The sequence below is a fragment of the Folsomia candida genome, unplaced genomic scaffold (genome assembly GCF_002217175.1).
Source record: "Folsomia candida strain VU population unplaced genomic scaffold, ASM221717v1 Fcan01_Sc002, whole genome shotgun sequence".
Taxonomy (NCBI): domain Eukaryota; kingdom Metazoa; phylum Arthropoda; class Collembola; order Entomobryomorpha; family Isotomidae; genus Folsomia; species Folsomia candida.
In genome coordinates, this window is record NW_019091194.1 from 888,997 (window position 1) to 1,366,465 (window position 477,469).

Genomic DNA, 477,469 nt, shown 5'->3' on the forward strand with positions numbered 1-477,469 from the left:
GACACCAATTTCGCAATTGCCTACCTTACCAGTCGCCTCATGATAGGTAGAAAAATAATTAGAGAAGCAACAAGACAGTGGCGGCGAGGAAAAGTTTACGCACCACTAATGGATTTCTTTAATTTCACGTTACCCTGTGGTGATGCTTGCCCAGTCAGCTTCGCACAATCTCAAAAGTGCGAAATATCAGATGACAGAACCAAGCTGTATGTGGACTTCACAGCAACTGAAATTAACAAAGATTTGCAACTCATCGAGGCAGACTCCTTCGATCTCAAAGTTGAAAGGAAGAATGAAACCTGCGTTCTAAAGTACAAGGGACCCCATAATGCCATCCTTTCTACGAAAGATGACTGCGTATACTCCATCAATGTTAAGGAGCCTACAACCCCCGATCTAATTGTTTCGCCCACTCGAGGATGCACGCCAACAGCGAAAACAAAGAACTCCAATCACTTTGACATAGACCACTGTTATGACAAGAACCTTGCTGAACCATGGGATTTTGTACAAATCAAACTACACCATGGACAATATCATATCTAATGCCCTGGGTCCAATATTACCATTGAGAGGAAGCTGCAACAATGCCCTGCTAGCGTGTTCATCCTTCCAATGAATGCTAATTTTAAAATAAATGATATTGAATTTTATGAGGGCTGAGCATTTTCCAACCTTTTTCCCAGGACAAGGGATTAAAAGGGTCCTTTTGTTTTTATGCCTCATTAGAAGGGACACTTCGTTTGAGCATAACTCTGCGTAGTTTGTATGGTCACTTCTGACCACATATTATTACATATGTATGAATGTCTCCTATGTACTGTCGAAACCTTAAAACCAAGTTGTTTAATAAAAATCACCATCAGTCTAAAAATATCTTCCAGCGAGATCATTTTTACTTTCATTTAGAAGTATGAATGAAACATAATCTGATAGTGTTCAATATAAAAGTAAGTAAGCTGCAGAAATATTAATTATTAATTAAGCCAGATACATATTGCCCGAATTGCACGATATGTTCCATCCGACTCATACTACCACCACACGCGACCATAAATTGATTTATTCTTAAGAATAAAGACGGGCCTCCTGCAATATTTTTGAAAAGCAGGAATAGCGTTTTTCTTTAAACTCCGGAAGCTGACAAACAATGAAATTTTCACAATGAAAGGGTTGCGTCATTAACGATTTAGAAAAACAATGCATTGGTCAATAATTATCGATAATTTAGCACTGATGAGAATTTCAGTTTAAAATATATGAGCTTCATGTTATTCAGGAATGTGATTTAAATATTATTTAATGCCAACCTTAAGAAATCTTACATATTTACATATATGGAACGCTCAATCATGAGAAAGATGAGAGGGAATGTAATAAAAGCAGTTTCGATTTTCTTGAAGTTGCGGAAATTGGCAACAAAATTGTACCTGTTGAACGCCATTAACGTTTTGAACATTTAGTTGCATTTAATTTACTGTGAATGGGAATTTTAGCTTTAATTTTACATACATGATTTACATGTCAAGTAACTTGACTCAAGTTGTTCATAAAGAATTTAATTGAACATTTGCTGAAATACATTGAAAGATCAGCCAAAATGGTGCATGAAAAAGACTGGTTACTGCCGGAATGCAGTGTTGACCCATTCGTTGTTGCCAGTTCTGGAACATACATAAATATTAAATGAGAATACAAATGGAGATAAAATCAGGGTGAAAGTTGTGGAGAAACTGACCTGCGAAAAACATGGAATAGAGTATCGTCGTCCCTCATCGTATCGTAGTAAAACGTCTTATCCGCATATTTATCTTTGAGTATAGGTAACCAGCAACCTTCGCATTTAGGTACCTTTCCGGATTTGATAGCTTAAATAAATTTACGTAATTTACGTAATCAAGTTAATTTACTCATTGAATCTGAGGCTACTTTCAATTACCTCTAAAATATTTTTTCTCGTGCAAATCAATGCAAGCAGGACTTATTCTATTGGGGACATGGCCATATCGCGAATTTTTACAATATTCGTTCACTCTGGCGACCTTGTTAGGGCTGTTGGTGCACTCGTAGAGCGCATGGGTCATACAGTCTGGATTTGTGGTAGAAATTTCGTGCCCACAGTAGTAGTACTTATCTGGGCTTCCAGAGGAGGGGCAGATGCAGAACGAGGTAAAATTATAACTCGCGTTATCTGAGTGCACAAAGTCAGAATATAAGAAGACAGAAAGTATCGTCAGAAACATTTTATCGAATTTTATATAAAGATAAGTCCCATGTCAGTATTAATATATTATACAAATAATTCAAAGCAAAAGGTCAAAATGCACTAGTTTAATTTCATAGTTCAATCCTACTCTACATTTATGCACAAACTAAGAATTAATGCGACAGCAATAAAATTCTGTGATAAAAGAATGTTGAACAATGCAAAATTAGCAACTTTATATTTTGACCCGACACTCTGAATCTGGTTCAATTATTCAATATTCTGTTTGTTGTGCTGACTGCTAAATAAATAATTAGAATTTAATAAGCTGACAATAAATTCATACCTTTGCACAATGTCTCATACCTACGTCGTAGGTAATAATGTGGAACAAAGGATGCATAAAATGAGGATGGAGAAAGCATAACCTGCTGATAGGGAGAAAGTGAGCGACTTTCTCATTCACATTTTCATCATCTTCGTCTATGCATCGTGGATTACATAATTGGTTAAATATCCGCATTCGCATGGAACTTGATATGAATTTCAACTCAAAATAATTTAATTTCAATATTATTGAGAAGAGAAATATTTGTTTAATCATGTCTGAAATAACAGAATTTAGAAGTATGCAGGTAGCTTAAATTAATTTTTATGTACATATCTTCTAGTCTGCATGCACATTTAGTCAAATTTATTTAGCAGTTTATGAATACTTATACATCAAATTTTATTTAATATACAATGTTTCAGCTTTTTAAGGAACAACAGTCTCATATTTTTCATGTAAGAAATAGGAATACTTATTAATTTAGGCGTCTTCGCTCATTCATATAATTTGACCCAATATCTTCCAAATCATATGAGCAACACATGGGATCACTAATTGCTCAATTAATTGTTATTAAATCTTAACTTTCACTATTAAGAACATGCGCTGCAAAATTAATTTAACTGCAGTATCGAAATAGAAACGGTTTTCCTGAAACTAAGAAGTTGGCAGTTAATTTTGTCACAATTGGGAATTTAGTTTTAAATTGTAACACATGCGGGTCAAGTTATTCATAAAATATATAAAGAATTTCAATAATTTCCTTTGAGAAAACTTAACATGTAATTGCGTCCCGAGGAAGATAGTGAGTGAAAAAATTGAAAGATTAGCGGAAATGGTGCATGAAAAAGATGGGTTATCGCCGGAAGGTAGTATTGACCCACGTATTCTTCCCAGTTCTGGAATATAAATATCAAATAAGGTTAGAAATTAAAATAAAATTGGGGTGTAAGTTAGGGAAAGCGAAATCTCACCTGCGAAAGATATGGAAGAGCATATCGTCGTCTCTTATCGTGTCGTAGTAAAACATTTTGCCCGCATATTTATATCCATCTTGGAGTTTAGGAAACCAGCAGCCTTCGCATTTAAGAGTTTTTCCGGATTCAATATCTTAATAAATTTGAGTGATCGACCTTAAATGAATTTATTCAGTTTAGCTTTCAATTACCTTCAAAATAATCTTCCTTAAACAAATCCATGCAATCAGAAGTGAATCTATTGCCGACCGGAACTTTGCCACATCGGGAATTTTCACAATATTTTAACACTGTGGTGGCCTTGTTGGGACCGTTGATGCATTTGTAGAGTGCATGTGTCATACAATCTGTATCTACGGCTGAAATTTCGTGACCACAGTACGACTTACGAGGTACTCCATAAGAGGGACAGTTGCAAAACGTGGTAAAGTTGTAGCTCTTATTTTCTGAATGCACAAAGTCAGAAAATACGACGAGAGAAAATATGGCTAGATACATTTTCAAAATTTTTCTGCAGCGACAAAAAATAAATGTAGATAACTTGTCTGTAAATAATTATAAAACTGCTAAACTCAAGGCAAAACTGCACTGGCAAAACTGCACAATTTCATATCTCAACCTTAGTCTATGTTTAAGAATCAACTACAAATTAATTCAATAGCAATAAAAGTCAGTCAGTCATAGTCCTACATAACTAACTGTACTTAAAGAAAAATTAAATAGTGCTGATTCAGCACTGCTGAACAATGCAAAATTATTAACTTTTTAGTTTGACGGTCAAACTTAGACCCGACGCTCTGAATCTTTTGTCAAATTCTTTTATATTCTGCTTCTTATTTTCGGAAACTACAAAAGGCGTTAGGACATGGTTTTGACGAATTCATATTTTAATTGCGGGATGGTTTTTAGTTGTAGAGATTTCTAACATTTTTTATGTGAAAGCCCGTGTCTCAAACTATAGGTAAACATGTCTGGCTTCCGGTTTTGTGTACTCTGCGAAATGAGGGAAGGTCAAATATAGAGAGGTGTCCTTTTTTAGTTTTCCAAACTAGTGTTCTTATAAAATGGCGTTGAACAAAAGATTTTTTTCTTAGGTCCTGATGCAAAAATCGTCTTTGCGAGTATTATCAAGAGACTTAGCATACTTTTCACTATATAAAACCATTTTTGTCTCATGCTTATCTTTTAAGTCACTTTTGTAGTCTAGCTTCATACTTGTCCTAATGGAATGCTCTCGTTAACGCAACTCCTCGACTTTTAAGGCCCCCACATTTTAGGACTTTGATTCTAAAAATCCCTAACGTTGTTTTTATCCAAGGTACATATAGTATATTGCACTGTAAATATTTTTGATTAAATTTTGATAAGTGGTTACACCCCACGAAATGAGTTTTCATCAAACCCAATAAAATTTTTGGAAAAGTTTCCGTCGTCATCAAGGTTGAACTTCAAAAATAATTTAACTAACCAAAACTTGGTAATTTTATTATTTTGTCACTTGTACCTTGTAGATAAAATAGTTCTGTAGCAGGGGACACAAAAAAGTTATTAAAATTTATTTTCAACAAAATTTGACCATTAATTTTCCAAATTAGTTTACGAGTTTTTTATGATTCCCCGTCAGCTGATTAGCTTGGGTCCTCCTCCAAGACTGTTTACTCAAAATCTTAACTATTTTGTTTAATATTACTCAGGACACTTCCAGCTTTACCCTCAATCTTCATTTGACCCAGTGGGCCTGCATTCAAGGTCAGCAGGTCAATTTTCCCGTGCACGGTCCGATTTATCACTTTTCATGGAAAAATTTCATTGACAATGGAAGGCCAACGTTATGTAATTCATTGTGGATTCTTTTATTATTACATGCAATGATTATCTAGGGTTAATATAATATTAAGAATAATTCACCTCTGACCTCTTAGGTTATTATGCTATACGAGTACTTAAGTTTGGAAAGTGTTTTTACGGCACCCTCCAACTCTGAGGACACTGGAGGTGTCATTTTTGAAGCTATCACCTTAAAATTTTGGAAATACCTTTTTGAGAGTATTATCGTGCAGTCTACCAAAAATCACTTCAAAATTCTACTCCCTGCCAGAGATATTCACCCGCGAATTCGTCAAAACCATCACCTAACGCCTTTTGTAGATGCTTACTGAATAAATTATGAAGGATTTAATAAGCTGACAACAAATTCACAGTTATGCACAGTGATACATCGTAAGTAATGTATAGTATGGAACAAAGGAAAAGTTGTGTATGTATAAAATGCGGCTGGAGAAAGTGAGCTGTTTGGTCATCATGCACATTTTGATCACCTTCGTACATACTTCATTCATTAGTTTGTTACACGTTCGTGTTGAATTTATTGATTTGAATTTGAATATACTTTTATTTAATTTTACCAGTAGTGAGAAGAGAAATATTTGTAAATCATATGAGCAACACGTTCCATCATTAATTACTTAATTGGTTAATTAATCATATTATATTTAGCCTTCATTTTTAAGAATACAAGATTTGTGCAATATTAGCAGCATCGCAATGAAAGACGATTTCGCTGAAGCTGCGGAAGTTGACCATAAAATTTGTAACTGTTAAATGCAAGGCTTGCGTCATTAGCGATTTTGAGTAACAATGCGTTGTTATTAGTTGGGAATTTTAGCTGTTGAAGAAAAGCTCGTTCAATTTAATACAGTTGGGAATTTAGCTTTAATTTGTAATACATGTAGGTCAAGTTATTCATAAAACAAATAAAGAATTTCAATAATTTGCTCTGAGAAAACTTTCTAAAGCTTAAAATTCAATTACATCCTGAGGAAGATGTAGGAAAAAAATTGAAAGATTAGCGGAAATGGTGCATGAAAATGACGGGACGCTGTCAGTGGGTTATTGACGAAATGTGGTATTCACCCATTCATTGTTGCCAGTTTTGGAACAGAAGTAAGTATTCAAATATTATATAATCAGGACGAAAGTTAGGGAGAAACTGACCTGCGAAAGATATGGAAGAATGTATCATTGTTCCTTCTCGTGTCGAAGTAAAACGTCTTGTCCGCATATTTGTATCCATGTTCGAGTACAGGAAACCAGCAGCCTTCGCATTTAGGAGTCTTTCCGGATTCGATATCTTAAGCGAATTTACGTGATTGATTGACCTCAATTGAATTTACTCAATAAATCTGATAATTTCAATTACCTCTAAAGTATTCTTGGTCGTCCAAATCTATGCAAGAAGTAGTTGCTCTCTTCCCGTATGGGCCACATCGCGAATTGCTACAATATTCGTTCACTCTGGCGACCTTGTTAGGGCCGTTGACGCACACGTAGATCGCATGTGTCATACAGTCTGGATTTGTCGTGGAAATTTCATAGCCACAGAACGGCTTATACTGCTTTGCAAATGGGGGACAAATGCAGAACGAGGTAAAATTAAAACTCCTATTTTCTAAATGCACAAAGCCAGGAAATAAGAAGAGAGAAAATATCGTTAAAAACATTTTATCAAATTTTCTACGCTATAAAGATAAATCGGTCCGGTTTCCTCTGTCAATAAATTATACAAATAGTCAAAAGCTCAAAATGCACTTGTTTAATTTCATACTTCAGTCTAAATCAACATTTAAGCATAAACTACAAATTAGTGCATGAGCAATAATGCGGGAAAGGACTATTATTCGCATGCAGTACATTTAACCCGTCATGAGCCAACGGATGTGGCCAACGTACCAATGGCGGCAGTGACCCTGTGCCCGCATTTTATGTTTAAGGAGGAGAAGCTTGGAGAAGCTGAGAGGTATGCAAATTGAGTCACATAAGAATAGGACAAAATAAGGAACGCTATGAAAATGTTTTCATAACTATAAGCATTTGGGAGGCAACCAAGCTCGGAGATGCAGAAATTAATGGATGGACCCATGAAGACGCGAGCAAGCTTGTCAGTTATATATACCATACTTGTCAATCGGGACGGACTTTCCTAAGGAAATCTGGAATTCTGGAGAATGAAATTGATGTCGGTAATAACTTCGAAAAACTCGTGGAAATATACGACAACCCCAATGACAGCGCTCTGAAGGATAAAATAATTCCGTTTTTGGCCCAAGTATTAAAATAATATTAATCCAATTCTTTTATTTCTTGCGATATGTAACCGAATATTTGTAAATCAGGGAACTGTTGACTGCACGAAACTAATTCTTATATGTTACTGGAATGGAGTTAAGATGAAGGATTGTTCCAAATTGTTCCGTCCGACGCCGACTGATGTCGGTCAGTGCTGCAGTTTCAACAAGGTTCCGGACTACATTCTCAGAAAGTGAGTGCATTTTTTCAGCATTGTAAATTGCACACTTGCACGTTTTAATTTAATCGCGAACTGACAGGAATGACAGTTTCGGAGCATTAATGGTTCTCCAGTCAACCGGATCGAACAAGGACAACAACGAAGATGTCGCGTGGACGAAGTGGAATATGGATAATGACGAATCTCTGAAAGATAAGAACGCTGAACGAAATGGTAACGGTGTTCCCAAACGACAACTGCAAGCTGGGCAAGATTATGGTTTATCGATCGTGGTCAGGATGGACAAAGGATCGCAACTTTGCCCACTAACTGATGGGAAAGGATTAATGGTATGATTCGAACTTTGTGAATTGAAAATTGGAGGATAAATTAATGATCTAGTTTTCTTAATTCAGTTGAGCATTCAAAATCCTGCTGAACAACCGCAAATCCGAAGATATGGATTTTTGGTCCAACCAAATCATGAGACCACTGTCCAACTAACGACAAACTTGGTCAAGTCGACGGATAAGATGGAAGGGATGAAAGTGGTAATTTCCTTCACGAAAAGTGTTTAGATTTCAAAGATGACATAATTTTGTATTATCCAGGCTGAAAGAAAATGCTATTTGAACACGGATTATGGCGAGTTCAGTAAATCAGAATTTGAATATTCCAAGTACACCGAGGGCAACTGTCAGGAAGCCTGTTTTGCTTTCGCAATTCAGATAACATGCGAGTGTGTCCCTTTGTCCTTGAGTGGTGGGTGACAAAAATTGCTAATTTTTTAAACAACAACAATTTTTTTTAAAAACAATTTTATTTTCAAAGCTGGAAATAAAAGTGTTGTTATCTGTGGACCCGAAAAGGAGCAATGCATCCGAGACACTAAAAGTTCGTTTATGAACTTAAATAATAACCTGTGTCAAAAATACTGTATGCAAGTTTTTTTAATTTCAGATAACGTTGTGGCAACCGGTTTTTCTGAGAAGACTTGCAAATTGAAATGCTACCCGGAATGCAATCGAGTTTCGTACATTGCGGAGAGGTCGTCCGTGCCATACGACGACTTTGTTGATGAAACAGCAAGAAGAAACCTTGGCATTTCGTAAGTTTTAAGTAAATACGAATGTATTAAGAATTAAATGAACTTTGGAGTCAATTGAGTCGATTTTGAGTCATTTTTGAGTGAATTTTGAGTTTTTGGTTCAATTTTTATCGTGAATTTACTTGAGCAGGGAGGATGAGGAATTCACCACGATTCATGTTTACCAAAAGTATGACGACATCGATACCGAAGAAGCGCAGGGTCTGCGCATCTTTATCATCTTCATTGGTAAATTTGTCAAAATATATATTTACATAATTCAGGGTAAGATGATCAGTCTTTTAAAATCCAAATTTTTCAGGAACAATCGGTGGAATTCTCGGATTGACGAGTGGGTTCAATTTGATGACGCCATTCAATCTGGCTGAGGGAATTTTGCACATCGTTCTCTCATATCTCATGAAGATTCCAGGCTTTAAGAAATTTTATGAATCAATTTTTGGACCGTTTTCAGAAATTACGGCGAGTGAAAATGATGATGCCAACGCGACCCCTCCGAGTCCTGAGAGTCCACAGAGTGAGCATGATGACCACGCTAATGATAATGACGCCAATGGATCGGGGCAACCAGGGGGCGAAAATGAGACCACCAATAATGATGACGACACGGCCAACCAAGTCCGACAAGATCCCATCGTTCCATTCGATGCCATAACACCAGTATCATATCCATGGACGTCCACTCCCCGAAGACAAATCTCATCTGCCCCCGCGGCTGGACGATAAGGATCTGGAAGATTCCCATCTTTCAAGAGAATGCTGAACAGTATAAGAAGACGGAAGACTCTCGACTCTGGCGATGACCCACGTGACATGATCCCACTCGTACCACTCGTCCGATCCGAGACCACCAGCACCATCGTCCCACCAGCCACACCTTCTCCAGGAGGCGAAATGGGGGAAGAGGTGGAGGAGTTGGGACCACTCGAATCTGAAGTGTTGCCCCCGATGAAGAGAGAATCTGGATCATCATCATCTGACGCTGACCATGACGCGACTCCACCACTCAAGCCGAGGAAACCAATGGCACCATGGACTTTGAAGCGGTATTCTTGGCGCAAGAAGGTCAAGCCGGTTAATGACCCTACAACATCAGCGTCATCCACAACACCAGCCGCCCTTCTTCCCGCGATTGATCCCGCATCTGCTGCAGAACCCATAATTCCGGAACGGCAACAGCTTGAAGAGGTCGTCATCGTGCCAAGAACCGCACCCCCGTCGCCCGTCCTCTTCATCCCCCCAGTTCCGGCCACCCTCCTCTACTCCCAAATTCCACCCCAACCTGTGGAAGGGGCTGAGGAAGGATCTTCGACTTCTTCTGGTGAGATTGTACCAGTCCCAACGCCACGTAATAAATTGCCATCTCCACCACGCACTCCCAAAATCTCGTCCAGTTCCTCCTCCGACTTCATCGACTGGGATGAATATTTGTAAAATTGTGAATAAAATTGTGCATTTTGGATTTATAAATCGTATTTAAAAGAATGACAGCAATTGCTAATCTGCAAATAATCCGTTCTTAAATTATAGAGCTTCTAAACGATATGCAATAATGTTAACAGCTAAAATTATTTGATAGAATATATTCATTGTACATATATGTAAATAGAGAGTTTAAGAAGTGCCATATTATTAGGCGAGGAGATTGTGAATGAAATTGGAGCTTTATCGTACAAAAGTTTATGAACTTGCTCAAAATTATGCCCAATGATCTCAAAACTTATTTACCGATTGTGATCTCAAACCTGCCCTTTTTGCACAAAAAATATACTTAAAAGAATGACTGCAAAAATCTGTTCGTGAACTATAGAGCTTCTAAATAACTTGCAAAAATGTTAATGACTAAAATTATTTGCTAATTGTGCATATTAAGGAAGTAATTGTATATGCATACATAGGGAACTTAGGTATAAATTGTACATATTTATTACATATATTAGACCAAGGAGATTGTGCGAAAAATTAGAGTTTTTATCGCACAATGTTTTGCGAAGTTTCGCAAAAAATATCTGTATTCCCAATGATCTTGAAACCTATTTATCGATTGTGATCACTAACCTATACCCTTTTTGGATAGCAAAATTATATTTTAAAAATTACTGTAATTGCCATTCTATAAATAATAGCTTCTTAAATTATAGAGCTTCTAAATGATATGGAATACTGTTAATGACTAAAATTATTTGGTGATTATATTTACATGTATACATATTAATTGTATGTAATTGTAAGTTTAAGAATTGTACATATTTATTACAGATATTAGACGAAATGGCCCATGGGAGCTTTTCTCGCACAATATTTTATGAAATTGCTCAAAGTTACCCAATGAATTGATCTTAAACCCGATTGTGATCTCTAACCTGCTCTTTTTGCACAGAATAATGAGGATGTACATATGCACATAAATTCAATCGCTGTGAAAGATTAAGGATTAGCAAAATATGTGTATGGTGTATATATGTATAAAATAGATTGTTGGACAATTTGCACAAAAAAATTGCACAATTTAAATATATCCACCATTTGCATTTTATTAGAGTTAAATCCTTGCAGGATGAAAATCCAAATTTAGTCAATTAATGACATATGTATAATTAAATAATCGCTTGTTTTATAAGTAATAATTTTATGGAATAACTGTAAGAAGAATGTGGACAATTTAAAATTGAGATTGAATTGAAAGTGCCAAAGAGCAACAAGACGATGAGCTGTGTACATATTAAATGTTGAGAATTTTAGATTTTACTTAAACTATAAAAGTTATAACACGCTTAACAAGTAGGAATTACGGTAGTTTGATAATAAATATATAAAACTAAAATTGTGATCATGCATGATCACAATCCAATCTAATGCAATCATTAAATGACATGTCATTTAATGATTGCATATGTACAATTTTCGGAGAAACAAGATATCAAGTTGACATGATTAAACTCTGTATTATCGAGCTTTATAAATATGTACATATGTAAATAGCTTATAGTCAGAAAATTCTAGTCTATTGTTTACTGTTTACTGTTTACTGTAGTTTATTCAAGTGTCGCGAATCATCAGTTATACACTGCTTTTCAGATCAAGACACAATAATAAAAATTTGTACTAATCTACATATAACTATATATAAATTTGTTGTCATAATATTATAATTATAAATTGTTAACCTCTGGTCCATTGTGATTTATTTGACCAGTTACAAACTCACGTGCATTTGATTGAAACAATCCGTAGGACATGTTGCATAATTCCCAGTCTTTAGGTAAAGTATTCCATAAACAGTATCTTCTAAACAATGTTGAACGCTTAAATACTTCTGTTCTATGGGTCGGGGCGCACATATTCGGGCGCTTGTTGTTCAACGTTCTCTCGGAGAAAATTAATTTGTTACTTTTCTACATCTTATACGCGTTCTTTAATAGTACGTATTTCGATCGCTGTTCAACCGTAAGCATTTTGTTATCATTCCTGATTTTTTGAATATCGATATTTTTCCGCAGACTTTTTAAAGTGATTTTCTTAGTTGACCGTAATTTTGCGAGCTTAGGATAATAATAACTTAAGAGGAAGTTGTCAATGACTTCCTGAATCTTGCTAAGTGACAGGGATGTCTGTACCGTCCATATGTCAATACAGTAATCAATAACCGAATGTACCTGAGTGTTAATAATTACACGCATTGCCTGCTCACTAATTGAGCGTTTTAGACCATGCAGGATTTTTATCCGTTGACAGACTTTCGAACAAGTGCGTTGCTTCATTTCTAGCCTTTCTGTAAGATTTCCAGTCATTATTTATCTTGGCTTGCTCTCTTAATACATTACGCTTTTTACAAGCTTCATTCACTTCTTCAGTATACCACCAACATTTCCTTCTCTTAACTATCCTTCTACGGAGAGGAGCAATAATATCTAATTTTGACATAACATAATTATTGAACCGAACCGTTTCATGATCGATGGTTTGTTTACTGTCGTCTAGGTTAAATTTGAACCCCCAAATATATTTTTCAAATTCATCCCAATCAACATCTTTGAGAGTTCTCGTAAAGCAATGTAGTGGAGGTAACTTTACTCTGCTTTTTTCACCTAGCACATAACACAGGTCGTGATCAGAACCAGCAAATGATAAATGTCCTGAAGTGTGAAATTTTGCTTTATCTGTCACATAAATGTGATCAAGTAAAGATTTACCTTGAAAGGTTGGACCAATTATCAATTGCCATAAGTTCAAAGATTTGCAAAGTAGGAAAAATTTGTGTGTATCAACGTCAAAATTGGACTTAAAGTGTAACAGATTATAGTTGAAATCTCCCATAAATATTTTGTCATACTTGTATACACTCAAAAAGATATTAAGTTCTGTGAACGAGTCAAGGAATTTCGTTTTAGACGATTCTGGATGTCGATAGATAACAGTGAAAATTATTGGTTTTATATACTGCCTATATACCTTTAGGATTAACACTTCAACTAAGTTTGGAAAGTTAATGTTACATTCAATGATTTCGTACTTAAATAATTCATTAATGTAGATTACCAGACCTCCTCCATATTTTTTAACATTATTGACTCGATCTACCCGTATTGATTGGTAATTTGGAATGGAGAATTGATTGGCTGGAATACTACTGTCAAGCTTCGATTCAGTACAAGCAAATATAGCCACATTTGAATGAGTCTGAAGAAAGTTAAAAATTTCAGTGAATTTTCCCCTCATACTATTAATATTTACATGCATGTACAAATGTCCCTTAATTAAATTTAACTTATCCATCGTGTGACGAAGTCTAATTGACATATAGTTTTAATTGATACGCCACTTACAACTAAAAATTATTAATATTTACCTAATACTGTAAATTGTGTCACTGTCAAAGAAAGTAGATACCTAATTGTATGTAAATAAGTATATTATTCTCCACCATTAAGAGATTCCAAAGCGGTCGGCAATAATTTTGATGACCGATATTTTAAAGTTTGATGCAGCTCACTTTAATTACACACGTAGTTAAATATGTATATACATTGGCCTGTTTGACTTATTAACTGTTATTGGTCGGTTTTCACCGACATTCTTCAATTATGAAGTCCCCTGGTCTCAAAATAAGGCTTGCAGTCCGGAAGGTGGTGATGACTTGTGAAGGCGTCTGTCCGTGGAGATTTGAACCAATTTCAAGATTAGAAACCTACAAAGCGTAGTTCGAGATAATTACTCTTTAATTATAGAACGCACTTAGTGTTATTTTAAAAAAAATGAAAAAAATGATAAAAATGAATTATTTAAAAAAATACGTAATAAGAAGTGTAACAATTAGGCTCCAATAACGTTATTAAAAAAAGTAGAAGGTGTTTGTAGTTGTAAAAGTAGAAATATGCCAAATTGTCTTGAAATGAAATTCCATTTTAGTGTTTGTGTCAAGATGGTGTCAAGAGTGTGAATTTGTTAGTAAAACCCTGCTAGATATTAATTTTTACCAATATGCAACATTACCAAAACCGGAAGTTGATAGAGGATGACTTGTGAAGCACAATTCTGTCCGTGGAGATTTTAGCCAATTTCAAGATTAGAAACCTACATAGCACAGTTCGAGATCCTCACTCTTTAATTACTTCATTGACCAATTAATTAATTAATTCTTTATAAAATATGTAATAAGAAGTGTAACATTTAATAGGTTCAAATATGTCAAACTTTCATGAAATTGCATTTTAATGTTTGTCAAGAGTGTCAACTTATCTTATAGCCAGCCAGATTTTACCAATATGCATAAATTAAGTAGGTTTAATTCTGCACTTACTAATATTTTTAATCTGTTGTTCAAAATATGAATTATTTTCAATCGAAATTATCTATGTTGTGCCTCAATTTCCTGTTTATCAGCAATGATTAATCTTTATGAAATACTAAATAGTAATCAAATATTAACAATTAATACTCGTCACATCATGGAAATCACTTATAGAAATTATATTATCTAACACTTGCTCCACCACATTTATGAAATTTAATTGTATTTAGAACATTATCTAACTAACCAACTGCAGGATAAGATAGCCATTTAAAAATATGCATTTAAAAATAAGTTGCTTTTGTCATTTGTAGTTAGTTTTTCACGAAAGAAATTGCATTTTTTTCTCCGTTGTGTAGGTTAGCTTTGTTTCAGTCGTTAATTAATAAGCAATCTAGAAATGCAATAATTCACAAGTTTATTTAATACTAGCAAGATTAGTGACTACACTTTATGACTTCACTTATGCTTCAAATAATGATTTCAAAATGTCACGTAATGCAATTTATGTAAATAAAAATTTTGCAAATGTATATAAACTTAGCACTGGAAATCAATGAGCAGACTAAATAACTTTGTAATGCTTATTTTTATTGGTAATTAATCATAATAATTCGAGGGGTCAAGGTAGTGCATAATTTTACATCTTTTTCAGAAGGCACACGCACACCAAATTGAAACAAGACAAGCATACACAATTTCAAAATTCATTTCATGTATTTTCAAATTTCAATCGGAAAGTCATTTTTTTTACTGAAAAGTCACACTATCAATGTAATTGTTCAGCATTTGGCGCAAGTTGCCGATTTATTTTTCCAGTGTAAAAAAATCCTTGGCTATATCTTCACTTTGTAATAATTGTTGGTAAATTAATGATAATTCGTTTAGTCATGCCGATCAACCGTGGCATAAACAAATTGAAAGAATGATTCAAAAATTAGTCTTATGTAATTTCATCCCATCTTTATGCTCACGTAGCTCACTGACTTTACATTTCATGCATCAACTTTCTCCTTGAACTTTCACTGCAGGGTTGTCCAAAAATTACATTTCTATGGTCAATTAAGAACTAGAAACATATTAATATTTCAAAATAGAAAGCTTCCTTTCAAATGACTTTAATACTAATTTTATGCCAATTATCGTCCTAAACTGATAAGAATTCCTTGTTATGTGCTTGACATTATAAACCGCAATGGACATCATCTACTCCACTGGATTGAAACCTCATCTCATAAAATCGTACAAAGATGTTGACGGGAAGACACGCTCGGGGGTACGAATCTGGGGGTGGCGTTTGATCCAAATGGTATATAATCCAGTAAATCAATTATATGTTGTCCTATACTTTCTCCAACTTTCTCTACTCGTAGATTGCAAACATTTGCGCCTTCGTCGCCGTGACGGTAGCTTTTTGGTTTGTCAGCAGCAATCACAAGGGTGGCGTCGATAGGAAATCGGTCATAAAGGTGACGATTTGGTTCGGTATTATAACATTTTTGACCATCCTCACCCTGTCCGGACTTCCCCTCTTCCTTTACGCCAAGTACATCAGGTCAAAGTTCACATGGGAGGTCACGGTGAGTCGTGAGTGAAATATTTCTTCAAATTTACTACTCATTTCCACTTCTTCTCAAATTTTCAGACAGGAATTTACAACATGGTTTTTTGCCACGTAATCTTTTACGCCATGGTGTTGGGATGTACTGATTTTTTCGTGCTGGACGTGACCGATGTTAATGGACCGCTGGGCGAAGATCTCTGTGGCGTTGAAGTGAACAGACCCAGAGATAACATAACGACCACAACGACAACGACACCCAGACCAAGACCAAGAATAACGGGAATGTCAATCCATACTGTCCCAAGACCAGTGTTTTGGACCGTTTTTGCTGCAGGGGTGACAACAAATAGAATAAAATGCTGCATAAAAAAACGCTCCTGGGGTTCTCAGTAGAATTAAATTATTTTGGAAAATTTGATTTTACGGAGAACGAGGAGAAGTAAAAATTTTGGCGTCGGATTATCTTTGAGTTTGATAAGTCAAACATTTTACAGGCCTTTTGCCTCATCGCATCCCTCGTCCACTTTTTCTCAGCCCTGTATCCGACCCCGGTTCCGGATAAGCTTCGTCTCCAAAAGGTCGCGCCGTCGAACGAAGCTCCGACAAAGGTCGAACCTGGGAAAGACAGTGGAATCAGAGGAGTTGACGACATGGGGGGCGAAAGTGGAACCACCACCGTCACCGAGGCCACGATGGATGAGAGTGGGATGTTATCAACGACGCCGAGTGATCAACGAGGGGTGCCTACGACTTGAATTATGTATGAAATTATCAAAAACTTGAAAAAATTACCGTTGATTCATTTTATGAAATTTTTACTTAATTTTAAAATGGATCAAATTAAAATTTGGAGTATATAGTTGATGACTTGACTGAAGTAATTTCGAATCGTGTGGGGAAATTTATTTATTTATTTTGGCAAAACTTTACAGAAAAATTATGCAGGAAATTATTCATGTTATTAGATCATTGAAAAATAAGTACAATATAATTAACACAGATAATAAACTATATTATTATGCACTAATATAATTAATGCTACAAAACTTAATTAGTTCGTGATTATGATGCACAATTATACGAGGTGTATTGAGACCTCGGAAAAGCTTTACAAAATTGTCATGCATGTCGTTTGAAAATCAGTCTAAATATTTTGTTTCCACTGCAAACGACTAGCTATTAAATGGACTGATAAAGCTTAGGATTAGAGTTATAGTGTCACAAAACTTGTATAACAATTACAAAGCAGAGTATCATAATTATTAATTAGCCATGCAGATGCAGCAGAAAATATACAATTTTTCTTCCAATAGTTCTACGTAGTTTACAAGTGGAGATAGAAATTTGATTGAGGTCTAATTTTCATTTGTACAACGTTTTATGTATCTAGCATACAATTTTCTTGATAAGGCAAATATGATCCTGGCTGTTGTAATTTAAAGATTGTGAAACTCTGGGAAATGTTTGTCGAAAATATGCATCAAAATTTTAGTTTCTGCATTCTCTCCAACGGGAACCTTATTTCGAGTGACCCAAGCTCCACACTTGGAGCAGATGAGATGACCATCAGTTTCGGTAAAGTGGTGCCGTAATTGTTGTGCCTTTTGTCTAGAAAGATTTGATTATTACATATTTAGCCAGTGTTATTGCTACTCTGTTAAAATAGAATTTATGAAGTGCTATTTCTCTTACAAATGGGTGGGTTTAATACTTTCAAAATCTAGAAATTGACAGGAAAGGTCGTCATCTGGATCACTTTGATACCCAGAGGAACGATTTTCCTTAGCAGCTTCGTCTGAAGACTTGTCTGTTTCGTCTGCTTCCGCATTGTCAACACTTTGAACCGGCTCATCGTCGTCACTGCTGCTGCTGTCACTGCTGTCGCTGCTGATCAAGTCGACGTACTCGTGTACGTATGGCTCTGGTACTTTCACGATCGGATTTCCATACGTTTCAATATAATCTAATCAAAAATAAAAGTTTTAAAATTTGTGATAAACCAAAGTTTCAATTAACTGATTGCTGATCAATTACTGATCTCCTCCTCACTTTTGACTACTCCTTTTCTCAATTCAGCCCAAGGCGTGTCCTCCCCTGCCATACTGTCTTGGTCACTGTCGTAATCCTTATCTTTCTTTCTCTCTAAGGCCAATTTCTTCTTCTTTTTTGGGGGAGAGTCAAAATATCGGTGTTTTTCCTTCATCACAGTCATCAGTTCGCCCAAAGCTTCCAACTAACAAGAATAAAAGTATTTAATCCCATAGACAATAAGACATAATTAAATCTAGTATATGATCCTCACCTTTTGAAGCTTGGCTTTTGTCAGACATTCTATGTCTTCCTTCATTCGCCCGACATGAGCCAAATGTCGGACACAAAGCAGGCAAAATGCGTCATTGACTGGTAAAAAGTCCTTCACAAAGGTGCCCGTCTTATCGTCGAGAGACTGCTTGTTGAGAACAGTGTCCTGGTCTATGTGATAATAGGTGCACATTTCCTTGAGACCTTGTTGAGCCAGAGGGATGAGCAGGTGCAACTATTTATAAATTGGAAGATATTTATTTATAAATGAGGCTCGAATGTACATTACCAACTTAAAATTTTGATAAAATCTTAACCTACCGGAGTTGGAAGGTCATCATCCACAACGTATGTTTTGATTTCTTCTTCTGACAATGGAATATCTGGGACAAATGGCATCTTGCACATGTAACAGTGTCGTCGATCTGTGTTAGCATTGCCACTGCTACTTGCAATCTTTTTACACTTGGGGCGAGGGCGATATAATGATGCCATTTTCGAATGTTTTTTATCTAGACACGTATAGTGTTTCCGTTTCCTGTATAAAAGAGAAGGGGAATTAAGTAAAATTTAACATTTCTGAAAACCTGATTGGTTGAAAATTTTAGCGATGTATTACATCATATCTTTAAAAGATATGATTTATCTGTAACACATGATGCTAAATATGTTAATTGGCTTAAAATTATGCAACCTTGCCGGTTCACTCATATCATCACACGATATTTTTTACCGATATCAATTGTTTATATGTATAATTTCCAACATTTTAAAGTGTAGGTGAATTTCAGCTATGCTAAAATCTAATCAGAGTACAACTAAATTAATTAAAGAAATTACCTTCTAGTTTGTCTTGCAAGACTTTTGCTCAAGATTTTATAGAAATTTATCGAGGTCTGCGTACAAACAAAGAAAAGACGATTATTTATTTTAAGAAATATAAGTAACAGACAATTGTTGCAATTTAATTAAATATTACTCCGTACTAAACAAACACTCACTCGAATTTGGTTTGAACATTTTTTCTAAATGTTGCCAAGAACTGGAGTGAACTGGAGTTTGTGCTGTTGAAATGAAGATGGATGAAATGAAGAAACAATGAAATGCATTCATTTACCATGAAGCTAGCTGAGCTGACATTTCATATTTCACACTTGTGAAAGTTACATTTTTTCGAGTTACAAAAGACTTCTTGTACAAAGGTTAATTGCCTTTAATAAACTAATAGTGAGTCAGAAGGGTGAGAAAATGATGATGAATCACAAAAGTATGCCTGATGAAATTCTTATTAATTCATTCTCTTTATTTTATTCTTGAAAATATTCATGCAGCTAAATAACAACATTATGCATGGGTAACAAAATATTTCTGAGTATTAATCATATCACTCCTACGTACCTAACATTTCGATTAACCATTTTAACAATGGTGACTAAAATGGTGACTAAGATGGTGATTAAAAGATTGAACTATAATTCGGTTGGTTTCTGAACTCTGGATTACAATTTAATTGACTTATTTATACGAGCACCATAAAATAAGGAGTGAGTTTAGCGCACCTCCACTTCGACTAAAAAAGTTTTTATTGCAGATCTGAAGGCGTCATTGAATGAGTTCGCAACTTTTCTTGAAAAGGGTTTATCGATTGATTGAAGCTCCAGGCAGTAGTTGTAGGCAATTTTAGTAAAATACTGTCCACAATTTAAACATTTTCCGAATGATTTGTCCTCCTTCTTGGTAAATTCTTCGCCTGGAATTTTGTCGATCTCTTTGAGTAGTGGACCATATACGAGGACGGCTACTTTTGTGATATTTTTAAATATTTGGATGGGATCCGTTTCTTCATTCAGACATTTTGTTGATGGGCATAAATGAGGACCCTTCGCCCAGAGGGAGGTTTCATAAAAAAATGTTCGAGGATATAAACTGTGTGTGAAATTATTCATGTCGCTATATTCTGAGAAGATGCATTGCATATCTGTACCCAAGGGTAGTCGCAGTTTGAGCAAATTGTTTAAATGAAGGTCCCAGTATCCTTTGTCTTCATTAGGTATAGGAAAATTGATGTCTCCAATGTAAATTTTTTTCACGGAAACTTCAAACTTTTGATGCTGATAATCACAAATTTCGTCTTTCTTTGAAAAGCTTACATCATCGGAACTTATGTTGCCTAAAAAAGACCGTAATTTGTTAAACATCGAGCTCGTTTTGGCCACTTTTGTAGACTTGATCCAGACCGTGACTGCCGAGTAGAAGTCGGAGACAACTTGGTCTTCAAAATTTAGTCTAAGGGAAAGTTGTGCATGGTCATCATCGCCGACAAAGAAATTGCTGCAAAACTGAAACACGTGATATGGACTGTTCTCTTTGTTTATCGATTCATACATTGAGGACATTTGGAACGCCAAGCTTTCATCGATGCTTAACGGATCCAGCGTGTTTTGATATTCATTCGTCTTAATTTGACTCTGCGTCTGAACAGTGTCATCGTCCCAATCAGCACTATCGTCACTGATAGAAGTGAGTGGGGCGATGGAAATCCCAGAAATCTCGATGAAATTTGGGGTGGGAGGACTCCGCTGGACGAATGTGAAGGTGGTCGCGTCTTCATAATTGAACGAGGAAGGTCTGTTTCGATATCCGGAGCTAGAGTACAACAATTCCAGCTGTTTCTTGCTACCTGATGAGATTCTGACCCAAAAATCAGGAAATGATTCTGTTCGCTTCAGAATAAACGATCCTAAAGCGGCCTGTTCAATGACTTGCCATGAATCTGCCCAGTCTCTCTGCTTCTTTTCAACCTCATTGATCCCACTCTGTCCTGAACACAACGTCACTAACACTTCTACATCAGACTTCGCATTTTTCAGAAATTTGCCGGCGGATTGAAAAAAATTAGATAGCAAATTGCGATTCAGCCCTATATGCATTTTAGTTCGTTTCACATGTGGGAAATTAAAAATAATCTTGTCGATGGTATCTCGGTGTTGGAACAAGTAGTGGTGACGTTCTAGAGAAGTACAGTCCACATCAAGAAGAACGATCCCCCCATTTGCTTTAATTAAAGAAATATTTTCTTTGATCTGATTAATCTGTTTTTGTCGGGAAGGATCATTGGTTGGGTTATGCAAGAAGTCCTTGTTGCAATCTGTAGCAATAATTTGGAACTCGTGCGGAGTGGGAGTGGTGGTGGCGGTGGCGGCGTCGTAATCTTCTTCCAATAAAGATAACTTCTCTCGTAATGAAGAGGAGCTGCTGTACACTCCCGAATCGGTATCGGCTGCTGATTCCAATGCTTGGGACAGGATGTTCCCAAAGGAAAAATTCCCCTCTCCAACCAACAGAATACGATTTCTTGACATGGTCAGCCAGTCTCGTTCTCTACAAATTTAGATAACACAAATGATCGAATATATATGCACATCTCAAAAACTGTAAAACTAAATTACCGATTGTACAATTACTCTATATATGAATAGAAGTAAGACAAATTAAGATATGTAATTTATTCCACACAGAGTGCAAGATTTGATCGATCTGGAAAAAATAAAAATTTCTAAATTAGGTCCAAATTCTCTTTTAGTAGTTCAAACTATTTGAGATTGTATGTGCTCGAAAGACGCACAAACTTACCAATTCTTTCAATAACGTCGTAAAAAAGAAGAGCGGAGCGGACGACAAGAATGACCCCAAAGGCGACAGCGACGACTATAAGGTGCAGATAACAGCTTATCACTTGACTTGCTAAATGTGGACCATGGACAAGTGGCAAGGCTTGCTAACCCCTTGCCAGTTGTTGACCATCAATGACCCTACCAAAATTTTCCTACTTGTGCCCGGCGATCGATTTTGTTATTGACGGGGAAACAAGAGATCAATGTAATGAGATCAATGACTTCGTTTTTCAATAATTTTCTGGCTAAACTGAAATTGAAAAGTTTCTGAAATTTTGATCTACTTATTATTTGTTTGAACCCACCTTTGCACCCACAAAATTTAGCATGAATCGGGTAAGTAGTAATCGGGTGATAAGTTGTAAGTGAAAGGAAAACAAGGGGACAAGTGTACGAAATTGTGCAACAGGTTGCACAAAATTGTAAAAAAATTTGTGAAAATTGTGGAAGATGTCTAGAGTTTGAGTTTTAGATTTTTTTTTAGAATACTACGATGAACATTCAGTTCATCGTCCAGGTTTCGTTGTTGGGACAACTTGCGCAAAATAATAATTTTTTTTACAGGATTTTTAAATGTCCTCCCAAATCAAATAAATTGAATTATTTAAATGATGAAAATATGACCTAGCCACCCAACCATTTAATGAAAAGTTGTGATTGTACATTAATTTAATTCATGACCCTTTTTGTTACAGCTTGCCGTGCAATGTTTCCGCCTAGGTCAACGACAACTTGGGACTTCTGCCCCACGCCAAGCCGTGAAAGGGGAGGTGCACCCAGGATACAAAAAGATTAAGGAAAAGTATGCCCATTTCCAGGTGGGTGTAGATTTTATGATGCAGTGAAAAGTTAATTATTAGTTAATTAATTTATAAATTATAATGCATCATTGTCATTATTGAAATGACTAATTGTTTCAGATTGACGACGGAACACCCATCCACTTGAAGGGAGGTCCTTTCGATCGTGTTCTCTACTATGCAACCATGGTCGGTTGTGGGATTGGAGTTGCTGGTGAAATTTCGTTATTGTATTTCAAATTTTGTTAGAGTTATTGATATATGAAATATATTTTATAGGTTGTTTCGAGTACATTTATCGGGCCTCGTTCCCAAAGAAGGATTAAATTCTGTTCGAGTAGTTCATAATAATTGTCATTTGTTCCGAAAAATGTAAAAATTCCATATTGTTGATTCCACTTTACTACTAGTAAATATATTTGTGATGGATGAATTAAGGGACCAATTGATTTGACGACAGTAGATAATAAATATGAAGTAGTTTAATTGTCGGTTTTTGACTTAACTTTGTTCTTTATTTAATCAACAATCCATCATCAATTAAGTACGTGATTGACAATGTATAATTCTTTCATGAAAATTAATAACAAAACAAGTTTCCTCATTCTTTAAAGCTTTTTTCAATAATTCAACCATGTAGCCCGAGAATAATTAATAATTTTAGATTTATGTACAAAAACAAGGAACAACATTAACAAACGTTAGGATAGATAGTTAGATCTGAATCTGACCTCATAAACTGGACTCGCATTATTAATACTTTTTTCATGTCGTAGCAATGACTAATTACTAACAAACAAACTAATTAGTTAATTGCTACATTGTTACACCACAGGGAAACTGTTCTTAAATCAGAAGAAGTACTATAATAGAGATATAAGTACGACAATGAACAATCTTGAATAATCATTTGTGGAATTTTCGTACGAGTCTAATAATAATTATCCAGGTAATATCTATGAAACAATTCCAGCATCTTTTGCCATGGCGTAAAATATGGAGTCCTTATTGCGTAAGAGGTTGGACGGAGTGTCAAATTCGCAAACTTCTCCCTTATCAAGAACCATGACTCTGCAAGTACATAGATTGACCGTTTTAGTTTGATTGAAAATTGAATGAATTTTAACATTTCATGTTATTATATTAAACACACCTTGTCGAATCCATGATTGTGTTCAATCTGTGCGCGATCGTGATGACCGTTGCATCTTTGAACTCTTCACGAATCGTGCGCTGAATGAGGTCATCTGCAAATATCAAAAAGTTAAAAATGTTCGCAATAATGAGTTAAATAGATCAACAAACCTGTGTCCAAATCCACTGCTGCAGTGGCCTCACTATTTTTTACGATTAAAATAAACAAATAAGTAAAACCAAACTTTTAAAAAATTGTTATCTCTATATAAAAGTAAAACTTACTCTAAACAAAGAATCTTCGTTTTACGCAGCAGGGCACGAGCCAGACAAACGAGTTGTCTCTGACCGACGCTGTTATCAATCAAGTTATAATTAGTTTACAATAATTTAACAAATTTAATAAATCAATTTACCTCAGATTTTCTCCACCCTCGCTTATTTCGTGTTGCAAACCTGTGGGGAGCTCGGACACGAAATTTTTCAAGTGAGCCAACTCCAACGCTCGCCAAAGCTGGTCGTCAGTATATTTCTGGAATGGATCCAGATTCATTCGCAGCGTACCAGAGAAGAGGACAGGGTCCTGCAGCAAAGAGATTAGAATTTGTACAAAAATCCTGTCATGGAATGAAATTGATATTATTTATGTGAATTTATCTTCACCTGAGGAATGATTGTGAGTCGTCCTCGGACATCGTGCAGCCCCAATTTGGCAATGTTCTGCTCATCGATGGATATGAATCCTCCAGTGGCTTCGACAATTCGGAAAAGGGCATTAGTAAGGGACGACTTGCCGGCCCCGGTTCGACCTACGATGCCAACCTTCTCACTCGGCTCGATAACACATGTCACATTTCTCAAAACTAAATCCAGCCCCTCTCGATACCGTGTTTGATACCGATCAAAAGTAATTTGTCCCTTATCTGGCCAAGTCAGTGCTGGTTTCCGCTCTGGCATTTCCCACTCGGCTTCCTACACAATTAAAATAAGTTTTACATAATAATAATCATTAACAAAAGTTTATTAATTATCAAGACGCACTTGAGGAGTTTCGCCGTATTCTTTCATCCTTTCGACTGCGACAGCGTTGGTCTCTACTTCGGAAGTCATACGCACCAGCCAGTTCAAAGTTTGAGTGATTTGCAGGGCATAAGAAATAGAAAGTCCGACCGTTCCGGCATCAAGTGTCTCACGACCAAGGACAGCGAACAATCCAGCAAACAAGACAATCAGGTTCCCAATAGTCTCCAACCGAACGGCGAGCCAGCGATTTGCAACTATTGAAGGGTAGTAGCATTTTTGGTTGTAATCAACTTTTAATTCAGACTCTGTAATGAATCTCGGCTGCATTCCGTACGCCCTAATTGTCGTGCAGCCTGTTAAGGTTTCACCGAAATGTGAGTAGATTGGCGATCTGGATACAGACTCGAGACGTTTCAATTGACGGGATGTGGCCACATAGAATTTTGTAATCAAATAGTAGACCACTGCTAGAGGGACGATCGCAGCGATGAACCACGGCGTGCTAACACTGATAATTGTGATTGTCGCAAGCACGGTGAAAAGGCATTGAATCCAAGATCTCTGCAAACATAAAGAACAATCAATTAATAACCAATCAATAAAATTTCTGCTAAGAATGGATATATGTAAACTCACCATGTTCATGGGGAGCGTATTGTCTACTACGTCCACATCCTTCGAGAAACGGTTGACTATCCGTCCAAGTGGTGTCGTATCAAAGAAGGACATGGGTGATTTCAAGACGTGGGACAGCATAATGTTATGCATAGCAAAGGCAGCCTTCAACATAGCCAGTGACATTACAACCGTTCCGACCATGATGCTAATACCCAACGCCAAGCCGAGAGCCCCATAAACTCCAAGATACATGTCTCTCTTATCCGTAGGAAATGTTCCGTTCACAGTAGGCTCATTCGACCACTTTGTTAGCCAGACACTCGAGCCAACCTGAAATCCTTGATAAATTACGTTCAGCAAGAGGGTGAAAAGGCCCATGGGGACGCCGATGGCTCTAAAGTAGTGAAAATACACGTCCTTCTTGACACTTCCGGTTTCAGCTTTTTCAACCTCGATGAGTCGTTCTCGACTTGCCGGGGTGCGAGTGGGAGTGTCCTCTTTCTTGATAACAGATGTTTGTCGGCGGAGGAGGGGCATTTTTGATCCAGATCCCTAAACAGGAAATAGTTGCAAATATGTAGATAAGGCTAAAAAAATGAATAAGTTTTAAATTTAGGACTTACATTTGACGCGGTGGAAACACGCCTCTTTCTCGCCGCTAACCCATCCGCAGCTTCACTAATGGTGTCTGAAATTTGGGATTGTTGTCGCTCCAGAACCTTCTCCTTGCCACCTAGAACTTCTTCTAATTCTTGTAGCACGGTTTCATACTCTTCGCTTTCCTCACTGCCCATATGCAGGGCCAAAAAGTCGGCAAATGCTCCCTGTTAATAAAAATATATAAATATGTGCTGACCAAATGTCCTCATATTTAATAATTTAAACTATGTTATTACCTTTTTCTCCAGTAATTCCCTGTAAGTACCCTCCTCACTGATTTCACCATCCTTCATGACGACGATGTGGTCCACTTGGGGGAGATATGTGATCCCGTGAGTGACCAAGACACGCGTCGTCCCCTTTAAAATACCATTTGGTCCGAGAACCTGTTCAAAAATGTGCTTTCCCACATGAGCGTCGACAGCTGAGAGGGGGTCATCTAGAAGGTACAGGTCAGATTTGCTGTAGGCGGCCCGTGCGAGTGAAACCCTCTGTTTTTGACCACCGCTCAAGTTCACTCCCTGCAGGCCAAGGTTAAAATTGGAATGAAACAAAACTTGGCAAAATTATGGACAAAAAATATCTAGGCTCTTGGTTCTTTACCTTTTCTCCAATTTCGGTACGATCTCCAGCCGGTAATATGTCCAAATCGGGTCCAAGTGCGCACGTGTCGATGACTTCCTTGTATTTGCCTTCATCTAAACCCTCTCCGAATAACACGTTGTCTTTCAGGGAGCAGTTTTGAATCCATGCTTGTTGCGCGACATATGCAACTTTCCCCTGAAAAAATAGGTCGAGAATTTAGCTATTTATGTAAAAGATTAGAGATATTTACACATTCGAATTTAAATGTACCTTCCTCTTTACCCGACCCGAAACTTTAATCATCTCGCCCAAAATAGAGGAGAGAAGGGATGATTTTCCAGATCCGACCACCCCCACCACCGCAACTAAGGAACCTTCTTTCACTTTTAGGTTTATGTTCTTCAAACAAGTGGTTTCAGGCTCCCATGAAAAGTTTCCGTCCTGAATTTGTACGGGTTCTCCTAAGATATAATTTAGAACATTTAAATTCCAGCTTTTTTGCAGGCAAATCCTCGCCTTACCTGCGCCCCTCTCCTCAATCACAGCGTTCTCGTCGACCTCTTCAGCATTCAAAAATTTATTCAACCGTTTCAGAGCAACGCTTGCTTCGACAGATGCGACAATCATCATGGGTAGAACTAAAAAAATATTATTATGCAAATAAGATATTATGCAAACTATGGCATTGAATCACTTACCCGTCATTGGCATTTTCATGATATTGAACAGAGTAAGAGAGACGAAAGCCTTTTCCGCATCAAGTACATTATTCTCATCAATAAGGACGTAGGTCGCGAAAGTGACCAATGAGACGACAAATGGGGCACAGGCCCAAACAAAGGACGTTCCAGCGTGAAGATATGCAGCTTTTTTCAACACGTTCATCTCTTTTCCCCGAATGTCCATGACTTGCTGTTCGAAACTTGGCTCCCACGCATACAACTTTAAAACCTGCGTCATAATTGATAGATTATTGATAGTACTTTGATGATTATTATTAAAGTAACATTATGACAATAAGAAAAGCTAAATCAAGCGAACCTTGATTCCGGACAGAATTTCACTCATCATTTTAACCCTGCTATCCTTATTTTTCATTTGTTGGATCTGCAATTTCCTCACACGTCCAGCAATTACACCGTTGACCGGAATTAGAAGGATCATGACAAGCACACCCGCAAGGACGGAGGGTCCTAAAATGTTCCACAGGAAATAGAGCGACAGTCCAATTTGGAGAGGAGCGCTCCACAACATGTTGATATACAGCGTCGTGTCCATAAGTTTTTGAATATCGACGCTCATCAGGTTCACAATTTCTCCAATGGTGGAAGCTTTTCGTGCCACGTTTGATATTCGGAGGGCTTTTCTGTACACAGCACTTGTTAAAGCGGTTCGGATCCGCATCGAGATGAGGAATACTTGATGAAAGTATTGGGCTAGAAATATCGTTTGAATAATAGAAGTGCCGAAAAGGATAGCAACGTAGAGGAATCCCTTCCAGGCTTCTACTTCATCATCTTTCACAAAAGCGATCAGTAGTCTACACAAATTAAGGGTTCCAATAACAATTAGATTTTAAATATTTATTATCGAATTAAATCGGCTTTAATTATTTGTCGATAACTCACTTGAGAATTTCCGGTGACACAAAGTTTAACAAATCTTGAATGAACTTTAGAGACGCGGCGAGAAGGAAGGTTGACCCGAATATTTTCATCATGGTGACAAACACGCTTCCCTCCGCGATGCTTCCATCAACCGGCTGGAGCTTCCCCTCCCCAGGTCCGCTCCAGTACTTGTCATAAATGGGGACTTGGTATCTCGATGTGTCTTTTCGGTTCAAGTCCCACAAATCAGTCGCCTCAAGAGGACGAGAGAATCCGAGACGAGCGAGGCCTTCGAACCAGAAGAAGACGAGTTGGGACAAGTAGGAGGCAGACGTTTCAGGACAGGGGCGCTGTAATTAAGTAAAATGAGATTAAAACAGTTTTCGGAACCAGCTAATTAGTGATTATTTTAAATTTCAGCTTACGACATCGACAACTTTTTCTCCAGCATCCCTAATTGGAGCTTTGTCGGCCCAACAGTTGAGGAGGAACATAACTACCACGATGGGAAAGTTCATAACGTGAATGAGGTAGTACAATCCGTCCTTATTTCCACCCTGAAGTCATAAAAAGTCAATCTTAAAACTACAACACTAACATGATTTTTTTATTTCAAAAATTGCAATTCAAATTTCGATTAAACACATACGCTGATCACGTCTGGAGGATTTCTCAACGCTGTTTGAAACGGAAACACGTCGCACAACATGGAGAAGAACCAGTAATAGAATAGCAATCCCGACGTCCGAACCCCTTTCGTCTTATGTAACACCATGAGGAGAAAAACGAGAATGTACGCCGCAATCCGCACGATGGTCGAGTATCTTTCTGCCTTGTAGAACTCATACTTGTCGTCGCCCTCGAGTCTGAAAGTGAGGCTGAGATGGACCGTGTGGAGGATAATGAGCGCCCAAACTCCCACAGTTTTCGCGATGAGGAGGATGCTGGCCGGAATGTGACGACCTTTCGACCTCAACCGAGAGGCAAAGTCGAACGTGGCAAGGAAAAATAGGAACGCGGTGGGTCCCCATACCAGCACGGTTTGCTCAAAGCATGGAGTAAAGTCGGGCTTTGTCGTATTCCATGTTACATAATCGTCCTGCATACAAGGCAAATAAATAATTAGTGAGTGATGATTTGCATGCAATTGTTCATTTACTCGTTTAAAGTATCATACCCAGAAGGACGAATTTCCACAAAAATCTTCCATTTTCTTAGTTTACTACAACTATCAATTTGGAATTACAAATTATACTCCGGAACACTTCAGGTAACGGCAGTGAAATTAATAATTTCTGCGGACGATGAGTATGCTCCCACCTCCCAGTTCGGGCATCATATCCAGACTCTGGAAAAATAAAGCAAGGCTCATATTTTATTGACTTCGAACCATCGCTTATAACGTTTTCTGATTGCACTTTGTCGCATGGAGAGAAGTCAAGTGTTTCCAGAACATTCGCCTTGACGTACATCACTCGACAAGACCCCTCAACTAACTGAATCTCCACATTCAGTGAGGACTCTTATTTTTTTGCAAAAAGCAGATAAGATATAATGATGAGATAATAGTATCGCAATGAGCTGACCACACTCCTCCACTCCAAACCAATACTAGAGTTGCATTACATTACATCTAATTAAAATTAATAAAATTATGGTGCATATTAAGAACTGATGATCGATTGATACGTTAACGTTTAGCTTGTTGATTTGCCTTGTTTTTCTGTGTGGTTATCGTTATCATCGCCTTATCAGATAAGATGAAAAAAGAGGCAGGTTAAATAATATAAAAGTAAAGTGGTCACATTTCATACCGTGCTGAACTGATCACTTGCCATACTTGCCAAAACTACAAACGTCAGCGTGTATAATGTAATGACATAAAAACGACATAAGGTAGGTATGAACTCAATGGACAAAATTTGGTCAACCCATTTAACAAACAAATAACAACCTATATTAACCATTTGTTTATTATGTCATGTTTTATATGCCCTGTTTGGCAAGAACCTCCATGTTTTGTTTTTGATATAGAATATATTATGTCGTTGTTCGGTTTCGGGTGCAAAATGACATGAATTTCATTTTCACATGTCATCAAGATAGTGCTTGATTAATTAATTATTATGATTGCTCATTAGAAAAAAAACTGCCTATTCATCCAGACATGAGAAAAATGCTTGTCATTCTTCCTTTACCACTCACTAACCACGGCACAAAAATTGTACATATACAGCGACACTATGTAACTTAAGGCCACTAATTTCTGGTTTTCTGTTATTTTAAAGTTTTTTTTGCTGGTTTTGTTAACTTGTCTTGTAAAAAAAATATTTTTTTTGGCAACGTTACAACTAACTGAACATATGAAATCCATTTGCATGAAACTGTCATTGAAACTGTTTAACTGATCAATTTATGTAATTTAGTATTGTATATCTTATATTTTAATGTGTGAAATGCTAGACTGCTTAATTAATTATGAATTACTTAAAAACAATTTCGAGTTTGAGGATATTTTTAAAAAATTGCAAATTAAGTACTAACATTTTTCCAATTTGATCCGTCTTCTTAAGGATTATTTATGATGGCGTTAGTCCCAGTAATAAATAACCTTTAGGACAAGATTATATTTGTAGAGGTCAACGAGATCCGGCCGGCTCCAGTCCAATTCAACAAGTTGTATCTTGTTTTTCTAACGTTGCACTTGCACTCAGCACTTTGTACTTGTTCTTATCTATCTGTAACACACAAATGAATAAATTACTATTAAGTTATTCATAGTAATTATTGATACAGTAATGGCATTATTTTACTAATTATTCTACTCCATATCAATATGAAAATACAGCTTTTACGCACGCACAATGCACGCATAATTTCTTGACCGGCCTTGACTTCAGTTTCACACGGACGGATCCGGCCTAAATATTTATTTCTAACTTGCCATATTTTAATAGCTAATATACAATTATAATTGTATAATATTGTTATAATATATACAATTATTATTTAGTTGTTGAAAATCATGTGTTACAAACTCATAATTTCAATAAAATATTAAACCAATATGTAAATCAGAATTATTGTACAATGCAAAATACCACTAAACTGTACCAGAAATCATAAAATTCATAATTAATTATCCTTTACCTTAATATTTTGTAAAAATCCTTCAAATTTTTCGGAAATATGAGCAAAACCTACTGCCACAAATTCCTAAGATGCAGCTCGAGCAGCTGCCGGTAGCACACTAAACTAGCAACTTTTTTTGACATTGGTCTTGTACTATCGGTCTCCTCAGGATGCAGTCGTTCGTACATCGGACGACGCGAGGTGGTGAATGAAGATGCTCAAAAGCCAACATTTTTCGTTCACGTTTGTAATTTTGTAATGTAATTATGTAGCAAAAAAAGAGTCAAGTAACATCAGACTCAAGGTCGTCCGTCAGTGTCCAGTCAATGCAATAATAATCGTTGTAAATTTGATGTAACGCACATTCGTAATTATCTCTCGTTAAATACACAAATGTGTGACAAGGTAAGTTGGGTTAATTGTTATGTAAAGTGTGTGTGTAATTCTGGCCAGACCAGACCACCGGGATTAAATTGAAAAGGCATTATATTATTATTCGTGTGCATAATTCTGAAACGTTTTTATCCATGCATCCACCATCTTCCTGCACGCATTTTATGCTAAATCTCAACCTGAATTTTTAAAAAATTTGGAAAATAAGGACAAAATGGTCATTAAAAATCGTATTTCATGCATTTCTCGTGGATATTATGATGATGACGTTGGAAGAAAATTTGCCATCGCAGAGTCAGCTCCTTTCTGGTAAAACGTTTAAACCTCACCTCTAGACTGGATTGTTGGAAAAGTAGAGTGTATGTACATATATGTACATTTTGTGTATGTAAACTTGTATGAATATGCCTTACATATACATACATTCTTATTGAGATTTTGAAATGATGAGGGTGTTGAAGAGAGAGGTGGACATGCAAGTGCAAAAAATGGAGCAAAAACTATAAAACCGGACCAGCTTACCATACCATTATCCCAACACTTGGAGTCATTTCTCGTTGTGCAATTGTGTGGAGGGGGAGGGGACCAAGTTTTAAAGGAATATCTGCCAATGGTAAATTTTGTTTGTGGTTTGGTTTCAGCTTGTGAATATTATTTAGTTAGACGTCTCCTGGACAATTCTAAAGAATAAGAAGAAGACACAACAAAAGCATAATAAAATAAGGCTTCGAATAACACGTAGCGTTGCATTGCATTTCATTCAGCTTTTCGTGTCATTGGCTGACCAGAATGAATAGTGAATGGTCTAGTGCTAACTAACTAAGTTAATGATGAATGATTATGATGATGATAATAATGATGCAATGAACTCGTTTTCCTCTCTACGTTTTGTGAAATGCATGGCGATGGAAGCACCTGGAAGAATGAGTCAGAAGGCAGAAGTATAACAATTGGCTAACAATTAGACACGGCAGAATGGAAATGGAAAGTCTTTTGTGTGATCTGATGACTAGTCTACATAGTTTTGGGTACATTTTCATTCACTGTATTACACATCCTGCAACAATTTTCTAAATTCAGGTCCTAAATTTTAGGATGATTTGGTACACTTTGTAATATAAAATGAGCTGTATGAAAGACTAGAGGTCTGATAGAACGGTATTTAAGTGGCGTTGGTTTGACTGTCTGGTGGTTAAATGATTGAAAACTTCAAACTTCAAACTTGAAAACTTTGAAGTGCGTGTAATGTTGCACGCACTTTTGGAAATAGAATTAAATTAAATTGCTTACCTTTTCCAAACTTTACGTTCTCCGATGTGAGTTACACGTTGGTAAAATTGATTGTAATTTGATACACGAATGTTACAACGTGTGAGGAACTGGGAAATGGGAATAAGCTACGAGAATGAGGAGTATTAAGTATAAATCCATTTTTCCCTGCTATGCGAAAAATTGGCAAATTAATTAGCTTAAATGGATTAGTAGGAGCAGTGTATATATAGCAGAACAAATACCCGGGTAGTAAAACGTTTGCAAAAACGACCCGTTAATCTCGTTAGCTTTCTCCCGCAAAGAGAGAGAATTCGGGTGAACTCGGTTTTTGTCATGCAGCGAAAGCAATGGGGAAAGTTTGCATGACATGACAATGAACATTTATTCACAATAATTAATTATTGTTCATGACAGAATTCTGCAAATTGTATGAAAGTAGTAAAAAAGTATAACAATTTCTCCATAATTAAAAAAAATGCTTCAAAGTTGATGGAAGTTCAATCGCTTAACTTGTTCAGGCTTCTGACCTAGTGGAACCTTTGAATTGGACGGGGTCGAACTCACGACAGGTCGGGACGGGTCATTGCTGACGATCGGATACTGAAAATCTGACTCGGGAAACAGAGTGTCGAGAAATACCTGTGACACGTTCTTGCCAGTGTTAAAGGTCGTTCGTTTGGATGGAAGACGTCGCTTGAAGGTTTGGCGTGCAATCCGGCTTCTCATGAGATTTTCTTCATCTTCAACGGTGAAATCGGGGTCGATCACGACTCGGGCGATGCGTTCCCCTTCGACTGGAGGCGGAGATGTGGCGAAAGCTCTGAATGACGGAATTGGGTCGGAACGACAGTAAGAAATCATGTCGTCCACTGCTGGAGCTTCTTTTGGCTCCAGCTCTTCTTGTGATATTTTCAAGCCTTGGAGATCCAGAGATGGAGACGTTGATCCTGATCCAATTAGTCGATTACCAGTTGATCCACCTTCTTTAATATCAGCATCCTCTTTTTCTGATGTCGCCAAAGTGACGATGTCCTCTTCTTTCTTCTTGTTCATTTCTAGTCGCTGATTGCAAGTTGTACATGATCCCGATGTGGGTCCTACATAGCGAATATAGCGGTCCGGCACAGGCAAGCGGTAGAAGAGATCAGAAACATTTTGATGTGGATGTCGTCGAGAGAACAAAGATCGCCTGATCAAGCTTGTGCCATCCCCATTACCACCATCGTTTTGGTCTAAACCCTGATCCACTTCCGATTCGTCTTGCTGTTTCTGAGGTGACGTATTGACGCCGCAATCCACTGTTTTGACCTTCTTTTCATCCTTCTTGTCGTCTCCATCATGGATCTTCTCGTCTCCATCATGGATCTTCTCGGAGGGAGCAACCGGAATTGAAACAGGACTTGTCACCAAAGTCGGGCTAATTTGAACTGCCACTTCTTTATCCTTCTTGGTGACCTCAGGTGCAGACTGTATCTCTTTGATTTCAACTACTTTGCTGCTCCCACCCGCTACCAAGTTTGGATTTATCCAGACCAAATTTCTTGGGGGCATTGGCATGAACCGATCACGAACTACAAGTGGCTAAAAAACATGAAAAGTTAAGTTAAAAGTTAAAAAAAACAATATCACGTCTTATGTAATTTATCCCTCTCACATGGCACAACATGACTTGAGTAATAATTGGGTGGTTCCAGTTGCCGTCGAACTGGAACCTCCGCTGTCGCTGAACGAGATTGGCGACGTCGGCTACGTCGCGGTTCATATCGTTGTAAGTGTTATTATGGTTAACCTGTGAATAATAAATTATAATTGAATATCTTCCTACTAAATAAACTAAGTAAGTTTATTGGAAATTCATAGCCCTCCCAAACTCACGAATAAAAACAGTCTCGTCATCGGATCGTTCGGATTCTGATGTGGAAAATGGGTCACGATAAATAAGTCGCGAAACGAGTACAGAAATTCACCAAATGTTTCAAATCCCATTTGTTTCACTGGCACGAAACCATCCCCACAGCCATAGTTCAATAATGTTTCTGAAAAAAATAAGACTGCCACGATATTTTAAACATTCTGATAAAATTTGCAGTTTTCGACACAAATAAACTTACGTCCCAGCTTCCTCATGTCGATTCCAGTTTGCGTGACGAGGAGGAGGTTGACCACGTGATTTTTCCATTCTTGGTAAAGATTCTCTTGGTATCGGTTTCGAATTCTGACATTAAAATTTTCAAATTGTGGGACGGGGGCGGGGGTCGGAACCAGCCCAAGTAGTCCTCTCATCATCATTCTGGGAGAAAAATTGAATTTTTTAGGATTCGTTCGAGAATTGGTGAGAAAATTGTCTGGGTGGACGGTGGACTGGACTTCACTACATGAGATAATCGAGCAAGTTGTAAGATTCAAAATAAAAATTATTTTTGAGCAAAAAAATATGCTGGTCAAAATAATAAATGTGTAGAATTTTATTTTGTCCTGCTGTGAAGGAGACGTCAGGAGGGGCCGGTTGACTCAGGTTGAAGGTTGACTGTCTGTCAGTCAGTTGAGCTGAAGACACAGATTTCACGAATGATGATATTAAATTATGCTTGTTGCTGATATGATAATTTCTGAGTTTGACGTCTAAATCGTACAATTTTCATAATTATGCAGGTTCTTCACAAGGTTGCTTGTTGTAATTATTATTACTAAAGTTGTCTAGCAAACTTGGGTTCTTCATATTCAAAACTGTAATTATTAATTTTATTATTTTTTACCAATAGTGAGACTATAATAGTCCCCAGACCAACAACTAAAAGTGTCTAAATTAATTTTGATAAGACAGAGATTACCGTTCATATAATCAAACTCAAGATGAAAACTTGTAAAATTTACAAAATGTAAACTGACAATATAAATTACAAATATACGTATTCCATATAAATTACAAATTTATTATAGTGCCTTGTATTATCAACAATTCAATAAAATTTTGTTGAATTGTTGAAAAGGCATAAAATCTGGCATACTTTTATGCAGAGAAAACTTCTGTATTGTAATCAAATTATTTCTTTACATCTTTCCGATGCAATCAAGGACGTTTAACTCGCTAATTAATTAATCTTGACATCACTACAGTCCAAGTACATATACGTCAACAAGATTTGTTTTTCTTCACTGCATTTCTATTTCATCTAAATGATATTGGACTTTGGAGTGTTTTGTTCTTGGATCACATTTGTCTTTTTCAAACAAATGTTCTCTCTCAGAAAGAAAAAGTAGTCAGTCGGTTAAGAAACTAAACTTTACACGATTTGGCATTTTGTTTTGTTGGCAGTGACACAAACTTGAAAGAAAACATGGATAGCTTGGGAAAGAAATCCATAAATGGAGACCTTTATTCGCTACAAGCCAAATTTTTACGGCAATTCGGTTAAGACGCAATTAATAAATTGTTCTTATCGTTTGACACTAAATGCGTCGTCCCTTTCAAAACAAGTCGTTCTAAATTGCGGCAATTTTTCCTAATCTGAAATGTCCATGATTTTTCTTGGCCCAGTTAACGCCAATCCACGTGCATGCCATTCGATTAGTGGATGGATTGCATGAATTTGCATATTACAAAATATTGGCCCATCTCCCAACCAATATGTGAATGACGTCTTTCATAAGCTTCAATTTTTTCTCGTAATGATACATTACCCTTTCGGTTTGACATCTTGTTCTGGAAAAAATAAGGGTTACGTATTACGTTTGTGGTATGCAAAAACGTAACGGTTTGTCAAGTTAAAGTTGAAAAATTATGGTGGAAAAAACTGCATGGAATTTTTAGTCTCAGAAATGAAATAATGATAAGCATACATACATACATAAACATTTTAATTCCTTACAAATTGCGACTTTAATCAGTAAAGGCACGTGATCCTACGAGAAATAAATGGACCATGGGCCATTTACTTTGTAGTTGGTTGTTAAAACGTATAGGACAAAGTAAAGTGTGGATGCATAATACAACGTTGCATGTAAAAGTATACAACGATATATGTAAATGAAGAGTTATGCTTATCTACTTCGTCTTCTTGATCTTACTCGGTTATTTTTGGCTTTCGAACCGTTTTCCCCGAAAAAGTTTGAGAAATCTTTAAAATAAGAACACAACATGGGACACGACACTCTGTCTTAATCTTTACGTTTAAACGTATTCCATCCTTTATGTATTATTTTCATGCATACGGATATGTGTCCATTATAAAAATCTCCTAAATTTTCATATAAAGATACATGCATACATTTAGTCCAAGAGACAGATCAGGTTCAAGTGAAATAAGCCAGCTTGTCGTCGACGTAGAAAGATAAGTTCTCATCTCTACCAATGAAAAATATATGATGCCCAGGCTGCTGCAGACGTGTAAAAAAGAGTGCTTCTTCAAACCATTAGTTGGGATAAGACGGATAAGAAATACATACGTACAAAAACTTCTGTTACCATTTTTTGGCACCATTTCCCATGCGTCTGTATTCTAGTCCATCCAGAAAACGGTGCCTCAGCCAAATTGTCTCATCGCATCTCATATTGAAGAAGACACTAATAATCAACTCACATCATGTGAGACAGGCCATTGTGTGTGTAACGTTGGTTGTGCTGAAGCATTCTAAAAAAATAATTGTAAAAAGTGTTTAGTTGTGAAGAAAATTAAAAAGCGGAAACCAGAAAATTGAAGAAACTTATTGTAAGGTTGTGATTTTTTCGAGGCCATTTTATATGCTCAACTAAGGAGGAGAGCGTCACCACCTGCCCTTCACAGATCTCGATGCCCTTTGCATATGTGGTAGGGTCCTATGAGTGTACTAAAACCCTGAAGTGGTTTGACTCCATGGCCACATTTGCGTCCGCCACACCCACTCAAAGGGATGAAAACCACAAAAGTTACCAACTTCAAAAATCCACCAAAAATCCAATTTTGCGCGGATTTTGATAAAATTTGCATTTTTGTGATCCCAGATACTTGCCTGATAATATTCGATAGCAATCTCAAGTTTTTTGAAATTTTCGAAATTTTCGAGCTGATGAACTATTCGAAAAAATTCAAAATTTCAAAAAAGTTGGGATATCTACTGGATATGATCACACAAGTATCTGGGATCACAAAAATGTAAATTTTATCAAAATCCGTGCAAAATTGGATTTTTGGTGACATTTAAAGTACATGAAAACAGGGCTTTTTTCCTGTTTTTGGCGCCTTTGAGTGGGTGTGGCGGACGCAAATGTGGCCATGGAGTCAAACCACTTCAGGGTTTTAGTACACTCATAGGGCACTACCACATATCCAAAGGGCATCGAGATCTGTGAAGGGCAGGTGGTGAAGCTCCCCTCCTAAATATAGCTAATTTAAGTAGTTATACATCTCATTTTGCCTCAAATTTAATCGAGAGTACTGAAAGTTGAAGGTGAAAGTCGTCATAAATGAATGAAGAAAATGTTAACGGTGGTGGCGACATGGCCCCCGTCACAGAAGAACAACCAAACCTAGTGGAGGAAGTAGTGGTTGAAGAATCTGTGACGCTACTTGATGACCTACGACGGGAAGAAGTTGTACCACAACAACCGGAAGTAGTTCAACCGGAACTTGCACCTCTCCTGTTAGACTGGAGTGGAGTCGTCATCCCACAACCGGACGCCGAGTTACTCTTAAAACCGGAAATAATCGCCTCCCTCGATGTCGACTTACTCCCACCACCACCGCCGGTCGCGTCACAAGAGCCAGTAAATTGGGAGGAACGTTGCGCCCTGCTAGAACGCCAAGTAAGTAAAATACAACTTTCTCCCGTATTTTCAACTTCCTCTTCAACTTTCTTTCCACCTTTAACAGCTTCAAAGAGCCGCAGAAGCCACTACTTTGCGCAAACGGCTCATCGAAATTCGAGAAACGGAATCAAAAAGTCTCACCTCCAAGTTGAAACTGTTGTCGGAAGCGATCAGTGAGGAGAAACGCCTCCGAAATGACCTTCTCACGCGCGTCGAAGCGGCCGAACTCGAATGTGGCACAGTTAAGGACAAACTCCGTCGAAATTTGGAGGCCCTTGAGCGGATGAAGGGTCATCATGAGAGGAGGGTGACGATGTTATCAGCCAACCTGGAAATCGCGGACATCAAGGCGCAAGGAACAGCCCGCAAGTTGGAGGAATCTCATAGGAAGGGGGCCGAGCAGAAAGGCCTCCTGGAAGAGTTAACTATGAAATTGAATGAAAATAAGAAGGTTACAAAAACGATGGAGAAACAGGTCAAGAAATTAAGTGATAAAAATGCCTTCCTCACTTCGCAAGTGGCACTGATTGGGCAACTGTTGGGTGACGATAATACTACTGGTGACAATCCGTCGACGTCGACACCATCGTCACCTCCGGTTGATGAGGAAGGGTCGTTGTGGAAGATCAAAAATATTATCAGGTAATATGTGGAAAATAAGCTAAGCAGTTATTTATGCGGGTCAAAAAATAGAGGAAGATTGAACAAGGTTTTCTTTGCAGACAATCGGAAAACGCCGAGTCAAGAGATGACCAAGTTCCATCCGGAAGTAAGAAAGACGAGGAGGACGAGGGGGTCGAACTTTCGTCACTTTTGGAACTGGAGAACGATGACGATTCAGAGAGTGAGCCGGTCAAAGATATTCCAGGTGAGTGAAAAATTTTGATTTTTGAAAATTTTGATTTTTGAAAAATTAGAATTTAAACTTTGTCTAAATTTTGAAACATAACTAATTTTGTATGTTCACTTAGGTGAAGAAAGCTGCTACAAACGGGTTGAGGGGCCGACCGGGCCGAAATTTATTTTAAGCGTGAGCCGAACTTTTATCAAATTGAAGGATCTCATTCTCGAGAAACGGTCCCTGCAGCAGCAAATTGATGGATTGAAGAATCTCAATACCAAGTTGGAGTCAAAGGTCGGGGTCACACATAAATAATTGAAATTCTAAAATCGTATGAAATTGGATCAGAATTTAATTTTCTTTTTCATGCAGACCGACAAACAGGAGCATCGCCTCTACTGCGTCACCAAAGAACTCAACAGTAAGTAAAAAGTTTCGTAAAAAAATAAATTATTGCGTCCTAATTTTACATTTTTTTTTATTTCTCGTCAGAAACTTGGCATTTGGTCAGCAAGTTGAAACTACAGCAAGACAGGCTACACAACAATGAAGCGTTTCTCAGGTATTTTTACTAATTTTTAGACTATTTGACTTTTACATACTTTTGCAAAAATTGCATTCTGATCATAATTTTGCAGATTTGAGCTGAAGGAAAATCGAGCCATCGTCGAAAAGTTGAAAAAAGAGATGCAAAGTTATAAAGAAAAGTGGAGAAAGGTTAGTGAATAATTTTGATAGCTCCAAGATATACTTGTCATCACAGAATATGCTAATGTAACCCAACAGGTTCGTGAAAAAAATGACGAGTCTCAATGTGTCTGGCAGCAGTTGAAAGATGAATTTGCTCAACGGCGACAAGAATCCTTGTCACGACAAGGGGGACAATCCTCGTCCTCTGCATCTTCGCCAATTTCCTTGTCGAATTCCCCATCCCCTCCGAGAGAGGATTCTTCCTTATCTTTGGAAGAGGTGGATGACTTTTGTGCTGGAATTGATCTTGGTGACGCGATGACACCACCACCAACACCAAGCGAAGATGTCACAACGACTAATGTACCAGCAGATCCAGAAGGTTGATTCTACGAATTTTTGTAAATTACAATCAAAGTGATACTAGATTCCTGTTTAAATATTCGATTTGGGCGAATAAAATAAAATTGACATCGCCAAACAAGGATTGCATAGAACAATTTTATTCCAACAATGTTTTCCCACTCGTGGACAGAAAGGTACATATACAGCAGACGGTATTCTCACATTGCATTTATTTTACAAAATGCTGCACTTTTCGCTTATTATTATCATCATCTAGGAAATATGTATATAGTTTTGATACGAGGCGGTAAGGACTACTGCAAGAGAAGAAGGAGGGACGTACATTAACAGAAACTATTATTCTTAAGCAGAATTTTTAAACTCGACAATTGTAATAAACACAAGAAATTAATTACTGAGAAAGTTGTAAATGGGGGAAAGGTTTACAAAAAAAAGATGCCGAGTCAAAAAGCAATTCTTTTGTGCAAGATTCGACCAAAAAACAAGGGGGATAGAAAAATTCATGGGTTACTGCTACATCGTCAAATCCATAATGGCGTTGACGATGTCGTTCTCCGTTTTCTTGAGGGCTTTGACGGCCTTGGCCCTCGAGACGTTGGCCTGACTCATGACCAGCTCTATGTCTTTCTCCTCCACGCCAGAGGCATCCACTTCTTCGTCCGTGTCCTCTTCTTGGATCGTACTGGCCAGGGTAGAGGCGGGGTTCAGCTCGGAAGCAGAGGGCATTTCGGGTCCCTAATTAGGATAAGATAAATTTATTAGTGATAAGTAATCATCTTATTTATTATGTACTTTTTTTGGACAACTTTGGTGTTATATGCATACCTTGAATTTCTCAGCCGCAGCCATTTGAGCTTGCTGACTGAGATCTTCAATCTTTGCCTCTCCGAAGACGATGTACGTATCGCTGGCAGGATTCTTGTACACGTCAGGCTTGGTGATGACGAACAAAATATTTTTCGATTTGCGAATAGTGACACGATTAACACCGGTAATCTAGCATTAAAATTATGAGCATTATTAATATACAATTCACAATTTATTTAAACTCGCACTCATCTCATACTCCATTATTAAATCTTTACCTGCTTGAGCCCCAACTTGCTCATAATTTTCCTCGCCTTCTTCTCCCCGCGGCTTTGCTTCACCTTGCTGATAAGGTCATCAGCTCCCATTCCCTAAAACAACCGATAAAAAACAACATTATAAGTAACCATTTTATCATTATTTTGTATTTGTTTGTATTATTATATGCTATATGTTGAACTGACCGGAATGAGACCTTCCTTGCCCTCTCCCCCAGCCACGGCTCCAGTGTTATCTTCCAATTCTGGGATATCTGATCCATCAGAGTCGGAATCGGTGGCAGAATCGCCATCGGAGATTGTAGGTTTCTTGGTCTCAACTTTAGCCATTTCTTCCTTCTTTCCAATTGCTACCATATTATAGTTACACTAACAAGAGATACACTCCTCCTCCTTCCACCAGCTTATCGAAAACAAGATTAATCACACAAAAATAGTCAATTAATTAACTTTAATGACGACTGATGATAAATGACGATGGATTATTTCCGTGTTCTTTGTGTGTGAGAAAAGTGTGAGTAGCACGCCGACACCGGTGATCGTCACGTGGGGATAAATGAGACAACTCCCCGCCACGTTCAAATTTATATGTTTACTTTCAAATCAAGACGCACTCAACTCAACTGCTGAATTGACAAAGAAAAGAAATCAAATTTTTGAGTTGTTTCGAGATTGTCAAAATTTTGAAGAATTTTTCCAAATATTTGAACACGGTAAGTATTTTGTTGAGATATTTTGAAGCAGGGTGAAAGTGTGGAAGAGAAAGGAATGGGTAGTAATTTAATTGTTTGTAGAGGAAGAGGAAGATGAGTCATTCATTTTAATTTTAGTGTTATTTGTTGATTTATTGATAAGGATTTATTATTAGTGGTGGTGGTTATCTCGACAAAATGTTATGTTTTTCTAGTATAATTGATCTCTTTGCATCCAGTTATTATTGAATAATACGAATACACGTTAGTGGAAAAAGAAAAGAACAGCTTTTGACTTAGAGTGTGAATCTATAAATCTATACTCATTTATATGTAGATTATAATTATAATTCCTATTAATATTTAAACAAGATGGTTAGAATTGGATAAAACGGTAAATGTCTGGCGATTTGTATTTTTGACGATGTATGAATCACACCACGTGATGACTTTCAATTATTCTAATTTATACTAACTGTAATTTGGTTTTCTATTTGCAGATAGCGTTAATGAACTGGAACTCTACTACATAAAAGATTGATTAAAGTGGACACTTTCGTTGTCTTATATTGGTAAAAAATATACAGCTAAAATTACTATTAATTATTGATTATCTAATTAATTGGCAAATTTATGTATTTAGTAAGGAGTTACCTTTCTGTGTGTGCAGGTGGTGGGCATGAAGACGACATCTTCTCCTAAATCACATAAAATGAATTTAAATACGAACCACCAAAAAACCAATTCAATTTGAAACAGTCACCATTCGTCACCGGAGGCTTTTTTCGACAGAATGGGTTACAATTTTATATGACGGAGAACAAGTAGTTGGAGTAGCAACGCCACTATTTCTAGGACGAGATTTGTCCCTATTAATCCATTCCTAACTTAACTTATTGCCTTATAAATTACCTACACTTTTTCCAATCCATTATGATGGAGGGATACTCGGCTTATGTGATTCCATCGGAAGATGTTCTCCTTGGGACGCAGACTGGGCGACATTTATCCCCCGTGCGTCGATTCTTTTGCCTTTTAGTCACGTTCGACCTCCTCTTCACAATTCTGCTCTGGGTGCTCTCTATAATTCTTGTGAGTAAATATTGATTACTGTTGATTTTTAAACATCGCTCTCTGAACAAGATAACGTTTGCTGTCAAAAGCAATACAATTTATTCTCAAATTATTCTCCGTTCAGAGCTCTTGACATTAATATGTATTTATCAACGTAAATGGAGGGTGATGAATCTAAAAAAAATTTTCAGGCTAAAGGTGCAACGTCTATATTTGATGCTTTCGAGACCGAAGTCTTGCAATATAAATTTGAACTTCGACTTTTCGATGTTGTGGTTAGGAAGATCATATATTAATCTAATATTGGGTTATTTATTATTATAATAACAAAAATCTATGTAGATGTGTGCCGGAATTCGGTTCGTGTTCCTCCTCTTATTTTACGCCCTTTTGAGGTGTCATCATTGGCTTCCTGTTGCCGTAATGCTAAATTATTGTTAATTGTCGAATTTAAATGGGTATTTACATTTTGTCTAATTATCTAGTTGACTACAGCTCTGACATGCGCTTTCCTCCTTGTCAAAGTATTTTTGTTTCATGTAAGTCATAAATCATCTTGTTTGGATTTACACATTTCTCAATTGATTTAAAATATATAATTTTTTGCAGTGGGACACATTGAACAATGCAACGTATCCAGTGATGCTCATCCTATCAAGTTTTGTCCTTTCCTGGTCTGAAGCCTGGTTCTTTGACTTTCGTCTCATTCCACAAGAAATCCAGGCCGCCATGTTTCACGCAAGTATGTAAACTTTGGTTACAAAACTGCTGTAATTTATTTAGTTGTAAGATGGCATATGACTTTGACCTTCTATTCAAACCTCGCGACACATGACATACACACCTCTAGATTAAAGTAGTGATATGGATATCAGCACTAAAAATGTGTTAGGTCAGTGGAACCGAGATACTGATTTGTAATTCATTATTGTAACCCACGTCACCTTTAGTTAACTCGGAACTGATTGATATTCTAACCCCCGTCACAAAATTAGACTTGTAAATGAGATGGTTTAGAGAAAAAAATGAAATCTTTTGAAATCCGTGCAAGTTATCTCTAATTGAATCGTGAATTGATTATACTTTAAATAAAATCATTTGGCACGGTTCTTTCTCTACAAATTTCTTTAGGGCAATCATCGGGTGGAGTTGGAGGAGAGAGTCAACGAGTCATCACTTGGCTGGGACGTTCCGTATCACAAATTGCTCAAAACGTGCCCATTCAACGAAGCTATCCAGCATCCACGGCGGATTTTTTCTCCCTCCCGGAGTCACCAATGACCTCGGATGATGAGGATTCAGAGACCGAGTCGATGGAAAAAAGGGCGAGGCGGCTGTATAAGGCGAATAACGTACTCCCAGAATCGCCAGAGGTACATACAGACTCAATAACTATTAACTATATCATTAAAGTAATCACTAATTATTCTTTTTGTTGTTTCCAGTGCAAGTTATGGATTCAACAGGCTCCCACGATGTCGGACAAACTGCTAGCTCGTGTCCAACAGTCGGGCTGGGTTCTAGAGAAAACCTCGGATAATGGAGATAGCGTTTTTATTCTAAAGTCTCCCAGAAAAGTGTTTATGATTTCGGTAGGCAATTTCTTGTGTTTTGTGACGAGTTATTGTACTAGTTAAAAGTAATGCTGTGTTTTTTAGGGAACGTTGACCGCACCACCTGCTAAAGTTGCGTTCGAACTGTTTCAAAGGTTTGAATACATGCCGCGTTGGAATCCTGCTGTGACACAGTGTGAAATTATTCAGGTGAGTTTTGTTAGATTATACATAGGAGCACGTGTGTAACTAATATTATTGATTTGATGTAGCGACTCGGACCTAGCACGGATGTGAGTTACCAAGTCAGCAAGGAGGGCGCCGGAGGGGCTGTGTCGCCTCGAGACTTTGTTACACTGCGACACCATAAAATATGTCCAGATGGGATACACATCTTGGCTTCGGAATCAGTGAAACATCCAGCGAAACCGAAACAGCCAAAAATTACAAGGTATGAATTAGCACTTATGAAAATTCTGGAGAAATTTACATATGTATTGTTTCTCATAGAGCGTTCAACGGAACGATGGGATTTGTCCTGAGTCCAGTGGATGGTCAGCCGTGTCGCACCACGTTCCAGTGGGTGTTGGACGTGGATCTCCAGATTCCTGCTTGGATCCCACGAGCCATGGTTGACAAAGCCTTCATCACTGCTTCACTTGAAACGATGATTTGTCTCAGAGCTAAACTCGCCATGACGGTGGACCAAATCCCGTTGGAAAGTGTCGATCCCGGTACAGATGCCGTAGCTGGTCCATCAGTACTGCAGTAGAGGGATTACAAAATAATAGAGGCTCGCATATTTATCCTGTTCCATTCCCAGTAATTAATGTTAACCACTCGAATGACATTTGTTCAGAATTATTTGTAGCTGTAGTTAATTTGCCGGCCGAGTTTTGACTGAATTTGGGAGAGATATTGCCCCTTGTTTTGCAATATCAACAGACTATAGATTGCTTATACTGGAGAGACGAAATAGTTATTAATTAATTAATAGTGACTACCTAAACACGTTCGAAATACATACTTAATTTACGTCCTTGTAGTTTGTTCTTAGTATATTTAATTTATATATTTTGCGGAGATTTGTACATCAAAGAGATTTTCACTTCATTTGTAACCCATCCAGACCGACCATACCGTGAGGCTTCACTTTCTCCGATTTATTTTGACTTGTTCTCCTACTCCTTCATTCAATACCAGATCAGCCTACTAACTAACTATCCTACTAATTTTAATGAAACTGTGATATTGTGCAACGCTATGTATGTAGAACAAGAAAATAATAAGTGAATTAAGAACTATTAAAAAGGTTACGTAATTTCTAGTCTTCCATGAATTTATATGCTTCTCTTTAACCTTATAAAAAATATCTTATCTCTATACGAGGACAATATTGTGAAAATCTGTAACTTATTAATACCAAGAACTGTTAATGTAAGTATTTCATATATGGGAATTAATTACTTGCTAATTTTTTTAAAGGATATTTATACATATCTATTAAGCTGTCACATATGTTCGGTTGTTCTGTTCGTAATGCTGCTACATTATGCTGCTTAGATGAAAAGTGAAGTGACAATCTATAGGTGAAATATATCAGGTTTTATAAACGGTTTGTTCAGTTCAGAGAATAAAAGCACGTGAAAAAGATATTATGCAAGAGTTGTTGTTCTGTTCAGAGTTTTGGACTAATTACTTCATAAAGAAATATGATGCATTAAAATGTAAAATTTTTGCGAGTATGCAAAAATGAGCATCTCATTAATTTAAGAATTCATATGAAGTGCGAAATCTTTATTAAAAAATAACAGTACCAAAATTTCAGTAATAAAATTAAAAATATTACTGAGTCAGTAAATCTATAAGCTAAAACGTATCTAAATTACAAGATTTTTCCCCACGGTGCCTCTATACTTGACTCCGCGTATAGAAGGGTCCGGGTCAAACGACGAGTTTTCCGACCCCCCGAGATGATTTAGAGACGTTGACGAAGACGCGGCGGAGGACGAGTCAGACATAAACAGACCGGAAACGCCCATTTCTTGAACTTGGATCCCTTCTCCGAAGTAGGTCTCGATTGCTTCGTCTTCATTATTTCCGGTTCTGTTTGTCGTGTTGTCCCCAAATCTGGGAAATTTGTTGGTGAACAGGGTCCGAAATCGTCGCATGACTTCGGAAGGAGTGTAAAGTTGAAGAGATTGTTTCAAAGATCGGATCAATTTTCGCCCATAAAGTCGCGTCGCTTCTTGACGTTGATCGTTCGTCACTGTACAAAATTATATACAAATATTTGAGTCAGAAAATTTTAATTTATTACAAAATTCAAAAAGTTGAAGCATGTATTTTTTAATGAGTTGATTGATTAGAAATATATACAAATTCTTATCGAGCAAACTGCACAAAATTGTTTGAGTCAAAAAATTTGTTAGAAAATTCCTAAATTCAGTTGCAACGTTTTATTTAAAGAAGAAACGGAGTTTTTGATTAGAAATATGTACAAATTCCTGTCATGCAAACATCAAAATTGCATTATTTTATTGCGTCAAAGTGTAAAATATAACACAACTATGTGACCTTTGACATACCCTGACGATCATCCAAATATTCCAACTCTTCCATCCAGGAGATGACAAAGAGACGGTACTGCAAGTACTGGTAATACGTCCCTCCATTCAGATAGCTGGGGGCTCCCTCGTTCCCCATCAAGCTCAACGTCCTCAGCCGTCCACAGCCCCTCCCAAGCAGCGGAATGAAGGGGTGGAGGTTCGAGATGAGGTTGTTATTCAACCAGAGCGTGCTCAGAAGTGGGAGTGGCGGAAAAGCAGAATTTTCAGAGACGCAGTTGTGGTCCAAAATCAGAGTCGTGAGAGAGGAAAAGTGAGACAGAAAGTCCAAATTCCTGGAAATTTGTGGAGTTTTAAGACCGAATTTTTCTCGGTCGGACTAATTTTCGAACAGTTTTTTTTTGTAAATGTCTGGATTTTTTTAAACATGAATTTTGAAATCTTACGAAATCGAATTATGCGACAAATCCAAAATTTCAATAATCGGGCCATAATCTGAGAGGAGATTTACGGGGGGATGAATAAGGCCTTCATAGGCAAGGGTGAGACGGCGTTCCTCCGTTGAAACAATGTCCCCAGAACGGTACGAAGTTTCCATTATTGCAGCTAAGAACTGGTTATTGTCCTCGTTAATGTCCCGACCTAATTCTTCTCCTCCTTCCGAAGTATCTCTCACTGACGACATGATTTTCTTCTCCTCCCAGTTTTATGGGGAACCTTTTTAATCCAATTTCCAACTGCGGAAATTTTCCGAATCAACAATTAACCAATCGATGAGATGACCCCATCACCGCCCAGAATAGGACTATTTAACAAACTAGTTATTATTATGACTGAGAGACTTGTTGTTTATGCGTTAAATATTTCCATACGATTGTTGTTTTAACGGTTTTACGCATTGAAATCTAAATCAGCCCAGTTTTAGCTGGATGACAGAGTACAGTGATTCAGTCGTATTTATCCATGTCGAGACAATTCGAGGTTAATATTTTATGCAGTTGTTGTTCTTTTGTAATCCGTTTATGTTTATGCAGATGGTATTTAATTAGTAAATCTTGCCATGCTGTAATGTAGCAATTAAGACTGACTGAGGGGTAAAAAACAGCACAGGTGGTCAAGGACTCGGAATGACATTCTCTGATCTAAAATCGCGTATCATACGAGGTACATATTCACGCTACGTATGTACTCCAGTTACAGATAATGCAATTGCAATTGTATGTATTTGTTGAGTATTCACCTGTGTAGAATCAAGTATTGATATTTATGGTGTAAAATCAAGGTGTAATTGTGTAATTGATGATAAAAAGGTGCAGTTGATGAGACGGGTTGGACAAGTTCAACTTTTTGTCGTATACATATACATATGCTGAAATATATTTTAGAGATCTCTAGTCACGATTATGAATATGTGGTCTTTGGGAGCAGTTAAAGTTAAATTGATGATTGGCAATTAAAGTTGACAAAAAGGATTCGCATATATTTGTAAAGTTTATACTTTACTTTATTAATTGCAACCAATCAATGGTTGGATGGAGTACAAAATTAGGATAAAACGATATGCTTATTATCTAGATTTAAATAATTATTAATCACAGATAATAACTGAATTGTGGACAAAATTTAAACGATAGTCTGCCAGATGACCTATTATCGTGTTGGTATGTATCTTAATTTTATGCTAACTATTTATATGTTTAATTTTATTTTATTCTAAGCGTGACCAGCACACTAGATGAAATATGTAGGATAAAAGTAATAGCATAAGTGTGACAAATTCCCGAATTTGCACAAATTATCTATTAGCCACTAAATATAGGTGAATTAACTTTTACGAAATGAATAAAATCGACGAAACTAAAAATATTACGCACCTTATGTCATAAGTAAAGATTAGAAAGTTACTACTCATCGAATTATAAAATTAATATAAAATATTTATTACGCGCTATTATTATTATCATACAAACAAAAGGGAATTGTGCTTAGCATTCAATCGACTTGTATAATTAATTATCGCGCTAATTTAATTACAATTCATTTAGTCGTTGAATCTTCTATACAGGAATGTCGAGATAATTTAATTAGTTCTCCACCCGACCTATTTTGAATTTCTCCTCCTATTTCATGGTTTTGTTGAAATGGTAGGATCCGCTCCGTGTAAACCTTGTCTCGGTGTGCCAGACTAAAAATATTTCCGAGAGCTTCTTCCGTTTGGCAAATTCTATCCTTAAAACGGGCCTGATTTATGAAGAAGAACTTCCAGTAGGAACGATCCTCTCGGGCTTGGGGGTCATCTTCAAATTCTATGATTTGTACCAAGTCTGCCTCATCTTTGAACTGAACCTGGAAATCAAAGGGAAAATGATTAATTGAATATGTTTTTGTAAGCATGTCACGAGACATGAGATTCCATGAGGAATTACTAAATTGCATAATCATTCCTGCAATGACAAGGCAGGTTTACAAGAGGACGATAATGATGATGCAAAATAATAACATTTTACGACACACAACGTCACAAAAATCAATGCCCTCTTTCACATTGAGCTTGTTTTAACGATGTGACGTAATTTTCCAGTAAAATCGATATTCTATTTTATTTTATTTTATTTTATTACCTTCCGCATCCTTTCTGAAAAAACGGCGTCGTGGTCAATGTTTTCTTCTTCGAGAAGAGTTTCAGGTACGGAAGTAGGTTTTTTATTGTTGCTTAGCTTGTTGCACCCCTCGGCCAATTTCGTTGTCATCCAGCAGTGTCCTCCACCAACTCCACCGACTCCTGCAAAAGTTGTCAATTTGTTATTAGTCTAGTTAACATTTCATACATTTACTAAATGCAGTCAAAATTATTTTTAAGACGCATTTTCAATTCATCTTGCTCTGTTTAAGGCGTCTGAATGGTACTTTTTAAATGTGAAAAATATGACTGGAGCCAAGCGTCCATTCAGCATGCATGACAATTTCATACATATTGAATTTCATATAATATGGACATAAAATTGCCATATTTTCTTACATATAATCAATCAAAGTAAAAAAAAGACTCACCATTACAGAGAAATCCAATCCCAAACGCTCTGATTTTCAACCCCTTCAATTTTGTCAGACTAGAAGGCTGTTTTGGCGACAACGTCGTACAAGTTGTCGTAGATTGGAGACAGGTAAAGGAAAACGGCTCAGCATCGTCACGAAACATGATACAATCATCGTCCTCGTCGTCATCATCCGCCATTGCGCCAGGTCGACAACACCCATCCACGGCGTCTTCCTCGTCTTCAGTTGTACTATCATCATCACTATCTTCTTCGATATCCTCCCAGTCCGAGTCCGGTCCAGGGTTGGAGACCACGTCGTCATCTTCCCCGTCGGAAAGTGACGTCTTGGAAGAAGAGGACATTGTTCGTTTACGAGATTTATATTTACACAAAGAAGGTGAACTATTATTAGCGACGACGACGCTTTCCTCTTTAACAGGGTTATCTCCTACTACTACACCATCACAAAGGTCCTCCTTATTACTAACGGCGGCGAATAGCCGCTGGTGAACATCACAGTCTGTCGCCATCATTATCGGAGAGGGGGCAGGCGACGTAGATTCTTCTTCTTCTAATTCTAACAAAGTGCTGCTCCTACCACTGCTGTAACATATATCGTGATGATAATCACCTCCTTTGATAACTTGAGATCCCACCATTTTAGGAAATATTTGTCGTTCTTTTCTCTCATAAAAAAACTGGGTGGGGGCATACAAGGGACAACTTGGGACATTATAATTATTATTGTTATTGTTCTCTAATACTGATCCTATGAAAAGATGAGAAATCAGCAGATGCATAATTCGACACGTTAAAACTTGATTAATTTTACTGCTTTTCACTTTCTTCTCCTTCAGAGACCGATTCTTTTTATCGATTTATCCACGTTAGTGAAAACACTTTCAACATTTTATAGGTTTTTGACAAAATAATTGTGTTAGATTCGAAGTTTTTTAGGAAATTTCAAACAATTTGAGGAATATTTTCTGTTTTGTGTGTATTCTGTTGTGCTTTGAGAGAGTGAATAAGGCTGATTTTATGAAGGCTGATGCAATATCCCACCTACCTTCAGAACCACCACCACCATCGTCCACCACCAGAGGGGCCAAAAGTGACGTCACGTCGTCAAAAGACAAGCACACGAGTATCTTTATCTGTACTTTTTGCGAGGGGAGGGCCGGTACGAGGATGCATTTTGGTAGAAACTTTCAGAATTTTTGAAGAGGAGAAGGACATCATGAGGGGGGTGGGGAATTAAAAATTGTAAATTTTGTGGGGCGACATGGTGTCGCCACTGGGAAGAATTAATCCCTCCAATAATATTAGGGGCATGGCGACAAATGATGTCGTGGCGTTACACGTAAGATTTTTCTTCTCGCGAAGTCATGGGGACGGCGACGACGTAGTTTTAGAACGTTGGATGATTTGGATTTTAATTGTGGGTTTATTTGGGCAACACGCTTTATGAACATGCCAATTGTTAACTTGAACTTGTACTTAATTATTAAGGCATTTAGTTAAATGTATGTATGCACATTGTGACGCTACTTCCTTAAATAAGATAATGGGGGTTATTACCTTATTTGCTGTAATGTGGACTCGTTAGTATAGGTACAGCGAATGCATGCAGTTATTGGATGTTCATGCAAACTATTTAAGTGTATATATATACATCTGTGTTAACTTTAACTAATGAAGGTTATAGGTCTCATCAATTAACCAGTTTCACGAGGTTGGTCTGTTGTCCTGTCTCCAACAGTTTTTTCCATAAAATTCCAGCGCTTATACAATCTATTTATTGCTGTAGATAGATAGTTATTTGGGTACACATTGTGTTGGGATTTACTCAGTCAGTTATCCTTATTCATGGGGACGGAGTGATAGCTCATGAACTTATTATGGTACATGAAACCAACCAAGATACATATTTAAAGCATAACCAGTTATTATTATATACCTAAACCCAAGCAGATTGGTTTTGGACAACTGGATAAACGAGTTATAAATACATTTCTACCCTTGCCTGGCTCAGAAACTTGACCTGATTTTGACCCAAAATAAACATTTTATTGTTTAAAGTTCGAAAGGGTTTTTAAACCCAAAATTCTTAGCCATTGGAATTAAACTGTCTCAAACTGTATAGTAATAAACTGCAAAATACATTACTTTATTTAACTTTTAAGTTTGAACCATGTTTTATCTGTAACACAGAAGACGTTTTTTTTTCGAGAGAACTCATGAATGAATCACATTGCAAAATCATAACATTTAAATTCCAAGAAATTAATGACGTGATTCATCGGTTAAGGAAGATGCGTCATCCTGGTCCATGCTTGAAGTTAAGATTTATGTAACTGTAATGGTAGAGATTTCCATGCACAATTTGTGCAGCACGAACACTATTACGCAACAGATTGTGCATGGCGTATTGGTATTCCGAATGATGAAGAAAGGGTTAGAATGTTTGGGAAGGATGGAGGATGTACACAATTTAACATCCACGTGAGTACATAAACCTAAAATTAAAGTATGCTTTACGTGACGGAAGAAGCGTCGTCATCACTTTCTTAATCTCATGGTTGTATTGTTTACGACGACATGTTTTGTGTTTACGACGGTAAAAGGATCGTTTTGTTATGGTTTTGTTATAAGGGTTTTGTTGATCTTGTTGATGTGCATAGATTTGTACACCAGAGAGACGAAGAATTTCATGACTAAACAGTCTCATGATTTAGTTTGACTATATGTATGCATATGAAAATCCTGAAAATCTGACATGTATATAAATCTGCCATAGAATAACAGAAATCTGCCTGCAATAACAAAAATTGTCAAAAATGTCACTGGAAAATATTACATGGTCATAGTCTAATTTCAAGATAAATGCTATTATGTTATGATGGAGATAAGTGTTTTAAGTACATCCAATTGTATATCCAATTGTTTGAACGGCATACTATATGTAATTCGATAAATGGATGCAACAATAATTATAGGAGCACTGCTCTCCAAAATCTGTAGATATGTGAAAACTGAATAAATATTAGCAAATCCATGCAACAAGTGAATTATGTACATACTTCTTTTATTACTGGTACACACATGCACCATTAATAAAATCCATGCAGAGAGTATGAACATGTACATATTTATTCGTTAATAGTCAATAAATAATTGTCTCGTTAAATGATTACGGTTCGACGTTCATTAATAAATTAATAAATAATGTGGTTTAATTAGTAGGCATAACATGAAATTTACACTTTTACTTTATTATTGGTAGCTTCTGTCGTAGCATTTGCACCACCACGCCCCATAAGACTGCCTAGACTGGTAATGCCACTCCTCATGGTGCTGATATTCGTGAGGAGTGATCTAAAGATGTCTGATACCGTGGTCGAGACGCGTTCCGTACTTCGGCCCGTGTAAGATTGGATAATTCCGCGAATATTTCCGCTAAAAAGGTTCTGCAAAATGTTTTCGATGTAATTCGTGTCCGCCGCTTGTCGCCATCCTTTCTCCGGCTGGTCGGAAAGGATGACATCGACCGAGTCGCAGTTTGACATGGCGTTAGTGATGATATTCTATAATAAAAAAGGTGGTTCAAATTTTTAAGTAATTTTAAAAATTAGAATTAGTATATATCGTAATTTTTACCTCTGTTAGCGTTTTCTTCATGGCGTAGTCATCCGCATTGTCCTTAGGATTAGAAATTTGGGCCAAAATCGAATCCTGCAAGGCTTGAGTCCAGTCCGAACCGTCCTGAGATTTGAAACTGCATAAAAACTGTAGATTATTTGCCAGCATGTTCTGTCCCTCCCAGGAGACTTGGGAGGTGAACGTTCGCCCATTTTTCGGAAGTATATTTCCTGTTATGGTCTAAAATATTCGGTTAAAAATCTTTTAAATTTATATGTCCTTATATGTCCTAAAATAATAAAATGCGTAAATACCTGGATGACGAGAAAAGTTACTAGAACAGGGCGAAGCATTTTGTTTATGAAAAATAAAAATAAAATATTGCAAGCAGAAAAACTAACTTAATGGAATTGGTACGTGAATTATTGGTAATTATTCTGGACGGAACGTTATTGCATCCTGTAAATGTGCAACTAATAATGACAGGTTTTGGGTATAAAATAGATTAGAAAACAATGGAATATATCCAGAATTGACCACCTGGATTCATGAAAAATGCATGTTCTGTTATGAGATGCGACCCCACATCGAGGAAGAACAATTATTGCAGAAATAGGTCAACATGCACAAATCGTCCATGCAGAGAGAGTTACATACATGATACACACAAGAAGACCAGGCAGGGTGCCAACAAGTAATACTAGGAAAATGATTTTATTGTCTTGAAGAACATGTCCAATAAAATAATTAATTGATGGTACGAATCCGTCATGCATACCTCCTATATACTAAATATTTACGTATTTTTTGTATAATACTCATCATCATCTCTTAGCATTTCGTCCAATCAAATTCATAAACGTAGTGACTCCAACGTGTAACAATTCCGGAAGTGGGACTCCCATCGGATTTAGTTGACCTTTCCCATACTTGTCAAACTCTTGGCACCTCCTCTCTAAAAACTTCCACGTTTCCAAATAACCCTCCGACCCGTCTTGAACCAGGGTGAGCTCGGTAGAGACAAAGATTGCAGCGATTCCCATCCGCTTCGAGTACCAGTTGAGCTGAATGAATATAAAAATTAGTATGCAAATTAGCTTGCTTAACTTAATTATCACGAGCTGTAATTATAATTACTTACATCCGCCGAAGAATCCTTAAGGACGTGGTGCGCAATACTATCTGAAATTTCCATAAGGAGTTTGACCGACTTTGGGAGATGTTGTGGATGAGAAATGATGGCGATTGCTTCCGAATACGTGGGCGCAAATGGGACAACTTTTCGCAGTCTGCATTCCAAGGCGTGCTGCAGAGTTAGAGGTGCCGTGGCATCATCGCCCTTCTTGGACGACACATACTCCTCGAGTTGACGATTACTTTTAGAAATGAAGTAATGGACGAGGTCCGCATCAGTAAATAGAGATCCTGCCGCGGAGGATAAGCCGGCTTGTTCAGCAGCTAAAAATAATTACAATAAATAATGCTTAGCAAGTCTTCCTAATTATTCCGAGTTTAAATAAAATAAATTGTATCATTTTTATGTTTTCTTACCTTTTGAAATCGCTTCCGTACTCCACCCACAAGTAGAAACGTGGGTAAGCGCTAATTCTAGCAGATCCCCTTTAAATCGTTCCTCTTCCTCGGAGGCAGCTTCTTCCTCCGCAGTGTGACCACTATTTCCGCCACCACGTCCATCATTAAAACCCAAAGATCCACTGAAATCTATAGGGTTTGAGTCGAGAGGGGTGGCTATCGTTTGAGAATGTTGATATCTTTGGTGACTAGATGTACTGCCGGATATTGGGGATGATGATAACGTCCTCCTGACATTTTTATGATGAATACAGAAGGATTTTGTAGGATTTGATGACAACAAAGACCGGCTAATTGTGGTCTTGGAGGTTGATTGTAAGTGAGGAATACCTGAAATAATTTGATCAGAATTTAGAAATTTTAAAAGGAAGTGTTAAAGTAGATAATTCGTGATAAGTTGCATTGTGCAAAAAGATCAAATGAATTAATAATACAAGAACCACTTACGGATAAGTTGGCGAATCAGTGTCATTTTTAATAGGTACCGATGGGATGGTAAAGAAAATTTTGACAATTTCAATACAAAAATTGATATTTTCACTTTTCAGTATTATTTTATTTATGTTCAACTTTTCCCACATCATGAGATCATGTCAAACTTCGAAGCCGGTATGAAATGATACAGGCAAAAACCTGCAATATTTTCATTATTTTTTCAGAATCGCTTTTTATACAAGTGCTAATAAATAATAGAGAATCTATCATAATTTCTAATTTGCAATTTTACATCGTAGAGTGTAATAAATTTCAAGACGGATTGTATTCAAGAATCATATGTAAAAAAATGTTTATACGTAAATTCATAAACTTTTGTACCAATTTTATTTGCTAAATTTAAGATTAGGCATTATAATGAAAAGGTGATATATATATATAATTGAGCAGTTCTGATTCTGAAATGTGCTCTTCGAGTACTATCAGAATCGGATGTGCGATCTATGAATGGGAATTAGAGCAATTTGCTGGCGATATGAATTTTTCACAAATGCAGCCAATAGTTTTGCACGCTGTGCAATTTTGTACTAATTTTATGTTTGCATGTACGCATTATGCAGCCTCATATTCGCATGCATGCAATGCAATTTATGCCAAATTTATGTAAGTGCGGTTTATCAATGAACTAAATATTTTCTCGTAAAAATTGAGAATGGAGAACAATTGCCAAAATCGAACTATGATTTACGGCACACGACAAATAAATTACGCAAGTACTACACACACGTACACAATACACGTACATGCATACATAAGGATATTAATTAAAAAAATTTACAATTGAATAAATTCCTTTGTGTACGGTGACCGCTTTAATGTACTTCATACGAGAAAATAGTCAACTATGTATTCAATCTTACAAAATTTCAAAATAGTTTTAAAAGTGTTGTACAATTAAATAACGATAAAAAATAATAACTAATGACAAACTAGACTATTACTTTCTCTTTCTTCGGTTACGATCGGACTCGCTTTCATTGCTAGAATCAGATTCACTGTCACTGCTGCTACCACTGCTGCTACTTTCCTTCCTTTTATTCTTCTTGTTTTTACTAGAAGATGACGAGTTTTTAGATTTTTTAGATTTCTTAGACTTGGATTTTTTGTGTTTTCTATCCTTCTTGGCCTTTTTAGCTTTTTTGATGTCTTTCTCATCGTCACGTTTCTTCTTCTTCGGAACAGCGTCTCTTTCCTCTTTTTTGATCTTCTTAATTGGTTCGTAAGGAAGGAGGTAATCGTCATCATCGCCTCGCTCTCTCTTAATACTGCTGTTTGACGGGGGTGGTTCTAATCCGGGAAGCTGGACGCCAGGACCGCACCCCGTAATGTGCAGGTTTCGAGTCACATCGTCCAATTTATCTGAATCCTTGGGCGGTTTGTAATCTTTGACGTGATCCACGCGAATAGTTCGTCCCGAGATCTGGATACGAAAATAGCATGAGAAGTTTTATGCATCAGTCAATTTATCTTGATCTTGACTAGTTTTTAGCACGTGCATACCTTGATCGCGTTAAAGTTATCTACTGCTAAAATAGTCGATTTCTGATCCTCATAGCACAGGAATCCAAACCCTTTCGACTTTCCGGTCACCTTGTCACGAATCAGGTTGAGATTCACGGGTTCTCCGTACTGTGAGAAAACGGCGATGATATCCCCCTCGGTCAGGTCATAAGGCAAGCCGCCTATAAATATCCAGGCGGAATCGCGATACTCGTCATGCCAGGAAGTCTTCCCATCGTTATATTTGAGCTCACGCTCACTCAGTTTGGCAATGTTTCTGACATTTCTGAAACGTTGTAAAGAATAACAAGTCATTATTTGTATAGTAAATTCAAATGGACAAGTCCCATCAAAACCACAAAAAATAACCACAAATGATACGGAAATGGCAGTCAGAAATACTCACTAGGAAATTCCTAAAACTATAATTTTCCTCCTATTTTTATACACCAAGACTGCAGCTATTTCCTGGAATATTTGCATTCCAAAATTTTCTTGTGTCTTATCTCAGTCTCTTAAAATGAATCTGGTAAAACTACCCTTTCTTCTGATCAACCTGGTCTTCCTAATCTTATCCCTTGCCCTGATTGGATTTGGGATTTACGTTCTGACCGATGAGACCATAATCGATAGGGTGATTTCATTATCAAATCTGACCGAAATACTAAAACTCTCCCCCACGGGACATCATAATGACCAGCCGTTTAAGGATGATGCTGATCAGAAGAATAAGTCAACCAGTGACGACGATGGATTCCTCCACCTTCACGGTTTCACTGATCCGATAAGCTTTCTCCTCATTTTCATCGGGGGGCTACTCTTCATCCTGAGTTTTATCGGGTATTGTGGAGCAATAAAGGACTCGAGATGTCTTGTTGCCCTATTTGGCGTGGTGTTAGGGCTCGTATTTGTAGCGGAAGTGGGTGGTGTGTGCCTCTACTTTTTCCTGTTTAAGGTTCGCTTGATTTATGAATTTTAAGTAATAAGATAACAAATTTCCTATGCATTTCAGCCTGACATAAAATCCTACCTCACCGAAGGAATAAAATCCCACTACAACCCAGATCCACACCCTACCGGTCCAGGGACAAGGCTAACGGTGATCATGGACTATTTAATGATTGAACATAACTGCTGTGGAATTAATAGCGATGCAGATTTCGCCCCCGTTTATGATCGAAGACATCTCAGCCACCAGCAAATTCCGGAGGCGTGCTGTCGCCTCAATATCACAAATTTTAGAGAAGTCAACCAAATCTATGAGAGCATTTTGATGTCATCGAATACCAAAGCAGATGAAATTAACCCAAACTTTATTCGAAATCGGGGCGAACTCTTGGAATTTGCAGACGACCCGAATTGCATTTCGGGACAAAGGACCACAGACTCTGCATATTTAGGCGAAGAAAATGGATGTTTCAACAAAATTTCAACGGACTGGGGGACATTTATCATAATTTTCGGGGTGGTTTTAGCCATCTTGCAATTAAGTGGGGTGGCATTTTCGGTCTTTGTTTTTAGAGCGGCGTACTACGACTTTCACTCGTAGAGGATTGATTGATGACGATTTTTGTTTAGTAGATATTTCGACCTTGTAATTAATTAACTTAATAAAAACTTTACTTACGTTAATGGATTCATTCTTCTTGCTTTTGTGATTTGCTTCTACTTGAAACAAGACTCTTAATCGTTATTATACTGTTTCAAAATTAACTTAATGTTTTCGTAAAATAACTTTAATTCGGAATTTAAAAAAACGACAACTTCTGTCTGTCATCCGTTTGTGAAGTGTAAAGAAAACGTGAGCTGTGTTAGCTCAACTCGCGCTGTTATGGATTGAGGCCGAATACCGTTTTTCCTGAGATTTGGATTTTGATATTTTTTTTAGATAAAGAAAATTTCTTTTTGTGTGATTTAAAAATCCAATTTTACACTGGAAAACGGCGTAGTTAGCGTGGGTGGGTGTGGTCACGATTACAAAGCAACGAAAACGTGACCAGTCGATGCAGGAAGGATGACGAGCTTGACCCATTTAGAAGAAGGTTTGATAAATGGTAAATATTTTTTGTTAATAAACACTTCAAGCTGGATGGAATTAACATCATAAATATCATAATTATTAATCATTAATCATTCATTAAAGGGGACGATCTCATAAACCTGGGTGCTCCTGCTAATGGCGAAAATGGACCAGCACCAACACCATCAACATCAGTAAGTTATGGCTCGTCGTCAACATGTTCTCAAGGACAGCCTCCTCCTCCCCCTACTCCTCTCGTCAGGGTTATGGTCACAACCACCACTCCCACACAGCCGAGCACTCTCACCTCCACCGGACAAATGGGGCCACCACTAATTCCTAAACCCAAACCGAAACGATGGGTGTCAAGAAACAAGTATTTATTGGGGTCGCTTTCTCTATCAGATGACGACGACGAAGAACGAGGGCGAACCAAGGGAAAGGGAAATAAAGGCAAGACGAATAAAGGACAACAAGAAAATACTTGTTACGTGTGTGATCTCTGCGATGGAAAGTTTAGTTCGAGTTCAAGCCTTCAAAAGCATCAACGCGTTCATACAGGTTTGTTCTACTTAATTCTACCTTTATGAATTAAAATTAACGTGGAATTTCTTTACTTTAGGAGAACGACCCTTCGAGTGTACAATCTGCAGTAAACGGTTTGTCACAAAATTCGCTCTGGAACGTCACGCGATCGGGCACGATCCCAATTCCTCTAAGGCCATCGTTTGCAGTATTTGCGATAAACGGTTCTCAACCAAGGAATGGTTGGTCATTCATGTTCGAAGCCACACGGGGGACACGCCTTTCAATTGCGACGCGTGCGAAAAGAAATTTACTAGTCAGAGCAGTCTGAATCGCCACGCGCTTACCCATAAGAGTGGTAAAACAAATAATTGACACTTTTTAATGTCTGGAAAATAAACTGATTTACATTTTTTTTTACTTTTGTTTCAGAGAAGGGTTATCTTTGTCAAGAATGCGGCAAGCTTTATCAAAGTAGTCAAGCGATGCGTGTACATTTAGAGAGTCACGGTCACGGACCGGAGCGGAATTATCCCTGTCCCAAGTGTCGCATGAGATTTAGGAGAGCGTTGGATTTACAACGGCACTCAATGACACATCGAGACGTACAAATGCTGCCCTGTCCTCTACCCTCTTGTGAACACCAGTTTCGCCGAAAGGACAATTTGCTCAGACATCTGCAACTTACTCACAACCAAACGAGGGAAGAAGCTCATGAAACTTTTAATATGTTGAATACCAGTAGTAGTAAAACCTCCGAATGCAATGATAGGTAAGTAATTAAACAGATAACATATCATTATATTAGTTTATGCGAATATTTAACGATTTAAACTCTTTAGTGATAGTGCACCAGGTTCCGTCTCTGCAAGTTCTGACAATGAAATTCCATCAGCACCAGCTTCCTTGAATGGTATAGACGAATCTCCACGAACGACGGGGGGAAGAAGTAATCGCAGAAAAAATAATCAAAACACGACGAAGACTAGAGTAAAACGGTCACAAAGGAAGAACACAACTGTACAAAATCCAAAATCAAGAAAACGTAAAAATCCACAAGTGCAAAGTTCATCACCACCACCAGCAGCGGTATCGGAAGACCCAGATTCCTCACTTCAGTCAATTCCTATTGAAGAAAATATGCCAGAAATTACAACATTATTGGATCCCAAATGTACCCAAATTCCTGTCCAACCAACAACCATGACTCCACATACGGCTCTCATAGAAGATACAACTTACCCACCAACGAAAAGTGTCACCACATCAGTCATTATGATGGCAAAATCGACATCGTTAAATAATAATACATCGTCTCAACAACAAAATCATCCCTACCATCACCGGAAGAAGTATAAACGTGCCAATGAAGACACTACGACGAACACCGAGCTGGATGACGATATTAATTATGATAACCATCCCAAAAGTCCCTCATCGAACACGCTATCCCTCCAGGTCCCCTATCCAACCCGGAATATCTCACCCGGACAAGAGTACATCAACTATTTGAACAATTTAAACAATCCGATCGCCTACAGAGTCCGGGATAGGTCGTCATCCTTTCAAAATCGTCAATCCCTTGGGATCAGTAGCAGTAGAAATTATGGTCAGAATAATTCAAATCGAATGGAACCTTCTTACCCAAAAAAGTATTCGGAGCATGAGGTGTCATACAATTCCAAAGAAAATCAAAATGATAATAACTTTTCAGACGTAATGTCCACTAATCAACAAATCAATATCCACCAGACCGGAAATCCTGACACTTTTACCTTTCAAGGCAACAATTATGATATATCTGCCTCCGCTGCTCCAGGATACTTTCAACCTCCTCAGATCCAATATCAACTTGCAGATTCTGAAATAGACCCTGGATATTTAGATTTGTCCTTGTCCTCTCCCCCCGATTCAATGTACGACAGGAGAAACAATTCTTCCTTCCCACCCTCCTCTTCGATGAGATCATCATCATACTCTAACGGATCAAACCTTGTACCTACCTCTTCCTATTATACGATGGAAACGAACGGTCTAAATTACGACCAACAACAGCAATTCATCTCGGAAGATCTAACCCCATTATGTTACGTTCAATCTTTGTCTCAACAAGAAAATAGCAAGGAATCTATGACTAGAAACGTGTCGTCCAACTATGACGGGGGATATTATGAGACCCAGTCGTCTTCTTCCCTCACGTATAGCGTAATGCAGCCCCTTTTGGAATCATCGGGCGACATGTATCAAAACCAGGAGATTTCTCTCACCCAACACCCTCCGCATTTGGTTGACTATATAGAAGAGAATTGTGAGCGACCCTTTAACGTTACTGTGATCAAGCGAGCTTCTGCCTCACATCAACACGAGCAACCAAATACTCAAAATGTTTTCCAAGAGTCTCATTACCAAAGACATTTTCAAGACATTCAGGTAATTCCATTATCCACTTAACATCACCAGATCCTGAGTAATTTTGTGCCAGAATTTCTTATTAATGGTGCATTTTCTCAATTTCTAGGATTTTACTCAAGTTGGATCATCATCTTCTCGACAACATATTATTTCCGAATCTTCTATAGGATTGGGTGTGGGTCCAATTAGCATCACTCTCAGTTCCAGTGAAGATGAAACCGGGCCGTCGAGCACAGGGAACAAGATCCTCTATCAGCATCCTTACCACCACGGAGGAAAGGACATGATTGTAAACCGAGATCCCAGGAAAAACTTTCTCCACAGAGAATCCAGAAATAAGTACCAACAAGATTAAGATTTTATGTACTTGAATCGGTGATTGTAATTATAAGTCGTAGTTGAGTATGATATTTTAGTATGTGTATGTTCCTTTCCCGTGATACGAGTAATCTAATCTATTTGTTTTGAAGCAGATTTACTCGGAAATTTTATATATTTCGACTTGAAACTATTTATTTATATTCAAGGCGAGATTTATTGTGCTATCTATGCAATGCGTTAATTAATTAGCTAATTAGGAGACAAGTTGTACATCTGATCCCTGATTTATTTATGGTCGAGCTCTCTCTCTCTCTCTCTCAAGTAAAGAGAAACTTGTGTTTACTGTCTCCTCTAGTTCAAATTGTACGAGACGCGTAACTATTTTGTGACGCTAATTCCAGTACGTACAAATATATACAAATATTTATGTTCCATGAGATGAATAAAATATATATACAGCTCAAAGTTGTTGAAAAGATATTATGCTTAAATAATTATTTTTTGTGAATTTAAGATTCAGAGGAAAGCGAAATGCAATATTTTAAATTTTCATCCACGTTATATAAATATGACATACATAGATTGTGAGATAATAAGTTTATAAAACTGAATCCCACGCAAAATGGCTTACTTCATACCTTGATTACATGATGCATTACAGTACACACTTCACTGAAGACCTAATCTCTTACAGATATTCCTGTCTAGTGAATTTTTACTGAAAACAAATTGGCACATTTCTCCAAATTTTTTACAGGTTTTTATTCGATTTTGTTTGCTTGCAAAATATTCTCAGAAGTAAATATGTACGTCTGCATTTAATCGGACGCCGTACAAGCGAGTAATTTCAAGACCTTCTGCCAGACGCGGAAAGTGGTAGAAGGGAAAGTCTGAGCATAAACGTGAACATAAATTCCGTTTTGGCACAACTTTCTCTTCTCAGTCTCCTCAGAGCGAGAGAGAGATTGGGTAGTTGAGACGTGCAATTTTAGTCTTGTGGAGAAATCGCGTCTCATTTTAGTCCATATTTTGGAGTATGAAATATTCTTGAGATTTTAGTGAAACTGACAAAAAAAATTAGTAGAAATTTTTGAAATTTTAGAGTGAAATTGAGAAAACTATTCAAAAATAGATCACCTGAAACAATTTTGTTTCACAAAATAATTTTTGATTGTTTAGACAAAAAATAGGTTCTCGGGATAGGTTTACGTACATTTGATACATTTCTGAGTACCTTGGTTTTGACACGTTTCAGCGTAAATCCTTTGATCTGAAATCTCAGGATTCGATTTTCCGTGTATGAAGTGAAAGTCCCGTTATTATGTCAGTCTCAATTTTGAATAGCGTGGCTTGCAAGTGAAAGTGCTATCGGACGGACGTTTGTGTCCAAAACGTGCTTCGGCTGATTGCTGATATTGTTGATACGTGTTCTTGACAGGATAATGAGTTACTTTAAGATACGATAGATAGATATCACATCACATCCGTTGACTGGTAGTTTCGTAAGGGCTTCGTGTAAGAAAAAGGGAAAATTTGATCACATGGAAAGTTGGGTTGATCTCTGATGCTGATCGTGATAACGGGGTTCAACCCGTGATTTTTTTGGTGTGATTCATGTCATTATGAGGTGCTTACATATCGTGAAGTAAAGAAAATCATATAGCAAGAAAGTGAATTCTTCTATCTCGTTTCTGGAACGAAATTAATTGCCAAAATTGTGTGCCAGTGATTTAATTTGACTGAGTGGCACAAATTGAAAGCAGTGACCTACCATACTTTCTCCAATAATACAGACTTTTATCATCACCAGCCAGCCACGCTATTTTTGCGTCCATTTAGAAATTAAGTCGAAATAATTGAAAATAAGGTCTCTTCATTTGCTGGAAAATTCTCTCTCATTTTAAACCCACTTTACTTGCCTGTCTCAAAACGATTCTGAATTCTTAGCAAGTACTGAATAACTCTATTACACAATTTATTCGATTATTCAATCCACCATGTCACAATTTTGTATCCTTGTTGCTCTTCTCTTGGTGTCGTCTACTCTGACTTTCGCCCAAGAAAAAACTCACCTTGAACTCGAACAAGATTTCTCTCAAGTTATTAAAAAGGACACCAGACTTGTTCCAAATTTTAATTTTTCACGATCAAAGCGTCGCGTGGACAAGGGTCGAAATCGTACCAGGACTTCTTCGTCGTCAGCCTCGATCTGTCCTGCAGGACATTTTTCCTGTTCAAATTCCAATATTTGCATCCCTCAAGCAGCAAATTGCAACGGCCGAATCGAATGTCCGGACGGCTCGGATGAAAAAGATTGTCGTAAGTTCGGGAAGGTTACCGGAATCAATTAAAATTAATTTTTAAATTAATTTTAACTAGTCGACCCTCACGTCAAGGGGATGTGGGACTCAGTTTTTGTCAAGCGGCCGGATGAGGATGCGGAAAAGTTGAATGGAACTTGTTGGTGTAAGTATACATAGATAATTAATTACTTAATTCTCATTAGTCCGTAGTGAAGATAACTTCTTATCTGACATGTCGTACTTACCTATTGTATGTATGTAAATACATACGAGGAATGTTTAGACTTTATATGCAAATCTCATGTTTTGTTGAGATGGGTCTTACTTGATAAGGAGTAACGACCAAAATTTGCACAGTGTCAAACTTTCCTGCTCAGAAGTCTACATTCTCCGCGTGTATGTATGTAAATAATAATAACGTGGCAGGAATGCGGAATTATAATTATCTGTCCAAAACTGAAACTTGTCCTAAACTTTGACATAAGTCGGTCATGAAATCTTGCTAATGGAGGACTGGATTTTTTTTGAAAATCGTAACGCCGATACGAATAAATTTTAGATTAAAATTAAATCGGAAATTTAGGAGATACGTGTCGCTTCGCTAAAGCTTTGAAAAAAAATAAATAAAAAGCAAAAAATAGAAATAAATAACATTAAATAAAACTGTCAGATATGCTGGACCCGATCGGCTCAGAATCCGAGTTCACGTTGGAGGGGAAAACTTTGCGAGAAAATAATGTAGAAAAACAAGAAAAGAGGCCGATTTCACTCTCGCCTATTTATTCTTCTGATCGTGCCATCGGACTTGTGTCGTCGGATCGAGATGAAATACATTCGGATCAAGATAACCGACAAGATAACCAGGACAGTTATCATCTTTCGGACGTTTGGGCGGAGAAAGGATGTCTCTGCACGGAGGAAAAGTTATTCTGTCAAAACTTGAGACTTGCCAATCTCAACTTCATTCCGGAGGACGTTGCATTTCTGTGAGTGCAAATTTGAGACAAAATTGAGATTGATGCAGTTTTTCTACTTTTGCATTTTATTGTCCCTCGTCGCTATAAAAAGAATGTTATTTCGGTCTAAAAATTTATAAAATTGGGCACAAAATTGAAGAGCTTAAAGTGAAATTTCAAGAATTTGCACTTCATATTTCAATCTTGAAAATGCAAAAAAAAAATAATAATTCAAATTTTCCTAATTAATTTTCCGTGTTTTTCAATACAGAGATTTAAGTGGAAGTCGAGTGGAAAACATGGATTTTAATTCTTCCCCATTTCCATCTCTGCACACTTTGTAAGTTTTTTAAGCTTCATCTCATTGTTATAATTATTGTTTGTCACATTAAATTAATTACATCTTTTCTTGTCCAAAAACGTTTGCATAACGGACAAATTATGAATACGAACTATGTATAATCCGCTTGCTCTTGCTTTCTGTGGCTTATAATGTGACAAAAATAGTCACAGTTTGTGGTAACAATCGTATTTATGAGATTTCCAAGAAACTTTACACGCTGTCGAAACAAACAGAACACTGGCAACAAAGCCGTATCCGCAGTTTTGCTTGTATATAACTGCCTTGTGCAAAGACGAAGGCGGATAATGAAAGAAGTTTCCTTGTAAAATGGGCCGTAGTGAAGGAACTAATTAATAAAGTTGTACAATTTTCCGATTGAGTTGAAGATCCCGTAGTATTTCTAGTTCTTGTGGGAGCAGTGGCCGCGGAAGCCGCGGGGACATTTATACTGTAGGATTGGGGATTGTGCTTATATAACATGGGGAGATGATGGGGACATTGTCCTTCTGTCCCCACGCTTCCGCGGCCACTGTGTAGGAGTTCTACACAACTTGCCACCAGTTAAGGTCTGGGTCATCCTTTACTAAATACTTACTAACGAAGCAGTGTACTGTGTACAAACTTAGCCCTACATTCAAGTTTCCGTTACCCACAATTCAAATACATAACACAAAGACCAAGAACAAACCTTACTTATCCAAGGACAAATTTACCCAGAAACACCTTAAAGTTATCCTCTCACATGTTGTCTTAATTGCCAATGGACGCCACACATTGTCCAAATAATGCAGTCGTAGCAGTGCTCGTAACGATTTCATTTTCATTATTACACGATCCTTCTTATATGCATTCGTCCGGAAGTTGTTCAAGGTTTCAGACCATCCAGATCCAGAGTGCAGGCCACGTCGCCACCCAATTTACAGGTTGGTGGAAGGATGGACGGAAGGAGTAAAAGTAATAAAATGAAATGAAGCCAAGAGGACCGGAATCCTTAAGAGGAGGGACGAAATGAGATTACGTGGTCATCATGATGACGCTGGTGCGAGGATAAAGATTATCTTGATGTGACTTGACTTAACTGACCCGAGGATAAGATGCGATTTGGGATGGATAATGAGAAAGTGAATCATCACACTTTTCGTGATGTGGCAACTCTTTCGTAAAATGGGCGATTTTTTTGGTAGGATTTCGGTGTGACGGTAAAAGTCATTGTTGCCATTATTGGGTGACAGTGACTAAAAAGTTGATGTGGGTGGTAGTGGGTGGTGGGTAATCCTTGGTTTTGTGGTAAAGGGGACAAAAATACTGTTATAAGAAATTTTAAGTTGTGAATTATGACAATATTTGACCCAATTCTGTGCCCTAGAAGAAGTACAAATTGCAAAATTATTACCAATTTTATCTCCCCCTTGGTGGAAACCTTCCCCTTCCTGTAATAATTTCATTTCTTTATAAAGAACTTTTTAGGTTCTGGTAGGTTTTCAAAGAAAAAAAAACTATTTCATAAATTCCAAGACTTCATTTTTATGTTGAATTTCAATTCTATACACTTTTCCTGATATCATTTTTCCTGAAAAAAGAAACTCGTACATAAATAAGTACAAGGACCTAGTACCGGGTTGAGAGGAAGATCAATATTTTATAAGATTAGGAAATGCATGTAATGCTTCACTTGACAAAATCCTCTCCAAAAACTCAAACTCACTGTATCTTTGTAACAATGTTTGGTATCTACTTGTGGAAGAGAAAGTTGAACAAGGTGGTTGGTATTTGCAGAGTAAAGAGTTGAAAGTAAATAATACACCACATGCCGACCAATGTACGAGACGTGAGTAAAGAACAAAAGAATATTTATCAATTTTCTGTATTACACGTGTCAAAGGATGAGCGGAATAAATCTCCGGCTTCTTTTTTCCACCAAGGACGACGACATCGCGACCACGAGAATGAAATAAATAATAGCATAAACTTTTAGGCCACTGAGGATGAGTTAACAAAGTTTTTTGTTTGGTTCGGAGTGGGGTCGTCCTTTCTTATCTTAATAAATTACGAAATTATTCAGATATTAAATCTAAATGTTTTTGATAAATATTACATTTTTCGAAAAGTATATATGAAGCAAAAGTATTTTTATTTAGTGTAGTTTTTGACGGAACCGGCGAGGAGATTGATTTTGATTTCAGAAAGTTTTGTAAATTCTTTAAATTGTTGTTTCTTTTATTAATCGCATGATTTTGTTTCGAAAAAAGTGAAAGTCGGGTAAAAGTATTCTTAAATACAAAAGTTGGATTTGACCTATAAAAGTATAGCTTATTATGCGCTAAACAACTACAATTTCTCCTATAAAATCGCAACCACCAAATTATTGTACAAACAAATATAAAAAACATTGCAAAAAATTCATGAATATGATAAGCCCTTTACGCGAATCGAACCCTTATCACTCGTCCACATCTTCCATTCCCGTGGAATTTATCACTTGTCGAAATGGAATATTTGTAGAAAGTCAATTACATTTTATTTCTTGGAAACTACATCTTTAACGGACCAAATGGAATGCTTTTCCGTATAATAAAGTATTTTCGAGACCGATAAGACCACTGATAACTGACGAAACGACGATTCATTTCCACACCGTAAATGATCACCATTATTTTATTGGGGAAGAGAAAATAAAAAAGTGTGACGGTTCCGAAGCGGTGTCTGAATTAGTACCCGTTTTGCTTTATGTCGGATTGGATGAAAGTATTTAAAGGAGTGCTTATCATTATTGCTTATCCTGTCGTCTTTGTCATTCCATTACTTTCTTTCGGCTAAGAAGAAGTCGTCATAAAAGTTTTTTTCTGGTCAGTCAGTACCAGTCGTACCAGTCGTTGTCGTCGTAAAGTTGAAGTGTTGGATGGCAAAAAGAAGGAACTTGTTTAATTTAACGAGGCGATAAGAGGACGCAATGAACGTTTTAGTGACAATTTTTACAAATACTTACAAGATTTATTTATCGTGGTGTCACCACTCGAATGGTTAAGTTTGGCTTTTAGTTTTTGACGATTTGGGTGATTGTAACGCCGAAACTTGTTTTTAGCAGAATTTAGTTTAGTATAAAACAAATTCTAGATGACATATCAAGGTATTTGAGTTAATTTTCAGTCACCATATATGGTCACCTAAAGGTTTTTGAAGATTTTAAAAGAAATACTTGAGCAAATACTTTAGCAAATTGTCATTTCTTATCAAAAATCTCACTTTCCCCCCGCACGACATTTGTGTGTTGGTGAAAGTCGCGTTTCTCCTACCTCCTCGCCATGAGAAGTAAGAAGCTTAGTCGGAATACGTAGAAGTACATAGTTGGATCCGAAGAGTTGTGAAGGTTTTAATGCCCCTGCTGGTTTTTTATTGCCCCGTTACCATTTGGTTAATGCGTCCTTCCCCATTCATTTCTGCCAGGCTTGCTTTCACTGCTTTCACTCGGCTCACTTGAAGTTTGGCTGTCTCCAGATTTGTAGAGAAATGATGCTTCTTCTTCGTTCCTCGGGTGAAAATGTTGATGATTTTTGTCCTACGAGAAGAAATGTATGACTTTGCTAATGCATAATGCCCTCGTACTTATCAGATGTAGGTACATACTGAAATGTATTGCGATGGTATTTAGGTATACAGTTTCCTTGTCGTCGTGTACCTAACTTTTGAAAAAAAAGTTGGGGCTAAAAATTATTCAGCCAAATACGCGTGGGAATTCGTGTTGGAAGCATTGTATCAATATTTAATATGGTGCTGGCATGATTTTTGAATCTGTGTGGCTTAATTTTATGGATAAAATTTGTATAAAATCGTACTAAATTTTGATACATGTAAATTCTCCTGATTAAATGAAACTTGTTGCAGGATCTTGTCGGGTTGTTATGTGGAAGAAATTGTTCCAGGAGCTTTGGGAAAGTTGAGAAAGTTGAGGGTGCTGTAAGTATATTGGTTTTATTATGAATTGGACACGTTTTTATGGAGTATTGATTAGTAGGGGAAATAAGTTTTCGAGATTTCGTAGAAAAAAAATATATTTCTTGAAGATTTGTATTTTTTATTTAGCTAAAAATACTTATTTGTGGATTAGATTTTGTACGAAATTCCCATCTGTTAGCTTAATGTTAGGTATGCAATTTTTTCAAAATTTGTAATTCGTCTTTGGACCATTACAATTTTTGTTAGAAAAAAAGATATTTTTATTACGAAATTTTTCAATAGTGAAGCGTACAAAATCAGTTTATAAATTCACATAAATTTTAATCAGAAGTGATGATGATTCAAAGCAATAAACGAGCCTTGATCTAATCTAATCTTCACACTATTGCCAAAACGGGACCCACTTTGAGACTACAACTGCTATTAGAATTATAAATGAGATCAATAAATAGATAATAAAATACTGCATGATGTGAATTTCCAGATACTTGACAAACAACAGGCTCCGATACTTGGCAAAGGGTCTTTTCACACCCTCGGTGAAAGTGGATTTGGACGTGGGAGGAAATTCGGATAACGTCACTGGTGAAAACAGCAATATTCGAAGACTGTTTTTGGACTATAATCAAATCTCGGTGATACAAGAGGGCTCTTTCCGTGGGCTTGAGGGACTGGTGGAATTGTGAGATTTCATAAATTATTTTCTGATTTTTTTTATGTTTTCAGAATTTAGAAATTTCTAATTAAACCTGATTAAATTTCATGAGTGGGTTGGAATGCTTGTTTTTACGTTCAATACGTACTAATATTTTTGTAAGAGCTAGAAAAATTTTGAAATATTTAAATTAATTTGAAAATATCTGTCTCAAATTAATATGAAATTTATAAAATGACCATTATCCCACAAAACTTGTATTTGCAACAAACCAAATCTACGATAAGTTTATTTACATAAACAAAAAATTCATATAATTTATAACGAACTGCGAAATCTTACAATTTCCAAAAAATTTACGATTTTTGTAAATATAGAAAAAAATTCAATTTTTGTATGTACTTTAATTTTCTATCTTTTCCCCAGAAACTTACGCCACAACCTGATCACTGGGCGAGAAATGAATGTTTTTCAGCCATTGAAAAAATTAAAGATTTTGTAAGTTGTTGACTTTTATGGATACGGATTACGTGAAAATACGAGGTGTAAGGTGAAACTGCAACATAAATTGCATTTCTTTTCATTTCTGTCGTCCAGACACTTGAACCACAATCGAATTGAATCCATCCGAATCAATTTGTTGAATGGGCTGGATAATTTGGAGACACTTTCCCTTCACAGCAATTCCATTACTCACGTGGAAATCGGAGCTTTCGATCGTTTGCAGAATTTGAAACAACTGTAAGTTTTCAGCGTCGATTTTAGAATTTGTTAAATTACTGGAATTTAGTAAGATTTGAGATCGGGTTTTCTACAGCCCCTCAGTTTGATTTTTCCCCGTATTTGATCTTAAATTACCATATGTAGTTGATTTCCCCCCACGTAATTTTTTTGGCCCCCTATGAAACTCATAGTGTATAGTATAGTATGTTTGAAAATAGGTTTAAAATGATTGAAAAATACTGAAATTATTGCACAAATTCATATAATTTCAAAAGAAATTTAAACAGCATTTTTTGTTCCTTACTTTCAGCTACCTCAACTGGAACAAGTTACGCGTTTTGGAAAGTCATGTCTTTTGCAATCTCCAAAATCTTGGCACACTGTGAGTTTGGTCTGATTTTTTAAAAAATGTCGTGAAAATGGTATGTACATACATACACAGCTCTAAAAACAAAATGCTTGGAGCTTAAATCGTAAAGAACATGTCACAAAAAGATGGACGAAAGTAAAAAATGTGTGACCTCAGGACGACGAGGAGAAAGTCATGACAGTAAACCCAGTCTGGTCGTCATCCAGCCAAACTTACGAGATTGCACAACAAAGTGGCATCAACGAAATGATTATTATTATCCGCGGACATACATATCACGTCTCCGTCTCATGTTTTTCTTGTTGGTTTAACGAACGACAAACGCAAATATTTCATAATCTTCCCCGGAAAATACAGAGAAAATTTATAATTTGATTACACACATTTTGCATACTACTTATTCGCAATTTCGCATATTTTGTATGTAAATATGAAATATAATCCCTTCGTTTTAAAGGGTCGTGTCATACGCAGAACGAAAAGAGTTGTAAATTAAGTCGTAAATTTAATCAAAACGCTTTTCCTTTAAGAAAATAAGAGCGAGATGACGGAAACATGACCGCGGAGATGCGATCGAATTTGGGCTTGAGGAGTGTGGAGTTTCGTAATTTAGTAAGTTTGGCCTAGTCGAGGGGCATGAAGCTGATCTTATCGCGGAGAAAGTAAGGAGTAGTCGTCGAGAACGTGAAGATTTCCAGGATGACGACGACATGTTTGGGACTGGTGGGCTGCACCGTTTTTATTTATGGTTATGTTACGACGTGATATTGTCACAAGCACGGGGAACAAACCACAACTCAAATAATGCACACACAGTGGCCGCGGAAGGGTGTGGGGATAGGGGGACAATGTCCCCACGGTTATTCGATGTCCCCATTATCTACCCATGTTATGCAAACACCTGCCTCCCCCGACCATATAATGTCCCCAGACGTCCCCACAGCTTCCGCGGCCACTGTGCACACGGACAAAGGAACATATCGAATTTTGGGACAGATTATTTAGACCTGGGAAACTTTCGTAATAATCAAAAGTTTGGTTCAAATTGCAAATTGAAGGATTTTTTTGTAATTCTTGAGGGAATGTGATGATGATAACAATATTGCATAATCGACAAGGAAGAGATTTGCGGATAATGAAGATCTGTAAGAATAAAGTGGTCTAGATTTTGGGACGTCGTGGTTAATATTTTTGTTATTCGGGTTGTGACATATTTTATCGGAATGTTAGTGTTTGGGTTAAACGAGAGGAAAAATGTGTCTTGTTGTCTGCGACGTGTCAATGTTGAAGTATTTATTGCACTGTTTTTGTTATCCTTTTGTATTTCTGATAGTAATCTTAATCGGGTGATTTATGTATGTATTTATATTTGTGCAACCAGGGTGGTGTGATTTCATGCTACATTTTAGGAGAGATCTATTATATAAAAATATTATACAATGAAAAACTCGCTGGAAAGGTCCAGAGTTTTTCAAGTTCAATATTTGAACAAGCAAATTTTACTAATTAACATAGAATTTTAATTTTTATATAAATTTGGCCATCAAATCTTCATAAGAGTTGAAACTTTACGTAACGTCATCTAAAATGCTAATTAATTTTACTAATTAGCATAAAATTTTTAATCTTTATACAAATTATTAAATCTTCATATGAGTTAAAACTTTACAAAACTTATGTAACGTCGTCTAAACAATACTAATTACTTATCGGCTTAATTTTTTGTGTATTTATTTTCTCAGGAATCTGAGAGGAAACGAGATTGCAGTGATTGAAGGAGAAGCTTTCTCCTGTCTGCACAGCCTCACATCTTTGTAAGTAAAGATTTCCTGATTGTGAGAAATTAATTAGATATGATGTAAGAGAAAATTAGAAGTAAAAGAGAAAGAAAAATTAATATTTGTCTACGGTCGTTGAACTCATCGGGTCAAATTTTCCTCGTTATCTTTGAACAATTAAGGCATTATTTGTCTTGTAATTTAAAGTTTTGATCATATAATTGAAATGGCTTGTAATCCAATTATCTGTTATGACTAGTGGATTTAAAATCTGGTAGAATCTGGCATAAACTAGATTTCTAGGGAAGTTTTGGCACCTGTTTTTGTCATGTCTTGTTGAACTATTATGTAGTAAACGAAGTAGTAAGTTCATGATCAAATGGAAATTTATCTCAGACAAAATTCTATACATGTCGAAAACAGCGTTCTTTTAGTTTTCGGAGAGTCGTACATAAACTAATTTTTGATAAAAATCAAAGAATTTTTTTTGGACAAAAAGAATCTGAATGGTTTAAATTCTTTTGATGTGTTGTTTCTGTATATTTTTTTTTTTTTAGAAATCTGGGTGAAAATCACTTCCGAGAAATTGCTAATGCTGGAGAAATATTTCAAAATTTGACATCCTTGGAATACATGTAAGAAAGATTATAAAGTTTAATTTAGTGAAATTGATTCGCCACCTGTTCGCCAATCCTTGTGGATTTGTGGTTGTGAAAATCAGAATCTGACAATTGAATAACGCAATGGTTTTCTCCAATCAACTTAATAATAGCTAAAATGCAAATAATCCTCTATTCCTACGTGGGTTGTTGACTGAATTTCTACGAATCCAGACTGTGGTGAAAGTTGATAAGCAAATGTCAAGATTATCCAATCGTGTTAAATTAGTTCCCGTCGAGGTTTTGTTTACCAACGTCATCAAAACCAAAATCTGAGAGCCGTTACTAAAGTAAAGTATGTAATACAAGTTTAGTACTTGTTCATTTTGGGACTGAATCCGGAATAAGTAGTGATTGTGTGGCCAGTAGAAAATCTCACTTTCACCACCACCACCACCATTATTTCTATCAAAATACCTATTTGTGTTATGCAGCTCGGTAATAAAAGTTGGGATTATTACGTATTTATTACCTACCTGAAAATCCTTCATAGTAATAATCCCACTAAAGTTTCAAGTAGATAGTTACGAAAGTTTAATTTAATTCGTCAAATTGCAATTTCCGTCCCATTTTATCAAGACCCAGACCAGACTGGTTTCAACAAGAATAAAAAGTTCAGAAAAAGCCAGGACCAGATCAAAGGCATTACATTCCCTAGCATGAAATAAAACATTACCTCCGACTTCATTCCGGTGCGCTCAGGTGGATCGTATGCAGATCAGGTTTCGGTTGCATATGTGTCTCGTATCGTACAAGTGAATTATTGAAGTGCGTTACTCGGAAATTATTTGGTGGGTGAGTGTGTGGGCTGAAATGACAGTGAGCCTTTGATGATCAAGGGAATTTGCAAAATTTGAGGAAATGAGGAATAGAAAATAAATGATCCAATATTTGCTGATGATTACTCAATAATTTGCTAATGGTACGGTATCTACATACGCCCCCAGATATTTCGATCTCTACTGGATGTGCTCCTGGGCGAATCATGTTCGCAATTGTGAACCAAAATCTGACGGGATTTCATCCATTACAAACCTTCTGGATAATATGGTGCTGCGAGTTTGGTGGGTGGTTTTTTATTATGCAAAAAATATGCAAATTTTTGCAATGTTTGTTTTTGCCATGTAGCGTTTGGATAATGGGGATTCTTTCCATCGTGGGAAATATTTTCGTCATCTTTTGCCGAATGATGATCCGTGAGCCGAATCGCGTCCACTCCTTTTATATTCGCAATCTGGCAGTGGCGGACTTGCTGATGGGCGTCTTTCTCTTAAGCATTGCTGCACATGATGTCGCTTATCGGGGGCAGTTTCTCCGATATCAGTTTCAATGGAGGCATTCCGCCATGTGCCAAATTTCAGGTGGGTGTACATTTTGCAATTTTTAATTTTCAACATGTAAATATTTATTTATGTCAAACTTTGCAAAATATCTGCAAAAATGGTCTTAATATCGGTAAAATTTGGCCTTTTTTGTGCCACTTGGTTCCAACACTTTGTCATAATTGCATACCTGTGAAATTAATTAGTCAGTTTCAATGATAAGCTATTTATCTTCTTATGCTTATCACTCACACTTCCGAAGTGGCAAACGGTGGTTTCTCCAACCTCTCTCCGGCCACCAGCTTTGGGAAGAAATCACTCGTGACCAAACCCTCATAAGGGACGCATCCTACACTAAACAGTTCCCAGAGGATGACCCCATACGCCCACATGTCCGACTTTTCCGTGAATGCTAAATCGCTCGGGGGGTCCGTGTTCATGCATTCGATGGCCATCCACCTCCAAGGAAGTTGGATCTGAGGGAGGAAAAAATCATTAAAGATGACAAACAATAATATTGTGTGGATTTTCACTAAATTAGTGATACAAATGGCTAAAAAAAATCACTTGTTCGCATAAAAAACACTACAAAATAGAGATTTTCCCCCCCTATAAACGTGCCAACCGCACAGATTTTGTCCAGTCCACACCACTTCACCTTCTTTATTATGAAGGGCGCATCGCATACGTAGCTTTTACCATGAGCAAATATTTTGTCTCTTTTTACAAGGACAACTTGAGACGAGTGAAAGTAAGTGGTCTAGTCTGCAGAGAGGAGGAACACACAACTGTTTATGGGACTGGGCTGCTTTTTATCGCATTTCGTGGTTTTCTGATACATTTGAACGACCTTTGTTCACAAAAAGTTTGTCATTTTGTGTCTCACTTTACAAAAGTCGATGGGTTTCTGGGTCTGTTTGAAGTGGTAGAGTTGCGTCGCGAAGGTAAAGTTCCCGATTTTGATGCGGTTTTGGTCATCCACGATGCAGTTTTTAGCCATGAGATTTCCGTGAATGACCTGAAAATGAAATGTAAGACTGGGTGGTCAGAAAGAGTGGAATTTTTTATAGATTTTTAGTAACTTGCCCCATTCGCGTTAATGAATTCCATCCCGTTTGCAATTTGGAAGGACCAATTGACCAAAGTTTTTGAGTTGAAGACGAATAAGCCTCCCTCTTCCTGCTGAGTGGAGGGGGGTTGTTGTCCCGGTGAGATGATGGAGGCCATAATATTTTCGTAAATATTTCTAACCATAAATATTTATGAAGAAAAAATAGGAAATTTAATATCATGAAAAAATATGTCAAACTTACTCCTGAGATGAAGAATTGTTGAGATTCTCTACGATGGCTTTGTTTTTCAGGCAAAATTTATCGTTTACAATTAAATCTTGAAATTCGGAGTAATTTTCTTTCAGGAAATCTTCCAACGTTCCTCTTTCACAATATTCGAGGATGAGAGTCATTTTTCCTGGATTTTGAAATAGCTTTATGAATCTTTTTCCAAAATTGTGCATTTTTTGTATCGAAATAATTATAAACTTTCATTTCATCACCTTTGTGAACGTTTTCCGTACAAAATCCCAATAACTTGATGACATTGTTATGATTGATAAACATGGTGAGAATCTTGGTCTCGAGCAGCATCCTCCTTACCGCCTCGACGTCTACATTCTGCCGAAATATCTTAATTGCAACGGTGACCCTTTGTAACATGGCGTCTGGTGAAGTGTGGCGTGGCCGACCGAAGGAACCACTCTCACTGGAAGTCCACTCTTTTGTCAGAGTCCCCTTTTTTACGAAGAAATCGTGCTCCATTTTTAACAAAGTCTCGCCTATTTAAAAAAGAAACTTGAATTGTTTACTGTGATTTTTATAAAATTATGAGATTTTGTTCTCCTACCAATTTGAAACTGATCGGACGATACGTGGTTCTCTTGTGGGAATTCGATCTGGTGGAGGAGATCATCGACGCCTTGGACCCTTTCGTAAATTTCGGATTCTCGCCGCCCCCTCAAAGTTGTTCCATATCCGAACGGGACCAGGTTTGGGCTTGGAGAATGCATATAACGTGGAATCGTGGTCGTATTTAAATTACTTTGAGAGTGCTGAGTTTGTTGTGGCGTCATCATGAAGTTGGACGATTTTCCATTGTTGTAATGACGTGGTGCGGATCCGCGAAAGGAGCTGGTTAGGAAATTAAGAAATTTAGGGACAAAATTTTAGAAATTGCATGATTTTTTTGTCACAATTTCAATCTGGAAAAATCCTCTAAGCCTTCCCCAACTCAAAAGTTATTTTTCCTCAAGCCCCTAGAATTTGTTAATGTACCCGGAAATTTTTGAAAATTTTCGAGGAATTTTTGAAAGTTTCTGGAAACTTTCAAATGCCTTCCCCCAAAAGACACTTTCCTCCGGGCTTCTCCCAAACTTACAATTTAGTTCGGAAATTCCGAACGCTTTTGTCAGACTGCACAATTTTTCAATATTTTTCTCACCTTGTTCTTGACAGAACGCTGGAATTTTTCCTCCCCTGATGTTCCCTCCTCTGTCGAATAATGTCCATGATGAATTTGTATATGAAGAGGAGTGAGACTGGTTTGTAAAGGAGGAAAACAGGGTAGGCGACAATCTGGGCGAAAAAGAGGGACTTGAAGGGAGAAATTTTTGCCAAGTAGGTTGACAAGGGGAGATACTTGGCGAGAAAGATAATCTCTAGGATTAACAGGGCTAGCCACGCCAGGACCCAGGCGATCGTGTAGAGTTGACATTTTTGGAGATTTTTCTATAATTTGTAGAGAAAATTATCAATTTTAAAAAATTGGAATTTTACCTTATATTTTATCTACTTGTTTCGTCCCGAGTAAGAGAATTAGTGCAAGAATGAGATTAATTGGGCCGGCCATGGTTAAGAATGCGATCAAAAGTGCAGGCACTTCCCGACAATGGATAATTTCGATCGTGTGGATGGCGACGAAACCGGCAATGAATATCTGTATACAAATTTAAGTTTTATGAAAAACTTGAAATTATGTAATGTTTTTTTTAAGAAATACCAAATCTGCAATTCCCACAATGCAAGATGCCGTCCTGCTTGAAACGATCATTTTGATCTCGAGTCGGTTATTCCTTAAGAATTCCATTACACGGAATGTAACGTATTTAATCTATTGATTTATTTAACTTTGTGGATAAACCAGGTTCAATTTTATACAATAACGATACTTAAATTGAATAAGTTTCTTCATTCTTAAATGAATTGCTCCATTATAATTTTAAAATATATTTTTTATGACGCAACAACTCCAACTAGACGTATTTTTAATAAGGTGGAAATCCAGAAATAGCGAAATATTCAGGATTCCAGTTAAGGAAATTCTGTCAAAATTCACTCCCTAACTTATTACCAAGTATATAGTGGATTACTATACATAGTTTTCATATGCAAATTCAGTTAAATGCTCTCTTATATTGCGGTTAGTCATTATAATGATACAATAATAATGATACAATGATACAATAGTTAAAGCGACAATAATTAAATGCTCGTATCATTTAACACTCTGTCAACACCAAGTTAAATTACCAAGTTGACCTACCATCACCACCACCACTGCACGAGACTAATGTGTCAAACCAATAAATAAATATGTAAGACGAGCTATCGATTCACTCTCCGTTTTACATATGCCCCGTTACAGGAAGTCGTTTTGGTTTTGTCTTTTTCGTCTGCGTCAAAAAAATTTGGGCAAACTGCGTTTCGTTTCCGGACCTTTTACTACATTCTTGATAACATGCACGGCTCTTCTCTAATCACTCTCTAATCCTTCCCGATAACGAAATTGACAACTCTTATTTTCACGAGATAATATAGAAATGCATGATTTTTTTGTCTTTATGCGTACTTAGGCATGTTGTCCACCCTTTCATCCGAGGCTTCGGTTCTTATTCTGTTTCTCATCACGTTGGATCGCTATTTGTAAGTGCAGTAATTTGTATACGCGAATTATTACATTGGTCTTGGTTATTAGTGGAAGATATCTTTTGGTTTTTGTCAAAGGTCAATTGTTCGACCCTTTGCGGAGAAGAATAGCTCGATGAATGTCGCCTACAGTATTTGTGGAAGTCTTTGGTTATGCAGCTTTATCTTGGCTGCGACTCCGCTACTTGGTAAATATATAAATGTTTATAGATAGTTCTTGATAAGGTTTATGAAAAATAATCCTAAATTTTGTTCTCTTTAGGGCCATTTTCATCCTATTTTGATGGGTTTTATGCCTCGAATGGTCTCTGCCTACCGGTATTAATATTATTATTAATAATATTATTCTAATACCTATTACATTACCTAATAAATATATTTATATCTTAAATATCTTATGTCATTCCAATAAAGCTGCACATCCACAATCCGTACGATTCAGGTAGACAAAATTAATATTGTAAATAACATGCAATTGTTGAAGATGTAATCTAATTTTGTCTCATTTTTTCCAAAGGCTGGGAGTACTCCTTCTTTCTCTTTGTCCTAATCAATTCTTGTGAGTGATATATCGTGCATAATTATATGTAAATAAAATTATGCATAACTTGGTTTGCATTATAGGTGCGTTTATCTTTATGTGTTTTGCATACATCAAAATGTTTGAGGTAAGTTGAGATTGAATATTGCTCATAATATTATTGATCAGACAAGTAAATACAAATAGATGAAAAATAGATACGAATTCAGCAAATGATTTATTTGACTTATAATCACAAAAAATACGATACGAATTTATAATGAATTTTATTTTCTAGGTAATTCGGGACTCGACTTTGACGACGAGAAGTACTCAACAGAAACAGGATAGCATATTGGCTAAGCGTTTCGGTACTATTTTCCTGATCAATACCTTTAATTTGGTAGTTAATTAATCTAAATCCTAATTAGCTCTCGTCGTCGTGACTGATTTCCTTTGCTGGGCACCCATCGTCGTGGCGAAAGTAGTCGGAATGTCAGGTATGAAAGAATCGATTTCATTGATTTTGATTTCAAAGCAGACTTTGAAGGAAACTGATAACTTGAGACGACAACAAGATTCACATGTGGGGGGCGAGATGAGAATAATAAATGCTAGAAAAGATAAACGGCTTTGTAATAGAAATTGAGACTTGTTGTGAGAGAAAGATAAAAGGATGATGGAAAATATGGACAATTGTGTGCTATACGATTCCAAATCCAATTCTCTATTGAGACCAGTTTACATTCAATACGTCGCTCACCAGGGTATTCCGACCCAGGGTTTTATTGGGTTGGGTTTTTTGGGTTTTAATGGGTTTTAATGGGTTGTTAATGAATAAAACCCAACTAGTTTTACCATGTTAAATGGGTTTTATTTGGGTTTTAATGGGTTTTATTAGGGTTTTAATGGGTTTTAACTGTGTTTTAGCTTAAAACTATATTCTAAAAGCTGAAAACAGCTGTTATACATTAGACGAAGTTGTTTGATGAGAGCTAAGTAGTTTCTTTGATTAATACTGTACGTTTTGAAAACCAGGAATAAATCAGGGACATCCCTTACCATTACAGGTTTCAAGTGACAAAAAATACACAAAATTAATTTCGGAACGAGGTATGTTTAACTGATCATACATAATTTAATACATTCTGCCATCATAATTAATACTTTTTTTCCCGAATACTTCCTCTCATCTCAGCGAATAAATTAAACAAAATACTATAGTATGTTTTTAATTTGTAAAGTTTTTTAAAATGTTTCAAAGCGATCTTAATTATCACCTCTTGAAAAATCGAGTACTTATGGACAACGAAGTACTTTATTATGAGCAAAAGAGTATATCTGTAAAAAAAACACTTATTATATTCTCGATCGTAATACATACGTGCTTTGTGCTTTCGTTGTTCATAAGTACTCGATTTTTTCCAGAATTTATAATACACGTTAAGATCGCATTGAAACGTTAAATTTTAAAAACCTTTAAACAACTTGCATTTCATTATGATGAGAGGAAGTATTCGAGAAAAAGGTAATATATGTAATTATCATAGGGCGGATATGTATGTACTTATATTCCTCAAAATATGTATGTAATATGTACTTAAAAAACGCGAAAATATGCACGTAAAACATATTTTTCAACCGAAATTTTCTACTATATTTACATTTAATTTTCGAAAAGTTTCAAATTTGTAACACTCTTATTAATGAATTATTATGTATAGTATTTTAATATTCATGTAATGACCCATAAAACGACATTAGCCGTATTTAGAGATTTTCAGGGGTAATTTTATGACTTGAAAAATGGGGCAAAATGGATTTGCTAGTCGTTCACACGAATTAAACTCCGTTATCATGAAAGTACAATTTTTATCCAACTCTAACGTCTGAAAGAAGAAAAATATTTTTTCCTCAGGAAATCCTGAAATATGCATTAAAATATTGATATTTAGAAAAGGGCTCGAAATATGTACGAAAATATGTGTATTTACGAAATAACCTCAAAATATGTATGAAAATATGTATATGTACGAAAACTCTAAAATATGGAAAATATGGAAAACCATGTCTGAATTTTTGAAATCATGCTTCGATGGGATGTGAGTATACGAAGTTTTAGTAAGATCTGATTGGGAATGAAAAAGTTAGAAATACATACATATCCGCCCTCTGGTAATTATGGTCTCATAAAGTATTAAACTATGATCAGTTAAATAGGACCCTTTCGAAACGGATACAAATTCTAACATGGACAAGGAGGATTTGCATATTAACTGAAATTGGATTGCAATAGTTGTGAAAATTGTTGTTCAATGTATTACTTATGTAAAACCTAATAAAACCCAATAAAACCCATAAAACCCATTAAAACCCAAAAAACCCATTAAAACCCATTAAAACCCCTGGGTCGTTACTTTTTGAATAAAACCCTGGGTTTTTCCGAACCCTGTCGCTCACCATCCTTTGTAAAGTTTCCACATTTACGAACAATAGATACTTTGTTTAGCAAAATATATAAACAATTCGCAAAAGTTTAAAACAAAATTATGGTAGTTTGTTTTTGAGAAAATGCTCAAAAATAAAATAAATGGATTTTGTTTTCGTCTGTCGTGAGCATCCTAGTTTCGATAGCTCGTTTTGAACTGGGACTTGTTATCATTTCATATTTAATACGAACGACGATAAGATACAAAAGTATGCTTTATGTAATGAAGAAACAAATGATTTATCTTTAAACCGATTTGATAAGCCTGACTAGATTAAGTTGCCTACTCTTTTCAATTTTAGCATAGCAAATGCTTTATAATATTTATTTTGCTTATCTGCAAAATAGCCATGTAGGTCAATTTAGTTGCAAAAACCTTGAAAAAGGCTGAATGGTGATCTCAGACGCCTAGCAGAATCAAGTACAGGTTTTCGCAACTCGGGTTTTTTTCCTCTACTTCGGGTGTATTTAAATTTTATGAATGTGTGTTTGTTTAGGGATTTGATTATTTAGATGAAATGCAAAATATTGGAATAATTTTTTAAAAAATATATTTTTGGCGACAAAAAATGCAACCTATATGATTCGCAAAATATGTACGTGGGTGTTTTATTATTAATTTTCAAAAGGTATGTTCCGCACTGTTTCTGACCAAACTTTTGATGAAATAACAAACTTCAAATACTTTTAGGATGCTGTGATTTTTTTCAGTTCTGTAGGTTAACATTAACACTAGCAATAACTCATTAAAATTTACCTCGAAAATATGCCAAAATTTACGACTTGATTTCATTATCATCCGAAAACCGTTTTCCCCTGATGTTTTTCTTTAAGTTTCGAAACGAATAATAATCACTAAGGGACAAGTCTGGACTGCACGGGGCGTGGTTAGTGCAGGTAAAGCGATTTTCGTCTGCACTAACCCTCGCAAAAAGCCAGGTATTAGGTGGCGCGTTGTCGTCTAAAAAAAGGCCAACTCTTTATTTTGACCCCACGTTTCTTTTCAACCGGAGGACGCAGCTCCTTCGGGGTTCCTGCATACACGGCCCCATTTATTGCAGTATTACCAGCAATAAATTTTATAAGGAGGGGACCTTTGGTATCCTTGAAAATGGTCATCATCAATTTTTTTGTCAGATTTTTGCACTTTTCAATTCACGGGCGGTGGCAACCCCTCGTGCTTCCAATGAGGGAATTATTATTTGGTCACCGGGTCATAATAGTAAACCCAAGTACCATATGCAGCTAATAAAATATTGAGCAGGTTCCAGTTTTCATTTAATAGGTTAAAATTTGCATTGCAAAAGTCGACTCGATCCTGTTTGTGAGATGCCGAAAGCAATTTGGGTACCCAACGGACGGAAACCATTTTCATACCTAAGTCTTCAGTTAACATGGAACAAATTGCTGGTTTTGGAACACCCATCTCATCTGCTATATAGGACAGTTTCAATCGCGGATCTCTCATTATTGGTTCCTCTAGTTTCCGGAGCCTTTCTGTGGAAGAAGCGGATTTTGAGCGTCCTTGCGACTTTTTGCCCGAGACCTCGTTTCGCCATCATTAAAAATTATTGACCCAATTGAATTTGTGTTTTGTGTTGGGCAGTTTTCATTGTACATTTTAAGCATTCAACCATAAATCTGCGACACGTATTGCCCATCCAGCATTAAAAATTAAATCACACTACGATATTTAATTTGCAAATCTAGCATTTTTTCCGTCGAGGTAAAGTTTGCCGATTTATTGCTAGTGTTTATGTTAACCCACAGAGTTGAAAAAAATCACAGCCTCCTAAATGTATTTGAAGTTTGTTATTTCATCACAATTTTGGTCAGAAACAGTGCGGAACATACCTTTTGAAAATTAATAATAAAACACCTACGTATACATGCAAAACTTTTGTATCATTCAGGAGTCTCCATTCCATCCGAACTGAACGCCTGGCTCGCCGTATTTGCACTTCCTGTAAATTCATCCCTAAACCCGATAATTTACACGATAACGACAAAGCTATTTCAACAACAGGTATTTGTTTAATTCCAAATTTTGTAAAAAAATATTCATTCTATTTATAGAAAAGTTTGCCTTGGTAGAAATTAGTATTTAATTGTGTATCAATAATTGTAACAAGTTGAGGGTGCATCTTGTCACCTTGCGCAGATGGGAAAGTTGACCAGGAGCTTTCACTCCAGACTTATGCGGAGGTCACCAGATGCAGATCAGTCTTCATCAATTTTTCGATATCGGACGACACGGGTACATTTTTATATTTATTTTCTCGGAATTATTAAAAATTTCCAAAAATTTCCATATTTTCCAGTCTGGCACCGGAAACACGTCGTTGCACTCTATCCGTCAAAATATAACGGCCGGATCGCGACAAAATAAGAATAATTTTAACCCTAATTTACAAGCCATCCCGATGAAAAATATTGTCACACTGCCCGACCCGATTTTTAACCAGTGTGAAAATCGGACCCATTTTCACCCCAAAAAATCAAAGAGTAGAAATAACAAGTGTGATGATGAACATTCCCATTTTACGTCGGCATGTTCAACATCGTTTGGAAATCTGTGTGATTTAGGGGGGATTGAGGATCTGGGTGGAAATAATAAGTCTGTCGTGGTCGTTATAAGGAACGAGGGGGAGAGCGAGATTCTCTAATTTAATTGTGGTGGTGGTAATTAATTTAATTGTGTAAATTAACATGTAAATTAGTACAGCTATATAAATGTGTAAATTAAATGCTTATTGTGACCATATTATTGTGTAAAGTAAAAAATGAATGGCATGATTTTATTCGTCGGCTCTTCTTATCTTTTCGTTCATTTATAACGCCTTCATCCTAAAATTTCATAACTTGGCATCGAACTTAATGTATTTTTCAGCATAATTTTGAAATCATTCAAAATCATTTATAAAATATTTCAACCTTCATATATTTGCTTGTCAAAGGGTCGTGTCGTATAAAATCTCTAAGGAGATTGATGACTATAATTTCACGAATTTTCAAAATGACTAACAAAAATTTTATCATAATAATCTTTATAAAATTATTTATCCATTATAAAAATTATTTTAGCATATAAAATGAGCAACGTTCCCATATCTTTATATGGACTAAATTACATGTGATGATTAATCGGGACAAAATTATCCAAATTCCAACCGGAAATGCCAGGACGATGCGGACGTTGTGGAAAATACGTTGGAGCGGCTGAGGAGCGTCGCGCCCTTGGGAAAAGTTGGCATGTCGAGTGCTACACGTGCGGTGGGTGGAAACTTTCTTAAATTTTTGAGAAATTTACAAAAACAATTTACATAAATGTATAGCCATCTGTCACCGCGGCTTGGACAGCATGACGATCGCAGAACATGGCGAATTGAAGGACATATTTTGCAAGGCTTGTTACCGCTTGTACATCGGGCCAGACGGGTACGGTTATCCGCCCAACGGACCCGCCCTCATCGCGTACGACATGGAACGACAAGGCCCACCGCCGGGTTCGGGAGGAAAGTGGAAAACACCGCCGACCCGACTGGGGAAAACGTTTCTGCGGAAAAAGACCCTCCCGAATAAGGGGTCGGCAGTATCGGTTCGTTCTGCGGCTCATTCTGCGACAAGGTACATATCATTTTCTGTTTTCTCGACAACGGTTTTGAGACAAATTCCAAATTACTGAATTTGAAGTGATAATTTATATATTTTTTTAGTAAGACGAGCTCCCATTTTCCGATTAGGAGAGACTCTCCACGACCACCGATGGATATTACTTCCGGCAACAGTATGATCCCCTTACCACCCCCGCTTCCACCTCCTCCTCCTCCATTCATGGGAAAAAGCCGCAGTCAAAATTCTAATTTTTCAAAAATTTCTCAAAATTCTAATGTCTCAAAGAGTTCTGGAAAAACTTCTGGAAATCCGCCCCCACCACCACCTCCGCCACCACCACTCCCTCCATGGTCACCAAGTCCGTTCGTTAACAAATCTTCCCCCACTTCTTCACATCGTGGTGGCACTTCTTCCCCAAAAATACCAAAACCGCCCCCTCTTCCTCCACCCCCACCACCACCAAAAAGTGGGAAACTTTCCCAGGTAAAAATACCGTCAGAAGCACCATCTCTGAAAAAATCGCAAAGTGGTCATTACCAGAATTTGGTTGGGGAAAGTAGTACTAGTCGGAGGTCGAGATCGTCCTCGCCCCCCGTGAAATCGCAACAGTTCCAGTACCACCAACAGCCCGGCCGAGATCCGAACTGTCCTCCCCTATTTTTCTGTGGGGGCAAGTGCATCGGGACGCCGAGCGTGCCAAGATATCCGCCAAATCCCTCGATGGATAAGAGGATTCCACTCGGACCTAGTTTTGGAGCGGTGAGAGGTGTTCCGAAAGGAATTGGGGAGCGATGCAGGAGATGTGGTAAGTTTTTGCGAATTTGCGAATTTTTGTGCAAATTATATGTATCTATTGGGAATAGGTCGCCCCGTGTTCCAAGCCGAACTCCAACTCGGTTATCATGGCGCTTATCATACTGAATGTTTCAAGTGCTGTTCTTGCGGGAAGAAGTTGGACTCCACGACGGTAGCGGAGCATCAGGGGGAAATATTTTGTAAAGGTGTGTATTTATTTAAAAAATGTAACGATTTTGAGTTCAAATTCGCATAATTAACTTTATTTTTGAATAGGATGCTACCGAAGAAATTTTGCAACATCCGGTGTCGGATTTGGAATTGGAGCTGGGGCGTTGCAGACACCGTAGAAAAATTTGTGCAAATTGGTTAAAATTTTTAAAATTATTGGAATATTTTACAACCAGATAATGAAATATAGAAAATCGTGCTATATCAAAGTCGATTGCAAAAAATATGAAAATTCTTATTTATTCTTGCTTAAATATTAGATTAGAAAGATGAACCTCTTTTCAACTATTTACAAAAATTCGCAAAAATTTGCACAATTCCGCAATTTTTTTTTGTTACATGTATGCACGCACTGAAATTTACCTCAGTCAAAATTGCAACGTTATTCACTCAACCATAACAAACAATATCAGATAAGAAGCAAAAAAACGCATGTCTACAAGCGTCCTATAACGAGAAGTTTGAATCGAGTCGATCGCTTAACGCAGCATTCTTTCGAAAGTGTGCACAACAAGTTGCAAAGAAGCTTTGCCCCTCGTACAACAGCCGTGGTGGAAATAACGAAGAAAACCATTTTGTCCCATGTAAACCTTGCCACTTTTTTTGCACTGCTTTTTGCACGTCTATTCGCTACATGGTTGTGTCATGTTGTATATATGTAAGCTTTATAGCAAGTAGTGGGTGGTGGTGGTGGTAGTAATACAATGCAAATTGCAATTTGTAACACGTCTCATTTAATGAGTAGGATGTACGTGTACGCAAAACGGTATAAAAACGAGTTTCCGATGCTACATACATTTTTTGTTACAAAATGCATGCAAAGTTCTACCATTTTTCTACCCGTGATGATGACTGAACGTTCCAAAATGGCAGTCTAAGAGGTAAAATATGGCATGGAATCAGATAAGGTTTATGATGAGTGACCAGTCTCATGCATGTATTTAATTAGCCTGGGAAACAAATTTCAACAAGACAACACATCCGTAGTTGATTGGACATGGACAATTACCGAGCTGAGTAATTTTTTGCAAAATTACAACTAATCTGTGCATGCATTTCTACATAAACCAAATATGAATAATACAATAATAATACTTACACGTTCTGATAAAATGTGACTAAAATTTGCCAAATTTTGTACCCCACAACCTCACTGCTGATTTTTAATTGAAAACCAACCACATAAAATATAAAACATGCAGTGCCGACTTGATTTAGCCCGAGTCAGGGACAGATACTGCTCCTAAATTTGTGTCATGTGACCAAACTATGATTACCAATCCCACGTGTTGGCGAAGGTCGAATATATTTTAAATATTCTCCATTATTCCAGTTATTTGGCACCACTTGGTCGATTTTTCTCATTATCAAACTTAATTCCTCATCATATCTGCCAAATTTAAAGTCTGGGGAGATTTATCACGAAACTAACAGACGGAAGGACATGACGCTTGCATATGTAAGCCCTGACTCGGGCTAAAAATTTGGGAATTTTCTAACCACATGATAACACAAAACGTGCTTTTGCTCGTGACAGAATTTTGCTCTGGAGAATTTTCGATAATCGATTCAATCCAATTATTTCCAATTAAATCTGGCAGAGGAAAAAAATTTGAAATTTTTGGAATTTTCCTAAACGAAATGCACATGAAACTGGAAATAATTCCAGCAACTTTTTGTACCATATGTAACATGGAAGTAGTGAGTCTTGAAAATCATGAAAATTTGCATGTCATCCCAACTTTGTTTCTTCAGCGTTTACTGGAGAATTACAAAGCCTAGAATTCCCAGCATTTGATTGACTTTTGATACGAGTGATATTAAACTATTTCGCATTAGATGTTATTATTTACCTGTTAATTTAATACCTACCAAAGTCCATCGACTATGTCCATATGTGTGCCCAGTATTTAAGTAGTAGTATTTCATTTTTGTGGAAAAACCAGTTTTCCTTATGATATTGTTTGTGGTGTGGTTGGGTTCTTCATATTTGGAACTATTTAATAAGAATCCAATAAGAATGAGAGCTCTTTTCATATGACGGCTTTTATTAGATCAGATCAGGTGAAGTGAATCCTTGTGGTTTTTCAATTAAAAATTCAACAGTGAGGTTGTGGGGTACAAAATTAGGCAAATTTTGTACACATTTTACCAGAATTTGCATTATTTTTGCATATACAAATTTTCTGGTATGGGTAAGCCACTCATGCACTCACGCGCTTCTGTAACTGGAGCAGTACTTTTAACTGTAATTTGTCTCCAATTTGGTGGCTGTATAGGTAAGATTTTTTTATTAATTATGAGAAATTAATTATAATTTTTGTATATTAAAATTTGCATTTGCATTTTACTGGCCAGCTCAGCTCTGTAATTTGAACGATGTCCAATCCACTGCGGGGTCTTGCACGCCGATTAAATCTTGTCGATACGCGATCGGACAGGTAAGTAAATATGATAATTTATGTAGTTGGAAAATTAATTATTAAGAGTAATTATTTGTTTTAGTAACAATTTAATTAATTAATAAACAGCTTTACGCTGGTGCAACGGTTAAGCGATGTCCTTCCGGAGGTGATCTAATCTGCTGTCCGACAGAGTTGACCCTGTCGCAGAAAAGTAAACAGAAAATTAATAAATGAGTGATTACAGAAGTTGATAACCACTTATCTTTCTTTCTTGTAGAATGTGATGAATACAAGGAAATCTTAAAAAGTCCCAAAACCTTTGGCCAGTCGAGGTTCGAACAAGCCCACTGCGCGTTTCAGGGGTCCCCCGCATTCATCGTGGGGGGCAGAGATGCACACGAGTTTGAGTTTCCACATGCTGTAAATAATTATGAAATCAGATTTTTTTGAAATTTTGTCCATTTTTCAATTTTTGAAATTATTTCATTTCAGGTCGGTCTTGGGTATGGAAGTAGTAGCGAAAACTTGCAATTCTTATGCGGAGCTACGCTAATAAGTGACTCGTACCTCTTAACTGCGGCGCATTGTCTCAACAATCAGAAACAGTATACGAATATATTATAATTAGTTAATTACAATTAACTAATTCCACGAAATTAATTATAGTGGATCCCCCCGTTGGGCAGTTATCGGCGACGTGACGCTGAAACAATCGACTTCCGTTTATCGGAAGAAAGTTCGTATTACGGATTGGGTTTTACATCCAAATTACGCACCACCAAAAATTTATGACGATATCGCGGTGAGTTTCTTGTAGGATAGGGGCTTATCAAGAGGATAACTTTTAATATAAAGGAAAAATTATACAGTTGTTAAAACTTGGCGAGAAAGTGGAACTTAGTCGTTACCTTCTCCCAGCATGTCTAGGCGATCCTATAATTACGCCAAAAAATGATGGAAATGTGCAAGCCATTGGGTGGGGTCAGACCGGAGTGGGGGGTAAGGTTATCAAAAAATTCTGTTGATAAGTACGTTACAGTACCTTAATGATAATATTAAATTTCTGTTGAATTAGAGAGTCAAGCTGAAAATTTACAAGCTGTCAATCTCTCCGTGATTGCTACAAAGAGATGTAACCAAGATTTTGCGGAGGATTCTAATAAGCCCTTCAGGTAAAAAGTACGATAAGATAAGTTTTTATGAAAACAAATATCTTATTTTTTTGGTTCACAGATATCCCGAAGGTTTCAGAAAGTCTCAATTTTGTGCTGGTGATACGTCCCAGCCTGACGGGACAGTGGGGAAGGATACATGTAATTAATTAATTACTGCTCATCATTACCTTATCATGAATGATAATGACAAATTTATCCTCAGGCAATGGAGACAGTGGGGGCGGGGTGGTTGTAAACCCTGAAGTTCACTGTCTCTTTCATGTCGTGGGGATAACCTCGCTGGGGTCAAAATATTGTGGTTATGGAGAGCCTGCCGTGTATACAAAGGTCGCCGCGTATGTGGACTGGATTGAGCGAACGATTTGGTGATAGTAGTGTGCAAAAAAATTGTTCCAAATTTTCTAATGCAAAAATTGTAAAAGATGTGAAATGAAAAGAGAGATGATGCAAAAAATGTATAAACTGGTAGATCAAAACTCCAAAGATTTTTGTTATTAAAATCATCGTACTACATTATAATAGATGTAAAATGCAATACAATTTATGTATTAGTTAATAACAAAAGTTACGTAATTTTATAAAATTTAATTTTAAACTGAAAATTTATGAAAACTAATAAAAAAGAGACTGAATAACTAACTAACTGTGAATAAAGGGAATTTTTAACTTAAAAAATTATCAAGAATTAAAAACTGGTATATTTAGACTTGATTGTGCAGGTGGCTTTGGCTTATCAGGTGGCTTATCAAGTCAAGGGACGCGTCAGTAAGAAAAGAGAAAAAAACTGTCAAGGCTTGGCGTCGATTTGAGTGATCGAGTCAAAAGTGCCGACTGGACTTTGTCGGGTAGTTGCACTTGTGTTGGTTTTGCTTTTGCCGTCTTCAGTTGGTGGTTGGCTTCGCATCGGGACATTGCTCCAGCAAACAAGCAAGAAGAAAAATAGTTACTTTGAACTTTGTCAAAACTGGACGCACAGCCGACCGGAGAAATTAATTAATTGTCAGCCAAGTGGTAAAATATAATACAAAATTTGGTTTTTTCGAATTTCTTGAATTTTTATTTGAAAGTTTGGAAAATATAATTTGTTTTTTTTTATCAGGTCAAGTTTCGTACAAGTCGGCAAGATGAGGATGAAACCAGTTTTGCCTCCTCCCATGAAACCAAAAGTTTCACCCCCTCGTCTTCCAGTGAAACTAGAACGTCCTTCTCCCCCAGTGGAAGCAGAATGTCCTTCTCTGGTGGAAGTGGAACGTTCTTCCGAGAAATCAGAATCAGAACGTCTTCTCTCGGAGTCTAGTTGTTCTCCTGTGGACTTGGAAGGTCAACGCTCAAATTCGTCTCCCATGGAATCTGAACATTCTCCTCTTTCGGAGACGGAATTTTCTCCTACGGAATCAGGACGTCCGCTTTTCTCACAGCCAGACCGTTCCCCCGTAGTGTCCGAGTTACGATCTCTTCTCTCGAAGATAGAAGGTTTTTCTGTGAAACGTTCTCCTCCCCCTCTGGAACCAGAACGCTCTCCTCCTGTTGTGGAACGTTCTCCTACTGCTGTAGAACGTTCTCCATCCCCTTTGGAACGTTCTCCGCCTGCTGTCGAACGTTCTCCACCAGCCTTCGAACATTCTCCTCCTGCTGTCGAACGTTCTCCTCCAGCCTTCGAACGTTCTCCTCCTGCTGTCGAACGTTCTCCTCCTGCTGTCGAACGTTCTCCTCCTACTTTCGAACGTTCTCCGCCTGCTGTCGAACGTTCTTCTCCTACTTTCGAACGATCTCCCCCTGCTGTCGAACGTTCTCCTCCCCCTGTGGAACCAGAAGACCCCTCTGTGAACTCTGAATTAGAACTTCTTCTCTCGGAGCCAGCAGGTTCTCCAATGGAATCAGAGGATTCTTCCGTAAATTCTCCTCTACCGATGGCAGAAAGTTCTCCCAAGGAACCAGAACTGCCCCTTCTCTTGAATTCAGAACCAACTGTTGAACAGCCAGAAATTTATTCCGAGGAACCAAAACTGCCCCCTGTCTCAGACTCAGAACCACCCCCATCACCCCCACCAGCAAAACTCCGTCCAATAGCACACCAGGAAGATTGTGAATATGACGAAGAGGCATTCTTGAATAAAATGGAAGAATCATTTTTAACGCCATTCATACTAGAAGCTGAACTCGCCAGGGATATTGAACGACACGAGGAAGATTGGAAGCGTACCCATAAGAAAAAGGCGAGAAAACCTCCTGCCCTCTACAAACGTCCCATCAAGGATATAGCAAACGATCCTGTAATTCTCAACTATTTGAAGGAGCAGAAGGAACTAATTACCAAATACCGGTACGTACAAGTATTGTGATAAGGTGTTACTTGTAAGGCAAAATGTCACTAAGCTTATGCACAATTTTTGTTTTATAGAGAGGATTACTATCGGAGGTGTGCATGTGAAGCGGAGGAGGACGAGGAATGGAAACAGTCTATCGAAAAGGATGAAGGAAGAAAGAATCTCACTTCAGACGAAGAAGACCTATTTGTCGAAAAGCCCATGGATGAAGACCAGAACAAAAAACACATCCTGGTCAAGACTGACGCTGAAATTACTAAGATGGACGTTTGCTTGGCTGGCATGGTTATCGCTCCGTATCAACGATTGGGTAATACATTGAGATCTCAATAATTCACAACTAAGCTTACTATAAATTCAGTTACTTATTTGCATACATAATTTGTTACAGATATTTTCCCAATTATGATCCCTCACGGAATTCCAAGTGACGCAGTTCCCAGTACCAGTGCTGCCGCTACCCGACCCCCTGTAGATAAGAAAGGAGATGATGACATCCCTCCATCAAAGATGAACCAAGCATCCACCGCCCTGGACAATATTAACGTGCAACTTTCCCCCGAAAGTGAAGCGGATGACAAGGACATGGATATTGAAATGACCACGTCACAAGAAGTCATCACCTCGAATATGGCTGGTAACCCCATCGTTCCTCCCATTGCAGACACGACCCCCCAAGATAAGCCAAAAAATATGGAAGCAATCAATCTGGATCTTTTTGGGGATATTTCCATTTCTGATGCGTCAGATACTGATCTCTAATAATGCATGTTTGCTGAATGAATTGAACGTGCATTACATACAGAAAAAAATTATTAATTTTAATTTGGAATCCAAATTTTGGATTGTTCAGAATGATCGTGTGCATTTTTTCATTGTTATTATTTATTATAGGTGATTTTGTATTATTTTTTATAATAAATATGTTGTCGCTGCGAGTTGATTGAAAAACAAATCGTGTAGATTTACATTCCTTTGTTTGGTGGCGGTTACACAAAGGAGATAAATATATCTCTTCATTTGCATATTTTTCACTCAACGTTTACTGCGTCTCATTCCAAACAAACCAACGTTGCGTTGGCAGCTCGTAGTTCGAGTCTCTTTGTTCCTCAGTCGGCAGTCGGTCGTCATTGCAGTTGGAGGTATTTTTTACTTTTGCTCTTGTGTGCCTAGTTTTTGGGCCAAATTTGGAAATATAAAATTTCGAAATTATAAACAAAGTGACTACTTCAAGCTTTTACTAAACTGCTCGTTTTATCAAAGAAAGTAGACGCATTAGCAGGTAAGAAGTTAAATTACAAAAAAATATAGATATTAGTTAGAGAGGCATGGCAGAAGATTTATGATTGGTTTCATTCATTCTTTATTATTTCATAACGAACAAAAACCTTGTACTTGTACTGTCCATTATTAATTAATTAATTGTTATTCGTGCTAATCATTCGTAGTGAGATGGACTCTACCGTTGAAAAAGGAGTAAGCTCAACTGAGGAAGTTGAAGAAGGGGTGGCCTCAACTGGGGAAGGTGACCAAGAGGTCTTTCAGGTGGAGGCGATCAGGGGACAGCGAAAAGTGAGGGGGAAACTGGAGTATTTGCTGAAATGGCAAGGCTATCCGGAGTGAGTGAAATAATATATTAATTTAAAATAGCTACAAGCCGCCTTATCCTGAATTAATTAATGTATTTTCTTCTAGGTCCGATAACACTTGGGAACCGGCAGGATCCATCATGTGCTGGGATCTCATAGATGAGTTTAAGAAGACAATTGAGTCGGAAAAGACAAAGTCTGAAGACGCGAAAAACGCACAGAAGAAAAAGAAAAAGAAGGCAGCCAAACCCAAAGAAGTGGAAGAAGCTGAGATAAAAGATGACAAAGCAGCTGGATCAAGTCCTTCCGAAGAAGAAAACCCGGACAAAAACGCTGAGAAGGGGGCAACGGGAAAGGGTAAAAAGAAGAAAGCTCGTTCAACTATTGTACATTTGCCTCCACCAAATCTAGAGGTAAAAAAATCGTCATTCATTTCAATTAAAACTGTAATATCAGAAGAACAACATTGATTGATTGATTTACCTTAATTGTTGAAGGAATTCGAAATTTGCGATACTACCGGCGAAGGCAACGGATTTGAGCGTGGATTGCAGATTGAAAAGATCACAGGAGCGACCTGCCGTGAGGGCGACGAGATTTATTTCCTTGTGATGTTTCAAGGCGAGAATTTTGCCGAGCTCATTTCTAGAGAGGAATGCAATAAGTGGGCCCCCGTGAAGGTGATCGAGTTCTACGAGGGACGACTGCATTGGTACCAGCCACCAAAGGAGTGAAAGATTTCTGTCAATTTAACTAAAATCGCTACGACATTTGGTTATTCTTGGTGTTTATTTTTTTTAATGAATTAATAGTTACATTTGTTATATTGTAAAATTAATTGACTTTACACTACTAAATGTTAATGTAGTTGTGATGAATTTCTCAACGAGGACAGAAATTGCTGAAAGAATAGTTTTAAAAGGGCAAAATTCGGTCGGTCTAATGGATCCGGTCTCCAACAAGCCAACATAATTTCATATCTATAAAAAATAGTTAATGCTTTCACTTTTGTTAAAACTTGTAGAAAAAATTAGAAATGAATAAATGCAAAATTATATGTAAGTACAATTGTTGAGAAGAATTTTTCGGTTTTTCTAGCCGCACTCCATTTAGTAGTCCGCGCACAATGTCGCTCTCCCAGGCCCCGTAAGGAACATTTCCAAGGGCGAAAATCTCCCAAATAAGGACGGAAAACGCCCAAACGTCGCTCCGCGTGCTGAACCGGATGGGATCGGAGGCAGGCGTTGTGAGGCATTCGAGCGCACTCCAACGCCAAGGAAAGCGATTCTATGAGTTTAAAAGGACATTATAAACATTCATAGTTGATAAGGTGGCATGATGGTAAGTCATTCATTTGATACTGGCAAATCTTCCCGTTTAACCGTGTAATTCGAGCTTTTTAGCTTTCTCGCAAAGCCAAAATCCCATATTTTAATGGTATTGGAACTAATTATGATGATTGATTTGGCTTGAAGACATCCATGAATTATCTGCGAATTGAATAGAATTAGGAATAGAATTTGAAGATTTTGAAGGAAAGTTATGTTTATGTCGAACCCTTTTTTGATGAAGAAACTCCATCCCGTTACATATCTGATAAGCCCACTCGAGTATGTTTAGTGTGTCGAAGTTGGGCAGCTCGGGTTGTTTCCTGGAAAAATTTATAACAAGGAATTGCTAATATTATGTTAAGGCATAATTAAGGAAAAAATTAATGATTAAAGCATAATTAAGTCAGGCAATAATTAATTAATTACCGAGTGGAAGAGACCATAATTCTGTCCTGTCCGATGTCCAACAAATTCGTAAATGTCTTTCCGTCATACGTGTTGACACAATCTTTTAAAAATGCGTCCAATCTTCCCTTCGGGTAATATTCTGAGACGAGGAAAACTTTTTCTGAAATTTGGACAATTCAATATTTTGGTTTAATGATTGCATAATAATAATTAAATATCAAATACATCATCATCATCATTATTATCTAATTATACATTTAAAATGTAGTTAAACTCTTCACCTTTTAAACTCGACTTGCAACATACACCAAGAAATTTCAGGATGCTGTCATGCTCTCCGATGAAGGCGAGCAAATTCGCCTCTTTTAACAACCTCCCGGAATGAGGGATCGTCGGTGTCGTCACTTTCAACGTTTTCAAAGTTACGGCAATTTCGCCAAATTCGCCATCGCCGGAGGTGGAGGCAAGGAAGCCACGAATTATGGCGTGGTCGTCATCAAATCCGAGGCAGGTTTGATGGTCTGGATTTATTAGAAAATTTTTTTAAGAATTTTTGATAAATTTCTTAAACTGCGTGGATAAGCAGTTACCAAGTTTTAACTTATCCTCCATAATATCAAACTTTCTCGGAAGTAGTGGCACCTCGTCGTCATCGTCGATTTGTTGGTTATCACTCCACGTCCCTTTATTGATAAGACTGGTCGTCCTTGTTGGGGAATCGCCACCTCCACCTCCTCCGAGCTGGTAATATTCATCTCTTCTTTTCCGTTTTCGCCCCGTGTCGCGAATCTGTTGTAAATATTTGGACACGATGAAGAGTGACGCTGCTTTCCATGCCCAATAAGCGGGATACATCGTGGGGGCGTAGTAGAAGGGGGACAGTCCCAGGACAAAGATGTGGTAAAGGACGGAAGCATATGCGAGCCCGATAAGTAGCGGGGTTATCACGAGGTAGGAAATGCACTTTAGGATATTCTCCTAATAATTAAGATAAGATGACAATGAAGTTTGACCCCGTTTTATCATGATTAAATTTGCATACCTGGGTCACTGCTTGGAAAAGGACGCAAGCCATCAATATGTTGACTAGGTGGAGCCCCATATAAGCCCAACAGAGAATTGATCTCGCTGTAAGATGAAATTGGACATGATTTTTTAGGCGAATTTTTTTTAACATGATTTTTTTGCAATTTTGCAATTTTTTTGCAAAATCTTGCCATGTAGTTTGACCTCCTCCGACATTTCTGAAGGCAATATCAACTTCTCTGAAGGAAATTGCGCCGTAACGTTGGGAGGATCGGGGTGGACCCATTCTGCGAAGGGGTTTGGCGTCGTGGAGACGTTGACATGGTCATATTTGAAGATAACGTTCTCATCCGATCCTGAAATGGGCGAGGTAGTCGAAGACTTGAATGAAGATAGAAATACGGATTCGGCCGTATGCACGAGCAGTGATCCAGTCGAGAATAGCTGAGAATTACATAATGCATGCAAATTATTGCAAAAAATCTTCATGCGTGATCTTCAAGCAGTGCAATTATTGGCCAAAATTATTGGGATACTTCCAACTTGGTTATTATTTTTATTAAATGTTAAATAATGACAATCTTATTTTTCATATTACGTATTACTTTTATCTCCCTTAATTTAGATGAAGTTGTACTTATTAAAATTCCAGTTAAATTTAACTACATATTTATTGCACGTCAGCAGATTAAATTAAATTAAGTAAATAGACTCCTCGTACATTTTCTTTCGTACTTTGTGCATATACTTATTTATGAGCTCATGAGCAATGTTACAAATTGCAACATAAAAACTTTATATCATCAATTACATTAAATTGGGATTTAATGTCAGGAACGAAATTATGACCGTGTAAGGAAATAAACACTGAAAATTTTGGGGCCATTATTCCACGAGCAGAAAATTGTGCGGAATATCTACAATTGTTGTACAATTTGTATTTGTACAATTCTCACATGTACCTACATACTTATTTGCCATTTTTATGAATGCGTATGTGCACAATTTTATACAAAGTTGGATTAAATACTTACAATGTCTGCTACAGCGATGGATAAGACTGCCTCTGAAATTGAGTATCTTCCGCAAAAATACATTCTAGATTTTTGTTTTTTGTAAATATGAAATTATTTCAAAAAGCGATGCCCAAATTAATTAATGCATCGACTATTATGATGTACACATATTGTGTCAAATGCAAATTGTGGGATAATAATATTTATTAATTACTCGAATTTAAGACCACTATCGATTTTATTTGCGGTTTTACAACTTTAATTTACTTGCCTTTACAAGCTATGCGTTTTCATTTCCGGTTCATTAACCAGAAACCTATAAATTGAACAAAATTTGTATTTAATTGCATTTGCATACAAGTTATTTTATTACGTATGGCATGGCTAATCATCATTTCGGTCTAAAAAGTGACGACTCCGTTCGCAAAACTTCTTCCTCTTTTGGTGCAAATTCGATTAGTCATGTTCCACAAAGGTGTGAAGATACAAAAATAAGTTAATTGATGATTAAAGCACTAAACAATAAGGAAAATGGTTTAAAAAATGTGTAACATGTGCAATGCATGTGCAAAGCATGTGCCTTTCTTATTAATTAAGTACGCCAACAATAAATCGGAATAGAATTGTGAGAACTACGATCTTAAATAGTCCTATAATTCATCGAAAAAGCCAAATCCAGACTCATTACATTAAATTACTGTATTGTATTACAAATGTACATGTTTTGCACCCAAATTTTTTCACACGAAGCGATGCTACAATTGTCAATTGTTGAACGAAATGCTACACAGCCAAATAAAACAAAACCCTTTTTGAAGCTGACTTTGAAGTTGACTTTGAAGATTAGAATGCGATTTTTTCCTACGACGTAAACCAACACACCTGGAAAACCCATGAATGAGTAATAATTGAATTAACACAATTAAAATCACGTAATCAAGAATGTCGGAGGCTCGACATAAATTCCATGTTAAAATGTTATCTGCTGGAAATTCACACAATTTATTTTTAATTTTCATCTTAAAGTGGTTTGTGGATCTGTACTTAAGTGGGTAAATTATTTTAATTGTTTTTTTGAGAGAGAGAAATCCCCATCCTGTCGAATGACACTCTCGAGAGGAGACCAAAACATTACATCACGCGTGCTTTGCTTATCTTATGGTTTTATTATTTCAGGCATAATTGGCATGGTCGGTTTTGGAAGTGGTGTGGTTTGTCAAATGTATGGGTTATGGTGTAGATTTAAGTATTTTATTGTATTGACGAATTCAAGTGGTGTTGCAAAAAAAATCCGTACATTTGATCTGACCAGGTTGATTAGGAATCCTGATTATTTTGTACGTACACATTTGGTAACAATAAAATCAAAGTTCAGAGTTTTTTAATATCGGTCGGGTCGGGGTTTATAAATCCAAAATCCAATCTAAAACTAAATCTAATCCGGTACATACACGTCCAATTGAACTATGATCTCGATTTTGATGCACAAAAATAAATATACGTATGTACAATTTGCTCATTGCAAATTGTTTCTGATTAGTTGAATCACCTTCCTCAGTGTCATCCGCATAAGAGGAGGCGGACGTTGCATCTTGCCACGACTTATCATAGATAATCATCATCATCATGTCACCTCATTACAATATTACCCACCAATGCCATCCAAGCTCTGGATCGAATATGCATACAACCTGCCACGAACTAGGAGAATGTTTGTGGTCAAAGCATTAACCAGTCACGTGTAGATGTGGATGTATGCAAATTTATATACACTTTGCAACTTAATGGACGGATTTAAAATGTCGATCACCCAAAAAATACGTACATCTCGAGAAGCCGGTTAAATTCGGTTGGTCATTTTATTTATCCCAGTACTTTTAATCAAAAGGTAGCGATGACGCTACAAGTTTTAAATGGCATTGCATATGAAAAGGTTCTCAGGGTGCAAAATTTTGTGCATGATGCTTCTGCGTGTAAGAAATCATCAAAATCAAAACCCAGGTCGGTGTACGTCACTAGTTTGCAAAATATTAAGTTATTGCTATATGTAGACTACTGCAATAATCAAATAACTTAATTGGACCTGATTACCCTGAGAGAGACGATACAAGTTGTATGGAAATCATTACCCACGGCCCACGGCAAAACCAATTTTCCTCTCCTCTAACACGATTGTCTAGGTGCATATTGAGGATAATAAAAACCGATGGCCTGCTCATCACGCAGAATTGTCGTGATCCAGAAGTTTGAGTGTCACTGTTTGTTGGCAAACTATGAAATTAAATAGGCGAGTAATAATCAGTGGCGGCGGAAGTTGGGGGGACATTAGCATTGTGGAATAGGAACTCAAAATACGATTTTGCTGAAATTCTGGGGGGGGAGGCAATGTCCCCCTGGTTCCGCCGCAAATGGCGAGTATCACCACTATGTACCGTACAATTGAAAATCCTATCCGAACAACAAACAGTTGTGTGAAACTGATATTCAAAATGGGTATAAAACGATGACAATGTTATCAAAGCGTCATGCATCGGATCATACTTTGCAATAATGCAAAGAGTTTCACAAACTTAATCATGCAAGATTTGGATGGACAGCAGGATGACGAGTGGTCGATCATCCGATCCGTTTAACTATTAACTTCCTCGCCAACTGTCTACATATTCATGCAACTAACTGGACCATATGCATCCTAATATGTGCTTATTATGTGCATGCATCTATTTAATGTACATAATTCCAGATTGGCCATTAATCTACTGTAAAACTTGGTAAGTTACAGTTATATGCAAAAATTATTAGCTTAATGGCTTGCTCTATGAATATCTAATAATCACTCTCAAAAATCATGCAAAAATTGCATGCGTTCTCTTACTGATTTGTTCTCTATGTTGTAATTAACTTGGATTAATATGAGGATGCGAAAAATGGCATGGTAAAGTTCGACAAAAGGTGACAGATTTGAGGTTGACTGTACATACGAGTAATAACCAGAAGAGATTTTTATGCAGGACCAGAACATCAGCAATTTTATGATTGCATGAAAAAAAAAACTTGGGAAAAATGAAGTAACATCAAGATTAAATTAGGTACGAATTGACTAAGCATTTATTATTTTTGGTCCTTATTTTCCCCATAAAAATCATCATCTCACTTTATTGTTTCGCTTTTTATGGCACACAATCATGCTCAGGTTGCACTTTGTGTCACTTTTGTATCACGAACAGTCCGATTTTATGTGACGTGGACTTGCCTTTTATGTAACAACGATCCTTCACTTCCCCTTTTTCCCATGAAAATGATACGTCCACGTAACGATAGCATTTCATATGGTGTGATGTAAACGAACCGATATATTTCCCAACTTTCTTCTTGGAAGGGACCGGTTGTTATATAATATTGACGTTTGTTTGCAGTCCGTAATTGTATAATGAGCAGGACATGAAAATAAATGCCAGGAATTTTGGACTTTATTTAATTTTTTTAAAACAGCATTATTTTATTAGGTATTTCGACCTTCTTATTCACTTAAAATTAATAATAATCATGTAATTACTAATTTGGCCTTTATTATAAACATTGGATTTATAACGTTAAATCTGAAGTAAATAAATATATAAGACATGCCATCAAATGACCAGGGCACAGGTGCAATTCTACGGATTTATTTATACTAATAAGTACGACTACCTGGAATTATTTACCTTTGCTTTGCACAATTGACCCCCGACTTAAAAAAAATCGGCTTAATTATCAACATCAACACCCACCCAGTCATATTAAACTTAACACTTATGCAATTCTACATAGTCGGTAAGTACGTAAACAAATATGCACAAATTATTTTTAATAAAGTTACAAAGTACCTGCATGGTGGTGGTGGGGTGGAAAACCTTTCGCATTGAAATCGGACCATACGAATAAAGTGTGACACATATTGACCAGAAAAATGACATGACCACCAAGACGAATCACGCAATCAGAAGTTAAGAAGATTAATGGTTTCTTGCTGCTTGGCGTGAGGATGATCTCGTGTTGTCATTAGTCATGACCGTTCATCTCACCCGATCTGGTAATTTTAGCATCATCCATCCATCTCACTACTTTGGGATAAAGTCCAGCACAAGAAGAGTCAGACTTTTAGCAAGTTGTGGTTTATTAATGACGACGATAAACAATCCAGTAGACGCGATTATATGGGATATACTAGCGTTTTTTGGAGGAAATCTGCAATTTGATCGAGTATAGTGTATTCTTATTAAATTGAACTTTTTATTAAACTCTGAAGACCATGATATATTGTTATTGTTTTCGGGCATGAATATTTACACCAGGAGTGAAAAGAATGATGTAGAATAAATAAATGAGGGACCATTATGCCGGGTCGTGTACGCTTCATGCAAATATTGGCAACTTTCTTAAGCTGCATGATAATGATATTATTTATTACGTGTTATTACGTGTATTTATACTTTTTTAAGAAAAAACTTTACATAAAACCCACCACGTGATTAATAAGTAGTAGATTTTATAACCTTGCTTCCTGGGAATAAAATTGGAGCGATTTTTTACAATCTTTTAAAATTTCGTAAGGAAATAAAAGTAAAATTTCAAGACGAAATATGTCTGCATTTGAAATTTGTCGTATAGCTTTTTCATAAATACTGAATTATCTCCTGCATCCATGTACAATTAGGAGTGTTGTTTCTCAACCTAAAACCCCATCTTCTTAGTGGATGATAAAATTTAATAAAACTTTATCTGATTGCATTCATTAAATGATATTTTTAAGTTAAAAATAAATACGTACGCAAATTTAAGTGAGTAATGTCGTAATGGGCACAATTTAATTACGTATTTAGCCATAGTCACTATACATACATACAAATATTTCCCAATATCCATCCCTACTTTGAAAATGTTGGCCTCTGGGTAATACCGAAAATTAGTAAGAATACATACGCTTCGTTAAAAAAGGTAGAAAATCATGATATAAAGTAAGTAAAACGGATGAACAGTCATGGTCCATGGTCCTATCACTCTCTAAATCTAACATCATGGTACGGAAAAGTAGCGTTGGCTTGATAACTACATACAAATACACGTCTCTCCACTCTCTCCCTCGTAATAACACGCAGCTCTTGGGATTTGCACTGCGAATATGATTTGCCAATATGAACTACGTAATGTACGTATACTGGAAATGTGTTGAGCTCGTGGCGTGGAAGAGTTGGGTATAAAACGGAGGCACAGAATCTCACTCTACCTCTTTCACTCTGAAACCACCATTCCGAAGAGTTCGGTTTAGCTAGCTTACTTTACTACAGGCTTTTAGGTACATCTACTTTTGGGTGTTGTTAGTATTCGACGGGTATAGAAAGACCAACTTTTTCGGGGTTTTCGGATCTTTCGGATTTCTCTCTCTTCTCTCGTTTCTCTCTCCAGTGACACTTTGACCTTGATCCTGTTCCAGGTTCCAGTAACAACATCGAAGTTTACTTTCTTCTTCACTTCAGAAGAGAAATCCGACAAGTAGTGTGCATCGGAATAATAGAGCGTTAACAGGACCGGGTTGGATTTGTTGACAAGGTAAGAAGATTTTTCGGAAATTTACAGATTTTTTAGGGAGGTGTTGAAGTGTTGAATGTATTCTTTTTTTCTGGAGAAATTGTTTCTCGTCTATTATTTAAAAAAAATTTCCCATTGTTCTTTTATCCGGAAAATTGATTTCCTACTTGGTATCCTACTCTTTTTTTACCCAATTTTGATAAAGGAAATGAAAAGAAAAGAAAGGAGGAAATATTTGCAGGTTATTGCCAATTCTGATAAGACTTTTGCACACATGGCATATTTATTTATTTATGTGAGAGACATATTTATGTGTTATTATTAGATTAGCCAAGTTTATATGAGACGTTCTGACATACATAAGTCGTATAAAAGTGTAAGTATAAAAGTACGAGTGTCATTAAACGATAAGAAATGGATCACGAATCCACATTGATTATTGGCTCAGGAAAAATTTAGTGAGGCAGGTCACTCGTAAATGACCATCATCATCATCGTCATTTCATTATGTGGCCACTGTATAACTTTGGTAGGCACAATTTAACGTGTATTAAGACCAGACCGGTTACTTACAGTGACAGTTCGTAGAAATTCATTGATCGCACTTACCAGCAAAAATATTTAATTTTGCCCACATGGATATTTCCCACAAGTTTTTTGGAGTATGTCAAGTAGTAGTAAAATTATTGGGTTGGGATAACCCACGCAAAACATTTGTCATTAACTTGTTAACAAGTTTGATAAGGTGGGTCGATTTCGCATTTATTCACCGACCACGATCACACTTGCTTTTTGATGGTGCAAATATTGAGATAACCTCTCGATCTCATCGGCCCACTCGCAAATTGATTAAATGTCAAGAGTAAAGTCGTACGATATTATTTATGACACGATTTTCATCCATCCAGACGACGACGAGTCGATGACATCAGGTGTTTCCCACCCATTATTGGCCATAAGTAATAAGTAGTTAAGAAAGGACATAATTTACTTGGTCAACTTTTCTGCACGATAAAATGGCAAGTACAAAAAAAACAGTGTATTTTTAGCAAACAAAGCCCACATAACATTGCCCTGACATTGAATTAAATTGACAAAAGGGAAACCCACACGTGCAAAAAAGCTGGACAAGTTGATGATGAGTGCATCAATAAAACAACCATCCATCCATCATAACACAGATAATCGCTTAATTAATTTCGATAGCAAATGACTGTTTTTTTATGGTGGGATAGCATTCCTGTTTGCTCCCAGGCTTTAGCAGTATTTTTTGTGTTACATTTGTCCAAATCAGGCGATGGTTCCGTTCGCCTTCGCCGTCTTTGTAAAAAAAGGGAAATAAGATTCGCACACATTTTAGCACATACTGTAGCATACATACACACGTCCTACATGACTTTGTCACGTGGAACGGAACGATACTAATCATGATACGGTCTCGCTTAGCTTAATACTTCGTTTGGTTAGTAACAACTCGCTGGTACGTACATGTGTGCGAAAAATGTGCAAATCTCTCCAGGCAGCTGCATCACTTTACTCGTACATACATAATAATATTCCCCATCTATGTGCATTCACATACATAAGTATTAAATGTATGTAGGTATGTCCCCTCTCTCTCTCTGACCACATCAGATCATCACACCACAACATCGTACGACGAGTCAGGCCTGCATCTCGTCTTCGTCATTGGCCCATTGAATTTTGCATTGCACTACTCTCTGGGCATATATGTACCGTTGAATCAATTTTTTTGCCCAGACTTGCCTTGCTTGAGTCGAGTTCAAAGCTATTATATAATCAAGAATTAAGAACTTTTAAGTGAATCTGGTGGTGGTGGGGTGATGATAACGCTTTAATTATGAGGTATGCATGGATGGAGAGATTCGTCATACTTGAGATTCATTAGGCTTGATAATGAACTTGATTTTATTGTTGTTGGCTCAAATTCAAGAGTTGAGTACAAATTACATTTTTGGGTAGGATCTCCCCTTTAAAATTGGTTAAAAATAATGAAACGATTTACTTATTACGACTAATTAAGAATGGTGAATTATATTTTCATCGTTTCAATTTTTCAATTGCATGGGCATGCAATCTGAACCTGATGTTACACTGATAAGGATGTAAACCTTTGTGTAACAAAATGATTAACTTTTTAACGGCTGAATATGATTTTGTAAGAAGAAAAATATTATTCAGATGGATTAAGGTTCATTTTTTGTGGGTATGAATTTTAGCAATTTTTTTTACTTACACGTGTCTGGAATTTGCATAAAAATGAAGATATCATCGATAAAAATCGCGAAGTTGACTTATGCAAATTAGATATTCCACTGTTTGCCATCCGTTAGCGTTATGGAAAAATATGCATTGTAAGGTTTTAGACAAACAGATTTCATCCCATTAAAATTCCTCTCGGCTCGGTTAAATAAATATTAGGAAAAAGTGGGCCTCTGGAAGACGCAATTTCAATATTTTGATAGTATTTAGCTACGTGAAAATTTGGTTTAATTTTCACAAGTTTACCATCATTCCCATAATTCTGTCATAACTTTGCATCATTACAAACCTATTAAATTGCACTTTTCTAAGCAATAATAACTGCACTTGACTCGAGTGTTTATCACCTGTCTGGGAGGAAAGGAAGCCATAATTATATCAATAAACCAATCTCGACCAGGTGTCGTATTTGGCTTCTCCACTTGATCTTGGCCAAGGTCATGATAGCATCACACGTTCACCAGGTATGCACATATCATGCTACATATCCGGCTATAAATATAAAACTAGTTTACAACACCCCAATCTTCTCACCTGTCCATTTTCAATAACAAGACCATTCATTTCATCGCAATTTATGAACATGCAAGAAAAATGAGTGTATCGAATCAGGTTTCTTATCTAGTGACAGACACGAGACGAGAGGCAAAAATCTGGCTGGAGACATTTTTCGACCTTCCTCTTACACCAAATCAATAATACATTTTCCCGTGTGAAGCACAAAACTACGTCATTTTTCTCCGTCGTCCAATATTTCTTATGACGCTCGTACATTTTCCTTTATGTCGAATAATAAAATAAAATATATTTCCGATGTGGACACAGCAGAGATCCGACTACTGATGGCCTGTTGAGAACATAATAATGCAACGCAAAAAAATGGCAGTAAAATGTTAATCCACGCATCACTGAGGAGGAGAGCGTCACCACCTGCCCTTCACAGATCTCGATGCCCTTTGGATATGTGGTAGGGTCCTATGAGTGTACTAAAACCCTGAAGTGGTTTGACTCCATGGCCACATTTGCGCCCGCCACACCCACTCAAAGGGATGAAAACCACAAAAGTTACCAACTTCAAAAATCCACCAAAAATCCAATTTTACGTGGATTTTGATAAAATTTGCATTTTTGTGATCCCAGATACTTGCCTTATAATATTCAATAGCAATCTCAACTTTTTTGAAATTTTCGAAATTTTCGAGCTGATGAACTATTCGAAAAAATTCAAAATTTCAAAAAATTTGGGATATCTACTAGATATGATCACACAAGTATCTGGGATCACAAAAATGTAAATTTTATCAAAATCCGAGCAAAATTGGATTTTTGGTGACATTTAAAGTACATGAAAACAGGGTTTTTTCGTGTTTTTGGCACCTTTGAGTGGGTGTGGCGGGCGCCAATGTGGCCATGGAGTCAAACCACTTCAGGGTTTTAGTACACTCATGGGACCCTACCACATATCCAGAGGGCATCGAGATCTGTGAAGGGCAGGTGGTGAAGCTCCCCTCCTGAGTTTTCCCTCATGTACGATCTAAGCATTCATTTATGGTAATTGAGACTAATACACAAGGCGTACTATTTAGGATGGAATATTGACCACTTAACTTTTAGTACGAACATACAATGCACATACATATGTAACAAAACAAGGCTTCGTTTCTGCTCAGATTTACGTAACACTCGACTTAATTGATCGTTTGGGTGTAATAACATAACAACGGCTGAAAAAAATTAAGACATTCAGTCAGTTGGAAGTCGAGGTGGAAGAAAGTGTGGAAGGATTTTGGGAAAAAATTCAGATTTTGTAAGGGGTTAGAATCGTTTATGAAAATTTTGTTTTTGAGAATTTATAAAAATTTCCATATTAACAATTCCCTTTTTACAAATTTTTAGCTACAAGTGACCCCCACACTGCTGCACCATGCCTCCAAATACATCCTCCCCTTCGGCGACGACGATGCCCTCCGAGGAGCCGACGCTCCGTCGCCCAACTTCGAACGATAAGAAGAACAAGGCCGAGCATGAAGATGATCCACGACTTCACGACATCCACTCGACGTACTTTCCTCCCCTCGAGATCGTGTGGCGTAACGTGGGTCTTTTCGCCTACCTCCACATCGCCGCCGCGGCTGGACTTTATTTCCTCCTCAGTGGTCAGGTCGGGTGGAGAACGTTAGTTTGGAGTGAGTAGAAATTTTTGATGATTTTCAGAAATTTTGTATTAAAAAAAATTTAACTATGAATTTTTTCTGTAGCGTTTATCTGGCATCTCTTTGGCGCTTTTGGCATCACTGCGGGCGCACATAGACTTTGGGCGCATAAAAGTTACAAGGCGAAGGCACCACTTCGTGCACTTCTTGCTTTTATGCAAACCGTGTCCTTCCAGGTGAAATTACGATAAAAATAATTTGTTACAATTTTATTACCACAAAATTGGTAACAATTATGACATTTTTGACCCACAGAACAGCATCCACGAGTGGGCGCGAGATCACAGAGTTCACCACAAGTACTCGGAGACCCACGCGGACCCCCATAACGCCAAGAGAGGCTTCTTCTTCGCCCACATGGGTTGGCTCATGGCCAGAAAACATGTCATGGTCAAGGAAAAAGGAAAGGCGATCGATATGTCCGACTTGGAAGCGGATCCCATCATCATGTTCCAGAAGAAGTAAGATTTTCATTTTTTTAAGAAATTTTTAATGGGAACTAAAAATTCTAAAAATTGGAAACTAATTGGCAATTTTACTCTCCAGATACTACACTCCTCTCGTCCTTCTCATCAGCTTTGTCATCCCAGCCGTCGTTCCGTGGTACTTCTGGGGAGAAAATTTCATCGTTTCTTGGTGTTTTGCTGCCCAGTTCCGGTACTGCGTGAATCTCCACTCCACGTGGTTGGTCAACAGTGCAGCTCATATGATTGGAAACAGGCCGTACGATGTGTAAGTGTCACTAACTTAATAAATTAAGTGGCAATCGGTCAGTGGTCTATTTTTACTAATTTACTCCTTAACTTACAGCAACATTTCGCCCTCTGAGGTCAAATCTGTGGCGTTTTTCGCTTTTGGCGAAGGATGGGTAAGAAGCCGTTCTTAAGAATAAACTGATCAAAATTTAGCCAATTTAATGACTCTTATCATTCTGATAACCGCGTAGCATAACTATCACCATACTTATCCGTTCGATTACAAGACCGCTGAAATGGGAAACTATGATCTTAATTTTACGCTAGCCTTCATTGATTTCTTCGCCTGGATCGGATGGGCATACGATTTGGTAAGTGGTACAAATTCATACTCATTTACACAGGTAAATCTGTGGTATGAAATTTTTTCATAATTTCTCGTCCTTTTTTTAGAAAACCGTGTCCCACAAAGTTATCGAGGAGAGGATTAAGCGTACCGGGGATGGAAGTCACCCTCTCAGTCATGGACACCACCACCACCATCACAACCACAACGATGGGGAAGATCACCACGTCGAAGGATCCGGAGATGGCGTGGGCCCGTGGGGCTGGGGAGATAAGGTATTATCATTAAACTTAATGATCATTTAAATAAATTAATCATAATAATTAATCATAATAAAATCATTAAAAGTATTAAGTTAATTTAATTGTTCTCCTAAATTTTTAGGACATCCCCATCGAGGACATTGAAGTCACAGAAACTCTCCATCCGCTCAAGGATGAATAGAATAATTAATTAATCTAAATAGACTAACTTCTCATAAGTAAAATGTTCTCAATAATTTTAAATATTTAGACGATTCGCAAAAAATTTGACTCTCGCACTGAAAAAATGTACTGCACTTTTCCATTAAATTATACATAGAAACTTGCTGAATACTGATTATGTATCTACTAAAATATGTAATACCAGATAAGTCTGATAAGAAGAGAGTGAGACGACGTGTGTGGTTGGTAAAAAGGAGGATGCGATATTCAATCACGGCGGAAAAAATTAGTAATATCGACATGAAATTTTTCCAAAAATGACAAATTATTTATTTAATGATCAAAAAAATACTTAGAATGTCTGATAAACAACTATTTTTTACGTGTGATTGATGAATTATGTATTCGAGAAAGTTGGGAACATTTACAGATTAAAAATATATGTCAAAAATTCCTCAGGATTTTACGATTCCAAAAAACAAAGTGAAATTAAACATAATAATATTTCCGTGTTTATTTACTAGCTTATTTATTAGAAATAGATACAGATTTGTAAATATTTATACAAATTATTATGAGATGCATGTTTCTTGGACTGAGTTAAATATTTAAATAATAGTTAATTTGTTGCTGTGTTTTGACCTTGTTTTTGTAAAAGGGGGAAAGAAATAGGCTGCTAATTGTTGTTACCGGTGGAGACGAATAAGGGTTATCTTACTTTCCTTATCAGCTTTACTTATGCATTCTATATAAAAAATTATCTTGAAAACTATACCGGTTCTTAAAAATAGTAATTATCGTGCTAATTACTTATCGTAAAATAATTAACCTCGTTTATTAAACCTCTGTAAACCATTTACTGCCGTGATGTTGATAACAATGTGATATCTTCATTACGAGATGCAACACTTAATTAATTTCGTTGCTCCTCCTCCGCTTAAAAAAAGCTGCTACTTGATGTACCGAAAAGTGAGAAAGTTAACGAGAGAGAGAGAAAAATAAGATAAGATGAGATTCAAGATATTACTAAAATTTGGACAAATATAAGTGAAGATAACTAATAATATAATTGTTACCTTATCTGTAAGGATTATTTGTTCACTAAATGAAATGAAATTATGAAAAAACTACAAAACCCGTAAAATAAAAGAAATGATGATGATAAAGTCTTCATTTTTTAAAAAAGAAACAGTATTCCTGAAATTATTTGGGCGTCATCATCGATTAAATATGATGAGTGCTTTGTTGTTTGGGGGGCAAATGTAATTATGTAAAATGGTTCGTTCTGCTGTCCTGTCCTGTCGTGTTCTGTCCTTTTCATAATGGATTTGAAGTGCTACTTATGTACAGTACAGCTCTTGGTTTTTGGATAATGGAATTTGCCAGCATTTTGGTGACGCGGAATACATAAAGGTGAATACGTAGCATTGGGATCGCTCGATATTTGTGGGATACATATACTTATGTACAGATCTGAAAGTGTGTATAGTTTGTGACCCGGATGGCTTTTCTTCGAAACGCATTTAAAACGGGGAACGACGGGAGGAAAGAGAAAGCAGAGAAAGCTGAACACGACCCGGGGTGACACTTGTCAATTAAAAAGCCAACAACACGACACGGCTTTTCTAATGACGTGATGAAATTGATTTTTTTGCCTAATTTTTTGAAAGATACATGTCTAATTTTTGTAGAGATGCGCATTTTAATATTTAGTTTACTAAAATATTTTTATGATTTCCTTAAATTTTTAGTATTGAAATTGATTTGTTTTCAATTTTTTATAATTTTTATACAGATGCGCATTTTAGTTGCTCTTAATATTTAGTTTACAAAAAAACATTTTTATGATTTCCTTAATCTTCATTTTTACTGTGTAATGATCCTGTAAAGCAAATTGAATTCGCTGCATGACGGCGTTTACTGCTTATAAACTGCCCGAATTTTTTAGCACTCATAAAATTCCTGGTTTTATTTTTATCGTTACGAAAAGTTATGTATTTCGGATCAATTAAATTGATTTTTATTACGCAATCCATGCTCCCGTAAAGAAAAAAAATCGAAGAAAACAAAATTATTGAGAATATTTACACTTTACTTCGTCACTTTATACCAGAATCAGTCAGTCACGACGACTTCGCCTTATTATTAGAGCGAAAGTGTAATTACATACGAAAGCTTTTGATAAACACGGCGGTGACGGTGGGTTGGCATTTGTAACGCAATTCCTGCCGCACCACTTTCTCCACTTTGATCACGGAGGGGAGAAAGTCGAATGGGAAATGGCGTGTTGGAAATGAAGAGAAAGATTAATTGGGCTAATTGAATTTGATATCGTGTCAATTTGTGTATACGGAATGCTGTATCTCATCAGTTTTTGTGTTACACCACGTTTTTCAGAATTGAGCACAAATTGTGTACAACTAGTGGAATTTGAGAGAAAGTCAAATCGAATTTGTGACGACCCGTGTTTACTTATCATAAACTATAATTTTAATTAAATTATGAGATAGGAAATCAAAATTTAATTAAACTTAATTACATGTCCGGTTAATGAAATCAAGCTTTTCAAATGGATAAAATACGCAAATTCTTTAAAGCATTCAAACTTTGTCCTAAAACTTATACGGATTCTGCAAAAACTAAAAAAATCTGCGCTATTTCACAAAATTTTTAATTATATGAACAACTTTGAAATGCATATCCAGTTGATGAAATCAAGCTTCTCAAATTAATGAAATACACAAATTCATTAAAACATTTAAACTTTGCCCTAACACTTACGGATTCCACAAAAACTTAAATTATGCATTTTTCACCTAACTTTAATAAACTTATGAAACAAAAATTAAATCAAAATTACACGACAAATTTTGAAAATATGAACTGACAAAAACTTAAATTATGCATTTTTCACCTAACTTTTACAAAATTAAAAACAAAAATTAAATCAAAATTAAACAACAATTTTTAAAATATGACCTGAAATTTTACTTTTGTTCCATATTCTTTGTCACTTTCTCCACTTTCTCCAACTTTCTATGTATCTTATCATCATCATCACCCATCCATCCATCCCTACCTCTCCTAAAACAGTGGAAACACCACTGACTACAATAAATTTTCAGTCCGACCAAACCACTCTCCTATCGTTCCTTCTTTCTCCGTAATAATAATGCCACTCCAACCAAAATACCACCAAAACCACTGCCCCATTTCTCCATCAAGCACTACGCTGACTGACTCTTATGCCACCATAATTACGCTAACGTAAAGTGGTCACCCATCACGGAATTTAATCAAGAAACAAAAAGCATTAACCATTTACGTGTGGTTTTACTCGGTCGTGACAAACCAAAACCTTGAAGCCTTCGCTTCGCAAAATGTTACCAGCTATTTACCAATTTCCTATAAATAAATGATTTTTCCCTACTTCCACTTCCTTCCATCTACTTATCTATTTCTATATATAAATTTATTATCACTCTTCCACCTCATGAACAACAAGTGAGCGAGAGACCCACTTATTAAGCAGGCATCCTTTTCTCTCTCCGCCGGGAGAAAGTTGGAGAGAGAGAAAGTGTCACATCCACCACCACTGTGCAGCCAGGCATCAATTAAAAATGTACCCGTGGCAGTATTATTCTCAACCCACGAACCATCAGTGGCCGCGGAAGCTGGGGGGGCATCTGGGGACATTAACATTGCAGGATAGGGGAGGGCGGGGTTTATATAACATGGGCAGATGATGATATCCCTCTGTCCCCACGCTTCCGCGGCCACTGCCTACGACGACTACTGTCTCTGCTATCTTGTCATGTTAACAAAACACTGAGGATGAGACGCCTGGAAAAGAGAGAGAAGAGAAAGCTCCCCGGATTTCATCCTGGGACGAGAACGATGTCCACGACCAGTAATATTTACCATCTCTAGTGCGAATAATATATACCCTGAAGCAGCACCCACGGCATACATAACATCACCTTGTCCATCATCTGTAAGCAAACAGGTAACATAACATAAAATCATAAATGCTATAAACCATACCCGGAGAGAGAAAGTTGCTACCATTTCCACCACCACCACTCATACATACTTTTTGTGACCCAACTTTCCCCCGAAAGATCTGATTCAGTTTCGAACTAGGAAAAATCTCATGGCATGAGTGAAACTTCTCGAATAAAGCTTTTAACCGAATTTATTTTCCCCTTTCTTTCTTTTTTTATCCGCTTATGTATCCCGGAGAAGAAGAGAGAAAGTCCACCCCAGAAAAAAAAGACCAATCCCCACAAATGGAGATTCTTGTTCTTCTTCGACTTGTTCTTATTTGCTGTTATTATTGGGACAAGACCAGCCACCCAGACCAGCTACGTGTGTAGCAACTCCATCCATCTCGATCTATCCATCCAGATTCTATTTTCGATTATTCTTCCTTCCTACGTACGTACGGAAGTAGAGAAAGAAGAAGATCCAGACTTTTGCCATAATACATATATGCGAATGTTATTGGTTGGTTTTGCCCGTGGTGGTGGTCGTCCGTTTCCCTTTGGTTGGTCGTTCGGTAGCTATCTTTCCCCAGTTTGCATTGATTTGCTTGTATAACGAGAAGCAGGAGAGAACTTTCTCCTCACACCAACTTTCTCCTCAGAGAAGAGTCAGTCTCACTCGCTAACTTTCTCTCTCCTGGAAAACACTTTCCAATAATTCCTCAGGCAAGAAATACAAAACATGGCATCCAAAACGTCAACAAGTTCTTCCTCCACATCCACGGCGGACCTGATCCCGGACAATTTTGCGCTTTTGGTGGAAGGCGCCTGGAAGGAGTTGACCTTCAAGCGCGTCGAGGCCCAAGATTATCCCAGAGTGGTGCGTCACATACAAGAATATTTCATGAAGGATGAACCCACTTGTTCCTTGCTGGGGTACACGAACGACTTTGGGGATGAGATGGAAGCAATGGTGAGGAAAATGCTGGCTGAAAATTTGTCATTTTTGGTCGAACATGCTGAAACTTCGGAGGTATGTAAAGTTATTTACGAATTTTAATGTGTTTTTGGATTTTGAAATTTATTTTTAAAAAAGGTGGCCGGTGTCCGAATCATGTTTCGAGCCACCCCCACCAACTATTTTGAATACATCAACGTGGAAAGCTACGCTGGGAAGGTGTTTCTCCGTTTGGTCGATATTATGAAGAAAATGTCGAATCTTTTCGACACTTATGGCGTGAATGAAGTCGCAGAGTTGTTTATTGCTTCGTGCGCCCCGGATTTTAGACAGCAAGGGTTAGCCACGGAGATGTACAGGTGGGTAACATAATTAATTAATTGATTGATTAATTGACTAATTGTTAATTAATTATTTAGGCGAAGTCTCGAATTTCTGAGGGCTGAAGGGTTCAAAGTGGCCGAGGCCATGTTCACCTCGCCGTACACGCGTCGTACCGCGGAAAAGCTTGGATTCGTCGAAATTTGTCGGTTGGACTACAAAGAATTTATTGACGACATTGGTCACTTTGTTTTCAACAGGGATGAGCTTACCGATGAAAACTTTGCGGCCGTTATGGTCAAAGTGTTGTAAAAAGGAGGAAAGAACGAGATATTTTGATGTTTGATGTATCTAAATGTGTGTATATTTAATGTATTAATTAACAAAAGAGTTTAAATCAAAAATATTTACAAGTTCAAATCTGAGCTAAAAAAATTTACCCGAACCAAACAAAGCCAAAACTTACCTGACAAAGAAAAAAAACATTTGAAAATCAGAGCTAAAAAAATTACCTGAATTTAAAAAAAAACAATTAAATCTGACGAGCTAAAAAATCTATGTACATATTTCTAAATCTATGAAAAAAATCTCTACTCACTCGGACCAATTGGACTTCTTTCATACTCATATTATTATAAAATATAGGACGAATTATTGCTTTCAAATCATGTCTAATTTTATATGTGCCGTAGCAAAGTCTTACATTTAGCAAGATAATTAATTATATAATAATGAATGTAATTAACTCTAATTAAATCTTTACGAGTCATGCACGTACCTAAAAAAACACATCCTAACTTTAACTTAGAAAAGTGAAAGCACTAGCACATGTGAATTTTACTCATTTCTTTGTTAAATTAGTGAGCAATTAGTGATCAATTAGTGAGAATTATATGTCACCTTAGATTAAATGTTACCATATTATTAATAGTTTAGCTACTTACACGTACCTAAAAACACAACCCAGCTTTAAAGTAAAAGTGAAAGCACATACCAACAATTTTACTCAGTTTTTGTCAAATACATACTTAATTAGTGATCAATTAGTGATTAATTAATACCAATTATAGATTAAATACCTTACTTATTTATTACATACTTTTTCCTAGCCCTAGCTGAACAATCTCTCCGTATAAATAAACTAAACCTGAATGTCGTCTCGCATGGCTGTACTTTTACCGTTGTCTTTGTGGAATAAAAGCTTATGCCAAAAAATAACTTGAGAAAATCTTCTTATGCATCATTAGCCTCGGTAAACAAATGGGCCTCTTTTCTGCGGTGGAGAGATGAGATTACTTACTTTTGTGCCTGGAGGAGCATCAGCAAGCAACAAACAACAAAATCCAATCCAGCCGAAAGTAACATGAGCCATAAAGGAAAAAGGATGCTAATGACAGGTCTGACATTTTGACTGCTGATTGATCCATCCATTCGCCAGGTTGTTGCTGTTGCCGTTTTATTATCTCTTGTTCTCCTTAATGATGTATTGACTCAATTTGTGAGGCTAACTAAATAAGTAAGTAAGTAAAGTTGCTCAAGTAAGTATATAAAGTTAATGATGACAGTCATCATATCATCAGTGGCCGCGGAAGGGTAGGAACAATGTCCCCACGGATGTTCGATGTCGGCATCATCTCCCCATCTTATATAAACCCTTCTCTCCCCGATCCTACACAATTTTAACGTCCCCACATGTCCCCACGGCTTCCGCGGCCACTGAAGAGATATTACATTTGTTAAGAAATATAGTGGCCGCGGAAGCGTCGGGACAGAGGGACAATGTCCCCACGGTTGTTTGATATCCGCATCATCTTATATAAACCCCTCTCTCCCCTATTCTACAATGTTAACGTCCCCACATGTCCCCACACCTTCCGCGGCAACTGATCATCATCATCATCTGGGTGGGCTGGTCTGATTTGAAGTTTTCCTCCATCAAACAAATCTGGATATTGGTGTCGGATTCGCCCACTAATAATCGTGCACATCCATAAATAAATAAATAAGCAAGTAACCAATAAAAACATGGCATCGACATGGAGCAGCAGCGATTTATTCGCCTTGGTGGAAGGACCTTGGAAAGAAGACTATCTCATTAAGCGAATCCTCCCCGAAGACCTGTCCCGAGTGTTGGAGCACGTTCGAACCCACTTTCTCCAGGATGAGCCCACCTGTAACCTCCTGCTCACCCAACGACGACGACGTCGACGGGAGAAAGAAGGATGCAGCAACAACACGGATCAATTATTATTTGAAGAAGAGATCCAATCCCTGGTTCGAATCGTGGTGCGTGACGAGCTCAGCTTTTTAGTCGAGGATGTCAATACGGGCGAAGTAAGTGGAATGAGAGATTTATTTTGGATGGATGGATGGATGGATGGATGGATGGACTGCTCAGTTTTGTAGGATGGAAGTTTTTCAGGGATTGGAAATATGAAGGATTTGTATAAGTTGGGGAATTATGTGGTATTTTTGATGGGATTATGGAAAATTAGAATTAAATCAGGCTTAATAAGAAGTTTTATATGTAATTGTTTCAAGGACAGGAAATATAAAGTATTGTACAATTTCGAGATTATGAAATCAGTTTCATGCGAAATTTTGACCTCTTTATTCATATTTTTGACATGCGGAAATCAGAATCAAATCAGCCTTAAAGAAATTTTATACGTATGTGATTTTCATAAATCCAGAAAATCCGAAATATTGCACAATTTCATGAAATTTTTATGAAATCAATTTTATCAGAAATTTTGACCCCCCTAAATTACCTCATTTTCATTCTTATCTAACTTGATTATCTGCTCTCAGAATTAAATCAACGCAATACAATCTAACCAATAATAATCAAGATTAAGATTATATCCCCACTTTTTTCCTCTCCTTACTAATACTTATTATGTACATACAGCTTGCCGCTATCCGGATAACGTATCGATCCACGAAGGCAACAGATTTCCCAATATTTTCCTCTCCCTGTATGAAAGAATTATTCCGTCTGACCAACTTGTTGGAGAAAGAGGCAAATCTCTTTGAGAAGTTTGGTGTTGGTGAAATTGCCAGATTTTTCATCGCCTCGTGCACCCCGAAGTATCGGAGGAGAGGGATTACCACGGAATTATACAGGTAGCGAAAAACTTCAATTTCATTATTATTAAGCATTATTCGTGCCGAGGATACATAATAATTTGATCCAATTTATTTATTTTTTGCAAACAAATTTTATTTTCAGGAGAAGTTTGATCTTTCTGAAAGCGAGTGGATTTCGATTGGCTGAATCCATGTTCACAAATCCGTTCACGAGGTGTTGCGCTGTCAAGTTTGGGTTCCAAGAAGTGGTTCGGATTGAATATAAAGATTACAGAAATGAGAACGATGATGGGTTCGTGTTTCGAGGAGAAAGTTCCCAACATCATTTTGCTGCCATCATGGTGAAAGTTTTGTAATGCAGGGAATTATCTGCAGATTGCGAAACGGAGTGGATGTATCCTATTGGTTTGCGAGATCTTGGAATTCGTAAAAAGTTAGTTCGTTGGTTAAGGTTTGTCCTGTTAGTAAAAGGGTAATTTTGAAGATGTAGTGCGGTTCTCAGAAGTAATTAAAATAAAGTTTTTTAGGGTATATATATATTTCACAATATGGGAACAATTAAGTTTAAAATATTTAACTGGTTTTAGTGAAATGCTTAGAAAATAAGGCATATTGAGAACGAGATGTTTGCAAAAGGTTTGGTGCAATAATGCAAAAATACCGATTTTTTCATAGAATAAAATCCCGAACCGTGGTTTTATGCACGTTTTTATGAACATTTATGTTTTTATGTTACAAAGGTATGAAAAATCCAGAAAAGTAATAATATTCCTGGAAATTCATCAATGCAAAATTTGAGTTTCCGAACAAAATGCTCTTAAAAAGCAAGCAGTAATTCAGAGTGCTAAAAAATGTCCTCGTGGAATAACAGAGTAAAAGAAGTTATTTATTTGAAGTTTTATTGAGGGTATTCATTATTTCTTCGTATCCGTAGTATCGTAAAATAGTTTACGAAGAAAAAACAAGGGGTCAGGTTTAGTAAAAATCGTAAGCGTAGTAACGTGATTTTCGATGAGAAAATCTTACGACGCTTACAAAATCTCGTAAGCGTCGTAAGTTATTTTACGATACAAAGAATACTAAGGATACGAAGAAATAATGAATACCCTCATTATTACAACTAATTATTATTTTTCCATATTTTGGGTAAATTTAGTATAGTTAAGAAGCCTGAATAAATTAAATTCTTAGTTGCTGATTTTACTAATAGGATAACTCTTAGATAGTTATCGTGCCAATGATAACATTACAAAAAAAGTTGTCATAATTGGCCCCACTTTTTTCCAAATCATGCTTTCACTTGCTCGACTCCTTCCATCATCTCCTTCACATTTGTACCCTCGGGAACAGATACATTTGCAATCGTCTTTCGCCACGCATTTACGATTCGGTTTTAACGTGCTGTTTTCAGAAAAGATGGAATGACTGATTTTTTACGTAAACATTTTCATAATTAGAAAAATAAATAAATAAAATAGCCTTCTTTCACACCTTTCACACGCCGCGTCCTGTTCACATTGCAAATCTGGAAGGACTTTGAGCCTCGATAAAGAAGGACCATTTACTTTGCAACCAACGTAGAGATGGTATGGCGAGTGTTCTCCTGGTTTGAGATAGGGGGACGTATTAGCCATTTCGATCATGTCCTTGAAATTAAAGGTGCATGGATTTCCTGCCACTGGAATTGAATTCCGTGTTTGTTTAGGATTTGTATTTAGCATGTTGGGAACAAAATGGGGATGCTCACGTCAATACAAAATTACAAAACAATACGCAACCCACGAAAATTTTGCAATTTGTTAACAAGTTGCAAAATTTGAGAGAAAAATTGCTAAATTTTTTTAGGTTACAAAACGACACAATTTATCTGACGATAAAGTGGGAAATTGGCGTGCGAAAAATTTGCGGTCGCGATATTATTTCTAACAAAATCTAAATATTTCGTAATTTTTTTTGCAAATTTCGTACATCTATTCAAAAAATTGGCGTGAGTATGCCCACCTAACATGTATATTATATATATACTTTTTAGTTGTTACATACATTGTGTGCACTGATGACCTTGCAGAAGCTGGGTAAAGTTCCAGGTGTACTAAATATTCGTGGGAAAGACATTGTATCGCAAATATTGTTCGCAAATTCATAAATACATAATCCGCAATCGGATTAATATTTGTTTGTTCTGTTGTTTGCCTGCCTACCGTCACATCCTTGCTCCGCCTAATTGTCCAGCTTCTCTGCATGCACACGCATCTATAGTCCGTCCCACCGATGGGATCGCTCTGGTTAACGTTTTTGCACTCGAGGATCTGTCTGGAACCGAGGCAGAGGCGGTAGAGCATCTTGTCGAGGTAATACGCTTCTTCGAGCAGCTTATCAAATTCAGTTTCCATGTATGCGCGGTCGTATGGACAGAGAATGTAGCGCTCCAGGAGGGCCGGGATGTCTAAAAAAATTAATGAAATCTGGCGTTGAAAAGGACCCACATTCTCCTTCTGCATAGGCAGTGGCTGCGGAAGCGTGGGGACAGAGGGACAATGTCCCCACGGTTATTCGATGTGTTTTATAAACCCCTCCATCCCCCCCTATCCTATAGCGTTAATGTCCCCACGGCTTCCGCGGCCACTTTAGAGATGTTCCATTTGCTAAGAAATACAAGGGCTGCGGAAGCGTGGGGACAGAGGGACAATGTTCCCACGGTTATTCGATGTCCCCACGTTTTATAAACCTCTCCATCCTATAGTGTTAATGTCCCCAGATGTCCCCACGGCTTCCGCGGCCCCTGGTATTATTTATAATTTACTCCTCTCCGTGTAGGCTTTATAGTCACAAGGTTGCCCCACGAGGACTTTGTCATGTCCCCAAGACTCTGGCTCGTAGAGCTTTTTTCCAAAGAACTTGACACTCCCGACGACTTTCTTCTCCTTCGTGGAGCGACACCGGCCTTGGACCATTTCCGTGCTGTTTGGGATCAGGCTGCTGGCAATGGCTGGCAGGGCGGCGCACACTACTTCGTCGGTAGTCTGGTTTTTGAAGCGCTCTATTGTTCGGTTGCATTCGCTGGAAAGAGTTTCGTTAGGTTTGCAGTATTCGATTTCGATTTTGCTGATTCCGTTGGGACCGAGGATCCCCTGCAAGTATATTATTACCTTATATTTCAAATTAGTGAGGTTACCATACCTGTTCACTTTCACTCATTCTACGGACTATGATAATGACTGAGTGTGAATGAAAATGAAATTCCTCTCATTTGAATGAAAATGACTGAAGGATTCCGTGACATGACACATTACAGCCACATTACGCCTGTTCACTTTCATTCATTTGATTTCACTGATGATAGTGAATAAAAATGAAACTACTATCATTTCAATGAAAATGACTGAAGGATTCAGTCATTTCAGATGAGTGACTGTGAATGAAAGGATTTTGCACTCATTAACTTTTCACCCTATGCTTAATACATGGCCGAAGTAAGAAATGAAGGAGGATGAAGTGAAGTGAAGTGAAATGAAATGAACTTGAAGTGACTCAATGTGAGTGAAAATCTTCACTCAGAAATTGGGATGACTGACTTTTGAATGAAAACTAAATTTTTGAACAGGTATTTATAGAGGTTACACAGGAGTTGGAATAAATTCCTTGTGAATTTTGTCGAAATTTTGACCTTTGACCCCTAACCAACAAAAGTTGCGTACCTCATACAAATCCCAATCCTGCTTCGGAGTTTGAGTAGTCCCCGAAACGGTAAAGCAACAATGGAATCTTTCAAATGTTTCATTTCTGCAATCGTAGAAATGTTTTTCATTCGGCGTGCAAGAAATCTTGTTCACTTTGCCTACACCGACTTGCGCCAAGGTTTTAGGAATGAAAGAGAAAATAATGATGAAAAGTAGGACGAGGAAGAAGAAATGGGACGAAATATTAGCGTTGGTCGGCATTTTTTCGTGTTATATAAGTTGTAAAATATTTACACGTTTTATTTTATTTTATTCGTCACTTTGTTTCAGGTTGAAATAGATAATTCACTTATTTCTAATGGCGATAAGCATAAACTTGTTGCACGGTTAAATTAATTAATGAATCACCACTCTGAGGGTCGCAGACATCTTAAAGTACTGCTTTTTACGGCCTTGACGGCGTTCGTGTTAAGTTGGCAGGGCGTAAAGGTGTCGCGAGATCCGCAACATTGATGGTTAAGGACGCACTGCCACGGGGCCCCACAATCGCATTCTTCCCCCTCCTCCACGATGCCTGGAAATATTTGGGGAATTTTGGCTTTCTTAATTTCTTCATGTCATAATTGCAACCTTTTTTCAAGCTATACTGGGATTGTCTGGCGAGTTATGTCAAAAAATCAAGCCAAAAATTAGGAATCATGTGGCACTTATCTTTCCGTTGAATGGCACCTTTTAAAGAAAAATATTGGGTGTCAAAGTTTAGACGGCATTCGCTTTTTCCTCCACTGGGCGAAAATCAGGGTGGAGTGTGAACTTTGACCCCTAATATTTTTCTTCAACGGAAAGAAAGGTGTCACGTGATTCATAATTTTTGGCTTGATTTTTCAACAATTTTTCAACTCGCTAAACAATCCCAAAAAGGTCCCATTGTTAATTACCATTTCCGCAAAATGGCTCGTCTCTCCGTGATGTTAAGCACGTTAGTAAATTCGACGATAGGAAGACTGCCATTTGCGACTTGGAACAGTACGAAAATCGCATGGAGTTGGGTCTCGGTCCGACGTTGAGTTTGTGCTCGGGCTCCATGACGAAAGGGTTCAGAAACTGGGAGACTTTTTTATCGAAACAGTCCTCGTCGAAGGGTGGGTCATGATTTGCTCCGAAGAGGTGGCCCAGCGAGTGGAAGGTGGCTCGGAACAGGTCGTACAGGGTCACCTTGCCCCCAGCGTGGTAGCCCGATATGATCGCGACATTGTGCGGTGAGCAGACTCCTCCTGCCAGATGTCAGATTGTTTATGTAGAGGTCATAAAGGTTATATGTAAATTTGTAGCATTGTTGTATTACGTAAACTTGTGACGGAGAGGACTTTCGGAATATCGTGATAAACAAAGGAAAGCGTGGCGCAGCATTTGTTATTTTTCCCTTTGGAAAATTTCTGGGGAAGTTGTGACTCCAAAAATGGAAGGGTCGTGGTCGGATTAATGGAGGCAATTTTAGTCGAATATTTTAACTTATGCCCTGCACCACCACTTCCACTAAGTTCGATAAGTGTCGTCTTCGTGGCGTCTCCACTACTAGCGTTTGTGAGGGGCAAATTGGGCAAATCTTGGACCAGGACTTGTCCCAAGATGAGGGCTATCGAGTCTGGAACCGTGTCCATGTTGATGTCAAGGGCTCGGAAAACCCAGCTCAGGAGTTCGACGAGCTGGATCGTCTCCGATATTCCGGCCGATAAGGAGCCAAACCCAAAGTGGACGGCGAAGTTGGGCTGGACCCAGAGACACAAGGTGCAAAACAGGGTTTCCTGTCTGATTAAGGAGTAGATAGTTATTTTATTTGTGGCGTTTTTTACGTCAATAACTTGATTACCGACGCATATCGAAAATATCAGAGTCGTCCATCGTCCCACCGGAACTGTAATCAACGTAGGAGACGATGTCGTGTGACGTGTCGTCAAAATCTGGCGCTGTCCCCGTCGTCGCACGTTTTGTCCTAAATTTGCTGCGATGATTTTGCTGTAGGACTGGAACGTTGTTCTTCATAATCATATTTCCTTTAATCGTGACCACTGGGGTCGACCGGTGGGGACGACTTTGCACGAAATTGTTACCACGTGGCCACAACAGAACGAGTAGAACGGTGAGAATTATGAGCTTACGAGTGAGAGTTGGAATTTTCGGGGAATGGAATTGTTGCATTGTTAGTGAAAGTTTGCATCATGTTGTTCTCCGAGTTTTGTAAGAGTGGGAAAAATGAGACGATGTGAAAAAGTGAAGGAGATGTAATGTGAACTTGGATAAGTGAAATGTAGACATTTCGTAAATCAACGTCCGTTTATATTTGTTGTATCTCTATGGGTAATTTTGTCGAAATTCGGTTGTCTACAAGCTTGATTTGCTGGACACAATTCAAAATTAATGAATGGAATATATAAAAGTTTGAATGATCACTTAGTAAATATACTACAAAAAGAGATATTTTTATTAAATAGTTTGGCCTATTTTTCCTACCTTTTTTCTTCTAATGAGTCCATAAAACGTACAATTTTTTGGGATATTAGAGAAATTATTTTATTTTAAATCTACATAATCCACTTCTGTGGAAAGTTGTTTAATGCAAAACTAATGAAAATATTTAGGTTGCATATGTATTAAAAAATAAATTCAAAAGTGTATTGATGTTGATTTCCAATTACTGATAAAAAAAATTTACATTGCAAAAAATTGTAAATTGTTTTTAATTTAGATTTTATTTAAATCAAAGTAAAATTTAAGGCAAATCTGGTCCTACGACTCCCTCAAAAGTCATGTTCACTTTAAGAATCTTGCCATCTTGGTCGAATTCCATCCTATCGACACAAACAACTCTTGCATTCGCATCCGTCTCGTTAAGTGGGCGTCGATGATACGCGATAAAGTATTCAGATTCATCTGGTAACTAAACGTGTTCAAAAAATTAAGATTAATTATAATTTGTTAATATTTTAAAGTTCTATTAAAAAAATAAGTAGCTTACACATATAACATTTTGTATATAAGAAATACCTGAAAAACTGAATGATGTCCAGCCCCCGTTGCAACATTAATGTCCTAAAATTTAAAATAAACACAATTCCGATGAAATTTTAGAAATTTGAAATACTTTTACCTGTTCTAAAATGACCCCCTGCTTAACAAATGGTCCCAGTGGGTTATTCCCCATTGCATAAGCGACCCTATAATCCGGCCCGCCCCACCCACCTTCACTCCACATAAAGTAATAATTTCCATTTCGGACGAGCATAAATGGGCCCTCGACATAACCCTCGGGAGTAATTTCCTTATAATACGTTCCATCAATGAATGGTAATAATCCCGTAAAATTCGAATTTAATCGAACCACGTTGCAATGACCCCACCCACCGTAATACAAATAATGCGCTGATGTAATAGGATCCTGAAATTTTATTAAAAAATAAAAATTGTCAAAAATTTCGATAACAAAATCAAAAAAATTTCATAGAGGCAATCAAAAAAGATTCCATAGAAACAATCACAAAATTTCCATAGAAACTAAAAAAAATTCCATAGAAACAATCAACAAAGTTCCATAGAAACAATTAAAAAATTTCCACAGAAACCCACCCTAAAAACGAAACCATCGATAGGTTGCGCCCCATTGATAATCTCGCCAATTAACGGCCGGCCCAAAAGATCGCTAAATGGCCCCACCGGTGAATCCCCCACTGCCACCCCAATCCCCCCAATTTCACCCTCGTGGACATCATTGGCAGAAAAGAAGAAGTAATATTTGTCCCCATTTTTAATCACGGAGGGCGCCCACATGGCCCTCGTTGCCCAAGAAACGTTCCCAATTGTCAAAATTTTTTCGTGTTTCGTCCACGTGACGAGATCAGAGGAGGTGAAGGCGTCAAAAAACGTTTGCTGGTCGTAGGGCGCCGAGTAAGTGGGATGAATGTGGTAGAGAGAGTTGAAAATTGAGGCTTCCGGGTCGGCGTAAAATGTGGAGGTTATCGGATTAATGGGGGTCGTGGAGAGGGGGAATAAAAATAAGGATAGGAATATATGAAAAGTTTCCATGGTTACTAAGGATAAGTTCTTGTCTCTATGGTGATGTGTGTGGGGTGTGTGTGTGAAAAATAAATTGTTGAGTGTGCTTATCTGTAATATATTTATGTTCAGATAAGGTGTGACATGTATTGATTAGGTTTAAAACATATGACCTTATCGATCACTGGAACGAGATTTTGCCGAGATACCGTAAAGACTATTTATAGCCGGGTCTTGAGCCCAACTTTGAAAAATTTAACAAGCTTGTCCCGAATTATGACATTCCTTTAATGTCCGTTTTTAGATGCTTCAAGTTATGCATAACCCAAAAATAATTTACCCGGGTCTCTAATTATACCCGGTTTGAAATTGTAGTCGGATTTGTGTCGTCTATAGACCCGTCTATAAATAGAGTCTTTACAGTATGCACTTTAAGACTAATTTGGTTAAGTAGTTGTTCGTTAGCGTGTCTCATGGACAAGCGGACTTTCGTAAATTATTTAAATATTTGAATTTTTCCTTGATTTTTAAAATAAATATTTTATTTGTAACATGCTAAAAATCAAGCAATCGTGTCATTAAAATTGATACTGCTATTCTAATAAAAATGCCAAGTTTCTCCTCGTGACAAAGATTAATGCATCTTCTCTCGGCCGAAGATGACACTGTTCCCTTACATTTATGCCCCGTGGCACAAATGCATTTACAATCGTCCTGCATTCCGCACACTTTGCGAGGTTTGATTTTACTGCGATAAGTACATAAGAAATCAAAATTAGCACTTTTAAAAATGATGCAAATATTTATTATTCCTACTTTTCACACGCCGCATCTCTCTCGCATCGCAATGCATCTAGAACCTTCATCCCAGTCACATTGGCCCCCTTGACTTGGCACGTGTCATAAAATCCGTGCTTCCCACTGCCAAATCCGGCCGGGCTGTCGTGATAAATATCGATTACGTCAAAAGTACACGGATTTCCGACCGCTTGCCCGCACGTTTTTCCTTCCGCAATTTGACTAAAGTTCCACGTGTACTGGAAAAATAATGATGATCGATAAGGACCAATCAACCTGTAGTTCGATATTGAACATGGGCAGTGGCCGCGAAAGCTGTGGGGACATTAACATTGCAGGATAGGGGAGGGAGGGGTTTATATAACACGGGGAAATGATGGGGACATCGAATAACCCTGGGGACATTGTCCCTCTCTCCGCGGCCACTGGACATGGGGTCAAATTACCACCGGGTAATTTACCAGTTGATTCTGTCGTCGTATGACGTACTCTCTCTTGACGCAGCGACACCTTCCCTTCCTGCCGTATTTGAGGGATAAAATATCTTTCATACCGTAGTTTTCCGTAGTATTTTTTGCGGAGGCGATGGTGATAGGGTCACCTTGGTCTTGTTGGTAGTTTGTAACGTTAGTCGGCTCGCCTGCGTGGGTTGGTTGCGTTGGGGTTCGTGAAGGATGAACTGGGAGAGAAAAGTGGCATTGTTATCTGGAAAAATTTTCGTATCTGGTTAAATTATGTATAAAAATTCACCGTCCGGAAGATGAGGTGTCAATTTACTCTCATCGTCGTCTTCCACACATTCCTCCATGTTGGGACTGGATAAGCACAAGTCGTCGAGCAGTTTAGGACTGAACAAGGCTTCTTCTAACGTTTTGGAAAGCTCGTCATCCAAAAAGTCATGGTCGAAGGGGCATTTTAACAAGTGGTCCCAAAGTTGCTGAATTTCTGTACAATTAAACTATTAAAATTAATTATCCAATTAAAATATTTTCTAGAATTAATTTTTTTATGTACTTTTTCTCTTGTACAACTCCAAGTTACACGGCTTGCCGAGCCTAGAGTGGAACCGAGCGGACCACGGTTTTCGGTCATAAATTGAGAGGTGCTGGTGCGCTTTTCGGCCAGTGTCGATTCGGCGACAACGCCCAATTATTGGCGACATGGCGTGGACGGGGGCACACATTGTCCTCTCGAGACCGTAGTGCGTCAGGGTTTGGTTGCAGTTTGATTCGCCGAGAGGAAGTGAAGGATTGCAGAATTCTGCTGGGTGGAACTCGTCCTTGATGGGATGCGTTCTCCAGTCCTAGAATACATATTAAAGGATGAAATTATGAAAATACGGATTTTTTAGAATTTTCTGTACGTCATAAATTTCCCAATTTTTTGGACAACACCCAAATCTCAGAAAGGTCAAGTCTGAACATTCGACTTGTTCATGGTCATCACAGGATCGGGATAGGACAAAGTTTTCAGGTGGTGGTGGTGGTGGAGTTGTTGGGGGTATAAATATGGTGACAATGATCGGCGGTGGGGGTCCTATTTCTTGATGGTCTTGCAAAGTTTGGCGAATCATCGAGAAGATGAATATTAAAGTGATGTATAAAAATTGTGGTGAAAGCATAGTAAGTCATTTGCATAAAATTCGTATTTCATAAAGAAATAGTTTACAAGTTGTAATTTGAAAATAAATATGTGTCTACATTAATTTTATTATTATGTTCTTTTGATTCTCCATAAAAACATAAGCAAAAGCAATGAAAAGTGCATGTGAATTACATTTTTTTGATGGACGGATAAATATACCCAAAAAAATTGCGTAGAAATTATAGAATAAAATTATACGACTTTAAGTGAGGAGCAGTCATATTTTATACCAAATATTTAAATATGGATATTAAATGATGGACTAATGTCCAAATACGTTTGACGTCAATATGCACTCCCGAGCTGAGGACGAGTCTAATAAAATCATAAATTCATTCTTTTCAAGCTACCGAACTGCATAATAGTTCTGCCATTACTTACAAGGACAATAGCGATGTAACTGTTATACAGACATGATAATTGAAAACCCGAATAACACGAGGAAAAAATTATGCATACTTTTACAAACTGCCCGATGTGGTGGAGTCATTAAGACACTGATGATAATGACAAATCGTCCCAATTCTACCAATAGTACGTGCGCATCGCTAATTTATTATGGACAAAGGTTACATATAGTGGAGGCACTAATGGAGCTACTAAATGGACACAATTTTCAAGCATATATGTAGAACTGGTATAAAATCCTACACACCATCCGACGGAGGAGCAGTGCTATGCAGAATTGTCAAGAATTTCTTTTTTACAGAAATTTGCTCGTTGCAAAATCACTCGTTTTTTAAACAAAAACCACATCAAGAAATCTCGTCGTCGAGTACTCATCCGTTTATGGAGTCTTCACGTTTCCTTGTATTGCAACAACCCAACAACTTTCTCCAGCATTTCATACCCAATAATAAGGGTCGAGAGCATTTAAAACCGCCCATAATATGGCAAACGTCAAGGCTAAGATAAACCAAATCATGGCGGCGTCCATTGGTGAGTTGATGAGTAGTTATCTATTTTCTTGATAATAATGATGTCATAATTAAATTCAGTGACTTTGGGCGTGTTCGGAATGGGGACGGTTCTCGGTTGGAGCTCTCCCGCACTTCCCAACATGACCGCGGAGGGGGCGGGGGGTCACTTTGTCAATGTATCGAAAGATGAGCAGGCTTGGATCGGGTCTTCTGCTACGGTATGTAAATAGCTATATTTACATAAGACTCATTTGCATATTGAAAAATTGTAAGAATTTTGACCCAATTTTACACAGTTGGGTGCATTCGTGGCGTGTCCCTTTGGTGGATTTGGTATTGACAAGTTTGGACGAAAACGGACCCTCCTCTTGGCCACGGTTCCCTTCGCGGCTGCTTGGATTTTAATTGGTTGTTCGAAAACCGTGTTTCTTATGTGCCTCGGTCGGTTTACGTCAGGTAAATAAATGCAAAAAACTACAGATAAAAAATTTGAGACATGTTTTCAGGAAATTTTATGTATTATTCTGACAGGTTTTTGTGCAAGCATTTTCACCCTAACGGCCCCCACCTACATTGGAGAATGTGCCGAACCACATATTCGTGGCATGTTGATGAACGCTTTTCAAGTCATGCTGGTCAGCGGGATATTGTTCGTGTATGTAAATTACCTGACACTAATTAAACATACTGACAAAATCTGGGCTAAAATGTGACCCCTCTTTGTATTCAGTTATCTCCTCGGTACAATTCTATCCTGGCAAGTACTATCCTTCATTTGCGCCACAATTCCAGCGTCCTTCCTCCTCCTGTCGCTTCTCATACCGGAAACGCCTCGTTATCTCTTGTCTCGCGGAGATATCGCGTCTGCCAAAAAGTCACTCCTCTGGTTTCGCGGAAGGTCAATTTCCACCCCAGATATTCAAGCAGAATTTGAATCCGTGCAAAATTCTGTGCACAATTCTGTGGCAAATAAAACCGCAAATTTCTCCGATCTGGTCAAACCCAACGTTTTAAAACCGCTCGCCATCAGTTTGTCTCTCATGTTACTGGAACAACTCAGTGCCTTCAATGTGGTCATATTTTACTGCGTCGACATCTTCACGGGGGCCGGGGTTCAGTTAGATTCTTACTGGTCGAGCAACATCGTGGCTGGAATTCAGGTGGTGGTGACGATATTTGCCACCCCGCTGGTCGACATGGCTGGGAGGAGGATTCTTCTCCTCATTTCGGAGGCATTCATGGGCCTGGCGTTTGTCGCGTTGGGAGCGTTTTTCTATTTAAAAGAGCACAACTATGGAGGGATTGATGCGTTAGGATGGCTTCCACTGGTCAGTGTGACCGTCTTTATTGTGGCGTTTGCTTTGGGAATTGGACCTCTAAGTTGGACAATTATGGGAGAAATTTTACACCCGGATGTGAGAGGTTAGTTGTCATTTGTACTTGATTTTTTTGAAAAAAGCAGGAAATTTTAATGATTTTTTGTGTATTTAGGTTTGTGTTCCGCGATAGCGGTGTCGGTCGTGTGGTTTTCTGCCTTCATTGTGACCCGTCTGTACCAAGTTCTCGTGGACGGGGTTGGGGTGGCGTGGGCATTCTGGATATTTTCACTCGTCTCGATTTCAGGCGTTTTTATTGTGTATTTCTTCGTTCCGGAGACGAAAGGGATGAGTTTGGATGAAATTCAAGCGTTGTATGGGGATAAGAAGGGACGCAAAAATACGAAGGAGGGAGAAAGTGATAATGTTGAGTAATGTTATCATGAGTCAAAAAATAGTTAATTTGTAGTAGCAAAAATAAAATTAAACTCGGAGAAAGTGGGAGAAAGTAAAATGATTTGATTACACAGTTCACAAAACCTGTTTATTTATTAGCACGATTTATTGATGATTTTGCATCGAAACTTTTTTTTAGTTTTTTTAAAGTTCTTATCGTTGGTTTAACAATCTTTTCACACCACGACGTTTCTGTTGACTATTAGAATTTCCACTTGGTCCCGGCTGAGGGGCAGACGATGTGCTTTCTCCAGGAGGACCACTACCATCTCGGGGACACTAAATACACATTTAACCAGCAATTAGTTTAATGACCAATTCACAAATTAAACAATATTATTACGTGATCCACAAAAGTAATCCTTTGATGCACAGGGTCCCTAAATTTGACCGACGGCATACAATAATCGTGATAAAGTTGAACATTCTTTTGATGCCAGCGACAATTTGCGGGCGGTTTTTTAGCCAGGATTGACGCAATCGTCTCCCTTATCGGACAGGAAGGCGGCATCACGCTGAAAATGGGCTTCTGACCCCGGACAGTGATCAGTCTCGGAGATTTGCACGGTTTAAGGGGAAAGCACGGCCCTTTGTTGACGGAACAGGGGTCCTCACAATCTGGGGGACGTTCAGGGATCTGTTTCTCGTCATAGTAAAACTGCCCGTCCGTGAAACCGGACTGTTTCGGACTGAGCGGTTGTGGGGGGTAGGTCCCCTCTTCGTAGTCGTTGTGGGGATGATGGCCCTTTTGACCCTTGGAGTCGGGGGAGAAGAAGGAGGACGAGTCATCCATGTCGTAGGGGGATGATTTGTAGTGGTGGTCATTCCTGGAGAAATTTGCAAAAATTTATTAAAATTCAGGAATTTTTGAACTTTTTTGCAATATTTTTCCACTTACGACATCCTCTCATATCCGACAAACTCTTCGACCGGCGTTTTAATAACTTTGACATCCTTGGACTGATCGGGATGCTCAATAATTTGCAACTTTGTCTGCGTCACTGTCCTATAAATTGGGACTAATCCGTGATTCACGTCCTCCCCTCCCAGACTGGATGGGAAGGGGTGTCCCGGTCCAGGGGGTTGTGGTGGGTGGTGGAAGAGCGACGAGTGGGAGCGGACCGCCCACGGTGATTCGGGCGGAGGTGTATGGATATATTCTGGATGTTGGTTAGAACCCCCACCTAACGCGACGACGTCGAGGTCAACGTGACCCCCGAGGTGCGTGTGCGTATGGAGTGGCTGCTGTTCCAGCGTGTTGACGACAAAGTGGGGATGAATATCTTGAAAACTTTGTGGTGGAGGGGGCACATCGCTGCTGTGGTGCGGGTCACTTTTTCGGGGGGAGGAATAATTTGCATAATCCATTCTGCCGGGAGGATGTTGCATCAGGATTGATTTTCTATGGTCGAAATTCGTCGTGCTGCCCCCGGTGCCGGTGTCGATCAAAGTTTTTCGTACGTTTTCCGTGCCGTATTGAAGATGGGGGTCCGTGGCGATGGAAACTTTCCGCGGGGGAGGAGGAGCGTATTGTTGCTCTTGACATGATGGTGGTGGGGGTGGTGGTGGAAGGAAAGGTTGAGGAAAAGGGTACCCTTGTTGTGGTGCGTAACTGGTCGATGGTCCATAAAAGTTGCATCCTCCTCCAGCACCCTGTGCAGCGAAGGGGCATGGAACTCGTGGTGGGAGGGGTGGTAGGACTCGGGGGATCACTCCGATCTGGGTGGATGCACAGTTTTGTTGCTGCTGATTTCCATGATACTGATTTGACGACCCTGCTGGTGGGCAGTAGGAATGTCGCGGTGGTGGTGGAGGGAGTGGTGGCTGATACGAAGGTATGATTTCCTGATAGGTTGGAATATTTTCCACAATTTCTACCCCAGAGTCAACTCGAATCGCTTGGGTGGTTCCTGGATCATTATTTGGGGACCTTACATTCTTCCCGGCATTATTGGTAACGACCGTGAGATAATTCGCCACGACGAAGTCACGTTGCGGAATTATTTTGAGCCCTTTACCCACTCGCACATGCTGCTTTCCTCCATCAATTTCCGGTTTCAAGGTGGTGGTCACGCTCCTACTCCGCGTGGGCGGAAGGTATCCTCCTCCCCCATATTTTGAGAGGAGTTCAGCCGGAAGACGCAACTCTGGCACGGAGACGACTCGAGTCACGAAATTGTTGTGACCCTTGTTGTGACCTTTACTGTGGTCATGTGGTTGCTGAGAATACGAGTCACGTGGATTCATGCCGGTATCGGAATCGCCAGAATTCCACTGTCGGGCGTGGACAATCTCGACAATTTCGGTGTTATGAGCCGAGCTGGGTCCTGAAGGGATGATGGCGCTGGTTCCCGGACGGATGATTGTTTGTGAGTGGGAGTGGTGCGGCGGAAAGACGGATTGACGCCCGGTTTGCGGGGTGGGGAAGTGCGGTGGGCGTGCGGGGGAAGGTGGTTTCTGGACGGATACTTCTGGCGCGTGGTGATCCGCGGTGGGGGTGAAGTTAATTGGGTGCACGATTGTCTTCCGTTTCGTCCCGGGAAGTTGGACGGATGGGGTGTGACGGACCACGGAGGGGATGAAACGGAGGGGAATTTCGTGCAGGGTAGCACGATTGGGATTTGGAGCATTGTGTTGATCAGCGTTTCCGTGAAGGGTAACGGAAACGGTGGGATGTTGCGGCTGCGAACTGGAGGACCCTGGAAAATAAATAATCTATTTAGTAAATACTACTTTCTCTGGAGACTAGCTTTCTGTAAGGTGGAGAGCTCAAGGTTGCAATCCCCCGGGGAGACATAACTTTATATTTCTACTAAAATTTCTACACAATTTCTGAAAAAAACATGCATATTTTTTCATCTACTAGTCTCCCCGGAAGACGGTTGAACTATCCCCTTTTTTATATCGTCTGCCTACCCTTTTTCTTTTTCGACTTATGCTTATCCTTAAAAGTTATGTCCTCCCCGGCAGGATTTACAAGTAGCGGTGGGGGTGCCGAGACCAACGGAAAGTACGCTTTATCAGGTTGCAACGCTACAAGCACAACGGAATGGGCACCCCCCGAGCTAGACCCACTACTAGACGAACTATTCTTCTTTGGTCTTTCATGTTTTTTCAATGTTGTCCTCTTCGTCCGTTTGGCGATGACCTCTTCTCCCGAGGAGGAGGAGGATGAACCTGAACCAGAACCGGAGCCAGGTCCTTTGGCGCCTGGACCACCGCCATGTTTCACCGTAATTTTTACAACTTGGTCAGAAGAACTTTTACCCGAGGAAGAAGATCCCGATCCAGAACCGGATGACGAGGACGAACTGGACGCGACTTTTGCATGGGGATGAGCGGGATGGTTGTGATCCCCAGCGGGATGACCATGTCCATGGTCTGCGTGGTGGTGGTGGTGTCGAACCACTCTAGTGCTGGAGGAGGAGGAAGATGACGATCCAGACCCGTAGGATGTTGAAGAGGGTGAGACTGCTTTGTGGTTGTCGTGCAGGTGGGTTTGGGACACGGCGACTTGGTGGCCATTCACGTTGACGGAGAGATGGGAGGGCGTGTGATGAGCGTGCGAAGGGGTTGGGTGCAGGTCGTGGCGAGAGTAGTTGTTATGCATGTCTTGACGGGAGGGAGTTTTCCCGTGTCCTGCAACGTGTAAGGATGACGGGGTGTGACCTGCGTGATGCCCGTGACCATGTAAATCTTGGCGGGACACATTGACGTGCAGGGCGGAAGGAGTGTGACCATGAGTGTCGTGGTGACCGTGTCCATTATGCAAATCTTGGCGGGACACATCAATATGCAGAGCGGAAGGAGTGTGACCTGCGTGATGATCATGGTGACCATGTCCATGCAAGTCTTGCCTCGAAACATCGATGTGCAGAGCGGAAGGAGTGTGACCATGAGTGTCGTGGTGGTGACCGTGTCCATTATGCAAATCTTGGCGAGAAACGTCGATATGCAAGGCTGACGGTGTGTGACCAGCGTGATGGTCATGATGCCCTTTTCCATGCAAATCTTGATGAGACACGTCGATGTGGAGAGCGGAAGGAGTGTGACCGTGATGATCATGATGCCCGTGTCCCACATCGACATGTAAAGTTGACGGGGTGTGATGGGAATGACCGTGAGTGTCGTGGTGACCATGTCCGTGTCCACCATGCAAATCCTGCGTGGAAACGTCGATATGCAAGGCTGACGGAGTATGGCCGGCGTGGTGGGAGTGGCCGTGGTCATGATGACTGTGGTCGTGTAGGTTTTGACTAGAAACCTGGATATGCACGGCAGAAGGGGTGTGATCAGCGTGATAAGAATGTCCGTGTCCCCCGTGAGGATCCAGATGCGTGTGTGAATGCCCGTGCCCATGCAAATCATGACGAGAATGGCCATGCCCGTGACCATGATGGCTCGGACTCTGTCGAAATAAATATATTGAACATCACATAATTTGCATAATAGAAATTCAGTAATTGGCCTTTGACCTCACCCTCAGTCTGCTATCGATACAGAACTTTGAAGAGATCTGTACACTAATTTTACATAAATTCTCACCTCCGTAACTTGAAACCCGGTCGTCGACGCGCCCGGAGACCCGGTCGTGATACTGATTGAAATCTCGGGAGCTTCATCATGGTGAGAGTGGTGACCGTGGTCATGATGGGAATGGTGCGAATGGTGAGAATGATGTGACTCAGCCGGATTTATGTCGATCTATACGCACCCCATGAAAATATAATGAAAAAGTTATCTCACATGACCTCTGACCTTACCCTAATCATGTCAGCGTCATGATTTTCCTCATGGCGACTAGCTTCCGGCGCACTTTTCGGGTAGTTACCACCTCCACCTCCACCTCCACTTCCACGTCCATCATTCCGATTACTAGCTCCTCCTCCTCTTCCTCCTCCTCCTGGTGGGGCAGAGTTCCTATTTCGACCACCTCCCTCTGTACGGTCAAAGGTCAAATCTTAACCCCAAATTCACTTCATTCTAATTGATTTTTCTCACCATCCCCATAAATAAATCCGGCCCCTCTCCCCTTCGCCGAGGGTGGCGTGGGCATCGGCAAGCCGCAATGTTCGTCGGGATGATACGGAGCTGGGGCGAACCGCTCGTGACACCGTTGACACAACGTGGGGAGTTTCCTCGCCTTCTGCGGCATGCAGCACGGCTTCTTCCTCCGCCAAACGATCTCCTCGTGGTCAAAGTCGTGCCCGTGGTCTTGCGGGACGCAGTACTGGGCTTGCAACGGGTCACGTGCCCCACCACCCATCCAACCCCCCGCGATTCTCGTGTTTCGTCCGGCTGGACCGCGCCCATCTTCCGTATCCGACACGGTTACCTGTTGGGCGACGACGGGGCGATGTTGTGGAGGTGGTGACCAGGGAGAAAGCGCGATATTCTTGTTGAGATCGGGGTCATGTCGGATTTTATTGGAGGCGGCGGCAGCATACGGGTCGTAGGAGGAGGCGGGGGCGCCACCGTGGTTTGTGACGCTGGGGGATAAGATAAGATAAGCTAAGAGTCTATTTTTGGGGGGTGGGGGGACGGGAGTTAGATTTCTTACCCGGTGTGAGAGTGACTCGAATGAGCGTAATTATCCTCGTGACGTTTATAATATCCGGGGTCATTATTTGCAGGGGTCATTCCAATGTGACTTCTAGATTGGTTGGCGAAGGGTTGTTGTTGCTGATGATGGTGTGAACTTGGGGCGTGATTGAGGTCATAGTGATGCGTGCTGGGGGCATGATTCGCCCCGCCAAAACCACCGCCGCCTCCATAATTTTGATTGGCCCCACCGCCTCCACTGTCTCGTCCATAATTGTGCGAACTAGGGACTCGATTGACCCCACCACCTCCATAATTGTGTGAACTTGGCGCATGATTGACCCCACCAGCACCACCACCGCCTCCATAATTGTGCGAACTCGGAACACGATTTGCCCCATAATTATGTTGACTTGGTACGTAACCAAGACCGCCATTTTGACCCTGATAATGTCCATGTCCTCCGGGAGCCTCATCGGTATCAATGTCGATATGAATTCCGCCCACGTCAGTCTCGAAATGGGAACGACTAGCGGTCGGAGGAAGAAATACGGTCGATGAGGGGACACGATGGCTCCCATGACTATCGAAATGGCTCGTACTCGGAACTGTCCCCGTGTCTCGCACCATCAGGTGAACATTTGACCTATCATGACCACCACCTCCACCTCCGCCAGGCGGGGCAGAATGGTTCATCGGCGTCACCGTCGCGGATGGGGTGGGATGTCGAGTAAAGTCTTGCTCATAATAGGGCGTCATTTGATTATTCGACTCGAACGAGTAGCGAGCTGACCCTTGACCTTGATGACCGTGGTCGTGACCCCTGTGGTGACTGCTGTCCGCACTATTTCGGTGATTATGGTGGTGGTGACCATGATCCGTGGAAGTGGACGTCGTTGTCGTAGTTGTGTACGGACTTGAGGTGTATTCTTCGCTTGAATTTCTAGATTAATAATTATGCATACATACATAATTAAATATAGTAGGCATATCTTAACGATAAGTGCTTATCAACACTTTACCGACGATAATCTTGCTGCTGACCACCATAAATGGTTTGAGATGCTTGATGATTTCCACTGTAGCGTTTTTCCATCATTCCACCAGCCGAACCGACAGCAGGATCTTCATCGTTTCCCCATGACACGCGTCTCGTTGAACCTGGATAACCTGGTAAAATCAAAACTGTCACCTTCCTGACCCAGGTTAGTGAAACGTCACGCTACACGAACCCATCGGTGGTGGGACCGGTTTTCCATCTCCGGCAGGATAATTGACCCCGTTGAAACGTTGACCTCCAGAACCTCGTAATCTTTGCTGTTGTTGTGGATCCGGGTAACAGCAGTCGTCATCCTCAACAATGCAACTATCGACATTAAGATTAATGGCTTTTCATCGATAAGATAACAGCTAGCTTCTAACCTGTCCGTCCCCCCATTACTGGCACCACTGCCGGCCCCTCTCCCCATCCCCTTGGGTAACTCGGACACGTAAAAGTTACAATTATTGTAGGACGCAGGTTTGTCCAGGAGTCCAGACTGGAAAGGAGGCGAGCCTTGGCCACCACCGCCATCTCCACCTCGTTGACCTCTCCCATAACCTTTCGGTATTCTGACCAGGGTCGTTCCAGCCCCACAACAGCCCGTCTGACCTTTCCCCCCACCCCCAGAGAAGGGATCAGCACAGCACGGTGGAGGTGGACAGGGCGGAGGGGGGCAGCAGTTCGGAGGCGGCATGCAGGGATAAGGGCAGTAGTAGGGTTGTGGTTGAGGGCAGCAGAAGACCTGATAATAAAATATGCAAATGAGACGGGTTATCTTTATCTTATAATGGGGACGCAAACCATGTTCTACTCGGATTATTTTTGGATTTAGTTTGAAAGAGCAACTCTTTTGGAACAACATTTAGTAGGGAATTTGCACAGATGCAAAAATTTCAGCAAGTTTTGGGCGCCGCAAGTTCGCAAAAACGCACAACTGCTGCCGCAAGGCCCAGATTCAAAACCGGGCGTTTTCACGAACTTAAACTTGCTGATTTTTCGCATCTGCGCAAGTCCTGCAATAAATAATGTTTCTAAAGAATCACTCTTTCAAACTAACATGGTCAAAAAATAATCTGGGTTGAACATGGTTTGCATTCCATGATTTTCTTTACCTGTGGGCTTAATTGAGGTGGATAACACATCGACTGCGGCGGGAATGGGGTGCACATTGGTGGCGACATCATTTGCGGTGGCATGATCGGAGGGCAACAAGGTCGTTGCTGGAGGAAACAGGTTCCTCCGCCAAGGCCGGCGGCCGGTGTGGCATTCATGACTTGTGCTGGGAGGCACTTTTCAGGATGGGAAGGAGGATTAGTTAGTATAAGGGCTTATCTTGGATAAGAAACTAGATAATTTGTGGACACGTACTCGCACGTGGTTCACGCGAGATGGTAGATTTTCAATGGTGAGAGGTGCCTGTTTCAATAGGTTCCGTATTCCACGGAATTCTTTAAATGGAGGATGCAAATTATTAGAATTTTTGTGGGTGTGGTTTCCGGTTTCTAAAATATAAGACGACTTACTATCCATTGGGAAAATCGGACCTCACGCTATTCCTCGATTGCATTCATAATTTTGCTAAATATGATTATAAATTTTGCGTCGTGAGTGAAGATTCATATTCAAAATTTTGATAATTTTTTATGTAAATAAGTAAGATGCAGTTGTTAATTTTTAGGTTGGCTTTATTAAGAAATATGCAAATTGCTCGAAAAATTGGCTCGAGTTGTTTTAAAAATTTTTATTGAAAATGTTACCAAGTGAGTGAAAGAACAAATTTTTCGAATATTTTGACACTTTAGTAACGACAAACTTTTGCTTATCGTTTGAAAAATGTATCACTGCATAATCAAATTTAAATTTAAATTAAATTAAAGTTTCATACAAATAATAAAATTTCGATTTTTTCATCAACTCCTAATATTTACCTAAATTTCACCATCATGTTAAGATCCTCCAAAAAAATGGCGTCCGTGTCAAAGCTGTAAGTACCACAACTTCAGAAACATTACAACATAAAAATATCCCCCTTTTTCCCCAGAGCACTCTCAGCATCTCTTGAAAAAGAGGAAAATTCGGTCAAAAAAGCCACCACGGATAACAAATCCTCCTTCTCCGCCGGAGGAGAGTTACCATATTACGAAACTGTTCCAGTATATACTCGAATCTCACTAAAAAATTATATATTTTGCACATTCAAAATTCACACCTTGCATAATTTTGTAGTCGAAAGCATACAAAATGGTTTTCGCCCTTCTCGACGTCGACGACTTGAAACTCGCTCGTTCCACGTGTCGAAAATGGCACCAGGAAATATTTCCCCTTTTGGAGGAGAAGACTTTCTTCTCGTTCGTGGGGCTGGACACGCCCACCAATTTGACAAAGGCGAGAGAACTCTCCACCTGGCTGAACGTCGTCCCCAAGGATTCCTTTCAGTGGAAGATGCTCAAGTATTTAACAAATGATAAGCACATATATGGTTATCGATAAGGTTTTCTCAACCCTGTATGTATCGAATCTTGTAGAGCGTTGTACCCCAAACCGGAAGAAGCTCTCCCCATCCCGGTCTTGATCCAGTGGTCCTCGCTTCGAATTACTGACGCTAATTATCTCGAGCTTCGTCAATGGGTGGCGAGAATCCATACGCCGAACGTGTCTTTTCTCCAGTTGCATAATGTTCGGCTTAATTGGGCGAAATATTTATTAATTTTTAGGTGAGGTTATCTTTTTTGGGGGTGAGAAACAAGTAATAAATCCTAATTCGATACCATATCACAGGGAACTTGAAGGCTTATCGAAAATTCATGACACCTCCACCTCCGTGGATTCCGGGATTTGGGAAGAATTTGAAAAGGGGTCCGTCTTCAATGAGAAGCTGACCTCGGCGACGGGTTATCAAGCCATGTACAGTCCGCATAGTGCAAATTATGCGGATCTTATCTATCACTCCATGAAGATTAAGGTAGAAAATGAAAAAAAGTTATGCAAAAAATTAGGCGGATAAATTTATCCGCCTAATTTTGATTCGCAATTTTCCTTAGGAAATCAAAATACGCCGATCTCGTTTAGAAGAGGTCATCCTTTTCATAAAAATCTTCCTCGGAATGGAATGCGCTGCTTTGGAGAGGCTCGAAATCTCTGCGGAAGATTGTTTAAAAGCATGTGCAAAAACGAAGAAGAAAAATGTGCGGTTACAAGAACCGAAAACTGTCCTTTTTGCCCATCTGGGGGCAATAATGAATCGGAATAGGGAAACTTTGACCAGTTTGCGGGTTTCATTTCGGTACCTAAAATAATTATTTTTTTTTGCAAAAATGTGTGCAAATTTAAATTCGCCATTTACTTTTACCAGACACTCCACCATCGCGGGATGGTTTGACCAATACACAAAAGAGAAGTACGAAGACGTCGATGGCGTCTTGTACAAACCGGACTTGCGTGATTTTATCCTCTTTATGAAACATCACCGCTGGCACGAGACAATTTCCTTGCATAAATTGGAAACTTTACGGCTGGAATTTGAGAACAAAAAGATTCCAACGGTTGAGGTGGGTCACGAAAGGTCAACAAAGGTCACCCTAAAAAATTGTCAATCTTTTATGCCTAGGAAATCGAATATTTGACCACGTTCATCTCCTCTCTCCGCAATCTCACGACTCTGTCCCTGTCCCATTTTCTGCTCACGTCGTACAACTCGTTGAGCATGCCGCTCCTCCTCAACCGAATCGAGTCCGGACTTGCCACACCCAGCACGACGACGACAAAAACTAAGCCGTTAGACGTCTCGGTTGGAATTTCACTTAGAAATTCGGACACTGAGGAACTCTCGCAGTCTTCAAAAGATCGCGACCAACTTCCCGGAAATCTAGAATTGTTTTATGGAAATGTTAAATCTCTTATTGTCACTTGTCACTCTCACGACATGGATGTCAGGTGGGGTCAACGACAGTGGCCGCGGAAGCTGTGGGGACATTTCTATTGTAGGATGGGGGAGGGAGGGGTTTGTATAAGATGGGGAGATGATGGGGACATCGAATAACCGTGGGGACATTGTCCCTCTGTCCTCACGCTTCCGCGGCCACTGGTCAACGACATGTCACATTTTTCGACATTGACCTCAATTATTGGGCGACATAATTTCGACAGATTCGCCCTATTTCCCTGGAGCAGACATGCAATTGCATCCTCCTCGTCAAGACACGTCTTGGCCAAACTATCCCCCACGACGTCCACCTTTCTCTGCCGTGTACGCACTTCTTAATTTTCCCATGCTCACTACTTTTCCATACAATTATTATTTAAGTCCAGGATCGTGAAATAATAAGCTCTTGTCTTTATTTGACCAAATAGGACGCTCCCGATTCCAAGGTAAGAAAATGAAAGGGACATAGACAATCTGATTTGTTATGGTTAAAAGGTTAGATTCATTTATTTACACTTCAATATCTCATCTTCAAAGACCCGAAAACCAATTCAAACAAAACTGGTTTAGAAATTGGTATTTATTCTGAACATTACTACTAGTCGGACGTCCTGGGCCCTAAGTACACATCAACTAAAAACTTTTTCATCATAATTCCATGAACAATTCCCCATGACTTCTTATCTATAAAACTTGAATTGATCTTCTTATTTATGCAAAGAGGGTGAGACTGGCCAGAAAAATCGTCTGGAGTTTAACAATTTTTTAGTTTTAAAAGAGATGCTATTAAGGCACAAATGTGGAGATGACATTCCCATTTGTACCGCTCCTCCTCACGAACAAGTCCTTCTGGAACAATCTTATAATCAGGGTGGGTGGTGGGTTTGTTAGTTTTGTAAAGAAATACAGGGTCTTGATGCAGATTCTTTTTATGCACGCCACTATTTAGTGCTTGTCCAGCATAAATTATGTATGGATTGGAGACAAAATATAATGCAGCGACCTTCTCTTTCTTCTCCTTTTTTCCTCTCGCCAACAATGCCCCAATACTTTCATCCTTTTCTGCATGTAGAAGATATGGAATCTGTTCAGTTTCTTCTAAATTAATTGCTGTTGCTGCTGATGGTGTCAACTTATCATGAATCTTCAATTCCAGACCACAAAGATTCATCTCCTCTACCAGCTCCTTATATGCACCATTTGGAAGGTTAATATCCAAGTTGAGACATATTATTTTGATTGTTGTATCCGGCCATAAGAGTAGTTGAAAGAGTGTCACGGTCTAAAAGTGATTGGCCAATTGATTATAACAGTTAGGGTTACATATTTCACAGCATTATTATTGCTTGTACCTGACGTGCTGCGTAAACTTTCATCAGTTCGTCTTCGTCATCAAAGTATAGGCGACGATCCTCTAGTTCAACTAATTTTGCGGCTGGTTTTTTGGCTGTTTCACGTTCTTTAGAGTATGATTTCCACGGAAAATCTGATTTGAGGATGTTCTCGATCCTTATTTCCCGTGTTGCGTTTTGTGATCTCCCCTCATCATCCCCGTATATGTATGTAAAAGAGGCAATGGTATGGATGACGACGTCGTTCTTCTTATTGGCCCCATCCGTAAACTGAGCCAAAACGAAACCAATTTGTTCTCCTTTATGGAGGTAACACTTTGGAGTCGGGTCCATAATGGTGAATTTTGTTCTCACGCAATCTGCAAACATGTCATGTTGTATATTACTACATACTTCGTAATATATGTAAAAGAATAACTTACTAGGTATGCCGCAACAAATAAACCTCTTTGTGTTTGTATATATATAAACGAACAACCCATATTGCCGGTTTTGATTTGGTGGTGAAAACGCTACCCTCGACGTTGTCCCCGGAATCTCCAATCCGTTTGGCCCTGCTTGTCTTATCTTAGTCTCTGCAATCAATCTCTCTGCAGCAGTAAGAGGGGGATATTTCCCTGTAATAATTGGGGGAGTAAGAGGAGTGAGATTGGAAGTGGTCGACTGTTGTGATCCCATTTCCTCATCACCCTCTCTTGCCAATGTACAGAAAAACTCTCGCAGTTTATGATCTCCTTCATCTAAAAAGAAAAACAAACCATTAAATAAGGAGTATGCTTCAAAATAATATGGAGCTAGAAGTAATTTTTCTTGCCTTCAGACTTATCCGACAACTTCTTATTGGTGTTCAGAGCCTTACTAATTTGCCACCACGCAATGTCTTTCTTATCCTCGCGCAGATCAATCTTCCTATTCACATAACCTCGTTCGGGGGGACTGGTAGGTTGACCTCTTAAATATCTCGTTGCTCCCTCTACCATTCGCCACTCATTTTTGGAAACGAGTTCTTCCTCATCGTCATCATCAACCGAGTCCAGCTTGAGATATCTGTTGAAATTATCAAAGTGAATGCTGTCATATTCACGCATGATATTCATTAATTTAAAAATTACTTGAAACTTTGCAATTCTTCCTTTACATCGTCGTCGTCGTCATCCACCTTCTTCTTCTTTGGCGCTTTTGCTTTACTACTGGTGGGAGTGGTTAATTTCCGTTTGGAGGAAGTGGATGGCGTTTCTGGAGTCTTTTCTTTCGAGAAAGAGGGAGGGTTGACGAAATCATCATCATCGTCGCTAGAGTGATCACTCATGGTTTACCTGCATAATAATAAGATACACGATTAAATTAGAAACTGTGTCACACACGTATTAAGAAATCTTAGTGAATTAATAATAATTGTATGATAAGTACTTACGTTTAAAAATATCTACACAAAAAACGACGACTAATGATCATGAAGCAGTCCGACATTGAACTGAGCGCTCGCTCCTTCTCTATGACTCGCTAACTCTCTTCTTTTTCCCATCCAGAAAGGGCACTGTGTCAGCCCCATTGGAAAATACTTCCCAGAGTATGGCATCTCTGCCGCCACGTCGACCACCACGAATGCATCCGCGTCTCCGTTAGCAGTCCAAGACTTATGGATTATTGACGAACGACCCCCTGCCGTGGGAAATTCTTCGCACAAAGCGCTCTTCCACATGAGCGAACTCGTCGCCTCGTACCCAAACCTGGTCACGCTTATCATTCGCGATAGTGCGAGCGGGTTAAAAGCATCGGGACAAGATTTGATAAGATGGGCAATCCTGAACGATTTCGGTCTTCAGCTGATCCTCGGTCAGTTGAACAAGTTGAAACATTTCGATGTGAAAGGAAACCTCTTTTTCGTCACGGATTGTGGAATTACTGGATTTTCCGAGGGGGAGGTGGAGGTTCGCAAGTTGGGAGGAGGGAAAAAGGTGGCAAATATTCCTAATAATGATGTCGACACTGTGTCGCCACCGGCGTCAGATGATCGGACCACGGAAAAAAATAATGATAAGCGAATTTCATTCAGTTCTTTAAAATGTGTGCAACGAATGAAAAGCTTGATCTAAGATCTAATTTACTTATCAAATATTATTGAATTTCACAAATTTGCCCTTTCAGCTTTGCAGTATTGCAGTTTGGAATATGTCGGGCCAAAATTTACCAGTGTTTCTCTTCAGTATGGATTCAGTGGATTGGAAGAGTTGAAACATCTCAAAATTTCGGGGCTTATTCAAGTAAAGGAATTAATTACATAAAATTAATTAAGAAATTATGAATTAGTTTTATCAATTTTTGATCAGGTTGATTCTGAATCGATTACAAAATTCAAGGACAATTTTCTCTCTGGGAAGAAAGAGAAGGATTTTTGCAACATTGAAATTACACCGTTGAAGCAATAATGCAGAAAAATTGGTTGATACTTGAAATTAATTAAAAATCTGAATTTCTCATATTCAAATTAACGATAGCAAATTTTAAGGTATTTTTTGTAAAAATTAGGAAATCAGGTCAAAAAATTCGCACAATTCACGGGATAAAAAAAACTTCCGTCATGTCAATATTTTTTTCACTCAAAGGAACAAAAGCTATGAGAAATAGCTAAATGTCAATAATTCAGTTTGAATTGCATTTCATATCCTCATTTTTTGGGGGAGAGGGGGAGGATTTGAGTGGTTGATGATGCCATGATAAATTACGCCACGAGATAAACAAGCTCCATCCCACCCGCTCATAACATAAATAAACTGCGTTCAAAGTTGAAGATCGATTCTTTCTTACACAAAAAGAGGAATATATTTTCTAACAATGTGTTATTTTGGAAAGAAGGAAGTGAATCTGCCGTGCAACTTCATTGTTACCGAATTCTCAATGAAATCTTGTCCGACTTTTTGGCTGCAGCATGACTTTGACGAAGCCAATCCGCCCACTCCAACAGAAAAAACGTTGGCGTAATATTTTCAGATTACGAATTTCAAAACATTATTCCAAGCTTTCAAACAATATAACCTAAATTGACCAGTAACAATTTATTGAAAGGGTTAATGACTTTTTTGCCCCTCAAATTATTCATTTCAGCACGAATGATAGGCCTTTTTTGTCCCAAGAAGATGAATTCCCAGTTTAAAACAAATCACGAAAATGTGACCACGAATTCCGTAGAAAGTAATGTCTCAGAACAAGAAAAGGAACACGTCTGTTATTTTTTAGTTCCGGGACAAATCGGGTAGGCTTTTTGGTTTAGAGGTTTTCAGTTTTCACCGAATATGACGAGAGGTGCATTGTGTGCTATCCCATTGTACATATTTCCCATATCTGCGAACCAGTGGCCGCGGAAGCTGTGGGGACTTCTGGGGAAATTAACACTAACGGTTTAAATAACATGGAGGGACGAACAACCGTGGGGAAATTGTCCCTCTGTCCCCACCCTTCCGCGGCCAGTGTCTACAACTTGGGAGAGATGAAACACCCTAAAAAACGTGAGATAGCACATTCCACCACGTAAGCTATGCTACTAGCCGATGTCCTATAGGTTAGTTATAAGAAGGGTAATTTACCTTGTCTCAGGGTCACACAAAAAATAGAGACGAAATTTATCCAAGTCGGATTTAAGTGACCAATTAGCTAGTGAAAAATATTTCGCTCCGGGTGGTCTGGTCCCGTCACAACTTTCTCCCACTCCGATTGAGACATGAGAACCAGAGACGGGAGAAAGTTGGAACGTTTAGGGAACAAATGTGAGAAAATGAAATGTTATTTTCTAAAATAATTTTTGGAAATAAAAAATATAATTTCTCGATGGATTTTTCTAATAATTGTATTCATCGCCCATTCTTACTATTTAACTTTTAAAATCTTTGCTTATTACGTTAATATAAGTCTTATAAAAATCAAGCTTTCGTTGTCAAAATGCAACATATTTTGGATGAATGTTTTTTAACAGCAAATAATTTGTATGTGTCTAAAAAAACACGAATTTCAAGATTGAAACTGATTTAACATTTGTCATGAAATTTTCCGCAAAAACTGGGCAAATAAACACGAATTTTATCAATATTTGCATAACTAATGCATCAGAAAATCCCACATTAAATTGCATTCCTAAACTTTAATTCACAGTTTATTTATTCACCGGGTTGTCATCCTTTTGTTGACTTGTAATACTACATAAATTCAATGTTTGTTCATCATCAACAACGTTCGTTTTCTGCGTTTTGTTGGCTTTACACACAAGAAAAAACTCAGGAGGACAATGAGTACGATAAGGTGACACACACAACAACAGGCTACACATGCTGAAATCACAAGACATAAATCAACTCGCCAATAAATCATGGAAATTTTGTTGTACTGTATTTATTACGTGGAAATAAAAGCATGAATTCACGATAACAATGAAGACACACGTTTTCTGTAATATTCATGAACCGTTTTTCAAACAAAAAGGCAATGGAATGAATAGCATGTTGAATGAAATGTTTGAATAAATTTTGGAAATAAATCATTCTCAAAAAAACAAAATTCTCCATAAAAATTGTCATTTTTTAAACAAACTTCCCGAAAATCGCAATCCCATTTTATGATTACATAATTCAGTTAAAAACCCGTACCGCAACTCATTCATTGTTACTAAACTTTGTGTTAGATACTTGAATTCATTGTTGCTTAAACTGATATCTAAGTTTTAACGCTTTAATTAATTAATTTTTATGACTTCTTTGCGCAACAATTTATTTAAATGAAGATTTCCCATTTTAAAACAATACCTATTGTCTTTTACGATGATTCAGGTATCATTTCACTTTCGACTTCACTTTTACCATTGATACACTTTAGTTGCACAAGTGGGTTTTAACAATAAACTGACCTTGGCAATGTCTACATTTTAAATATGTAACAAGTCTGTCTGTCTGTATGTAAATTTTATGGATTGTCTTCATTAATTACTTGCTTAACTTTATTAAATATGAACTTGAAACTGATTGTGAAATAGTTTTAAAAAAACCTGAATAAGTTTAACTCCAATTAAAAGAAACTTTTAATTGGAGTCCCCGTGACAATGGTGGAATGGATATAAAGCCACATTTTTCTCCGGTTTAGGTATCACTTACGATTTTGATTTAAAATTTGCAAATCTTTTCCGCAAATTAAAAAAAAATTCTGAATTGTTTTTAAAATTCTGAAGTATTTTTTATTTTGATTTTTTTAATATGTCGAAATTGCGAAATAATTACATCCTCGCCTTCCTGACGAGTTACCTCATCGCCACCGTAAATTCTGCCGCATTTGTGAAAAAAGGTCCAAAAGAGATGTTAGTAGGACTGCAAGGGCTCCCATTTGGGCGTGGGAATCCTCGCCCAGGAACAGAAACTGGACCAATGTACTTACGAAACGGGGGAATAATTGAATATCTCAAAGACGAGGCAGGCGTCGACGTGAAGGATTATGGCGACATGATTTTCGACGTTGGACCCAGAGTCAGAACCCCCGTGGGAAATGAGACAAAAGAGATGGCGGAGGGGGTTTGGAACATTGTCGATGTCGCAAAGGCGGCAAAAAAGGTGGGGATACGGTTTTAGCGACGAATTACAGAATTGATAAGCACAATTTTACCCACGAAATACAGAATTGATAAGCACAATTTTAACATTCTTTCGCACTTTTCTTAGATTTCCGATCAAACCGAAGCCATCGCGAAGGACGGTCGGATCGTTCTTTCCGTCGGGGGCGACCATTCCATCACGATCGGAACGATTAACGGGATTTCGAACGTGCATCCCAACGTGGCGATTTTATACTTGGACGCGCACGCAGATATCAACACGGTCAAAACCTCTCCTTCCGGCAACCTTCACGGGATGACGATCCCCTTCGCCGTCAAGGAATTAAGCCCGGACATGAAAACGCCAGAAATGAAGGACTTTGACTTCATTCAACCGCGTGTCGCTGCCGAAAACGTGGCGCACATCGGACTCCGATCTGTCGACCCGGGAGAAACGTATGTAATAAGAACAGTGGCCGCGGAAGCCGTGGGGACATGTGGGGACATTAACATTGTAGGATGTTGGGGAGGAATGGGTTTATATAAGATGGGTAGATGATGCGGACATCGAATAACCCTGGGGACATTGTCCCTCTGTCTCCTCAAGCTTCCGCGGCCACTGAATAAGAAAACAAGGTATAAATTCAGGAATTTAATTACATGTAATTATTTTTACAGCGAAATTATCACCAAGTTTAAAACCAACTCGTTCGGCGTGCGAGATATTGATCGCTTGGGAATCATGGAAGTTACGAAACGCGCCTTGGCTAAAATTTCGCCGAATGGGGAGCGCCCTGTCCATCTATCGTTTGATGTGGATGTCCTCGACGACTTGGAAATTGGGGGACAAACTGGGACACCGGGTATGTAAATTAGGAATTTTATTTTTTTGGTAAATTTTTTGAAAAAAAATTAAGCTTGATATTTTTTGTTATAGAACCCGGTGGTTTAACGCTTCGCGAGGCGATGACGTTTTTTGAAGTAGTGCAGGAAACGGTGAACATTGTGTCGATGGAATTTATCGAGGTGAACACGGCGCTTGGGACGTCCTCGAATCCGAAGAGGATGGCCACCTTAGTTAAATATATGATGGGGTGTGCCTTCGGGTATTGTCGGGGAGGGCTGGCTAGGGCGCAGTCGTAGATAATTGATAAATAAATAATTAATTAATTGCTTACCATACGATTTAAAAAATATTTACATTTTACGTTAAAGTTTAGTATTTTGAGGGACAATAACGTCGAAAAGGAATAAATGTGATGATAAAATCTTTAAAAAAAAGTATTAGATCCGTACGACTCCAGTTTCGTGAGATGGATATTAAATAAAAATTAAAATAATGCTCGAATAATTGTTTTTGCTGATGCTGAAGTGTTTCATTGAACTTGACAGGTATTTACTGCATCGGCATCATCACTTCCCGAATTACGACCCGTTATAAAAGTGGGACATGCATTCCTCAAAGTTTTTTTAGCATGCCTCTAGATTAAACTTTTTACATTTTCAAAAGTTTGTCTACCTTTAATAAAAGTAGATATACTTCAAATGTTTATAGACATACGATTAGTAATATCAAGGCGTCAATATGATGACATTTATTGCATTGTAACGTGTCATTACATATATAGAACGTGTCATACAGAAAGAAACCAAATCGCTACTTTTTTTATTTGGCAGTGTATTTTATGACACAATTCGAGAATGAGTGAGCCAGTTCGAAGGTGGGGAAGGTGAGACACGGAGAAAGAGGTGTAGAAACTGATAAAATGAGACAGGAGGTAGGAATTGGGAAAAATGAGACGGACAAAAAGTAAAGCTCTGTTTCCACTTTCACCACAAAAATGGTGAGGTTATATTCCACAACTTTAACCCTGAAATGTTTCACCCCCAAAAAATATATTTCCCAAATAAATATTTCCACAAACATTCCCTCACTTTATAAATAAAGTCACAATTATCGATTCTACCCAAAATCGAGGACAACAAAACAACGATAAAAACATATAAAATATTGTATACTCAATGGAAATCGTTACATCCATTATTTCCGGGTAGGAGAAAGAACACAAACAAAACACAATGCCCACATTTGGCCGCATTTTACTGGATACCACTGGATTTGTGGGTGGAAAAACCACAATAATGATGTGAGTTTGGGTGAAAGATGATAACTAATTTGATTTATGACCTCTTCACTCACTCCCAACCAGACTAAAGACTTGATCCACGAAACGGAAAACTTTTTCATATTATTTTCCTCCCTCATATTCGACTCGATTTCGATGTTGAAGAGCGAGCTTTCACTCTTCTTTTGCTGAGAAAAGACCTAAACCTAAGTAAGTGATGAAGTAATAAGTTGTATAATTCGCAAAGTTTAGGACCCCGTAATTTCCTCTTTTGTGTCACGACATGTCACGGATTATAATAATCATCCGACGATAAGTTAACAAATCTCGGTATTAAATATAAGTAAGTACTTATCGCAATTACTTATTTGTAAATCGATAATCTTCACAAAGGATTTGTGGGGAAAAAAATTCGCAAACTTTTTTTTTGCACGTTATCCATAATCTGCTGGGTGGGCGAGACGGAGATTTAATGAACCGTGGCTCCATCGTTATTATTGCATCCTTCTTAAGGTAAGTAAGTAAAAGTTGTGACATCACTTAACTTAACGCGAGGGGAAGGAAGAGACGGGATTTCCGGTGGTGGTCTACTTACCTACGTCTGTGTCCCATCGGGGAAGATTTATCGAGAGGATAAGTAGGACAATTGTTGTGGTCGATGGTTATCAATCAGCAGTAATGGATCACTCGACGTAAAGGTAATAATTTGTAGAAAATGACATATTTACATGAACTAGCAAATCAATAATTTGCAATTTGATATGCAAATTAGGTTCCCTTACAAATTTTATTGATCCGAATTTTGCAATGTCGACGCCAAACTCTGCAATTCATCGATTTTGCAAATAATGCAAATTACGGTTCCATTATTGCATCATCGGCGCCAAACTCCACCGCAATTCATCAATTCCGTCAATATTTATTTGCCTCCCACAATTTCACTTGCACTAATCCAAACCTTGACATGCCTGGAGAGCGGTCATTTATTAAATTTAGTGCAGTGCAACTACATAAATCAGATTTTACTACAAGTTCAACCAGGAACTCCTCCATTACTACATAGGTTTTGATCATTTATCTCCATTCCGCCTTTGTAAACATGAGAAGAAGAAGAAGAAAACGTAAACTACTTATGACCACACACGAATAAATCCATTTCTTACATACATATTTTTTGGCAAAAGGGGTGGAATCATAGTTCCCAAAAATTTCCCATTACGTAAGAATTATGACGTAAATAAGGACATGTGGTTTACATTTGTTTCTGACACTGTGGATGTGTCCCCTTGGTCGCCTCGAGGGGAGCCCGTCACAATAAATAAGTGGGGTGATTTAAGGAAACGAAACTAACAAATGATGACAAGGTCCAGAAGGAGTTGATATTGTCGAGGACAGAGGACAATAAGGATTAAGGAGAGAGACAAAGTTTTCGGGGGAGAAAGTAAGTAACATGGCCTACGGAGGTACATGCAGTGGCCGCGGAAGGGTGTGGGGACAGAGGGGGACAATGTCCCCACGGTTATTCGATGTCCCCATCATCTACCCATCTTATATAAACCCATTCCTCCCCAACATCCTACAATACTAATGTCCCCACAGCTTCTGCGGCCACTGGATGCATATGTACGTAACGTGGACCAGATCGAGGTCGTCTCTTGCAGTGGCCGCGGAAGCTTGAGGGGACAGAGGGACAATGTCCCCACGGTTATTTTATGTCCGCATCATCTTCCAATCTTATATAAATCCCTGCTTCCTTGATCCTACAATGGCAATGTCCCCACACGTCCCCACGGCTTCCGCGGCCACTGCCCTCTCTTGCATGCATTTCTCTGAAAAACTGGTTAATGGTTGATGGAGAAAGTTGCTCAAACTAAATAGAATGGTTAACTAACTTACTCTACTCTACGGGTAGGACTTTTGTACCCTGAAAAAAAGGTGACATCCATTTTTTTCTGACCCAAACCGACCAGACCAGACAGACAAAAAACAAGGATAACAAACTGCATCGTCGGCACACACGACACAAATCATTAAAAGTAAAGGAATTCGCCACTTTTTCGCGAACAGAGGTAGAAATTGGAAATTTGATGACAATGGGAAATTTTCATTACGTAAATTGGAACCCTTTTTTCTACGTATTTTATGAGATTGAAGTTTCTGAATGGGGAAATCTTCCGTGTTTTGTCACTGTTTTTTTTCTGCTGAGGATGTTTTGTTGCCAGTTTTTTCGGTGAGGAAATCATTCATCATTCTTCGGGGAACAATTGGATTGTTGGTGTGCAACTTTCCCTGCTTGTTCCTACCAGTGGCTGCGGAAGCTGTGGGGATATGTGGGGACATTAACATTGCAGGATGGGGGAGGGAGGGGTTTATATAAGATGGGCAGATGATGGGGACATCGAATAACTGTGGGGACATTGTCCCTCTGTCCCCACACCATTCCGCGGCCACTGGTTCCTACTACGCTTCACTTGTTTACGTGTTTTTATTGTTATTTATGGTCCCTCACTTTTTGCGCTAATCGTCCAAATGATGATGAAGATTTGTTTGGAGATGACAAAACGGAGAAAATTGTTGATAAGTAAATAATGGAGTTAAATCTAGTGATGAATTTTTGGAAGGATTTATGGTGTGTTTTGATGCAACGTTATGTAAGAGATTACGCAATGGGTAATTATAATAATTAGCGGATGGGATGATGATTAATTAGTTGACTTGTGGTGATTGGTGATTAAATTGGTTTATTTTATTTTATTTCGGAAATTTTAAAGATTTATCGCAAGGTTTTATATCACACATTTTTCAAGTTTTATTATTGCAAAAACCAAATTTTCTATTTTTTGCGAGGTTTGAGGGCAATTATGATACGAACTAATTTTCGCAATAACATCATAATAAATGGTTATGCACAGCTTTCTCAAAAATTAAAAAAGTCTGTTAATAATTTCGAAAAGTTTTTCGAAACATGTCGCCAATCACTAATACGAATTGCTAAAATTTCCACCAATTAAATTCAGTAGCGCTAACAATTTATCCTGGCTTATCGATTATTGATAACTTGAATCACTACCTTTCTAGAAATCAACACTTATTATTTCCTAAATCAAGCCAGCTTTACTTCCCTCCCCTATAAATTAGCCCTCATTGACTGAAAGCAACCCAACTTTTAATCCGATTTGATAAAAACTTGTCCTGGCCTCTCTTCTACTTTGCACTCGATTAGTTTCTCTCCTTCCCTCGATTGGGAGAAAGTCCAAGATTACACAACAATAAACATTTCTTCCTCCAATATTAAATTACCCTCTGGAGGATAACCAACTTATCCATATTTATGTAGTGTCATGATCCGATAAGGTGTATTTCATTCTTCACGTCACAGTCTCCTCTTCCTGGTTCGTGTGCGAGGTCAAATCAATATCTGTAAAGTATGGGGGCAGCCCGCTTGGGTCACACATTTCCACGTTGTCGACATCATCATCCTCTCGTAACGTTTGCAGGGAAAAATGTTGACCAACAGCAGGACCACCACCAGCACCGTTCAGATAACCACCATCGTCCTCAGAAATGCTGGAATCACCAGCACCTCCACCTCCGCCGCCACCGGCCGGAAGTTGGATCCCGGTAGATGAAGCAATCACGGAATTTATGGCGCTGACGGTGTATCTGTTCCTATTTCTGGCTTGATGTCGTGTCGTCACAGAGCCGTTTGGAGGACCCTTCGTCGAATGCATTATGGATCCAGACAGAGAAGTGTTGAGGGTCTGAAAAGAAACAAAAATGCAGTAAAAGTTATCGATTATGTAAATATACGCATAAGCACGTATCGATTTCATGATTACCCGAGAAATCCGGTTGCGATAGTAGAGCGATGAAGTTGTAGAGTCATCGGTGGCCATGCCCAAGCGTTTTCGAACGCCCAAGGTGAGATGGGACACCTGAAAAAATAAAATCATGATTTTTTCAGAATTTTGAATTTCGAGTCAAAATTTTTGACGTAAGTTTGATATTTTTTTACCTGTTGCTTAAAAAGTTTGGTGGTTAACGTGTAAATTATCGGATTTATGGCCGAGTTTACAGGAAGGACGAAGACGGCGAGCCACGCGTAAAAATCCGACTGAATTGGAACACCTACAAATTTATGTAAAATAATAAATCAATTTATTGAATTTTGAAAAAAAAAATGTGTCACTTTTTTACCCAACATTGCCAACGTTTTCGACACGATGACAGGTGCCCAGCATAAAAAGTCTGTCAACACGACGATCCCAAATCTCATGGCTAACATGCCATCCTGCTTTTGTTGCGTGCTTAGTAATGACGTAATTATTATTTGACCACATAATTGCGACAATTAATTACTTATTAAGCATATAAATACCTTCGTATCGAGGTCGTCGAAGTCTGAATAATCCTCAACATTTTATAATACGCGTAGCAAATGAAGGCAAACGCGAAGGAATTTATGACCACAAAGAGAAAAAAGGAATATTCCCAACCTGTCAAAAATTGAGACAAAATCATCAAATCATGTCTTCCTTTTCCCATTTTATTGAGTTACCTGAATCGAACGGATTATGAATATTAAGCGGAAGACAGAGTCCGTTCGAGGTGTAAAAATAAGGGCCAAAATAACCCTCAAAAAGTGAATAAAGTGGGACAAAACTAAGCAAAAATGAGACCGTCCATAACACCGAGATGACACTGATTGCTGGCAGCATGGCATTTCTCCGCTCCGAGAACGGCTTGATGATGGACAGGTAACGATCCAACGTGATCAAGGTGAGAATCAGGACGGACGATTCGGACGATAAGGTGGACAGTAGGCCTGGAAATAAGAAAAAGATGGTCAGAAATCCTGGACTGGAGAAAATTTCCATGTCAATTTTTACCTGACCACTGACACGTCAACGAGTGTCGCCACGTATGCTGCTGAGAAAGGAAATTGCCCCGAAATAGGACATCATGATAAGCAATGCTTAACAGGAATAAGCCCATGATAAGGTCGGCAAAAGCGAGGTTTTTTATGTAGAAAGAGTGCACCCGATTCTTCTCTCGGACGAGGAGACGGCTCAGGATTACGAAACCGTTCCCAACCACGCCAACGATGCCCATGATCCATACGCTGGTTAAGTAGTTAATTATTTGCATATTTAATTACTGTAATTATTGCCATATTTAACTAATTGTGACAAGTACCAGACTCGGAGGATGACGTTATCGAGGAGATTTTCCACGGAGGATATCCCGTCCCCTTTTGGCGTGCATGAACGGACATGCGGAGCCCAGGCGCACATCCAAAATTGGTCAAAGTAGCTGGTTTCGTGGGTATCAATTAGATAAGCATTATGCAAATTTATTGATTATTAACGTGTTTACGGAACCCACATGTACTGGAGTTCGGTGAGATTAGCAAATATCCGGGATGGATTTTCCAGCTCACCAAATCTGTTTTGTTCAAGGACTCTGGCCACGAAGGATGAAATGAAATGATTAATTAATTAATGTGCAGTTTTAGACGAGGGAATTGCATGGAAAATAGGACTGTGTCGTTTTTGATGGAAATTGATGTATGCGAGTAAATAAGGCTTACAAGGATTGAAGTGAATCCAGGCAGACGAACGAGTCAGGAGAAATATGTTTAATCCCGTTGTTGTTTAAATTTCTGGAAATTTTTGGCAAAAAAATTGATTTACGGAAACTTCACAAAAATATGATTCTATAAATTCCTATGCAAATCTTGAGTAAATAAAAATATGCAAGTTTTTAATTTTTTAAACTTTTGACTTACAAGTTCAGCAAGGATCTCAAACTACAGAATCGCTCATCTTCCAAGGATTCTAATCTATTGTAGGCTAAATATCTAAAAAGAAAAAATTTCAAAATTTTAAAATTTTTAAATGGAAATCATGACTAATTTTAACTTTTCCAACAAAATCTTACAGATGAATTAACGAGGACAAATTGGCAAACGCGTTTCGTGAAATTGAAGATATTTTATTCCTCGTGAGTGAAAGCAGTTCTAAATTTTCCAACCCGAGAAAATAATCCGGTCCTAAGAATTCCAGCTCGTTGTTACTCAAATGTCTGAAACAGACATTAATATTTATTTCTACTTGGAAATTCTACTTGGAAATTTTTGCCAACTTTTTATTTGCAATTTTTGTTTCTTACAAAATTCGCAGACTTGACAGTCCCAAGAAATAAGTTGGAGATTTTTGATCCGTCGTGACGAATTTGAGTTTGTTGTGGCGTAAATCTCTGTGAATAAAAGTTTAAGATTTTGCATTTTGGCGAAATTATTGCCAAATATATTTTTTTCAATGTTGATTACAATTCTTCCAGTTCTGTTAAACCGTGAAACGATCCAGGATCAAGGGTTGCGATCTGGTTGTAGCCCAAATACAACTTTTTTAATTTCTTGGTGGTGGAAAATGCTCCTGGTGGAATGGTTTTTAAATTATTTCCGGTCAAGTGGCTATAAATTTAGGGGAGATTATTACATTTTAAAAACCTATAGTGTGCAGTTTTGACTTGTTGTTAGCCCGAGTCAGGGTCACAATCTATTTCTAAATTCATTCTCATCTTCAAACTTATGTAACTCCTCATTTGTCTCAATTGTCCTCAAATTTCTAGTCGATGGAATGAGTTTAGCGAGAGTTATCACGAGATAGACCGACGGGCAGACTGCATATGATGGTTCCATAAGTCCTGACTCGGGCTAAAAATAAAGAGAGAGCTAAGAGAGCTAATAAAGGGGCAGGTTGAATTACAGGATTTGTAGGAGGATCAAACTGGTGAAGTCGTTGGGTCGTATTTCTTGAAGATTTGTGCTCGACAGGATTCTGTATTTTTTTAAAAAAACCTTTCTTTATAATATTTTAGACATTAACAAAATAATATGAGCATGTAATACATGCGACGCCATTAATTGATAAAAGTGAATTTTAATAATAACTAAAACTAGTTTAGATAATTAAATCATAAGGTTCAAAATCTCGAAACATAAATTTTTCAAAATTGACTTCCTACACAAAATAACGGCAAACTAGTCATTTTACATCATTTCGTCCAACATCATGTTTACATCTGACCTAATTTTACAAGCTCGAAAACTTGACTAAATTCAAAATATGATTTTGAGCAGAAGACGGAGACTCTGGGTCGTATCATAATTTGCATTAGAGAGAAACCGCAGTAACGGAGTAATCGCAGTAAGAAATGCACTTGCCAACTTCCTGTCCTCTCTTTTCGATAGGCACACAGGATAAGCTTCTGAGAGGCAAATATTTTATACCCTTCCTTCCTTCGTGCAAGATGTAATCTCAAACTCGTCCTTCAAAACTTACAAGAATTTACGGAAATTTGAGGCTTAATTTACGAGCTTGGATTGCTAACTTGCTAATTTGCTAACTGGATTTGGATCCCTACTATTTGGGCAGATGAAAATAATTTTTGGAAAATTTCAGATTTTTTTAAGGAAATGTATAGAGTATTCGAAGTAATTGTTTGTAACTAATTTGGAATCATCGAACTTCCAAAAACTAAATCTGTCGATTTTAAAGCTACTTAAAAATTTCTAAATTTTAGCTTTCGGAGTCCCAAACAAGCATTTTCAGCTAAATTAATTTTGATACTGAAATTCAACGTATTTCTTACTTAATATAAAGTCTCATACTTTACGCAATCACAAAGTAGTGAAAAATCCTACCAAATTGCCTAATTTTCAATAATTGACTAATCTAGTAATTTCAATTTATTAAAAAAATTGATTTTCGGGATTGAATTATCCATGACATGATTTCCCTTCAATAATATCCCATAGCTGAGAAAGGTACATACATATTTGTGCATGTACATATTTAACATGACCAGAAATCCATTCTTTACACTCTCCAAGTAGTCAAAAACCCTATCAAGTTACCAAAATTCTTACAAATAATCTAGTTATCAAACAATTTATGTAAAAAAATTGATATTTTTTATTAAATTATCCTTGACATGATTTTCCTTCAACAAATAATATCCAATAGCTGACTGAGAAAGGTATATAAAAGTACATATTTGCACATGCACATATTTAACATGAACAGAAAAAAGTTAAAGCAGCCCGAAGAGAGAAACTTGAGATCTTCAACTTACAGAGTGTTGAGCTGGTGAAAGCGTGTCCCCTCGCCCGTGAAATCGACACTGTCGACTCCACTTCCACTCAAGTCGCTGCAATAAGGACAAGAAATTTTAGTAGCTCTTCTCCCCCGCCGTCTGTTTAGTCCTTTCCTACTTTAAATTCTAGTCTGACACGAAGAATTCTCAGAATAAACCAGCCACCACCACCATTTCCACGAAACATTTCAGCAAATTCACCATTTTCGACACTGTTGGATGGATCAAAGCATGAGCATATAATAAATTGTTAAATCTGCAATAAATCATTTGTTTTTGACCAATTACGGATATTAGATTTGACCACAGGCTTAATTTCACAGGCAATTCACTCGGGGAAATTGAGACAATTTCCGAAATTATGACATTCTATACTTACTCACTCATCCGAATTTTAATGTCATCAAAGGAATCAGAATTTCAAAATACGGACAAAACTTACGTATTTGACCACACAGAGTATTTCATTACATTAAACTGCACTAGAGTAGAACACTAGAAAGTGGGCGAAAGTTTTAATTTTGTGGCATCCCTGATTAAATAACCCGAAGGGCCAAAACTCCGTGAGATTAATGCCTCCCCTAAATTTTGTACGATTCAACAATTCATCCGAATTCGGATCACATCTGAGCAAAGAAATGAAGACCTCGACCAGCCCGACTAATTATTTTACCACCTGCGGAAACCAAGGTGGAGCCATTAAGCTAATTGATTTACGGCCTGATTCTTACCACCTCACATGACTCCGTATATGCAAATATATGCATGGATTATCTACATGTATGTTTGATATGCTTATCTATCCCACCCAGCACACAGGCTGTTGGAGAAAATCTATGTAAACTTTTGCCAAAAGTAGGTCTCTCTTCCAAGAATAATAATATTTGCGAAACTTACAGAAATATGACTCCGTCCGGAATCAGGGAGAGATTGAGGTGGTGGAGATTATGGCAAAATAACTTTTCACCCGAACACTGACATTCACTTTCACTGGGTAGTTTGCTAGATTCTTCTTCGGGGTGTTTGTCATGTTCCTCGGTTTTCTTAAGAGTTGGATCTGATTACAAGAAGAGGAAGGGGAAAAAATTGAATCCTATTTGAAATTCATTGCAAGCTTTTAAGATTTCATTTTCATTTTTTTTGGGGGGGAAAGAAAGTGTTGGGTGAGAAGAGAAATGTAGATTTTTTATGGGGGACAATGGCCGCGGAAGGGTGAGGGGACAGAGGGACAATGTCCCCACGGTTATTTGATGTCCGCATCATCTGCCCATGTTATAGAAACCCCGGCCTCCCTTATCCTACAATGTTAGTGTCCCCACGGCTTCCGCGGCCACTGACGTGGGGTTTTTATGGGGACAGTGGCCGCGGAAGCTTGAGGGGACAGAGGGACAATGTCCCCACCTGTGTTCGATGTCCGCATCATCTCCCCATGTTACATATATAAACCCCTCCCTCCCTTATCCTGCAATGTTAATGTCCCCAAATGTCCCCACGGCTTCCGCGGCCACTGATGGGGGAAGTTAGTAATTGATTTTTACGGGGTGTAAATGGTCGTTTCGTGTGTGTAAAAGAGCGAGAAAGTTGGTAATGTTTGGGCCGATGAGTTAAATCTGAATCCCATATTTTTTAGGCTCACTCACATTTGCAAGTATCATTCTTCCCGGCATCGGCTCCTGGTCGTTTTTGGAAAAAGTTATCCCAAAATTGCTTATCGTGCTTGTTTTCTGGAAGAAGATGAGAAAATTATGTTAAATTTTGCATACAAAGGACGAAGAGAGAAAGTGTAAAAAGAGGGAAGGACAGGAGGAAGTGAAGTGCGAATTTTGTGAGAAGATTTTCTCTCAAGACATTATTTACCACACTGATCCTCGTCGGAACCATCGGGACAATCTGGTTTCCTGTTGGTAAAAAGAAAGTGTGTCAATTTGTGACAAAATTTTAAAAATCAGATCATGCAAATTGATGGATTTTTAAAATAGTTTAACGCCATTAAAAATTAATTGTAACTGTTAAAATAAGCAATAGTTAAACTATATAGGTGCAATCTTTTGATCCAATTAATTAATACGGATGTTATCAATGGAACACAAAAAAATCATATAAAATAACGATAGGGCTCTACAAAATTTTAGACAAGCAAATATGTATCGTTGGTTTTGCCACTTTTCACAGCTTATTTGCATATTTACATAGCTTTCTAAAAACAGTTAGTACAATTTACCGTGCAAAAATAATGAACAAATTTTGACAAAATTTAGAAAGAAAGAATGATTCATAAGTTCAGAATTTGTGTTATTTATTTGTTTACGTTTTCGAAAGTCATTTTGAAATTGGAAGAACAATACCAGAACAAAATGTAAAAAGTAAAAATTAAATGTTTGAAGGTTGTCTCAAAAACTGTTAAAAACTGCATGTTTTTAACCAATTGTTACCACTTATTGATTCGAAACTTACAATTCAAAAAATTAAAACGGCAATAAGCTCAAAACGGTGCAACATAACAATTTTAGACAACATTTCCCGTCATTATTACATTTACAAATCCTCTCACCCATTGCAAATCGCATTCTGTGGAACACACAACGTAGCATCGGCTGCACATTCGAACGTCCCCAGCGGACAGGACGCCGTTATCAGAGCATTTCTCTTAAATCTGCTCCTGATCTGCACAACTTTCTCCTCCTCTCCGGAAGTGAAATCAACTATGTTCACATTCCTGAAATATTTCTGCGAATCTATTTCGTGATGAAATAACGAGGAGAAAGCACCACCTGCTTCACTGCTGCTTACACGACGACGAGATGAATCGCTCCATCCACCTCGTTGACCCTGTAATGATGATGGTGAATCTAGATCTGGATCACCATCTGCTTTCCCTGGTGCCACATGCACTGCATTTCTCACTTCTGCAAAAGTTGTCGGATCCAACCCAGTAAAACGAGGTGATGACGGTTGTTGTCCATTTTTGGCGGATAATGCCGCCTTGGTGGAGAGAAAGTCAATGGGTGACGGTGTCTCTGCTGCTGCTGTTGAAGTTGTCATCATGATGATGATAAGAAGGAGAAGAATTGTTATTACTGGGCATGCAGGCATGTTTCCGTAAATTTGGTGAAAGTGGGACGAAAGTCTGCCTCGCTGTTGTACCGTCTTCATTTTCATTTATTTACGGAAACGTGAATGTCAAAGGGTTTTTTAAGGTGACGGGCTGTCGTGATCGTAGAGACGATTTCATCCTGTAATAAAATAACGGTTTACAAGTGGCGAAATAAAGACGAGTGTTGTTCAAACATATACTTTGGAAATTTTGCGTTATTATTTCATCCCCGAAATTTTGAAAATGTGTAACTTTCTTGGTTTTCTACACTATGTAAATAATAATGACAAATGTTTTTTTATATACTTCGGAAATTTTGTGCCATTATTTTATCCCCGAAAATTTTGAAAATGTGTAACTATTTCCGTTTTCTATGCAAATCCAGGTCGAGGACAGGTCTACTTTTGTCCTGTCCTTATTACAGATTAATTCCGCAGTGTTCAGGGATTGGATTTAGATTCATTTGTCAGATTTATGAGGAAGGAAGAGAGAGCGGTACAGGTTCTACCCCACGGTTCGCGAGTAGTGGATAGATACAGACCCCCGGAATAATTTATGGTTCCACATCACATGCATTTTACACGACGAGAAACAGTGGCCGCGGAAGCTGTGGGGACATTGACATTGTCCCCAGGATTGGGGAGGCCCGGGTTTATATAAGATGGGGAGATGATGCGGACATCGAACAACCGTGGGGACATTGGCCACACCCTTCCGCGGCCACTGACGAGAAACACTAGACCTGAAGAACAAATAAGCAGAAGGACATTCATTGCTGCAGTAAATACTTAGCAGCAGCAGTGGTTTCGTTTCCCTGGGTGGATGATAGTTGTCAAGTCGAGTGGTGTGGTTGGGTAAAAGGGGCTCATTTATCATCCCCACTTTCACTACTGTCCTCCGGTAGTAAACTTCTTGTCCTGCTCCTTCTTTAAGTGTCCTCCTCCTGTCTTTCCCATGTTTTTTTGGAGTTGTTCTTTTCTCTCGTTATTTTTTTAAGTTTCTGAAGAGTAAGTTTTTTTTAACGTGGTAAAATAATTAATAAAATAAATTAAAACTCATTCTAAAACTAGCGATCTGCCTTCCATCTACATGTCTAATAAATTAATAAATATTTTAAATTCTCTAAATTGGAATCGAACTCACTCGACTCACCGAAATTGAGCTCACTCATGCAATCATGAAAAAATTTTCAATTCCGATTCTGATTTCTGATCGATTCCGATTTTGAAAACTGATCTTTTTTTCTAATGCGTCAATAATGTTTCTGAACAGTAGGTTCTTCAGCATGGTAAAATAATTAATAAAATAACAAAACCACACTACAGATTTATCCATCCTGCATGCACATCTACCAAACATGCCTAAATTATTAATAAATCGTTCAAATTTTCCAAATTGGATTGAAACTGATTCAAATTTGTATTCAATTCCGAAAACTTATCTCCTCCACTCTTTTTTTCAAATTCGTCAATAATATTCTCTTATTTTTTCAATTAATTATGCACAGTGTCAATAAAATCGTACATTTTTCATCTAAATATAAACATTTCTCTCCGAATGTGCAAGAATTTGATTAATATTTACAACCTAAAACTGTATAATTGGCCATGTAACAAGAAAATGGGGAGGAAAATCTCCCTAATTCTTCTCCTCTAGGATGGAGAATTGCATTACTTCCGGAATTTGTCATCCTGCCCCCCACTCTGGCCATTTCTCGTTCTTCTTCTTCCAGACCACCACCACCACCACCATTTATAATAATAAGTAACAAAGTTGTTACATGTCGTGTGCGGACAAAGTGGAAAAGTAAAAAGATAAGAGAAGAAGCGAAAAAAATAGTTTTTTTCTACTTTATCAGTCAAAAAGAACGTTTTTTTTCTACCCAGAATGAAGTGCTGGATGGAGTGAAAGTAAAGTAACGGACTGGGTGACTCGGCATAATTAATTTTTGCTCTGTGTGGAACTTGCAGAATTTAGTTGGGAGAAGAGAGTTGTTGGTTTTTGGTGTGGCGAATAAGTTTTGAGAGATTTGCTGCTCCTGATAAAGCCCAGTGGCCGCGGAAGCTTGAGGGGACAGAGGGACAATGTCCCCACGGTTGTTCGATGTCCCCATCGTCTGCTCATCTTATATAAACCCCGCCCTCCCCTATCCTACAATGGCAATGTCCCCAGATGTCCCCACGGCTTCCGCGGCCACTGATAAAGAGTGAAAGTTGCATGGGAAAGTGAGACATGAAATGAGATTTGCCTTGACTCGTCTGTCTTGTTGATCTTGAGTGGGGCGGATTTAACTGGTAATATTTTAATGGGGTTCAAGGCTAGCCAATTAGTGGGGATTTGTATGTACATATGTATGTATGCATTTAGGATGAAAGTGGTTGAATTATGGGGTAAAAAGTGGATCATGGGTTGTATTTTTAAATGCCTGATTTTTTTAGCAAGATGAGCAATGTCAATGCCAAATTGGAAATTTTGATGAAAAATGGATTAATGATTTTATAAGGTTTTTGTTTTGAAAGGTTATCGGAGAAAATTTTATATCCAAATTAATATAAAAGACTTTACAAGCCATTAACTCTTGAGTTAAAATAGTTGTAATTAATAATTTTCAAATTAATTACAACTATTTTATGCGTAATTTGGACGCATTTCCCTCCCCAAAAATGGTACACATTTCCGCCCTGAAAACAAATCTCCACTTAAAACTTAAACTTAAAACTTAAACTCCACTTAAAACAAATGACGTTATGAGAATCTGCCAAATAATTATTTAATTCTTAAATAAAATAACAAGACAATATTTACAAAAGTTTTTTTAATATGTTGAAAATCAAAATTCGACACAGGGAACAAATCAAGCTAAATTAATTACAATCATGAATCTAATTAGTGCGGTTGTCAGTCAATAAATCCTTGAACTTATAAGCAGTTTGTGATGTAAAAAGCTTTTAGCCCGAGTCAGCGCTTATGGAACCGGTATGTCTATGTGTCTTTGTCTAGGACACGCTAACGGACGATTCCTTAAACCAATTTCGACAAATTTGTATCAACAAGGTGACCCACACTGGTTTTTGAAATTGGTCTATAAAACTATAAATTTTCATGCTAGATAAATATGACAATTGAATTGAGAAGGATTAAGCTTAAGCGGCGTCGTTAAAGCAATGTAATTTGGTGACAGTCGTTGGGTCGTTAGACAAAAATTAAAAATAGGACTCTGACCCTGACTCGGGCTAGATGACGTCTGCACTCTAGTTTTTTTTACATTTCGGCGCATTCAGCGCTTTGGAATCAGATTACTCGTCTCGTCGCAATAAATCAAAATCGTATAATTTTGAAAAGAAATCGAAACCTAAACTGAATAAAATTGAAATGAATTGATATGAATTGATATGAATTGAACCTAAATTGAACCTAAATTGATATGAATTTCATCTCCTTCGATTTGTTTGTCATTCGCTTCCCATCGGAAGAATAAAGTTATTTAAAGAAATTTAAATCGTATTCAAAAAGTTGTAACTGTTCTGGAACTCGGGTTTCAAATCAAGTAAAATGATCGGATTTTATTAAATAACTTCCGATCATAACAAAACTTTTATTTTTCCGCTTTGATTTTATTTCACTTGAAAATGAAGAATTTTCCCAGATATTTTTCATGTATGCAATTCAATGAAGAAAAACATGACTCTACTTTTGTCACATTGTCGGTTTTGGTAGGATTAAGGGAGGATTTCCGGTTTCCTCCTTTCTTCGGTTCATTTTTTTGTGAAAAATTACGATGCAAATATCTGCAGTTCATATTATATGCGGAAAGGATGAAAAGAATGAGACGAAAAGGGAGGAAGAGGAAGAGAAATTCCTGTAGGAAGAAGAAAAATCGAGAAAAACTGTTATAGAATTTTGTGAACACTTTTTTTTACCTCATTTCAAGCTTTTTGATTTGAAATTTTGTACAAATCGAGAGAAATTAGATTAGAAATTTCTAAATTTGGTCAAAATTATGAATTACAATTGATTTACTCCAAATATTTCCAAATCTTTATATTTCTTTACGTATATGAACAATGTATAATTATACTTTCGGCCAACAAGTTGAACAAAATAAAATCCAAATGTTCTTTGAAGTCTCAGAAAATAAGTACTTATTTTGGCATAATTGCAATATTTTAAATGAAGTGTGCAGATTTTGAGCTACAAGATTAACATTTCAAAATGACAATTTCTCTCTAACCATATTACACATTTTTATTTTCTCAAATTAAAGAAATTGCAAATCAAAAATATTTTGAAAGTTTTAAAATAGAAAACTGTTCACAAAACACAATCTCAAATGTTTACAAATATTTATAAGAATACACAATTCGTCAATAAGATGAAAAAAAAGCATCCAAGTTTTTTAAGTCCCACTGTGTTCCACCGATCCACCCACTCGCTCTCATCTCGTCCTGTGTGCTAATTCCACAGAGCCGTACATACATATTCGCTAATTCGTACCATTTTTCTACCCGGGTACCCTTCACAAGTCGAAATCCACTCGACTCCTTACTCCTCGGCATACAAAGAAGTGCAAAAAACGTGACCTGAATTTTGTGACGTGATAATTCACCAAAAAAAATAGTACCAACAAGTCACCCAATTATTACTTTGATAAAACAATATTCATGCCTGGTTTGATGTTAAAAGTAGAAATTTATCAGAAAAAATACAATTTTTTACAATTCTGAAATTAAGTAAAATTCCAAATTCTACAAATAACTTTTGGGGAAAAAGGAAATAGCCAGTTTTTTTATGTAGGTCTACTTTTCTTCAGAAAATCAGTATTCCTTCCGTTGAAGGAAGGCTCATCATGACATTAATTGTCCTCAGGTCATCGGATCATGGCATGTCGTCGTTGGAATTTATCACCATAAAAGCGCTAAGACTTGGGTCGTGGTGATAAGAAGAGTGCGGGGTCGAGAATTTTGGCAAGTATAATATAATTGAGCCATGTACATACATCTCTCCACCAGTGGCCGCGGAAGCTGTGGGGACATGTGGGGACATTGGCATTGTAGGGTGGGGGGAGGGAGGGGTTTGTATAACATGGCGAGATGTTGGGGACATCTAATAACCGTGGGGACATTGTCCCTCTGTCCCCTCAAGCTTCCGCGGCCACTGCATCTCGCTACCTCCCGGTGGGGCGGGCAGCATTTGTATCAAAAAGTGGAATTTTTGACCCATGCTGAAAGTGAGTAATGCAATGAGTCCATTTCCTAAAGAAGACAGAGATGGATCCTGCCAAGGGGATATAGAGACGAGCTGCACGCAGGAGACTGAAGCTGTGGTAAGTACTTATCGGGGGCATAATATACGATTATTATCCACCCAGGGACGAACATCAATTCAGTGGTGAAACTTTTCTCACGAGGTTTTCTCATCCAAATTTACGGGACAAGTTTCTCATCACAATTGTATTTTATTATTGGAGAAATTTGATACAATAATAATCTCCGCTTTGTTGGCGACTACTTCGGGTCCCATTATGTAACAATTTTCCATCCTCCCAAGTATGTAGTAAAGGAGTGCATGCTATTAAATAAAGTTACACATGGAAGACTTTCACTCATGGGAAAGAAGTGGGTGAGTATAAAGCAAGCTGTCTTTCTCTCCTCGCCGTCTTGTTAGTGGGGCAATAACATTCCATTAAATTCAGGGGGAAATCCAGTAGCTAAAAATCGCCAGCTTATTATAAGTAGCTGGAGCTGCTTTATGGGAAGACTTTGTCTGTCCGTCCGTCTGTCTGTCCGAGAGCAGAATAACGGGAGAACGCATCGAGATAATTGAAATCGGTTTGCGGCATCATACATATGACTCCAGGGGAAGATCGTATCAATTTTTGGGGCCAATCGAACCACCCCCCTTGGCGCCAGGGGGTGTGGTCGGGGGCAAACTGAGATTTTTACTGAAATTGAACCTATCGATAAAATATAGTGAAATTAAGTGTTCCCACCTTGTCGTGGGCGTGGTTGGGGGTGAGGTGAGACTGAAGCTACTTCTTTATATGCGTTTATTAAGATTTATTATTACGGGGGTGGATTAGATAGACATATTATTTCAAAATAGGACAACTCTCTTCATATTTTTCGTCTGCCCACGGAAAAGGAAGCAAGAAAACCTAAATTGTTTCACTTTTCTGCCATATTTTTATTTACGTGACATGCCGAGAGAAGATGTCGGCATGTCATGTTCACATGTCGTGTCAGTGTCTCGTCACGCCATGCCATGCCACATTTTAGTACAAAGAGAAAGCCAACGCCAAAACCAAAGTTGTTAATGATAAAGCAAAAACATTTTATATTTTAAGTATTATTGCATCATTTTGGGAGATTTGGCAGTATCCGAGAGAATTTTGTGTGAGTTGTGTAAGATGTGAGAGTCCAAGTAATTGGATTAAATTACCATTTGAATAGAAATGGTGTGTTATAGGGTAATTTTGGTTGGAATTGGGGCATTAGGATCACATAAAGGGAACGACTACACTGGCTGCACTGCAATAAGCGCCTACTAACAGAGACAGACAGACAAACCATGAATGAGTATTAGGTCGGCTGGGTCTGGTGGATTATTAAAACGGGATGATGCCGGAATAAAATTAAGAGAAAGCGAATATCTATCCGTGGAAGAGAGACGGGGAAATAATATTGTTTAAAAATGAGCAATGTTAATGCCAATTTGGAAATTTTAGTGAAAAATGGATTAATAATTTTACAAGGTTCCAAAAATCTTTTGGCTTGGATAGTCTATCGGATTTATTTAGATGAAAATTGTATACCCAAATTAACAAAAAAACTTAACGAGTCATTAACTCAAATTATTAATTAAAACTATTTTTTATACGTAATTTTGAAACATCTATTCCTCTCCAAAAATGGCACACGTTTCCGCCCCTATTCTTAAAACAAATGATGTTATGAGAACCTGTCAAACTAGATAATTTGTGACGTTACAATTTCACTTTTTGATGTTTAACTTCCTTCCGTGCCTTATTGTACAAGTGCGTACTAACTAAAGCAGAGCTTACATACATACATACCTACGAATGGATGAAGGGAAATGGAAACATTTTGCCTTAAAGTTAAGGGAAATGAAGGGTTGAAGTTGGACATGACACTTGACTCGACTGGACAAGACAGATTTGTAATTGGACTGGACTATACGAGAAGATGAGAAACTATTGCTAAGTAAAATGGGTCACGAAACGGCGTCTCTGTTACAAACACCCGACTACTTTCTTCCATTTCCTCATAGTATATACAAACTGATAGCACGATCTCAAACCTCAAGGTTGCTTATCTTATCTGTTCGGTATCCTGTTCCGTTCACTTTCCTTTGATAAGTAAGCAACCTAGTCAAGCAAGATCACATTTCAAAACGTAAACGAATCGGAGATAAAATGGGGAATAAATCGTGATGGAGAAAGTCGGGGGTAAAGTGAGATTTCGCAATTTTTGCCCAAGGTTCATCTCCTATTTGATTACGTAACTCATTGAATCCCACTTTGTACCATTTCATCAACTTTTTTTAAGTGGTCGTTTCATGTCGTCGTCTCACTTCATTCTGTGCAGAAAATTCCCCATTCTTGAAACCATGTGAATCAGAAGAAAACTATTATTTTTATTGAACTTTCACTCTCTCTTTCATGCCCTCGAATCGAGACCACTTGAGTATTTGTAGATCTTCGAGGGAGGAAAATTCGACGAAAAAAAGCGTCACTTGAAATTGGTTAAGTCAACAATATGTCGGATTTGAGGATAATCTTGTACAAACAGTGGAGTCAACAAAAGTCCCTAACCAACGTAAGTAACTTGCCAATCATCATGGGCAATGGGACGACCTGATTTTATTTTGCGAAACCGTCCACCCACAAACTTTTCAAAAAGAGATCAAAGTCAAAATAGAACATCTCTCGAAACAGAGAATTTTTCCAATTTTTTTAAAGCAATTGCCAGTTTCCTGAAATTTCATATTTTTTTTGATGTTTCACATATTACGTATTTACAAATCAAATCTCTCTCTTTCTTTCTTTACTTTTCGCAAATTTCTGCACCCACTTTTCAAATTTACGTGTTGACAAATTTCTTTGTGGTTTGGTTTTGGTTTCTGAAAGAAGCCCAACATATCGTTTCATATCAAAGTGAGACTTTCAAATCATGCAGATTTTCGCAATTCCTTCCCCTAAATGGGATGTTCTGTGAATCTTTATGCCGAGACGATAAATTGCTTTGCGTCTCGAGTTGGACAGAATCAACTTATTTTCGATCTGGTGTAAGTGGAGATTCCTCGATTTTATGGAAAAGGAGGCACGTCTTTTGGGATCAACAAATCCTTAACGTGAAACCTAATGTAATTTCCCGGTTTGAATATTTCTGAAACACATTTTTACACTGTTGGGAAATACAACGAGATGATGATGGTGATCATGATGATCATTTATTACTTGAGAAAAAGGTGTGAATTGTGTAAATCCGGATTCTATTGTGTGTACGATGAGAAGTCAATCCAATCTATTTACTGGCTGGATAATGGAAAATGACGTCAACTTTATGTACTTACCTTGTCTCGTTGAAATATTGGGGTTGGAAATAGGTAAAATTTTGGGGAAATTTTGGCAAAATTGTATTTCTCAAAGTTGTTTTTGTTAAAAAAATCTTTTGGCACGAACAATTTGCTTGAACTTTTACTTAAAATTATGAATTTAGAGTTAATAATTGAGATTTTGGATTGGGAATTGATAAAATTTTGGAAAATTTGATTTTCAATGTTTGTAATGGGTTTAAAAAATTTGGCACGAATAAGTTTTGTTTGAAGCACTTTCACTCAAAATTATGAATCGTTAGAGTTAATTATGAGATATTTGGTTGGGCACTGGTGAAATTTTGGGGAAATTTTGGAAACTTGTATTTCCCAAGTTTGTATTTTATTTCTTTTTGGAACGACCTACTTTAGTTTGAACCACTTTCACTCAAAATTATGAATTATTAGTCCTTAATAATTGTAAGATTTCTCACTTTCTCGTCCACCCACTTCACTTCACTTTTCCGATGATATGAAACGAGTCAGTTTGCCCTTGCTGGGAATCCTGTTGTATTTCGTAGTTGGTTTGGCTGGGTTGGTGAAAGCAGACGATTTGAGACTGAGAGAAAGCTTACGCTGCCCTCGAGACAAAACTCCACATTCTGCTGAACATAACGTGAAGGATGGACTGTGAGACTTCTGTGAGTGAGACTCGAATTCAGATTTTTGCCGTACTTACTTTGAGCCGCACTAATGTGTACTTACTTCCATGCAGATTTGCAGTTTTGGTGTGTTTGATCTAATAATTTTACACGGTTTTAAATTATCTTTGTCCTTCCTGACAATTGTTACTGCAACCTATTTATTGCATAAAAATGAAATAATAATATACACGATGAAATAATAATATACACGATAATTTCCAACTTGGCGTTGACATCGAACAATAAATAATAATTTTGTTTGTATCTTAATTTTTGATCATCCAGATTTATTTATTATACTTATCGGTACATTACTTACATGCAGATTAGCAGTTTTGGTGTGTGTGATTTAATCTAATTGTTTTGCAATATTTTTGTCATTTCTTTTGCTACTGTAACCTGTTTATTGCATAAAGATGATAATAGTTGTACACGAAAATTTCCAAATTGGCGTTGACATCAGACAATAAATAATAGCAATAAATAATAATTCTTGTGTAACTTTAATTCTAATAACTTTACCGGATTTTAAATTATTTTTATCTTTTCCGAAACCAACTATGCAACCTATTTATTACATAAAAATGTAGTAATGTAACATGTAGTAAACATGAAAATTTCCAAATTGGCATCGGCGTCGAACAATAAATAATAATTTTTTGTGTATGAATTAAATTTCCATCGTCCAGCTTTATGTGCTCTAATCGGACACATCTACATAATCCCACTTGTACCGAAAAAGTCTGCATGTTTATCGTGTAGGTAAATACTTACGTAACCGAAATCACACTTGAAAACATCGCAAAAATATTTTGCACACTTTTTTTGTAAAAAAACACAACGTACCGATATTTGCACTCTCTGGCCCGACTTCTACTTCCGATCTATTATGTGGTCGTAATTCCAATCCATACATGCTGCAATGCAACTCACTCACTATTTACCAGCACCCGAAGTAAGGAAAAATCTGGTCTGACTTGGCGAAAGTGAGTGAGTAAATACCCTCCAGAGCTTTTTTCACACTTTCTCCTCCTGCTTTCTCTCCTCCACAATTCCTCCATTTATCAGGGCGTCGGAGGGGGAGGGAGGCTTCATTGGTTACCCTCCTCAAGTAGGCGAGGAATGAGACGAAAAATAATAAATGGGAGAAAGCAAACTGAGAAAAATACGTCCATGTGAATACAGGAATGAATTCCAATCCAAACGAAAAAAGAGGTGGACTTGCGAGAAGGAAGAAATATGGAGAAAAATCTGAACAAACAAGACGTATAGTCATCGTCACGCCTTTTCCTTCGGTAGGTGTGGTCATTTGTGGGTGGGTGATTTTTATATTTATCTAAACTTACACCTGATTTTCGCTAAGTTTCTGTAAACAAAATGCTACCAAAACATTTCTCAATATAAATTTGCATAACCCGAACCAAGGTCAAAACCGGCCTAGAGCTATGGAAAGACAGACAGACGATTACGTAAGCACAGTTTCAGGCTAAAAATTGAGATTCTCTTTTATTTTGGGATACTACATGCATACACAGAAAGACAAGAAAGTAGATCGTTGAAATTCCCAGGTGTACAATTTCCACGTCGTGTTTGTTTTATCTTTCTTTGAAAAATTATGGTTCAAGTTATTTAGATTAAATGCGTCAAACGATGTCATTTGTAATTTTTTGACATTATCATGTGGAAAATTTAGATTTTTATAAAAATTCTATATTATTATTTTTTCAAAATTAGTGTTTTATACTGTGTTGATTTTATCATAAATAAACAAATATATCAAAAAACTTGAATTGTGACACGAATATCAAAATTTTTATATTTTGGTCTGCCTACATACATATGTTCCCAGATTGTGCCACTGGGTTCCAGCAGTAGCCAACCAACGAAGCAGGCAAATTGACACGGACACCTCAATTTGAGGAGAAAGCCGGAGAAAGCGGTCGAGCAAAAGTTCACTGGGTAGGAAACAACTCCTCGTGGCAGATGGACGGACAATGGCAAAGTGCAAATTGAGATTGGCGTTCTGCATTCCGATGCAATTTCTTCTACATCACGACATTTCCGCTTCGACAAAGACGGCGACGAAAAAAAATCTGGCTAAAAAACCGATCCAGATAGATTGCTCGTAGAAATTTATTTATTTAAAAAACCAGTCCCATGCATAAGCCGACAGTAAAACAAAATGCCTGTCAAGTCAGACATGCTCATTACGGAGGACAGAATACCACGCTTGAGTGAGAATGTAGAGATTCTTCTTCGATACATAAATAAATTGTGTGCTAGTTTTTGTAATTTTTCTAATGGAGTTTTAATGTTGATGTGATTTCCGGGATTTATCATATATTTCATGTCGGGTAAAGAAATAGGAGATAAATTGGATGGTAGATAAATTAATATGATTTCTGAAAAGAAATTGGATTTTTTTTTCGAGGAGAGAAATTTGGAGAGAAAGTATTTTTTGAAGGACAAAAAATTTGGGGAATTTTTAGAAATGATTTTTAGAAATACAGTAAATTGTAAGGAAGTGAACAAAATTGGCAAGCATTTTTTGCGGTTATGTTGCAAATTAAATACGTTTCTTTTATGTCTGATTTTTAACGGAAAAATCCAAATTAAACTGGATATCACCTACTTAAAAGGATGTCGCATAATTAAATATATTGCATAATTTTCACACATTTATTTGCACAATTACTGATTGAGTTTTCCCCAGAATTTGTGACCATCTATACATTACATAATAAATATGCATATATTTAAACACCAGCACAAACACTAGATTCACAAAAATCCCCGAAACCCGAACTTATGTACAACATAAAAAACAATATTTGCAGAATTTTCTGTAAAATTAGCCATCCATGCCATATCCAATATATGACTTTGATGACACCAACAAAATTTGTATAACGGGACTCGACAAAACCAATTAAACAAGTGACGTGATCCGGTGAGCAGCAGCTGAGCTTAGGTAAGCGCTTGTCAAAAAACTGAAAAATCATTCAAGTAAACATTCTAAATTGTGATGCTGGAGTCCGGTCAATCATTTATCAGACAAGCTGGAGGCATGGACATGAGATTCGTGGTAAAAAGCATTTCAAGTATGTTTGCAAACCAACTTGAGGAGAACTCGGCAAACTTTGCAATAAATACGGCACACGTAAAAATATGCTAATTCTCAGCAAACTACTCAACAACAACAAGATGCAATTTACAAATGCTTATTCAATAGTTTTTTACTCACTCATTGTCACTCACAGTGGCCACGGAAGGGATGTGGACAATGTTCCCACGGTTGTTCGATGTCCGCATCATCTCCCCATGTTATATAAACCCCTCCCTCCCCCATATCCTACAATGGCAATGTCCCCCGATGTCCCCACGCCTTCCGCGGCCACTGCTGAAAGAATTGTATGAATGAAAGTAAGCAAATCTCAGCCCTGTCGTCACACAAATCACCGTGAAACGCATTCCGTTTGATTAAACACGGATCCTCCACGTCGTCATTTTTGATTTCGTCTCGCATACACAAAATTAAAATCATCTTTGGGTCCGGCTGGACTCAAATCCGTGTGCATTTTGTATGATAATGTAATGTCATGACCGAATTGCTCATGATGAGGATGATCATAAAGAAATCGGATGTGGTTGCATATTCGCGTGTGCGGAATGGCATGAGGTGACGAATTAATTATAATTAATTATTTAATGTGCACAAATTGTACATATTTGTATTTACGTCGTTGTTTTAAAATTTGTATTTATTTTATCGTCGCAGTGTTATTTTTGGAGCCGGAACAACCTCAGGAGGAGAGGAGCTTTGTGCGTCATTGCAATCACGGTTTAATCGGGTGCATTATGGAAAAGATTTACAAAACCGCAAGAAGGAATTAGTCCTTTATAGAAATTTGAAGCTATTACATTTGTACTAAATTATTTTTAGGATTGCATTTTAACAAGAGGTTGTATGGGTGAAAAAAATTACATAACTTTTCCTGTATTTATTAATATCTGGAAATTACAACGGTCTGTATAAAAATTGTGAACAAAAATGTGGACAAGTTAACCACTGGTGACTGTCAGTGGGCTTAAATAAATTGAAATGGCTGATTTTAGATATTTATATGAATTTCCAATGCATACGAAAATTTAGGCCGTTTTTGTATTACAGGTTTAACGTCCTAGATATCAATATTATCAACTGTGTATAGACATTATAAAGTCGGACTGATGGATCTATGCGGTTTTGTGGTTCAATTATAACTTTTCCTGGTCTATTAATAATGCTTGAGAGGGGAAGATGCCCATGAAAAATGTAAAAATGTAAACCAAAATTGTAAAAATGTAAAATATGGAAGCCAAAAATAGTTTTTGGGAAAAATTGAAAAGCTTAAAATCAAATTTAGATGATATAAAATATTGATGCTTGTAATAAATAGTTATGAAATGATAAATTTTGTAATTAATACAAGTCAAGAATATTAAACATTAGTTATTAAATATAAATAGGCAGTTAGCGACTTTAACCTAAAACGTAATGTCGTATAATAACCTAAGATAACATTGCTACGTTTATGTTACGTTTACGTTACGTTTACATTACGTTAAAATTGCTAACTTCCCAATATGCTGATAAATTACATCAGTACCGGAAGTAGAATGCATTAACGAATGCATTGTTATTTAATTGAAAAACATGTAAAATAAGAACAACGTTTTGAACGTTAAATTAACATTTTTGTAAGTTATGCATGCACATTTCTTAAATTTAAATTTATCTAGCTGTAATTTATATATGAATTTTTATACGAAAAATGTCAAGAATGATTTCAAGATCGGCTCCGGAAATTTTTACCCAACTCAAAAGATAAAGTTACAGAACTTTTAAAACCGTTAATTTGCTAACGAGGGAAACTTTTATAGTGCCTGGAGCTCCCAGCATATCCACTATATACATTAGACGCAGTTTTTAATACTAGTCCTATGATGTGACAAAATCTCCGTGTCAAAATGACATTTGGTCAAGCTGTGACGATTTTAGTGACGCGCGGAACGGTCATTTTTGCCATGCTTTTAGTAGTGAAGATACCCGTTCAACTTTTCACTACACGCTCCCCGCTCATCTCACTGAAATCTCAACTCATTTGCCCACCGATAAGACTGACACCTAATTTAAATAGATTTAGAATATCATTACAATTTGTTTACTATTTACAAGTTTTCAATATTGTTTTTTCCTTTCAAATATTGGAGTTTGAAAACTGTGCGGAAAGAATACAGCAACTACTTATGAATGTTCTTCAAAAAGTAGGCGTGAACATTTTGTAACTTTTAAATTCAAATGTAAAAATAATATTCATAAGCTATACATAAATAGTAAATTGTAATGATATTGTAAATATAGTTAAATTAAGTACCAGTGAGTAAATTGGTTGAGCATTCAGAAACAAGATGAGGACCGTGTGATTAAAAGTGTATGTATGTAATTGCGCTATTGAAATCATCGGAGAAAGTGACCGTTCGGCGCGTCACTAAAATCGTCACAGCTTGACCAAATGTCATTTTGACACGGAAATTTTGTCACATCATAGGAGGAGTATTAAAAACTGCGTCTAATGTATATACTGGATATGCTGGGAGCTCCGGGCACTATAAAAGGTTCCCTTGTAAGTTGTAATGCCGAATAAATTTTCTTAGTAAATTTTCTTAGTTTGAAAATTATTTAAAAAATGTATAAGTTGCACGCCTCAATTTGATAAGTAGAAAATTTATTATCAATCTTAAATTTTTGAAGATCTGTAAAAAAAAATTTTGTCATAAGAAATCTCAAAAATTTGTGCAGATCTACCACTTGCCATTTAGATCTGCACACAACAATCTCATAAATAGTTGCGGAGATCCCCGAGCTAAAAATAAACTGATGCAGTGACGCCATGCAAATATCAACAACAACACCGTGACCGGCATAGCAAAGAGTAAAACCGTCAAATCCCACCTAGAAATTGTGACTCAAGATTATCATCCTGCCACCATCACAATAACGGCTAATCAATCAAACCGCATAAGAAAGGTCCCTGAACGACAGACAGACAGGAATTTAATATTTAATTCGACAGGAAATCCGTGTCGCATTCATTCCATGGTCGACGTTATATATGACTCAGAATCGGATCATGAGCAAGAATGATGTCATGAACTTGTAAAAAAGCCATGTGCAAAAATTTCTAAAAAAATTTTGACATTGAATTTTAACCCATTCTAAAAATTATTACCCCAAACTGACGTTATATCTGACACATATACATAAATATGATTTCCGAGAGAAGAAACATGTCCTTTTATGACCTAATTTTCCAAAACCAGGAAATGCGAACGTCAAAAGAAATTATTAACCCAGAAAAAAAACGAAAAAAATTCCAACCTTTTGTCATCTACTAATTTATCTAGGAACCCAATCAGTCATCTATTCAAGTTAATAATACGGTATAGTATTTTCCCCAAAAATAAGTAATACATTTGTCAGGAATAATTTTATCCATGGTTCGATCCACCACCTCAAAAAAAATGTGGTGGAGGTAAAATCGTGTCCAAAATTTTGAGCGAAATTGTGGTCAATTCAACGTCCACCGGTGGTCATATGTGGTCAGATTACTAAACGTCTCGCTTCCGTATGTATCGTACGCACGACGACGGACGATGTGGTGGTTTGAATGAGAAATTGATTTCTGTGACGGCACAACTAGCTTTATCCGTGATGTAGTAATTTTATTTTACTATGTCATGAATAATTAGTACGAAAATTGTCACCAAATTGATGCTCCTTCTCGAGAGGTGTGTGTGACGCAGTCGTTTCTCCGTTACCCACTTAAACCACGCAGTGGTCGCGGAAGCCGTGGGGACATCTGGGGACATTAACATTGTAGGATAAGGGGAGGGAGTGGTTTATATAACATGGGCAGATGATGGGGACATCGAATAACCTTGGGGACATTGTCCCTCTGTCCACACCCTTCCGCGGCCACTGAAACCACGGCAATTATTGGACACCAATGACCACCAGCAGACCACCACCACCACCAAGCCTTTTAATAAGTTTGTTAATTACGTATGCATGCAGATTTACGCTGTCAAATGCATTGTCCTCACAATGTCGTAGTATTCGCGGTTTGGTTGTGCTTTACCGGCCGGTAAAAAAAAAGCTAGTAGGCTAGGAGAATATTGCACAAATTTTGGTATAATAACGTGACGTACTTTTATTGCCTGTCGAATGGGAAATTGATGCATGGAATTGTAAGTAAATGAATGATGATGCTGATGGTGATAATTGAACCGGAATTGCCCTCGCCACATCAGATTTGTCCAAATCATATATAAACCTGGACAAGGTGGTGGCTGGACATTCATTCCAAATAAGAAAGTCAAACTGATAAGACTGAGGAGTCAGGGTGCAACATTTTTGCCAAATAGTAATCTGTGAAACAGCTAACAATAACTAAATAAAACGTACCGTGAAACTAAACCTAAAAGAAACAGGAAGTAAATAAGAAACCAGAAAAAAATGGCCAGAATCTCAAATTCCCCAAAAGTCAAACTGATCTCAACTTTGCTACTCATCCTCTCAACAACTTTCTCCGTAACGAAGGCCGCACCAAGTATCGATTTCAATCCTAGAACGGCATCCAAACTTATCTTTTGGTTTAAAGGAGGTATGTAAACAAATCTTGACAAAATTTTATGCATGGCTAAAATCTGTAAAAATAAATTTCTGAAAAACTAATAATCCATTTTTTCTTCTTTCAGGAAACCATGAACATAAATACACCTCCCGATCTTCCGTGTCCTGTGACCAACTTCCCGACCACGTCGGTCAAAACTGGAACTCGCTAACAGTTCGACTTGACCGTGGCGAAGATGCCAGAGCAGAACGATGTGCCATCCTTTTTCATCATAGAAACTGTATCGACCCTGTGTTGACCTTAGATTTTTCCTTGCCCCCAAGCACGCTGACCCGAGAAATTAAATCCTTCCGGTACTGCCACGGGTCATGTGACACCTGCGAAGGCGCAGTGCCCACCCTCCCAACAACGACACCACGACCGGATTACGACGCCATGAATAAATGACGAAAAGCAAAAAAAAATTAGGAAATCAATTTCAAAAGGCTACTAAATAGATAATTTATTCCTGTAAATAATCGTGTTTCAAAGTTGAGACGTTTCCGTATCTTCAGTTTTATGGAGAATTTTACATATTTACATATTACTCAATTATGTATCATGATTGATTTCTTAATATTTTTATATTGTGGTTTGTTAAATAAAAGGATGGAACGTAAAAAGAACTTCTGAAAAGAAAAGTGGGTATCACATTTATTTTGTGGTGTGGTCAGTAACGTGCACGTGGGTCATTCATTGCACTGGAGATTTACATGAAGCTGTCGTAATTGATGAATTTTGTGTTGTCGTATTTCATGAACTACTACAACACGACTGCTTCTTAAGATTGGTTCATGAAAGTGCAGATAGATCTGCTGGTACCTAATTACAACCATGAGCTATCTCTGAGTCAATGGGCATCACTGCAATTGGGACGAGAATTATATAGTCATTTTTTACCGGAAGATGAGTATGACGGGTTTAAAAAAAATGAGTAACATAATATCATTCGCGTGCGGGCATTGTTATCAAAATCAGAATTGATAAGATAACACAGGATGTAAAATAATGTGCGTATGTATTTACATAAGTCAAGTATAAGTTGAATTTGAATATTAAAAAACTTTTATATGTAAATTACTTGATTATTTTTACACGTATGTAATAATTTATTTATGTACATAATTTACATTTTGGAAAAAACAGAATTTTACAAAAATATGAAATTTGAAGATGAGTTGTTTTTAAATAATTTAAAGATAATTTAGTATTTTAATCTTTTACATTTTGGAAAAAAGTCAGAACCTCAGAACTTGAAAAAAAATTGAAATTTGAAGAATTGTTTTTACATAATTTGATAATTAAGTCCTAAATAAAGTTTATTTCTCACATTTTACTTTCAATATTTTGTCCATATTGTTGTATATATTTCAATCCATACCCTTTGATTAAGGCCAAGGTTGCATGCTATTTAAACTAAACATGCTCACAGGACATGCGAATTAAGAGATTAGCAGGACGATCATGAACGTCATAAACAAACGTATGAAAACGCAGGGTAAAAATTATCTCCTGCAATGCACAGACAAGTTGTCGCGAATGGAAAGCCAGGCAGTCTCATGAAAACTTATGAAGTTTATGAACTCGGACTGGTCACTTTTGCTTGTTTTGCATGTAATGAATTTATTGTGGTACTCTTAATTATGTAAAATTGATCAATTGGTCATTTTATATCAGATACATTATGACTGAGTTACTATAAATCCGGACAAGTGCGCAGAGTGGTCACTCACTTTAACTTCATTTCTTGTCCAGTTAACTACAAAATCCTAAAGATTTGTTCTCTCCTTAACTTAACTTTCTCTCGTTAGCTAACGCTAAATTTTTTACTAACCGAGCTTCAGATTTTAAATCTTGACTGAAAAAATGGTCTCAATTTCCGGCACGATTATTACACGCATGGTTGTGACGAGTATAATTCTTGGACTTGGGGAAGCTTGCGCGTTAAGGTCCCCACCACAAACACCACAACCATCGATAAGTCGTCCAATCACGGTCAAGTTTCAGATTGGAGGTAAGAGTAAGAAAATTTTTTGGCGGAAATTTTTTAGGAATTTTTAAAATTTATTTCTTGTCTTAAAACTTCTTGTTTTTATATATAATAAAAAACTTTTTACACTTTTTTCAGATCACGAGACGACGTACTATAGTGCGAGTGAAATAATCAACCGAAACGTGTCCAGGGTTGAATTTCAGTGCGATGTCGGGACATCCGGGCAAGAGATGTGCCTCGTCCTGTTCACCACTGTAAGTGCGGTGGTGACCCCTTATGCCAAGATTTCCAGGGCAGATCGGACCATCACCTTTAACTCGACCTTACTCCACGTGACGAAATACGAGGTGTCGCCATGCACTGATATCACCACCACGACCGCCAGGTCGCTTGCAGCCGAAGATTATGACAGTACCAGTCCGTAAAGTTTGACCCTGATTTGACCCAGACGAAACTTGACCCTGATTAATGAAAACTGAACGATGCCAAAGAAATAACGCTACCCAAAGAAATTGTTGTGCAAATGTAAATATATACGTTGTGAGAGTAGATTTTATACTTTTTGTACCATAAATGTAAATATGTAAATAGAATTTATATAAGTCATGGACAGATTTTTGACACATTTTCGCACTGCAAAAATCTCAATTCAAATTCATTTTTAGCCGGAGAAAGAGCTCATGGAATTGTCATGTCCGTCTGTCTGTGACAAGTTAACGGATAAGCCAATGAACTATATAGTCAGCTTATGTAGACTTACCAAATTTAACCGGTGGGCGTAAATAGCACCGCACATTATATAAATTGTGATAGAAAGCTGAAATTTGACATGAAAGTGAACGTTTTAATAAGATGCAAATTTCAAGAATTTTTACTTCCAAAGGTGACCCAAACCCATACGGGTTTTTAAAATGGTTAATAGAAAACTCTGAAATTGAAATTACTTACTCTGAAGTACTATTTAGTAAAGCCTCGAAAATAGAAAGCTTTACAGATTTTTGAACTTAAATTACACGCGAGAAAAAGTATTTAGTAAATCTGCCAACATCAAAACTGCACTGGATTTTTTTTACTCCACACCACGATCAAAGTTCATGTCGATACATTAACTTTCATAAAATCTTAAATTGGCTTAAATTGGAGTAATTGAAGCAAATAAAACTAGTCAATGTTGTACAATTTCACTGAACTGGACAGTAGAGCAAAAAGTAGCGGTATTGCATAATACCAATACATACGTCTCAGAGTCGTTGTAAGCCTTCCAGACTTAGCCTTCCAGACAACACCAACGTTAGGCTGGATCATGAACCAACCAAACAAAATTGATGAGCACTTTTTTTCCCCTCGTTTCATCCACAATCATGAATCTACATGCAAATCCATCCATCCTCCCACATGTGATGGATGGAAGGATTAAGAGTATATGCCCATACGCTAAATTATAGCGTAATTGGTCATTTTCTCGCACATATGTATGCAATTTACTAATTGATGACGACGCCAAGAACGTTATATGTAAATCTGCGGTAAATTATCAATCAACGTTGACATGAGGAAACCGGTATAAAATGATGAGCTCGAACTGGACAAAAAGTCACAAGTTTTATAGCGTCACTAAAGAAAAGGACACATGAATTTGCATATATATTCAAATGTCCATTAACATTCAAAGAAAATAAAATAAGTTTACTTACCTCAATGACATTGACATTCATCATGGTTGGTTCATTGTTACGAATATTTGTCGCGATTGGACTCCTGCACTGGACACCGGAAGCGACGACGAGCCCCATTGCGCCAAGGAGTCACCCAAAAGTCACATTTTCGTATCAATGTATGTAAATAATCATTTTTAAAAAAACCTACAGTGCAGACTCCATATAGCCCGAGTCAGGGACAGAGTCCCTGACTCCTCCAGGGTCACTCTGGTTAAAATTTGCTCAGTTTTAGCTTCATATCTTTTCGTGAGAAGCCATTAGGTATCACCGTGCCGGATTTCATGTTTTTAAAGTAATTTCTAAAAATCGGTATGGGTTACCCCATAGGGTCGCTCCAGATAAGAATTTTACCAATTTTATGTCATATTCTTCTATTAATACCCATTAGCAACCTATCTACCAAATTTCAGCTTGTTATAACGATTTTGAAAAATCGGTATGGGTCACCCCATAGGGTCCCTCAAGATGAAAATTTTTCCAACTTTTAGTCATTTTCATCTATTAGGAGCCATTAGCAACCTCTGTACCAAATTTCAGCCTTCTACGACAATTTTGAACTTTTGGTGCACAATACCCCACCCACCTAGATGACCCCCACTGGTCAACCACTTGACCGATTTCGCCCATCTTCGAACTCGTTTCCTAACTTTGCCCTATATGCATATGGTAAAAATTTCAAGTCAATCGGTTCAGCCGTTTTGGCTCTATCGTGCCGGACAGACGGACGGACGGACATGACGGTTCCATAAGCCCTGACTCGGGCTAAAAAGTAATTTTCAAAAAATTAATCCCATCTTTTCCCCAATTTTAGCAAACCCCTCAATTTTCCACTCCTACGGGGAATCATTTTCTAAAGTGAAGCGTGTCTCCAGGGTCAGACTGCAACGTCCCGGTGGCAGAAATGGTGTGTGTGTCGCTTTATTTGGAAAGCCAAATTTCAGTGATTTTCTCGTCAAAGTTGAAGGCAACGGAAGGGAGGTTTTCGTGGTGGGAGGAGACTTAGCTTATCTGGAAGTTGGGTCATTTCAAGTGTTCAATGAGTCGTGTGCAGGTGTAATGACGACGACGACGGCGATGGTAACGCCCACTGATGACTATGAAGGTTCCTCAGCTTGATTATATTTAAAGGGCTGCAAGTCTGAAAGGAATATCAAGAGTTTTGAAGGCTTTAATTTTTAATTAGTCAATTGAGTTATTAGCCAAGGGTAGAACTGAAAGCCTCCTAATTCTGCAATGTTTTATGAATTTTTATGGAATTGCGTATGTACATTAGTTTTAGTGAATTTCTGTACGAGTCAAATATTAAACTCACGCTTGCAAACATGGATTTAAAATGCTCAATTAAGTTTCAAACATAATTACCAGTCCTGGACTAATTTTATAGCGATAATTTTACCAGAAAATGTCATGAAAATCATACGCTTTTTATTGTTTGAAGAGTCATGTGTCATGTTTTATTTGTTATTGTTATTATCGGTTATTTTTATTTTAAAATAAATAAATAGATATCAAAGGGTCCTAAGATCCAATATTTAATACACAATCTAACAATCTATGACTTATTATTTAGTTAGTTTAGTTAAGTTAGTTAGTCATGAATAAACAAACAATGTATGTATGAGAACAAAGAAATGGTCACCCCAGTTTGGAAAAATCTGCCCGGGGTTCAATCTTGTGAATATATTGAAATATACTGAAATATCTGATAATTGTTCATTTAAGTGCTCATCTTGATTAAACCGATTTTATCATTTAGTTAAGATAGTTGTATTGCAAGCAATTGGTAAGTTTTCTCGTCATGAATTTCATTTACTTGTTACATACGACTGCACCATTAATTGTTACATTTAATTTAATTTAATTTAATTTAACAGTCAATCTGGAAATTGTAATTGGTTGGATGGGTATTTCAAACATCTACCAATGCCTGGCCTCTAAAATTATAAGCGATTTCAAACTGTGAAGCTTATACATCGAGCAAAATGAAGGGGACCCTCGTCTTCGATCATCTTAACGATCTCATCTATTTAAACTGTTGCCCCCGATTTGTGAAACATGTTCGGAAGTTGGCGTCTGCACAAGGTCTCGTTTCCAGCGAACACAGCCAACCATTTGGCGTAAGCAAGATATTTACAGTTTTTATTACCGTTTCAATATGTAAATGATTTTTTTTTGTGCAAAATTCACAGACTGGAAAAATGGCATTGGATCCGAACGTTTTGATCCAACTGTTTTCGCCCCTGGTCACGTCGCAACGATTTATGAGAGAACAATTTGGGAATCCGTACAACAGTTTGCAATGTAACGACGGGACGAATATTGTGTTTCAAGATGTACGAAAAGAGGCGACACAATTTCTTGCAAGTTTATTTAGTTTAATGAATTTTAACATATTAATTGTCGTAATTTTAGTACATGGGCTTTCTCTTTTTGAGAGTGGGCAACGAAGAAGTGTCCAGTTTAAAGAGATCGGTCGGAATCACCATTACTCTCGTGGGCTACTTGGTTGGACCGGATGTGTCAATGTAACTATTTTTTACATTAATGTTTGAAAAAAAGTTAACATAATTTCGCTTGTAGACTGAAATCATCCCCCTCACACGCCAAGCTTCTCGATAATCTCCTCTCGTCTTGGAACTTTCTTTACAATTCGGACCAAGCTTTTATGATCGAGGGAATTTCTCAAGTTAAAGTTGCCCAACAGCTCAATACTTCATTAGTCAACTCGCTTCATGCCGTGGCCGGAAAGGTATAATATTTTTGTATCAACAGGCAATCGTAGAAATCAAAAAACCTGATATTGTTATATACATCAAGGTGCAAGACGAGGTCGGAAGTTCCGTCCACACAATGTTATTTCTTGAGACAAAACTCTTGTCTTGGTACTCGACCAAGAATGCGGTCAATCTTGCACCGGAAGACCTGCTCTTCCTCATTCTCCTCTGTCACAAGACGAAACATCAGAGGCGGACAAACGACGTGGCTGGGCCGATTCCAAAGTTTTCGATGAAACAGAAAAGTCGTGGTGGTGAGAGCAGCTCAACGACTTCAACGGATGCAGAATCGTCACTTAATTTGGATAACGTGGCGACAAAACAACAGTTTTCCGAAGAGGATGAGGATGACGAGGGGGACGATGCTTCAAATGGAGGTGGTGGTTGGGATTTTGTGGATGCGGAGGATTGCGATGACGGTATGTGCATAGCTCGTAGTTGAAGAGGAGGATTAAGTGTAGATATAAAATTCTAGTTTAAAATTACAGATAAGGTTGTGAAATACGCTATTCTACTGAAAGACAAGCATGGGAATTGTGTCCCACACATCGCTCATGTCGGAATCGTGCAGAATGGGTTATATTTCGTCTTGGTGTCTCAGGTACTTAAAAATAAATAATTTAATTGTGGACATGTAATTTTAATGAATAAAATTATATCTAGCCACCCACCGCTCCGCTTACCACCACAGCGATATCAGCTTTCCAACAATCCATCCTATTTCATAACGCCTCTCGAGACATTCTCACCGACAAAAGTTCCTTCGATCGGCTCGAGTCTACTACCAAGAGGCTGCAAGAGTTGTTAAAAAAGCATAAAAATCTCAACCTCCGAAACGAACTGGGGACACGATGGGACCGATTTCGAACCGGATTTCAACAATATTTAAAATCGAAAGAACCCATAACCGTCCAAGCCATGCCGCTGGTGGACATTTTCAGAGAAATTTTCCGAATTTATTTCAACAATGAGAGATTCTTGTCGCCCTCTCCTCCTCCGAATGAGAGCAGCAGTGGCAAGTTTTTTAGTATTAGTAAGCAGCAGCAGAAACAATCATCACCGCCACCGCTGTCGCCGTTGGACATGGTATGGAAACAGATCAAAACTGACACGGATGATTTCTGGGGATTTCTTCGCCTCAAAACGAAATCAAGTAGGCGAAGTAGTGGGAACAGTACAAGAACAAGTTTGTTACTGGAGAGCAGAGAAAGTTTATTTATAAACAAGTATCTCGAAGAATTTCCTGGCTTGGTTCACTTCATTTATGTGGATCGGAATAAACATTCTGTTATCTTGCCAGTGGTGGATTTTTCAAAGGAGGAGACCATCAAGTTGACCAAGCCCAAGGTATGCACATATTCTTGAAAAAGTGGTGTATGTCCTTACAGTTTAAAAATTGATATAAAATACATGTCCAGATTTGGGGAATGGTGAAATTCGCTCGAGACCACATGCAGCAGGGTCACTTTTCTCTCATGTGGAAAGACGGTGCTTTCAATTACGCGTACTTCCTCTGGTTTGAAGATAACTCGGTACTTTAAATTGTTCAACAACTATTAAATGCAAACCGAATAATCTAAACTGATTTTTGTTCAGGGAACATCCATCCGCCCCAAGCAACCCGCCATGCCGTGGGAGAATTACCCTCTTCCAGGCATAATGTCGGGCGATTTCTACCAGTAATTAATAATTAATAATTCGATCCGTCAATTTCCTATTTTTATACAAACTTCAACTTTATATTTCTTAGGCGAGTAATAGCGGAATGCTTCCCCAACAATTCCTCCAAGGTTCGGTGCGTCGAGTTATTCTGCATCCACTTGGGTCTGGTGACATCCTCTTGCGTCCTAGAACATTCAAGACGACTCGCCACCAATATTTTTGACGAATATATTGGAACCAATGTGGCAATGGATTTATTGTAATCACACATTTTTTCGTGCCGTGCTTGACCAAATGTAATACGCTCATAATTTTATTATCGTCTTAATATTTTAATGCCAAACTTTTAATCGTTTTAACAGCAACTTCGACAACGACACGTTGATGAATTTATTTTACCCAATTCATGGATTTTAACGAAATGATATACTTAATACATTCTATTTTTAATTTTTCGCATCTTCAATGTCAATTGAGGGATCAATATCAATACGGTGCTTATTTTGTACTAGTTTATTGAAATGATACATAAATACGCTAACTAAATAAATATTAATTAATTACTGAACATTATACGCCTTAATTAATTCTTATTACCCGAGGACAAGAAAATTCTGTTTAAAATGTGTAAAGAAAGCTGAGCAGAGACAAAAATATATGAAATTATCAGATTTTTAATGTCTGTCTGTCTCCGTCATTCCTTTGATTTTATTTTGGGTACATTACATACGTGCGAAAAATAGTACGTCTCCAACTTCACATACACATTTAGGTCATGCCCCATGTCATGCAGAATTTGGTTAAAACCAGATAAAATTTTTGATTCTGCATCGCACAAAATATTTCTTATCTCAACTAATTAGTGACTCCCACACATTTCATACACAATTTCATGGTTATTAGTTTACTCAATTAATTAATTAATTCATGGTTAGTTGTCCGTCTCATGCATTCCCATTGAATTGAATTTTGGGAATGCCAAACCCAAAACCCATCCCTTTTTTCCTTGCCTTGAAAGAAGATTATTATAAAACAAACACTAATTGATTTTATCAAGATCGATCGATATTTTATTTACGGAATCAAGTCAAGCCACTGAATTAATTATTAGTGAAGCTAAAATGTGACGGGATAAGTACGATATGGAACTACAATATTATTAGATGATAACAACTTATCTACGCACTTTATCCTCGAGTGAGCGAGTGCACACACACCACCCACACGCTTATGTTGTATGTAGGTTCTAAATAGTTAGGCTGTGAGATTAAGATTAAATCCAAAATACTTATAATTGAGCAACCTCAAACATTGCTCGAGTTTAGTTTCAAGTGGTCATTAAGTAACTTGGGAAGTATTTATCTATGCAATGTAACTCGTTTTCCTCATTGTCAATTTTATAAATTTTTAATATGTATGGTGTTTTTGGTAAAATTGGATCAAAAACAAAACCAGATCGGACTGCAAAATATTATATTTAATTAGTTGGCAAAAAATAAGATTTCGCCGGAATTGGAGACGCTTAATTATAAATGACGAAATATCGGCATAATTATGATAAGAAGTCAATCACTCTGGTTTTGCATCTTATGTGTACATATGCAAACAAAATCGTAAATCATCAGCATAAAATATAACGAAAAAATTTGCAAAATATTAATTTCACAAAATAATTTTGCAATAATAATTTTGCAAAATTATAATTTGTAAAATTAGTATTTTATAAAACAAATGGATCCGATTTTTCAATCCATCCTAAATCTTTACTATGCAATATTTATCGTTCGTGGTGGTCACGTAATCTAGTCAAGCAACACAATTGAAGGGTAGCGATGATGTCAATGAGATCATTTGTATTATATATTTGCAAAAAACAGGGTAAAGTAAACACATTACGCAAAAATTGAGTAGGTAGTTTAATGGGTGAAAAAAGTGTATAATTTAGTTCATTAATCCAACCCAGCGAGGCCAGGTGAGGGTATTATAATTGCGTCGGGATTGCTCTCTCAGTGACCATGAACCTTTATTTAGAAGGCAGCAATAAATAATACAATAATTTGTGTACACAAGATTTTACTTTTAATCGCAGAAAGTGTCAAACTTATAAATGATGCATGTGATGGTACGTATTATTAAGTAATTGTACTGCTGGATGGATGAGGACAATAGAGATCGAGATCGAGAGGTGAGGGACACGAGGATGATAAGGTTCAACTTTAATTGGCAAAAAAACATAACCCGATATCACCAGTTTTCTTCATTTTGCTGTTGTCCATGAATCAATTATAACCAGTGTCAATTATGCGTATGGCCAGGCCAGATTGATGGGAAAATGAGACTGTTTTTCAAGGCAGGAGTCTCATCTTGCCTCAGAATGGAAATATGCAGAGTTTGAGCACTTGAGCAGAGTCTCAAATTTCCCAAAATGTAACAATGGCGAGGTCTCATCATGCCTCAGACAGAATGGAAATATTAAAGAAATCCACTGTCTCAAAGGACACATACATAATGACCAAAAATGTAACAACGACCAGGCCAATGACCAACTACACACATGTGACGACCAATCAATTATCATGTGTTTTGTAATATTGCTCTATTTCTAACCAATTAACATTAACTGATGCGCAACAAATTAAATAACACTGAACTTTGGCTGGGTTTCTGGCACGAGAAATAATTTGCTAATTGGATTGCATCACCGTATATGAATGGATGGGAAAGTGAGACAAAATCTGTACGCAGCCGAAATTAATTATGACCAAGGTGAAAATCAAAGCTGAAAATAAATCCCGTGATTAAAAATGACGTCTCAAAAAAGTCGACGTCACTTTTATCGTCATTCACTTACAATCGTAACTATTAAATATTAAATGGAGTATCAAATCGATCCTCGATTCCAATCCTGTTATCAAAACATTTCATGAATCTAAACATTTAATAACTTCATGATAAAGCTCTACGCATAAAATATGTGCAACTTATTCGCCTGGAATTTGCACTTACTTCTTATCCATCACGGCATCATCCCGTCGTCTCCTATATAAACCGCAGCATCACCAATGACCAGCTACATAATTTTGGCAGGCACCTTCCAGTGGTACACACTCCACAGCCACACGCGAGCATGGCTTATCATCCCTAAGCGAGCCATAACTTGACGCAATTTTTGACACACAAACATTTTACATGAAACCTTCACAGTAAATATTCCTTTTCACTGTTATTGCATTGTCCTCCTTCCTTTGGGAATTGTCGTAATAACTCGTGAAATATTTAAGTGTGTCGTGTTTCTGTTTCTCTGTGTCTCTTCTCCGTCAGTATGAGTGGAAGTATCGATTTTCCAGAATACCTCGACGTAGGTTTGTCCACAACGAGGAGACCGTCAGAAGAAAACTCACGTCGACGAGACAGCAGAGCTAATTCCGTCCAGAGCAATGATGGAGGAGGCGACTGTGAAAGCAACAGGAACAATGTCCTAGACCGGAAGTTGTCCTCTGCTCCCAGAAGAAGTAGTACGGTCAGTATTACCAAGAATATTAATAGCGCTGGTGGAGAGAGTACTATGATGGCGGCACGGAGTAGTATCGCCTCGTTGAAAAATACGCTCGAAAAATCGCTCGGGTTTTCTAATCGGGATGAATTTCTCGTCCCTGGAGAGGAAGTTGACCCTGGAGATGACGCTCTTGTAGTGGAAGTGGTGGTAGCAAATCAGGGGAAAAGTAAGGGAAAATTATTGCAAATCAGAAATTTTAGATTTAAGTACTTATGAAATTTTACCATTTTTGAAATTTACAGACCCAGACGACCACAGACTTAGCGACTATTTGCGCCCAGGTTTAAGTAAGTCTGACTCTTCTCTGCATTCCATCGAGTCCATCGCGTCATCCTGGGCAACGTCTCAGTCATCCATAAACGACGAGAAGGTAACAACAGAAAAGAAAGACGTGGACGATTCGGACGATAGTGACGAACCGAATGCGACCGGGTGTCGAAAATATATCGGTCTCACACTCACCCTCCTTTCCGGCCTGCTCTATTCTTTAGCTGCACTGCTTGCCAAACTTCTTAAGGACGATTATCATCCCTTCATGATTTCCATTTGGCGTTTTCAAGGCGTTTTTGCCCCTTCCATCCTCCTCGTCCTTTACAGAGTCGTGCTCATGAAACAGCCCGACTTCAAACCTGTCTGGCCGTTGAAGACGCGTGAAAAAGTGATTGCTTTCACGGTGTTGATGGTAAGCAAAAAATGTTAATTTTTTTCAGAAATTTTTCAGAAATTTTGAAAATGACGAATTATTTACTACGTAGCTCCGTGGTATTCTGGGCTGTTGGAGCGTCATCCTGCAATTCTACTCCCTTTTATACTTGGAAGTTGCTGATTCAATGGTCATAACATCTTCGACGGTACTTAATTTTTTGAATATTTCAATTATTTTAGCCCACCTTTAGAGACGTATTTTGCAATAATTTCTATTTATTTAGAGCGTCTTCGTCACTTTATTGGCGCATTGCTTCATTGGCGAAAAATGTGCAATCGTCCCCATAATTACTGCCTTGCTGACGATGGCGGGCGTCGTTGTGATTTCACGACCGCCCATGCTCACAGGAAAGGAGAGTTTCGATACGGACATTTTGGTAGGTTTGCAAATAATTAGTTAATTATTCGTTAAGTATAGATTTTAATCAGGATTTATTTTTGAAGATTGGGGTCTGTATGGCATTGGGGTGCATGATCCTTGCCGCAGCGATTCTCGTGATTCAACGCTACTTGAGGAATTCTCACTTTTCGTTAATATCACTCTCCTCCGGGGTCTGGGGGACGTTGCAGTGCGTCATTTTTGCCTTTGCCATTGGCGTCTTTAAACTGCCCCAAAATGCGACGGACGCCATGTACGGCGTGGCCTTGGCAGTGATAACCTTCTTCGCGCAGTCATTTATCATCATCGCGCTTAAGTTTGAGCAGGCCGGGCCTGTCGCGGTGGTGCAGAGTTGTGATGTCATTTTCGCGTTTCTGTGAGTTTAATGCTTAGTTAATTGCGTCATTTAAAATTAATTTTTTGATTTAATTAACTTATGTGTGTGTATGTAGCTGGCAGTTTGCGTTCCTCGGAGTTGTCCCGGACTATTTTAGGTCAGCAAAATTTTATAATAGGACAAAAAAGGCAAATTTTATCAAAATTATGTTTTTTAGTTTGATCGGATCCATGATAATTATTGCTGGATTGCTGCTCACCGCTTTCCGGAAGTGTCTCACCGTTCTACCGGAAGATCACAGGTCGCGAAGGCGTTTCCGGTTTTTGCTAATGTGAATCATTTCGCTTTAATTTGTGCGAAATATTTCAGAGAAATCTTGTATAATTTGAAGTTTATTTATATATGTAAAATAATTTATATCATTCTTGATACTTGTGTATTATTTGATTATTTAATTACATTTTGACATGGATTTTGTTTAGCTAGTCTATCTTTCATTTGTACCACTTCCTCAGCGTATTTGACGTTCTATTTTGTATGCAATTGTTACACGAATAAATCAATGCTCAATCCTTGCTCAACAAAAATGTTCATATTTTTCTAGAGGAATCTAGCTATCAAAAAATTTGGATGATTTTTACTTGAAATACTTTATGTGATAATAATAAAATTTATTTTGTAAAGCAGGTAAAATTAAAATTGAGACAATTGTTATATCCCCCGTCCTTCCGAATGGATGTCATGTAGGCGTCATAACTCTTTGAAAAACGTGACGGAACCAGCATTCGGCTAAATCCTTCCGTATAGTCGAACAATCCAGGCGACATTTCCCTCAAGCCGCGTGACCACGACCCCATCTCACAAGCGATCCGCTCCTGACAACTCTCATCCTCAAAGGCACGCCCCACGAGCTCCATGAACGGTTTCGCCCCCTCTGTATACAGCGTCTGGAGGTTGAAATAAGTGTGTTTCCGGTTGTTGAGGGATCGCTCCTCTCTCAACTGCGGACAAAATGTGTCAAGATGCTATTTTGGCAAATATATGCAAATTTTATAATGCAAATACCTGCACATTTGGGGCTAATTTGTACTCAACGGAGGCCATTACGATGAATACGATGACGAACATTGGTCCAGCAATGGCGAGAAAGATGAGTGGGAGGAGGACATAATCTATGGCACCTTGAACTGGGACAGGCGTTGTGTCGTCATCGCCATCCGATAAGCCACCATCATCACCACCATTTCCTGGTAGGTATGAATCACCACGACCGAGTCGACCGGATTCTTTAATGTTGTAGACCTGGCTGAAAAAATTATTTACTTAATTTAGTGTTAATTTAATTGGTTAGTTAACTATGTATAGCATTAGTACCCATTGAGTCGAAGGGTTGTATCCTTGGTGTATTCTGGATCCGGGCCGTGGGTGACCGGACCGATAAGGGCGGCTGGGTACAAGGCCCCATCGATTCGATATAAAGTCGGAGTCTGTGTCGTACTGCTGGTTGGCTCGCTAATATACCAGGATGGATAAGCAGTTATCCCTTCGACTATAACGTCTGACCTGGGAGAAACCTTATGTTCAGAAGAAGAAGAAACAATTAAAAGAAGGGTTAGAAATACTGGAAATATTGGGCGATTCATTTTGCTATTTGAAATTTCAGTAAAAGTGTAAACGTAAATACTCTATCTGTTAAAGTCATGCAGCATCACAAATAAAAATTTGAATAAGTCCCGTTAGTCCAAAAATGGGAAATTAAAGCAAAATGATAATGATGTATGTTTTAAGGTGAATTTTAGACGTTGGTCTAGTTAAAAGACTTCAACACTACATTTTCATGGAACTAAAGACTAAATGCACCTGCAATTTGTAGTCTTTTCCGATGCTGCATATCTGAGATGCCAAACAAGGTGACTGTACTATGCATTCTTGCTTCTTATTAACTTTACAAATTGCACGCAGCACAAAAAAAATTGGTGTCTGATAGATAATGCATAACAAGTTTTTTTTGCTGCAAGTCTACAACCTGTCTCTTCTTGTATAAATAAGTGAAGGAAGTGCATCACCACCAAACCTTTGTAAAATCTCTTCCCTGCTATTTTTTTATGGTTGGTGGAAGTTATTGCACTCGCAGTGCTATTTTGCCATGCAGATCATCACGGTAAAAAAATACGACGCTATTCTTTAACTAACAACATTCTAATAGAACACGACGAGGAAAAGCATAGGTAAGAATATCGCCAGATTTGTATTAATGACGACAATTCAAAATCAGAGAAGCTCTCGACTCCGTACAAACGGTGGATAGACAGAGTTCTAAAAGTTAGCAGAAAAAAATTCTCAGTCTAATTTAGGTCGGTGGCCTACTTTTTAAATTATTCTCGTCTTTTAACCAGCATGAATTTGGTAGATATGATTTTGTAAATAGTAAATAGCTTGGCATGACTTCGTAATGTGTGCATATCACATTTTTATTCGTTTTCCCCAACACAAATATTTTACACGTGTGCTTATCGTTATTTGCCACATAATTTTCCACTCGGATTGAAACTTATCATAAAGAAAATACTCAATTTTAAATAATTGTTATGAAATCTACACAACGAACAAACATCATTATGGAATGATCAACTAATTAAATACTACAAAATAATAATAAGCATGCATACATTTGACTTAATTAAATTAATAATAATCACAATTCGACAAGATTTTCAAGTCTTGAAAGTGTTCCATCATTTCAAATTTTTTTATGAAAGGACGGACAACTGTGTAAGGAATACATTTTTTACATACTTACTTCGTAATAATTCTTGAATGACTGATAATAATAATGAACATTAAATTAAAATACCGTAATTAAACCCAACTCTAGATAACCAAGTTCTGTAATAATTAATTTAAATGCAGAATAATTGAAAGGATTGATTCTTTTCATTCGGAAATTAATGCTGTGTGTGATGCCGATTAAGAGTAAAAGTCCATTTCGCTCGAAATAATAATATCGCCTCCTAATTGATTATTAGTACAGGTTAAAAGTGAAGATCGATTTCCCAGTCTTCATTAACTAGAACGGCAGGCTTTCTTATAACGAGGGGATGCTCCCCTTCAGACTCGAGGGCGACTGAACCAACGGCTAAAAAATTATTAATGAATAATTACAATAAGTTTACAGACAATTCTTAAATTTAAAATATATAGGCTTACATTTGCTAACTGCTTTGACATCTCTCGCCTTCTTATTGGCCCCCAGAATCACAACGCGTTCTATCCATTCTTTTGAATTGAAAGATGGCCCAGAGTGTACAACCCTAGAACGATAATAATCAAAACATCAAATATTTAAATGCATGAACGGTACAAATTTGCTTTTACTAGGAGATACAATTGTCCACATACTTTGAAGAGAGCTTATTGTTTTTGTAGGTCAAATCAACTTTCAGGTAACTACCAGTCCTATATTCAAATGTTTGTTGATCGTCGATGTACAACGTTCCATGAGCTTCGCCCTAATTAGTATAATTAAATATTAGTTAAAGTTCAAGATCAAACTGAATATAAAATCACCTTTTCGTCAATCGCAACAAAGAGCGTGTAAGGATCATCCTTCATCAAAGAGGATGCACGACGGATACGCTGTTTCGTTGGTATAATTGATCCGGCTCTTTGAAACACCGGTATCTGCGTAAAACCAAAATGAATCAAATAATTGCGTAATGTTCTTAATTTTACAAGTAAAAAGTATTTGTTATTTACCGTATCGTCATTCACGGTGAGCGTGTGGGTACCACCCTCATATTTGATATAGTTGTAAAAATCGTACCACACGCCGTGTGGGAGGTAAACGTTGATACTTGTGGCACCCTTATCAGTGACGGGGTGGACAAGAAGGCTTTCTCCAATCAAATGAGCATCTTGGATGCCAAACGTTTTAGCATCGGTGGGATAATGTGCCCACAATGGTCGCATTGGTGCAACCCCGGTCTGCTCGTTTTCGTAGAAAAGAGTGTACCTGTAATTAATTAAATTAATCGATGGCCAGACAATTAATAACGGGCAGTCCTACCAGTATGGTAAGAGGGCGTATCGCCTCCTAACCGCTGACCGGATGAGAGCTGTCGTCCTATCCCCAAACAACCAAGGCTCCCTCCTCTTGGTCTCAATGTGGGCGTGGTTGCGCATAAAGGGTTGAAAGGCGGCGGCTTGATACCACCTCAACATCAGCTCGGCGTCTGGATTTTGAAAAAATCCTCCAATATCGGCTCCGCAGTGACTCATTCCAGAAATCGAGAGAGACAAACACATGGGAATGGAGGCCTTCAAATGCTCCCAGTTTGCCATGTTGTCTCCCGTCCAGACGGCAGAGTAACGTTGGGATCCAATAAAATGAGCTCGCGTCAAGATGAATGGTCGAAGTTGGTTCTCGGAGCGTTGTAATTGTCCTTCAAATGTGGACATGACTTGCATCAAGCCATACATGTTGTGAACTTGTCGGTGTTCCCATCCTCCATAATGCATCATATCCTTCGGCATCGTGACCTCGGGGCCGTTGAAAACAGAGGGCTCGTTCATATCGTTCCACGTGTAGAGATCCAGAGTTGATGGATATTTGTCAAGCGCTAAATATGGTGAAAATGTAAAAATTCATCTCAGTTGGTTTCAACGCTAACTTTCGTGGTTATATTAGTTAATTAAATAAAACATAAAACACACGAACCAAAGCGAGATGCCCAGTATTCGCGGACTTTGGGGTCAAAGAAGTCCAAATATGATGAAGATCCGGGCCAACACCATCCTGGAATTTGAATTAAATTAAGAATTGAAATCAAATTCATGAAACTATTTGCCACAGAAATCTATTTCCTGACCTTCATATACTTTTCCGTTCTTGTCCTTCACATAGAGATCGTTAGCAAGCGCGTCCTCGTGGAGAAAATAACCTCCATCTCGTTTAATGTGGGGGTCGATAATTGTAACCTATAGTGAGGAGTAAATGTTTAAATTAATAAGTGTACTAAATAATTGTGCTAATATTTAAATTATTAACTTTACCATTTTCCTCCCTTTTGAACTAATATTTTGAATCATTTCAACAGGATGAGGAAATTTGTGAGAATCCCACGTGAAATATCTATTAACCCACAAAGAGAAAACATCATAGTTTTCACTAATCAACAAATAGACAAAATTAAAATTCGCACTTTTTCCCATCCGTATGTTCAATGTCAAGCCAAATTGAATCGTAAGGGATGTCGTGACTATCAAAATTAGCATCAACTCCGCGAACGTCCTCCTCATCGTTGTAGTTCCACCTGCATTGATGACTTCCAATTGCCCACATCTAAACGGAAACGATAAATTTGAGTAAATTTGGTTATCAATGATCCTGCATAATTTGGGTTTTGTACCTGTGGGAGTGGTGTGACTCCCGTGACTTTTGCGTATTGTTTGAACACATCAAGCGGAGAAGGACCAAGAAAGAAGAATGCGTCAATTATTCCAGACTCCGACATCCACCTCGTCCTTCCCTCCTTGTCCTCGGAACCTGTCGTCCAGTGGCAATTGTTAAGTTTTGTCTTTGTAATTATAAAATCGGATATAAAATGTCGAGGAAGACAGTACAAGAAGAAGATAAGGGATGATAATGAATGAGCTCGTGCACTGGTTATCAATTTATGTTTCATCGACATGGATTAAAGACAATTTAAATGAACCAGAACATGAGCACATTTAGTAGATCGGGTAATTAAAATATTAACATGAGTCGTACTATGCAAAGTGGTAGAAGAATCAAAGTAGGCAAATTCAAAATGATGGCAGCAAATTATACACAAGACACTAGCAATAGCTCCCTTCGCCAAATTAATGAAGCCTAGATAAAAATAGAAATGTAAATGAATAAACCAATACCAAGTTTTTACGGTAAATAAGCTATGCTTTATACATCACAAGGCACAACCACATTGAAGCTAGAGGAGCACCACGCCAATAAATTAAACTTCAAGCCAGTCTCGTTAAAATGTGGATAATTATTTTCGTAATTTGTCCTCCTTTCCCCAAAAAGCAACCTGGTGGCGAACATACTTAACATACCACCAACTAAGTTGACGATGGAGTCCACAATTCCACTCCCACCAGTCTTCACATCAATCCAGGTCTCGGCCGCGTTGACCCACAGGACTCCAACCGTTCGTTCGGGACTAATCCGTCAAGGGGAAAAATCGTATGAATTGTGACCCAAAATTAATAAGAAATACAAACCTGTGAGCCATCATATAAGGGATAGATCCATACAAGGTCATCGGACTGTCGAGTTCGTACTCGAAAACGTCCAAGTTGTAGAGTCTGAAGGGCTCTCGACCACTGAGATAAAATAAATAAATTACATGCCAAATTCCGGTGATTTTGAAAATGAGATCATATTTCGTATAGTTACCTAGTATCCTTCAGCCTAAAATCATCCGCATGTTCAGGAATACCGTACAAATTCTGGGTCAAAGGAAAGTCAATGTCCACCCCGATAGACTCTGGCCCACGAGGTTTACTATCGCTGTGACTGCTGAATTGTTCCTCCCACATGGACGGTTCTTGTGGAGTTTCCTCGCCCCCGTCTTCTTTGGGCTCATCATTTCTATAAACAAAATATTTTACAGATTTGCAAAACGAATTACTCTTTACAGGATCATTGATTACTCAGTGTTTTAACTTACACATCTGGCTTATTCCGTAGATGTTCATATTTTAATGAATTCCTTCCGTTGAAAACTGCGACTTTCTTCCCACCCGAATAAAAGTCTAGCTTCATGGGACTTGCGAAAATTTGAACGTAAAACTTGTCCCTCATCCCGGTGTGAGCGAGCGTCCAGGATTCACCATTTCCAACAGATTCAAATTCCATTCTGCCCCCAAGCCAAAAAAATGACAATTTTAACATAACTTATTTCCCTATTAGTTAAAATGTCTCATTTAAAAACTCACGACGCCTTCTTCAAATCAGGCAGCAAGGCATGCTCAACTTGATACCGGGGGTGTAACGGGCTCTCCTCATTCATCAACACTCGAAACGTCCCGTCCATGTAGGTGTGCACCTCGAGAAGAAATTTGTGCCCATTGTCCTTGTTCACAATGTCGAATACGGCATAGTCCTTAAAAGTACGGCCAGATTTTAGATTCACGTCGAAATTAGACGACCCGTCCGCGATGTGACGTTGCCTCCTAAATAATAAACACAGATGAGATTTGTTTTACAAGCTATATTTGAGATACTAGGAGAACGACTTACTTGCAAAATCCGGACTGATCACAAATCTTGAACTTGCTCTTGTCCACGGTGTCACAGATAGTGTTGAAGACACATAAAAATATCAGCACAGTTGGGCCGAAATCCTTCATCATGCCGTAGATTACGTCCGTCTTAATACGGTTGTAGCTAGAATGAATTAATAAATATCAGCATAATATTTGACAAACGGTACGGTGAACGGTCAATTTATCGAATTACTATAAACTTCAAACTCACCACAATAAGTCGCCCAAGGGGTTTCTTACTGCATAAATATTATATACCTTTATCACACTTTTAGATAATTGTGCAATTAATTAAATCGAAACCAAATTATTTAAAAATTAATTGACAAACTTGTTGATGAGCCGGAGAAATAAATTGCACACGTAATTCAAAGTGCTCAAACTCCGCGGGAGATTCAATTCTATGGGGTGAAGAGTTTTGTCGATTGCTTTTACTGCGTGTCGGCCAACATCATTTCACCAAATTCTCAAATTGAACTTGAATTAAATGTAAGTTTAAATTAATAAGGCAATTAATTAATAGTTAATTGATGGTGTAATTTTGATTCTGGGACAGTTTGGCAAGATGAGCAACGGTCTTCCGACCAGTGGGGGTGTGTCTGTCGAAGAATTGCCGGAGAAGATGGACAAAAGTTTACAAAAGGAGAATAAACGGTTGAAGGTAAAAATTGTTTACGTTTGTTAAATAATTGTTTATTTGTGAAATGGAGGACTAATTATTTTGTGTAGGGTGACATTAAACAAATGGAGATGAAGATCAAAGCCATGCAAGTCGAGTGTACGAAATCATTTCAAATGAAAGAACGTCTTGAAGGACTTTGTCGAGAGTTGCAGAAACAAAATAAGTATATTAAGGTGGGATTTTATTTTATGCTTTGATTGATTTGCACTTTCTATTTAGTAACTATTGTCTATCATATATTTTGTGTAGGCTGAAAGCTCGTCAAAAATTCAGGAAGCGAACGCTCGCGGAAAGGAATTAGCCAGTGAGGTTCAGAACAATATGGGATTTATGAAGTCAATTAATGAAAACTTGGCTGCGATTAGTAGCGAGAGTTTGACGGTAATTACAGCTTTATAATTTACAATTAAGTTCATAAATCACGTAATGATTTATAATGTAATGTTCAGGTGAAACGGGAGAATGAAGAATTGGCCAAGAAAATCGCAATTTTGAAGGGTCACTACGAAGAAAGGGAGCAGGTGCTTAATTGCATCAATGCCGTGCTTCCGTGGTGGCTATCAGTAAAATAATTCGGGTAAAATTTTTTTCAGATTTTGCAAGAAGCTCTCAAAGAGACCAACGATTCTTTGCAAAAGGCCAAAATCGACCTGGGCGAGACCAAATTGAAAGGCGCAGAGGAGAAACAACAACTTATTGGCGAAATGCAAAAGTTGGCCGACTCCCTAGTCCAGAGTCGGGAACAGTTGAAAGACGCGAAACAAACCGAGGTCTCATTGAAAGGAATGATTCAAAATTATGAAGACAAGTAATGCAATTCATAATGTTTATTGGTTTTTTGGGGTGTGCTCATTTTACCCTCTTTCAGGTTTAATGGGCTTCAAAAATCCTTGATGGACACGAACGGTTCCTATGAAGAGTTTCGGAGTGAGATGAACAAGGTAATAACGAATAATCTACATATCCATATAACTCTCATAATTTGCTTTACTTATATTTGCATACATTTTTTAGGTAAGCTCCCGAACCAAAGAGTTGGAGAAGGAGACTTTCAAATGGCAAAAGCGCTGGGAAGAGAGTAACGTATCATTGCAGAAAATGCGAGAAAATTACGCCCGTGTTCAAGATGATTTGCAAAAAAGTCAAGAAAATCTCGATAAGATGAAGACTCTTTGCCGTACGTTGCATACGGAGAATAGAGATCTACTACTCGAGCTGAAGGGACAGGTTGTTGAAAAACAAAATGGAGAAGAATCAGCCAGTGGTCATGAGAGTGGTTCGGAGTCCTCTGCCTCTGGTGTGACGGGACTGACCGCATCGGCAGTGGCGACCCTGGCATCTATAAATACGGAGGTGGAAATTGAGAAATTAGCTGCTTTGCCTAAGGTTAAAGTTGAAGAAAATCAAGTACCCAAGAAACCTAATGAAAATGAACTCGGTAGTCCTAAAAAAGACAAAAAGATTGATGACGATAGCAACAACTTATCCAGCCCTGTTAACAAGGGTTCTAAGAACGAGGACAAATCTCCAAGTCAGTCAGAAATAGATGTTGCTGCGACTCCTTCTCCAGCAATTGACGCCAACGGAAATGCACCAGCACAACCCGTCCTTCCCAGCAACCCAACAACCCCGGAAAAAATTACCGAGCAAAAAGAAACCTCTACTTCCAATAAGGAAACAGCATCACCAACACCACCCCCACCAAAAATCTTAGAACAACCCCCCACTGCTGGCCCCACTACGCCTGGAGACACCAGTGATTCTGGCTCCAAGGGAAAGAAGAATAAGAACAAGAAAAAGAACAAAAAATGAAACCCTACATAAACTTCCTTGAAATTGTTTTTAAAAACTGTTGGGTTAATAATTCTTAATTAATTGCACTTTCAGTCATTACTTACTATTAGTTTATTCGATTTTTGTTGTTTTTGTGTGCGTTTTAACCATTTGTTTTAATCTACCAATTTAATTTTACTGACTCTTTGTCTGATGTATTTACTACATATTCTTATTTGTTACGGGAGGGGACCTCAGAAGTCGCATCTCTTCATTTATAGTTAGTATTTAGTATTTAGTTATCTCTTCATTTTAATCCTACCGACAACCAAATCTAGTCATGTCACATCCTCAAATTAGTAGGTAAACTTTGAGACTGCAAAAACTGACCTTAGATTACATACTAGGTCATTATACCACTACTATTGAACTGATGAACCTACCTAAAAATACTTACCTATAACACATCACTTACTCTCTAATTATACGACTAGCCTATTATGTTTTACAAAACCTGCATGAGGAAAACACAAAGTCATCATGCTACGCTTGCCCCCCTTACTAAAAAAAAACCATGAAATACCTCGTGTGTGCACTGATTAACCAATTAACTAACTAATTCTAAGATTAAGATTACTACATAAATGTCCATAGCAAATTACATGGCCAGTATTGTCCAAGTCAGTACACAGTCACCCGAGACGAATTTAACTTGAAATTGTGTAAAGGAAATTCTTACTTCATCATGACTGATCTGAAAATTTTAGAATATTAACATACCTCAAATAAGATTATGTACATAATACTAACAGTTTCTTCTATTATGATTAATAAAGTTTTGAAATGGGTGCTTTAAAAAAAATCGTGGAAAAAATCCATTCTTTATTTTTTGCATAGAAAATGAGCTTGCTGAATCTGTGCCAACTATTTTTTATAGTCTACATGTCTACCCGAGTCTTTCTTTCTCGGGTTTGGTTGGATTACTATGTCATGCCGAAAATCCGGGTAAAACCCGGGACGGAATATGTACCATGCCATGTTCGGATGGATGTAAAATCACCACCACATTTAATATCGGACGCATGCTGGAGAAAGTGGAAAAGAAAGTGAAACTGGAGTAGAACCGGGAAGGGAACCGCCTTTGACCTACTAAAACAAAAGAAGAAAGTCAACTTTCACTCGAAATTAGATCATAATTTTCACTCAAAATGTGCGCAAATATTCATCTCCTCGACTTCTCCGTGGATCCAGCCCATCTCACCGGAGAAGGTATATAATTCGAATTTATCTGTAAATACAACTTGCCAAAAATTTTGCGAAAAAAATTTGCACGATTTCTATTCCAATTATAGGCCAGGCTAAACTGGAGAAAGAAGTCGTGGCTGCAATAACGACGCAACTCGAGACCACGAAGGAGGGCAAAGAACAAGAACCGTTTCCAGAATTGGAGAAAGTTTTAAGCAAACAACTTTCTCCGTTGGGAGATTATCTCGCCATTTATGCCGGACCGAGGAACAGTGTCATTTCGATAAGATCTTATCCCACCGGACTTGTAAGTATATAAATAGTTTCTCGAAATTGGAGAAAGTTAATGTAACTCATTTAATTAATTAGTTAACCTTCCTGTAGTTAACTGTGAATGTGGAATACTATTTGCAAGATGGGGACAAACCTTTGCTGACGTTAGAGGTAAGTACATACATATATTTTTATATGTATGTTTGCATATATACTGCATTTTGAAGGGGGTCATGTTCGATTTGGGTTAGCAGCATTTTTTAGGTGCATTTTTACGGCTATGGAATTGAAAATGGGATAAAATTCAAAATCATATCTTTGATTTGTTAACAAAATTTAATTTCGCAGAATATTAAGGCGTTGGAAATGTATTTCGGTGGCAAATCGAAGGAAATCGATCCAGTGAAAGCATTTCGCGTCAAGACATTCCCCCCGGTCAAAAGAGGGGCTAAGGTTGATGTGTATATGACGACGACAGGTACAGATAAGAAATCATACAGACGCGCATATTTAGACAAGCTGTTATCATATAATTTCACATATATTTCACCATCTTCTTCATATTGCTTCGTTACAAAATCCTTTATTTAGCAGCCCTATTACATATATTTTTGGATATAAGTTAAAATTTCAATTTCTATGAATCATAATATAATTTCTGAATGAACGGCAACTTTTGAGTTTCATAGATTATTTATAACGTCCTGATTGAATAATTTCGAATAATAAACTAATTAAAACCTAACTAACAAGCCATGCTCCCCTGCCTCATAGTAACTCAATAGTGCATACATACCTCAATTTGTAACTGGAAAGCACGGCGACACTGCGTTATTTGTACGTTTAGAATTATTCAAAAAATCAAAAATGCAAAATACTTATTAGGGAATTGCTAAACATCATATTTTCGAAATTATAATCTAATCCGTGGGGGTGATGATCTTTTTGAAACAAGAAAGCTTACCATAACCTCGTTGTTCGCCCATCTTTATTTTCCATTGTCCTGATTATTGTCCTTAATCACTTGTATGTACTTAGGAGTGTAGAAGCCTCGAGCAGAAGTGGGGTGAGGTTTGGGGGAAGGCGAAGGGGGTCAAGACACTGCCGCCGTTACGACGAGGCATCCCTTTCGACGTCTACTTCCTCTCCTCAGGTGCATGACCACGATACATAAATATCTCTAAACTTCTGTCCAAATTTCGTGTGTGCGTGTGTGTTTGTAGCAAAAATTTCGGCATGCTTTCACCCATCAAGTTTTTTACTAAAAATGTTGTAAATTTCTTAAACTAACTTTTCCGTATGCATGTTTTCTTGCCTGCAAGTTGTCCTTATTTGTTTTGCATAATTGTCGTTTGCTTGATACGTATTGTAAGAACTTAAAAATTAATAGCGTTAATTTTTCTCCCAAGATGAGCGGCTTATGGAGTATGACGTCGATAAGATCATCTTTGACCAGAAGTCACCCTTCCAACACGTCCAAATTCTACATTCTCTCACCTTTGGGAATATGTTGGTTCTCGACGATTTGCAAAGTGAGTGAGTCATGCCATGTGACCAAATGTGACACTTTTTTTAATCTTGTATATTTATTAAGATCTGGCCGAGTCTGACCTAATTTACACGGAATCCATAATGTGTCGTGGTACGGAAGATTACAAAGACAAAGAAATCCTCATCCTGGGAGGAGGCGATGGTGCTCTTTTGTACGAATTGAGGAAAGAAAACCCGAAATTCGTCACAATGATTGAGGTTAATAAATACTTAAATACAGGAAAATGTCGTTGTTTTACTAATTGTAAAACATTTCTATTAATAGATTGACGATCTTGTAATGCAAGTTTGTAAAATTCATTTACGATCTGCCTGTGGTAATACGTTGGACAATTATAAAGGATCGAACTATGAGGTCATTTGATAAATAGATAATTAGTCAATTTATTTAAGTTGTTACTGCAATGAAAATAATTTTCCTAATATAATGTACAGATTATCGTTGGCGATTGTGTCGAATATATGAAAAATTGTGGAAAAGAGGGGAAAAAATTTGACTACGTTTTCGGTGAGTCAATCAACATTTTTAATTTTTGCAATTATACGAAATTCATAAATATGCATGCAATTAACCCGATAAAATTGTGCTTTGTGTAAATCTACTTTTCATAATAAATATAGCTGACTTGACCGATATTCCCATCTCGCCAACTCCACAGGTAAGTAATTAATTAACAGAGAAGGTTAATTCTAACATTTTTTCTTAATTTAATTTCCAATTTCTTACCTGTTTCCTCTTCCAGGGTGAAATTTGGGACTTTATCCGCCTCATTTTAAACCTTTCGTTCTCCGTTATGAAACCGGATGGGCGATATATGACCCACGGGAACGGATCCTCGTCGCCAAGTGCGTTAAAAATGTTTGAAGAAGTCTTGGACCGCTTGGAAGACCCCGTTGAATGGAGTCGCACGCACAATTTCGTCCCCTCCTTCATGGAAGATTGGGTTTTTTACCAAATTCAGAGGAAACAATCGTCCCCATCATCCTAGCGGTTGGCCGAATATTTTGCAAAAATTATGACACCACCAAGTTGGACTTCTTCTTTCACGTAATATTTTACTCGTGTTTTTATAGAATACTGAATTGAATTTGTGTGTATTGTATTTATTACTATTAATTTGTGCAAACATAAAATGACATTTGTAGCAATAAATCTGCGACATGTGCAAATATTTACACAAATATGTATCTGCTGTAATATGCACGTATCGAACGATATAATAAAATGAGAGTGATACAATTTCCGAATATTCGCAAATTAAATTCGTGATACATATCTTCAATTTAATTTAATAAAATGATCGTAAACTCATCAGATAGTCTGAAAATTACATTTACGCCAACTCTTGTCGTCAACTTAATTATTATTCGCAACATCATCATCTCTCTCGAGATTATTGTTCGGTGCTGACGTTGGAGTATTTTTGTCAACTTCTTCATCTTCCTCTTCGTCTTCATTTGGACACCAAATCCTCTCCAGCTAATAAACGAATCCATACACAAATTAGTGAGGGCAAAGTTAGTTGTTGAAATAATGTGTGCTTCTATTTACTTCTGGAAACATGAATTTGATTGCATTATCTAACGATCCGAGAGACGACAGACGACACTCCTTTTCCGGAAGTCGCACTTTCCCCATGACTTTCTCCAGCTCGGTAACGTGTTGTTCGGCTTCCTATCAGTCAAGAAGGGTGTGGTCAACACTGATCAACTATATCAGTGGCCGCGGAAGCGTGGGGACAGAGGGATAATGTCCCCACGGTTGTTCGATGTCCGCATCATTGCCCATCTTATATAAACCCCTCCCTTCCCCTATCCTACAATGGCAATGTCCCCCGACGTCCCCACTGCTTCCGCAGGGACTGAATTTTATGCATATAAGTGGTCACCACCTACCTTCTGAGCTAGTTTCGCATCCTCGCCCCTCTCCCCTCGATGACTGTCGAACTTTGGGGGATTTTTCATGTACAGGTAGCACTTTGATGGAGGGATATCGAAGCGTTGATAGTCTCCGAAGGATCTCACCGTGACGGAGGAAGAACCCGGAGTCCAGCCCATTATCTTGACAGGCCAGTTTGGATTGGAGGGGGTCTTTGCCCATCCGAGTGGATGAGGGTGTCGCTAACATTTAAAATATGTAAATTACAAAATTTCTGATTTTTTTTGGAAATCAAACCAATTTTAATTTTCAATTACGAGACACGGTTTAATAAACCAAAGTTCATCCTTTTCACGGTTGTGCTCCTTCAAAAAGCATTCTGGACACAGTTCCGCAGCCAAAAGTTCCAATTCACAAATGTCAATTATTTCTTTGGCGCAGTCAGCTTCTCGGGAACATTCTGGGACAAAAGTTTTCAAGATTTTAAAATTTGTAAGTCTTTTAATATACATATTTTGTAAAATAAGTCGCCTTTACTTACTTCCATGCACGATGATCGTATTGTGCAAAATCCATTTGGCCTCGCCTAGAAATCCTTCCAACGTAACAAACTGGTCATTTCCAGCCAATTTTTCCAGTTCTGAAATATCCACGACTTTCGCGACGATGTCTTTATACTCTTGAAACTCTTTGGGACTCTTTTCCGTGTCGAGTTTGTAAAACGGGTTGGGCTTCAAATGGTAAAAATTTGGATAGAATTTCATAAATAATTTATTAACTTTAAAAACCAATACCCAAAAATAACCATCTCTCAAGTTCCTGGCGATGGCGACACAAATTAATCTCAATTCCTGAATCGGGGCTTGTTTCATGTTTGGAAAAATCCTAAATAAGGAAATTCTTTTGAAAATTAGTACCTATTATTTTTAAGGAAATATATATTTGAAAAAATTTTACGTCTTCGTCCCCATTTGGCACTCTGGGCATCCCTTCATGAAATGCGGACTTGGACTCTCCGTGTCCATCAGGGCCTCCGCAGTGTGACAAAGTGAGCCAAGTTGATTGGCGCAGTTGCGATGATAAGCGCGAGAACAGGTCTTGCATTTGAGGAGAGGCCCGTCCACGTGGCACACCCAGCAGTACAGGTCACGCTTAAAAGGGGGGATACTCGTGGGGGAAATGAGACCCAAGGTGGTCTCGGAGAAAGGCGATGGCAGAGAGGAGGACGCCATGATGAAAACTGGACAGAATTTTGTGGAAAATTTTGTAAAATTGTTGAAATATTTTCGGATCTTTTATGTTACATGGCCAAGATTATGATTGCTTGCCCTTTAGAGCAATAAAGTTTTACATGGGGAAGTTGCTGCGCCAACAAAGTTGTCAAAATCACTACATTTGCACATAATTTAGTTGAGCAAATCGAGAACTGTGAGGCACACCAAATCGAAATTGGTACATAAAAACATTGCGAGATTCTTAAGAACGCTGCCCCTTTCTTCGAAATGATTATCCGCCCCGAAGACGAACAAGTTGAGGACAGACTACGCGAAATGTTTGGAATGCGTCAATTCCCTCACCTTTACAAGGACTGGATCTCACCCGATGACTACTACGCCGACCCCCACTTTTACAAGCAGGTCAACGATGATTTCATTGGAATGGAAAATAAACCACCCACGGTCAACTCACCCTTGCCCTTCGTCCTCAGGTGGGACCAGCTCCTCGGGATTTGGCAACAAGAAGAAGATCATTCAACTATGTCGCCTTTAACAACGGACAAACTTCCGCCCCAAATATTCCTTCGAGGCAAGATAGGCGCGCCATGGGCCAAGACTTTCTCTGGGAATCAGACCTCCTCCCTGGTCGGACATCTCCACAGCCATCACCAAGTCGCAAAACCACCCCCTTTTCTCTCTGAGAATTGGTCGGACGACGACCAGTTGATGAACGTTATGAATTATGCCGTCGGTCTGAATCAGATGCTCATTTGCATCGTGGCTGGATTCATTCTTGGCTGGGTTTGTGCGAGATGTTGCTTTTCTAGAAGAAAAAGGAGAGCCGTGTTCAATGAAAATAATGGAAATCGTAACCCCATCGCTGTCCGAGGTAATGCTGTCAACGCTGTTGCGCCGCCACTACCACCACCACGAGAAGGTCACTATTCGTCATCGTCAAATGATTATCAAGAACGCCGACATCAATCAGCACCCCCAGCACAGCCATTCATGTTTAACCGCATCATCCCAAGCGTCCACCAATTCGCTAATAATCGAACGCCAATCTCGTCACGCCGGAATCATCGCAGTTTTCCAATGGTCCTTGTCCCTCCTGGACAAATGGATCTCAACAATCGTGTGGTCAACACAGTGACAGGTTCGACAATCCAACTTCCACCGCCGCATTTGAGGATGAATTTACTCACGCAGCAGAACACTCTTCAAGCCCAGCAGCAGGGTCTAGGTCAGAGAGGTTTTTGGGGATCATCATCACGACCACGGGCGCGACCGTGAGGACGTATTTTTTAAAAGTCATTATCATGATGTATTACCCCACACACGGAACCTATCACCGGCCTCACTACAAATTTACGGTGGGTTTCTTTATTTCCCGTAAGGTGAGACATGGTGAAGTGAGGCGAATGGCCATGGCTTTTTTCACCATGTCTCACCTTACGGGAAATAAAGAAACCCACCGTAAATTTGTCGTGAGGCCGGTGATAGGTTCCGTGTGTGGGGTAATAACAAAATTATTTGTCTGGATTGCATATTTTATGGAATTTGCATATTTTTTGAGGAAAAGATCATGAAAACAGTAAAAGTAATTGTTGAAACGAAAAAGTGACAAGTTCATTTATTTTAGTGTTCTTATTGTTGACGACAGTTGACGTGATTTAGTAATTTTTTCCAAATACCATATTCCCCACAAATACTTTAGATTAGGACTAATTATTAAAAGCTTATCCTTCCATGATTAACATAGCACCATCGTCTTCTAAATAACTCATTGCATACGTAAATATCTACATATCTACTTGCACAAATATTTCCTATTTGCTTAGTATGGTGCATATAAGAATTTTGTGTACATATGTATGCATGTGTCCCAATATGAAATTTTTAAAGACTTTGTATGGAACACTGCTGCTCAACGAGTGATCGAGATCAAAGCATATATATTCGAGATGAAAAATTGTAAATCAAATATATTTGATTTGTATACAAATTAAATTTTCATGCAGAGCCTTTACAGATTTCAATTTCCAGAATATTCCCAATACCCAACAATATGATGAATGTTGAGTTAAGAATAGAAATGGTTGTATGTGAGGTTAAAAATACCGTCTAAAAATAATAGTGAAAGGTTGGCTTTTAAGGCATTCCATTTAAGGGGATATATGTACATATGTATGCATGCATATTAGTAATCATATTCATCGGACGAGACAAGGACAAGATAGACTCCAGATAAAATGGTTACTTCAAATGGAATTCGCAACTTTGCGGTAATTTGCATTATCTCGTTAATTTGCATTTCTTGAAGTAAATTGTGCCCAGGTAGGAGAAAACGAAGACGAAATAAAATATTGCCATTTCTGCTCAGAGAATAGATTCGAGAAGTTCATCCCCACCAAGATTACCCACAATGAGCTATACTGTGAATATCCCAGCAGCTTCTATCCTGATACCCGAGGATACCCGAATGGGTAAGGAAATTTTCTACAAAATACTAGTGAAACTTTGTAATTTCAAGTATACGCAACCCCTATAAATGTTCTCTAGAAATTATAAGAGATTTCATTTCCGGGGAAGTTGACAAATACGACGTCAAAGTCAAAAAGCTTAACGAGCTACCGGAAGGGGAGCGTGACCCTAGACTAGGTAAATCTTTTTATTTTTTATGTGCTTCATAATTTTATGTAACTGTAATGATAACATGTTTTGTGTTTATTACAGTAGCCGCGGCGGTGGATAACCGGGAGGCATGGGCGAAAGTACAGCGGTTGATGGAGGTCAAGGTCGCCATACAAGCTGAAATTCGCTCGGATCACCTCCGTTAGTGTTTATAGTATTAAAAAATGTGTCTGAGGATGAATTGAGGGGGCATTAAATAGTAAATAGTTATTCATCAGAAAAAGTGACAAGTTTATTTTGTAACATTTTTTTTCTTCTTAATTGTTGACATTATTTAGCAAAGTTTTTCCAAATACCATTCCCCACAAAATATCTCGACTCAATCGGTCGTATGCTACCCCTTTGCTTAGCGTACTGGAGCCTGATGGCTGCAAATTAGACCATGACCTTCCCGGTGTGACAACTTCGAGTGTATCAGTGCATCCGGTATTAGCCCCGTCGCATTTTCCAACAACGTAGATGGTCCTTCCTGAAGGTCCCCCAAACTCGAGGTTGGTCGGATTTGGGAATGTGAGTCGTACTCGAGCAATAACGGCCCCTATGGATTGATAACAGTAATTAAAATTAGTAAATACATATTAGCTAATGACAGTATTTTGTACCTGTCGAATCAAACGCGACGACTTCTCTGCCACCATGTCGAGTGACCCACAGATTCCCAGCCACGTCAGTCTTCATTCCATCAATGTCAACATTTTGAGTACCGTCGAGAACTTCAAAGTCAACAAAGAGACGTTTTCCAGAAATAGTTCCGGTCGTGACGTTGGCATCATAAAGCCAAATTTTTTGAACGTATGGTGTTCCTCCCCTGGTGTAGGATTCGGAAACGTATAGTTTAGTATCATCGGGGGAGAGGTCGATTCCGTTGGTGCGCCCCATCACCTCTAAGCGTTTCACCTAGTAGTAAAATAGTGCTAATTTTAGGGACAAATTGTCAAATAGGTTACAAAATTTCATAAAATTGGGGTTTATCAACTAAAAAAAAATCCAGTTTCGACATGATCACAGACCAAGTTAGGTTATCCGAGTTTACTAACCTCTCCATTTTGCAGACAGCTCCAAATATCACCATGAGTGTCATTCGTGTCCTGAAGCCATCTCATCCCTAAGGCATTCCAACTTTAATTTCTAATTACTAATAATTAATAACTTGAGTAAATACCCGACGTAAAAACTGTGCCCAGTTTGGACAGGGTGAGGTCATTGGGTTGGAGCATGGTGGGATCCGCGCAAAAAACTGATGATCCCACAACAGTTGGACCGTCTGGGTACTCGTTCACCTGAAATATTTTTCTTTAATTACAATAAACTCTTACAAAATTAAGCATCTATTTCAAACCGTTAGTTGGAGGACGCGATGGTTCGCAACGTCCACGGTGTATGCTGTATTATCGTTAAGAAATCTTATCCCGTTAAAGTGCGTGTTTGGTACAGGGTCGGCGTAGAAGAGGCGTTGTTGCGGATGGAATTGACCTGAATTTCGAATTTATTTTCGATTTTGTTACTTGAGAATCTTTGACGAATTTCTTTTTTAAGAAATTTACCTAGGGCGAAAAGTGTGGAATCGTTTCCATAATTCACGGCAAACATTTCCCCCTTTCTATTTGTACCAGAACCTTCGATATACTGGCCAAATTGTGTGTCTGTACTGATGTGCGACGTACTCGTGAGGTCGAGGCAAGAAGGAGGCCCTACTGGGACAAGGTCACACGAGCTCACAAGAGCCGGCCAGAACAAGGCGAGGATCATAAAAGTTCTCATTTTTGCGATTTTGTAAAATAACTAATTAGACCAAAACAGACTGCGCGTTTTGCGGTGGAAAAGCTCACAATGATGTCAAAAGTGGTCCGTCGTCACCTCTTTTATACGTGTTATGGTCTAGATTGAGATTACATTCAACCCTTTTTTAACTGATACCAGTATTATACTAAACCGGACCAACTTGATTAACCTGCCTGTAAAAATCCATGCATATCCAGGCGCCGCGGAAGATGTGGGGACATGTGGGGACATTAACACTGCAGGATAGGGGAGGGACGGCTTTATATAAGATTGGCAGATGATGCGGACATCAAATAACCGTGGGGACATTGTCCCTCTGTCCGCGGCCACTGCGCACATCGGTACTACACATACCGACCACAATCAGGCCAGCCCACAAACACGAAAGCCATTCCACGAACCACGCCACGAAGAGGTGCTCCATGTCATTTATTATTATTAATTGGTGGTGAAGTGGCAAAGAAATATGTCAGATTAAGTTATGCAGTCATCATAATAGATAAAAAATATGGTGACAGAACACAATAATCTGTACAAATTGGGCTAGAAAAGCGAGAGTAACGATGACATGACAGGAAGAAATGATTGATTTATTTGTTATCATTTTATTGTTACTCAAATGATTTTTGGATACAGTAATTTGCAATTGTTTTTGTCGAGTGGTTTATTTTTTATTTTTTGAATAATCGAAAAACTTGAGTCAATTATGTACATAGTTATGTAATAAATAGTTTTACATAATAGCACTACATGTTAATCTTCTCACCCTGAAATTCAAGGTTTGAATGAAGAATATGAACTTGAATCGGTAAAAATAATTGGTGCAGTAATTAAATGAATTATTCTGGATTTAGATAAGTATTCAATTAGTTAACTAAGGTTAACTATTATTATTTCTAAATCTAAAAGTAAATAATTGATACAATTTTTTGTTTGTTATGTGATGATCGTCATGTATAAGCGGCACTTATGTACGTAAAAGTAAGTACATATTATTTGTAAATGTGTATGAAAAGATCCGCAAAAATGAGACAAGGTTATAATACACTTATTATTTCGTTGTTTTATGATATGCACAATTTTTTGGTGTGGAATACAAGAAAGACATAAATAAGTAATAAACCATTTAATGGTGGGGGATAAGCTCTTATCGTTTTTTTCAGGTGGAAAAAAGTCTCACTATCCTTCTCAAGCTTGTTTTTTATGGAATGGTCATTATTTTTATATTTTTATAACAGTGCTTGAATATTCGTTTAAACAAAGATTTTTACTTGTGATTTTTGGCATATTTTTGCACGATCTGGTTTAAATTCTAAACTAAAATGTGTGCATTGAATTGAATTTCTCACGGTTTTTGAAAGAATTAAGATTTACATATGTAGATTACAATATTTTTGTAGAGTATTTTTGAAAATTTCTTTGAAAAAATTAAAAATTTTTTAAGAACCACCAGAAGCTAGATCTCCCCCACCACTTCCACTCCCGCTACAACCCCCATTCCCAATCTGCATCGTGTACATGACCGTTTTTGTTACCCCTCCCGAGTACACGGACGAGTCGCAACAATGCCCAACGACACGGTAACCTTCGGCATCCAGAAAATTGAGATATTTCGTCAATATTGCCATCGTGGTGGACATGTTGAGATACGTGCGGGTCTTGTCGCTCTGCGCGTAGGTCAAGGTCGGACTTGAACCCAACGTTTCGCCCAGTTCGGGAAAAAATTTCGCCATTCCACGCCTCTGCTTGTCCTCGAGACCGTTTATGTACACGGTCCAAGAACACAGGGGGAGCGGTACTTGACCCAGCGAGCCTTCGTAAACTTCGTAGGTTAGACTGGAAGCAAAATAATTCAAATATTTCTGACTGGAATTTTGCATTTTACTAAACTAAATTGTATTTTTTCCTAAATTTTATTTTATCGTATTTTGAAATTTACTTACAGTACTGTACAAAGTGGCATGATTTTACTCGTAACTTGGTTATGTAGCAAGTTTTCTATACGTTTTCAGAATTCTTTAGTCTGAAAAAATTTACACAATTTCTAATGCTGTTTGGCACAAATTTTTCCTAGTCTTCTTTTCCCATGACGCAGATTACGGCTCCGACATCTTCTTCTCTCTCGATCAAGTATATAATTGGGACGAAAGAAAGGTCGTAAATATTGTCCGAATGTCGAAAGTGTTTGTATAGTAAAAAAAAAAGTACGTATGTACGAGAGGTATATACGTATGTATGTACCTACTACCCGGGTAGTTCGGCTTTCGTTCCGGAGATTACCCGAGGTTTGACTATTTGACTTGGTTTTACTACTTCTACTACTTCATGGAACATGGTTTGGCTTGCTTGTTTGTTGTTTGTGAATGAATTCATGACATGGATGCAGTGGCCGCGGAAGCCGTGGGGACATTAACATTGTAGGATTAAGGAGGGAGGGGTTTATATAAGATGGGGAAATGATGCGGACATCGAATAACCGTGGGGATATTGTCCCTCTGTCCTCACCTTCCGCGGCCACTGTTCGTGACAGATATTAAGATGTAGAGGGAAAGAAAGTGGAGAAAGTGGGACGTGTGTGCTATATTTGGACAGGATGACAAATGAAAATAATTAGTTTGGTGACGTTACATCTGCGCAGACCAATTTCTCCAAAATACATCTTTATTACATGCCGTCTCACTTTTGTAGGAATCAAATAATCGTATAATTTACAACCTGATATAGATAAATAACAAGAATGATTGTGAAGACACATAATTACACATATTTATTAGTAATAAAATAAGAAAGTTATGTAAATGAGGTAAAATTTGTATCCAAAATAGATAGAGGATAAATTGTAACAAAAGTGGGTAAATCGTCCTTATAAATTATGGGAAATTGAAGTAGAAGTAAAATAGATTTAGTAATTTTGAGTGGAATCACTTACTTGAAGGCATGACGTTATTTTAGTCGTTGGAAGACATTTTTTGATAACACACATTTTGATAACTTATAACTTGGACAAATGCACAAACATCTCTTAACTTAAAATCCAGTCGAATCCACTAATTAAGCGACTTAAGTGAAGAAAGCGTGCTACAATTACTGCTACCACTACTCGACTCCAATTCGACCCCACTACCAGTCAACAAGTGTGAATTTGACGTTGACCTCCCCGGATCAAGGTCACCTTCAGAATTATTATTATTATTTGTCGAACTACTTCTCCTCTCATTGCTACCCCGAGTTTCGCTATCTTCTTCTTCGTCGCCATCTTCCTCCTGCTCGAGGTCGACGTCAAGAATGGCGTGGTTTTGGTCGTCACGACTGTGACGACGATTGTCTTCGAGATTATTATTATCCAAAGAATCTGACGACGATGTGGATGAATTCGTCTGCTTAATCTTTTGTACGACGTCGGGTTGATTACTGCTACTTTCGCCCTCTTCGATAATCCTTAATTGTTGTTTAATCCTCTCCACTTCGGTCGGTGTGAGGAGGTAGGCTTCCGTCTCTTGGTGGAAATACTGGACGAATTCCGACCTCAACTGGCCATTCAGACGCAACATTTTCCGCACGTTTTTCTTCTTGTCGGGATGGACGGTGGAGGAGGAGAGTAATTTGAGGAATTCTCTGATAACGAGTTGCCGAGACATCTGAGCATCGCGCTGATACGCTCGGTGCATTTCTAATTTTAAAAAAATTGAATTTTTTAAACCTTTTTGAAATTTTTGAAAGCCTGATTTCATTATTTGACTTGATTTTATCACCCACCGGCAGCTGGCGAGTACGAGTTTTCCGCATCGTTGTGGAGTTTGATAAAGTTTTCTTTGTCGACCGTTCTAGAATTTGATAAATTATTTATAGTGACGAGGATTAAATATGTAAATGAGAAATTGTCTGGAAAACATACACATTGTTCTGCCAGGGAAGTTTTATCCCGTCTTCTTGCATGTTGGCAGAGTAGCATTTTTCGCACAGGTGGAATCTGCAGGGTACAAAATGACATGAAAGTTTGCATACATGCAACAAAATTAAGGTTGTGGTGAAAATATGGCGAATAGGTCACCTGAGAAAGTTGTAATATGTCGCGTTTCTCGGAATGAGACAGACCGGACGACCAAAACAGGACAGAGTTTGAGAATTGAATTGGTGAATTCGTCCGTGGCGATAACCCAGTCGGGTCATCGTGGGGTTAATTTCTTGTTGGAAGATTTCAGATAACTGAAAATGAAAAAAAATCAATTCGGTTTTTGAATCTACCCTTTTTTGGGTATTCTAAATTATACACATTTTCCAAAAGTGGAATGAAGCAGCAACAATTTTCTGATAAATTTCTGTAAAAATAAACTGTTACCTTTTCACAATAATGGAAGATTCTTGAGGCAGGTCGGTTGTAAACCCAGGCGTTATCCATCATCAAAAGGACGTCATCGACATACATCCAGGGGTCGGTGTATTTCTATTGAATTTTTTAAAAAATATCAAAAAAACTTAACGTCTCAGCTCATTTAAGACAGCTTCAAATTGATTTATTTTTTTACGTACCAATAAATTCATCTTGATCCGGATGGTTTGCAAATCCATGGGTTTTCGAATTATGTCATTATAGTCGGGTATTCCGAGAGCCTGTGAGTTTTGAAATATTTGTTAGATTTAATTTTTTGATATGCAAAACATAAGTTGCTCGTTTTGGGAATTTAACGATTTCATGTCCGAATATTTAGATATTTGTCACTAAAAACTATTCGCAGATGTACCTGAAGTCTTCACTCTCATTTAATTCAAAATCTACAAAATGACTTCTTAGCTCATCAAAATTAAATCTCCAAAATTGTATCTTTTACAGATTTACTGTTCACTGTATGCGTTATACAGTGAACAGTAAATCTTCATATTACCTACAACCCAAGACAATACTCTTATTAATTCAAATTCTACAAAAAGGCTTTTTAGCTCGTCAAAATTAAATTGCAAAATTACTTCTTTTTCATTTCATAAAAATTTTCTGTTATGGAAAAAAACTGAAATATTTCTGCAATTTCATAAACCTAGATATTTTTTACCAACTATTCCTCAAAAACAAGCTAACCTCACTATCCTTCTCAAGCTTGTTTTTCATGGAATGGTCATTATCTTTTTTTAATTTTAGAAGTGCTTGAATATTTTTTTAAACAAAGATTTTTTCATGTAATTTTTAGCATATTTTTGCACGATCTGGTTTAAATTCTAAGCTAAGATATGTGCCAAAGAATTAATTGAATTTCTCACCAAAGGATCAACAGGTTGTCTAAATGGTAAAGATTCCGGTTCGAGAGTAATCATTTTCTCCAACGAGACTAGAAATAATCGTCTCAATTCTTCCGGTTGCAGACCTAAAATAATTTTTACGACAAAATTAATCGTTTTATTACCTTTTAACGTTCAATTGTTCATTTTCTTTCCTTACTTCTCGGCGTGGTTGGAACTGGGACGGTTAAATCTGAGAAATCCACAATCAATCGTGGTCCACTTCCTGTAGACGAATCTCTCCCATTTTTTGGCATATTATTACCAATTCCTTTACTCGAACAGGGCGTCGTGGGTGGGGTCATTAACGCAGAGGTTGAATTATTCCCCGATTTTGTCAATTTCGACGAACTTTGACCCGTACTTCTGTTATCCATTTTTGAACAATAAGTACTAAAACTCGTATTTTATCTTAAACAAAGTATATTTCCAAAAACAACCCGTCGCTTTCTTAAATAAAAACTTATTAAACAAGTCAACATTTCACTTGAAAATGAATTTTTCACTTTTTCACACTCAACCATAAAAAACATCCATAATTTATTTCAAGAATTCTTCCACCACACTTTTATTTTACAAACACAACGTACATTTCTCGCATTGTTTAAGCAACCTCTAAATTTCGCATGTACTTATTCTCTTCTTGATTAAAACTTTGGCACAGATTTTAGTCAAAAGTGTGACTTTGAGCAGGAATCCGTCACACACAAAGGATGATTCTTTCTAAATCTTTTCTTGTTCCTCTCCTCAACAGACTTTTTATTCCACACTCTTTCTTAAAACGGAATGAAATAAAACGTGTTGAATGGATGATATTACGCTGATCCTGTCTCCACTCCGTATAGTAAATCCACCTTTTAATATCACAATAACGGATAGTCAGTCATGTCGGATACACGTAACGAAGAAGAAACAGACAAATTGCAGCACTTTACTTTCTTCTTCCATCCATTCCATACACTCTTTTTTCTTTGAGGAGATTAGTCATTCACCAAAAAACTAACCAAGAAAGAACCTCCAAGAAGAGCTAAACGGCATATGCACCCTGCCTCCTGCTACTTATTTATCTGTGTGATAAATTATAGCAAAAATCCTCGCTATTTTTCGCCACCACAGTGGTTGTGGTTTTGCATATGTATACACCTTCTTAATTTAATTCAATGCCTTGCGAAAATCAAGCGAGTGAGTGTCGTCAAGAAAAGTGTGATACGTTTCATTAAGAAATCAACGAATCGAATGGAATCGTATGGTAATAGTGAAGAGATGATTTTTCTCATGTAAATATATACGTATTTTATATGTGTAACTATGTACATAGGTACTTCTGGTGAAATATGTATATGGAGGAGGGGTCGTTTAATGGTATGGTGTACTGTACTGTGGATCTCATCCCTCTTTATGTAGTAGATATGTAGTAGTAAATATTTTTATTAGTGGTTTGCTTACTTGGTGCATATGTACATTGGGACATAGATGAATGCATAATATTGTGGCTTGCTGGCTTAATAAACTCTGTTTATTTTACTATCGGTCTCATCTTACGTTTGCATAGAAGAAGAACAGAGAAGAGTCACAAATGCTCTTTCAGTCCAGATTGAGCTCGTGTTTTATTAAATGCTGGGCTAAATGGAAAATAAGTTCGAGAATCGTGATGCTCAGCACTACTGGGAACTACTGAAAAGTAAATAAATTTATGTATGCAGCTATGTTCCTGGTTTTGGTTTGGTACATGCCATATTTTTGGACTGCTTTTAATCATTGGGTGGACGCATGCATGTAGATTTTGGTTAGTTTGGTTTGCTGATTAGAGTTGATCTTGAACGAAGCAGAAGTCATGACTATGATTTTGGAGGAGAGGATAGGACAACAGATGTGTCTTGTCTTATGCTCTTTTTTTCATAGTCTAATTTAATTTACTGGATGAAATGAAATGTAACGAACGAACTGCTGCTGGTGGTGCATGCAGTGTCCGCGGAACAGAGGGACAATGTCCCCACGGTTGTTCGATGTCCGCATCATCTGCCCATGTTATCGTATTATCAACGTCCCCAGATGTCCCCACAGCTTCCGCGGCGCCTGGCTGCATGGTTAAGGTAGTTTTTAGTTCAGTTAATAGTCAACAGTTCTGTAAAATGGAGAGTTATGGGATTAGTACTTAAATGTGATGCATCATGTCCTGGTAAACGACCCAGCCCAACCCTGCTGCTGCCCTACAAAGATGTTAACAAACTTCAATGTGACGATGGGGGTTTGGATCAGAACAAAAAAAACATGAGACACAAGAAGTCGCGATAAGAAAATTAAGTAAATGAAACTAATTAACTCTGACTTATTTAATGTTTAAATAACTTGATCCTTGTCTGTCAAAGTAAATATTTCTTTTAAAAAAAGATAACAGAACTTGTCTGGGACATCGCATTTGATTAAATAGTCATGTTGACACGGGTGTAATTTTCATGTCAAGTTACACGTGAGTGAGACGAGAACATGCATAAATTATTATGCAATAAATTAAATAAAAAATGAAGACCAAGAAAAAAATGGGGACGGTTTTATTTTATTTTCCCACGGTCGCATGGATTTCGTCACATTTTGAAGATTTTTGTATGTTTATTAGCCAATTTTTACGTGACAAGTTCAAGTATCTGCATGTCATCGTCAGCCACTCTCTAGAGAACTTTTGTTCGCGTATCAGATAAATTTTTTACACTTTATGTACCACGTTTAAAATTGTAAACGTTTTATTAGTGCTGTTTATTAAGGGGTGAAGCGATGCGAAATCCCTTTATGGGAATGTCTTGTCTGTCGGTCCGTCCGTCCATCCATATCCACGATAATTTTAGAACGGATTCGAATTTCGACATGCGGTTTCCGCCAACGTGTTTCTAATTCTTGAAGTACAGATGAGGTCGAAAATGGGCGTTGTAGGTCATGAGTCATGGCGCCACGGTGATGAGATAAACGGTCAAAGATGTCGAATTTTTTGTTTTGACCGTTTTAGACGTAGTTTTGGAGTGGGGGGGATTTCAGAAATCGACATAGTTTTGGGCGGGGATTTCAGAAATCAACATAGTTTTGACGTGCCATGACCTTGTGACCGTGTCGCTTCACCCCTTTGCTACACTTCGTTTGCAACGGTTTATTAGGTTTGTCTTTTTTTGTGTAGGCGATCCAGATACAATTTGGTAGACGGATCGGCTACATTTTTTATGCATGTCATGATTTTGGTGGGTGGGTGGATTGCGGATTTGGGAAGATGACTCATTTTATAATCGTTGTGGTTAATGCGACTTGTTCTCATTTTTTTGGCATTATTTACTTAATTGTTATCAGCTAAAATACAGAGAAAAATATTTATGTACATGCTTACTTCATAAAATATTGACCATTTATGTGTTAAGTGTGCATTTCCGGTTGATACAAACAACAGAGGCTGATTAGAAATAATGAGAAACTTTCGTGTTTATGTATGTTAACAGTAGGAAAGCTAAAGTTTAATGTTTCCTCTCACAGATAAGATAAGGACTAATTATTAAAAGCTTATCATTCATGCACTCCTTCCATGATTAACATTGTAAATACAGACTTGTAATTCACTGCATATTACGTGTCTACTTGCACAAATAAAAACCGAGGCATGGTGCATGTCAACATTTTAATGAATGGAAATGTGATGTATTTATTTTATTTCTTATGGAAAATTTAAATTTGATTTTTGTATTTTATAATTATGCCGTTTAGAAATAAGTTTAGAAACATTTACTGCGTGTTAGCTTTCTCTTTCTTTAAAATGAAGGCTTAAATTTGAATATTATTTTCTATGTGTTTTTATTTAACCTAACTTTGGCTGAGCAATGGAAAAGAAATCGTCCATGATTTCGATAGAATACGGATTTTTAGGCGAAACCTCAGCCACGGTCCAAGTCCGGTGGTAGATCACGGTGAGAAAGTTGCGAATCGAGACGAAAAAGGCTTCTCGGTAGTTTTTGTTGCTGTAAGTCGACGCGGTGGAGTGGTCCTCGGGGTTCTTTATGTAACCGATTAAATACCTGTAATTAAAAATAGTTCTGCAATTTAAAATGTTTTATAACTGAATTTGAGAATTTTGAGGGTGCATTCAAAAATAAAATGCATTTGCGAAATTAAATCTTGGCACATTTCACAAAATATCAATTTATCAATTTTTTTGACATCTACGATTTTGTGGTATTTATATTTGCTAACCACGATTAACTGACATCGTTTCTATGGGCGGTGCCCCATAGAATGATAAAGTGTCAAATAATATTGTTTGCTAACCATTCTTATCTAAAATGTTTTGTAACTACGCTTGATAATTTTGAGGATGTTTTCAGAAATAAAGTGCATTTACGTAAGAAATTAATTTTTGGTAAAATGTGCACATTTCATAACAGACTAATTTTACAAATTATTTAAATATTTTGAATGTAATCTACAATTTTGTAGTATTTAAATACATGTGTGCATATTTGCATATTTGCTAACCATTCTTTCCACTCTGGATAAGGGTTTAATTCTGTCGCCATTTTTTCAAAGAACTCCGACAGCTTGTCCTTCCTTCCGGCTTTGAGTGCTTCCACCAAGTAAAATTTATACAGTCCGAATTCGTACTTTTTGACGACAGAGGAATGGGTGGGGGCCAGACGGGAGAAAAACTTCCCTTCAAGATAACTCCACAATTCGCGGAGGGAATGCAGATCGGACGAGTCGATAAAGACAGCAAGGTCGGAAACTATCCGATCCACGGAAAAAACGCCTTTCGGCATGGCTGTAGCCATTTTGGGAGAAGGGAAATTAATTTTCAGTCTTACTTTTGTGAAAAATGTAAAGATTTGGAGTCAATTATGAATTTTTAGCGAGAGTGGAATTATGAAATTGGAAACAGGTAAATGTCAACGGACAAAACTTAAAGTAAATTTTGGAAATGATTGTGATTTTTTGGAATGTGATGAATTTTTGTTGTTTTTCTGAAATAAAGAAACCATAATTATGAAAATAAAGATAATTTTACATTATTAATCAATCCCTTACGGTTTTTATTAGTTGATGCACTGCAGTGTCCACAGAGTCGTTTTTCGATAACCGTTCTCATCCGAGGTGCTGTCCGTCCCTTCAACTTTGTAACCTGAAAATTTACATAATTTAGCAAATTTATGAAAAAAACTTTATGAAAAAGAATAAAATTTTGACCTACCCGATTGCGCAATTTGTTTAAGAAAAGAGGTGACAATGTGAAGGGGAGGTTTTGACTGGTGACCTTTGAACTCTGGCTCGTCCTCTGGACCTACGACCACGGTTTGCTCTCCGTTCTTGTACTTTGAGCTGGGAAACTGTTTTCGAAAACTTTGTCTCTGCGAGTATATCAATCCGTCAATCTCAACGTGCCATCCGTGCGTTGAGTCGTGGTAAAGACTTGAAAATTAAAATAAAACTCAATAAATTAAAGTAAATATCCAAATTGTAAAAAAATTACAGAAATAAAATTGTAATGAGCTTTACTAATTTTATGTAAAGGTATGAAAAACTGAAATTCTACAAAAAAGTTGGTATTTTATTATTTTGTTAAGGTAGAAAGTCGAAATATGAAATTAACAAAAGTCAAATATGAAAAGTTGACAGTAGATTGGTTTCACATAGTATAGTGTCTTTTTTAAGTTTCTGAAATATGTTCTATTATTTCAATCATTTTGTTATTTTTTGTTAATTTGACGTAAGAATAATATACAAGAATTTCAAAATACTTACAAAATAGTACAAATGGACATAATTTTGTGACGAGTTTCATTAACTTGTTGTATGTGTAATGGGTAACAAATTCAGCAAAATGAATTATGAGAGGGAAACGTCTTCTTTTTTTAAAAAATCACACTTTATTTAAGACATATTATGTAAACGTAAATTTGTGCATAAATGAAAAACACAGAGTAATCCAGATGTCGATGAAAGCTAGAAACCGCTCTGTGAAAATTCTCTCTCTGAAACTTGTGGATTTGATTTGATGCGATTTTCTGTTCATATGAAAGCCGGAGATTCCAAGAAATGGAATCTGTATGTTTACACAAAAAGCTCTACAATTTGCATACTAAAGGCATGAACCTGTTCACCATGATAAACTGAAGGCTAAAATCGTATTACATCGCAAAATAAACTGGTTCTGTTTCAGTTAGTATGCATTCTACACTGATATTAAAAATGCATGAACATGAAAAACGATGGTTCTTTACTCGTAGCGTTGCATAATATAAAATTTAGGCAAAAATGTATTAGAAAAATGTTATAAGTACTAAAAATTTAAGAAAAAATGTTGCGGAAAAGTGTGCGTGTTAAAAATTTAGAAAAATGTAGGTTATCAACAGAAATATTCTTGATAAGGTAAAACGGCAGAGTGAAATTCGCCCAATAAATAAAAACTAACTTAGCATATCATGCAAAACCTTTTTAGTATAAGTCATTTTCATATAACATTGTTTCTGATAATTCACCACCGTTTTACCCCAAAATTTACCTATGGATTAATTGAAAGTAAAATTAGAAACATCCAATAGAATATGCCTTAAAACAGAACGGGTGAATCTGAATGTAAATCGTTACGAAATAGTATTTATGAGTGGGAATTTAATGGCTATTCAAAATTTCTTACGAAAAATCCTATACATAAAACGCTGCAAATCGATGGAACGGTTGTCTAATACCTGACACACCCGGGTTTCTTCCGGGAATTCACCGGGTAAGCTTTTTTCACCTTGACGGGTTGGATAAACTTGGAACGTGTCTTTCGGGAATCTCGTAATAAAAGATATCTCCGTAAGCATCATGTAAACAAAGTGCTAATAAGTGAGTTATTAATTGCACATATCTCTCGGAAATAAAAGAGCTGTAAAACCGCAAAACCTTCATATTTGACCATCACCAAGCCATGTCCTTGCCATCGGTCATTCTACTTCCAGCCTTGTCCACTAAAACTAATCTGAAATAAATATGTACTATTGACTATGGAGGCTACAAATATATATAATCTATTAAAATGTAAATCGACTTTAGTCCCATTTTCAAATATTTCCGAATTTGAAAACTTAGTCCTGCCGTCAAATTACACAAGTTCAATCGTTAACAATAATTCTGAACACCTCTGGTTGACATATTTCTGTTTATTCGTCGGGATTGCGAGTTTTGTATCAAATCTCGGGATTGTCAGGGTCTCATTATTTCGAACTTTGTGGGTTCGACCGTTCTCCAAATTTTGTATAACGACTGCCATTTGTGACATAATTTACACAATTTCGATATGTTTAATGCTATCGTTCCCGAATATTTTGTCATTCCATGAAGATCTCATTCCATATCTGTACTGCGTTGGGAGTTGGGGTATGCAAATCTGAACTTGTACATATTATAAATAAATAATTAATTAATTGTAAATTAAACTTTTTCATATTAAATTTTAGCTCATTCATGCTCTACATATTTGACCCTGCTCCTCGTGTATGACAAGGTTTGTCAAATTATTCGACCAAAGGCGGAATTGTTAACGGCAGACGTGTCAGATATTATTCGAGACTCTGCTCTCGTAATATTGGCCATGCTGGGGATAAATGTCCCCCGATTGTTCTGGGAATTTGAGGCCCAGAAAAATTGCAAAATTAATGACGATGAGAATGATACAAATAGGATCAAAATCTACTGGTACAATTTCATGTATGGTGGCCTCGTGGAGGGAATATTTCCAATTTTCTTCCTGTTTTTTACAATCGCATTCTTCGCACTTAAGGTAAAGTTGTATGAATGACTAATAAATTATACATGAATGATGGCAGTTAATTAATAATTAAATGGTTTTTGAATTACAGAAAATTTCAAGTCGGCTGAGATTACGGCGCATGGAAATGTACAGAAGTCCTGGTGGTCGTAGAACACATTTAAATTTGGTTATGGCGATTGAAATTTGTGTTTTGATATCAGAATTGGGGGCATTTGTACCGTTCGCGATCTATATTTCGGGAGGGGACACTGCTTTTTTTGAAATTGCGTATTATGCGAGTGTGTTAATTACATTGTCAATTTGTTTTTCAAAGATTTTTGTGTACACGTATTGGGGGTCATATTTTAGTTCTGCTTTTAATTCTGTCTTTCATAAAACAATCTGAGCATGTATTTAGGATACTATTCGATGTGATAAGCAGGTAATAAATGTAATTTTGTCACCCCGAAATTATAGTTAGATTAATAATTGTGACAAAATTCCCGTGAAATTATTTTTGAAAGGTAAATCGAAATTATCAAAGTTTTATATCATAATTTTATATCAAGCTACAAATGAAATTAAATTTGGTGTAAAAAAATCGGGAAACATTTAAGTCATGCAACACATGATTCTTTGTAATTGCAAAAGTTTATATTTAAGCATATATTTAATTAATTAACGTAATACAATTGAGATACGAAATAAATATTGATTCCATGCAATTTACGCTAGGAGTTTTGCACTATTTTGCATGCATTTTGCATACATTTTTGGCATTGGAAGTCGAGGCAACGTGAGACTCCGTGGAAAAGGTGGATCTTCTTGAACTTCCCAAGTGAACACCATTTTTAACTTTTCGCTAAAATCGTGGATTGGATTCTAGTATTTTTAATTTTATTTAAATTTGCTAATCCGCCTTGCGCCAGCTCGTCGATAAATTCAACATCATGAATCGGGTAAGTTGTACAATTAGAATAATTAAGGGTGAAAAGATGTGCGAAGTAGGAGACATAAGGAATTAATACTTTGCACAAAATCACAATTTTCCAAAAGTCTTTACTTTAACTAAATTTTTGTGGTAATTTACAGTTTGCCGTTCAATGTGTGCGTCTCGGACAACGCCAACTCAGCACTTCGACCCAACGCCAAGCCGTAAAAGGGGAGGTGCACCCAGGATACAAGAAGATTAAGGAGAAGTATGCACATTTCCAGGTAATACTTTCTTATAAAAAGCGGTAACATATATTTATAAATTGCCTGGTTAAGTACAAGCATGCTTACAATTTGTCGCTCTTGGGTCAGGTTGAAGACGGTACCCCCATCCACTTGAAGGGAGGTCCTTTCGATCGTGTCCTTTACTATGCAACCATGGGCGGCTGTGTAGTTGGCGTTCTCGGTAAAATTTTATTAATATACATTTCTATTTAACTTATTTGATTTTTACTAGAGTCGACATTTAAATTGCAAATATTTTTTATAGGGGCCGCGGAATACATCTATCGAGCCTCGTTCCCAAAGAAGGCGTAAAAATAGTCATCAACAAAACTACTTAAATCAATCTAGTCTAACGATCCGTCATTATTTGTTAAAATATACTGCCCCAATATTGTGTATGAGACGAAAAGAAAAGTTTACTCTCAGCTGCTTCATACGATGTTACCAAAATTACTGTAAAAATATCAAAGTTAAAGATGAAGCGAGCAAGTATGTATGTAAATGCCGTTAAAATCTTGTCTTTTGGGAGAATAAGCCTGTAATATTTAATGATATTACAGAGCCAGTAGACGTTTTAATAGGGAATAAAAACAAATACTTGAAAACCTCGCATTTGCAATTACAAACTTTATTCCTAAAGATTTACAAAAATGGTTCAATTTCTATCTCAATCGCCGAACAGGGCATAGCACATCCAAAATTTGAGAGAACTTTGGGATGCAAAACGCCCATCTTTCCAATCACTTCGTTCCGATAGATAACCTCGGCACATCTTCCATGAAAATATGTTGGGTCTATAAAATGTAAAACAAAACTTATTAATTAACTGATTAATTATCTTTAAAAAATAAATTATTAACCCCACCTTCCGCCGCTCTGAGACTATACTCATCCTCAAATTTGACCTCCAACAGTTGCATGATTCTGTCTAAAAGTCCGTGGATAACTTCAAATCCAGGCGTCTTGTTGGTGTAAATGGCACAGAAATGTCTACAATTTTTCGCCCCAGTATCACTTTCAGAATCCAGGTGGACCACGTCGGAAAATTCGAACAGTTTGAGTGGAAGAGGGACTCCTTTATTGGCTTGGACCGTTTTCAGCAACCCGGGCAGCAGAGATGACCTTGCCACCTGGAAATCCTGGCTTTTCGGGTTGGAAATTATGACCAGGCTGGGTTCTTTTGTTGCTTGTGGCTGAAGCAGTTTTTCGCATTCGTCTTCCATCGAGCACTTATCATCATACCAATGATAATCACAATTATACCCATGTTATCGGCTTACATTTTTTTTTAGAAATTTACCAGTGAAAATGTCAACCCCTCCGTAAATCCGGCCTGAGCGACGCAGTTTGCTAACTGGAAGCTCAACTTGTTCAGAGAATTTTGTGCCGCAATCGTGCTCGTGGGTGGCAACTGGGGGACAATATTTTCATACCCAAAGCCAATAGCGACGTCCTCAATGATATCGCACGTGTGGATAATGTCATGCCGGGTGGGAGGAATTTGAACAGAAATTTGACCACTATTTTTGACTTGGGAAGATAATCCCATCCGATTTAAAGTACTGACCATCTCTCCCGCAGAAATACTAATCCCTACCGTTTCGTTTACAGTGTCGACGTCCAACGCCATATTTCTAGTGAATAATTTTGGACAGATGTCAACAGGGCGATTTTCATAGACGACCTCAGTTATTTCGACTTCCCCCTTGTTCTCGCAGTATTGAGACAGCATTGCGACCAAAGTGTCGAGAACGACGTGCGCCTTCGACAAATCCGTGGCTGTCGATTCGATGAAGATGTTCCTCGTGGAGGTCGAGACTTTTGAGTGGTCCCCGTTAATTATTGGGGGGAGCGAAAGCACTATTCCTGAACTGTCTCGGATCACGGGATATGCTGGCAAATCCTGAATTTAATTAAATTCGCAAATTTAATGAGTGAACCGTACCACGAATATTAATTTATTTATGTACCTTTATGATATGCAAGTATGGCTTGAGGTGGGTGTCCGACCCATAAAATTCCATCAAGTCTCTCGCGTTCGTCCATTCTTTGTCCAGATTGAGAGGGACAAACTTGATCTGCTCGGGCGGTTCGCAGCTGTACGTAAAGGGAGGGGTCAACTTGTCCAAATCGTGCACTCCGATGGCGACAAGGGTCCTCTTTCGACAAATGTTGTGGTGCAGTTTTTCCTGGAGGTCGATCAGGCTCTTGTACGCGGCCGGAGTTATGGTGACATTCCGAAGGACGGCGGTGACCAGGTAGGGCCGGATGGATTGGGTCGAGGGGGAAACGACCGTGGTGATCTTTACCTTTGGGGTCAGTTTAGTGTAACGGGGCGGTTCGATCCTATGTATATCGTATCAGGTGATATTACATAATTTGAGAAAAATAATTACTTATTAATGAGAGATTTTTCTAACTTTCCGGTGAAAACTGCGAGTGCGGTGGCGATTCCTTCAACGCATAAGAGGTCGTAACGATTAGCAGGGATGTCGATTTTGTATTCGACGCCATCGTCATCCTCCGCCTGTAAAAAAAATATGAATAAAACAAAACAAAATTTACGTTTTTTTTTTCACTCACCACTTCGTCAAGCTCGATTCCAAATTGGAAACACAGTTTATCAAATTCATCGTCGGCTGTGGGACACAAAATATATTTTAAATGACGTCTAAATACATTTTTAATATGACTAATAAAATAAAGGTTTAATGGAACTTTCTTACAATAAGCTTTCCCAATTTTGGAGAAAAGTAAGTCCCGATTGACCGAAACGGTAGGCATTTTTCAGGAAGGATTCCAAATTCTTTTGCATACCACGATTTCAGACAAGATTTCCGACGGTATCAATTTACAAATAAGCACAATATGTGGAAATGATCGTCATTTATACATATTACAGAGGAAGATGATTCACCTTTATTATGCGTTGATATTTGAACGAGAAATTACGCCCAAACATTGCATCAGGATTTTGCCAGACGTTCATGAAACACCATGAACTTTATGACAACATAGGTAATTAATTTATACAAGTCAATATTGACATGGATGAGTAAACACATAGATTACATCCTTTCTGATGCGTTATATCATCATTGTGTTTATTGTTGACATTATCCACGCGTGACTTTCACACCGGTCAGACGGACGCCATGGATGGAATTTGTACCATACATAGGTTGAGGTCAGTCAATGTTATGGAATTTTCACCTTATTTGTTTACCTGATTGAAAAGTGGAATGCGCAAAATAATAATAAATGGGTAATACAATTGAGATTGATCATTTTGTTATCAAATTATGCAACATCCTGTTTTTCTCTAAAATAGTTTGTATGTTGTTTTTATTTATGGTAATCAATCATATATTAGATTATCAAAAATTTTTGAATATGGTGTTTCCCAGTATTCTATGAAAGTTCTCGGTAATTTATAAAATAAATATGCACCTTGCACTTGCTGTTAAGTATTTCGCATTACAATGCAAAATTAATGCCCAACACGAATTAGCGTACAAGCAAGCAAAGTCAAATGTAAATTGCAATTTGTGCTAAAAACGGATGCAAAAAATTCTATACTACACAAATTTTTATTTTTATTTTATTTTATTTTAGACTTTATTAGATTTCTATTTGTTAAGTAGGATAGTACTGATAAATGAGTATAAAAAACTAGTTTAAGCATTAGGGTTAAAAGAATCGGTATATTTAACCCGGTGAAAAAACCAATGCTGTTGAATATCTGTTTGAATATCTTCCATGTTTCTCTTCCTTGTTTCCGGGATGAAAAAATATGAAAAAACCAGCCCACAAAGACACACCCCTGCAAAAAATAGGTACACCCCATGCTGTCCTACAACAAGGATCATATCTTTGAAGAAGAACATGACCAAAAATCCAAAAGCTCGTGCCGCCAGGATAACAACGCCGCTAGAAAAACCTACAAAAAATCGATACTGAAAATTTCGAAATAGGTTAATTTTCGATAAAAAATTATGTACCTTTCGCATTGGGAGAAAGTATCTCCCCCATCAAAACCCACGGCAATGGACCCACCCCAAAAGAGTAAAACGTTATAAACACGACGAAACACACGAGGGGAAAGTAGGCCCAACTTTGACCAGAAAAATAACCATGTGCGTCCCGCATGTACAAAAATGCGGCCAATCCACCCAGCGTGATGGTAAGAAATAGTTCCGAAAGGATCATGAGGAAACGACGACCAAATTTATCCACGAAGAAAAACGCGATAATTGTGGCAATCTAAAAATTTTGAAAAGTTACCAAATCGAAAATATTTATATTTTCTTAATTTCGCCTTGATTACCAAGTTGACCAAACCTAGCACGATTGTGGACACATTTTCATGCACTCCTTCCGTCCCTGCGGATTTGAACACATCCACGGCGTAGCAAACTATGGGGACAACGCCGCAAACTTGGAGGAAGAATTGTAACGCGATGGCGAGAAAGATGGGTTTCATGACCTGTTTGGTGAAATAGGTGGATACAACTTGTTCCCACCAGGAGGAGGAAGCTCCAGAATTTTTAGAATTTTCAAGGTTGGCTACATTTTGTCGGATCTACAATAAAATCAAAGGTCGCATACTTTCATACATTTAAATTTATGTCATGCAGTTTAATTATACTCACCACATTCCACTCCTCCTCCACGTTTTCACGATCCCTCGCCCAACGTAACGCTTTCTTCGCTTGGATATCCTGCCCCTTTTGCTGCGATGATACGGGTGACTCATGAAGGGTCAGCAGCAGCAGGAAAAACACCACCGTGATCCCGCTACACGCCCAAGCCTGTATTTTCCACGTGAAAAATGTCCCCACCAAGTAGATAAATAACACCCCTGCGCAGAACATGAGGTCAAAAATGAAATTTAAGCGACCTCGCCGCCCATCCGAGCTCAGTTCTGCAATCAGACTTGTAGAGACGCCCACCCCAGCGACAAAAAAGCCCGTGATAAACCGACCGATCAATATCTCCGTTAATGACGTCGCCATTGCGACACCAACCCAACCAACGAACATGGCGACCGTTTCGATGATGAGGGACTTCTTGAGACCGAGTTTTTGGGCGAGAGTGCCCATGGCGAAACTGCCCGCTCCGCCGGCCAACTGAAAGCAGTTTATGTATTGATAACCCTTATTTATTCATGACGCGATACGATATCGCATTTAAAATTATATTATTTACTAACAAAAGTGATTGATGCTATCCAAGCCTCGTCCCAAATCGTGATGGGGCCCAGTAAGTCCTCCGACTCACGCAGATATGGCAACGCAGTGGAAGACCAACTCCAAACCGTCGCCATTATGAAGGCCCCCAAGTGAGCGGAAAGTGCTGCGTAGAATTGGCGTTTAACGGCCCTTGGGCCTTCTATGATCGGGGTGTTTGGAGCATGACCATTTTCAAAGACGAACGAGTGAACGGTTCCATTGGTTTCTTTGGTCTCGTCAGAGGAGTCGTTTCCGTCCATGATAATTCTGATTATCGGAAAGTTTCCAGGAAAATGTAGATTAATAAATTATGGCGATTATTGGTACGTCTCCTATTCTTGAATATGCTGGATGTATTTGAAATCAGGCTTTAAATCACTTCTAATAGTCAAATATGGGCGTTCCGAAAAGTTAAAAAAAACATTAGCAGGCGAAACACCGCATGACTATGACTTTCATAAAGTTCATGATTTCTTAGCTTAACAACGTTTTGTCATCGAGGTATCGATACAACCCTGACTTATCACATAGGCAGGATGTCATTTATACAAAAAAACAATATGAGAAGCATAGGGTTAAATAATATAAGATGAGAAGTGATGATCGCTCATGAAATGCTTTAATTGAGGTATGATGACTAATTACAAACATATATTTACACACAACTTTCCCTAACATTGTCATGTTTGTCATAGATCATTTATATCATAAAGTAGTTAAGAGATTAGTACATAATTCCCTCACACGTCGGCTGCTAGTAAAAACAATTCGACTTTGAATTTTTGCAGCTACGACTAAATTCGCCCCTTGATTGCATCACGTCCTCCGTACGTACGCTTATATAAACTCGCCTCGACACCGATGCCAACCCGTTAGTCACAATTCACCCATCGAGAAAGAAACATGGCGTCCCTTAGTCTTAGTGATCAGATTTTACTCCTTCTGACCAAAAAAGATGACGACGGGGGAATTAGTTCTCTCGACCTGGCAGCCGAGCTGGGCGAAGAAGATCATCAAAAAGTGGTCGGAGCGATTAAAAGTTTAGCCACGCTGGACGATGTGATTCGGACGGAGCAATATGTCCGAAATGTGTTGAGTTTAACGGAGGAAGGTTAAACAGCAATTATAATTAATTAATTAATTAAAAGGGATGTAAACGTTATAATTATAATTAATTTCTAGGAAAAATAGTGGTGTCGCAAGGCAGTCATGAATTTCGCGTGTGGCAAAACATCCCTGACTCCGGAATCGAATTGGACACACTTCTTCTCGGTGATGGAGGGTCAACTCGTGTCGGACTTAACAAAGCCGTGGCTTCCGGATGGGTTCGCATCGTCAAAAAGGACGACGGCAAGTCGTGGGTGGAGCGGTGTCTTAATGTCGAAGTCGTTGACGTCGTAAAATCACAACTACTTCAAATTATTAATGGGGATTCTGCGCCTTTGGGGGATGATGTCATCACAGACTTGAAACGGAGACGACTCGTAGTCTCAAACTCGGTGACCACATTCACTGTTTCGCGTGGGGCGAACTTTTCCCAAAATGTGGAACGACCCGAGGCCGAACTTACGGCAGAGATGATGGCGAACGAGGAATATGCGAAGAAGAATTTCAAACCGTACAATTTTAACGCGATGGGGACCACGTTGCAGGGAGGTCATTTGCATCCATTGCTTAAAGTGAGTTTAATTAACTATAACTTAAATACAACTGTAATTAGTTGAGTTAATACAAATTCATAGGTTAAAGCCGAGTTTCTCTCGATCCTCACGGAGCTCGGGTTCTCGGAAATGCCCACTAATCGCTTTGTCGAATCGTCCTTCTGGAATTTCGATGCCCTCTTTGTACCTCAAAAACATCCAGCGAGAGATGTGCAGGTAATAAATAAACATGCAATTTTTATGTTAATTGGCAATTAAGTAACTAATTATTCAACTATTAGGACACTTTCTTCTTAGCCCGGCCTGAAAACTGTACTCGTCTCCCGGACGAGGAGTATGTCGCCCGGGTGGAAAAAGTTCACACCGTGGGCGACTATGGGTCCGACGGGTATCAGACGCCATGGCGGAGAGAAGAAACACAACGCAACATTATGCGGACACATACCACCGCAATTACTGGCAGAGTGCTTTACGATTTGGGTGAGTAAGATAAGTCATCCCTCGCCGATAAGTGATGATAAGTAGCTTAACCATATTTTACTTTAGCGCAACAAAAACCGTTCAAACCTGTCAAAAAGTTTTCGATTGATCGCGTCTTCCGGAACGAAACGTTGGACGCTACCCGTAAGTAAAGGTTTTTGGACAAAATTTTCACTAATTCGACATGTTTTTAGCGACCTAATTTAATTTCAGACCTCGCCGAATTCCACCAAGTCGAAGGTTTCGTGGCTGATCGTGGCCTAAGTTTGGGACATTTAATCGGCATCATGAAAGAATTCTTTGGTCGGTTGGGAATTGATCAGTTGCGTTTCAAGCCGGCCTACAACCCTTACACGGAACCTTCTCTCGAGGTCTTTGCGTATCATAAGGGGTTCAAGAAATGGGTTGAAGTAGGAAATTCTGGTCTTTTCCGCCCCGAAATGCTCCGACCCATGGGACTCCCAGAGGACGTCAGGATCATCGCATGGGGTCTTTCGCTCGAAAGACCGACCATGATTAGATACGGGATTAATAATATTCGCTCCCTTGTCGGGCATAAGGTAGATCTACGTCTCGTCTATTCAAACCCATTGTGTCGCCTGGATAAGGTGAGAGAGTCGTAATTTAGTGGTCATAATTTTCTGTTGTACTTCAAATAAATGATAATTTGGAAATGAACCAATTTGTACCCTTTATAAGGCTAACAAACACGATACTGCTTACTGCAAGATACACTACTGGCAAGAGTCATAAAAATTTAGCGTCACAGAGGAAAAAGTAGTGATCTTTCTCAACTACATGCAATTTCGTAGCAATTTAAAAATATTTTTGGGTTTTTAATAAAAATACAAAATACATTTACACGGGTGAGATGTGTCTCAAATTGAGACTCAATCTCACAAATAGGACAAATACGTATGTACGTCTAACAAACAATCCGGAGTAAAGTTTTTGGAGGTGAGATGAGACAGATGAACAAAATTCTAGGAAAAGTAGTACGCATTTATATAAAACAAACAAAATAAATCGCTCAATAATAAATTTTTGAAAATATAAAACTTAAAATATTACACCGTTTTATTTCAATTTAAATGAGTTCGAATGGGAGTGAATTGCATGTGATTAAATATTTTGCAGGTTAGAAAAATGGGACAATTCTAGCTTTGCATGAACTGGTAATTTATGAAAATTGACGATTGCTCTTGTAAAGAAAGTATGCATCATATTTATGTGTCGCATTATCACTGACTGCTCTTTGGAGAAAGTGGTGGCCCTTAAAAGGGCCGTTGGTTTGTAGTTTTTAGCAGGGTTGTTTCCAGTTTAGGCACGTTCTCCACGGATTCGGCGAGCGAGTTGGATGTCCTTGGGCATAATGGTGACCCGCTTGGCGTGGATGGCGCACAAGTTGGTGTCCTCAAAGAGACCGACCAAGTATGCCTCGGACGCCTCTTGCAAAGCCATGACAGCGGAGGATTGGAATCGGAGATCCGTCTTGAAATCCTGAGCGATTTCTCGCACAAGTCGTTGGAAGGGGAGCTTGCGGATGAGAAGCTCAGTGCTCTTCTGGTAACGACGGATTTCTCGGAGGGCGACGGTTCCGGGCCTGTAACGATGGGGTTTCTTGACACCTCCGGTCGCAGGGGCGCTCTTCCTGGCAGCCTTGGTGGCGAGCTGCTTGCGGGGGGCTTTCCCTCCAGTGGATTTACGAGCAGTTTGCTTGGTACGAGCCATTGTTTATTTGTAGATTGGGTATTAGAGTTGTTCTCAAGAGGAATATGAGACAGCAAGTGATGAAGCTTTCCACTTTGGGCTGCAGTTTTATAGAGAAGGGCTGAGTTCTGAGCGAGAAAGAGGATTGGCTGAAAGTAAGCAGTGAAAGCCCGCTCGCTCCTCAGAACTCAAGAGGTCTGCTCCGCAACTCAGCCAGTTGGTATAAATTCAAGCTCGACTCCAACAAAGTTCATCACAAGCTGCTGATATCTCGCTCTGAGAACATCTCTCCAAGTTCAAATACAACCAACTACTCATCATCATGTCTGGCCGTGGCAAGGGAGGAAAGGTGAAGGGAAAGGCAAAGTCCCGATCCAGCCGTGCAGGACTCCAGTTCCCAGTGGGTCGTATTCATCGTCTCTTGAGGAAGGGCAACTACGCCGAGCGAGTGGGTGCGGGTGCCCCCGTCTACTTGGCTGCCGTCATGGAGTACTTGGCCGCTGAAGTCCTCGAGTTGGCTGGAAACGCTGCCCGAGACAACAAAAAGACCAGGATCATCCCCCGTCACCTCCAACTCGCCATCCGAAACGACGAGGAGTTGAACAAGCTGCTCTCCGGGGTCACCATCGCCCAGGGAGGTGTCCTTCCCAACATCCAAGCCGTCCTTCTCCCCAAGAAGACGGAAAAGAAGTCCGCCTAATCAGCTTTCACAAATCTACACGCTCATAACCCAACGGCCCTTTTAAGGGCCACCACATTTTCCAAAGAGCTCAAACAAATCCAATACCGACATAATTATGACCATGCACTTTATTCGTTCATATGCTTCATCAATTATTTTCATGCGGTTATTAGTTGAGAAATTAGTAACAAAATAGTGCAGTTAATGATGTAAAACAAGATGTATCATTCATTATTTTTCCTTCATTTTCAGAGCATTTACTGTTTATACAATTGAAATCACTGATTTCAAATCAGGAATCTCATCCTCTTCAAATGCATACGATGAATAATAATGCTCCTCCATAGTTTAGTTATGATTGACCTCGAATCAGGTTTGTGCATAATAACCTAATCCGAACCGAATAATATTTACTCGTTATGTTTTACGCAGGATTTTCAGCATTTTAGAAATACATGCATGCAGATTTTATAAATATATCGCTGCAATCTCACCAAAATTTCATATAATTACATATTTGTATGCACGGAGTAGCAGACAAAAATTGAAACGTTTATAAAATTATGAGAAATTTGTTAACGGAATGGAACGGATATTTTATTGGTATACAATTTTTATTAAGAAATAACTTATTTTCAGCTGCTTTTGACAAAGTCGAGTCAAAATGCAATCTCAATTTTACGAGTTGAATAATAAATAGTGTTTACATAATCATGATAATCCAACTACTCGACTGCATTTGATCCTAGTTTTTAGCAACATTACACAATCTCAATTTTATGTCAGTAATATGTACGACTGTGTAAAGTATCAATAAATTGTGCAATATGATCAATGAATAATCGAGAATGAAAATAAATGCGAGTAATTTTTTCAGCTCTTTGGAAAAAGTGGTGGCCCTTAAAAGGGCCGTTGGGTTGTTTTTTTTTATGGGAGCCGGACCCGGTCATCGTCTACTTGGAAGAGGTGTATTTGGTGACAGCCTTGGTGCCCTCAGAGACGGCGTGCTTGGCGAGTTCTCCTGGGAGGAGGAGTCGGACAGCCGTCTGGATTTCCCGAGAGGTGATGGTTGACCTCTTGTTGTAGTGGGCCAGGCGGGAGGACTCGGAGGCGATTCGCTCGAAAATGTCGTTGACGAACGAGTTCATGATGGACATGGCCTTGGAGGACACGCCAGTGTCGGGGTGGACCTGCTTGAGGACCTTGTAGATGTACACGGCGTAGGACTCTTTCCTCTTGCGGTGTCGCTTCTTCCCGTCCCCCTTTGGTAAGTTCTTGGACTTGGACACTGCCTTCTTCCCCGCAGCTTTCCCTCCAGTTTTTGGTGGCATTTTGCAAAGTTGTTTGTAGTTTGAGATCTGCTTGAAGTGAATTCAGAAAATTGAATGATGATAGGTCAGAGACACGACGAAGCTTTTATATGCGGAGGCTGAGTTGTGAGCTGAGTTGTGGAGAACTCAACGGAGTTGCTGAGAATGGAGGGAAAATCTTGGGTTGAGTTGCCGAGAGAATTTCTGAGTTCTCACATTTGGGAGGAACTCGAGTGGAGGGAAGAGAGAGGAGGAAAAAGTCTACCCGGTTCACCAACGTCCGCTCTCGTGGTGTATATAATCAATCTCATTTCAGTCAGTCTACATCACTCGTCAACTTTACAACTTTTACAAGTCTAAACTACTTCTCATCAAATAATTTCAAAATGACTGGTCGTGGCAAGGGAGGAAAGGGACTCGGCAAAGGAGGCGCCAAGAGACATCGTAAAGTCCTGCGTGATAACATCCAAGGAATCACCAAGCCTGCCATCCGTCGTCTTGCTCGTCGTGGGGGTGTCAAGCGTATCTCTGGCCTTATCTACGAAGAGACCCGTGGAGTCCTCAAGGTCTTCCTTGAAAACGTCATCCGAGACGCTGTCACCTACACCGAGCACGCCAAGAGGAAGACGGTCACCGCCATGGACGTCGTCTATGCCCTCAAGCGACAAGGCCGCACCCTCTACGGATTCGGCGGTTAAACATCTCGTCCTCCCATCTTACTTGATCTCGTAAAACCCAACGGCCCTTTTAAGGGCCACCACATTTTCCAAAGAGCTCAATATGTACGAAATGACATCCACATTCATTTGTCATATGTGTCGAATTATGATAATGATAAATTCAAATCAGTACAATTGGACTTTGCATTGATTAAATTGGGGAGTTTTATTTTTGGGCGGTGTATTGTCATTTTGTGCAGACTTATTGTTAGTAGTATTGGGGAATTGGGGAGGAACCAGCGACAATTAATAAATTATGATTCTTAAAAAAACATTAATTTGTTAAACATGAAGATAGTTATTTTGATCCTCATAATGCGTGTTTGAGTGAAAACCTCTACTAAATTGTGCATGCATTTTTGGATGATATCATACTACGGGAAAATCAAATTTGCATGCAAGTGAGGGAATGAAAAATAAAATGGTTGGACTTCATGTCACAAATCGAAATAGTCGTGCTCAATGTTGCAAATTTCAACCAAATTAATCTTGCTTGTTCGAAAACTTTGATGCAGACAACGGCGACTGCATTTATTTTCATCCTGGCCCCATGTGAGATACTGGCTCTTATCATTGATTACTGATTTATGTCATAAAACCAGAATTAATTATTAAACAAATTTTGCATACAGCAACGATGCAAAGCGGACTGACAATTGAGGAGAAAGTGTTGAATATGTACGGGACCTTTAAGAGATGTTTTGCATAGGACGCCGTTGAAGATGGGAGGATTCGTCAGGCTTGGGCAAGATAGATACTTTAAGATGCAAGATACTAGCAGAGACTGGCGGATTAAAGATATTGGGATTAAGGATTGAGATTGAGGATTAAATTTAAAATCTTGGGATTGAGATTGGGGATTAAGGATTAATTTTCCAAATTTTGGGATTAAGGATTGGGATTGAATTTAATCTTGGATTAGGATTGACACGGGATTAAATTTAATCTGGGATTGGGATTAACACGGGATTAAATTTAGGGTTTACCTGGTTTGGAAATTAATTTACATAGTCGTGGATTAATTGTTTGCATTATTATGCCAGATTTTTAAATTAATTAAACAAATCTCTGAACTTCTGAAAATGGAATATTTTGATCATTTTGCATACAAAATTAGATGGCTTACGAATACAATTTCTAAGTCATAATTAAATATTTTTTGTGCTAAAAATTATATAGGGGAAGAATTCTAATTTTATTCTTGGTACTATTTTAACGAACAGCATCGATCATAGTTTGGTCAGAGTACTCACATTTCTTTATAAGCTCACACAAAATTTAAACATTGCACATTGAGGATACCACGATACGAGTAGTTTTGCAAAATATTTTGGAGTATTTTTAAATGTTTGATAAAAATGAACGAAATGCAATCAATTTTCGAAAGGGGAGCGATCTCAAGAGAAGTTTGCTGTTTGAGTTTTTAGTGAATGCAAATTTAATCCCACTTTAATCCCATTTTAATCCCACTTTTGGATTAAAGTTGACAGATTTGGATTGGGGATTAGGGATTAAGGATTAAAATTCAAAAACTCGGGATTAAGGATTGAGATTAAGGATTAATTAATCCCCAATCCCAATCTCAATCCCCAATCCTTAATCCGGGATTGACCAGTCTCTGGATACTAGATACAAGATACTACTTGTATCTTGTATCTTCCAGCCGCCCCAGCTCAAAGTATCTTGTATCTTGTATCTGGAAAATCCTCAATGAGTATCTTGTATTTGTATCTTGTATCTGATATTTTCCACCAAGATGAAAGTATCTAAGATACTTTTTAAGATACAAGATACTTTTTGCAAAATATGTTACCCGCGACATCTAAAGTTCGCTTTTCTTATGATTTATGAGGTAGTAATTGTAATGAAAACTAAATATGTGTGTTATTTTTGCTAGTGGAAGGTGTTTTTCAATGTCAAAAGTAAGACTTTTGTCTTACTGGCGATGCCTAAATTGGAAACAAATATGAAATTTTATCTTTTTTAAATCTTCAAAAAAATCAAAAGTATCTTGTATCTTGTGGAATATTTAAGATACTTTATCTTATCTTGTATCTTTAAAAATACTAAAAAGTATCTTTTACTTAGTATTTGGAAAAAACAGAGAATAAAGAATCTTTATCTAGTATCTTGGATTTCTTTCCAAAAGTATCTTTATCTTGTATCTTGTATCTTAAAACAAAGTATCTTGCCCAAGCCTGGGATTCGTCGACATTTATTCGCCGAGCCGTCGACGCCTCACCCGGACAATGGGGACATTATCATCCGAAGGGTTTGGAGGGGAAGCATCACATTTGTGGGTGCGATAAGGATTTTTGCAACCCAGCCACGGAGGCGCATCGACCATTTTGTTGGTGACTGCTCTGGTCAATCGCAGCTCATGTCATATTAATCAGCGAATACTAATTGGAAGTAAATTAAATAAATTAAGTTTTGAGCAACATATTTCCATTATGCCCAAAATGCATGAATTATTCATCTCTAGTTATTAGCTGAAATTCATGAAAAAGAGGATCATTATTAGACCATAGCTCTTTGGAAAAAGTGGTGGCCCTTAAAAGGGCCGTTGGGTTAAAGTTTGTTATCAGAAGAGAGGATGATGTTTAAGCCTTTTTGGGGGCAGCTTTCTTTGCTGGCTTCGCCTTCTTGGGGGACTTTGCTTTCTTCGCCTTGGGAAGCTTGACCTTTGGAGCCTTGGCTTTTGGAGACTTCTTCGGCTTCTTGGCAGCAGCAGGTTTTGGTGCAGCTGGAGATGATGCTGCAGCTGGGGCACTGGGTGCGGCCTTAGCCTTCTTTGGCTTGGCAGCTGCCTTCTTTTTTGGAGACGCAGCTTTCTTCGCCTTGGGGGCGGCCTTCTTCTTTGGGGAAGCAGCTTTCTTGGGTTTGGTGGTCTTCTTTTTTGGAGACTTGGCCTTCTTCTCCCCAGCAGCAGCCTTAGCAGCGACTGGAATTTTGAAGGATCCACTTGCCCCAGTTCCCTTGGTTTGGGTCAGTTTTCCAGTCTCAACCAACTTCGTGATGGCTTTGCGAATGAAGGTGGCTTGCTTGGTGGTGTCAACCTTGTAGGTATCGGCGATGAACTTCTTGACTGCTTGCAGAGAAGAGCCATTCCTTTCCTTCAGGGACTTGACCGCGTTGATGACCATTTGAGTAGTGGGTGGGTGAGACGCAGCAGCCTTCGCCCCCTTTGGCTTTGCAGCGCCAGCTTTCTTGGGGCTCTTGGGGGCCTTGCCTTTCTTCGCAGGAGGGGAGTGGCCGCTGGGGCGGCAGTCGCAGCTTGTTCGGACATGATGATCAGTTTGTTTTTGATGCTTTTTCTTTCAGTGAGAGAGACAGCAATGTTGGATGCAGGATGAGGCAAGATTGAGATTGAGACTGGATTTATAAGGGGATGGGGATACGAGAGTGCCGACGTACTCGGGGCGGCTGCTTTCCCTCCTGAGTTGCCAGAGTGGCGGTTGAGTTGTGAGCAAGATTTCTTGCATGGAGCGAAAGAGTGAGAACTTTATGAAGCGATTTTATCATCAGCTTATTATTGCACATATTTGGAGTTTACTTACTTATTGCCTGGCGAGTGTGACTTGATATTTGCTTCTATGAATGTGTAGAACAGAAGTATGGTGTTATGAATTGGTAGTTAAAATCGTATGGGACTTTACTTTGCAGTTAATACAACGCTTTTCGAATGCATATCATTAAGCAAAATAACTGTCCATAATGTAAATTATTTTAAATGCTCAATTTGATACGTCATCCTTTGACCTATGTCCAGTTTTACCTACCGATACTGTCCAGACGAGATGATAAGCCTGCCAAGAGCACGATGTCATCAAAAAATCTGCAAATTTAGTAGAGATTTCCACATCATACTCCACAAGCGCATAGTCTAATGAAATGTGAATCCAACATTAACCCCTTTGTGACCGAAATAATTGAAATTTGCTTTCCTTTGGGGACCAGAATTTTATCAGTTAGTTGTTGCTACATAACCAATTTAATTTTACCAATAGTGTAGCTACGTCACCAAAATGATTTTAAAGTAAGCGTAGTTACGTCACCGATTTCACAGTGGGTGTGCAAACCATAAAGGACCGAATTTATTTCGGCAACTTTTGATGATTTTATTTAACATTAAGCATTTATTTATGCATATTAGTAAAAATTATCTGCAGTTCATTACAATAATATTAAGTTATTGATTCATACATTTTTATAGTTTAGCAAGGTCCAAGTGGTTTTCACTGATCTTGACCGGAGTTAGTTAGTTCATGCTCAGAAATAAGCGGACCCGTATTTTTTCGTTTTCTAAAATGGACATGTTTTCGCCCGTGGTGGAATTTAAAAAATCCGCCAAAGTCAGGATTTTTAAAACGCTGTAACCTTTCGAATTTTAATCCGATTTCAAAATTCAACACAATTTTTGTTCAGAATTACTACCCTGAAAATATAAAACCTACAGTGCAGACTTGATATAGCCCGAGTCAGGCCAAGTTGTGCTTATCACTCAATCCGACTTTTTGCATGAAATTTTATCGCAAATGCATATCAATAAATTAAAAAATTAAATTTGATTTTTCCAAATTAAATTCATATTCTTCTATTAGTAACAATTACCATCCTGTGTAACAAATTTCAGCTTAATCTCAGTGTAATCCGAAGATTACAAAAAAAAGTATGGGTTACCCAATAGGGTCTCTCTATGGGAAAATTGTTCTTATTTTAATTAATATTCTTCTATTACCAACTTTTCTACCAAACTTCAGCTCGATTTGATGAATTTTAAAAATCGGTATGGGTCACCCCCTCGGGTCCCTCCAGACGAAAATTTTTGAAATTTTACTTTGTATTCCTTCATTATAAACCATTAGCAACCTCTATGCCAAATTTCAGCTTTCTAACACAATTTTGAAATTTTGGTGCGTAATACCCCACCCACTCCGATGACCCCCACCGGTCAACCACTTGACCTATTTCACCCATCTTCGAACTCAACTCCTCATTTGACCCATACTATATGTGTGCAAAATTTCAAGTCGATAGGATTAGTTTTACGGCAGTTATCGCAAACCAGACAGACAGACAGACGGACAGACAGACGGACATGACGGGTACATAAGCCAGGTATTAAATGGTATCCAGGTCAAAATTAATTAGTTTTTATAAGGTTAACGGAAAGCAAAAAAGTACACATATTTGTGTACTTGGTCCCCAAGGGAAAGCAAAAAACTACACAAATATGTGTAGTTGGTCCCTAACGGGTTAAACCAATATAATGATTCTCATGAAATTACGAGTTATCATGATCTAATAAACTCTCACATCGCAATCAATGTCAAAATTTGGTGGCACTTGCACAGTAGTCTTCGAAGGTGTGGGAACATTAACATTTTAGAATAGAGAAGGGAAGGGTTTGTATAGCATGGGTAAACGATGCGGACATCCAATAACCGAGGGGACATTATCCGTCCCCAGTGGGACTCCCCCACACACGGCACGGCAGTGAAATAACAAATCATCACCATCAATGATTTAACGATATTCATGTATGCAAAATTTATTAGATTTTCCTCATTTACATCAAAGCAATATAATTTTGAGAATCATTTCAGTTTGTATTTATTTTTCATATCAATTTAAATTTTATATCGTTCTTTCCTCCATAATCATCAACCGACACGGAAGCTCCGATACATCGCATAAATCTCTTATCATAAACTTGACCAGTGCAATAATAAGTAAACACATGATACATCTATTTAATGTATTATGCAGATTGATTGATTTATAGCTCTTTGGAAAATGTGGTGGCCCTTAAAAGGGCCGTTGGGTTTTACGAGATCAGGTAAGATGGGAGGACGAGATGTTTAACCGCCGAATCCGTAGAGGGTGCGGCCTTGTCGCTTGAGGGCATAGACGACGTCCATGGCGGTGACCGTCTTCCTCTTGGCGTGCTCGGTGTAGGTGACAGCGTCTCGGATGACGTTTTCAAGGAAGACCTTGAGGACTCCACGGGTCTCTTCGTAGATAAGGCCAGAGATACGCTTGACACCCCCACGACGAGCAAGACGACGGATGGCAGGCTTGGTGATTCCTTGGATGTTATCACGCAGGACTTTACGATGTCTCTTGGCGCCTCCTTTGCCGAGTCCCTTTCCTCCCTTGCCACGACCAGTCATTTTGAAATTATTTGATGAGAAGTAGTTTAGACTTGTAAAAGTTGTAAAGTTGACGAGTGATGTAGACTGACTGAAATGAGATTGATTATATACACCACGAGAGCGGACGTTGGTGAACCGGGTAGACTTTTTCCTCCTCTCTCTTCCCTCCACTCGAGTTCCTCCCAAATGTGAGAACTCAGAAATTCTCTCGGCAACTCAACCCAAGATTTTCCCTCCATTCTCAGCAACTCCGTTGAGTTCTCCACAACTCAGCTCACAACTCAGCCTCCGCATATAAAAGCTTCGTCGTGTCTCTGACCTATCATCATTCAATTTTCTGAATTCACTTCAAGCAGATCTCAAACTACAAACAACTTTGCAAAATGCCACCAAAAACTGGAGGGAAAGCTGCGGGGAAGAAGGCAGTGTCCAAGTCCAAGAACTTACCAAAGGGGGACGGGAAGAAGCGACACCGCAAGAGGAAAGAGTCCTACGCCGTGTACATCTACAAGGTCCTCAAGCAGGTCCACCCCGACACTGGCGTGTCCTCCAAGGCCATGTCCATCATGAACTCGTTCGTCAACGACATTTTCGAGCGAATCGCCTCCGAGTCCTCCCGCCTGGCCCACTACAACAAGAGGTCAACCATCACCTCTCGGGAAATCCAGACGGCTGTCCGACTCCTCCTCCCAGGAGAACTCGCCAAGCACGCCGTCTCTGAGGGCACCAAGGCTGTCACCAAATACACCTCTTCCAAGTAGACGATGACCGGGTCCGGCTCCCATAAAAAAAAACAACCCAACGGCCCTTTTAAGGGCCACCACTTTTTCCAAAGAGCTGAAAAAATTACTCGCATTTATTTTCATTCTCGATTATTCATTGATCATATTGCACAATTTATTGATACTTTACACAGTCGTACATATTACTGACATAAAATTGAGATTGTGTAATGTTGCTAAAAACTAGGATCAAATGCAGTCGAGTAGTTGGATTATCATGATTATGTAAACACTATTTATTATTCAACTCGTAAAATTGAGATTGCATTTTGACTCGACTTTGTCAAAAGCAGCTGAAAATAAGTTATTTCTTAATAAAAATTGTATACCAATAAAATATCCGTTCCATTCCGTTAACAAATTTCTCATAATTTTATAAACGTTTCAATTTTTGTCTGCTACTCCGTGCATACAAATATGTAATTATATGAAATTTTGGTGAGATTGCAGCGATATATTTATAAAATCTGCATGCATGTATTTCTAAAATGCTGAAAATCCTGCGTAAAACATAACGAGTAAATATTATTCGGTTCGGATTAGGTTATTATGCACAAACCTGATTCGAGGTCAATCATAACTAAACTATGGAGGAGCATTATTATTCATCGTATGCATTTGAAGAGGATGAGATTCCTGATTTGAAATCAGTGATTTCAATTGTATAAACAGTAAATGCTCTGAAAATGAAGGAAAAATAATGAATGATACATCTTGTTTTACATCATTAACTGCACTATTTTGTTACTAATTTCTCAACTAATAACCGCATGAAAATAATTGATGAAGCATATGAACGAATAAAGTGCATGGTCATAATTATGTCGGTATTGGATTTGTTTGAGCTCTTTGGAAAATGTGGTGGCCCTTAAAAGGGCCGTTGGGTTATGAGCGTGTAGATTTGTGAAAGCTGATTAGGCGGACTTCTTTTCCGTCTTCTTGGGGAGAAGGACGGCTTGGATGTTGGGAAGGACACCTCCCTGGGCGATGGTGACCCCGGAGAGCAGCTTGTTCAACTCCTCGTCGTTTCGGATGGCGAGTTGGAGGTGACGGGGGATGATCCTGGTCTTTTTGTTGTCTCGGGCAGCGTTTCCAGCCAACTCGAGGACTTCAGCGGCCAAGTACTCCATGACGGCAGCCAAGTAGACGGGGGCACCCGCACCCACTCGCTCGGCGTAGTTGCCCTTCCTCAAGAGACGATGAATACGACCCACTGGGAACTGGAGTCCTGCACGGCTGGATCGGGACTTTGCCTTTCCCTTCACCTTTCCTCCCTTGCCACGGCCAGACATGATGATGAGTAGTTGGTTGTATTTGAACTTGGAGAGATGTTCTCAGAGCGAGATATCAGCAGCTTGTGATGAACTTTGTTGGAGTCGAGCTTGAATTTATACCAACTGGCTGAGTTGCGGAGCAGACCTCTTGAGTTCTGAGGAGCGAGCGGGCTTTCACTGCTTACTTTCAGCCAATCCTCTTTCTCGCTCAGAACTCAGCCCTTCTCTATAAAACTGCAGCCCAAAGTGGAAAGCTTCATCACTTGCTGTCTCATATTCCTCTTGAGAACAACTCTAATACCCAATCTACAAATAAACAATGGCTCGTACCAAGCAAACTGCTCGTAAATCCACTGGAGGGAAAGCCCCCGCAAGCAGCTCGCCACCAAGGCTGCCAGGAAGAGCGCCCCTGCGACCGGAGGTGTCAAGAAACCCCATCGTTACAGGCCCGGAACCGTCGCCCTCCGAGAAATCCGTCGTTACCAGAAGAGCACTGAGCTTCTCATCCGCAAGCTCCCCTTCCAACGACTTGTGCGAGAAATCGCTCAGGATTTCAAGACGGATCTCCGATTCCAATCCTCCGCTGTCATGGCTTTGCAAGAGGCGTCCGAGGCATACTTGGTCGGTCTCTTTGAGGACACCAACTTGTGCGCCATCCACGCCAAGCGGGTCACCATTATGCCCAAGGACATCCAACTCGCTCGCCGAATCCGTGGAGAACGTGCCTAAACTGGAAACAACCCTGCTAAAAACTACAAACCAACGGCCCTTTTAAGGGCCACCACTTTCTCCAAAGAGCAGTCGTGATGTACTAATGTGAATTCAAAATTACTATTTTTTATGCATGCTTTCAGAACTTTACTTCATATCATACAATTTCCCACAAATATTCGGCATTCATATGAATTGAATCATTTCTCATGCAAATTACATTGCTTGCATACAATTTTAAAACTGAAGTTAACAAGACTCAGGTAGTTTTAGTTGCAACAATTTTTATTAATTCTTATTTATCACTGTTCTAATCCGTATTTTGAAACCATGCCGGCCTATTCCTACACCCGATAGCGGAAGAACTCCTAACTTCTGATGTAATATCTTTACTATTTTTCAAACAGTAAGCTTTCTCGTCCCAAATATTGTTCTGGAAGTAGTACCGTTTCCTGTGCGAATAAAAGTTTCATACCTTTTAGGTACAAATTTTACAAAATATATATTGATATAAATACCTTCTTCTGTGGACCGTGTTAGCCTCCATTGTAGGTAAACCCTCATCCACGGGTGTGTAGCGAGGCTTCCACTTGAGGGCGTCCGAGGGTCGACGAAGCCATCCTTTATACGCCGACATGGCGTTTGCTGTCGCCACACAACGATCTATTGAGGCTGCAAAATTTCGCAGCTTAAAGGCAGAAAGAATCATTCTCAAAACGGTGTTGGACGGTCCCGGATGATACCTGGCCGGATAAGACATAAGAGATAAGTACTTTCACCATACAGCATTAACTTTTTTCACCCACCATCTATAAAGCAGGGTCGGATTGTTGAAGAAGCCTTCATACTTTACAGCAAACTCAGAATGGTAAAGGGGGCTCGTAAAGTTAGGGGTGCAATAATAATGGACCAACATCATCATTTTGTACACCGTTTCCAAACTCATATCCATTGAGGACGGGTCGAATCGGATATTTTCCGGCATTGCGGACCAATTCGTCCCCAGGAGGTAAATCTGTCCTCCGGTCAGACTCGCTCCGGTGTATCCGGCACCTGGGCATGTCTCGTTGGGTAGGAAAGAAGTGATATTATCCGGAATATTGTCACGACAGGAGGTCAGTGCCTCCAAGATTTTCGTGTTGGTGACCCCTTCACTCTCAAGATGCTCGGGGTACGGATGTTTCTGCACCGTGTCGAGATGAATGAGGCGAAAGAAACGGGTTATGAAGGATAAAACGAAGGAAGGAATGTATTCCTGGGGGCAGACGCGTTCCATGATGACTCGTGCGAGTTGAATAAATCTGAAATTTTGGTAAAAAAAATATCGCGAATTTTTGCAAAGATATTTAAAGATCTAACTTGAAGGCTGGGATTTCGCTGGGATTTTGAATCCTGACTTTGACACTGGTTTTCGCCTCTTTAGCCCCCAGGTGCATATCCACCAAGTCCTTCACTGGAAATACGCAAAATCAATTGTTTTTATTATAAACTCTGATGGATATTCAAATATGTGCTTACCAACTGAGAGTGTTTGGTCGTTGATTTCTGACTGGTGTAGAGAATCAGTATGAAATTCATGAACTGGATATTCATTTCTGTCCACGAAATATTCTACAGCCGGTGTGCCGAGCTGTGAGGGTAATTCGATGAGGGACTCGTTAAAATTGAGGCAATTTCCTGTCGAGATAGAGCTAGAAGTAGACTTTTTGATGGGAGTGGCACGTTTTTTTCTTCGACCCTTTTTGGACGCGCCGGGACAACTGTCTTTCGTACCAGAACCCGAAGATTTTGGTCCTACGTAGGTAGGTCAGTTAATTAGCATATTAGTGCATAATTACATAATATTCTTCAAGTTAGTTAAATATAATATGTCATATTAATAATACCCCACTTTGACCCCACTTTGATACTCGTCACATAACTCCCATACGGCATTCCTTCCTTGCCACACCACTCTTTCGGTCCGCGGAAGTCACTCGAACATTCGGGCAATTCGGCGATTTGCATGATTGGATCGGAACCATTTGCCTGACCTTTGAAACAACTCAATCTTGCCCCAGATCCGTCCGGGAGTGTGGCGTAGACGGAAAAATCGTTGGGGTCATTTAATCTGAAGAGGTAATTGACTGGTTCGTTGACTGTGGTGGTTGGCGTTGGCGAAACAAGACGTGCCGCGTAGGGGGCATCGCGACGAAATACGGTGTTTGCTTTGCCCTTCAGTCCACTTCGGCCAGTGAGAGGGGTAAATTTTCGTGCCTACAATTATAGTGATGTTAATTAGGGGTTAATTATCATGGATAAGATGATACCCACTCCAGTCCTTGACACATCGAAACAATGATTATCTCCCGTCAGGATTTCAAACTCCTCGTCGCACAGGGATTTTGAGACTAGGTAGCTGAAAGGCAAACATGATTTTTACTGGTTATCTCGTCACTTATCTATACCATATCCGACTTACGCCCCCTTTACGCAGGCACACTTTGGTGGATTTCTTAAAAGAATGTCCTCAGACTATATATACCGGAAAAAAATTAATTTCATAATAATTATTTATTATTAAAAAAAATCTTTACAATAATAATTACTAAATTTCAAATTAATTACCCAAATCCCGTCCGGACACTCCCAATGTCTGTGGAGATTTTTAATTTATTCCTCAATCTGACTCTTCAACAAAGTAAAATTATAAATTACGAACCTCGCATAGTGCTCAACTCCCCCGTCCCAGACGAGTTTCAAAAATGACCCGTCTGCCACTACGTCCAGCGGAGTTTGGGAATGGTCATCACCCAAAGATTGAGAAAAACATAGGCTAAAATGCATATTTAAAAGGATTATATGATTTAGATTAAATCTAAAATGCGTCTTTAATCTCTTTAAAAGAAACATTTTTATAAAGGTCGCAAATCTAGACGGCGCATGCTAGGTGGACCAGTTATACAAAATGGTATCGAAATCCGCTGTAATTCACAGGATTGACCTTGTCATCAGAATTTCTAAATATTTATGAATCAAGAAACAAAACAAACGAAAGTGAAAGTTATTTCTGCGATAATTTGGTTATGCAATTTAATGAATTACGAAAACAATGCTACATACTTTCTTAAAAGACTCAACTTGTTGTATTTGCAATTTATTCGCTTGCTCAATCTTGTACTTAAACAATATAATTCATTCTCATCAACTTAGCATTAATTTTACGCAGTATGTAGTAGAACAAAGTAAAAGTAGTAGTAATACATATAGTATTTAGTAGTAAGTTGTGATAATATATAGGAAATTGTAAATATGATTAATAGATCGTATACCCTAAAAAATGTTGTTAGCAAATGCATACAGAAAATGATTAGATTACAAACATTTACTTAACTATTATGCTCCCTTCTCTTTCTTCCTTAATTATATAATTAATTTCTCAGCTTCATTTCTTCGTTTTTAAATCTTAAATTTGTCCACAGATAGTGAAGAAGTTGGGCAGGTTGGACTTGATTGCAGTATTCTCATCATTCATTTTATGAAAAATTAAACTTTATGGATTTCATTATTTATCCAATCTCTCTGATTAATGTCCGTTACTACTCTGTCTCCCCTTTGAGACGCAGTCGGGCAAAATCTTCAAATATAATATCGTCATCCCTGCAAAAAGAGAAAATTTATCCCATTATTTACAAGATTCGGAATATTGTATGTATTTTTCAGTGTCACACTCACGTATCAAGTTGAATGAGATTATCTACAGGAACGTCTATACCATCGCCACCTTGGTGGTTTGAGTTGGGAGATGAAGTGGGTACTAGTGTTATTTCGTCGTCCTCAGGTTTGGGATGCATTAACACAAATGGTAATTCAGCAGATAAATCTCTGAAATACAGAAATAAAATATAATTTAAAGTGTGATTCTTGAATGACAAATTAACCATAAATAAGACAAACGTACCCTCCCAAAGGTCCTAGACATAGCTTAACTTTGACTTTGTACTGAACTATAATCCCCAAATTTTCTCGAGCCGATGCGTCAGTAATTCTGCAAATATGAAACATGAATAATTTACATTAAAAAATAATTTCATGTAAACATGCAAGAACCGATTTTGTGCTTACATGGTGGAAGACGCGAGATTGGTATCTTCATGTTTTAACTGACCATCCAAAGCTAGCCCCCTCTTCTCTTTATTGTTCAGCAGTAATGGTGTAAGTTGGTAAACTTTGGATAACGTAAATCCTGGACCCACTGGACAACCTTCCCTGTAATGACTTTAGAAGATTAACTTAATTTCGTCTACGTCCCCTCGTCCCCGTCTGATAAGTCCATTTTGTTATTATGTAACTTACTCTGACTCCGCCTCCGCAACGGTACATTTATACTGGGCTAGATAAAGTAATTACAAAAGTATTTAATATACTTTAGTGATTTGTCATGTTTTAAATTTCCGAATTTTTCTGTCTACCTGTGGAAAAGAGACAAATATCTGCAAACTGGCGGACAGAAACTTTAATCTTTTTCACCGTCCGGTTGGAATTATTGGCCACGTGAACATTCACCGCTATAGATTCGCCATGATAGTACAACTCCTTGTCGAGAGACGCTTCCAGATGGAGTTTATTCGGCGACATCATGAACTCTTTGGATACCTCGATGGATGGTTGTTCCCCCTGATTGCCTGGAGCGTACATAATCTTTCGGATGGCGAGTCGAACAGAATTTCTGAGAAGGACAAATTAAGAATTTAGTATGAAAGTGAGATCACATATTTTCCAAGAAATATTTTCTAAAAATATTAACAACGTCTTTCTGGACTGGACATGTTACAAAATGCTTGCAACCAAAATAAAACATGATGCCCGTTTGATCAACAAGTAGTCCAAATTCGCAGCGATAAATCTTCCATACGTTTTCAGGTGGTGCATGGAGCGACAGCATAAAGAAGGAGAAAGCAGCAGGGCTCATAAACATAAATAAATTGAGACACACAGAGCAACCTTTCTCTCCGTAACATCGTCACACAAGATCAAAGCAGTTTTCCCTTGATACATTTTCAAGGAGAAAGTGGGCAGTCACATATACGTCAGTATAGCGTAAGAAGACAGATACATAAATAAGTAAATATTACTGGAAATGAGCTAACTATGTATACGTAATTCCTCAATCAAAGCCCATAATTCTGTCGGGAATCTCCACTGCTCAGAGAAAGGGAACCAAATTATGCACCATGTATGTACATATCTATGAATAAGTGACACAACACAACAACATCTCTGTCAAGATTTATTGTAATCATTTCATCTCCCAATTCCGGCTACTTGGAAAACATGCTATCAACTCAAATCCACTCGCATCTTGAATAATCTCAATTTCCAAACGGCTCATTCTCCATGCTTTAAAGAGGGATAAACTTTATGTAAGTAAATCACCTCCTCTTCTTCTCGCTATTGCTATTTTCCTAGCCGCTATAATGCTATTATGCTTGCCAGACTAGAAATCTACTAAACGGAACATTTTCTTCCCAGAAAACGTGTTCAGTCTTATTATTACGAGTCGAATGGGGTAAATTCGACCTAGTTTTTTTTCCTAAACGAATTTTATATTCTCATCACTTAACATCTCATCGAATTTTATTCTTCTCCCAGTCGTTCCCCTCCATGCCGTATAACTTGAAGACAAGTTATCCAACTAGTGCAAACACCATCATCATGATCGTCGTAACGTATATGTAATAAGTATCATCACGAATTGGGCAAAGTGGTTGGTGGTGCTGCGTCAAGTAGATTTTGTCGCCGTTAAACAGGAAAAAAGAAAATCTTGTTCCATGTGCGGATGCAATATCGGAATCAATCTGGTCTCAGACCAGTCGACAATAAAGCTCGTCTGGTGGTATGAATGCGTTCCTTCATCCCCTGTGGATTGGATCGGATACTACAAAGTCAACTTCGCCTTCAATATTGCTCAGAACATAAAGCTCCCTTATAAATCAATCCGGTTACAATTTCTCTCCAAGGCAAAGAATCTCATTGTCTTCCTCAGATGCGAATCACACTCGGTCTCACTCCTCCTCCTCCTAGTCATTCCCAACTCTTGCCCAGACCACCATCACGTTTGTTATGTATTAGAAATGGGGAAAGTTGGTTGGAGAGAAAGTGGTTTGGTTTTGGGAATAAGCATAGCGGAATCTCAATTCCTTTTGTCTGGGAGAAATGTGTAAATGGAACATGACGATCAAATGCCTCTTGAGCTAGGTACGTAGAACAAGGAAGAAAACATTATTTTCTTGCTAAGTATTTATGGAGTGAATGTCCCAACGGAGTGGGAATGGGGTGGTTGGTTTCGTTTTCTATATATTATTCAACAGTTTTACTACTACGGGAAGGTGGGAAAGGTTATATATGTATGTACGTAATTATAAGAATATGAACGTAACCTAGCACATAAATATGTCGGAGCGTGGTCTCAAGAGTGTGTGTACGTGCAGATAAATTTTTTGTGGAGAGTTAATGCATGAATTTTAGACAACATGCAGTCAAATTTGCGATAGACTTAAAATGTCAAATACAATATCTAAAATTTTGAATACCTAGGTACAATACTAGCTAAGTTGAACTAAAAGCACAAATTTTGTAGTGGTGGAATTTCCACCTGATGCTTTCACTTCCAATTAGAATTAGCGTCTACATCCTTATGTAACTGCACGCTAATGGCGTGACATTTGCATATACGTATCAAACCCATTCGTGCTAAATAGATTGCACATTTAGTTATTTAAATACGAAAATAGTGTAATTGTTTTTCTCAATGCCGTTAACACTTTTATTATACTTTTTTTATTTTATGCACTACAAGATCGAGATTCTTTGAGTTCCCAATATTCCCATGCAAAAAAAATGCCAACCATACTATAACAAGTCATTTTTCCATCCATTCGATAATACGTCATCCCAACACCACAAAAAAAACAGAAAAGACAACCAAAACTCATCTATATCGTTACACAAGCCAACTTTTCACCTACGTACGCAACTACTCACCATTACGGACGGATATGTATAGATATAGATACCTTACATACCTACCTCGTAGCCTAAATAGAATTTCTTTTCTCTCTAAAAAAACTTTTCCACATTTTCCTCCTTTCTTACTTTCTCAATTATGCCGAGAGGATAGAAATTGAATTGGACCGTTAGTTTGCAAAGTTTGGGTAAAAAAAATTGAATATTTTCCTCTCTTACAATTTGTTTCAGGAGAGGCGAAATGAATGTGAAACCTAACTCCTTTTTGTATGCTCGTACCTTTTAATGGCGGAATTTAATTTAGTCTTGGCTTGGTCCAAATTGTGCTGCCAACTTCAGCCTCAGAACAAGTAAAAGGAAACCTGCCGACTTTCTCTTCAGGTTGTAATATTGATTGGGTTTCACCTCAACGTATCCATCTCGAATTTCTACACAGGTACGAATAATAACCTCGTGTTTGCTTACGTACAGGAAAATTATTAACTAAACAGCAATCTCGGCTGGAAAAATTCCGAGAATAACATAATATAACGAAGCCAATATTCATTTTCACACTGTTTGCTCGCTCTCTTTATATAGAAGCAAGTCAAGACTCGCTGAATGAATAGAGGACTCGTGGACTAAATTTAGGTAAAAATTCCACAAAATAAATTAGATCTCTCTCTTCCTCTCGAAACTATTTGATTTCTTAATTTGAATGAATTGAATGAATTTGCAATCAAATCGAAGCCACAAAAACGCTTGTAAACTTGTAGAATTTCCTTAAATTGAAATGACTCAAATTATTATTTGGTCCCTTTACAAATCAGGCTCCACTCTAAATGTAAATTATTTTCGGGAATCGAAAATCACCAGAAAGCAAGTCAAGAAGTTCCTGCTAACAACCACCACCAACCAACCAAACCCTTGCATTTTGATACGGAGGACATCCTGTACATAGTAACCGACCGATAAACCCCCCACTGCTGAAGGGTATATATGCTAGTTAACTACTTATCCATCTCTACAGACTAAATTGAATCCAGCCCCGAGCTTAGTTTATACATACGTAAGTGGAGCGATGTGACATCCAACCTTCACCATCCATATTTTCACTACTTGGTTGGCAGCAGGATATTAAAATATCAACCAAACCACACATATTCATCCATCCATTTAAGCATACATTTCAATTTTCATCCGCCTAATGAATTTTCCTCGTAGGGCTGTTCCACTCTGACGGCTGCACGTAATAATCATGATGGTTTGATATGTATATGGCTTCATAATATTCCTGCTCGACGAAATGTGAAATATGAAAAAGGGGACATTATTTTGTTCATCATCATCATTATCACGATGGTATCATTCATGACAACCCACTCAGAAACGTGACAGGCAGGCAGTACTACACCCGAAAATTTCTGTCTATATCATGCAACGTGTCAAGGGCAAAAATAATAACCTAGGTCAAATACGTACAAGATAGATGGCAACGTAACGAAATCTCATTACATGACATGTTACCCTCACTCACCTTTTATGTGGCTTATCATCAGCCTGTTCCGCGACATAAGCTTTGAGCTCATAGTCGACCTAATGAATGAAACGAACAATTTTCTTATAACGAGTTCAGCCACAAAATAAATTGTGCACAGAGATGAAGATCAAGTTTCGTCAGCCACTTACCCCGCAGGGCTTCCCAGTATCGCCAGGTGCCGGTTGCAACGTCACGGAGGCAGGACAGTGGGGAGGTAGCTCGAAAAAGAATGGAAATGCATTCGCCCCCAGTTTCTTTAAGAGACGCTCCTGTAATACAAAGAAAAATATATTTTTTTGCATAATCCGTGTAGTGGAATCTTGTTAATTCTTAAATTGATTTTTTCCATCGTATTATTGAAGAAGGAGAAAGCAAATGAAGAGTGAAAGTTCAACTCATCGAAAATAAATAATCTCAGTCTGGCACTTTTCTCTGTCTGAACTAAATATCGTCTCTTCCAGTTGAAATGCAACAAATGTGCAGAAAACAAGGCCAAAGTGAAGTGAAGAAGGCGGACAGAAAATTTAGTTATGTTTTACATCAAGCAGGGGAAGAAAGTAAAGTAGTCCGTCTAGCTTTCTCCAAGACTACTCTCGCACAATTACCCCCCAGTCGTGCAAGCCAAGCCAGTAGTCAAAGTGGAGAAAATCAAATCGAATTAATCGCTAATTTAGTGAAAGACTTAGACAATTTCGCCTCGATGTACACGATTAAAATGGAAGTAAACGACGGAGTGTGAACAACTACGAACTACGTAAATATCTACAATGATTTAAAGGCAGGAGGAAACCTGCTCTATGTAAAGCTCGTTTTATTACACCGTACAAACTGGGGGAAGAAAGTTCCTGTTAATTTTAATGGGTCGTAATAACTCTCCTCTTATAGGAAACGAAACCTTGTCGAGTTTAAATACGAGTGGAGGATTTGACACACTTTCTCTGTAATAACTCGCTGTGTTATACCTTTCGTGGGCGGTGTGGCTAGTTATGTATGAAAACCTTTCCACGAATTCTTCCCCAAATTCATGCATTCTCAAATATTAAAGTGACTCAAGGAATACGGAGAAAGTTGGAGAGTTTGAGCTTAAAATCTGCACTGTCTGGAGAAAACCCGAGCAGTTGCAAGCGATCCTGGTCATTATGGTGGCCGTGTCATATATCATTTCTCATAATAAAGTATATAGTGTCATCATCTTGCTTGGGCGTCCAGCCGAAAGTTCTATGAACTTTGAGCCACTACGAGGACGAGGACGACGATCGTCTTTCCCAATATTATTTTATGACCCTGGATGGATATGGAATCTCAAAACTTACTTGAAGTCGGGTAAGCGGCTTATCTTTGGTGGCCTCGGGGAGTGGGTAAATTAACTCGGAGGCGAGGTAAAGGTCCTTCCTGAAGGTCAGTCCTGCAACGTAAAATGGAATATTTATGTTACATATTTCAATATTGGATAAGTTTAAGTACTTACCGAGGACGTCGAGATCTTCACGACCATATCGGAATGCGGCCAAGACATGGCCGTATACTTTTCTCTCTTTCACATATTCGGGATCTATTAGCACCACGCCGTCTGTAAATGAAAAACAACAAATCATGTAATAATTCCGACCATCACATAACCAAATTTCGTAATAAGTAAGTACGACTTGGATATTATTATGTACATACACACATGTATTTAATAATTGAAGGGGAAGAGCTTAGCGGGCTTCTTCTCCTTACTTATTAATTCCAACTTTATGTAACAAGAATCGGACGGAATCAGGCAAGCAAATAATGCAAAAGTAGGCAGTCCTGGTGGCAAAGCTGACAACAATGCCAACGAAATAACACGTTATGAAATTCACGTCGAACAACAGGTACCTATTAGAGTGAAGCCTGTATAATGCAGCCCAATAATTCGTCCATATTTATTTACTACCCACCCAGTTTATTTACTTGCACATGGCTGGAGCCCCCTCAACTGCATATTAATTTTCTATTATAATTTCTAATTTAATTTGGCTAGATGGATGGATTCCAGTGAAGTTATTTATGTATGCTTTTATTACAGGCTGTTGTGAAATGACAAAAAAAATATTGTTACATTATTACGACGATGTTGACGACGTTAACGGATGTTATTTGGTAAATATTTATCATTCTATTTACAGATTTTTGTTGATCGAAGTGGAAAAATATGGGTGCGCACGTATCTGCACGCCATTTTTTGCCAGATTTTCAAAGTGTTGCGAATAATAATGAACAAAGTGTATTTTTACAAAAATCTTCCCTTTACTCAATCTCGCTGTTTTACACTTAAATCTGCTTTGTTGATCAGCTATGCTTTCCTTTTTCCAAGAAAAGTACGCATTAATGTGACCAACTTTCCAGCCGGACAAGTTTAACACGGACGGATTAGGTAAGCTGATCGTTCATGAATTCGCTCCGATGGCACGATTGAAATTCAAGTAACGCCACAATACCGGGGCAAATATCTGTTTTCAACTTCACCCTGTGATGTGATGGTCAAGTGGACAATTTAATTTACAATGTAAAGATTACGTCTTTCTTGTCAAGTGTGTGTGTATCCACCCCGTTGGAGGAGTAGATATGTATCTCGTACCATCTAATCCACCCAGATTCACTCCAGCACTTGGCAAAATATGTATTCTCAAATATTCCTTTTCGATAAAACTTCCAATTTTTTGCCCACAAAGCAAGATTTTGAGGACTCGATTGGCTCGATCCGCGTCAATTTCTTGTTCACCCAGGACGAGAAAGTGGATCATCCCACGACGAGTGGACCATTTCCACTCCAGACGTTCGTCCCCATCAACAACCGCTACTTCAATATGGAATTTACTTCACGGGTAATTGACATTCGAAAAGAAGATCTCTTCCGTCTGGTCTCGATTTTTGCCCTCTCATCAAACTCAAACCGGGAAGAAACTTCCAAACTAAAAGTGAACTTTGTCTGGTTGAATGAAAGTATAACAATAATGAGAGTATGTACAACTCTCTTAATAAATATTTCTTAAAATGACGGAGGACGACATGTTTGCCGCTAATTTAGGTAATAATCTCTCTGAGCATCAACTACTTAAAAAGTTTGGCAAGAAGAAGAATCTTGCATGATCTCATTATTATCTGCTTCGTTACAAACTAGAATCATGACGAGAGCGAGCGACGAGTTATCCTGTCATCTCAAAACTCTGCATGATTGGATTTAGAGAGGATTTACCCAACTCTCACAAAAACGTATTCATATTTCGATAAATCATTCAACCATGAGAATCCAGTAAGTACTTTGCTTTCACCTCGGCAGCAATTTTAAGTGACACAGTATGTACGTAGCAAAACCCGTCCATCCAACCCAATTCGCCTACGTAGATATTACTCGAAATTCAATAATAATTGAATTTATTCCTCCATCCGCTCGAAAGCACTCATTCCATAAGTCTGTACCACCACTTCACCTCCGTCCTCCTGCTGGTGGGTAATTACAGGTGACAGGATTGCATTACCCACCACCCCGACCAAAACCTAATGGACGAGACAACGTCAGAGAGAAGACGAGAGAGAAACATCTCATCCATTAAATGTTAATGAGAACGTGAAGAATATGTAAGTACATGTCGCCAATAATGGGACTGCTAATACCAATCTAGCCTCCTTCCTCCTAAAAGTAACAAAGTTATCAAGACAGCCGAGAGACACGAAACATCCAATTTGTATGCCTCCATATTACCTGGAGAAAGTAATAATAATTCGTATCATCCAAAGAGAAAAAAAAAGTTGTAGGAATTTTGATCATCTTGAAATTCCAATTTCCCCATCGTCACAAACGGCACTATTAACGTGACATATCAATCTTGATGTCTGCTCTGAACCTATTTTTTTGATTTATTTCCAATTTTTCTCCTCTCCTTTTTCACATTTATGTACGTCTTATAAAGAGGAAATTGTGTTCTGCCCTTCGATATTTACCGTATTTTCCATCGTCACCCACCATTTGGACTACTACCCAATAAAAAAGGGTGGTATTGGTATATGATTGTGGTGAAAATTTTCCCTCCCTCCCTGACCTGCATTTCTTCTCCACTACTCAGCACTACATTTTTATTTCATTTCCCTTCCATTCCAGGACAAGAAGAGAAGAAAACGAAAAAAAAACGCTGGATTTCTTCACTTTTACTTCTCTCCTATCAAGTCCAAGTCCGGCCGAGAGGAAGATAAAGATAAAGAGTAAGTGCAAGTTGTCGTTTCGTACCTAATCGTATCGATTGGGGAGCAGTAAACATGGACAAGTTCCTCACTACTAGGCAAACGGAAATCTTGAGAAGTTTCCTTATATTTTTTCAATGTGAAGAGCATTCTTTCTTCGTCTCTATCTTTCCTGTCCGTCTGTTATTCAGTCGTCGTCTCTGCAATCCTATAAGACTTCCATGCACATCGTCATCTTTTGTCCCCTTATAAATATACCCATCACATTAAACATTTCAGGGTAAATAAGTCCTAGAAATGGGATGGGGAAAGGAGGCAAAATCTTCTTTTTTCTATTCTGTTCACACCTTGGTAGAGTCACAATTGAGAATTTTACATCATGTTACCATCCCCAGGAAGAAATCCATGTCGACTGAATTGTTACTATTTATTGAAATAATATGAAGAACAGGACCCATTCACGCGAGTGGAATGGGAGAAAGCAGAGAATTCACTTTCTCCACTGGAACGAGAGTAATCCGAAAGTAATATGTATTATGTTATGTCGAACGGGGAGAGATAAAGAGAAATGATCTCGGAGAGAGAGAGAGAATGGGCACCTTCAGGCAAGGACTTTTGGCTGATGTCAGTCGTCTTTCTGATGAAAAAAGATGGCCATTGGGGAATATATTGTAGTAAATTCGAAATATGTGAATATGTGCGAAAATTGCGCATTAGGTTTGATATAATTCGCAATATAGCAAAGAAATTCGCATTTTTTCAGAGAAATACTGATATTTTCAGTTTTAATTTACTTTAAATTGTACTAATAAATTACACATTAATGATGAAAATTATCCTATTACAAAATCTAATTTATATCAATACTAATATCAAAAATTTCCCCAAAACCAGTTAATGTCGCCCAACTTATGCATACCTTTGTCTCCATAATTCCAATCTAAACATCTCCTTTCGTGTCATCACAAATCACAAACTTGGATTGAAATTTAATTAATTCCAGTTGCTATAAATCCCCCCTCGTCAAACCACTCCTATAACATAACGATCCGTCTCTTTTGTCGTGTCACGTATCAAAAGCGTGATTGTGGTTTTAATTCGAGACCACTCTTCTTCTCCATTTTATTCAATTCGCTGTCTCTGCTAGTGCCTTCACACTTTGTCAACATTTATTGCACAGAGACTTATTTTATGTCTACTACTAGACTAGTAGCACCAGACATAAGCTCTCTCTCACTCACTCTCTCCACTTCAGTGTAAACAATGCCGAGTTCAATTCGCGTAATTACAAGCTTACTTACAGATACGCAGAAAGAACAACAAAAGGAAGAGTAATGGAAGAAGAAATAAGGGCGGCTGGGGACAAATAAGATAAGCAGTGGCCGCGGAAGCTGTGGGGACATTTGGGGACACTAACATTGTAGGGTAGGGGAGGGACGGGTTTATATATTTAAGATGGGCAGATGATGCAGACATCGAATAACCGTGGGGGCATGCTTCCGCTATGCTTCCGCGGCCACTGAAAATAAGTAAAATGTCGCTGTTCGGGAGGAGAAGAAGACTTAATTATTTCCAGCCATGTCTCTCCTCTAATCAGTACATACACGAAAAGAAGAGAAAGTCCTACCTACCAAACAAAGAAAACCTTATCATCGCCACGACAGAAAATTGTAATACGACGGATCGTGTATCCTATGTTATTTATCTCCGAACCACCATACCACCTGTAGCAAAGTTTAGCTAATGTGTGCAGTTCAAATCAGGGTGACACCATCACCACCAGAGAGCTGCAACAACAGAAATACAACGTCTGGCTCGGACAAAGGAGAGACTTTCTCTTTTTGTATTGAGAATACGAATGAATACGCAGGAGGAGACGACGACAAGGCGACACAATGCGAAGGGATAGAATGTGGCTCAGATTGGAGGAATTGAGAACCAACACAATGGGCATTATTGTACGGAGGAGATAACAATACGGACAAATAATCTGGCGATGATGTAAGGTGGGTGAGTGTGTTGTGTTATGTTAGATATATAGTTGGTGAACATTCGACGGTTTGGGCAATTTGAAACTGGGCAAATTGGAAAATTAGAATTTGCATAAATACATAAATTGACACGGCATCCGAATGAAACGAACCTTTCTAACAGCAATCAATTTCCTCCTCGTCTTGCATAAAAGTGCATCCCAGACAAAACCAGAGCAAGGTTATAGTCAGTTAAACAAACACTATACGAAGGACGACCATGACCCGAAAATACCTCCTAAATCTACAATAAAACCAGTTTTTTTCTCGTGGTGGAATTTCCATCAAAGGAGTCCTACAACTCTGCTACTTTCTACCTGTATGTATCTTTATGCCATGATCTCTTCTAAACATTCTTTTAGCCCATCCATTTTAAAAAAAGTTTACGATGTCTGACTGGAAGGAGTGAAAGTATAATACCTCATACACTTCTTAAGACGGTAACTAATCCACTTGAGCTAAACTTTCCCAGCTCTTACGTATCCACCTCTAAACGTTAAAAGATGCTAGTCAGTCACTCTAGTTTACTTTGTTCACTTTACATCTTGTCTGTTCCCCCTCTCCTTTGCTATCAATTTCACTTTGTGACGACAGCAGCAGCCAACAAACCAAACCAGACCACGGGAACTGAATAACTGAGAAAGTAGGACGAGCGAGAGAGAAGGGTCGAATACACAATTTAGTGGTTCATTTATTTTATATTTATTTGTTTCCAAATTACAATACCCAGCTAAAGTAACCAAATTGAGAGACAGGTATAAATAAATTTGGAAGTCATAAGACACGCAAACATCATTCGGGTCGGGTGGATTAAATTTCACGACTGCAGAGCTTACAACAGTTACAACCCTTTGAATTTAATTAGAGGAATGTAAATACAAAGGGATTTCCAACCTATTAAATTTCTGGTACAATTAGATTCACCAAAATTCAAACTAATCTATCCATACTACATCATCATTAACAAGTTTAATTCAATCCTCGACATGTGTACGACAGATCGTCAAACTTTCTCCGGTCGTGTTATGTACCACATGCATTCCAGGTCGATTAGTACATCAAAAGTATCAAATTCCACTCCACAATCAACAGTTGAATGATGATACTACTCGAACTTCACTCGAGCAGTCAGTCAACCGTATTAATTTCTAAGCAGGAGTTGAACATCAAATGCACTACTACAAACTTCACTATTCTCTCTTGAATTACTGCCACTTCGACGAGTCTAATGTTGTTTGTGTCGAAATTCGCAAAGTTAACTGAACCCGCATATTGGGAACTATTTACTTTTGCCTGTAACCAAACCATCCCTCCGGAAAAGTGAAGCCCCAAAGAAACAATCCTTCCCGGAATCCCATTAGTCTCAAAGTATGACAAAGTATGATTAATCTCCACTAACGGACCGACCAAATGCCAATTTTGTCAATCACGGCACGCGCCATCCATTTCCATTTTATGTATTCCTCCAAAATATCAAATCCCGACATTAAAACCAACTCAGTTTCAGTTCAGTATCGCTTCTTGTTCTCAATTTATGTCAGTTTCTAATTCCCTTAATCTCTCCCGTGCATCAATGAAGCCAGACGGACGTATTTAACCCGTGACACGAGGGCTTAACAATAAACAACACAGAATTCGATTTCCTTCAGTCAAGAGAATTAAATGATGGGAAAAGGTCTCACAGCAAGACGTCCATCCAATCCAGTAATTGAATCAAGCAAATATTTACTTAAACCGAGTTCTCAAAGTTGAACTCCTCGCCCATATGAAACCATTTCAGGAATGATGATGATGGTGATGAATCAGACGGATATTTCCGAACATCTTTCCAAGAAGGTGTAGAGAATACATAAAATATTTGTATGCACGTAAATATAAAGGGAAGATTGAGATACTTACTTCGTCCTCTCATAACTGCTGGTTCTACCCTTGCTGCAGAGCAAATAAATAGCGCACTGCACCACTTACTTACTTGTTCATCTATGTATCCATCCATTTAATACGCATATCTCGTGTGTTGCAATACGTGAGAAACTTGTCGTAGCAAAACTTTCTCTGGAAGAAACTAACTCCTCTCACCGAGAGACAGGAGAGAAACGTAATTCATTGCGCAAACAGGTCCCAAATTGATACTGCCACCAACTTAGTTTGAAATTGTGTAATATACAGATTATGATTTCGTAACGATGTCTTTAATTAAAGTTTTCAGACATTGTTGGTTGGTACACATACATATTTGTTGTTGGAAAATGGAAAAGTGAGTAAATAAGAGTGAAGTATCATTAATTATGAAATATTTTCCTAAAGGGTTGGTTGATTAGCTCGTTTTATTTCACTAACTAGCTTGTAAAATAGGGCTAATTATCTCTGCTCGGCTTCCAGACTTATGAGATTTGTATCATTATATTTTCATGGATGTCACAATCCCGTATTATAATGAGATTATGGAGCCTAATAATAACCAGAATTTCTCTTATTAATTTAGCTTATATCCTTTTAATGAAGAGGGAATCTAAACAATGCAGCAATGTATTTCACAAGTTATTTTTGTTTCTCATTTATTTTGTCGCAATTCCTCTTTTGTGATGGAGTTTATTATGCAACATTTTCCCCGCACGGGGCTCCATTAACCGCACAAATTATTACGAAACTTGACTCACCAATGGGATCCACATGGTCCAAATGGTCGACAAAGTCCCTCTTTCCAAGGTACACTGTTACCTGCAAAACAATAAAAAGGATTTCCATGTTACTTTACTTACTACATCATAATAAATGCATTATACTTTCTCTATAACACCATAACGCGCACACAACTACTTTTCCTCCTCCTCCTGAGCAAAAAGTGGCATGATAAAAAATTCATGCATTTCCATCTACAAACGAGCAGTAGAGAATATATATTCTCAAATATTTAGTTTCTTTTTCTTCTTCTTTTCCACTTTTTGCTTTCTTATTATTCTCAGAGAGAAAGTCGTGCTGGTTGGTTGACGGTGGTGGTGGTGGTTTCATAAATTAAATGCCACCATTCCATTAAACTCTGAAAAATTGGAGATTATTATTTGGCCCGAGAAAAGAAATGAGAAAACGTACGTAACGTATGATAAAACCCATATCACGCATAATTCATGGATGATGGAGAAAAGTCAAAAATGTGAAGACTTTCTCTAACGCTTCTTTCACCCATCGCATACATAAATAAAATTTAATTTCTCATTTCTTGTCTTCCCGTTTCAAAACTAAATTCAAATTATGATATGAGTCTTCTCTTGAATAAATCATGCCCAACAATTCGCAACTTTTGAAATATTCCTCGTCTAGTCAAAATATATTATTTATATTGAAATGTCAAAAAATCTCGGAAAAAAAATTGTGACCCCATTTTCAAAATCGGATTACAACAATCCGAAAAGATACAAAATAAAATGACGGAATCAATAAAACACTCTCTCTCAACATAATTTATAACCCTGCATGCAGTTAACGACGGAGAACGAAAATGACTAAATCTCTGCACACATTTTATTATTTTATGTATTTCCTCCCACCAAATCACGAACGACGCGTTTAGTTGTTCTACGTGGAGGTTGGATTGATATGAAACAGCTCTAATAATGGGACTTTATTCCTGGATAATCTCTGTAATCCTGTGATTGTGCCATGCCCTGCTAGAGGCTACACTGCACACATGGAGAGAAATTAAGTGAGTGGTGGTAAAAGTACCACTGGTTTCGCGTTGCTTTCACTTGTTCTCTGAATTGTATTTGTAGTGATTCTTCTTTCCCCTGCTAAAATGACATTTACCCTTTAGCTCGGAGATAAAGCTCTCTCTCTCATTTCGACCCACACGGCTTTTTCTGGATATCAGCAGATTATGAGTCAGCCCAGAGATCTACTCACTCCAAGTTCAGAACTTTTTGGTGTGTGGAGTTATTTAGTGATATAAAAAATATATGCATTTACAGCTGGATTAGTTTCTGTATAGAGGAAAAGTAGCGTGTGAAAAATAAAATTCAATTATGACCCGACAGGTGTGATATTACACAATTTTGGAAAAAACAACAAAAATCATCCATCATTTTTTTTACCTTTCCGTTGGGCGCACTCTTCTTAAAAACTCTCGTCCCCTGTCGCTTGCTGTTGTTGTCCTCCATTTCCTCGTCCCTTAATTCAATCACGCTCGACTCACTCGCTCGTGTCAGGCAGGGGTGACAGGGATAAGCACTTATCCAATTTGTTTTGATAGATTATGCAGGACAGGACAAGGAAGGAGGGAAAAGGGCTGGTCAACTATGTATTTATGGACAAGACCAACAAACTTTCCCTTTTCACTCAAAAGTCAAAACCACTAAAAATTTAAAACTGTGCCGAGTTCTTGTCCACTTTCACTCTCGTCCGTCCAACACCGTAAATCCTGTCTGTTCTATTTTGTGGTGGGTGGGATGTTCCGTTGTGGTGCAGTCTTACTAGTAGAATTACGAGAAGGATAAACAAACGACTTGTGCTTTCAGTTGTTTTCCGGCTGAGTTTGACGTGAAGTCTGTTTGCAGGTCACTTAATTTTATAGCTCGTTCCTCCTGTAAAATGAGAACAAAAAGGTAAAAACAACTCTTTAGTTTTGATTCGTGCTTGACAGTATATAAAATAAAAGGATGGCGTGTTTTGTAGTAAATTCAATACGATTTTCTAGAGCAGAACGTCCTCCAAAAGAAGAGAACTGTCAAGTGGTTTGTTTTTCTTCCGGATACTTGTCGGATTTCAGAGAGATAAATGACCCACATTTTTAACAAAGGATTATAATGACAATTAAGCCGACTCGTGTGTTACGTGTACATACATTCATTCTGCGAATCTCGAGTACTGTAGATATCCCTGGAAAAACTTGTCTCTCTTTTATCCTAAGTTTCTACTTTAGCCTAGTCTCTTCTTGTGACATAAAAAAGTAGCCAAAAATCCAAACAAATCCTGGAAAGACTTGCGTCGCCTGTAAACCAAAACCGTTTTTTTTTTTACTTCCGCCACGCTAAGTTTAGCTTGAAGCTCTCTCTCTCTTTCATGCAACAAATAACGTATAACATCAACTTATCGATTACAGCTTCAATTTTCCTTTCGAATGAGTAACAACTACTAAACCCCAACCGCTACACATAGGCAGTCAGGTATCTCCTCCCTAGCCGACTAAAATTACACCATCATGCAGCACAGTTTCCTCTATTTTTTTCCGAAAATGTAGACATTTCATTCCTTTTCCTGGAAAATGTATCATTCAAATTCAAAAATTTTTTGCTCAGCTTTTCATCCGTCTTCTGATCAGCAGGAAACAAAGAAAGTTTTCGTTTGTTGATTCGTTGCACTGCGTATTTCGGCACGGTTTGTATTTCTTGTGAAATGTATGCATCTGTCTGCGAATTTGACATGGCTTCCCGTACAGTAAATAAGACAAGAAGTGGGAGAAAAAAGTAAAAAGCAAGTTGCAACTTATTTACTTTCTGCCAAAAAGAAAGAAAAAATTCTGTTGACTTTGTTCCTTCTTTTGTAACGGGATAAGGCTTGTTCAACGTAAAGAAGAAAGTGAATAAGTTTTTGTAAAGTTGAAAGTTGCAGATGGTCGGTCGGTCGGGGTGGTGTCAGTGGCCGCGGAAGCGTGGGGACAGAGGGACAATGTCCCCATCATCTGCCCATGATATATAGACCCATCCCTCCCCTATCCTACAATGTTAATGTCCCCACATGTCCCCACGGCTTCGGCGGCCACTGGGTGGTGTTATATTGTCGGTTATTCACTTTAGCCGCCCACCCACCCACAACAAAGGGGAATAATACTAATATTAACAAGAAACAAATAAACTGCTGGACTCGACTGTGGTTGGGTTCGTTTCGTTGTTTTGTGGGATAAACTCGCTGTGAAAATTGCAAACTTTCCCAACACAACAACACGCTGCCTCCGCAATAAAACGAAATTGACAAAGTGCCATGGAATGAATGAGGGAGGGAGAGAACAACTGGTCCCATTTTAGTATTCATCACACACCATACGAAACCAGCAGCAAAGTTGTAATTACAATTGCTCCAAAAGCCTTTATCAGTAAAGTAAATGGTGCTGAAAAGCTATCCTGGTCCATTCCCTGCATACATAAGGTAGGTACTTATTCCCCAATGGTACCTTTAGAGTGGGCGAGCACAAAAAGCCAAGAACTATTTCAGTTTCAAGGGTTTACAGAAGATTCAAAGCCGTGGGGAATTATTCTGTTGGAATACTTTCTCCGTACATACGACGTACTTATGATAGGCGGACAGATTCATAATATAGTACGAAAACCGTGCCGACTTTCTCTCTTTTCCCGGACTTTACTGACTTTTTCTCTCAGAGAGATTCTTTCTTTTCATTGATTTACCGACCGATCCTCCACAAACATCATCATCTCGAACAAAAAAAAATCAGCAGACCTTATTATGAAGATGTATAGACGAAGAAGAATGCAATCGTGGGATTTACTGTTTCTACAAAAATATGGTCCGAGTAAGGCATAACTGCATGTCCCAGGACAACACACACGGCACGATTTAGCACGTTCGTCGTTAAAGACAAAGACAAAAAAACTGCTTTGAACTTGGATCCCGACAAAGCTAAAGTCCGGTACGAAACAAAGTCTATTAAACATGAGGAAGTAAAAGAAAAAGTAAGCCACATCCTTTCTTCAAGACAGACAAAGATGCAACATTTTCTCACTTTTAGAAGCGACAAGATGATATTTTTTTATCTCTCGGAAACAAAAACGTCTCGCAAAACTTTTACTTACTTTTCAACTCTAAAACCAGGTAAATGTAAGTAAACGCGTCCTCATGCATGCATTCATCATTCATAGAAAATACTTCACCCCCCTTGAAAAAAGAAACTTACTTATGTACTTCCTCGATCTTGATCTTGTCGCCGTGTATGAATACACGTCTCTTTTTAAAAGGTTAGGTGTTGTTGCTCTACTACAAAGTTGGTGAAAGTGTGTGTGTGTGTCGTTTCGTAAAGTGGAAGTCTTTCCTTTCCCCAAATTCATTCACTCACTTTTATTAAAACATGTCACGTCCACGTCTCCAAGTCTCACCTCACCTCACTTTTCTCCATCTATACCGACTTAATCCTTAATTTGGTTATAAGTGTCCCCACAAAGAGAGTCAAAAAGTAGAAGGAAAAAAAATCTCAACTTGTTTTTCCCCACAGATGCAATCAAACCATCAAAGCCTGATATCTTTTAAGGATTTGTCTCCCTCCCTCTCCTTCTTTGATCCGTTATTTGTCCCTTTGTCCTCGTCCTCAGTTCTTCTTGGAGTTCTCGGAAAAAAGTGGAAAGAAACTGAATAAGACTTGATTTCCTCCCGAGTGCACTGATCTTTGGGAAAAAAGTGACTTTTTACTTTTCCCGTAATCCTCGTCACTACTTGAACTTTTAGCCTGGTTTTAGGGAATCCTTATTTCTGCTCACATGTAATATTTTCCTTGTTGTTCTACTACCATGTAACACACTGTATGGTAAGTGGTAAGCATGCAGGCTGCGAAAAGTGGTCCGTCGTGGTTAAGACGCGGTCTGACACGGTCTGCTATCCTGGCAGAGTCTGCACTTCTCTTTTATACGGAGATGGATCGATAACTCGGCAGCAGCGAATATTTGTACCGATCTCTCTCCACTTTCTCCACCACCAAACCAACCAAACCAACAGAGTTTTATATGGTGCCAGCTTTTACTTGCGACTAAATGCAAACCCAACCAACTAAACTTCATCACCTTTTGCACACAGTGTTTCGACTCACTTTCATTTCATTTCTTAGCTTTCTAGTATTAAGCCAAACCACTCAATCCAATCCTCCCTTTAACGCCGAGTGTTTTGCTGTGTTTGTGACAACAAACAAAACAAAGTTGGTTCCGAAAAGCGATATACCGAATAGTTTGTATGGAGAGGGGATTGCCTCCTTTGAAACAATTTCTCAACACAAAATATGCATAGGGAAGTGGGCTAATTTTTCTCTCCTGGCTTAAAAAAGTTGAAGCAAAAAATATTTATCTATGTAAAATTTGAAACAAAAGCAGACATGATCGTTTAAAACGGCAAGTTAACATTTCCAATTTTTTTCCACAGGAAAAAAAACTTTGTTCTTTCTCTTCTTTTGGTTAAATCGTTTGGTTAGTGTTTGCCCGGGGTGGTGTATTAAATGGCTTTTGTGTGCTACAAAACACAGGAATTCAAATTATGAACAGAAATTTGAGAATGCATATATACTTATATGCACACAATTCTCCTTTTTTATATGGCTATAGCCAGCCTGCATAATCATCATCATCATCATTTCTTTCACTAGGTGATGACGGCTTAACTTTTTGGTATGCGTTTTGTTACAATGAATAAAAAATAGGACAGAGTTTTAGCTTTGTTCCTGGGTAATGTAACCTGATTCCATTTAGATATTTCTTTAGAATTGCTGAGTCTGGCTAAATTTTGGTAGATTTATTAGTGCCACGCTAAGTTTTCTAGAATGCGAGATTGCAAGGGGAATAATGCGGATCAGATTTTTTTACTGGAAAATCAATCCCCTCGAGGAAAAGTTAAAAAGTAACTTGCATTAAAAGAAACGATGACAAAATCCTTGCGAATCTCTATTCCTATTCCAAAAATTGTAGTAATTTCTTGCTAAAAGTAAGCTCTAAAACTAAAATGAAATGCAAAGTCATCACTGAATAATGTCGCACACAATGTCAGAATGATGCGATCCCTCAAAAAAGTTGCCCAACTTTTACATACACGGCCAAGCCACACAATGCAACCAACTGTGGCAAGCGTAGGATCGTACTATTAATAAGTACTTTGTCTTTCGAGTCTCATTTTCCACATTATTGAGCAAGTTTCGAAATTAATGACGTCAATCCATCTGTTCCTCGGTTTGACCTGGAATTGGGTCACCAAATGCGTCCCAGTGGATAAAAAATGGGTTCAAAAGACGTCCTTCTCTCATCCCTACTGCTCAATTTTTCTTCCTCGAGATGATAAGACGATATCAGATCACATCATCACATAACGTATTATATTCCTCACTTCGCTCGAATGTATGTACGAGGCTGAAGTTGACGTCAATAATATATTGCTATTTTACTACTGGTTTGTGCGGTTGGTGCTCCTTATCCATATTTTAATACATTAGTTTCATACGATGACATGCAGCAGACAAGCATTCAGTGAACCATGTTTTTGTGTTATCAATCAATTTATTTACTCACTGTAATGCAGTTCCGAATGACGGAGTATTTTTCGAATTGGATCGATACGTGAATTTTGATAAGAAAAAGACTCGGACGAAAAAGCTAATAACAGTATTTTGAATTTTTGTGGAGTTCCTAAAATGACAAAATAATTCTTGAAATTTTAAGAATTTCGATCAATTTATGTACATAAATTCTTGCCATGCAATTTCATGAAAAAAAATCAGGCACAAAAATCATGTCATATCAAAACTCGTAGTGCATTATTCCCCGTTATATTTTAACCATCAATTTTCTATGTATTTTTTCTACGTCTTCCTACAAATAACTCAAAGTCGAGTAAAATCACCAATTAATTTCACGAATGGATTGCTGGATGTCGGAAGACGAATACCTGCCAAAACAAGAGGACAATAACTATTAATTATTATGACATGCACCATTGCTTGCACTGCCATATTGTACAAAATCGATTTAATCTTGTTCATGCTTCTGTCAGAACAAAAAAGCAATTAAGCTAATTGGAGCATAATACTTGGCACAAAACTACCAAAAGATGTTCCCTCTCCAGGATCTTCTTAATTATTTTGTTCTTATTATTGCTTCCTAATTGAACATGAATTGAACAAATAATGAGAGAGGAACGACATCATCTTGATCATCATCAGCTTCCGCATTATTATTATCGCAATTATACGTCAAGTAGTTTTAGTATCTTATAGCTTCCAATTACTCGATTATTGTTTACTTTTCCTCATCCTGCATCACTCAAGAAAGTTCGCACTTTCCCAAAAATTCGGAACACTTTCTCCTTTCAAACTTGTCCAAGCAACCCGATAATCAATTTAATGAGAGGGAAGGGAAAACTTTATAGAAGATAAACACACGTGGCTCTCTCTTTTATGGATTCGCAACTTGTTGGATAAATTGATTATTAGCGAGAGAAGACTTTATCGATTCGATGCATAGTAATCATCTCCTCCTACTCCTCCTCCTCCCATAAAGGAAAACTTTGATGGGTGCTGATTAATAAAATTGCTTCACGCCTTATTATTACAACATTTTATTATCCTGTGAAATTGCCTTGTCATTCATTTTCATGTCCGTTCTTCGTCCATTCGTCTTCTACATATGCAGCCATCCATCCATTACGCAAACATTTCACTGTCAATGTCACTCATGATCAGCAAAGCAACTACATCGCAAAGTAAAACCTTGTCATCAAAGCTGTCATTGCATCACGATTGCATTTGCATTGCCACATTCAGTCAGGACGGATGATAAAATGAGAAGATGACAACAACGTCAAAAAACAAAGCTTCCCTGATCTGGACGGATTCCATTCTTGCAACATGACGAAAACGAATAGGAAAATGAACTTCAATTCAAATACATGATGAAGCAACAGTTTGTCGTAATAAATATAGGTAAATAAGCAAATATTAAATATGTACTTTATGAGCAAATAGTTGCTCGGAGAAGATTATCAATCAATCAATCAATCAACCCCTTCGCCATTATTCAGTTCCCTCCCAATATTCGGAAAAAGTAGACAAATAAGCATGCAAAAGCATGAATAAACAGCAGAATTCCGGGCAAATTGAAGGTTTACAATTTACTCTACATACTTTCCCCGGGTGATGTAAGCAGTTACCACGCCCATGTCAAAGTCATGCAAGTATAGTATTTAGTGACTACTATTATGTTATGTTACGTACTACGTTTGTTTCTCTCATGACTACTGTACTTCGAATTTTCAGGGTGGGCGACACATGACATGGTGAAATTGGAGAAGCGACAATTACATACGTATACATCCACCCCGACCTCATTAACTTTCCCTGGGTGAAGTGAAAGCAGGGAGCACTTTCTGTAGAGACAAAGTAGTGTAAGTAATGTGAGACTACATCTACACAAATTCATGGCCCGTCTGACTGAATAGGCCCAATTGGGCGTGCTTTACTAGGCTTTCATTGATAATTCATCATCTTCTTGCTCATTTTATGATCCAATTCGAACAAAGTTTACATTTACATGCGATCTCTCCTCTCGTGAAACAAAACGAAGGGCAAATGAGAAGCTGAAAAGCAAAATGTCACAGATTGGACGTGACATCGTTAAAAACTGGTAAATAGTAGAGTGGAATTTGTAATTTGAAACGTAATTGACTTGCAAATTAAATATTTTTTTGTGCTTGCTTTCACCCACTCATTTATAAATCTTATGCTTTTCGAAAACTAGCCTCCCATACACACAAATCTGTCGGATAACTAAATTTACCAAGTAAATAAATAAACAAACAATAACAATAAACAATTTCAACTTATTTATAAGTTCATTTCAGTCCAAAAACTGAAAATCTCCCAATTACACCTCATTGTCTGACACTGATTCAATATCCTTACAAAATCAGCCCCATTACAAAAGCAGATAGGACAGAAAGACGTAGTAGTAAATCTAACAATAGTAGTCTCCCACCAAACAAACAAATACCACTTTACTGAATAGAATTCAAATCTCATTTCAATTTTGGGGGAACAATGCAAATAAACTAAAATATTCTGAGACTGCATTACTACTAAAACTAGACAGACTTTCAAACTTTTAAGCGTATTGTAACACGAAACCAGACAGGAGACAAAGAAACAGAGGACATTTTGCAAACAAGACGCAAATCCGTGCTCTGCTAAATTATTATCATATTCCTTTCAGGAGATAGATATGTAAGGTAGTAAGTAGTTCAATTTGCATCTCTTTCTGCACATTGGATTTGTTGGACGTTCTGTAAATAAAACATGTCGTCGACTAGGCAGCAGCCTTCATGAAAAAAAACAGAATTCGTTTTACAATGAGTAAAGTAAAGTAACGAAACCCTTTTTATTTGCTTAGATTTCCATTATACACTTTTGTCAACTTGTCTCCTTACATATTTGTTTAGTGCGAGTAAGTGGATCAAGTGGTCATGTCGAGGGGGGAAATAATGGGAAAAATTGCAACTTGCTAAAAAAATGGCTATTTTTTGTATAGAATACAAACCATAAGTTATTAAGCACGTCATCCATCCAACAACTTCAACCTGTCTGGGTTGAAATTGTGAGACAAACCATACTCGCTCTTTCATAAAGATAAACACTTATCAGTAATAAAGTAAAAAAAAACAGGGACGAAAGTGAGACAAGCTCCGGGAGAGAAAATTATATAAAAAAACTATTGCAAATCTACACGTAACAAATCGAGAAAGTATTTCATTTCCTGTTTGATCTTTCGTCGTCTTTGATGAAATACTTGGGTAGAAAAATTCCAACGATGTGAACTTCGTATAGAGCAATTCTTTGCCTTAATTTACACATATTTGCAACAGCAAAGAAATTTAAAAAGTGTAATGAAATTGGTTTTACTTCAGTCACTGAATGTTGCTTCTTAGCATTCGGAAAATATAATCATCAAAGTCAAAAACCAGTGTCGAAATGAAAATATAAGTCGGTTCGGCATATGGCGAACCTGGGAGGAAAAGGAGCAAAAGTTGTTTAGAAATTCTAAAATTATTCAAATTATTACATCTTTCTTTCCTCCTCTTCTTCCAGCCTATTTCTTTCAGGCATGCAAATTACAAAGTGGACGTGATTCTCGTCTTGTTCATTTCTTTCGTGAGATGAAATTTAGCCCGAAATTCGGCACAGAAATGTTGCAAACAGTGAAAATGTATGTACCTAATCCAAGGTGGTAAGAATTGAATAGTAGTTATTTTACGACAAAATCTTGCAAATCTACATATGTACGTTCCATATTTGGTATTGACAAATTCTAATAAAACCCAGACCGGCACAATAATAATCTGCATTTTCATATACGTTTTTATAACCAGTTTTTTTTCACTCACCTGAACAAAAAGTATGTATGCCAAGCTAACGGCGTTCCTTTGTGGGCATATGCCCACATATTATAATTATTCCTACGAGAATAGCAATTAACCACCTCCCACTCCACCCTGACTAGAACAGTTAACTGCAATAAAATAAATAAATGCCGGTCGTAAAGGAAATAATTAAAAAAACAAGGGAAATTCTAATGATTTTTGTTTTCCTATGAATAAATTTGTTGGGGTGGACCGTCGTAAATAATTATTTTTATTTAAGAATTCAGTCAATTTAAACGGAATTTTCACTATTCTGCTGGAAGCATTAAAATTTTGAATTCAAGTTGATTTAAAATTCGTAAAATTATAAAACTATTCATAAATACTCTACGATACTTTTCCCTCCACAAACTTTTCATCCTTTGGATGGAGAATTGCAGGAAATTAGCCTTAAGTAGGAAATGGAATACTATACACAATCTCAACTACTGCTATTTACATAATCGTTGTGCGTATGTACATCCTACAATTAATCCTATCACGAATAAGCCTTATTATTACACATGTATGTATTTAAGTGTCCGTAAATTACTCACAATTCCCAGTAAACATTTGGATCCATAAAACATCTCTCCTCCTCTTAAATTTATCCTCCACGAATGAAACGCCACTTTCCAACTTAGCAAAAATATCAACACTTGAATCCTAATCCTAATCCTTTAATCGCATAAAAATATAAAATGAATAGATAAGTAAGTCAGAGATGTTATGACTTTTCAATACGCACGCACAGACAATTTGCACATCCATCAAATCCAGGCCAGAAGATATAAAAAAGAAGAAGCCAATAACAAACTCATAAATTATACGATTACACTTCAAACTAGTTGGTTGAAGTATTTTAAGGCTTTTTATAGTATTTTCGTTTAAAGTGGACGATGATTCATTCCCAAAATATTCGAATAACACCTGTCAATCACGCCACGTCTGCAATCTGGCTCACAAAGAAAGTCAGCGGAGGAATCATTCCATTCCTCGAATGACGGAAGTGCAAGTGCATTTTTCTCGCCTTCTTCTTTATGATCTATGCAGTAAGATTTGTAACAGTGGTCGTGAAAAGAGACCAGTGACCGCGGAAGCCGTGGGGACATTAACATTGCAGGATAGGGGACGGAGGGGTTTATATGACATGGACAGATGGGGACACCGAACAACCGTGGGGACATTGTCGCTCTGTCCCCACGCTTCCGCGGCCACTGACAGAGACAGCCACAAAGCATTATAATAACTATGGGTAAAGAATTGTGATGATTAATTTGGTATACGAGTTCCGTTTGGATTTCAGGTAGTTTTTTTACCGTCTCACAGGTACAAATGTATGAAGTACAGACGGATAAAGAATTTGAGTGACTGACTGAGCAAATATAAATAAATACAAGGAATTCTCGTATAACGAATTCATCCGTCACTTAAAATTCTCAGAATTGTATGAAATCATTTTTCAACTAAGGTTTCGTTGAGTATAAAACAGTATAAACAAGGTCCTAAAAAAAAGAGGAAATCTTAGTGAGGTGGTGCAGTTACAACTAATAAATAAAATTAGATTGCAGAATTTTTGCATCACCGCTCTTGGTACAATTTTTTCTGGAAGCAATAATCATTTAAAATATTTATTTGGTCTGTTCGTAAGAATAATAGAATATCCAAATTAATAAGGGAAATTATAGATTAGCTTTTTAGAATTTTTTAAAACAAATCCGTATATAGTTCACAATAGTTTATCAATTATATTTTATCTCAGTAAATTTAGCCCAATTCTCGCAAAATTTGTAGCAAAAACATCTTCTTGAAGTCTCAATTTACTCAGTAAAATCAAGAATTCACGTATGTACAAGCAAAGTTTATAGTAAAAATGGCACCGAGAGCGGTGATGCAAAAATTCTGCAATCTAATTTTATTTATTAGTTGTAACTGCACCACCTCACTAAGATTTCCTCTTTTTTTAGGACCTTGTTTATTTAATACTTGTAATTGAGTGATTTACATAATAAACACCACGAATTCCTCAAATTTAGCGTTAGCATAGCATTTGTTGTCAGCTATATAAATGCTTTGCGTGGCTACCAAGTTTCTAAATGGAATATTGTAGCGGTTTCTTAACCGATTTTGACTCTCCTTATCTTAAAATTTACAGAAAAAATACTCTATAATTGATGGAGTTTGAAAACTTTCTTAGCTGTTCTATAAATCAACCATAAATGAAAATACGTTACTAAGATCACATTTTTGGCTGTAAAACTTAAAACTACAAAAGCGAGTTCGATAACCATTGCGTATGGTTATCAATGATGATACGTGTAATTTAATCAAAATCAGTTGAAGATGAAAATCTTTGCATGAGTTATCCTGCAGTCACTTTGTTGGCGTGGGGTGAATGCATAGTTAGTGAATTTTTTGTTGCTAGGAATTTGCCTCACTAAGAAAAATCATTACGCAGTTAATTCTTAACCGATTTTGGTCATATTTGGCTTAAAAAATCCAGAGTGAGTTTATCTAAAATTTTGCCATCAGAAAACTACCCCTGATTCTCCAGTAATTAGTTAAAAATCAAAATGTGTTACCAGGAGTACATTTTCGTTAATAAGTCGGGTAAAAATCAATCAATCGCTAAGTCCAATAGCAAATCGTTTTCGAATTGAGTCAGAATGACCGGTGCAAAATTTCATCAAAATCGGTTGAGAAATGGCTAAGTTATCGTAAAATGTCACTTTTTAGCCCGAGTCAGGGCTTATGGAACCGTCATGTCCGTCCGTCCGTCCGTCCGTCTGTCCGGCACGATAGAGCCAAAACGGCTGAACCGATTGACTTGAAATTTTTACCATGTGCATATTGGACAAAGTTAGGAAACGAGTTCGAAGATGGGCAAAATCGGTCAAGTGGTTGACCGGTGGGGGTCATCGGAGTGGGTGGGGTCTCGTGCACCAAAATTTCAAAGTTGTCGTAGAAAGCTGAAATCTGGTACAGAGGTTGCTAATGGCTCCTAATAGATAAAAATGGCTTTAAGTTGGAAAAATTTTCATCTTGAGGGACCCTATGGGATGACCCATACTGATTTTTCAAAATCGTCATAACAAGCTGAAATTTGGTAGAGAGGTTGCTAATGGGTCTTAATAGAAGAATATGACGTGGAATTGGTAAAATTCTTATCAGGAGCGACCCTATGGGGTGACCCATACCGATTTTTAGAAATTACTTTAAAAACATTAAATCCGGCAAGGTCATACCTAATGGCTTCTCATGAAAGGATATGAAGTTAAAAGTGAGCGAATTTTAACCAGAGTGACCCTGGAGGGTAACCCATACCATTTTTTAAGTTTAATTTTTTCCATCTGAAATTTGGTACGAAGGCTAAAGAACACTTCTTGATAGCAAATATAGCTGTGGAAGTTCAAAGTGGTAATATTATGTCGGTCAATTCGGAGAAAAATTTAGAAACAGCTAGGACTCACGGAGTCAGGGACTCTGTCCCTGACTCGGGCTATATGGAGTCTGCACTGTAGGTTTTTTTCTATGCAATTTTGAAAATTGCATAGAACAATAAATAGTAGACAGAGTTAAGCTGTTATCAAAAACGGCGAGTTGTTCTTGATTCCAGTATTTTGTATCGAATCTGTTTAATGAATGACTAAACTGCCGAACAAATACGCAAGAATCAATAAATGTATACGCACAATACATCCCCCAACATTGGTTATTATTGATCTTGATAAGCAAATATAGATAACCCGAACAAAATAATACTTAATTATATGTATACCTTTTGTATAAGCACTACTGCCGTAATTAGCAATTCCTAGTAAACTGGTCATGGTTGGTTATCTTGTCTCAACACACAATTTATCCTGGTCCAGCAGGATATTTAGATTAACTTTACATTACAGGCCGGAGAATAAATACGTCAGTCAGCCAAAGTTATTAATTAGCTTGATGATTAGTTAAATGGACATGGTATTTATCAGCCATTTATCTACGAAACCAACTACCCATCAAATTAGAGAGACTAAAGTTATGTATACTCCTCGTCTATTATTTCCTTTTCTTAACCCAATCAATTAAATAAAGCGAGTAAAGTTATGGATATTGTCCAACATAGCACAATTTATACATATGCATATATGTACATTAATTCCTTCCTATTATCCTCATGCACTGGTCATGCAGACAACAAATTTTGCGTATTAGTTTTACATACATGGAGGAATGCAAGTGTATTACATAGTTGAAGAATATTGATGTACTATTGATTCAACAAACCATTGGGCATTTCATGTTTAATTAATTGATGCCATAAGCTAAACTAAATTAATCAATTCGATTGAACCACATATTTACCACCACCGTATTTCCTCTAATGCAGCTGAATATGACTTATTTTTCCTACATAGTTTCTGATTAATAAAAATTATGGTTAGTCTATTTTTACAAAGTCAAATTTGCATTCATTTCGCACGTACAATGTTGACAAAACTTGCCCAACACGCAAAAAATGTAATTCTTGCTACTTTACTCAATCCGTAGTACAAAATATTTTAAAACCTGAAAATCAAGTTCATTACCTTATTCACGAATCCAATAATATAAATCCTCCGTTTTTTTTACTATAATCAATCACTGGACAAGATTACACAATAAAAGATCCACAAATTCTCTTCAAGTCTTCAAATTATCTTTTACTTGAAAAAATCTCAATCTCTCTCCTAAACCCACAGATTTTGCTGTGAAATAATTTCTCTCTATTTATTTATCTTCTCCACCACTGCACACAGAAACAGATTAATTCTCCAGCCAGTCCAGTCCAACACTAATAATAATGAGTGAACGAATGCAAATGTAGTTTAGTTTAGTTGTAGAATTGCTATTGCTATTGCTCGTATTAGGTTGGTTTGTTCGTTGTAAAAGTAGTCTTTAAGGCATCCACATTAACAGAGAGGCACAAAATAGTACGGACCGACCGTCACTACAGTATTGCATTCGTCGTTTAACAGCTACATAAAAGTTGAGCTCAGCTAAAAAAGTTTGGACTCATGATGATGAAGCCTAACCCTTTTTTTAATATTAAGCAGCAGACACAACATAGCACGGTAAGTTACAACATGAATGAAATGAATCAATGTTGCTTGCCGCTTAATAACAACCCACCTAGAAACTTGGGTTGTAATAATAATGATGGATATTATTATTGGGCGATGATGCATTGCCACCAAGTGTGTTCTTCTTCTTACTTACATATACTGTAACACTACTAATAATAATGTGTTGTCGGGAGTCATTTACTACTTAATAAGTTGGCATATGTATGATAGCTTGATGGTTGTATGTACATAGTTCATGTAAGAAATAATTTCCACTTTTCCCGGACTTACAACTCGGTCTTTTCCCCTCGTGGCTGGGTGGGCAGAGAGGAAAGTTGTGTGTGTGGTTTTCGGAGAAAGTTGGCTATTGGATGATTAAAATGATAAGGGTCGAGATAATAATGTTACATTTTATAAATAGTGTTAAATTTATTATTGATCACTTACATGATGTGCTGTACAAGAGAACAATTCAAGGAATTTTGATTAATTATTATGCGTAACTTACTAGAGCGAGTGTATAGGAACACCAACTCGCAAAATGAAAAGTACTTAAAACTAATAATACAGTAAGAAATTGTTTAAATGTGTACAGTTTAAGAAAATGTCGTTTCACTACAGAAAAGGAGTCTTTCTAGAATGGATAGATAAAATAAGTAGGCTTAAAATTTATATTCATCATATATAGACTTTAGAGAGACTACTGGCAGTAATTTTTTTGCACTATTACTGTATTGTATTACGTAATTATTTGTTGGCAGTAGCTCCACGACGTGGACGGCGTTCCGTAACTCCAGAAGGGGCAGTCTTTTGAGATCGTAGAGTTTTTGTTTGAGCAGGTTCACATTTCACTTTTTGAGCGTTTTCTTTAACAATTTTATCGGAAGGCACTGAAAGACTTGAAGCTGATGAACACGATGAGGAGCTTTTTGGTTCTGAATCTTCATCCTCAGGTTCAAATTTTAAAAATGGGACGTGTACGACGGGACAGTCATCAATCAATTCTTCTTTTATTCTTGGTGCCCGTTTTGCAGTTACTTTTAAGATTCCCTTCTTTGGAGGAGGTGGTGCCATATCTAATAAAGGCCCTTCAAACTTAGCAGGAGAATGGCAATTTATTTTGTTGTCCTCTGCTTGAGAGTTTAACTTCTTCTCAATAATGTCCCGTATTTCGGATCCTTTGGAGAAAAATTTGTATTTTTAAAGTGAACAACATTTATGGAGATTTTTGATTATTAGGTAAATAAATTCAATAGCTTACCTTTCACTTTAATGTCACCAGATGACACAAAATACTTGTACAAGGCAGAATATCCCATTTCTAGAGGGAACGATTTTCCAATATAATCTTTTGGATCAATTGTTTCAATTATGAGCTTCGCTTTCTTCATGGCGTTTAAAATCATTTTGATATCAGTCACGGGACATATCATCATCTGCGTCATGAGAGAATCTAATCCAGGACCAACGCAGAATGGAGTGTAAATATTTTCAACCGCTTTCAGCGTCCACTTTTTGCTTGCAATCACTACAAGAGGAACACACATAAGGCTGAGATTATAAATTAGGCGAAAAATGGCCCGCTCATGGTAGAGTTTGGTTGTCTCCAACACAGCCATAGCAGACTTGGCTTTAGGCAAACAGTTTAAATATTTAGCCTGCAAAACAAATATGAATTATTAATTGTATGTTAGCCATGCATTCAGGATAATCTGGGATTATCATCACCAACCTGAGAATGTATAAATTCGAAAGCGATCGGAAGAATTAATGGGTGGCTGCAAACGTAACAAGAACAGGACAAATTATGACGCATCCACTCAGGAAATTGAAACTGTGTGTTGTTAAATTCTGGTCGCAAGTCAGTCTTCATGGCAGCTATAACTTTCTCACTACGGTTTCTGTAATATAAACTCGGGATGTCGAGAGATTTCATGACCCATTTCAAGTCATTCATGCATTCCATTCTTTGCAAGGTTATCGGGAGTTTCATATTGTCCATAATTTTCTGATAGTTGGCAGTATCGCCGTCCTCAATTTCTTCCGGACATATGCTGTTGTTCAAAACTTGGTTGACCGCGTCAATCTTCATTTGAGCGTGCATAAAATTCCTGAAAGAGTTTAAATTTTACTTGGTATTTATATATTACATATTAATTTTCACTATTAACTATAATACCTGGACGTTATGTCGAGAGTTATCATAGGCACGATAAGTCCAAGAGAGCTACAGATTTATAAAAGAAGTGATTATCAATTAGTCATACATAGACCACAATGGTCAAATTAAATTGCCAATTACCGACTAACAAATCCTGCATGCTGCGTAAAATTGACCAAATCACTTATGAAGCATCTCAGTTCTCTAGTCTTTCCTGACTCACGAAGGACCTTCATAGTGTAAGTTCCAACTTCAAAGAGACAGCTCAATAGGAAAAAATTATGAATCAGATCAGTCCATCCTATACCGAACGAAAAAGCATTTGTAATTGAACGTCCGCAGGAGGTTGCTTGATCATATTGATATTACCTGAATTCGTAAAGTCTGGATCTCTACTCATTCCACCGAGGGTTTTAAAGGCCTTTGTCGCAATTCCGGCTGGACTCATTTTCACCAAAGACTGAGGAAATGCAGACAAATCAATTTTGTGCGAAAATTGAATAGTTCGATACCAACAGAGGACGTAGGTTGCTTCTCCCATGAGATGGTGGGTCGCATCAAAGTTATCTTTGGTTTCAAAATATTGGAAGACGTGCAACAAATGGGCGACACCTTGTTCATACTAATACAAATTAAAAAAAAAACATTAAGTAGTATACTCAATTGTATTGAACTGGCCCTCAAAGAATTTAGTTGATATACATGTGTACCTGTCCTAAATTATAGCAAGCAATTGATTTTGCCAAACTTAATCGATAATGGGCAGCTCTATTGTGTTTAATGAGGTCTTGTGAGTCGCACTCAGCGTTCACTTTATCCGCAAGTGTTACTATTTCACAATCGAGATCGGGAATGACTTTTACAATTTCGGAAGCACCTGGAAGGACATCATAAGTTGTTGTAATTCAAAAGATTCGATAAGAAGACTAGTCCCAAGTACAATTAATTATCATGTAAACGACTTACTCAAAATCATGATGCCCTTCTTGTCGTAGATTTTAGCCAATTTATTCACAACGTACCAAGCCTTGGTACCAGTCAAAAGGTCCCCAACAGCAATGAGGAGAGAAGCAGCTAGTCGGCAACTCATCAGAATCACGGATGGACAAAATTCGTTAGAAAATTTCTTGAGAACTAGCTAAATAATTAAAATAGCAAGTCAAAAACCCGATCGTGGTAGGCAAATCTTATCAATTGGAATTAATATTATAACCTCAGACTCAGAAAACCTGAAGAAAATTTCAATTCCATGAACCAAACTGCACACCCAATCTCTTTCATGGTCCAAATTAAGCATGGATAACCCAGAAACGCCTCGAATTTCTTCACCAGTATCTCGATCTTTGAATTTATCTTGATTCTCAGCAACAAACTGTTCCTTCAAGTGAGACATTTCTGCCTAAAAAATCCAAACGAATAATTTTATAGAGTATTTAGTATAAAGAAAGCAAGAAATGCAATACAATAATAATAATAGCCACCTCTGCAAAATATTGATGGGTTTTTAGCAAGCATAAACCACGCCAGATGGAAACCAACCCACTCAAGAAGGCCGTCGAATCTGCATTTCTCTCCCTCTAAAATGTTACAAAAAGTTATATTATAATGTAAAAATAAATCAACAAAGCCAATAAAAAACAAATAGATTACCCTAAAGAAATCATCCGACTCAATTAATTCTACAGCATCATGTACCAATTTTAAGGCATAATCTACATCATCCGGAGTTCCAAAATAATATCCTGAAGCCATCGCCACATATCCCAAAACATTATCAAAATGACAAAAACTTCGTTCAACAAGTGCTTCACCAATCGCCACCATTGCGGATGGAATCCCATGTCTACAACACAATTGTTATTAATCAGTATATTATTAATTTTATTATATCTCTGTCCCTTTTTGAGTTGTAAAAAAACTGACCGTGCGGAGAAATGACTGTTTAATTCCAATCTTAGTACTCTCGAGATCGTTTCTTGGCTTATTGAAATTGGATCACCTTCTTCCAAGAAATCTAAGGAGCATTTATTCTGAAACAAAACAAAATTATAAATTAGAATGATTACTCAACACAAACTTGTGTGATAGACAGACTAGAATTCTTACATATTGTGGATTAATTGTGCACATTTCTTTGTATAGAGTGACCCAATGAGTGCTAATTTCTGTCCATGGAATCTGTTCGAAAAGATCATAGCAAACAGTGGGTCGTTCCCAGTACGTGGGGTCGGTAGCGAGTTCTTGTGATAACCATTTTAGACCTTCTTCCGCCCTCTCTAAGACTCGAAGGCATTCTGCCTTTAATAACGCCAACCATCGAGTATTCATCTAAAAGATAACATCAATACAATTATTGATAAGCACACACAACCACGAATTTATTTATTTACACAACCTTAACATCAGAAACCTGGCTACCGGTCGATTTCCAAACATCATGCGCCAATATTGCTCGATCACACCAACTTAGAGATTCCAAATACATTTTTCGCTTTTGCAGACGAAATCCTATTTGACATGCTAAATAACCTAAGAGAAACACAAATCAATTAAATCCAGCTCTGACTTAAACTATTCGTTGTCAAAAATCTTACTTAAACGAGCATAAAGTTCAGAAATTTTATTATCTCCAATGTCTCCGAGTTTATTGGGTAGGTCGAGAAGGATGTCGAAATTGACAAAACTACGTTGAATAAAGTCCTCACTGACTTCCTTGTCTTTATCTGTGATGACATCTTGAGCAACTTTTAAGAATTGAAACCGAAGAACAGCTTGCTGATTCCACAATTTGACTTGAACTGATTTTGGAACAATAATATTAGCACCTCCCTTTTCAATCTCGGACTGTCTTTTCTCCAGAATATGTAACACGACTGAAATTTCTTCAAGGTCTCCTTTGGACGACGCAGAGATCACTTTTTCCGTCAGTTCGGCATCCTCTCTATAATTTACACGAGTTGTGGTAGGATTTATCTTCTTACTCGGAGCCATCTGGAACTGGTTAAAAAATATTAAAGAACAAGTTATATTTTTACATATTTTCTGAAATCTTACCCGTAATGTTGTATGGGAGTTTGGAGATAATATTGGTGGTATTTTCTAAAAATATAGGTGATGTTCTGCTTACTTTCTGATGGATGCGTAATAAATTTTTAGAAGTTTTCTGAAATCTTACCACGAGTATTTTTAATAGCTTCTAAAATTTTGTCTACAAATTCCTTCAAGTCGTCCTTGGTGAGTGGCTGTGTGTCCGCTGTACAAATAAACAGTTTTTTTACATGGAACCTAATGATGGCCGCCTTTTAGCCCGAGATGAGCCCGAGTCAGGGCCTGTGTACCCGTCACGTCTGTCTGTCTTGCGATAACTGTCGTAAAACTAATCCGATCGACTTTAAATTGTGCACATATGTAGTATGGGTCAAATGCAATGAGGAGTTAAGTTGGGCGATGGGGGTCATATAGGTGGGTGGGGTACTATGCACTAAAATTTCAAAATTGTAGTAGAAAGTCCAAATTTGGTACATATGTTGCTAATGGCTCCTAACAGAAAAAAATAAGGGGTGACCCATACTGATTTTTCGAAATCGTCATATCGAGCTGAAATTTTGTAGAGAGGTTGCTTATGCGGGTCCTGATGAAAGAATATGATGAAATTGGTAAATTTTTATGTGGTGACCCATACCGATTTTCAGAAATTGCTTTAAAAAAATGAAATCCGGCACTATGATACTTAAAGGCTCCTCATGAAACAATACGAAGTTAAAAGTGACCAAAGTGCAACCAGGAGTGGAGGGTGACCAATACCGTTTTTAAAAGTTGCTAATTTCATCTAAAATTGGGTATGTAGGCTAAAAACCACTTCTGGATTTGGAAGTTAAAGAACCCTCTGGTCCTGGTAGATAAGGGGATTTGTAAATACTTCAAAAATTTGGTGCCACGTAATAGAAAATATCCAACAAACATTTACCCATTCACAGTGCGAATTTCACACTAAAGAGCTTCGTAATATTATGTCGGTCAAGTCAGAGAAAAATTAAGAATTGGCCTGACTCGGGCTATATCAAGTCTGCACTGTAGGTTTATTATTTGACTTCAAACTAATTGCTTAACATAAACTCAATATAAATATACTTCATACTTACTTAATTCACGTTCACGGTAGATAATAAATAACGTGTATATGGTAGTCCCAAAGCCCCAAATAATTAAACACAACGAAACAATATAGCTTATGATGCGCCACCAATCTCGCCTTGTGTTTGTATTGTTAGCGGAACTTGAGTTTCTTATCAAGTTGGCATTTTTATCCATTATTTAAATGAATAATTAAATCTAACAAACTTGTAACGATCGCTGCTTTGCCTGCATAATATGTAAACAAAATCGCCCTCCGTCCGCCAAAATTATGGGGTCAGGTGAGATTGCTGGCTAAATCCTGACCGAAATTGCCTCTGTTTTTAAATGCTACGCTTTCTCAAAAAGAGACGTTGACGTTGATCTGATCCTCAAAAAAGCAGTTATATTGCAAAGTTAATTAATTATTAACTACACTACACGTTAAAAATTGATCACAATTTTTGAATTCTTTGTGGGTCTTTGAAGCAAATAGGTAAGTTTTTGAAGAAATAGGAGTCTGCCAAACTTGTTAAGTTGGACGTTCACGTTAAGAGTTAGTAAGCTAATTAATTGTTCGTTAATTACAGAAACTTTTACGGTTTGATCGTTATTTTTTGGGTCATCAAAGAATCATCAGAATGAATTACGATCCAACCTCCAAGAAGATGACGCCCCATATGTCGATGCAGGTCGGAATGGGTTCTGGCGACGGGACTGGAGGTGATATGATGATGATTAAGAAACCCAATACGCTGCCAACATGGGGAAATACAACCACAATGAACTTAAACCCCTTGATTCACACAAATATAGAAAGTTCGCCATATTATACAGGAAGACTTTCGGAACTTAAAACTTATCATGAATTAGTTGACGAGATTTATTACAAGGTGAAACATTTAGAGCCGTGGGAGAAGGTAAGAGGAAAATAGAATAAACTGAATATAAATGCAAGGAATTAATGAAATTATGCCTGTCAGGGATCACGAAATGCTGGTGGACGTCGTCAAACTGGGATGTGTGGCGGTGTTCGTGGCGTTGGTGTTGGGGGCATAATTTCTTCCGCCTTCTGCATTCTTTTCCGTCTTTATGCCGTACGGCTCACGAGGAAACAATTGTATGGTCTTCTCAATCACGTAGATTCGCCACACATTCGAGGAATTGGCTTTTTATACGTAAGGTACGTTTAATTGCACAATTGCTTGACATTTAGTTGTGCCTAGTTAGTTCCCCTAAAATACATCCCTCCTTAGATACTAAATATCAAGCAATCGTTGTTTAATTGGGTGACCCACTTCTAATCTTTGCCAAGAACTATGATTAATAATATCATTTTATTTGTATCTAGGTTTTCACAACCACCCACCGATTTTTGGGAATGGTTTGAACCCTATATCGATGACCCTGAAGAAGTTGACGCTCGTGCGGGAGGTGGACAAATTATGACAATTGGGGAAATTGTGCGTCATTTGATCACCCGACAGGATTGGTTTTCCACCCTCTTTCCCCGAATTCCTGTCCCAATCCAAATTCAGATTGATAAGAAACTTGCCGCATTGCGACATGCGACATCAGTCGATCCCACGCCAAAACCTAGTGTGGCGAATTTTGTTGATCAGTCATCCTCCTCCGGGGGTGGATATAATAGATATGAAGAGTCCACTTCGAGGTGAGTATAGAATGAACGACCGAAATTTAAAGGAGGCATACTCTGATTATAAAAAGTGACGTGAGCAACAAAAGTAATTATTTTTTGATTTTCTGAATTAATTAACAAAAATTGATTATTGTGAGGTATTTAGTATCATTCCAACAAAAAATGCTTAATCAATTCTTTACTGTATTCAGTGCAATGCAAATTATTTGTCAAGTGGGTGGATAAAAATGCCCAACACCATATTCTCTCTCTCTCTCTAATGGGTCGGGGTCGATTACGTCGACGAGAGAGATGGCCCAAGAAGGAGAAATACTATCTATATCGAGTAAAAACCACTCAGCAGACGTAGAACGCCAATTTTTATGAATAATTCGAGGTAATCTAATTCTGCTCGTTGTTTTTACTCTCTCTTAGATACAGGGATAATAGAGACTCGCCTCCAGAAAGAAGCCGTGGTGGTAGAGAAGGTGGAAATTCTTCTTCCAGCTCGTCAGGAAGACGGCACCGATCTCGGTCACGATCACGATCTCGTTCATCGGACGATAGGAAACACAGTAAACGCCGAAGTTCGCGTTCACGATCTCCGAAACGAAAGAGGGATCGCGATGAGAGGAGAAGGTCACGATCTAGGTCTAGGTCACAAGACAAGAATCGTCATCGGCATAACGATCGTCGCTGAATGGTTAAGGTACAAGATGACGATAAAATATGCTTCGCAAGATGAAGACGGTGTTTTGAAGTCAAATAATAAATAAGAAGATGCAAGTATGTCGCCGTTATTCTTCGCGTGTGAATATACAATATATTAATCTATGATTATTTGTTTTCGAGAATTTTTCAAATTTGTATTGTTAAAAAATTATTAGCAATTCCATTCTCGAATTTCAAAATTATGTACAAGTGCTATTTTATTAGCTCATTTGTTTCTTACATTACACGTTTTGTTCAAAAGCAAAATACATAAATATTTGTTAAGTTTAATTCGTTATTGACGTTGGGTCTATTTATTGAAAATTGGCGTGGCGAACATGAATACATATTATTAGTTAGTTGTACATAGCTGTATTATTATTATATTTCGTACGTTTTAGCTTAGCGTATACCTGTCATTATCTAATTCATTATCTAGGAAATGGTTAGTTCATTTGATCATTTTGCTCAGACTTTAAAAAGAATCACAATTTTATGCTTTTTTCTCCGCTTCAAACAAAACCCTTCCGGCTTGACGGTTTGCAAGTTCCCTTGAAAGAACATCTTTTGAATTCCACACCCCTCGAACAATGTTGACCGGAATTTTGAGCTGCTCCCCGAGACGAGTCGCAGTGTCGCTTACTTTAGTCTTCATCACGTCGATAATGAAGTCGCACGTGGAGCTTGATAAGTTGAAGGTGTTGCCGGACGTGGGCTCTTCGAGCAAGGGAATGAGGCTGACTCCTCTGGGAAGGCTACGACGATCACCCACCGATCCTGGCGATGAGCTATCACTCGTCCACTCCTCCGATAACGACGAAAACGAGGTCGAAGAATCCATTGAGTTTTGACTTGAAATTTGGGGAAAGAATTTGTCCAACTCTTGTTCGAACTGGGCGTCCAGCTTCCTCCTCTTGTTGCTGGCAATTCCTGAACAAAAATGATGTCATTAAAGTATTTTCCTAACTCTAAATTAGAATTTCTAATTCAACAATTAATTAATTAATAAAATTACAATTACCTGAAGTGGATGTACTGCTAAGCAGTGCTGTTGAAACGCTACTGCTCCCGCTTCCGACATCACTGCCCAAGAGTTGGTTTCCTCTATCTGAATCGACGATTTCATGAGTGCTCTGAACATCGGGGTCCAAGTCGACTGAAGCTGGGATGGTAGCGGTTTGAGGTAGACGAGGAGGAGAAGGGAGCGATGCTACCAAGACGCTGGTGCTAGGATCACCTACTTCAATAACTTGTCCATTTTTGCGGACAACTCCCCCTTTTCGCATCCCTGAGACTAACCTGCGACGAGTCATGTTCTTGTTTGTTACACGACCTGATTTCACTCTGCAAACAAGTAAAATTTTTAAAAACTGTCAATACCTACAAGAAATTAGGATTAGTTAGAGTCCTAATGTTTGTCTGTTGCTCGCTCGAATTTAAAGTTTCAGCAAAAAGTTACGACATTCGTAAAACACAAATAATAAAGTTCTACCTAAGTTTTGCTGATAGATTTTTAAAAATTTTGTGACAACTTTTTGAAAAATAAATTTCCAAACAAACAATTTTGTATGACACGTACCTGCCAAAAAACCTGGAGGGAGAGAGCATTATGTGAAGGGCAAAGAAACTGACAATTCGACTGCTGAGAAGTGAGTGAGCAAAGAACTGAGGTTGTCTCGAATTTAGAGACCTCCAGGCAAGCCAAGCCAAGCCAAGCCAAGCCAATGTATGGTTCCAGTTTATTTTAGGTTTTTGAACTGATAAGAGACACTAAGAAAATGGTAATCAAATTCTGAACACCTGCTCACGTTTTAAGGAACTGAATGCATGCAAACAACAATCATGAGATTTTTGTAAAATTTAGTTGAACATAGCATTAAAATATCAGCATTAAGATAATAGCATCATCAATTTATATGAAAATCATCCGAACCGAGTTGATTATCTTTCATAAAGGATGTATCATAAATTAAGTAGTAATCTTATCCAGGTTTATCAATTTAACCCGTAGTAACAGTAATTCAAACACGATAACAAAATCATAAACCCAGGATGAATCAATTCGTTTCCTCTTAGGGTGCGGCCGTAACTCAGTCAACGAATAAATTTTTAATTATTTGCTAATTTGGTGGATTTTGCCAAGCACTGACCATGAAGCCCGAGTCAGGGGAGTAGTAGTTAACGATAAATTCGATATCAAGTGCACTACATATTTTATTGTATTCTGATTATTCTGAGGATGAATTGGACCATTTACTCTCGACGAAAATTTTTTAAAATTATTTTCCTGTTTTTAATTGATGACTAATTACTCTATTTTGCATAAAAATATTTTTACGTACACATTTTTATTTATTATTCTTTCGAGATTCGAGGCAACGTGTTAACATTTTTACCAAAATCTGTACGTGCTTCAGTTTTAGGCCTTTTAAGGCCGTGAGCGAGAATTTCCATTTTTGCGTGACATTTTTCTCGCGATGGAGATAAATATAGATTCTCGCTTACGGATTCCATCAGAATTAAACTTAAAATGCGTGGGCATGAAGTGTTTTTTTCGCTTTTGACCGGACCAATTTTAAATTGTTCACACAAGGAAATTAGTGTAAGTCTTCAGTTGGACAAAAATCAGCCGAAGTCAAGATTTCTTTAAATAGCGCTGTAAATTTTTCCAATTTTGACCCGACTTCAAAAATGAAAGAACCTTTCTGCACACAATTACATTGTGCAAAAGAAAAATCATCTTTTCAAAACCTTTTAATTTTTCAAAAATTTCTGGTTTGTTACATTTTTCAAAATTTTGAAAATTGATCATAATTTAAAAATTTGTGCGAGGGAAAAACACGTCACGCCCACAAATTTTAAGCTTAAACAAAATTATGTATGATGGAATATGAGAATCTGTACTTTCCTCCCTCCCCTCGTGAGAAAAATTTCACGGTAAAAATGAAAATTCTCGCTGACTTAGTCAAAATTTCTTTTAAACTGAGTATTATGAAAAATCCTGAAACACGTTTTTAATGATTTATCTAATGCTACATAATTTTCGTGGTTTCGTCAAAATCGGAGCGAGACCGCTGGCATTGTTAGTTAAATGACCCCCACTGACCAACCACTTGACCAATCATGCCCAACGTAGATTGGATATCTAGCATTGGAATACTGATTTCTCAAAATCGTCATATCGAGCTGAAATGTTGCTTACGTGACTTATCCTTAATGGAAGAATATGGAATGAAATTGGTAAATTTTTTATCTGGAGCGACTCTATGGGGTGACGGGTGACCCATCCAAATTGCTGTAAAAACATGAAATCCGGCATGGTGATACTTAATGGCTTCTTATGAATGAATATAAAGTTAAAAGTGCAACCAGAGTGACCCTGGAGGCTGACCCATACCGTTTTGAAACGTTATTATTTCATCTGAAATTTGATATGGGGATAAAAACCACTTCTGGATAGCACACCCAGCTTTGGAAGTTCAAGATGTTAAAGATTTTTATGCCAAATAATAGAAAATCTAACAAACATTTAGCTATCCACAACAAGGAGTTTGGTAATATTATGTCGGTCAATTCGGAGAAAAATTTAGAACTCTGACTCAATGGACTCTGTCCCTGACTCGGCTATATGGAGTCTTCCTGCACGCACTGTAGATTTTTATTTTGTATTTTAATTTATTATTTAATTTCTACGTTCTAATGTGCCGCACAAGCAGTTTACGTAAAAGTATGAATTTGTGGAATTTATGTACAGACAGACAGACAGACACATGGATACACAAGGCTGGATATTATAATCCAGCTTTTCAAAAAATGAAAATTTCCATTTTTTCCGAGTTACGGCCGAACCCAGAAACACCGGCGTAGCCGTTAGTGATTGAAGAATCCTGTCATAAACCAGCAAAATTTAAAAATCAAATCGAACCAATTAAAAATTTTGCACATTTAAATTATGAAAATGCCATTTTTAACGCAAACACACAGTCAAACATAATTATAATAATCATGCTATTGAACCAAACTATATATAAAACCTAAATTCAAAATCAATCATTTTATACGATGCGATGGTTTCGCCTCAGTGCGATCCTCTGTGTATCGATCACGGTCTTGATGGCAGTGACCTTCGCCGCAGTGATCGTTTCGATGTGTACAAACGCCTCCCACACAAAGGCCATGGATTCGGACCCATATTACAACGGCACCCTGGGCATCTACATTATCATAATTATCGTCCAAGTCTGCTTCATCTCGTCCTCCTTCCTCGCCTACTACGTCTCCTTTATCAACTGGCGAAACAACTATCAAATGGATCACTCCGTTCGTCGAAAGTTCATCATGGTATAATTCTATTTTTTCATATAAAAACCTCAAATTTGTCCTAAATTGTCTCGTAATTTAGTGGATGTTCATGTGGAGCGTGTTTGCCTTGCTTGACTTGGGCGTCGCTATTTTCGCCATCGTCAGAGGAAAAGAACCGCAAGAAGAGATGGCCTCCTTGTACGAGACTTTCTCCAAGTATAATCAGGATACAAAATTTGTAGGGCATTTTGAACGGTATCAACGCGAGGTAAGAGCATCAACTCATAACTTTAAATCATGCTGATATTTAATTTTCATCAAAAATAGAACGGCTGTTGCGGTGTGTACGGTCCGGATGATTGGCTCATGGTACAACTTCGATCCGGAATGGGGGGTGGTGGTGGAGGGGGAGGATTTCAAAGTCTTGACTATGGATTTCGGCAAAACCCCTCCACCGGAAAGTGTCACCTCACCCCGCCCACAATTCCGATGGGGTGTGGTCGCAAAATACTGGAAGAGCTCCACATCCAATTGGCAACTTATGCCGGACTGATGATCCTGCAAACTCTGGCGGCTCTAGCGGCCGCGTGTTTTGCGGGGTACTCTTTTTTCTACTGGTTGGAGAAGGAAGTGATCGTAATTCCGGAGGACGAGGTGTCCAATCTGATCGTTCTGGAGCCTGAGAGCAGTACGTCGGTTGTGACGGGGGCGTCGGGGTATTATGGTGAGGGTCCAAATTCTGGGTCTGGCTTCTACCCGGGGGGAGGAGGTGGAGGAGAGTATCTTCAAGGCGGGTCGAGAGGTCCGTCTTACATGGGTGGTGGTGGGAGTGGATCGAGGGGTCCGTCCTACATGGGAGGAGGTAGTGGCAGTGGAAGTTATCGGACGCCGACAAATATGCCGACGGGATATTATCCAGGACTAGTGGCGAGTAATGGGACGCAAAAGACGGCAGGGGGAAGTGGAGGGGGTGGGGCGAGTGGGATGGGTGGCGTTGGTGTTGGTGTTCCTCCGGGGACGATGCAAACGATAAATGGCGTCCCACCTCCGCCAGGATCGGGTCAGATGGGACTGGCCGGAGTGCCAACGACGGCAGGTAATGAAGCTAATCAAGTAGGTAGTAATTTTCAGGATTGAGTATTCTACAACATTTTACATCTAAAAGTACGAAATCAATCAAAGTTGTGAACCTTACCGCGCCAGACAGACAGCAAAATTATTGATAAGATCATCATCACTAAGGTCACATCTCATGAAATACATACAGGGTGGTTAAAATGTCACGCCACAATGGAAAATTTTTCAATGGGAAAAGTCCCAAAATCTCCATTAGTTACAAGATTTGGGATTGAGATTTTTATAAATTATTATCAAAACTGATGACAAAATTCTTAAAATGTTGCATTTTAGAGACAAAATTTCGGTAACTAATGGAAATTTGTGGATTTTTCCCATCGAAAAATTTTCCATTATAGCGTGACATTTTAACCACCCTGTAGTTATAAAGTTCTGCACAATATTTCGCCCTGCTTTTCCATCATTTCAATTTATTTTGTTTTCTGCGTCGTACTAAACTTATGCTAAATTCCAATTAAAATGACACTGCAACTCAATGATGTTGACAACTAATCGTAATCTGTGGATAAGACAATAAAATATTATGTCGGAGGCCCCTTCAAATCCAACCCCACCCTCGAAATCGAAACAAAGTAAATGGAGTTATCGAACCAATCGAGCCAGTGTTGCGAGGGCACGCTATGCCAGCGGTAAAATTTGCATACACGAATCTAGAATATTTCATGCTTTGTTCCCTTCGGAAATATAAATATTTTGTCGAAATAAAGAAAATAATATTTTGTCTCATATCGATCTACTGATTTCATATTGACCTTAACGTATATTCAGGTGGCGTCCCGGGCGGCAGCGGCGGTCCTCCACGTGACGCCACATTAGCCATGCTATCCGCTGCAGGTCCTTTCGACGCTGGATCACGGTACCCCCCAAAAATATTCTAACAACTAAAACTCGTTATTAATTAAAATTGTTCAATTAATCAGACCGATGGGTGCGTCGAATCGCATCGGTTCTGGATCAAGTCGCAACACGTACAACTACCAAGCCCCACCCGGAGCCCAGCAGTCGATGCGAGTCTCTCGTCGAACCATGATGCGAGGAGCATCCGGTGGGGGTCCTCCTCCCCCCATGGTCGTATCCAAACCCCATTCAGCCAACCATATGCTTCACGCTCAGGAAAGAGCACTGGGAGGCAAAATACTCGGCGAGATGCACGTCGACCATAAGAAGGACCCCGATAATGTGGGCAACATTGCAGACGAGGCGATGGGAAAGCATGGTCACAGAGCACACCACGCCACCGTGGCGATCGTTCGGAATAAGAAGCCTCCCAAACCGAAAAAACTGTTTGCCGACTCGTTTGGATCAGGTTGGTCAAGCTTAAATTTAGATTGAGGATGATGACATGACATAACTTTAGAATTGGTTCAATTTAATCAGAAGACCCTGACCCCTGACCTCCAACTTACGTGTGACTTACGATATTGGCAGTCTTACTCTACACCACCATTCAACCTTTAAATTGTTTTGGTAAACTGAAATTTTTGTAAGAAAATGAGACGGAAGACGAATAATAAATATTATGGGCGTTTGCCAGTCATACACAAAAATAATTCAACCTGTTTTTAAAATTATGTATTATTACATCGGAGAATTAATGGCTTCAATGTTGTAAGTCGCATGTAAGTTGGAAATTTAAATATAAATTCATTTCAATTTCAAGTTAAAGAAATTCTATTGTGCATTCTAATTCCAATTTTTGTCATTCGCAGGATCTGGTCATCACGGTCAGGTATTAAAGTTGAAATAATAACAACACAAATGATTGAAATTAATGAAATTAATGGTCTTTAACAGACTGGTCATTTGGCCGAGGACATTGCAGAAATGACTGGAAATCCGGACATAATCCGGCACAAAGTTGATGACGTCGTTCTCCCAGTGGAGCACGGTGGGGGTGGTCAGATCCCTCGAGGTGGATACTTGAAGGCCCTCACAGCCCGAAGGAAGGAAGAGGAGTTGATTGAAGAGCAGGCAAAACGAGGCCGCGGAGGTACAGGATCTGTTTCTGGGATGGACGCGCAAAATATTTTGTCCAGTTTTCTAGAACCGGTGGCCGTGGCGCATGCAAATAATCACTCGTTGGAGCAGGAAGCCACTCCCTTGATACAAGCACACACTCCAAGTGGGGTAATAGTTCCGGTGATAGGGTCACATCAGGATGCCCACTATTTAAATCCGGAGGCCGGATCACATGAAAAGGCGCACTATTTACACAATAGCGGAGAACATCAACAAGCGCATTATTTGGGGGCAGGGTCACATCAGAATGCTCACTATTTGGGGGCTGGATCTCATGAAAATGCTCACTACTTGGGTGCAGGGTCACACCAAAAAGCTCACTATCTTAACCCAGGGTCACACCAGAATGCTCACTATTTGGGGGCTGGATCCCATGAAAATGCTCACTACTTGGGTGCAGGGTCCCATCAGAATGCGCACTATCTCAACGCCGGGTCACGTACCGGTTCCCATCAGCATGCCCACTATTTGAATGACGGTGGCGGTGGTACTAGGAAAGGGTCACATCAAAATGCCCACTACTTAAACCATGGCTCCCATCAGCATGCCCACTATTTAGAGAATGGCGAAAAAGGTCAACACCAACACGCTCACTATATCAACGGCACAGAGGCAGGTCACCACGGGAATGCGCACTACCTCAATGCAGGGTCGCATCAAAACGCTCACTATCTCAACGGGGAAAAAGGTCAACATCAGCACGCCCACTATATTAATGACCCCGAGCGAGGTCAACACCAACATGCCCATTATATTAATGACCCCGAGCGAGGTCAACACCAACATGCCCATTATATTAATGACCCCGAGCGAGGTCAACACCAACATGCCCATTATATTAATGACCCCGAACGAGGTCAACACCAGCACGCCCACTATATTGATGACACCGAGCGGGGTCAACATCAACACGCCCACTATATTAATGACCCCGAGCGAGGTCAACACGAGCACACCCACTACGTTAACGACCCCGAGCGAGGTCAACACGAGCACACCCACTACATAAACGGCGAAACCGAAACTCAGGGTCACAGTCATGACAGAGGTCAGCACGAAAATGCCCACTACATAAATCAGGAAGCTCACCACGAACGGGGTCAGCACGGCCACGCCCATTACCTTGAGCGAGGTCAGAATGCCCATAAGCATCAAAAAAACAATACTCGAGGGTCTCATCAGAATGCGCACTATCTCAACGACGAGGGTCGTCATCGCCACGAGCATGAACGAGGTCAACACGAGCACACCCATTACCTCGGAAGTCAGGGTACGAGTCGACATAACAATTCTAAAACCGGCAGAGGTCATAAAGGTCAACATGAGAATGCCCACTATATTGAGAAAGTACGAGAAACAGAACAAGGCAGGTCACGATCACGGCATAATAATTCCGCCGGTGGGGGAATCCCGTCCGGTACGACGCGAACTATTCGGACCGGTTTTCTCGGAGGGCCGCACGGAACAAATGAAATATTCAATCATGAAATGCACGGAACTCGCAAGGGGAACGAGTTTGATCGTGCCACAAACAAATGGTCCGTCCGAACTGTGGTCCTTTTCAAAAATCCTAACCCATTTGGAGACGAAGATGACTAGTAGCAAATTGAAGAAGAAGGTCTTAAATTAATTTAAAATGATTCAGAATAGCTTAATTTCCAAATGTCAAATTTTAAATCAGCAACAAAATAAATGTGATTATTTATGCGATCATGTATGAAATGGAAAAACTCTAGTATGCCACCCGTGGGTGCCGTATTGGGTCATACGATATATCATTTTCTTAAGTTCGACGAGCTGAACCATAATATCCAAACCATTTAGTGCGGAAATGACCCATTCAAAAGTTATAAAGGTCAAAGCTTTAAAATTTTATTGAATTTTGGACGCTTCAGAGAATGACTGATATAATTTTGAGAAAAATCATTTTACATTCTGGCCAAAAATGTCGCATTTCATACTCTCACTCGCACTCTCAGACTCATAAATACATATCTGTATGAACTGTATGTACGTAAACATAACTGCAATTTCCAATGAAAATAAAAATCCTGAAATTACCAAGACGTTGTCACGGGAACGCTCTGTCGCTTCATGTATAAAAATTTGTAATAGTTCAAAACTGAAAAACTTTTTTCTCTGCTCTCGCCGTGTGCTCTTTGCAACTGCTGACTGTGACGTCTTCCCAATATTTCTACTCTAAAAATATTCCAAATCTTTAAAAAATCCAAGTATCCAAGTTACCGTCATCAAAAAGTGTATTGGAAATAGGAAGCCAAAACTGGTCGCCTCACCATGAAGCCTCCACCCCTCCCCCTTCTCCCCTTGATCCTGACCTTGATCTTCCTCCTCATCCTCGCCTTCACGCCTGCCGAATGCAAAAAAGAGAAAAAGCAACACATGTCCGAACACGCGAAAATGGAACCCGACTGGTACGATGATGAGCATGAAGAGGAGGACTTTTTAGAAGACGGGGGGAATGAGACGGACTGGACACAGCAAGGGATAAGAATGTCAGAAAGTCAATTTTCAGCTTATTGGCCCCCACGGACAGGCGAGGGAGTCAGGTTTGAAGAAACCGAAGACGGTATGAAGGAGTGGCTAAAGTATCGGGATAAACAAATGGGAAAGTATAAAGAGTACTTGGAGACCTTGAACAAGACTTTGAAGAACCTGACCGAAAAGCATAACCTGAAAGACTTTAATCTCGATCTTGATAACATGGCTCGTCGATACCCCTTCTGTGTGACTGGTGATCTGCCAATCATGGACTTGATGCAGTTTGAGCCATCAGGTCCACTAGACCTCAATACTCTCACTACGATTGATTTAACCTTGAAAGAGAAAGACGGTTTAACTGACAAGGATAAAGTTGATCCAGACCTTCAAGAATTCAAAACCTTGTTCCTCGAAAGTCAAGCTCGTAAAGTCGTAGTGGCTACACCACCTGGAATTTCCACTATAGAACATGTAAGACAATTGTTAAACTTCAAAAGTACATCTTTTACTCAGAGAGTATTTGTGCAAATTGTTTATAGCGATTTCAAATATTTAGATTGAAAACGGAAAAGACGAAGGGCCGTATATTAGATCGGTACGGAAATAGTTTTTTTAGCATATTAGCATGTCTTTTTATTGGAATTTGTGATGACTCTGTTTTCTCTTTCATTGGAGTAGATTAAATTCACCAAACTAATAAGTCCACCACCGCCACTAGGGATTCAATTCAGTGGAGCGGATGGATCAGTAGAGCTGCCGTTTTGGATGCATTTAATATTCAAGTCAAGAGTACCCTTGCAAGGCTTGTTTGTCCAAGCAATTGGATTTCCGGTACTACATTCTGCAATTCTCCTCACCTCGTGTGAATATTAACTATTTCGTAAAAATTGATTAACTCTTCTGTTCTATGTAGATGGGCCTTCCTTTCGGCCAATTCCGAGACGACTTTGACTGCGACGCTGGTTCATTTTCTGATTTAAAATGGCCAGTCAATGAGTACAACCCCGACAGGAACATCACTCTGAGTCAAAACGCAGCACGAAGGAACATTATCGTTCCTTGCAAATATTCTCACGGAAACAACAATGGTGACATGGTTAGATAGAACGAACATTGTGACTACTTTTAGTGTTTTTCAATTAACAATTTCTGATTCAGCATCCAAATGTATACGCATATGGTGGCCAAAAAGAAAAATTACCGGAAAGAACCGAGTTCAGGATGCACTTCAACTGGGCAAGCGTCCATTGCAATCTGAAAACACGAGTTCAATTCCTGTAAGTATTTAACGCGTAAATTTTAGTGGGCTTGAAATTCAAAATTCACGTTCTATCGTGTATACTATTATCATCCTACAAATGTAACTATCATTCAAGGATCATGGCTGTGAGGCATTTTAAGAAGAAAGACTACGACGTATTTTTCTCGTCTAACTACATCCTGACTCAGCATAATGCTGCCGGAAGTCCGGTTAGTTATACATTGTCTGGAAACCTTTATGCGTTAGTTAGTATGTACACCGTGGCGCTTTAGTACACTATGCTAAAAATGTTAATTTTGCAGCCACCGTACATTCCTGGCAGTGCGGCAGACTTTGGTTGGGACGGAAGTATGATGTGCGATAAGGGAGTTGCGTCCGCTACAGAAGGCCACAATGAAGTTGCAATGAACCATGATGCGACAAGTCTCTTTCCGATTCCATATGATGGAGAATATGACAAATGCATCGACCATGATGAAACTCTGAACAATTTTTTCGCTGATAATGCAGCCTTCGTCAAAGAAACCCTAGAAGCCGCTAAGAAGGAGTCGTTTAACGAACCGAACTTAACATCTAACGATACTGATAGATACATAAACAACTTGATCTTGATCCGCAAGGCACAAATGATTTGCCCACCCGCGGATCTTTGTCTTAACAGTGAGGGCAAATCGATTGCGTATGATATTAATGGACACCCAGTGTACGAAACAAGTTCAAAACTTTTTCAACTAGCTTAGAACCGCTTCTGTTTAGTTTATGAAAAGACTCTTTTTGTACCCAATAATTAGAGATCCACAAAAGGAAATAGAAGACGAATTTAACAAAGTTAAGAACGACCACTTTCCAACTTGCCAGATTGAATTTTGCAAAAACCCCAACCAAACGGAACCAATTTTGGTTAGGAATCGTTTGGAGGAAGGCGAAGAATTGGACATCAACAGCCCACTCTTGCGCGACGGCGGAACTCGATTCTCTGACAATTTCACTCAACAATACTACAAAAAGGCAACGAGACATTTTCGGGTTCGGGTTATTATCTCACTTTTCGTCACGTGATCTCTACGTTTTTAGTTGATTTTGCTTTGTTTTGTTAGCGAATTAAAGGAACGCATCTCTGGAGTATGACGCTAGCCTGGTTTGTGTTGATGACGATCGGAGCGTTCACTGCCCGCTACTATAAGGAAACAGCTGGGATTAATGATAAGACGGGAAACAGCATGTTGGGTCTAGGATATTGGATTTGGGTAACAGTTTATGAGAATTTATTACACTGTTGTACATCTGTACATATTCAAAATGTGAACAATAATGGGCAGTAAATTAATTACTTCAGGTTCACATCTTCCTTCTCCTCCTCTCGCTTACCTTCATGTGGATCGGAATCTTGGAAACAGCCCGATTTCGTCAAAAACCCGTGTCCTGCAACTTACTTGGACTATATGGAGAATATAACCTGAAGAATTTCTGTCGATGGAGGAAGAGGACGGTCAGAAGTCATCGCAAGGCAGGAATAGGTGCTGTGGTTTTTTACCACATTGCACTCGCCATTTCATGGTCACGCCCGGTCAAACTGCTCACCGTTCCATTCACAAAGTACAAGTTTCCCATCCGGAAATTCTTTCTCTGGGTCCATGTCGTGTTTGCCTACTTGGGAAAACTGGTTTGTTGTAAGTTAATTAGTTAATTAGCAATCGTTGTTATAAGTACTGCTTACTGATGCTGGTGTCATCCTTTCCCCCCAGTTATCTCCATTCTGCTCCTCTTTCATCCAAGAGCTAGGGCCATATGCAAATCTATCCCTTCGACTCTGGTTTTTATGGAAGTTGTGAGCATTGCTTTCTTCTCTGCTGGCTGGGTTATTCAGTCTATGGAGGATCAAAGACTTCGTAAAAATGGGCGACGTGTCTTCCCCGTACCGGAAGCCATCGAGTCGGCAGATCACTCTCCCGTAAGTAATAATACCTAACAATAAGAAAACCTCTTTACAAATGTAATTGTTCAGGGCGTGTAACTTAATCGGTGTGTTTTTCTAGTGTTACATGATCAAAATCATCATCGTCCTTGTCAGCGTTGCTGTCCACCTCATTCTCTTTATCTTCATTTGTGTCCTTGCCTACTTCGTGTACGGGAAACCAGGCAAAACGAATGAGTCGGACACAACGTTTGAAACGATTGACGGAATTATCGGAAAGTGCCAAATTTCCAACTCACAGGCCGAATTGGACTCCAGCATGAGCGCATATTATTTCAGGAAGACTGCAGCTGCTAGTGATGGCTAGCTCACCTGATCGATAAACTTGAAATATTACAAAATCAATCTGGCAAACAATTTTAGAAGTGTTTTTTTAGGGATACTCATTTGCACTCAACTACTAAATTTGTCTCTCTCTCAACAGATTGTAAACCATAATCTAATCTTGTAGTGTAAAATTCTACAAATATTTGTCTCTCGAATCATGAACTCTAAACACTGTAAATTTCAATAATTATACTGTGCAAAAATGTCAAGAAAAATTCGAAAATGTTTTCCTATGTGATCATAATTTGAAAAAATATGTATCTCTATCAAAAGTATCAGGATCTTGTGGTCCAACAATTTTTAAAATAATAAACTCTGTACATAAATTGAAATTATAATTTTGAAAAAAAATCATGCCAAAATGGAAATCAATGCAAAAAAAAGTGTGAACAAAGCGAAGCCAGCCGAGTTGTGGGGGTGGACGTATAGAGGTCTCCGTGATGGTCAGGCAAAATCTATGGCCAACTAAACCAGCCCTTCCTCTAATAAACTCTTTCTCTAAATTCCACAAACACTAAATGAATGGTAAACACTTTATAGTTAACTAACACTTACTTTCCCTGTCCTCCTGTCTCATTTACTACGATAATTAGTGTATTATTATTACTATTAGTTAGTGGTAGTACCTCGGTCAGGGTGAGATTTGGATAACCCACCCAGATATTTATTAAAGAGGAAGAAAAGGAAGTGACTCATTGAGTACAAATTCTAATAAAGGGCTGTTTTTTTCATCATCTTAGGAGTTTATTTCCAATTAAATTGTTTAATTGGCCTCTAGTCGACCTTGACTGATTTGTTGTTGAAAAGCTAAAAAGGTAAGCTGAATGGTTGAATTACTCTTGTAATTTGTAGAGAATTTGTTAGGAAAATAATGCTACTTCAAATGTATAGTTGTAGAAAAGTGAATTTTAAACAAAAAGTTAAATGGGTTAAACCTAAACCTTGTTAAAATTACTTGTTTCACAAAAAGGTCGAAGGTTTAGTCGAATGGCCAGTTTGAAACATGGTAAGAATGAAAGTTTACAAGGGTTTTGTAATACGGAATGCTAAAGTACATTGTTGAATTGTGATGGCTTAATTATTTATTGTTAATTTCGTATTGTGATTTTCGTTTGGTAATGTTGATTAGTTTTTGAAACTTTATTATGGAAATTGAAAGTAGTAACAGAAGTAAAATGCCATTTGCCACAGAGAGCTCCTCTGTAAATTGACAGAATTTCGACAAATCAAATAATAATTAAAGTACTTTCTCTCTCTCTGGCCCATTAAATTATACCATTACAAACTGCAATTAGCAAGTCTACTTTGTCTGTTTATTGAATAATTAAAGTTGGCGATGACACAATCCCATTCCACACATGTAGAAATGTAATTTGAAATATATGAATGAAAAATATGAGAGATGAAGTTGTTACGTAATGGAAGATGAAAATGTGTTTAGATTTCAATTATTCTTTATTTGGTTGAATATTATTTACTCATCTTTTTCATGAAAACATTTTAGCTTAGGATTAGTACAATTTGTGTCCCAGTTTCGTTACATTGTTAATATTTACAGACTTCGTTCCTTGTACTTACATTCATGTTAACTAACTTTTGTTTTACATAACTTTTCATACATTATAATCATGCAATGCAATGCCAACCAACTAATACATAATTATAATTAGTACACTAGTTAAATATCCTAAGGCACGCCATTATGCTACACATATTACACTAGTTTCTTTTTTGTTCATTACAAAGACAAAACATTATTATAATTCACACCTCATGGAGTGAGTCACATTATTTTGTCGGGATGGGATTAATACCGTAATATCTTTTGTAATTCACGTTGTGGTGTTTTTATTTTGTCTAGTGAAGAATATTTTATTAGTGAATCGAAACAATCGTGCCCGTCGTATCGTATACAAGCATGAATTAGTGCACTTTTGAAACTATTTTGGTAAATTTTTCGAAAAATTGCAATAGTTAATGAGAAATGTTACTGGAATGCATAGGAGGTCGAGGAGGAGGCGGCCACATGGACGAATTTTGTTACGTCGTAGGTAAGTCGAGTTGATAATACGAAACTGCATTTTCATTCATGTATATATGCTCAATATTTATGAAATGTGTCTTTTCTTTAGCCAAATATGACTACACTGCTCAAGGCGCACAGGAATTGGATCTCAGAAAAAACGAGAAATATCTTTTACTCGACGTAAGAGCATTTCGTGTTTAATTTCTATCTATTTTCTCCTGGTTTTATATCATTGTACGATTAATCATAGGATACAAAGCATTGGTGGAGGGTCCAAAGCGCCCGAGGTCAGTCAGGCTATGTCCCCAGTAATTACGGTAAGTTGTCTCGTTATCTCTTGGGTCAGTGCAATGCAAGAAAAATTCTAACTAAATGTCATTATTATTAATCTCTAGTGAAACGGGAAAAGCCATCCATTTTCGATAGGTAGCCAAATATTTTTTTCGCATTCGATGATGATTTCCCCAATTATAACAACGACTCTAATTTTTGTTGTTTCTTTCAGTATAAAAAAGAAAGTAAAAAAGGGTACGACAGGATCAAAAACTTTGCCAAATTCCCCTTCGAGAAATATAGAAGTTCCCCCACCAGCTAGCCACGTTTCTCCGAGTCACGGCGGCTATAATGGAAACGGTGCCACAAACTATAAGGCGATCGATCTCCGACCGCTCGATCCGCAAGAAGCAATTGGCACGGCGTTGGTCAAGTATGCGTACCAAGCACAACAAATGGACGAATTAGCCTTGATCAAAGGGAGTCGGATACTCATTTTAGAAAAGTCGAATGATGGGTGGTGGAAGGGTCAATATGGAAGTCACATTGGATGGTACACACATAAATATAGGATCTTTTAATAACTGCGCTGGAGATGTGACTAAAATCATGGTTATATTATCAATCAAAGGTTCCCTTCCAATTATACCCAGGAAGAGCAAGAAGTCGACGAAACTCTTCATACTTATGCCATGGCTGAAAATGTTCTCGATATTATGGTGGCTCTCTACAATTTCACGGCGCAGGTATATAAAGTAAAATATGGATTTTTGTTATATTGCGGACGATGTTTTCAATATCATCCTATGTCTTTTTTCATTAGAACGACCAAGAACTAAGTTTCGAGAAGGTAAATTTACAATTTTTTTATATGTTTTGTAATAACGAGTGTTATGTGAATATACATATGTCTAGGCAAAGTGCTATTAATTTTAGGCATTTATTTAAAAAAAAGGCAGAACTTCCTACCTTTCTAGTAACACAAACATAGCCAGTCTTAGAATATGGTTAACAGTTCTTTAAAACGTTACTTGATGCAATTTTATATGATTGTTTGAAGGGGGACCGCCTCGAAATAGTTGACCGGCCTTCGTCCGATCCAGATTGGTACAAAGCGAGGAAATCCAACGGACAAGTGGGGCTCGTTCCACGAAATTATTTACAAGAGTTATCTGAATTCCTTACTCAACCATTACGTGAAACAAATGGGGCCGGAACGAATGGACATCACAATAATCGCCCAGTTCATGACCGGGCTTACCTTTTGTCCAAAAACTGGTATTTTGGTGCCATTTCGCGTGCCCAGTGTGACCTCCTGCTTAACGACAGAGGACTTGATGGCGACTTCCTTATAAGAGATTCTGAAACCAATGTAAGAATTCATATAATTTTGGGGTGATTTATTAGTGATACTAATTTACATAATTTCAATTCTTTTCAGGCAGGAGATTTTTCAGTGAGGTAACTTGATTGATATATTATTTTGTTCGCCACGAGAATGTAATGATAATTTATTTTTCTGCCCTAGTTTGAAGGCACCCGGAAGGAATAAGCATTTCCGCGTGCATCTCGAAGGTGGACAATTTGGCATCGGGCAGAGAAAATTTATTTCCTTGGACCAACTTGTCGAACATTACCAACGAGCTCCCATTTACACGAATCAACGAGGAGAGAAACTTTACCTGGTTCGATTCAAATTTTTCTATTTCTATTCGTGTCACACGAATTGTAAAATGAATTGAATTGAATTGTAAAATGCACACACGATTCGTGTGTGCATTTTACAATTCAAGGGCCATGTAATTCTAGCTTTTCATTTCTTTGACCATAGGTTCGAGCACTTCCAAGACCTCCAAACTCGTCATGTTGATGAAACTGTTAAATTCTCATTATCACAAGTAATTAGTTAATTATGAAGACATTCGCTTCCCCTATTTATTTAAATACCCACTTATTTCTCATTGTTTTTCAATTCTACAATTTTTTACCATCATGCATTTTGTTCATTCCTGACTTGATTGTTTTCTGTTTTTCTTTTTTTGTGTGTACAAACATAAAAATGTTGTATCCACCAATATATGTACGGTTAGCCATATGTATGTATTTATGATTATTATGTCGTTCGTGTCTTCATCCTGTTGGATTTTCGATTACAAATATGTCCATTTACTGTGAAGTTAATTAACGGTAATGACATGCAACTTTCCCATATTGTCGTAGTACATAATTAGAATAATGTCTAGCTTGGTTGTTGCTGTTGTTCTTGTTGTAATACTTGTTGTAATGAGTAATAATGTAATCCTGCTGCTTTCACTTGATGAAATTATAATGCACCAAATTCGTCAAGTGAGTAAGTTTTGTCTGTATTAACATGTATGTAACTGGCTACATATAAACTACCACTACTACTTGCTCATCTTAATGTAAATCTTGTTGTAATCGTAAAATCTTTGTCGTTTACTTTTTGTCTTCATTTCTTGTCGTCATAAAACTAGAGCAAAAAGTTTGTGTATTGCTCGGCTTACTAGTAATGATAAGTTTAGGATTAAATAATTATATTTAGATCTGCTAATACTGCTGATGCTGAATGAATAATTAAAGTTGATATAAAAAACTGTAGAGTTTAGCTTTATAAATTTTGTAAGTTTTTCACTCGAAGTAAATACTACAACAAAACATTAATTCTTATGAAATAGTAGCTTAATTAATTAATAATTAATTACAAACCAACATTATAACGTTCTACATACGCAGAACCGAATTTTGTTAACTAGTCTCCACCAGTGTCGGCGACTTTTATTTTTTGTTGCATTAATTCGAATTAATTAGAATAAGTAACTCAACTCTAACGAATCACAAAGACTAAACATGTGCGGAATAATTTAAAAATTACATGTTAAACTTAATCTTGTTGCATTTAATGGCATATGTCCGACGGAAACCTTGATGTTGTACATTTTCTTGAGTATACTTTTTTAACAAGACAAATACCAAAACTATGAATTCCGAACGTTTTTCTTGTCTTTATTGTTTCTTTTTGTTACAATATTTATAAATTCTTACCTCATCTAGATATTTACATGTAGATCATTTCTTCTTATTTACCAAGAAAGACGATAATGTACCATTACTTTGTCAGATTATACAAAAAACCATGTAAATTATGATTTGAGGTGAAAGTTACGTATGTACACGTCGTACTTTAAGTGAGCCAATTTTTTGCAATGCAGCTAACTGACGCTACATTAAAATAATCAATGTTACACTTATGTTACAAGTTGTGTTGTGTACATCTCCAGTAATTTTGATGATTTACAATGATTAATTTCTTGTAATTCGTACAACAAAAATGAAACCAAGGTCTGATTAAATATTTGCTAGTTATTTAAACCATAACGTTTAGTTAGTTGAGTAGAACAACAATAAAGTTTAAGTTTACATGCAAAAACAGTTTCGGGTGTGTATCATTATTATATTTCGCACAGGATGTTGGCTGGCAGAAGAGTAATTTGTCAAGTCAAGCGTGTAACAGTTTTTTAAATTTACATATTTTAGAATTCAACTATCCTTACATCCCTTCGTAATTCTCCCAAATGTACAATTTTTTAAGAAAGTTTGCCATACATAAAATTTTTAAGGTGATCATTTATTTATTTCATGAGCAGACATCCTGCCAGAAGGGTATTAAAAAGTGCATCAATAATTTACAACGTGCTCAATCAAACTCCAAAAGTCAGTGTCAGGCCAGGACTGGGAAAGTTTCCCCAATCGTAATCACCTAGATGTATTGTAGATACGTACCCTTTATACCGGGTTAAAAGTTTTGCACATACACCGGGTGTCTGTCTGTCTATCTCTGTCTGTCTGGGTCATAACAAAACCCATTCAAATAATGAAATCCTGTCCAAGTCAAGCCGACTTAACTTGTGAGGTTCACTTTTTCATGTGTGTTCGGTCGGATATGTAGTATGCATTATGAAATTAAAATGAGAAGGGAAGGGGCTGCAAGACCAGACCAGACCACATATGAACATTTATGTATACCGGGTGCCACTACTACCCGATATTTCATTTTAACCGGATGGATATGCAATTATTAGGGTGTCTGTCGGGCAGATAGGGACCCTCCCTTCCCGACTCATTCATGACATGGCACGAACTGTTTTTCCTTCCAGGCCCTATGTTCCTTCCCCTATTTCTGGCCAACTAAGCATATAATTAAGCAGCAACTTACATACTCACATGAAAACCCGAATGTTGAAAAATCATCACATCACGCTCGACAAAAACTGCCCGGATTTTAAAAGCAGGGATTTTCTTTACACACTTCTAGCCGATGAGTAAAAGCAAAACTTTGCCAAGAACAACTTTTGCTACATGATAATCGTGAAAGGCATTCCATTTTGGTACGATTTTTTTTTCACCGTAATCTCATCAATCCGTTAAAAGTGTCAATTGGATTAAAAGTTTAACTTTTTGCTCTTCTCTCCACTCATGGATTTTCCAGAACGGACGACGTTTTAAGACGTTTTCATACATAATATCTGCATACTTGGTGTGTAAGTGCATAAGTAAAAAGTGTAAGTGCATGGTAGCATGGATTGGGTTTGGTGATTCGAGTAAAGCAAAAATAGACAGGAAGTGCCAAGCTGCTCTGGTTCTGAGATCCGGTCCGATTTCACGGTTCCTTGCCTGACTGAATCTACTATAACATGAGGAGAACCCCTCATTTCTTCAAGTTTTGAGTGAAATATCTCAAAACTAGGAGAAGAAGAAGAAGACGAAGAATTACTTGGTTTGGTTTGGTTTGGTGGATCACTTATACTTTTGAGATAGACGAGAGAATATAAAAAATACGAAAAACTCAGCAAAAAACAACCCTTCCTTACTTATGTACTTTGTAGATAGATTTTATTTCTATACTCATACATAAAAGCAACTCTGGACAGATTTTGTTGGGTGGGATGGTGGGATTTCTGGAATATTATTCATCTTCTTTCATATGAAGACAAATTTTTATAACCGGTTGTGCAAAATAAAATTATAAAGTTCACAACAACCCCTCTTCCGAATAAATAAGTGCAACGTGATGATTCAATAATAACAATATTGACATTTGACTTGAGTCATAAATGTTAAATAAGCCGATCGATCTGTTACATATAAGATCTCACTTCTTTGTGGTTTAAGGTTGTTATTAAGAAGAAAAAAGGTGATGTGATATTAAGAGTTGTGCCAGAATCTGAATCTGTCCTGCTTAAGAAAAGCTTAAATATCTGTTCAACCACAAGTAGTAAATATGTGTAATAGAATTTTCATGGAATGCAAATGACTCACTTTAATTAAAGGAGAGGACGAGACACATAATTTGTTCAAATATTTGACCAAGTCTGGTTGTGAATTGTAAACGATACGCACATTAATAAACAAGTGAATTCATAGTAAAACCTACGGCAAAATTTGTGAAATTAGACAGAGCTACATACACAATGTCAAGTGGGAGGCCGATTAAATGTGTAGTTGTGGGGGACGGAACCGTCGGTAAAACTTGCATGTTAATTAGGTATGCAAATAATTTCTTAATTAAAATCATGTATGCATTTTAATCGTGTGAATAAACTACTGGATTTTTTTATCATGAAATTCCACAGTTATACTACCGACAGCTTCCCCGGTGAATATGTGCCTACTGTGTAAGGACTTTTTTTTTAACAAATCATGAAACTTGCATGATAATCAAGGAATAACATTTAACTATTTTATATACCTAGATTTGATAACTACTCAGCTCCAATGGTCGTGGATTCCATTCCAGTGAGGTAAATTAAAATTGAAGAAAGCACAAAATTAAATAACAAATATTATTAAGGAGGAGAGGTTGTCAACTCACGGATCTCGATACCCTTTGGATATGTTATAGTCTCCCATGAATGCACAATAACCCCCAAGTGATTTGACCCCACGGCCCCATTTGCGCCCGCCACACCCACTCAAAGGTGCCCAAAAAACGCTTTCACTCCAGCTTTCACTCGTTAAAATCCACGCCAAAAATCCAATTTTACTCTGATTTTGAAATTTCTTTCACTATTATACTCCTAGATAGTTGCTTTCTTATATCCAACATCAAACTCAACTTGTTTAATGATTATTTTGTAGGCATAATTGATTTATTTAGTATTAAAATAATGCTCATCGAGAATTTTGAATTTTAAAAATACCAACAATTTCTAAAAGTTGAGTTTGATGTTAGATATAAGAAAGCAACTATCTAGGAGTATAATGGTGAAAGAAATTTCAAAATCCGAGTAAAATTGGATTTTTGGCGTGGATTTTAACGAGTGAAAGCTGGAGTGAAAGCGTTTTTTGGGCACCTTTGAGTGGGTGTGGCGGGCGCAAATGGGGCCGTGGGGTCAAACCAATTGGGGGACACTCATGGGGTCCAAAGGCAATTGAGATCCGTGAGTTGATCGTACATAACCTCCCCTCCTGAGACAACCACTGGACCGATTTAGTCCAACAGGGGCTTAAAATGATCACAAATACTTCCTCTTGACCTCCATGACCTTAATTGTGACCTTTTGACCTTCAAAAAAAAGTTTAGGGCTGTGGGATACCGCTGGACAGGAAGACTACGACCGATTAAGACCGCTATCTTATCCTCAGGTCAGAAAATGGGAAAATAAGTTACATAACTTAGAAGGAACATTTCACTAGTTGCTGCACTCAGATTTCGATGCCCCCTGGACATGTTGGAGCATCCATGAGTGAACAACAACCCTGAAGTGATTTGACCCCATGGCCACATTTGCGCCCGCCACACCCACTTGAAGGCGCCCAAAAAACGGAGAAAGTAGCGCTTTCACTTATTCAAATCCACGTCAAAAATCCAATTTTACTCGGATTTTGAAATTTCTTTCACCATTATACTCTCAGATAGTTGCTTTCTTATATCCAACATCAACCTCAACTTTGAAATTCTGAATGAGCATGCAAATTATTCTTGGTAAAATATTCATCAAAAAAGTTGAGTTTGATCTTGGATATAAGAAAACAACTATCTGAGAGTATAATGGTGTACGGATTTTCCAAATCCGAGTAAAAAAGAATTTTTGGCGTGAATTTAGATGAGTGAAAGTGCTACTTTCTCCGTTCTTGGGCGTCTTCGAGTGGGTGTGGCGGGCGCAAATGTGGTCATGGGGTCAAATTACTTCAGGGTTGTTTTTCACTCATGGGATGCTCCAACATGTCCAAAGGGCATCAAAATCTGAGTGTGGCAACTAGTGAAGTGTCCCTCCTTAATTTAAAGTATTTAAATCACGACACAAAATAATTCAATAATGCATTACAGACGGACGTGTTCCTCGTCTGTTTTTCAATTGTGAGTCCTTCCTCGTATGAAAATGTGACGTCTAAATGGTACCCAGAGATTAAGCATCACTGCCCCGACGCTCCTATTCTTCTCATCGGTAATAGTTTAATAATACATAAATCGTAAGATTATTTCAAAAAGTTGTCTTCCTTGCATAGGAACAAAACTCGACTTGAGAGACGACAAGGAAGCCCTGCAACAATTAAGTGAACAAGGACTCACCCCCGTCAAAAGGGAACAAGGACAACGTTTAGCCAATAAAATCCGTGCCGTCAAGTATCTCGTAAGGATTTACTTATTTTATGACTTTCCAAAAGTATTTTTTACTCTTATTATTTTTTACAGGAATGTTCTGCCTTGACGCAGCGTGGATTGAGACAGGTGCATATTTAGGTCTTATCTTAAATCTAAAATAAAAAAGGTGTCATCTTATTAGATAACTTGTTATCCACAGGTTTTTGATGAAGCTGTTCGATCTGTGTTACGACCTGAACCTCAACGTAGGCGTCAAGGTAATTGCATCGTGCTCTAAAAAATTGTTAAAATGTGCGTCCATCTACACTTACTTATTTTTTGAGGGACATGAATTTTAAAAATTTCCTTATTTTTCAACACTGAACAATAATGCAATATTGATAAAAAGAGATGATGGAAAAATGATAAACCAAATTATAACTATTACGTCAGAGTCAATGATAAGCTACGATCTTGTTTGATAAGTACAGAAGAGTTACCCAACGAGCCAGTCAAATTATGTCAGTAAAATAAATTACATACACCACAAAGGAAAAAGTTACCATTTTTTGCCAGTCTTTTTGCTAGTTAAATAGATATTCAGGTTGTTGTTAAAGTTTTTTGACTTGATAAAATTCATGAGATCGTCAATTCAATGAATTCCAGTCTGCATACAAGTAAATGTCCAAAAATTAATTGTTAATTAATCACAAGATTTTTTACGCAATTTACTTCTGCTTTTATTTAGGAGAATTTTACAGGATTTTACTGGAAAAAAATGTTTGAGTAAATATTTTGCCAAGTTTTTTAAATATTAAAAATATGTCTTATCATCACGGACATAGATGAACAAAGTGGTGGTTTGATAACTTATTACAGTAATTATTTTGTTCAAAAAGCTGCATTTTTATGTTGAATACACAGATACTAGTCAAGTCAGCTACTACTATGTTACATATTTAATTGGTAAAAGAACATGCGTTTTTTAAAGAAATTTTGTAATTAAGTTTATGCATGAGTTTTAAAAATAATAAGGAAACAAATGTGAATAAAGTATTTGATGCTGTTGCATAATTTTGGAGACAAAAAATATTTTCATTTTTATTGCTACTGTTCTAAATAAATTTTCCTGCTACATATTTCCTAAAAATATAATTTTATGAAGGATGAGGAATTACAACGCTTTCACTTTTAGCTATGTTCAGGTCAATAATTAGTCTCACAATCTCGCAAAAATATTAGTCATCGCCACCACCACCACCGCAGACAGCCAAGATGACCACGTCACAGACCTTGAACCACCACCACCCTTCATCGCTTGGAAGATTTGGACGGTTTTCCACCTGGCCACGGCGTCGTTCGGATTTCCAATAGAAGAGTTGAACCAGAGTCTCATGCAATGTTGGTTGTCGTCCTTAACCTAAAAATGAACCAATTTTACGACCCACCAAAAGTGTCGACATTAAAAATCCTCACCTCCCAAGAATGGTCCCACACCGTTTCACAAAAGTTCTTGGACGTTCTGTAAATTTCGGCAAACGTGTGGCACGATGAATTTCCAGGACACCTATTTCCCAGCCCAGGCACCCACTCCATGTTCTGAACCCAATTGTCGGTACAGGTCATGTCCTCGGCACAGTCTTCGAACCACGTGGTGCAGTCGCTCGCACACAAAGGCACTTTGTAAAATCGCTCCTTTCTAAACTTGTTGTTGACCTGGAATATTTATGCTGATTAAGAAGCACGTGGAGGAATGTATGGACATAAAATTGAGTGGATTATGTAATGTCCTTACTTTCACCGTCCATGGACCCATGTTTGGCGAGCATTCGTAAAAGCAAAGATCCTGAATGAAATGTCGACGACATTTATCGGATAAATTTTTCTTCTGTGAGCAGTGATTCCAGTCGAAATTGTACATTTTGGTGTGATGAGCGTCATGAGTGGTTTGATGGGTACAGCAACTTCGACGCTTCCACGGGGAGCACTAATTCGCAAAAAATTAATTAATATGAGTATTTTTTTGTAATTAAAATTTCTAAGAAATATGTAATGTTCCCTGCTACCTGATTATGCAATTTATCTTCCGGCCCAGGTTTAACTTTATGGTTCTTGCTGTCAATGCAGGTGTTCAACATTTTGTCGTAACGGGGGTCACTGTAGTCTACGTTCACTTGGATGGAGTTGGTCAACAAGGGCAGCAGCATAACCACCACGAGTAAGGTCGTCACTTTAAGCGTGGCCATTTTAAGAGTTCGAAGGTAATTGAAGAACGTATATTTTAAAGGAGACAAATAATAATTACGTAAAAAAAGAAGTGCCGGTATAAGTGTAACTAACTAAATATGTACCATCCAGTCAGGATGAGAAGGTAGACTAAGGCTGCACTGTTGAGAAATAAATTTAATGATTCATTTTCCAAGAACTAAACTTAATTACGCAGATATGTATTTATCCTACTTAAATATGTACATGGTGGATAAAGTAGCATGGGAAGACTGGATTGCATATCACGTTTATCTCGAATAACTACCTTAACTAATGAATTTATGATGACAAGATGTAACTCGAGACCATTTTATTACTAGACTGGTGATGATGAATGGTTGGTACTGGACTGCTTCACTTTTCGTAACTTGACCCCTGCTCTGCCATGAGTGAGATGATGCAATATGCAACAGAAGCTATAAAAGTGTCGGATTTCTCATAAACAAGAAGTATGCATTATTTCTTCGCAAAAATAATCGATTCACAATACACTTTGCACTAATGCACATAATAAATATGTATGCTGCACTATGATAAAATTTTGGACTTCCTTTTTATATGGGAATATTAGAATATTGAACTCCTGCGTAACTGTTAAGTTACAATTATTGCAACACGAATTCTGCACATGCTGAAGTCTTTCTTTCCGCCTTTGTACAGCTCGAAATTCGCCTGTCTCTGGATTTGAATAAGATCGATACAAGGATGCAATGATTTCACCGGGTTATGTAATACCCGGGTGTATGAATCTAGTGAAGTGTATGTATGTAGAGTGGATGAAATCATCGGAACAAAAAGTGTAACAAAGTTTATTTCTTGATAATGTGTACATAAGTAGTTGAAAATATCCAGCAGAACTCAAAGCCCTCGCGATATAACATTGGTTCTGATTCCAGTTGTTAAAGTCATAGGTTAAAATCTTCTGGTCGTAGGGACAAAATCTTTGCGAGAAGATGCATCGTTTCAGGTTCATGAATCTAAAAAAAGTGCACAAAATCTATGAAAACCTTATCGTACTAGCTTAAACTTTTTACGAAATTTTACCCAAGTGTTTTTATTCTCAATACTGGTCAAGTCTCGTTTCCGGCGTCCATGAGAATGTGAATGTGATCCGCCATGAGAATGCGAATGTGATCCTCCACTGTGAGAATGTGACCCATGCGAGTGGAAAACGGACCCCCCATGAGAATGCAACCCCCCACCGTGAAATCCACCACCTGACCCTGCGTGAATGTGGGGACGTCCCGCGACAACCGGGTGGCCACCAATTCCCGCAATTCCCCCTCTGGCTGGACCACCTCCCCAAAAGTAGTGGTGGTGATAACCTGGGGAATAAGCCAGGACGTCAACCCCTCCCGGCGTGCTGAGCATGTCCATGATAAACCAAACCACCACAACGAAGACAAAGATGTAGAAAATAATACCGATCCACACTTCTATATCAAATTCAGGTTCGGGCAGGGGTGGTGCTGGGTAGTAATCATAGATCCGATCTACTTTGGGGAGATTAGACGGTATCGGAACTATTTGAAGCTAACAAAGTGATTAAAAAGTAATGATTAATTTTATAATCCTGGACACAATTTGTGAGAAAATGTTATACTTTACCAGAGGCATTTTAGACGAGTTGGTTTTTGAATTTTGGAATAGATAATATGCGCTTAATTATGAAGATGTAAACGTTTTAATTTTTAAATGAAAATTGACAAATGGTTCTACATTTTGTGTACCCTTCCTTTCTGACATGAGAATTTGGAATGAGACGGAAAAAGAGAGAGACAACAAAGGGTTACAACTTCAAAGGGTTCACGGGTCCTGTTACATATACAATCAGACAAAAGATGTAGAAATGTCAGTGCCCTGCCAAGGTCGACTGCTTCACGGGTAAAGAATCCGGAAGTTGAGTTTATGTAGGTGCTTCATGATGTTATGCATATGCTTATGCCTTACAATTTATCAAGGTTGTTTAGATAATGTATTATGCAAATTGATTATAAATTACAGATTTTTTTATTAAATTGAAAATCGCTGTATCAGTTTCTTATTACATTTCGAATTTATGAAAAGTTGAGAAAAATGAAAATTTTGTGGTTTCATACATACATCAATAAAAAATAAGAAGGATTTCTTATGCAAAAAAAGCTTCACATTACTTGCGGAAACTCTGGGTCGCACTTTTTGGAGCCGGAGTTGTCGGTTTTCCCTTTGACTTTGAGCGAGATCGTGACCTCTGCTCGACAATGCTGCCAGCCTTGTTCGGAGTCTTCGGAGCGACGGCAGCTTTAAACTTTTCCTGCTCTTCTTGCAATTGTCGGACCTGAATAGGAATTTTTAATTAAAATATTTAATTTTTTAAGCTACAATTATCTACATTGTAAATATTTATGTACCTCTGCAACTGCAGCGTTCGCGGCGGCGATAATTTTCACATCGGCCAATCGTTTGGTTACATCGGTGTCCATCATTTGATTGAAGTTTCCACTCGGTTCAGGCTTCACTTTGTCGTCTTTCTGGACTGGAGTAAACACGTAGGGTTTGTCCCCCTGAAGAAGAAGAAATAGTAGTGTTGGGAAAAAAATTCGAAAAAATTATGCATAAATTTTTGTATACCTCAGATTCCAACAATTCTTTAGGAATGTGTTTCAAAACGTCGCGACGATCCAGAATAAACGGAGGCATTTTGTCCTCGTCCAAGTTGAAGGGAAAAAACTCGCCCTCATTAGTCATCGACTCTGGAGGGATTTCGATATCGTCGGGAAGAACGAAGCGCTCGATGGCATACGAACCAGCGGTTGGCGTCACTTTCTTTGGAGCAGCAGCAGCAGCCAATCTGGAAACATTAAAAAAAGAATTTACTCGAGACATCCTTCCTATAAAATTTTTAAAAAAATATGGGATGTATTTTTTACTCAGGCAGCAGAGGTTCTGGTGGGTCGAAAATTTCTCCAGTAAATCGATGATTGAGTGGAATTCCACGCTCGAAACGGACTTCCGGGTCAGCTTTGGACTTTTCTGATGCCATCTTTTGATCGACAAGACTCAGATAAGTGTCAGCGATTAAAAACACGATTTTTTTATGCGGAAAGAGAAAATTGTTTTCCCAGATGAGCAATTTATTATTGGGAGTGAAATTTTGAACTCGTCATATTTTACAGGAAAATTGTTGCCAACGAAATCTCTATGACGTCGTGATTCCTTTGACAAAATTTCTATTCCCGTCTTTTCACAGACAAAAATTAGAGTAATCTGCGTTCACAATTTTTAGCCCGCAACTGACGTGCCTCACGGCGATTCTTTTGACCAGTGCTACACAAACTCATCACTCGAACGTGATAAGTGTTCAGATAAGTAAGATGCCACGAAAGGAAGAATACATGACTCATCATGGCGGCCGCCACCACCACCACAACCACCCAATGGAGAACACCAATCAAAGGGGTGGAAGCAGGGCCACGAGCGACCACTTTAGCCTTCTTCAAGGGGCAGGCGGACGCCGATATCCGTCTCAGTTTCAGAATGGATTTTTGTCTCCGAGAAGTGTCATGTAAAATCAATGTCAAAATAGCTTAGGTATTTTTTATCATCACCAAAATTTCATGCGCAGGAGGATGTCATCTCCTTCCAACTATGACTCTCTGGATGACGACGTTTCTGCCTCTATGCTTCCCGGAGGTTACATCGCCCCCGGAACACACACCGTGCCAACGTCCTCCACCACATTTTACAGCCGGCGACCAACCCCACGACCTTCCAGCAATGCACATATGATGATGCCGTCCAACTACGGCAACAACCGAGCATCAAATTCCGGATTTCGACCCCGTCTCGGCCACAGTAATAGCAACAACAATTACGCCAATTATGACAACCACCACAATTCTCATCATCACCACTCTTCACTCGGACCCATCTTTCCGGATGAAGAGGACGACACCTTCTTTCCACCCGACACGCTTCCCACAATTGACGAAGTCTTGTTAGAGTATGGAAGTGGTGATTATGCAGCTTCCAATTCCGCGTCATCCCGAGGTTTTCCAGAAATTGGGGACGTCCGGTCACGCGAAGTGTTTGAAGAGAGACTCGCCTCTTTCCCCGAAGTTCCGTTGGATGCTCACAGGAGGATTTTTCTCATGGGAAATGATATCGTGGACTGCTTCGAGGTCAGGTTGGACCGCTTCTATCGAGGATCACTGCTCGATTCGATGCCGAATTGTGTCGCCGTTTTCACCAAGAAGGAGCGAACTGGTAATTTACTTAACTACGAAATTTCACAGAACTTTAAAAATTCATATCAATTTTTTAAAATTCTTAGGACAACGTTGGCTCATGGTTTTTAAAGAAGACATTTCTCGCACCGTCGTAAAGTTTAACCGCCTCTTGACTCACAGCCTTCTCGTCAGTGTCGTTAGTCCCACGGCGATTGAGATCGAGGCGGCGAAATCCCTCTATGGTCCGCCTTCAGAAATGTGCGTCATCAATTTTGTCAACACGGAGGACTCCTCCCGATTCTACAAGACGCTCCAAGAGGGCCAAACTACAGCCTGGAACCACCGCGAGGTCACGCACGAGCAAAGAATGAAGAATATTTTTACCAAAATCAGCGTCGCTCTGGCCCAGGCGGATCTCATTTCATCATCCTCGGTAGGAATCGCGTCCGGGTCAAGGGCAGCTTTAAGTGCTGAAATTCCGTCGCGATCTCCGTTCACGTTTTCAGTTCGGAACAGGGGAGGAGGTGGTGACCCCATGGCGCATGCGTCCTGTAGCAGCAGCAACAGCAGTTGCAAAGCTTCACCATCCGGGTTATCATTACCGCTAAGGTCGCGACACCCATCCGAACCTCGAACGCCTCTGCACGTAGCGGATTTAGATGACAATTGGCGAAATCCTGGCCGTGGTGGGGAAGATGATGGGGGCAACAATAAAGAGTTTGGGGTCGGACTACGCCCAAGATCTCGACAACAAGCAGATCGACTCCGGTATAAAGAATCCCTGAATCGTGGAAGTGGATTGATGGCTGGGACAAACTCAATTATCATCAACAATACCAACAACAATCCAATCATGATGATGAGATCGGATAATTCCGGTGGCGGTGGTGGTGATTCTGGTGGAAATCAAAATAATTCACCCAAACCACCCACCCATGGCGGAGGAGGAGATGGCGACAATACGAAACTTGTCGACACTCCGGGCGACGTTATTTTCCAAGTTTTTACCACAGTTTTCGTTAAATTGGATCTTGGTGAGTATTAAACAAAAATTATGACTTACCAAAATGTCAAATTTTTTTGGTCTATTTTTTCTTTAGTCTACGCCGAGTTTGGAACTGGCACTCTACAAATTTTGGATCATGGCGACGTCGCCCTGAATGAACTCCGCCTCGTGGACGGCGACAAGAGGGAACTCCTTCACCAGTACATTTACAAGTGGAACTCTTCCCTCAAGAGGTTGGACGAGTCGACAAAAACCTGTCTCTGCTTGTGGGATGGGGCTGTCTGCTTCTCTCTCGAAGCGGATGCAGTCCCAGAGAGGAGAGATTTCAAGGTTAGGTTGTCCTCGGAGGGGGAGGCTGACGACTTTGTGGACACTTTTAACAAGGTAAACCCAACTTTTTTTACCAAAAAAGTGTGTTGTGTTTACTACATAAATTATGCATTTCTTTGCCCAGAGCGTGGAGAAAGCACATGACGAATCAATACGGAAACGGCACATAGTTTGGTACCTCCAGAACAAGAGGGACTACAAAAATACGACAAGTAACGCATCCGCCTCATCATCATCTTCATCTCAACAATTCTAGGGAACCATTTTCCGAAAAATTTTCCATAATGACTCGCCGTGAAAATTAATTAAGTGATTACTTAACTTGAGTTATAGCATATATTTAAACGATTGAAGCATCAATGGTGGTGATCAAAAAATTTGTAATAATTGGTTTATTAAATATTAAGTCGATAAATATGTATGTACCAAACTCCTTAAGAATAAATAAACTGAGAAAAAAATCGATTTATCGATTCCTGGAATCAATTTCTAATATAGCTGCGTCCCATACGTGCTAAAATGTCTGGGATTGTTGTTCGTCGTCGTCGACGTCGTCAACAGAATGTGATCTCCGCTCCCATTGCTTAATTTGGTTGAGGTGACCCCCTTAATGTTGGACAGCAAGGTGACTCCGCTACTTTTCCCTGGAGGAGATCCTAATTCCTGTTGTTCGCCCCATAACATTCTGCTATTCGTCATACTTTCTCTTCTTCGGGGGAGCGAATTAGTCCCAGCTTTTGAGTAACCTGAAAAAAAATTGCTACAAATTTTTGAAAAAATGTAAATGTTTAAGGCTGATAAATTTGATTAAACTTACTTGACGGTCCCTCCTCCTCCTTAACACTGCCTCCCGATCCGGTGAAAGTCTTCCCCGGCATGCGTGGCAGGAAGGACGAAGTTTCTCCCCCACTATTTCCACCACCACCAAAGTCGGTATGATTCTTTAAAATCATCGACGACCCAAATACCGTGGCGGGCAGGGATTTCGCATTATTGGCGAAATTGTTGTTCCCATTATTACTATTATTTGCTTGATAAAAGCTGACCGGATATCGACCCCCGTTGGAATTCCCGTTCATATTATTCGTGGAAAAGTGGGTGTGTGGAAAGTAGTTGGAGTTTGTATTATTCCCAAATTCGCTATTCTTCAATATTCGAGTAGAAGCACCGTTACTATTTTGATGATGCGTCGGACTCGGCGTCCGTTTCAGGATCTGTTGACTAGTCACATTGAGGTAGGGGGGATTTGGAGATTTTGAATTGCTCGTCGTCGCCACTGAGAGGGAATAAGGATGGTTATGATAACCACCCCCCACGCCACCCCCGTTCAGACTGAAGGTTAACGTAGTTACGGGGAGGGGCTGAAATAGTTTGGTTCCAATTCCACCGCTATTTTCATTATCAAACTCTTTCATGTACGAATTATGATGCTGCTGCTGCTGTTCTTTCCCGTTGCTGTCGGGGGGTGGGAAAGAATACGAAAATTTCCTAGGTTGGGTTACCCCTTGAGTGAAAGAATTATTGGTTTGGGATTGCTGCTGCTGTTGCGGAATTGAGAACCTTTTCATCTCCTTGTGTCCTTGTGGATTACTGGAATTTCCTTCCGTGACTATGTTTGGGGTGGATTTTGAAGTAGAATTGAGGAACAAGGATCCGTTGTTCTTATTTTGGAGGGAGTCATCCGAATACTTTCTACTCAGCAAGGAAGGGATCCTCGTCTCCTGGTTGGTGACGAAAAATTCTCCATTTTTTCTCGGGAGACTTCCCTTACCTCGTTCCACCAAAAATGTTTGATCTCTCGTCAAATTGCTGAATTTATAGAGTTGTTGTTGTTGCGAGGAGGAAGTCGTGTTATCGATTTGATTTGATTTTCCAGCCGCAATAAGTTGTGGTGTTTTTTGCACCGTGGTAGGAGGAAAAGTGTCGGAATATTTGGTCGTGATTGGTTGTGGTTCATTACTTGTCTCGGCCAAGTTAAGTCTTCCCTGATACACGGGATTCTTCTTGGTCAGGTGAGACACGTTGTGATGACCGGGGACAACGTTAGCACCGTGCTGAAGGGTTCCTAAGACGCTGCGTTTTTTGCGTGTCGAGTAGGCCGGGATTGGGTGGCGTCCCTCGAGTTGAAGCTTTTGGTTCAGTTCGTTAATAAATCTGGGGACAAAAAATATAAATCGTTGTACACAAAAATGTATAAACAATTTTTGATTTTTAGCCCGAGTCAGGACTTATGTAGCCGTCATGGTTGTCTGTCTGTCTATCGATTACGCTCGTAAAACTTATCCAATCGACTTGAAATTTTGCACACACATAAAACATGCATAATTACAAATCAAGTTATAAGATGAGCAAGATGTGTCGAAAACTAAAAAAAGGTTGTGGTCGTATTATACCCACTTCAATGATTTATAACAACCTGACTCGGGCTAAATAAAGCTGTACTCTGGGTTTTCAATTATCATGACAGGAAATTAACTGAATGGTCTCACCTGGAGGGAAAGTTATCATGCGTGAAATACGGCAACCTTAGCAGAGCATTGCACCCCGGTCTTCCAGAAGGTTCTGGGTCGAGACAAAGCGTGAGGAAAGTGACCTCTCCGTCATTCCAGGTCGGAAAAAGGTCCGAAAATACCGATTTTTCCGCCTGGGTGGGACGATGCGCACCACTCCCCTTGCCCCCTTTGCTGTTACTGCTGTGTCTCGAGGATGAGGACGAATCCAGCTTGGCCAGTTTGGGCCGTGCGGCTGCCGTGCTCATCGAATCGGTCGAGGCGGTCGAGCCGTGACGCGAAGGAGGAAATTGAAACCCACGGAAAGCCGAGTTTCTCGACATGATGGACAAGTGGCGTCGGGCCAAGCGACCTAAAAAAGAAGGGGAGAAATGAAAGCAAAAATCTCAAACAATTAATCCATCTCGGCGATGTTTCACAATGAGAGAAAGAGAATATACTCATTATCTCAAATTGAGACTGATCGAAGAAAGTCACGCTATTCTGGAACATTTTTTTAGTCTTTCTCTATTAATATGAGGATTTTTATGCATATTTCTAATTCTTCCCATTCCATCGGAGTGGTGAAAGCCGATATCGATCACACCCACCAACCAAAAATCCTAGTACTTTCACATCCGTCCAACTTTCTCCTCAGTGATTGTGTTGTTGGTCAATATGAAATTAATCAAGTTGTGAGAATACTGACGTGGATCGTGACGTATAATGTGATGATTTCCTAACATTCATTCACTTTCTGTCCCATGCAAGAAATGCAAGAAATTGCGTAGGATGAGATAGATTTTATCCCATTCTTGCATTTCTTTCCTTCCTTCCGGACGTTTTTACAAAGAGAAGTCATAACTTGACGTCAATTTCCTTCACCTTTGACCTTTAGCAGAATGAATGTAGAGCACGGATTAATGGAATACCATGCAAAATGATATCATGGGAAAAGTGAGATTATACAATTATTTCCCGAAAAAAGGGTCGAATTTCCGATCAAGCCTTATATTGCACCATTATTTTATTGATTCTCTACCTAATCCTCTCCCTATCAAAATGCCAATCTCTCATAAATCCCTACATGCACGTAACTCGATGTCACCAACTCTAGTACTAAATCATCAATAAACAATTATTCTCCAATGCAGTATGTAAAGCAATATGCATGTTATTAACGATATCTGATTTCTACCTAGTAAATTATTCCCCATTACGACACAACAACTCGCAACTTACCGAGACACTGTGCAATAAGAAACAACTGGTCGATATCCGAGTCACCCGGATATAATGGCTCTCCTGTCATCATTTCTAGAGAAAAAAATATCGTAAACAAATTAATGAATGTCATTTTACTGCACTACGTCCTGATTTGTATTGTGCAACATGTCATCATTCCCACAAGAGAGAAAAGATAAGAAATTGCAGAAATTGGACAATTAATTCACAATAAACGACTCGTCATTTCTTTTGTGGTGTTGGTGCGAGAAGAAGGACGCAACCATATTTTTATCTTTTTCTCCCACCAAACCAACCACCTTGATTTATCTAATTGATCGATATCACACTGTTCTCCGCGTCCCTCCGACGGTATGAAGGTCATTCGTGAAATAAAGTTCTGAAGGACAAACATGCATTCTATTCGGACGTCATTTGACATTTATTAAAACACGTGCATTGATACTTTTTCATCCATCCATCCATCCAACTCTGCGTGATTTTTTTTGTATGCTACTTAATAAATATGTGCCATTTCATTATGTTTTTACCTGCGAAAAGACAACCCACTGCCCAGATGTCCACCTCTCTGCGAAATAAAAAGAAAACCGTATTAATTTCCACGATCAAAATAAATGTCACCAATAAAAATACCACCGAGAGCCGCACTCTAACCATGTTTATAATTATACATATATGTGAATAATGGAATTAATCGAATTTCCTGCTCATATCGAATTAAGTATATCCGATTCCTATTTATAGAACATCAATCAGTTTTATCTCATTCATCCATCTATTTTAGAACTTGAAGGCTCAACTGCGGGGTGCATTTATTTACAAGAAATCGTATCGTATATACACAATCAAAAGTTACGATCAATACTGAAACCAAACACCGCAAAGTTATTTCTTTGCATACTTTACTCATTCCTTCGGTCGTGTTTTCCATAATATAAAAATCAGTCACTTACTTTCCGTACGAGGCGTCTCCCACCAACAGTTCGGGGGCTCGATACCACCTCGTCGCCACGTAGTCGGTGAGCTGCTCCCCCGGACCGCATAAGTTTCTGGCGAATCCGAAATCGCATAATTTCACAATTCCATTCTTCGACACGAGCACGTTTTCAGGCTTCACGTCGCGATGGATTATCTAAAAAGAGGCAGAAAATGAAAAATATGCCTCGAATTCAATACTGTCATTTAATACGAGAGAGGGATCGATGGGTCGCGGAATAAGTAGTGTCCAATTATTGATGGCATTTTGGATGGACAATTGCGGGCAATTAAATATGGTCGAAGCGACAGTTTTATGTTATGACAGGCAGAATAGTTTAGTAGTATTTATGTAGTAATCAAGGTTTAAGGGAGGATGGGCCCCATTCCGAAGTAGGATGATTACTGACATATGACATGACCTAATATGATATAAGCTGCAGGGCACGACGTGACAAGGACGGGTCTAAAAATAGCTATGTACATTTGAATTTATTATTTTGGCATAGTTGAAAGCCAAATTGGATTTTTCGGAATTTAAGAATAAAAGTTCTATGTAGGTAACTCACGCCCATGCCAGAATTTTTAGCCACTAAATAAATTGTGATGTTCCTACCATTGACACAATGAACTCCAGTTTGACTAAATATGCCTCAAAAAATAAGAACAAGTGACGAAAACCCAATTTGGCCGACTTCAAGTTCCTTGACCCGACATTTATCACCTTCACTTTGCTTATTCAGCTTGTTTGGTTTAGCAATTCATTTCTTTCTTGCCCTTTTCAGCACATAAGCAGAAGAATAACGAAACATGCTGTTTCTACTTTCACTCAATTTTTTTTAGTCAGGGCAAAGCAAAGCAACTCGATTTATTTAATTAGGCTAATCGAATTTTATTCGCATATTTCCGTTCATATTTACTTTCTCTTAAAATTTGTTCCGAAATGAAATTATTAAATTAGATCAGGGTCACAGGTCAAACAAAATAATCTGACTCGCTGGGACAAAGGTAATCTACATCTACAAGTTTAATTTAAATATCGCGTGCCGTCGTTGCGCAATAAAAAGGTCGTTGAAAATTTATTATGTCATCCGTCCGCATTTGCCGTCCACGTCCACGTCCCAAACCGGGTAATTACTTTGTCAAAATTAAATTTGAATAACGGAGTGCTTACGTTATTATCATGACAAAATCCCAACCCTCGCAGAATTTGGTAGACATATTTCCTCGCAACTTCGCCCTCGAGCCCTTTACTTTTACTTTCCAATTCGTCAAGGAGTGTATGGTCAATAAATTCAAAAACGAGGTAGAGGTGTTTCCTCCGTCGGAAGACTTCAAGCAGGTTGACCAGGTTTTCGTGGCGTAATTTCTGCTCGGGAATGAAAAATGTATGAATAGCTTACAAAATTGAGGCGTAGTATTTTCATAATAACAACATATTTAAGTACTTATACACGGTTATCATCATATTTGTGTACGGTTAATTTGAAATCAATAAAATTGTAAAGAAAATAAAATTAGATAATTATGCACATCGTTAAAAAACTTGTACGTCTAACAATAAAAACAGACAGTCGAATTACAGTAGGAAATCCTTAACAAAAGTTTTTTTGTGTAGTTATTTCCGGAAAATTTACTCCAAATATTGGATCGATATTGTTTCTTATTTGTATAAGGTTTGTGAACTAATGAAAGTCTTATTTTGTTAATAACCTTTAAAAATGTATATATGAATGAAATCGAAAGAAATTTTTATGACTTATAGATGACCAAATTTTTATTAAATCAATTCCAAGTTTTAACAAATTTTGAGAAGGTATTTAGAAAATTTAGTGGAGAAAAGCAAGACTTTCGCTAGTACACAAACCTTAGTAAACATTATGACAAGAAAATTAATGATGGATCGAGTTGACACCAAACCAATATAGATTCTACAATGGAATACGGAAATAAAATGTGCACAGAAATCAACTACAAACGACGACACCTTTCCTTTCTTTGAGGAAAAAGCAGTCTGGGAAAAAATATGTCGCCGAAGTGTCAATTTGTCAGGTAAAAGGTGCCTTTCTCCCACCCTCGGCGAATCATAAAGTATCAATTATTCATGAAAACGACTAAACTAAACTTCCGGAATTTTTTTTATAATTTTCAAATAATAATGTAATAAAAAAAATCCTCCATAACTTAAAATTTTATCTGTGAGTAAGTTTTACATAGCTGACAAACAAATAAATAAAATATCTTATCGACATTTTCACCCAACAATTTACAATTTTTTTTTACAAATATTAACTACTTAGTTTTCATACCCGCAAAACTCGGATTTCCCTCAAAGCAATCTTCCTCACATTTTGATCGTCTTCCGAATCTATAAATTTCTTAATTGCTACAGACTTTCCACTTTCCCGATGTCTGCATTTTAACACAACTCCATAGCTGCCTTCCCCCACAACGCCGATGGGTTCGTATTTTTCCATCTTAATAGCAAACAAACTCGTACGTAAAATTGTCTTTAAAACTTTCACCGGGTGGAGAAAAAGAGTCACATTTTCTTAATTGATGATTAAAACCTTTAGTAAATTATGAATTCACTTATGCTAATTAAAACCCATTCCCAACACATTTACGATCAATACATATGAAAAATCTATCACTGGTTCCGTTTTTTAATTCAATTTTTATTAGATCGAAGCCACCTCAACCTTCGTCAACTTCCAGGAGGAAACTAACGACCAAAAAAGCCAGGTAAAAGTTTGTCGAGTGACTCAACCACCAAGCAGAAGAGAAAGTTGGCATAATAATCCCTCACTGTTTCAACTTCAATACGAAGCAGAATGGAAAATTGATTCGGTCGGAAGTTTGATTTGTAACCAAAACCTAGACGGGAGGACTTTTGTTGTGCCAGCCAACGCTACCACTACTCACAGGCCAGGTTTATCGCTAAAGAGAAAGCTATCCCGTCCGGGGGAACCGAACCGAGAAATATGTATAACAGGACAAATACCAAGACGAAATAATACATAAACTAACTGTTTTCTACGCTGTGCTGCATTTTGTATTGGTATTATTTTCCACCTCGGCAAACCCTGGGTGAAATCAACACAACAAAACACGGTACTTTAGGCAGCAACTTTCCCCTTACGCTGAGGGAACATAATACAGCACTCATAGTCAGTGGCCGCGGAAGCCGTGGGGACATGTGGGGACATTAACATTGTAGGATGGGGGAGGGAGGGATTTATATAAGATGGGGAGATGATGAGGACATCGAATAACCCTGGGGACATTGTCCCTCTGTCCACACCCTTCCGCGGCCACTGCTCACAGTTAATATCGATCTGACGATATAATGGGCTAACGATATGTAAGGTAAGCATAATTGGATTCGTGCTGTGGGTAAGAAGACCTTGATGAAGGAATTTGATACAAAAAGGGAACATTATTGCTAATTGGAAATTTATGAGAATCGCAATTGTTGTGTCACCATTATACAATTTGATACATAAACAAAATACGTAGTGGAAAAAACTACGACTTGTAGACTATACTTGAAGTGAGTTAGTTATGTGCTGTGCGAATGGAGCTAAACTCACGAGAAACCCTAGTCTCAGCACAAGGTACTTCAGGAGGCCGTAGGTTTAAGCTCCACCCGCACAGTACATAACTCGTTCACTTTATGTATAGTGTCAACAAGTTATGAAAAAGTGTTTACAATTTAAGTTGTTATTGTTGATTATGTATCTACTTTTTTTGTGATGACTACATGTTGTGTAACAAGTTTTCTCCGTGAGACTTTTTGGGAATTTTCATTTTTATGAAGAGCTCCCCGTTTGGCATTACTTTTACTATGCTGGCGTCAACGATGTGGTCGAGGCTGTGATTATTTTTGTTAGTAGATTGGTCTTTGAGGTCAATTAGGATGGATGATTTTGATTGATCAACTTTAGTTTTTGAGTCCTTTTTCCTCCTCGGCTGCCTCACGTAGACCGTTCCATCCGACGCGATTCTTATCATGGAGGAGTTAATATCTTCAAATCCTGGGATTCTTATGACTTGGCGTCTCTCTTCGAGTTCATGGTCTTGGTAATATTCTTTGGGTTTTAAGGAGAGAAATTCTGAGGAGGCTGGATTCTTGGGTAGTTTACTTTTGTAGAGGTGACCAAGCATGGAGTAGGGTGGCTCCAAATTGTTCTCATCCTGACCTTCGACAAGCAACGCATATCCAGATCCTTGAACACCTTGTTCTAATAATTTTGATGATTTTGATCCAGATATTTTCTGCTTAACTTCTGGTAGCAGCTCATCCTCGCAAAACTGTCCCGTCCACTCAGGCGGACAGCTGCAGACGCCTGAAGACCCGAGTGACTCACAAGTGCCCCCATTTATGCAAGGTGCACTTGCACACACGTCCTCGAACTGGCAAACCGATCCGGAAAAAGCGATTGGACAATCACACCCGTACATCTCTTCGTCTAATATTACGCAACGACCCCCATTGAGGCAGACGGGCTTCTCGCTGTTGGTTTCAGAGTTGTCACAGTGGTCGATTTTTTTAAGGTTCTGGGATAGTATTTTAGTTGATGTTAATGTGGATAATGCATAAATTGTAGCAACTAGACGTACCCTGATTTCCTTCCCTCCTTGAAACCACACCTCTTTATCGTCCGAGATCCGAATTCCTTCCTTAATCTGCTTCCGAACTAAGGGGAAAGTTCGACCGAGTCGTTCCACCCGAGTTTTTCTTGTGTCGTCAATTTCTCCACAGAAAGTTCCCTTGAAACCTAAACACACATACAGCATATGACTTACTGATGAGTGATGACCTCATCCTCAGTGACATGCTATCATATTTATACATATAACCTATTGGACACGTGCAAATTCCAGAATCTTCCATCGGTTCACAACTTCCACCATTTAAACATGGCGAACTTCCACACGCGTTAAGAAACTCGCACCACCTTCCCGTGAAATTTGAGGGGCAGATGCATTCATAGCTTGAAGAAGATGATGACGGGGAACCCTTGAGGTGAGCAAAGGTCCCACCGTTGAGACATAATCGTGTCGCTGACGATTTTTCAGTCACGACATCAATTTCTTCTGGTTCATCCTTGAACAGCTTCTCCTCGCAGTACGTCCCCATAAATCCAGGGGCACAGTTACAAATTCCGGAAGCGTCGTACTTCACTTCACACGTTCCACCATTCAGACATTCAAACGTGTAACATGGGTTCCGATATTGACAGCTATCCCCAGAGTATTTTTCGGTGCAAAGGCACTCGAAATGTGTCGCGTTGAGGGAGATGCATTCACCATGATGAGAACAGGGATGCGACCTAGTTTTGGTGTAACGATAACAAATGTCATCCTTCGAGGGCGGCTTGAGGACAGGTTCCGTGGTCAATTTCTTTCTATAATCGCATATGTATTTTTCTATTTATTATGTAAGTTCTTAATAATAAAAATTTAGGTGTACTAACATTCTTGACGGTTTATGTCCCGTCTCGATTTCCTCACAGAAACTGCCCCCAAATCCCACTGGACAGCGACACACCCCTGAGTCCTCAAAACTTTGACAACTGCCCCCGTTTTTGCAAGGAGAGCTGAAGCAGGCATTCTCAAATTCACAATAGGGACCTCAATTTAAATCAGTTCTAATTATTATATTATATCGTTAATCATTTAGTTTATACATAAAGTGAACGAGTTATGTACTGTGCGGGTGGAGCTTAAACCTACGGCCTCCTGAAGTACCTTGTGCTGAGACTAGGGTTTCTCGTGAGTTTAGCTCCATTCGCACAGCACATAACTAACTCACTTCAAGTATAGTTATGTATTACCCGTAAACTTTCCGGTACACTCGCACTCATATTGGTTTCCTTCTCCTGGAACGATACCTACCCTTCTAACCAGTGGGATACACTTGCCCCCGTTAAGACACCGAATAAGGCCACCCCCTTCAGGAACATAGCACGGATCAAAAGCCACCTTATCCCTCCAGCTCGATTTTTTCACCGTTTTCATAAATGTGAAGAGGCCAGCGCTCCTAAAAATACAAAATCCACTCTCATTCCTGTAAAAAGTTCCGAAAACTTTGTGCCCAGAATGCCCAGAAATACACACTTTACATCTTCATCAGCATTGTCACGACCACCGTCGTAATTCTTTTCTGATAACAGCACGTCCTCCGCCTTCCTCTCGCAGTACGTCCCCTCAAATCCAAACAGGCAACTGCAGACCCCAGAATCTTCAAAGGGCTCACAACTGCCTCTATTTTTGCACGGGGAATAGGCACAAAAATTTCGAAACTGGCACAAATCTCCGTGAAAAGTGGAAGGGCAGATGCACGCAGAGGAGAAGTTATCAATCGGTGTGCAGTGACCTCCATTAAGACATTGGTTTCGGGTGCACGGATTCTTCTGCTCTTTTCCTGTTATCATTGTGATGAGGAGGGTCGTAGTAATGATAAAGTGGGATGATAATGCCATAATTACTATACATGTATACAATTAGGTATTGCGAATTTAAAATGACGATTGGTTGATTTCATCTTCTCTTGTCCACCTACATACATTTCCATGAGACTGAAACTTGTGTCATAAATCATTCCAAGAATGATGCCCATATACAAATCGACTATACCTTTAGTAATCTACATAAAAATAAAATGATGTGATAAAACTGTGGAAAATTTTACAAATAGATATAATTGGATGCCTTTCCCAATTGTAGAGGTTTTCGCAACCTCGGAGAGAGTTTTTTTTACTCCCCAACTAATAAAGTGTATTTTATTTTACATCTTATGAATGTACTTGTGTTTAATAGATAAAAATTTTATAATAATTTTTACAGAAATCTAGGAATTGTTAAATTTTCTAAGAAAAAATTGTCAAAATGAATGCAATATAAACTGATCCTGACTGAGGTCGTGAACAGCAAATTGAGATAAAATTCTTCCCTTTGGAGAAAGTGAGATTCCAGCAGGGCTGAAATTGAATGCTGAGCGGCCGGGGAGAGAAAAGAGTGCACATGTATTTACATAAACTCGCGAAGAAAAAAAGTCGTTCCGAATTTCTGACCCGGCTGACCTGTAGGATAATTCAGAAACTCTGAAGCTTAGTCGATAATTTGTTCATTGTTCGTTAATATTAATTAGAAATACAGACAACAGGATATTTAATAAAGTGTTTACCAGTTCGATTAATTTTTTGATGAAAAATCACTGAAATCAGGACAATGGACAGCCAACTTGTTCCTGTCTCATCGTCAGCAGCTTCTGCGACAACGTCCAAGTCGACGATACAATTTACTGGTCGAGGTCAAGCTTGCGCCACGTCGGAGGATGAGCCTAGCACGTTTTTTAAGGTGAAGAATCAACTAGAGATGATAATTAGAGGTTTTATAGATAACCGTGTGCATATTAATTTTATAATATTTTCAATTTATTTACAGCTAAATGGCCGTAATGAAGTTCCTTTTGTTGAAATGTGGGGATGGACGAACAACAATCCGATAAGTTTTCCAACTTTGAAGGAAAACTTGTGTAAGTTCGTTAGTATTTTCCAACATAATTAATCGATAATCTTTAAAGACATACGTTTATTTTTCACAGGCATGCAAACTGCAATTTATCCAGACGGCGATCATGAAAACTTGCCTAACGATCTACAAGAATTGTTGCCGTTGGCGGAATCATTGCAGAGAATGGGCGAATGTACTATTTCAAACCAGTACGCCCCCATCCATATTCCCGTTTTTGTCCAAATCATTGCAAGTAAGTTTTGCATACATATCATTTTATATGAACAGTTTTGCTTTTAAGAATTTTAACGATACTTTTTTTCATAAAACCAGAAAAGAAACCAGATTTAATACTAATGAAACCAAGAGATAGTAACAACCAAAATATCGATGACGCTCCACGACAAGCTTTTGTGATTGGGAATCTTGTCGTCACCGACTCTAGTTGTGGCGTTTGTATTATAACGCTACCAAATGAATCGGTTAGTAGTTAGTAATTGTACATGCAAATAGAATTTTCTTTCAAAATAACTTTGATTAAATATGATAATTTCTTTTAGGTACAAATTGTCCACAGCAAAGTTGAAGTAGGGGATTTTTTAATCATTAGAAAAGCCACTTTCAAAAAATGCAAAAATTCGAAGGAAAATTTTTGTTATCCGTATCACGACTTTTTGGTTGGGATTGAAATCAAAGTCGAAAAATATTCCGTCCGGAATTTACAACATATCCCACGTCAAAGTCAGCCCAAATGGAAACCACCAAAGATTCCGGATAGACTTCTTCCCCCAACCGAGGCAAAATTGTGGACTCCTAAAGAATTTGAGGCTTGCAAGGAACCTCCCCCCGTGACATATTTAGATGTTATCGGCGTGGTCAACTACGTAGGGCGGATGGAACGGTGCAGAATTTTTGACGCCATGATATACCTTGTTGAGGATGTTAAGGATGCAGACAATCAATCGAACGCTGTAGTTGGAGAGAAAGGGATTTTTCGGGCTTATCGTTGGATTACTTTGATCGATAAAGAGTCTAGAGAGTTGTCGTAAGTGAAAAGAGAAAATCTGAATAACTTCCTAATCAACTAATTTTTGCGTGATTAATTTTCCAGGTTGAAATTAATCATCACCAAAGAAGACATGGATTTGCAAAGGTCTATCGTACCCGGTCTTCCCATGATTATTACGAATTGTAAACTTGAAATGGAAATAAATTCCAAGTTTTACATTGCTCCTAGCGTTTGTTCGCAGGTAAAATTTAATTATGATTAATTAATACCCTTTTAATCCATTAAATATTATTGACTCGTTTTTTGGCAGATTCATTTTGGATCTTCTATTGATGTATATTTAAATATAATGCCTGAACGCTACGCTATGATCGCCAACGCGGAAGTGCTGTCTGCCCCCAGTTATGCAGCCATTCTGAAGCGGGACAACGTTAGCTGGGGAGCTGGTGGAATTTACAACCCAAAAATTTTAGGCGGTGCGAGTTTTTACGCCCGGTACAAAGAGTGGACAGAACGGATTGACAAGAACCACCCTTCATTTACGAAAGGTTTCGTCCCACGAGGATACGTGTTTCAGAGGAGGGAACGACTTACAGTCACAGTAAGGGGGAAGATTGTCATGGTGCAAGAAGTGCTCGAAAAGAATTGTAAATATCACATGAATCCACTGCCGGGAAGCAGACTCAGGCCAAGTTTAAATGCGGTAGGTCGCTAATTTAGTATAGTACTATTTTATTATAATTACTTGGTCAACATGTTTATTTATAATACTTAAACTTTGTTATCAGATTGTTTATGGCAAAGTGAAGGATGTCGAAGAAATGAGAAAAGCCGGTCAAAATTTTAGTCATCACCAAATTTGCCTTTGTAAAGGGAAATGCGCTGCAAAACATTGGTTCACGTTTCCTCGAAAGTTGGAAATCCAAAGTCAGTGTTTAACGTATATTTAGCTAATTGCTAAGAACACACAGTTGCTTACATGCATATATATTCTTTTGCAGTCCCAAACGAGAAAACTTATACTCATCGTGAGCCTATCAGTGATGTGACAAAAGGAGCGCAAGAAATGTGCGAAGCCCTCCTCATGCCGGCTGCTTATCCTCCGATGACAAGTTCTGAAGTACCAAAGCTTGGGGGTACGTAGTATTTTTCTGAAGATATGAAAAACATTTATCGAGAAATTTCGTAACTAATGTTTGTTTTTTTTGCTACAGAACAACCCTTCATGAAACCCTTTGACCATTTTCGCATCATTATCCGAGATGAAGCAACCGGCGACTGCTACCAAACAATCTGGATGACCTACTCTATGCCAGAAATGCGATCTCGATATAAGGAAGCATTAGAAAAAGTCATTATCGCCGAAATTGCAATATTCTACTCTGAGCCTACCGTGAAGAAGGAAGTAGTTTTACGTGATTTTATTATCGAAGAAAAATTTGCATGTGATGAGATACACTTGTCAGGAAGAACGTCCCTTGACGAGAGCTCGCTCACATCTCAGTCCTGTGATCCCCAACACCCTGTGGTTCCGATTTCAAATGAAAATGAGCTAATGATAATGGATTCTAATCATCCACCACCACCCGCTACAGAACATCCCCTATTACCACCTCAAGAAAGTTGCCCACCACCACCAGCGAAACGTGTAAATCGAGGGGTCTGTACTGATGAACCAAGACAAGGTCCAACGAAGGAAGATTTATTCGAAATAATGAGTGAACAAAATGAATCTCTTGATAATCTTCCGTTTGGTGTGTTGTTGTCTAATCCTAAATTTGCCAGCACCCCACTTCAAAACTTACCAAGACTTCTTCAAAACGAAGATTCTGACCCTGACGACGTTCGTTCTAGTTTTTCTGATGTTGAGTCCGAAAAGGAAAACACTCCAAGGTCGAGCTGTGAAATACAATTTGAACATATCGAACATCCAGACATAAAAATGGAGGTGGAAAATGACAACAACGATTACAACGAAGTCATGGAGGGCGATGAGGAGTACGGATTCGCAGATGAGGATGAGGAGAAAAAATTTGTACCTGCTGGTCCAACGAGTAGCTTCTCATGTAATATCATATAGATAAGCATGTAATGGTTTATGCGCTTGCATTTTCGTCTGAATGGACTTAATAATCACAATTTTAAGACTGATAAACATTTTTTTACCCGATTTACTAGTAATTATAAAATAGTTAGCTTTTTTCTTTACATAACATTTCCACAATACGGTGCTGCGTATGTACTGGTGATCAATTATTATATTAAAATGTCCATTTAGATTATTACACTTTTCATTCAATAAAAATGTATAACTTCGTTACAAGTACTTCAAATTCGAAGTTTGTTAATGTTACTTAATCATTAAATCATCTTCTAACCCCAACGGTTCTAAATCCATCGCTAGCAAATCTTCCGCTGAGGTGAAGTCCGCTATGCTTTCAGCGTGTCGGCCGAGGCGACCATGTTCGGGAAAGTTTGGGGGGAAGTCAGCATAGGTTGGAACGTACTGTCCCCCAAATTGTTGTTGTTGGGGTGATAACTGTTGGTACCCAGTAGCTGCATAGGTTGGAGCTGGACCTGAATTTCTTGCTGCTGTGGCGGACGAAACGGCGTCATTCCCGACGTCCCAATGAGTTCTTGGGGCTGTGGCGGAAGGTAATTTTGGTTGAAATACGGCTGCTGCTGCGGCAAAATTTGGCGGTACTGATTCACTTCCGGGTAATAGGGACGAATTTGTGGATTGTTGTTGTTGTTTGTGTTCGTGGTGGTGGTGGTGGTGACGCCCACGACTTCCTGCCCCTGATTTTGGTATTGAAGTGGTTGATTTTGACTTTCGGATTGCATCCTCTCTTGATTTTTGTTCTCGTAAAACCTGAAATTGTAAATGTTGAGCTTTTACACAAAGAAAATGTCACTTTTCCATGATCTGTATTAAAATTGGTACTTGTTTAGCTTGTTGTAAATGTCGCTGCAGTATTGTCGAATCGCTTGCAAATTTGTGATCTTCCTTCGTGTCATTAACTCCAAACAGTCTTGCGTCGTACTTTGGAGTGCTGCTGGACTTCGGATAAATCTGCACCTGAAGTAAAATATTTCCGAATTAAATATTTCCAAAGTTTAAGTTAAATTTTATATTTATTATAAATTACTTCTCCCCCACTTCCAAACAAAAAGGGAGTTTTTGACTCTTTGGGATAATCAATTGGTTCTGTTTGTTGGTACGGGTTTGCAACTCCCTGCGCCACGTAAAAAAATAACAATTAATTATTTGACATGTCAATTAATCATTGTTCATTTAAAAACTACAAATAAACTCACTGCTTTCCATGTTTGGTACTGCTTTTGCTGCGGCTGCTGCTGCCAAGACTGTTCACCAGGTTGCCGTGGCCCATTGTCGGCAGGCCACGCACCAGACCTCTGATCAACCCGTGAAACTGGTCCGTACCCAGCAACGCCTTGCTCTTCGGGCCGAGGAGAGTTTGTAACTGGCGAATTAGTGAAACCACTTTCTGCTCGTCCTCGACTTGCGAAGGGGTTTCGAAATTGGGTTGTTTTAGATTGTTGTTGTTGTTGCGGTCCACCGAATGATGATCCGCTACTCCACGAGTGAGAGTATCCTTGGACTTGTGGGCCCCCTTGGGGGTCGAAACCTGCTGCTGTTTGTGGGGTTTGTGGGGCGACGAACTGCTGCTGAGACCTAGGTTGAAATTGTCCGTTTTGGTCATTAAACGGATAAGTTGGAGGTCCAAACCAGCCTGGGAGCTGCTGCTGCTGCTGCTTCGCCGGATTCTGGAGTGGAGTGGGTTGGAATGATCCCAGTGTGGAGGGCGATTGGGGGAGTTGCACCCATCGTGCCGTTCGGGTATTGTTTGTCGAGTCGTTCTCATCTCCACCACCTCTTCGGGACATTCTTTGTTTCGACTTGGTGTTGTCCCGACCTTGGGAAAAAAGTTGTTCCATCGAAGCGGAAGAAGGAGGGTTTATTTGCATGGGAGAAGAAGAGTAATTAGATTGTCTTACAAGTGGTGATGGTCTCGGGTCCGGAATAATGATCGAATTGGTCACGAGAGGGGACAAAGGCATAAAATTCGTGGGTGGTGGTATCACCCACGAAGGAAGGGCGGCATTGTTCTGTTGTCTCTTATGAGCGGCGGCGGTGGTGGTAGCGAGTTGGTCCAAAATTGCGAGATCATTATTGTCAATATATCTTTGTGAAGGTGATGGCGAAGGGTAGTAATAGGTCGTCATTGGGGGTGGAGGAAACGGGTAATAATTATCCGTATTATTGTACTTTTTCTGACCTCGACCAGTTCGTCCAGGTTTATTAAACCCGGAAAAACCAGGAACTGGAATCTCCTCCCAACGTTTCACTAAATCATTTTGCGAATTATTTCGAGCATTTTTAGAAACTGAGGCTGTTTTTAGTGATGGCGGCGACACTGGCGGTGGTTGAACAATCGCCCCCACCGTATATTTTGGGTCTGTACTCCACATAGGCTCGGGACCAAGGCGAGGCCCCGGTTCCGCCGCATACGTCATGGACCCATCCGGCCTTCTCACCGAAATGAAGAAACTGCCAGGAGGAGCTTTTCTAATGCTGCGGAATGAGGGCAGCGATCCTCCCACGTTGGAAATTGGGATGAAGGATGGTGACGAAGGGGACGATAATGAGGAAGATGGTCCACCTCCACCCGGAGTGAAACGCGGATTGGCGAACATGACCCCACCTCCGGTATTGTATTGCGTCATCATCATGGGTACTACAGAGGGCCCTGCAGAACCGCTTGGTTGTTGTGGTGGTCCACCTCCCCAATACTGAAACTTTGCCGGATTCAGCATGACATTCGAGCTTGAAGTAGAATAACTGTATGACGAAGTTTGAAATGAGGGCGTGGCTGCTGCCTGCATTTGTGGTGGGGGTGGAGGTGGGTTGTTATTATAGTAATTATTGTTATTCGACCAAGGCAGTGGTGGTTGGTGGTACTGGAAATAAGATCCTTGCTGCTGAGGGGCTACAGATCTTGGCGCCGTGTTTTGCGGAGGTAGTGGCAATTTTGAGCCATAATTTTCCGATTTAAAATCAGGGTCTACTCTATTTGTGACTTCGACACTCTCAAAGACGGGAATGTTCCGGTTAATGTAGAGAATTGGGTGGCTGAATGATAACGGTTCGTCTGAAGGGGGAGATAAGGGGGCCAAACTGTTACTGGGTAAAGGTGGTGGTGGGTAGTAAGGAATTTGTGGGGGAGGAGATTGCTGAAGAAATAATGGGGGTCCTTGTTGGTTAACTGCTGGTGGAGGGAACCCGTTATTATTCCAAGGTGACCCTTGACCTTGTGGTAGGAACTGCTGGTACTGTTGTGCGTACCCAAATCCTCCCTGATTTGGGATCACGTAACCTTGATTAATACACAAAAATTGAAATATTTCCACAATTTCAATTCCAAATTCCAAAATTTACTCACCAGAAACGCAAGCTGCCCTCTCCACCACGACGACCACCACCACCAGCAGGACGAACAATGTGAAATGACTGTCTGAAGACATTCTCAAGTACAATGGTCGGCCCAGCCAAACCAAAATGATAAATAAAACAATCGGGTTTTATTAGTAAATCAAATTTCCAATTCATTCCATATCCCACATGTGCACATTAGAAGAAGCAGAAATTTAACACAACTAACACAAGTCGCCTCTGAAATTCGACACCACGTCCACGACACCTCTCTTTCTTGGCACGGTCTCAATTGAGAATTCTTCAGTAGCGTGAGAACCTGGACAATTAACGAAATGAACACAACTCGTCTCAATTTCCCCGCCTAAGAAATGACTAATAATTGCATATTGTATACCTTACGCAATACTACTGCAATTTACAACTACTAACTATCTGGCCTGGCTAAAATAATCGGGTAAGTTGATGTCAAGGTGTAAACAAATAGTTTATAAAATCGCTTTGTTTCGTCGGTATTTACCTTCAATGAGGCACGTTCATTCTTAAAAACAAAACTTTCCAATTCAATTCAAGTTTGGTTCTATTGTTTGGTTAAAAGTGCAGTAAAATTGGTTGACTTGGCTTGAAAAATAAAATACAAGTTAGATTGAGTTGTAGAAAAATGTGAAAATTTGTATACAGGAATCCTCTCCAGGATTTCCGGACTTACAGTTAATTAATTGACTTGTCATAAGTTTAATAAATCATATTTATTTAACATCTAGAATTTTATGGAAAGAAAATTAACACCAAATTCCTCAATTTTATTATCACCTTAATAATAACAACTGGAGCATGAATTTATGACCAGTTTCCAGTCTTGCTCAATCATTAAAATTCTATCGTAAACATAAATAAAATTAACAATCCATGTTTTTAACACTTCCAGTTTGTTTCACAACAATCTTGATTTTATTTCATTTTCTAAAAAACAACATCCAAAATATTCCACCTGGATTCAAATTATGCACATTTTCATCCTCTTTTTCATTCTTTTTCGAAGAAAAATAGATGCAAACACATTTTTCTGTATCATCTAAACCAACGCACCAGTTGGAGAATGTGACATGACGAAATTATTCTTACTGAATCATTCCTCAACTCATTTTCCTCTTTCACATCCGCTCATACTTTCTCCGCATCATCAAAAGGAACCCAAATTGCGTTGGGATTCCCACATTCTGTGTATTCATCACCAAAATCCAGTCTGTTTTTCGCATGAGACTTTCTTCTTCACGACTCGTTTTCAGTAGTCCGGGTAGCAGAATGCGTATCCAGCACTCCTGTACATACATACGAAGATATTATTATGCACTAGCTGCTGCTACCACCACCACCACTGGAACTGAAACCCGGGGGAAAGTTGGGAAAAAGTCGACTTCACCGACCACCTTTTCTCAGAGAGAACGCCAGTCTGTCCTGGAATCCTGAACGGTACGGTTCTTGTTCATTCGCAGCTCTCTGATCTCATCTCGTCTCAACATAAGTCTCGCAAAATCTGTCTCAAGCAAGATAAGCAAATCGTTGTCGTCATTTATTTCGAGTGCTGCAAACTAGGCAGAAATTTTGCCAACGGTTTGTACAGTTAATGTATTTTGTTGGATTTATTGAACCGGAAGTGGACATTTGATTTGAGAAAAGTCGGAATTTTCTCCATTTCCTAATTAACTTATCCAATAATATTATTTTTTATTTCGAGTGGTGGATGGATAGATTTAATTAAAAGAGTGAGACGTGTCAGTGTGTCATCTTTTTTTACGGATTTGGACAAATTGTAACGGACGACCCAGAAGAGATAAGAAGAAAAAAACATTGATCCGTACTAGTTTGGTGGTTTGGTTTGGATTTGGATTTGTGGTGAACTACGGACGGACGAAACGACTTATTGACTTTCTACTACCACTGTTTTGATCCGGAAAAGGTTATCGATTTCCACGGACATGAATTGGATTGGATTGGACGGATGTAGAATTGTTTGACAAAATTCTGATTCTGATTGTTCGATATCCTCTCCAAAACACAGGGAATAGTTCGTGACGGGGAGATACAGAGCATGTTCTGAGAGTGATTCTTACCGTGTGAGACGAGAAAAACATACAGATTCGGATTTTGAGACGATATTTATTTACATATTATTCGCCGCTGATAAGCTAACTATTGCAGAGACGTCGATAAGGTATTTTGAGAGTGATTAGTGAATTTATTTAATCTGGGACATTTTGCCGGCAGGAATTTTTGGATAGTAGACATAATAAAAACAAGGTAAAGATAAAATTAGTTTCCTATATGCTTGCCTTTTCATATTTTCATATAAAATCTAGTTTATTGTTGTTGCGTCCTTTTAACGAGGCTCGTTATCATGTCCGTGCATGTGTTACGCAACGTCAATTGTGGGACAATTATCCCTTACGATATCTGTCTGTCTGGGTGTCTCACCACGTTTGAGATAACACTATATTTTGGTCTAGGGCTGTATGCATAAAGTACCACAGCACCTGACATTGCATTGCATTGTGCATTACTCTGTCTGCGTTTTATTTGAAACGGACACGAATGTAAAGTGAAAACACCATTTTGAGTCGGATGTTGTATAATAATACGTAATATTGCTTTAATTATTAAGGTGTTATTGGACGACGGTTTGATGATGAGTCATAGATTTTTGATCTCAGTCTACCCCTTCCTTAAAAATTGAATAAACTAGTGTTTTTCAGGTTCAAGGTTTTGTAGTACGAAAAATTAAATTAATCAAAAGTTGCGTTTACTTAAAAACTGAAAAATTTGAATTAATGTCATTTTAGAAATTTAGAAAAATTTAGAAATTTCCATTTAAAAACGTTGAATAGGGGCAGAGTGAGATTAAAATCTATGACACACCAATACACGTCATTTCGTATAACCTTAAGTAATTTATTTCCTTAAGTGAAATATATTATTCACCAAGTAATGACAGCCAAGTTGTATATTTGGTGAAAGTCATGTCTCAAAACTGATACATATCGAGGTACAATATTCGACATTTCATTCAATGCGCATAATTGCCGTTACGTAAGTTGAGGGACGAGCAAAATAAGCAATTTCTTCCCTCCCTCCCTGTAACGTAAATACCCTCCAATTTATTTTTCATGCCGTGGATTTACCAAGTAAACACTTATTATGTCCCATGTTCAAGAAGGAATGGTTCAATATCTAATTTCAGCTTTTAATTGGAAAATGTCGCATTTTCGGACATGACCATGTTAAGATATGTACAATCATCCATCAGCATCGGACTGGGTTTGTCTTGCCCAGAGTTTAATGTGCCAATAATACATAAATAGGTAATAAATACTTGCAAATTCTGACGCCAATACATAATTCTATTTTAGTAAAAGTGGAGCAATTAGCCAAATTCATATAAATATTTACTCGTCCTAAATATGACCTGTTCTAGAAAATCATACAAGTATTGGACACATTTCCACCATTGTCATAATCTCGCAGGCCCAAATTGTCACATACACCGTCCACAAATTCACATAAATATTGACTCGTCCTATGACCAATTTTTAGTACCAATTCTGTAGCCAATTCTTAACAGATCATACAAGTACACGACACATTTCTACCATTGTTATCATCTCGCAGGCCCAAATCATTACATGTTTCCATACACCGTCCACAAGTTCATACAAATATTCACTCGTCCTACGACCAATTTTTGGTACCAATTCTACCAAAAAAATCATACAAGGCTTCGTCACATTTCCACCATTGTCATCATCTCGCAGGCTCAAATCATCACATGTCTCCATTCCACACCGTCCACTTGTCGTCAACAAAACAAGAGTTGAGACACAACAAACACCACCACAGACAACAGTTATTTCAAGGAATTTCCAATCCGCTTTCTCTCTCCTCGGAAGGACATGTCGTTCCTGTACGTATGTAGTTGTAGATTGCTACTGTCCGACTACTCCACCAGGACAAAACAGGAGCATTGTGTATGTCTCGGGATGAGGATAATGTCGGGAATGGAGCCCTCGTAATAAAAAGAACAGCCAGCCAGCAGTTCTCTCTCACACACATAGAAGAACAACCACTCGAAAGGAAAGCAGAGAAAAGTAGTTGTAGTTTCTGCACGAGCTGCAAGTGTGACTCACACCAATTTATCGATCACTTTCTTTCCCCTTCAGCCCCACCAGACCACTACTTTCTCCCTTGACCAACCAGTTCTACGTACGAATGTACGTACCCCAGCACTACTGAACTAACCACGATAACCACTTTAGTATACATACACTTATCGTGACGACATGCGACGACCAAACCAACGACATTATTCCGTTCCTACACCTACACAACGGTACAGTGGCCGCGGGACGGAGGGACAATGTCCCCACGGGTATTCGATATCCCCATCATCTGTCCTTACCTCCCCTGTCCCACAATGTTAATGTCCCCACATGTCCCCACGGCTTCCGCGGTCAATGTTTTCAACCATACATAATTCTAACCCTTTCCCATACACATTTTAAAAATATATGGCAGGCTTCCAACCTCTCTATTTCTTTAAAAAGTGGGGTCTCCCCTAGAAAAAAAGTTTCTCTTAACGTCATCATTTTTTTCTTACTCTTGTGAACCTATGTACAGCAAGTGGTAGCAATAATCGTACAAATGAGTTTGCTACGTGTCGATGCAGCCGTTAAATAGGACAAAAAACGACACAAACCTCTCACTTTACTCTCCCCCGACTAACTTAACTATTATTAGAATTGGTGTAAACTCTTTTGGTTCGTATAGGTAAGGTGAGCCGGGTTTTCTCCAGTTTCCTGGTTGGTTTGTCCATACCGAGAAATGCCCTCTTCTAATCTAATGTTCACTTGTCTTCCTCCACGCATTTCTTGCGAGAAGTATGTGTGTAATGCAACTCTTGGACAAAGTTTGTGGCACGTCTTTTGACTTCCATCCACCTTTTCCTCCAGGGCTTTCTCCATCCATGCTACTTAAAACCCGGCCAATTAGTGCCCTTCGTTCGCTTCTTTACTTCCATCCAATCCTTGTTTGTTATGACTTTTGTGGTGCTGGGCTGGGCTGGGGAAATTCGTAAAGTAAACTTTACACTGGAAGAAAAACAATTGCTCACTCGTCCTCTTCTTCTTACGTAATAGTTGGTTAGTTAGTAAGTGGCCGCGGAAGCTGTGGGGACATGTGGGGACGTTAAATAGTGGGATAGGGGAGGGAGGGGTTTATATAACATGGGGAGATGATGCGGACATCAAATAAGCGTGGGGACATTGTCCCTCTGTCCGCGGCCACTGTGCGCTTTGTGAAGTACGTAGGCTAACCTGGAGCAATTTTATGCTTCGACAACAAACTTCTTTACGGCTCAAGGTACAAGTTGGTCTCGCATTTAATGGGTAATTTGAGGAGGAGAAGTGTATGTATGTGGTTCTCGGGATTGTATTTCACGTTTAGCCAAGACAATCAAGATCCATGTGGAATTTGAGGCTGGACTGGATGGAAATTTTGATTACGTAACAAAGCAGGATTTCGAAATCGAGGCAGGCCAAGCCGGGTTAATTTCCTCCATCCATAATGCCATGCACCCATCCTGCATACGTATGCACGTATTATAACCAACCCCAAGTCGAAATGAGGCAAGGAAAGCACAAGTTAATGGATAATAGTGGTAGTTTTGAGTAATTTTGATGTGTTTTGAGATGAGATTGCGTAATGGGGACGGAAGAAGAAGAAGAGGAGGAGGTCGTCGTCGTCGTAAAGAAGAGAGGATTTAACGGATGGATTATTTATGGAGGTTGGCTTGGCTTGGTTCTTGGGGACTTTTCGGGTCACACCTCGCTTTTCCTCTACGTACACGGCTTTGACTGCTGACTTGACTTACTTTCACCGTCGGAGAAGTAACATTCTTCCTTCTTCTTTGTGATTATTTATTTGACATTTTATAGCCTCCACTAAACCCTTCCTTTTTCCCCTTAAATTTTCTAAAATATATTTTCAAATACAAAATGGGAAATCCATGAGAGAATCTGAATATAAGAGAAGTAGGTGGTGGATGGTGCGTATATATATGTATGCAATGACCCCATTAGATCAGTTTTTAGTCCAAATTTCCCATTAAGAGGCCATTTCTTGTAATAACTTTATCCCTGCTGCTGGCCCCGTTGGATATTATTTTTACGGGTTTTCTACTTTAAAATGACATAAAATGTAAAATGTCGATCCAGTCGAGAAGAGTCATTATATTACTGCATGCAGTTGACAGGGTTAGTCGTTCTCCTTTATGAAATTTGGACTTTTCATTTTCGTCAAAACTTTTCTAATTATCGGGCTTTTTTAACGAGAAGAAGCTGTGCAGTGGAGAAAAAAAGGAGTACAAGGCAAGGCTGTCAAGTATGATATGCAAAAAAAGAAGTAGAAAGTCACAGAATGTGAAATGTGAATTTTTTTTCAAGGTAATTATTGTCAAATCGGGTTAGGAAAAAGTGAGGAATCTTTTATCTTGAGGGAAACCTTGAGCCTGAGTTTTTGTTTCTGAATTATGGACCGAATTCGGGTTGACACCGAATACTCACCACAATTTTAGACGAGTAGGAAATTGGTTTACATTGGTGCTGAGTCGATGTTGTGTAATCGTTACAGGGTTTTCCCCTCCTTTTCAATGCTAGGTTTGATGACTGGACTAAATAATATGTCGAAATTTCCATCTAAATATTTCCTCATGAACGAGTCCTTGGATTCCGATTGGATTTTGAGGTGTCCATATTCAAACATAAATAAATGTTGAGGAGGGGACCACAAAACTGGAATAATCCAATCCACCCGATTATTCCGACCTGACAAGTGACATGGATACCAAAATCTGCGCGAATACATACATAGCTCAAACAAATGGGAAACTTTCTCTGCAAAAAATTGAATGGGCAAAATTACAAGAATAAATCTTTCCCATCCTTCCGAGTGGTGGTGGGAGAGAAAGGTGTAAAATATGGTAATTGATCTCGACAAGGCAGACTTTCTCTGCATTTTGAGAGAGAGAGGAAGGAGGATGATGCACTTTCTTCCACCTTAATTTCCATCCAAGCTCCTCTTCCGCTTTGTGTGGGCGAGCGATGCAAGATTGTCGGAAATATGAGAGAACGTGCGTGAAAGTGAAAATACATTCACTTTCTCTACACGCTTTTCATAATAATAATAATAATGATATGATTAGATTATGAACTTGCTTACCGAAAGTGGTGTGTGGAAATGAGGGAGAGGGAAATATACGCAGGATGCACTCAAGTTTCCCGTTCATTTATAACCCGAGGAAAGTTACCACTAACCAGTGGCCGCGGAAGCCGTGGGGACATCTGGGGCATTAACATTGTAGGATGGGGGGATGGGTTTATATAAGATGGGGACATCGAACAACCGTGGGGACATTGTCCCTCTGTCCACACCCTTCCGCGGTCACTGCGACTACGCATACGTACATAGCAAGTAATTTCATTAAGCTTGAAATACGAGGTGGGTGGGATGATGTGGTACGGCGTGGTCGTATTCAATTCCACTCTTTCTCTCATCCAGTTCCACTAGTCATCATGTAATAGAAGGGAGACGATGCAAAATGCAGATGCATGGAATGCAGAATGAAATTGGGGTGGATAATGCGGGATTATTGTTGTGAATGTCAGCAAGACAGATGGGACTCTTTTTAAATGCAGATAAGCAGGAGGAGCAGCAGCATTGGTGATGAAATATTAATGGAATTATGTCCTAAGAATTTTTAACCCAAGATGAAAACCTTCTGCCGTGAATATTTGGTGCATACATTTGCATTTAAGTCTAACAATTCAAAAGTCAATTTCAAAATTTGTTGGTCAAAAACTTCATACATATTCGTACTCGGAATAATACTTACGTAATGTTTTTAATACTTAAAACTTGAACCTCTTCATTTCTCATGTTTATCATTGTTTGATAAAGAAATTGACCACATCCAAGGGAGCATCGACATTTCGAAGCCAACCAGGGCCAACATGCGTTAGGTTAGTTACACCCGATTTCCACATTCCGATGGGAAGGTAAATGTCCAAGGTTGTGGCACCTTCCTCCACAACTGGGGCTACGAGGATGTTGTCTCCAAGCATATATTCTGCAATGTAGTCAGGAGTATTATATTCCATAGAATTGCCATCAAAAGTAGGGTTTTAAGGACTAAATGTACCTTGACCAATGGTGAAGGTCTCCGGATCAGTGGGATCAACCCACCACAAGGGTCGATTAATTGGCGTGCCATCCACAACTGCTTGATATGCAGCCACCAAAATTGCATCTTTGTATTGTTCACGAATACTGAGAATTTTCAGGCAGATTGCAATCGTCTAAATATTATTTAGAAACTGTTATTCCTAAAAATATTTAAAAAATCATAAAATATTTTCATACATACTTCATCATCGAAAGATTGGTCCCAGGGAACAATGCTAAACTGGACGGAGGGCATGAACACGTTAACCTCTAACCATCTGATGTAAAGTTCTTTCGATGGCCAGTCCCCGTACGCATTGCCACCAATCATATCGGGCAGAACGAAGTGATATCCTACAATTCCGAAGAACAAAGCTGTAGGAATCATAGACCTTAAACCATCATCGTAACCCCAGGTGCTCATCTTGTCCAACATGCGGACAAAAATTGGGTGTTCCTGTTCAGCAAACGAATGGTTAATAAATAATTTTCATAAATTTCGAAAACTTTTCATTTCGAAATTTCGAAAATTTTCATGTTTTGAAAACTGACCTGAGTTAATCTCCCAACTCTGGCTTCCACCAGGCCACCAAAGGGTGCAATCGCTTCAATGTACTTTGTCGTATACATATTTGGTGCCAATTCTTGATTGCCTTCTAATCCTCGTGAATGTGATAACCATGTGACTTCCCCCGCATCGAATTTAAACGAGTCGATACCATACTCCGTTCGTAACCGCTCCAATCTAGCCCTCCACCACGTCACGGCAGCCGCGTTGTTGGTATCAATTATACCCGCGTTTGACCCTTGCCACCAACCGACAATTCCAGCCTTGCCTTTCTGATCCTTGGCTAAGTACCCCTCATTTATGGCAGTGGTAAATAAGTCGCACCCTAAAAAAGTCGCAGGTTTCATATGCACGATTGATTCAATTTTTGGAGTTTGGGGGAGATTTTAAACGTACCAAGGTTTATGAACGGGTGAACCCACAAGGTCACTCGTAATCCCATCGCTTTAATTTGGCTAACCATGGCTGTAATTAAAATGGTACAATTATTGGAATGCGTGTGTGCAGTGGCCGCGGAAGGGTGTGGACAGAGGGACAATGTCCCCAGGATTATTCGATATCCCCATCATCTGCCCATGTTATATAAACCCCTCCCTCCATATCCTACAATGCTAATGTCCCCACATGTCCCCACGGCCACTGCGTATGTGTATTTGCTATTGATAACCAACCAGCAGGGTCTGGAAATTTGTTGAAATCGAATTCTTCCTGGCCGTAGCAGGGCTCCCAATGGTCATCAATTTCTATGTGACTGCTCAGCTCAAAACCTCGACTCATTATTTGATTCGCATAATCCAGCACGATTGATTGATTCACACTCGTTTTGTATTGAGCCCAAGTCGACCTTAAAAAATCAGATTACATAATTCCAATTTCCAACAATACTTAGATCGAAATTGTACCGCATTTACCACAACGGACGAAGCAACATTGTTTGATCTGGAAGTGCGCTAGGTTTTTTATAAAACTTGTAGAAATTGTCTTGATGCACACTTTTCACGTTATCACCAACGCAAACCGTGTATTTCAGTGTTACCACGTCTCGCTTATTGTATGGATACGTATCCGCCGACACGAAACAGATTTGTCCTGCATGTTTCGTGTCCCAACCTAAATTGATATTTAAACAAGTCAGTTTTTCATATTAAAAAAATACTTGATTGTAATTAACTTACTGACAAAAAGAGGATTATCCTCGTCCGCATGGATTGCAGCTCCTTGGGAAAAAAGCCACCAGTTTTCTAACAAGTTCCCAAATTCATAGGATCCAAGGAAGTCGCCAACAATGTAGGCATTTTCATTCTTCCTGTCCGCATTAATGGGCCAATATTGATAATAAGTTTCCGCCCCTCCGTACAAATACTCGCCAGTCCCGACATTATAACAATCTTCCAAACGTCTCGCGTAAGTCGACGACCACTCCACGCGAGCACAATTGTCCGCGCCGGAGGTTATCGTGGCGTTGGCAAAATCGCCGTAGACACGGCACTCGATCGTGGGGTCGGTAGGGGCACAGTCCACGACGACGCCTTCGCCCACCGAATCTGGGAGAGAGACTCCGAGCAGTCCGCTAAGCTTGATCACTACAGTAAACAATTAATTAATTATTAATTTATTATAATTATAATTAGTAATTGTTTTAATTATAATTATAAATAACAATTATAATTAAATATAATTCAAATATTAAAGAAAATATGGGCACCTCCATTATAGCGGAAATCGATTGGTGAAGCACTTTTCCCGACGTTATGAATTTTGAAATTTTTTTCTCCATTACAAGAATCCAGCAAGATTGTTGCAATGATCGTTACAATCCAGACTAATCCTGAAATTCAACAGTAATTAATTTTTTTTGCAAATGTTTGAATAGTGCAAAATATTTATTCTTACTGTTTTCATGCATTTCAGTAGCCAAATTATTTATTTGCACGATTAAAGAGCAGTACTTTTACCAAGTACTGAATGAAGTTGGAAATTTCTTTGATTATGTATACATACAATATTTTATTTGCACAACAAACATTGCATGAACAAGATAACGATATTATAAAAGAATGAAATTATTATCTTATATAATTATTATCAAAAACAGAATTATGTATGACATTCTTGTCAGCATACAATGTAACATAATAATCTGCTAATGACAATCATAATAAATTACATAACATCACATGCCCACAAAAACATACAAGATATGGCTGATTAATCACAACTTTTGATATCTTTTTATCAACCCCGTAACACGGTTTCAATTTTGTACCTATAAATAAACCTTTAACGTAACATTCGACCTAACCCAACCCAACAAATTATAATCTTTTCACCGGTTTATTAAAAAAATTCTGAATTTAATTTGACTCAATATTTAATCCCAAAATATTAGATAAGTAAACCTAATATGAACGGATCCTCCTTCATTATTTAAAATTTATGCTACTTAATTTCTCTCATCTGGCTTCATTTTCCGGTTGCATAACTAAACGAACCACGTTGCGTTATCTAGCTTTAAGACATAAGTTCCAACTTTCTCCCCTTCTCGTCTCTCTCTCAAGTCTCAACTTATCAGTATGCGTAGCACATTTTCATTTCCTCTCTCTCTCTCAAGAATTTTTTAACTGTGTAATACGCCATCAACCAAATATCAAGCGGAAGAACAGTGGCCGCGGAAGGGTACGGAAAATGTCCACACGGTTGCCCGATGTCCCCATCATCTGCCCATCTTATATAAACCCGTCCCTCCCCTATCCTACAATGTTAACGTCCCCAGATATCCCCACGGCTACCGCGGCCCCTGGAACGAGGAGACGCCCGTATCATGCGAGGGGGAATTTTAGAAGGGGAGGGAGGCATCAGTCCGTATAAATTAAAAATATTATGCATGATAGAATCTACTACTTCATTCTTTTATTAAGAACATTTCCGTCTTCCATACTTCCGTTTTTTCTCAAATAATAACCCACCCGGTGCAGTTTATTAAACTTCTTAAAGTGGCAATTTACCAGGGAGATAGTTTCACCGGGGGGAATAGTTAGTTAGTTTTTCCTTCATTTTTACCCATACAATCTAATCCCGGAACAAATTGATAAATTCTGCGATATATAGCATTTAAAACCGGAAGGATACCGAAATTTCTCCAACTTTTCACACCCATCGTGTAGCAAGTCGTCTATTAGTCAAAGTTTGTGGGGAAAAGCTGTCGTCAAGATTGCTAAACTCCCAGGAAGAACCAAAGTCGTATTAACTCTGGGTTTTCTGTGGGAAGTCTGTAAATAGGCTGGGAATCTTTTTTAGTGGGTTAACTACAAAATAAAATCTCGATATAATTATGGGGAACCGTATGATGGGATTTAGATGACATTTTACTAAGATAAATCAATAGGATTTCCCAAACATTTTATGCTTCATATATTACACCCTTATTATCATCGGGAAAACCAGTCGGTTTTATAGAGCAAAGGGAAAGCTCAATAATACTACTGGGTAGACCCTGCTTTGATAATATATTCGATGGGTTTTGTCCGGGTTGTCCCAGCGTCCATTTATATTTTTATATTGGGTTATTACTGGGAAACCCTTTCATTTCCCCGATTTTAAATCGAAGTGGACACTTTTCAGCGCAAGTTCTCTCTGTCTCCCTACTCGCATCGTCAGTATCATATTTGGTCTCCTTCAAAATCCATTAAATATTAAATCCTGTCCAGAATCTTAACTGTTTTCTGTAGTTAAATTTCCTGGTGAAAAATGTGTGCAATTTCTTCCCTCGTGTTGGATAAACCTGAATAAAAAAACTTGCAAGTTGCCAACAGAGTCTTGTAGAAAGATAAGCAACTTAAGCAGAGGAAACCAGCACTTTTGGAGTGGAAAGAACATAAAATATTTGTCCACAAACACGTGGTAAGTATATTTCCATGTTCATTTTGTATTTCCAATTTTAACTCATTTACTCAATAAAATAATATTTCATGAAATTTTGTTTATTACAAATTCCGTCTGAGGTAATTGGAGCAAAGTGCAGTTGACGACCCCGTGCTAAATTCGACAGATACTGAAGGAAGTAAGAAAAAGTACACCAAGGAAAACAAAAAAGCTAAGAGATAAACCCCTTCCGAAATGTGTCTAAAATATCTCCTCTGTGTCCCTATGTTAAGCAGGTATCCTTAGTTTACAATTTATTGTTAATTAATCTAACCTTTAATAATTATTCACATCTTATTTTGTAACTTTTTTTGGAAATAAATAAAATGTGAATTGAAATGTGGAGTACGAGATACTGGGAAAAAAACATTTTATTGGAATAAAAGCACTGGGAAAAGAATGGGAAAAGCATGGGAAATCCCCGTAAATGCAGAGGGACAACCCCTCGGTAATATTGTCATAAAATGCTGGGGAAATATCTGGGTTTAAATTCAGTAAAACTTATGGGAAACGAGTGGGGGTAAACACGGGACAAAACTCGGGGTGGGGCGGCCAAAACCATGTATGTTTTACTGAAAATAACCCCAAGATAAAATTGAGATATCCCATAATCTGTTCTTCCTGGGCTTGATTCGCACTTTGCTCTAAAGTGACGCTAAGAGAGACATTAATGAAGTTATTGAGTGGATGGATGGATTCAAGTTTGGGCTAACCAGAGACCACGAAGGAAGAAGGGCTTTAAATTAGTCTAAATACGCCACACTCTCTCTTGAGGGGAGAAGTTGGCCTTAATTTTACCAAAACTTGGGCCAACAATGCTTTCACTGTGCATGCATACGGTTTTCACGTAAATCAATTATTTTACTGGAGTATTTTCCATTAGATGAAATGAAATTGATGTAAAAAAAAACTTTGTGAAATTTTTAGTGAACCTAAAAATACAATTTTGCATATATTAAATTTTCTAAATATAATTTTCCGACGTCAAAGTATTACTTTTTTCTGAGTTGTGCCGAAATTGAGGAAATTTTGATTTGAGCATTTCCCCATAAACTGAAGCTAGTAGTCACAATTCAATGGCCGCGGAAGCCGTGGGGACATTATGGGACATTAACATTGTAGGATAGGGGGAGGGTGGGATTTGTATAACATGGGCAGATGATGGGGACATTGAATAACCGTGGGGACAATAATACTATTGTCCCTCTGTCCTTCCGCGGCCACTGATCACATATTGATATAAAATTACACCTCTTCAACTTCAACTACCTAGCTTCTTGTACAGAGTAGAAATTCAAAATAGCTTCACATCACATCACACGATGGGATTTACACGGATTAAATTGTTGAACAACTCTCATCGCACTCGAACTTTCTCTCCCCTCCAAAACCAAACCACCTCCGCCACACGAGTATGGATGCCGTGTTGACTTAACTTGACTTTGTTTGACATTTCGAAACATCCATTATTTTGCATTGTGCTTTCTCCTGACGGAGACTGGAGACTAAGCCAAAGTTAAACGTAAAGCCGAACAACTTCATCATTTACGAACTACGAGCTTGTTGTTGTATATCTACAACATTTCCTTGCTCTTCATTAAGTTGGGTTTACCCGGAAGGCTCATTTGCATAGAAAAAGGTTACTGGTTATTTACCCACGTTCAGAAAATTGAGAAACGATTTTCTACGAGTTTGAGAAGTTGTTTTTGTTGTTTTTTAGTGTGTGTATGCGTAGAATTATTGTAATCCATGAATTGTTTTGTAAAATAAAATTGCATGTGGATAGACTTCAAAGGTTTTGAATAAACCGCAATTTCCGAATTTCTTGATTGATACGCATTTTCAATAAAGTTTATAGAATTGTACAAAACGCGGAATACGAACGGGATGAATAAATATCCAGCTCATTCATCCCTGAGTGAGGAATAGACGGACAATTTGAATGCTGATTTCGACCCATTGATGACGATCAAAGTTTCCTTCACTGGTTTTGAGAGGGGGAGACGATCGAGTGAAAAGCGGGCGGGTGGTTAACAATGTATCAAATAAATCGAATACCGAGGTGGAATTTGAATTTAAATTGGTTACGTTACACGGCATGCTGTGCAAGGTGGTGGAATATTATCGAATTTAGTGGAAGGGGTGAATGGTGGTGAATGTAAGTTGAATTGAGGATAATTAAATATTTAAGGTTATCCAGTAATAAAATAGTGATAAAATAGAGGAAAAGTCGCAGTTTAATGCCGATTTAGATTTCTGGGTACAGTTTCGTATTAATTTATGAAACAGATTTTGTGGAGGAATGATTAATCAGTTTTATACTTAGGCTTTTTTTGTCAATTTCATGCAGCGACCTTCAAGATAACATAAATTACACATAAAAGAAATTACGTAAAATTGTGCAAAAAATTAAAAAAAAACATAAATCTAAATTTGTTTTCAAATTTAATTTTTCTCGACATAATTTCAATTTTGTAAAATTTCATAAAATTTTTACACCATTTTTGCCATCATCTCCAATAACTATCTACCTACACAAAACATACAAACAAAACTACCTACCCAATCCACCCACCTACAATTTCTCCGTTCCTTTAACCCTCTCTTCAGCTTTCCTTCCTTCCTTATCTCGCATCCCTTAACTGAAAACTATTCGAATTCTGACCACGTTCTCATCCTCTTTGAATCGGAGGGAAAAGCAGAAACAGCTCTACGAATGACCAGGAAATGGAAATGTTGTACTCTATCTTCTCTCCCGTACTCCATACATATTGTGCGTCTGTCTCTACTATCCTAACAAAACCAGGGTCGTATCCAGTCCCAAAAAACACACACACATTCCACCGACTGAATCCAGTACATAAATATTTTTGCTTACTGTACATATAATCAGTTGCCGCGGAAGCCGTGGGGACATCTGGGGACATTAACATCATAGGATAGGGGAGGGACGGGTTTCTATAACATGGGCAGATGATGGGGACATCGAACAACCGTGGGGACATTGTCCCTCTGTCCGCGGCCACTGCATGTAAAGTCAATTAACTTGCCCACTGGTCATCTCTCTCTCTCTCTCTTTCTCTTTCATGTTATGCATTCCACCCTAGTAACAACTGCCTAAAAGTAAAAGCAACTCTTAAAATAAATAAATAGCACTCCCTCCTTCTTAATGTGCTGCGATAATAAAACAACGGAAAACTTTCACTTTACCGGACACGACTAAAAAAAATATAAATATAGTGAAAGCCGCCTTCCTTCCACCAATGAATTACTCTCACTCACGAATGAATAAATAAATGGCTAATCTAATCCCCCATCCTGCTGGTGGAGACTACTTTCACTACTTTCACTCTTCCTGCCCATTATGCGAGTTAATTTGCATGGATAATGTGCAGCGAATAAAATTAATGGTGGTGTTTGTATGTATTTGTCCCGCGCAGATATACAAACACACACATTTTGGGTACTTTCTCCCAGCTAAATTTAGCCTTGGAGAGAGAGAAAGTGGGATAATTCAATTATGCTGAATTTACTGATACTGCAGATGAGATGGGAAACTGGGTATTGTAAAACAAGACATAAAATGCGAGAGGAAAATCCCCTTTAGTTTTATCGGTTTCATTCCATTTTCCCAGTTTCCGTTCTAATCAGTCGTTAAGCTTTGCTTTCACTTGTTCGGATTTTCCTCAACCTACTTTTCGGATCAGGAGTGAGTGAACGCAATTCCTGATTCGCACATTATTATTGAGAGGAGTCGAATTATTAACTAACTTATTATTCGGTGATGGCCGTCGTCCTTGTTGTTTTGAAGTTTGGTTGGTTGTGAGAGGTGCTCTTCTCCGGGTGCGGTTTCGACTTGAGCAATAACTTTGAGTTTGAGGTTGGTGTGCAATAATTTTGGTTGGAGGAAATCATCACGCTGCGTGACTTTGGGTTCGATTTGTTCACAGAATTTGGAGAATGGTGGTGATGGTAATGGTTGCACAAGGAAAGGAGGACTATTTATGTATATGTACGAGTTTATTCGGTACAACTGAAATACGAGAGCAAATGGAACTGACAGGACGGGACGACGCACATTTCGAGATCCTAAACAAATACGGGGGATTAAAACGGTCTGGTGGTGGGGAATCCAGTGTTTTGGAGATACTAATGACTAGCTCGTGGAGAGAAATTTTAGTACAGACTTGGCAAAAATTTTGAGTAAAGTACACATTTTAGTAGAAAATTTTACGCATTTTGTTCTATGTTACGTTGAAAAACTCAGAGAAACTTAGAGTACAAAATGTGGAGAAAGTCAGGCTTTTACTTAAATTCACTATAGAGTTGGCAAAAATTTTCTAAAAATTTTGAGTAAAATACACATTTTATTAGATACTTTAACGCACTTTGTGCAACTTTACCCACAAATTGGGAGAAAGTCATGCCTTTTACTCCCCCTTAAATATTTTAATTACCATATTTTTTCCCAGAAACTCCCCAATTATCCTACCACCAAAGTGCCCTTGGTGTTGATTACGGTAACTACACCCCATATTTAATTAAGCGTACGAAACATCTTAAATATTCCGCCTTTGGTGCCGAGATTATGGACAATTTTATTTTATCGTACTGTTATGCACGCCCTGATACTGTGGTAAGTTGGCTATTTGCTTTAATTTTAGATTCAAAGTCTAGTTTTCCTGCTGCCTCTGCTGAGGCAAATTCCTAATTTGACTCCTCTCTCAGTCGTTGTTATTCGCAATATTGGATGCTATTTGGTCTCTTGTGGTGGATGGAGTGGGACGGTATTTGGTGTGCTTGTTGGGTGATTTAGTCGGCAATGAAATGGAATAAATGAGAGTCTTTATTTGGTAGGAGGGAGAAGATGAGTTTGGGATATCTCGTCAAGTAAATTGCACTCATTTACATTTCTTTCACTTGGGTGACTTTCTCCTTCCGGGGTGAAATCAGAGCAAGGAGGAGATCACGACGTAGTAAATGACGCATTTTAATGCATACATATACAAATCTGGTTCATATATGCATGCAAAGTAAAAGTCGTGATTGTTCAAGTTTTCAATAAATTATTACTGACTTTCACTCTGAGAGAGAAAAACAAATTAGCAAGAAAATCCAGTTAAACTTTAAATTTATTTAGGAAATAAAAAAGTCTACGTATTTTTTTACTAAATTATAAATTGTTACATTTTGACGCCAATGCTCAGTTAGTGAAAAAGTTTTGTACGCTTAAGCAGCTAAAAGATTTATCTTCGATGGTTTTTTTGTATTTTCGTATTTCGTATTTTATTATTTTGTATTTTAAGTATTTTCCTAATCTATTTTCAGACCCCAGAATCTCCAAAAACAGTTCATTTCCCCCCCCCCCCAGAAAATAAATAAGGGATCCAACAACAAAACAATCGAATTCAAAAATTTTGATAATGAATGACAGATAAAATTCTTCGAAATATTGACAAATAAAGCAAACGTTTGCTTCGTTTCTTCACTAATACCTACTTAATGTAATCCAATTATTTAAATTATAAATTGTGACATCTCAACGCCGATTCTCAGTTAGTGAAAAACTTTAATACGCTTAAACAAGTAAACAATTTGTCGTTACTGTAACGAAGTATTTTTCTAATCTATTTTCAGATTCAGCAGAATCTTCAGAAAACCGGACATTTTCCTCCCCCGAAAATAAATCCACCAACAAAACAATCGAGTCGTCCAAATGATGATGGGAACCTTCCTGTAGCGAAAATTACCACATTTTTTTCTTAATTCATGCCCCTTCTTCTTCATCGCAATCATTAAGGATCTCACCTTCCAAGGTACGTACGCAGAAAAAACCCCTCTATTTCAGCACTTTCATCAAATCCATCCATTCATCCATCGATCCATCCACTTTCCTTCTTTCTCCGAGAGTTTGTCTTTCTTCTCTGATAAATAAATGATCGCGGACAAACTTTACGACACAAAGAGAAACTGTTTCGACACAGGCGAGAGTATTTACTCGAGAGAGAAATATATACAAGCATGTATTCCTATTTAGCGAGCTACCTATTTAGAAGGTAAAACTTTGCCGTGACGAACGTGTTATACAAGCCGAACGTGACCAACTAGGCTTATTTTTTCCCTTGTAATCTCTCCTCTTCGTGTTCCATCAAGTGGACAAATGCTCGTTTCCTGTCCTCCTTTTTTGTGAGTATGGTCGTTGTTCTCTTACTTATTTTATCGGGTGGGCACTTATCGGATCGATGTTTCTTTTTATCTAATAAGAATAAAATAAGGGTGAGATATTTATGGAACAATGGTAGCTTTTGTGTTCGCAAATTGAATTTTTGGGTTGGGATTAGTGAGTTTTTTTTACATTTTTTTGCTTAAATACTTTTGAAATATGTTTTTTGTTCTTGAATTGAATTTTTGTTTGGGATTAGGACGATTAAAATGGGAGATTTTTTGCCTATAAATACTTTTGAAATATGTTTTCCAGACTGGACATGAAGAATTGAATAGGGACACCATTAAATAGAATGTGGTGTGTTCTAGGTATTCTGGTGTCTGGGTGGATTAAATGTTTGTAATTGTAACGTGCAGGTGCATACATATGACCAAATCTGCGACCAGACATGGTCCTGGGACACTTTGGCGTAATTACGGAGACGCATTTATACGGGACGTGTTTTTCATTAGAGGACATTACGATGCGTTACACGATTCGATTTTGAATACGGAGGAGGTAATGAAGAGAGAGGGCGGGAATTGAAATATTGATGTACATACGTACATACCTTTACACTACAATTTTATAGCTTTGAATTACATTTGGTACATATCAAAATTTTTTGTAAATTTAGTTCAAAACTTAATAAAAACACGGAAAATCCATTTTACGTACCACAATTTTACTGATATATCTTTGAAGTATGGAAATTTGTGTGCGTTAACTATTTACATATGAAATTTTTTGTAAATTGACTTAAAACCACATGACAAACACCGAAAATCCATTTTATTTAAGATGACTGTAGAATATTCGTCAACTTTCAAACTGCCCCCCCCCCTCCCCCAGATTTCAACCATTTCTCTCTATTTCCAAATAAATAAATGCCCCCATTTTTTTTCGACTAGCTGTCGTCCTTTGAGTGAGAAAAATCACATCCCATCAGCATCATGTCGTCTCCCCCTTCGTAATTTGTACCGAAACCAAACTCTACATTAAACCGGTCCTCGTGCTCTCGCAGCCTGGCAAGTGACAGACATGTCTTGTCATCATTCCAGCAAATAATAAAATGATGAAAGAGACCAAGCACGAGGGAAGCCATGAAAGAAAATAACGTGATTTCATGACGTGATCAAAACCCAAGCGAGGAAGAACAAACGAACCAAAATAAATGACCGCCGTAAAGTAATCCTCTCGTAGACAAAGCCATAAATCTCTGTTTCGTCCATTTCACTAGCAGGAGTTGGTAGTAAATAGTATTAGCACTACCAGTTTAGTAGTAGCAGTACTGCCTGCTCGTCGTAATTCAATGCTCAATAATCAAATATATGCATGTAGCCAGGCCAGCCAGGTTTTACTCGTGGTGAGTTTGCAGTGACCGCGGAACAATGTCCCCATGCACGGTTATTCGATGTCCGCATCATCTCCCCATCTTATATAAACCTCGCCCTCCCCCATCTCACAATGCATGCTAATGTCCCCACAGCTTCCGCGGCCACTGGTAAGTTTGCATGCACGAGACGTAAGAATGCCAGGCATACATACATACACATTTTATGACTTTCACTTCCTATCCTACAACTTTGGACAACTTTTCTCTCCTGATTTTCTCCAAAGTCGGCTGTCTCTCTCTCTCTGTTTGGTTTTGGTTTTGGTCTGGTCTGGTCGGGGACACTTTGTTTTATTTATGCAGGATTTGATTTGCCTACATAGCGACATTTGAGAGTTATCATCATCCTCGCAGAGGCAGTTGAGTGCTTCAATAGTAATAATGCCACTGTGGACGTGATGTTGCATCGTTCCACCCAATACTTCAGAGACAAACTGACGTATGACATGCAACCAGGGAAAGAATATGCCATAAAGGATGCATTAAAAGGATTAATGAAAACGCACATTTGTGGTGTGGTCGTACATATTTGGCTCTCATAAAAAATCTTGCTCAAAGTAGAAATCAAATGGGAAATGGGGACAATTTTATGGAAGATATTTCACATTTCAATATGGGTGGAAAATATATGTGCACATTTTTACCCTTTCCCATCCACCAGTGACATACATGATGGCTTATTGGCCTTTTTTTCGAGGAGGAGATTTGCAATATACGGAAACAATAGCACTTTGCCTTTATTTTACGAGGATGAGATCGCCATGTGACTTTCAGTGGCGAAAAATCATCAGCTTTTCGGACATTTCTTCTCGTGATCCTTTTTTATTGCCGATATAAACTGTTGAGCATGCAGGAGAGGAGGAGAAAGTTTTCTAGATTCCAATACTATCTGGATAGGTTTTTCTCCTCCAGTACGTACATTTTTGTCCAAATGTTGTTCTGCTCTGATTCTCGAGACGCGTGGAATTTCGTCCTGTCCTGCAAATGACTGACTAGCTACCACCACAACGAGTTACGTATATGTGCCGTCAGTGGCCGCGGAACAGAGGGACAATGTCCCCACGGTTATTCGATGTCCGCATCATCTCCCCATCTTATATAAACCCGTCCCTCCCCCATCCTACAATGTTAATGTCCCCAGATGTCGCCACGGCTTCCGCGGCCACTGTGTGTCGTCGTCCCTCTTCCCTTATAGAAAAAGTCAAGTCAAATGAAATGTCATCCCGACAACACCGAAACGTAACAACAACGATCCCATTTTACGACGAAATACCACAGCACATTTCGTATTATGCTTGACATCTAAAAAAAAATAAGAAGAAGAATAGTTCAACTAATAAAAAGCACCAGAACCAGAGTAAAAGAGCTGACTTTTGAAATTACTTACGACTAAAAAAATTGTTACTGTACAAAATAAACAGAAATATTCTATTGTTCTTCCTTCGAAAACAAGGGTGTCCTGTCCTCGTGTTTTTTTCTTTTCTCTCAATTTTTTGATCTCCTCTGAGCCCCCCTCTTGACTCTGACAAAAGCTCAATCTCAGCAGCGATAAATACACAGAAAGCAAGTGATTGGATGACTTTTGGTCGACATTTCCAGCCTGGGAGACAAATCGATGGAGATTTCTTGTCCTTTGATCATGCTCTCGATTTTTTTTCCTGCTTGTCCTCCATCCTCATAAAATATGGCCTTGTCCACTCTCCAAATACAAATTGTTATTAACCTTTGTCCTCGTGGCATGAATCTCATCTCATCTCTTTTTTTCAGGAGGGAAAGTCTCCACCACGGAAAAAATAATAATAACTTGTCCAAAAATAGTATTCTTTTTTTCGTCCCAGAATTATGTAAGAGTTGTCTGAAATTCCTGTAAATTCCAGACAATCTTGGTGTTTGCAAATTTTTATGACTGGGGATAAGCTGCCCCATGAATTTTAAGGAAGAATTCACACAACAAAAGTTTTGGTTGACTTTATGCCCCAAAGTTATTAAGTAAGTAAAGTTGTTGGACCACAGGACGAAACCTCATCCATCAAACCAGCCAAGTATGAATGAATGAATGCCGCATAATTTCCAGATTTCGGAATCTTTTCAAACTCTCCCGGCTTTAACTCGGTTTTAAGTTTGCATTCCGCCAAACTTTGAAAATTGAGTTTGAAGCCGTGGGGAAATAAAGGGAGGAGGTGGAGGAAGGAAAAGAATGTGCGCTACAGTTGCCGCGGAAGCTGTGGGGACATTAACATTGTAGGATGGGGGAGGGAAGGGTTTATATACATACATGCTCAAAAAATATTTCGTAATTTGTAAAAAAAATATTCATTAATTATTCAACATTTATTCATTTTATTAAAAATTCACAGCATTAGATGAATTTCTCAACTTGCCCTACTGTATTAAGCATTGAGCAAAAAATTAACCATGAAAAAAATATTCATTCATTATTCATTCACACGAATTGAATAGATATTTATTCGATATTTATTTACTACAAAATCAGAATAAAATATTCATTCAATATTCATTCAATTTTTGAATGTTGAATGAATAATTTATTCATTCATCATTAAATGAATGAATGTGAACATGTATGTTTATACAACATGGGTATATGTAGATGATGAGGACATCGAACAATCGTGGGGACATTGTCCCTCTGTCCCCTCCAGCTTCCGCGGCCACTGCTTCGCTAAACTAAACCAGGCACATATAATATGTTGGCACGAGGTGTTGCAATACTTGGTGGCGGTGCAGATTTTATTATAGTGCTTCACAAGGATGTAATATGTATGGATGTGAAAAAGAGAAAGATTTTTTTTTCTTCCAGAAATTTGGACAGAGATCACTTTAAGGAGTAAGTGGTGGAGTGAGCGAGTGCTTACTTAACACCTTGAGGCTTACGGGATGGAGAAAGAGAGAAAGTTAAAGTTTTAGTTTTTTGGAAAAAAGAAATCTTTGAGCTGACTTTACAACGAGGATGATGCTTTTTTTAGCTGTGTAGGTTTGCCTGCCCGTGGGGGTGCGGGGATAGTGTCGTCTTAATATGTGAGTAAATGTGTAGGAATGATTTTAGTACAGGTGAACAATGTAGTTAAAAATACATCTTCAAAATTTTGAAAAAAAAAATTGTGCAGATTTGGATCCATTTCACAAAAATTTGATCGTAGCGTATAATAAAAGTTAAATTAGGTTGATAATGAAATCACAACCATGGTTAATTCCTGCTTTAAATTCACTCCCGATGTAAATACATCGTATTAACGAACAACTAAAGTGAAATATGGAAATTTACTTATTTTCTCTAAATTAATACGCAATTTATCTCTCTGACATGGTGAAAGCTCCCGTGAAAGCACGAATACATACCTTATATAACCCTCTCCCGAGAAATCTGCATGTCCATCCAATTTATTCACATAAGAGGATGACAACCTCTCCACCTTTCACGTTTGAGTGGCTTTCACTCTCCGCCGCCGCCGCCACCTCCAAAAGTCAAGTAGTCTCGAGTGGGAGACCCTTGAATTTAAAATAATAATCCTTAAAACACACTCCTACTTACTTACCTTGCACACGGAGAAAGTCGGGAAAGGTGAGAAAGTGAAAGTGAAAGCGTATAGTCGAACTGTTTATAGTTTTCATTTTCATTTCACCTAATTTAATTGGGCTAAGTAAGTAGTTTCTGAATTCCATTTATTTTATCGACCTGGTCACAAGTACCAGTGGCCGCGGAAGGGTGGGACAATGTCCCCACGGTTGTTCGATATCCGTATCATCTGCCCATGTTATATAAACCCCGCCCTCCCCCCATCCTACAATGTTAATGTCCCCACAGCTTCCGCGGCCACTGATATATAAGTACCACTGGAATATATATGTAGGTACGTATAAGTGAGAAACCTTCATTATTATGTATGCAACTACGCAATATTTTCTCCCTTGCGACACACTGAAATTCAAATGATATGATAAAAGTGAAAGTAAAATTTCAACTTGCTGTCCGATGGGATTTCATGGTTGGTTCTGCTTGTGCGAATTTTCCTTTAATCATAATACATACGTAACTTGATCTAAGGAGAAAGAGGAAAATGTTGACTTTTGATTTTATGCAAATTTCAATACTTTCATGTTCCCTGTTTGAAATGGGACACAGACAGTTAGTTACTCGTTGGGGGTGGCAGGTGTGTCTCTGTGCATATATTTGACTTACTCGGTAAAAGGAAAGTGCAGCAGTTGCAGAATTCAAATTTGCAAATGTTTTGCACAATTTTCATGGAAAAGTTTTGCTCACCCGACTGACTTTTTAAAAATGCATTACATTTTAGGAAATTTTCAAAGTTTCTTTTTTATATTTCCGGGCAGCTTTAAAAATTCTGCAGTGAACGAGTCCCATCATTTTCAACGAGGTTACTGGACTTGATGTTTGATCTAGATTGGTTCTGTCGCCTGTGTCCTCGTTTCCTCCTCCTTGTTGCTTTTCTTGGTATTGGTATTTTGTCTGCAGACAGTGTGGGTCTTAAGAGTATTACGTCTGCTTGGTTGGTTACTGGGGAATGTTATGTATGGGAAAAGTTGGGGTTTAAACGTGCGAGAGGAAATTAGCTGGGTGGCCTGGCTCCTCATGAGAGAAAGCGAACAAGAAACTTAATTTCTCCAGGAAATTGAAATAGTTTCTTCACCAGCGGAGGGCAGCTGTCTCCTTTTAAATCCATTTGATAGCCTTTAACTGCCCCCACTCGCAGAGACAAGAAAAGAAGAAAGCCATGTCAATGTGTGTCCTCGTGGAGAAAATGTCCTTCGACTTCGTTCGAGTCCGAAAATAAATAAGTGGGATGTGATGTAATGAAATGCAAGTGGGTTTTTTGGTGGGTGGGACTCATTCACGGACCAATTTATTCCATCTTACTCGTCCCATTACCATTCCGGGCTAAGTGATGGGGTCACTTTTCTCCTCTCTACTTAATTTGTGCATGGGGTCCAGCTGGGAGAAAGTCGAAATTTTAGTAGGATCACTTTTTGCTCAAATGTGCATATGTAAGTTGGGATTGTTACACTGTTAAAAATCAGATTTTTAGTAGTGTATATGTGACTAAATATAGTCACATGGACACCGCATTGGTAATGATTTGGTAATAGCTTGCCACCGGACTGGTAGTAGTTTGTTTCTGAGTGGTAAATTTTTCACTACCATAACATTACTAAACGGTAATGCCCCTTATTACCAGAGTCATATATCTAAGTAATGATTTAATACCAGTTTTCTAAGAGTGTACTTATATTTGCAAATCAGCCCCTTAAAAAATACCAAAAACCACCAAACACAATTGGTTTTTCCTGGAGAAACTTGACATCTAATCTAAAACCTTATTAAACCTGCATTAACCCCAAAGAAAAAAGCCCCGCTCCCCTCTCGAAATTCCCATACGAGTAATTCTACAAAAAGAAAACTGGAGTAAAATCTTATGTAAGCAAACGAATCGATAATTTATTAATGGGATTCTTTCTGTCTTTCCGTTCGCTACCCTACTTTCCCATCAGGTCAGCACCACATTCTCATCCCGGTTCACGTTCGCATTAACAATTACGTTGATCCGAGAAATGTACCAGACACTCCATAACCGAAGGTCGAAATTGGTTCGGAGAGAGAAAGTCTGTGAGTCCTTAGTCACTTTAAATTTCAAAGTTGAGGTGCACTTACGACTTGTAAGTATTCATTTTATAGGCACTCAACCCGATCCTCGCATGATTTCCCTCGAGCTACATTTCTCACCAAAAACAACCCAAACCTCAAGGTGAAAAAACACAAAAATTGTGTTCCATTCTCCACGAAAAACTTTCCCATGCTGGGATTACAACGTAACTTTATTTATGCTGAATCAATCCGTGAATTGAATTAATCGAGAGGGTAGGAATTGATTATTATTTAGGTTTCTGGAGGCATAATTTTACTTAGAAAAAAAACGAGAAAATTTTAGGCAGATGCACTTTATCAAATTCCTCATTTGATAAGAAGATATCTCAGCTTTTCTCTTATGTCAGCACTTTCTCCCGAGATGATGACGACATGATGAGCAAGCATCAAAAATTATGAATCTTTACTCATTTTTCGTCCTCTCAGAAGCACCACCATCTGTCCCGCCATTGATCCCCTTCACTTACCACTTTTTGATTATTATCGATTCATGATGATAACCTCGGCTGTTAGATACTTTTCCTTACATACAGATAAATACACATGTCGACATTGCACAAGATATTTACACGCGTGACAGGAATCCCAAATAAAATCCGTAATACAGACAACCTTGAGATTTTTTTCTTCCCAATAATCCCCACCAGCCAGATCAGATAGTCTGGTACGTCGAGGTATAAAGTGGTAGTGTGAGCAGTGGCCGCGGAAGGTCGTGGACCGAGGGACAATGTCCCCACATATGCCCATGTTATATAAACCAATTCTTCCCATATCCTACAATGTTAATGCCCCCTCATGTCCCCACGGCTTCCGCGGCCACTGAATTGTGAGTGAGTGAGTGCCAGCCAGCGTATTTACCTCCCTCGCGCAGCCAAAGATATCATAAGATTAGATTTATTCCCATCCATTATTTATGTCGGATAGATTTCGAGTAAGAAAAAAATACTTTCATCTCGTTTCATCATTCTTTGCTTTCATCCGAGTAGAAAAGAGAGATAGCTATCGAAGAAGGAGGAGGAGGAGAGGGGTTCATGAGGACTTGGTATGAAAGAGTGCTCATTTTTTTAAAAAAAGAGAGAAAGTAACCAACTTGTCTTATCTTGACACCTTCTCATCCACACCCACACACGCCACGCCACACCGACTTTCAACCCCAACCTTATTTATCACACCATTCAGCCAGTCGTGCATAGCGTGACGGGAAGATTCACGTATTCATCAATCCACTTTTCATGTGCAAAATGTCTAGGAATCAAATTTAGTGGCAAAATTGGCACTATAATTCCTCATGGCAGAGTGTTGAATTTGAATTTAGTGGACAATTAAATGTTACCGATGAGTAGAAAATCTTTACCAACTATACTCTTAGAAATTCGGTGTTAAAATTAGTACGGTATTCATATATGACTCTACCAAACTGGTATTAATAAGTGATACCGTGTAGTAATAGCTCGGTATTAAATTTTGACCATATTGTTAGCAATTTTTTACGGACCGGTATAACTTTAATACCTGGTAACAATTTTGCTACCACATTATTAAGAGTGTAAACATGTATCTTGGCATGATGGAGTCAGCCACCGAAGGTGAAGTATCGGTTCACCCATCTCCCAATAACTTTTCTCAATCGAAACCAATCCTATTCCGGAGGTGAAAGTGTGAGCAGGAATGTTAATAAATGGCTTATTTATTGGATTGCATCCCCCTTCCTCCTCCTCGAGGACAATGTAATAATAGCCGTGCGTATAAAACAGGATGGATCACATCGTTCTTTTTTCTTCCTAGATTGCATTACATTCCGTCACACCTTCACACCGGAATTCTTCCTACACGAACAAACCTTGATCAAAGTTAAGGTCGGCTAGCCAGACTGACATTGACTTTCTCCTCCCATAAATTGAAAGTCAATCCAATCGATACGTACGCACTTTTTGAGGTGATTTGCATCCATCCTTCCCAGACAGAAAGTACATTCACGCTTACACCAATTTACGATGCATGTGTATGTACACACATCAGTGGCCGCGGAAGCTGTGGGGACATCTGGGGATATTAACATTGTAGAATGGGGGAGGGAGGGGTTTACATGACACATGATGGGGACATAAAATACCCGTGGGGACATTTTCCCCCTGTCCCCTCACCCTTCCGCGGCCACTGCAGTCATACACACACATCAGCAAGTTTCTCTCCCCCCGATTTAATACTTACGATTCTCACGCACGCACTTTCACCTAAACTAAACAGCCCCCCAGACACCTTTTTAGTAGATGGTTGCTCCTTTTATTGCGACACATTCTTCGCCCCGTACTTCCGTCACGAAGAAGAGGCAACAATACCAATGTCTTTTTTCCGTTTGGATATTTTTATTGTATTTCTTTGCTTGCAAAGCATCCAGCAAAAAATAACTCTATCCGCCACTCTTCCACTCGAACGAATCGGCGATACGATAGAAAGAAGCAACCTTCATCTGCGGAACGAATCTTGATCTTGAAAGTGTTTCTCGTCCATAAAAAGAGATAGGAAAAGGCTGAATGTGCATCAATGTGTGGGGAAGAGAAATATGAAAATAAAATGCAGCAACAAAGCAGCAATGATGGGAGTTTATTGGGCAGAAAAGAGAGAGATGAGAAATGTGTCTCGTTTGCTGTATGGGAGAGAGAAAGTGGGGGAGAAAGTCTCACGCTCCCTTTCATCCTCATCGCCTGATTTTCAAGAGGGCTTTAATAACTCAAAGGGAGAAGATAAGATAAGATAAGGTACAAAGAGGATGAGAGAGAATGGGGCGAGGGAAGGGAACTTATTCAGATGAGAAAATGGTGTACACGGGAAACAAAGCAAAAGCAATGTTGTGCAAATTTGTATTCAAAGTGGTTTTTATTCCGTGTTAAATAGGGGAAAATTTTGAGTGTAGGCGGAGAAATGTGTGTGTTTGATCAATTTTTAAGAGAATTAGCAGGATGCATACGTGGAAATATGGATGTACGTGTTTAAAAGTTTGTTCGATAATTATCTACGAATTTTAGAGTGAGGATGACGCCATTGTATAAATTTTGAGCAGTGTGAACTTATTTAAAATATGAAAGGTCTGGCTGAAGTTGTGTTCAACTCTGCCTGTTAAAAAAAGTATCAAAATATTTATTTATATTTATATATATGATAAATTACAGAGCTTACAATTAATCAAAAATTTAACCATAAATTTTCTACAGTTAACCATAAGTTAATCTTGTTAGTCATGACCTTACTTTATTGTACTTTTTTGTAAAAATCATACCGCTGCTAAATAGTATTGCTGCAAACTCCCCCAAAAAGCGACTGAAATTATATATTTGGTGTTAACATTGTCACTCGATATTGAACACTTTTTTTAATAAGTTATTAAATTAATAAGTAAATAACCAAAATAAATGGTTAAGGGAAACGTCGATATAAAAACTTGTCAGGTTTTAGTAAATAAATGAAAAGGTAGGTACTTGATTCGGATGTGTTGATTGATCAATCGAAAATATTTTCAAAATTTATGCACTATTTCGAACTAGCGCACTATTATTGTGCAAAAACTACATATTTTCTCCTTCAAAATTTCCAAGTTTTCTAGTAAATCTAGAAATTTATTTACTAAAATTTTATCCAGAAATCAAATAAATATTTATCCGCCATCCTTGTGGTCATCTTCTCTCACCCTTTTTCCTTCCTGCAGATAAACCAAAACCACAAAATCTCATGCATTATTTGTTCCTCTTTATCCCCATTTGTTTGTCCAACTGCTGAACACACGCATTCTTATGCGTCCCCTACTTGCTTATTTCTCTGTCTTATTATTCGTCTCCCCTCCGATAAAACCCAGACATAAATAAGGTCGCCTGCCACCAGGAAATCTTTTGACATAGTCAGGATTTAAGGGGAACTCGAAGACGAAAATGAAATACTGGATGAATCCGTTGTAAAAGGGTCCGTCAAGTAAATTGGGTGAGGATAATGGGACAGATGAGTCCAGAAGGAGGGGGACGAATGTGAGATCATTCCCTCTTCAGCCGACAGAGATGACTCCTTCTGGGCATCGTCATTTCATTCATTGTGTAATGAAATCTTTGAGAAGGGAGGAGAAACTGCTTTTGGAAATTTTGGTGAATGTTTCCAACGGATTTTATGTAGTGTATCTTTTCAGTCTCTGGAGAGGAACGAGTATAGAAAATTAGAGAGATGGACACGATGACAATAGGTGACAACGAGGTGATGATGGTGATGACACCTTTATTTCTAGTGGGAGCAGAGGGAGATACTTAAATAGAAGGGAATGTAGTATATAATTAACTGAGGAGTGGATCATTCCGCGAATTTCGTGCCAATTTCAAGAAACAAGTTTTATGTTGGACCCTTTTAATTTTTTGAGAGTATAAAATTAAGAAATTATTTGGTCACTCTTTGCCAATTTTTGTTCCCGTGTTGCAAAATTATACACGAATTTTCCACTTTTATGTTATACCTCCTTAAATTTCTGAGAGTACAAAATTGACGAATTATTACTATTATCATTCGGTCCCTCTTTCCTAATTTTTGTTCCCTTGTTATAAAATTACCCAAGAATTTTCCTACCTTCATTCTCTCCCGTGATAAATAAATAATTCTCTCCTTTTTTATTCTCCCACTTCTTATTTAATCTCTCACACACGCACGCACGCACCCATCCCAATTTAATCCAGTCCCACTTCAAGTCCATCTTCTCCACTGCATAAAGAAGAAAGGAAGCATTTCTTCCTTCCTTCCTCCTTTCTTCCTCGTAATCCTTATCCTGCTCTTCTTCTTCTGGCGAAATAAATTGCGACAAAAGAGCGGAAAGGAATCCATCCCATCCATGGTGAGCAATTAAGATTACGAGAAAGAAAGAAAGAAAGCCGTACTGCGACGAGGACTCAACTCGTTCTTTTCTTCATCACTTCTCGTTCTCGATCTAATAATATAATTCGTCGGAATCAGTCCCGTTTTCCCGTAATTGATTGAGACTTTGAGTTTCGTTCTTGAGACAAAAATGAAATTCCTTCTGAATCATGTGCAACTCGTCTCGTCGGATAAAGAAAGAAAGAGCTAGCGATGAAGGAGAAAGTATTTCATTCATCAGACCAGTCGTACAACCACCACTACAATCGGCTTTGTTTGATTTGATTGGAGTGCTTTTGAGAAGAAGAGAGAAAGAGGAGTGAGACGGAATGAGGAGAAAGTCGGAGAAAGACAAGTGGATGAAGAAACGTTGGGTTTTTATCCGATTTCCTGATTGCGGAATTTGATAGGATGGCGGCATTAGCTAAAAATAATAATTTTGTGAGATATAAGGGATGACGGGAGATGGGCGTAATTAGCATGCGAATTTGAGAGTTCGTTTCATCCTGAGTTTTCAGTTATGATTTTTGAAAAGAAAAAAAAAACATACGGTTTCTGATTAGTGTAATTTAGTTGAGGAAATATTCAGTTTTCGTTTATAATTTTCTCAAAGAAAAACATACAGTTTTTTAGTCGAGGAAATATTCTCAGAAATTTGTTTAGTCGTAATCACACAGCAAATTTATAGGATTGAGATCGTAAGATAGTTCATATTGCTAGTTTGCATCATTATTTACGAAAATGCAACCAAGGTCAATCTATCCAAGCCCATAATTTAAACCTTAGCTGCTTATATAAACTGTAGCAACATTCCGATAAACCTATTTCCTCCCAAATACTGCCCGATTTCTAGGAAATCTAACCTTTTAAACAGCCCAGATTCCCCAAACGCTGCCAAATTTCCGAACCCAACTTTTCCCGTCATCTCTCTGCACCAAGTACGTTATACATACATAAATATCAAATTTTGACACCTTTTCCCACCCCACATTCCCCTTCATTTTCCAATTTTCTGTCATAAATTCAAATTTATTTTACAAATTAACTCATCTTATCTGCCCAATCGTGCAGAAATAATGGGTTTTCTTCCCCATGTCTCGCCTGACGTCTTAGCCTAGTCCACTATCTTATCGACCCATGAATAGACTACTGGATTATCACTATTTTCATCGTTCACTCACTTTCACTTTCACATCCACGTCCACTTTCTCCCAGAGCGGCCAGTCCAGAATTTTTCTGGGGTTTGGATGACTTAACTTCATCGGAAGGAATTAACAGCTCCGGCTGCCCTTTGTTCATCTCTTTTTCTCTTTTTTTTCCGCCTCGTCATCCATTCAATTACTTTCCCCATTCTGAGAGCTGGATAGGTGTCGATGGCTGGTCGGTCTGTAGCAGTGGCCGCGGAACAGAGGGACAATGTCCCCACGGTGATTCGATGCCCCCATCATCTGCCCATCTTATACAAACCCTTCCCTCCCCCATCCTACAATGGTAATGTCCCCACCGCTTCCGCGGCCACTGCTCTTCCTAGGTGTCGGAGAAAATAAAGGAGCAAGGTGAAAAATGACATGTGAAATCCATCCGTCCGTCCATTCACACACTTTTCTCCTCCACTCCACTGAACACAACAGGACCGGAAATTCCCTCGATCTTCACCTTGAGATTACTAGAACTACTTCTTCGAGTTGTACACGTACTGAGGAAAAAGGAATTAAGGAGAGGAGAGTGATGTGCCGAAATTGTTTGAATTGTCGGAGAGGAGAGAAAGTAGAGATGGTTATTTCGTGGAGAGACTCATTGTGCTTATCGTGTGTATATGTAGTTATATAATCGCATTGTTTTCTTGCTCTATTTCCATTGTTTTCACAGGCTGGAATGGGAAAGAGGAGAGAAGTTTGGGATGAATAGGATCCGCCAGAAACATTAGAATTACTTGCTTCCTTCCTTCCTACTGGATTCTTCTCTCTTCATCCATTATTCACTCCACTTTATTTTACTTTACTTTACTTTCTCCGACTACGCATCGTGTGTGGTTTGTGAGAGGAGGAGAAAGTATGTACATGATTTGGGCAGGGTATCTTCTGGTCGTGGGAGAAAGATTAAATGTAGGAGATTGATTTTTACTATAGGATATTTGGGAAAAAATTTGTAATTGTGGGGGAAATTTCTGAAGTTTTTTTTTGTAGAAATTTTTCAAGTGATTGGTTGATTTGGATGATTTTGTTATTACATGATTTCTGAAGGGATTAGAAAATTACGTAAAATTTGGTGTTTAATTTTTAATTGGTTATTTTGGACGTCGGAACCAAATATTTTAAAACGTTTAGATAATTAATGAATTTTTAAGATTGATTGACACGTTCTCTTAAAATTAAAAGTCTTTCCAGTTCTTGTAAAACTAGGATAAAACGACTGTATCGGAACTATTTGTCGCTCTACACAACCAATTTGACACTTTTACCCAAGTTGTTCTCCAAGCAAGATTTATTGCCTGGTCGTTTTGTATTGCATGGACAGGACATCTGGCCTTCTGTGCGACTAAAGAGCAAGCCAGCCACAAATACCAATTCGCCACCCACAACTAACAAATTTTGTACATTACTCGAGCTGGGTCATTGTTCCTAAATATATTCTCTGGATTGGCTGTATTGTATACATTTTTGTATAGATTTGTTCATCTTTACTTTATTCTTCAGACTACAAATTTAGCTTATATAATTGGTGATTCTGCAGAACAACAATTAATTTTTGCCGAGATCACCAACCTAGCAAATTTGTCATTTATATGTATCATTCCTTGTCTAAACGGCTTAATCTCCGTCATACCCAATTATGTATTTACTACATGCTGTTTTAAGTAAGTAATCATATGCAGCATGCTAACCCTACACTCGTTAAACAACGCTGCAGGTATTTGGCATGAAATTAATAGATCCAGTGGAATACACCTGAAGCTTGTTAACGATATTTATTGTCATCTCCGAAATTATAAGACCGGCGCATAATTGTCCCAATTTTAAAATTAATTGAACAATTAAGCAGAAATTTCACATGTTCATATAAATTATCCAACTTTAACAATGACAATTGTCGTCCTTAATGTAATGAGATCAACTTTACTTATATCCCGAATGCAATCCTTAATTAATCTTCAAATTAACCCCAACTACAAACATAGCATGAATTTTACAAATTAATAACACCTTATCTTTCAAAGATACTCATACTTTTAGTAACCTACATAACTTACTCTCATTTCATCCCGTGGGTGACATGGATGAGAAACGTGTCATAAAATACATCCTCCCATCAGCCTAACGATACTAAACTTCTTTCACTTTCCTTACTTAAAAAACCCAATTCTTTCTCTCACAATAAAAAAAATCATGACACATCGTGTTCTTCTTCCCCACTCGGTAAGAAAAAAAATATGAAATAATAACTCTCCAAATTGGACGATTTTTTGGCAACCAACGTCAAAAAAGTAGTCTAATTATTAGGTTCACTTTCTCCTCCGTGTGTCGCATTCCCGTAATGGAGCCAATCATCGCGTACTGATTTCGGGAGCACGTATGTGCTTATGTACATACGTATTTATTCCAAACATTGTCAGGCCTCGTTGGAATTGTCAAGAGCCACGCCATGCCAAAATTATTGTCACCGTGCCAAACTCTGAGCCTCATTACGTAGCATCACGGATCACATACACGAATTTCATTTTACATCACGCCTTGTTATGTTAGCAAATAAACGAGCGTAAAAAAGTAGCTTCAGACTCACTTTTCACCCCAACCACTCGCACAATATCACGAGAACATTGAATTTCACTGTATTTCATAAAATTTTAGTAAAAATCACATTTTCCCCAACCACACCCCCTTCCCTTGAGGGGGAGTGGTCCTATTGACCCCAAAATTTGACACGATCCTCCCCCAAGGGTCATATGTATCATGCCCTAAACCGATTTTGATTATCTCAATCCGTTCTCTCGTTATCTTGCTGACAGACAGACAGGCGGACGGACAGACAAAGTCTTCACATAAAGTAGCTCAAGCTACTTAATAAAACAAGAGAAAACAAGGCTAGAATATCGTGTCGGGATTCGAAATTGGTCGTTCCTCACAATAATCATCAACAACTTATACTACATACGATATAGATACTTCATCATCCAAATAAGTATTTAGAGAAAGTCGGAAGCATCACGGGGAGGAGGAGGTGAAAATGTTCATAAAATGTGTAAAGTTCTCACCACCACTGCCAAGATAATAATCATTAATGTTTGAAAGGAAAAGGGTGAGTAATTCCGGTCTGGCATTAATTAGTGTTTGGTTCTTCGTCGTGGTGGTGGTTTGGTTTGGTTTTGGGCTCGTAATGAATGAATGGTTGGCTTGGTCGAGATGCAATTAGCGAGGTGCTGGTGATGTGGGTGGGGTGATTATTAACGAATCTAATAATCATGCACAACGCCTCATCGTGATGATATTTTGATTTACGTTGGGAAACTGAATAGACAAACAAGTAAAATTTAGTTGAATGGATGAAAAAACGAGAATTTTTTAAAAATAAATTCGTATTTTTTTTGAATGACAGCGCCCTTTACAGAAAATTTTAATATTTGTTAATTAGTTTTACATTTTAGCAGGTTCATTGCAAGCGGAGGATAAAAAAATTCATCCATGCTCTAACATTTGCCAGCCTTCCAGGTCATCCATTCCCTCTCACACTTGACATTTATTTCCTCTCCTTCGAAAAAAAATAGTACAAGAAATGTCACCAATTCATAAATAATTCAGGAAAGGTTGGCCGGTTTCAGTCCAGCATGATGACAACTTACGACATGACACTAACCAGACCACATACCCAGCAGGGAGCAGCTTTAAATGGGTCAATCGTTGATCATCTCGCACTTATGTATCCCTCCTTTTGCTTTCTTGTTTCAATAAAACCCTTGCAAAAATGAGAACAATACAAAGGACACGGCGTAAAAAAGGGTGGATGAATCCCTCTTAAAAATTTATTTGCACGGAAATGAGCCAAGTTTCGCACTTTCGCTTTCACGAAGATGAGCATCATTTTCTGCAGGGAGAGAGAATAATGGTATTTATGACAGTGTATATACTGTACAGTTTCTTCTTTCGGGTGGATGAGAAAACCCAGCAATGGTATTGATTTTGTGATCAAGTGAAAGAGTCAAGTCGTATTTTGAAGTAGTTTCATCCACTTGACTTGCCATCCAGTTTCTGGTTTCTGGTTCAGCTATTTTCTGGGCAGAACCCATATTATTTCGTTTCGGATCTGATTTAGATTTCACTTAGGAACGATATTTTTTATGTAGTTGGGCGAATATTGGATGTGGGTAAATTTCAGAGATTTTTTCGTAATTTGGGTGCAATCAAGTTAGGAGTACTTGGTTGGGTGGGTGGGGCCATTTATGAGAGATTTGCCAGTTTATTTGTAAATGGAAATTTCAATGTTTCCTGAAATAGAGGAACAACCGCTGTTTAATTTTACACATTAGAATTTGTAAATTTAATTAGTAAGTATAAACCTTCCTGGTTTGAGAGATAAGCGGATCTGAAGAAACCCAGCTCACTCGTGGGAATAAGCGAGTAGCACATTCCTGTCATCTTATTATTGAGCTAATTTCACTTGCTTAGTCGGTCGGTTGCAACTTGTCAAGTTTGGCTTAGTTATTTCCAGAAATACTTAAAGCTTTGGTTGCAAAGTGCGTTTGAAAAGTCGCCGTTTGAAGTATTTCTTGCAACTTTAAGAAGAATAGGAAATGCTTAGGAAGCCATTATAGACCAGAATTTGAGCCACTGCTGAAAAGGAGAAAGTTTAAAGATGAAAATTACAATATTTTTGTAATAAAGTTGTATTTATCTTATCTCATAGCATTCCACAGTTGATTACTGTGAAGATAATTCAATGTACGTACGTACATTCCTGACGTCAATGTGTGATAATATGTGCAAAGACATGACGCAACTACAATATGTGTTCTCATGTGCATATTGATAAGCCATTTTAAGCCATAAGTATTGACTCAATAAAACGTTTCCTTAAAAATAAATCGTTTCCTTCCAAACAAAACGTTTCCTAACGTTTCTTCCTTAACAAAATGTTTACCAACTTTTCCTGAAACGTTTTTGTTAGTGAAAGTATTATTACAGCTATCCTTTATCTAATTTGCCCCATCTAGACATACCAATTGAACCGAGTACTCTTTTAGAAGTTTCACCTCATAATGATCAAGTTCAACTTCACACATTTACAAGAATCTAAGAAAGAGGTCGACTTCCTGATGGTTTCCAAAAAATAAAGATTATTGCTCCTATTTCCTACTATATGTACACATTCCTGGTGAGGAATATGTCAAGAATTATTTTCTTCGCCGGTCTGACAATTGCGCAGCTAAATGCAAAGTGATTGCAACAAAATAAATATGTGACGTTGGTCAAAATAATAATTTTATTGGGATAAAAAAATAAAAATATTAGTCAAAATATGATTTAATTTCTACCTCACAGAGGAAGGGCCCCACCCAATAATGCAATATGGATAGCCTTCAAGTTGGTCAAGGTCCGTCTTTATTCTTCCTTCTGAATTGGGTGGTTGTTGAAAATCAACTAACCGGTGATCAATGTTATCCCTGTCGATGAGTAGTAGTTCAACATGTCCACATTTTTTTTTGTTCCACAATCTCATAAGGATAAACCATCGATACCGATAACCTGGTGGTACACATTTTCGAAGCGTATCCATCAACAACGTGGCATTTTCTACATAGACAAGTTCGCAGTTTGCGAATCCGGCCACCTGGCAGAGTCGTAATACTTGATTCTCATTAAGGTCCCTGCATACTTTTTGGATTGAATATTTCAATGTATCCGTATAGGAGAAAGCATACGTCGATTTCAAGACATCAGCCACAATGCTGAATGACGCCCCTGCTACGGTGCACCAGGCACAATCCACTTCATTCTCAGCCCCGTGCACCATGTAACCAATTATTCTGTTTATAAATTGTGTGGGAGGATCGTCACCTTTGTTAAACCATGGTTGTTCTCTGGGACAGCCTTCACCGTCGTACATTGGATTGTCACCGCCCTCCATGTTAATATCGCTAATGATTTAAATGCTGTTTATACTGACGCTTTTTTTCTACGCATTGTTTTTAATATAAGCATTATGGCCATTGCAAGTAAGCTAGAGTGGCAGAGAGTATCATCCAAAATGGCCAGCTCTGCTGGTCGGCTTTTGGTCATCCATCGCTCTCCTCATAGTGGAGCGTCGCCCATGTTGTCCGGTGCCGGGGGACCATGTCTACTTTGGACATTTTGCAGTACGGAAAATTGCAAAAAGAAAGGACGGTAGGAATGGATCCTGGATTCCCCAAAATCACCCTGACGCAAACCACTGGACCATAAATCCATGATATACTCTATGCGTCGAATAAGGTTGCATTTATTTTATTGCAAAATATTCCACAGTTGATTACTGTAATGATAACTCAACGTATAATGTGTTATCATGCGCTGACGTAATTTCAATATGTGATACCATGTGCAAAAACATGACGTAATTGCGATATGTGTTATCATGTGCATATTGATAAGCTATTTATAAATATGACTCAACAACACCAATGTCTCCTGAAACGTTCTTAGTAAAAGTATTATCAGTCTTTATTTAATTTTGCCCATCTAACTAGACAATATACAATCACATATCCCAACTGAACCGAGCCCTCCTTCAAAACTTTCACCTCATCATGATCAAGATCATCTTCACACATTTACAATAATCCAAAGAAAGAGGTCGTCTTCTTTCTCTCGTTCCTTTGCATTCCAATTTCACATCACATTCTTGTCATTCCTCACCAGGATGAGCACTGTAGGACAAATAAATTGCCTACGATTTGATTTGAATGCCCTCCGCCGACCCAACTCCACGGTCCCGACAATAAAAGAAGTTTTCTTCTCCTACAATACAAAAACTTGGCGAAATATTTCCACGAAAGGGACTTTCACACACACAATAAGACAAAAGGATGACTGCTTTCCCTCGACAAAGACAACTTTCACTTCTTCCTCCACACTTTGACTCACCGACCAACCAGCTGCCGGATCCACACGAGAGAAGAAAAAAAATCAAAAGAATTTAAATAGAGAATGTCACCTTATACGTGTGTCCATTCATCGGCCTGGATTCAGTTCAACCTTTTTTTTTACTTGGGACTCGTAAGGATTGGACCGGAATAGGGATGGATTTGTGTAAAATAAAATAAAACAAGGAAACTTTAGAATGGAGGGAGAATAAAAATAAAAAGTTTCTGAAAGTATGGGATGACATACGGAAAGAGTGGAAGAAATAAGTGATGAAATGAAATTGAATTCATCTGGGAGAGAATCTCGGTTAAAAGGTTATGTTGTATCAGGAAACAAAATATTTAGTTACGGAGTGAATGTAGGACAATGTAAGTTTGCTGAATTATGAGCTCAAAATATAGTGACGATGTTGTAACAATTTGTAGAATTAGGTATACGATAATTATTTACGTGCAGAATCTAGGTCTATTTCTTACGCACTATGGGACAGATTTTCTGCTTTTACATGCATGAAAAAGCCTGTATACAAAATTATTTGACATCTAATCTGTATATCCTGCCGAATCATTATCAATCTGCTGACTTATTTAACTGAAGAAGTATTGCTATCCAACGATTGGTCGTTTATTGCACAAATTTTTAACCATCCAGAACACAGTTATAATAATTTGTATACCTATGTATTACTGCTAGTGCAAAAATAAACCAGATCAAAATTATACAAAATTACAGTATGAAAACACGCAGAAAAATATTCCTACAAACTTATGCTGAACCTATTTTGAAATAGAAACAACCAAAAATACTTACACATGTACAAAATTAAGGGGCTTACAATTTTACCGGAAATCTATTTAAAAGCCAAATGGATAACAAAACTAGACCAGGTGAACACGTGTGTAAGCTCGTTGTGCGTATTTCTAAAAGAGATTCGCCTTACCTTTCCGGTTTGTAGGGCGGAATAAAATCCCTGTCCTTCTTTTAATGCAAATTCCCATCAGCTTTAAATAACCTCTTTCGTCATGCATAATTTAATGAGGAAGGAATTACGCCAAAATAGAGGGAAAATAGACATATGAACATACAGAAATCGTACCTATTTTGCTACATGTCGAATTTAAGTACCATCTGCGACGCTATTTTAAGTACGTCTGTTTCGATAATACGGCTTATTAATTAAATATTCAAACAAGTTGTATCCCCTTAAATACAAAAATATAGACTGGATTAGTGTCATATTTTCCTAAATGATTAAACACGATAAGTACGTAAACAAAAAACCCGGCCAGACTAAGCCTAAAACGACGAATTTAGCAAAATTCTAAAAAACAGGTTTATCCAAATAGTTGAAAGTCTCCCAAATCCAGGAAGCTTAATCCTTCTTTATCCCTTTGACTTCCATTATCCCAGTTGTAAGCTGATGGGGGCTGTGTTTCTTCATACTTTTACATATTTCATAATATTCTTGGGTAAATATTTAAACTTATGTAGTTGCATTTCACCTTCACTTTTAAACCAATGCGTAGGAAGAAGATGGAAGAAGAGAGTTAAGTAAGGTATAACTTTGTAGATGTTGCAAAATTTTTGCATAGGAAATATATAATTGCACAAATTGAAAACTGGACAAATTACCAAAAAATAGCAAAAATTTGAAAACAAAATCTATTTAAAATTTAAAACATTATCGCCGCAAGATAGTTTAATCTTAAAAATTGTGTGAGTATATAATTGTTTAGTCTTAATTTATTTATGACGTCAAAATCTTCCTAATTCATTTTTGGCCTGAAAATGTTTCTAATATATTTTTGGCGTCAAAATTTTCCAAGTTTATTTTCATGACTGACAAGTATTAATTATAAGTGGGTTATAATAAATTACTTTACGTGTTACTACGTATAATAATACATACCATAACTTAAAGATAACTTACGTGTATTTAATATAGCCTCCCACAAAAGATACGTTATCTTTGTTGTACAAGAGCAAATATAATTTGTTACCGAATTACATAACGTTCATGAATATTATTTACTTGGCTGCGCAGTGCGTCGTAAGTACTTCCACCTTTCTGCAAATTCCTCCTTCCAGGTGAAAGTTGGTAGAAATATGTCTGTGTGAGGAGGTAGTCTGAGAAAGATTTATGATTTATAATCTCTCTGGGCCAATTTGAACCACCAGCCAACCACTCACCTCTCACGCCACAAGAAGAACAAACATCTTATTAAATTCAGACATTCTGATGCGATTATCTTAATTCATGGTGGCGACTTATCTTGCTATCTCACCGGATTTATGTAATATTTGATTATCACGGGGGACGGATATGTATTTAATTTCAACTTTTTTATTTGATGACGATTGACGGTCAAACTTTGTGGGTGTGTTTGCTAACTCGTATAGATCACAAAAGTTTAAAAATATTTTTGGATATTGTTATATATTTCAAAGTTTTCATGAAAAATAGATATTTCCACAAATTTTTGAAAAATACGAATTTTTTTATAGCTATTTTTTCAAAAATGCATATACAGACAATTGTGTACATATTTCAACAATGTGATATAAAATTTTTTTACACAAAGAAATTGAGGTACAAAAAATCCAGAAAACTAAATACAATTTTTTGCCAAAATTCAAACTCATGTTTTTTTCGTACATACTTCGTAAATATTTTTGGCTTTCTTTTGTATATAAGTATTACATAGATGTTTCAGGAATTTTTCGCAAATATGTACATACATATCCACCCTCTGATTATCCCATTACGTAACAAGGAGGCCCACCCCGTCTCGCGGGTGTTTGTTTGACGGACAGATTTCCATTTTAATATCGACAAACAGACTACCACGATCAAATAAATCTCTGAAATTAATAAGAACCAAACAAGCTTGACTTCTTCTCTGGAGGCGATTTTAATTTAATTTTAGATTTCACAGATCAAGTGTTTGCATTCAAATTCAGTTTGGTTAGTGAGTTTCTTCTTCTTCTTGGAGAACGTATTGGTTTTTGTGAAGTGAAAGCTTCTTCTTCCCAACGTCCCGGAGGGCGAGTCATAATTCATTTCTAAACTAATCTCACTCCTTCCGCGTGAATTCCTTCGATTCACTTTTCCTTCAGGGTATCAGCAGCCAAATTTAGTCTTCTGCATAGGTTTCATGTGTCTCTGCAAGTCGGCCAAAACGTGTTCAAAGCCTTTGAAACAGATATGATACGTATGTGCGATAGAGGAGAAAGTTGAGGATGACGTATAATCGGAGACAACCACTATGCCAGGAGCAGGCTGGAGACGTCTGAATTGGACGATGTGGTTATGCCGTAATTGGGATTTGCGTGTTTTTTTGCAGTTTTTCATGTTTTGTAATAGTTAAGAGGCGATTTAATTATTTTAAATGGTTGAGTTAAAAGCAATGTCGGGAGGTGAGTTGCGTTATATGGAATAAGGATAGTTATTTGTAACCATATTTATGTACCTAATTGTTTAAAAGCTATATATATATTTTAGATACATTATTACCAGGGATGGACAACCCTAGGATTACTTTAATCAGATTAAGTAATCTGATTTCATTGAGTGTAATCCATAATCCAATAATCCCAGAAGAAATTTTAAATTTTAAATAATCCGTAATCCAAAATACTCAGTAATCTATAATTCACGATTTCTTGATGTTGGATAATTTAATCAGATTATGGATTACATTATTGGACTAGTTTACGTTAGGGTTAAGTACTAAAATTATAGTTTACTTAATTATTTAGTTAACTGAAAATACAAATATTCTAAATTTTTAATGTTAACTCGTTTTAAAGACGAACTTTCACCACCTCCCCCAAAATACCGCCTGCACCCAGAACGTAGCTGTCAGAATCACACACTGGAGAAAGCAGATTCATGAGATTCCACTCCATTAAACCGACCTCAAAAGTCTTTAGCAGACAAGAGCAGATCAAATGCATACAAGAGTTGGGACAAACAAGTCGGAAAACTTATTGAAAGTTGTAGTTGTAAGCAGAACAAAACTTCACTCCGATTCTGGCTCGTCCTAATTTACGGATTGCACAACAAAGTCGGTGTATTAACGCTAATTCCTCACGAAATACCTCAAACTGCAAAAAAAATCGGCATACAGAGAAAGAGAAAAAAGTTCGCAAAAACTTTGCGAATAAATCGTTGCAGAATTAATTCGATGAACATGATACACAAATCTAAGAATTTTAACTTTTGAAGTTGTGGGAAATTTCGAAAAATTTGTAAACTGTACTTTCGGTAGAAAAAAAAATCAATTTTAACCGATTTAAGCAATACTATATTATTAAGCTGCCTTCCACCAAATGCGGGTACACTTTTTAACGACAAGTTATTCAAAATCCTGTATTAATATACCTGAAAATGCTCGAGTCCTTTATTGGAAAATCTTCAAAAAGAAATTGCACATTTCAAAAGACCAAGTCAACCAAAAAGCTAAGCCATACCAGAAATTTCTCAATTCTTTATCCTCTTGCTGCTTGCGATTTTCTATATAACAAAAAATCCCTTTCATAACTAGGTTAACCAGATTTATTGAGGTTGCCCTCCAAACTACGGCTTCAAACTTTCTCCTTTTCAATACCCCAGCAACACGGCAGGAATTAATCCCTCTTTTCATTCCCACCCAATTACGATCACTTTCCCACTTTGTGGTCCTCAAGAATGAAAAAGTAAGCCTACTTATGCATCAAATATAAATTATAGAGATCAAATAACACGGTTGATGTGGTGGTGAAAGTTATAGTTAAATCGCGTCAGACCTCTTAAACCGTAATATCCAGCTAAAACCTTAGTGCTCGAGTTTCTAAAAATATAAATTATCCAACAAACACCTTATTCCCATCAGATGTATGTACTAATAGCTGTACGAAATTGAAAAGGAAGTCATGGTGAAAGTCAGCTTTTTCCTTCATAGAACAACTTTTCAACTTTTTCATGCTCAGATTTTAAATTGGATTTATGTACGTTGTTCATAATATTATTGGGGACAGTGGCCGCGGAACAGAGGGACAATGTCCCCCCGATTATTTGATGTTCTCATCATCTGCCCATGTTATATAAACCCCTCCATCCCCCATCCTGCAATGTTAATGTCCCCACAGCTTCCGCGGCCACCGATTGGTGATGAAGTAAAATTGCGATGTTATTCTGAGGAGAAAATCTTGGTACCTGTTCCTGGGTCAGAAGCCAAAGAGTAAAAAAATATAGGGTTGAGATGTATATAATAAGAAGCAAAAATTATACACTTCACATCCGAGATGACATTTATGTTACATCGGAGACTGACATAATCTCACTCTGGGGAGAAAGGGGACATTTCCCATGATTTTACAAATTCAAAATTCCCATGATTATTTTTTTATTATATTATTTTTTAAGTGATTATCAAATCCTCCAGAATTTCACGTCAAATGAACCAACCTACTATGTTACATCGTATATGTAAAAATGTTTCCAAAACGTTAAGCAACCTTTAAGTTACGCAATTTATTTTATACAACTTTCAACCTTCACCTTTTTTCTACAACTTTTCATTCAAAACGCGATACGATCTTATCCAGTTTTCATAAAATTTGAAAATTTAATATAACCTAGACCTGCTCCCATAATTTTGACAGGTTTTGTTAATCATAAAAGAACAAAGAAAATACCTGCTGTTTTCCATTATTCCGTTCCATACACACATGGATGGATAAATATACGAAAAACTTATTTTCTAGTGGGTAGCATTATACCATGATGATGCCTAAATTGGATTCTTCAGCCAATTTCCTTTCACCAACTTTCTCCCAAGAATTACATCACATCATGCACGATACGATGTTATTTACCTTATCCAACGATATTCGATAACAGACCAGAAACTTTTTTCCCGTACAATTTTCGTTCTCCGTGAACTTTAAGAAGGTTCATAATATTTATGAAATAAAAATAAGAAATTTTAAAACCACTAAAAATTTGTGAGCTAAAAAATAATCTTTCATTTTATTAGATACAAGTTTCCAGAATTTTGAAATAATGCCCCTCACTTATCTTTTAATATCAGTTTTACTACATACTTAACGTCCCTCTTGAACCTTTAATTTCGAACAAAACGCAATATGTAATAACAGAAAAGACGGTTAATTCCCACTTCATGAATAAATGCATTTCTTTCCTCGAATAATTTATTGCTCACAAAATTTAAAAAACTTTCTCTCGGTTAAATAAATTTTAAAAGATTTAACTTTTTATGTCTCTCCATATGTGTCCATTTATTTTTGCATATCCAAATTGCTCCCCGTGATCCCAAGAGTTTGTCTGTTTTTCTTTTCGAAAGTATGTATCAGTGGCCGCGGAAGGGTGTGGACAGAGGGACAATGTCCCCACGATTGTTCGATGTCCCCATGATGTACAAACCTCTCCCTCCCCTATCCTACAATGTTAATGTTCCCCAGATGTCCCCACGGCTTCCGCGGCCACTTGAGATGAAAGTAGAGAAAGTAAACCAGGTAATGGCCCACTCCCACATCACGCATTAAAAATAAATAGTTGCTCCTTGGCAAACCCATTCTGGTCAAAATGGGACTTTCTTTTCTTTTATCTAGTCATGCCATGTGGAAAACTTGAAACGATTGTTGTCCTTCTTTTTTTATTCCGCGTTATTCTTTTATTCCCTAAAGTATGAGTGGAATTCGTTTATCTTATTTGCATACTTGGGAGCACAAAGGCGACCGTAACTTCTTTATTTCTTAATATTTCAGATCTCTGCCCCATATTTGATATTGTTGGAAATTTAATTTACAAAGCGACAGAAATCAGGTTTAAATAATTTAGTCAAATAAGCAACACTCTTCAATCATTGTCACGAAATCTCGAAAATATTGCAAATATCGCGAAAAATGGTGCAAAATGAAGTTTTACAAAAATTTCATTTTTACTTTGAACATCTTTCCTGCAATCAAATCATGAAATGACGTAACACGGCAAAATTAAACTTTAGTTGAAACTTTCTCATAAGTTTTTGCAAAAAAATTGTGCAAAAACCGTATTTGTCTGGCCTCTCAATAAAAAGAAAGAAAGATTATAACGATTTCCACCAAAAGTGAAAGTTTCACGGGAAGAAATAAGTATCTAGAAATGCATAATATAAAACTTGCCCACCTCAAAAATCTCACTTTCTTTCTCTCCTCACGAAACTTGTCCGACCAGATGGAACAATTTAATTAGAGATCAAATGCACCATTTCATTACTTACTTTCACCTGTCTTGCAGTTCTGCATGCAACGTGAAAAAATTCATTCCATACTCCTCCTCAACTTGTCTATTATTAAGCGAGACAGGCAGTCGAAAATACGTAAGAGTGAGGTTATCAATGCAGAAAATGTGCACTTTTTTCTTACCCCCGGAGGACTGACTATCTCTCCCTGCGCAAATATCTGCATGCGATAGTAGAATTTTTTACTATATACTTTCTTTTTTTGACTTATGTAATCTTATGCAAATACATAAGGCAACTTCGTTAGCTGGATAGAATTTTTTACCCGGACAAAGACCGACGGACGACAGGCATGTTACGCAATTATGTAAATTGTTTATATCTGATAAAAACCCATTACAACATTCCAACTCAAAATGCCATCAAATGACATTTAATTTTCTGACTGCATTCTATGCTATTGTGACATTTGTGTTGTGGTAAATGTTAAACTGAACAAATATGTACATAAGTGCAAGAATGAAACGGTATTTCACTCTCAAATAAAATTTTGTCTAAAATTTCTACCAAAATTGTGGATGAATTTAATTGCAAAAAGTATTTATTGTTCATGCAAAGTGTAGAAAATTTAAGTAAAATATAAGAAAATCTTCAAATTTTACGGCATTTTTTGCTATTTTGGTTGCATATCCACTCTGTCATCTGTGTGGTCATACTTCATGTTTTGTAATTTTTCAATTGCAGGTCAAAATTGAAAACCGGACTTACAACCACGAATTCACTCAACTATTCTCTTATCAAAGGAAAACTATTGATTTTCCTCAACCGGATGCAGACTTGGATTGCTTGACAAATTTTGTGTTGTTGATTGTTCAATACCTTTCAGCTCTACAGCTCGAGTGACTCTAGCGTGTGAGACTGGGTGAAGAACAATAGAACAACTTTAGAACAACTACAGTCGTAGTGAAAAACAATTGATGTCGAAGTGAAGTGTGAATTTGAACAGTACAATTTATTCAAGGAAGTTAAAAATACGACAAAAATAAAGGTAAATAACTTACTTATCAGCTATTATTTATAAGAGCATAGTCTATAAAGAAAGTACTAATATAGTTTCAGTACGAGATAAAAATAATTCGTGAGTAATCAGTGATTATTTAAATTAATAAAAATTACATAACTTTCAGAATTTCATAAAATTGTACGATTTCAGTTTTTTTAACCTTGAGGAATATCTTCAATTTGAAAAATATGCAAACAAATGTTGAGATGCTATTTTTTATAAGAATAATAACGCCGCCTCCAGCTACCTGTCACAAACTTTTATGGTTTTGAAAACTTGTAAAATTTCTTATTTACGTCGTCCAAATCTTACAATTTAAAACGGACCTCTAACATAATTGCTTGCAAATTGATGCTACATAATACAAGACCATTAAAACTAAGAATTACTCAACAAGATTCACTTCATTGTCTAACTACACCCACACACAAATAGTTAGTGTTTGGCCGCCTTTACCTATTTCGTAACATGTATTCTTCAATGTCCGTCCACCTTCTTACACAACTTCTCGCCTTTTCTGAGAAAACGAAGAGAAAGAAACGGAGACAAAATGGAATTTCTGTAATCAAATGTTCTCCGAAACCTTGTAACCCAACCTCTCACCCAACCCTCTTCTTCTTACTTGCCGCCCTATGAATCTAATCGAGTTCACGACAAAGTTTCTTATTATTGGAGAAAGTTGGTGGGTGCAGGATTCGTAGGTACAACCTCACATTCCAATTAGTGCCTTCTTCCCAGCACTTGTACCACTTCATTTCACAATTCTTCTTCTTCTTCTTCTTCCCACTCTTCTTTTATGACTTTTGTTTGGAACAGGAGCAGTGGCAGTGGTTGAACTCACGTGGAAATTAGTGAGCAACTTTCTCTACAGGTTTCTCTAAATGAGCAATTACTTGTCGGGCGGGGTCAAATTTCAAATTACGGAGAGACTACTGTGTTTTACTCTCGAGTTTTGGGTGACATGCCAGATTTGGGGGGAAGTGTTGGCTTCTTTTGGCTACGTGAACTAGTAATTCGACCTGGTGCAAGTTTTAGATTGTATTGACGAGGTATTTATTAAGGGGTGAAAGCCCTTTATAAGATCGTTATGCGCGTCTGTCCGTTGGTTCGATAACTTTTGAAAGAAAAACATAGAGAATTGAAACTTTAAACGTAAATTCCTAACGTCTAGGGACAGGATGAGTTTGAAGATGGGCACTGTAGGTCACACCATTTAAGGTCAAAAATGGTCACTAAATGTTAAATTTGATACATGTGTCAATTTGAACGGAAATTTAACCCCAATTTTAATGGTTACCATCATTTTGACCTCAAAAGTCACAAAAAGGTCACATAAAGGTCATCACCTGTTAAATTTGACACAAATGTCGAAAAAACGTCAGACACGTCAATTTTAACAAATTTTCGAAAACGATATGATATTCACTTTGGCGTATGACACACTGCTTTCACCCCTTGGTTACGTGCGTTTTATTAATTGAAAAATTTGGGGGATGAATTATGCTAATTTTAATCAGTTTCTGCAGAACTGAAAACACATTCCTGCTAAAATTTGCACCATGAGGAACAGGGAAGGACACGGATTGTTCTCTGAAGCCTAAAGCTGAGGACGAGTTAATGGATAATTCTTGTACTTTTGATATCTGTTGAGATGCGATTGCATTACACGGTTTGAGCCTCATCGTAAAGAAAGGGGATTTAATACACAGATTATTTATAGTGTTGGCTTTGGCTTAATGTGCGAAATTCGTGCAAGTCAGGTCACACGAGTTCTGCTGACTTGACTTACTCTACTTTCTTCTCGGGCTAATGTGACCTTTATGATTATTTATGACATGTTTTATTCGTTTCTAGACGAAAACCTCGGAGATTTCCGTGAGTATGTTTTTTTAAGAAATTTGTGAAAATATAATTTACAGTAAATACTTGTTATGCTCGTAATTTGTATTTCCATTGTCACAATTTTGTCGAGTGATGAAATTGCAAAAACTTATTTTATTTTGTTATTTTCCGGATAAGTTTATTAATTTAATGTGAACATTCAAGTCATTTTCCGATAAGTTTAATGTGAAAAAAAAAGTTTAATGTGAAAAAAAAAGTTTAATGTGAAAAAAAAAGTTTTTCATGGATCGACAAAGATAAGTCGTCACTTAAAACATACATAAAAAATTTTGCCAAAAATGAAATTATTACTGTCGCCATCATATAATTTATTTCGAAAATTCTTAAAAACTTAGCTTATCCATAAATATGGAAGTTATAGTATCTCAATTCATGCTTGTAGCTCTTAAATAAAACGTATAAAACAATGTTATTCACAACCCAAAGTAGTAATTTCACTGGAAATAAATTGCTACCGCTATTTCATTCTCATTCTCCTGCGCTCCTCTGTGGTTTATGACGTTATAAAATTTTCAATTCCATACCTACTTCATATTTCCATCTTATAATTCTCAAATCCACTTCTGATGATGCAATCCCCCTGTAAAAGCTTACTTTTAAGACACCCCATGTAATCCATCCAAGTAACTAACTGAACAAAATGTTGTTACACAACCCACCCGATTGGATTTTCCCTTTTGAAAGAAGAACGTAAAACTAAAATCTAAATATCTAATTCTTCTTCCCACGACTGACTAAACGAAGCATCATAAAATATGGTAATTGTCGTCGACAAAGTGTGTGCTGCTGCAGAATGCAGTTTCATCAGATTAATTTACTACGTACCTTCCAACGAAATGTGAAGATACCTCTTCATCCGCAGTGAGGCATGCTTTTAATAAAATGATTAGATTACAAGCTCACATCGAAGGAATGGAATCCATACTTTGGATGGTACGAAAGTGCAGGAGGATGGAATAAATAAATGGAAATGCATCTGAAATTTCCTTTATTTATGACGAAGCGCACTTTGGAGATATCGGTGTGCATAATTTTAGTGCCATTTATTTATGCATGCAACGAATGCAGTCAGGTCGGGTATTCAATCTCACTTTCCTTTTTCCCTCTCCGACTGTCTGACTTTCACTAATGATTCGTATTTTCGTTCACTTTCACTTTCACCGAAGCCAACTTGGTAGGAAAGCAGGAGAGAGAAAGTTGTAGTTGGTGGATGCATCGCAAAATGAAAATTTGGTGGGTGGGTGGATCGGTTCGATGATCAGTGGCCGTGGAAGGGTGAGGACAGAGGGGCAATGTCCCCACGGTTGTTCGATGTCCGCATCATCTGCCCATCTTATATAAACCCATGCCTCCCCTATCCTACAATGGCAATGTCCCCACAGCTTCCGCGGTCACTGTTGTAAATGGTTGAAGGTGGCTGGGTGGATAGTGTAGATCTGGCTGGATTATCATGGGAGTGCCAAAAAGACGGATGAGGCAATACTTCACACAGGAAAAGTTTTACAACTCGGGGTGGTGTAGTTTCGGTTAATTTTGTTTCCAGAATTTTGAAAATATTCATGATTCGGGTTTTTTTATTCGTTTAGAATTTCTACCTTGATATCAATGCCGGTGCAAATTTTTGTTGGATTTAGTATTAAAAACTGGTAGGGAAGATACAGTAATTATTATAAAATATCAATCATTTAATCAATTCGTCTTATAGAAATTCAATACAAAATAATAAAAATTATGTAAAAACCAGAACTTCAAATTAAATTCAAAACATAATCCCGATTAATGCTTCCCATCAGGTGAATTTCCATTTCCTTCTCAAACCCGGTAGTCTCATCTCTCACATCCGTCTCCCACTCGCCAAACAGGAATTTCTTTTCCTTCACCTTATCAGTATTCCATTTCTTCCCGAACGAAGAATTTCTTAACCCGTCTCACGACTTAATCTGAGGGAAGAATCCGTATAAATTAAAAAGATAGGAGGAAAACATCTTCAAAAAGTGCGTATCTTTTAGATTAGGCTTTTCCTCCTCCGGTCGAAAACCAGCTGCATTTTATGTATGGCCTCACTTAAAATTCTGTTTAGAAGGTGGGTTCACTTAAAAAGTTTGCATCCTACGACTGGACTGCGAAACCTTCATCCTCGCACTTTTCCACGTGTACGCATAATACGCACTGACAATGGGGACGCAAAGCATGTTCAGCCCAGATTATTTTTTGACCAGGTTAGTTTGAAGGACCAACTTTTTAGAAACAATATTTATTTAGTACGACACTTTCGCATTTGGTAAAAAAAATATTTTCTGGTTCCGAACATCAAATCTGTTTTGTCCTTTGGTTTCTTTAAAACTGTTAAAATTTTCATAATCGACGTTAAACTTACATATTTTTCATGCGATTCTTACTCCCATGTTTCGCAAGAGTTTGCCAATTTGTAGTAGTTTTTTTTTAAATTACGCAATTCAATACACTGCCATTATATTTAATTAGATTGTTAATTGTAACATTCTTGCACAAACATTATGCAATTAATTGTGCTTTCTTACATACATTTATTGAAAATCGAAATCAACTCTCTCTATTTTTGGAGTTTGTCCATTGTTCTTAAATTCTGTCTGTCGTTATTTTATTAATTTATGACATATTTTCCTGAGGTGTTCAAAAAATATGGGTTGAACACGGTTTGCACCCCCCATCGCGAGTTGATCTTCACCTTCAGAGAGAGAAAAGCAGAGAGTGATGTTTATGTAGGTGCATCTTCTCCACGAAACACAACTTTCTTCATTCCAGCTAGAAAAAATCGATCCTTCCACACGCACAGAAAGTGCCGGAACCGGAAACATTTAAAGGGCAGGACGCAGATCTAGTCTGGTCTGGCGTTGCCTAAGATTTAAAACATTTTAGAAAGTTTTCCCCCTGGAAAAGATAGATAAGCTTTTTCCTCGTAAAAAAAGTTTTAAAGTTTTACGCACAAATTTGTCAAGATGCCAAACTTTGCTATTTTTACAGTAAAGTGACGTGGTGGAGAAAGTAATGAAATTATTGGTGGGGATGGAATGAAATTCGGGGAAATTGGGGTTAATTTTAATGTCAACTATTTAAGAAGAGTAAGGTTTTGTAGCTGATCACAGTCGTGGTGTGAGTCAAAGAGTGCTGTTTACCCTCAAATTTAATTGAATTTAACAAATTGGTTAAATTAAGACACGAATCAGAATTGGTTAGGATAACAAATCTTGGATTAGTAACAATTAGCCAGTTATTTAATTATCATGTACGTTACGAATGCTTATTAACACCCAATTTTAGATTACGCAGCTCCAAAACATCAAATCAATTAACGATTTAATCAAAAATATAAATCATATTGTTTCATAATTTGGTAGTATTTTTTATCGTTTTTTTGATAAACCCTTATTAATCAACCCGTATGCACTCCTCTATTGTTTTGCTAACAAGATATAATTCATTATTTCCAATACGGGATGGAAAACAATGCCTCAAAATTTACCCATTTTATTCCTCATTCATCTTCTCTCTCTTACATTATTGTGTTTCGTTATTGTTTGACAACTGATTGACACTTGTTATTCCCAGAAATATCCGTTTTCATGTCTGTTCGACTACTCACTCTGAATTTGCATATGTATGTACACCCTTCCATTTTCTTTGTCGAAATATCGGAATCCTTTCATATTATTTATCCCTTTCATCTCAACGGAATGTTCCCACAATACAATCACGTCATTCCAAATCAATTGTTCCTACCAGCTCGGTTTCTGTATTTAATTAATACACAATATGTGTATTATTCCACTCTAAACTTTAAAATTCAAGCTTAAAACACATCACATTCTTCTACGTGTGTACATACACAGTGGCAGCGGAAGCTGAAGGGGACAGAGGGACAATGTCCCCACGGTTATTCGATGTCCCCATCATCTCCCCATGTTATATAAACCCCTCCCTTCCCTATCCTACAATGCTAATGTCCCCACGGCTTTCGCGGCCACTGTACATACACACATTTTAACCACACTATTTCCAATACGTACAATATTCTCCAAAATAAAGACATAAAATCGTCTCACATTCTTCATTCCGAATTTGCATGCTAAACCCATTCATGGACCCTTTCTGTTCATCTCGTCGTCTCATCACAAATTCAACAATCCCACATGGCGAGAGGAGGTATGTATGGTATCCGTAAAATCGAGCGAAGCGAAAGAGACACGATGTATCAAATAAATCGAACCACAGAGCGAAGAAATAGGGACAGAATTAGAATTTAAATTCCACCCGTGATGCACTTCTTCTCCTCTCTTTCGACGTATCTAAATTCTCAATCGTTTTATTTCATTCGGTGACAAGCCGCCGCTGCATGAACAAAATTTAACTGTATTCACTTCCCCCTGACATTTAAATATTGGAGGAGATCATGTCCAATTTTTGAACCTTTTATAATGCAAAATTTACCATGACACACGTGTGGATGGATGGATCCCCATTGTTCCCCCCACCATTTTTCAGACCAAAACTCATGGAATTTGATTGCACTGCGCTGCATGACGTATCATCAAGTACCAAAGAGAGGCAGGGATGGGCAAAATACTTTGGGGAAATACAGTATTTTTATCTCAGGTTTAGATTTCCAGGGGTATTACACCACAAAAGGTCGAAAATCTACGTGGTGAATACAACGAAAATGCAGGTTTTTTAAGAAACTAACTTTTTATCCCTGTCAAAATACTTTCGATTTCTAAGATCGTGAAAGCAAAGTATTTTAACAGCTATAAAATGTCAATTTCTTTAAAAAAAACTGTATTTTCGTGTGACTGTTGCTTTCACCACGTAGATTTTGGACTTTTTGTGGTGTAAAAGCCCTGAAAATTCGAACCCTGAGATAAAAATATTGTATTTTCACAAAATATTTTGACCATCCCTGAAGAGATGACACAACCCACCCACCACCCGCACCTCTTCGTCTGGTTAGTTATCTGTCGAACCCACGGTCCATCTGGATTCAGACCACGTACTTTTACTCCTCGCAGCAGTGGGTGGAAGAAGAGGGAAGTAAAAGCACCAGGAAATGTGTACGTAGCATTGAACGAATACATATATTTACTGCGTGTTCGTATGTGTGTGTGTGTTAGTTTGAAGGGGGGACATTCCTCCCGACCAGTAGATAAATATTTTTGCTTAGGGAGACACAAAGTCAATTAGGTCCCCTTCTGCTGGTCTGGTCATCCGAGCGAGTAAGAGAGTTAAAATGAGCTCAAGTTCAGAAAATGGAGGAACATTATTTGGACGGAAAATAAATAAATGGACTTTCACTTCCTGCAGAGAAAGTTGCATGCATACATATTTGGAGGGCGGGAGAAGTAATTTCTTTAAAGGAACGGTAAAATGGGATTTAATCGCATTTTCGGAAAACAGGACCAGCTTTCACATCAGTAGTTGGATGTTCTGTTACAGTTAATTTGAATGAGTAAATGCGGATGGGTAGTGTGTAGTGGGAGGGAAATTAATACGGGCACATGAGGAGGAGGCAAAAACACTCTACTTTCTCTCGTGGTATGTAAAGAGGAGAAAGTAATGGCCGCGGAAGTGTGTGGACAATTTCCCCACGGTTGTTCGATGTCCCCATCATCTACCCATCTTATATAAACCCCTGCCTCCCCCTATCCTACAATGTTGATGTCCCCCCGGCTTCCGCGGCCACTGGAGGAGAGGATTCGTATGGTGGGCGGATTCTACAATACGGAGTCGATTGAGGCAGGGAGATAATTGAATTATGCCGAATTTACGAGTATTGCAGATGAGATGGTATTGTAAAACAAGACATAAAATCCTCTCATCCTGAGTGCCACGACTTTTATCCGTGTGCATTTGCATTCTCTTTCATGTACGTTTCGCCTCATCATCATCTGGAGTCGTTCAGAAGAGTTTGTTGTATTTCGGGGAATGAAATAAAATTGTGTTTTAGCACGGGGGAATGAAATGTGTTAGATTCTTGCGTATTTGGAAATTGTGAGTACTCGCAATTTTAGACACATCTAACTTACTTATTCTCCAAATAATAAATGTCTAAAATGCATGTAACGTCGTCGAAATATGACATCAAAATTGTACGAATTAATTAATTCGCGTGTTTCAATCTAAAGTTTGTTGCATTTCGAGAAATATAATAAAATTGTAATTACTTAAACACAAGAATGAAATGTACGATTTTTGCGATCTCTGATTTCAGCAAAAAGTCATCTACTACTTATTTTGTAAATGATAAATATTTTTAATCTCGTGAAACGTCGTAGAAATATGACACTAAAATTGTAAATTATCCGAGCTGCGCCATAGGCGCAGCGAAGGATAATTGTAATTATCCAAGATATACGGAAACCATGAGGTATCCATATACCGATACATACATATGTAGTTTGCCTGGTATCAGCAAGCTCAGACCGAGTTTTAAAGAGACTAAATAAAGCGAAGTACTCCCTCAGTGCATGGGCTGGCTCCTCTTCTTCATGGTCCAAAGGGTGTCGTATTTATGGCAATGGCTTTAAAGGGATGGGAAGGGTGGGACTGGATACCTCATGGTTTCCGTATATCTTGGATAATTACAATTATCCTTCGCTGCGCCTATGGCGCAGCTCGGATAATTTACAATTAATCCTTCGCTATACTACAACCACTCGGTATCCATATACCGATACATACATATGTAGATGTTCAAAGATAACATTGACATGAATGCGACAAAAAAGGGAATAACAGAATAACACAAATAAATATAATTATCCTTTTCTAAAGTATTTTTATTAAATAAAACTTATATTTTTATTTGGTACAGCTAGACAGAATGGCATTTGCAAAAGCATTAGATTGTACAATTGGTCGTTTATAGAAATTTGCAAACACTTTTGATTTTTCTGTCCAACCCGCAGATTTATAAATGATATCAGTAGACACGCCTAAACTAGCAGCTTTTGAGGTAGAAGAGTGTCGAAAGCTATGTGAGGTAAACTTGTTACTATCAATTCCTGACATTAACAAAACAGATTTTAACCAATTACTTAATGATTGATGTGACACAGAATTATAAGGAGGCTTAGTTGTGATAAATAAATTATTACTATTTCTTAAAGTATCTGTCCTAGAAATGTAGCATCGAAGACATTTGACTAAACACAATTGTGAATCCGTAAATTCATGAAATTTCATTTCAAGAATAGACCCTGGTTTGCTAGTTTTTAAGCGTGCGCAGCATCGAATTGTAACAGTAGAATCTACTAATTGTATTTCACTTATCTTAATCTTACACAAGGTTTGAACCCTTTGAGCAGAACATAATGCAAAAAGCGCTGCCAGCTTTTGAGAAATTTCAAGTAATGACAATAGTTCATTTGGCTGCCATGACTTAAGCTGAGACAACACATTAGTGGCGTCCCAAATATTATTATATTTACATTGAGGTGGTCTTAGTTTTGATACACCTTTAACAAGTCTAACAACTAATGGATGGGTTCCAATTGGTTGACCATCAACTTCTCCTAGTATTGTAGACAGCGCTGACCTAGCTGTATTAATAGATACATAACCTAAGCCATTTTCATATAAGGTAGTTAAAAATCCTAAAATTGTACGAACTGATGGCTTCCAAGGGTCTGAATTATTTAGGGAACAAAATTTAATATACTTATTTATAGATGTTTGATATTGTTTCCAGGTTTTGTTAGAACACGATGCATTTAGCAGTGTTAGGCAGTCAGGCGATAAGTTCAAGTTGCTCCCGACACCACTGCCACCAAAAGAGAAAGGGTGTTTGACATAGGATGAGTCCTGTTACAGAAAGGATAATGTAATGAGAATTTTCCCTTCTTTAGCGTTAAAACTTTACTACATTTTAGACTCATAAAAATTGGAAACCAGGCTTGAGTTTTCCAATCCGGGACAACAATAATTCCCTTTGCCTGATCTTGCCGGACTTTTCGTAACACTCTAGGAATTAATGAAAAAGGGGGAAATGCATAAAAGTATTCCTTCCATTTATAAGAAAACGCATCCACTCCTGAGCATTCTGGGTCAGGAAACCAAGAATAAAATTTTTCGCACTTTCTTGTATTTTGTGTTGCAAACAAATCTAACTCGGGAGTTTGAAATAATTTAATAATCTGTGAGAAGGAATTGGAATCCAAAAAGAAATCGTTTTCATCTAACTCCTGTCGCGAAGCCTGGTCCGCAACTATATTGTCTTTTGTATTAAGATAGGTTGCCGTTATCCAGCTGGAATTAGTTTCACACCAAGACCAAATCTGCTCTGCAACATTCAAATTAACAAGTGAATGACACCCTCCTTTTCGGTTTACATAAGCAATAGCGGTTGTGCTGTCAGACCTGACAAGTATATGCTTTGAACTCGCAAACAAAATTAATGACCGTATTCCGTTAAAAATTGCCAGCAACTCTAAGGTATTTATGTGAAGCTTTTGCTCCTCAATAGACCAGAAACCTCGCGTGGTTTTGCCCTGAAAATGAGCTCCCCAGCCACTGTTCGACGCATCAGTCCAAATCTCGTAATCGAAACAATCTGATCTAATTTTACAAACTCCTTGTCGAATTGCAGATTTCCACCACAAAAGACTCGTTAGAGTTTCACTATTATATGTAAATAGCCCAGCGTAATCACCATTTGAAAATGCCAGTGCTCTAATTTTCTCAATTTCTAGGTGCCTAGTTTTAATCATTGAATAATCTAAAGCTGGGGTAGCCGAAATTAAATTTCCGATAAGAATAGAAGCATTTTGAATCGACTCAAATTTTAAGCTAATGGTTTTGTTAACTAAACGTAAGAGATTTGTTCTCTTTCTTTCCGGTAGGGAAATTGTCATTGAAATTGAGTCCCAAATAAATCCTAAATATTCTATCTTCCTGCACGGAGAAAGTATAGATTTTTTCATATTCACTATGAAACCAAGGCGAGTTAAAAGTGCCAAGGTTGCATCTACATTCTTCATGCACTTGTTGAGGGTTTCTCCAAATAATAGAAAATCGTCTAGATAATTAACTGAAGTGAACCCCTTTTTTCTAAGGTACGCTACCACTGGGCGAGATATCTTTGTATAGATTCTTGGAGCTGGACTTAATCCAAATGGTAAACAGCAATATTGATAAATTTGATCCTCAAACTCAAATCTTAAATATTTTCTATGTTCCGGTGCAATCGGAATCATATAATACGCGTCTTGTAAATCAATTTTTGCCATGTAACAATCTGGAAATATTATCTGCTTAACCATTCTGTGGTCCTCCATTTTAAAATGTGGAGTCTCCATATAATTATTTAAAACTTTCAAGTTAATTATAAAACGACCGGAACCATCCGGCTTAGGAACAACAAAAATGGGAGACAAGAATTGGCCATCGCAGTGGTCAACCTTATGAATTGCTTCAATATCTAACATATGATTAATACACGTTACTATTTGATTCTTTTCTGCTACACTAAACTGTCTAACTTTAGGGGCAACCGACTGAATTGGGGGCTGACATTTAAATGGTAAATGATATCCGCTAATTGCATCTATAACCTCTAGATCTTTAGTAAGTTTTATCCACTCATCGATATGATTTGCTAAACTTCCAGCACGAACCTTCATTTGTTGTACTGGTGCTGCTGCGGTTGACTGTAGTTTCGATTCCGAGATTGGAATGATCCTCTTCTGTACTGGTTGCCCCCTCCTCGATTGTAGCTGAAGGGGGCACCTCTCGAGTTTAAAGACTTGTAACCTCTTGTGTATGGTGTGAATCGAACCGTTGGTTTCATTGTAGACCGAACTACGTTTGCTGTGACCCGAGAATTTTTTAATTGTTCTGGCAGATTGTCCCCAAAGAGCCATTCTGATGCCAGATTAGTCTCCGAGCAAATTCCAGCAAAGTCCTTATTTAAGATTGGTTTAATCTCAGCTCGTCTTTTCTGATTAAAATCCTGGTTCAGATTTCCTAATACTGAGCTTAGCTCCATAGTTGTTTTCAATAAGTCCTCCCTTAGCGGCTTAGCAATTCTTTTTATAAATATGAATCAGATTATTACTGAGGAATGGACAAATATTAATATATCTAGTTTATTTGTTTACTCACTGCTCCTTTGTTGTAAAGAGTTTTTCTGCCAATTTTGTTGCTATAATGGATGCAGTAGACACATTTTGTTGCAATAGTTGACTCGCAAAGTCCGTCTGCTTAGTCTTAGGAGGAAGAATCGGCCAAATTTCTCGATTAATCTTTGGAACTCCTAGTTCTTTGCAGTTACTCGGAAGCAGGAATTGTTCTTTGATTTTTGAAATCATAGGTTTGGGATATCGTGATGTGAATAACTTGGAAATGGATTTGCAAACATCCTTGTTTATTTCTGGCCCAAGTTCCTCCGCTGGCTGTATTCCATTCAAGACCTCCATCATGTCCTGATCCTCATTAGCATCGATATTTTCAGCTTCAGTCACTTTTGACTTGTCAATGAGATTTAAAATCGGATCTGTATCATCACATCCTTCAATGTCGGAAGGAGATTGGATTGACTGTGAATCCACTTCAGAAGTATTACACTTCAGCATCTCAAGCAATTGATTAAACTTTTCAGGCAATTCTTTCAAAGGTTCTAGTGCCTGCTTGTTAGCTGCAACAGAGTCTGATAATGTTTCGAGTTGCTTTTTAAGAGGTATTTCCTTAGCCTTCTTCATATTTTCTTTACTGCAAATAATTACAAATTTGTCAGCCTTTATTTTATGAGTGAGTTTTTGGAACATTGTCCAGACATTAATCCGTGATCAAATCATCGGATGAGGCTATTAGTAGGACAATGCCCGCCTCCAGATCTATTTGGATTATCCTTTCTATTTAGTAGGCTTTCTTGTTGGCGTATCAGTCATTAAAATACTGTTCGTGACTTCGTCATCGAACGAGGCAATTATTGGGACAATGCCCGCCTCAAAAGTCAATTAAAATTTGTCGCGGAAAATTATCTTACTTGGTAAATTACTTGGAAGTCTTACCTTGAGCCATCCTCGCCATCTTCAGGTGTTTTTGACCCTTGACCTTGAGTTCTTGACATTTTTCCAATCAAAATTTGAAGAGCCAGAGAACTACTTGCGTATCTGAGCAGACCGAGAAAGGCAATGAAGAAGAGGAGCCAGCCCATGCACTGAGGGAGTACTTCGCTTTATTTAGTCTCTTTAAAACTCGGTCTGAGCTTGCTGATACCAGGCAAACTACATATGTATGTATCGGTATATGGATACCGAGTGGTTGTAGTATAGCGAAGGATTAATTTGTATTTCAGGAAATAGAACAAAATTGTAATGAAACACAGGAATGAAATGTACGATTCTTACGTATTTCGGAATCCAGAGCAGGATATATTAAAATCTAACTAACCTATTTTCAAATAATAAATTTCTAAAATGCATGAAACGTCGTCAAAATACGACACTAAAATTGCAGAAATTTATTAATTCCCGTATTTCCCTCTAAATTTCGAAGTGACGGCAAAATAATTTTTAACACGGGAATAAAATGTGTACGATTCATTTTTGGGAATTGGAATTAATAGCAACTATTTGACACATCTAATTTACCTATTTTCAAAATAATAAATTTCTTTAATGCATGAAACGTCGTGGAAATACGACAATAAAATTGTAGAAATTAATTAATTTCCGTAGTTCAATCTAAATTTTGTTATATTTCTACAAATGGAACAAAATTGTACTGAAACATAGGAATGAAATATACAATTCTTACGTATTTCGGAATCCGAACTGGAGCAGGATAAAATCTAACTTACTTATTTTCCAATAATAAATTTCTAAAATGCATGAAACGTCGTCGAAGTACGACACTAAAATTGTAGAAATTAATTAATTCCCGTATTTCTCTCTAAATTTTGAAGTGCCAGAGCAAAATAATTGTTTGGGTTCTGAAGTGGTGGCACGTTGTCAATAATATTTAGTTTATGTTTCAAGTGACTTTGGATGGATTAGACAGTTGTCGATGGTGTGATGATACTCTAGAATTTGTAGAATTTCTGGAGGGGAAAGTAAATGAGATGTGAGCGACTATGTATTTACACTTATTTTACATATTACGAGGGGAGACTTCAAGTGCAAATGGAAATGACAGCAGAAATCTCCTCCAAATTTTCAAAATTTCCGAAATCATGCTGGACGGATTAATATCACGCTTGCCCAAAGTAAACACGGAAATGACGATTTTATCAAATATCTAACTTCCCCATAAAACTTTTCCAGTGCGCAGTTAATTGCCTAAAATCCGCTCATTTCCTCGTTAATAGTCATGATTGCGATAACTGTGGGCAATCGAATTTTAATATTCAGCAGAATTATCTTATCTTGGCCGAGATTATTACTTACGAACTCTTTTATTTTATTGTTATTATTGCCAAGTAGAAGGTTATTACGCGACTTATTTAATTTACAATTTCAAGACGGTATACTTTCTCCTGTGAGAAAGTAATTTAATGACAATTTGTTATTTTCGGTGTGGCATTTCTGCTATGAAATGAAATAAAATAAAATAAACCGTTGCAAACGAAATGTAGCAAAGGGGTGAAGCAACACGGTCACGGTACGTCAAAACTATACCGATTTATAAAAAGTGAAGCCCCAAAACTACTTCTAAAACGGTCCAAACAAAAAATTCGACACGTTCGACCGTTGGCGTCATCACCGTGGCGCCGTGACCTTATAACCTACAACGCCCATCTTCGAACTCATCCGTACTTCAAAAATTAGAAACACGTCGGCGAAACCGCATGTCGAAACTCTAGTTCGTTTTTAAGTTATCGTGGATACAGACAGACAGACGGTCGGACAGACAAGACATTCCCATAAAGAGATCGCTTCATCCCCTTAATAAACTACGCTTCGCTCGTCGAAATTCTATCACAACCGGTTTTGGTAGCTTGATGAAGTCAAATTGCACCCATTTACGGCACATTTCTTTCCCCTGGCTGACTCCACTCCGACTTGTTCATCTCTCCCCTCCATATTTCTGTCGTACGAGAAAGTGCGAGAAAGTCGGTGGTGGTGTTGGTGGTTTAATGACTCGTCACTTTGCATCGTCTCTGTCAGTCAGTCAACTTTTTTTTTACTTTTACTTCACACAAAGCTTTGTCATTCTCTCGAAGTTAAATTGGTCGCACACTTTTTTATTCTCTTTCTAAAATTGTCAAAGAGTCGTATTTTCGTCGGAGTAAAATGCGTATGTAAGCATCATCATCATCAAAAGTGGTTGGTGGCGTATATACGATACTCGATGCGATAAGTGCCTCCCAGAATTGTTGTCGCGCTCTAATCTAATTAAGAATTCTGGCCTCCTCGTCACAATAAAGTGGATGGTTCGTGTTGCACTGATTCGATTCTAAGTATGCAAATCGTTTCTGCAGCAGTGCGTCGTCACGTAACACGAATTGTGCAAGTTGGTCGAATAATAAGGAGTCACTTGTACCTTGAGATTTGTGACGTGGAACGATAACGAATTATGATGCGGAAGTGAATAATTTATGTTAAGAAATAAATAATAAAATTTTAATTGTGTGTGGGTTTAACGCCGATTATTAAATAATGTAGAAATCATTAAGAAATTAGTGAATCCCAGATAAGATTTATCCGGGTATTAATCGATAATTATCGTAATTATGCAAATATATTAATTTTTCATATTTTTATAACGAATTACGATGCGGAAGTAAATAATTTATGTTACGAAATGAAATGAAATTGTGTGTGAGGGTCTAACGCCGATTATTAAATATTATGAGAAATTATGATAAAATTAGTTATTCTCAGATAAGATTTCTCCGGGCTGATAATGGATCAATGGATCATTGGATGGATAAGATTTATCCGGGTATTAATCGATAATTATCGTCATTATGAAAATAAACGAATTTTTCATATTTTTGTAACGAATTACGATGCCGAAGTAAATACTTAATTTATTCTCAAAAATAAAATAAAATTGTGTGTAAGGGTCTAACGCCGATTAATAAATGTTATGAGAAATCATTGAAAAATTAGTTAGTCTCAGATACGTCGGGTGTATACCGTGATATCATGATATCGTGATATCATGATTATGTAAATAAACCTAATTTCTCATATTTTCCCCTAATTTCAGACACTCTGATGCTACACCTTGGCCAATTCATTACCCAAACAAAAGATCAATAATCAATCAATAAATACGGAACAATGATGACTAATTTTCACCACCTTGGCACCTTTCTCCTCCTAATTGTCGCCCTCTCCTCGTCTGAAGTGTCGGCTTACAAGGTACGTAAAGTAACTGCTTTCTCTCCCCCACTTTCACCCATCCAACGTATTCATCATCAACAACATTGATTTTCTTCCCGGTTGGTCTCCCCTAAATAAATTATGACGAACAAAAACCCTCCTTCGGCAGAGACAACGGGAAACATTTCCAATTCCGGTAACAATAGGGCTCTCGCAGGTGAAATAGTACGTGGTATAAATTGGCTACGGGAATACGTAACAAAGGTGAAACTTTGTCCTTTCTCCGTGATATTTTCTGTGATCCGCTCGGTTTCATGGGAGCTTTTGGTGATACGTTTTCTTTGCCAAGTTCGATATAATTCTTCAGATAAGAAGATGACACAATGACACGTGACGAGATAATGATAACTTTTCCCACATTATTCATTTCCATAATGAAAATGAAAACTTTTCCAGTCCAGGAAACGATTTGAAAATTTATTGAAACCGAGTTGTACAGTGAAAGCATATAATTTGTCCGAATTAAGATTCATCACGCAGTCAGTCGTCTCCGGAAATAATGGAGGGATCATTTATCTCTGGAGGAAAAGTTGGGAGTTTGATGAGTAAGTTGAGCATATTTAAGTGAGTGAGGAGAAAAAGGAAGGAACAAAAATAAATGGAGTGACATGCGATCCTTGGAAAATGGTCCAGATGCTGAATGGGGGCACAAACCATGTTCAACCCCGATTATTTTTTGACCATGTTAGTTTGATAGGGCAACTCTTTAGAAATATTTTTTAGTGCGGCGCGTGCGCATATGCGAAAAATTCGGCAAGTTTTGGGCTCCACAAGTTCGCGAAAACGCGCAACTGCTGCCGCAAGGCATAGATTCTGCAGGAAAACTGAGCGTTTTCGCGAACTTGTGGCGCCCAAAACTTGCCGAATTTTTCGCATCTGCGCACTAAATGTTGTTTCTAAAGAGTTGCTCTTTCAAACTAACATGGTCAAAAAATAATCAGGGTTGAACATGGTTTGCGTCCCCATTGTAAGTAAGTCCACCGCACAATAGTACTTTCCATTCGGTTCGGTGGGTGGAGATTAAATGTGATAATTGAGTTGTGAGGGTGCATGGGAGCCATTGCTAAAACTGTCCTATTGAGGCTCAATAGGAGTGGAAACGCTATAGTGCATACAGATCACTCAATCAGAGTGAGAATTGAAGCGGGACAAGAGGGGGGAGGACACTTTCGCACAATTACATACACGCCACGTCCTCCATTAAGATACGTTACGAGGTAATATACGGATTCGAGGTGAATACTTAAATATGTTGAAATGAGACTGGGTGAGGAAGGATGGCTTTGCTGAGGGAGTTTTGTTCGGAAATGTAAAAATTGCGGAACAATTTCCGAAATTATTTATGAGCTGGAAAAGTTGTAGCTAATTATTGGATCAATTTTATACTATTTTATAATCTTGTACATGTGAGTTAAATGTCGAAACATGCAGAAAATATTAAGCGGCAAGTAAATCGGTCAAGTTTGTACAACTTTTTATGTTTTATTTCAAATTAAAGTAACAGTTTTTCTGACTAAATGTTTCAACTACAATGTTTGGGAATTTGTCGCAATTTCTTACCCTCTTTATATTTAATTTATTAAAATTAAATTTATTAAAAAAATGGAAATTAAGATCATGCAAACATTGTGAAACTTTAAGGTTTAACATGATTTTGTGAAAATTTAACAAGGAGAGTGAAACATTTAGATCAATCTCTTCTGTTACCTCATCGGCACGGGAATTTTGATCTGACTTCAGAATTGCAAAAAAATGGCAGTTTGAAACATTTACAAAAATGCTTCTACAATGTACATCAGAAAAAAAAATCTATTTTTCATTCAATATAGAATTATTTCTAAAATATTTTTATTCGACGCTTGTAAATTGCAAGTTAATTATTTGCTAATTTGCAATCCATACTTTTTTATATTTTTTATAAGCAATTTTTTTTTGTAAATTTACTAACCACTTTTCACCCCAAAAGTTCCAAAGGCTAAAGTGTAATTGTAACAGGAGTCTTCTTAAAATTCGAGATCAGCTCCGGAGAAAGTTGACACCTATGCAAAACATTACCTTTCTCAATTCACTAAAATTACTGCATTGGTTCCTAATAATTTTCCAATTAACACGATCTTCAACTCATAAAACAAGTGTACCCTCCTCCTTTGAAAATCTTTCATTATAAACACTTCACAATTCAAATATCTATCTCATCACTTCGTTAATTGACACCATTTCCTCCAACACGAGATCCTATTTAGGTTAGGTTGTTAAATACGGAATGTTACGTTACGTAACGACCCCTATCAAACTTCTCCGACCTCAACCACAACCAAATTTCTTTGAGTTGCAAAGTTTCTTTGAATCAAAATCAGACCATGTGAAGAAATGCGTTTGCCCTTTGAAATGGAAGCATTCAAACTTTCACCACCACCACGTCGACCACCTTCTTTCACAACCAACCAACAATTAATTACTTCCATTTCACCATCAAAAGGTGCCACGGGAAAGATCTGACATTTAAAATTTCCCCCCATTAGCCATAATTGCCACGAGTGGCTGTGGTTGACGTTACGCATAAAGGAAAGTTCCTCGAGGAAAACCAAAAGAACGCTCGTCTTGTTTGTGATCTGGCACGATTTATTATTCCACTTTGACTTTTCTTTCGAAATAAATAAGTACATGCATTTTTGTGGCTGCGGTGAAAAAGAGGGTGGGTGGATGCTGTCTGAGCAAGAAAAATTGCACTGCATCAATACCAACAACTCTGACGGGTCTTAATTTGAAGGGGTGCCATTTATTAAATTGTATAGATAAGTATTTATTAAGTGGGTTCAGATACTTTATGTGAAGGCTTTGTCCGTCCGTCCGTCTGTCTGTCAGAAGGATAACGGAAGTACGGATCGATATAATCGAAATCGGTTTGCGGGATCATACATATCGCACCAGGGGGAGGATCCTATCAACTTTTGGGGTAAATTGGACAACTCTCCTTTGCACCAGGGGGTGTGGTCGGGGGAAAATGAGATTTCTATTATTCATTAAATTAAATATTCCCACGCTGTCCTGCGCATCGTTGGGGTGCAGTGAGACTAAAGCTACTTCTTTATGTGCGTTTGCTGCCGTTTATTTCTAGAAATAGATGCACATCGTCCCCTAGCTCGGTTTCATTTCACCCCCAATAATAAAGCAATGAAGGAGTGAAAGCTATAAAATAAATAATGTGATTTCATTCCATACCATCCATCAGTCTCCATCATGACTAGACGAGCCTCCCTCCAATAACCAATTGTTTCAGAGAAAGTCGTAAATACTTTGGTTGAGACAAGAGTGACTCAATAATCGTTCCCCGTCAGTATCGCCTTCGTATGAGACGCCCTTCACATTTTACGACCAGTGGTGCACGACCACGACAAAGTATCGGCGGGTGTGGATAACTAGCTTTCTCTTTGTCATTCGTAATAAGTAGAGGATGGGTCGCAAAATGAGACGGCTATTTGGCCACAGAGAGACAGACTACTTTCTGCCTTTTATTTATTTAACCAGGATTCCCAACTTGCCGAAAGTAATGATAATGCTGAGTGGTTCATACTTCTGGAATGTTTCTGGTGCCATATGTGGGTTAAAAAGCTCACATTTTCTGCTGCTGCATAACTGACACGAAACCGACGAGACGAGTGGATTCATAAAAGAATAAAAGATGCATTAAAGGGATTAATAAAACCTTTCCTTGAGAGTTGTGTATCCCATAAAAATTCTGGTGATGCAACCCAATGGAAAATAAAGTCGACTTTTATTGAGAATATTTCACATTTCATTCCATTTTGATACGGAAAAAATACAAGGATTGACTAAAGTGCTGGAGTGTAGTGTATACTTTCCCCATTTTATGGAAAACAATGACCTTTTCTTTTACGATGGGTGTCCTCCTCGTAAAAGAAAAAAAATCCTCTTGACGTGTAGAACCAATTCTGTCAATCTTCTTCTATACTTTCACTTTGAGTCAAGTGCTGAAATAGTGATCAGTTCAGTTTATATATGTTTTTTTTACTGGAGTGAAAGTCCGTCCCATTTTTATTGACGATAAACTGTTGAGCATAAAGGAGTAAGGTTTGTCCTGTCCAGCAGCAGTCAGTTCTGCCCTGATTCTCTCGCTTTGTATTGTTCGGACTGACATAAAATAAAGGATGAGTGACTAACACGACACGTAAAATAAGCAGTCCGCCAGGAGTGTCAAGGCGAATAAAATGAAATGCTTTATTCCATCCTGACACAACAACAATAGCGCATTTTCGTCCGTGTCCATCCTACTTTTTTACGGGCATGGTACACCTGAATTGCATGGTTTTAGTACAAGAACACCATTTCGCAATGGTGAAAAAAAATCGTTTGCAAAAATTGGAATGTTTCCACCAAAATTTCAAGGACAAGGCCAAAAAATTTGTGGACACAAATTTTGTTACCCCAAAATGTTAAGATGCTTGTTAAAGTAGAAAAACATAAAATTGGCGACCTGCCAGAAATCGACTTTCTTCTCCTCCAAATTTCTTGAGCTTTTGATCCCTCCTCGACTTGACTTTTGCACTCGACTGGTCAATCACTGCTGGTGGAGAAAGTTGGCAAAAATGATTGGACAGCTTTCTCTTCTCTCTCTCCATGCATTTTTTGATATCATGTCCAAAAGACAAATCGATCCTACTCCATTGAATGACATGGTCCTTTGTTGTCTCGTCACGGTAAAATATGGCCGTCCAGTCCACTCTTGGATGGAAATCCAAATTATTATTGCTCCTCCTTTGTCATTTTGTGACGGAGTGACGTTCCCGGATCCGGGTAACAGGATGACTTTTATTTATGTACATATACCCGGTTTTTATCCCGTCGTAAAGTATATGGAGATATATATTTTTTATTGGAAAAATATGTAAAAGAGGAGAACCACGAATTTTGTAAAGTTGTGACATTTATGCTTGATTTACACCCAAGTATTTAGCTATGAAAGTGGCCATGCAAATTTTTACTGCTACATATACATCATGCATTTTAAATGTGTAGTACCCACCACAACAAAACTTTGGTTTACTTGTGAAAAAAGGGTGAAAGTTAACAAGTCTAAAAGAAAGCAAGCTTATATATTCATACGTTTTAGAGTGAGAGAATTCCGCATAATTTTAAGATTTGAATCGTTTCAAAGAAGTTATCCACACTTTGCATACCCAAACTTGTGGAAGAACAACTTTGAAATTGAGTTTGAAGCCGTGGGGAAATAAAAAGAACGGAGAAGAAAAGCAAGTTAGCGTTTTTTTACGGAAAGAAAAAGTGGGAGGATTTTTTCTGTCAGATTGCAGAAGATTTTGACAAGAATTTTGAAAAGGGCGCGTCTGCCTTTTAAATGGAGTGAAGTTAAGTGAGTGGGTGCTAACTTGGGAGGACCTTTGGGGGTTGTGCATTCGTGGGGACGGAAAGTTTTACTTTTCGGAGGATGGAGAAAGTTGGGCTGTCGAGAGGTGTTAGGTGTCGACTTTAGCATGAATATGTAGAATCGTCGAGACGGTTTTGTTGTTCTGGAGAAAGAAAAAAACTTGACTAATTTTTTTGGAATGGAAATAATTAAATAATCTGTTCAATTCAAATTGGGAGAGAAATCCATTTCTTATTAAAGTTTGAGTTCGGGTACAGTCTGTGTATCCTAGTGAGCGAGTTGACTTTTTCTCCTCGCCACTTACCAGTAATGTAAATGATTTTTGTTACCAAAACTTCTAATTTGCAGCTAATACAAAATGGATTGATTTCGTTTTGGTGTGAATAAATTCCTAAGTTTGTGCTTTACAATTTCCATTGGGCAAAAATTCCATAATAAATCTCAAAGAAAAGTATTGGACTGAAAACATGATAAATTACATGTTTCAGTCCAATACTTTTCTTTGGGATTTATTATGGAATTTTTGCCCAATGGAAATTGTAAAGCACAAACTTAGGAATGCATTGCCACTAAAATGAAATAAATCCATTTTGTATTAGCTGCAAATTAGACGTTTTGGTCGGAATTTTCCTCCCTTTCTGGTTCGCGATGCCCCGTTTGGAGTTTGGGAACGGTCACTCTCAAAACCCAAACCCAACTTTTTACATGCAACTGCCTGTCTTGTTTACATGAAAATCAGCTGATCTCTTCGCCCCGCCCCCCTCCATAGAAAAAAATCTCTCGGTACACAAGGAGACGCAACCGTCGTCTCTGTCTTTTAGTTATGAGATTTTTTCAACGTATATGCATTCTTAACAAAATATTCCGAGATATGCTGGCCAAGTGTATCATAAGCATGGGAACTTTGTGATTACACGGTATAATTTATAAGAAAATTTATAATTTTATAATATTTATCTGTTTACATCTCAAGAATGAAATAGGTCTACATCGATCAGAAATGCACCTAAGTATGTTTCATTCTTAAAATTTATTATACTGAGGCAATTCACGCCCTCCTTCGTAACTACGTAAACAGCGTAAAATCCGTAAACAGCGTAAAATCCGTAAACTTACAAACGTTTACAAACTTTTACAAAAATTGTCAAGGAAAATCAGTTTACAAACTTTTGTAAACTTACGCAGCTCACAGGCGTCTTTTAATTTTGTAAAGTATTTTGTAAACTCAATTTGCGGAAGAAAAAAATTTGTTCGATACAGAAATTTGGCATAGAGGTTGCTAATGGCTCCTAATGAAAGAATATGAAGTGAAATTGGAAAATTTTTCATCTGGAGGTACCCGAAGGGGTGACCCATACCGATTTTTCAAAATCATCCAATCGAGCTGAAATTTGGTATAGAGGCTGCTAAAGGCTCCTAATGGAAGAATATGAAGTGGAATTAGTAAAAAATCACATCCGGGACCCGTTGGGGTGACCGATACCGATTTCTAAGAAGTTATATATTCAGCTAAGATTTAGTGTGATTTAGGATTAGAATTTAGGAGGGTTGAATTTCGAAATTTTTATAGGAACAGCCTTCACTGTTCGTGGTATTTATTATATCAATAAATGCAGCTCCACAAATTTCTTCCATTAATTTCCGTTTTCTGGAAATGATCGGCATTTTGTTTCAATTATCAGATAAATTTTTACGAAAATAATTGCGAAAGTGAATTCACGGGAAGCTGTTTGTAAACGTTTGTAAGTTTACGGATTTTACGCTGTTTACGTAGTTACCAAGGGTGCGTGAATACCCTCACTATAAATAATTTCATAGTCGTGGAACTTTGTCAAAATTCGATTGGGGATGAAAATCTGCATTTTGGCTGGCCGTGACAAATATAGATTGTGAATTGTACATGCTGGTGAAAGGGTGAATTGAGGAGTTGATTTTACTCAAGTTCAGAATTTCAAAAATTTATTATCAAAACCCATGCTCAGTTTCTTCCCAATTTGTTATGAAACTAAAGAGAGAGAGAGAGAGAGAGAGGCTTAAAAATTTCTGTTACGCACTCCTCCCGAAATTACATCTTACTTATAAAGATTAAAAATCTGTTCCAATTATGCAAATCACACCAACTTTAAAGCCTCCTTAAATACTAAACCTACATCAATACATAGCCTTCAATACATTCACGTTATTTTCTGTCCTTTCACATTATTTTAACGGCGTTCTCATCATTGTTTGCTCTAGATTGCATTCTCTCTTCTTCTATTTTATTCTTATTACATAGAAGAAAATGCTGAGTACCCTCTTTCCCAGGACACCCGTGACTGAGTCGAGTCTTAAGAAGTATTAGTCGTCGTCGTCCTTACGGTCTCGGTATTGGTTAGTAGAGAATGATGTTATGTATGGGAAAAGTTGGGGTTTAAAAGTGCGAGAGGAAATTAGCTGGCTGGTAGAGAGAAAGCGAACAAGAAACTTAATTTCTCCAGGAAATTGAAATAGTTTCTTCACCAGCGGAAGGCAGCTGTCTCCTTTTAAAATCCATTTGATGCCCTTTAACTGCCCCCACTCGCAAGAAAAGCAGTGGCCGCGGAAGCGGTGGGGACATTAACATTGTGGGATAGGGGAGGGAAGGGTTTGTATAACATGGGGAGATGATGGGGACATCGAACAACCGTGGGGACATTGTCCCTCTGTCCCCTCAAGCTTCCACGGCCACTGAAGAAAAGAAGAAAGCCATGTCAATGTGTGTCCTCGTGGAGAAAATGTCCTTCGACTTCGTCCCCGAGTCCGAAAATAAATAAGTGGGATGTGATGTAATGAAATGCAAGTGGGTTTTTTGGTGGGTGGGACTCATTCACGGACCAATTTATTCCATCTTACTCGTCCCATTACCATTCCGGGCTAAGTGATGGGGTCACTTTTCTCCTCTCTACTTAATTTGTGCATGGGGTCCGAGGAGTAAAATGGACTTGTTTTTTTTTTCATTCGTGGTTTGTCGTCTGCATTTATTCCACCCGGTGGATTTTGAATGATTCACTAAAATGTTATGGGATGTAGGTAGGTAATGAGTCGGAAATTTTCTTTTTGGGACACGTTGCACATTTGTAATGGGGTAGTAAAAATGTGGCTGGATTATTGTTAATAATCTTTTATTGCAGTAGTTATATTTAATGTTGGAATAAACCCTTATTAAAAAACCTTTTATATATTTTTCGTGTTAAGATTCGTACATATTTTTTGCAAATGCTCAAAGAAATTCGAAATACAAAAATTTGGATTTTGAAAATCATTCATGATTTTCTTTCATGAAAGAAAAAATTACTTGGAAAATTTCTTGCATACCTACTCCTTTGTGCAAATAAATCCATATTTTCAAAAATATACATTTTCGGATCAAAATTCGTACATATTTTCTGCAAATATTCAAATAAACTCAAAATCCACCAAACTTTGGATTTTAACAATCATGAAAAATTCGCCTGCAAACCTTCTCGCAAAATCTTCTCACTTTCACTTCTCTCCACAACAAAAAGGAAAGCAAAGAAATCAATAATTAATGGTTTCACTCTCGCTCTGCCATCATTAGCACCACATTCTCATTCCGATTCATGCCCACATTTACAATTTCTCTCCCCACCCTTTTACTACGTACGTATACCCACCAAACCACCCAGCAGACAAAGTCAATACTCACGAGCAGATCGAAATTGGTTCTTCTTGGAGAGAAAGTCTGAGTCGTCCTTAGTCATTTTGAATTTTGAAGTTGAGGTGCACTTACGACTTGTAAGTATTCATTTTATAGGCACTCAACCCGAACCTCGCATGATTTCCCTCGAGCTACATTTCTCACCAAACAACCCAAACCTCTAACTAACCATCTCCACCAACAGAAGAAGAAGAAGGAGAGATTCCAGGGTAAACTTGCCGGGTGGGAATTTCTCCAAAAACACCACTTAACCCAGTACTACCTACTTATGTACCTCCCTCCCCACCTGTCTCCCTGCCCGATTGAATGATTGAATGTGTGAGTAAATCAACCCCAAAGATTTATTTATGACGGCAACAACCTTCCCGTCACAAGATTGAGAATGAGTGATGAATTAAATCAAAGACTTTCTAAAGGTTGGAGACGCGCATTAATTATCATTAGTCGAGAAGAAGAGGTGACAGCCGCATTTTGGGGAGGAGAAAGTGCAGCACGCCCAATTTATTAGTGCATTCGACTAAAGATTGCACTTTCTGTCTCCCCTCGACGCACAAATAAACGTTGTTTTCGATGTGTCAGCAAGAAGTTTTTGGGAAGGAACGAAATGATCAAGCACCTAAGCTAACTTTTGATCTCTTTGTGGCGTGGTAATACTGAGGAGCCACCAGCTGTTTCCCCCTCCTCCTCCCTCCTGATCTGCCGGACTTTCGCCTTTCTTCTTGATTAATGACGTTAACCAATAAGTAAAAAGATTACGGGTTCGTTTGTCCGGTCAAAGTGGTGGAGGAGAGAGGAGATATGTTGGTTGAGTAATATGTGATCTTTGGTGAGAAACAGGGGCCGCGGGACAAACAGAGGGACAATGTCCCCACGGTTATTCGATATCCCCATCATCTCCCCATGCTATATAAACCCCTCCCTCCCCTATCCTACAATGTTAATATCCCCCAGATGTCCCTCACAAGTTCCGCGGCCACTGCTGCGAAAACGTTGTAATGCAACCCTTCAGATTTTTATTCCATTCCGAATCTAATCTAATCTCCACACCCAACTCTGAAGGAGGTACTTTCACCCTCGGAATTTATTTAGGGGACGACGCAGAGAGTGCGCTAAGTAAGAAGAATCATGAGATTAGATTTATTCCCATCCATTATTTATGTATGGAGAAGGAAAAGGAGGAAGTGTAGAATACTTTTATGTATCTCGTTTCATATCATCACCATTCTTTGCGTGTCGGCCGAATGCGACATGGAGGAGGATAATGCCCGCAAGAAAAAGAAGGGAAAAACGACACGCATCATCTTTTTCTCACCCTTTTGTAGAAAATAAAAAAGGTACGGTATGTATGCAAGATAAGCAACTTATCGCATCTGCACACTCCACAGCACTTGAGCCAAATGGCTGCCATTCGTGCGAGAGACACACCTTCTCGTCCACCTAAAAAAAATCAAGAGGTTGATCTCTGCGTGTCGATTGAAATTATTTTTTTGAAGAGGTCACAAAGACTCGTGGAAATCTGGACGAGGTGAAATTTCAGGTGAAATAATTCATATAATCAGCCCCAAAGTTCAAATGAAGAAATCTGTATAAAAATTAGGGAAATCGATTTTTGCATTTTTTTTCATAAAAGGCGTTGAAATGTGTCAGGTGTATTTTTTAATAGAGGTCATAGAAATCTGGTCAAGGTAATTTCAGTTGAAATAATTCATATAATCTGCGGCACAGTACGAGGGATCTGTATAAAAATTAGGGAAATCGATTTTTTTCATTTTTTTCATAAAAGACGCTCAAGTGTGACAGTTGACGTACGGCTTCTCCAATAAATTGGAATTCGTTTGAACCTTGACTTGATGGGGCACGTAACAGTAACGATCTGCTAGTTGATAGCTTTAGCTCAGGTGATTTGCATTCTTGGCGCGAGAAACGGGATACAATTTGGGCGTCATCTTTTATTTAGGAACGATAAGAATGCAAAGTCTGGGCCCGGATTAGACGGAGAATCTTACATGTGAACTTACTTTTTGTTGAAAGTAAACAATCAACACGACACCATTTCAGGTGATGAGGTGCTCTTCACTTTTATGGAGATGCGTATATTTTCTTCCCCTTCACTTATTTTTTTTAGGAGACGACAATTGTGTTGGTTGGAATGGACTCAAACATTTTATTTTGGGTAGTCAGTCTGCCCGTTATTTGGGTTATGGGTAGGATGGAATCTATCTATTTAAGAGGTCATCTTGAAAGCAGGGATGTAGGGAAATTCTATTTGTCTCATTCTAGGATTGACAGACGGTTTGCAGAAAAACGATTTGGCGAAAATAAATTTTTGACGAAATGGTACAAAAATTAGAAAGTACAGGATGGCGAAAGTATTGGCATGTTTGGCGAAAATGGAAAAGTCCTAAATAAAAGCACATTTGGCGAAATATAAATTCAGGATTTATTCACGCTAAAGATTAAAACAAATGCATTATTAGATAATTCAAATTCCGGAAAATGGTATATTTTGTGGTATTATGTCATAAAATCTTCATTTTAGCCCAATGTGACATTTTTTTCGCGAAAATGGTTTCCGCCAAACTGTCCGACTTCCTATTCTAAAATAAATGTTGACGGAAACAAGAGGTTTATCTATGAATATCGGTATATACTAAATAATTAAGTTAATGAAAATAAATGTTGAATTTTAGAGGATTGTCTACGTGTCACGCCAAATTATGATTTTAGCAAAATGCTGGGTGTCAATTATTGAGGTAGATAATTTAATCACTTTGTGCAAAACATATTTCTGAGGCCATGCCATACTTATAAGTTTCATTTTGGAATACACAATTTTCTCAGCATTTTACTCAAAAGGTCAAATTTATCAAAAATCATACTCTGTCCCATTTTTATATTTTAAATTTTCCAAGTTTTTTCAATAATGCCCCATTACTAAAACGTGTCTAGAATTTTCACTCTGTGTAAAAAAAGCGGCATGTACTTTCTCCAAGAATCCTTCAAATCCTGTGGGGCATTTCAATCTTAGTCTTTCCCTCTTGGTCATCTCGTCCCATTCTTGTCTTTTACTTCTCTTATCTCCTTTTTTCCATGGGCAGAGACCCCAAAAAGGCAGAATCACAACGTTCATACATATCTCTCATTCTCTCTCTCTTTTACTTACATTATCTCACATTATTTGTTCCCCTCGCACTTATTTGTCCGCATTATTTCTTCCCCCTCCTTTCAGACACATAAATAAGAAGACGGAGTAGCAGTAGCGGATGCAGCACGAAATAATGGGGCTGCTTTCCCTACACATAGAAACAGTGGCTGCGGAAGCCGTGGGGACATCTGGGGACATTAACATTGTAGAATAGGGGAAGGGAGGGGTTTGCATAACATGAATACCTGTTTAAAAATTGAGCTTTACTTCAAAACGCAGACTTCCCGATTTCTGAGTCAGAAATTCTGACTGAAGATTTTCATTTACATTCAGTCAATTTTGCTCAAATTCGTTTCACTTCATCGCACTTCATTTATTAATTCGCCTCATGGTAGGGTGAAAAATGAAAGACGTGAAAAATCCTTTCATTCACATTCATTCATCTGAAATGACGGAATTCTTCAGTCATTTTCATTCAAATGAGTTGAAATTCTTCATTCATTATCATTCACCATCATAATCAGTCAAATGAATGAAAGTGAATAGGTATGATAACATGGGCAGATGATGGGGACATCACACAACCGTAGGGACATTGTCCCTCTGTCCCCTCACCCTTCCGCGGCCACTACTCGCTACACATACATACATACGTAATAGGTAGGATTCAAACGAGGAGGAAGAATGAAATGTGAAGCACTTGATAAGCCAATAAAGTAGATTTGCCCGAGATAATAATGCCAGCGAGGGGCGAAACTTGGATGATGATGATGATGATGCGCTTTTCCTTGTAACAACGACTCACGAGTCCGTCTGGACCCTTGGTAATGAAATCTTTGGGGATTGAAAATTCTGCACGACTGAAATGGACCCTCAATACGTGTGGTTAATAAGATGGGAAATTGACGTGGAGAAAGGAAAAGAGCCGCATTTTTTGACCCTTCGTTTCTTGTCAAGTTGTCGTCGGAGTGGGGGCGATAGCTTTTATTTTATTTTATTTTCATATACGGCAGGTATGGTTTGGATGAAAGAAAGAAGACGTAACTCGCAAGGACGTGGCGTTTTTTTGCCAAAAGAGAAGACCGAGCTAGAGAGATACTTAGCTTAATTAAGTGACAAGAGAAGAGAGTCGACTGGGAATTGTGCGTCCAACCGGGTGACAATTGTGACAAGGCTTTCGTCACCACCTTCTTATATAACGCTGATTGAGTAACGTTTAGATTTCGGGGGGTTTTTCAATCCGGAAAATAAAAGAATTGTTGAATTGCAGCGACGATCCTAGTTTTTTGAGATAGTTAACTATGCAATAACAAAATTTACAGATTCGATCTTTCCTCTTCGAAAAAATTTCTGTTTTATAATACAGAAATTTTCGGAAAAATCGAAAAATCTTTACGAAAAATGGGACTAAAGCTTTCTCCGAAACTATGTGCCGTGTCCAATAATTCCATCCCAGCTAATTCCCAGTGGCACATAATTGATTGCCATTTGCAACCAAAAAAAATGCAACACTGTTCCAAAACTCTCTTCTCTTCTACTACTTCCCTTCCCTTTGTTTAGAACGATAAGAGGAAAATTGGAAAATGCACCCCAACAGGAAACTTGTAGAACAATTATTTTCTTTTCTACTGCATCTCTTGCATCACCCTACGATTTATAATTACCAAATAAATTAAACTACCAATCTTCTCCTTGGCCCCCTAATTTCGATCATTATTAGGCTCGGAATGCCTAAAATGGTGGAGTGGATGGGGAACAAGTACGGTTTTTCGGGCCACCATTACAGCATAATTTATGAGACTTGAGAATTGCATTAAACAACACCACGTCCATTCCCATTACAAACCCATTACTATATTTTAGTCCGTTTGTTCTTCTCTTTATTGCCATGTGTGTACATAAGTATGTAGCAGGAGGGTCTTAACGGTGGGAAAAAATACAACATATGCACTTGTGGCAGGGGCCGCAGAAGGGTGTGGGGACATTAACATTGTGGGATAGGGGAGGGAGGGGTTTGTATAACATGGGGAGATGATGGAGACGTCGAACAACTGTGGGGACATTGCCCCTCTGTCCCCACGGCTTCCGCGGCCGCTGAAACATGTACATATATTTGAGTAGCCTGAGTTCTTCCAGTGGCCGCGGAAGTCGTGGGGACATCAACATTGTATGATAGGGGAGGGATGGGTTTATATAACATGGGCAGATGATGGGGACGTCGAACAACCCTGGGGACATTATCCCTCTGTCCCCTCAAGCTTCCGCGGCCACTGACTTGTGTGGTACAAGTAACTGCACTGCTAATGAACATGGCTGAACATTCCATGTTAAATGTTGCTGAACACTTGAGAAAGAACAAAATCTTGCCCTTTTTTCCTTCCCCAACAATTAAAAAAACTTGGTCAGTTTGGAACAAATTGGTGATTTTTTTTTCTTCTCGGAAATTTTGCTTCAATTAAATCCTCTTTCCATCAGGACGATTGAGTATGTGCTAACTTGTAAAATAACGTGCGAAACTTTCCCCAGGAACTTTTTTCTTCCTACTTTTCCCCTTAAATGGAGCAATTTAGATTCAGTGTGGGGCACTGGAGAGGAGGCCAAATTCCCCACTAAACTTTCCCCATCACCATATAAATAATCTGTCTTGACACCTTTTTAATGCGGAGACACCCCCAATACCCCCATTCCCATTCAAGGCCGAGTTTCTCCCATAAATTCAAATTTATTTCGCGAATTAACTCATCTTCAGCTTCCTTATCGGGGACAAGAAACTGGTCAATCGTGTAGAAGAAGTTATGTATAAAGAAAGCCGGCCAAAAAGGGGGTGATGATGCCCATTCATTCATTCCGGATAAGAAGAAGATGACGATGAAGCGACGATGGCGTCAGTGGGCGCGGAAGCTGTGTGGACATCTGGGGGCGTTAACATTGTAGGATAGGGAATACCTGTTCACTTTCATTCATTTGCGTGATTATGATGGTGAATGAAAATGAATTTCCTGTCATTTGAATGAAATTGACGGAATTCCATTTCAGATGAATGACCGTGAATGAAGGGAATTTTTACTCCTTCATTTTTCACAATGTTTAATACATGTAAGAAATGAAGTCCGATGAAGTGAAATGAAATAAATTTGAAAGAAAATGACTGAATGTAAATGAAAATCTTAAGTCAGAAATCGTGATGAGTGACTTTTGAATGAAAATATTAAATTTTTGAACAGGTATGAGAAGGGTTTATATAACATTGCTAGATGATACAGACATGGAACAACCGTGGGGACCTTGTCCCCTCAAGCTTCCGCGGCCACTGCGTGGCGTTGGTGGTATTATCGACCGAGCGGATTATTTCGTCGCCACCACTATCTCATCATCATCATCACTGGACCTTTGTGCTGCTTCTCGGGGAATGAATGACTTCACTTCATCGGAAGGAATTAACACGCCTCTTCGCCCTTTGTCCAGCCAGAGAAGAGTTCCGTTCCCTCAATTATCTCTCGCTCAGCTTCCTTTACTTTCACTCAATCCGACCACGACCACTTAATCAGACAAGGCTCCAAGTGGGAAAAAATAGGAGAAAATGACAAGTCAAATCCACCAGCCAGACTTTCTCCATCCATTATTATTATCTTGCTTGGGCAGTGGCAAAAGAACGAAACGAAATCCCCAGAGTCCGGTCCAGTCCATTTCCAGGGGCAGATTGGTAGTGTAGTGAAAGTGGTGCGGTGTGTATGTATGTATGTATTTCTGGACAGTGGCCGCGGAAGCCGTGGGGACATAGGGGAGGGAGGGGTTTATATAACATTGGCAGATGATGGGGACATCGAATAACCGTGGGGACATTGTCGCATGTTTCCGCGGCCACTGTTTCTGAAGGTAGAATTAAGCAAGCATGATTTGGATGGGGGATATGTTATGTAGTCGGTTTTGTTAGAGTGGAGAAAGTTCGAGGTAGAAATGATGGGGGTCCTTTGTGTCGTGTCGTGCTTTGTCGTATTTTCCTCATCCTAACACTTTATTGTTTTCCTGGTATGTCAAAAGGATTTGAATGAATGGTTGGAAGCAACTGCCAGAAACATTCAACAATTATTCGAGTCCTGAGTTAAGGTTCTTTTGTCCTTTGGAAAGGACTCGTACTTCATGTGATTCTCCTGGGTGGGTCAAGTTAGGTGGTGGTGGGGGCATGGTCAAATTTACATAAATATGTGATGTTATATGATACTTGTAATTACAGGGTTCCACGGGATATTTATTTTCAATGGTTTTTACAAATTTTTGTAAGATTGATTAAAATTGGTAGAGGTGGACACCGAATTTATAATTTTGTTATAATGCACTTTTTAATACAAGTTAATAGATTGCACTGCGAAACCGGAGTGGAATAAGAATAATAATTTCGTCGATGTCGTTCTTTATTCATCACCTAAATAGATTTATTAATTTCAGGTCGCAAAATTCTAAATTAATTTAAATTTTATAAAAAATAGTTACAAATTAATTTACAGACAAAATATAAATCTAGACAGACATAACATTTGTCACATTACAAATTCACAAATTTGTCCGTGAAATAAGTTATATCCCTCATTTTCATTTTCATCCCCTCTTCAAGCAAAAAGACGGAAATGGAGGAAGAAAACAATAAAACATGTCAAAAGTGAAAACGAGTCGACTTACTTAAGAAAGAAAAACAAATTTAGAAAATGGGAAGCCAATCATGATTTGTTATCTACACAAAATCTCTCACACTGCGTTTTGCTCTACTTGAAATGATTGGATTTTCTGATCCTGAATATTTCCGAATTGACAAATATTTCATACTTTATTATCCAAATATTTATAGGCAGCGAGTCGATTTACTAAAATATTCCCCGTCATTCCTCATCTCTGCAAAACTTCGTATGTAATCAGTGACATGTGGAGACAAATGAAAATCTGTGAATATCTACAAGGCGAAAGTATGCACATGTTTACAAATGAGTTTGCCTGCATGTGACATAACAACAAAATTGAACTTATGTACATATGCAAATACACGAAAACAGTTCAATCCAGTGGCCGCGGAAGCGTGGGGACGGAGGAACTATACGGTTATTCCATATCCCCATCATACCTGTTCAAAAATTTGGTTTTCATTCAATAGTCAGTCATCCCGATTTCTGACTGAAGATTTTCATTCACATTCATTCGTTTTCGTGCAAACTCATTTCATTTCACTTCAGTTCTTCCTTCGCCCCATGTATTAAGCATAAGGTGAAAAATGAAAAGAGTGAAGAATCTTTTCATTCACAGTCATTCATCTGAAATTACGGAATCCTTCATTCATTTTCATTCAAATGACAGGAATTTTATTTTCATTCATAATATGTCAAATGAATGAAGGTGAACAGGTATGGTCCCCATCATCTCCCCATGTTATACAAACCCCTCCCTCCCCCATCCTACAATATTAAGTCCCCTCATGTCCCCCCCGCTTCCGCGGGCACTGGTTCCACTCCAAGATTAAAAAGTCCCCCATCGCTTCAAAAACTGTGTACATACCGAAAAAGGCAAGCAAGCAAGGTGCGAAATACAATGGAAATCATAAAGTGATGACTACTACAGGATTCTTCAGACAACTGTGCACCATAATTTCGAATTCTTTTCTCCCCGATAATAAATTTGCTTTGAAAGTCTCTCTCTCTCTCGCCCGCATAAAATGTGGTCCCTTTATGCTTTTCAAATTTGTAAGTTTTGCGCTCGTGAGGAGAATATAAAATATTCTACTAAATAAAAAAAGACCCGTTTTTCTGCTTCGTGTGAATGAAATCACTCGTGTTACATACTTTTTTTACTTTCACTTTTTTCCTTTAATAGAATTATGTAACTCTATTTTTCCAAAACGAATTTCTTCACCCACACAAAAATAATTTCACTTTCATTTAAAAAATACGAAATAAATAAATAAACTTTCCTAATTTCATTGAGACAAGAAGAACTACTGAGAAGAACGGAGTCTAATTTAGTTGCTTACATTGTGAGACTAGAAAATAATTAGATTTTCACTCACTCATCCATGCAGAAGGAGAGCGATATGAATGAAAAGAGCATTAATTTTCTGAACTTTATTTCTTTCAAGGAACTGAACTAACTGAGGATGAGAGTTGAATGGAAGTCTTTGTTTTCCAGTGGCAAAAGCAAACTTAAATAATAAATTAGTTTATTGTTCTTGGAGCGATGATATCATCGGGGCAGGCAGGTCGTCTCGTCGGGGTCATAGGCGACGGTGTGGTGGAGATGATAAAATAATAATAATTACTATTTTTTATATGACTCGTTTTGTGTTATTTTCTATTATTTAAAGTTGGAGAAAGTGCGAGCTAGAAGGGGATATTTAATCAGAGAAAGTGAAATTCATTCATGAATGACATGGTCCTGGTTTAGATTTATTTCACTAGTAGGAGACTTGGTCTGTAAGACTTTTGAATATCGCGCTGCTATCTTGGCTCTGTGATAATGTTCCCTTAACGAAAATGGGCGGTAGTTCATTATATCGTGTCCCCCTTTGTGTAATCACATTATACGAATGACTGATTTTCACCGGGTTCATGAAAAGTTATTCATTTTATGAGACGAATCAGCTTTTGTGGGCGTATGGTTTCTTAAAATTTGGTCAGTTTTTGTCCCGTTTTTTAAGACAAGATGCACGACCAATTTGTATTTCGAAATTCCTCACATTGTGGGAAAACTAGGTTTCTTTAAGATAAGACCCTCCAGAAATTTGTACTTCGAAATTCCTCCCCCATTGTGGACAAACTAGGTCCAATTTTCGGTTATTGAACCCACAATTAAAAGTGTTTTATGCCCTGCTACACCCACAATAACGAATTACATCCATCGATACTTTCTCCGTTCCGGCAAGCCGGTGGTCCTCCAACAACTTGACAGTTTTACGCGTGTTGTTCTCTCTCACCAAGATTTATTACTGGGCTGTTTGTTGTTGGACTGCTGCATCCTCCAGACGTCTGCAGCTGGTCTACAGTCCAAAAACCATGCCACAACTAACACCCTCCTTCCCACGTATTAGTTGTTCAGTTTACTAGATTTGCGCCTCACTCTTAACACGACCAGGAACGCCGCAAGAGCACCACCACAAATCTCAACTTGACTTTCTCCCTCTATAAAATCATCAAATTGTTGCTTGTACTCCAAACTTTGGTCGTAACTCAAGTTAAATGGCCTAATTGTCCCTGTTCTTTGGTCCTCTTGGGACTTCTATGACCATGTAGGTTGGGTATGCATGCATGTGGATGGACAGTGGCCGCGGAAACCGGGGGGACATGTGGGGACATTAATATTGTAGGATAGGGGAGGGAGGGGTTTATATAAGATGGGCAGATGATGAGGACATCGAACAACCGTGGGGACATTGTCCCTCTGCCCCCACGGCTTCCGCGGCCACTGTATGTGCACAAACTGCCCGGTAAGTTTGCATGGACGCATATGGTTTCTCGTCCCTATTTAAATTTATTATTAGCTTTTCCTCACTCTTTCGACACACATTAGTCTCCAAACTTTCTCGCCTCACACGTGATTTACGCTCAGAGTCCGTTAATAATTTGTTACTTGTTGTTGTTCGTGGTGCTGGATGCACAAGTGGTAAATTTCATTATTTTCATTACTGAGTAATAGGAGAAAGTTGGGGATGACTCTTGATACAAATTTTGAGGGATTTTATTGGAATTTTGGATTACCAAAGTTCGCTGCTGGGCTGGGTGAGCATCTGTCTCTCTCGTGGGGGGAAAGGACTTAAAGGATTACGTAAAGCGGACTGGTGGGATGGCTCAGTTTTGCTTGGAGAAGAAGAACTGCATGTGTTTGCAGTGAACTTGAATTTGATCAATTTGACTAATGCAGTAGGAGAGAGAGAGGAAGGAAGGACTAAGGTTGGGTGGGATCGTAAGGACGCATAAAGTGGTATGGTGGCAGGAGACGAAGGGATTTTATGTACTTATGTAGGTACTGATGGGAATTGAAATTCTGGACAAATTGGAAATTTTTCTTGGTGGAATGGAAATACATATTTATGTATTTTGGTTCAAAATTTCATCATAATTGGGTGAAAAAATAGGTATACTTGGATTCAACTTTTAGTTTTGAAATCGTAAAAATGTCGATTTGTCACTTATTATAGATAATTCTGTGCAAATATGCTTTTTAAATGTTAAATAATTTTGATGAAAAAAATTAATTGTCATGCTTTACATCCCAAAGTATAAGTTTAGAAGTAAAAATAGTTTTAAAAATATGTAACAGATTCGTTAATCTTCAATTCTGATTAATGATTTTTGGTTTAAAATTCTACTTCTTCTCTTCCTACTCCTCTAAACATTCCGAATAATTTCCCACCCGTAAAATAAATTCTGCTACTAATCAACCCCCATTAATTGAACCGAGCCGTTTGTCTCTCTCCCTCCTCCGACGGGAATGAATTATCCCGACCACAATTCCATGTGACATCTGCTACCTCCTCCTCCTCCTCCACGCACCCCACGCCGAAGATTTCCTCCAACAAATCCAATTTTTCCATCTCTCCAACTTTCTCCCCAAGAAATAAAAAAAACGAAGGTGATGGATCGTTCAATTCGAGTTTTTTTTCCTCAAACTTATAAAAAATATATATCCAACGGAACTAAATTGAGCCATTTCCTCCGTGCGAGAGACGATTTCCTGTCAAAAACGGGTGTAATTACGCTGAGAGGGTTCTCCTTCTCGGTAATCTGCCCAATTGCTGTAATGATTTCAGGATCACGTTTATCCTTAACTAGCTCTGAAATCAAACAAGGCGGAGAAATTGTCAGAGTGCCAGGATCTGATTGCGAGGGTGGATCAGATCGTAGTAGATTGCGATCACAACCAGTGGCCGCGGAAGCCGTGGGAACAGAAGGACAATGTCCCCACGGTTATTCGATGTCCCCATCATCTCCCCATGTTATATAAACCCCTCCCTCCCCTATCCTACAATGTTAATGTCCCCGGATGTCTTCACAGCTTCCGCGGCCACTGATCCCAACCCTCCTTCCCGTTGACCCCGGGAATCTTGCGAGAGATCAAACAATGCTGCTTGTAATAATAATGATAATAATGAATCATTACCCGTGTCTGATGGTTTCCGCCCTTGAAAAATATTTTGGTTGGGGAAAGTTACAAGCGCCAAGAAAACGAAGCACTTCTCTGCCCCGCGAGATAATAATCATTAATGTTTGAGCGGAAAGGGTGAGTAATTCCTCACTTGGCTGGTGGTATTAATTAGTGTTTGGGTAGTGGTGGTGGTGGTGGTATTGTATTCCGGGTGATAATGAATCGTTCTGGTCGATCTATTCGGGTCGGGTGTGGGACGTAATTAGTGCCAGGTTTGTTACTAACGAGTCTAATCATCTCATTCCAACACCCGCACCTTTGACTTCCTTTCTTCCCGTTGGATGAAAAATGAAAGTAGGCTCATATTTTTCGGAGCTTGTAATCATCATTTAGAAACAATTGGAAAAAACAGTATTTTGGAAAAGTTTGTTAAATATAATTTAGTTCCAAATTTTGAGAACAATTTTGAAAACATTTGTCACACTTTGCCACCAATTTGCGATTTTTTCGGTTTATTAGTTAAAACATTTGTCACACTTTGCCACCAATTTGCGATTTTTTCGGTTTATTAGTTAAATTACAGTAAATTTTAAGATGGGCAATCCCAAAGTTTGCTAGAGTAATTAATACAAGACGACGCATATTTAGCCATTTTAACTTTAAATTACACCAATTTTTACCCAAAAACTCACTAAATTGTTACTTTTTTCACAATTCATAATTCTCCCTTGACTTCCATCACTTTCCGAAAATTTATCAAAATAATTTTACCTCATTCTCGTAACTCTTTTCTTACGAGCTCTGTATTAAATTCCTGAACTGCCACGCTAGCAATTTTCTTGGCAGCGGCAGAGAAGGATGAAAATAGTTTCCAAATAATTTATCACAACAGACCAAAAGTATGGATTGATGGGTGGTGGTCGTCCTCCTGGAGCAGCCCACTTTTACGATATGATGACCACAATTGATGGCAGCCTCACGATAAAGAAACGATTAAGGGGACGACCCCACAAAAAATGGGTCAACATTGACATTACTCCGGTATAAAAAATTGATCCACACTTATCTTCCTATGATAGTCCCCTCGTTCACTTGCAGTGGCCGCGGACAGAGGGACAATGTCCCCACGGTTATTCGATGTCCCCATCATCTCCCCATGTTATATAAACCCCATCATTTCCCTATCCTACAATGTTAATGTCCCCAAATGTTTCCTCAAGCTTCCGCGGCCACTGGGAAAATTCAGGCTACTGAAATGTATGGACATGATGCAGTGGCCACGGAAGGGTGAGGACAGAGGGACAATGTCCCCACGGTTGTTCGATGTCCCCTTCATCTCCCCATGTTATATAAACGCCTCCCTCCCCTATCCTGCAATGCTAATGTCCCCTCATGTCCCCACGGCTTCCGCGGCCACTGCGTCTCCTTGTACCCATAAAGTAGCCACGCACCGTTCGATGCTACAATATTTGAACAAAAAGTGGGGAAGAATGCCCATTATAAATTTTCTCTTCCAAGAAATGAGACAACTTTTGCAGTTTGGTTTTCATCAGCGAAAAGAGAAACGGCACCGAGCAAGCAAGGAGATGACGATGATGAGCTAATATCAGTCAGAAAAGAGGCGGAGAACCGAAAGGCGTGTGGCATTTACGCTATTTTACTTTTCTTGGAGAAAAGTATCTCAAAAGAGAGATGGTATTGATTTTGTGATCAAGTCGAGTCAAGTGGTGTCCTGCGATGCCATTTGTCTCTCAAGTGAAAGTGAAAGTAATACCGTTTTGCGAAAGAAAAAAAATCCACTTTTGTGTGGACTTTCACTTCCGGAAAGTTAGGGGGAGTGAGAACGATAATGATTTCTAAATATGTTTTTTTTACATCATGTCAAAGTTTCTTGGAAATTTTGGATTTTTATCTTACGAATATTTCTTACTTTTTGGCAAAAAATGTGCGAGAATTTCGTTCCGTTTTGTGAAAAATTCTGCTATTGTTGCCTTTTACTTCCGGAAAGTTAGGAACGAAAACGATAAGGATTTCTAAATATGTTTTTTACATCATGTCAAACTTTTGTATCTCCTTGTTACGAATATTTGTAATTTTTTGTCACCAAAAAATATGTGCAAATCTCGTCTTAACCCAGCTCAAACCTTGTATTTTAAGTACTTCCTCATTCGCACTTTCACTCCGTCCGTGGCACGACTGCAAACAAGCTGGTGTGCTCGTGAGCCGTATGCAAAACTGAAAGAGAATGAGGAACGAGTAAACCAGTTAATTTTGCAAACGGAGGAATTAGTGAATTTAATTAGTGAGAATGGACCAACGTGGTTGGAGAGATAAGCGGATCTGTCCTGCCGTCTAATTCGACCACTTTCTCCTCTAATGAAAGCTCCCTGGCTAACTTTGAATGGAGGTCTTCCAGCGGATGCTCTCAGATTTTGAGCAAACTAGAGTAAATATATTGCAAATTTAATTAGCACGAAATTTGCAAAAGACATTCGTTTGGCCGAGATATTTGCATCCAAAGCGAGAAAAATGCGCAGCAAATTTGGAAAATAGAAAATTTGTCAGCGTTTTCTCCTCTTTTTATGCAAATATCTCCGCCAAACCTGCGTATTGGCAGATAGTTCCATTTGCAAATTTCATACTAATTATATTTGTAATCGATTGACGCTAATTTGGTCCAAATCTGCGAGCATACGTTGGGACACCTCCATTGTTAGTCACGGGAGGAGGCAGTCAGTCAAACAAGTCCACTTGGCTGCTACTTACTTCTTCTTCCTTGGTGTGACATGGTTTCACACTAATTGGACCAGTGTCACAGAAACATTTGCATTTTCTGTCTCCTTCTAGAGACAGAGGGAAAAAGTAGGAAGTTAAACTTTGAGACAGCAGCATTTGATACGAAGGAAGGTGCATATGAATGACGATTAGTTATGCATGATGTGAATACGAATGTGGCAGTTTTTCTTTTCTTGACATGGAGAAGGTGAGATAAAAGAGAAAGTGATAACATGCATTAATCCGGTAGGGTTACATGTCTAGTTTAGAAAGACAGACTTGTGTAATTTGGGACAGATTTACGGTTTCCTTGATTTATTTCTTGCTGAGGTATTATAGATTGGAAATTTTGATTAAAAAAATAATTTTTTTATCAAAAGTTCAATGCCGCTGTTGCAAGTAATTGATGTAGTTATAGTTTACGAATATAAATTAAGATATGGATCGTGGTGGAGATGTGTTTTATGTGCAATTTTGTGAAAAAATGATGAATTTACCATAATTTCCTTAATTATCCCATATACTTCATTTCAATTAAAAAATAAATTTACTGTTTTTAACTTTTCAAGAAACTTTCTGCTACAACTTACTTCTTACAACATTTCTTAAATAAACAAATTTCATCCGTTTACATTTTTGTTCTCTTTGTGCAAACTTTCTCATGTACACTTCCGAATTTCCGATTTTAATGCGACTTTCGCCCAACATAATTTTAAGTTTACTCACCCACACCTTTTACTTTTGCAACTTAAATTCCTCTTACAAAACATTTAAATCAAAACCAACCGACAATTTTACTTTGTATTCTTTAAACAAAAGACTAATCTAAAATTCGATCTCTCTCTCTCTCTCCACAAAATTGTAACCCCAAGTCATGCCCAGCCAAACATTATGGATCTCATATATCAATAATTACACCAAATTTTCAAAGGAAACTTACACAACGGGAACAAACCATAGCCAAAAAACATATAAGTCTACCCACCTGGGTTATACCCTACTTCACTTCAAAGCCGACCCAAAAAGCATATTAAGTCAGAGCTTGGTCAATATTGATTTAATCTCTCCTTGCAATAAAATAGAGAAAGCGAAACTATTTCGTAAAATAGAATAGAAATAGAAAACTCTGCCCGGAAATAGATGCACATTTCTAATGAGATTTTGCGGTTTAGGTTTCGCTGACCAGACCACGGAACAAAAAAGTTTTTGTACTTTATTTTACCCGACTTTGGTGAAAAGAGAAAGTGGAGCAAATTGAAATCCTTGAGCAAAACCCTGGATAAAATTTCCCAAAAAAATCTCAATCTTACTTACTTAACCGCAAGGATTGACGTCCACAAGCTAAACTTGTAACTTGGCTCAAAGTAAAATTGACTCGTGTTACATGTACTTAAGTGAAAATCGAAATTGAATGAAATGAGATGAAGTATTGAGAAGCCGGGGAAAATCTGTGGGCTGGTTGGATGGGTGACATATGGGAAAGAAATAAACCGTTGCAAACGAAATGTAGCAAATGGGTGAAGCGACACGGTCATGGCATAACTATGTCGATTTTTGAAGTCCCCGCACAAAACTAGACCTTGAACGGTCAAAACGTTTGACCGTTTGTTTCATCCCCCTGGGGCCGTGACCTTTTGACCTACAACGCCCATCTTCAAAATCATCCGTACTTCATAAATTAGAAAAACGTCGAAATTCGAATTCATTCTAAAGTTATCGTGGATACAGACCGACAGACGGACAGACAAGACATTTCCATAAAGGGGTTTCACGTCGCTTCACCCCTTAATAAAATAGGTCTGGCGTTTCTTTCTTGTGGTGTTTTAGAGAAACAAACAATAATATTATTTTACTTCCTTACTCGCTTATCTAAATTCTGAACAGAAAACTTTTTTTCTGGGACGCGATCCATTGAATTCGGATCAGAATTATTTCTGCTCTCTTTCCTCTTCTCGCCAAACCAAACCGACCCCGAAACCAAACCAGTATCCGCTTCTTCTTTTTTTCAGAGTATGAAAACTAAAATAATAAAATGACATGAGAAAAAACGGAGAAGAAAAATATATGTCAGTTATTGGGAGGGAAGATGTGAGAAAGGAAAAGAATAAAATTGTAAGGGTTTCGTGTATACGAATAGAATTGTAGATTTGCAATATCTTTGTTTACTTTATTTACTAGTAGAGTAGAGGAGTGAATGATTTTATGGTCTTTATTTTGTGAATTTTTTAAAAATATTTAATTCTTGCCAAATTCATTTAAAATTCACAATCACAAGGAATCGTCATATCTTATTTCGTATGTAAATATTATCAATTTCCCAAAATAGTAAAATTTGTCGTAGAAGTATAACACAAATACTTTTTAGATCTATAATTTTTATTTGACAAGTATGACCCGATTTGGACAAAAAATCCAAATAATTAAGTAATTCTAATGTTTAATTTGCATTCACCATTACCAATTTTGGTATTTATGCAAATTTAAAAATTTAATTAATACTAAATAGTAATATTTATAATTTGAGAATTTTGTTGGATTGATTGAATCATATCATAATTTTTTCATCTGGATCACGGGGAACCGTTTTGATAAATAAATAAATATGTTGAAATGAAAGAAAATTTAAATTTCCAATTTCTAAAACAGCAAAATTTACCCATCTCACTTTAACCATCATTGTTATCCCAACGATTCGTCTCATGTTACCAAAAACTCGAAAGAACAAAGAACAAAGAAAACCTCTTTGGTAAATAATATCTATCACATAGTTTTCAATTAATTTGCATTAATTCCACGTATTTGTATTTGTATTGTAACTACCCACCCATCCCCGTTCTGAAAACTGAGCCTGTTTTCCTCTCCCCTCCTGGCTGACCCAAATTTCTTAATTGAATCCAGAGTCAGTCGAGCTATCAAAAACAATATACAAAATTCTACCCAAGTTTCCCTCCTATTTATCAAAGGGAACCAGATCCTCCGTTGCGGGTTTTCCAGTGAAAGTGAATCTTTTTCCAGCAACCTCGTCCCCATTTCCTTCGTACAGGTTGTTTCGTGGGTGAAACCAGTGGCCGCGGAAGCTGGGGGACATCGGGGGAGATTAACATTGTAGGATGGGGAAGGGAGGTGTTTGTATAATACCTGTTCAAAAGACATTTTTTCATTCAAAGTTCAGTCATCCAAAGTTCAGTCATGATTTCTGACTGAAGATTTTCATTCAAACTCATTTCACTTCACTTCACTTCACTTCATCTGGCTTCATTTCTTACTTCGCTCCATGTATTAAGCATAGGGTGAAAAATGCAAAGAGTGAGAAATGAGAAATCCTTTCATTCACAGTCACTCATTAAAAACGAATGAATCTTTCATTCATTTTTGTTCAAATCTCAGGAAATTCATTTTCATTCACTATCATTCTCTACCATAATAAGTCAGATGAATGAAAGTGAACAGGTATGGTTTATATAACATGGGAAGATGATGGGGGCATTGTACAACCGTGGAGACATTGTCCCTCTGTTCCGCGGCCACTGGGTGAAACTAATACGTGGTCCGTGGTGTGGTCCATTCGACGAGTTTAGTTACGTGGTCCGTGGTCTGTATTGGCGTCAATGTTGATTTTGACGAGTAAACTGTAAAACGAAACTGCGAAGGAGACTTTAGCAGAGGCTCAAGAAGACTTTCTAATTAAATTGTTCAATTTAGCCCGCAAACTTTCTAAACAGCAAAACACCTCGGCAAGAAAGTATAAGTTTTGTTAAGAACAAGTTTTTCGCTTGGTTTGGCTACACGTACAAGTTCGGTTTAAGTTTCATTTGCATTCAGCCAGCTTTGCTTTCACTTCCGGACCTGGGTGGCTACGGAGGAGGATCAGTTTATTCTCAAGGGCGAGACAAGGAGACAAAGTAAATCTATTAATAGATAGAAGGGCAATTATGCTGAGGTATTTATTTTTTGGAGGTTGGGTATACCTTGGGTTTTTTTGTCATTAAATTTTGTTTTTGTTTCAATTAGAAATAAGATATTTGGAGTAGAGTTTTATTTTTAGTAAAAAATACGGACTGAACAAATATATAAATGTAGCTATATAAGGGGAAATCTCTTTTTTTGTCTCAATTCTCCAAACCAAGTCGGAAATGCGGGGTCCTTACGCAATATATTTGCAAAGAAAATGCAAAGAAACTTATCTAATTGTTTTTCAATCATTCATGAATTGAAGGACCAGGGTACGGGATATATTTTTGTGTGTATAATTCCAATTTGTACAAGAAACTGAATTTGACTTTAAACTTAGGCAATTTCATGTTAAGCAATTTCATGTCTACGTATTTGGATGTAATTCTTGAACAGCGGAATAATTTGCACGCTCCAATTTCACATGAAACAAGTACCATTTTAGAGTATGTATTTACAAGATTTCATACATTTTAACCACCTCAAACCTCCATGCTTTCACCCTTTTTCAAAACACCACCCTCTAAAATCTCACAAAATTAGATTTATGAATTTAAAACGAACCTTAACAACTTTCTCTAAAACAAACTTTCCAACTTTCTCACATAAATTGCAGTTCCATGAGAGAATTTCACTTCACTCAATAATAAAAGCCATCCTGCTCCCGAAATACGGTGCCATTTTCGAATTGAATGTTTATTCTTTCCTGCTGCACTTACTACCTAAAAAACCCAGCCAGCAAAAAAAAATGAAACGAGCCCTTGAGGGAGTTTCTTGGCTTGGTACTTGAAGAAAGCATAAGACTGCTGCTGCACTTATTACTTCACGGCGAACAACATAAGCAGTGGCCGCGGAAGCCGTGGGGACATGAGGGGACATTAACATTGCAGGATAGGGGAGGGCATACCTGTTCACTTTCATTCATTTGACTGATTATGATAATGAATGATGGTGAATGACGATGAAACTACTGTCATTTGAGTGATGATGACTGAAGGATTTCATCATTTCAGATGAATGAGTGTGAATGAAAGGGGTTTTCACTCATCTCATTTTACAACCTATGTTTAATACATGGGGCGAAGTAAGAAATGAAGCTCGATGAAGTGAAATGAAATGAATTTAAACGAAAATGACTGAGGAGTGTGAATGAAAATCTTCAGTCAGAAATCGGGATGACTGACTTTGAATGAAAACTAAATTTTTGAACAGGTATGGGGGAGGGAGGGGTTTTATAAGATGGGTAGATGATAGGTAGATGACGGGGACATCAAATAACCGTGGGAACATTCCCCCCTGTCCCCTTACCCTTCCGCGGCCACTGAACATAAATACTCGCCTTGCACCCACCCACCCTATCCAACCAATTTCACAGTTCCTTCTCCCAGATATTGACTCTGTTTCAAATTTCATCTCAAATATTTACAATGTGCAGTAAGGGCACAATAAAGTTGGGCCATATAAAAAAAGTTGATGTGAAGTGAAGTGAAGGCCATGGCTGCAAACAATGCTTCCCTGCCAAACCAGAATAGTTCGAGAGAAGAAATAAAACCCAAGAAGGAACGAAAGCCATTGGCAATTCTGGGAACGAGAAGCACGAAAACTTATCTTTTATTGCTTCCGTACTCCAAATAGAGATCGTTCTTATATTGTTTTGTTGTTTTTAGGATAAAAAGAGAAGCGAACAGGTTTTCAAAATTTTGGAAAATTACGTCTTAAAAACGTAACATAAAATATTTTTAATTTCAAGATTATTGTGTGTGCATGCATTCTTGAGAGGAGGAGAAAGTGTAGTAAACCCAGGTAGGAAATCCAATTTAGCTAAGATACCCGCATCCGGGCATGTAAGATCTGGACTGCCCGGGTAACATTTAATGTCTCTTTGTGATTCATAAACCTGTTAGACTTTTACCTCCCTCCCGGTATCTAATATAAATTGAACTGTTTCCGTCTTGATAAAATTACGGGATACACGTGTCCATGTGGGCCATCTTTTTTAACAAGATACGTATTTTTATTCCTCCTTTTTAAGGAGATTATTCCCCGAAATGCATACATATTTCTGCCCTGATGAAAACCAAAATCCACCCATCACACACACTACCCGGTAGGAAAAACCCGCTTTAAGTACGACATTAATTTACATTTAGTGCTGGCAGAAGGGATGTTTAACACAATATTTTAATTAATTATTTATTTTAATTACTTAAGCGCCACCGTGTTTTTGTATCCTCGTCCGTCCGTCTTTAGAAATTAAGCAAAGGCGTAAAATTATTTTACTAGGTGGGTAAACAGGCAGAAGTGAAAGCGGGAATAAACAAAAAAAATAAAGAGAAAGCAAGCTCAGTAAAAAAAACTGTGGGATTTGTCGCTTTTTTCCTTGTAAGAAGGAGACAAAAGACGACTTGGTTGTTAAGACACAAATGTTCTGCTCCTCCCCAGAGTGACATTTCCCATCCTACTCACCCATAGAAAAATGTTGCCAGTTAGTCATCTCTTATGTGACGTGTAATATTATTTCCTACTCGCTTGCCTGCCTGCCTGGTTTTTCCGGGCTAAACGATCCGCCCGTGCTGCTTGTTTACTTACGGCAAATAAAATAAAAGGAGAAATTTCATCAGTCTTTTCCCCGCAGTTTTGTTGTTTTACTCTTTCTCCTCGGACAGGCGGAGAGATACGCAGAGAGAAGAGAAATGGAGGTCAGGAGGATAAGATAAGCACGGAAAAATTCTACAAACCTGTGCAAAAATACGTGCAAAAAATCCGCCTCTTGCAAATCCTTTTAAAAATGGATACACAAGAAGAAGAAAAACTTTTATAAAAGTTGTGCCTTGCTAGCTTTTATCTTTAGAAATGCGATACGGTATTTGTATCTTCGTGGGCGGTGGGTATAATGCAAATGTGTGGTTTGGTTTTGGAAAAAGGCAGCTTTTTCAACTTTTTTAACGGGATGAGTAAAATCATGATGCGATTTTCTTTCCCCACTTTCTTCTTTTCATCCCAGTTTGGCACTTGATCTCTAAAATTCGTTTTCTTTGAGCTGGCTATTCCATAAACAGGATTTCCTTTTGGAGAAAGTGGATCGGATTGGATTTATTTTTTTTTTACTTTTTGGGTGGTGGGGGTAGTGTTGAATCAAGGAAGTGAAAGAGGATTAGCAGGTGAGAGGGAAGGATAAAAAATATTGAAACCAAGCCAGAAAGAGGGAGGGATACGCCCATGGGTGCAGGAATAGAGCACAGGGTTCGAAAAATGGGGTGTTGTGGTTTTGAGGGTTTTTTTTAGGGATTTTTTGGTCAGGTGATTGTAATTAAAGCAAATATGACATAAAAAGTTGTCATTTATGACACTTTGTTAAATATCACAATCATTTAAACAAGAATTATATGAATCGAGCGATAAGACGACGTAACTGAAATCTTTTATAATTGTTTAAAATTTTGCACGAATTTAAGATATCGTGAATTTGACGTCGAAATCTACCAAATTAAAATATGTTTAAACTGTGTAAGTTCAAACACCTGTCAAAAAACTTGTATGTACAACATGCTTAAGCGCAAATAAAAGAAACCCTGCTCTATAAATGTTTACATAGTAGTACAAGATTTGCTAAAAAAATGGGAGAATTTTCATAGAAATCCACCAAGGAAAACGAGGAAATGAAATGTTCTTCTCATCCTTCACACTATGGCATCCTTCCTTCCTTCACGACTCACTTTTTTGCCCATCTTCCCTTGTCTGTCATGGTTTTGAATTGAAAAATATCTGTATTTTCGGGTTTCAGGATGATTTTAAGGTTAATACATTTATAGAAATGTACCGTATTTCATGTGTTGTAGCTTAAGTTTTAGTTTAGAAATTGTTTGTGTAGTTGTTCCTCGCAATTTTTTGAAGATATGAGATATGAAGTCGAGTGCAGGAAATCAAGGAGTAATTTGGCTTATTCATAGCTTTATTCAAGCATGCTAAAAATGGCTTGTATTTACATAGACAAGTGGTAACTACGAGGTTGGATGTTGCAAATTTGTGTATATTTAAACCTACTGGTTATAGATAGTTGTATTATTGATTTGGTGTCAAAATATTACGCAAAAATTAATTAGTGGTGAAAACGAGCCACATCTATTTTTTCGTTATTCGATTGACACAAGTTCCGAAATCCGAAATTCGACCATAAACTCTTACAATGAAAAAGCTCTATGTAACACACTTTACAAAATTAAATCTTAACCACAACTTGAGAATTCAACTTTCCACCCTTATTTTACTTACATCCTGACAGGAAACCTTGAAGGAAATTGAAATTGTCACTCAACTCTCAACCACACCGATCACTTGGAAAATATTAAGTGACTTTTCTCACTTGCATCTCAATTTGCCTCATTTCTCTCCTAGTACATATACATTTCTTACCGGAACACCTCAATTTTTACGAAGTCCGACAATACATATTTCGTGGAGAAAGTAATCTACTTATTATCATACGTACCATATTCAAATAGATACGTCAAGAATAAAGAGGAAATCATAAAAGTAAATTATTTACCCACCTAAACCTTTCACGTTACAAGATCTCTCCTAAATTCGATACGCGGCTATGTAATAAGTAAAATAACCCGGAAAATCAATCCAATCAGGATACCGTGAAACTAAATCCCTGCATTTCGTGCCTACTTACCTAACCTACGTACACGAATGTCATGTCCTGGTTTTGATGTGAATGGATGAAAGGCCCAGGCAAGCAATAACACATCCAATCCATCCATCTCTCTCTCTCTCCACTTCCGTGCATGGATTCGGATTGTTCATGTCCTTCCGCCCTCACTCACACACAAATAAATCGGAGGATTTCCCTCTTTTCCATGTAGTGAAAGCAAATCTAGACATTGTGAAATTAGAATTTAATCCCTTTTACTACTCCCGACGACGACTTTTGCGTAATTCCAGGACGCATATAAAGCATAATAATATGGCTTAAATTCATTGACGGCGGAAGTGTGGGGACAAAGGGACAATGTCGTCACGGTTATTCGATGTCAACATCATCTGCCCATGTTATGTGAACCCCGGTCTCCCCTTTCCTACAATGTTAATATCCCCACATGTCCCCACGGCTTCCGCGGCCACTGGGAAAATTCAGGCTGCTCAAATGTGTAAGCATGATGCACAGGCCGCGGAAGGGTGTGGTTAGAGGTACAATGTCCCCACGGTTATCCATCATCTGCCCATGTTATATAAACCCCACCCTCCCCATCCTACAATGTTAATGTCCCCCGATGTCCCCACAGCTTCCGCGGCCACTGCTTAAATTTCGAGTGGCTGTTTTCTTTTTTGCCCGACTTTCTTTCTGGTACTTTCACCCCGTTCGTGTCCAGATTTTTATCTTGGGTAGCATATTGAGATAAGGGAGGGCTTATCGGGACCCATTATGCGGTCCTGCATGACGTGACAAATTAGTCGGGAGTGCATGTAAATTAAACCAGACATGTTTTATGTGGTGCTATTTATTTACTTACTTACTCGCGTGGTAGTTTAGATGTTAGATTGGCATCTTGGAAAATGGAGCCTGAGCATGTGAGAAGAAGTTATGTACGTGTTTCGTATTTCTATTTTGTTGTCTGATAATGACTTTCTTTTGTGGTTTGGGTTGTTATGTAATGTTTGTTTGGAGCCTGTTATTAGTTTGAAAGTCGTGGAGGACGAGGATTAAATGGCGTGGATGGAATCGCTGTCATGAATCTATTTTATCCAGGCGTGATTCTGACAGGTGCAGTAAACTTGGAGGAGGTTGAGGGGAATATTGTTATGAGGGGAATTTCGGGTGATGGGTTTTTAAAAAAATGTAAAATTTCTTAAAATTCCTCAATTCAAATAGGCCTAACACTGTTAGAGGTTCAAAAATACTAATTTATTTTTACTAGTGTTGCCACATTACATAAAAAATTCGCATTTGACTTCATACATATAACAACAATTTTAATTCTCAAATATTTAACAATTTTAATTTCTCAAAATTCTTATTTGAAATACTGCTAAAACAGGTATATAATTTACTGATCTAATTTTTTTCAACAGTGCCGCAACATTATGCAAAATTTGTATGCGACTTCACATCATGACATTTATTTTCGTAAAAATCTGAAATTATTAGAAAAAAAATAATTCCCGAAGTTTTTTTGGAGTTTTTAAAAATATAAAATTTCTTAACATTCTTATTTGAAATATCCCACTATAGCTAATTCGAGTAAAATTCGGTAAAATTCGGTAAAATTAGAGTAAAAAAATGTAAAATTTCTCAAAATTCTTATTGAAATACCACTGAAATCGATGCAATAATCTAATTTTATTTAAACAGTGTCGCAACATTACGTAAAATTCATGTTTGACTTCACATCACGACATTTGTCTATAAAAATTCGAAATTTTATAAAAAAAATAATTCCCCAATTTTGTTTTTAAAAATATGTAAAATTTCTCAAAACTCATAAAATACTGCTAAAATTACATTTAAGCATCTAAGTTTATTACTAGTGTTGGCGACATTACATAAAATTCACATTTGACTTCACATCACAACATATTTTTCTTAGTGAGGCAAATACCTAACAACGAAAAAATTACTAAAGTGGTGTTTATGCTTCACGTCATCGTCACGTCCTCCTTCAAATCCGATTTTTTGATTGGCTGAACGAAATTATCACTACGACAATTAAAAATTTTAACCAATCAAAAAATCGGATTTGGAGGAGGACGTGACGGTGACGTGAAGCATAAACGCACCTTAAGTATGCATTTGACCCACCCCAAAAAAGTGACCATCTGCGATATCTCAGTCATTTTTCAACCGATTTTGATGAAATTTTGCACCGATTATTGTTACATAATATAGAAACGGGATCTGATCCGACTAAGGGATTACGTGATCTTGACCGGAATTATGGGCAAAAATGTAGCCTTAGAAACACATTTGTAATTATTGCTAGTTACTAGCAAACTTTATCAAAAGTTTGATACCCACGAATTGTAGGGCAGTTTATCCCGAAAATTTTAAGTATAAATATATCAAAATCCGTTAAGAATTGGCTTAGTTATTCCAATTTGAAGTTCAGAAATTCCTGCTCGTGCTACGAATCATTGCCATTGACAACGACGCAAGACTAATAAATTGAAAACAAATTACATTCAAAACTGTAAACAGCATAACTAATTGTTTCTGTAACATGCTTGGTAAACTGCGTGAAATTGTTGTTGGTTTTGCACCTCCAGATCAGGTCTTTTGGTGTTTAGTAATCTAGGCCGGACATTTTGACCAAAATGATATAAATCGGTTAAGAAATAACGGATTTATTCAATTTTAAACACCCAGAATTTAATAAAATTATTCCGGATCAAACTACTGAAAAGGGGTAGTGCAATGCAGTCATCCAATGGACAATCTAATTCCCCAATTAAAAGTTATAAATAAACAAGGTCCCTAAAAAGGGGAAATCTTAGTGAGGGAGTGCAATCACAACTAATAAATAAAATTAGATTGGAGAATTTTTGCATCACCGCTCTCGGTACCATTTTTATTACTGGAAGCATTAATCGTTTAAATAGAACACTTGCTCCCTCAAAAGGTTCGATGATTTTGCATAGAGTAGCCAAATTAATATATGAAGTTGAAATTTGTATATTTTTTTAAACAAATACGTAGCTCAGAATTATTTAGCCATTATATCTTACATATCTACCTCAGTTAATTTAACCCACTTCTCGTTCACTACACAGTAAAAATGTATTCCTTCCTCAATTTATTCAATAAAACTAAGAATTCATGCGTATGCAAAGAAAAATTTATACTGCATCCAGTAAAAATGGTACCGAGAGCGGTGATGCAAAAATTCTCCAATCTAATTTTATTTATTAGTTGTGATTGCACTCCCTCACTAAGATTTCCCCTTTTTAGGGACCTTGTTTATTCCATAAAAATCTAAAATTTCAGAGAAAAAAATAAATTCCCAATTTTTATCGAAAATTGAAATCACTTCTCGCCTCACATAACTTATTCTTCCTGTAAATATCTTAACGGCATTTGTGTTCCAGTAACTCACGCACTTTCTAAATCGCATTCACACACATATCTCATCATCATTTCACGATGATAAGATACCATCACGTTCACTCTCTTCTTCGGTTTGTGGTTTGGTTTGGTTTGGCTGAGAAGGAAACTGCGTCGGAAAGGAAAAGTAAGTGAATCGAAGGAATTCACGCGGAAGGAGTGAGATTAGTTTGAGAAATGAATTATGACCTGCCCTCCGGGACGTTGAGAAGCAGCTTTCACTTCACAAAACCCAAAAACCAATACGTTCCCGGAACCAGGAGAAGAAACTGAATTTGAATGTAAACACTTGATTTAAAGTATTTTTTTTCATATATGAAAATTAAATTGGTTGTGGCGATAAAGGTTTCGTTTTTGGGGTGATTTTACATATATTTATTAAGTTTAGGTGGGTATTTTGTGTGGGTGGGTATTGGATCCTCATAAATAATCAGACCAGTCACTTTGTGGCGTGGTGGTGGATATAATCTGATCGTCCGTAATCGACTGTGAACTTGCTTCACTGGACTGAAATAAGATGTTCCTTCCTGTTGATGGAAATTGGCTGAGAGATTATAAATCATAAATCTGCTGTGTAGAGATTCTGGAATAACCAGATTCTTGGCCGGGCTCCTTCCTTGGCTTGGTTGGTGTTGGGTTGGGGGAGAAAGTGGTTGGCGTTTCGTTTTCTTTGGCGAGAGGAAGAGAGACGACGAGGCAGGAAACTGAAACGAACATGATTTTCTTGCCATAAATAATCCATTGGTTAAATATCGTTCAAAAGCATGACTTAGTTTTGGTATCCGCAGACCGAAAGGATATTGGTATTCATTTAATAAAGTAAAAGATGTATACATATACGTAGCATAAAATTAGGTAGATAAAAAATGCCCAATTTTCAAAATTTGTGAAATTTAAAATACGACGTTTATATCCTGAAGTTGAAGAACATTGATATAAAACCTACTCCAAGCAACTTCGCGGGGCCTTTTAAGACGGCATTATTACATAAAAGCCAGACTCTAATGAACGATTGGCATATAATTTTTAGCCCGAACTAGGGCTTATGTAATCGACCTGTCCGTCTGTCTGTCTTTCCATAACTCTCGAAGGAGTAGGCTGATTTTTACCAAATTTGATACAGACATGCATCTGGGCAACGACCGAGTTCGAAGATGGGTATTAGTGTTTCTCACGGGTCGGGTTCTTGCAAATCCGAAACCCGAACCCGATACTACTGATCCGAAACTTGAGGGCAACCCGAACCCGAAGAACCCGAAACCCGTTTGCAAGGATCCGAACCCGAACTGGCGGATCAAATCCGAAACCCGAACCCGAAAAACCGAATATATTTTAACTTTAAGGGGTGACTGGCTTTTTAGCCTAAAGGTTTCAAACAAACAATACTTCTGTAAATATGACCGAGGAATTATAATTAAGCACATTTCTGCATAAGTACATAACGCATTTTAAAATGTGAATCTTAATTCCTCGACCATAATAATGCAATCTCAAAAAATCGACCATGGATAATGGCTTTCCGTGACATTCAGAAATTTTTAAATCAGTTGAAAACTGAAAATGATTTTCAGTTTCAAGTTTCCAATATTAAAGTAAGCTCAAGCTAACTATTTAGCAAATTTTTGATAAAAAAATATATTTTATTTTAATATTCAAACCATAACACTAATTGAAGACACTTGTGAAAAGAAGTTACGACAATTAAAAATTTGAATTATTTAATGAATTACTGCAGCATAACCGTCGTAGCAAGTGTGGTTAACACTTTATTTTCTTTTTTAATGTTTTCGTATTCGTTGTGGCAAAAAGTTCTTGTTGGTTCGGGTTTCAGGTTCTTAGTCGGAACCCGAACCCGACCTGAACCCGAAATTTTGGGCTCACATTTCTCGGACCCGAACCCGAACCCGAAAGTTTCGGGTTCTGAAATTTCGTATCCGAAGCAGGACCCAAACCCGATCCGAACCCGAAACCCGAAGTAAGAACCCGAACCCGTGAGAAACACTCGATCAAAAAACATTTAGACCAATGAGTGGTACCCTGGACACGATTATCACCTCGAAAGTATCCCTTGTTAGCTAACTTTTAATTTCAAGTTCTTTGATGAGAAGCCACTAATTGTAAGTATTACCGTGCCGGATTTCATGTTTTTAACGCAATTTCTAAAAATAGATATGGATAACCGCATCAGATATAAATTTTACCAATTTCATTTCATATTGTTCCATTAAGACCCATTTGCAACCTCTCTCCCAAATTTCACTTCGATATGACGATTTTGAAAAATCAGTATGGGTCACCCCATAGGGTCCATCAAGATTAAAATTGTTCCAACCTAAATTCAGTTTTTTCTGTTACAATCCACTAGCAACCTTTGTTCCAAATTTCAACTACGTACTACAAATTTTAGAAATCCGTCGGGTCACCCTATCGGGTCTCCCAGGTTTAAAATTTCTGAAACTTCATTCCAATTTAAACGCTTTGAGGTCAGTCGCAATCTTCATACTAAAATTACTGAAAATTATTACTATAGATATTTTTCAAGCTACAAATATTTTACTTGCACTTAAATAATTTAACCTGCTCTAAAGGTTCTTGGTAGTTAAGGGCAACGCATTTGGATAGTAATGACCCCCACCGGCCAACTACTTGGCCGATCATGCCCATCTCCGAACTCATCCTTACTTTTGACCCGAAGATGAAGTGTGCAAAATTTCAAGTCGATAGCTTTTGTTTAAAGAGAGTTATCGTGCGCACAGACGGACGCACAGACGGACGGACAGACAGACATCTTGGTAAATCTATAAGGCCATCTTAAAAGGCCTAAAAAGTGATTCATTATATCTTTTCCGGGAAAAATAGTAGATCTGAAATTCATACTTTCAATATTTGAATTGATTTTTTATACTAATTTATGCATTTTTTCTTAATTTACAGAGAAGTTCGAGACACCACCGACCACGAGAGATAAGCACACCAAAGAGCACGACCCGGCCCACTATTTCACCTCGTAAGTCGAATAAACATCTACAATTATTGTTTAACAAAGCAATTATTTAGCCAGGAGGGAAATCTCAGGCATAAAATTTCAATTTGATCAGAAATTTAATATCGAGGGTCAAAAGGTTGAATCTCAAATATCATATTACATCTCCTCTATTTTATAACCACTCTGTCCAGTCGGAGCATGCGACGGTTGGTGGTGCGGTGCTGGAAAGCAGTGTGAAATTGGATCTGATGGCCTCGCAAAGTGCGGCTGTGTCCAAGAATGTCCCAAGGAATCCTCATCTCCCGTTTGTGGCACGGATGGCTCCTGGTATTCGACGCATTGCGAACTTCACCGCAAAAATTGTCTCTCCACGGACGGTCCTCAACTCTCCATCGACCACACGGCGACCTCCTGCCCACAATTTAAACCCAAGAACAACAAGAACAATAATAAGGACAAGAAGAACAAGAACAAGGGAAAACGAGGTCAACAAAAGTTGGATGGTGGAAATAAAGGTGAGCACATGATCGTATTTTCACTTTCTTGTTTGTCTCCTTGTTTCCTCATCGGAGAAAGTTTTGCATGGGAAAAAGGCTCAACTTTCACTTAACTTTCACCCACCTCGACTTGTCACCAGGATGAATTTTGTCCCAGATTTTAATCCATTTCACGTCATATTTTTTTACCATCACAATCATAACGTCAAGAGCAGAAATACTGCCAATTTCCGCTGCGTCATTTCAACACGCACTTTGATGTTGGTGTTGTTCAAACAAATAAAATCAAGTACCAACAACCTTTTCCTTCTCTCCTCTTGTCTACCTATTTACCCAGCCACGCATTATTTTGCCCCTTTGTGACAAAAAAAATAATAGCAAGGGCACTTTCTCCGTGTTTTATACGCCATCAAAAAATTCTTGAAAGTCATCAACCCAGACGGAATTGGGGGCTAGAAGAGTAAAAGTAAAAGTACAAGACAAACAGAGAAACACCTCACTTTCTTCTCCGGGCCACATTTTCCCTGGGTGGTGGTGATCAGTGGCCGCGGAAGGGTGTGGACAATGTCCCCAGGGTTATTCGGTGTCCGCATCATCTGCCCATGTTATATAAACCCCTCCCTCCCCTATCCTATAATGTTAATGTCCCCCGATGTCCCCACAGCTTCCGCGGCCATTGGGAGAATTCTGACTACTCAAATGTGTAAGAATGATGCAGTGGCCGCGGAATTGGGGGACAGAGGGACAATGTCCCCACGGTTGTTCGATGTCCCCATCATCCCCCCATCTTATATAAACCCCTCCCTCCCCTATCCTACAATGTTAATGTCCCCACAGCTTCCGCGGCCACTGCACGTCAGCCTTTCTCCCTCAGTTGGAGGTACATTTTTGTAGGTTGTAAAGTCCTCACAGAGAAAAAAAACGAGGCTGGCGCAAATATGAAAACACATCAAGTTTTAGCCCGTCGTGTGTATGGTATGCATGTGGAGAGATAAAAAGGAGAGAAAGTTGCGTAAAAGATAGCGTAATGCAGATGAGGTTTTTTTACAAGGGAGTAGAAAAAACCCGTATTTTTTTAACATTTGACTTTTACCGTGTTCTAAAAAAATAAGTAAAAAAAGTAAATTTCATCAAGTTACACGTTGTAATTAACGACATTACTAATTACAAGTCATATTTAGGTACAGCATTCCAAAGAGATGTATCTGTCCAACCTTTATATACTTTATTTCGCATTGTTTTTATTTTTCGACCCCAAAACTCACCAGATTTTCACAAATTGCGCAAAATGTAAATAACGCGAAACACCGTGCCGCAAACTGAATGACATTACCGGAAAATATAAATACTTTCACTCTCTCCCAACGTACTAGGAAGTGAGGAAAGTTGGTTTTTATTGAGGAAGTAGGGAAAATTCGGGAGTAGAATACCCGGGTAGTAAGAAAGACAGGATATTACTAGACACAGGTAGTAGTAGTGGTAGACCTTTTTTTCGACAGGAATCCATCCATCTGCCCAAACCACCCTCGTCCCGTCCTCCTAGGGCTTAATCCTAAATTGAATTATGCATGATGATGAAAAAGAGCATTAAAACGGGATGGAAATTTGCATTAAAATATGGACACGGATTTTACTTTCACCTCAACCAAAGTAGGAGAAAGCAGGCTCCCTCGCTGAATTGGATGGATGGATGAATGCTTCATTGGACGGTTACACACATGGCTGCCTCCTGCCTTCTTCACCTACTTTTCATACACCCATTTCACTTTTAAATAGATTCTTTCACCAGGAAAGTAAAATTCCAATAACTTTTGCGGATCGGATTGAACCGCGGATTATTGATTGATGATTCCTTCTTTTCTCCATAATGTGACCCAGAGGTGGACTGGACGATATGGTTTCGTAAGAAAAAACCTTGCATTATGCAGAAGCAGAATTCGATTTCCATTTTTTTTACAAGGGAATAAAATTTCAGCATAAATAAAAAAAGATAAAGAAAACATAAACATAAATATTTTCATTAAATTGTAAATTATTGATGTGATAGGTAAAATAAAGGAAAAGAGAAATTTTCACATTATTTTCTCCTGCCCACATACATTCAGTGGCCGCGGAAGCTGTGGGGACATCTGGGGACATTGCCATTGTAGGATAAGGGAGGGAGGGGTTTATATAACATGGGCAGATGATGGGGACGTAGAATAACCTTGGGGAAATTGTCCCTCTGTCCCCTCAAGCTTCCGCGGCCACTGCCTACATTTCAATCATGGTGTAGAAAAGGGTTAAACTTTCACCCTGAGAGATTAATATCCGGAAGATGACAGCGGACAGTGATGTGACCCTTCATACTTAAAGACACGACGTCACCTTGTCTTCTGAAACTATATTTTGTTTCAAAACACACTTTCACTCTTGACTGCTTCGTAGTCCATTTCGAGATAAAATTGAATATCGAAAAATTCAATTGGATTCCTCCATCAGTTAGTTTGGCATATGTCAAACCTTTCATCCCTTTTCGTCTCCTTTCTCCCGCGAACTTTCTTTTTCCCTCCTTTGTTTTATGTTATTTTACATTCTAAAACCCACCAACTCAACTCAACATACATAAAAAAGAGAAAGTTGAGTTAGTCATCGAAGTAGGGCGACGACTACGTAACAATAAGTTTACTTCTTATATACCAGTGGCCGCGGAAGCTGTGGGGACATTAACATTGTAGGATAGGGGAGGGAGGGGTTTATATAACATGGGGAGATGATGCGGACATCGAACAACCGTGGGGACATTGTCCCTCTGTCCGCGGCCACTGCTCGTCACGACGACGACATTCTTTCACCCGCTGTTTAAATTCCTTTGATTTTTTCCCTCTGTCGATCGGAGTAAGGCATAAAATAAAATAAAGAAAATAGAAAAAACTTTCTTCTTTTTTTCACTATTTTTATTTTTACTACGGGGAAAGAGTGTAATTTGAGAAATATTTTGTACTCAGAGAACAAAACTTCTATTTTATTGGGGAGAAAGACAGAAGAGTTTAGTTCCGTTTTTCTTTAGAGTCGGAGGGCATTCAAATCAAATCGGATGCAATTTATTTGTCGTCGTCCTTCTGCTGGTGGTGGTGGTTCTACGAGAATTTGATGATACTGCATATGTATCTACATATGTATCTCCGAGTGACTGGTGAGGAATGAGGAAAATGTGATGTGATGTGAGATGGGAATGTGCGAAGAGAGGAGAAAGTGGAGGGAGAAAGACGAGGATGAGGACACTGCTTCAATTTGGATGCGACACGACGATGATGTAGATGATGATGACGGGCTCAGTTATATTGTTGTAGTTTGTAGAGAAAAGTGGGAGCTGGGAAGGAAGGGCTCAGTTTTCTGGGAGAGATTTAGTTTTTGGGGGGTTTTAGACTGTTTTTAGGAAAAAATGAGACAATTTTTAGCAAAATTAGCTCATTTTTTAACCACCTCTAATTAAATTATGCAATGTACTGAAGAATTTTAGAAAATTTTTATGTTTTTTTTAATTTATGACCTGATGAAGGTATTTGTACGTACTGAAAGCTTGTCAAGATTAGATTCGATTTCAAAAACGTCTTCCAATGCCGTTAAAGATATTATATAATTTTTTTGTTTTTGTAATTTTCAAAATTTATAAAAATTTGTAATGTACTCAAACTATCATTAGAAAGACATACCGATTAACCCCATTTTAGCCTGTCCAAACTCTTTTCCTAATGTCTATTTCGCATGCTTAATGATCACTTTCATTCATCCATTCACTTATCTCGACTTGAAATCCCTACAAAAAGCGAAACTTACAAGAATGTAAATAGTCCCATCGAACAAACTACCCCGGAGAAAGTTTAGTTTTTTCCTTGCGCAAATTGAATTTGGATGATCATCTCGTGTTTAGTAGTATCGCATAGTTTTCGATCTCTCCACGCGATCACGGTAAGCTTTCTCTCTCTCGTAACTTTCTCCAAATAAATTAAATACATACATACATGGAGAAAAACTAACCTGGATTCTCACCAAAAAAGGTCTTAATGAAAGTCGAGGAGAAAATAACAAATGAACAATTTTCACTTCCAATATAAACTAATGAATTAATCAACATGTTTCTTCTCACTCTTATCCATTCATCAAGGGTTAAACGGTATTTAGGTCGTGGGAATGATGATGATGAGGAACTTTACCCTAAAAAATTGCGACATTTAGATTAAAACTTGGAGAAAATAATAAACGAGGGCTTAATCACGATTCGACGAATTTGGTTCTTTATTCACTGGAGAAAGTGGAATTGCGTAAAGTGAAAGTAGAATCGCTGAGAAATGAAATCGAATAAAGTAAAATTACTCTGAAGAGAAAGTTCCAACTCTTTTGACCATTTCGGATCTCGAATTTAAGTAACTTGACCAGTTAAATTCGTCCCTATTCGTCTTTCCCAACCTGTGATTATTGCGCCCCTCTCCACGACGATGAGGACACTCTAATGTGACCATTGTAGCGCAGAATTGCACCACCAGACCATAACTGAGAGAGAGGAAAGGCAGGAAATTGGGATTTCTTTGCTCTGCTGACTTTCACCCTTGGATCCAATTTGATGTCTGGCCAGCAGAGGCAGATCAACTCATCGAGGTGTATGTATTTGCCTCCAAGAGACCCATCTGCTTTTGGCGTTTTTGGTATTTCACACTGTACAATTTTAGGTACATATAGATAGATTTGAACACGATAAGATAAGCACTTATCGGCATCATATTGCTGGACCACCACATCCGTTGTTAGTAGTTAACAATCGGATGTGTGCACTCAAGGTTTCGACTTCCTTCCTGTTATTCCTTGATCTTTGTATTCATTAGAAATTCTCCACATGTCGATTTTCCCTCCTTCTTCGTTTATGTACACTTGACTGACTTTTAGGCCAAGTTTTCCCCTTTTTCTAGATACCCAATTTGTAATTTACCCTTTTTTCTTAAGAAAAAACGAACTAACCCTTTCTTTCATCTCTCCCTTTTTTTGTAGGTGGTCTCTCGGAAAACGATGTGCGCGATTATAATTACGGAGCAAAATACGGCGAGGACAAGGACGACGCCAAGTTTATCGAAAAAAAGGTGACCAAGAAACAGAAATGGTCGAAAGATGAGGACAATTTGTTAGAAGATATCGACGACGAGGACGAGCTGGACGACGATGAAGATGACGATGATGACGAAGAAGACGACGAAGAACTCGAACTCGACCAAGAACTTAAAGAACAGGAGGACGAAGAATTAGCCATGGACGGTCAAAAAGTAGAAAATCGGCCATTTTTAACGACCACTTTTGCACCACCACCAGTGCGACGAATGAGCCAACAACGACCTGTTTTTCCGTCATCATCCTCCTCCCGACAAGAAATCAGACCCAGAGATTCTTCAACTAACCGATGCTCGCCGCAGGAATATGAAATATTAAAAGTACGTGAGTTGACTGATCAAATGTGGGTAAATATGGTTTGGTGGGTGTAATGTCTCCCGAAGCATGAATTGACTAGAGACTCTGAGAAAGAGAGAGAGAGGAGATAATATTCGGTGTGGCCTGACTCGGATAAAGTAAATGCAGTCTGCTTTTATGTTGAGTAGTATATTACCATGAGGAAAAGATGAAGAAGAGAGGCGAAAAAAACCTCGTATTATTTCACACCAGTCCAGTTTCATTTATAACGGAGGATGGAGGTCCCCCAGGGTATGCACAGGTTTTGGGCGAAACTGGTCTCAATCGATGACAAATTTGATTAGGATGAAATTTGCGAATAGCGCTATCTGCCAATACGGAAATTTGGCGAAGATATTTGCATCCAAAGAGGAGAAAACGAAAGGAAAGTGCAAAACTTGTAGACCTTGGGGCGAGTTTTAAGTTTTATCCTCTAATTTTGTGCAAATATCTCTGCCAAACCTGAGCATTGGCATTCGCAAATTTCATTCTAATTAAATTTGTGATCGGTTGTGACACTAGTTTGCTCACAAATCTGTGAGCATACACTGGGAGACCTCCATTCTGCGAAAAGAGAGCTTCTCGGACGGGAACTTTCTCCCAAAAAAGGTGGAAGCCGACCCAATATTTACTTTCTCCTTGGTCGCACATGCATGTCTATGCAGTCATTCATGCCTTCTCGACCAAAATAGCCTGTCCTTTTCCTATACTACTTTCACCCGCTTTCTCCTCGTGAAGAAGAATCAGACCGAGATAAGAGGACAATTTTATCCGAAAAAAGGGCCGCAAAAAGGAACGGACCCTTGCATAACTTTCACTTACTTTTTAGGATAACCTTCTCCTCTACAATCACGAGAGGATGATTGGCGGTGTGCGAAACTTTAAGGCGGCGATGGAAGGGGGCAAAGACGGCTCGCTGGATGGCGGCGGGGGCGAAGGACCGGAAGCAGGGAAGGATTATCTGCTCTCACTTATTTTCTCCCACTTCGATAAGAATAATAATGGCGCACTGGAATACGAAGAACTTCAGAGGGTACGTAGTGGTGGTATTTTGTGTGTTTGCTTAGCTCATTTTGGGCTAGTTATGAATGCAAATTCGGAATTCGGGTAGATTTTATTAGTTGAGGAGGACCGAAATTTTGGTGGATTTATCTCATCCCTCCGTTTATTTAGGTCGATATGGAGGAATCTCTAATCAAACTGGCGGCCGGGTGTAGTCTCGTGCATTTGCTGAGATTTGACGACTCTGACCATAACGGACAGTTGAATATTAACGAGTTTTATACAGCATTTAACAAGCTTTACAGTAAGTTTTTGTTAAGTTAAATGATCCTGAGTAGAATTCACTGTGACGAATTCTGTAGTAATCAGCAAAAAATATATGTAATCTGCATATTTTTTTTACATAATCCTGCAGAAAATTTGTGTCACTATTATTTTGCAGAACCGTATGTGCATAATTCTGCATATTTCTGCATATGTTTCTTCAGAAATCGCTCTGCATAAGGCTTTTCTGCATAAAATTTGGCCAATTTTATGCAGAAAATCCATCCAAATTTTTACTCGGGATATGCTAAATTCGAGAATAAGATGTCCTAATACTTTGTTTTTTATTAGGCGTGTCTGTAATCTCGTTGGACAAAGCGCTCGAAACCACCCACGTGACCGCGTCCGTCGGGGACAATGTCGAAATTAAATGTGACGTGAGCGGGAGTCCCCCCATGCCAATTGTCTGGCGACGATATGGGGTTGACCTCTCCAGTTTGAATCAGGACGAGCAAATCCGCGTATTTCCGGATGGGACGCTGTATTTGAACAAGATCCAACTTCTCCATGCAGGAAATTATAGTTGTCACGCTCAACGAAACCAGGAAGTCATTCAGACTCATGTTCTCACAGTGCAGAGTAAGAAAGCATGGATATTTGTTAATTAAAGATCGAATTAAATAATTAATTGACCTTTGACCTTGACCTCTAGACCAACCTGACGTTCGTGTCATGCCCCACATCGTGTGGGAACAGCCCGGTTGTGAGGTCAGTTTCGAGTGCAGAGTTACTGGAGAACCGTTCCCTGTTGTGCAGTGGTAAGTATTATGTATGATAAGCGCTTATCGTTAAGATTAAGTATGGTACATTAATGATATGGTATCTTTAAAGGTTGAAGAATGATGAACCCCTCCCTGTCGACATGGGGGACAAGTATGTCGTTACAGGGGACGGGATAAGGCTAACGTTGAAGGACATTTACTTTTCCGACACGGGGGCATACATGTGCAAGGTGGGTGAAAGTTTTTAGAAAATAAATTTTTTTTTAGAAATTTTAGAAAATTTAGAAAATGCACGAGGTATATAAATTTGTTTTCTTTGATGACTTATCAGAGTCAAAACTCCGCCGGAAAACGGTTGGACATCGGTTCGCTGGTGGTTATCGACCAGCAGACGCCAGCCACAGGTAGGTGCCGACATAAATGAGCAAACTATATACTAAAATATGGATGAGTTTAGACCTTTGAGAGCAAGGCCACCCAGTAGCACTTTGCCTCCTAGAGTTGCATCCTCATCTATTTTTCGGATAAGTGTAGAAAAACCGCAGTGACGAGACTTTTCACTTTGTGTGGAGGGACATGATGCTTTTCTCTTTGGGAGATTATGGGTTGGGATGGGTTTAAAATTCTGGTTTTGCTTTGCTTTTTCCAGTGCAAATCAACGAGTCTCAATTCCTGGTGTTTCACTCCCGTGGAATTTCGGTGTATGACCCTTCAACTTGTCGGATTCAGCATCAAATCCAGGGCACGGATATTATTCCGGGGACACAGGTAGGAATCAATGCGTATTAAATAAAATCGGGTGTGGTAAAAATAAGGGGTGATACATATATGAATTTTTTATGGCAGGACTATGTTTGTGGGGATCATACCGTTTCTTGCGACTGGGGTCGAGCAATTCGCGTCTCGTCGAGTTACGTTTATGTATCGCAGCCGAAATTGGACCGTGTTCTTGTCATCTCAAATTCGCAAATGGTTGTGGTCGATATGGTTCCAACGGACAGGTTTGTTTTATTCTTTTGAGGGGGGGGGGGAATTGGTGAAAATTGATATAATTGTTTCCTAAATACCAGATTCCCCGTGGAGCTTCACTACGTCCCTCATTTGGATCAGGTTTGGGTCGAGTGTTGGCGATCGGACGAAACTCCAACGCAGAAAACGTTGCAAGTGATCCGAGAAGGGAAAGTGAAACGGAAACATCATACCGTTCATCCGGTGAGAGAGCGTTTCTTTTTATTTTTAAAGAAATATGTATTGAATAGCAAGTAAATGACACTGAAATTTGTACGGTGTTTCATGTAGGAACCCATCGATAGCCATTTTGACCTCGTGGAACACCTTTTTATTCCCCCTGACTCGGAATCTTCCTCCCAGTTCAGGTATACAATCTCAATTTGATCTTTTCTCCTCAATTTAGAGTTGGGAAAAATCTGGATTAGGGATTGGTGATTATTAATCCGGATTAGAATTAAGTAATCCTTAATTCAGTGAAGACAAAATTTTGAAACTAATCCCTAATCTTGAATCCAGAGGAAAAAAATATTTAATCGCCAATAACCCTAAACTTCTGCTATTTCGTAATTCAGGTATGCCTACGTGGGTCACAAGAATGGTCGTGGTTTGTACAAGTAAGTTTTTCCGACGGTTGAACCCATGTCACCGATGAAAGTGACAAAATTTATTTATTTTAAATGTTCTCTTCTGCTCCAGGATGGACCTCGTGGCGTTGCGTTACACCAAATCGGTCGATCTCACACCGTACAACTGCGTTCCACAACATATCCAGTTCTCATCGCTGTGTAAGCAACAACTAAATATAAATGGGCGTTTTAAACTTAATAAAATTAATATTGGGCTAAATTTCATAGACGGAATGGTCATCGTGGAATGTTTCGAACCCGTTACAAATCGAGGTATAGATTTGACTTATAGATTTTTCAATCATTATTTTTCTAAATTTTTAAGAAATCATAAACGACGATTTTTTGCATTTGCAAATTCAAATAATACATACTTAATTTTCACAAATTTTTAAAATACTAAAAATTCTTAAAAATTTCAGCAACGGGTCAACTTGTCTTGGACGCTCTCACTGACTCAGTAGTCTATTACAAAGGTATTCTTATGTACTTCCTCATTCGAAAATTGAACAAGACTAACTTCCATTTTGAATTAAAAAAGGTGATCGTCTTGGGAGGCCCTACTTGAGTCCAGACAGTAGGAAATTGGTCACCGTGTCGCATTCTCCGGACGGAACGACGCTATTGCTTCAGCTCGTTCGAGGTACATATAAAATAAATAAATTTAATAAAATAAAACTAAGGCGAGAGGCGCTATTACAAACACGAAACAAGCCCTCCCACCAACACCCCCGTCTCGCCGTGGCCCCATTAATATTTTTATATCTGGGGGGTGTAACCACAATTTTATTTTTTGTAATTCTTTCCTGCATCATACAAAACGATTTAAAAAACCACCTATAATAGGGTATATATGCCACCATGGGTGCATGCATTTTCGTGATGGTGTCATAAAATTGTGACACAAATTTCGGAAATCAAACTTCAAAATCTGCTAGCTCAATTCTGAAATTTCTTAATGCAGAATGTATTTAATCATATGATTGCCTACGTTAAAAGTTGGTTTTAAGAAGTAAATATTTCATTTTTTTCTACGACGGTTGATGAACCGGGTATATTCCAAACTTTTCAGCTACAATACGGATAGATTTGAAACTTTAGGATCTTGGTTAAGGTATAGGTTTTCTTTGATCAAACATCTTTAATTAAAAAATGTTTTTATACATATTTTATCAAACATTTTACATAAGTGTTTCGGGGTTTTTAAGAATATATTTATCAGGACTCTGTTGATTAACATGTTTAAATTGAAATTAATGTAACTGTAATGTAAATGTAATGTATTAAGAACTGCAGATAATAGGCTTTAAAAGTGCAATGCAATATAAAATTGTAATATTTATTAACTTAAATACAGTTTACATTTGTAGTTAAAAGTTTGAATCATAAATTATGGTTACACTCCCCAGATATAAAAATATTAATAGGGCCACGGCGAGACGGGGGTGTTGGTGGGAGGGCTTGTTTCGTGTTTGTAATAGCGCCTCTCGCCTTAGTTTTATTTTTTTAAATTTATTTATTTTGGAGTTTTTAAGTGAACAATTTTTTTAACTCCCATTAAAAACCCACAGTGCATAGCCCGAGTCAGGAAAAGATTGGGATTATCACCCAATTAGACTTTTTGCACAAAATTTTATCATAAATGCACATCAACATTTTTATAATAAAAACTAATGGTTCTAATTTAAATTCACATTCTTAGATTGGTAGAAATGGGCAGCATATGTAACAAATTGCGGTTCGATACGACGATTAAAACAAATCCGTATGGGTCACCCAGTAGGGCCCCAGATGAAAATTTTTCAGATTTTAATTCATATTGTTCCATTACGAGCCATTACAAATGTATCTACCAAATTTCAGCTCGATTTGATGAATTTGAAAAATCAGTATGGGTCGCTCCAGATAAGAATGTTTTAAATTTCAATTCATATTCTTCTATTAGTTGCAACTAGCAATCCCCACACCAAATTTCAGCTTGATTGGATGAATTTTAAAAATCTGTATGTATCACCCCATCGGGTCCTTCCAGATGAAAATTATTACAATTTTACTTTATATTAGAAACCATTATCAACCTCTATGTCAAATTTCAGCTTTCTAACACAATTTTGAAATTTTGGTGCCTAATACCCAACCCATTTATATGACCCCTACCGGTCCAAAACTTTTCTGATCGAACCCATCTTCTAACTAGGTCGTTACATTGCCCAGACACATGTTTGTACCAAGTTTGGTCAAAATTGGTCAACGGTTGAGAGAGTTATCGAAAGACAGACGGACGTGACGATTATATAAGCTCGGGCTTATATAATCATTTACACATCATTTACATGTAAATAATTTCTTTCCCTAAGTTGCTATGCATGTAACAACTGAATTTTAAAAATTTCAAACCTCCATAACTTCGTCATTTTACATCCGATTTTCATGACCATAAAGAATGATCTTAATAATTTTTTAAGCCCTTTCGATTCCCCTTTGCCGATTTTTCACTTTCAGCGGAATATTTTGAGATACAGAAAAAAAGTCACTAAAACGAGAATTACACCATGAAGTTATGAACCGATTAAGCCCAGAGATCTATAAACAATACTACACAGAATTTACTACCCATTGGTCGAAACCGTATGTCTCTACGACGTATGGTTCTCTCACAATCTTATCTGACTGTTTTGAGGTGGGCACTTAACTGCATACTATGGCTTCGCCGTAACCATGCACGTATTTTTTTTGGGTGCATGGTTACGTTTGGGTCTCGCCTTAGAATAAAAGCGTTTTAAATCAATAAATTTATATCATTCTTTAAAATCCTACTCATTTACATAATTAATTCTTCCCAATTTCTAGAGAACGGACTCGAATTTTCTTTCGATGTCAAGACATCTCTAAACATTAGCGACGTGACCTTCTTTCCATCCCAACGATCTCACACATACGATCTCTACGCCAGCTCGGTGGACAAGGATGACGTCCTCTTTGTAGATTTAGAGTCAGGTACTGACCCCAAATCCGTATACAATTTCAATTTTCTAGCTAAGGGAACATAAAAAAACTTCAATGTTTCCGAATTTACTTTCTCCACAGGGAAAGTCGAGATGGTTTCTGGTGTCAGTGCCATCATTGGCGACTCAAATTGGAGGTCACCTCCCCGGTCCATATCGTCGCAAGGTCTCTTCAGCAAATATCTTGCCACCCCGTCGGCCGACGCTGTTTTTGTCCTCAACGGACAAACTCACACAATCAATTGTCAAATTGGGGGATTAACCAAGCCGGGACTTATCGTCTGGTTGTAAAATGGCAGGATTATCAGCAGCATCAACTTATCAAGATCCATCATCAATATTATGAATGAATGCACACGAACTTATAGGAATAAAATAATTGTAATGGAGGAATTTTTAAACTTTTAATCCTAAAGATCGTCTATTTCTACACAACAAGCTACATTATGTAAAAAAGCGTCATCTAATCTTTTTCCCTATTTGGAGATGAATTTTTCTTTAGAATAATTCGTACTTTTAGTCATTTATTAATTGTCCTGTTAAATAGATAAAAATTGTCCTATTGTGTTTAAATCTGTGTCACTTTTTACCTAGTTTTTGTGGATTTTTTTCCTTAATCGGCACAATTTATTTTGATCTAGATATATCTCTATAACGGCCTTATCAATAAAATGTTGAGTATAGGAACGACAACATATGTACATACATAATTAATTACGCGAGTAACTAAATTAATTATAGATTACCGGTATCATCAGCATCAGTGTAATGAATTTGTAATAATACTTAATTATATATAATACAATAAGGTGTGGTATAAAGTATTCTACTCTCGGTATAAAATAATATTTACTATTAGTTAATGCTATAGCTGTACTTTTCTTTCATGGATTTGCATGCAAATTATTCATTTGATATTAACCAATGTGGAACCAATGCCATTAAATTTACACAAAAAAGTAGTGAATCTAACGTAATAAAGTAGCAATTAAAGGATCTTAGGCCCAGTAAAGATGAAAAAATTAAAATATCTAAACTAAAAGTGGTACATGGATGAATCTGTAAATTAATTATACTACTATTTAGCGTGAATAATAATTATTTTCCTTTGCATTTGGTAATTAATATGTATACATGTATGTCAAGGGAAAATAAATTTTCAGATTTTATTTCTACGAACAATTGAACATTGCTATCTTTTTATATCAACAAAATTATACACGAATTACGAGAAAAAATGCAAAACGCTACCACAAACAAGGACTGTTTTGGTACCGACGCGGCATCATAATCGTTAAAATAATCGTAGAAATCCGAATCATTGGTGCTACTCGCGTGTAAACTTTTTAGGACGGCACGATTAATTCTCAATTCTTTTCGACGCAACCGTTCCGAAGGAAGGATGTTGGGCTCGTGCTCTTCTTGTGACCAAATATCGTCGGGGGTTCGAACGTTTCCTGCCATGAATCCTGATCTTTCTGCAGGTGCTTGCAACAGTTTGAATTCGGTGTACTGTATACATATGGGATTAAAATAGTACTGTAAAAATTAATCAGAGATGTTAGCTATATAATTAGTTTTACCTGCTTGGGTGAAATTCTGATTGGAGATTCATAAACTGACCAGACAATGTAACTGAAGCAAGGGGGGAAAGTCCTGAGGATAAAGTTATTGATTAGTTTATTTAATTATTAGTTTAATTAATTCTACCAAGAACAACTCACAATCCTCCCCGATACGTGTAATAAGTTTTATTTTTTGGGAAAAAATCGTTCAATCGGATAACGAAATCTTTTGATCTCCATCGACGGATTCCTGGCATGTAAAAAAATATTTTGTAAAATATAATTCGGATGTTTGACTGTATATTTGTGTAATTAGAAAGCTTATAATGCAAGAAATTCAGATGATTTTAGGATATCAGGTGAAAACAAAAATTTTAAGCTTACCTAGGGCCGTTGGATCATTTTCTAGTTGAGCCCGATAGTGGTATACAGCTTGAACCAGGCCTTCAAACAGTAATAAGTCTGGATCATCGTCTTGCATGTCCTGGTTCAAATGGATTATATTTGATTGCTACTTATGTATGTAATATTATTTTAAGTTTCTACATACGTGGTCAACGTTCACAAATATGGATATCATTTGGACGAGTCTCTCTCTAAATGGGAAGAGGTCAGAGATTTGACGGGTCAGCGTGAACCAGTAGGGTTGATTGGTAGAGAGTCCTTCATACGAGAAAAGCAGTTGAAGCTCCATGTCAAACCTGGCAAAAAAAAATGTGAAATTTTGTTCCCAAATTTCAAAATTTGTTTTCTAATAGACATACTACTACATATATAGTTCTACTCACGCTTTCCCATTAATTCGATGTTCAGAACCTTTCCCCTCCTCAGTCCCGTATCTGATGTGCATTGCTTCAAGATAGAGTGGGACACTTCGTACCGCTCCCCCCCTCAATTCAAGCGGAAAATCTCCAAGTCTGCCGGAATTTTCAAATTGGACGGTCACTGATGGAGGCAAAATTAGTTAAATTTTTCGTCCGAATAAGCCAATTAAGTATAATTAAAACTAAAGTACGCAGGCTGGTTCCATCAGGAGGAAGAAACATCTGGAATCTGCACATGCGTTCCCCATTTAGGACTCTGTACGGCGTTAGCGACGACTGGATGGCGTTAGCCGTTTTGATATCGAGAGGTGATTGTTCCTAGAATGACCCGATTTGGTCAGATTTTAGTTAGTATACGCTAGTATCCAAATTTCTACATACCTTATCTCGACAAATTGGAAATTCTTTTGGAAACACGGGCAAGCTAAACTTTGACTCGAAGTCGACCTGTTCCTCCCTGTCGGCTATGATAGCAGATTGAATCCATCGTATTAATGAAGCTTCATAGCTTTGTATTTTCCCGTCTGGTCCAGGAACAGGATCGTATTCAAAGCCTAATGCAGCAGCGAATTTTTTAAATGCTTCCAAAACAAACTTATCAATATATCCCATGGGATGTTCTTTGCTATATGGAGAATCTAGCGTTGTCAGAAGAGATATGAATTTTTGATAATTCGCTGGAATGGCCACCCTCAATCGACCGTTATTGTATATGGTTTTGGGTAGGAGGTGTGTATTCGCGTCGATGTCCTCTTTGAGTGGGCGAGATTGAACGTAAAATCGCATACTAAGGAGTTTAATTAATTAGCCAGTTTATACATCATAATATGATATGTGAAGAAGAGTAGATATTTATAAATTCATACAAGGAATAGTAGCCAGTTTGTGGATTTCCATCGTCAAGCACGTTATTCGTAAGTACACGCGCATTTGGATTTAGGTCTGTGAAGGGGTTGTCATTCATGATCAACGGAAGAATGAACTTGGTATATGGTGGTACTTCGTACAAAGCATAAATTAAGCCGAATCTTTCATTTTGGTCTAATTCCTTGTAGAACGCGTCTCTAAATTTAGTATCGTTCAGAAGTTTCCATTCGTCCCATAAATCAGAAAATACGCCGACGAGGAGTTTATTGCTGGTGCTCAAGTTTTTGTTTACCTGTATCATTTTATAATCAAAGAGGGTTTCTAGTATAAAGAAAACTTTAACGTCAAATCCTACCGGAACTATGAATTTCTCCAACTCCAAATTATGCCACTCCTTTTTTCCTAGCATTTAGCAGAAAAATGTATTTTCAACTTCTGGTGTGGCGGATTCTACAATAAAAAGGGAAACTCTTACCGAAATGACCCACATATGACCACGGAGGAGGTCTCTGATTCACATTTGGAACTGGTTTGAATACGTATATAGAGGAGCGGTAGTAGGGATCGTTTGCTGGATCTTTGTGCACACCACCATACTCTGGACACAAAACATATTTTGGTATTAATATTAATAGTAATGAACCATAGGAGATTCTGGATTTGTAATATATAACTTACTTGAATCAGGGGTAAGCGTCAATGAGTAGTTATCGCTATTTATCATTTGATACGGGCCGTGCAGTGATCTCGAGGCTTGTCGTTTTGAACGCTTCTTCTTCTTCTTTTCTTTCGGAATGGGAAATATTCCTGGAACTACCGTCTCCTTATCGACCTCCGGAAGCAGGAACTTTGTCGGACCGAAGACCAAACCTGGCAAAGACTTGGTTAGAAATTCAAAGAAAAATTGATTTCTCTTATGATACGACTTACATGCCCAGTACTCGTCCAGTGATCGTGTTCTGGTAATCTCTTCACATGTCAATTCCTGAGGGGGGTCATTATCATCGTCATTATCATCACCAAAGTAGTCATCGTAGTCTGAAAATAGTAAAACCGATCAAAGTAATTAATTTCAGTCCAGAATGACCACGATATAACATTCATGACTCAAAGTTTAGAGACTTGCATTTATTCCAAAAAAACGCCAACGATCCGGATAAAGTCAGCACTAACAGTACTCCAATGACGAGGTAAACTTTTTTAGCTGATGCTCGGTTAGTGGTTGTACCCCAAATGGCCATCCTTTTAGATTATTGTCATCCAATTCTAATACTTTACTAAATGCATGTTGCGTTTATCATCAGTAACTTATCAGTAGTATTTATGCTGAGTATGAATCAGTTCTCGGATAAATTTTGGGCTGCAAAAAAATATTACAACTTTTTCTGTAATGCATAAATTTGATTGGTCCGTTGGCATAGAAAATTGCTACTCGTTGTCATATTGGAAATTTTGGAGATTACGATTACTTTATTTCAAGTTCGAAATAAAGAAAATAACTTTAATGTATGAAAACTAAATTGAAACAACTGTTCTTAAAAATTATGCTAACAAGTAAATTAATTTTTTTAAGAACACCACAAATACATATCGGTTATTATAAATCAGCTACTCGGTAACACGTTTAGGTTTTAATATATTATTATGTAAAATAGATCGAAATGTCACCAGTTAACCCTCGAAAATATCATCATCATCAGGCACCGTAGTTTTTGAAATCTTTGGGAAAGGGAGGTGGGTGGAGAAAGCACGACTCGTATCAATTTTCATGCTTATTATAGTCATCCCGTGTTGAGTGTCATTTGATTCTGATGATTTTGCTGGTCGGAAGAAGACGGATCGCCCATTGACGATGGAGGTCTGGAACAGCAACAACAAACATACGTTTGCCTTGTTTGTTTTAACCAACCATTAACTAAAACAGAAAAGAGGAAGAAATTGAAGTTAATCAAGTGACAAATTAACTTCAAACCCCACCACCACCAACAACCACAGCAATTAAGCATTTTTCAAAATATCGTTAGTAAATCGTGTAGTTAGATTTTAGATGTGCATATTGGCGATTGAAAATTATCAAGCAACCACATACAAATCTACACATACTACTTGTTTTTACATACATATTGAATTATTGTGTTATACAAATTCCGGTGTGTATTTACGGATTACCTGCTCGGTTGCGATTTTGGTTTTGGCATTTTATCCAAAATCATCTTGATTTCCTTCTTTTCATCGTAATTTTTACACAAATCGTAATAACTGAGAATGTATCTGCTAATTTCTTGAAGTTTTTCCATGTCCACGTTCAAGTCGGCAAACCAGGCTTTGCAGTCTTTCTGCATTACGACACACGCCATTTGTAAACAGGCTGCAGCAAAAAAATAATCGTTAATGAATTTATGTGGCGACTTTTATGTCAAAGTCGTATTATCTATTTATTTGTGATTACCTAATGCGATTTGATACGGCGGGTATAAAAGTGAGCAATCTGTCCTCAAACTGTCATTCACCATTCTCCAAGCCGTCGGAAGTAATTGTTCTTCATGCCCCAAATCTTGCTGGATGAATTGTGTGAGGGGTCGATAAGGTTGATAAACAATGAGGCAACAATCCATATTCTCCAAGAGATAAAACTCACATTCTAAAATGTGATTCGTTCTGTAGGGAAATTCCTGGCTGTATGCGTAGTTAAACTTGTTCTTCACTGTGGTCAAGTAGGATAAAAATACATCAATTACTCTAGTTAATTAAATTAGCTTTTTAGCTATTAGCATTTTTTTACCAACATACCAACTTGATGACACGTCTGGACCAATCTTGAATCTAGAAGTGCGATACAACATTTTGCTATAATCTTATCATTGTCCACAACATTAAATTAATTAAAAACATTCTAACTCGATATAACTCCAAATTCTTCAACTTTAGAAGCCAAGAAAACCGCTGTCGGTGCGAGTAATAATGGGTCCACGCATTTTAAAGAATTTCGTGCTGAAAATTCAAAAATGAAACGTTAATATTCGGCTAGGGTTATCCTATCCTATAAAGCGATACCAACTTACCGTAAAATCTTTTAAAATAAACGATCGCTGTTGATATAACTTGCTGTCTTAATTTTAATGATTCTCCCAAGGATTGCATGACTAAACGAGAGTAGGAAATAAAATTATGAACAGATTTAGCCTTAAATAGATCACTAATATTAATTACGCACAACTGCAAAAGAATATTAAAATTTTTTGGTATTCTTCCTCCGTCAATAGTGACAAATCCCCTTGCCTGTCACGGACTACGTCCCATCTATCCAGAATCCATTGCTGCCTGTTGAAAGCATACAATAAGTAGATCAATTAATAAAGTTGTTTTTAAAGCAAAATTACAAGCTGTGTTAAACAACTCAATTGATAATTATAATTTTGCACTTTAAAGTTTAAAGTTAATTTATTTAAGTGAATTTACCAATGAGAACTCTGCCAAAAGTTGCCTGCCATCTTTCCCCACCTCTTCCTCCTCTTGATAACCACTTATCACCCGTGAAGTGTAAAGTTTCCTTTGCGAAACTATAAAATACTTTCAAATTTTGAAGTTCAAAATTTCCAAAATTTTTCAGCCTAGACGGAATAAATAATTCTCATCTGCAGTAAATAAAAACAAAACACGGAATTTGATATCGCGGTGGCACGAAGTTCAACTGTCGGCTGTCGAGGTGTACAAATCAGCACACAACAAATCACACAGATTGTGTTGCTAACTCAATTTTGACTTTAATGTTAAATAGTCAACAATTAAGATTTAATTACTAATTACACTAATTAAAACTCTTGACTTGTTAACCATGTCGGGTGGCAATGCTGCTGGTGGGGGTGAAAATGTGGGCGTGGGGGAAGGAGGTGTCATCCCAGAAATCTACTTGGATTACATGAAACAAGTATTGACTCCTTATCTCGTCGCGGAAAAGTGTTTCGAACGGTTTTTTGTGAACTTTGACTTCTTTGATGGTAAGTGCTTATCAGAATTTGAAAGCGGAAATAAGGTGTTGACTCTATTTTGGGATCTAAAATTTGGATTTAATGAATTGTGGTAGTCCTTTAAACCGACTTTTTTTACAATTTACAGAGGATTGCTTCAAGTACACCCTGAGCAAGGGACTCGGTCTTGGAATTATTCTTGGATCATTGATGGGTAAAGAGAATTTTGAATTATGAACTGCTTTGCATGCAGAAATTCGTAAACGGTAATGTAATGGGTTTGTTTTACGAATTTGCAGTAAAGATTCCCCAAATTCTAAAAATTTTTGGAGGAAAAAGTGCAGCTGGGATCACCTTTATCAGCGTTGTTTTGGAATTGTTTGCAATTACGTCAAACTTGTCGTATTCATTTGTTAGCGGCTACCCGTTCAGGTAATGACAGACATTTATTTTAATAATTTGTAAGTATCTATGTCTAATTTCGATTTTCTAATTCCAGTGCATGGGGGGAGGCATGTTTTCTGGCAGTACAAACCGCAATTGTGGCAATGCTCGTCCTCTGGTACAATCATGGAAGCGCTTTATTGCCACTCAGCTTCCTGGTGGCATATTCCGCCTCAGTTTACGGTCTTGTTTCCGGATTGACCCCAATTGACACTTTGAGGTCCATGCAAGCTGCGACAATTCCGGTCATCGTTGTTAGCAAGGTTGGACAAGTTTACGTTTAATGATATGACATCATATTCGATCCGTTAAGATGCAATTAGCTAATTTCAATTATTTTTTCATAATTTACCATTAGTTGATTCAAGCCGTTACAAATTACAAGAACCAATCAACCGGTCAACTTTCTGCCATCACGATATTTATGCTGCTGGGAGGATCTGTAGCCCGAATTTTCACCTCTATCCAAGAAACTGGGGACCGAACCATAATTTTGACCTATCTCGCAGCAACCGGAGTAAATCTAATGATCGCTTTGCAAATGGTGTGGTATTGGAACAGCCCTGCAAACAAGAGGATAAAATCTTCCGCCAGTGCAAAGAAATCTTCTGGGAGTGGCAAGGCAGGTGGGAGTTCTGGTGGTGGGGGTAAGGCTTCGCCAAAGGGAAAGCAGGCTGCTAACAATGGACCTTCGACAAGTCCAACAAAAAAAGGTGGAAGGAAGGCTAAAAAGGATGTTTAAAGATTTTGTTTCATCAGATACATAAGTTGCTTTATGTTAAATATGTATTTGGTTACCCTAATCTTAGCCAAGTGATTTTTCAGTTTTTCACTCAATTTCAATTAAAGACAAAAGCAGATAATAATAATATTTTAGTGGGATGATAAAGACGATATCCTGTTATCGATGACAATTCTTCTCAAGTAAATTCTTTGATATGGTTTTAAATAAGAAATCAATCCACAAATACTTAAATACTCGTAATCCCCAACTAACCAAACCAAAAAATAGTACCAAACTAAAACTTCTAACAAAATATCCTGCCATTTCAATTCTTTGACTTATCATTCTCCTCAGTTTAGTCACTAATTACTGTCATTATTGTGTTATAATAATTTATTGAGCATTTGACAATTCAGTGTCTCCGTAGTTTTATACAGATCAAAACTACTACCTTGTTTGTTGAGTTCTTTGTTTTTTGTTTGTGCAATTAGTCCTGCTGTTAAGTTATGTATTCTACATGAATAGAAAAAAATTGTTAGTTTGTTTAGAATTAATCTATTCAATCCTTCCCCAGACCACAGAGTCGTGTGCATAATGATAACTTAGCTCCGTCCCATGTTATGGTTGTATGGTAGAAGACTTCATAATGATAATTACTGTTACACTTCTTGTTAAACCTACAAAACCAAACTATGACTTGACGTCTTGTCCTGTCCTGTCCTTGTTGTCGTCGTACTTAATTAGAATGTGATCATGTTTTATAATCATGTGCACCATTGTTATTAATTACTGTATGTAAATACACGAGATGACGTAATTTACCCTGTTATCATAATTTTTAACATAATAGACCGAGCTTTAGTTTACCACACACAAACAAACAATAATGAAATGACAATATTATCAGTCAGTCACAAAGTGATATGATATCATCACTTTAAAAAAAGTGTGTCTTGCTACACACCATTCCATTCATATTGTTGTTACATAAAAGATAAAACCAACCAAATCATTAAGCTGCAGTCAGTCAAATTCTGGAATTTAATAATAAAATATCATTAAATCTAATGTCGTCTCTTAATCCTATGCATTGTATCGTGGTGGTGGTGGAACTCTTCTTATATACAAACACCAACCACCGTATAAAACCGTTCTTTTCGTTGTCACATTGATTTTCTTCTCTGTCTTTGAAATTATAATTAGAGGATTATGTGACTCCATGCGGTTCTGCTGGGGCTTGGTTGGTAGATGAGAGAGAGTACTCTGTGACGTTAAAAAGCGTCCATTTCGGTGGTAGTGGTACAAGTATTTATATATATTTCTTCATGATTTCGTCGTCGCTGGTACCGTGTTCTCTGTGTGTGAAAGGTATATAGAAAAGTAGTTAGTCGAAGCCCCCATGCTGCTGAGAGCTCCCCCATTTTTGAAAGAGAGTGCCCTGCTGTTCGACACCATCATTACGAATCACCTTATATATTCTGCTGCCTTCTAATTCATTAATTTTGTTGACACCTTCTATAACTTCACTCTGATTAATCCCACAGCAATCCATCCATCCACCACCACTACCACCGGTTCAAATTCGAAATCCATTTCTCAACAAGCAACCAACCTGTCTCTTCTTCTTATTCTAGGATGGAAAATCCGAGTAAAATGTTTCTTTTCATTTCACCAATCCAAACCAAACCAAACCACTGCTACGTTTGCTTTGCTACTTCTTTAGAATGGAATGCCATGCTAAATAGCTAACTTAAATGGATCAATGATGGGAATGGAGTCAAGTGGGGACGACATTTCTTCTTCCCTGTGCTTTGTCTTCTCATGAAGAAATACATAAATTGAATTGGCCAATTTACAAAAGTCAACTCACCCACCAGGACATTCTTTAGTAGCCTTTTTCGCGTAGCTTTTTGTCTCAAAAAGTGAGACAAAACTGGTCAAGGTTGACTAATAACGTATGTATACATGTAAAGTGAGACAGGTACATGCACACACACATCTGATGAGCTTCTCACCAGAAGAAAAAAAGATCAGCATTTTCTACATCGATCGTCGGATCTTCATAAACATTTTATTGATTGGTTCTTCTCCTCTCTGACGATTTGACTTCTTCTTGCCTGGACATGACGGCTTTTAGTAGTGGACTGACTCTGAGATGCAATTTGGCGATAGGGTCGCTCCGTTGTCAGTCACACCACCACCACTGCCGAGATCTTCTGATTTGATAAGTCATTTCCACCCAAATGATGATGATGATGAGGAGATGATGTTGGTTTGGCTGTGTCGGTCTACTACTATTTTTCCTTTTTCCGTCCATGTCCATGTCACTTATGTGATATCTGAGTGGTCATCTTTTAACTTCTTCTTCTCTACTTCTCGAGGGGGAGGGGAAACCCGACTTTGACTTTATAACTTGCTTCCATGACCATGACGATGATCAAAACCGTTCGTCGTTCCACTCCACCAAGTCGGGAATGAAGTGGTTTGTTTTGCTTGAGTTGGCACGCCAGACGGACACTGATTTGATTTCCAAAGCAAAAAGTATAGCAGGATGAGAGAGATCAACTAATTAATTTGTGATCAATTAAAGATAAACTGTTAATAGTTCAGGTGAGGCGAGATGAGATGAGAGCAATAATCGATTATAATGAGAGAGAAAAAAAATGTTATAATTTTATTTTTACCTACTTTTTTTCCTAAAAAAGTAGACTACTCATTTACCAAAATTGGGAGAATCATCACCACATTAAAGCATGCATTTCACGGAATCAAGGTTTTCAGATTTTGAAAAATTTCTCATTCCAATTTCTCCTCTCACACGTATTATTCTTCTCGTTGGGAAAGAAGGTTTTTGTAATTAACTTTTACATAGCGGATTGGATTGGATTTATAATAATAATAATAATCGTAATAAGTTGTGTCGAAGAAGCGGAGAAAAAAAGAGGCCGATGGATGAGTGAGTAATTAGGATGGATGGGTAGGTGGTAAATAGATTTCCTCACCTCAGACTCTTCCTTCATGCTTCATCAATATCACATTAGTCAACCAAACCAAGCAATGCATCCCTTTGCGGTTTCTTACACCAATTTACAAATTAGTCCTCAACACCACTTCAGTTTCAATTTCTGGACTGATTTCCACCAACAAAACAAGTTCAACTTCTCACCCAGCGAAGGGAATTTTGATTTTTTTCTTGGTTTTCTTATGAATAGGCGGGGGGATTTATTCCCAGATTTCTGGACTGATTTCTACCAAGTTCAAGGAGAGAGGGGAATTTTTGTTTTTTTCTTGGTTTTCTTATTTATGTATTAGTGGAAATAAAATAAGTTTAGGAATTTATTCCCAGATTTAAGCCACTTCTTCTTACGCCAGCAGTGGCCGCGGAGGGGTGATGACAGAGGGACAATGTCCCCACGGTTGTTCGATGTCCCCATCATCTCCCCATCTTATACAAACCCCTCCCTCCCCCATCCTACAATGTTAATGTCCCCCGATGTCCCCACCGCTTCCGCGGCCACTGTACGCCACAGCCTATATGCAAGTTATTTATGTGTGGGTAATAAGGTGGGAAGAGGAGAGGGAGGGAGAAAGGTTGAAGCATTTCTCCATTAGATTTTGACAGGAAATTCCTGGATTCCTTCTCTCCTGTCATTAATTTCTGTCGACTGAGAAACAGTGGTGATGTTGAGGAAGCACTACTTTGGTTTTGGTCGTAGGTGGTGGTTCGTTTCGTAATACTCTTAATGAAACCTTTCACCAAAACTGGCACTTTGTCCATGTCAGTAGCCAGGTAGAGGAGTTAGGTCGATCTGCCTACCTACCTACTAAACCCACACAACTCTAACATCTTGACGACTGGAACGACGTCGACGATGACGACCAAGGGAAATGAAATATGTAACAGTACATTCATCTCTTTGAGAGGGTGAAGAAGGACGAAAACTAAACTAAATTATAGGCGTGGGTACTATAATAAAAAGGAAATATTTATGCAACGTGTATCTTATTTATTATTCTTGGGAGAGATGATAAGTGTGAGACATTTGTTTGAATAACAAGCTTGACTAATTCGAGGCATAACTTTTTATCTCGTTATTTAAATAGATAAAAGTCAAAGTTTAAGGCATTTTTTGGTATAAATCACACTAAATGATTGGCGAAGGACACTTTCAATATCTAATTTTGTTACAATCTAATTCAATATTGCAAAATTAACCGAAATGACGTTAACATTTGACAAATTAAATTACTGTAAAATTTTTGAAGAGTTAAAATTTCTGAAAAGTTCAACAAGTTCAAGAAGTCGTCTCGTGCTTGCTTCTTTACCACTTGTAGCTTTTTCCTCTCAACCAAAATGAACTTTAGCCCTGATCTTGTGATATTATCCCAACAAAGTTGATGTCATTTGGGAGAAAGTGCTTGTTTTATTGTCCTTGCGTGCGTATGTTGACGATTCTCCTCCCTCACATCACTTGAGACGCAACTTGAGCCAAAATCTAATTATTTTCTTAATCAAGTGCCTAATTACGAGGAGGAGGAGGGAGAAGATTTCCCTCCTATAGTCACCACCACCATGGAGAAAGTAGACTCTGCTTGCTTTCCCCCATACAAATTTGTTAAATTTCTTGAAAATTTCCCAAAAATTCTATACCTTATCCCCTCCCCAAAAACTTATTTCCAACAACCAACCCGTATACATCTCCTCAGATCTAACTCGACTTGACGACGACATGTCTGGTTTGTCTTGTCCTGGTTCAGTTGCTTCGTCTCTCTCTCTCTCAAAATAAAGATGCAGGGTTCAGATTGGAGTTTGAATTGAAGTGGAAAGTGGAAGTGTCAGAATCAGAGACTTGAGGAAAACTTGAGGAAAATTCCATCCACGAAACTAACATCCCTCAGGAACAGATTTCAGATTTCTTAAAACTTTGTTGCCCTGTCTTTGTTCGTTAGGGGGCCGTGCATAAATTAGGTAATGGAGAAATCGCGATTTTCTAGACTCCCTTTACGATCTCATTAGAGCCTTAAACGTTGCCTCGAACCATTGAAATTCATTAGAGCCTTATCGACCCCCCTGCATTACGTAGTTTATGGACAGCCCCCCCTTATTCATTTGTATGCAACTCTTCGAGGGCGATAAGAGCTCCTGCTTGGTCCCTTTGTCCGCGACCAACTTTGTTTTATTTTATTATTTAGTGCAAATCTCCCAGCACCACCACCACCTACCACGACCTTATATAATGAAATGACGAGGATGATGATGATAAGTCTGCCCGCCTGCTTTACTGCTGATACTAATAATATCAACGTCCTACGTTCATACGTCCTCTCCGACTGGGCACCTTTGTTTTAATCACTTCTTGGGAGGTTGACTTTGAGACTTGACTTCCCAACGTCCCTAGAGGGGGGCTCGTCTCTATTCTCTCTGTAAAGACCACACCACACACAAATCCATTCAGTCCACCCAGCAGCCAATTTATAATCTTTCAATGAAGTCGAAAAGTTAGTTTGGCTGAAGGAAAACAGGAGGAGGGAGGGAAAAGTTAGCAAAAATTAAATTGCTAGTTCCCCATCAAAAGAGAGAGTTGGTTGGTTATCTACAGGTTTAAATTCTGGGAACGTTTTGGAACGAAATGGAAATTGAGTTTGGTAGTAAATACATGAGTTTTCTTCTTTCATACATAATTTGATTTTCAGGTTTAAAACATTTCCTAACTTTTTAAAAGTGTTTTTTTGAGGAGAATGGAAAAGTGTATTTTTTTAGTTTTGGCACGAATTCGACACTGTCTTCTTCTCTGTCCATCAGTCTCAGTCATCCATTTTACGAAATAGTGTGCATTTTACCGATTTTACTGACTCGAATTATGTATTTACTTGTTTCGTGCACTTTATGGTTTTACATGAAAAATGGACAAACTGCCAAAGGGTTGCCCTCTTTCACACCAAACACGACATGCACGCACCATTCAAATCAATACTATTAAACGCATACCCAAATACTTAACCAACCAATATTGCAATCGAACATTAATGCATGCACTTTTTTTCAAGTCATAAATCATACCTAAAAAATAATTCGTGCCAAATGCTAATTTCAATTTGGAAACAAATTTTCTTTCTATCCCAACCAACCTTTGCTCATTTCATTTTAAAAAATTAATTAAGTTCGCGTCACCTTCACTTGATGCAAATCCAACTTCTGAAAAACATAATTTCGTCCTCAACAAATACTTAATAAGAAAAAAAAAACTTTTTGCATGACTGGCTACACATGACTTTTAAGAAAAGGTGAGTGAGGAAGGCTGGCCTGCAACATAATTAATCAAATCACTTCTTTTACCAACTAATGGAAAAATCGACTTTGACTTGGCTTCTGCCATGATGATGATGAGTCATCATTGATGACAGAGAAGAAAGAAACTTTACCAACCAGCAGTGTCGTCCATCTGGCTGGTTGACTGCTTGTGGTTCAAAAATTTGGTTTGAATGGGATCCTTAATTTTCCTAAAAGATTCCTCCTCCTCTTCCTCCATACTATTTGCATTTTCTTCTCGATAAGTCAAGTTAAAGGCGAAAAAGAAAGTGTCAAAGTTGGAATTGATTGATTTTTTTTTGTAAAAGTCCTTTTTCCTCTTCTGGTCGGGATCGCATGTTCATTTTCATTCTGCGTGGTCGGTCGGTCGGTTGTGGCGTGGACCTTAAATTGAATGGAGGCAGGAGAAGTGTATGTACGTACGTAGCTTAAGGTGTAAGTGGGCTCAATGGACTGGTGATTTATTGGCGATGTCTCTGCCCACTTGACACACTCTAAAATCTCACAGTTGGTCACTTTCTCATAACACCTCTCCAACAGGGTCTCATTAATTATTTCGAGACTTGCCACCACCACCGGTGTTACGAACGAGGAACAAACAACACGACAGGACAGGAAGACCGAGACGAAGGAAAGGAAAGGAGGAGTTCAGAGGAGGAGGAGGTAGAGGAAGAATATGAAATAAATGTTTCCAAAAAGTCTGAGGAAATCGGGAGAGAAGAATGGAAATTTATTTATGGAAGGAATGGTTACTTTTTAAGGTAGGAGAAGAGGATGAATGATGATGATGCCAAATGCTCCTTGACCGGAAATGAATTCAATTTTGCGAAGTATTCCCGTGGGAGGAAAAGAAAAAGGATAGGGAGAAAAATGTATAAAATATAAGTTTAACAATATTTTTAGTTTAATTCTCATCTTAGGTAATTCATGCTTATGTGTGCTTTAATTAAGTAGAAAATTATGATGCCAACTTCTTGGCCAGAGCCGGAAGTGAAAGGATCTTAGCTCAAGTGTTGAAATTTCAATTTCTTTAAAAATGTGCAAAACAACGTCAAATTTTTCCAAAAAATGCAAATCACTCAAATTTTCTCATATATTAATTACACATAAACGATACTTGTTTATTAAAAGTTATTCTCTCCAGGTGCTCCCAGCCTGCCAAACTTTTCCTACCCTTGTCCCAAAATAATTGCACCTTTTGCAGTAAAAACGGCCACAAATTAGCCTTCCCCACATAGAAACACCCACGTTACGTTAAGAGATACATATTTTCCTATTTATTACGTACAGTTGGCTGGCTGGCATTGCACTTTTTTCAAGTGGTCCGTTATTATCCCATTCTCCTCCTCAATTGCATGTCCTCGTTTGTTCCTGGGTTGAAAGGGAACAATTTACATGACAAACGGGTAGGACGGAGGTATTAATTGGGAAAAATCCTGACTACTTTGTCCCCTTAATTTGCCCGTGTAGCCACCACATTCACATAAATATATCCTCTCGGTGTCTGTCCACTTAATAATTTAGCGATCCGTTTTGTTCTTCTTTTTTCTTGGATGGCATGACATGATGCGATACATGTGTCTCTGTCCACTTCACGCGATACTGTTTCATTAAGGGGTGAAGAGTAAGGGAAATCCCTTTATGGGAATGTCTTGCCTATTCGTCTGTCTGTCCGTATCCATGATAACTTTTGAATGGATTCGAATTTTGAAATGCCGTTTTCGCCAAAGTGTTTCTAATTTTTAAGGTACGGATGATTTAGAAGAAGGGCGTTGTAGGTCATAAGGTCATGGCGCCAGGGAGGTGACACCAACGGTCTATAACGTGTCATATTTTTCGTATTGGTCGTTTAAGAGGTAGTTCTAGGTGGGGATTTTCGACATAGTTTTGACGTACGATCGCTGCATGACCGTATAGACGACGCCAAAGTCGAAAATGTCGAATTTTGTGTATTCGTTTTAGATGTAGTTTTGTACAGGGATTTCAAAAATCTATATAGTTTTGATGTTCCTGTGTCGGTTCACCCCTTTGCTACATTTCATTTGCAACACTTTATTATTACTACGTGGACATGCATCCATCCATCCATCCATCCCCCTCGGTCATGCTACATTACCAAAATTTCGATATGATATGATATGATGGAGGCCGGAACGGGATAAAATTCGTCTCACCTCAGCAGGACGCTCAGAAACGACAACCAAACCACTTCTGCGTCATCATCGTACAGTTGCAGTTTTGAAATTTGTCTCCCATCCACTTTTAGCATGGCAAATCAAAATTTAGTGTAACGTTTAATGGCTAATTTTCGCATTTAAACTCCATTTATTACGTGCTAAAGTAAACTAAGAGTTGATGTATGAAACTAAACTATGTACATATTTATACGCAAATGTTGGGTTAATGTTTCTTAAAAATGAGGCGAGGAACTTGACATCCAGCATCTTCCGGCCAGTTGCAGACTTGCAGGATGGGATCGTAATGAAGTCCAGGTGGACAGTGGGCGACCGATGGGACACCGCCCTCGCAGACGTAATAAGCATTACAGTCCGCGGGGTGGGGGAAAGTGCCGTCAAGAGTGGGGCATTCGAACCCTTCGGGGGGTGAGGTCGTGGAAATGGGGGCGGACGTAGTGGGAGCGGGTGTCGTGGAGGGTTGATCAGTTTCGTCGGTGGGGCCTTGGGTGGTGGAGGGAGGTGGGTTTGTGGGTCCGGAGGATGGTGGGGCTGCCGTGGTGGTTGGTGAAGGAGGTACCGTCGTTCTGACGGTGGTGGTTGGACCGGATCCCGCACATTGGACGAGATGTGGCCAGTTGCATTCGAGAATTGTGGGGTCAAAGAGCAAGCCAGGGGGACAGGATTCATGCCAAGCGAGACCGTTCGTGCAGACGAAGTACATCGAACAATCGCGAGGGTCGGGGTGGATAGAGTCGTCAAAGGAGGGACACTATTGGGGAAATATATTCATGTAACTTTCAAAAATTGAGAAAATTTAAAATTTTCTAAAATTGAGGGGAAAGTTATGTAATCTTACATCGAAATCTGGCGAAGGTGTGGGTGATTGGGCTGTAAAATAAAATAATTTCAAGTAAAATTCCTGATTTAAAAATTTTCATAAAAATTTATTTCCTACCATTTCCTGACGATAGTAGGACTGCCACCCCCAAAATTATGGACAATTTACTGGAAATCTGCATTTTGTATGGTTAATATTTTCCACCACTTTTTTTCACAAACCAATTATGCAACCTCGAATGCAGCAAATTCTATTCCCACGTCCTATTTATGTAATATCGTCATATCATAAAATTATCACAATTATCACTCACTCCGCTAATTGATGATCCCTCATCTGCATACGAGTACAGTGCAAATAGTATAATTTTACATACCCATCTTAACTTATCTCGAGTGTCACATAAAAATCATGATGTTATTTTCATTCCCTGAAATAACCATATAAGTAGCGAAAAAGTTCCATTATTCTCAAAACCACTCGATATCTCGTCATTATTATCACAACAACAATGCTAAATTGAGATCATCGTCGACTAACTTGCGTCAGTCGCCAAGCCTTCCGATTGATTGCCTACATCGCGTCACATCACAGGCCAAACAAAAAAAATACAATTAAAAAAACTTCCACATCGAACCCATTAAAAAAATTAAGCTAATTAATGACTTAAACCATGCATGGCGTGCAGTGGCCGCGGAAGCTGTGAGGACATTAATATTGTAGGATAGGGGATGAAGGGGTTTGTATAACATGGGCAGATGATGGGGACATCGGACAACCGTGGGGACATTGTCCCTCTGTCCCCTCAAGCTTCCGCGGCCACTGATGGCGTGGCTACGTACACCTTGAGCACGTGGTTTTTGGATATACTTACGTACATACACGCAACTTATTATATTTAATCCATCCTATTTACGTACGTACTGCATTTCCCAATTTTTTTTCACATCCATCTCATTCAAGTGTCATTGTCCAAATTCGCACATTGTGACGAAGTGATTGATTACCAACAGAAAATCATATGCGTGGGAGGGCAGTGATAATCACCAATACTTCTCACTACCCACCAACCATTTAAGGAATCTCAAAGGAAGCCTCGCTTTTGACACTAGCTCCTTAAACAGGACCGATAACGGTGACCTCCAGCCAAGCCAATTACATTTTACTTACCTGCTCCCAGATCAGGGGTCAAATCCCCCCGTCGTGATCGTTTATTGCTCGTGGATTGGATATGAATCGAATTGACCATGAATATAAATAATCAATTATTTTATTTTTATTTTCAAGATTTCACTCCGTTTTTTATTAATCATAATTTATTTAGCGTGGCCTAGCCAAATATTTGTGCATCCAATTCACACCAGACACCAAACATTTCATTTCCTTATTTATGACGATACTTTAATAACTTCTTCCAATTTGTGGAGAAGTGAAGGCTCACTTTAATTTTTGGGAGTCTAATTCATGCATTTCTTCATGATAGGAAAATTGAGACGGGGCGTTATTTAATTTTTATACCTGATTATGGATTCATTTTAAACTTGTGCTTAACTAACTTGGCCAGTTATGCAAATTAGTAATTACTTTGGTCGGGTGGGAGAAGGAGAAGAAGTTCCTCCTTGTTTATGGGATGAGGTTCTGGCTGAGATTTAGGTGAGATTGGGGAAGCATCATGAAAAATAAGTTTGTTTTTTACACATATTTACTTTACCACACCAGCAAAACTATCAAATCCAAGTGTATGCATTTGTCGTCATAAATTGCTCAAATGTCCACCTCTCTCGATTGAGTGGGTTTTGTACTATGCGTGGAGGAAAAAAAAAGAGGTGCAAATTATGCAAGACTTTGCAAGTAAAAGTGAATTTTTGCAAAAAAATGTTAAACTTTACCGTCAATAAGGTTACAATTTGGGATTCGATTTAATACATGAATTATCAGATGGAACCAAAATATATGACGAATTTGCACTGTATTTTTGCAAAAATTGTCAAACTGACGTCAATAAGGTAAAATTTCGGATTTGATTTATTATGTGAATTATTAGATCATAAAGGTTTCTATAATCAAATTGAACTTTATCCCATAATTTATATTTTGCAAATGGTGGTTTTTCCAAAATGTTTCAAAGTTTAACGTCAATAAGGTTAAAATAAGGGATTCGATTTTCTATACGAATTATCAGATAATTATGTTTTGAGTAAAGAATACGTCGAAATCTAATTAGTATTTTGTTGGTTATTTTGCAAAAAATGTCAAACTTGGACGTCAATACGATTAAAATGTGCAATTCGCATATTTAAAATCACCACAAGATGGACATTTCGAAACCATTTCGAAACTTGTATAAATAAATCATTCGGTGAAATCTCCAATCACTCCAATTTAGATAAGTTCCCATCATAATTATTTATCTCTTGAGAAAGTCAAGGCTTCAAGTCAGCTTTACTTTTCAACCACCGGACAGAAGCAAAACTCAATTAAATCTCTGTCCATCCATCCATCCATCCGTTCCATCTCAGAGTGATCAGATTCTCATCAAATCGCATCTCTCTCACAAATATAAATAATTAAGCGACAGGAATGTAACACGGTAGCGCAAACACCGTCCCTCCCGATTAAAAGGCATATCGAATCCATCTGTATCTCCACTAATTCTTCCTTCCAGGCCATCGCTGTGTTGCGTAATAAAAGTAAGAAAAAAAGAGTTGGAAGAAGAACGCTATGTGGTTTTTGGTCGATGTCAGCAGGAGGTGAGCATCCGTCGGGGTCTTCTTATTCTCAGAGAGAGGTGCTCCTCCATCTGCATCCATCCACCAGACCAGACCAGCTACTGGTCTTTGTCCAATTAATGGATGGAGTCCAATAATCTCGAATCCTTAATTAATCTCAGGTAGGGATTTTTACCTCTCTCTGCATCATCAACGATTTCCAATCAGAGAAGGTCGTCGCATTTTACGGCACGTCACGCCTCGACTGATTGACATGGGAATGTATGTTTCATGAAAAAAATGGGATATTTTGAGAGTAAACTAACTTTTGTAAAGGTTCACGCCGTTACTGGAAATTTTACATGTTTACGAAACAAATGTGATATAAGATGGGTAATACTTACTTAACTTCATATTTCACAGTAAAAATTTAGAAATTTGAGAGTAAACTAAATTTTGTAAAGGTTCACGCCGTTACTGGAAATTTTACATGTTTACGAAACAAATGGTCTAATAAGATGTGTAACATTTACTTAACTTCATGTTTCACAGTAAAAATTTGGAAATTTTGAGACTAAACTAAATTTTGTAAAAGTGGAAGCAGTTACTGAAATTTTGCATGTTTACGAAACAAATAGACTAGTAAGATGATGGCTGCTTTCGCTTTTGCTACCAACCCGACATAAATTAGCACCACCGCAGAGTTTTCGGTCAAAGCAAGCAAATAAATAAATCCGGCTGCCCGGATTATTGTTATGACTGGTTTATTTGTTTGTTTGTCCGGACGGGGAGTTTTTTTCTCTCTCGAGGTTCATGATTTACGTGAACACTTTCAGCTTCTGGAAGCAGCAGACGGGGAAGACCGGTTTCTCTCATTACACCCTCATTACAATTCAACTCCTCTTCGCCCAATATTTACTACCACACGAAAAGAAGAAAACCAACACGATGTGATGGGAAACGAAACGAAATCTCATCTTCCCGCAGAAACTAAGTAAATAATAATGAAATGTAAAACAAAATCTGTACAAAATAAACCGTACAACAAATATAGCAATATGGTGAAAGCAGAAAATTATGTAACCACACCCCCTGACCTCGAGGGGATGGTCCGATTGACCCCAAAAGTTGATAGGATCCTCCCCCTGGGGTCATATCTATGATGCCGCAAACGGATCTCGATTATCTCAACCCGTTCTCCCGTTATCCTACTGACAGACAGACGGACGGACGGACAAAGTCTTCACACAAAGTAGCCCGAATCTACTTAATAAGTACTCCACATATTTATCGCCCCGAAAGCAACCCGTGTCCGAAACATTTCACCACATGTCTTTAACCAAGCTGCTAATCGTCCCGGTGTTGTCTCGTGTCAATATTAAGTAATGGTTTTGCAACGTGTGTGACGCAACAACACAATGATATAT

At 38.1% G+C, this 477,469-nt stretch overlaps 82 protein-coding genes, 4 long non-coding RNA genes and 1 pseudogene across 121 annotated transcripts; 42 read left to right on the forward strand and 45 right to left on the reverse strand.

Annotated features, from left to right (window-relative positions):
* Nucleotides 1–2,871: 2,871 nt before the first annotated feature.
* Nucleotides 2,872–4,440, reverse strand: LOC118434535. The gene is made up of 3 exons (XM_035848297.1): nucleotides 3,706–4,440; nucleotides 3,512–3,614; nucleotides 2,872–3,436 (listed from the first exon to the last, which is right to left on the reverse strand). The coding sequence occupies exons 1-3, from the start codon at nucleotides 4,010–4,012 to the stop codon at nucleotides 3,394–3,396; spliced, it is 453 nt and encodes a 150-aa protein (XP_035704190.1). The 5' UTR covers nucleotides 4,013–4,440; the 3' UTR covers nucleotides 2,872–3,393.
* A 3,480-nt stretch (nucleotides 4,441–7,920) lies between these two features.
* On the forward strand, nucleotides 7,921–15,231 carry LOC118434533 (pickpocket protein 28-like). Its single transcript, XM_035848294.1, has 7 exons — nucleotides 7,921–8,149; nucleotides 8,216–8,350; nucleotides 8,411–8,561; nucleotides 8,631–8,693; nucleotides 8,760–8,907; nucleotides 9,038–9,135; nucleotides 9,209–15,231. The coding sequence occupies exons 1-7, from the start codon at nucleotides 7,922–7,924 to the stop codon at nucleotides 9,631–9,633; spliced, it is 1,248 nt and encodes a 415-aa protein (XP_035704187.1). The 5' UTR covers nucleotide 7,921; the 3' UTR covers nucleotides 9,634–15,231.
* Nucleotides 15,232–15,793: 562 nt separating this feature from the next.
* LOC110845316 lies at nucleotides 15,794–17,049 on the forward strand. Its single transcript, XM_022091713.2, has 4 exons — nucleotides 15,794–16,007; nucleotides 16,072–16,278; nucleotides 16,344–16,598; nucleotides 16,757–17,049. The coding sequence occupies exons 1-4, from the start codon at nucleotides 15,894–15,896 to the stop codon at nucleotides 17,015–17,017; spliced, it is 837 nt and encodes a 278-aa protein (XP_021947405.1). The 5' UTR covers nucleotides 15,794–15,893; the 3' UTR covers nucleotides 17,018–17,049.
* A 344-nt stretch (nucleotides 17,050–17,393) lies between these two features.
* LOC110843689 lies at nucleotides 17,394–19,582 on the reverse strand. The gene is made up of 7 exons (XM_022089710.2): nucleotides 19,550–19,582; nucleotides 19,404–19,459; nucleotides 18,885–19,101; nucleotides 18,565–18,798; nucleotides 18,312–18,495; nucleotides 17,955–18,225; nucleotides 17,394–17,870 (listed from the first exon to the last, which is right to left on the reverse strand). Exons 3-7 carry the CDS (start codon nucleotides 19,056–19,058, stop codon nucleotides 17,699–17,701), a joined length of 1,035 nt encoding a protein of 344 aa, XP_021945402.1. The 5' UTR covers nucleotides 19,059–19,101; nucleotides 19,404–19,459; nucleotides 19,550–19,582; the 3' UTR covers nucleotides 17,394–17,698.
* Nucleotides 19,583–19,845: 263 nt separating this feature from the next.
* On the reverse strand, nucleotides 19,846–22,355 carry LOC118434532. The gene is made up of 3 exons (XM_035848289.1): nucleotides 22,197–22,355; nucleotides 22,013–22,100; nucleotides 19,846–21,944 (listed from the first exon to the last, which is right to left on the reverse strand). The coding sequence occupies exon 3, from the start codon at nucleotides 21,923–21,925 to the stop codon at nucleotides 20,114–20,116; it is 1,812 nt and encodes a 603-aa protein (XP_035704182.1). The 5' UTR covers nucleotides 21,926–21,944; nucleotides 22,013–22,100; nucleotides 22,197–22,355; the 3' UTR covers nucleotides 19,846–20,113.
* Nucleotides 22,356–22,412: 57 nt separating this feature from the next.
* Nucleotides 22,413–23,523, forward strand: LOC110843699 (cytochrome c oxidase subunit 7A2, mitochondrial). Its single transcript, XM_022089721.2, has 4 exons — nucleotides 22,413–22,573; nucleotides 22,933–23,055; nucleotides 23,158–23,251; nucleotides 23,317–23,523. Exons 1-4 carry the CDS (start codon nucleotides 22,565–22,567, stop codon nucleotides 23,361–23,363), a joined length of 273 nt encoding a protein of 90 aa, XP_021945413.1. The 5' UTR covers nucleotides 22,413–22,564; the 3' UTR covers nucleotides 23,364–23,523.
* Nucleotides 23,524–23,529: 6 nt separating this feature from the next.
* Nucleotides 23,530–33,680, reverse strand: LOC110843680 (multidrug resistance-associated protein 1). Of its 2 annotated transcripts, none has more exons than XM_035848288.1 (21): nucleotides 33,480–33,680; nucleotides 31,209–31,402; nucleotides 29,842–30,012; nucleotides 29,314–29,763; nucleotides 29,090–29,221; nucleotides 28,686–29,014; nucleotides 28,099–28,597; nucleotides 27,756–28,008; nucleotides 27,579–27,695; nucleotides 27,328–27,518; nucleotides 27,076–27,252; nucleotides 26,709–26,993; nucleotides 26,436–26,636; nucleotides 25,831–26,364; nucleotides 25,213–25,755; nucleotides 24,835–25,143; nucleotides 24,588–24,754; nucleotides 24,457–24,525; nucleotides 24,343–24,374; nucleotides 24,191–24,284; nucleotides 23,530–24,108 (listed from the first exon to the last, which is right to left on the reverse strand). In XM_035848288.1, the coding sequence occupies exons 3-21, from the start codon at nucleotides 29,872–29,874 to the stop codon at nucleotides 23,994–23,996; spliced, it is 4,530 nt and encodes a 1,509-aa protein (XP_035704181.1). In that variant the 5' UTR covers nucleotides 29,875–30,012; nucleotides 31,209–31,402; nucleotides 33,480–33,680; the 3' UTR covers nucleotides 23,530–23,993. The 2 variants fall into 2 exon arrangements, with proteins under 2 accessions (XP_035704181.1, XP_021945385.1); XM_022089693.2 differs by lacking the exon at nucleotides 33,480–33,680 and adding an exon at nucleotides 31,815–32,011.
* A 138-nt stretch (nucleotides 33,681–33,818) lies between these two features.
* Nucleotides 33,819–36,850, reverse strand: LOC110843686. 3 transcript variants are annotated; one of them, XM_035848293.1, is made up of 5 exons: nucleotides 36,095–36,850; nucleotides 35,573–36,008; nucleotides 35,337–35,512; nucleotides 35,116–35,250; nucleotides 33,819–35,042 (listed from the first exon to the last, which is right to left on the reverse strand). In XM_035848293.1, the coding sequence occupies exons 2-5, from the start codon at nucleotides 35,748–35,750 to the stop codon at nucleotides 33,942–33,944; spliced, it is 1,590 nt and encodes a 529-aa protein (XP_035704186.1). In that variant the 5' UTR covers nucleotides 35,751–36,008; nucleotides 36,095–36,850; the 3' UTR covers nucleotides 33,819–33,941. The 3 variants fall into 3 exon arrangements, with proteins under 3 accessions (XP_035704186.1, XP_035704185.1, XP_021945396.1); XM_035848292.1 differs by having other exon boundaries at nucleotides 35,573–36,850; XM_022089704.2 differs by having other exon boundaries at nucleotides 35,337–35,497; nucleotides 35,573–36,842.
* Nucleotides 36,851–37,773: 923 nt separating this feature from the next.
* On the forward strand, nucleotides 37,774–41,258 carry LOC110843682 (golgin subfamily A member 6-like protein 22). Of its 4 annotated transcripts, none has more exons than XM_022089695.2 (9): nucleotides 37,774–38,175; nucleotides 38,825–39,243; nucleotides 39,311–39,888; nucleotides 39,969–40,114; nucleotides 40,218–40,381; nucleotides 40,460–40,508; nucleotides 40,580–40,649; nucleotides 40,726–40,804; nucleotides 40,874–41,258. In XM_022089695.2, the coding sequence occupies exons 2-9, from the start codon at nucleotides 38,905–38,907 to the stop codon at nucleotides 41,162–41,164; spliced, it is 1,716 nt and encodes a 571-aa protein (XP_021945387.1). In that variant the 5' UTR covers nucleotides 37,774–38,175; nucleotides 38,825–38,904; the 3' UTR covers nucleotides 41,165–41,258. The 4 variants fall into 4 exon arrangements, with proteins under 4 accessions (XP_021945387.1, XP_021945388.1, XP_021945389.1 ...); XM_022089696.2 differs by having other exon boundaries at nucleotides 38,835–39,243; XM_022089697.2 differs by having other exon boundaries at nucleotides 38,838–39,243.
* A 6-nt stretch (nucleotides 41,259–41,264) lies between these two features.
* LOC110843695 (nascent polypeptide-associated complex subunit alpha) lies at nucleotides 41,265–42,731 on the reverse strand. The gene is made up of 4 exons (XM_022089718.2): nucleotides 42,415–42,731; nucleotides 42,229–42,321; nucleotides 41,969–42,139; nucleotides 41,265–41,878 (listed from the first exon to the last, which is right to left on the reverse strand). The coding sequence occupies exons 1-4, from the start codon at nucleotides 42,583–42,585 to the stop codon at nucleotides 41,657–41,659; spliced, it is 657 nt and encodes a 218-aa protein (XP_021945410.1). The 5' UTR covers nucleotides 42,586–42,731; the 3' UTR covers nucleotides 41,265–41,656.
* A 73-nt stretch (nucleotides 42,732–42,804) lies between these two features.
* On the forward strand, nucleotides 42,805–47,202 carry LOC110843687 (stAR-related lipid transfer protein 3). 4 transcript variants are annotated; one of them, XM_022089707.2, is made up of 12 exons: nucleotides 42,805–42,941; nucleotides 43,421–43,492; nucleotides 43,564–44,012; nucleotides 44,186–44,269; nucleotides 44,337–44,414; nucleotides 44,480–44,533; nucleotides 44,604–44,736; nucleotides 45,126–45,367; nucleotides 45,440–45,586; nucleotides 45,653–45,757; nucleotides 45,820–45,998; nucleotides 46,058–47,202. In XM_022089707.2, the coding sequence occupies exons 3-12, from the start codon at nucleotides 43,854–43,856 to the stop codon at nucleotides 46,317–46,319; spliced, it is 1,443 nt and encodes a 480-aa protein (XP_021945399.1). In that variant the 5' UTR covers nucleotides 42,805–42,941; nucleotides 43,421–43,492; nucleotides 43,564–43,853; the 3' UTR covers nucleotides 46,320–47,202. The 4 variants fall into 4 exon arrangements, with proteins under 4 accessions (XP_021945399.1, XP_021945397.1, XP_021945400.1 ...); XM_022089705.2 differs by having other exon boundaries at nucleotides 43,591–44,012; XM_022089706.2 differs by lacking the exon at nucleotides 42,805–42,941 and adding an exon at nucleotides 43,296–43,314 and having other exon boundaries at nucleotides 43,591–44,012.
* Nucleotides 47,203–47,323: 121 nt separating this feature from the next.
* LOC110843693 lies at nucleotides 47,324–49,234 on the reverse strand. Of its 2 annotated transcripts, XM_035848295.1 has the most exons (4): nucleotides 48,987–49,234; nucleotides 48,561–48,919; nucleotides 48,136–48,449; nucleotides 47,324–47,816 (listed from the first exon to the last, which is right to left on the reverse strand). In XM_035848295.1, exons 2-4 carry the CDS (start codon nucleotides 48,797–48,799, stop codon nucleotides 47,428–47,430), a joined length of 942 nt encoding a protein of 313 aa, XP_035704188.1. In that variant the 5' UTR covers nucleotides 48,800–48,919; nucleotides 48,987–49,234; the 3' UTR covers nucleotides 47,324–47,427. The 2 variants fall into 2 exon arrangements, with proteins under 2 accessions (XP_035704188.1, XP_021945408.1); XM_022089716.2 differs by having other exon boundaries at nucleotides 48,561–49,233.
* Nucleotides 49,235–50,029: 795 nt separating this feature from the next.
* Nucleotides 50,030–52,638, reverse strand: LOC110843688. The gene is made up of 3 exons (XM_022089709.2): nucleotides 51,166–52,638; nucleotides 50,736–50,896; nucleotides 50,030–50,460 (listed from the first exon to the last, which is right to left on the reverse strand). The coding sequence occupies exons 1-3, from the start codon at nucleotides 51,950–51,952 to the stop codon at nucleotides 50,152–50,154; spliced, it is 1,257 nt and encodes a 418-aa protein (XP_021945401.1). The 5' UTR covers nucleotides 51,953–52,638; the 3' UTR covers nucleotides 50,030–50,151.
* Nucleotides 52,639–54,216: 1,578 nt separating this feature from the next.
* On the reverse strand, nucleotides 54,217–55,355 carry LOC110843696. The gene is made up of 3 exons (XM_022089719.2): nucleotides 55,106–55,355; nucleotides 54,810–55,031; nucleotides 54,217–54,736 (listed from the first exon to the last, which is right to left on the reverse strand). The coding sequence occupies exons 1-3, from the start codon at nucleotides 55,142–55,144 to the stop codon at nucleotides 54,410–54,412; spliced, it is 588 nt and encodes a 195-aa protein (XP_021945411.1). The 5' UTR covers nucleotides 55,145–55,355; the 3' UTR covers nucleotides 54,217–54,409.
* Nucleotides 55,356–55,486: 131 nt separating this feature from the next.
* On the reverse strand, nucleotides 55,487–56,991 carry LOC110843692 (ubiquinone biosynthesis protein COQ9-B, mitochondrial). The gene is made up of 4 exons (XM_022089715.2): nucleotides 56,832–56,991; nucleotides 56,343–56,714; nucleotides 55,933–56,249; nucleotides 55,487–55,855 (listed from the first exon to the last, which is right to left on the reverse strand). Exons 1-4 carry the CDS (start codon nucleotides 56,854–56,856, stop codon nucleotides 55,616–55,618), a joined length of 954 nt encoding a protein of 317 aa, XP_021945407.1. The 5' UTR covers nucleotides 56,857–56,991; the 3' UTR covers nucleotides 55,487–55,615.
* A 677-nt stretch (nucleotides 56,992–57,668) lies between these two features.
* LOC110843694 (RNA-binding motif protein, X-linked 2) lies at nucleotides 57,669–60,166 on the reverse strand. The gene is made up of 3 exons (XM_022089717.1): nucleotides 60,007–60,166; nucleotides 58,380–58,665; nucleotides 57,669–58,299 (listed from the first exon to the last, which is right to left on the reverse strand). Exons 1-3 carry the CDS (start codon nucleotides 60,018–60,020, stop codon nucleotides 57,817–57,819), a joined length of 783 nt encoding a protein of 260 aa, XP_021945409.1. The 5' UTR covers nucleotides 60,021–60,166; the 3' UTR covers nucleotides 57,669–57,816.
* On the forward strand, nucleotides 58,885–60,013 carry LOC110843691 (tetraspanin-18). Its single transcript, XM_022089712.2, has 2 exons — nucleotides 58,885–59,334; nucleotides 59,392–60,013. The coding sequence occupies exons 1-2, from the start codon at nucleotides 58,900–58,902 to the stop codon at nucleotides 59,926–59,928; spliced, it is 972 nt and encodes a 323-aa protein (XP_021945404.1). The 5' UTR covers nucleotides 58,885–58,899; the 3' UTR covers nucleotides 59,929–60,013.
* Nucleotides 60,167–60,195: 29 nt separating the features above from the next.
* On the forward strand, nucleotides 60,196–64,137 carry LOC110843681. Its single transcript, XM_022089694.2, has 6 exons — nucleotides 60,196–60,433; nucleotides 60,523–60,960; nucleotides 61,022–61,282; nucleotides 61,357–61,696; nucleotides 61,767–63,354; nucleotides 63,443–64,137. Exons 1-6 carry the CDS (start codon nucleotides 60,394–60,396, stop codon nucleotides 63,689–63,691), a joined length of 2,916 nt encoding a protein of 971 aa, XP_021945386.1. The 5' UTR covers nucleotides 60,196–60,393; the 3' UTR covers nucleotides 63,692–64,137.
* A 495-nt stretch (nucleotides 64,138–64,632) lies between these two features.
* On the forward strand, nucleotides 64,633–86,509 carry LOC110845317 (relaxin receptor 2). 3 transcript variants are annotated; one of them, XR_004834098.1, is made up of 24 exons: nucleotides 64,636–65,976; nucleotides 66,037–66,123; nucleotides 66,631–66,946; nucleotides 67,188–67,256; nucleotides 71,142–71,213; nucleotides 71,698–71,895; nucleotides 72,295–72,366; nucleotides 72,466–72,609; nucleotides 72,902–72,973; nucleotides 74,704–74,775; nucleotides 75,297–75,374; nucleotides 76,346–76,462; nucleotides 76,527–76,759; nucleotides 80,628–80,697; nucleotides 80,779–80,888; nucleotides 80,963–81,018; nucleotides 81,115–81,142; nucleotides 81,218–81,259; nucleotides 81,325–81,368; nucleotides 81,519–81,591; nucleotides 81,652–81,720; nucleotides 85,622–85,734; nucleotides 85,841–85,965; nucleotides 86,030–86,169. XR_004834098.1 is itself a non-coding variant. In XM_022089722.2 (24 exons), the coding sequence occupies exons 1-24, from the start codon at nucleotides 65,655–65,657 to the stop codon at nucleotides 86,372–86,374; spliced, it is 2,898 nt and encodes a 965-aa protein (XP_021945414.2). In that variant the 5' UTR covers nucleotides 64,648–65,654; the 3' UTR covers nucleotides 86,375–86,509. The 3 variants fall into 3 exon arrangements, 2 of the variants coding, with proteins under 2 accessions (XP_035704191.1, XP_021945414.2); XM_022089722.2 differs by having other exon boundaries at nucleotides 64,648–65,976; nucleotides 85,870–85,965; nucleotides 86,030–86,509; XM_035848298.1 differs by lacking the exons at nucleotides 85,622–85,734; nucleotides 85,841–85,965; nucleotides 86,030–86,169 and adding an exon at nucleotides 82,259–82,366 and having other exon boundaries at nucleotides 64,633–65,976.
* Nucleotides 76,779–80,340, reverse strand: LOC110845320 (vascular endothelial growth factor receptor 1). The gene is made up of 10 exons (XM_022091720.2): nucleotides 79,775–80,340; nucleotides 79,568–79,711; nucleotides 79,217–79,503; nucleotides 78,623–78,906; nucleotides 78,276–78,554; nucleotides 78,034–78,190; nucleotides 77,807–77,966; nucleotides 77,607–77,738; nucleotides 76,973–77,196; nucleotides 76,779–76,910 (listed from the first exon to the last, which is right to left on the reverse strand). Exons 1-10 carry the CDS (start codon nucleotides 79,859–79,861, stop codon nucleotides 76,808–76,810), a joined length of 1,857 nt encoding a protein of 618 aa, XP_021947412.2. The 5' UTR covers nucleotides 79,862–80,340; the 3' UTR covers nucleotides 76,779–76,807.
* Nucleotides 86,510–86,793: 284 nt separating the features above from the next.
* LOC110845322 (WAS/WASL-interacting protein family member 3) lies at nucleotides 86,794–88,536 on the forward strand. Its single transcript, XM_022091721.2, has 5 exons — nucleotides 86,794–86,981; nucleotides 87,044–87,335; nucleotides 87,425–88,128; nucleotides 88,187–88,324; nucleotides 88,395–88,536. The coding sequence occupies exons 1-5, from the start codon at nucleotides 86,885–86,887 to the stop codon at nucleotides 88,466–88,468; spliced, it is 1,305 nt and encodes a 434-aa protein (XP_021947413.1). The 5' UTR covers nucleotides 86,794–86,884; the 3' UTR covers nucleotides 88,469–88,536.
* Nucleotides 88,537–90,372: 1,836 nt separating this feature from the next.
* Nucleotides 90,373–92,568, forward strand: LOC110843701 (venom peptide isomerase heavy chain). Its single transcript, XM_022089723.2, has 10 exons — nucleotides 90,373–90,628; nucleotides 90,708–90,790; nucleotides 90,881–90,965; nucleotides 91,032–91,174; nucleotides 91,247–91,359; nucleotides 91,421–91,556; nucleotides 91,624–91,753; nucleotides 91,830–91,926; nucleotides 91,988–92,067; nucleotides 92,132–92,568. The coding sequence occupies exons 1-10, from the start codon at nucleotides 90,541–90,543 to the stop codon at nucleotides 92,296–92,298; spliced, it is 1,122 nt and encodes a 373-aa protein (XP_021945415.1). The 5' UTR covers nucleotides 90,373–90,540; the 3' UTR covers nucleotides 92,299–92,568.
* A 132-nt stretch (nucleotides 92,569–92,700) lies between these two features.
* Nucleotides 92,701–96,913, forward strand: LOC110843702 (pollen-specific leucine-rich repeat extensin-like protein 1). 2 transcript variants are annotated; one of them, XM_022091722.2, is made up of 7 exons: nucleotides 92,701–92,940; nucleotides 93,029–94,252; nucleotides 94,331–94,566; nucleotides 94,648–95,538; nucleotides 95,705–95,875; nucleotides 95,952–96,258; nucleotides 96,343–96,913. In XM_022091722.2, the coding sequence occupies exons 2-4, from the start codon at nucleotides 93,054–93,056 to the stop codon at nucleotides 95,016–95,018; spliced, it is 1,806 nt and encodes a 601-aa protein (XP_021947414.1). In that variant the 5' UTR covers nucleotides 92,701–92,940; nucleotides 93,029–93,053; the 3' UTR covers nucleotides 95,019–95,538; nucleotides 95,705–95,875; nucleotides 95,952–96,258; nucleotides 96,343–96,913. The 2 variants fall into 2 exon arrangements, with proteins under 2 accessions (XP_021947414.1, XP_035704192.1); XM_035848299.1 differs by having other exon boundaries at nucleotides 92,701–94,252.
* On the forward strand, nucleotides 95,709–96,579 carry LOC118432955 (heterochromatin protein 1-like). The gene is made up of 3 exons (XM_035848704.1): nucleotides 95,709–95,875; nucleotides 95,952–96,258; nucleotides 96,343–96,579. Exons 1-3 carry the CDS (start codon nucleotides 95,709–95,711, stop codon nucleotides 96,577–96,579), a joined length of 711 nt encoding a protein of 236 aa, XP_035704597.1.
* Nucleotides 96,633–99,823, reverse strand: LOC110845325 (fibroblast growth factor receptor). Of its 2 annotated transcripts, XM_035848300.1 has the most exons (10): nucleotides 99,645–99,823; nucleotides 98,802–99,054; nucleotides 98,627–98,712; nucleotides 98,175–98,562; nucleotides 97,866–98,105; nucleotides 97,603–97,744; nucleotides 97,403–97,496; nucleotides 97,207–97,335; nucleotides 96,912–97,132; nucleotides 96,633–96,825 (listed from the first exon to the last, which is right to left on the reverse strand). In XM_035848300.1, the coding sequence occupies exons 1-10, from the start codon at nucleotides 99,705–99,707 to the stop codon at nucleotides 96,705–96,707; spliced, it is 1,737 nt and encodes a 578-aa protein (XP_035704193.1). In that variant the 5' UTR covers nucleotides 99,708–99,823; the 3' UTR covers nucleotides 96,633–96,704. The 2 variants fall into 2 exon arrangements, with proteins under 2 accessions (XP_035704193.1, XP_021947415.2); XM_022091723.2 differs by lacking the exon at nucleotides 99,645–99,823 and having other exon boundaries at nucleotides 98,815–99,038.
* Nucleotides 99,824–104,883: 5,060 nt separating this feature from the next.
* LOC110843703 (acyl-CoA desaturase) lies at nucleotides 104,884–112,345 on the forward strand. 2 transcript variants are annotated; one of them, XM_022089726.2, is made up of 9 exons: nucleotides 104,884–105,215; nucleotides 109,374–109,663; nucleotides 109,736–109,866; nucleotides 109,946–110,151; nucleotides 110,237–110,422; nucleotides 110,501–110,558; nucleotides 110,637–110,756; nucleotides 110,839–111,006; nucleotides 111,116–112,345. In XM_022089726.2, the coding sequence occupies exons 2-9, from the start codon at nucleotides 109,402–109,404 to the stop codon at nucleotides 111,173–111,175; spliced, it is 1,191 nt and encodes a 396-aa protein (XP_021945418.1). In that variant the 5' UTR covers nucleotides 104,884–105,215; nucleotides 109,374–109,401; the 3' UTR covers nucleotides 111,176–112,345. The 2 variants fall into 2 exon arrangements, with proteins under 2 accessions (XP_021945418.1, XP_035704195.1); XM_035848302.1 differs by lacking the exon at nucleotides 104,884–105,215 and adding an exon at nucleotides 109,265–109,284.
* Nucleotides 112,346–115,035: 2,690 nt separating this feature from the next.
* Nucleotides 115,036–117,636, forward strand: LOC110845326. 2 transcript variants are annotated; one of them, XM_035848303.1, is made up of 4 exons: nucleotides 115,036–115,162; nucleotides 115,866–116,172; nucleotides 116,236–116,456; nucleotides 116,517–117,636. In XM_035848303.1, the coding sequence occupies exons 2-4, from the start codon at nucleotides 115,882–115,884 to the stop codon at nucleotides 116,728–116,730; spliced, it is 726 nt and encodes a 241-aa protein (XP_035704196.1). In that variant the 5' UTR covers nucleotides 115,036–115,162; nucleotides 115,866–115,881; the 3' UTR covers nucleotides 116,731–117,636. The 2 variants fall into 2 exon arrangements, with proteins under 2 accessions (XP_035704196.1, XP_021947417.1); XM_022091725.2 differs by lacking the exon at nucleotides 115,036–115,162 and having other exon boundaries at nucleotides 115,566–116,172.
* A 490-nt stretch (nucleotides 117,637–118,126) lies between these two features.
* LOC118434536 lies at nucleotides 118,127–120,111 on the forward strand. Its single transcript, XM_035848304.1, has 3 exons — nucleotides 118,127–118,752; nucleotides 119,330–119,544; nucleotides 119,651–120,111. The coding sequence occupies exons 1-3, from the start codon at nucleotides 118,444–118,446 to the stop codon at nucleotides 119,862–119,864; spliced, it is 738 nt and encodes a 245-aa protein (XP_035704197.1). The 5' UTR covers nucleotides 118,127–118,443; the 3' UTR covers nucleotides 119,865–120,111.
* A 5,515-nt stretch (nucleotides 120,112–125,626) lies between these two features.
* LOC110843704 (xylosidase/arabinosidase) lies at nucleotides 125,627–127,556 on the reverse strand. The gene is made up of 4 exons (XM_022089727.2): nucleotides 126,813–127,556; nucleotides 126,337–126,624; nucleotides 126,234–126,278; nucleotides 125,627–126,126 (listed from the first exon to the last, which is right to left on the reverse strand). Exons 1-4 carry the CDS (start codon nucleotides 127,266–127,268, stop codon nucleotides 125,959–125,961), a joined length of 957 nt encoding a protein of 318 aa, XP_021945419.1. The 5' UTR covers nucleotides 127,269–127,556; the 3' UTR covers nucleotides 125,627–125,958.
* Nucleotides 127,557–130,325: 2,769 nt separating this feature from the next.
* On the forward strand, nucleotides 130,326–132,449 carry LOC110845332 (facilitated trehalose transporter Tret1-2 homolog). Its single transcript, XM_022091733.2, has 6 exons — nucleotides 130,326–130,619; nucleotides 130,679–130,818; nucleotides 130,897–131,056; nucleotides 131,132–131,255; nucleotides 131,331–132,022; nucleotides 132,092–132,449. Exons 1-6 carry the CDS (start codon nucleotides 130,571–130,573, stop codon nucleotides 132,349–132,351), a joined length of 1,425 nt encoding a protein of 474 aa, XP_021947425.1. The 5' UTR covers nucleotides 130,326–130,570; the 3' UTR covers nucleotides 132,352–132,449.
* A 10,906-nt stretch (nucleotides 132,450–143,355) lies between these two features.
* LOC110843705 lies at nucleotides 143,356–145,747 on the reverse strand. 2 transcript variants are annotated; one of them, XM_022089728.2, is made up of 6 exons: nucleotides 145,644–145,747; nucleotides 145,342–145,545; nucleotides 145,044–145,276; nucleotides 144,652–144,969; nucleotides 144,230–144,588; nucleotides 143,356–144,159 (listed from the first exon to the last, which is right to left on the reverse strand). In XM_022089728.2, exons 2-6 carry the CDS (start codon nucleotides 145,536–145,538, stop codon nucleotides 143,632–143,634), a joined length of 1,635 nt encoding a protein of 544 aa, XP_021945420.1. In that variant the 5' UTR covers nucleotides 145,539–145,545; nucleotides 145,644–145,747; the 3' UTR covers nucleotides 143,356–143,631. The 2 variants fall into 2 exon arrangements, with proteins under 2 accessions (XP_021945420.1, XP_021945421.1); XM_022089729.2 differs by lacking the exon at nucleotides 145,644–145,747 and having other exon boundaries at nucleotides 145,368–145,508.
* Nucleotides 145,748–145,834: 87 nt separating this feature from the next.
* Nucleotides 145,835–146,664, forward strand: LOC118434537. The gene is made up of 3 exons (XM_035848305.1): nucleotides 145,835–146,296; nucleotides 146,378–146,493; nucleotides 146,560–146,664. Exons 1-3 carry the CDS (start codon nucleotides 145,930–145,932, stop codon nucleotides 146,656–146,658), a joined length of 582 nt encoding a protein of 193 aa, XP_035704198.1. The 5' UTR covers nucleotides 145,835–145,929; the 3' UTR covers nucleotides 146,659–146,664.
* Nucleotides 146,665–149,356: 2,692 nt separating this feature from the next.
* Nucleotides 149,357–151,149, forward strand: LOC110845334 (arginase, hepatic). The gene is made up of 4 exons (XM_022091735.2): nucleotides 149,357–149,817; nucleotides 149,926–150,254; nucleotides 150,477–150,661; nucleotides 150,736–151,149. Exons 1-4 carry the CDS (start codon nucleotides 149,467–149,469, stop codon nucleotides 150,939–150,941), a joined length of 1,071 nt encoding a protein of 356 aa, XP_021947427.1. The 5' UTR covers nucleotides 149,357–149,466; the 3' UTR covers nucleotides 150,942–151,149.
* Nucleotides 151,150–154,669: 3,520 nt separating this feature from the next.
* On the reverse strand, nucleotides 154,670–172,413 carry LOC110845335 (relaxin receptor 1). Its single transcript, XM_035848306.1, has 21 exons — nucleotides 171,771–172,413; nucleotides 162,636–163,317; nucleotides 161,942–161,982; nucleotides 161,725–161,808; nucleotides 160,982–161,141; nucleotides 160,064–160,138; nucleotides 158,695–158,766; nucleotides 158,256–158,399; nucleotides 158,096–158,182; nucleotides 157,865–158,008; nucleotides 157,713–157,784; nucleotides 157,515–157,586; nucleotides 157,310–157,387; nucleotides 157,121–157,237; nucleotides 156,814–157,046; nucleotides 156,483–156,749; nucleotides 156,303–156,420; nucleotides 156,122–156,231; nucleotides 155,940–156,052; nucleotides 155,764–155,859; nucleotides 154,670–155,685 (listed from the first exon to the last, which is right to left on the reverse strand). The coding sequence occupies exons 2-21, from the start codon at nucleotides 163,241–163,243 to the stop codon at nucleotides 155,293–155,295; spliced, it is 3,084 nt and encodes a 1,027-aa protein (XP_035704199.1). The 5' UTR covers nucleotides 163,244–163,317; nucleotides 171,771–172,413; the 3' UTR covers nucleotides 154,670–155,292.
* Nucleotides 172,414–179,858: 7,445 nt separating this feature from the next.
* Nucleotides 179,859–180,776, forward strand: LOC118434538. Its single transcript, XM_035848307.1, has 2 exons — nucleotides 179,859–180,141; nucleotides 180,236–180,776. Exons 1-2 carry the CDS (start codon nucleotides 179,994–179,996, stop codon nucleotides 180,556–180,558), a joined length of 471 nt encoding a protein of 156 aa, XP_035704200.1. The 5' UTR covers nucleotides 179,859–179,993; the 3' UTR covers nucleotides 180,559–180,776.
* A 4,733-nt stretch (nucleotides 180,777–185,509) lies between these two features.
* Nucleotides 185,510–188,867, forward strand: LOC110843707 (Hermansky-Pudlak syndrome 1 protein homolog). Of its 2 annotated transcripts, none has more exons than XM_022089732.2 (12): nucleotides 185,510–185,644; nucleotides 185,736–185,978; nucleotides 186,051–186,194; nucleotides 186,274–186,386; nucleotides 186,442–186,610; nucleotides 186,679–187,054; nucleotides 187,124–187,236; nucleotides 187,299–187,982; nucleotides 188,054–188,167; nucleotides 188,232–188,314; nucleotides 188,386–188,593; nucleotides 188,660–188,867. In XM_022089732.2, the coding sequence occupies exons 2-11, from the start codon at nucleotides 185,844–185,846 to the stop codon at nucleotides 188,558–188,560; spliced, it is 2,106 nt and encodes a 701-aa protein (XP_021945424.1). In that variant the 5' UTR covers nucleotides 185,510–185,644; nucleotides 185,736–185,843; the 3' UTR covers nucleotides 188,561–188,593; nucleotides 188,660–188,867. The 2 variants fall into 2 exon arrangements, with proteins under 2 accessions (XP_021945424.1, XP_021945423.1); XM_022089731.2 differs by having other exon boundaries at nucleotides 188,386–188,556.
* A 2,493-nt stretch (nucleotides 188,868–191,360) lies between these two features.
* On the forward strand, nucleotides 191,361–193,855 carry LOC110843710 (solute carrier family 35 member G1). Of its 2 annotated transcripts, XM_022089733.2 has the most exons (7): nucleotides 191,363–192,019; nucleotides 192,096–192,535; nucleotides 192,609–192,704; nucleotides 192,783–192,935; nucleotides 193,003–193,313; nucleotides 193,390–193,431; nucleotides 193,492–193,855. In XM_022089733.2, exons 1-7 carry the CDS (start codon nucleotides 191,620–191,622, stop codon nucleotides 193,607–193,609), a joined length of 1,560 nt encoding a protein of 519 aa, XP_021945425.1. In that variant the 5' UTR covers nucleotides 191,363–191,619; the 3' UTR covers nucleotides 193,610–193,855. The 2 variants fall into 2 exon arrangements, with proteins under 2 accessions (XP_035704201.1, XP_021945425.1); XM_035848308.1 differs by having other exon boundaries at nucleotides 191,361–192,019; nucleotides 193,390–193,855.
* Nucleotides 193,856–193,921: 66 nt separating this feature from the next.
* LOC110845337 lies at nucleotides 193,922–195,160 on the reverse strand. Of its 2 annotated transcripts, XM_035848310.1 has the most exons (4): nucleotides 194,959–195,160; nucleotides 194,649–194,848; nucleotides 194,340–194,580; nucleotides 193,922–194,275 (listed from the first exon to the last, which is right to left on the reverse strand). In XM_035848310.1, exons 1-4 carry the CDS (start codon nucleotides 194,974–194,976, stop codon nucleotides 193,946–193,948), a joined length of 789 nt encoding a protein of 262 aa, XP_035704203.1. In that variant the 5' UTR covers nucleotides 194,977–195,160; the 3' UTR covers nucleotides 193,922–193,945. The 2 variants fall into 2 exon arrangements, with proteins under 2 accessions (XP_035704203.1, XP_021947430.1); XM_022091738.2 differs by having other exon boundaries at nucleotides 194,649–195,159.
* A 556-nt stretch (nucleotides 195,161–195,716) lies between these two features.
* LOC110843711 (neutral alpha-glucosidase AB) lies at nucleotides 195,717–200,942 on the reverse strand. 3 transcript variants are annotated; one of them, XM_022089736.2, is made up of 18 exons: nucleotides 200,794–200,941; nucleotides 200,557–200,703; nucleotides 200,253–200,489; nucleotides 199,985–200,173; nucleotides 199,711–199,905; nucleotides 199,536–199,637; nucleotides 199,368–199,474; nucleotides 198,683–198,819; nucleotides 198,476–198,615; nucleotides 198,327–198,405; nucleotides 198,143–198,251; nucleotides 197,992–198,069; nucleotides 197,341–197,893; nucleotides 197,031–197,286; nucleotides 196,842–196,955; nucleotides 196,674–196,783; nucleotides 196,482–196,585; nucleotides 195,717–196,410 (listed from the first exon to the last, which is right to left on the reverse strand). In XM_022089736.2, exons 2-18 carry the CDS (start codon nucleotides 200,667–200,669, stop codon nucleotides 196,307–196,309), a joined length of 2,727 nt encoding a protein of 908 aa, XP_021945428.1. In that variant the 5' UTR covers nucleotides 200,670–200,703; nucleotides 200,794–200,941; the 3' UTR covers nucleotides 195,717–196,306. The 3 variants fall into 3 exon arrangements, with proteins under 3 accessions (XP_021945428.1, XP_021945427.1, XP_021945426.1); XM_022089735.2 differs by having other exon boundaries at nucleotides 199,359–199,474; XM_022089734.2 differs by having other exon boundaries at nucleotides 196,842–197,286; nucleotides 200,794–200,942.
* LOC110843712 (beta-taxilin) lies at nucleotides 200,943–203,899 on the forward strand. The gene is made up of 8 exons (XM_022089738.2): nucleotides 200,943–201,071; nucleotides 201,139–201,243; nucleotides 201,312–201,437; nucleotides 201,514–201,645; nucleotides 201,714–201,785; nucleotides 201,858–202,072; nucleotides 202,133–202,205; nucleotides 202,279–203,899. The coding sequence occupies exons 2-8, from the start codon at nucleotides 201,148–201,150 to the stop codon at nucleotides 203,074–203,076; spliced, it is 1,512 nt and encodes a 503-aa protein (XP_021945430.1). The 5' UTR covers nucleotides 200,943–201,071; nucleotides 201,139–201,147; the 3' UTR covers nucleotides 203,077–203,899.
* Nucleotides 203,900–204,057: 158 nt separating this feature from the next.
* On the forward strand, nucleotides 204,058–207,356 carry LOC110843713 (spermine synthase). Of its 2 annotated transcripts, none has more exons than XM_022089739.2 (10): nucleotides 204,058–204,306; nucleotides 204,390–204,589; nucleotides 204,667–204,726; nucleotides 204,904–205,033; nucleotides 205,965–206,087; nucleotides 206,150–206,304; nucleotides 206,372–206,461; nucleotides 206,542–206,614; nucleotides 206,728–206,765; nucleotides 206,850–207,356. In XM_022089739.2, exons 1-10 carry the CDS (start codon nucleotides 204,246–204,248, stop codon nucleotides 207,093–207,095), a joined length of 1,176 nt encoding a protein of 391 aa, XP_021945431.1. In that variant the 5' UTR covers nucleotides 204,058–204,245; the 3' UTR covers nucleotides 207,096–207,356. The 2 variants fall into 2 exon arrangements, with proteins under 2 accessions (XP_021945431.1, XP_021945432.1); XM_022089740.2 differs by lacking the exon at nucleotides 204,904–205,033 and adding an exon at nucleotides 205,594–205,708 and having other exon boundaries at nucleotides 204,065–204,306.
* On the reverse strand, nucleotides 207,052–209,227 carry LOC118434539 (protein kinase C-binding protein 1-like). Its single transcript, XM_035848311.1, has 7 exons — nucleotides 208,943–209,227; nucleotides 208,780–208,870; nucleotides 208,527–208,716; nucleotides 208,303–208,445; nucleotides 208,003–208,227; nucleotides 207,659–207,781; nucleotides 207,052–207,586 (listed from the first exon to the last, which is right to left on the reverse strand). Exons 1-7 carry the CDS (start codon nucleotides 209,215–209,217, stop codon nucleotides 207,464–207,466), a joined length of 1,170 nt encoding a protein of 389 aa, XP_035704204.1. The 5' UTR covers nucleotides 209,218–209,227; the 3' UTR covers nucleotides 207,052–207,463.
* A 2,097-nt stretch (nucleotides 209,228–211,324) lies between these two features.
* On the forward strand, nucleotides 211,325–212,123 carry LOC110843715. 2 transcript variants are annotated; one of them, XM_035848312.1, is made up of 4 exons: nucleotides 211,325–211,487; nucleotides 211,586–211,688; nucleotides 211,765–211,863; nucleotides 211,942–212,123. In XM_035848312.1, exons 1-4 carry the CDS (start codon nucleotides 211,455–211,457, stop codon nucleotides 212,040–212,042), a joined length of 336 nt encoding a protein of 111 aa, XP_035704205.1. In that variant the 5' UTR covers nucleotides 211,325–211,454; the 3' UTR covers nucleotides 212,043–212,123. The 2 variants fall into 2 exon arrangements, with proteins under 2 accessions (XP_035704205.1, XP_021945434.1); XM_022089742.2 differs by having other exon boundaries at nucleotides 211,354–211,487; nucleotides 211,939–212,123.
* Nucleotides 212,101–213,751, reverse strand: LOC110843714 (gluconolactonase). The gene is made up of 6 exons (XM_022089741.2): nucleotides 213,441–213,751; nucleotides 213,236–213,369; nucleotides 213,059–213,176; nucleotides 212,934–213,001; nucleotides 212,499–212,793; nucleotides 212,101–212,434 (listed from the first exon to the last, which is right to left on the reverse strand). Exons 1-6 carry the CDS (start codon nucleotides 213,655–213,657, stop codon nucleotides 212,154–212,156), a joined length of 1,113 nt encoding a protein of 370 aa, XP_021945433.1. The 5' UTR covers nucleotides 213,658–213,751; the 3' UTR covers nucleotides 212,101–212,153.
* Nucleotides 213,752–216,321: 2,570 nt separating this feature from the next.
* On the reverse strand, nucleotides 216,322–220,194 carry LOC110843716. The gene is made up of 8 exons (XM_022089744.2): nucleotides 219,110–220,194; nucleotides 218,932–219,035; nucleotides 218,209–218,289; nucleotides 218,018–218,122; nucleotides 217,730–217,884; nucleotides 217,574–217,648; nucleotides 217,435–217,502; nucleotides 216,322–217,348 (listed from the first exon to the last, which is right to left on the reverse strand). The coding sequence occupies exons 1-8, from the start codon at nucleotides 219,324–219,326 to the stop codon at nucleotides 216,726–216,728; spliced, it is 1,428 nt and encodes a 475-aa protein (XP_021945436.1). The 5' UTR covers nucleotides 219,327–220,194; the 3' UTR covers nucleotides 216,322–216,725.
* A 2,408-nt stretch (nucleotides 220,195–222,602) lies between these two features.
* Nucleotides 222,603–224,948, reverse strand: LOC110843718 (WD repeat-containing protein 91). The gene is made up of 5 exons (XM_022089746.2): nucleotides 224,716–224,948; nucleotides 224,165–224,382; nucleotides 224,002–224,095; nucleotides 223,456–223,937; nucleotides 222,603–222,998 (listed from the first exon to the last, which is right to left on the reverse strand). Exons 4-5 carry the CDS (start codon nucleotides 223,746–223,748, stop codon nucleotides 222,782–222,784), a joined length of 510 nt encoding a protein of 169 aa, XP_021945438.1. The 5' UTR covers nucleotides 223,749–223,937; nucleotides 224,002–224,095; nucleotides 224,165–224,382; nucleotides 224,716–224,948; the 3' UTR covers nucleotides 222,603–222,781.
* Nucleotides 224,949–225,421: 473 nt separating this feature from the next.
* On the forward strand, nucleotides 225,422–227,317 carry LOC118434541. Its single transcript, XM_035848314.1, has 3 exons — nucleotides 225,422–226,335; nucleotides 226,416–226,738; nucleotides 226,818–227,317. Exons 1-3 carry the CDS (start codon nucleotides 225,963–225,965, stop codon nucleotides 227,112–227,114), a joined length of 993 nt encoding a protein of 330 aa, XP_035704207.1. The 5' UTR covers nucleotides 225,422–225,962; the 3' UTR covers nucleotides 227,115–227,317.
* Nucleotides 227,318–227,506: 189 nt separating this feature from the next.
* LOC110843732 (cytochrome c oxidase subunit 7A, mitochondrial) lies at nucleotides 227,507–228,531 on the forward strand. The gene is made up of 4 exons (XM_022089760.2): nucleotides 227,507–227,667; nucleotides 227,801–227,923; nucleotides 228,014–228,107; nucleotides 228,192–228,531. The coding sequence occupies exons 1-4, from the start codon at nucleotides 227,659–227,661 to the stop codon at nucleotides 228,236–228,238; spliced, it is 273 nt and encodes a 90-aa protein (XP_021945452.1). The 5' UTR covers nucleotides 227,507–227,658; the 3' UTR covers nucleotides 228,239–228,531.
* Nucleotides 228,532–228,538: 7 nt separating this feature from the next.
* Nucleotides 228,539–230,803, reverse strand: LOC110843719 (phenylalanine--tRNA ligase beta subunit). Its single transcript, XM_022089747.2, has 7 exons — nucleotides 230,653–230,803; nucleotides 230,510–230,565; nucleotides 230,347–230,453; nucleotides 229,897–230,272; nucleotides 229,227–229,829; nucleotides 228,792–229,155; nucleotides 228,539–228,720 (listed from the first exon to the last, which is right to left on the reverse strand). The coding sequence occupies exons 1-7, from the start codon at nucleotides 230,708–230,710 to the stop codon at nucleotides 228,569–228,571; spliced, it is 1,716 nt and encodes a 571-aa protein (XP_021945439.1). The 5' UTR covers nucleotides 230,711–230,803; the 3' UTR covers nucleotides 228,539–228,568.
* A 744-nt stretch (nucleotides 230,804–231,547) lies between these two features.
* LOC110843720 (facilitated trehalose transporter Tret1-2 homolog) lies at nucleotides 231,548–233,573 on the reverse strand. Its single transcript, XM_022089748.2, has 5 exons — nucleotides 233,139–233,573; nucleotides 232,579–233,055; nucleotides 232,254–232,508; nucleotides 231,928–232,189; nucleotides 231,548–231,866 (listed from the first exon to the last, which is right to left on the reverse strand). The coding sequence occupies exons 1-5, from the start codon at nucleotides 233,415–233,417 to the stop codon at nucleotides 231,604–231,606; spliced, it is 1,536 nt and encodes a 511-aa protein (XP_021945440.1). The 5' UTR covers nucleotides 233,418–233,573; the 3' UTR covers nucleotides 231,548–231,603.
* Nucleotides 233,574–234,034: 461 nt separating this feature from the next.
* Nucleotides 234,035–236,363, forward strand: LOC110843721 (phenylalanine--tRNA ligase alpha subunit). Its single transcript, XM_022089750.2, has 6 exons — nucleotides 234,035–234,268; nucleotides 234,340–234,836; nucleotides 234,900–235,034; nucleotides 235,100–235,298; nucleotides 235,365–235,442; nucleotides 235,512–236,363. Exons 1-6 carry the CDS (start codon nucleotides 234,061–234,063, stop codon nucleotides 235,919–235,921), a joined length of 1,527 nt encoding a protein of 508 aa, XP_021945442.1. The 5' UTR covers nucleotides 234,035–234,060; the 3' UTR covers nucleotides 235,922–236,363.
* Nucleotides 236,364–236,563: 200 nt separating this feature from the next.
* On the reverse strand, nucleotides 236,564–237,103 carry LOC110843723 (histone H3). The gene has a single exon (XM_022089752.2). The coding sequence runs from the start codon at nucleotides 237,027–237,029 to the stop codon at nucleotides 236,619–236,621; it is 411 nt and encodes a 136-aa protein (XP_021945444.1). The 5' UTR covers nucleotides 237,030–237,103; the 3' UTR covers nucleotides 236,564–236,618.
* Nucleotides 237,104–237,254: 151 nt separating this feature from the next.
* On the forward strand, nucleotides 237,255–237,763 carry LOC110843726 (histone H2A). Its single transcript, XM_022089754.2, has one exon. It carries the CDS (start codon nucleotides 237,331–237,333, stop codon nucleotides 237,706–237,708), a length of 378 nt encoding a protein of 125 aa, XP_021945446.1. The 5' UTR covers nucleotides 237,255–237,330; the 3' UTR covers nucleotides 237,709–237,763.
* Nucleotides 237,764–238,581: 818 nt separating this feature from the next.
* LOC110843729 (histone H2B.3-like) lies at nucleotides 238,582–239,129 on the reverse strand. The gene has a single exon (XM_022089756.2). It carries the CDS (start codon nucleotides 239,019–239,021, stop codon nucleotides 238,644–238,646), a length of 378 nt encoding a protein of 125 aa, XP_021945448.1. The 5' UTR covers nucleotides 239,022–239,129; the 3' UTR covers nucleotides 238,582–238,643.
* A 176-nt stretch (nucleotides 239,130–239,305) lies between these two features.
* Nucleotides 239,306–239,760, forward strand: LOC110843731 (histone H4). The gene has a single exon (XM_022089758.2). The coding sequence runs from the start codon at nucleotides 239,387–239,389 to the stop codon at nucleotides 239,696–239,698; it is 312 nt and encodes a 103-aa protein (XP_021945450.1). The 5' UTR covers nucleotides 239,306–239,386; the 3' UTR covers nucleotides 239,699–239,760.
* A 2,503-nt stretch (nucleotides 239,761–242,263) lies between these two features.
* On the reverse strand, nucleotides 242,264–243,085 carry LOC110843722 (histone H1A). Its single transcript, XM_022089751.2, has one exon. It carries the CDS (start codon nucleotides 242,863–242,865, stop codon nucleotides 242,323–242,325), a length of 543 nt encoding a protein of 180 aa, XP_021945443.1. The 5' UTR covers nucleotides 242,866–243,085; the 3' UTR covers nucleotides 242,264–242,322.
* A 2,436-nt stretch (nucleotides 243,086–245,521) lies between these two features.
* Nucleotides 245,522–245,978, reverse strand: LOC110843730 (histone H4). Its single transcript, XM_022089757.2, has one exon. The coding sequence runs from the start codon at nucleotides 245,893–245,895 to the stop codon at nucleotides 245,584–245,586; it is 312 nt and encodes a 103-aa protein (XP_021945449.1). The 5' UTR covers nucleotides 245,896–245,978; the 3' UTR covers nucleotides 245,522–245,583.
* A 175-nt stretch (nucleotides 245,979–246,153) lies between these two features.
* Nucleotides 246,154–246,700, forward strand: LOC110843727 (histone H2B.3-like). Its single transcript, XM_022089755.2, has one exon. It carries the CDS (start codon nucleotides 246,261–246,263, stop codon nucleotides 246,636–246,638), a length of 378 nt encoding a protein of 125 aa, XP_021945447.1. The 5' UTR covers nucleotides 246,154–246,260; the 3' UTR covers nucleotides 246,639–246,700.
* An 818-nt stretch (nucleotides 246,701–247,518) lies between these two features.
* Nucleotides 247,519–248,028, reverse strand: LOC110843725 (histone H2A). The gene has a single exon (XM_022089753.2). It carries the CDS (start codon nucleotides 247,949–247,951, stop codon nucleotides 247,574–247,576), a length of 378 nt encoding a protein of 125 aa, XP_021945445.1. The 5' UTR covers nucleotides 247,952–248,028; the 3' UTR covers nucleotides 247,519–247,573.
* A 154-nt stretch (nucleotides 248,029–248,182) lies between these two features.
* Nucleotides 248,183–248,717, forward strand: LOC110843724 (annotated as a pseudogene).
* Nucleotides 248,718–248,847: 130 nt separating this feature from the next.
* Nucleotides 248,848–251,286, reverse strand: LOC118434540. Its single transcript, XM_035848313.1, has 9 exons — nucleotides 251,252–251,286; nucleotides 251,106–251,158; nucleotides 250,958–251,042; nucleotides 250,531–250,900; nucleotides 250,163–250,438; nucleotides 250,004–250,097; nucleotides 249,451–249,945; nucleotides 249,163–249,387; nucleotides 248,848–249,096 (listed from the first exon to the last, which is right to left on the reverse strand). Exons 4-9 carry the CDS (start codon nucleotides 250,649–250,651, stop codon nucleotides 248,955–248,957), a joined length of 1,353 nt encoding a protein of 450 aa, XP_035704206.1. The 5' UTR covers nucleotides 250,652–250,900; nucleotides 250,958–251,042; nucleotides 251,106–251,158; nucleotides 251,252–251,286; the 3' UTR covers nucleotides 248,848–248,954.
* A 457-nt stretch (nucleotides 251,287–251,743) lies between these two features.
* On the reverse strand, nucleotides 251,744–281,814 carry LOC110843939 (beta-arrestin-1). 2 transcript variants are annotated; one of them, XM_022090005.2, is made up of 13 exons: nucleotides 281,122–281,814; nucleotides 267,493–267,981; nucleotides 266,065–266,125; nucleotides 258,637–258,738; nucleotides 258,482–258,573; nucleotides 257,318–257,437; nucleotides 257,166–257,224; nucleotides 253,096–253,352; nucleotides 252,980–253,016; nucleotides 252,749–252,901; nucleotides 252,585–252,671; nucleotides 252,359–252,508; nucleotides 251,744–252,283 (listed from the first exon to the last, which is right to left on the reverse strand). In XM_022090005.2, exons 2-13 carry the CDS (start codon nucleotides 267,556–267,558, stop codon nucleotides 252,223–252,225), a joined length of 1,245 nt encoding a protein of 414 aa, XP_021945697.1. In that variant the 5' UTR covers nucleotides 267,559–267,981; nucleotides 281,122–281,814; the 3' UTR covers nucleotides 251,744–252,222. The 2 variants fall into 2 exon arrangements, with proteins under 2 accessions (XP_021945697.1, XP_021945698.1); XM_022090006.2 differs by having other exon boundaries at nucleotides 252,749–252,892; nucleotides 281,122–281,813.
* LOC118434414 lies at nucleotides 259,442–260,193 on the forward strand. The gene is made up of 2 exons (XR_004833996.1): nucleotides 259,442–259,569; nucleotides 259,868–260,193. It is a non-coding gene; the product is annotated as an uncharacterized LOC118434414 (long non-coding RNA).
* A 227-nt stretch (nucleotides 281,815–282,041) lies between the features above and the next one.
* Nucleotides 282,042–288,158, reverse strand: LOC110844618. The gene is made up of 18 exons (XM_035847450.1): nucleotides 287,941–288,158; nucleotides 286,974–287,051; nucleotides 286,853–286,897; nucleotides 286,393–286,795; nucleotides 286,194–286,327; nucleotides 285,905–286,126; nucleotides 285,722–285,828; nucleotides 285,449–285,641; nucleotides 285,280–285,375; nucleotides 285,012–285,197; nucleotides 284,765–284,936; nucleotides 284,509–284,675; nucleotides 284,168–284,420; nucleotides 283,940–284,099; nucleotides 283,817–283,864; nucleotides 283,370–283,748; nucleotides 282,899–283,295; nucleotides 282,042–282,815 (listed from the first exon to the last, which is right to left on the reverse strand). Exons 4-18 carry the CDS (start codon nucleotides 286,787–286,789, stop codon nucleotides 282,385–282,387), a joined length of 3,342 nt encoding a protein of 1,113 aa, XP_035703343.1. The 5' UTR covers nucleotides 286,790–286,795; nucleotides 286,853–286,897; nucleotides 286,974–287,051; nucleotides 287,941–288,158; the 3' UTR covers nucleotides 282,042–282,384.
* A 99-nt stretch (nucleotides 288,159–288,257) lies between these two features.
* Nucleotides 288,258–290,552, forward strand: LOC110844825 (pre-mRNA-splicing factor 38B). Of its 3 annotated transcripts, XR_002547462.2 has the most exons (6): nucleotides 288,258–288,407; nucleotides 288,502–288,831; nucleotides 288,895–289,094; nucleotides 289,263–289,583; nucleotides 289,763–289,896; nucleotides 289,986–290,117. XR_002547462.2 is itself a non-coding variant. In XM_035847451.1 (5 exons), exons 2-5 carry the CDS (start codon nucleotides 288,553–288,555, stop codon nucleotides 289,794–289,796), a joined length of 834 nt encoding a protein of 277 aa, XP_035703344.1. In that variant the 5' UTR covers nucleotides 288,258–288,407; nucleotides 288,502–288,552; the 3' UTR covers nucleotides 289,797–290,117. The 3 variants fall into 3 exon arrangements, 2 of the variants coding, with proteins under 2 accessions (XP_035703344.1, XP_021946815.1); XM_035847451.1 differs by having other exon boundaries at nucleotides 289,763–290,117; XM_022091123.2 differs by lacking the exon at nucleotides 289,763–289,896 and having other exon boundaries at nucleotides 288,261–288,407; nucleotides 289,986–290,552.
* LOC110844826 lies at nucleotides 290,375–292,410 on the reverse strand. Its single transcript, XM_022091124.2, has 3 exons — nucleotides 291,841–292,410; nucleotides 291,283–291,605; nucleotides 290,375–291,191 (listed from the first exon to the last, which is right to left on the reverse strand). The coding sequence occupies exons 1-3, from the start codon at nucleotides 291,867–291,869 to the stop codon at nucleotides 290,755–290,757; spliced, it is 789 nt and encodes a 262-aa protein (XP_021946816.1). The 5' UTR covers nucleotides 291,870–292,410; the 3' UTR covers nucleotides 290,375–290,754.
* Nucleotides 292,411–292,490: 80 nt separating this feature from the next.
* Nucleotides 292,491–299,706, forward strand: LOC110845344 (filaggrin-2). Its single transcript, XM_035847449.1, has 7 exons — nucleotides 292,491–294,602; nucleotides 294,664–294,831; nucleotides 294,891–295,659; nucleotides 296,469–296,556; nucleotides 296,621–297,006; nucleotides 297,410–297,429; nucleotides 297,495–299,706. The coding sequence occupies exons 1-7, from the start codon at nucleotides 294,324–294,326 to the stop codon at nucleotides 299,316–299,318; spliced, it is 3,534 nt and encodes a 1,177-aa protein (XP_035703342.1). The 5' UTR covers nucleotides 292,491–294,323; the 3' UTR covers nucleotides 299,319–299,706.
* A 163-nt stretch (nucleotides 299,707–299,869) lies between these two features.
* LOC118434391 lies at nucleotides 299,870–301,371 on the forward strand. Its single transcript, XM_035847790.1, has 2 exons — nucleotides 299,870–301,049; nucleotides 301,132–301,371. The coding sequence occupies exon 1, from the start codon at nucleotides 300,015–300,017 to the stop codon at nucleotides 300,777–300,779; it is 765 nt and encodes a 254-aa protein (XP_035703683.1). The 5' UTR covers nucleotides 299,870–300,014; the 3' UTR covers nucleotides 300,780–301,049; nucleotides 301,132–301,371.
* Nucleotides 301,372–301,397: 26 nt separating this feature from the next.
* On the forward strand, nucleotides 301,398–303,761 carry LOC118434666. The gene is made up of 6 exons (XM_035848713.1): nucleotides 301,398–302,182; nucleotides 302,271–302,505; nucleotides 302,577–302,726; nucleotides 302,816–303,149; nucleotides 303,225–303,430; nucleotides 303,516–303,761. The coding sequence occupies exons 1-6, from the start codon at nucleotides 301,758–301,760 to the stop codon at nucleotides 303,759–303,761; spliced, it is 1,596 nt and encodes a 531-aa protein (XP_035704606.1). The 5' UTR covers nucleotides 301,398–301,757.
* Nucleotides 303,762–304,252: 491 nt separating this feature from the next.
* On the forward strand, nucleotides 304,253–309,530 carry LOC110844078 (cytoplasmic protein NCK2). 4 transcript variants are annotated; one of them, XM_035847792.1, is made up of 14 exons: nucleotides 304,270–304,306; nucleotides 304,522–304,596; nucleotides 304,752–304,787; nucleotides 305,785–305,832; nucleotides 305,914–305,987; nucleotides 306,058–306,124; nucleotides 306,203–306,233; nucleotides 306,313–306,633; nucleotides 306,712–306,826; nucleotides 306,904–306,930; nucleotides 307,141–307,452; nucleotides 307,522–307,541; nucleotides 307,609–307,765; nucleotides 307,912–309,530. In XM_035847792.1, the coding sequence occupies exons 3-14, from the start codon at nucleotides 304,769–304,771 to the stop codon at nucleotides 307,948–307,950; spliced, it is 1,230 nt and encodes a 409-aa protein (XP_035703685.1). In that variant the 5' UTR covers nucleotides 304,270–304,306; nucleotides 304,522–304,596; nucleotides 304,752–304,768; the 3' UTR covers nucleotides 307,951–309,530. The 4 variants fall into 4 exon arrangements, with proteins under 4 accessions (XP_021945888.1, XP_035703684.1, XP_035703687.1 ...); XM_022090196.2 differs by lacking the exon at nucleotides 304,752–304,787 and having other exon boundaries at nucleotides 304,253–304,306; XM_035847791.1 differs by having other exon boundaries at nucleotides 304,261–304,596.
* Nucleotides 309,531–310,516: 986 nt separating this feature from the next.
* On the forward strand, nucleotides 310,517–314,764 carry LOC110843021 (ras-related C3 botulinum toxin substrate 1). Its single transcript, XM_022088924.2, has 8 exons — nucleotides 310,517–311,643; nucleotides 311,732–311,773; nucleotides 311,852–311,899; nucleotides 312,677–312,743; nucleotides 313,429–313,546; nucleotides 313,608–313,732; nucleotides 313,795–313,830; nucleotides 313,904–314,764. The coding sequence occupies exons 1-8, from the start codon at nucleotides 311,570–311,572 to the stop codon at nucleotides 313,979–313,981; spliced, it is 588 nt and encodes a 195-aa protein (XP_021944616.1). The 5' UTR covers nucleotides 310,517–311,569; the 3' UTR covers nucleotides 313,982–314,764.
* LOC110843019 (folate receptor gamma) lies at nucleotides 314,758–317,845 on the reverse strand. 2 transcript variants are annotated; one of them, XM_022088923.2, is made up of 4 exons: nucleotides 315,750–316,463; nucleotides 315,479–315,670; nucleotides 315,160–315,399; nucleotides 314,758–315,103 (listed from the first exon to the last, which is right to left on the reverse strand). In XM_022088923.2, the coding sequence occupies exons 1-4, from the start codon at nucleotides 315,927–315,929 to the stop codon at nucleotides 314,903–314,905; spliced, it is 813 nt and encodes a 270-aa protein (XP_021944615.1). In that variant the 5' UTR covers nucleotides 315,930–316,463; the 3' UTR covers nucleotides 314,758–314,902. The 2 variants fall into 2 exon arrangements, 1 of the variants encoding a protein (XP_021944615.1); XR_004834012.1 differs by lacking the exons at nucleotides 314,758–315,103; nucleotides 315,160–315,399 and adding exons at nucleotides 316,996–317,484; nucleotides 317,560–317,845 and having other exon boundaries at nucleotides 315,475–315,670; nucleotides 315,750–316,928.
* A 137-nt stretch (nucleotides 317,846–317,982) lies between these two features.
* LOC110845155 lies at nucleotides 317,983–319,115 on the reverse strand. Its single transcript, XM_022091521.2, has 4 exons — nucleotides 318,861–319,115; nucleotides 318,562–318,781; nucleotides 318,342–318,494; nucleotides 317,983–318,268 (listed from the first exon to the last, which is right to left on the reverse strand). Exons 1-4 carry the CDS (start codon nucleotides 318,971–318,973, stop codon nucleotides 318,101–318,103), a joined length of 654 nt encoding a protein of 217 aa, XP_021947213.1. The 5' UTR covers nucleotides 318,974–319,115; the 3' UTR covers nucleotides 317,983–318,100.
* Nucleotides 319,116–321,373: 2,258 nt separating this feature from the next.
* Nucleotides 321,374–321,960, forward strand: LOC118434559. Its single transcript, XR_004834105.1, has 2 exons — nucleotides 321,374–321,549; nucleotides 321,620–321,960. It is a non-coding gene; the product is annotated as an uncharacterized LOC118434559 (long non-coding RNA).
* LOC110845349 (cyclin-dependent kinase-like 2) lies at nucleotides 321,652–329,252 on the reverse strand. Its single transcript, XM_022091748.2, has 8 exons — nucleotides 328,514–329,252; nucleotides 327,379–327,573; nucleotides 326,183–326,361; nucleotides 325,760–325,797; nucleotides 325,227–325,301; nucleotides 323,985–324,357; nucleotides 322,313–323,649; nucleotides 321,652–322,241 (listed from the first exon to the last, which is right to left on the reverse strand). The coding sequence occupies exons 1-8, from the start codon at nucleotides 328,679–328,681 to the stop codon at nucleotides 321,985–321,987; spliced, it is 2,622 nt and encodes an 873-aa protein (XP_021947440.1). The 5' UTR covers nucleotides 328,682–329,252; the 3' UTR covers nucleotides 321,652–321,984.
* A 471-nt stretch (nucleotides 329,253–329,723) lies between these two features.
* On the reverse strand, nucleotides 329,724–330,701 carry LOC118434581. The gene has a single exon (XM_035848395.1). It carries the CDS (start codon nucleotides 330,666–330,668, stop codon nucleotides 329,964–329,966), a length of 705 nt encoding a protein of 234 aa, XP_035704288.1. The 5' UTR covers nucleotides 330,669–330,701; the 3' UTR covers nucleotides 329,724–329,963.
* Nucleotides 330,683–332,644, reverse strand: LOC118434669 (sushi, nidogen and EGF-like domain-containing protein 1). Its single transcript, XM_035848716.1, has 6 exons — nucleotides 332,328–332,644; nucleotides 332,045–332,250; nucleotides 331,685–331,841; nucleotides 331,068–331,615; nucleotides 330,856–330,985; nucleotides 330,683–330,764 (listed from the first exon to the last, which is right to left on the reverse strand). The coding sequence occupies exons 1-6, from the start codon at nucleotides 332,642–332,644 to the stop codon at nucleotides 330,683–330,685; spliced, it is 1,440 nt and encodes a 479-aa protein (XP_035704609.1).
* A 535-nt stretch (nucleotides 332,645–333,179) lies between these two features.
* On the forward strand, nucleotides 333,180–337,060 carry LOC110843822. Its single transcript, XM_022089866.2, has 10 exons — nucleotides 333,180–333,569; nucleotides 333,657–333,747; nucleotides 333,817–333,978; nucleotides 334,059–334,207; nucleotides 334,286–334,770; nucleotides 334,837–334,975; nucleotides 335,045–335,437; nucleotides 335,523–335,661; nucleotides 335,736–335,870; nucleotides 335,949–337,060. The coding sequence occupies exons 1-10, from the start codon at nucleotides 333,441–333,443 to the stop codon at nucleotides 336,812–336,814; spliced, it is 2,688 nt and encodes an 895-aa protein (XP_021945558.1). The 5' UTR covers nucleotides 333,180–333,440; the 3' UTR covers nucleotides 336,815–337,060.
* On the reverse strand, nucleotides 336,864–340,760 carry LOC118434499 (trithorax group protein osa-like). Its single transcript, XM_035848207.1, has 5 exons — nucleotides 340,200–340,760; nucleotides 338,053–340,133; nucleotides 337,884–337,970; nucleotides 337,679–337,813; nucleotides 336,864–337,606 (listed from the first exon to the last, which is right to left on the reverse strand). Exons 1-5 carry the CDS (start codon nucleotides 340,279–340,281, stop codon nucleotides 337,085–337,087), a joined length of 2,907 nt encoding a protein of 968 aa, XP_035704100.1. The 5' UTR covers nucleotides 340,282–340,760; the 3' UTR covers nucleotides 336,864–337,084.
* Nucleotides 340,761–341,630: 870 nt separating this feature from the next.
* LOC110843780 (follistatin-related protein 5) lies at nucleotides 341,631–456,340 on the forward strand. The gene is made up of 24 exons (XM_022089813.2): nucleotides 341,631–342,490; nucleotides 358,587–358,765; nucleotides 387,196–387,499; nucleotides 403,601–403,755; nucleotides 442,904–442,976; nucleotides 443,147–443,470; nucleotides 448,478–448,911; nucleotides 449,757–449,960; nucleotides 450,101–450,233; nucleotides 450,545–450,832; nucleotides 450,906–451,011; nucleotides 451,085–451,205; nucleotides 451,307–451,379; nucleotides 451,625–451,743; nucleotides 451,822–451,976; nucleotides 452,046–452,187; nucleotides 452,275–452,351; nucleotides 452,559–452,600; nucleotides 452,683–452,771; nucleotides 452,841–452,885; nucleotides 453,035–453,088; nucleotides 453,154–453,255; nucleotides 455,463–455,609; nucleotides 455,700–456,340. The coding sequence occupies exons 4-24, from the start codon at nucleotides 403,675–403,677 to the stop codon at nucleotides 455,906–455,908; spliced, it is 3,018 nt and encodes a 1,005-aa protein (XP_021945505.2). The 5' UTR covers nucleotides 341,631–342,490; nucleotides 358,587–358,765; nucleotides 387,196–387,499; nucleotides 403,601–403,674; the 3' UTR covers nucleotides 455,909–456,340.
* LOC110844945 (myogenesis-regulating glycosidase) lies at nucleotides 348,099–351,057 on the reverse strand. The gene is made up of 10 exons (XM_022091283.2): nucleotides 350,922–351,057; nucleotides 350,734–350,856; nucleotides 350,204–350,611; nucleotides 349,940–350,138; nucleotides 349,700–349,872; nucleotides 349,425–349,493; nucleotides 349,013–349,353; nucleotides 348,663–348,917; nucleotides 348,438–348,594; nucleotides 348,099–348,365 (listed from the first exon to the last, which is right to left on the reverse strand). The coding sequence occupies exons 1-10, from the start codon at nucleotides 350,932–350,934 to the stop codon at nucleotides 348,181–348,183; spliced, it is 1,923 nt and encodes a 640-aa protein (XP_021946975.1). The 5' UTR covers nucleotides 350,935–351,057; the 3' UTR covers nucleotides 348,099–348,180.
* On the reverse strand, nucleotides 374,061–377,817 carry LOC110844712. 4 transcript variants are annotated; one of them, XR_004834083.1, is made up of 4 exons: nucleotides 377,638–377,793; nucleotides 376,663–376,936; nucleotides 375,949–376,591; nucleotides 374,061–375,857 (listed from the first exon to the last, which is right to left on the reverse strand). It is a non-coding gene; the product is annotated as an uncharacterized LOC110844712 (long non-coding RNA). The 4 variants fall into 4 exon arrangements; XR_002547455.2 differs by having other exon boundaries at nucleotides 374,061–375,616; nucleotides 375,747–376,591; XR_002547456.2 differs by having other exon boundaries at nucleotides 374,063–376,591; nucleotides 376,663–376,933; nucleotides 377,638–377,817.
* LOC118434500 lies at nucleotides 378,768–379,581 on the reverse strand. The gene is made up of 2 exons (XR_004834084.1): nucleotides 379,296–379,581; nucleotides 378,768–379,099 (listed from the first exon to the last, which is right to left on the reverse strand). It is a non-coding gene; the product is annotated as an uncharacterized LOC118434500 (long non-coding RNA).
* A 418-nt stretch (nucleotides 456,341–456,758) lies between the features above and the next one.
* On the reverse strand, nucleotides 456,759–460,175 carry LOC110845350. The gene is made up of 14 exons (XM_035848208.1): nucleotides 460,000–460,175; nucleotides 459,804–459,911; nucleotides 459,552–459,743; nucleotides 459,349–459,471; nucleotides 459,229–459,275; nucleotides 458,873–459,165; nucleotides 458,388–458,793; nucleotides 458,198–458,324; nucleotides 457,971–458,127; nucleotides 457,733–457,883; nucleotides 457,567–457,666; nucleotides 457,342–457,432; nucleotides 457,201–457,273; nucleotides 456,759–457,129 (listed from the first exon to the last, which is right to left on the reverse strand). The coding sequence occupies exons 1-14, from the start codon at nucleotides 460,112–460,114 to the stop codon at nucleotides 456,818–456,820; spliced, it is 2,295 nt and encodes a 764-aa protein (XP_035704101.1). The 5' UTR covers nucleotides 460,115–460,175; the 3' UTR covers nucleotides 456,759–456,817.
* Nucleotides 460,176–460,323: 148 nt separating this feature from the next.
* On the reverse strand, nucleotides 460,324–462,513 carry LOC110843161 (cyclin-C). 2 transcript variants are annotated; one of them, XM_022089106.2, is made up of 8 exons: nucleotides 462,333–462,513; nucleotides 462,088–462,194; nucleotides 461,936–462,016; nucleotides 461,772–461,864; nucleotides 461,664–461,696; nucleotides 461,323–461,577; nucleotides 461,043–461,241; nucleotides 460,324–460,733 (listed from the first exon to the last, which is right to left on the reverse strand). In XM_022089106.2, the coding sequence occupies exons 1-8, from the start codon at nucleotides 462,362–462,364 to the stop codon at nucleotides 460,655–460,657; spliced, it is 879 nt and encodes a 292-aa protein (XP_021944798.1). In that variant the 5' UTR covers nucleotides 462,365–462,513; the 3' UTR covers nucleotides 460,324–460,654. The 2 variants fall into 2 exon arrangements, with proteins under 2 accessions (XP_021944798.1, XP_021944799.1); XM_022089107.2 differs by having other exon boundaries at nucleotides 460,324–460,788; nucleotides 462,333–462,512.
* A 59-nt stretch (nucleotides 462,514–462,572) lies between these two features.
* LOC110843160 (mannose-P-dolichol utilization defect 1 protein homolog) lies at nucleotides 462,573–465,077 on the forward strand. Its single transcript, XM_022089105.2, has 5 exons — nucleotides 462,573–462,871; nucleotides 462,990–463,055; nucleotides 463,141–463,273; nucleotides 463,341–463,548; nucleotides 463,644–465,077. The coding sequence occupies exons 1-5, from the start codon at nucleotides 462,709–462,711 to the stop codon at nucleotides 464,025–464,027; spliced, it is 954 nt and encodes a 317-aa protein (XP_021944797.1). The 5' UTR covers nucleotides 462,573–462,708; the 3' UTR covers nucleotides 464,028–465,077.
* Nucleotides 465,078–472,619: 7,542 nt separating this feature from the next.
* Nucleotides 472,620–473,612, reverse strand: LOC110844473 (peritrophin-1). The gene is made up of 3 exons (XM_022090685.2): nucleotides 473,452–473,612; nucleotides 473,353–473,384; nucleotides 472,620–473,265 (listed from the first exon to the last, which is right to left on the reverse strand). The coding sequence occupies exons 1-3, from the start codon at nucleotides 473,513–473,515 to the stop codon at nucleotides 472,720–472,722; spliced, it is 642 nt and encodes a 213-aa protein (XP_021946377.1). The 5' UTR covers nucleotides 473,516–473,612; the 3' UTR covers nucleotides 472,620–472,719.
* Between the last annotated feature and the right edge of the window lie 3,857 nt (nucleotides 473,613–477,469).

What these genes read in the sequence shown, in the direction of transcription:
- LOC118434535 (XM_035848297.1), bottom strand. Translation starts at nt 4,012, where the DNA reads ATGTATCTAGCCATATTTTCTCTCGTCGTATTTTCTGACTTTGTGCAT. An exon ending in TAAGGAAGATTATTTTGAAG is followed by an intron (nt 3,615 to 3,705) that starts GTAATTGAAAGC and finishes TTAAATGCGAAG; the next exon opens with GCTGCTGGTTTCCTAAACTC. An exon ending in CTCTTCCATATCTTTCGCAG is followed by an intron (nt 3,437 to 3,511) that starts GTGAGATTTCGC and finishes TTTATATTCCAG; the next exon opens with AACTGGGAAGAATACGTGGG.
- LOC118434533 (XM_035848294.1), top strand. Translation starts at nt 7,922, where the DNA reads ATGGTTCTCCAGTCAACCGGATCGAACAAGGACAACAACGAAGATGTC. An exon ending in TGTCCCTTTGTCCTTGAGTG is followed by an intron (nt 8,562 to 8,630) that starts GTGGGTGACAAA and finishes TTATTTTCAAAG; the next exon opens with CTGGAAATAAAAGTGTTGTT. An exon ending in CATCTTTATCATCTTCATTG is followed by an intron (nt 9,136 to 9,208) that starts GTAAATTTGTCA and finishes CAAATTTTTCAG; the next exon opens with GAACAATCGGTGGAATTCTC.
- LOC110845316 (XM_022091713.2), top strand. Translation starts at nt 15,894, where the DNA reads ATGGACATCATCTACTCCACTGGATTGAAACCTCATCTCATAAAATCG. An exon ending in GGTGGCGTTTGATCCAAATG is followed by an intron (nt 16,008 to 16,071) that starts GTATATAATCCA and finishes CTCTACTCGTAG; the next exon opens with ATTGCAAACATTTGCGCCTT. An exon ending in GGACCGTTTTTGCTGCAGGG is followed by an intron (nt 16,599 to 16,756) that starts GTGACAACAAAT and finishes AACATTTTACAG; the next exon opens with GCCTTTTGCCTCATCGCATC.
- LOC110843689 (XM_022089710.2), bottom strand. Translation starts at nt 19,058, where the DNA reads ATGGCATCATTATATCGCCCTCGCCCCAAGTGTAAAAAGATTGCAAGT. An exon ending in ATGATGACCTTCCAACTCCG is followed by an intron (nt 18,799 to 18,884) that starts GTAGGTTAAGAT and finishes ATTTATAAATAG; the next exon opens with TTGCACCTGCTCATCCCTCT. An exon ending in AGTATTAAACCCACCCATTT is followed by an intron (nt 17,871 to 17,954) that starts GTAAGAGAAATA and finishes AAATCTTTCTAG; the next exon opens with ACAAAAGGCACAACAATTAC.
- LOC118434532 (XM_035848289.1), bottom strand. Translation starts at nt 21,925, where the DNA reads ATGTCAAGAAATCGTATTCTGTTGGTTGGAGAGGGGAATTTTTCCTTT.
- LOC110843699 (XM_022089721.2), top strand. An exon ending in AAAAGTATGCCCATTTCCAG is followed by an intron (nt 23,056 to 23,157) that starts GTGGGTGTAGAT and finishes TAATTGTTTCAG; the next exon opens with ATTGACGACGGAACACCCAT. An exon ending in TTGTGGGATTGGAGTTGCTG is followed by an intron (nt 23,252 to 23,316) that starts GTGAAATTTCGT and finishes TATATTTTATAG; the next exon opens with GTTGTTTCGAGTACATTTAT.
- LOC110843680 (XM_035848288.1), bottom strand. Translation starts at nt 29,874, where the DNA reads ATGGAAGATTTTTGTGGAAATTCGTCCTTCTGG. An exon ending in CGGGTCGGGTAAAGAGGAAG is followed by an intron (nt 27,253 to 27,327) that starts GTACATTTAAAT and finishes CTATTTTTTCAG; the next exon opens with GGGAAAGTTGCATATGTCGC. An exon ending in ATACGCTCCCCATGAACATG is followed by an intron (nt 25,756 to 25,830) that starts GTGAGTTTACAT and finishes TTATGTTTGCAG; the next exon opens with AGATCTTGGATTCAATGCCT.
- LOC110843686 (XM_035848293.1), bottom strand. Translation starts at nt 35,750, where the DNA reads ATGATGATGAGAGGACTACTTGGGCTGGTTCCGACCCCCGCCCCCGTC. An exon ending in TGACGAGACTGTTTTTATTC is followed by an intron (nt 35,251 to 35,336) that starts GTGAGTTTGGGA and finishes TATTATTCACAG; the next exon opens with GTTAACCATAATAACACTTA. An exon ending in CTCAAGTCATGTTGTGCCAT is followed by an intron (nt 35,043 to 35,115) that starts GTGAGAGGGATA and finishes CATGTTTTTTAG; the next exon opens with CCACTTGTAGTTCGTGATCG.
- LOC110843682 (XM_022089695.2), top strand. Translation starts at nt 38,905, where the DNA reads ATGAATGAAGAAAATGTTAACGGTGGTGGCGACATGGCCCCCGTCACA. An exon ending in GCCGGTCAAAGATATTCCAG is followed by an intron (nt 40,115 to 40,217) that starts GTGAGTGAAAAA and finishes ATGTTCACTTAG; the next exon opens with GTGAAGAAAGCTGCTACAAA. An exon ending in ATAAAGAAAAGTGGAGAAAG is followed by an intron (nt 40,805 to 40,873) that starts GTTAGTGAATAA and finishes GTAACCCAACAG; the next exon opens with GTTCGTGAAAAAAATGACGA.
- LOC110843695 (XM_022089718.2), bottom strand. Translation starts at nt 42,585, where the DNA reads ATGGTAGCAATTGGAAAGAAGGAAGAAATGGCTAAAGTTGAGACCAAG. An exon ending in GCAAGGAAGGTCTCATTCCG is followed by an intron (nt 42,322 to 42,414) that starts GTCAGTTCAACA and finishes CGGTTGTTTTAG; the next exon opens with GGAATGGGAGCTGATGACCT. An exon ending in GCAAGTTGGGGCTCAAGCAG is followed by an intron (nt 42,140 to 42,228) that starts GTAAAGATTTAA and finishes TTTTAATGCTAG; the next exon opens with ATTACCGGTGTTAATCGTGT.
- LOC110843687 (XM_022089707.2), top strand. Translation starts at nt 43,854, where the DNA reads ATGATGGAGGGATACTCGGCTTATGTGATTCCATCGGAAGATGTTCTC. An exon ending in GGGTGCTCTCTATAATTCTT is followed by an intron (nt 44,013 to 44,185) that starts GTGAGTAAATAT and finishes AAAAATTTTCAG; the next exon opens with GCTAAAGGTGCAACGTCTAT. An exon ending in CACAGTGTGAAATTATTCAG is followed by an intron (nt 45,758 to 45,819) that starts GTGAGTTTTGTT and finishes GATTTGATGTAG; the next exon opens with CGACTCGGACCTAGCACGGA.
- LOC110843693 (XM_035848295.1), bottom strand. Translation starts at nt 48,799, where the DNA reads ATGTCGTCAGTGAGAGATACTTCGGAAGGAGGAGAAGAATTAGGTCGG. An exon ending in TTGTCGCATAATTCGATTTC is followed by an intron (nt 48,450 to 48,560) that starts GTAAGATTTCAA and finishes ACAAATTTCCAG; the next exon opens with GAATTTGGACTTTCTGTCTC. An exon ending in ATATTTGGATGATCGTCAGG is followed by an intron (nt 47,817 to 48,135) that starts GTATGTCAAAGG and finishes AATTTTGTACAG; the next exon opens with TGACGAACGATCAACGTCAA.
- LOC110843688 (XM_022089709.2), bottom strand. Translation starts at nt 51,952, where the DNA reads ATGCATCTGCTGATTTCTCATCTTTTCATAGGATCAGTATTAGAGAAC. An exon ending in GATTGGATTTCTCTGTAATG is followed by an intron (nt 50,897 to 51,165) that starts GTGAGTCTTTTT and finishes CAACTTTTGCAG; the next exon opens with GAGTCGGTGGAGTTGGTGGA. An exon ending in TTTCAGAAAGGATGCGGAAG is followed by an intron (nt 50,461 to 50,735) that starts GTAATAAAATAA and finishes TTTGATTTCCAG; the next exon opens with GTTCAGTTCAAAGATGAGGC.
- LOC110843696 (XM_022089719.2), bottom strand. Translation starts at nt 55,144, where the DNA reads ATGCTTCGCCCTGTTCTAGTAACTTTTCTCGTCATCCAG. An exon ending in TAACTTTTCTCGTCATCCAG is followed by an intron (nt 55,032 to 55,105) that starts GTATTTACGCAT and finishes CGAATATTTTAG; the next exon opens with ACCATAACAGGAAATATACT. An exon ending in TGAAGAAAACGCTAACAGAG is followed by an intron (nt 54,737 to 54,809) that starts GTAAAAATTACG and finishes TTTTTATTATAG; the next exon opens with AATATCATCACTAACGCCAT.
- LOC110843692 (XM_022089715.2), bottom strand. Translation starts at nt 56,856, where the DNA reads ATGACACTGATTCGCCAACTTATCC. An exon ending in ACTGATTCGCCAACTTATCC is followed by an intron (nt 56,715 to 56,831) that starts GTAAGTGGTTCT and finishes AAATTATTTCAG; the next exon opens with GTATTCCTCACTTACAATCA. An exon ending in TACGGAAGCGATTTCAAAAG is followed by an intron (nt 56,250 to 56,342) that starts GTAAGAAAACAT and finishes AATTATTTTTAG; the next exon opens with CTGCTGAACAAGCCGGCTTA.
- LOC110843691 (XM_022089712.2), top strand. Translation starts at nt 58,900, where the DNA reads ATGAATCTGGTAAAACTACCCTTTCTTCTGATCAACCTGGTCTTCCTA. An exon ending in TCTACTTTTTCCTGTTTAAG is followed by an intron (nt 59,335 to 59,391) that starts GTTCGCTTGATT and finishes TATGCATTTCAG; the next exon opens with CCTGACATAAAATCCTACCT.
- LOC110843694 (XM_022089717.1), bottom strand. An exon ending in ATAACTTTAACGCGATCAAG is followed by an intron (nt 58,300 to 58,379) that starts GTATGCACGTGC and finishes TTTCGTATCCAG; the next exon opens with ATCTCGGGACGAACTATTCG.
- LOC110843681 (XM_022089694.2), top strand. Translation starts at nt 60,394, where the DNA reads ATGACGAGCTTGACCCATTTAGAAGAAGGTTTGATAAATG. An exon ending in GCATCAACGCGTTCATACAG is followed by an intron (nt 60,961 to 61,021) that starts GTTTGTTCTACT and finishes TCTTTACTTTAG; the next exon opens with GAGAACGACCCTTCGAGTGT. An exon ending in GACATTTTCAAGACATTCAG is followed by an intron (nt 63,355 to 63,442) that starts GTAATTCCATTA and finishes CTCAATTTCTAG; the next exon opens with GATTTTACTCAAGTTGGATC.
- LOC110845317 (XM_022089722.2), top strand. Translation starts at nt 65,655, where the DNA reads ATGTCACAATTTTGTATCCTTGTTGCTCTTCTCTTGGTGTCGTCTACT. An exon ending in CTCGGATGAAAAAGATTGTC is followed by an intron (nt 65,977 to 66,036) that starts GTAAGTTCGGGA and finishes AATTTTAACTAG; the next exon opens with TCGACCCTCACGTCAAGGGG. An exon ending in CGAATGGTCTCTGCCTACCG is followed by an intron (nt 81,019 to 81,114) that starts GTATTAATATTA and finishes ATTCCAATAAAG; the next exon opens with CTGCACATCCACAATCCGTA.
- LOC110845320 (XM_022091720.2), bottom strand. Translation starts at nt 79,861, where the DNA reads ATGGAATTCTTAAGGAATAACCGACTCGAGATCAAAATGATCGTTTCA. An exon ending in GTCCGATCAGTTTCAAATTG is followed by an intron (nt 78,555 to 78,622) that starts GTAGGAGAACAA and finishes TTTTTTAAATAG; the next exon opens with GCGAGACTTTGTTAAAAATG. An exon ending in AACCCATCGACTTTTGTAAA is followed by an intron (nt 77,197 to 77,606) that starts GTGAGACACAAA and finishes TTCCTCCCTCAG; the next exon opens with ATCCAACTTCCTTGGAGGTG.
- LOC110845322 (XM_022091721.2), top strand. Translation starts at nt 86,885, where the DNA reads ATGCCAGGACGATGCGGACGTTGTGGAAAATACGTTGGAGCGGCTGAG. An exon ending in GGAGCGATGCAGGAGATGTG is followed by an intron (nt 88,129 to 88,186) that starts GTAAGTTTTTGC and finishes TATTGGGAATAG; the next exon opens with GTCGCCCCGTGTTCCAAGCC. An exon ending in GGGGGAAATATTTTGTAAAG is followed by an intron (nt 88,325 to 88,394) that starts GTGTGTATTTAT and finishes ATTTTTGAATAG; the next exon opens with GATGCTACCGAAGAAATTTT.
- LOC110843701 (XM_022089723.2), top strand. Translation starts at nt 90,541, where the DNA reads ATGGGTAAGCCACTCATGCACTCACGCGCTTCTGTAACTGGAGCAGTA. An exon ending in GTCGATACGCGATCGGACAG is followed by an intron (nt 90,791 to 90,880) that starts GTAAGTAAATAT and finishes ATTAATAAACAG; the next exon opens with CTTTACGCTGGTGCAACGGT. An exon ending in GATTCTAATAAGCCCTTCAG is followed by an intron (nt 91,927 to 91,987) that starts GTAAAAAGTACG and finishes TTTGGTTCACAG; the next exon opens with ATATCCCGAAGGTTTCAGAA.
- LOC110843702 (XM_035848299.1), top strand. Translation starts at nt 93,054, where the DNA reads ATGAGGATGAAACCAGTTTTGCCTCCTCCCATGAAACCAAAAGTTTCA. An exon ending in GAACTAATTACCAAATACCG is followed by an intron (nt 94,253 to 94,330) that starts GTACGTACAAGT and finishes TTTGTTTTATAG; the next exon opens with AGAGGATTACTATCGGAGGT. An exon ending in CGCTCCGTATCAACGATTGG is followed by an intron (nt 94,567 to 94,647) that starts GTAATACATTGA and finishes AATTTGTTACAG; the next exon opens with ATATTTTCCCAATTATGATC.
- LOC118432955 (XM_035848704.1), top strand. Translation starts at nt 95,709, where the DNA reads ATGGACTCTACCGTTGAAAAAGGAGTAAGCTCAACTGAGGAAGTTGAA. An exon ending in AAATGGCAAGGCTATCCGGA is followed by an intron (nt 95,876 to 95,951) that starts GTGAGTGAAATA and finishes ATTTTCTTCTAG; the next exon opens with GTCCGATAACACTTGGGAAC. An exon ending in TGCCTCCACCAAATCTAGAG is followed by an intron (nt 96,259 to 96,342) that starts GTAAAAAAATCG and finishes TAATTGTTGAAG; the next exon opens with GAATTCGAAATTTGCGATAC.
- LOC110845325 (XM_035848300.1), bottom strand. Translation starts at nt 99,707, where the DNA reads ATGTATTTTTGCGGAAGATACTCAATTTCAGAGGCAGTCTTATCCATC. An exon ending in GGAGGAGGTCAAACTACATG is followed by an intron (nt 98,713 to 98,801) that starts GCAAGATTTTGC and finishes TTCATCTTACAG; the next exon opens with CGAGATCAATTCTCTGTTGG. An exon ending in TTTTCCAAGCAGTGACCCAG is followed by an intron (nt 98,563 to 98,626) that starts GTATGCAAATTT and finishes CTTAATTATTAG; the next exon opens with GAGAATATCCTAAAGTGCAT.
- LOC110843703 (XM_022089726.2), top strand. Translation starts at nt 109,402, where the DNA reads ATGCCTCCAAATACATCCTCCCCTTCGGCGACGACGATGCCCTCCGAG. An exon ending in TGCAAACCGTGTCCTTCCAG is followed by an intron (nt 109,867 to 109,945) that starts GTGAAATTACGA and finishes TTTGACCCACAG; the next exon opens with AACAGCATCCACGAGTGGGC. An exon ending in TCGGATGGGCATACGATTTG is followed by an intron (nt 110,757 to 110,838) that starts GTAAGTGGTACA and finishes TCCTTTTTTTAG; the next exon opens with AAAACCGTGTCCCACAAAGT.
- LOC110845326 (XM_035848303.1), top strand. Translation starts at nt 115,882, where the DNA reads ATGGCATCCAAAACGTCAACAAGTTCTTCCTCCACATCCACGGCGGAC. An exon ending in AACATGCTGAAACTTCGGAG is followed by an intron (nt 116,173 to 116,235) that starts GTATGTAAAGTT and finishes TTTTTAAAAAAG; the next exon opens with GTGGCCGGTGTCCGAATCAT. An exon ending in TTAGCCACGGAGATGTACAG is followed by an intron (nt 116,457 to 116,516) that starts GTGGGTAACATA and finishes TTAATTATTTAG; the next exon opens with GCGAAGTCTCGAATTTCTGA.
- LOC118434536 (XM_035848304.1), top strand. Translation starts at nt 118,444, where the DNA reads ATGGCATCGACATGGAGCAGCAGCGATTTATTCGCCTTGGTGGAAGGA. An exon ending in AGGATGTCAATACGGGCGAA is followed by an intron (nt 118,753 to 119,329) that starts GTAAGTGGAATG and finishes ATGTACATACAG; the next exon opens with CTTGCCGCTATCCGGATAAC. An exon ending in ATTACCACGGAATTATACAG is followed by an intron (nt 119,545 to 119,650) that starts GTAGCGAAAAAC and finishes TTTTATTTTCAG; the next exon opens with GAGAAGTTTGATCTTTCTGA.
- LOC110843704 (XM_022089727.2), bottom strand. Translation starts at nt 127,268, where the DNA reads ATGGAAACTTTTCATATATTCCTATCCTTATTTTTATTCCCCCTCTCC. An exon ending in TCGATGGTTTCGTTTTTAGG is followed by an intron (nt 126,625 to 126,812) that starts GTGGGTTTCTGT and finishes ATAAAATTTCAG; the next exon opens with GATCCTATTACATCAGCGCA. An exon ending in AGGGGGTCATTTTAGAACAG is followed by an intron (nt 126,279 to 126,336) that starts GTAAAAGTATTT and finishes TTTAAATTTTAG; the next exon opens with GACATTAATGTTGCAACGGG.
- LOC110845332 (XM_022091733.2), top strand. Translation starts at nt 130,571, where the DNA reads ATGGCAAACGTCAAGGCTAAGATAAACCAAATCATGGCGGCGTCCATT. An exon ending in AATCATGGCGGCGTCCATTG is followed by an intron (nt 130,620 to 130,678) that starts GTGAGTTGATGA and finishes AATTAAATTCAG; the next exon opens with TGACTTTGGGCGTGTTCGGA. An exon ending in TTTACACCCGGATGTGAGAG is followed by an intron (nt 132,023 to 132,091) that starts GTTAGTTGTCAT and finishes TTGTGTATTTAG; the next exon opens with GTTTGTGTTCCGCGATAGCG.
- LOC110843705 (XM_022089728.2), bottom strand. Translation starts at nt 145,538, where the DNA reads ATGAGTGATCACTCTAGCGACGATGATGATGATTTCGTCAACCCTCCC. An exon ending in GAAGAATTGCAAAGTTTCAA is followed by an intron (nt 145,277 to 145,341) that starts GTAATTTTTAAA and finishes TAATTTCAACAG; the next exon opens with ATATCTCAAGCTGGACTCGG. An exon ending in GTTGTCGGATAAGTCTGAAG is followed by an intron (nt 144,970 to 145,043) that starts GCAAGAAAAATT and finishes TTTTCTTTTTAG; the next exon opens with ATGAAGGAGATCATAAACTG.
- LOC118434537 (XM_035848305.1), top strand. Translation starts at nt 145,930, where the DNA reads ATGAGCGAACTCGTCGCCTCGTACCCAAACCTGGTCACGCTTATCATT. An exon ending in TTCATTCAGTTCTTTAAAAT is followed by an intron (nt 146,297 to 146,377) that starts GTGTGCAACGAA and finishes TTGCCCTTTCAG; the next exon opens with CTTTGCAGTATTGCAGTTTG. An exon ending in AAATTTCGGGGCTTATTCAA is followed by an intron (nt 146,494 to 146,559) that starts GTAAAGGAATTA and finishes ATTTTTGATCAG; the next exon opens with GTTGATTCTGAATCGATTAC.
- LOC110845334 (XM_022091735.2), top strand. Translation starts at nt 149,467, where the DNA reads ATGTCGAAATTGCGAAATAATTACATCCTCGCCTTCCTGACGAGTTAC. An exon ending in TCGCAAAGGCGGCAAAAAAG is followed by an intron (nt 149,818 to 149,925) that starts GTGGGGATACGG and finishes CACTTTTCTTAG; the next exon opens with ATTTCCGATCAAACCGAAGC. An exon ending in TCTGTCGACCCGGGAGAAAC is followed by an intron (nt 150,255 to 150,476) that starts GTATGTAATAAG and finishes TTATTTTTACAG; the next exon opens with CGAAATTATCACCAAGTTTA.
- LOC110845335 (XM_035848306.1), bottom strand. Translation starts at nt 163,243, where the DNA reads ATGAAAATGAAGACGGTACAACAGCGAGGCAGACTTTCGTCCCACTTT. An exon ending in GAAGAATGATACTTGCAAAT is followed by an intron (nt 161,142 to 161,724) that starts GTGAGTGAGCCT and finishes TCTTGTAATCAG; the next exon opens with ATCCAACTCTTAAGAAAACC. An exon ending in CTGGATTCACTTCAATCCTT is followed by an intron (nt 157,388 to 157,514) that starts GTAAGCCTTATT and finishes CTTCGTGGCCAG; the next exon opens with AGTCCTTGAACAAAACAGAT.
- LOC118434538 (XM_035848307.1), top strand. Translation starts at nt 179,994, where the DNA reads ATGGCCAGAATCTCAAATTCCCCAAAAGTCAAACTGATCTCAACTTTG. An exon ending in TATCTTTTGGTTTAAAGGAG is followed by an intron (nt 180,142 to 180,235) that starts GTATGTAAACAA and finishes TTCTTCTTTCAG; the next exon opens with GAAACCATGAACATAAATAC.
- LOC110843707 (XM_022089731.2), top strand. Translation starts at nt 185,844, where the DNA reads ATGAAGGGGACCCTCGTCTTCGATCATCTTAACGATCTCATCTATTTA. An exon ending in TGCGGAGGATTGCGATGACG is followed by an intron (nt 187,055 to 187,123) that starts GTATGTGCATAG and finishes TTAAAATTACAG; the next exon opens with ATAAGGTTGTGAAATACGCT. An exon ending in TCAAGTTGACCAAGCCCAAG is followed by an intron (nt 187,983 to 188,053) that starts GTATGCACATAT and finishes ATACATGTCCAG; the next exon opens with ATTTGGGGAATGGTGAAATT.
- LOC110843710 (XM_035848308.1), top strand. Translation starts at nt 191,620, where the DNA reads ATGAGTGGAAGTATCGATTTTCCAGAATACCTCGACGTAGGTTTGTCC. An exon ending in GGTAGCAAATCAGGGGAAAA is followed by an intron (nt 192,020 to 192,095) that starts GTAAGGGAAAAT and finishes TGAAATTTACAG; the next exon opens with ACCCAGACGACCACAGACTT. An exon ending in TTGCTTTCACGGTGTTGATG is followed by an intron (nt 192,536 to 192,608) that starts GTAAGCAAAAAA and finishes TTTACTACGTAG; the next exon opens with CTCCGTGGTATTCTGGGCTG.
- LOC110845337 (XM_022091738.2), bottom strand. Translation starts at nt 194,917, where the DNA reads ATGAATCGCCCAATATTTCCAGTATTTCTAACCCTTCTTTTAATTGTT. An exon ending in ACAACCCTTCGACTCAATGG is followed by an intron (nt 194,581 to 194,648) that starts GTACTAATGCTA and finishes TAATTTTTTCAG; the next exon opens with CCAGGTCTACAACATTAAAG. An exon ending in AATTAGCCCCAAATGTGCAG is followed by an intron (nt 194,276 to 194,339) that starts GTATTTGCATTA and finishes TTTTGTCCGCAG; the next exon opens with TTGAGAGAGGAGCGATCCCT.
- LOC110843711 (XM_022089734.2), bottom strand. Translation starts at nt 200,669, where the DNA reads ATGATGAAGGATTTCGGCCCAACTGTGCTGATATTTTTATGTGTCTTC. An exon ending in CTACGGAATAAGCCAGATGT is followed by an intron (nt 199,906 to 199,984) that starts GTAAGTTAAAAC and finishes TTTTGTTTATAG; the next exon opens with AAATGATGAGCCCAAAGAAG. An exon ending in GAACATACGGATGGGAAAAA is followed by an intron (nt 198,406 to 198,475) that starts GTGCGAATTTTA and finishes GTGGGTTAATAG; the next exon opens with ATATTTCACGTGGGATTCTC.
- LOC110843712 (XM_022089738.2), top strand. Translation starts at nt 201,148, where the DNA reads ATGAGCAACGGTCTTCCGACCAGTGGGGGTGTGTCTGTCGAAGAATTG. An exon ending in AGGAGAATAAACGGTTGAAG is followed by an intron (nt 201,244 to 201,311) that starts GTAAAAATTGTT and finishes TATTTTGTGTAG; the next exon opens with GGTGACATTAAACAAATGGA. An exon ending in ACTACGAAGAAAGGGAGCAG is followed by an intron (nt 201,786 to 201,857) that starts GTGCTTAATTGC and finishes AATTTTTTTCAG; the next exon opens with ATTTTGCAAGAAGCTCTCAA.
- LOC110843713 (XM_022089739.2), top strand. Translation starts at nt 204,246, where the DNA reads ATGTGCGCAAATATTCATCTCCTCGACTTCTCCGTGGATCCAGCCCAT. An exon ending in AATTCGTCACAATGATTGAG is followed by an intron (nt 206,305 to 206,371) that starts GTTAATAAATAC and finishes TTCTATTAATAG; the next exon opens with ATTGACGATCTTGTAATGCA. An exon ending in CCATCTCGCCAACTCCACAG is followed by an intron (nt 206,766 to 206,849) that starts GTAAGTAATTAA and finishes TTCCTCTTCCAG; the next exon opens with GGTGAAATTTGGGACTTTAT.
- LOC118434539 (XM_035848311.1), bottom strand. Translation starts at nt 209,217, where the DNA reads ATGGCGTCCTCCTCTCTGCCATCGCCTTTCTCCGAGACCACCTTGGGT. An exon ending in TGCCAAATGGGGACGAAGAC is followed by an intron (nt 208,871 to 208,942) that starts GTAAAATTTTTT and finishes TTCCTTATTTAG; the next exon opens with GATTTTTCCAAACATGAAAC. An exon ending in TGAGAGATGGTTATTTTTGG is followed by an intron (nt 208,717 to 208,779) that starts GTATTGGTTTTT and finishes TACCATTTGAAG; the next exon opens with CCCAACCCGTTTTACAAACT.
- LOC110843715 (XM_022089742.2), top strand. Translation starts at nt 211,455, where the DNA reads ATGGTTACTTCAAATGGAATTCGCAACTTTGCG. An exon ending in ACCCGAGGATACCCGAATGG is followed by an intron (nt 211,689 to 211,764) that starts GTAAGGAAATTT and finishes AATGTTCTCTAG; the next exon opens with AAATTATAAGAGATTTCATT. An exon ending in GGAGCGTGACCCTAGACTAG is followed by an intron (nt 211,864 to 211,938) that starts GTAAATCTTTTT and finishes TGTTTATTACAG; the next exon opens with TAGCCGCGGCGGTGGATAAC.
- LOC110843714 (XM_022089741.2), bottom strand. Translation starts at nt 213,657, where the DNA reads ATGAGAACTTTTATGATCCTCGCCTTGTTCTGGCCGGCTCTTGTGAGC. An exon ending in TTCCACACTTTTCGCCCTAG is followed by an intron (nt 213,370 to 213,440) that starts GTAAATTTCTTA and finishes TTCGAAATTCAG; the next exon opens with GTCAATTCCATCCGCAACAA. An exon ending in GCTGTCTGCAAAATGGAGAG is followed by an intron (nt 212,794 to 212,933) that starts GTTAGTAAACTC and finishes TTTTACTACTAG; the next exon opens with GTGAAACGCTTAGAGGTGAT.
- LOC110843716 (XM_022089744.2), bottom strand. Translation starts at nt 219,326, where the DNA reads ATGGATAACAGAAGTACGGGTCAAAGTTCGTCGAAATTGACAAAATCG. An exon ending in GGATCAAGATGAATTTATTG is followed by an intron (nt 218,123 to 218,208) that starts GTACGTAAAAAA and finishes AAAATTCAATAG; the next exon opens with AAATACACCGACCCCTGGAT. An exon ending in ACATATTACAACTTTCTCAG is followed by an intron (nt 217,649 to 217,729) that starts GTGACCTATTCG and finishes TGTACCCTGCAG; the next exon opens with ATTCCACCTGTGCGAAAAAT.
- LOC110843718 (XM_022089746.2), bottom strand. Translation starts at nt 223,748, where the DNA reads ATGGCTACAGCCATGCCGAAAGGCGTTTTTTCCGTGGATCGGATAGTT. An exon ending in TATCCAGAGTGGAAAGAATG is followed by an intron (nt 222,999 to 223,455) that starts GTTAGCAAATAT and finishes TTTTAATTACAG; the next exon opens with GTATTTAATCGGTTACATAA.
- LOC118434541 (XM_035848314.1), top strand. Translation starts at nt 225,963, where the DNA reads ATGGAGGCTACAAATATATATAATCTATTAAAATGTAAATCGACTTTA. An exon ending in GTACTGCGTTGGGAGTTGGG is followed by an intron (nt 226,336 to 226,415) that starts GTATGCAAATCT and finishes ATTAAATTTTAG; the next exon opens with CTCATTCATGCTCTACATAT. An exon ending in TCGCATTCTTCGCACTTAAG is followed by an intron (nt 226,739 to 226,817) that starts GTAAAGTTGTAT and finishes TTTGAATTACAG; the next exon opens with AAAATTTCAAGTCGGCTGAG.
- LOC110843732 (XM_022089760.2), top strand. An exon ending in AGAAGTATGCACATTTCCAG is followed by an intron (nt 227,924 to 228,013) that starts GTAATACTTTCT and finishes CTCTTGGGTCAG; the next exon opens with GTTGAAGACGGTACCCCCAT. An exon ending in CTGTGTAGTTGGCGTTCTCG is followed by an intron (nt 228,108 to 228,191) that starts GTAAAATTTTAT and finishes TATTTTTTATAG; the next exon opens with GGGCCGCGGAATACATCTAT.
- LOC110843719 (XM_022089747.2), bottom strand. Translation starts at nt 230,710, where the DNA reads ATGCCTACCGTTTCGGTCAATCGGGACTTACTTTTCTCCAAAATTGGG. An exon ending in CATACTTGCATATCATAAAG is followed by an intron (nt 229,830 to 229,896) that starts GTACATAAATAA and finishes AATTAAATTCAG; the next exon opens with GATTTGCCAGCATATCCCGT. An exon ending in TAGTCTCAGAGCGGCGGAAG is followed by an intron (nt 228,721 to 228,791) that starts GTGGGGTTAATA and finishes TACATTTTATAG; the next exon opens with ACCCAACATATTTTCATGGA.
- LOC110843720 (XM_022089748.2), bottom strand. Translation starts at nt 233,417, where the DNA reads ATGGACGGAAACGACTCCTCTGACGAGACCAAAGAAACCAATGGAACC. An exon ending in GGATAGCATCAATCACTTTT is followed by an intron (nt 233,056 to 233,138) that starts GTTAGTAAATAA and finishes AACTGCTTTCAG; the next exon opens with TTGGCCGGCGGAGCGGGCAG. An exon ending in ACTTTCTCCCAATGCGAAAG is followed by an intron (nt 231,867 to 231,927) that starts GTACATAATTTT and finishes GATTTTTTGTAG; the next exon opens with GTTTTTCTAGCGGCGTTGTT.
- LOC110843721 (XM_022089750.2), top strand. Translation starts at nt 234,061, where the DNA reads ATGGCGTCCCTTAGTCTTAGTGATCAGATTTTACTCCTTCTGACCAAA. An exon ending in ATTTGCATCCATTGCTTAAA is followed by an intron (nt 234,837 to 234,899) that starts GTGAGTTTAATT and finishes ACAAATTCATAG; the next exon opens with GTTAAAGCCGAGTTTCTCTC. An exon ending in CGAAACGTTGGACGCTACCC is followed by an intron (nt 235,443 to 235,511) that starts GTAAGTAAAGGT and finishes ATTTAATTTCAG; the next exon opens with ACCTCGCCGAATTCCACCAA.
- LOC110843723 (XM_022089752.2), bottom strand. Translation starts at nt 237,029, where the DNA reads ATGGCTCGTACCAAGCAAACTGCTCGTAAATCCACTGGAGGGAAAGCC.
- LOC110843726 (XM_022089754.2), top strand. Translation starts at nt 237,331, where the DNA reads ATGTCTGGCCGTGGCAAGGGAGGAAAGGTGAAGGGAAAGGCAAAGTCC.
- LOC110843729 (XM_022089756.2), bottom strand. Translation starts at nt 239,021, where the DNA reads ATGCCACCAAAAACTGGAGGGAAAGCTGCGGGGAAGAAGGCAGTGTCC.
- LOC110843731 (XM_022089758.2), top strand. Translation starts at nt 239,387, where the DNA reads ATGACTGGTCGTGGCAAGGGAGGAAAGGGACTCGGCAAAGGAGGCGCC.
- LOC110843722 (XM_022089751.2), bottom strand. Translation starts at nt 242,865, where the DNA reads ATGGTCATCAACGCGGTCAAGTCCCTGAAGGAAAGGAATGGCTCTTCT.
- LOC110843730 (XM_022089757.2), bottom strand. Translation starts at nt 245,895, where the DNA reads ATGACTGGTCGTGGCAAGGGAGGAAAGGGACTCGGCAAAGGAGGCGCC.
- LOC110843727 (XM_022089755.2), top strand. Translation starts at nt 246,261, where the DNA reads ATGCCACCAAAAACTGGAGGGAAAGCTGCGGGGAAGAAGGCAGTGTCC.
- LOC110843725 (XM_022089753.2), bottom strand. Translation starts at nt 247,951, where the DNA reads ATGTCTGGCCGTGGCAAGGGAGGAAAGGTGAAGGGAAAGGCAAAGTCC.
- LOC118434540 (XM_035848313.1), bottom strand. Translation starts at nt 250,651, where the DNA reads ATGCAAATCGCCGAATTGCCCGAATGTTCGAGTGACTTCCGCGGACCG. An exon ending in CAAAGTGGGGTCAAAGTGGG is followed by an intron (nt 250,439 to 250,530) that starts GTATTATTAATA and finishes CTACCTACGTAG; the next exon opens with GACCAAAATCTTCGGGTTCT. An exon ending in CCGACCCTGCTTTATAGATG is followed by an intron (nt 249,388 to 249,450) that starts GTGGGTGAAAAA and finishes TTATCCGGCCAG; the next exon opens with GTATCATCCGGGACCGTCCA.
- LOC110843939 (XM_022090005.2), bottom strand. Translation starts at nt 267,558, where the DNA reads ATGGAGGACAACAACAGCAAGCGACAGGGGACGAGAGTTTTTAAGAAG. An exon ending in AATCTCGCGTCTTCCACCAT is followed by an intron (nt 252,672 to 252,748) that starts GTAAGCACAAAA and finishes TCATATTTGCAG; the next exon opens with AATTACTGACGCATCGGCTC. An exon ending in AATCTCATTCAACTTGATAC is followed by an intron (nt 252,284 to 252,358) that starts GTGAGTGTGACA and finishes CTCTTTTTGCAG; the next exon opens with GGATGACGATATTATATTTG.
- LOC110844618 (XM_035847450.1), bottom strand. Translation starts at nt 286,789, where the DNA reads ATGGCTCCGAGTAAGAAGATAAATCCTACCACAACTCGTGTAAATTAT. An exon ending in CATGCAGGATTTGTTAGTCG is followed by an intron (nt 283,865 to 283,939) that starts GTAATTGGCAAT and finishes ATAAATCTGTAG; the next exon opens with CTCTCTTGGACTTATCGTGC. An exon ending in ACTCTCGACATAACGTCCAG is followed by an intron (nt 283,749 to 283,816) that starts GTATTATAGTTA and finishes AAACTCTTTCAG; the next exon opens with GAATTTTATGCACGCTCAAA.
- LOC110844825 (XM_022091123.2), top strand. Translation starts at nt 288,553, where the DNA reads ATGAATTACGATCCAACCTCCAAGAAGATGACGCCCCATATGTCGATG. An exon ending in ATTTAGAGCCGTGGGAGAAG is followed by an intron (nt 288,832 to 288,894) that starts GTAAGAGGAAAA and finishes TATGCCTGTCAG; the next exon opens with GGATCACGAAATGCTGGTGG. An exon ending in TATGAAGAGTCCACTTCGAG is followed by an intron (nt 289,584 to 289,985) that starts GTGAGTATAGAA and finishes ACTCTCTCTTAG; the next exon opens with ATACAGGGATAATAGAGACT.
- LOC110844826 (XM_022091124.2), bottom strand. Translation starts at nt 291,869, where the DNA reads ATGCTCTCTCCCTCCAGGTTTTTTGGCAG. An exon ending in CCCTCCAGGTTTTTTGGCAG is followed by an intron (nt 291,606 to 291,840) that starts GTACGTGTCATA and finishes ACTTGTTTGCAG; the next exon opens with AGTGAAATCAGGTCGTGTAA. An exon ending in TAGCAGTACATCCACTTCAG is followed by an intron (nt 291,192 to 291,282) that starts GTAATTGTAATT and finishes ATTTTTGTTCAG; the next exon opens with GAATTGCCAGCAACAAGAGG.
- LOC110845344 (XM_035847449.1), top strand. Translation starts at nt 294,324, where the DNA reads ATGCGATGGTTTCGCCTCAGTGCGATCCTCTGTGTATCGATCACGGTC. An exon ending in TTCGTCGAAAGTTCATCATG is followed by an intron (nt 294,603 to 294,663) that starts GTATAATTCTAT and finishes CTCGTAATTTAG; the next exon opens with TGGATGTTCATGTGGAGCGT. An exon ending in TTGAACGGTATCAACGCGAG is followed by an intron (nt 294,832 to 294,890) that starts GTAAGAGCATCA and finishes CATCAAAAATAG; the next exon opens with AACGGCTGTTGCGGTGTGTA.
- LOC118434391 (XM_035847790.1), top strand. Translation starts at nt 300,015, where the DNA reads ATGAAGCCTCCACCCCTCCCCCTTCTCCCCTTGATCCTGACCTTGATC.
- LOC118434666 (XM_035848713.1), top strand. Translation starts at nt 301,758, where the DNA reads ATGCTAAAAATGTTAATTTTGCAGCCACCGTACATTCCTGGCAGTGCG. An exon ending in CTTGGGAAAACTGGTTTGTT is followed by an intron (nt 303,150 to 303,224) that starts GTAAGTTAATTA and finishes CTTTCCCCCCAG; the next exon opens with TTATCTCCATTCTGCTCCTC. An exon ending in AGTCGGCAGATCACTCTCCC is followed by an intron (nt 303,431 to 303,515) that starts GTAAGTAATAAT and finishes GTGTTTTTCTAG; the next exon opens with TGTTACATGATCAAAATCAT.
- LOC110844078 (XM_035847791.1), top strand. An exon ending in AGAAATATCTTTTACTCGAC is followed by an intron (nt 305,988 to 306,057) that starts GTAAGAGCATTT and finishes GATTAATCATAG; the next exon opens with GATACAAAGCATTGGTGGAG. An exon ending in AAGCCATCCATTTTCGATAG is followed by an intron (nt 306,234 to 306,312) that starts GTAGCCAAATAT and finishes TGTTTCTTTCAG; the next exon opens with TATAAAAAAGAAAGTAAAAA.
- LOC110843021 (XM_022088924.2), top strand. Translation starts at nt 311,570, where the DNA reads ATGTCAAGTGGGAGGCCGATTAAATGTGTAGTTGTGGGGGACGGAACC. An exon ending in TCCGTGCCGTCAAGTATCTC is followed by an intron (nt 313,733 to 313,794) that starts GTAAGGATTTAC and finishes TATTTTTTACAG; the next exon opens with GAATGTTCTGCCTTGACGCA. An exon ending in CGCAGCGTGGATTGAGACAG is followed by an intron (nt 313,831 to 313,903) that starts GTGCATATTTAG and finishes TGTTATCCACAG; the next exon opens with GTTTTTGATGAAGCTGTTCG.
- LOC110843019 (XM_022088923.2), bottom strand. Translation starts at nt 315,929, where the DNA reads ATGGCCACGCTTAAAGTGACGACCTTACTCGTGGTGGTTATGCTGCTG. An exon ending in AAGATAAATTGCATAATCAG is followed by an intron (nt 315,671 to 315,749) that starts GTAGCAGGGAAC and finishes TTTGCGAATTAG; the next exon opens with TGCTCCCCGTGGAAGCGTCG. An exon ending in TGGGTCCATGGACGGTGAAA is followed by an intron (nt 315,400 to 315,478) that starts GTAAGGACATTA and finishes TAAATATTCCAG; the next exon opens with GTCAACAACAAGTTTAGAAA.
- LOC110845155 (XM_022091521.2), bottom strand. Translation starts at nt 318,973, where the DNA reads ATGGCATCAGAAAAGTCCAAAGCTGACCCGGAAGTCCGTTTCGAGCGT. An exon ending in CCAGAACCTCTGCTGCCTGA is followed by an intron (nt 318,782 to 318,860) that starts GTAAAAAATACA and finishes TAATGTTTCCAG; the next exon opens with ATTGGCTGCTGCTGCTGCTC. An exon ending in CGAACGCTGCAGTTGCAGAG is followed by an intron (nt 318,269 to 318,341) that starts GTACATAAATAT and finishes ATTCCTATTCAG; the next exon opens with GTCCGACAATTGCAAGAAGA.
- LOC110845349 (XM_022091748.2), bottom strand. Translation starts at nt 328,681, where the DNA reads ATGGAAAAATACGAACCCATCGGCGTTGTGGGGGAAGGCAGCTATGGA. An exon ending in GGGAAATCCGAGTTTTGCGG is followed by an intron (nt 327,574 to 328,513) that starts GTATGAAAACTA and finishes ATTCCCGAGCAG; the next exon opens with AAATTACGCCACGAAAACCT. An exon ending in GATTTTGTCATGATAATAAC is followed by an intron (nt 326,362 to 327,378) that starts GTAAGCACTCCG and finishes GCCTCTTTTTAG; the next exon opens with ATAATCCATCGCGACGTGAA.
- LOC118434581 (XM_035848395.1), bottom strand. Translation starts at nt 330,668, where the DNA reads ATGTACGGGTGTGATTGTCCAATCGCTTTTTCCGGATCGGTTTGCCAG.
- LOC118434669 (XM_035848716.1), bottom strand. Translation starts at nt 332,644, where the DNA reads ATGATAACAGGAAAAGAGCAGAAGAATCCGTGCACCCGAAACCAATGT. An exon ending in GGACATAAACCGTCAAGAAT is followed by an intron (nt 331,616 to 331,684) that starts GTTAGTACACCT and finishes ATGCGATTATAG; the next exon opens with AAAGAAATTGACCACGGAAC. An exon ending in AATTTGCACGTGTCCAATAG is followed by an intron (nt 330,986 to 331,067) that starts GTTATATGTATA and finishes ATGTGTGTTTAG; the next exon opens with GTTTCAAGGGAACTTTCTGT.
- LOC110843822 (XM_022089866.2), top strand. Translation starts at nt 333,441, where the DNA reads ATGGACAGCCAACTTGTTCCTGTCTCATCGTCAGCAGCTTCTGCGACA. An exon ending in TCAGGCCAAGTTTAAATGCG is followed by an intron (nt 335,438 to 335,522) that starts GTAGGTCGCTAA and finishes CTTTGTTATCAG; the next exon opens with ATTGTTTATGGCAAAGTGAA. An exon ending in TGAAGTACCAAAGCTTGGGG is followed by an intron (nt 335,871 to 335,948) that starts GTACGTAGTATT and finishes TTTTTGCTACAG; the next exon opens with AACAACCCTTCATGAAACCC.
- LOC118434499 (XM_035848207.1), bottom strand. Translation starts at nt 340,281, where the DNA reads ATGTCTTCAGACAGTCATTTCACATTGTTCGTCCTGCTGGTGGTGGTG. An exon ending in TGTTTGGAAGTGGGGGAGAA is followed by an intron (nt 337,814 to 337,883) that starts GTAATTTATAAT and finishes ATTTTACTTCAG; the next exon opens with GTGCAGATTTATCCGAAGTC. An exon ending in ATTTACAACAAGCTAAACAA is followed by an intron (nt 337,607 to 337,678) that starts GTACCAATTTTA and finishes TTACAATTTCAG; the next exon opens with GTTTTACGAGAACAAAAATC.
- LOC110844945 (XM_022091283.2), bottom strand. An exon ending in GGATAATCCTCTTTTTGTCA is followed by an intron (nt 350,139 to 350,203) that starts GTAAGTTAATTA and finishes ATATCAATTTAG; the next exon opens with GTTGGGACACGAAACATGCA. An exon ending in GACCTTCACCATTGGTCAAG is followed by an intron (nt 348,366 to 348,437) that starts GTACATTTAGTC and finishes ACTACATTGCAG; the next exon opens with AATATATGCTTGGAGACAAC.
- LOC110843780 (XM_022089813.2), top strand. Translation starts at nt 403,675, where the DNA reads ATGATGACTAATTTTCACCACCTTGGCACCTTTCTCCTCCTAATTGTC. An exon ending in CCGTTCCCTGTTGTGCAGTG is followed by an intron (nt 451,012 to 451,084) that starts GTAAGTATTATG and finishes GTATCTTTAAAG; the next exon opens with GTTGAAGAATGATGAACCCC. An exon ending in CTTTGTAGATTTAGAGTCAG is followed by an intron (nt 455,610 to 455,699) that starts GTACTGACCCCA and finishes CTTTCTCCACAG; the next exon opens with GGAAAGTCGAGATGGTTTCT.
- LOC110845350 (XM_035848208.1), bottom strand. Translation starts at nt 460,114, where the DNA reads ATGGCCATTTGGGGTACAACCACTAACCGAGCATCAGCTAAAAAAGTT. An exon ending in GGCGTTTTTTTGGAATAAAT is followed by an intron (nt 459,912 to 459,999) that starts GCAAGTCTCTAA and finishes TACTATTTTCAG; the next exon opens with ACTACGATGACTACTTTGGT. An exon ending in TATTTGTGAACGTTGACCAC is followed by an intron (nt 457,667 to 457,732) that starts GTATGTAGAAAC and finishes CATTTGAACCAG; the next exon opens with GACATGCAAGACGATGATCC.
- LOC110843161 (XM_022089106.2), bottom strand. Translation starts at nt 462,364, where the DNA reads ATGGCAGGCAACTTTTGGCAGAGTTCTCATTG. An exon ending in TTTTGGCAGAGTTCTCATTG is followed by an intron (nt 462,195 to 462,332) that starts GTAAATTCACTT and finishes TGCTTTCAACAG; the next exon opens with GCAGCAATGGATTCTGGATA. An exon ending in AGAATTTGGAGTTATATCGA is followed by an intron (nt 461,697 to 461,771) that starts GTTAGAATGTTT and finishes TCGCACTTCTAG; the next exon opens with ATTCAAGATTGGTCCAGACG.
- LOC110843160 (XM_022089105.2), top strand. Translation starts at nt 462,709, where the DNA reads ATGTCGGGTGGCAATGCTGCTGGTGGGGGTGAAAATGTGGGCGTGGGG. An exon ending in GAACTTTGACTTCTTTGATG is followed by an intron (nt 462,872 to 462,989) that starts GTAAGTGCTTAT and finishes TACAATTTACAG; the next exon opens with AGGATTGCTTCAAGTACACC. An exon ending in TATTCTTGGATCATTGATGG is followed by an intron (nt 463,056 to 463,140) that starts GTAAAGAGAATT and finishes ACGAATTTGCAG; the next exon opens with TAAAGATTCCCCAAATTCTA.
- LOC110844473 (XM_022090685.2), bottom strand. Translation starts at nt 473,515, where the DNA reads ATGCAGATTTCCAGTAAATTGTCCATAATTTTGGGGGTGGCAGTCCTA. An exon ending in CCTACTATCGTCAGGAAATG is followed by an intron (nt 473,385 to 473,451) that starts GTAGGAAATAAA and finishes TTTATTTTACAG; the next exon opens with CCCAATCACCCACACCTTCG. An exon ending in CACCTTCGCCAGATTTCGAT is followed by an intron (nt 473,266 to 473,352) that starts GTAAGATTACAT and finishes TTTCCCCAATAG; the next exon opens with TGTCCCTCCTTTGACGACTC.